This window comes from Anser cygnoides, chromosome 1 (assembly GCF_040182565.1).
Source record: "Anser cygnoides isolate HZ-2024a breed goose chromosome 1, Taihu_goose_T2T_genome, whole genome shotgun sequence".
In the NCBI taxonomy this organism is placed as follows: Eukaryota; Metazoa; Chordata; class Aves; order Anseriformes; family Anatidae; genus Anser; species Anser cygnoides.
The window spans coordinates 62,352,490-62,810,840 of NC_089873.1; the positions used below are offsets into that span (position 1 = coordinate 62,352,490).

At 41.3% G+C, this 458,351-nt stretch overlaps 3 protein-coding genes across 10 annotated transcripts; all 3 read left to right on the top strand.

Annotated features, from left to right (window-relative positions):
* Nucleotides 1–5,740: 5,740 nt before the first annotated feature.
* Nucleotides 5,741–85,271, top strand: CREB3L2 (cAMP responsive element binding protein 3 like 2). Of its 3 annotated transcripts, none has more exons than XM_048060467.2 (12): nucleotides 5,741–5,937; nucleotides 45,893–46,109; nucleotides 60,670–60,836; nucleotides 62,434–62,521; nucleotides 64,340–64,521; nucleotides 65,158–65,304; nucleotides 66,871–66,929; nucleotides 68,304–68,372; nucleotides 75,549–75,648; nucleotides 76,588–76,714; nucleotides 77,411–77,636; nucleotides 78,492–85,271. In XM_048060467.2, exons 1-12 carry the CDS (start codon nucleotides 5,827–5,829, stop codon nucleotides 78,565–78,567), a joined length of 1,569 nt encoding a protein of 522 aa, XP_047916424.2. In that variant the 5' UTR covers nucleotides 5,741–5,826; the 3' UTR covers nucleotides 78,568–85,271. The 3 variants fall into 3 exon arrangements, with proteins under 3 accessions (XP_047916424.2, XP_047916473.2, XP_047916547.2); XM_048060516.2 differs by having other exon boundaries at nucleotides 64,343–64,521; XM_048060590.2 differs by lacking the exon at nucleotides 5,741–5,937 and adding an exon at nucleotides 32,531–32,649.
* A 3,175-nt stretch (nucleotides 85,272–88,446) lies between these two features.
* DGKI (diacylglycerol kinase iota) lies at nucleotides 88,447–307,528 on the top strand. 5 transcript variants are annotated; one of them, XM_066998132.1, is made up of 34 exons: nucleotides 88,447–91,782; nucleotides 166,125–166,233; nucleotides 176,625–176,720; nucleotides 180,032–180,106; nucleotides 182,772–182,828; nucleotides 184,410–184,475; nucleotides 188,298–188,369; nucleotides 188,908–189,024; nucleotides 194,470–194,565; nucleotides 194,871–194,945; nucleotides 195,651–195,746; nucleotides 196,749–196,831; nucleotides 199,089–199,149; nucleotides 202,713–202,826; nucleotides 203,416–203,553; nucleotides 204,722–204,800; nucleotides 208,490–208,545; nucleotides 209,001–209,063; nucleotides 209,284–209,357; nucleotides 210,820–210,931; nucleotides 213,854–214,053; nucleotides 229,094–229,194; nucleotides 242,365–242,444; nucleotides 244,267–244,311; nucleotides 249,632–249,701; nucleotides 251,194–251,234; nucleotides 252,864–252,991; nucleotides 253,563–253,688; nucleotides 277,077–277,102; nucleotides 290,958–290,995; nucleotides 292,579–292,699; nucleotides 300,011–300,047; nucleotides 301,841–301,940; nucleotides 303,400–307,528. In XM_066998132.1, the coding sequence occupies exons 1-34, from the start codon at nucleotides 91,361–91,363 to the stop codon at nucleotides 303,514–303,516; spliced, it is 3,291 nt and encodes a 1,096-aa protein (XP_066854233.1). In that variant the 5' UTR covers nucleotides 88,447–91,360; the 3' UTR covers nucleotides 303,517–307,528. The 5 variants fall into 5 exon arrangements, with proteins under 5 accessions (XP_066854233.1, XP_066854236.1, XP_047907804.2 ...); XM_066998135.1 differs by lacking the exons at nucleotides 88,447–91,782; nucleotides 166,125–166,233 and adding an exon at nucleotides 219,034–219,096 and having other exon boundaries at nucleotides 176,631–176,720; XM_048051847.2 differs by lacking the exons at nucleotides 88,447–91,782; nucleotides 166,125–166,233; nucleotides 194,470–194,565 and adding an exon at nucleotides 219,034–219,096 and having other exon boundaries at nucleotides 176,631–176,720.
* Nucleotides 307,529–331,048: 23,520 nt separating this feature from the next.
* Nucleotides 331,049–409,572, top strand: PTN (pleiotrophin). Of its 2 annotated transcripts, XM_048057358.2 has the most exons (6): nucleotides 331,049–331,462; nucleotides 341,558–341,604; nucleotides 384,655–384,764; nucleotides 386,313–386,486; nucleotides 387,530–387,691; nucleotides 402,963–409,572. In XM_048057358.2, the coding sequence occupies exons 3-6, from the start codon at nucleotides 384,656–384,658 to the stop codon at nucleotides 403,013–403,015; spliced, it is 498 nt and encodes a 165-aa protein (XP_047913315.1). In that variant the 5' UTR covers nucleotides 331,049–331,462; nucleotides 341,558–341,604; nucleotide 384,655; the 3' UTR covers nucleotides 403,016–409,572. The 2 variants fall into 2 exon arrangements, with proteins under 2 accessions (XP_047913315.1, XP_047913306.1); XM_048057349.2 differs by lacking the exon at nucleotides 341,558–341,604 and having other exon boundaries at nucleotides 331,051–331,462.
* Nucleotides 409,573–458,351: the final 48,779 nt, after the last annotated feature.

The window sequence follows — 458,351 nt, forward strand, 5'->3', positions numbered from 1 at the left end:
CCTTTTCAGAGGCTGAAAAGAGCAAACATTTTGTGGTTAGACATTCAGCATGCATTAAAACATAGCTGTCCCAAGGCTGAACCTGGCAATTCCCACTTCTTGCTGGCTTTTCCGTCTCTATACAAAGTCGGTTCAACATAACATACTGGTGTTATTTTGGTGTGATCCCATGTTGCTCTCCCCCCTTTAAGTCAGGCCAGCAGAAGTACAGTCATGCAGGAATGTGATACTCATTTCACTCTTGGCTGATATATTACAGAAAAGCAACTAAGGTGAGGGGCAAATCTTCATGACAGAGAGAGAGAGACATGCAAGCTCAGCACTTCAGTATCAGTACTAAAATCAAAGGACTCTTCTGTGTTTTTTCTGTCTAAAGGAGGTGCTAGACAGAAAAAGCCAAGTCCTTGTGGCGTAAGGTAAACCCACTGTCAAGTCCTAATAACACAGACCTCCAGCTGGTTCTAGGGGTGGCAGGCAGTAAGCTCCTCCAGGGGTGCTTGTGTTACTTGATAACAGGTTACCATAGCACGCAGTACTTTCTGAAAAGGGTGACTAATAGGAGGGTTGACTATAGATTCTGAAGTAGAAAGTGGCATTGTTGTTTTCCTCCTGATTACAGGCGAGAAGAATGCGAACTGCCATGGGGTTACTGTGATGGTGCACTTCAACGGTAGTCATCCATACACGGTTTGTGTTTGGTCCACGCAGAATTTTGCTGGTAGCTGAAAGCTGAGCTTTCTCTTAAGTTTTCTTCATAGCAAGGAGGCCTGGAGTGAATGTGCTAAGCCTGTTCATTTAGTGATCGCCTCCTTATTTACACCCTGCCATGACAGTGGAGCTCAATGCTGCTTATGACTGCTTGCTTTGGAGCTTGGGAACTGGCTTTGTGCTCTGAACTTGGAGGACTGAGTTGGCAGTAATGGTTACCTTCACTGCTGCACCTGCAAGTCTTGGTGAGTGCCGAAGGGCTCATCCTAGTCTTTGCCCATGGCTCAGGATGGGGACGGAGATGAGCAAACACAAGGTATACGACTGGGTGCCAACAAAAAAAATATTTGCTCAAGAGCTTCAACTTTTCTTGCTTTTCCAGTTGTTCTACATAAAGTCGCTGATAAATTTTTAAAGATTGCTGTGTTATACCTGCTACGAAGACAACACATCTACTGTGAGAACGCGGTGTTTGAGAGGCCACACACTATGTTGATTGTTCACCACTATTTTGCATTAGGGTAGATTTTCCTTAGAGACACTACTAGAAATAGATATAGAGCAAAAACAACTGGTGGCAAATGTTGTACATTCAACTGTGCCTTGTAGCTACTGGGCAAAGTTAATGTATAAGTGAGTAATGTGGGTTATGAGAAAATAAGGTGTGAAATCAACATATAGCAGCTGGGTCTTTTTTTTATGGCTAGCTACTTCCTCTGTGAGGAAATGTTAGAGTGGAGTGGTATCTACCAAGTTAAATACAGTGATACCTTGTTTATAGCTCGGCAATATTTTTCCATGCTGTCCCTCGGTGAATGGCATTCAGCTTTTGATTGTCCCTGATAACCTCTTGTGTAAACTGGATCAGGTAAGCCCTGTTTGCTTGCAACAGCTGGGGCATTTAGATGTGTTTGACCTTCACAAGGAATTTATTTTATGTATTTATGAAGATAGATTGGAAGAGAAAAAAAATAGAGATGATTTCTTTTACGTATTTGGAGCATTTCTTAAGAGAGCTGAGGCAGAGCTACTTTGGTCAGTGAGGCACCTCAGTGCCATGCAGTTATTTCTGTCAGTCTAGTGCAAGGTGCACGAAACCCTCTTCTGTGCTCATTTCAGTGGCTGTAGTGCTCTGGTTTGGGGAAAACACTGCAGGCATTGTGCCTGTTAAGAGCTTTCAAAATATCAGACAGCAAAGAACACTTTCATATTTAAAGGTAGTGTGACATGCATTTGAGAATATAGATAAAATTTTCCCCACCACCACATACAGGGTAACTTGAGGGCTGCTTCGTGAAGCAGGACTGGATGTCTTTGGCCAAACCAACTTTTCTTGCTTCTGGTTCAGAATAACAACATGATTGAACGTGACCGAGGGCTTGGACTAGTACAGAATTACTAGAGGTTTTTACCAGCGGGTACCTGCTTTGACTTCTGTCACAGCCAAAAGGTGTGACTGGTGTCTCACATGAAGCGGTGGGTGTTTGGGTCCTGTCCCAGCGCTACTGTGAAGGCTGGAGTTGCCTGTGAGAGCCTGGTAAAAGCTCATGCAGAGAGGTCTTGAATTGCAAAGGCAGGAAAGCTGAATTAGCGCTTTGAGAAATCCCTAGGTACAGGAGGGAGGAATATTCTGGTAAAGGGATCTTGTGTTTCTGTCACTGTACCTATTATGTGGTTTCAGCAGTGGGCTGTCTCCAGTACTGGCAATCCCACATCTTTCACAAGTATCCATGTCAGAAAAAGAATATAATGCCAGGATTGTGGGAAGAAAACTTCGCTATTCTCAAGCACACCTTCTATTTTTAACTGAAATTTCTGTGGTGGGAGCATTTTTGCAAATAGTTGAGCATGTCTGTACATACAAACTAAAACTTGGTGCCTGTTCTAACCAGGTCCTGTCCTGTTCTCCCTTGGTGATGGTGAGCTTCTTCACATGCCAGATCTCATTTGCACAATAAATTTGCTTTGTTAGTGCATTATCAGTTGCTGGCTAGTCTAAGTGATGTGTTTGCAGATGACAAATATGCAAAGAAATCACCTTTCATGGGATTTCTACCAAGACATCCACTTATGGGAAACGTGTGTTGGTGTGTGTAAAATTTTTTCTTCTGCTTGTTGCTTTGTGTCTCACCTAAAAAACCAGCTTGTTACCATACTTTGCAATTTCAGAACAATCTCCAGAAAACACTGTGATTAGAAATTGATAGCCTGGTCATTCTCTGTTTCGCTCTTAGTCCTGAAATTTGGGCCCTGTGCTCTTTAAGAGGTGCTAATTTTGCTGTAGAAACTCACCTTTTCTACATATGGCCATTTTCTATGGTTCTTAAGGGGTAAGATTTTTCATTTGTAGTTTTTTTTAAAAAAAAGCACACAGTTGTTATCCTTTTATAGGAGAGGCTCTGCTGCTATTTTTCCTTTTCTTGTTGGTTGACTTTTCAAACTTACCTGAACAAAATGGCTTTAGAAAATGGATGGTTATCTTGATCTTGGTTGTCACAAGTCAGAAAAATGTCACTTGTAAATATTTAATGAGCCTTTGTGCAACTGACCCGATCAAGAACTGAGTCACTGGAGTGACTTCTGTAACCCGGATCTGCAAGGAAAAGAGAGCACCTTTCCTTTGCCAGGCTTTCTGAGACTTAACTTGCAGCCTTGTATTGTTGCTAGCTTTTTTCTTTGATATTTAAAGTCAGTCATGTTTGTTTGGAGCTCTACCTTCTTAACAGCTGCCTCCTTCTCAGCTGGTTTGGTTTTCTGTGTGGCTTTTCAGTGTGGGTTTTCTGCTCCTTGCAGAAAGGCAACAGATGAGTGAGTAAAAGAAAGCTGAGCTCTCCCCTCTCCCCCTCAGCTGCATCTCTGCATGCAATAAAACCCCACCTTTTCTCTTCTTGGAGCTTGACGGTCTGGTTTTCTATTGTCCCCCTGTGTTGGAGAGTGGGTTTGAACAGAGTTCAGAAGACTGTGGTGAGGAAACAGTCTTATGCAAAAGGAGAGGCTGAAATGCTCACAGAATTAGCTGAACTGGAATTTAAAACTGCTGCTAAATCTGCCCAAAGAGGAAAGTTATGAAACACGGAAAAACAGCCTTGATTTTCAGCATGCTAGTAACTGTTGAAATCTAGCATTTAAAATCCTCCAAGCAGTATGGGAAAAAGTTAGGAGGATAGTTGTGTCTGTATAATGTTCTTGATGTTTCTGTGGTGCTGTGCGTCTTTCCAGTGTGCGTGTTTTCTGGTGTAGAGTCAGTTTGTGACCAGTAATGCACAATACATTGGAGTGCTGTCCCATGTGTTGATTAATTAATATCCTCTGGACAGGATTACTTTTCCTCCACTTTTATCTCCTGCTTCTTGATGCCCTGCACATGCTGCCAATTTTTAGCAGAAACTTGCTAGTACGTATTTCTTTTCCCAAGAATAACTGGTTCTGCAGCACAAAAACTTCGGTGTAGTATATGTCAGTTGTCTCACTGCAGGGCCAATTGGTCACGGTTCATTATGAAGTCCTAGGGAGTTGTTTTAGAAACACTGAAGCTCAAAAATGAAACGTAGCCTTCAATACTAATTTCAATAATGTGGTGGGCACAGGACACCTAGTTACCAATGTCTAGTTATTAGTTACCAATGTCTTGTTATAGATTAGTGTGCAGCCCCACAAATGGGTAGTCTGTGTATTAAAATATTTGTGGCCAAAAAAATCTTCCACAGTGTTTATGAATACTTGGCAGCATTGTATACCAAAAAAGCAGCTGTACCAATGATTCTTACAAGGGAGTACATAGGCAATTGCAGAGGGGAGAGGGACACAACTTTGTGGGATACAGGAAGAGTGGAAATCATTGGAAAAAAGCAGTGTGCTCTTTGCCTAGTATGCCTAATTTCTTGTCAGTGCTTTAACCAAGGGGGAAATGACAGAGTTACTTATAGTGTAACTTTTAACTATTTCTTCCTGAGACGTGTTAGGATAAGAAGCTTCACCCCACTGCTCCTGGTCAAACCCCGTCCTCATGAGGCCCTTGGCCGTCGCACGTGGAGCAAATGAAGTTGCAGTCGCCCAGTGAGCACCTTCTTTCTTCTCTTGCGGCAGCTTTTATTTTGCTGGCTTACCAGGCAAACATGCCTCAGTATTTTAGGAGGATTTAGTATCAGCCAACAGACAGGATGGGGGAGAGCCTTTTGTCCAGCTGGTTGTCACGAGGCTGCACAAGCTTTGAAAGTAAGAAAACATTGGATGAACACAGGGGGGTTTCTGGACAAGGAACTGACCTTTACAGGTCTCACAGCCGAGGGCTCAGGGCTGGCACAGTGTAAGTGCCTTGACAAAGTGCCAGGGCGCTGGGGCTGTACCTCCGGTCGGGCTGCCCATGGCCGCAGGCACAAACTCACAGCTTAGGGATTTGTGTTCAGATGTTCTGGGTTGGGAGCTGCCCAGGGCATGTGCTGGGCTCATTTGTGCCACCAAAACTTAGAATAAGGCGTATTTTCAGGGAGCTCGGGGTGTGGCTGCTTGGGATTTCCCTTCTTGTTCCCGACCACAGCTTCTGTTCAACTTTTTAATTAACTTTTTATTTTTTGGTCACGTCAGAAGAGGATTAATGAATCCCGTAGTGTCGGCCCTGCCCAACTCGCCGTCCCCGCTGCCCGTCCCGTCAGGCCGGCTGGGCGCTGTCACCCTCCCGCATTTTGTTTTCCTCAGGGGCTGCCCCGGCCCCCTCCCGCTGCCCTCAGCCGGGGGGGGGGGCGGGCCTCCGCGCGGCGGCCGCAGTCTTGTCGCTGTCCCATTGGCTGCCGCTCCCGTCGCTCTCACACCCCCTCCTCTCTATTGGTCGAGCTGGGCCGCGGGGGGAGAGTCTCCGCTCTCAGGCCGCGCCCTGCGGGTCCCCGCCCGCATTCCGCAGCTGGAGCCGGGCGGGCAGCCGGGCGGCGATTGGACCGCGTCCCTCCGCCCGCCCTCCCCTTTGGCTTCCCATTGGCTGCCTCCTCCTCGGGGGCGGGGCCGGGCGGGGGCGCGGCGCGCAGCTGGCGGCACGGCCCCGCCCCTCCGGGCACTCCCGGCAGCGGCGCCGGTGGCGGCGGCGGCGGCCCCGGGGAGCGGGCGGGGGCCGGTGGCGGTGCCGCCATGGAGGCGTGCGAGGGCGGCGAGCAGCCGCCGCTGCTGCTGCTGCAGTGGGACCGCAAGCTGAGCGAGCTGTGCGAGCCCGCCGACCCCGACGCCCTGCTGGGACACACGGTGAGCGGCGGCGGGACCGGGAGCCGAGCCGCGGGGCTCATCCCGCCGGGGGGCGGCTCGGGGACGGGGGCGACGGCGGCCGGGGCGCTGCCAGGGGGGGATCCCGGTGTCCGCAGCCCCCCGGAGCTCCCCCTCGAGCTGCTGCCCCCCGTGCTGGGGGGCTGCCCTGGGGCTGGGGAGGTCCCCTCTGCCCCCAATTAGTGCCCTCTTAATTAGCGCCCTAAATGAATTCCCGCGTTTGGGGTGCAGCTCCTGGCCGGGCTCCTGCGGGAGCGCGCGCCTTCGCCTCGCTTCGTGGAGCCTGCGGCGTGGCCTGGGCGTGGGTGGGAGCGTGGCGGCACGCCTCCTGCTTTTCCCGGCGCTTCCTGGGGTCTGGGGCTTCGAGCGCTGCCCTGCCGCGTGTCTCGCAGGAGGCAGCGCGTCGCGGGCAACGTGGGCTCGCCTCCTCTGGGAGACAACGTTCCGCCCGTGCCGCGGTCGGGCGGCTTGCCGGTTGCGTTTGGGCGCTCGTAAAGAAAAAGCTACCTTAAAGCCTAGTAAAAAGTATGGAGGCAATCTGCCGCCTTTGTTGGTTTTGGAAGAACTCCAAATGAATTGATCAGTAAAGAAGAGTAAAAGCAGCAGAGTGCTACAGGTGAAGTAAGTGTAGCGGGGCCTTTAATGGGGCAAAAAAGTTTCTGAAGTGATCGCTCTTTGGGGACAAAAAAGCACACGTTTCTGCTCGTTGAACTTTATTTCTTTTGGGAAGTGTGCCCTGCTGTGTGGTGCTTGCCATCATGAAACAAATTCTCCGTTTACCTCTGGCTAAAAGTTCACAGGATCGCTTAAACAACAGCACCAGAAAAAACCCTCAGCAAACAAAACCAAAACAACAAAGCCACCCACTCAAAAAACCCTCTGGACGAAACATCAGTTACCTCCTGCCTGACGCTCCCCGCCTGGGAGGACTGTTTTGCCCCAGCTGTTTTCTGCTTTTTGTGCGGAGCCCAGCCTCCTACGCTCTGCCAGCGCTGTCACCATCGCAGCCGAGGAGCACGTGCCCTGTGGCACCCCGTAGCCACGACTGAGGCTGTGAAGTTGGTTTCCTCCCTTGGATGAACGTCACCGTACGGGACAGGCCAGCACCATTGAGTGGGTCCCTTTCCTTCTGCAGCCAGACCTGCCGTGTGCAGGCTGGCGAGGGTGGAAGTTACGTGCCAGCTGCCTTTTGTGTATTTTAAGTTAAAATTTAACCTTTTATTTTTTTTTTTACAACTGCAAAGGCTGCTCGTGGATCTGGTGAATTTGAAGCTAGCAGGCAAGCGTGAAAGTACGCATATGCTTAAAGACTCAACCTCTACTTTAAACTATTCCAGCCGTAATTACCAGGGCTGAACTCCAGCCTCCCGGGGACTTAAATTTCTCTTTTAACAGCTGATGACTTCACCAGCGCCTGCAGCAGCAGCCTTGCTCCGCCGGTGAGCTCATTGCCGGCGCTGGGAGAAACCACTGCCTCGGGGGGCTCCGACTGGGCTGGGGTGGCCAGCGGCCCTTCTGGCAGCTCGTTGGAGTCTGCATACTTTATGCGGAGTCACCTGGATGCCAGATAGGTTGCAGCAGCGTGTTTTTCCAGAGTGGTTGGGTTTTGCACGGAAGAAAAGGCTGAAAGGCTTCCCAAGGGTGTGCTCATGGCACACGTGGCGTGTCTGCATATAATCTTCATCTGGCCCGTGGCTTGCTGGGGTTGTGTGCTGGTAATGCCATACCCTAGCATTTTACAAGGCATTATAAGTTTTTTTGTTGTTGTTGTTTTTTTTTTCTTTTTCCTGGTGGTCAACCAGAAAGGAAGCACAAAGCCTGCTGCAGCCCAAAGGGAGCAGGAGCACGGCCAGGCTGCAGGCTCCTCACCTTTTTGCCTGCTTCCTGTGTGCAATGCTCTCTGGCTCGAAGTGGCAGAGCTGCACGGCTCCTAGGTCTCTGTCGGGGCTGATCCATGGTTGTACGCGTCCCGGCATCACTGTTGGCAAATGCCACATCTCGTGCAGATGGAGAAGGCTGTTGTCAAACGCGCTGTGAGGTGCCATCTACCTGTCCCCTTGCTAGAGGGCAGCTGAAAGGCAGATGCTTCTTACGAGCTTCGGGCACTTAAAACCTCTTTATTTAATCCTGAAGAGGCAGGCTTTTTACCCTTCCCCCTCCACTTTCATGATTTTTGGTGTTTTTAAACACATTAACTACTTGTTGCTTCAAAGTAGCCCAAATTGCTCGCCCGCTAACAGGCCTGAATATTGCTCTGGAGGCTCATCATCAACAAACCGAAATGCCCCAAGCACCACGGTGCTGGTGCCGTGTTCTGAGCGGCGTTAGAGCTTGGTAAACCCCTCACCGTGTCGCTGAAGGTGCCGCAGGCAGCCCGCCTTCAAAACACGTGTGTGCCACATGCTGCAGGGTGGCTGCCGCCTCGCAGGGTGGCACACCTCGCGCCGTCGGCCCCGCAAGCTCGTCGTCGTCGCCTGTCCCCTAAGATAGGTCAGGGAAAACCTCGAGCCGGCCTTCTTTCTTCAGATTAAAAACTGCCCGCTGCAAGCTTCCGAGCCCCACCGGGAGCCTGCGGTGACTCATTTCCTCTGCCACAAAAACACTGGGGGCTGTTGCTCTGTGTTCTGATGATTTCTGCAGAAATCGGGCGTCTGCGCGAGCTGCCGTGGATTGCCTCTAGTTTTCAGAGCACTGCAGCGGCAATATTTAATTTGGATGGGATACAGTGCTTCATTTTTATATGCTGAATGTATTTGATTAAAACTTGTGGTTATCGCGGCGTGTGTGGATGCGGAGCTGGCTGTGTCTTACTCTCTAGTGGTCGCCTGTGTATAAGGTGGCTCTTTGTAAAATCTGGCGTTGATATAGGATAGTCCAATTTTTTTTTGGAGGGGAAGTAGTCCATTTACTTGAAAATGGGATTTAGCCTGTTGCTTGCTAATGAGAAAACTGAAATATCTCATTTTTTCTACTCTATATACTTGCAAATGGAAGATCAGATAGAAAATGTTCACCTCAAATTATCTAAAATCAGTACTTTCAGGGATTTTTTTGCCAAACTGTTCTAGCAAAGAGGGGGAAAATATTGAAAGTGAGATTCTTTTTTTAAATATTTGTATACAGACTTTGTACAAAGTGTTACTATTTGAGAATATCTCCCCATATTAAAAGCTTCAGGCACAACTGATGAACATCAGAACTAGTTGTACTTGGTGCTTTGCGATGAAAGTCATTTTTTCCCCCATGTTTTCTTCCTGAATTTAAATAAGAAAATCATTCCTGTTTGCCACAGGCCATGCCAGATACTCAGAATGGATTTAAGCAATCCACAGTTCCTCTAAAAGCTGAGATAAACACACGTGATGCTTTGAAACTTTACTTTTTGTACCCTACTATTTTCTGTCAGTTAAAATTAGAAAAATAAGCGTATCGAGTTGCTGGCTGGTTTCAGTGAAGAGCTTGATCTGCCGTGAGGATGGCAGCTGGAAAAAATGTTAGTCTGTCCCAGGACTGACTTTGGAGCAGGGTCGATAAGAATGAGCCAGTGTTTAGTGCATGAAAACACTGCTTTTTGTTTCCCCCCTCGTGGAAGTGGCTGGTCTGTGCTGTCCTACATAAATGTTGCCTTACTTTGGAAGGTCGGCTGCTGTTAAGTGTGGGGCCGATAGTGCGTGATAGCCGGGCTGAAGGAATTTCATTCACGGTACTACCAGACAGTGCTTTCCTGTGTCTGGAGCTGCTGAACTCTCCTGCACGGATGGTGGGAACTTGTGCTCTCTGCAGGTCTTTGTTCGTGCTGTCAGGAGTCCCTTCTTAGGGGCTCTTTCATAGATAGGGTTAAGTAAGTTTCCGCTAGCCTTTGGGGGGAAGGAAAAAAAAAACAAATAACCTAGTTTTTTATTAAAGCAGTCTTTTCTCACTTTTTTAGGAGCATCTGTGCCTGTTGAGGAGGCCGACTAGCTGCAAATCCTGGCTGGGGTGGTGCAGTCTGGTCGGATCTCTGTCCCTCTGGCTTCCCATGCATGGCTCCAGCTGCAGCAGTTAGCGTGCTCCGTGCTCCTCCTCCTCCACAGCTCTGCCTTCGCTTTTGCTTGTGCTCTGTCAGAGCTGATCACCTCATGCCGACAAAGACAGACAAAATAAAGATATAATAAGTATGAAAATAAAGCAAAGAGGCCACTGGCCGGCATACCACCAGCTCTGGCCGTCTCTTTCCTTGTCCTTGCTTCTTGCTGTGTGGCTGTCACCTGCACCATTGCCTGGCAAAGGCACTCTGCGTCCCATCTAACAGATGTGGAAGGGAGGTAGCTGCTGCAGAGCAACATCGCTTCTGCTCCTCAGGAGCTGCTGTGTGCAGCAGTGCCCTGCTGTGGTGCTGGGTGGGTGCCCTATGTTTCCTGTGAGACTTTTTTTTAAAGTGGAGGGGCTGAAGGCTTACCCCCTGCTGCCTGCCCTTCATTTCTGACCACGCTCCTGCTTCCCTGCATTCCCTAAAGTTGTTCCCTACTCGCTCTGTAGCGCTTGGTGTAAACAGCCATCATCTCTTCCCTCTGTCCCGGGCTGCTTCACCCCCTTTTGGAGAAGGGTCATTTTGTAGGTGAGGCTTAGTGGTTATGGGTAGCCACCTTTCTTGGTTTTCCTAGCACAGTGACGTGTTTCACAGGGGGAACAGTCAATTCAGACCGGGTTTACAGGATCTAAGTACTCCCATTCCCTGGTGCAGCTTTTCTTTTTCCGCGGGATGTGGACTTGGAGTACATCCCCTAGTGATTGTCTTGCAGTAGAGCTCTGCACCTGGCTCTCCAGGGAAGGCACGCTCGTTTTGCTGTTGCTCCCTTTTCATCTCTCCCTGAATCATGCAGGTGAGAAATCAGTGCTGTCTGGATGCCCTTTGGCCGTGTTTTCTCTGAGTGACAAGACCTGACAGTGCAGTTCTGCACCTGGACGTAACTGCAGGCTGTTGTGGCAGCTCCCTGGGAGCTCATCCAGTTGAAAAATGACTTTCTTGCAAGAAAGAAATTAGTTTGCAGTGATTTCAGTTTCCCAGTGCAGATTACCTTGTAGCAGCCCAGGTCCTGGTGCTGAGGTGAGAGGGCAGGCTTGGCTGGGGAAGAGGGTGGTGGAATCACGTTTCGGGTTAAAGGAATGTGCAGTGGGAGTCGTGTGGCCAGCTTCAGGAGCGTGTGCCTAGGTGTAGTCCTGGGAAGTGTAAGACGTGTAATCCTGATAAGAGCGTATGTATTTATTTGATACCAGCGGACTGTTTCTCTTAGAAAGAAAGGGGGTTACCTGGAGGAGGCAGTTGCTCAAGGGTCAGGAGGAAGAGAGGTTGTTTGAGAAGAGCAATGGACAGAAGGGAGGTTCAAAGAAGTACTCGTCTTGGACCTGGCCGATGGCACCGCCACGGTGCTGCGTGTCGGTGAGAAGCAGGGGCTGCCGTGGACGCAGAGTTGTTTGTCTTGCGTAAAGGCAACAGAAACAAACAAGGTGTGCAAAAAATAACCTTGGCTGAGAGCCACGTTTTTCCTGGCAGATTGATTGCCCTTTCATCTCACTTTGAGTAATAGTTGGTAAAGAGAACAGGTCAAAAATGGCGAGGTTTAGCAAGGCTCAGTGAAGGTGTGCAGGCTGCTTTCTGTGGCCTGAGGTGCTGAGCTCCCAATGGCTGGGGCTGCTGTTCTCGCTGTCAGATGTAGTTTGTGACCACAGAAAACTGAACTGGGTTGTAATCTCAGTGCCACGTGCGTGCAGTAAGGAAGCGAATGCTCTGTCAAATAAGGACTGCTTCTTCTCATGAGGGCAATTTGGGAAGCAGGGAAGGCAATGGGAGAAAATAAGGAAAGGTTAAATGGTATAGATCTGAATTGCTAGAGCTGTCCCCAAAGCTGCCACCTGTCCAAATGTGTAGCTTAATAGTGTCACTGACCTTGTGCCTCCGCTGTGTCTTGGGAACTACTCCCTTTTTTTTTCTTCTTGCCATCTGCCACTAACCAGCTTTCAATCTTGTGTGTGTGATCCGGCTCTGCTGTGGTGACAAGCAAAAATCTGAAGGAAAAATGTGGCACCCACTTCATCTCTTTCCTCTCTGCCAAGAAAAAACATTCCTCTGCAGCTGTCGCGCTGGGGCTGGCCTTGTCCTTCTGCGCAATCTGTTAGTCGTATGGGGTGAAAGAGAGACCAGGCCGCTCTTAGGGCAGGGCCCAGGCTCTGGGAGCTTCTGTCCTTCCTCTTCCAGGTCCAATGTGTCCCAAGCAAGGGGCACGAGGGAAGCGAACTGGTGTTGGAGGCTTCACCCAAAGCTTAGGGGTGAAGAGCAGTGTCGTCGATGCTCGCTTGGTGCTGTACATGCCGGGTGAGCTCCTGTCGTGTAGCTCTGCCAGGACAAGCCCTGGCTGTCCGGTGACACCCGGCAGCGCTCATCTCCAAGCTCTTGCTGAAGGTGTGCTCCCTCGGGTGAGATGGGCTGATCTAGAGCACAGAGGGGACATTCCCGTGCCCTTGTCCTGCACCAAAGGTGTTGGGAGTGCTGTGACGCAAGCAGGGGCTTCAGCCGTGGCAAAATGCTTTCAAGCATGCGTTGGCGCGTGAAGCAAGGAAAGTGTTGTGACATTGCTGAGATCTGGAGTATCCTGTTTAGTTTTCCTTCTCCAAAGTTTGGATGCTGGGATGGAAAGGTCTGTGGAACAGAGTGGAAAAAGAGCCAGACCCTGCACCGGGGCATGACAGGAGGACGAGAGAAAATGGATGTAAACGGAAGCGAGAGAAGTTTGGATTGGTTGTAAGGAAAAGCCACTTCACTGTGAGACAGCTAAGCGCTGGATCAGGCTGCCCAAGAGGTGCTGCCACCTCCATCCTTGGGAGTTTCCCAGACCTGCCTGGATAAGGCCCTGAGCCTCCCGGGGTGAGCCGAGTGCTGTCCCTGCTTCGGGTGGAGGCTGAGCTGGAGGCCACCTGAGACCCCTTCCAGTCTTTGCTTCTACAACAACAGTTGTGAACCCAAGGGACTGCCTTATCGAGATACTGCCTTGGGAGGCAGGAGTCTGATCCCCAAGTTTCCCATGTCTCCATTAAACTACTAAGCAAAGGAGACCACCTGGTTTTGCTGTTCTTTATTAGGAAACTGATGTTCCTGATGATCATGGTTTTGCAGAAGCAGTGCTTTGGTTGTGGTGTGTTTGGTGTTTTGCACTTTTAATTTGGGTTTACTGAAATGGCAGAAGGAAACTGCACCAAGTTCCGGCTGCCCTGAACAAATGACTGCTCTGTGTGTACGTTTTGCTTCTGTGCAGCAAACATGACTTGCAGGGTTCTGTGTTGGTCTTGGGGTTTGTTTATGCACCCGTAATTTTCTTCAGGATTTTCATGATAAAGTTTTGTGTATCATACCTCCTTGTTTCTCTGTTGTATGATATGACCGTGTAATATGACCGTGTATTTGCTTCAAGGCAGTTTGTCCAAGCTAATGCCTGTTAGGATTGTCTCCTACCTGTGTTGTTTCCTTGTCAGAGCTAACCCCAAAACGCTCGTTGTGGGCAGAGACCACCCTGCATAGTAGTGCATGTGACTGGCTCACAGGGATTTCTGTAGACATAAAAAACCAGCCAACTGAAAAAAAAAAACCCTAAAACAAATCTCAAGGTTGGAATACTAAGCATGTCTCTGTGCCTTCTTCCCCACAGTCCAGCAATTACCGTCAGGCACAAGGGGAAGCTTATCCCAAGGCTGCTTTTTTCCCAGCCTCCGATAGGTTCTGCTGTGAGCTTCGTTAATCTGCTTCCCTCTGTCTTTAATTTTGCATGAAAACGTGTGTTTTCATTTGCCTAAGTATTTGTAGAACCAAAACTTAAGCGCAAAATGCAGTGGAGAACTGATCTGCTCCTTCTGCCTTTTTCACAGCAGAAGCAGCAATGGGGCTGGCGCCTGTGGGGACGGCCTCTGATAGTATGGCTGAGATGAGACCTTCACAAGGGACCAAGGCTAAGAAGGATGTTATTTCTAGATAGCTGGCTTTCTTGAATCTGTCCTTGCTAGCAAAAGATGATAACAGAGGAATATAGGGCATCTGAATTGTCTGTTTTCATACCTTGTAATATGAGGCAGCAGCTGACCTTCTACAAACATCTGTCTTTCTCATCTCGGGTGTAACTGGCCTCGTCATCAGTGCTGCCTTTGTGTCTCGCCTGAGCTCCAGTCGCTCACCCTCTCTCCTCCTTGTCCTCCTCTCCACTGTCTCCCCTCGCGCAGCAGCACAAGTGGTCTGGGGTTGGGGATGGTGTGGTGTTTGGGGGAGGCTGGCAAGCTGTAATTTTTTCAGAGAGCAGGCACAAAGCGTAGATATGAAGGAAAAGAAAGCCGAACCTGCCCATGCAAGGCTCTGGTGCTCCCTGATGCACTGCTGCAGGGGATAAGCATGCTGCGAGGGATGTCCATAGCGGCTGGCCCCGTGCCCTCTGCCTGGCCTTGGGGATGTGATTTGCAGAAATCATTTCCCCCTCAACTCTGGAGACCCAGACCTGCATCTCCTCCTGCCCCCTTCTCCCTGGGCACCCCTCTCCTTCCCTCCTCCACACCCAGAAGGAAATGAAGCTGGGTACCCCAGGAAAGTGGCGCGAAGGGCTCGTGCCCACAGCCATGGAGTGACAAAAGCTCTTAAGTGAGCAGGGGAGGGAGCGAGATGATGCCTGCGCTGCAGAAGGCCTCCAGATGTGCGGTTTCGTTGTGCCTCAGCTGTGCCCTCGGGGTGCCCAGCCGGCTCACACCGCCGGCAGCTGGAAGGCCGCGCTCGGGCATGGCTCCCCGGAGGATCCAATGTGGCCGGATTTGCCTTGGCATGGCTTTTAAGGGGCCAGCCGTCTGGATGCAGAACTTGCCTTCCCCTCCTGCCTTGGTGCTCTGCAGTTCTGTTTCCGTTTGGTTGTTTTGCTCCTCAGAGCTTTCGGGGGATGCTTTTCATTTGCAGACAAAGAGGACCAAAAGAGAAAGAGAAGTCTTGCCTTTGGCCTTGCCCAGGGTGGCTTGTGGCTACCGCTTCAGCTGTCCTGGTTTTGTGCAAAATTTCAGCTGGTTTCCTGTCTACTGTGTCTTTATCTGCTGAAAAAGTTCTGCAGGGAGTCTGCTCAGGAATTGGGAATGTTTTCCTGTGGCCGTTACTTGATTGTTGGGTTGCTACAAATATTTTGCAAAATCACAGGGGAGAGGGGGACTCAATTTATGCTGCTGTTTTTTCTCAAATTCAAACATGTCTGCAAGACCAAAACCAGAAGAAAAGTGGCACTATAATACTGAAAACTGTGTAGTAAATGCCTTATTTTTTTAAAAACTAAAATTAAAGGCTTTTTGTGTCCAGAACATCTTTTTTTAGCTTTCATGAAATAGATGTGGAAGAGAGACATATGGACAACCCCCTCCTCAGTACCTTGCTTGGAGCAGCTTTCTGGCAAGATTAATTGAGGATAAAAAAAAAAAAAAACTACTTGATTTTAAGATGGAGCTTCAGTATTTATGAGGGGCATTATGTGATATGGCGGGGTGGGGCTACAGGGAATCTCTGGGCTCGTTTGATTTTGCGTTTCAAATTTGCAGGTATTTGAGGGGGCGGAAAAAAACAGAGGTTGGAGACAGAGGCAAGAAATGGGAATCTGCAGAAACTTGCATCACTGAAGACGAAGGGAATAGACAACTGAAATGTTATTCAGTGTATAAAGTTGTAAAGTCTGTATTTCAAAGGAGCCAGGGTTGTAAATGCAGATGGCCCGTTAACTACGCCGCTGCCACAGTGGCGATTAAGGCGTTGAAAAGTGCAGTTTGGGGAGATGCATGGAAACCTGCGTCTTGTAAGCGTTAGTATGCTACGGGTTGGCTGTGCGTTTTGTAATTCTTGACACCTGGATATCTGAAAGAGAGACTAATTTTGGGGAACTTGAAGAAGAACAGCAAAAATGAGTGGCTAAAGTAGCTGGTTTGTGAGGAAAGATTAAAAACATTCAATATGTATTGCTTTGACAGGTGTTTGGAAGAGGATGTAGAAGCGATATGATGAGAACAGTTTATGTTATGTTCACACTAATATTATAGAGGCATCTTTCTCAGTTTCATATGAGGGTGAAGTATATAAGGCAATTTTCGGTATCAATACCAGAATAGAGAATCTGCAAAAGCTTTGGTTTCAGATGGGGTTCTGATAACACAAAGGTAATGAATATCATTGTACTCTCAGGAAGATCTCTTCAGAGCTCTGTGCTTGGAGTAAAATTATCGTTATTGTGAAGGGGTGTATGAATCTTAAGCTATGATTATCCTACTCTTTTTTTTCTGTTGATGTCCTCTGAAAATATCTTTTCTCTTTTTGCCCCAAGTAATACTCACAGAGTAGAGAAGAAAGGAGTAAATAACAATCAATGTAAAGTAGACTTGGTGAAGCAGAGAGGAGCTGATAATGATCAGCTAAGAAAACCAAAGGGAAAATGCAGTGCTGGCAGGTGTAAGTGTAGAAGAGGGACTTTTTTTTAAAAAAAAAAAAAAGAAAATGAACCATTGCCAGTAATCAGGTTACAGAACTCCTTGAAACCAATGAATCTGGAAATCCAAATAGGCTAAAAGGTCCCAAAGGAGAAGTTTGGCTTGTTGACACTGATTTTCATTAGGTCATGCCATCGTGGCGGAAAGTTTGAAAAGGTTAAATTGATTAAGTGAAAGAGTAAAGGGAAGAAAATAAAAAATATACACTGGGAAACTTGGTACCAAATGTATTAAAATATAGAAAAGCTGTTGTAGGATCCTGTAGTTAAAGTAGAAGGATAGAGCTATCCTGCTGACCAAGATTAAATCAATTTATGAAAAGCACATACAGTCAGATGAATGATGCCCTGGAGGCTCAGGGGCGACCTCATCGCTCTCTACAGGTACCTTAAAGGAGGCTGTAAAGAGGTGGGGGTTGGTCTGTTCTCCCACGTGCCTGGTGACCGGACGAGGGGGAATGGGCTAAAGTTGTGCCAGGGGAGGTTTAGGTTGGATATTAGGAGGAACTTCTTTACTGAAAGTGCTGTTAGGCATTGGAATGGGCTGCCCAGGGAGGTGGTTGAGTCACCATCCCTGGAGGTCTTGAAAAGACGTTTAGATGTTGAGCTTAGTGATATGGTTTAGTGGAGGACTTGTTAGTGTTAGGTCAGAGGTTGGACTGGGTGATCTGGGAGGTCTCTTCCAACCTAGATGATTCTGTGATTCTTTCAGATGAAAGGTTTGAAAGCAAATGGAAACCTTTTGGAAGTAATTGGATATTTATTCCAATGTATTTTAAAAACTTACTATAAAATATGAAATTAATGAAATATATGAATAATAATAATTAATGGATATATGAAATTAAAGGACTGACTCAAAGTAGTTGCTAACAGACGGTATCAGAGGATAAATTTGTTGGGTTCTGCAAAAAGATACCAAGCAGGAGGCCATAATCTTGTGAAAAACATGCAATGAGAATCAGCAGCTGGACTTCAAGGCCCATCGCATTCAAATAAGAAACTAGGCTAGCATTTTAGCAGAGACAATCACTGCTGAAACAAACCGCAGGGCTAGCTAGTGAAATGGTGATTTCTCGATCTTTGTAGCTCCCCCATGTGCTTTTCTGGAGGTTATATTTCAACAAGGGGCAAATTATCAGACCCTATAAGAGAGTACCTCAGGGAAACAGTGGATTGGGACATGTTGGAGGGTCAGACTAGGAAGGTTTCATAGTCCTTTCTGGCTTTAAATGCTATAAAACTTTACTGCTGTACCTGTTGACTCTGGGTACTGTAAGGCAGAACACAGAGCAGCGGCACACGTAGTACTCCTTTTATCTGTCCAAATGCATCGCAGCATTTGGCCATTCACCTAAACTGCATTGACTTCAGTGAAGTTCAAATAAACGTTTTAATTGCTTTGAGCTGTTTAGAACTGCTTCTGTTTATCATGACATCTCTTGGCACATAAAGAAAGGGGACGACACACAAAACATGTGGGAAAGGGTAGAACATTCTGGTAGAGAAAGGCATTCGCCCCAGAGGTCACTTTTACGTATGCTCCCTTGCTGGAGTGAAGTACCAACGACGGCCTTGCGTTCCCTGTACCTGGCTCGGACAGACTTGCTAAAATACATCTGATCTGTGTCAGTTTGTCCAGGATCTTCAGCCCTCACAGGTGAAGAAGTCTGTTCTCTTAAAGGCAGAGGAAAGGAACAAAGCAAATATGATGAGAAAGAGGAAAAGCCAATAGGCTGAATATATGAGGAAGTGTGGGGAAATACCCGGACAAAAATAAGGTTTCTAGCTTTCATTTTAAAAGTACTGACTTTTACCCGAGTTTATAGCGGTGGAAGATTGTCATTGTCCCTCCACCTGTTTTGCTGTGATACTTCAAACCTATGCTTTGCTCCACCACCACCTGGAGGGGACTTAAAATCCATTGCCTGTGGCAGACTGTACCTTATTACTGTCTGCCCAGAACCTTTGCATCATTTTTATAAGACCAGTAGTTTGTTTTTTTGGTGTGGAGTCAGTCTCCCATATTTTATAGGGGATTCCATTTTAATTTTGGCATGTAGGTTGAGACAGAAGGAGGAGAGTGCCCTGGATGTTTGAGAAGGGTGAGAACTTTTTCTTCCTTGACATGCTCTGTATTTAGATAGCTGGCAGACAGAAGCTGCTGCCTTAAACTGCTTTCATGGTATGGCATAATCTTTTCTAGTGGTAGTGCTGTTTAGTTTAGCTTTTTAATTTGAAATGTGCTTGCAGAAAAAAAAGACTATATTTGGTGTGGACAGCAGGTATGGTTTGAAAAACTGTATGAAATCTGTCTTGGAAGCACAACAGTCGTGTTCAGCTTCTTTAAAGCAGTGCTGCTGCTTCTCCTTTCGGCATAAAGCACCCAGTGCACCTGCAAAGTGTCGGTGTGGAGGGAGCTAAGCTCACGAAGTGGGCCCTTCCTGGCTTGCTGCTCAGCATCAAGTGTCCTGCTGGAGAAGCACTTCCAACGGGTCTGCTGGGAATGCAGTCCTCAGCTTGGTGATCCCCACTGTCTGGCCAGGTTGGCGCGCTGCTGGGAATCACCGCTTCCACCCCTCGGAGAACAGAGCTGATGAGTAACCCTAGTTAATCTGTGGAGCGGAGGAGTGCTCCTGTGCCATTCTGCTGTGGAACAATGACCTATGGCAGCAGGGCAATAGTACAAGATGGATGCAACACCTCAAACCCCTCTAGATGCCTGTAGCCTGAATGTGTGCTTAGCTTTCTCCTGCTATGGGCACATGGTAGGTTTATCTTTGGTAAGCTGCCTTATCTCGTTCCTGCTTGGCATATGTAGTGGAGCTGAGTTCCTCACGACAGTAGGAACAGCAGTGCATGGCTGGCAGATGAGGAGCAGATCTCTTTTTGGACCACATGTGCCCGTATAGAAACCATATGGAGGGGCTGCCTTCACCGCTGAAGCACCCACTTGGGAGCTGGACACTTGAGCTACAGCCAGTGAAAAGGATCAGAAAAGATGGAAATAAAAGCATAAGATAGTTGTAAAGTTCTCTTCTTTTTTATTCTTCTTCTTCCTAGGAACAGGGAGTGATTTTAAATGACTCTGACTTCTCATAGTACTGCTAGAATGCCTTAGAGGGGAATCTTTTCAACTACGTGCCCTCACTTAATTGAGCCCTTTTAAGGCGCTTTCAGGCAGGTGTCCCAAAAATCTTGATTCATGCTTCAGCAGAGATGTCTGACTAGAGGTCTGGTGTTTGAGCCAGGCAGACTGTGCTGCGCCAGTTTAGTCTAGCAGCAGGGAAGGAATGTGAGTCAAAGGCCCGGGGAGGTGATCAGAAGTGAGCGAAACAGATTCCAGAGGAGTTCTGGACCAGGCAGGGGTGTGAATAAACCAGACCAGGCTGTAACTCCTGCAATGTGCAAAGCATACCCAAGAGAAATGGCCATGCAAAACGGGTGCTGAGAAACAGCTTGTCGAAAACGTCTGTAACAAGCAGATGCTGCAGCGTCCGTGAGCTTTGAGGTCATGGCATAGTTATCCAAAATGTGTCTGTGTGCCGCCTTGTTTCAATACTTGCATTAAGCAGAGTTATTTGAGACATGTCTCAAAATGGAAAGTTTTTTCCCCACTGTAAGTTGTATGCATGCAGGCGCTTTTCTTTTCTTTGGGACTCTAGAGTGGAGGGGGCCTGGTGCAGAAATAGCCCAGGGGTTATATATAGCTTGATGCAGTGTCTCGTAGCAACGGAAAGGAGGTAGCCCTCATGGTTTTCTGATTTCTAAACAGATTGTCAAGGATCTCTGTAAAGTGAAAGAGCATGATTAACGTAACCAGTGCTTTCAGGCTTCTGACTGTGGCTATACAGCAGTTCCGTTTGCGATCCACAAGAGGCACCTAAGCCCCAGCTGTCAGTAAACACACAGACAAAATTATATCACTTTTCCGAGAAGATACTGCAATTCAGTTTAGCTGGGGACTTGATGAAGGCCCAATTCCTTAAGCCTTCCCTGTTTCCCCCCTGTGTGTTTTGAGGGGAGGGTGCCTGGCGTTGCATCATTCCTCCGAGCCTGTTCTTGGAAGCTCCGTGCAAGCCCGGCTGCTTCCAGTTAGTGACGCGGCGCTCTGGGAAGCCGAGCCAAGCCAAACAGGGATGTTCCCCACATACGGACTGAACGGCAGGGCCTCTATACGAGGACCTGGCAAGCAGTCTGCAGAAAGGCAGTGTATTTAAATGCTAAAGACCAGCGTCAACTTCTTCATTTGTGAACAGGCTCGCATAAAGAGGCGCCAGTGTAACAAGTCCAGGGAGCAAAAAGGACTTCTATAATATCTTACTAGGAAAGGATTTAGATGTAGGACATAGTAAAGGACACCAGGGAAGGGCAGAGGGAAGTGAAAGAGAGGCTGAGAAATGTGCATTGCGTTAGCCAGCTCCTGCCCTAGATGCTGTGTCACACAGGGGCATATTTGGTGCCATGCTGCAGAGGGGCATCGCTCCTGTTCCTGCCATTGGTATATATTTTTTAAGTGTGATTATGCACAGCAATAAGGGAAGGTGAAGACTTTGCTCATTAATGTTGTGGGGTTCCACTAAATGGAAGCCTATCTGAAGAAGAAAGCACGGAGGCATGAAATACTTTGCAGTCTATCCCTATATATGCAAAGCTTAAAATGTGCTGTAATAACTGTTTATTAAAATAATTCCCGTTATGAGTTTTTGGTTGTTGGTAGCCAGTTCGGATCCTATAGCGAGCTAGAACAACATGGGAAGTACCCTGCTGCTGAACAGAAGGTGCTATCCAAGTTGCCTGTCTAAAGGCATTGTGTAGATACGCCCTTGCTCAGAAGACACAGATTTGGTATCTGGTGAGAGGGCTGGAGCACTAATGCTGCAGCAGCAGTGACATCCCAGTTTGTCAAGCTGTGTAAATAGCGAGGGAGGGTTTTGTTGCTTCTAGGGTACATCTGTGGTGTGGGAGGGTGGTTACAGACTCGGCTGGCTAGGGGAGGGTGGCTGAGCGAATATTTTACTGCAATTGTCACAGCTATATATGGAATACCAGAAAAAAACACTGCAGTGGTCAGGCTGCTTACCAAAAGAACCTCAGCTGAATTTTCTAATTGCTTCAGCATGTCTGGATCGTTTCTGTAGTAAGAAACAAGTACTTTGTGTTTGATGGATGGCAAATGGTCTAGGGACCAGTAGATAGTTCAGTCTGAGGCTCTCTGTGTTGATCATAAAGTACTTTGCCACCTAGTCAAGTCTTTTCCAATGGTATTTAGGAACATCATAGGCTGGAAGCAGATGTTTCCTTCAGGAGGGAGGGATGACACACACGAGTGCTCACACTTCAGAGAAGCATTATTGCTAGCGTTCTCCTAGGGCTTGTGGTGGCAGCCTTGTAAATACAGCCTGCTGGACTGATCCTGCTGATTTAAAGGAGTTCTGACAGCTCCACCCATCAGGGGTTTCAGGGTTGCGGTAAGTAGCCTGCAAAATCATACTAGGCAGTTAAATGTCGTTGTTGCAACATTTTAAGAGACGGTATGTTCTGATGAGGATGCACCGCAGCCTGAGAAGTTTCAGGCTGATCCATGAGCTCACGAGGAAAGGGAACCACGCAGAGGTCTGTATGAGAGAGCAGTTCAGCCTGAAGATGCGTTAGGATTACACAATGCAAACTTGGACAACATGAAATTTCCTCAAATGATCATGGGATGACAGTGCAGTGAAATTGGTCTTTAAAGTTCATTTTCACACACAGAAATTTTGTGAAGTTGTTGACAGAGCTCAAATCACTCATCCTACGTTTGTAGGAATTTATTCATTGTAGGGAACCTTTAAAGATGTCTACTCTTTGTGCTAGTTTTGGTTCTTCTTGGGGCTAAAGAGAGGACATCTGGGTTCCAGCCTCATACAAACCAACAGGTAGATTTTCATACCCTGGTACAGGAATACTCCAGTTCTTGTTTCATTTCCAACACCAAATACTGCTCTAGTTTGAGGAAGTCACTTGCATCACTGTATCTGGAAAATAAATAAAGAAGTTTCTCAGTGGTTTGTTTTACGGAGTAAATACAGAAAAAGAAGGGTTGCCCAAGTTGTTGAGACGGATACACTGCAAGAACATGGGTCTTATTTTTGCTTTACTGTGAAAAACACACTTTGAATAAGTTCTGTGGAGCTGACCTCAGTCAGAATGGGCTAGTTGTTACAATTATATCACAAATTACATCATTCTTAACACCTGTAAAGGGGGCTGTGCTTTGTGCAAGGTAATGCTATTTATAGGGAACAGCACCAGGTTTGTAGCAGCTAAGAGGGCATTTCCCTTGAGATTCTTCTAATCTACTGATCTGACTTCTCTTGGAGGAAAAACTCATTTTGATCAAATGATATGCCTGTTAAGAGGGTCTGCTACTTGGTTTGCCTTGGTGGGAGCCAAGGCCTGAGCAGAGCAAGGCAATCGTGTATGTGGAAGCTGGTTTCCTCTGGTAGCAAACTGGTGTGGAGATGGTGCCCATGCAGGTAGTGGGTCCAAAAGTGGATGTGGATGAGCATCTACTTCCAAAGAGAACAAGCCCTGCAGGATTTGATTAGATTTTACCCTGTTGTCAGTTGACGAGTGTTTGCAACACTTCTCATGAGTCAGAGCTACAACTTTGGCTTCTGGATTTGGTGACATTGCGATGAAAGCTTGCTGGAAGGGTCAAAGGCTGTGGGAATGCCTACAGCTAAAAGGCAGACCCCAGGTGCAGAGAATTTCTGAGAAGAAATTCTCTGTGAGGCAGGCTGCCACTGTAAGCAATGCAGTTTTGAGAGGTGGGTGAAAAAAAATGCCTGTTTTCTTGGAAAAGCTTGTATTACTGCAGCACTCAATGCTTAGGCTGCTAATGAGCAGCTGTTAGATGTCTGAGATGCGGGCTCTCTCGCTGGCTTCTCAAATGAGGTTTGTCCTGATCAGCCACACAGGTCGGAGAAGGCAGGAATCATCCTTGGGAAAGAAAGCAAGAAACAACCAAATAACTTTGACTCTGGTCAGGTGTGCTCTTTTGGGAAAAGAAGACCCCTTGTTGACCCCTTTAGATCTGCTGACATAACTGAACCTGGAGTAGCTTCCTCATACTGCTCTGCCGAGATGGTCTGTGTTAGCTTGAGTACTAATCTCTGCAGATTATGTCTGTTAAATAATTTTATTTTAGAATTTCAAGTGACATAGCAACACTGGGATTTTCTTGGTGATACTCTTTTATGAGGAGTACCAATGCTGCGGGATGTTGAAAAGGGCTGGACCACACCAATTGGTGAAACAGATACTCAGGTCAGGATGTAAGAAATTGCATGTTTATCAACTCCTTCAGTATCTGAAATATGGTATGATGGCTTCAAACCCAATACCGGAGTTTGAACATGCCTCTTAGTTGTATTCAGTCTGAGTTTTGGTTACAGAGCTGGAGTACCTGAGTAGCTTGCATGCAACTGCCCATACTTGCTTGGTTTTTAAGATGTGCTCTCGTGCACTGCATCTGGGCTGTGTTAAGCCTCTTGAGCTGTAAAAGACCGGTTGCCAATGTACGTTGTGTAGCTTGATACCATTATAACACTCCTCCGTACATGCTGGATTTTCACGCACATAAGGTTTTTCTGAAATGTATTCCTTTGGTTTTACTGTGCTAGTTTGAATAGCCTGAGAGCCCTGTTTTCTCCACCACTATCAGCAGAGAAAACTGATTTCTCAGAGTTTCAAAAGGAGACTGTTACACAAAAATGAGGGTTAGATAAGACTGTGGTCAAACAGGATGGAGGGTATCCCATCAAAGCCCCCAGCACTGGGCCTAAGAATAGGCTAGGGAGTGTGCTGCGGCCTGCCTTATAACTGCTCCTCTCCCCCCTCCACAAAAACAAAGCACGCGCAGACACACACACAAAAAAAAATAGACAAAAAAAGAAACCTTAAAAAACCACTCAGCCGGGACAGACTGAGCCAGTGAGCCTGCAATTAAAAAAATCTGCGTGCTCGGTCCCAGACATTCCTGCAGCTGCAGGCTCGTGGGGCGGCGCTGGGGTGGCTGGGCCCCTGGCTGGGGAGCACGCATGCCTGGGCCCTGCCGTGGCCGGGCAGCCCTGGGGGGCTGGCAGGCACTCCTGGGCTTCACCTCCCAGGGGTGTTGTTCTTTCTCTGCGAGCAGTGAAATTGGGTTTCCAAACTCCTGGCACTGCTCCTCTCCCCTGGCTTTTGGTGCTGACCCCAGCTCTTTGTCTGCACGAGGCACATGCGGGCCAGCTGTGCTGGGGGAGCTACCTCAGCGCAGGAATTTCACACTTGTTCTCTGTGTGCACTTTATAAGCCACAGGCAGGCTCCGTTAACGAAAGAAGGAGCCTCAGAAACCCGTGTGAAGGGGAAAACGAGCGCACCACCCTGCGCTGGGGGTGGCTGGGCCCGAGGCGAAGCCCCCTGGGCTCCGTGCCGCCTGTGCACAGCCCCTGCTCTGTGTGCCGGCGGCGTGGCGCTGCCACAACAAATGCGCCTGTGTTTCCTTTTGGGTTGGTGGGGAAGGAGCGGAGCTTGGTGCCAACAATTGGGCTTTTCAGATCCTGGGGCTGCTGAGCCTTGCGTACGTGTGTAGCTTTGGATGATGTAAATCCAGGGGTTTTTACCACGTCAGGTGATGTCAGTTGAACATAAAGCATGAGCGTAGTGCGAATAGGGCTGGGGCTCCGCTTGGGGCTTCTGTGGTGAATTGTGGGGATGCTCTTTGCTCTTTCCGAGGACAGTAGCTCTTTTTGTGTCTGTGCTCCAGGCCAAAATAGCTCTGAAGCCACTCCGGTTGCATTCTGTCGTGGTCACTCTGCTGGTTCCCAAACCATAGATTCTCCTGAGGGTGGTGTTGAGTGTGAGAGACGCTGTATTTACCTAATTTGTTAAAAGAGATGGCTTCAAATCACAGCTATTGGTGTTGCTGTAATGACTGAGGAAAGGTGAATAACTGTATCATTTTGAGTATAGAGATTTTTAAATTCAAAATACACTTTTTGAAGCATGCCTGCTGATAGCCATGGCAGGGGAGTTTTGCTACCGCCTTTGGTTGTCTGTCTTTCATCTCTGCTGGAGACTTTCCTGGAAGGGAAGGCCTTATGAGCCCTTTTTTTTTAGTTTAAACCACTGAGGAAGATAAGTTGGGCACCTTGTCCCATCCTGTGAGCAGAAATGACTGGGGTGAAGATGTGCTCCTCCCTGCATGAGAGTGGTAGTCCTGCAGGCAGTGGATGGAGCAGGCAGCAGGAGGGCAAAGTCATTGTGAACCAGGGCTGTTTTTGTAGATTTTTTCCAGAACTTGTTAGAGTACTTGGGCAGAGATGGAAGGGTGTGGGTATCCCAAGGCTGGGCAGGTATCATATACAAAATGCACCTTGGGTGCCTCTGGGTGGCTCTTAGTGAAGTGTCATCCCTGTCTCCAATATCCCCAGGGCTCTCCCCATCACAAGCAGAGTGCTCTTGTGGCATTATTGGCAGAGAGGCTGAAGAAGGTGAATGACTGCATGATCTCTTTGCTGCTCCAGGTTGACTTGCCCAGGATGAAACTTGGGTATCTCAGCAGAGGAGGCTTGCCTGTGGCTGTTCCTGTGCAAGTTATGCAAGTGGTGTCTGGGATAAGAAACAGTCTGCCAGGGAAATTTAATCACTGAAAAGCAAGATAAGGAGCTGCGTGCATTCCTTACCTGTTCCCCTGTTGTGCCTTTTCACCTCTTTTTTGCCTGTCTCATCAGCAGTGGCCTTAGCCAGGTCAGTACCATGGTTCTCACAAGTACTAGCAGGCAGCTTCTTTGTAGTCCTTCTTAACTGCTTAATTTCTTCCCTAAACAAAACATCAGCTTCAGAGTATACTAGGAAAGCATCTGAATACAGATGGTATTTGTCTGATGGGCATCTCACAGCAATGAGAAATTTCACACGGTTTGGCTGGGTCAGTAAGCCAACTTGCTTATTACTGCTCTGGTTGCACCTCCTGGAGCTGTATGGTAGCATTGCTGCCTAATAATAGGAAGCTTTATTTACAGTGCATTATATGGTATGAAAACTCATATCAAGCTTTTATTCCTGCAGGTTTAGCTCTGTGTATGGCAGCTATCTTGAAAAGCCATGAGTACAGATTTCAACACATGAAAAATGACTGCTTCTTAGTGTGCATCTCTATTCACTTCTTGAATTTTTGAACGTTGGTTAGCATCAAGATCAGACAAATTGCTTAAAAATGGCTAGAGTACTAAACCTTTAAAAGCATATCAAATTGTCTTGGTTTTATTTGATATTTGCATTTTAGGTCGGGAATATGGAGTTTGAATTGCTATTAGCGTGGACATCTAGCCTAAATCTATTTCCACGTTCTAGCCTAACCTTTCATGACTGGCCTAGCAATTCCTTTCAAGAGGGGTATAGTTTTGGTTGGCACTGTGTTAACCAGAGATTGGAGCAACACCAATGATCTCTTGTATTCCTTCCCTCCCTCCCACTAACCTGGCAACTTCTAAAATACCACATACGGTCGTTATACCGAGAGCTGGATGGTCCATTTATATTTCTATTATCTCCATCTGTTTGCAGGCTTTTTGCTGTGTGGCTGACTGTCTCCGTAAAGCTCAAACTGGAAGCCTGTGTAACTGGATCCTTTTGTGGAACGGAGCTATTAGGCCCTTCTGTAAAATAGGCTTGTGGGCTCCCTTCACAAAATGCTACCCTACTGCCCCTTCTGAAGAGTTATTAGATACATTTTATTGCAATCTTGGGAAAATAAGTATGATTGATAGTGGGGAAACGAAGGGGAACTACTCTTTCTAAAAATGAGTTGCTATTCCTCTGTATTGTCCTATCCTGGAATTCCTGGTGTCTATATACTAGCATCCCGAGACTGTTACAGAATAAGTACGATTCAGCTTATGGAAATCCCAGAAATGCTGAGTTCCCGTTTGGCATTAGTGCCAACTGAGTCATTTTGACTCTTGCCAAGGACCTGATCTTCCCAAGCCATCTGAAACTGCAGCTTCTCAGTAGAACTAGAGCAGTGGTTTTCAAGCCCTTTTTCGGTTTTGTGTGCTGAACAATTTTCTGGGGAAGTTTGTGGACGCTGCAAACTTGAACTTACTTGATGTTGTTTAGTTTCCTTTGTTATCCTTTGTAGATCTTGTAACCACAACAACAACAAAAAACCCAGAGGAGAGTGCTCAGCAGTACTGAAAATGAGAGGGTTTTAGTTCTGGCACGTCTAAGGGTCTTTGTATTGGTTCTGCATAGACGAGGCATGGTCACTGTGAGCCTTGATTTATAACATCTTGCTCGGTTACTGAATTTAGCTGTAGCCTTTGGAGAAGACTACAGCTAAATAATATCTCCACGTGTGCTTGTTAATCTAATGTAATGAATAAAAATACTGTGGTTTTTTTATTAACTTTTTTGATGGAAGGTTAAGATACTCCATTGTAACCCATTTAACTTCAAGTACCATTTTCAGTTCTTCGGGACAATCCCAGTCTAGCTCTAAATCTTCTGCCATGCTGATGCATGTCCTGAGAACCTGATTTTGTTTCTTTTAATGATGCTGAATTTCAGCAGTGTGAGATCACAGTGAGATTGTGAGATCGCTGAATTGTCTGCAGCCAACTCCAACCCCAGCAGAAAGTAGCAGTTTCAGGATCACTTCTCTCTTTTTTTTTCCCCCCTTCTAACTACAGGAACCTTCCCGGTATCACACATTTGTTGGTGTACCTTACGCAACGACTTTGTGTAAAATCCACAGCAAGTTTCAAATTCCTCAGGAGTCCTGTAACGTTTCGCTCTCATTCCCTCCCGGCCCAGATGGTCTGTAGCAGATGCTCGCTGGAACTGTTCCGCAGCCAACGGTGCCGTATGAAAAACTAAACTATATTTAATACACACGGAGACACATGCACACACAAGTATATAGCTCTGTGTGTGTGTATATATGAGTGTATGCGTGCGTAGCCTTAACTGGCTTTGGAGTTGTGCATTGCAGATAAGTAGTGCAAGGTTCCCTCATTTATTTGTCTGGCTATATACCTTTCTTTTCCTAGAACCAGACAGACTCATTTGGTTCCAGGAAAGTGTTTTCCCTCCGCCAGGTGCTCTGTGCTTGAGCTAGCAGAAGGCGTAATGCCGGGGGCTGTGCTGGCTGGGTGATAAACAGGGTTTCACATGGCTGTGCGTTGCAGCTGGCTCGTAGAACGCATGGGAAAAACACGACGTCCCGCATTTAAATGAGAATTGTGTTTTGGTTGTTGCTGCTTCGGTCGGGAAAGGGGCCTGTTGCTTCATGGTGATCCTTTTTATGTGCCAGGGTGTTTTGGCTGATGGGCGAGCAGGGGTGCCTGCCCCCGCTCAAATCCAGCATGGGTTTGGGCTGAGCAGATAAGTGAGGGAGGTGGATTGGGAGGGATGCTGGTGAGGGGAGCCCAGCCTGGTGGCCCTGCAGGCTGGGCAGGGGCGGCTACGTGCCAGGCCGTATTTCTTTCCTTACGGGAATTTTGACAGAACTTGGAAAAGAACACTATTTTCTGTCTTCTGAACTCCGGGATAATCACTACACAAGCACGGGCTGAGGGCTCAGCCTGTGGGGACGTGGAGCCAGCGCTTGCTGGATGCTGGGGTGGACGTCTGAGAGAAGGCCGTGTGTCCATCCTTCCCACACGGGCTGCGCCTCTCGGTCCCTTTCCTGCCTGCTCATCAGGCGCTGAGTTGCCTCTGAATGGCTCGAGTAGCTTTTGGCTACAACTCGCACAGGTCTGCGTTTGCGTTGGCTGGGATAACGCCAGGGAGCGATTACATGTGCCGGTGCTTATGCAATGTCTGAAATTTCCCTCCGCCCGTCTCTATCCCCAGGACTCTGGCAAACTTTTCTGGCTGTCTCGGGAGAGTCATCTTCTGCACCGTGCGGTGCGCTCGCTCAATATAGCCAGTTAATTAAATCACAGCGCTGCAAGGGAAAGTGCCTTTGTTTGTGCATTAGCATTTGAGGGATGTGGATTGGGAAGGGGTGCGTGCGTGTGTGTGTGTGTGTGTGTGTGTGTGTGTGTGTGTGCTGGCTGGAGGCGTTGGCTAGAACGCAGTTCTGCTTTTAGTGCCAGAAACTCGCATTGCCTGGTGGAGCCAATCCTGTAATTAATCCTTGAAACAGGATGAAACTCCTTCTTTCCTTAAATGCTCCCTCTGCTTCCTCTTTGTCACTTGCTCGCTTTTTATTTATTTTTTTTTAATTTTTATAAAGAAAAACATTAAGGAAGCTTTATTAAGCATTTATTTATTAAAAGCCCGAAGTATCTTGTTCTCTGTGTGCTTGAATTGGGGATGCTTGTGTTTGTGCTCCTTCTCAGGTTGAAAGCAAGAACAAAATAACTTTCCTCAGATGAGATGATCTCTGCTACGGACAGCCTTCTGATGCTGCAAACTCAGCGTTTGGAAAGGAGGAGAGGCTGTTAAAGAGATGCCCAGACATGTGCAGCTTTGCTAACTAGGAAGTGTAAAGGAGACTTTGAAAAGAGCAATTGCTGAATGAGTTCCTTTGAAATCGCTCCCTCCACGTGGAAACTTCCTTTTAATTCCCCCACGTGCCCTGGCATTGCCCTCACCCTGCTTGCTGGGAACTTCCCATTGCCACTGAAAACAGGCATCTATCATGTGTGGTGTGTTTGGGAATTCAGTGTGGGATCTGAACACGATCACATAGCAATTTGCTTGTGAGTCCTCGCAGGTTGTTGTGAGTGTTCACTTATGCTTTGGTACAACTGCAGCTGCCCCTAAGGAAAAAATCCGTATCAAAAGGGTAAGGAACAGTTTATATGTGTGGGTGTTGCTGGCTGTTGTTGTTTTCGATCTCTTTGATTGAGAAACCCTGAAGTCCAGTGCAAGCCTGCTGAATTTTTCATCTGTGACCCTCTCCCAGCTCTTTTTCGGGTTGCAGCTCGCAGGGCCGTGGCCAGCATCCTGCAGTGGCGGAGCTGCTCCCTTTCACAGCCCCTGCCTGCCTCTCCTTCCCTGGGGTGTCCGCAGCCCTCGCCAGACCAGCTCAGGTGTGGGGAGCAGCACTGAGTCACTCCTACAGCACGGCTCGGGAACCCAGCCTTAAAAATAAATGCAGGGAGAAGGCTTTCCATGGGCTGGTGCCGCAGGATGTGTTTGCCACTTGCCTTTGCGAGTTGAAGTGCTGAGTTTATCGAGCGCTTTGTTTGGAGCTTGCTCCCGAGTGGGTGGGTTGTGTGTAGTGCAACAACCTTTGGTCTTAAACCTTGGTTCTTGAACTGTGTTCCCTGGCTGCCTTCCTGATAAGGATAGTGAGTTATCTGGAGTGTAGGAATGCAAAGCAGCATCAGCAGGTTTCCCAGCTCTGAGTTTGTATAGGTTTCTCCAGAACGTGCTGCTGCTCTAATAAACAGCCTTGTTTTGTTGCAAGAAGGCCAAAGGAAGTGATTATGATTAATTAGTTTAGTTTTATGTAAATCATGGATTGTAAAACTTCCCCAGATTGTTTCCTGTTTGAATTCCTGCATATCTTTGTGGGGAAACCTCCAGTCTTGGATTAAGAATGGCTTGGGTCAAAGAATTTGTGCTGTTCCATTGTGGTTATCCTCTCCCACCTATTTTTTTTTTTTTTAAATATATATATATATATTTTGCCCCTTTATAACTACTATGAATGGATCTGGCTTCAGCTTATAAAGTCAATGGTGACTGATCATCCTTCCTTTTTTTTTTTTTTTTTTTTTTTGATATTCTGTCCCTTTATAACCACTATGAATGGATCTGGCTTTAACATATAAACTTATCTGCAAGCTGGTAGGGCCATCCTCTAAGGCTTTCTCTCGGTTTCCGTAGTTAAAGTTCATGTTCTGGATTCATTTCCTCTTTGACAAGCTAAATATATTGGTTTCTTCTTTCATTATTTGTTTTTGTTTTGAGGCAGGATTTCCAGCTCTGCAGTGATTCTGATGATCCTCTGGAATTCCCTGGCTGATCAACATCTTTTTTTTTTTTTTTTGGAATCTGGCAGTACAGGATTTGAGCATGGCCGTGGCCAGTAGCAGCATCATCCACAATGAGCATGGAGAAAATAAATTCCTCCTTCATATGCCTCTGACCTCAGAAGTCTCTTAAGCCCATGTGGGTTGTGTGCTGGACGCAGACATGTGCAGCGCGTTGTGTGACTGGTGTAAGGGTGTAGCTGGGGATCAAGCCTTATGGGGGACTTCTTTTAAATATGAAGCGTCATTTAATATAAGAAAGAAAGAAAAAAAGGCAAGAGGTTTGCATGTCAGGTGGTACCGTTACCTCTCTCCAGCTCTTTGGCTGTGGGGGCCGGGTGCTGGCACCCATGTCGGGATGGCTGTGAACATCCCAGTGCTGGTCCCGGGACTGCGTGAGGCAGAGATGCTCCAGCTCTGGCTGAGGGCATGAGCTGGGCTGAAGGGAGGGGAGGGCTCTCCCATGTGCAGGAATTCCTCCCCAGGCCCCAAAGCTTGCGGTACCTGCCCAGCGGGTGCTCCTTTGGCCACTTTTCTCCCACGATCCCAAGTCCTCTTCGAGATCTCCACTTCTGATTGTCCACTCGTCCATCAGGCGAGCGTGACTGGGGGCCTTTCTTTTGTAGCAGTAAGATTTTTACCTTTGGCTTTATTTAAAACATGATGCTTGTTTATGGCCACTTACCAAGTAATGTGTTTTGTTTTTGTGACCTGACCTTCTCATTACTCACTGCTCCTGCTGGAGCTGTGTTATCTGCAAAGTTCAGTGGTTGTGACTTCTCCTCTCAGGTCACTGATAAAATAGTAGAGTCTGGGGCCAAGAACTGATCCCTGTGGGAACCCGCTGAAAACATATGGTGCAATCTACTGGTTTATGTTTCACATCGAAAGATTTCTTATTTATTTATCCCACTGAATGTGTCATCTTGACTTCATATCGCTGTGGCTTCATTTTCTACAGAACCATGTGAGTTGCCTTGCCAGAGAAAAGGTGTATTAAGCTTGTAAGATTATTACAAAAAGAGATAACATTTGCAAAGCTGGATTATAAATGGTTGTGGAATTATAAGCAAAAATCAGACTTCTTTCCCATTTGTTCTTGGACTCTAACTACTCTCTTCCTTCTCCATTTCTTCCCTTAGTCAGGGATGAACAGCAGGTAGGTTAATTTGCTGTTACTTCATCTGCCTTGTTTACACTTAAATATTTTTGTATTTTTCCCAGCCCATCAGTATTGTCTCTTACTGAAAATAGTTTCAAGAGCTCCTTAGCAGCTCTGCTCAGACTTTTCAGATGGAGGCTTTCTAGGCCTGCTAATTAAAATGGTCAGCTTTGAGTAGCTGTTGTTTTTATCTTCTCTTTCGTTGTTGTTGGGCTGAAAATCAGTTCATTACCATCCTGTGGGATGGCTGTATCATCTGTTATTTCTCATATAAAGAGCAGTAATTCAGAACCGCCCCCTCCCAGGAGTGTTCAATTAAACATTTTGGTCCTCACCCCTTCCCCCACATAGCTTCAGCCAAGCAATTGCCCGATATATAATTAACATTCTTCTAGGGCCTAACAAGCTCAGAAGTGGTCTTGTTTCCCTCTGAATTGTATTTTCTGTTAACTCTTTCTTGTTTTCTACGTTCTGATGTATGTTAACTCTCCTTAATTTTCTCCTTTCTTCCAGTAGCCTAAATATGTAAGAGTTTTGTGGGTGCTCTGTGGTAGGCATTTCCGTGGTAGGCAGGGTTGTTTGCCTTGTATGGCTTTCTCTTTACCTGCCACAGAGTGAGTTGGTGGGGTTTTTTGTTGTTGTTATTTGTTTATTTAGGCATATGCTGAAGTGTTCATAAATGATTTGCAGTCCACACACAATCAGAGAAAAGCCCAGTTTGGAAAGGACCTCAGAGATCATCTGTTTCCACCTTGATGCCTTCTTGTTTAAAGGCCTTCTCCTGGGTTCTCTTGATCCTCTGTTGTATGGGGGCAGCTTGAAGAGCTTGACCAGCTCTTCAGGACTGCAGAGCATGGGCTGGAGGAAATGAGTATATTTTGTGTGGTTTTTTGCAGGAGAAGGGTAGGGAGATCTCAGTGGAGTTGAGCTTGGGCTGCACTGACGGTGGTGTTCCTGCAGCAGCATGCCTGCTTCCCCCCGACCTGGGGATGCAGGAGCCCACTGCCATCCCCTAACATGTCTGAGCTCCTTCTTGAACTCATTTCAGGTGTGGAAGAAAAAAAAAAAAAAAAAAAAAGAGTTAAGTCCATAACCGTGGCAAGAACGACCATTTTACGGTGGGGGTTTCTAAATGTCAAGGTGCAGAATTCAGTGACGCTCGGCAAAATTACATAACTGGGGATGGAGGAAGTCCTTGCATAACCTTAGAATGCTGTGTATCTTTTGTAGATTTATTTTATTCCTTTTGAAGCATGGTGACTTCCCCCTTCCCCATCCTATTGCTTTCCCCGTGCATCTCTGCTTTTCTGGCTCTGTTGCCCCTGTGCCTCTGTTCTGTTCCTCCCCTGGAGCCTTTGCCTGTAGCTCGGAGCATCATTCCCAATTGCCAGGAACTCCTGTATGTCCTGAGAAGTGATGCTGCTTGGGAGCAAAGGTCTGGAAATGGAAGTTTGATGTCCAGACCTTTGTGAGATGCAGGGTTCTGCAGGGAACTGCAGGAACAGCAGCAATTCTGCTGTGGATGCCCCATCCCTGGAGGTGTTCAAGATCAGGTTAGATCAGCCCCTGAACAACCTGATCTAGTGGTTGGCATCCCTGCCTATGGCAGGAGGCTTGGAACTAGATGATCTCTGAGGTCCCTTCCAACCCAAGCCATTCTATGATTTATGATGCTCTAAATGGGGGAGGGCTGTTGGAAGGTGCTGAAATGCCTGTTCATAGCCAAATTAAGGCAATGCAGGTTTGAAAGTCTCCCCTCTATCATGAAGTCTTGTGAAGACAGAGACAGTGCACATATTACTAAATAAGCTGTTCCACTAGTCCCTGTATCTCAGGAAAGCATAGAGAACGAAGCTTACAGACTTTGTTTTGGTTTTTGTTTTGTTTTGTTTTTTAAGACCGTGTGTTAGGATACAGATGTTTCCATCTACTGCTATATTAAGGCCTGAACCTTGATTCAGAACCATTCCTTTTCTTTTCCTTCTTTTTTTTTTAATATAAATAAAGATGACTGAAGTAATGTTTTCTGGCTCTGTGACAAAGGAATTGTTGTAGGAAATTGGAATACTGGCTCTGAAGTATGGGGTGCCTTAAAATAATGTGTCTAGACAAATGCTGTGCATACTTCTCCATGTATATTTATTTTATCTCGTTCACATCCTGTCTCCTTGTTTCCTTTCTCTCTACAGCTTTCAGTACAGTTTCAAAACAAACTGGTTTGCCTCCGACACAAGTAATAGCAAGTGACCCCCACTGCTCTTGCGGTGATGTAATGCAAAAGGCATCTTCTTCTTAGAGGGAGGGTGCCCGAGTGCTGGTGTTGATGAAGGTACTGGTCTACGAAGCGGGGTGCCAGCACTATTTCTGTGAATTTCTTTGTGGATTTCTGCAGAATTATGGATGTACTAGTGCAATGGGTGTCTTGAAGCCTCCAGCTCGTGGTGAGGAGGGCCACTGGAGGCAGCTTGAAACGCAAGGCGTACTTTTGTGGGGTGGGTTTGGGCAGTGCTGGCTGCTTCAGTGCAGCTCTAGTGTCATGGCTTCAGCTACAAGATAGGGACAGTCTTCCCAGGTGTCTTCACTAGTCCTATTACTCTGCTTTCTTAGCTTCACAGGGCAGTAGCTGTGTGGGCATGAAGCATAGTGCGTAGTTGCAAGCTGGAAGAGTTCTGACGGTTTTGGAATGTCTGGGTTTGATTATACCCACTGTTGGATGCATACAGAGCCACAGTGCAAGGTTGTGGGAAGGATGAGAGGTATATCAGATGAAAACTGAGGATGTTTGTGCTGGAAGCAAGGTGTAGGACTTGCTTACAGGTAAGGGGTTCTTTAATGTGATGGCTTGTTCCACTGTCTGGCTCGATCACATGCTGGAACGGGATTTGACATCAAACTGTCCTAGTGCACAGTGCTTAATGTGTAACGGTCTGCGATAGCAACACAGAACACAAAGTCCTGCCAGTGTTGTTTCTCTTTCTGCCTGATAGTAGATATCTGTCTGATAGAGGGGGCAGCAGTTTCTGCTGGGCAGGGTCTAAGCCCCGTGGCAGCTGAGTTCATTGTTAGCCGAAGGCTGCTGATCCTTGAGCTCTGATTCAGGCAGGGCAGTTCATCTCCCAGGTAAGGTAATGTGACCTATGGATTTCTTCACATTTGTTTTGCAGAACCACTGTTTATATATATATTTATTTTTTCTCCTTACCCTGTGATCAAGCACCTGGTTTTTGTTTTTGTTTTGAGCTCAAGGAAGGATTATATGTGTGTGGTATTCTTTTTGCTTTTAAAATATTAAATGCCTCTGCAACATTAACCACTATGTCAGCATGCATTAGGCAGCACTTTATAAAAGGTATCATGTTCTCCATAATCAACTTACGGAGTCCACATTTGGACACTTGGAGAGAGAGCCTGACTCTTCAAAAATCAAGAGCATTTAAATAAACATTTAGGAGCTTAACTTTGTGTCCTTTCTTTTCCAGCCTCAGCTTCCATACTTCTACTCTTAAAACAAGCACACCCAAAAGACACCCCTCCCGCCAACTAAAAATGCATTTGTAAAACAAAACCTAATAACTCTTCAGTGAAATAAAATGCCCACCCTATCCTTAAGCTGCCCAATACCAATAGTAAAGCCTTACTTATTTTATAATAACCAGAAAGCCTTAATTAAAGACCTGAATTATGACTGTGGTCATAATGTAGGTCTGCAGCCGTTGCTAGGAAAAAAGAAGGAACGATAACCTCTGCAAGCTGGAAGTCTGCCATTTAAACTTTGCAGCCCTTAAAGAAGTAAAGTTCTTGGAGATTAGAATAGCGATGTTTGTTTTAAATGCTAAGTGTCCTGTCAGTCATGAGTGGCAAGCGAGAGCGTGCAGCGAGCTCCAGCGATGGAGCAGAAGTTGTTGTTTCCTACCTACACTGTTCAGACTAATTTAAGATCCTCCTTTGAAAGATACTGGTTTGGTCCTTGGGGAGGAGGCTGTTGGGAACACTTCAAACACGAAACAGGCTGAGCTGGGGAGCATCTGTGCTCTGCAGGAGCCCTCTGCACTAAGGGGAAGCTAGACGAGGCATTTCGGTGTTGCCCTGCTCTGCCAGCACCCGGTGCAGCATGCCCGCTGGGGCGGTTGTTCCTGGGAGGCTGTGCCCCTGGCCTGAGGCTGGCAGCTTCAGGTGTTGCTTGATGTATGGGGATGGTGATGAGACTTTGTGGGGTGAGCAGATGAGTGAACTGCCTGCAGGGCAGGTTACAGAATCTCTGCTTTAAGTAACTGACCGGCGTGGTGCTAGTCAGTGATGGGGACAGGGTTTTGTCCCGGTGTAGTCCCTGTGACTTCTGATTTCTTCCCTTGGTTATTCTTTTCTTCTTCCTGCTACGTGTGTAAGTCATCTTTAAGATGGGTGCAAAGCTAGTGGTTCTGTTTGAAATGCAGTGATTACCACGCTGGCTGTGGCCTTTACAAACGGCTTATTTGTGCCCTTCAACAAGCCGTGCTGATACACGAGGACTGAGACAAGTTTTCCTTGCTTTCCTCCTCTCCCACCTCCCTGGTGAGGGAAGGTGATAAATGAAACCAAGTGCAGTGTGCCCAAATGTTGTGAAATAGTGCTCTAATGTTAAGGCCGTTCTGTGTGTATTTAAGAAGAAACCAAAGTAACTGTTTTCTTTCAAAAGTGGCAATAAGTTAAACCAGCTGTGCAATGACAAAACGTGTTATCCCCGCTGCCTAGCTCTTGGGCAGCTAACAAGACCATAAATGCCCACTGGTGAGTTGTAAAATTTGTATACAGAGATTTCAGCTTGCCTGAAGGCTTTCTTTCACTGCTTGTTTTTGGCTAAACACTGGGTGGCTGCCCAGGAGACACTAGTTAGATGCAAAACTTGCAGCAAATGTAAGTTCCTTCCAAATAGCCAGTAGGTGCACCAACCCTCATAGCAAATGTTTTTGACTGGCATTAAATGCATGGAGCATAGCTGGGGCAAAAACGAAATAAAACAAACAAAACCAACTGCATCTGTTCGTTTCTTCACTAGATGAGTTTTAAAAAAGACATAACTGGTCTGTTTAAGTGCCTTGCCTGGATGCCAGAAACCACCAGAGACACCAATGACTAAGGTTTGGAAGCTCAACTACCCTCTCTGTCTAGGGTGAGTCACGTCAGCTGGAGGTGGCAGGGGGAGGCTTGCTGCTACTCTTGGCATTTTGGAAGCTCGTCAAAGGCAGACCTGTCATCCAGGCTTGTCTCGGAGCCTCTAAAATCACTCTTGGTAAATAATTGTGGCCATGCTGCTCACGGATGGAGTGAAGGGCGTGAGGAAAAGTGAGGGAGAGCTTCAGTTTTCTGTAGTTCTGCAGCTCAAGCTGGCAGCCCAAGAGCTGATTTGTGAGACAAATGAAGTGCATAGCAGTGAGCCTGATGTCAGAGGAGAAAAATAAACAAACAAGCAAACAAACAAACAACCCCCAAACCAAAAATCCCTTAAAAAATGAAAAAAAATCGGTAGTAGAAACAAACAAATGAATATGTCTGACCTGAGCGCATAATCCAGATGCTTGCAACACAAAATTGATAATGTTTTTTGAGGTCTCGCCCAGGGACCCAAATGGGGAGCCTTCTTGAAGGGCTTCCAGCTCACTGAGTCACCGCACTCGTGTGCTGCCCCCCGTGACTCACTCCTCTCTGACTTTAGCTCCTATGGGGAGCGGAAATAGAAAAACACGCACCCAGCCTATTAAAAAGTTAGACTAGGTCCAAGAATTGTGTAGTGGGGGGAGGGCAGGGGAATGTGAGAAGGATTTTCCTATTTTAAATGGCTCCCAAGAGGCCCGTGCTAGGAATGAGCAATAGCATCCTTTCTGCTGTCTGCGGACACTGGGCTTAAGAGAGACTAAACTTGAGGGTTGCATCTCACCCTTGCCTTGACTGTGCAGGGGCTCCTCCTTTTTCTTTCAACTCCTCTTTACTCCTGATTATTACAGAGTTTAATTTTATTTTTAATTCCCTCTTCAAATCCAAAATTCTTTGGAGGAGGACAGGTTAAAGAAAGTGAAAGAATATTTTTGAACGAGGAACAGCAAAGGAATAAATATGCTTCTTGAAAAATCCCCCATTAGTTAAAAATAAATACGCTGCTGCTTTGCCGATTGTGGGTTGGAAATACTTGAGTGTTTGCAATGGAAGTGTGTGCATGCATGTGTGCATAATGGGGTGGATTATAAGATTTGCTCAGCATGAACTTCAGCATTTCCAGCTGTGTAACCTGAGCAAGTTGGGAAGATGTGCAGATTTAATTACCATGTAAATCCATTAGCTCTGAATTTCCTGGCATTTGTTTTGCTGATGACACAACCTGAATGTTATTCACTTAGTGGGTTTTTTTTAATCCATCCTTTTTTTTTTTGTGATTAAAATGAGTAATTGCTGGTGTGAGACTCCAAATGATCCTATCTGCTGTTATGGTAGATCTCTTTGCTGTTTTCAAATACCAATTTCATGTTACTCTTCACATCCTCCTGCAAATGAGGCAATTTCAGTGTAGTCAATGACTATATAGTAAAGAATTTTATAGTAGAGTAAAATAATTAAGCAACTATTCCTCTGTGTCTTGGTTTTGATTTTTTTTACACTGTACAAGATATACACCTAGAAATCTGAGGTTCCTTCTATTTGTCCTTGGCAGGTACATAAGCCAATCTCTGCTGTTTTATCAGCATGTTTTAGGCGTGACTAGTGGGGACTGTTTACAGTCCTCAGTCTCCCTGTTCTCTGCAGTGGCTGTGTGTAAGACGTTTTTCCTGCCATCAGAAAGCTCTTCCAGCTATTCTGGTCTTTAATCAGGCCGAAAGGGAGGGTCTTTGTGTCTCATTTAAGAGTGAGCAGTTAGATGTGCCTACAGTTGCATGCCCATTAATACCATGGTCTATCTAAGAGGTCTTCTGGGAAACTGAGATTTCAGCCAGTTCAGGTACAGTCGGATGACTTTTTTTTTTTTTTTTCAAATATGCACTGCCAAACATAGTTGGTTTCTCTTTTCCTCTATTCTTCTCCTTCCCCAAATTAACACATACCTAACGTAAGCACCCTGGTACATCAAATTGTATAGTGTGCAGCCATCTGCTCTTCCACTCTTCTCCCTGTGGGGGTGCTGGTGAGGATTGGCCTTGGTTCTCTTTCAGCCCCCATCTTTGGAATCAGTCTTCTGGAAAAATACTGTGTTGCTGCCAGGTCGTCCTTCATTTTTCATCCTTGTAAGAGCAGTGCAGCAGGAGCTTGGATCTGTGCCTTGTAACAGTGATGTATCAACGCATCTTATGCCAATAGATGAGCTTTTCTGTTCCCTGAAGGGTATGTGTGAGTGAATTGTGGAGGTGAGGCTATAGGGGGCTCCATTGGTAGCTCTTCTCAAAGCTGACAAAGATGAATACTACGTGATTCAAGCCGTGGCTGAGTTTGGAGAAGAATGTGTGTTGGCCAGCTTCCCTGCTGCAAACATAAAGAATTGCCAGAAGAGGAAGAAGCTGAGGAATGCGATGTACCTGAAAATCTGCGGAGTTCGTGTTTGAATCTATGTGAAAATGAACTGATGCCCAAGTGCCGATGAGTGCTCGGAACAGTTGTCTTGGTTGTTTGGAAGCTGGCTCACACCTCTATTGCTGGTGAACTTGAAACAGGAAAGCCAACTGCACCACCAGCAACATGCCTGGGAAGAAAACACCGGTGTTGAGGTAGCTTTTTAGTAAGTGCCTTTGAGTTGAGGTATGCAGAAAGTCATGGACTTCTCTGCTGCATCATCATCATTGGGATATGCAGTCCTCCATGAGCAATGTCTCTAGGCATGGTTCTTCATTAGCTGGAAAAGGCAGGTCTCTGCTCCAGGCCCTTAGGTAGATGCCGCACTTTCAAACCTAGACAGAACTGTGTGCGGTGCCTTTGACAGCTCCTGCCGTACAACCAAGTCTAGAGCTGAGCTCATTGAGACAGGATAGCATGTATGTGCCATCTTTAACAACTGGCACCTTGCCTGGACGCCCCAGGGCTTGAAGCCTTGTGTTAACAGCTGTGACTCTTAGTCAGACCTCCTCAGCTACCATATAAGCAGCTGCCAGATGCTTGTGAAATGTGTGTTTGGCTCCTTGAAAAGGAGATGGTATCTCCATGTAGCCACTCTTCTTGGTGTTTGATGCTATTAACTGGAAACGGTGCTACCTTTTGTGATGCTCTTTAATCTCCTACGCACCTTTGATTATACAAACCATGAAAGAGCTGCGGAGGAGATGATTCCCTCTTCTCCCAATTAACTTAGGGGGAGAGAGGAAACTGTGGGTGGGGACAAATTCATGCCTGGGGTGCACACACATCTACATCCCTACAGATGGGGACTGGTTTGCCTCCCCTATCTCCATATCTTCTCTGTGAGCACTGCCTTGTACATGATGCCCACTCTGCTTATTCCTTTGGTACAGAGGTAAGGATGCAGTCCCTGCCCTACTCCCTGCTCCCATTATTGCAGCTCAGACCTTACAAGTGGTTAATATTGGGTAGTTTTTTACCCACAGGCCAATGGTGGGCTTCACTTTTATCCCAAGTGCCTGGTGGACGGAAGTAATGCTCCCACACAGGGGGTTCCTGTTGTGGGGGGGTGACGTGGATCCCTCCAGGAGCAGCAGGCCTGCTGCCCTGACTTGGGGAGCCAGGAGGGAGCAGCAAACTCCCAGGAGGGGAATATCTTAAATTTGTGGCTGGTTCTCGCCCCAGCACATTGCATGTAGGCCAGCTTGCCCTGGGATTGATTCTTGAAGAGCATGGCCTGCTTGTAGGATTCATCTGGAGCGCGGGGCACGGCCTACTTGTAACACTTGGTTGGCAAGCAGGGTCCTGGTGCCTGTGGTGGGCTGGGGTGCTGCTGTTGCAGCTCCCATCTGGGATATCTCTGCTGGAAAACCTTGGGTGTACTCTTGTGGGAAGCACGTAGGTCTCCTGTTTGACACAGTACATTTTCCAGGCTCAGAAAAGCATGTCACTTGATTAATAATTTAAATGTAGTTATGGAATGCCGTTTGGGGTTCTCGGCTTCATTCCTTTTTTAGTGAGTTCTTCGAAAGCCATTTTCCTGGGCACAACTGTTTCATTCTTTGTCCTGATAACGTGACACCTTGAGATAACCAGCGCTAGCGCTGCCCTGGTCTGCCTTCAGGCTATCTGCTGGAGAAGTCAGCCCTCCCATGAAACTACCAAAACCTGAGTCTGTTTTACCTCAGAGATGCTCATTTGAGCAGACAAGCAAGAAAAAAAATTGTCCTTAGGCAGAGCTGGAGAAAAGGGGCTTTGTCTGGCAGGAACAGTTCGACGCTGTGAGAGCTGCAGCCTGCGGCTCACTTGGCCTGCAGCCAAATAGGACTTTCTAAGAGCTATCCAAAATCCACCGCGTGCCCGGATGCAAGAGCTCTCTCCTGTTTGCTTACCGCGGGGCCGATGTCTGTAGGTGTTTTGTGTTTCCCCAAAAACACCTGGCTCATAGGCGGGAGCCAACATCCAAGCAGATTGGCGGTGAAACTCTGTGGAGCTGCAGCTTTCTCCCTGCAAACTCTGGTGTTTTGTTTGTCTTTGCAGTGCTCTGGGAGAAGGGGAAGCGGAAGATAAGGTTACGGCTGTCCTAAATCCATGACTTTTTACAGAGGTTAAAATCCCAGCTGAACACATCACTTTGCTCTGCGGGGAGGAGAGTTTAATAATTCAAGTGGACTCCTTGTACCAATGTAGCTGTAATTAGTGCTGTCACCGGCAGTGGTGTGTGAGGATAGCAGGAAGTTGGCAACGGAGCTGTCTGCAGAGGCTTTTGTTTGTTTGTTTGTTTTCTGAAAAGCACTTTTTTCATGTGAGTGTTCTTTTCTCTTTTTTTTTTTAAAGGTAAACTTTGTTGGGGAAAGATGCCAAGTTGAAAGCTGCAGACAAAGGATTTCTTTCTTCTTCAACCAAATGTATATTCAGTTTCTGACAGTGTAAAATTCTCTGTTTCCTCCCGAAATTGCCCTTTCCTCTTCATGAGCAGAGGGGTCGTTGCTGCACTATCAGAATGGAGGGCTGTTCGGTGGCTTTTCCGCTCTGGAAGTGGCTGCTGATGACTGCAGTGTGTGTGGAAATAGAGGGCAGAGCGAGGAGAGGAGGAGGGCTGGTGATGGGAGGACGTGCCTTGAAAAGGTAGAGGAGAGCAGTTTAGGGTTAGGTGGAAACTGTGAGGAGTTGGCTGCCTAACTACTAAAAGCTTCATCTGTAGCTGCTGCTTACATGCCTTTTCTTTTTTAATTCTATAAGCAAACGGGGCTGCTTTCAATGAGACTATTGTTTTTCTTAAAAAAAAAAAAAAGCAAGATAGCTTCATGTGTTCACTGTAGTAGAGACGTGTATATACAAAATATTCCTGTGATTCAAGCAGTGTTGTTTTTTCTAATGACTGAGAAGTCCAGGTCCCCCAAAACTGTATCTCTTCACTGAATCCAGTCTGGCCTGTGATCCTTGTTGGAGGCTTCTTTGTTGACCAGTGTTCAAAGTTACATCACAGACCATTAAAAATTAGATTAAAACATGATAACAAAACTAAGGAACCATTTTAAAAATGGACAGACCATTTATTTGCTGTCAGACACTTCTGTTGTACGTGCACGTTCTTTTCTTCCTCACAGCTTGCTGCTTGTCAGCTTTGCAGCTGAAAAGGAGAAAGCACACATGTTGAGGAACACGTTGAACTCCCTTCCCTACCCCAAGGTCCTCTTTCTGTCTGGTTTTGGGAAGTTAAAACGTTTGTTTCCTCTGTTGCTTTTCCTGAAATGGTTTTAGGAAAATTCCCCATGTAGAAGGAAAAAAAATCTAAACTAACTTTAAGCAAGTGGAAGAAGTAAAATGGTACAAATTTCTTCCATATTGAAGCAGTAGTATGTAGAAGGCTAACAGAAATCTTTGTGTGAATTTACCAAAAATAGCTGAGTAGCCTGTGGTCGCCTTGTCTTTCAGCTGGGTCTGTTTTAATTTAGAACAACTGAATTGTGTCAGACTAAGTCAGCGCTTAGGTATGATATTTTCCAGGGTGACATCCTCAGGTTAGATGCTGCTGCTGGTAATGTAGCTGTGTCTTGAAACCAGTGTACAAATGCTGTAGCAGCCCGTTTTCAGCTTATGTTAGTCATCAGTCAGAGTAATGTATGCAGGAATTAGATAGAGGGAAATGTTCTAGCCAGTTTTAGGACAATATGCAAGCAAATATAATTGACACTTACTACTAGCCTGACGGAAAAGAAGCGCGTAGACTATGGGGAAAAAGTTCTTTCTAAGCAAGGCACTGTTTTTTGTAGGTTCATCCTTGCCTTTTATCATGGTAGGGAAGCATTACTGTCCCTTGTTCACACTTTGATAGCTGCCTGCCCTGCTTTACTCAGTGTCCTTATTGGTATGTAAGGTTATTCAGCTAATCCTGAGCATCCTTTCTCTTTCTGCTTTGCTTAGTAGGGAATAGTAGTTTATACATTTAGCCTTTCAGATATTGGGAAGCAGTCCTGGCTGTGAAGAGTGAGTCCTTGGGTACTGAAATTAAAATAAAAATGGCTTTCTAATGTGGTGATGACCTTCTTGATGAGTCGTCTGAGAATTTTAGTAGAGCTATCATTCACAGCAAGCTAATACAAGACTATGAATCCATTTTGCCATTTGTACAGGCTTTATTTTAGCTAGCTTGTTGTTTGTACATAGTGACTGTGTTTCTCTGTTTGTTGCCTTATGTTTAGTAAATATTTTCTTTTCCTCAGTGTCTGTCAGAATTGACTGAAGCCTTTCTAATTTTGAAAGAAGTTCCAGTTAGTATTGGTGAGCATCTTGGAAGAGGCGCTTGTGTCCCTTCAAATGTATCATGGGCTCTGTAAGAGACGCCTGAGCTCTGTGTTTTCCAGCATCAGGCTTTGACGCCACAAATGCTGCTGGAGCTGTGCAATGTGCATGCAAGAGGTGTAAGCACGCCACTTCCCTCATGGATTCATACAATATTGACTAGTTTAATTCTTAATTTAGCCTACAGGAAGTCAGATCTTGAATTTCAGTGTTTGTTTCTGCAGGAGAGAGCAAGATGAAGAGCCAAGATCAATACTGCCTGCAAAAACAGAGCAAATCAAACAGACTTAGGACTGTGCCCCAGTTGACAAAGACTCCTATATAAAATGGTAGATAATGCCGGATTGTTTGGAAAAGCTCGTTATAATTCATTGTACAAACATTTTTGTAATAAAATAGAATTCTTTGTGTGAATAAGATGAGCAGGAATGGTTTCTTGCAGTGCAGTTTCTTAGTCTGTCCAAGATGTCTTCTGACATTTGAAATGAAAACAGAAGGAGCTGCAGAGTTTTTGGATGTTGATGGGAACTGCACTGGGGTCTCAAGGAAGAAGATCACGATCAGGAGATTTGGTTTGTGCTCATTTTGAATAAGAAACAAGCACAAAGTTATTCGTAGTGCACAGAGGCATATCATGCATTGTCAGTGTAATGCACCCAGTGTAATAAATAAAGTGATAATTAGTACTGGCTGGCAGGAGCTCCAGCTGTGGGGCCTAGAAGCTGGATGAGTGCTCTTGTCCTAGCTGGAATGCTACTTCTGAAATAGATATATAAATTAGCCAGGAAATCTACTGCATAGCAAATGCATTGCTTGCTTGTCTGGAGACTTGTGTGGACCCGTTTTGCTAGAGCACATCGCCTGTTCTGGGCAGTTAGAATTGTCGTTTGCAGTGGCAGAGGGTCTGTGCCTGGGTACGTTTCCTTTTTCTTCTCTGTGAACATTAACCCAGTATGTTCTATTCTACACACGAAGTATTCTGACAATAAATCCTGCAGGAGCTTTCATGCTGTCTGGGTGACGTGTGGTATCACATTGGTGGTGGCATACTGAGTACCTTTGAGGCAAAAACGGAGGTTGCTTCAGGGCATGGCTACTGTGCTTCTATTTTCTGCTTTTGTTGTGAGTTAATCACAGACCTTTCTGTTTCAATGTATGCCTGTGAGAGGACAGCTGTCCTAGCTGTAGTTTTTCAACTCGAAGTAGCGATTGTAGCAGGAGGTCTTTAAGCAGGGCTGGTAGTTCCCGCTGCTGGCTGGCACAGATGCCTGGTGCAGATACTAGGATTGTTCTGATCAATGCTCTCATGTTGTTGACAAGACAGGCAAGGAGATAGACTTTTCTCCCCCTTTTATCTCCACAGCACTTCACAGAGTTCCTGGATGAGTTCTCACCAGATGTCCTAGGCCAGCTCTTGAACGATCCCTTCTTGTCTGAGAAGAATGAAGTGATGGAGGTGGAGCTGTCTCCAGCATCCCCAGCGCCCCTCATCCAGGCAGAGCACAGCTATTCCCTGTGTGGGGACTCCCGGCCCCAGTCTCCCCTCACCCACATCTCAACTGATGACAACTTCAACGAAGGTAGTACTGATGTGTGCAAAATTCATGTTGTTCCCCTGAGTCCTTGTTTGCTTGTCGTGCTGGTGGAGTAATTAAATGTTCCTGGTGGGGTGGTGATGCACCACGGGTGCATGTGGACTTTCTGTGCTAATTGAAATACCTACAATGAAGTCACAGAGGGGATTTCTTTGATTTAAGTCTGTAGGCATTGTGGGTAAAGAAACTTGTCCACAAACAAGGAAGTTGTGCTCAGCAGAAATTACTAATTTGTCACTGTTAACATTTTGAGTTAAAACTGAAGTGTTCATCCAAAAGAAATGGGAGAAGTTCCAAAAATACTCTAGTTTCCATGTATCCAAATCTGTGGTTCTTGAAGATAAATGGAGACCGATAAACCAAATGAGCGAAGTCTGGATACTGTAGAACGTGACATGTAAGGAAAGGATGAGAAGGCTTTTCAGTCTTCAGGAGAAAATGCAGAGGGGAGATCTTACTGCTGTCTACAGCTCCATGATGCAAGGATGCAGAGAAGACAGAGCTGGGCTCCTCTCAGAGATGCACAGTGATAGCACAAGAGTAACGATAGAATTGCAAGAAGGGAAATTCCAGCTGGATGCTAAGAAAACCTTTTTCACCGTGAGTGGGTCAAGTGCTTGAACAGGTGTCAGAGTCTGTCTCCATCTGTGGAGGTATCCAAGGCTGAGCCAAAATAGGACCTGCGTAATCTCATCTGAGCTGGCTGTGCTTTGAGCAAAGGATTGGGAAAGCTGATCTCCACAGGTCTCTTCCAACCTACATCACTTCAGGTTTAATAAAAAACAACCCCCTCCCCTTTAAACTAAAGTTATTTTTAGTAGTATGTGGAGCTTTCTGGTATCCCCAAATGAAAACTCGCTCATTTTATTTGTTTTTTTTTTTTAAATATGTTTGCAGGAATGCAACTTCAGGTGCTCCAGTATTTAAAGCTGTCTTGCTGAAGTCCTGTTTCTTTGGTTTTGTTTGTTTTTTGTTTTTATACTTTTAAGAAAAGAAGAAAATGAAGGCAAAGAATTAAAAGCATCAAGAAGCCATTGGTGATTTTGTGAAGACAGTGACTGCAGCGTTATAAATGTTGTGGGAAATGGTGATGCACAGGATATGATGAACGCCGCTGGCATTTTTTAGCAGTCATGTTTAATTCAGCTGTTATAAACATCTAAAGGGGAAAAAAAAAAGGAAATGCAGGAACGGTGGGAGGATGGGATTCAACCTGTTCTGGTATGAAGATACCTGCTGGCAGGGAGGGGAGTTCAAGTTAAAAGCTAGTGCTGGTGGAGGAGCAAGGACATGAATAACTGGCATCTCTTAGGAGTACTCACCATGGGAGAATTTCACTCCTAATAATCTGTTTATGTGTTCAACGTTAGCTTTACAGTGAAATGCAGTAGAGTACTAAGCTACATCGCAATAAAAGGCAGAGAGAGATTAGTGCTTATGTCTAAGCATTAACAGGCTAAGCTGTTTATGAAGATCCACCAGGTCATGAGTTTTCAAAGGCTGACAGTCTTGTAGTCCAAAACACTCTCTTTAAACAAGGTGGGACCTGCTGCAGATTTCACAAGTTTGGCTGCGTTTCACTGAGGACAACAAATAAAACCTGTGAGAAGGCTTTTCAAGGTGAGACCAGAGATGGTCTGGAAACATCATCTACATAAAGCCTTCCCTTTTTGTATTTCCAAACTGTTTTATGTGAATATCTTTAAATTAATACATACAGGAGATGAAACTTTTATTGTGGCAGGAGAACAAGCACAAGAAACTTCAGAAAGCAAGCTTCCCCAGAAGTTAACAGAGAGAAGCTCCAAACTAGGCTAAAAGTGAGGGGAGTTTCCTTTGGGGAAAAATCCTGAAGAAATTCATACTGCTGAGACTACTGGGTAATTAATAGAGCTCTAGTCAAATGATATTTTTAAAAGCCAAGAAACATTAACAAGTGGGTTTAAAAATAGAAAATGAATGGAAAGTATTTCATCTTCTGCTCATTCTGCAGTGTTTCATAAGAGAGGAGGAGGAGGAGGAGGAGGAGTTGTTCTTGGTGTTTGGGATTTTATTTAATCTTCACCCTGGAATGACTCTTTTGAACCTTTCAATATATATTGACTTTAAAATGTTGAAGCTCAGAGAAATACTTGAGGAAATCACAGTATTACAGTTAACATGGATGTCTGAAATATATATCCAAATTGCATCATGCTGATAATTTTTCAGTCCTTGAGTCCATGAGGGAGAGAGAGGGGTAGTTTGCAGGTGGCAGCACTGCAGGATTTGGTGCTGAAGATTGAAAGCATCTTCGTGGTTAGACAGCGGAGCCACACAATGCTCTTGGCAACACTGGTGAACTCCGGTTCCCTTGGCAGAGGGGCAAATACAAAAAATGTGCAAAAAATCCAGCGTCTCCAAATAACTACCCCACTGGGCGGATTGCTCTTACTGTTGTGTTTCCATGATCATTTCCATGGATCCAGCCCTGCAGGACCGAGGGTAGAAACAGGCTAATGAGGAGGCTCGCATGAGATTCTTGCATGCGTGTGTGCGTGCATGGGTACTCGCCTGCGGTTAGAGTGGTGCAAAAAAGAAGAGAGCACACAGTGATCAAGCGGAGCTTGGATGCTGTTTCAGAGCTTCACGTGTAGTTCCAGAAGACTAAGGGTCTGGGGTTTTGTACAAAGCATATGGTAAACAGGCTTTGTCCTCATTTTGCAGTAGAGTCAGTAACGTGACATTTCTTCTTTATAATTCTCTTTTTAAGACCGTTTGTAATTCTCGTAGCAATGGGCGCTGGTGGCGTGATCCCCAGGGTGTGTAGCACTGCTGACCCCTCTGTCAGTGGGAGTTTATGGGCATGCAAAGAGGGGGAATGTGCAAGGGGAGGGGAAAAGAAGGGATTTCTAGGGCCAGACCCCTTAGCCTGTATGACTAGGTAATACGTACTTGGCAAAGGTGCCTGTTTTGGTCCCTACTGGAGTTGTCATGCCAGCAGCATTCTGTCAATGTAACCTGGAGCTGCTAGCTCCTTTCCACAAAGGTAAAGTCTCAAGTGCAATGTGCCTCGGTATATTTAGATGCCAGCTGGCTTCCAGCATGTCTCTTCTTTTAACTCAGTGCATTTTAATTGCATGAGACTAATCTGCTGCTCAGCCCTTGGGTGCCATCTGAGAGGTGGAGGTGGCTGCTGAGCCCCGTGCTGGCCCAGCCTTCAGGTGGGACAGGAGGGAGGAGGATGCCCCCACAGAGGGCAGTGGGGGCCCAGGAGGGTGCTTTTTTGACGTGGGCCTGGTGGCCTTGCATGCCTATCTGCCTTTAAAAATAGCCTTCAGGCCTGAAGTTTGTTCCCTTGGCAATGGGTGCGTAGCAGATGGTGGTTGTGGGTGCGCGTCCTGCAACCTGGCCAAGGCTGGGGGCTCCCGCGGGAGCAGCACCGTGGGGCAGCTGGAGCAGGGTCCTGTTGGGCAGTCTTAGCAAAAGAGTCAAAAAAAAACACACACAAAAAACAACAACAACAAAAAAACAGTGCTGGAAGTATAAAGCCTGGCAAGTGTATCAGCCTGGGTGCAGCTCTTCTGAGAAGTCCCATTGACTCCAAGGTGAAAATGCTTAATAACTGTTCATAAGATCAAGGTCCAGGCGCCAGTTTTTCCCAGTTAGTCATTCTGTCCTGTTTGTATTCAGATTTTTTCCCTGGCTTTATGCAGAAGAGCTTTTTCAAACACTCACAGGTCATTGCTAATGTGCACCCTCTGAAAGCACCAGTCCCAAAATCTCCGGCTTATGAATGCACTCGCAGGTGTAACTATTTTAAAGCAGATGTGTGCAAGACATCTGGTATGTTGTTGCCTTTTTTTTTTTCCCAGAATCTATTCTTATATTCATTTTTGCATAAACTTTTAAGACTAAAGATACTTGAGAGAAAGGTTTATAGGTCTGGGCTGCTTGTTTGCAGCTGGCTGACCGTACACTTCTGTTTGCTGGAGCTGGTGAGCAAGGATCATGGCTTGGGTGGGATCCCGGGGAGGACAAGAAAGGAGGCTGCATCCCAGGTACTGACAGCACCGCTGGTGCTGCTGCCCCTCTCACAGCAGGTGTCTGCTTTCTGGTTGTGAGCCCCGGGTTTTAAGACATAACTGCAGAGTAGCTGTGAGGATGCGTGGTGGGTTGTTATAAAGTGAAAAGTGCTTCATGGAAGGACATGAGGAAGCTGGGAAGGGAGGCTGAGAACAAGTCTGGTGGGTAAGGAGACTTCTTGGACCCATTGGGGTCTTTCAGGGCACAGGTTTGCTTCCAACAGGTGTAAATGGTTAGGGAAAAAAAGCTTTCTGTTACAGTTGGTGCATGTCTTTCTCCATTTGTCTTTGCAGCAGTTGGAAAAGAAGGCTGTGGTCAGCCAGCCAGCAGCAAGGTGAGCCAGGAGTTTAAGCAGTGATTGTGATTAGCCTCCTATATGGCTTGGGGTCCAGTCCTGCTCTCTCACCATTCGTTGTCTGCTGTAGGGACAAACTCCTTGGGACAGCAGCTGCCCCTTCTTTTGGACTTGTTAGGTCAGTAGGTGAAAACCTACAGGGCAGGGGCTGCAGCATCTGTGTGGGGCTTTTAATCCTCTGGGATAAGCTACAGTGATCAGGCAGTGGCTAGCAATGGGTGCATTTGGGTTTTTTGTTTGTTTTTCACTTGGTGAGCCTTGCAGAGGTGAGAGAGTGAACAGCTGACTAGTCCTTTGCTTGTTTTTTTCTCCTCAGATTGGGGCCAGGTGGCTGGGTGCCTTCCTTTCCTAGTCCCCTGCAGGCTCTGCTTCTGAGGCTTGTCTTGGTCCCCACCTGCCCTCCTGTTCATGCTTTTCTTCTCAGGAATGCTTTGAAGTTGCACTTGGATTTGAAGCAGCTTGCCATAGCTAAAGGTTTGACAGTGATTTCTGCAGAAATGGCATGTTTCTGTTCTATGTTTGCCTGTACCAAAGCTGGGGCTGGCCCCAGAATATAACCTGTATTGTGTTTTTAATTTTTATTGCTGAGGTTATGTTTTCCTGCAATGTGCTTTTAAAGCCAAAATTCCCTTGTAAGCTTCAACTCAATCTCCCTACATGGTTTGGAGAAGAAAAAGAAACACCCACAAAATCACTGTACATGGCTCCCACTTCTCCAGTGCAAATAGCCTGGCAATGACAAATCCAGCCCTCATCCCAGACAGCGCTTTGTACAGGGAAATGCTTCCTTACGTGTAGAGTCTGCAATGCAGTAATCTGTCGTGCGCCACCTTTTTGCATAGGAGGTACCCGTGGGCTCTAGGCTCAGAGTGGTCTTCATACATTTTATATGAATATATGTACTTAATAGATATGTGTGTATATATAGTATATGTGTAACTGATATTTCATGTATTTATTATATGTATAATAGGTTATATGTATATAGTCTACATCTATATGCATTGTCCTACTTCGGTCTATTTTTCTCCCAATACCAAATCCATGGGATGTGAACAATGGAAGTGGAATCTCTTCTATGCTGGCTTTGTCCAGTTCCCTTTTCTTTAAAGAATTTCATTCGTGATTGGAAAAGATGGTGTGAAAGACATACTGATAATTTTTTTTGCAAGTACATGCCAGTGCAACTTGTTTTTCACTTGGTTTTTCACTTTTTTTCCTGTGTGGATTTTTTGTTTTTGTTTGTTTGCTTGTGGGGAGGAAGCTGTTTGGTGATGATGTCTTGTATTTGAGTGATTTTTATGTGGAAGGCTAGCAGTCATTATGCTTTATCAGCATCTGCAGTTCGAAAGGATGAAAAGACTTTTGACCTTTTCTATGTCTGAGGTCCAAAATCTCAATAGGTCACTCTGAATCAAGCCTGAAACTTCCACTTCTGCATCAGTGTGTCTGAAAATTGTTAGTTTTGATTTAGAGGTAGGCATTCTGGTGATCACTTACGCTTACTGTTATAACTGACAACCGTATTTGCAGTCAGACCCTCTTTAGCTTCCAGTTCCGCATGTGAGATCTCTTTATGGCCTTTTCCCTGCTGGAGTAGAGAACCATCTGTGCTCAGAAACCTCTTTCCCCAGGTGTTTTTAGGCTGTGATTAAGTTCCCTCTTGATTTCTGCTTGGATACAGTTTAAATGAACTGCACTTTGGTGCTGCCCCGTATGGTGTATCTTCTGGACAGGGAGCTATTCTTGCATTTCCTTTCTAAACAAAGGAACACTTGCAGTTCCTTTTCAAAACTCTGTATAAAGTGACTGTGGGAGCTGATTTCCCTGGAATAGTTTCCCAAATGATGAATATTAGGGGAATACTCCTCCCACTTCCAGTCCTGCTGTTTCTGAACCAGTGATCTCATTCTCTTTTAGCTGTACTGTTGCACTGGGAGTTCATGCTCACTTAGTGATTTGCTGTGAGCATTAAGTCCTTTTAATGTGCGTCAAAGCCCGATTGCTGCCTTAATGCAGATGTGCCTTCACAGCATCCATGTGGGGAGAAAAATTCAGAGTGCTGAGAGAGAACCATTTAAATTGAACACAGTGCTTCTGTGGGTAATTTCCACATATCTTGAAAAAAAAAATCATAATCTTTTGTAGCATGTTATACTGTCAAGCTTTAAGGTTGTAAATCCCAGTCACCACCTTAGTCTGTACCTCTTGTCAGTACATCAAATATATATATATATATTTTTTTTAAACTGACCTCACTGACAGTGGAAAATGTACTTTGCCTGGAAGGGGGATGGGGGAACCTAGATAGGGATTGGAGTGATTAGAAAGACTGAATTTATCTTATTTTATGGTGGCTTTTGGTTCTCAGGATAGTTTCTTGTCAGGCATGAGCAAATTTGCAGAGGCAATAAAAGCCCATTTGCAGAACATCGACTTGGCTGTTGGCATTTGAGAGCTTGCCCCTCTTTCAGCATCTCGCTCCCACGTGTTAAGGGTGATGCTATAAAAATAACATTTTTCTCCCTGTAAACAAAATAAAAACATCAAGAACTCTGTCCTTGTGCAGTCTCAGCCTGAGGAGTGGTTGAAACAAAGCCTGTAACCCCGAGATATCTCCTGGTTGGGTTTATGTGAGAAGCTGATTCTGGTTTAAAAACTATGAAGTTCTCTCCAGAAAAGAGGGTATTGACCTTGCTTTCTTTAGGTGTGGGAGGAACAATGTGTCCCTGTTTCTGTCCTAACAACTTTGGTAGTGCTGCAAGTAATGTGAGGGGCTTGGGTGGGTTCTGGGCCGCTTGGAGGGGATGAGCAGGTACGGCTGGCAATCCTTCATTAGATGGTAGGCCTCTTCTGCCGTGTGTTGCGATGTCCGTGTATCGCTGCTGCTTTATTTTGCTCTATATCGCTCCCCTTTTATTTAATTTCCCCTTCCTGGTGTTTTAAAAAGGCCCCCAGTTTGGCAGTCAAACAGCGTCTTCTTTGTGGAGGCCATTTCAAGGGCCCCGGTGTCGTTATTTGGGGCGGGGGGACCACCGCCTGGAAAAGCTGTCAAAGCAAGCGCTTGTCGTGGCTGCGGGCTCTTGCCTCGCTGAGGGGAGGTGGGACTTGAGTACTTTGGGTGTTGTGGAGGTGTCTTGTGTCTGACGGGCAGTTACATGAGCCTGGGCCCTGGGAGGACAAGGAAGCAGTCATCCTGCTGCTGGTGGGTCCCGGCAAAGGGCTGGACGCTTGGCCGAAGCACAGCTTGGCACACGCAGGCCTTTGGTGCGAGCGTACCTTCAGCTCTGACTGAGAGCCGCTTATTAACGTGTGACGGGCACTGCGAGGTCTGTCACGGACTGAAAGGAGCAAACTCGAGCCCTCTAGCTGAAATCCATGAAGCAGCTGAAGAGGGGATTTTTTTTAAATGCGCTAGGCTGGGGAGCACTTGGAGTCATTAGGGGTCTTCTTGCGTTACGCTGTCCTGAGTTGTCTCTTCTGACAGATGTGCAGAGCGCTCGGATGAGCAGTCTGTTGCTGTCTCCTTAAGCTTCCTGTTCCATCCCTCTCTAACTGTTTTATCTTTTCCTTGGAAAGTGAACTTTGAGGAGGCAAGGACAGCCTCTTCCCTCTGCTTATACATGTAAGGATAACCCTCGATGCTTCTACGTGTCTTATTTGCAGGCTTGTTTCAAATGACGATGCAGCAAATGCATCTGTTTTCTGTGTGATTGCAATCTGACATGGTGGTTATGGTGGTATGGGTTGTTTTTTGGTTGGGTTTCTTTTTTTGCCCATCAAGATTAGGTTCTGTGGTACATCCTTCAGGTGGCTTAGTTTGCCTAGTGGTGCTGTCTTCCTTTTTACTGCAGGAAAGAGGTGAAAATGACGGTGTTTTGCTGAATGCTTGCATTCTCAGCACTTGTGTGGGTACGGGTGGAAATGTGTAGCGCATCTCTAATTTCATTTCAAATACAGAGCAAGTGCCTGATTCAACTTGGCTATGCGTGCAAAAAGTACCTCTGTTAAACTCTTCGATGAATAGTGCTGAACGTGAGGAGCAAGGGACGTCTTTTTAGTTATTTCATAAGCTCTGTACATCTATTGTGGAAGGTGAAATTCAGTTAACATTGGAGATTTACGTTTTCTCGGGAGAGCAGTTGGTATATTGGGTGAGATTGAAGAATTTGTCTTTAAAAAGCAAAGCGTAATGTTGGATACAAGTTAAAAAAAATGGAAAGGAAGGGGAAAGCCAAGGAAGAAGTAAAATGTTGTAGGTCATCAGAGAAATATGAGTATCCCAGGAAGTGGCACATGGTGGTGTTAAGAGACCATGTCTAAATATATAAATTTATATATATGTGTGTGTGTGCATGTTTTTTAATGAATACAGTAGCATATATTATATATATATAAAAATATATATATTAATCCTGATGTATTTTTATGGGTTTTAACAGCCTTTAAAGCACATCTAGGAACAAAAGTAGCTCTGTCCTTTTCTCTAAGTTACCACAGCCTCCTAACTGCTGTTTTGAAAGAATGGAGAAACCTGGCTTCTTATTTCAGCAGCTGGCAGCTACCTGAGAGCTCCGTGGGAGAGTTTTGACTGATTTTCATGGAAATGGGACCTGATAAACATCTTATAGCAAAGCACGTGGGTTGCTTTATTTTGTTTTCCTTCCCCCTCCAGTTCCAGGACTCTTCATAGGAAATATTGGCAGCTGAAAGGACAAAGTTAGGAATCTGTAGAGGTGGTATTTTGATTGCTGTACAAACACAGCCCTTTTTAGTTGTGTATGTTTTTCATGTATCCCTAAATCACATGTACTGATTATTGCTACAGCTGTAATGCTTACAGGAGCAGTGAACTCCATTTTTGTTGAATATTACCTTTTTAATGTATGTGGTGGGCAGTGTGGAGAAATTAAGAATTTGTACTTTTGCGTGACTCAATCTTCATAATGGATTTTAAAGATCTTGAGCTTTCACTGAGCAAAATGGCGAACAACCTTTTCCCTTTTGGGTGTAAGGATCCGGAGCAAGGAAAGGAAAAAGGGAAAGTCCACTTGTGGTATGTTGGGTAGGTCCTACTAGCATTGTCCGTCTTAACTGCAGACGATTGAACCTGGGGCAGGTTTAGGGACTCTAAACTAAAGGTGGAGGACAAAAATGGTTTGCTTGCTACTTGGACAGTTTGTGTAAATATGCACCATGTGCAGTACTTAAACACACAAAGAGGGAATTGCATCTTATTTTGAGCTTCTTCTCCTGTGCTATTGCATACACTGGTTCTTACAACACGTTATCAGTGTTGTACTTGGGACCATGCAGGACACACAATGAGTTCAGCTGGAAAAGGAAAGTCCATATTTAAAGCTGTTCCTATCAGTGAGAATTTTGTTCAGTACACTGACTGAACTTGCTTTGGTGCTTTGTATCCTGCCTTGTTTTGTTGCGTTTTTTTTTTTTAATTAATTAATTAATTTATTTATTTATTTTTAAAGAAGGTAGAAGATGCATGCTAAACAAGAGCCTGTGGGAAAAGTGAGGCAGCTTAATTACCAAAGCAGCACATAAAAGCTTTCTAAAGAAATGTAATTTTGGTCTTGGATGTGGGAAATCTTAGATGCAAATGTCACAAACTCTTGGTTACTGTGGTGAATTGTTTTTCTGGATGCTTGATTTGGAATGGAGGTTTAACTTGCAGAAGTGCTCACAGCTGCACCTGAACTCAATGCATACTGTTTTGATAAAGTAAAGTATAATAACAGTGCTAAATCATCTTAAAAATCCAATTCCAGTTGTCTCCAGTTGGTCATTTTAAATTAATAGATACTTTTTGGCCTTAATCTCTCCATAGCTCACTTGAATTTTCAGGACCGCTGTGGAAATTAATTCCAGTTGGTGAAGCATTTTGATTGTTCCCTAGGAGGGAATTAAACAACTCTGTAGGAACTGAATTTGAAATGTATTTGGTAAAGGAGAGATGAGGCTGTGCAAGAGGCAACGGGAATAACAAAACATGGTATTCACCCCAGCTAAGGGAGTGCCGTGCACTCTGTGTGTTGGGTAAGGTTCAGATGCTGCAGAGAAAGTTTTCAATTAATTTCAAAATTTCAAATTAGCACATTAGGAACGTTGCTAATTTTAGATTTATATAATATGCAAAGACACACTGAAATAAACCTTCATAGGTATTTCTGAATACCAGGGTGCTTTGCAACTGTAATGTTCAGTTAACATACTCTGTATGTACAATTTAACAGTGCTAGTGCATTGCATGTAGGATCTTTAGCTGAGATTTTGTGAAGTATATGGATGGCTTAAGCCAAAAGGCCTGGCATTCATGGAGTTACTGAAAAGGTAGGTGAAGGGGAACGCTTCTCATCTAGAGTCATTGCATGACAGAGCTGTGAAGTTCATAGGAAAGTTCATCTGGGCAAGGGGGTCCTAGCAGTCAGGATCATTTGCTCAGCAGTGAACTTTGGTGTGAGGATTTTGAAGGCTGAGAAGCGTTCTTTAACAGCCAAAGTGACCAGCTGTAGGATGTGGATTTTCCCAGCCATTTGGATAGCTTAATCTCTCGTTCAGGCTTTCTTTTCTTATTATTGGGTGGTTTGCAGTGTATTTTATCTCATCTTGGCATTGCAATGCTGCCCTGTCCATATCCATACAGAATACAGTCACCAAGGGCATTTTCTCAGCCTGCTGTTTTGGACTCTGTCTCATTACTTCATGTGTGGCTCCTAGATCATGACAGTTATAAAGATGAATACTCACCTTCAACTTCTAAACCCCAGTCGTCTACTCTTACAACAACGTGTCTTGCTTGGTTTGGAGAAGACACCGCCCTTCTCCTCCAGTGCATATTTCATTTCAAGATTTCATGTGCACCTTCTTGCTCGTTCCCATCCTCCCGTAAATCCTCTGTCATGGTTCTTCAGACCCCTCCATCAGAAATAACGTTGTCATGAAGGGTGTGCCATGCCTTTCAATATGACCAGTATTGTGTAGTCTGGTCAATTTTTCCTCTGTGTGCCTAAATGTATCTTGTTTTGTGCAGTATTCTCAAGGAGTTTGGGGCACGGGCCACTCCTTGTTCTGCTAGTACAGGGCTTGGCAGAGTAGACTAAAGCTCTTAGGGGTTGTTATAAGAATAAACTAATAATGATTTTCAGGTATTGTCAACCTACTGTGCTCAGAAGGAGGAGGAAGGAGAGGGGGAAATGTACTCACAGCTCTCCTGGCTTGGAGGAGAGATCACCAGCGACTTCAGGAGCTGGAAGATGTCAAAAGATAGTGATTCATTGGTGACCAAGATGGTGACTGTGTAACAGGGGCTTGGAAAAAGCAGGGAGAGGGGAGTGTCGAGGTGGGATTCGACCAGTGTGCTGCTCCATCACTCCTTTTCAGAGGGTTTATCTGGAATGACAGCTGTCACCATGCACGCATAAAAGTCAATGTCAAAGAAGAGATAAATGCAGTCCTTCAAAGTTACCTCAGTGTTAAATGCACTGTGTTCCTGTCTCTGAAAACCATCTGTAACCCTGTGAACTGGCTAGACTGGCTTTAATGCCTGGAATAACTCGGAGCAGTTAGCGCGGAGCTAAGTGGCGGTGGCAGGGACGTCAGGTTTGTCAGCACAGTCAGGTTCCAGGGAGGACAGAGACAGGCTGAAGGCCAGCATTCCTTGCTGCCTTACAGCAGCTGAGCCCTTGCGATGAGCCGGGGGATTAGAGGTGATAAACATCAAAACCCACAGTCTTAGAGGACGTGCCCTGTTTTGCTGGGCACCCGCGGCCAGACTTCCCTTCGACTTGCATGATGATACGAATCTCAGAAAGTTCAGGGCGAATTACTTGGTTCACTGACAACTCTCGTTTAAAAGTAGCCTGCCCTCCCAAAGGGAGGCTGAGGTAGCTTACAGACGCTGCTGGCGCTGCCACGGTACAGCTCGACCCCGAGGTGAGACAGGCAGCAAGCGGAGCCTCCATGCAGTACCATGAGGGGAAGGCTTTGGCAGACGTTATCCAAATAAACATTTGAAAGCTGCATTTGCCAAGGGATTCTGGATTTTCAGGCAAACTTACCCCTTTAAAACTCTTATCTGAATGATCTACACACACCAATCGAGAGGGAATCCACCGAATATTTCAGTTACAATCGACAGGGAGGGAATGGCGTTTTTGTCTGTGTAAGTAGGGAGGTGCAGGGAGGCAGGGTGGAAAGAGAGCAACGTCCTCTCTCCTGAGTTAATATTTAGACAATGCTACCTCTTTTTTTTTTTTTGTAAATACTTCTATTTTTATAATTCTGCATTTCCCGGAATGCTTCGGGAGTAAGCCTTTCGACAACTTAAATACGGTGCTTAGCCCTTGCTGAACAGCTACTCCTCTTGGCAGAGCTGGGCTGGCAGTTCTGGAGCGTCTGATTACAGGATACGTGTTTTCATTTTTAATCCCTCGGTGTGCCTTTACTCAGATTACCCCTTTCCTTGCCAGCGGCGGAGGTTAGGTCCCACCGCAAAGCAGCGACCAGCCCATGCGCTGTGCATACTGCTCCCATCCTGCAGTCGCTCAGCGCCTGCGTGCCGCCCGTCTGTGTGGTCCTAACAGCAGCGGCAGGCAAACACGGAGGCTGTAAGACTGCTCTTATTTTTGTTACCTACCTGCAGCTGAACTCTGGTGACATCTCACCAGTGTGATCCGCCGAGATGTGTAAAGGTCTTGTATCAGCCTCGCAGGCTGTTGGTGGCATAGCCGCAGCACCCTGGCTGACTCCCGCCGTGCTGATGTGGTGTCCAGTTAATTTGAAGCCGTGTTGCTGTGTGCTGACTGCACTCCTCTTTGTGTATGTGCTTGCTCTCTGCTTTAATTCCATATATGCCATAAATACTGCGTATGAAGGCAGGAGAGAGCTCCGAAAGGAAAATCAACACCCTTTTCCCTTCCGTATGTTTGGCCTTGGTTTCCAACTGCCTGATTTATGGACGTGCCTCTTGCAGCTGCTGACGAGTTGTGGCAGAGGACTGCGCTGTATGCTGCTGGGGTACAGTACAGAGGGGTGGGGTAATCTGCTGCAAGAGGAAGGACCACCATATACAACAGAACCCCAGCAGTAGGAATGGGAATGGGGTTTTTTTAGGGTAGAATTGCAACTGCCAAAAATACATCTACTTTTTCTTTTTTTTTTTAATAAGGATTTTGATGGCCTTGGGAAATTATTTTAAAGATTGAATCCTGAATTCTTGATCTTCTGTCATACTTTAAACCCAAGAAAATAAATCCCTTTTCTGCAAGCCAAACATCTTCCCTCCCAGTTGCTACCCCATGAATGGAAACAGGGAGCTAGCAACTTACCAGACCAACCTTCTTCCAGTTCTTAATAATGCAAGGCAAACTGTTCAGCTTTAGTCAGTGAAAGGTTGCATGGCTTTCTCCTGACTAGTGAGCTTGTAGTAACTGGGGGCTGAGGTCAGTTCTGCCAACATATAATGCACGTTTTGTTGCTGCCAGTCAAAATATGCATCCAGTGCTGTGTCCCCCAGATGTTCTGGGGAGGAAATTACCACGATCACCATGCCACTGGTGCTCCTGTGAAATCATCAGAGCCACTGCCTTCTTTTATACTTATTAAATGAGTCATTGGGGAAAAATCTTGAAGTTGAGAGAATGTAAAATCCTTTGTTCTTAGAAGTGTAATGCCACCACTCCAGGTATGTGGTGACTGCAGGCAGCGAGAAGAGCAGAGGGCTGGCTAAGCATTGCCTGTGCAAGGAGGAATACAACTGAGTCAACAGGCATTAGCGTGTGTAGGACGTGGCTCCCTGGCTGCTCTACCCGAAGGCTTGTTTAGTCTTGCTCTGCTCGGTGTTAGCAGCTTTCAGCAGTGTGCAGCGATTAGTGCTCTGTGTCTTTCCTCACTGCTCCTCTCTGTATCCTGGGGCTAAGATTAGGTTACAGCCCCAAAACAGTTGTCTGCATTGACTGAGAGCTGAATAGTAAGGGCAGAGTGTTGCTGATGGACTGAAATGCCTTCTGTGTTTGTTTCCCTTCTCTGCGGGAGGGATGACATTATTTTCGTTTGTAGTCTCTCTGTCTCTGAGCTAAACATGTGGTGTCCAATTTCCTTCCCTGGCAGGTGACCTGGAAAACGAGGAATGGTGTCTGGGTACCGAGCTGACTCCAGCAGCAATAAAGACTGAGCCAGTGTTGTGCGAGACGTCAGGCCTTACTCCCTCCGTCAGTCTCACTGTCACGGCCACGTCGCTGGACGGGGAGCAAGCCGAGCTGCAGGCCGATGCCCTGGTACTTGCAGACTTTCTTTTCTCTTTGTGCAATTAGGTATAGATTCTCCTAGGATGCTACGTGCCAGTTTGGCCTCCTTTGTGCCAAAGGTATCAATCCAGGGTGCGCTGCAGTCAGCTTTAATTTTTCCTAATGCTTGCTGGTGTCCCACTACTGCTGTAAGAGTTTGTGCTTCGAAACTCATATCTGCATCTTCAGGTCTTAATGGTCGGATGCACAGCTTTCTCTTCTATGCTAGACCATGCAAAAGCCTGGGGCTGATGCTTTCTAAAAATATTTAAACAATCTCTTCTGAGCCAGTCCCACCTAAAGTGACTAATCCATTTGCCCTATAGAGTCTGACAAACTAATGTCCTCCACAATGACTTGCTTTAGTGCTGCACCTTCCCTTCATCAGGGTGAGACTCCTTATTTGACGTGACTGGAGTGTTTTCCTTTTCGCCTACAAAGTCACTTTTGCCAGGCCTGTCAAGCTTTGACATTTTGAGGTGCTGCTGCTTTCACTCCAACCTTCCCAGTAAGGCGTTTGTGATCCCTTTCTGACCACAGCTGGAGCAGCCAGTGGGCATTCACAAGGGCTTAGTTTGGCTGTTTAGGAGAATGAACTGCAGCAGCTGGTGGCTCACCGGAGCTCCCTACCAGTGGAGAAAGTACTGTGACATTCTCATTCCCCAGGGTGTGATGGCAGCCCAGTCCATCTGGAGCTGGAAAATGTTGGAAATAAACATTCCCACTAGGATGTGGGTCAGAAATATGTGCAACAGAAGTTGTTTCATGAGAAACTGGGAAAACTGAAACACATCTTTCCCATAGTCCTCTTGTAGTCTGCATGTACTGTTCCCAGTACATAGCCTTGTTGTAGCTTGGGGTGCTGTGATACTACAAAGAGCATCTTGGGACTAACTGGTGTCTCATTACCTTTGCATGGATTAGTTACACAGGTTATTGGGAGAGATTCTGGCTGCACTGAGCATGCTGGTGTGCCAGACTGACTTCCTCAAGCCTGGGGATGTAGCATTCAGGCAGACTGGCCAGCAGCTTGGCAGCCTGGTGAGCCAGCCCTGTCAACAGGGCAAGTCAGATGTCCTCCAAATGTCTGTTGGCCATGGCTGTCTCTGTTCCTTCTCCTCCTAACAGTGAAATGAACTTGGGTCTGACAATCCAGGGCTTACTGAGTGGCACCTGGATCTCACTCCCAGGTGACAATGGCCTTGAACAGGCTCTCCCCCACTGCCAGGAGCATTTCTATCTCTGCTCAAGCTGGCTGTGCAGTCCGGCAAATCCTAGCGGCAGCTCTGTTGCTAAGAGAAGTAATTTGAGTGGGTTGCCTGCTAGCTTTCAGTCTGAAATGTCATCTTTGAGGCGTAATCTTTTATTTAGCTAAATATAGCAATAAGAAAAGCCACAGCAGGACCAGTCAGGGCAGCATTCTCTGTAGCCTGGCTTAGCAACACTGTGTGAAGCAGTTCAAGCTTTGCCTGTAGTAGAGTAGGAGAGGGAAATCTCTCCATTTATGGAGAAATCATCCTTGTACCCTTCTATAAAGACCTTAAGAAGTGTGCTTTGGGTTTTCATGCTGTTAATTTCTCTTTTCTAGATGAAACCACTGAGCCAGAAAGTCCTTCCAGAGATTAAATTGGAGCCCCATGAAGTGGATCAGTTTCTGAACCTCTCTTCTAAGGAAGGTCTGTTAATTACCAACCCAACACATGCAAGGGAGATGACCAGAATGTGCGATGAATGTACTTTACCCTGATTAAATATTTGGCTTCCTTGTTTGCCGTGTTAAACTTTAGGCTGAAGCTGTTTCCTTCTAGGGATTTGACTCAGGCGGTTAAAAAGCCAGCCTTTCTGACCCATTTATATGTTCTTTTTCTTTGTTTTTGTCTTGCACATCACAAAGAAAGTGATCTCTATTTTGTCTGCAACATCCTAACAATTACGCGGTTGCTGGAGGGAGCTTGAATCTTTAAAGTACAGGATTATTTAGGTTAGAAGAGAAATCAGCTTGAGGGAACTTAACTAAGGCACATAAAATATGAAGAGCACAAGTGGGAACTTGGCTGGTTTTAACCTCTTTGACCTCTGTTACAAAAGCAAGGAAGAGAGTGTATATGAAATTAAGTTAGGTGCATCTGGTTTTAGCATATTTGTTGCAGTTCAGGTTTAAGAACCACCAGGGTCCCTTTGAAATATATAAATTGAGGGGGAAGGAGTGATGATCCCTGCCCCAAATGTAAAACATGAATTTGTGGCGTATAATCTATTAGCCTGGGAAAAGTTTGAAAGAGCCAAATATTTTGACTGAAATTTAAGAAGGTAACTGTATCTCAGTTAGGAACACTCGGTGTTCTGTTAGTGAATTCTTTTATGTAGACAAGTAGAACTGCTCTAGGAGGAGAGGCAATTGACTTAGCAGGTGGAAAAAAAAGGCTATATCTTAATCCAAAACATAGATGGGATTGCTCAATCTGTGAGATTAAGGGCATTACTGTTTTACAAGTGTACATCTGGCAACCAGAGTTAAGATGCTAGCCAAAAAAACCTAATGTGTAATAACTTTTTTTTACTGTTTTTGTTCCTTCCTCCCCCACCACCCATTTGATCTTTTCCATTCAAATTTGCAAAGCGTAAAAGAAGTGGAAGGTGGAAAATGGAGCCCTGTATCTTCCTACTCCCAAATGTGATTGCTGTAAATGTATCTCAGAGGAAAAATGAGTTAGTGGACATCCAAAAGAGCCATAACTAAGTTGTCCATGTAATCTGGGTAGGTGAGACTGCACCGTTTCTCTTGGTCCGGACCCCATTTGGTCATAAGCAGCACTTTGCTTGCCAGTTGCAGCACAAGTTCTGTTGGCTGCAAGTGCAGCACAAGTTTACTTGTGGCTCTAGAGGGCACAATGTGAAAGAGGTTCCTGCAGTGGCTACCTATGCTATTCCTGTTCTATCAGTATGGCAAAGCCTTCACTTTCACAAGGTTGTCACCACCTGCCAGTTGTACCAGACTAGATCCTTAGGAGCTAAAATATTTATTTTCTTACTGTTGATGTAACATCTTGGGCATGTTATCTTCTCTTGAAAAATACTGGCAATTTGTTAAATCCATAGCAAGGTTGGGAAAGGCTGTTGTTTTTGGAAAAGGAGGTGCACTGGCTCAGAGCCCTCTCTACTAAAGTGGTTTCCCAAGTAGGGTACTTGTACTGGAGGTTTATACTTAAATCTCAACACATTTGGAGAAGCTGAAGGGTAGGTAGAAATGATTTGAGCAGATTAGCAGAGCTCTGCTTTGTCTGTTGAACCTAAAGACAGCTGCTGTGTTTCATGCCTTCTTTGGAGACCTACATGCTCTGAAAGTTTTCCAAGTTTCCACTTTTTCTTGACCCATCTTTCAGCAGAGAGTCCTAGTCTTGGACAACTGGTGGTGGTGGTGGCGGCAGTGGCTCTAGTGGAAGTTTACGTTAGCACCTCCAAATCTTACATTGTATTTCTCTCTTGCCATTCAGCAGTCGACCCCCTGCATTTGCCTCCAACCCCTCCCAGCAGTCATGGCAGTGACTCTGAAGGAGGGCAGAGCCCAGCTAGATCGCTCCCTCCTTCAAGCCCGATCCAGCTGCAAGCCATGGCTAAAGTCACGTCGCGCACAGCTTCAGCGCTTTCCAATTCCCCTCTCCTGACTGCACCACATGTAAGTTGGGCTCAATTTTTCTAGAATCTTTTTTTTTTTAATTACTGTTTTTGCCATACATTTGCTAATTTCTGTTGTTCTTTGGATGCACCCACCTCTGGTCAAAATTGCAGATCCAGTAATTCTTGCTCTCTTGTCTATCGTGTTCCTACCGGGAGTGGTGTGTGCCTCTTCTCTGACTTGAGGCAGGGTAGAGCAGTGTTAGTTAGTTTCTTCCATCATGGGTTGTGTTTCGCATTAGCACCCAGCTCTGCTGGGCTAACTTGTCACTGGTAGATCTGTCCTCTTGTTGCTATGTCTTGGAAATCAAGTGATGATTTTTAGGGAGGGATTTTCAGCAGTGCTTCTCATTTGTCTCTTTCTCCATTTGAGCCAAGGGGAGTTTTACTGTGGGCCTCAGAGCTGGGCTGAAAGCAACTGTTTTGAGGCAATCCTGCCCCAAAGGTTCAGTCTCTGAATGAAAGCTATCTAAAAAGTCTTCCCCTTCCACTCACTCCCAATTGCAAGAAACTTGAGTTAGTAGACAGAGTGCTCTCTGAAGTGGGAGAGCTGCTGACTCACTCTGTTCCTTAACACCCTTTCTCTAGGGCTGTGTGCACTTACTGTGACATTATTTCATTTCTGTGACACTTGCAGAAATTGCAAGGGACTGGCCCGCTCATCCTGACAGAGGAGGAGAAGAGGACACTGATAGCAGAGGGGTACCCAATCCCTACCAAACTGCCCCTGACAAAAGCAGAGGAGAAAGTGCTGAAGAAAATCCGCAGAAAAATAAAGAACAAGGTAAATAAATGTTTGTTTAGCAGTTTTGCTGGGTAATACCTCCTCATCCTTCGCTAAAAATTTTGCAACATTTGAGTAGCAATGGTCTGTGATAGTGTTGAATGCTGTAAAATGTCTTTTAACAAAGTATTCTTCTTTATTCCTTAACACATCCCTCAAATTGTCTGCCACTGTGACAGTGCCTCTCTGTCTAGGTATTTACCTGAACACATGAACAATAGAGTATTTAGTAAGTACAGTATCAAGTTGCTGTTGCCTGGCTCCATTTTAAAAATCACTGAATTCCATGACCTTTAGATGTATGGTTGATATCAAGGCTGTGAAATGCCTTGCAAGTCTTCTCCTTCTCCCAGGATGGCAAAGAGCTAGTGATGGGGAGGAAAGCATTTTTTTTCAGACCTGGCAAACTCGCTTGTTCTGGATGATATTAGCACATCTTTGAAGGTTAATGCATTCTGTTACTGGTTTGGCAGACAGGTGTAAATTTGGCCACACTGAACTGAAATTTGGTCTAATATGATTTTTCAAAAATGTTTAAAATTTCCTTGTGTATTTTATGTAACACTTTCATATAATTACTCATTTGTATTCAAGGGTATCATTGGAGGTCCCTTGGTCCAACTCCTTGCTGTGAAAGCAGTCAGCTTAGATCAAGTTACTAAGTGGCTTGTCCAGTCACATTTTATTGTCTGAGTGATGTGTCCTCAGCCACTCTCTGGGCAACCTGTTTCCATATTAGGCTGTTTTTCTGGTTAAAAATAATAAAATAAAAGCTTTGTGTCTAATTGGAATTTTCCTTGTTGTAACTCATATTCAGTGCTCTTGTCATTTTTATATACACCTCTGAGAAGACTGAATTCATCTTTGTTTTAGCAATAGGATTCTCTCCTTATCTTCTTAAATCTGAACAAATTCAGATTTCTTTGCCTTTGCTGATATGTCATGTGCTCCAGCATACTTGTTATAGCCATGGCCATCCTCTGGACTTGCTTCAATATATCCAAAGAATTTATTTCAGAGCCCCAGACTTCACATGGTTCTCAACTGTGGTCTTGCAGATGCTGAATAGAGGGGAAGAGATACTTCCCTTGACCTGCTGGCTACAGTCTTGCTAACATAGCCCTGGCCCTGGTTGGCATTTTTTGCTATGGGGGCACATTGTTGACTTATGTTTGTCTGGTTGTCCATCAGGATTCCCCAAGTCTTTTTTTCTGCAAAGCTGCTTTCTAACCTATGCATGGGTTTTTCCTCTCCCAGTTGCAGGATTTTCTCCTGGCATCATCTTTTAGTATTTGCCCTAGGATATTCTCTGCAGATGAATCTGATTTGCTTTTTAAGGATAGTTCTGTAAGAGTAGAGTGATCTTTTTCCTACTACTGAGAGGGAGCAGTCTTGCTTCAGGATGTGGAAACAGACCAAGTCAGTGCTTTGCTTGCCAGGAATAGGAATCAGAACAGTACTGAGGCTTGAATCAAATAATGTCAGGGCTCTTTACCAGTTTATTAATTCATCTCTGCTGCTTTTTTTCTTTGCAAATATTTGGTGTTTTTCTTCCCTTATCCTTAGATCTCTGCCCAGGAAAGTAGAAGAAAAAAGAAAGAATACATGGACAGTCTGGAAAAAAAGTAAGCCAGCCTCCTTCCTGTTTCAAAGGTTCCAATAGCACTGGTTGCTGGAATGGGAAGGGATCCAGCTGTTGATGCTGGGACTGTTTCGTGCACAAAGTGCCAGCTGCCATCTCGTGGTTGTGACTGAGAAAAGGCCCTTCTTCTGGCTTCTGTGGTACATGTCCTGAAATGCTCTGTACATAACTGTGTCTATCTCCAATGCTTAGGTAATGTGCTGGCAAAGACCTTAAACCTCAAATAAGACAAGACCCATCTACTACCAGCCTTTCTCTTGTGCAACTGTGTTGGTCTAGTGGGTGGGCAGTGTCCAGGGAAAGGTAGGGTCAGAGTGAATATATTCTGTCTTCTAGTGCAGATGGAGACAGAAATTGGAAGTGGGTGAGTCAAGACTGCTTGGGAGAGTAAGCAGGACTCAGGAAAACAACATGTGACCAACTGACTTCCTTTAACAAGAAGGAGCCAAATCCCCAGTTAGTGATTTATATCCCAAATTAATCTTTCTTCAAGAGACAAGTATCCTGGTATTTTTCTTATGCACTTCACCAGATGGATCTGCTAAACCCTATGTACCATCTTTGGTGATATCCTTGATGAAATTTCCTTTTGTTCTTCTTATGTCTTTATGGGTGAGCCTTGCTTTCTCAGAGTTAGACTGTGAAATTCTAGCATACATAAACAGATATGAAAGTATTTCCCTTTGCCTTTTTCCTCTTAAAGCTATTCAGGCAGGTCATAGTTGTCTTTTAGGAATCCCATATTTTTACTTGAACCTCTTACATGGCAGGTCATACGATAATCTCCTTTTGTTAGGGAGTTTCCAGGGGCAGTGAGGAAATGAGCACCCACTTGGAAATGAATCTTCTGGCTTGTTAACCTCAATACACTTGAAATTCAAGGATCTGATTTCAGAAGCATGGTATTTGTTAAATTATTTAGTGCCTCATCCTAGAAATGAAATGCACACATGGAACACCCCTGCACAAAATAATTGTTAACAATACAAATAGAACATGTTCAGTGACTTCTAAGTATCTGTCCTGTGGCCTGATGGACAGAGAAGGTTGGAGCAGGGTCTTTGCCATTGCTATTTCAAGGGGCAAAAAGTAGTTACAGCTTATTCTGAATAAGCTGCACCTACTGGGTTGTAGTTGAGCACTGTAAGCAGATGCTCTATAGCGAGTAGTATCTAGTGCAATGTCTTCTGCACCTTCAAGCAGGATTAAAGGTTATGACTAAAGTTAGTTGGTGTAACTTTTTGTAAATGCAGGCAGAATCACAGAGCTCTCTGTGAAAGCAAATTTGTTTTGTTCCAGAATGTCTTTAATAAAGGACTAATTTTTTTATATTCGTCTTTCCTTCTGCTGTCTCCAGAGTTGAGAATTGTTCAAATGAAAACAGTGAGCTGCGTAAGAAGGTTGAAGTCCTGGAGAATACTAACAGGTAAGGTGTGAAGGGAATAAATCAAACTTTGGCATGATTTTACAGGGAAAAAGAAAAACACAAAAGTTAAGAGATCAATTGAAATGTGAAGAATAGCTGTATCTGATCTGATTAGCGTCAAAGAAAGATCATGGAGAACAGTTACCATGACAGTGCAGCACAATGTAAAATAGTGGGGCTTTGATGTCAGCTGTTAAACTGTCTTCTAGCTTGTGGTGTGTTTGAGAAACCTTTTAGTATTCTTCTTTGAGTTCTTCTACAGCCCGAGGAAACATAATTAGTGATAGATAACAAACAAAAAACTGCAGCCCAACTCTTCAAATTGTCTTTTGTCTGTGAAAGACTGCTTTGACAGGAGGCTGTGACCAGGAACATGACAGTTGCAGAACGTAGTGATGAAGCTCAAGAGTCACTGTTAGTTTGTTCTGGACTACTAGATGCCATTGCAGTTACTGTACGCTGTTCTGATCATCTGACACTCCAGAATATCTTTCATTTCAGGAAATACAATTTCCTTTGGAGGGGGAATCACCTTCTTCTCATTTCTTCATTTCTGAATAAATGGGTGTCTCAATGGTGACTCTCAAAGGATACGTGGCAGAAAATGATCTATAGCTGAGCTTTGAATTGGATGTTAGCTGAGAATGGAGTGTCAGTCATGGCTTATGCTCAGCGTGTTCTCTGTTGAAGGCAAATTCCAAAGAGTAGGTACTATATGAGCCCACTGGTAACACCTTCTGTTTAGAGGCATTTGAAGTGATGGCTGAATATTACCACTAAACATGATGGTAGCACTGACGTGTGGGAGGAAACTTGGTTTTCAAGATAGGACCCACAATCATGAAAAATGGCCCCAGAGCTTGTCTGGCAGCCAATGTATTGCTAATTGAGTGGCATGTGTTGTTTCTAATCTCCGGATCCAATCTCTAATTTCATGGAGCCAGACCCTGTAGCACTGTAATTTGCTAGAGTGTCTCCCACACACTGCTCATGCATAAAGACATCTGCTGCTTGTTTGAAGAGAGCCAAGCCATTTCTGTCCCTCCTGTATCTTCCTGCAGTGCTTTACGTAAAAGAGCCAGGAATTGTTCTGCAGGTGTGGAATAGGGTTCTTTCTCCTAGGATCTGTCCCAGTAGGTGCTGAAAACAGCTGCTAAAAGGGGGGGTGCAGCTGTGGATGATCCACTCAGGGACAAGATGTTTTCAAGCCTTGAATTGTTCTCCCTAGTTTGGCTAAATTTGGCCAGGTTTACATCTCTTGTTGCAGATGAAGTCATGAGAATGGCTTTGTTAATATTTTCCATTCTTTTAGACAGGACCTTTAGCATCTTTTCTGTTATTTTATGATCTTAGTTCCCTAAAGATAAACGGTCTAAAAATATTTACCTACCTACATGATATTATCTCTGAAATCTTCATACTCTGGGCATATGGGATGAGTAGCATTGTTTTCTTCCCTCTGCACGAGCATCAGTGCTGATTTGTAATCTCCCGCAGAGAAACAGATGTTCCTGACCCTCCTCACAGAACTTCTTGTATTCTATGGTGATCTGATTTTGGTATTTAGATGCAAACTGTACCTAAAAACTGTTAAGGCTGCACATCCAAGTATTGGGAAATTTGTAAGAGAGCCTGCTTTCATCAAGCCTGAATTATGTAACACCACTTTTTTTAAACCTCACCCCAAAGAGACACTTTCTTTCATTTAGTGTATAGCTGTGTAAATGTCTTGTTCAGAGAATGATTCCAGGTCCTTGCTTAATATACATAATCCATTTTTCTACATTGAATTCAAAATGACTGGTTTCCTCACTGGTACATTGCCTTGATGTGTCATCCAGAAATTAATCAAGTGTTTCAGAACTTGTCTTCATAGCATCCTGTAGCTGGTACTTTCATCTCATATTTATAGTCAGGGATCGAAGTTCATAAAGAAGTTAAGGTCAAATTATGCAGATCCAATTTTATTCTTGGATGCCCAAATTTAAACATTTAGGACCTTATTTCTCAAAGTTCCTAAGCACACAGTCATACACGTCTTATTTAATATGCTCAAATCAGAGCCCAAGTTGACTTCAGTTGCAACTTTGAGTGTTCAATGTAGTAAAAAAAAAAAAAAAAAAAAAAACCTCATTGACATTTTATATGAAAGTAGATCTACAAGTGTTAGAGCTGTCTTCTGATAGCAAAAAAATTTAAGAGTGGAAAAAGAGAGCAAGAAAATAGCACTTTGTTTACATGTAAAATGCGCATGCATTCAGTGTGGATGAAGACAAAGTTCGTGGTTTTTTTTTCTTTTTTTTTTTTCCCTTGGAAAATTGGGCAATAGCTGCTCACTTAAAAGTTTGTGCACACGTATGTACAGTCAGTCACTATTGTGTTTTTATAGTCTGTCTGGAGTTGAGGGGAGCTGACAGGCAATTTCCAAAACATACAACTATTGAGCAGCAGAATTTTCTTTCAGTATGTGCAATCAGTTTTTCAGAGCATGTTGTTACTCTATATATAGAACAAATTTTACACAGATACATACCTAAGACTTCAGGGAAACCCTGCTTACATTTCAAAGTCTGGCTCCAAACCATGGAAGCACCACAATTTTTTGCTAAAAAAAGTAGCATAAGAAATTTTAGAAGAATCTTTCCTGAGAACCTGCTTTAGCTTGAAATTCTGGGTCTGAAAAGATTTGATGTAAGATGTGTTAATGTGGTCAAAGAAAAATTGCATCCAGAAGAATCTTCCTTGATTTTCATGTATCTTATAAGGCAAGGCAGGAGGCTGTGGGATCAAGATGCGGGGGAGTTTTTAATTCTCATTAATGTGAGTGGGTGACAGCAGCATTTTTGGCATCTTCAGTATTAGAACACTGGCATATGTTTCCTCTCCTAATTTATGTGACTCAGTGCCTTGCAAAAAACCCATCCAAGTTCCTTTCTAAGGAGTTTTCTCAAAACTACAGGAACACATTATTATATGCACGTCTCTTATGCCTTGTAGCCACAAGTGAGCAAGGATCTCGTTGGTCTGGTTAGTGTCCGAACATGTTGAGCACTGCTGTCTTAGAAGGGTGCGAGAAGAGGCTGATATCAAGAGTTGAACTGACTTTTCCCTGTCACCAAGAAGGCTCGATCCATTCACATGGTGGCACTGGGGATGAAGACAGAAGCTGCCATTAGTCTAGGCTTTTATTGTGGTCCATGACACCAGTAGCTGTGGCTATTTGGGCTTAAAGAGACAGAATTGAAACACTGGGTACTGAATGTATGACATGTGAGAAGTACTTTTCTTTTTCAATCCTGTTAAGTCTATATTTATAAATAAATACACTGACGTTCACTTTTCCTGGAGAAGTAGATAGAAATAGGATCCAATTAGCATATGGTTGAGTATGTAAATATTATTATTACAAATAGACAATCACAGAATCATAGAAAGGTTTGGGTTGGAAGGGACCTTAAAGACCATCCAATTCCACCCCCCTGCCATGGGCAGGGACACCTCACACCAGACCAGGATGCCCAAAGTCCCATCCAGCCTGGCCTTGAACACCTCCAGGGATGGGGCATCCACAGCTTCTCTGGGTAGCCTGTGCCAGTGCCTCACCACCCTTACAGTAAAGAATTTCTTCCTGGCTAATATAAACCTACCCTCTTTTAGTTTGAAGCCATTACCCGTTGTCCTGTAGCTACACTCACTGACCAAGAATCGCTCCCCAGCTTTCCTGGAGGCCCCCTTTAGGCACTGAAAGGACACTTTAACATCTCCCCAGAGCCTTCCCTTCTCCAGGCTGAACAACCCCAACTCCCTCAGCCTGTCCTCATAGGAGTGGTACTCCAGCCCCTTGATCATCCTTGTGGGATGCATACAAGTAGCTGCTGGAGTTGTTCTGGTAGTGTAATGACTAGCAAGTTCATTTACTGACTGATTTACATGGCTGTTCTTTCATTTGAGGCTGATAAATCCATTTAACCAAGTCTTGTTTCAAGAAGAGAGGGATCTGGATTTACGTGCAATGAGACATCTTGCACTTCACTTCAGACCACCCCCATAACAGCTGACAAAGCTTGACAGCCCTGGACCCAACTCTTTATTTTGAAAGCAGCAGAGCAGTGTTTTTATGCTGAAGCAACACTGATGAAAAAATGCTGGTTTTTTTTTTTCTTTTGTAATTCAAAACAGAAAGAATCGTGATTTGTTGTTGTCGTTGGGTTTATTTTTCCTTTGAGGTATTCTGGTCTTTAAATGAAAACTTTACTTTGGGGTTTGCCTTGTCCTACAAATAGGACAGGCAGAGAAGGACTCTGTGTAGAGCTGAAAGAAAGAGAACATTTTTTCTTGCTTTTTAGTCATTAATGATAAGTTTTGTGCCTCACAAAGTAGATACATTCTCTGAAATAAAAAGGTCAAAATAAACATTGTTTCTTTCCCCTAGAAGCTATTTATTGTTGTATAAATCAATGTTGGATTTTAAATTTAAATACTGTATTGAGGAAGTTTTTCAGGTGGCTAGGTCCTGCAGTGACAGATTTCCTCTCCATACTGAAAGCGTCACTGGAAGCAGAGGGGAAGCCTTGACTTGTTCCTCACTCTGGTAGTGAAAAGGGACCTTCTGAAGATTATTTCGTGAATGCACACATGAAAACAAGACATCATGGGCAGAGTGGATTTGCTGGGAGTGCTGGAAAGGAGAGCAGGAGTCTTCAGTCACTTTACAGCCTTCCTTTGAGGTGCTTCCCTTGGCAGGGAAAAGCGTGAAAGCACATTTCACACCTCCTACGGAGGTGACCCTCTAATTGAATATCACTGGGAAACGTGTCAGACACAGTGGAAAATAATCCTTGTGGGTGCAAAGCCCCTTATACATGCTGCCATGGGATTGTATTTTCTCCTGTTAGGATCTAGCCATTGGCAGTATGTTGCACTAAGAGCATTCTTGGCCTTCCTGATGATATTTAGAGGAAACATCTTGGTATAACCCAAGTCCTTGTTCTTCAGAGTGGAGAACTGCTCCTTAGTCCTCTGTTCTTAGTCCAGACCATCCCGGTAGCCAACCAGTAACAATGAAGGCAACGGGTGTGCTGGAAAGGTCTTTTCACCCTGGAATCCAATCTTCCAACATTTCAGATTCGAATACCTACTTAATTATACTTTCCGAAACAAGAGTGTTTTGGTGTCAGCTCTCTGGGCCCCCCTCTGCCCAGCAAGGTTTTTTAAATTGGACACAAAAAGGCAGAGATGAGCAAAACCGAGGAGAATCGCCTCTTCTCTGTCGATATCCTCGACAGCCATTAACTGTTTTCTCACTGACGCCTCCACAAAAAGAGGCAGGAGTGATCTGCATTTCAAGTCTGCTGCTGCTGCCAGCCCCCAAGCTGGGGAGGAGGAGAGCGCCTTCCTCTCATGCCTCAGAGCTGTTCTCTGTCAATCCCAGTGACTCAGGCCTGAAGTAGGTTGGGGGGGATTTAGTCTTGTGTAATAGCGCAGAGATTGCAGGGTTAAAAAGGCATTGCTGTGTAACATGGCGTATGGAAGGAATGCTGTATGTAGTTTGTTCTGTGCCAGAAGATGATACGTAGCATGTGTGCAAGTCTGCGTGACCCCTAAGCCATGAACTGTATGGAAAAGTGAGACTGGGGAGAAATGTTAGCAGGGAGCAGGGCATTAGGATGGTCTCATCTATGTGATGGATGCTGTTTCCATCTCTTAATTTGCCTGTGGTCTCTAACTGTGAATAAAGGACTGAAGAAGAAAAAATGAAATCACTTTCTTCTTTTTAATACTGAGTTGCAGTATAAACTGTGCTCTCAAGAGCATGCAAGACATCCTTCCTTAATAAGTTGGGAAGGATCTGCTGGCCCAGATAAATGTGCTGTAGTGCCTTGTGCTCATTTCAGAATGCATTCCTGAAGTCCTTGAATTCATTAAACCCTAATTAGCAGTGATCATTGATGATTAAAAAAATCTATAATAATAGACAGACAAGTATATATTGAGCTGTAAAGGCACCTCTGGGTCTGTCCTACAATTAGCTTTTAGCTGGTTTGATCTTAAAATAAACCTTCTATCTTCTCTGACACCCTAACCTTGCTTCTTGCTTTAGCATTTGACGTCATGGTCTCCAAAGCTGTTGCCTGGAGTTTTGTGAGGGTTACCCTCAGCAATAGGTAGTGAGACGTACAAGAGAAGCAAAAAGTAAAATTGGAAACAAACAGCAAAGTTAACATCTTGAGGCAAAATAGTACTATATTTGACTGCGATGAGGACAGGCATTTGGGTTACTCCTCCTCTGTTAAAAAAGCTTTAATGGAAACAAAATGGAAACAGTTGTGAAAACCCTATACCAATTATTCTTTGAGATCATTTCCATCTTGAATGACTAATATCCTGACTGTAGCAAGTAATGATGCTACAGCAGAAGAAAAACAGACAGAAAGGCAGAAAAATACCTTCCTGGTCCGCAACTGTTGACTCCAACCAGAGCAGAATAACCGTTGCAGTTACCTCTGAACGGCACAGTCAGAATAGCTGCTTCAAGCACCTGTGGTTTCCATAAACTCCTGGAAGATTTAACAAATTGCAATAAAATACTTTATTTAGTAAATGAGATTATGGGAAATGAAGTGTGTGCTTTAAATCCCTTTCTTTGAAAATGAAGCAATGCACTGTACAGCGCATTTTCAGAAAAAGGGGGTGGACGTATATACCTCTAGCAACAACTACAGCAACTATAAGCTCACTTTTGCACCATTTTAAATAATGGTGAAACTCCAGCTCAATTCACGCCGTAGAACCAGGTGATGTAAGCAGCCAGTCACTTGCATGGAGAGAGTTTCAGTTGTTTGTACACTTACCAGAGTTGTTTCCCGTAGAAACCCTGGAAACAGTTTTTATTTGTAATAACTTTCTGAAAAAGGTAAATAAGTCATTGTTCAGGGACAGCATCTGATGGAAGGCAAAAGATATTTTTGAAAGATTCATTGCTAATGCATGCAAGAACTTTGTAAAAATTGAAGACATTCCTTACTTCTGATTTCAAGGTGGTGATTTTAATTATCTGTACCTTGTCGCAAGTGCTAAATGCATTATTGCCAGGTGTGGAATTTGAAGCAAAAAGCTGTTTAACCAGCAAGTAGATCACTACGTCTGATGGTCATGTCTCTTGTCTTTGCTTTCCAGAACACTTCTGCAGCAGCTGCAGAGACTCCAAGCCATAGTTGCTGGAAAGGTGTCCCGTTCATGTAAGGCAGCTAGCACACAGACAGGAACCTGTCTTATGGTGAGTATTCCCTAAAACTGGTAATTGTAGGGGAATGAGATTCCCTTTCCACTGCTCAAAGGCACATCTTCTGTTCTGTGAAGCCCCTCACTTCCAAATTCTCAGGTTGGGAAACTTCTCTTAATAATTTGACATTTAATTTTGAGATAGCTGAGAATCCTGGCTGATGAAGATTAATGATTGTTAATGGGCATTAAATTCTGGAGGAGACTGGGCCTGTGCTTTTGATGGGGTGCTGCTGTGATGAAAGAAGCAGCACAGCTCCTCTGAGTAACCTGTTTTATTATTTCCTACAATTTTGTATGTGAGAAATGGTGTCTAGAGTTGTAAAATGAAAACACGGGTGCCCTTTGATGCTTGGATTTTCAGATTCCAGTAAAAATAAACCTTTTCATCCAAATAAAAATATGACTGAGGCTGTAAATCTACCTCTCTCCTATTTCAGTAATATTTTTCAGGATAAGAAAAGGGTTAGAATGAAGCTCTTCCCACCTTAACACCCAGCCAGCAAGTTCCCTTTATGCTGGTGCTATAAATTGATGGAAATGATATTCAAGGCCTATGCTGTTCTCATCGGCTGCCAGCCTCTCTGTCACTTTGAAGCAAGACTGGGGCCAGCAGCAGAAATAACCTCAGAAATTCCCGACAGTATCTGTAAAACACACATGGCGGTTGTGTCTGCTTTTCAACTTTGGGAGTAAATAAGGCAACAGGCCAAAATGATGGCAGACACTGAAAACAAACCCCAGCATTAAAGCGCTGAATTGTTCTTGTGTATGTGCCTTTGCTAAGAGGCACTGAATCTAGTGATAAAAATAGCCTCAAGTCTTTTGTTTCAAAAAGCTATCAGATCTGCCTTGTGTCAATTTTTCATTTTGATGTGCGTGTATGGGCCAAGAGGCAGTGCAATTAACCTCTTCTGCCTCTTCCCTTTGCCAGATGGTGGTGCTGTGCTTTGCAGTAGTTTTTGGCAGCTTCTCTCAGAGCTATGGGCCATATCCTTCTGCTACAAAGATGGTGTTGCCCAGGCAACATTCCTCACCAGAGTCCTACACAGACTCCATTGGTAAGTGACAACCACCTCAGTCTTGCTCTTTGGCATTTGTTTTCCACCCCCATCCCCAAATCCATCCCCAAGAACTTCATGTTTTTCTGCTCCCTAGCTGGCCATGCATTGATACAGAAGAAGGATGTATCTATATCAAAGAAAGATAGCTTGGCAAGGTGTGCTGATGGCAGCAGACTTCATAAAGATGAGAAAAGCCTTTCTCCACTAGCCTGCTTGGTACTTTTTTTTAAGGTTTAAAGCCTTTATGTTTCTGTTTGAGGAGCTAAGGCTAGTAGTCTGTGAAAGGTAGCAGGAGAGTTTGCTTTCTGCTCTGTACCACTTGTTCATACTGTCAGAAAACACAACGGCTGTCAGCTGGTGCTTCCTTTGCCAGTGTCAACTAAGGGTCCAAGGACGGAGTGGGAAGCTGTTAGTATTACATACCAGTTAAGAACCAGTTGCTTTAAACGTATGTTATTAAAGTGATTATTTCATTTTGCTCTTGTTCTGTGAAGAGTTAAGAGCTTTTTGATGTCTGTTCGGACCACTGCTGTGCTATCTTCCCACAGCTATCAACCTACCCAGTTAATTGCAATGAAAAGACCTTTGCAGCTCTAGTTCTGCTCTGATGGTTTCCATTTCCTGAAACGGCCAGGGCTGTTCTCTTTGACCTGCCTCCTTCTCATCTCTCCTTTCCCTTCTGTCTATATGCAGTGAGATCAAGGAGTCTGCTAATATATGAAGAGCCTCACCAGCTGGAGGAGTCGTCAAGCCCGATCTCCTTTGCAGATCGAAACGACAGGCACGCAGACAGCTCCAAGTACACGGCGCTAGCTCTGGAAGCTGTGCCGGGGATGCAGCGGGATGATATCATGGAGTTCACAATAGCCAACGAGACGAGGCTAGAGAAATCAGTGCTGCTGGGCCTGCAGCAGCACAGGTGAGTGCTGGATGGGCTTCTTGTGAAACAAGAGTTTGGACTCTCTGTCTGGAGAGCTTATAGGCAAAGGTATTGCTACTCTTGTTTGGAGAAGTGATTGCAACAATATTTTAGCAACAAAGCTGCCAAGCTCATTGCTTCTACCAGAAACTTAGCCCTTGTAGGCTTGTTAGTTATGCCTACTCCGCTTCTTTAAGCACTTAGTTGCGTGTCTCCTAAAGGAATAAGCTTTTACCAGTTGGGTGGAAGTGTGAGGCTGTGACTCACTGGGCTTTGTTGAGGTTAGGGTGCGAAGAGCTGGAGCTTCTCACAGCAGTGATCTTACTAATGCATGCTGCAGAAAGTTTGCAGGATTCAGACTTAAAAGACAAATCTATTATCTGAACTTCTTAGCACGGAGTTCCTTTTTTTTTTTTTCTAGCATGAATGTGTGTTTGGGGCCTCTGCAAAAAGACAGATTCACTGGTTCAAATATGTGGGTGCAGTTTTCCTTCCACTCTACCTTTGCTTGTCCCACCACTGTCCTGTTGGCTCAGCTCTTAGTCTCTGCTAACAAGCAATAGTAAGCACACCAAATGGTGGAGGTGGGTTGTGTTTAGAAGTATGCTTTTCAGAGGCTTAGGTTGAGCCATATCACACCAAGCATGCCTTCTGAGCATTTGTGTCAAAGTTATACCCAGGGCCAAAGAGATGACTAATTCAATGTGTTACCATACTCCAACTGACGGGTACCTGATAAATACTGAGTGCCTTTTTAGCATTAGCCAATTTGAGCAGGATATGTGCTTTTAAAAATGACTAACTCTTAGTGTTAACCTTTGTTGTTGTTTTGTTTTGTTTTGTTTTTTCCTACAGAGTCAACTCTGAAATAGAAGGAAATGAAACACTGAAGATAATTGAAATAGATAGAAGAGTCAATGCCACCTCTTAAAAATAAAAAGGCCTTTTTTCTTGACTTCCCTCTTTCCCACATATTTTCAACCAAAGTCCCCCTGACTTGTCATCCTCAGTGAACCAAAGCACAAAAGAGAGGGAGTTCACCAAATTCTGCATTGACTGGTGAGGCTGTGACTGCAGATGGGATCTCGTCTTCTAACTCCTTTCCTTACTTCACACGCAATCCCTCTTTGCTTTTATTTCTTTCCTGTCTGATATTGCAAGGGCAGGATTGAATTATGATCGCAGAAGATACCAGCAGTGTGCTGATGATTGATTTGTGTATGTGCGTCTGTGCTTGCATGTACACATCATCATCTGTGCACAAAGACATTTGGTAAAAGAGTGGAATATGCAAAACCGATGGGAGCATGTGGGTGATGGGATCCTTGGGAGAAGGTAATTGAGAGAAACAGGAGAGGCGGCACGATGCTGCTCAGAATCTAGCCACAGCTCCATGCCTATTGGTCTGTAGCATTTGGGCCTTTTGGGGAAGATTGAGAAGCATGTGCTTCATCTGCTCTGAAGGCACAAGAACGGACCCCAGTTCTGTTTTGTGAACAGCACAGGCAGGAGAGGGGTGGGCAATGATGGTGCTGAATTGTCCTCCCTTACATCTTTCACTCTTCTCCCCACCAACCCCTTTGTCATTTAGTGGAGTAGCTTTTTCTTTGGGTTGGAAGCAGTCCTGGTAGGCATCTCTACTGCTTCCACCGATGTGGAATTCAAGCAAAGATCAGTCATTGTCTTGTCACACTTTGCTTGTGTGGGAGAATTAGACTAGTTTAACTAAATCTATTTAGAAAGCAGGTTTTGTTAACTTCATGCAATGTTTTGGGTGGATGTCCTTTAGTCTGCTTAAGGCTAACCTGTTTAGTTTGGATCAGTTCCTTCCCAACAAACTTAATCAATATAAGGCTTAAACCAGAAGTGCCTCCTGAGAGCACCATATGGATTTTATTTATTGGCTTCTAGATGCATTGATGGAATTTCTCATGTAGACCAGGTCTCAGATTGTCCTGTGTTTTCTTTTTCTTGCCATCTTCCTGTTACTGTTGTAAATAGTATTTATTAGCTTTGCAAGATTTTGTTCAAGCAGTCACAATGAAGCGAATTAACCTTCCCTAACCCTGCATGTGGTCTGGGCAAGCTCTGAAATTGGACATAAAGACATACAAATATCACTGAACACCCATTCCCCCTCCTCCCCCCACCTCCAATTTGAATCACCCTAGAATAATGTCATGGGTCTCCTCTTCTTATGCCCTTTTCCAGATGTGATCTTAGACCAACCGCTTAACCAAAAAGATGTGTACAGCTCAGGCCTGGAGGTGACTGTGTGGCAAGACAGTCCCTGACCTGAAGAGTTTATTATGCAGGCAGCAGACAAGGCAAAAGAGGGTTGAGAAAGGCGCATGGGGAGGTGAAGCGACTGGCCCAAGTCTAGTGGAAAAGCCAAGAGCCGTATTCAAATTTGATCCTGGTCCAGTACACTTCTTTCTTCACTGTGTTTCCTTGTTGTCCCACATAGCTGTTGCCTTTAAGGGTTGTCCTTCTTTTGGTACCCTGCTCATGCCTTTGTCTGAGCTGTGCTTCTTGGAATTTATCCTTGGAATGGCACAGCCAAATCTAGCCCAGGATTTGGGCTGGGTTTTATCTGATTGCTCAGAAGGGCACTCAGACTCCATTGAGGATGGATTTAATGGGGAAATCCTAATTCAGCAGGCTAGCATAGCTACTTTATGGTTTACCAGAAGTCAATTAAAAAAAAAAAAAAGAGAAAAAAGAAAAACAACAACAACAAAAATACTGTAGCTCCTTTTTTTTTCTTGTGATAAATAAGGGAAAAACTAACATAGCCTTACAAGTAATTTTTTACCATGTACAGTAGATATTTCCTGCAAGTATTCTATTTTGTAAAATATTGGATTTGTATTTTATTACAGCAGCTGCCATACCTGCTCCTTCCTTGTTCTTCATTCTCTTTAGACTTTATTCCTTTGATATCCCATTTGCTGCCTGCCTGTAGGCCTGACTCAAAGCTCAGTGAAGGGAATGGAAAGAATCTGGTGGACTACAGTGGGATCAACCCCCACTGTGCCGTTTTAAAAAGGTGTTTCACATTAGCGAAAGTGAAATGTGTGCCAGACTCCGTGAGCTAATAGTGAGTTTTGTGTGCAGACGTGCTTTCTAGTTTATGCCCTATTCATCTATGCAAGTGCCTTTTTATTATTTTACCTTTGGTGGAAATGAGAGAACAATGCCACTGTAGTCTATTTTGCAAGAGTTCCCCTCTCATTGTGACTCAGTGTCCTCCATGAAGCTTCTTTCTCTTCACAGTGATCCTGTTGGGTCCTCTGTATCATTCCAGTATCCACCAATGACGTTTGGATGTTTTTTTGGAGCAATGGCTTCACATAAATAATGGACACTGGTGGGTGCCACTGAAGGTGACACAAGGGATGGCTGCATAGTTTAGCCACATGAGGTCAGCAAAGTGACAGGAGAAAGCCAGGACTGACCCTTCCACTATAATACGGCTGGCCCATGTAAGTGGGCAAGGTCACAGCTTAGAAAATCCCTTAAATGGTCTTTTTATTTTATCTTTTTTTCAGAGCACCCATGGTTTGTCTGAGTGAAACTGAATGCTTAAGTCTTATGCAAAAGAAGCACCAAGCTGTCAAGCACAACACTGCTGTTAATTGTGCTGCAGTTTGCACTGTGCATAAAGAGGAGGCCAAGCGCGTGAGCTCATGCCCACTGCCAGTTAAATGATCGCCTTTCATTGCAGATACCGCTGACTTCACTGTCTTAAAATTGAATTATTTCCCAATACTTCAAGGAGAGACAGTTTTGCAATACCCAAATAACACCTCCTTCTCTGAAAGCTACTGCAGTAGTCACCAGTGGAGCTTTGCATTCGTGTTTGCTTAATTTGGACCTATCAGTTTAAATCTGATTGGGAGATAGTCAAATTTTCATCTGAAGCATTTTAAATTGGCCACGATTTGGGTCAGGCCACTGAACTAATTCATCCAAACCAGTATGGCAGTACCAATTTTCTTGTAACTGTTTAATAATCTACTTCTATAATCTTAACTCATCCCATCCTTTAAATGATTTTTAGGTACTCTTGGGAATCTCTTAAGCTAGCACACACATTATTTGTGGATTTATTATCATGAATATTACTTCTTTAGAATAAGGAAATCCTTTGCTTGACTTTGGTATGTTCGTGATCATTTTTTCTTCAGGGGTCTTAATAGAGCAGGTTTCTCTTGGAGGTAGTAGGGGCCAAAGTATCTCCCGCCATCACCCATCTATAGGCTGTTACGTGATGAGGACCCGCTGTCTCCGGAGTAACGATGCCCATGCCCCAGCAGGGGACAGGGGGTGCAGGACACGTGCAGTTGCCCCACTGGCCTCGGTGCTCCCGTGGAGATCCAAGAGTCCGTGCGGGTGCGCCACAGGCTGTGCAGAGAGGGAGCTGAACATGAAGGGCATGGGGAGGAGCAGTGAGGGGCATTTGGGGAGCATGCTGGTGTAAGTGCTTATCATTAGCTCAGCCATATTATGTGAGGTCTTCGCCTTCTGCCAGTATGCCTTTTGCAGCGGCCGGTGGCTTGGTGCTGTACAATGATGTGCATCTGTGGACAGGGCAGGCAGCGGCCTCGTGTGCTGCCCAATTTCCACTTCCACTAGAGGACTTAAGTGATCCTCAGAGTCTTTAGCTGTAACTCTATGCAGCTTGGCAGTGTGATTTCACACAAGTAATCTTAGCTTTTGGCCCATAGCTTTAAAGCATGTCTAGATCTGTCAGGTCTTTGCTTCTAGGGAGATAAGCTACAAAGGAATGTAGGGCATTATTTTTTATACATATATATTTAAGAAGTGTCAAGCACAGGGCATGTGACAGTTCTAACGTTGTTACCAGTGTGTAGATAATGTTGGTGTTGGTGTTTTGTTTTTTGTTTGTTTGTTTTTTGCTCTTTTTTTTGCCAAGCTATTTATAGTTCTTTGCTGCATTTCTCCTGTTTCATCCATACCATTCAATGTTTTCCAGCAACAGAGACTAGTAATGGATTAGGCTGAGGTTCTTCAGACAGATCCCAGCTGATGCAGCGCAGCATGCTTCTCACTTACCACTTTCAGAGGCTGCAGGTCCATACTGGCAGGGGACCTCTTCGATATTGCTCTGTATAACAGCGTATCTCAATACAAGCTTATTCTTGATTTCTTTAATGTAGAATCCCCAAATTTGCCTTCTTTTTTTTTTTTCCCCAGCTAAGAATCCCCACCTCACACCACCCCATCCCCCCAAACTATCAGCGGTGAATTCTGTCTAGACGAATTTAGAATGTGGGTCAAGTAAATGAATGATACTAATTGCTATGTTGGGAGGGATTTCCACTGAGTATTTGGGCTCTAGATTCTAGCTAATGCCAAGAGGCCGTTGTACAAAGCCTATGCAGCTAAGAACAGAAGTATAAGGAGTATTTTTATACTTTTAGTGACTAAAATATTTCTTTCTCAATTCGTTAATTAGATAGGGAACATTTTGTATTCTGAAGGTGAAATGGTAGGTCAGTACTTTGTAACTACAAAAGTTATAGTAGCCTATATAAGTAGCCTAGTGCTGTGATGTGGCTGCTTTGTGCTGCAGTGTTAAGGATTAAACAACTCTAGGGGCTGCAAAGGTGTGAGAACTGATTTTAATGTTAAGGTCTTTATAAACGAGGGGTAAGGATTCAGTCAACGGGCCAGGATATTGTAGCTTTCTTACAGCTGATAAAACAGCAGTGGGCATTCAAGGCTGTATTGAGGCTGTGATCCCCGTCAGTACGGCATTGCTTAGGGGATCAGCATCCACTGGAGACTCCGGGGCTGAGAGGGGGATTGCCATTTGTTTTTGCAATTATTGTGTAAGGCCTTTTCTGCTTTTCCAGCGTATACTCCTGAATTGACTTTCTATGTAGAAAAGAGTGCGTCTCAGAAAACTCATTTGTGATGCTGAAATGGAGTTGGTATATTATTTTAGGCTGTTACCAGAAGTCCCTACTCTGCTCTAAAGCCCATCTCCATACTTTTCCACAAGAGATGAAACCATATAGGTGAGACTGAAGCATGGGAAAGCTGGATTTGTAAACTTGTCTTGCAGAAAAGATGAAAGAAATGGCAGATGAAAGGACTCCTGACATCCCAGGGAAACTTCCTAGTTCTTAATTCCTTAAAGCAGCAATGATAGTCTTTTACATTAGTTCCCCCCTTCTTTTATCTTTACTTCTCCCCTTGCTCTTCAACACTGTGCAGTCCTTTTTAGGTAAAATGAATGCTTATCTGACCTTTGTATTGAATGCCATTTTCCCTTCCAACCTGCAGGTAAAAATCTTTCTGCACTTCAGCAGCCCGTAATTAAGGGAGTGGAGGAGGTAGAAGGGGAAGCAGAGGCAGTGGTCGATTTTTTTTAATAGAACTCCGTTTATGCCTGACTTTGCCCCATCAGATTTGAATTCATTGGTGTTGAAGTAATAGCATCTTGCTTTTTTTGTTTGCACTGTCAGTAGGGATGAGTGTGAGTGCTTGTATCTGTGCATGTGTGCATGGTAAGCAGTTAAAAAAAAACAAAAACCAAAAAAACACGCAAATGCAGAGTTGTTTCCTAATGCAGTAAGTGTCCCTAAATGAAGGTGTTTACCTGAATGCCGTGGGCACATTCCACTTGGTGCAACAGAAAGCCCTGGTGTTTCTTTCCAAGACTGAGACCGGCTCACATTCCTCACCAACAAGCACTCGTAAATCCATCTGTGTGTTGCTGTCTGATGTCTGTCTTGTTAGCAAATGTCAGCTGAAAGTTGTTGCGCTGCCCTTTTGTGTGTGTGCACAGACTGGCCTGTCTGTAGGACAGCTCTGGCTTGGTGCAAAAAAAAAAAAATTGTATCTAGTCTTCGGGTGTCATTTTTGTTGTGCAGAACTCTGCTTTCGAATGCTTTCTTCTCAAAGCTGTAAGTTAGCCTTAAAAATGGCCCTGGGAGACCAGAGGTTCAGGGAAGAGGGAGAGTTGATCTCTGGAGCTGGTGTGTCTGTGGTGTGAGTACATTGCAGCTCCACTGAGTTTTTGCTGCGCCTTCCATGGGGCAAATTACCTGATATTACCCTCTTGAAGAGAAATACAGGCCAAAACCATTGCCTAGGGCCATAAAAAACAATACCTTGTGACTCTGAGTCATTCTGTGTGTAACACCCCTAAAAAGTTTCAGCTGATCTTTCCCTTTCCCTCTGTACATGTGAACGCAGTATGGGTTTGTACAAACAACTTAAATCTATTTCAGATAAAAAAGACAGTGATAGTAACACAAAAGCACACCCACCACCCAAAATCCTTGGTAAACAGCATTGGAGCCTCTTCTGACTGCAGATATCCCTGTTCTTTTCCAACAGCCTGTTTAACTCTGTGTATGTGTGCTCAGTGGCCTCTCTATTTTTGTACAAGCGCTGTCATCTGGATGTGTGCCCACCTGATTTTTCACACTGCAAACATGTCCATTGGGTGTAAAGAAATTGCTGGTTTTTTTTTTCCTTTTAAATTGTTGGCTTAGTTCTACAAGAGAACAGACTACCTGCTTTTGTAGCCTGAACATGTATGTAGTTAAGTATGTTATGCTTTTCATTTCTTGCAAATAAATATTTTCTGTAGAAAAAGCAAGTATCACCTGTTTGCTTTCCTGCTGGCTGGAAAAACTCCGGCCTCCTGGCTTTCCCAAGCGCGGTGCCGAACGCGGTGCAGCCATCCAGAAGCCCGGTAATGTGGCACGTCGCTACGCAGAGAAGGGCAAAAGCAGCAGTGGGGTTTCTGCTGAAGCTGGATGCCCCTTTCTTTTCCGAAATTACTGGAGAATGATGTCTGTCAGCAATGGGTGGAAGTTAGGCATGATGGCATTTAATTAACACGGCATATGAGTGCAGCTATGCTATGCAGCCACATCAATAGTAACTTCTCTCTCTATAGAAGTGGGATCCGGGCAGGTTGATGCTCAAGGGGGCTTCAGCCTGGTGATACCGGTCTGCTAGAGCATGCTAAGGCTTAATTTCTCTTGGCCGAATGGCTCTCTGGAAGGTAAGGCCGTTCCTTCACTGACTTCATACTGGGTACCTCATTGCGGAAATTGATGTGAACTCCTAAAGAGCTCTTTCAGCTTTTGCTGTTAGGTGTTGGGTCCTCTGCTAGGTCCCCAAGATAGCTCAGGAGCTTTCTTAGCTCTTCAGAAAGCTGCCATTTCGCCCACATGAGTGGTCCAGAAGGGGCATCCAGCCAGAGGATGGCATTGACCCTTGCTACTCTGAGTAGACATGGAAAAAGAAACCCCGGCGTGTCATTCAGGCTGGGGACTCTCTGGCTGTGCTGGCCCTCCGGGGAACTTGGCAGTGGATGGCCTAGTGCAGATGTGACTATCACCATTTGCAGAGCTGCTTTCACAAATGGTGTAGTCATCTGTACTCTGCCAGTTTTCTACCAGGAAAGGGACCACGTGTACCAGTACCATGCATCTCTAAAATGGCAACAAAGAGCTCGTCCTCTGCAGAAAATGCCAGTGATGGAAATAACGGTTCCAATCTTGCTGAACTGACCATGGGAACATGACAAATGGGTTTGGTGCCTCCTCTTTGAGGCCTCTTAAAGCAGCTTGTTTAGAGGCTGTGGAAGGCAGTGTACCATGAACACGGGAACACTTGGGCCTGCACTGAGTTTGTGGCTGATGCAGATTTTCAGAAATGCTTTGATTTGGGGCCAGAGAGGTTAAGGTAGCACAAGAAATCTGCAGTGAAGCAAAAAATAGCTCTGCTCTCCTGGTCCGTACACCGGTGCTTTAACCCAAGGACTGCCTTTGCTGTGCACCACCACCTAATATCAGAAGAGAAGGAAATGGGAGTGAGAGGCATCGTTTTGTCTGTCCTGTCCTTTTGGTCTGCCCCATCTCACACGCCGTCTTTGTGCAGCGCTTTATGAGAACGGTCTCTGAGGTGGAGCCTGGTTCCTTCATGAAGGAGGTGGGGAGAGAAGGGTTTTGCTTTGTCCCTGAAGATCTGCATCCCGCTCCTTTTCTCTGCTCTCATCGTTTCAGAGATCGCTGCAGCTGCTGCCTTTCTGTTGCTGGATGCCCCTTGCTTTCTGAGCAGACGATTCCACTGGCCAGAGCTATCGATCCAGGGCACATGTTAGCAGCATCGAGCCTCGCAAAACATTTTTACAGGGAAATCATTAGACTGTGACTGCTCGTGGAAGTTACCCTCAGCTTTGTTTTATCTGAGCTCAATTCCTCCGAGAATACCAAATACCAACGGGTGATTAACGACTGGTGAGAAACCTCGTCAGGTCTCAGCATCGCCCTTACAGCATCATACAGCGGGCGAAGCTGCAGGGAGCCTGTGATTAAAAAAGAAACCCACGCATCCAGTGGAGCAATGCTGGGTGATAAGCTGTCGTGCTCGCTACCTCTCACCCCTCGGTACATGCTGTTCCTTGGAAAGCCTGCTTCTGCTTGGATTCAGGGCACTGACACTCTTCCTCCGGCTCATTCCCTCTGCAAGGCAGGAGGAAGGATGCAATGCAGCTTGCACATGCCTATCCCAGCATGGTTTGGGCAGTGAATCTCCATCCTTTGCTCTTGTACAAGCCTCATGCCTATTTTATAATCACACGGACTTCATCAACCCGGCAGATATTTTGTGGTGGATCCATTAGCAGTGCTCTCTTTCCTTGTTTGTTTGCTTTGGGCTTTTTAGAAAAATGGACCCCATTAGACAGGAATTTAGAAGCAGTGAGAAAAAGCCTACACCTTTGCCATAAAGAAAATTATTCTGCGGTAGTCATGCAGAGAGCAAGGGCAGGGACTGAGGAAACGAGCTCCTGGAACTAGCCCTGCCCATGGTGTGCGGGGAACTTGGCTGACTCTTCTCTGGGCTTCAGTTTCGTGGTCTGTGAAACGGGGCTAATGGTGGCTCTCTCCTCTCCATAAAGATAAACCAAAGAAAGGAGATCTAGTGGAGCTAGTAATTAAAAACAAGATCATATTTTGATTCAAATAGAACGCATAATGCTTGTGTGCCTTGTCTCCCTCTGATCTGTGCTTCAAAAAGTTGAAGCAAATGACTTGATTTCTCATTTTCTTGGTGCTGTCTCACAAGGGCTTCAAGCACTCCACACAGGAGCCATGTTGTAAGGAATGACTTGTTTAACTTTTTGTAACTGAGTTAATCTTAAGTTGTATTTGCAAGAGTTGTAAATGTTGCTATAAAATGATCTTTTCTGATTATCTCCAGTAAGGAGGAAGATGCATGGTCTGGCCTTTATCTTTGCTGTGACACAACTGACAAAAAACCAATCACTGTAGAGCAAGCCCATGTCTGCTGGGTTGTCTCACTTCCTTTGGTCAAAGTGGTGCTGGGGTGCTGGTTACCTCCATTTTAAACCCTTTTGGTGAATTCCTGGGCTTGGACTGTGGAGGTTGTGAGGTGCAGCACCGAGGCGCTTCCAAGCCAGGATCAGGCCCTTGTCACCGCCACGGAGCACCTCAGCAACAGGAGCCAGGGCTTACTTCTAGCTGTGGCAGCCTGCGTGCAGGAAGGGGAGCAGCAATGCTGCAAAATAGCTGAAAATTGGTTAAAGAAAAAGAAAAAAGTATCAGAAAGCCAAAGCTCACCAGATAACTGACCAGAGCCAGCACTGGCAAGCTGCTCGGTGAGGTTGCTCTGCCCAGCAGAGAAGCTGCGTAGGTGAGGGCAGATCTCCACATGTCACCTCAGCCACCGTCAGTCCCTGCGGGATAAGCAGTGCCTGAAATTCAAGTGCTGACCTGCTGATTCAAGTGAAGGGTTGTTATCTGTGTTACCTTGAGGGTGAATTTGGTATGGCCCTAAGGAGTATGGACATTCCTAGTAGACTCACTTCTCCCTGGCCAGCCTGGCACACCAACCTTGTAAGGTTATCTTATCCCTTTCTTCCCTACTCCCATTTCTTTTTCATATTTTCACCTATTTACCAGATTTTCAGTCCCTCCCATTGCATACAACTTAGCAGCCTGTGCACACTGGAGTGTTCAGGACGGGCTTTAGCAGGCACGTGAGTGACAGAATAAACCTCCTCCTCCTGGCTTGACTCCAAAAGGCTGAATTCCCTCCTCCCTCAGCATTTCCTGCTCCATTCCCCCATCCACCTGCTGTAAGGTCCCTCCAGGAGAAGTGCCTGTCACCCACCAAAGCTCGCCAGCTCCCCCGACGAGCAGGGGGCCCCGCCACTGAGCCAGCTTGAGGAAGAAGACACCTGCTGTGGGAATCCAGGCTTTTGCCAGCACAGCGCTCCCAGATATTGGCAAAACCTGCTGGAAATCTCTCTCTGTGCTCCTCATTCGCCCCCCGGTACAGCAGTAGGTCTGCAGGCACGTCTGTGAGCGAACCCGAGGAAGTTCCTGCCGTTGTTGCCTGTCTAAAAGCACCGGGGTTGCCAGCTGTGCCGCAGGTGCGGCTGTGTGAGCAGGGCTTTCCTTCCCCAGCCTCGGGTTCGCTCACAATTGCTCACATTCAGCAAAAGGTATAGGAAGTTGCTTTAGCACTTCGCGTTGCAAATGAGTCATGCAAATCGCGGCAGCTGGAGTTAAAGCAGGTAATCCCAGCGCACAGTGGGCAACATTGCTGCTGACAAGCAGGAGCCACGATATGGTTCCTGCTGGGGAAGGAGCACGTGGCTCGCTGGCCTGGATTTTAGCCAAAGGGAGGGTTAGGAAACTCTTGTTTGCTCCTGGGCTTTGCACCAGTGCTCAGGGACAGCTGGAGCAGTTTGCAGGGGCACAGCCCACGGAGCTGCTCTGCCATGGACCAGGGGCTGAAAGGAGCAGGGCTGTGGATGGTGCATGCTGTTCTGCTCTCCAAGTGCAAAACTCGTGTGGAACCGAAGTGTTTTTGCACATGCCACTGGCATCTTTCCAGAGCAACAGCACATACGGTTCTCAACAACACCAAAGGCTCAAAGGCACTTTAAATGACTCGAGCAGGGCTTACGGCAATGCTCCGTGTCCCTGAAGCTGGATTTCAGGATAGGTCCAAACAGGTCTCTGGTGGTTCCATCCCAAAAGGTTGTAGCTTCTTTCTGTGAAAAGAGTGGCCACGTGCTCTCAAAGTGGATGCTTTCACTAGCAATACTGGCTGCTAGCTTCCCTGCAAGTTCGTCTGGAGGCTTTCTGAGGTCCCATGGAAAAGGCAGGGATGCTTCCAGCAGAGCTCCTGCTGGCCTGCAGAGTTCCTGCTGGCCTGCAGATCTCTCTGCCTGCAGCTGAGAGCAGGATCCGGACCTTTATTTAGCAGCTCTGCACAACAGCTTTAGTTTTGCTTCTATGAAGCCATGTTTTACATTGTTTTATTGTGCTTTCTTCCATGTGCTTCATTAGTAACTAAAAGTAGTCTGATGTTTGCGGGAGGAAATTTATGTACAGATTGGAGGAAGCATGTGCACATAGATCATCCATGCATATGGATGGAATATCGTTTTGAAGGTTGGCTAAACTTTTAAAATGCTCGAACTGTAGCAAAGAGAGATACTTTTCATCACCCTTCTTTCCTGCCAACAGGGGATGGGAAAACATTGTTTTTTTTCGGGGAGCCTGTCATTACTGAAGTCGAGGCAAGCGATGTACACATGATGTGTGCTAAGTACGGATAAGCTGAAACTTTAAATAGGCTTGGAGGAGGAGAAAAGCTCAGGTTTAAAGAGCCAATTGAATGGCTTAAGGCTGGCTCACTTACACCCAAGGTATTGCAACATCTGGTGCAACTCTGGTGCCTACAGCAGCATGTAAATGCTGCTTGCCTGTGTGCCTTTGGGCTTTGTCACTGCCTGTGCTGGTGCAAAGGTATCGCAAAGAGGGAGGGAAATGGAAATTCATGAAAATGCATGAAATCTGTTCCTGTAGGGCTTGCCTTCTCAGGAGAGTGGTGATGTTCAGGTTTCTCCTCTTTTATTTATTTATTTATTTATTTATTTTTTCTTACAGCTTTCCATCACTTTGCCTTGGACAGGTTTTGGATGCAGAAGATAAAGCACTTGTAGAGCATAATTTGTGCTATAACTTTCATATAGCCCCAGAGCTTGACCTTTTCCATTCTTTTTAGTCTCATTCTCACTGCTAGCTCATGTGCTTAAACAGTACCCACCTCCAAAGTTTTCCTTCATTCCCCCCATAGGGTAAGGGGGCTAACTTGGTGGGAGGACGAGTCATTTTACTATGAGACACTGTGAGGTTTGTGATGGAAGACAGCTCTGTGGGGCTGGCTGTTTGGGCTGCGAGCACGTAATGGCAGATTCCCATAAAACAAAAAAAATAAAGAAAGAAAAATAAAATGAAGAAAAAATAAAAAAAAAGAAAAATAAAAAAGAAAAAGAAAAAAAAGAAAAAGAAAAAAAAGAAAAAGGAAAAAAAAGAAAAAGAAAAAGGAAAAAAAAGAAAAAAGAAAAAGAAATAAAAATAAAAATAAAATAAAATGGAATAAAATAAAATAAAATGGAACAAAATAAAATTAAATAAAACATTTTTATTCTATTAAATAAAATATTCGATTAAATATTTTCATTCTATTAAAATAATTGCCCCCCCCGGCCGCCGGGGTCCCGGTCCCCGTCCCGCGGGGGCGTGTCCGGGCGTGCCGGGGCGTGGCCTGGCGGCGGCTCCCTGCGCTCCGATTGGCGGGCGGCGGCGGGGGCGTGTCCCGGGGGGGCGTGCCGCGGCCGGGAGTTTCCCACAATGCCCCGCTGCGGTGCGGCCGCCGATGGATGCTGCGCGCCCGCGCTGCCATTTGCAGCCGCCGCGGCTCGCAGCGCGCCCCGGGGCCCCGGCAGCGGCGGCGCCCCCCCGGCCCCCGCCGCGCCCCAGCGCCTGCAGCCGCCGCCCGCCGCCCCCCGGCCGCCCCCCCCTCCCGCTCCTCCTCCTCCTCCTCCTCCCCCTCCTCCCCCTCCTCGTCCTTCGCGGCCCCCCGCCGCAATGAACCCCCCCGCCGCGGCCGGCGGCGAGGAGCCGGGGGCGGCGGGCGGCTGCCGGGGGGCCGAGGGCGGCGGGGAGGCGGCGGGAGCCGCGGGGGTCCCGGAGGAGCCGGGGCTGGGCGCGGGCGAGGAGTCGCTGGAGGAGAAGCTGCGGAGCCTCACCTTCAGGAAGCAGGTGTCCTACAGGTGGGTGCCGGCTCCCCGTGCCCGCTGCCACCAGCCCCCCCGCGGCGTGCCACAGCCCGGGCAGGGCGCTGCTTTCGTAACCAGGGTCTTGCGGTTTTGCCGCTGTGCCTTTATCCCCTGCCCGCGGTAACCAATATACCGGCTCCTTCGTCCTGGGAACGCACCTGTACGGGTGAGTGGGTGGCGGGGTTTGGCCGCTCTGCTGCTACCGCCGGCAGTCTGCTAACGGTCAGCAGCTGCCGACAGCCAGCGATCGCTGTCTGAGATGCTTAATGCAAAAAAGTTCTTCGGTCTTACCTAATTCTGGCTGCAGAGGCAGCACGCCATCAGCTACTGGTGTTGCAGCGTGCTAGGGATGAGCGCTCTTAGCCGAGAGGGTAGGAAGCACAGAGCTGCTCCTTGTTTTGTCTCTGCAGCGAAAGAGTGCTTCTAGGCTTAGGTAGGCAAGAGAAGAATCTCCCCTGACACGGAGTTACTTTTTTTTTTTTTAACGTGTTCATGCTGTCAGCTTAAATCTGAGATAGCTTAGTAATGGTTTGAGTCTCTGCATGTGGTAGGGCTTAAGAATGATGTAATTAAACACTCTTCATAGCTGAAGTTTTATATAATACTTCAGCTATGCAGGGAGACCTCCTCAGAAGGGTGATGGTCTCGGTGGTGAGCGTAAAGTTTGGGGTGATTCATCCAGGACTCCATAAGGTGAGTGATGTGAAAAGGAGAAACTTACTGAACACCTAGAGGGCATTATATTATACCAGTAACCTCTCAGTACTTTTGCACGTCTATCCCGCTAGTTTTTCTAGCACACGCCACTTAGCAGTGTGTTGCCTATTGCTGGTTAAGGCAGATTCCGTAGGTGGGCTATTGAAGTAATGGTTAACAAGGCAGATTTGCTAATGGGTATCATCTTGGCAGAGAAGGCATGGGGTTTGTAACACACGTTTTTGGAGATGCTTCTACTCGGGCTGTATGTTCTCATTTTTATTTCGTTAGTTTGGACATCTTCCCCTTCTGAGGAGAGGGGGGGAGATATTAAAATCTGTAGTACCCTGCTTTCTAGACTATCTAGAAGTGTGCTGAAGCTATAGGTGGTATTGAAGTTTTTTGCATGGTGTATATTTGTAAGAGTTTTAAATAAATGCTAATAGGAGAAATGCAGGGTTTATTTCTCTTCTTCCTCCTGCCTTTCTCCTCCTCCAGCTAGGGAGGTGTACGACAATTCCTGAATGTTTAGATAAGGAAGCCTTTTCCTAAACACCTCTTGATGCACATTACTCATTCCATTTGACTTAGACTATGTGCAAGAAAGTACATTTTCTTTGTATCCTTAGACTTCCACACTTTTTCTATTGGAACTGGTTTTCTACAAATAATATGTGCACTCTCATTTATCCATGGGAATGATCGGAGTAGATAGAAGAATGGAAGACTTTCATAAAGGACCTCTGCTGAGCTCTCCACACCCCACAACCCCCAGCCTCCTCAAATTGCTACCATTATCTCTGTAAATTATGGTGTTGAAATACATTTGTAAATGTAAATGACTATATTTAAAAAAAAATCTATTTATGTTGGTACTTGGACTCCCTTATCCACTAGTACAGTAGAAGTTATTCAAGGCTTTGCACTGCCTTTCAAACAGCTCATATAGGAGCTCATAGCTCATATGTATGTTACGTTGACAAACACCCATATATCTTCATTTATATGAGCAGAAAAAAAAAACACCAACAAAAAATATAATTAGAACTTGCTTAAAGTTCTGCAAATGCATGTAACAATTCTGTTTTTGACAACTGAAGAAATGAAGTAGATGGCTGAAAGAGAGGTCAAGGTATTGCTACGGGGGGGGAAGAAAAGTGGGTGAAGAAATATGTTTCCTGTACCAATTCTACGTTTATCACTCCCTATCATGCAAACATGATTTACTTGAATTTGGCTTAAAGTATTATCCATTTTTCCCTTATTTTTGTTGCTATGCTGTAATGCTGTAAATACTACAGGTGTGTTGCATAGGGAGCTCCCAAGCCCCACTGACCTCGCTGTGTTCCCAGCCATCACATACCACCTTACATCCCATGCTCCCAAAGCTTTTTTCCTGCACCAAACAGTCTTAATTCCTTTAAGAATAGATGTCTGCTTGCTGTTTTCTTCCCAGTAATGTGATATAATTATGTATACATACACAGTGGGGATATGCCACTTATCTGTGCTTGTGTGTGAGTTAATGGCTTTAAAGCGTGCCTGTTTGTGTGTGTGTCTATGTGTTGCCAACACACATTACTTAAGCGGATCTTAATTTGCAGACGGGGTGCCTGCCCTTCCCGATACACCATGCCGTGAGCGGCGGTGCTGCTGCACCTCAGCCCATGGCTGGAGGGTACCACTTGTCCCACTGAGGGGCAGGGAGGTGGTCGGAAACCCAGGGTGTCCCCTCCTTGGTGAGGGGCATCTTGCAGAGCTGGTCCCCATGCAGCCCGAATGAAAACTCAGAGAAATGGTTGCCCTTTTCATCCTCGTCCACTTATATCAGGACAGCCTATGTAGGAGCTGCATGCTAACTTCAGAATGCCAACAGATAAGCAGCCATGTCTAGGGCTAATTTTTACCCTACAGATGTGGAATTAAGCATCTTAAAGACTCTTTGGCTTTCCTGCTTACAAATCTGAACCATGGGCTCAGAGTGAAAAATATGTTTTTCTCATAAATTGATAGAACTCAAAGTCACTGCAAAGAAATTGGCAAATGGAGAGAAGGGGGAAAAATGAATCAAATAAGCATCCCTGCTAAAGAGAAATGCTCTCTGCAGACTGACTGCTTCTTGGAATAGTATTTACCTCCCCTGTTGCTAGACCTGGCTGAATGTGTACTAGGTGTTGTGACATGAGCAATAGGCAAAATTTTCTGTCCTTTAAATTTTTATCATTATTTTTGTCACTGCAGGGTACTGTGAAGAACTCTACGGTCTCTTTTAGCTAAAGTACACATGAAATTTCCTCCAAATAATTTTTGAAATAAAGAGAAATTAAGCTTTTACTTAAAAATGTCCAAAACACAAACAACGGCAACAACAACAAAACCTAAGCTAAAAACGAACTCAAACCATCAATAATGCAAATGATTTTTAATTTCTTAATAATTATTATCTAGAAATCCAGGGAATCTTGGTTAGTGGCCTTGGGAAGAAAAAAAAAAAAAGTAAGTCTGAAGTTTTAATGGCTCTCTTGTGAGAGCTCAAGTGGCATTTGGCAACTGATTGTCACTAGGGGACAGTTTATCTAGGGAAATGTAATTTCACTTTGACCAAGCGGAGGAATCCTGCCTGATGTTGTGCACAGCAGACTTCAGGATTCTTGCTCGTTTGTGACTTAGTTTCCCAAAACTGGGGCTGTTAGGAGACCCATGGAGTGGCCCAATGCTGGTAGGCAGCAGGCTGGTGGTGTGCTTTTTTGGCTCCGGTGGCTCACCTGAGATGGAGATACTGAGTTTCACTTTTAGTAATAGAAGTGGCCAGAGGTGGTTTTCTCAGCTTGCCGTGTCCGTTGGAGCCCAGATCCGCTCAGAGGTGTCTCTGTCTGAAACGGGTGGGTTGAGTTTCCACGCCTGGTGCTTTTCTGACCAGCCATGAAAAGCTGCTCAGTGCCCTCCCATGTTAAGTGGGTAGGTCTGCAAACAAGCCAAGAACCAAGCCGACCTCTCTGCCCGCATCATCAGCAATACGTGGTTGGTAGTTCTGGCAAAAAGGGGCCAAAATGATAATCAGAGTGGGTTTTGTTCCTGCATTTGCAGGGGAAAAGTCGTGGCAGAGAAATCCTGGGAAGTTCCCCAATTCAACAGGCCTCGTCACTGCTGGTGTGTTTGGATGAGACAGAGAACATGAGTACCTGGGACTACAGATGAATCCTTGGACCAAAATAGAAACTTAAGCGCAGGAAACATCCTTGGGTTTTGCTTCATTTATTTACAGATGTGATAATAATCATAAGACTCACATCGCTTCTCAGCAAATGTTAAATACAGACAGGATGGTAGAGGTGTCTCCTATTACTAAGACTTAATTATTTTATGAAATATGACAGCATTTACTAGTGTACTGTGTAGCATTTAAAATAATTAAATCTGACTGACATTCGTAAAAACGAAAACATCCAACACAAACCGTTGATCTTTTGATTTTTGTTTATTTCTTATATTCAGGTTTCCTTGAATCTTGATATGTCCTATTTCTATAAATTAGCAAGGTTGTTCTGCATGAAGATGATGGACTTATTTTTATCCTCTATCAAATGTCAAGAAAATAATGCTTGCTCTCTGGCTTAATCTTGTAAGATCTGCTTACGCCGTTCTTTTGTTAGAGTTTCGGGTATGCTCTGCACAGGGTTGGTACCACCCACTCGCACAACAGTGACTCAATTTACTTTGTCACCCAAAACACCCCTCACCACTTCGTTTTCTCCCAAAGGACACCACTTCTCACTTTTAGGTACATGAAGGGACCTTTGTAACACTGGCTTTCATGTCTAAAGCTTTGAGGAAAGAAATGGAAGCCCTGTGTTGTGCTGGAACAAATGCAGAAAAAGGCTAGGATAGTTCAGAAACAAAGACTAATACCACAGGAAAAACAGGTTTGCCTTTAAAATTCCCTACTGACTTAGAGAGATGGCTGCAAGGCTAGCCATCAATGTCTGTAGGTCACACAAAGTAACAGGACTAGTTCTTTGAATTTAGAGCACACCTCTTCCATTCTCCCTTTTTATATGAAGTTAGCAGTACTTTGCAAAAGACACGTTATGAATGATAATTCTGAGTAAAGCTGCATGTGTGCTGCGGAGGCATTACGTATGTGCTCAGAAGCAGAGAAACACCTGAGGGATTTGAAATGGGGAGCCTCTACGAGCGCATGACAAAGCTGTTATGTAGTACTGGCACAGACCTGTAGGCTCAGATTGCCCTGGGACTCTTGCAGATGGAAAATGTTATCAGGTAATAAATGCTGAATCAGCTGCCACGTGAGTTCGATAAGGTGGAAAGGCAGTGTTGTTCTGGCCGTTCCTTGGGAAGAAATGAGCAGGTAGGCAGATCTCACCAGGGCTGGTCATGGGGCTGATTAAATGATTTGATTGAAGCTTCTCCAGGCTTTTGGCAGATTTTTATTTGGCCAACTTGGCAACATAGATGGGATATCGGGGAGGTGATGCCTACATGCAATACTCTTCTGTGCTCCTGTGCTTTACAGCCTGGGCATGAGACACTGGCAATCAGCTGAAGGATTCTCCAAATATTAAAGAAGGGGGGAGGAATTAGGTAAAGGAGGCTTGCAGTGTTGTGGCCACTTCTTTTAGTTTCAGAACTATGAAGAGCCTCACCTGGGAGTAAAATGGATGTGGAAAGCTGGAGCTCCTTTCTCTCTCCCACTGACCCTCCCAAACCCCAAGTTTTTATTAACCCTTTGTAAGTGGAGGAGATGTGTTAACTCAGTTACGCACTTGTGTGGGATGTGGTGTGTATGAAAAAAGGTGTAAGAGTACATTGGGAGAAGCTTGTATGTGTCCATAGGCATCTCCATGTGGGCTAGTGCTGGGTATTTGCTGGCTATGTGTGGGTAAGGTGATGTCATGGTGCATAACCTTAGGGCGAAGGAAGGTGTGTGACAGGACAGGGACATAGAGGACTCTGCTGTGTGTTTTCCAGGTTGCGTTTATGTGGGAATATCACCTGTACTTTCTAGTAAATAATTTTGTGTGGGCTGAGACTTCTCTTTTTGTCTGCTCTGTGAAAATGTGCAGGAACATAAGCTGAAGGGTTGCTGTTATGTTACTAATTCCAGTATACTGTGTGCAGTTTTTCTCCCTGTATTTAAGTGTCTTTCTGTGGAGGTACTAGGTATTTATGAATATTCAGGTGTTTGCTCATGGTGAAGGCCTTGGGCCTGTCTGAAAGAGCTGTAGCCATATCTAAAGCCCCCAGGTCTCTCTGCCCCAGTTTCAGCTCTCATTTTCAGTCTAGACTACTTTTCTTTCTATTTCTCTTTCCTGCTTCTCTCAGTGTAGATGTGCTGGCCTGTGTGTACAGCTGCTGCCCTGGGGCCCATGTAGTGGCAGTCCCTCAGTTCTCCTGTGCTGAGCTTCTGGTAAGGCTATCCCTGATGCATGTCCAATCCATCTGATGCTGCCAGCAAGGAAGATGATAGAAATCCAGTCAACTCATAAAGGCTTCCCCTAACCTCTCTGGAAATGTGCAAGCTGCTTTTTGCTTATTAATTGAATTCAAGAAAAAATACATCCATCAAGATTAAGATACGTGCAGCCCTCGCACCCACACCACCTCATCTAGTGTGTGCTAGCTGGCACATGCCACAGGTTGGCCATGATCCTGCACAGCACAGCTTCCTTATCCAGACTGTGCCTGAATATCTCTCTGAGGATAACACTGGGCTTGGGACGACTGTGGTTAGGAAGAGAAGGGGGGTATTTCACCTTAAATTTCACTAGAATTGTGTCTCAATTATAAAAGACCTAAGTCTCCCTGTCTGCAGATGAGAACTGTGAATGGAGTAGGAGACAGCATAGTGTCAAGGAACAATGCTTTGCTTTTTAACATGAAAAATCTGGTTTGTTGGTCAGATCCTTACCTTAAGCAGAAATCTACTACTTGTCCATTGTATGGTGTTTTTCAAAGTGGATTTACAAATAGTCAAATTCTGCACTGTCTTTGTTAGGTGGATGTTACCACTTACAGATTACAGCCTTAGGGATGGAGAAAGCTGAGAAAAAGGAAGATGGTGACCTATTCAAGATGGCATGTGGAGTCTGTGTGCTAAACTGGGAACCAGTCCTTAACCCTAGCTCTAACAGCAAGCCACCCTTCTAGAAGGGGGAGGGAGGAGGAGGGATCAAAACTGCAACTTTCAGAGCAAACCTGAAATTTGGGGAAGCAGCAGAGGACATCTGTGCATGAATACTGTGATTTGATCTGAGCAGGTACCCAAGCTTTCCTAAGCAGGTAACACAAGATATTCCCAAGTTTTGCCTCTGAATTGTTGTGCATGGAGCAAGTGGGACAGTTCATTTTTAAAGAGCTGTGCTAGCCCGAGGCTGCCACAGGGCACTAACTGATTGTCCTGAATTTCCTAGCACCTCCAACTAACATAATAAAATGGCTCTGCTTAAATGTAGATAAGGGGTGGTGGTGGTGGGGAAGAGTTTTTGTTCTAGTGGTCACCAATTACAGCACTCTCGACAAAGTAAGTAGGTGTAGGGCTTGGTCTGTCTATGCTCTGGGACTGAGCTTGATACTTATCCCATCCTTTCTGTACTGTGTTTTTGAGGAAACATGGTGGATTGAAATTTTTTTTTTCTTTCTAGAAAAGGTCTTGGTAATGAGGTCCTGAACCTTTCAGTCCTGGATTTCCCTTCAAGTGCAGTTCTGAATGGCACTGCCAGCCTCCCCTTCTGATTAACAGCTGTTCAAAAGCTTATCTCTCTTCAAAAATTGCAGTTCATGATGGGAAACTGCTTTTCATCATCTGGTGTGTCTGCACTTTGAGGGGTAGCAGTTTCCAGTTCTTCCTAGAAGGTTTTCCAGATCATTGGCCCTCCATAGTACGTAACACTAATCCCCATTGTCGTAGACAAATGGCCACATATTTAGAGAGAATAGAGGTGTCTAATTGAGGCATACACTAACTTTCTGCATCATTGCTCCTCCTGCGTATCTTTGTGGATAAACATGGGGTATGAGTAGCTGTAGGATGTTACTTTCTCAGGCTGCCAGTGAGGCATATGCTGTGAGCAATGAGTTTACTCACTGGGATCAGGGAATGGTGCCGCTAGCTGCCCTATAGCCTCAGCTAGGCTATAGATCCATTGCAGAGATGAATAATATTGATGGCTTCGGTTGTTTGACGGTATGTAAGAGCCCCTGGTGGAAAGATGTGGGCTCTCTTTGAATGTTCAGGGACTTGGAGGGAGTTGTTTCTCTGGGGATGAGAGATGTAGGTACATATAGCGTGAAAGTGGTAGGTGAATACCCTGTCTTGCTTTATCTTCTTCAGATGGATTAAAAATTCTTCATTTTTCCCTTTCCATTACTAAATAACGTGCTTAATATGTATAGCCCTAACCAATCATACTTTAGATCTACAATACACAAGTGTCTGGGAGTATGACCTGACACTGTTTACAGGAGGAGAAAATGAAATTCTCATTTAATATAAACACTTATATAAAAAAAAAAAAGAAAAGAAAAAAGTGTTGTGCTTATGCAGTGCTTGTTTTATATTTGTAATTTCTTTCTAGTGTTTCTGAGCTTGACTTTTCTTAAAAACAAACAGTGAAACCCCTAATAGGCAGATTATATGCCTTCTAAGCTGTATGACTCATCGGGAAACTTGACCCACTGGGGAACATTTTCCAAGTGGGGCAGGGATTAAGCTTCAATTGCACAGATTCATCAAAGATGATGAGTTGGACAACTTAGAATCCCTCTGTGCTCTGAAACTGCTCCCTGATGCTGTGTAATATGCAGGAGAGGGGACTGTCTGTGATGCTCTGAGAGGTGCCGTGGGGTTTCGGGGCACCATAGGAGAGGGTGAGGAAGTGAAATGGCTTTGAAGCCTGTTAGCATTAAAAGATGATGAGAAAATACCTTCCTGTCATCACTTTATTTCATTAGGTTGCTAATGAGTTTCCTCTAGGGATGGTAATGGTGTAGTTCTTATGCTTTTATCCAATTAGTGAATGATCCCAGGAGGACATCCTTTTGTTGTGAAAACACATCGAGTTTCATTCCAACTGGAGCGCCGCATCCTGCAGGTTCTCTGAAGGCAATGAAATGCCATGTGTAGGTGCATGCAAGGCTAGGTCCTCGGGTATTAATTGCTGATGTTAGCCTGATTTATGGTTTCAAGATGATGCCCTAGAGGGCAATGGACTCTCCTGTGGAACAAGTGAAATGCCAGTGATGTGAATAAAGTTTCATTATGAGTTTTGAGGTTAGTTGTAAGTTGAGACACTGAGACTCATGTTAAAAACCTGTCTAGATAGGAAACAAAAGAAAAATGCCTTTGCTGTTGCCTTCAGGGATATCCAGTACCAGTGTGTTGCCAGCTGCTTATGCTCATAGAATCCTTGGCTGCTGGTGCTGCAGTCACCTCCAGGTTTCAGCCTGATTTAAAAAGACATTGAAGAAGGAATTAGCAGCTGTAGTGATGCAGCCGGCATGTTTGGTTGCAGGTGGCCTTCCATTAGCCGAGAGCAACTTAAGCGATTCTTCATTTTACCTCTGCAGGTAGCCAACAGTTGCAACTGTCACTTCTGCAGAGCAGTACTTTTTGCTTTGAAGCAGGTCATTTCTCACTGTACCTGCATTGTCCCTGGCCAGGTTTTGCTGAAATAGAATTCCTGGATCTCTTTAGTTTTTGTGAGTTGCTCTTTCTCCCTTCTCATTCTGTAGCTTGCCTTTGCTGCCCTGTCTTCAGCCTTGCAGCATGCTTCTGGCTTTTTCCTGATTCCTGCCAATACACTGGTGCTTTGTGTGGGTTTATGTATCTGCGTGGTGCATGTACGCTGAATGAAGAACACACAGCTACATAAACACCGTGCTTCACATTCTACAAGGTTAGGATTAAATTATTCAGCTTGCTCCGACAGGTTTTTTTCTTGTCTGCCATGGCCAGCGTGAGCTTTATAGTCTGCTGCTGCATCTCTGATCAAGACACTCATGATAAGCTGCTTCCTTTCCCCCTTTCCATCTGTAGTACTGGAGTTTTTCAAGCTCTACCATGGAAGAATATGTTGCAGTGGTTGCAAAGTAGTACATCTTTAAAGTGCAATTGGATATATAGACAGACAGTTCTTGGACTTCTCTGAGTAACTGCAATCCTATAGCAAAAGGAAGGAGGAAACAGTTGCCTTCTTTAGCTTTTCAGGCTTCATAACTTGTTGAAGGAATGCTGAAAAGTGCTCAGCAGACCCTGCTGATACATGACAAATAGTACTGGAGTAGACTAACAGTGGCTTGAATACAAGGTAGCATGGTGATGCTTGGATGGTCTCTTTTGGCCTTGCGAATCTTGATTTGCTCTTTGCTGTTCAGGCTGGAACAATGTTTTTTTCATTTCATTGAGTCTGACGTGGGCCATATCATCACTTGACAAATGTGCTATGATCCGGGGTAAACAGCAAGCTTACTGAGCGTTGGGTTATCTGGTCTCTGTCTTGTCAGCTCTTATTTTCTTTCCTTTCAGTGGATAGTGGGAGGGATGACTAATGTTGGCTGTGATGCTGGGGCAATTATGAGCTGGACTGAGACCAATATAACAGTCAAGATGTCCCCTCACAAAGCTTGTGCGCTATGTTCATAAACTAACAGTTTGACCAGGATTCAGACAAGTGAGCTAGCAGTGACAATTCTGTCCTGTAACATCTCCTTTCCTAACAAACCTTACTCCATTTTAAAGGGAGAAAAGCTAACCCTCAGCAGGGGTGGCTGTTGACAGTCTGGCCTGGAGAGCGGAGGTGCCCCCCAGTGGAAGGGCTGGCTGGAGCACAGCTTTTCTGCTTTCCAGAAAGGATATTGCATGTATTTTTCCCCTGGGAATAGCCTGGACTCTTCCAGCCCACAGCAAGTTTTTGTGCAGACCACTGTCTCACCCTTCTTGGGAGTGTGATGGCCATCAACAAAAGCCAGGTATTGCATTTCCAAGCATTACATGTGCTCCTTCAAGCATGTAGGCAAAATCAAGCTGGAAGCACTTTGTGAACTGCTTCCCAGGGCAGGATGGACCCAGAGAACTTGTGAGCTCTCCCATTACTGAAGAACATGTCTTAAAAGAATCTCATACGTGATTTTTTTTTAAATGTAAATGAAGTCAGTTCTGCTCCTTTTTTTTCTTTTTCTTTTATGAAAGGCACAGAGCTAAGCTATCTCTGATGGCAATTACTCGTAACCAGAAGACATCTTCAGTGTGACGCACAAATATTTTTAATTTCCTCAGCCGTAGCCTCCCAGTGTCAGTGTATTAAAGACCAAGTAATGCATTCTTCCCAATTTTACCTCTAGTCTGGTGAAAATGTGAGAGATGAGATAACTGAAGACTTTAAAGAAAAGCCTCTTTTAATTCCTGGGTTGGGCAATATGGTCTTCTCTCCTTCTCCCCACCTCCTTAAGTGCAGGAGGGAAAGTAACCAAATATAATTCTGTCATCAGCTCTGATAGGGCTGTGAAAATAGCTTCAGCCTGTTCATACAATAGCTGCTTACATTTTCAATTCCCTCTTTTCTAAGAAAGTGTTTCAGCTTAGCATTCATATTAGTACCTGGTTTTGTACAGAATTCAGATAAAACAAATATACAAAGTGAATACAGAGAAAGAGTGAGCCACAGCTGCTGAACCCCTGTGTAGGGTTCCTCTCTCTTCACAGCTCCTGCTGTCTCTCTGCTGGAACACAAAAAGGAATGACTAATTTTGGGAGGGAAATGGAAAAAACTGGGGACCCATGTCTGTGAAAGAGCTGTGTTCTTACCTCCTAGCTCCCCCTAATTGATAAAGGCCTTTTTTTTATCCAAGGAAAGCTGTAGCACAGAGAGCAGCAGCTACGTCTTCCATCACGTGCAGACTGCACCTCTCTCCTGACTTAGCAGAAACAGAAGGTAATTCACTTTCTTTTTGGTCTTTGGCCTTCATCCTGAGATTACTCATGCCTTTTGCTTCCTGAAATTCAGAGGTCGTTCTCTTTCACATGTGAACTGCCAAGACACCAGATGGCCTTGCCTTTCTGCCACCAATGACCTTATTTTTCTATTCTTTGCAGCTGCGCAATGTCCTAAATGAAAGCTGCAGCTGAAGGTCTCCTGGAGGATGTGGATGTGGTTCCCAGTTGGGTCTGGAAGCTCAGGCTATGCTTGCTTCTCCCATCTGCTTGTATTTGAGGGATCTGCTGGTCATTAAAATACATTTTGATCATTTCAGCCCCTGTCATACATTTGGGCCCTTTAGCTGACCAAAGACAGGAATTTCCATTGGGTCACATGTAATTGAGATGAGGAAAGGAAGGGATGGTGTGAAGTATGACTTACAGTCAGCTAGATGATGCTTTAACACAGCAAATTTCCCATGTTTGAAAGAGGCCATTAGTGATATAAAACAGAGAAAAGGAGGAGGAAATAAGCTGGGATGGAAAACTGTAGCGCGACTTTCCCTTCTCTGATCCAAAGGCTGAAAGAAGAAAGATGTTAAATCCCTTCCACTGAAACAAGCAGCCTGCTGTCTCAAAAGGCTGTTCCCTGCCAATTCAGCTTTCCCACCCCCTCATGCTGGGAATAGTGGCCAAAGAGCGTGGGGCTCTCCCGGGTCTTGTGGCTGAGCCATGCCTGGGCACTTGCCCTCCGTGTCTACACAGAGGCTGTGCCAGATACCCCCTTCCCCAAGCCCTCCCCCGCCGCCCCAGCACCCAGCCAGAGCTTTGTTTCTGATTCAGTCACTCTGAAAACAGTGTCACAATTTGTCAGGTGCTGAGAGTGATATTTGCTTGATGGAAATGTTGGCCCTATTGTGAATCAAATCTAACAGCTTTTCACAGTGAGGTTGTAAGACAATGAGGTGAATTTACTACACATGCAGACAAAGCAGCTTCTATTATGTGTGAAAACATAAATAATAGGGGGATAAATGCAAAACAGTGAGATCATCTTAAAGAATCTTTTCCAGGTATCATTAAGCTTTTGCAGGCACAATAGTACATGTCGGTGTACAACTCCAATGGCAGAGGAATACAAACAAGTCAGTGATGCAAACAAGCAGGTGTGTCTGAAGGGTTCAATCCTGAGTCACGCGTGCATGCAAAAACGTGAGGATGGCTTCACAGACTTCTGTGAGAGAGCTGTTCAAACAGCAGCAATGGGAAAACCTATTACCATTCCTAAAACAGTGGCCTCTCATTCTAAATTAAAAGAGAAGGAAAATTGGATATGAGGTAGTACCTCTGAAGGTACCACAACATGCATATTCACCTGTAATTCAGTCCTTCTACAGTGGAGAAGGGTGGCTGAAATACATCCTGTGGAACATTTTTTAATCTGCTGACATAAGCATGTTTTCCAACTGAAATCTTCTGGGGACGATGCTAATTTTGTTTTCAAAAAATAGATGAGCAACACATTCAAATATTCATCATAACTTCTGAACGTATTAACTGAAATACAGAATAGTTGATATTATTAATCTTTGGAATATCTTTATGCTCAGATAATTTTTGTTTTCCTTCAGATTCAGAAGAAGTTATTTTGTTTTGATTTGAAATATCAAAATTTCCCGAAGAATGGAAATGCTGAGTTTTGGCAAGCCAAAGTTATCTGTTAGCATCTGTGAAACTAGCTTGGTCATGATTAATCTTCTGTGATAGAATTGTGTTGTAATAACCATATTTAGTGTTAATCAATGAAATGATACTTAGCCTCCTCTGAAGGATCAGAGACTAGAACCTGAAAGATGAGTTGTCCTCTGACTGCTTGCAGGAGCTGCTTGATGTCATGATTAAAGTATATTAATGGGCTAATATTGGGTACTGGATGGCTGTCCACATTTCTATGGATAAGCAGGGAGGTCATTCTCCAGGGGGGTTTGAAAGCTGAACGTACACAAGACTTGCAGTTAGTTTTGTTTTATTTTGTTTTGTTCTTTGCTTTTCTTTCTGAGAATCTTCTGCACCTGCATCCAGAGCTACTGGCAGAATGCACCTAGTAATATTAAAACCCAAGCAGTCACTTATTGGATATTAACTCTTGTCTTATACAGAAAATGAGAGTGATCGCTGATTTTTAGGGTTGGAAAGACTTCTGCCTTCAGAAAACATTGCTTCCTCTCCTCCTTCATGTCTGTGTCTTCTTTCTCCCTCTGACCACGGAGCAGTCAGATTGGTATCTACACTTTCATTGAGGGGTGGCAGAGTAGTGGGTCTTGGCTAGATGGTACTGTATCCCTCCATGTTCTGGGCTTGTGCCACAGTCTGCTCGGGTCAGCAGGGTTTTGTAGAAGCCAAGTTGCTGTCAGATTTGGCTTTCAGGACGGAGGAGCTCCCATCCAGCTAATCTGGGCAGTAGGGGAGGAGGGAACCATCATATTTTTAATGGCTACAGGTGGAGGGTCACTGACCATCTTCTGTTTGAGACCGAAGGGTGTTGATAACTACAGCATGAAAAGGAATATAGATGATATGCAGGATAGCAGGAATGGTATTTATTATAATACATTATGTCTGGGCAATAGATTGCTGACTTGTCTGTCAAAAGAACAGTGTCTGCTTGTGCTGGTTTTGCTGTTCCCGACATCTGACTCCCTCAGGATTTAAGAACTTTCTTGGGAAGAGACCGTGTGTGTGTGCAGTTCTTGCTATTAAGACTAATGCATTTCCTTCTAATGGCTCTGTTGTGATGAATCAGTCCCCACGTGTATGCATTGATGTTAAGTGTCACTTCTTACTGGCTCTGGAAAAAAATGTGAGCTCTAATATGTGTGAAGAAGTCAATATAAGGAGGGGAGGAACTATTCTTGAGGGATAATTTGGGGCTAAGAAGGCTACCTTCCCTTGGTGTCTTCAATAGTCATTAGCAAGTAAGAGAGTCTTCTCCAGAGGACAATTTTGCCAGCCTAATTCAGGCTCTGGCTCCAAATTGTCCTCTGGAAGAGCCCATTTCTATTGACTGCAGGCAGTTTGTGGTGAACAGTCTTACAAAGCTAAAATTAGTTTTTATATGGACCCCTCCTACAAAGAGGATGAATAGATGCATGTGCTCGTTAACGTTTGAAAAATGTTTCCAAACAGAAAATGCAAAACATGGGAACTCTGTTTGTAAAAAATACAGGGTGAGAGTTTGGGGGATTTTTTTTTTTTTTTTGGCAAGAGATAAATCTGGTTTGAAGTGGAGGTGGTGACTTCTTTTAGTGGATGCTGGCAAGTACGTCAATTTTAAAAATTGCTGCAGTAGCTCTACAGCCAAATGGAGATGTTGCCATTTTGCCTGCTGTGAACTGCATCTTTAAAAGGATTTCCTTTGCCAGCTGCAAGGGCAGCTGGGAGACAGTTGTTTTGTATTTCAGTCCCAGTGCAGAACACCAAAGTAAATCTCTTGCCCTCTGCCTCTCTTATCTGTGGTATCTGGGCACATTGTCATGTTTTCTGTGAGCTACAATAAATTACTTGGAAAGTAAAATGTATGCGTTGCTCATGACTATGCTGGTCTCTTAGGATCGTTCCTTAACAGTTTAAAGGCAGACCTGGACATACCACCATCTGGTGAATGGAGCATTTATTAGAGGGGATCTGGTGTCTCTGTGCAGCTCCTGGCATTCATTCCAGAGGCCAGCCCCCTTTCTTTTTTCTTGAGCCTTGATGTTAGCTCTCCCTGGCACCCTAACTCATTCACCTCATCAGAGCTAGGCAAACTAAATCTGTGGGGGGAGGAATAGAGACACAGCATCTTTGTCTTGAATATGCTACATCTCAAAACGTTGATGATGTGCTGAATGATACCTGGGTGGCTGATATTTAACCTTTTTGTTCTTTCCTATTTTTTTCTTTCTTTCATTTGTTGTGAGCTTAAAAATATGCAGGTGACATGAAAAAAGACTAGAGAACAGTACTGTACATCACTTCAGGCATTCAAGCAAATTTGTGATTATTTTGCAGGAAGAGAGATGATAGACTGCGGTTATTTAGTTTTAGTAGAAGGAAATATGATGAAATAAGTGAGCCCAGGGGCTTTTCCTTTACTTGCCATACATGACTGTTTTGTGTGTATTTAATAGGGAATTCACTGCCGTGGGAAATCATAGAAGGGAAATATTTAGTAGGATCCAAAGAAGGATTAGGCTTTTATGTGAAAATGAATCATATTCATAGCAAGTCTGACTACTGAGTATACTCACATTATTGCAAGTGTTGCCAATGTTTTCTTGCTTCAGGGGGCAAACGAATCACCTGCCAGGGCTGGAAAGGGATTATCTCCATGCAAGGCAACTTTCCATCCTTCAATGGGCACACTGCTGCTTGTTTTTCTGCTTGATTTCCCTTAAAACACCAGGTATTGGTGTTTTATAGAACAGGGGGTTTTTCAATTCAGGGACCAGTGATTTGATCAGGAATGACAGCCACTAGAGACTTAAACAAATAACGAAGGAGCTAATTCTGTTCCCCTATCTAAAATTCTGATCCTGTTTGTGACATCATAATTGGTTACCATAGGAACAATTATGGTGTCATAAAAAGAGGATTAATTATGAGCTTAAGTGAGGAATAAGTAGCTGGAGCAGATGAACTTTCTAATAACACTTGCCTCCTCTGAAAGCTACCACTTTTATGCATAAAGATATTGTTCCAAATAAAGAGAGGTGGGTTAGGAGAAATTTGGTAAATGTGCTCTGAAGGAACAGTTGTGTATCCGAAAGGATATTGCTCTAAGCTTCTGGGTCTCTCAGGATGCTGCATTATAAAAGAAATTTCATTTATATAGAGAGATGCTAGAATGAGCAACAGATCTGCTGTCTTACATGGACTTATTCTAAGTGTCAATCCACAATTTTTCTTTCCATGAATTGTTTTTTGTTGAGGTTTTAAGTGTGGAAGACTATGTGCAATTGTGGTTAATATTTCACTCTAGCTGGTTTAAAAAAATAAATGGTAGTGAAATTTAAAAGATAAATTTTGTAGCAACCTAACTGCTTGCTAGGTAAGGATGTTTCAAATTTTCATGGCTTGTTTTTGGATTTGTTCATGTCAGGAAAATCAGGACTTCTGGAGCTAGAATGTTTCAGGTTAGGTGAACTGGTACTTGAGCTTTTGCCTGTGCTATTAAGGCTAAGAGGGCTTCCTAGCAAGGAGCAGACTAAATCAGGCAAATAGGAATCTAGTGCCCAAGCTGCTGGGATCCGTACTACAGTATTAAATGGTCAATTTACACAATTTCACTAACCATCTATGTAACTTCTTATCTTGCTGGGAGGGTCTATTGACATTTACAGAGTGGGAAGTTCTGTTTTATGTTTGTGGTTTTCTTTTTCTTTTGTTTTGCTTTTAATTGCTGTTGACAGCATGCAATTTGTGAACGAAGTTTTGGAAGACGCTGAATTATTTCTGCATTAATATCTGTGCTGGCTACTTTGCCCTCTCTGGTGTTCTTGCATGTTCCCTTGGAGGCAGGCAGGAACTGCTCAGCTCGACTCTTTTTGCTGCTGTTTACTGCTCTGACCTGAGCCACTCAGTCAGTAATGTATTAGCAGAAGGGCCATTGACAAGAATTATTAATACATAGCAGGGGACAGAAAGTGGTGTGAATAGCTGAGGATAGCACTGGGGATGGTATTGCTGGCAAGACACTGCCCGAAGGCTTGTGTGTGGGTGTGAGTTGGTGCTTTTGTTTTGTTGCTTGCTCTTGTGACATTTGCTTAGCTCTTTTTGCCTCTCTCCTTCTCTCTCTTTTTGCCAGAGAAGAGCATGTTCTTCTGTCTGTGAGGGAGCTTAATGACAGAAATCCTGAGTTTTTTTGGGGGGATCCTTGCTCTTAGCCGTGATACGGTCTCTTGTCACTTTCTAAGAGGAATGAGAACAGCACTGTCTGGTTATTGTTGCTGAATGCTCAAGCATAGCTGCTCTTGCATCTTCTGTCACAGTGCATGGATACCATTGTCAGAGCTTGCAGGCAGTGACCAATACGCCAGGTATCCCTGTGATGCTCTGCTGGGTCACCAGTGGCTGAGGCTGGTCAGGCATGAGCCTCTCTCTGAAGGTGTTTTCTGAGAAGAATGGAAAATTCTGGGGACTTCTACTGTGGTTTTCAGAACAACATACAGAAATAAATTAATAACCGCAGCACCACTCGGATGGCAGGGGAGCAAGTTGTTATTGTCTTACCTCAAGGAGATGAGATTCAGGAATAAAGGCTAAACTGTGAATTTTCCAGAAGTTTGCTAGAGGGGTAAATAGCTCTTTTGGGTACGTGTTTGGGGATGCAGATGAGCTTGGGGCACTTAGGAGACTCTCTATTGCGTTTTAGTCAGGCTGAGGATTTTCCTACTATTCTTGCAGATTTCAGTGGGTGCTATGCAGGCAGGCTTGGCTGTTCCTTCACTTACTCCTGCCTTCCTCGAACAGTCTTTCAGCTGTCTTATAATCAGAGAACGGTTCGGGTTGGAAGAGACCTTAAAGATCATGTAATTCCAACCCTCCTGCCAGGGGCAGTGACATCTTTAAGAACAGGTGATCTAGTTGAGTTTCCTACCAGATCCGAATAGTAATTCTTTGGGGAATGGCTAGGAGGGCACTAGCAATTTGATTAGCTCCTCCAGACTGAGGGAGGTGTGCTCACCATTGGATATGCATCTTAGTCACTTGGAGGTTGTGATACCCAAGGGACTATGTATTTTTTTATTGTTATTTTATTTTTTCCCCATGTGTGCTCATCTGGAAGCCCACAAACTGTACCCTGAACATCTGGAGGTGCAGAGCTGTGCCCTGCCCTTCAATACTTTAGCTCAGCACCAGGCTTCCCCCACCCCAGGTTTGTGCCAGGACCTGGAGCAGCCTGTGCAGGGATGTTGGCTGTGGAGGCCTGCTGCTAGGTCAGGGAGTGCATCTGGGAGCAAGCTCAGCCCTGCCTTGTTCTCGGAGATGTTTTTTCCACTTAAGTCCTACATGGTTTAGAAACGTCATTGCCCATGTGAAATCAGAGGGATTTTTTTGTTTGTTTGTTTTCAACAGGCTTTTCCATGTTCCTCCCTTTCCGGTAACAACAAAGGTGATGTGTGCAGCTTGATGGAAAAGTGCCCCAGTGAGGGCAGGAGGGGTGGATGGTGCATTAGTGTGGTGGCAGGGCTGTCACCTGGCATGCTGCATTGTCACCTGGCAGGTGCGCTACGCAGACACCCCCTAATGCTGGGGGATAAGGAGGCAAAGTGTCAGTGTACCTAAGACAAAAATTTTGTTGGATGGTCTGATGTGGATCTTTCTCATACCTTAACCCGTGTGTAAAACACTGTGTGAGCATAACTTAGCTGAGAATGGGAGAAGTGTGCTGGCCTGCGTGTGGCATGCGGTCAGTGGGGGAGCATGGTACATGCCTCTGAGCTCGTCAGGAGAACATGATTCATGGCTGATCACAGGCAGCTGACAAGCACATGGTAAGCTGGACCTCTGGCTACCTCATACTGGAGAAAAACTGAGCTGTGCTCACTCGCTCCCCTGCTGGGGTTGGTGAAGGAAGTGCCTCTCGTGACAGGAGGCGTTATGGTGGGCCTCTGCTGGCAGCAAGGAACTGGGCAGGGCCGCTGCTCCCTTCAGGTGGGGTACAAGATGTGTGTGCGATTTAGCACAGCTTTTCTCAAAGTCTGTGCAGAGCTCAGAGGTGGGGAAGAGGCCATGGCCCGGCTGAAGGGTGCCTGTGGGAGGTGCGTCCTTCCGACCCCAGAGGCGCCCGTGCAGGTGGAGCTGAGGCACGCGTGGGTGCAGCCGTCTGGGCCCTGATGTCAGCCCGAGCAGAGGGGAAATATGCTAAGTAAGGGGATTTTTTTCTGTCTGTTGATATATAGGTAAGAATCGTGAGAAAGCTGCTTTTATTGTGTGTGCATACATGGGTACCTCAAGGTCTGCACACCGTGCTTTCCAAAACGTGGCTGTAAGCCAAGCTTGTTCCACCTTTCATCGCATAAAATCAACCTTCAGTCACTAGGTAAAAATCTTTCATTTGACTTGATCAGAAAATGATTGTTTCTGTGGGTGCAGACCTTGTTTTGATTTTATTAGCTGTCTCCACAGCAAGGTCAAGGATAAGCACTGACGCTAAACCAGAGATCTTTCAACGAGTGTTAATGGGAAGCAATGTCCTGGACCATATTGTCAGTGGGATCTGTTCCCCCCCACTACCTCCAGCTTCTTCCTTTTTTCTAGGAAAGGGTTGTAGGCTGTTGGATCAGATCCACCTCATGGGAGCCATCCCTGGGTCAAGTCCATGTGACTGATGGGGTGTTCACGCTGCCTCTGCCCGCACTGCCCTGGCTGGTGGCCTGGCGACTTGTGGTGATGGTTTATATCAGGCCTAAGCTTGTGCCTCACTCTTTAGGGCTCTCCTTTTTGGGTACTTTAGCAGTATTAAGTAATAAATTCCACTGCGAGTTGTGTGTGAACAGGAGATTATTTCCGGATTGTTATTTCATTTCTGAAATGGAGCTGTTCAGTTTTATCAGGAGGATTTTGATGAAGCTAAATGAGAAAGAGAAACCCCTCTAGCAAAATATCTCTTCTTCTGAGCCCCCTTTTCATCTGAATCTAGGAACATGAAAGCGCAAATCTGTCTCTTGCTGAAAAAAATTCATTTGTGTTCTAATTTGTAATAGGTCTCCAGGTGCTGCAACAATCTTCCTTTCTCTGCAGATTTATCCTGAACATTTCTCAGTGGTCTGGAACTGAATGAATGTTTAAAGTACACTTTGCTTTCTCCTTTCTTACCCCCTTACAAGTAGTACAAGGGTATGGCTAGGCTGGCTGCTGACCAAAATGATCTGTGGAGATCAAAGTGTTAAATGTGAGTCAGAGACTATCGTGCATTAAAGAGTGAGTCAGCTTTGGTTTTAAAAAAAGACATTTTAAAGAAGCAGTTTGGAAAAAATGCTGAATGGAAATATTTCAGAACAATCTCAGTCTCTGATAGAAATGGAGATTTATTTATCTCCATGCAGAAATGATAGCAAGCGTTGAAAGTAGTAGTAGTGATGAGATCACTCTAAATTGAAGCTGCTGCTTTGGGAGTATTGTGCCCAGTGTCCTGGGTTAGTCTTTTATAGCAGAAACAGCAGATATGTTAGGTGAAGGAATAGATCAAGGTCAGCGATGCAAGCTCAAGTCAGTGGATGCCTTGTTTTACACGGTAGAGGTGTCAGAAAAATATCATTAGTGGAATGTCCGAGGAAGGAGAAGAAGACTACAGTGCTACCTGGCTGAACTGGCTCAGTGGCCTTTGGAGCTGGGGCTGTGGGTTAACAAGTGACCATGGAGGCTTGTTGTTGCCCTTTGGCCAGCAAAATCTGGGAAGTCTGCAGGAGGCGGTGGTCTTACCAACACACAGGAGGGAGATTTCTTTGTGTGTGCACAGAAGCTCAGACATTTTGGTAGGAGGTGTTAACAGGACGTGTGTATTCAGAGAATGGAAAGATTAAAGAGTTAACAGATATCTATGAAAGCACTTTCCACTCCGCATCTTTTTTTTATACCTGCTGCTTACCATATTTCATAGCTTTGCCTTTTTGGAATAGGGACTATCAGCCCAAAGGGATAATTCTCAGCTGTAAAGCTGGAAAACACCAGCAGTAAGGAACTGATGATGTGTGACACAAAACAGCAAATGAACCAACTAAACAGCCATCCAAATTCCCAACAGAAAGGACAAATTGACAAAAAACAGAAGAGTTGCAATTAAATGGGATATGAAGTATTGCTGTGCACTGTAAATTAAGTAAATTTATTTCTGAGTCCAATCTGACTTTGTGTGTGGCTGTAAGCAAAGCTCCTAATGTTTATAAGATGAATATAGTAGCTTCTTCCTACTCTTGTAAAGATGTACCAGCAAAATGTGGAAGTGTATTATTATACTATTACAAAGGTAAGTGTTATGTGCTTTGCCAGACCTTGTTACCTATTATGAAAGGCTACAACACTTAGAGCTTTCAGCAAAGTCACAATGGTTGTTATCTGAAGCAAAGGCAAGGGATTCTTGATTTTGTACTCTTAACTCTTGATGCTTACTGTCCTTGGAGTTATTTAAAATAAGGATTTCAAGAGGATCTAGAAATTGTGTGGGTTTTTCTTGCTCTTAATTTACTTGCTGTCCTGATGTTCAAACATTGTCAGGTCCTCCTTGGAAACAATAAGCTAAGGAGGCTGTGTTTTTTTCCTTTTAGAAGTAACAGCTACTCATGCTTTGACCTAAATATATAAAAAAATAAAAATAAAAATGGGGAGGGAAGTGGAACTTGTTGATATGGCAGCAGTTCCAGTGACATCTCAGGAGCCACCTCTTCCCCTCCCCTCCATCTGTTTTTCCACTCAAGCCCACTGAGGCAGCCACAGGGCACACGCATCTCAGGCCTGCCGGGATCTATTGCTTTCATGCTGTTGTGCCAGGCAGCTCATGCAGTCAGCAAGAAAGTCGGGCACCACGTGTTGGGGGGCAGGAGGTGCAGGAGCTGGCAAAAGTCCTCAGGGATGTGGGACCGGTGGAAAGACAAGCATCCTTGGAATACACGGAGGTTGGAAACTTTTATATATACTTGTGTGTGCAGATCTATATGGTCCAAGTTGTCATAATGTGGGTGTCAATGTGCGGTCCGTATGTGTGCCAGAATAGAGTTTATGTAGTAGAGTAACAAGGTAGTTACTTAAGGTTAAACGATTCACCCTGTTGGTTTTCGACATGGCAATTTGAATGAGGAGCTAAAGGGGAATTTTCTCTTGAAATGTCACCAAGGACTAAGTGGCTGTAGATGGATAGTGTGGAACACTGGATGTGCTGGCGTGTGACGAAGGACTTTGCAGGCTCTGAATAATGTTACACTTCTAATAACCTCTTGTGAATGTATGCTTTCAAGTGCAAAAATTTTTGAGGGGTTTTGTCAAGGGTGAGAGGACCCAAATTTGACCTGCTCTGGGAATAATGTTTGCTTTAATGCTTCTGCAGTTCTCATTCCTCGTGCAATGAGGGTGTGATGTGCTGAGCATGGCAGATGCTCTCTGCTGTTGACCCACTGGCAGCAGGCTCAGAAAGTTGGGTTACTTTATGAAAGCTTTGGTGCATTGAAGCAAACTTTACTCCATGCCTTTCCCTTTGGTTACTTGGTTGGGTAGATCCAGTGCTCACGTATAATGGTTATTCCTCATTTGATTTCCACCAGTGGGTGGAAATCCCTAGACATGGATTTCTTGTTTTCCTCCTTCTTTTGTTAAAATAAACCTGGGTTTGAGTGCCCTAAACTTTACAGTTTACAACACAAAATTTTGATGTGTTCTGAAACTCCTTGTGGACAGGTTGTTTTCCACTCTTACTGCAGCCATATCACAGTGATTTGGAAGATAGGGGTGAGTCTGTAGAAGGGAAGCTCCTGATAAACCACTGCACAGAGGGTATTAAATACAGAATAATTTGGGACAAGGGAACCCCAGTTATTAGTTCTTAATTTTCACTGACTAGTCATAATATTGGGTGTAGCTCTTCATAAATGTGAATTGATAACTTCATTGTCTTCTCTCACCTGCTCAGTTGGAAGATGCAGCCCTACAGAAGGTTTGACACTCTTGCTTTGTTGCCTCAGGGCCTTTCTTCACTGAACCCACTCCCGGCCAGGCACTGAACATCACAAGTACCCTCTGTCCTGTGTTCTCAGCTATTAAACCGTCACGCTGTGCACCATTTCCCCATCAGCTTGCTAGTGCCCACTTCTTATTCTGTTTTTTAGACTAGTTTGAGCAGGCTTCATCCGTGTCTCCTTCCATTTCATTCTGTCTCAGCAGCATCTGCCGCTTACAAACAAAATGAAAACTGACCCATTATTAAAAATTGCAGGATCAATTTATTCCATTTTGTGCTCAAGTCATGTCTGTTTTCATGTCCATTAAGACAGATAGATTCCCAATTATTCCTGTTGTTACTACATTCGTCCCTACTGCCCAGCTGTGGTTTTAGAGCATATTTTGTTGATTTTTTGGATAGATATGTATGACTATGAGCAGCTCTAGCTGTAGCCCACGACTGTAACTTGCTTATGTCCCTCATATACATATACTTACTTTCAAGTTTCACCAAAGTGTTTTTTATCATTTCTTATTTATTTTTGTTATTTCTTATTTATTGTACAGCTGTGACAAGAGATGGCAGTGTAGAACTTAAAAGTGGTATTACATTTTATTTTAATTTCACTGAAAGTAACATTTCCCTAAGTTAAAATGATTTGCTTAGCTGAGTTTATAAGCAGTCAGTGTTTGTTGGGTTTTTAAAGTAGCTGAAGGTCTAATGCCATCTAGCAAGAAATCACATTTTATTTAACTGAATATAATGCCACAAAAGTTGTTCAGGGTCTTTCTCATAATTAAAAAAACAAAAACAAAAACAAACAAAAATGTATTTCATAGTTACGACCCAAAAGCTATAAAATTCAGCCTTCTGATGGCATTAGCTGTTAATTTTATTTTTAAAAAATGTAATAGCTAGCTAGCAGTGAGGTTTTTACTGGGGAAAATTACTACACACAGAGGGGAAAAAGTTGTTGATAATGATATGAAGTAAATGCATTTACTACTTGTATTTGTTATTGTGGTAAAAGAAGATAGGTCCGTATGCTTTTCTTCGAGTATGCCTGGGACAGAAAACCTGTTTTCCTTCATCCCAGAATGTAGGTATATTGGAAATAAATATTTGGCCTCTTCCTGTGAGATAGGATGCTTCAGATGCACTGCGGTCCAGAGCAAGATCAGCAAGATGCGTTGCTGCTTTTGTTTTCTGCTTAGGTGTCTGCTTGTGCTCCACTCAGATCCCTGAGGAGAAGCAGCAGGTAGGGACGGATGGAGTGTGAGCCCTAGAAAGTGGTGAGTTTGTGTGTTTTGTGGGGGGAAGGTGTTTTGTGTGGGGGTGCTATATTGCTTTTTTCTGGTAGGTGATGTTTGAACCTCCCGAGGACAAGATTTTTCAGCTCTGTCTCAGAGCCTGCTCTATGGCTGAACCAGAAGACAGGGCTGAGTTGAGGGACTGGATGTGTTGCATGTTCTGACTTTAAATAGAGGCCATGTTGATGATGTTAGCTTTCTCAGAAATAATTCCTATGGGGATGGGAGGTCGAAATGCTGCTAGAGACATCAACCAGCTGATTTTGAAGCTGTTATTTACTTAACCCCCCTGCCAACCATACAATTCTCCTCTCCTTCTCCCCTCCTCCAACCATCCTCTGAATCTCAGATCTCCATCTCTATTTCAGGACTTGATTGATCACAAACTTCCTGAAATAAGAGAGAAGGCTCAAGGAGGATGTTAAATTTGGATATTCAAAGATGTTAATTGCAATAGAACCAATTTCCTGATGAGAGCTCTTCTCCACAGAGAAGTGGTCTCATCATTGTAGAAACACCACCATAATTAACAAGAGCTGAGGCACTTATTGGCAGCTCATCACAGACAGAGGCCCAGGTTTGTGTGTGTCCAGATGTCGGTATCTTGTTCTCTGGCAGGAGTGATATCTTCATGCTCAAAGATGAGGCATCAAGGCAGGGTGGCTTAGCTGCTGTCACTGTTACTGCTGATGTCTTGCTGTTGTCTGAGTAGTGAACTTGTAAGTCTTCTGCCCACTTACAACATCCCATAAGCATAGTGTTCAAACATCTCTTTGAGCAAAATAATCCACTGGCATTGCTGGAAAAACCTGGAGAAATGAAGAGGGTAACTTTTCTCTTTCTCCTGGGCCTCTTCTCCCTAGTTCTGTTTCCCTCTGATGGTGTTTTATGTGCGATGCTTACGCTGCACATTTGGACACTGAGAGGAAGATAAATGCTCTGAGTGCGGAACAAAGTGAATCCAACTCCTGTTTTCCAGAAAGCAGAATAGTGCAGGGCAAATTAGAAAACTGTTCAACTGGAGACGGTGGTTGAAAGGGCTGCAATGCAATTAACGTAGGGATCTTTCACCCAAGACGGATGCAGTTCAAATCCTCTTCTAGGTCTCCAGCAGGGTCACTCGCTTATGCACATCACAGGTCAGTTGGACCTGAAAGTCACTGCTGAAAAAAGACCTTGATATTAGTGTAGGAAGAAATGGTGCATGCCAAACACAGCTGTACTGACTGGGGAAACAGCAGAGCCATTTGTGCAAAAAAGTGAAGCCATTTGCCCTGCTCTCGGTGTTTCTAGCAGGCTGGTGGTGGTTATGAAATGAAGGCGCACAGAAGTATGCCTCTGATGTGAATGTTGCCTCTTAATCAGTACAAAAGTGAGACAGAAGATTTTAAGAACAACTATGTTTGGTGCTAAGGATGCAGATTCCCTTGTCAGCTGCCAGCATTAGCAGTCTGTCCCTGTTCCTACCCGGGTGACCTGTTGCTCACAAGCCCCTGTCTCTGAGGTACTTTCTGATCTGGGCAGACAAGGCTCCCTGCACACATCCCTGAATGTAAGAAACACGTGTGCTGGCTCCTGTCATGTCCTCCTTCTGCATGCACATCCCACTTGCCCCCACCTGTTGCCGGTCATGGAAGAGCAAGAACAAAAGCAAGCACGAGAATGCGAGCAGAGCTACTAATCTGAGCAAAGCCCCAGCTCTGGCAAAGGTCTGTTTTCCTTCAGTACCAATTTTTCTTTGCAGCTCGTGGTCCTGTTGCTGCCAGCGTAGGCAGTGGGATGCTGGGGCCGGAACAGCTCTTTTCTTGTCTTTCCTCAGCATCCTGTTCACTCGCAGTGATTACACGCTGCCTGCACAGCATCCATGCTCTGGTGAGAGTTTAGGGTACCTGCTGGCCCTAAAACCTGAAGAGAAGCTTTTGTTGTTGCCTGAAACTTCTTTAAAGGGGGAGCAAATAGTGATATACAAATCCCTCTTGTGTGGCACAAAGCTTGGGCCTGCCGAGGAGGCAGTAGGTTGCACAAGCAGCCCGTGGCACATTGTGTCAGTGGCCTGTATGCAGCTTGCAGGTCAGAGCCAGGCCTCCTATGCAGCACGCACACCTAGCTGCAGCGGAGCGCTGTGTCCTCTCCCCACCACGTGCCTGGTCACGGCTGTTATTCTGCGTGTCACAAACCTTGACCGTACCAGAAGCCGCACCGGGGGAAGGAGAGAGCTGTACTCACGCCCCAGTCCTGTTTGTCCTGGTGTCTACCAGCTCACACCAAGGTACCTGAGAAGAGCCATGCACACGGGAAAAAGCTGAGCTCATTTGGGTGGGTTTTGACTGGCTCTGTCATCCCGGGATGGGGGAGTGCAAGAACTGTGGGAGGAAAGTTGGATGAGAGAGGGTGGTCGGGGGAGGATTTTACATATGTGCAGGACTGCGTGGTTTAATGCACTGAGTGTGTGTTGGAGGTGAGGAACTAGAAAAAGAGAAGTTATCTTAATAAGCCTGAGTCACTGAGAGTGGGGGTGGTGGCAGAGAAGTCTGAGTGCAGCAGGAATCCGTAAACTGAGGAGGACCCTGTGAAAGTGGGCATGGGATGCGCTGGGGAGGGGAAGCAATGAACCAAGCTCTGTGCCAAGCTCTCGCAGAGAAGCCCTCAGGCTCTTTGCAGTACCCACCTATTTCATTACTGCTGCTTGCCTTATGAAGTTTGTGAAAACAGAGCATGCAAAACTCCTGAGTGACTGGAAGTCTAATTTCAAATAAACAGCAAATGATTAATGCTTCCTGGATAAATCTTACCCAATTTTCCCTTTGTCCCCTGGTCACCTCTTTCTAGTTCAGATACGAACTCGGGGAGGCTCAATTGTATTAGCTGAGTTTCTTTTAAGGTTGTTCAGCTGTGAATCTCTGAGCAAACCTGGAGGTGGGAGGCTCACGGCATTTGAAGCAGAAGAAATAACCCCCACAATGTTTTAATGCTGATTCGTGCACTCTGCCAGCCTGGAATAAGCATTACAGAAAGGGGGCTAGAAAAGCTACTTGGGATTTCTGCGTTCACCTCTTTAAAAAGGCAACCCTCGCAGAGAAATTAAAAAATAAAATAAGGGGGAAAAGAAAGGATGAATTTAAAAATTGCATTTCTGAAGAACAGAGACCATGTCTATCAAGGAAAAGAAACTTCTGACAGAAGGCAGATTCATTTAAAATATAAATTTGCAAACATCCTCAACCAGAATAAGAATGAACCTTAGCAGAACTTTCAGTTAATGTTGTTTTATTCACTTTTTTCTTCTTTCTGTTTGTGAGCTTGACCACACATGCATAAATATCTCCAGAGAAGGGTGTCTGAGTGCTGTTCCCAACCCTCTGGGAGTTACAAGTAGAAGGAATATTGAGAGGTCCAGATCCTAACAGACTGCAGTCTGGCAGAGAATGGGCTAGTGTGGACACAGTTTGCATTACCAGAATTGGATATTTGACTCTTCTCCTGAACTGCACCTAAACTCTATACTGTGCATCTCAAATTTAAGGGTGGCTAATTCAAGAAACTATATATCTAAAAGAGGTGGGTAAGGAGAGGAAGCCTAGCTAGAGTCAAGCTAAACAGAGATGTAAGAGCATCCATACATGTTGGGCAAGTAAAGGATCCTTATGTGCAGTAATGAGGCAACTAATTGTAAAAGCTGCTGGAACAGCAGCTACTTCTCTGTCTCTGGCTTGCCTGAGCTGCCAAATCTTTCAACTAATCTAAGATCTGCCCAGGTTTTAGTTGGAATTATTTGGAAATCATCAGTTCAACTTCTTTGAGCTGCCCCCTTACCCTCTGGGAGCAGGCTGATCCTTACAAAATCTTCCGTGGGGACAGGATTCATACACTTGTGAAAAGCCAGTGAAGATGCCTGGCTGTGCCCAAATGATCCTGAAACGAATGCCTCTGCCATGGTGTGTGTTGGTGTGAACCAAGGACTACCGAGGTGTTTCAGTTTGGGGTAAATCAGGATTCTGGTTTGCTAGCCTGTTTCAATGTTGTATGCAGCATGAATCCAGCCTCTTGAGCTTTCTTTTCCTCCTCTTCTTTTCCATCTTGACATTAGTAACATTCTAGGTCTTTTATTTTTTTTTCCATATGAATGAATGAGATCAAATCACTCTTTCTCTGGATAATATATATATATTTTCTGCTAGAAAATATTTTGAGGGGAAGAACAGCTTCAGAATCAGTGCATTTGCCATATGCATATGCCTACTGAGATGGAAAGCATGGCTAGACTATTGCACATGACATAAAGCCAGACAGCTTTATTCCTTCACCCAGCATCCCTCACCATTTCAGTTCTTTGTATCTCTCAAGTGAACACATGGAGGGGAAAAAAAAAAAGTGTGTTTGAGTGGGAGCTATCACCTTCTAAGCTGGCTTAAGACCAGCTGAAACAAGGTTTGCTTGCGACCTACATAGTTCTGGCCTGGATCTCTGGTCCATGGAAAGGAAAAACCTGCTTCATGTTAAAGAGCTCTAGGCCATGGCAGACACCTTCTCTTTTTGGTGTTTCTTGTATTCTTAGGTGTTTTTGCTTTCCTTTTTCAGTTTACAGCTCTGAAATGTCTTTTCAGAGCTGTCCCCTCCCCAATGGCATTAAAATTGCATTGCTTAAATGGAGGAAGATAGGACAACACTGATGTTGTGGGTTGCAGGAGATGGGAAGTGTCATTGGAAGAGTTGGAAAGCTTTCATCTAAAATAATTAGGCTTAGTTGTCTTTGCCATTGTAGTGTTTGGCTTTCAAGCTGTGTTATGTTACCTGTTGCTATCTGCCTTGGCTTTGCTTCCCTTCCTATCTGCTGAATCTGGAAAACAGAGGCCTAGTTCACTTCTCTGCACTATGGTGGCTGCCTCTGCCAAATTCTGGAGTTTGGATTTAGAAAGCTCACAGGCGCCATGGAGAAGGGCAGAGGGGAGGCACGGAGGGTTGTCAGACACATCTCCTCCTTTTGATCCCTGTTTTAGGGGAGGGAGGGTTAAAGGGAGGAGAGGGACTGAGCAGCCCATGGAGGAGAGTACTGATGCTCGCTTATTTAGCAAGCAAAGCAGATAAAGATTAGGGTTCCTATGGCAACTGGCTACCAGCAGAGGTACCTCAAGGATTTGGGGAGGAGGGGGGATGATGAAATAGTTTAGCACAAGGCCCCAATATTTTGGATTAAAAGAGCTCTTCCCAGCTGCTGCTGCAGCAGCAGCTCTGCTGAGGAACGTCCCTTCTGTGTAATCTGCACCAAAGGCAGAGGACAAATTCTCCACGTGGGTTCAGCTAGGCCTTAAGGTCACGATGCAGAGTATTTCACAGGTGGTCCTGGGCTAAGTTCCCTCTCTGTGTGGTTTGAAGGAGGAGTGGGAAACGGCAGGTGATGAGAGGGAGATAGTGGGAGCTTGGGGACTGAGTAGCAAGTGCAGAAGGGGCATTAGTTAGGGCCTGTGATGTCTGCTCATCACCCCTTCTCCTGGAGGTCTCAGTAGCAGTGCTTCCGCACAACTTTCTTAGGAGCCATGGCTCCTTCTCCTGATCCAGTAAAAGCCTGAAGAACAGCTTTTTCTGGCCTTCACACCACCCCATCTCAAAATCAGAAGGATACATGTATGCGGAAGCTTGCTTTTACAGCAGAAGACTTAGTCTTTTGCTGTTGTGGTGATTCTTTTGTTTTTGTTTCGCTGCATTGCCGTAGTAGCTCCAAGAGCCTGGGTGCTTGGTGCTTGTGTTGTCTGCTTGCTGCCAGGCCCCCTACTGACAACAACATCTCTCACCAGGTATTGTGGGTTTCCCATTTGGAACTAAAACACCAAAGCCTGCAGTCACTCGATTCAGGGAGTGAGAGGAGGCTGGAGGAGGTTAAGTGTAGCTCTTGTTTAGATCAGCACAGCATGGAAAATAACCATCTTTGTACAGCCTTGAGCTTCTGTACTGGAGGTCCTACTGAATGGCTCCCTGATCAACCCCAGACCTGGGAGGTTGATTGAGAGATTTCCTCAATTGGATTTTGTTTGTTGATCTCACTTTTTAAAAATAACTCATTAAAATCATGCCCTTCTGTCTGCTGAAAAACACACTTACTTCATGCTGAGAAAGAACTGTATTTTTTCCTTTGGTGTCTGGTGGTTTTTGTAGCTTCCATTAGAGCATGTGTTACTGCTGAGCAGTGGGCACAGGGCAGCATTCCCTGCTCATCCCGATGTGCACGCACACACACCACTTCATGCCAGCAAGGGTGTGACAGGCAGCCTATCCATCCGCGTACTGCTGGTAAAATCTAAAATCGGGATGATTTTGGTATCCGTGCGTTAAATAGCAAGTTGTAAGCTTGTCCCACCAGAAAGAATGATTGTGAGAGTTGCATGGCATAATACATGCCTGTCTTTGTGAGCATTGGCTATCCAGGTTTCAATGATATGGTTTACCCCAGGTTAGGAAAGTAGATTGAGGGTGACTGACAGGAGAAGACTGTAGCAGGACTGAGGCATGCGTGGGGATCTTGTAGACACACAAGGGGATGGAGGAGTGTTGGGAGAGCCCCCAGTGTCAGGGATTTTAGTCCTGATCAGAAAAACTTGTGTCAAAAATGTTGATAGGTTTTTCCTGTTAATAAGAGGATGTATCCTAGGACAGTTAAGAGGGGGAGAGGGCGGATGGGGAACATATGGGAAAAGGAAAGGGTAGGCAACAGGAAATACACAGTGACATGAAGAAGGGAACATCTGAGCCTAGAGAAGGCTGATGCAAGAACCTGAAATCTGGAAAGTGAAATGTAATGAACAGGTTTGATACATGGGGGGAGAAAGGGCATGCTGCGCACTGTGTGGGTAGGAATGAAATGGGGGAGTAAGAAGAAAGCAGGCTAAAAGGGGAAGGGAGGAATGATTTGCAGAAAAATGAGCTGGGTGGGACAGGGAGAGATTTTAAGGCAAGAGGAGGGAGGGGGACTGATGGAGAAAGTAGAAAGTAGAAGGCAGGGAAAGAAAATAAGTGTAAAGTAATGAGAATACTGAATTAGAAAGAGGAGCATGGCAGGAGGTGGGGAGGGGGGTGGGATACCAAAAGGTGCAGGAGGAAAAAGGAGGAAGGAAAGTCTTATTAGCTAGGGAAAGCAAAGGTTTTTAGAGAGACAAAGCATTCATTTAAAAAATAAGACGAGGGGAAAAAAAAAGGTTAATTGCAGAGAGCTGTGGACATCAAAAATGTCAGAAGAAAGACAGAGCTATAAAAAGAAAAAGTGTGGGAAAAGTAAAAGGAGAAAGAAAAAAGAAGCAAGAGCCAAGGGAGACAGTGCATGTTACTTTGCAGACACTGTGCCATCAGGAGCTCCTCAAATAAACATGCTGCTGTGAACTCGCTTTTCCAGCTTATCTTTGTTCCACCCCCCCCCCCCGAGTCTGTAAAAACCCCATCTCCACCTAAATAGGCGGGCAGGGTACAAATGCCTCTCCCAAAAGAGACAAAATCTCCACAGCTATGGGGTATGCCCGTCTTGACATGCAAAGAAAAATGTCCACCAAGCCACCTCTGCCCATACATTTACAACATAAATTTAGGGTCAGGGCACGCTTTATTTCCTGTTTCCAGTGCCTTCCTGCCATTTAAAGAGTGCCCTTTGTGTTTGCTGCCTGGGTCATGTACATGCTCTTCAGTGATTTGCACAGAGGTGCCATGGGTATGGTGGCAGGAGCTAATGCTGTCGTCAAGAAGCAGATGTGATTTGTGCATCTTGAGTGGCTGGCAGACTGAACCACGCAGTACATGACCCTGCAATGCTCAAAACCTATCCTGTGACCAATGCCCAAACAGTCTTGGGATGGAGCTTATCATCATAATTCCCCATCACTTGCCTTAGCTCAAGGGCAGCGATGAAAAGCTGTTAACTGGAGCTGGACAGCCGGTAATGGCAAAACCCAGGGGATGTGTGGGATTCTCCTGTGGGTCCATCAAGTTCTTGCAGCAACAGTGAAGTGTCTCAAAATGCCACCATTTCTACGCCAGACCTCGCAGCATCTCACGCTTCGAATGAATTCACAAGTGTAGCCTGTGGCATCTATTTCTCCATCTTTCTGGTCTGCCTGCAAAACAGCACATTAAGGAAAGCTGTGATATGTACCCTAGGCACTCACTTGTGGCTAAATTCTGTCAGAGAGGGAAGTGCCTCCCGTGGAAATGTCAAATACATGCTCCAATTCATAAGAACTATGAAGGAATTCTCCTAGAGGGGGTTGCAGCTGTGCCACCCCACTGCCCACCCGAACCTTTATAAGTTTCTGCTATTTACAGTCAAAAATTGAGCTAACAGAGTAAGTGGTGGATGGGCAGGGTGAGGCCTCAGGGGGCTTCAGCCAAACAGTGTCTGCTGGACTCTGGCTGAGCCATTTGTGTGGAGTCTGATACTGGTGTTTATAAGGTAGGTTTCCTTTCCCAGGCTTAGTTTCAGCCTCCTTCTACCTTTCTGTCTGTGGGAGTTGTACAGGCCTGTATACAGGTGAAAAACAAACCAACCAACATTTAAAAAAAAAAAAATGTTTGAAACAATGGTGGGAAAAACAACAGAAGGGGGAAAGAGAAAGGTCTGTGTGTGGTGAGGGGAGCAAAGGCTTGGATGGGACTGTGCTGGGCATTGGGACTCATCCCTGCAAGCACAGTTAAACATTTAGCTGCAGCAGAGTCTGGATTTGTAGGGAAAAAATATTTTAAATTTTTGTGTATCACAAATTCTAAGGAACACTTATTTCCCTGTGCTAAGATTAAGCCATTTAGCAGCAAGTCTGAAAAACTCACAGAAGTGCCATGAGGAGCTACCAAGAGGGCTGTCAGGCACTGCCAGCCTCCTGGGTCCCTGCAGTGGCGGGGATCCGGAGGTGAAGGTACCCAGCTGAGCTTGAGGAGATGCACAGTGCCGTCTGTTATAAGGGAAGGCAGAATAATCCTGATGGCTTCCGCTGCTCTGAGCTTGTGGGAAAAAGGCGTTCCTGATGCCAGGGTGGTGATTGCTTCAGTCATGGGTGTGTGAGCAAGGTAGCAGCCAGGCAGCCGAGGGCCTGACCGTGCGGTTAACAGCACCCGCGTCCCCACCCAAGGTCTCAAATAGTGGTTTTCCATTGTAAGAAGGACAATCAGTGTGGAAATTAAAGGAATGTAAGATGGTATTTCCAGCCTATGACATCCATTAAATCTATTAAAGTGAGCCAAGAGTTATAAAGAAGGTTAATTTGTTCTCTTACAGAATCTCAAAATAATAGCATAATCTATTGAGACTCCTAGCGCTGATCCCTGCTAACTGCCTCCCACTCTTTTGGTGGCATTAACCACTTCGTGCAAGCCTGACAAAGACAGGGAAGGTCAGTCGTTCTCTGCCTGATCCCTGGCTCTCCCCTGCTGCAAAGGGAAGCTGCTTCTTTTTATCTCTAAATGGGTTTTTATCAATCTCCCATTGGTATTATTGCAGCTGTGTCTAAAACTTCTCTTAATTTTACTGCGACTCTTGCTGGTTTGTGTTGAACCAGCAGTCTCGTTTGGGGGAAATTCTCTTGTTTGTTTTAGACATTAAATATTCAAAGCTTCCATTTTGGTGTATGTATGCTTTGGCTGGTGAGAAGAAAAATTGTTTCAATCCTTTGTTTCCCCTGTACAGTGCTTGCCCTCCAGCACTGGTGAGGTAAGCAATTTTATAAAAGGGAGCTTTTTCTGTTGCTCCTGATGCAGCTTTTCTTGGTAGCTCTGGGCTACGAGCTTTTCAAGATGAAACCTCCACCTTATGCAGATCTCTAGAGTTTTTTTTAAGAAAAAGTCCTCCTACTCCTCAAACTTGCGTGGCTTTGTACCACTGTTCCTTCTGTGTGCCTGCTGCCTGGCACAGAGCTGCGCTGACGTTTGGTTTAGATTCTTTTCTTTTTCTCTTCCCTGTACTCTGAGCTCTTATCATGACTGGGCACTGTCTGTGTGTAATGACAGCTCGGCTATGGAAAATTGTGGGAGGCAAACAGTTTCTCTTATTGGAAATGCCGTTTTTTTCCATCTGAAGATTTGATTGAGAATTAGAACTAATTGTTTATTTTCACATAGCGCTTCTCCTGCAGTTTAAAATGGCTTTCAGGCTGAGATTACCACCAGGAAAGACAATGACAAAGACCTGAGTGCATGTGTCATGTGCGACTCAATCAGCTCCAAAAAGAGAGGTAGTTACTGTGAGGGCAAAACCAACACAGATACCTCAGCACATGCTGGGGCAAACACCTGGCTGCAGCCGCTTTCCTTAGGCAGGATGAATTTTAAACTGCAACTTGCCTTATTTGTACTGGTGAAGCTTAGTTGGCTGCCAGCGAGTGAGACCTGGCAAACAGAAAAAGCCTATGCTAGCATTGAGAATTTCCAGAAATAAGCATTTCGCATGAGCCAAAAAAAAGTAGATCTGATCAGCAAAATGCAACTAATGCAACTGGACACAATGACTAAGACAAAAAGAGATAAGCAGTTGCTCTAGTCCAGGAACAATTTGGAGCCTGTGCCATGTTGGGTTAGCTGTTGGTAAAAGGTACACCAAGCATGCTGAGAGCATCGTGTGCTCAGCTTCCATGGCCAGAGGTAGAAATGCTCAGGGGAACCTTTCTGCCATCACTTCTGCCCTGCTTGAAGGCAGAAAGCGCCACCCGCCTTGTGAAGGACAGGCTGCTGTGTGCTCGCTCTGCGACTGAGCCAAGAGGTGAGCTGTATGTTGGGGTGAGCATGCTGGGGAGCCTGAGTGCAAAGGACGGTCCTGTACTGCGGGGCTGGACGGGGCCATGGGGAGGGCCTTCAGCACGAAGATGCAGCTGAAGAGCGACTGCATGGAGGAATAGTGAACCTCTCCCAGCTTTTGCCTCACTTGCTGGTGTACAAGCCAAGCGCGACTAAGGGTTTTCCAGCTGGAAGCCTACCTCTGGCATTTCCTGTCAAGGACAGCTCAGGAGATTGCCCCGGTGTCCAGAACCGAACTGGCAGTGGGGCTGGAGGTTTTGCTGCTGACTCAGTGCCCTCGGCAGCCTGTGCCTGGTGCCAGCCATGCGGAGGCAGCTGCAATTCCCTTGTGCTGGCCGATTGACAGCCTTCGCCCTCCGAGTCTGCCCTCTGAACTGCTGAGCAGGAGCACTTGTGCTCTGCAGAGATACCTCGGGGTTTAGCGCAGTTGTGAGTTTTGCTGTGTTCTGTCTAGCTCCCGAACGCTGTGGTAGCAGCAAGATCTGCTTGTGACCCTTCTTGGCCCTACCTCCTGAGACCTCGGCACTAGCTAAGTATTTTGAGCTTTGTGGCTGTTGCCAAGCAAAAAAAAAGGGGGGGTGGGGGGGTTGGAAATTAAACCATGCTTTGCAAACTATGCCTAAGGTTTCTTAAAATGGGTATTTTTAGCACACCGTAAAAATATAAAGCCCCACTCTTATTTTATCCCTTCAATCTCTGCAAAATTAATTGAAAGCATTTTTACCTTGCTCTCATTTGCTTCCCTGACTTTCAGAAACTAGCTAACTTTAGGACCCAGGAGGGAGGAAAGCGTCATCAGATGTTGGCAAATGCTGGCCATGTTGTGTGTCTATTTATAGTAGGCGTGTGTCGAACCACCTTGTCGTTCTTTTCTTAGCATCAGCTGGATGAGCTCGGCTATCAATTATCCATGAAGCTGATGATAATACAAGGAAAACTATGTAAAGCAGGTGCTCAGAGGAGAGAGAAAAAGGGGAGGTGGGTGACAGGGCAGGGAGAGATGAGGTCTCAGGAACTGAAAAAAGATCCTTTTGCTCAGTCTGAAAACCCTTATTATCTATAATAATTATTAATAACAGGGGTGCCTGCACAAAGTCATTGTGACTGCTTTCAGCTGGTGCGTCCCTCCCAAATGTTATTTCCCTCATTTATTTTCATTGTGTTGGCAATCAAAGGCAGTGGTTTTTTCATCTTTGTTCTCCCTCTGCTTTTAATAGAGCTTAAGCTGGGTGTTCTCCCCCCACACTATCTGTCCTAGGTTCTGGTATTTGGGTTGGTAATAGCAGGTTCTAGTTTCCCTGTGTAAAACTGAGCCTCTGGTTTTTCTCAGGCTTGGAGACTGCACATCTACGCTTGTTTCCTCTTTTGTCTCCATTTCAGAGAGAATTTTGCATGCAGGGACTGTGGGGGGGAGAAGGGAGCAAGCAAAGGGCTGCCATTCCACTCGCTGCCGATGACAAAGCCGATCGCCAGCTATTTGTCAGCCGTTTTTGGATGGCTCACCTTTGCTGGTCCCCTCCCTCAGCACAGGGAAGCAGGACAGCGTGAACTCTGCTCTCAGCAGTGGCTCAGGTTCTGACACCATCTGCCACTTAATCCACTTCCAAGGAAGGGGCTGACGTCTGCGTGCATGTGCATGCACATATACGCTCCCCATGTAGCCATACATCATTTCGGCAGGCTCATACTGACCAGCTCGCAAGCGCCACTCCTTTTATGAGAATTGGCCTTTGATGCTTCTTCTTTTCTTCCTCCTGGTTTAGATTTCCCCAATTCAGTTTGACATATGGTGGTGGGAGGCAGGGGAAGGGGCGTATGAACTGACACTGGAGAAGATTTCCTCGAAAATTGAACACCTCCGTTTTCCTACCTAGCCTGGCTCTCTGAGGAGCAGGATTTTCAGATTTTTCTCTTTTTCCTGGAAGTTATGAGTGTGGGATGCATGGATTTCTTTTGCAAAAGCAGCAGGAAACAGAACAGGTGTAAATTGTCCGTGCCAGGCTCCTTGGATAGCTGGTAAGTGGGCTCTTGCAGGAGCCATTGAATTGTGAGCTGTTCAGTGACATAATGGCCAGTCTTGTTTGACTGCCGTCTGCAAGCACTGAACGCGTTTCAAGATCTCTCTATCTCCTTCCTCTAATAATACATGAAGAGTGACAGTTACCATCACGCGCGGTGCTGTGCTGTATCTGCTGATGTTTTTAGATGCACCTTATTCAGCACAGTTCACCGACTGCACTGGGTCATGTTTGCTCGTGGCATCCTGAGCTGTGTGCATGCAGCACTGTGGAAATGGCTTGAGGAGTGAGGAGGGGGGAGAAGAGGGGCGTTGGGAAGGGTGGGTGGATGGCACAGTAGGCATTCAGAAATGCCAGTTTTTTTGCTTGTAGTCCTCAGCAGTCAGCATTATGCCATTTTGGGGGGGTAGGGCAATGTTTGAATTGTCTTCTGGAAACCAGGATCTGGGTAGCTCTCACACCTGAGAGTTGTGATTTCCTCCTCCTGCCCATGCATAACCCTTTCCTCCCCATCTGAAAGGGTCTCTGTTGCAAAAATGGGCTGAGGACGGAGGAATAGGACTCCCTTCAGAAGATGACAGTCTTTCTACCATCTTCTTCCCCATCCTTACCAAACGAGGGGTGTTGAATTCAACCTGCCTGCTTGTTGCAGGCTCTATGACAGAGCCAAGCACTGCTGTATAATGCCCTGATGAGGGTTTGACTCAGAGCATCCTGAAGGAGCTGGAAAGCCTGCCATCGTCTGCAGGGGGCTTCTGATTGGGCTCAGGTATAGCTCTCGTTGGTTGCTGTGAAATTCTGCTTTGCTTTGTGGTTGGATCCACCCCCCCTCCACTTGCCTTAGTAGACCTTTTTCCTCCTTTTCCAGGCGCACGCTAATGGCAGGAAATTATTTGCCTGTGACCTTCACAACAATTCCTGCATCATACTGAGTATGGACCAGAAGAATCCTGTTGTACAGTTGCACTTGATTTCATCAATTGCACTTAAAATGAAATAATAAAAAGAAAAGATTTCATACTGAATAATGCTCCTTAATTAGGAAAGCAAGGGAACTTCATCACATTAATTGGAGATAGATTTCTATGCAAAAAACTAGTTAGTTGGCAATCTTTACTAAGTGCATTTTATTCCCCTCAGAAGAGAAAAATCACTTGTTAACTCTTTGAGATTGCTTGTGGAGGTATTCAAAGACAGGTTTGTATTAATACCATACTGACATGTATCGATGAAAACTGAAAACTTCTCTCTCATTCCCACTGTAGAAGATTGCTCTCATTTGTCACTTCTAAAGGAGGCAAGGGAATAATTCTTGACCCTCAGCTAGTGGTTTAGGATTGATCTGGTAAAAGTAGAATACTTCAGACAACAATCAATTAAAGGACTTAGCTTCCAATCCTAGTTCCAGTTCTTGTGTAGGATCTCATCCTGTTTGCAGCAAGGCACCTCTAGGCTTTTGGGTTATTTTTGAAAACAAGTTCTCCAGAACAAAGTTACAGTTGAACTAGCAGAACCGTGGGATGTTGCAGTGTCCTTCACATTTTGTACTTGTTGGAGTAGGGAAAATAGCCATTCATACATGGAAGAGCTGCACTTCTGAAGCCACAGTTTTTGCTTGAACTTTCAGTCATTTTTCTGTGAAATAAGATCTATGTGGCAATGGAAAAAATTGTTATGTGTTTGTACACATTGTGTCTCATTCTGAGTTCATAGTATTTACAAAGTTCTATTTCAAGTACATTTGGTTTCCAGTAGAAAATATTATCTAATGACTACTAATTAATATTGATACATAGGTCATCTTAAGATAAAAACAAACCTCCTTTCACTGCCAAAACATCTCTAGGGAATTAGAAATCATTCCTTTCAGTACTAGAAAGTTTAGCTATTTGTTGTTTTCTGTTTTTATCTCTCTGCTTCTGTCCCTCTACCTTTCTGTCTCAGCATGGGGACCCTGTGTTATAAGCACAGTCCTTTGCCTACGTTCCCTTGAGGTTTTCACAGACCTACACAGGCAGAGCTGAGGCGTCACAAGCCAAGTAGCAAGGAGCCCTGAAGAAAGCTGATCCCCTTGGGATGTGTAGACCAATACACATCTGTTAGGATGACTACAGCTGGCTGTGCTTTTCTCCGTGGAGATAAATGCTTCGCTGCCTGGATAATGGGATTTATTTGTTCGCCTCCTCATCTATAAAATGCATATATGTATATATATATATTAATTATGATCAACTTTTCTTAAGTTGTTTTTAGACTGAATATTGATAACTTCAGTCTCCTCTGATCGACAGCAAAATCAGGAGTCAAATTTTTATCTGCAACTGTATAGGCAGTTGGAAGGCTTTTGTTCACTTGTTCTCTAACTGAAAGTCAGATTTGCTATAGCTCCTTACGGGTGACAATAATTGCCCTAGACTGGAAGCTCTTCTGTCAGTTTTTGGTTGCCCAGTACCTTGGTTCATCCTTCCACTGTTCGAAATGTTTGTGAGAATTGACCAGAAATGCCAGTGAGAGAGCTGGAGGTCTGATGGGATTCCTTAATTTGTGAGAAGTATAGCTTCATTATATTTTCGTATTTCAAAGTTTTCAGACAACAGCAATTCATGGCTGGATTCATGATAGCACACTCTGATTTGTGTCTGTTTGTGGTCATCTTGAGAAAACATTTTTTCACCGTAAAGGATTAAAATTAAAATCAAGGTGTTAGCCTCATATAGAAATACTTGTTTCAAGCAAACATAAGATTTTTCCGTCAGGATCAAAACATTACTTCTGATTACATACTCTTAGTATTCTGGGATTTTGATCTGCATGTTCCTGTGTTTTATATAAAGCAACTTGAGAACCCGAGGGGCAGCCAGCCATCTAGGCCGGATGCTGCTCATCTCGGGTTACTGCAGGGAGTAAAGTGTGAAATAGCAGAGGTACTGATGAGGACATGGGATACATCCTGAAAAATCAGCAGCTGTTCGTGACAGTTGGCCACCAATCCCACCAACATGGGATCTAACGCCAAAACGGAGTGGCGAGACACAGGAAATCATGAGATGTTTGTCTGCCCTGTAGTCGCAGGAGGGCTGCTCGAGAACCTTGGGACAGCATTGTGCTGTGCTTGGCTGGACATGACTCTGTGGTCAAATTACCACTGCATTTGAAAAGGGGAGTCTTACACCTGTCAGACTGTGAAGAATGAAATTACACAGATGTGGAGTTGCATGTAAATGCAGAATAAGGGCTATAGAGTGCAGTAGACCTGAGTTACTAGCATTTTCCGAAGACTTTGAGTGTCAGGCCTTGGAATACCAATCATGAAATGGTGATGATAACAATTAGAAAGTTAATATAATTTCTGCCAGCTTTTGTCTCTGTTCTGCCAGTGAAATGCTTATTTTAGATAGTAGGTTCTTATGTTCCTAATCGGTTTGGTCTGAACCAGTACTTACATTTTATATCTCACCCTGGAGGTGGCTGAACATAGCTCACCAGAGTATTCTTAATCCTTGGTTTCTGAGAGATCTGCATGCAGTGCGCTGTTTCATCAAATATTACTTATGCTAGAACAGTCTCAAAAAACAAACACGTTCAAATTCCCAAAGATGAGTGCAGTCAGGACATATACTTTTTAAAGCTCCAGATGAGGATTTGTGAATATGCAGCATGCTGCAAGCACATGAAATGCATGTGGGGTGCTGTGGCTTCATTTAGAAGAGTCTGGAAGCAGCTGCATGGTTCACAGTGGTTGGATGCCACCACAGCCCCCTGCTGTCAGCCCTGATGTTTTACGGTAATCCAACTGGCATTGGAAATAGGAAATGGAAAAACTCCCTGGGCTTTACACCCTGGGCACCCCTTCCTTTTGGGAGTGATCCCATGGCATGATGCTATCAGCATCCTGAGGTAAAGCTGAATGTAAAAACTTCCATCCATTTCTCCCCTGTGTGTTCACTGGAGAAGTGGAGCATTGCTTAGACCTATCAGCAGGGCAGTTTTCATTTGCAATAAATTCAAATGTGAAAAAAGGGAGACAAGAAAGTGTTTGGTAGAGGCTGTAAAGGATGACAAAAATCTCCTGGTAGATTTCAGTGCACCAAGGTCTATGCATCACGACGATGTTTGGAATGTAACTTCTCTAAATGTCAGGTAATAAGAGCTAGCAAAAATGGTCTAAACTCACACACAGTGATGTGCTATGAAGCTGTGGGGTTCCTCAAGGAATAAAAGCCACTGCGGATAGCTTTGTGAGGATATCTACACTGTTACTGCAGTTTGAAGGAGAGAGCGAGAGAGAGAAAAGGAGGGTGTTTCTGAGTAACACAGGGAAGGTAAAGTACAAATTTCTGTATAAATGATGTATAAATCTGTGTTCATCCATGTCTTCTGCAATTTCTAAGGGATAAATCTCTCTTGCAATAATCTTATTCTAATTTCAAATACTTGATGAAAGAGTGCACTTCCACTGTAATTAATCAAAAGCAGCACCGAGGTAGGAAACCTTTGCCTCACTCCTACTCCTGCCTTGCCTGCACAGATCTTGAATGAAACTCTCCAGGTGTTTCCATATTTACTTAAATTCCCTTAACTCAAGGTTTTCCTCAGCTTCAGGGTAGTAAATGTTGTTCTAATCATTCTGAATTGTGAATGAATCACTGGAGTCCTTTGGCTGGAGGGGAGTCCCTATGAGGAGCACAGTGCTGCACCGCCAAAGGCCTTTATTTTTTATTTTAATTTAAAGAAAGCAGCTGAAATGTTTTGTTTTGTCTCTTCTCTGCTCTTTTTTTTTTTTGTTTGGCAATTATGTATGCAATTGTGAAAAACTGAAAGCAGCTCACATGGCCCTGGATTTGAGTGGGAAACTGCTACTTTTAAATCAGGTTTGAAAAGATTATTTAAAAGTGAATGTCGTGCATTTAGCCGAAGTACTGGAGGTGCGGGGGCATGGAGAAAGCAGGGGTTGGCATATTTAACCCTTTATTGAGCTCTAGGTTAGGGTTTATGCCTCTCCGTAGGAGAGAAATAGCGAGGCATCTGGATTTTTTGGGAAAAGAGGGACAGAGGCAGAGCATTGTATAACTCACGGGGAGAAGCTGAGCAAGGTCTGAGCTTGGCTTCCAACGGGAACATGTCTCATGTTGTTGTGTGCAGCAGGTGGTGTCCAAATGAGCGTGACTGGTACAAATTGCTATTAAAAGCACTTAGCAGCTCCTGAGTGCAGCAACATCGTGTAGGAGCAATGTCCCGCTCGCCTCCCCGGAGATGAGGCCGGGATCGAGCGCGTGGGCTGCATGAGATGGGGTGAGCTATGGCAGGGAGGCGAATGACGGGAGAGGGGCTAGGACAGGCTCCCAGTGGGGTCAGCTCTTGACCGAACAAATGGGGTTTGTTGGGTAGCTGCTGAGAGGCACTCCTCCAGGCAAACAAGGAGCCCAGCTCAGCACAGTATCTGTGTGCTTCCTGGCATCCTTTGGTTCACTCCTATAAGGTCCTGTGTGCGTTTTCAGGTGCATTTCACCTGCTTCAGAGGAATATAGATGACCTTTCTGTATAACTGTTTTACCTAAGGTGTGCTGTGCACTCTGCAGGATGTTTTAGGTGAGAAAATTAGCACTGTAAAATTGGTAGCAGTGTTATCATTTATGAGCTTTCTTCTCCTTGGTCTTGATATAAATCACCCTGTTACAGCTTTGGCCTTGCATTGTGATGTGGTTTATGCAAAAGGTGTGCCTAAAGTTAGTTGCAGAGCAAAATGGATTCCCTGTTATTTACTGCTTAAAAGCCCACTGACGTTTGGGGTCCATTCATATTTTGGTGAACTTGTAAGTATCTGGCTGTCTCCCGTAAAGTGCAGAAAGGGCCTTACTCAAACAAAGTGACACCTCGAGCAGTTTATGATTATGTTCTGTGGGAAGATACAAAACTGTTGTCATTGTAGAGTCAATAAACCCTTGAATCGATTTATGCTGACATTTTCTGAAGTGCATCCTTTTCTGCCGTTCCCTATATGGGAAGGAGATGGTTTTCTGAAAAACATTTCTGCTGATATCTTCTTTGGTGCTTTTAAACACAAAACAAATCCATATGTTCTGGGGCTTAGTTATAGCCTGGCACTTCTTGGTCCTGGTTAATATGAGGTTCAGTTCTCTTATTAATGATTTGGCTTGCGTTCGGACCTCTTCCTCAACTTTACGTCAGCCTTGCAAAGTTCAAACATGGTTAACCACGGTACTTTCTGTTCCACAAGGTGTACCCAGGTTTTATCTGTGTTATTTAGCACGGTGGTCTTTTCTGTTGCAGTTATGTCCTATATTACAGTTTCCAATAAAGTTTTCATGTCTGTACTGCTTACATTAGGAAAACTGTGCCAGCGACAATCTTCACATTTTATCTGTAAGAGAGGGACCTCTTAGTTTGTTTTTATGACTACTTTCCTTTGTTGTGTTTAGACATATATATATGGATAGCAAATTTCAATCTCTGTTGTCCTTTTTGTGATCAAAATCGTTGATACAGAAGAACTGTGGTTGTACTCTTTCTCTCAGATTAGGGATGTTGGCGCTCTTAAGGGGAGAAGATGAGAAAGGCTTCAGAAGTGCACTTTATTTAGAGATGTGTGTGGATTTGAATAGGTTTACAATGCTTCTCTTAAAACAAAACAACACAAAACTGAGGTCTACAGGGCTTGAAATTGGAAGAAGTCTGAGACAACAAATGGAGCTATTGGGCTGCATAGAAAATGACTGTCTGCACAGCCCAGTGAACCGAGCAGAAAATACATGCAGCAGAGCTCCCAGACTTCTTTCTTCATTGTGAGTTCTGCTTGTGAAGCCTTACTAGTGGGCTAAAATGATATAAGCTTATTTAGTGGGTCCTCCTAAACTATCAAGCTCCATGCCACAGAGACTGTGAACTCCTTCCCTCCTCCTCTCCTTTGTGCAGCCATTCCCAGTTTCCTGCAGGCACCTGGGACATGCCGGCCTTGCTGGTGAAGCAGTGCTGGGCAGTTGCTCTGTCAGAGTTAACTGGCAGCTGAAAGGCAACATAAGTCTCTAAGCAGTCTGGTGGCAGCAGTGGAAGAGGCTATTGAGGCACACTTTGATTGCATTTTAATTGAAATGCATCTAAATGTATTTAATCTAAAAATAAAGAGGATGCTGAGCAAGCCTGCTACCTCTGTAGCAAAGAGTATTTGAGTTGTGTGCCTTAGAAAGTGAGAGATTTATTTTGCAAGTAGCTAAAAAATGTTATTCCCTCTCACCTCGGCCTCCAGAAATGCTCCAGGAGGCTTCAAGTGCATTGCCCCTTTACTGCTACCTCCTCTGGACCACCACTAACCCACTGTCATGAGCGAGAGCTGTGGTGTGTTTCAGCTGTAGAGGCGAGTGGCTAATGCTTTATTTCCAATACATGTGAGCTTTGAGATAACCATGAATCCTCTGGGGATTTGGATTTACCATTGATACGCAGACAAATCCCTTAGCCTGACTGTAAGAATGCTCAAGGCTGATGATGGGCTGAAGTGGCAGTATTTAGTCACAGTACTTCTGGTTTCTCTGCCAAAGCTGTTTGTTTATTTTATGATCTGATTGACATAATGTAATTGCATTTCCTTTTCTTCTTTTTTTGAACAGCATTCCTCATCTTAGCCTAGAAGAAACTCAGCTGTACCAGACCCTGAGTGAAGATTCTTGGTCTAAACTGATTAAAGAATAAGACTAGAGGCAAACTATCATTTTTCGTTCTACAGGGATGTTATCAGTGATTCCCACAGGGACTAGAGCTAGAATAGTTGTTGCTAAATGCACTCTTGGAAACAGTTTGGAAACAGGAAATGAACTACAGGGTGATGAAACTTGTATCTAGGCTATTTGAAGTGAAAATTAACTGCCGAGTCGCAGAAGGATCTCCTTGTAGCAAATGAATGGACTGTAAAATGGAGAAAGTGATCCTGCGTTGATAGGGGCTGCTTTTCTCCATCTGCATTACTTTGCAGTTAACAGTACTCACATGCAAGGAGGGACTGTGCATTAGTTATTACCCATTTGGAAAGAGATTTAGTAGTCACTGTAGATAATTCTGTGAATATTTCTGCTTCCTGCTCATAGAAGCAAACAGTAGTCAGAGAAGCCAAGTAGAGCAATAGTAATTTGGTCAGTGAAATGGAACAGTGTATGGATGAGAAAAGACTTGATATAAAAAGTTTCACCAGCCTCTGTGTCATAAGCAGCAAGCAGAAGGCAGATAGTGACTGCTAATTCGTTCTCTCCTATGACATAAGAGGCAGAGAATATCACATAAACTTATCAAACAGGTTTAAAAGAAAGGGAATTATTTTTGTTCACAATTCATTATTATGCGGTGGGACTCGTTGGCACACAATGATAGAAGACCAGCCAAAGGAACACTGTAAAAATCCAGTGGTGAGCATGAAGTGGGAGGATTTGACCCAACCCATTTCAGGGAAACGTAGCTCTGCTTTGCTAAAGGCAAGGTGGTGATGTGGAAGGCAATATACCTTTGTGCTTGTCTTGCTCTCGTGCTCTTTCTGTAAGCATCCATTGCCAACTATGGGCTTAGGTAAACACGTGTTCTGTCTCATTAAGATTGTTCTAGTTGGAGCTTCTGCCTACAGCGTACAGAGGTGAGCTGCTTGTACTGCTTGCCCTGAGCTAGCACCAGCTGTGAGCTTGTGCCCCAAATCCAGCTCATTGTGTTGAGACTGATCCAAAAAGCTCTACCAGCAGGGTTGCTTGATCCTACTGGCTCAGAGCAGGGCTGGTGGTGCTGAGTGGGCTGATACCTTCCATGTGCAAGTGGTACAGATGCAGAGGGGCTTGCTGCTGCAGAGGCATCAGACCGTGTGTGAGTTTTGAGTGGAGACGGAGGCTTCCCTTGCCACATCTTCCTGACCTTTCTGTACTAGCCAGCTTAGTCAAAATGTGGCTTGGGGGAACCTAATTCCTTTCCATAAAACAACATGTAGAGAGACCATATTTCTTAACTTGGGGCCAGTTGTCTAAAAATTATGCATTGCAAAACTCTGTTTGAAAACAGTCCTCTCATGCCTCAAGCTTTTCTTTTCTTTCTTTCTTTCTTTATTTTTTTTATTTAATGGGTGGTTCCTGCTATGTTTTGACTTGTGCTGAAAGCTAAAATTTTCACTGTGCCTGTGTGTGGTTTAATAGCCTAAAAACAACTAGGAACTACAGAGAACTACTAAGCTTGGAAATAATATGTGTTACTCACTTGGTTCTAGTTTTGCTGCAGAAGATGTGTAATCCATGCTCAGAAAATCCCTCAGCCTTCATAAAGATCAGTCTGGAATAAAGGATTTTGTCTGAGCTGCCAGGCAGAGAAATGGTCACATCAGTCAGATTTTGTTTGTGTTTACAAACGGAGACAAAAATGGAAGCTGCTCACTTTCCTGATGCTGTAGTCCTCATTGCAGAGCTGTGCAGAATGATGTGGGCCACTGCACGCTCCTGTTGCTCAGTTGTGCTATTGCAGTTTGTATCAGCAGAAAATCTGATGTGTGAGGAGCTCAGCAGTTGCTTTTTGGTCAAAGTTATAGTGAAGGGTTTTCACAAGGTGGTATCGTTGAAGTCAATGAGCTCAGTTGATATCCACTTGTCCTTCAGCATGTGGCATCCTAGAGATCCATGCCAAAAGAGATTCTCTGCAGAAGCTGGAATATAGTTTCCAGGAAAAGCAATGAAAAGTGCTTTCCAGTTCCTGTGTATGCGTACACGGTGCCCTCCACCAGTCCTCTGAGGCTTGGCTGTCACATTAAGGAAGAGTAATGTAGTATAAAGAAAGAAAACACTGGCTTTTTGTAAATCTCGTCTCTTTTCTATAGTTTCCAGTTCAGATGTCTTGTTTTTTCTTCCTTTAAAAAAAAGTTTTTGAATCTCATCCCTGACTCTTCGTAACTGGGGTTAAAGGAGAATTCCAGGTGGTCCCCCCAGTCCTACTCCAAGAAGTATGTGGCTCCCATGAAGAAAACAAAAGTTTTGAGAGGGTTAAGTGATTTTTCAAGTACCTTAGTCTACCTACCTTTGTTCTCAAGGATCTGCGATTTTCTTGCAAACTACAGAAAATAAATGTTTTGCTTTGCCTTTGCAAAGCAATTTATGGGGAGAGGAAAAGAACCTTTAAAAAACCAAAGCAACCAAACTAAAAAACCCAGCCCCAAAATACAGAGAAAGCGGGTCTAACAAAAAGAACTGTGGGGGAGAGAAGAAAAGCTTTCTGAAGAACAAAATCATTTCTTAATTGTGTATAAAGAACTAAAAATGAGGTGCAGGGGTCAGAATTATTTGCCTCACTTCAAGGAGGTCTTTGCACTATTGTGTTGGTCTTTTGGGGATTATCTTTGGTCTGTGGGATTGGCCATGGGAAATGGCCTTTCCTGGCACTGGGATGATGTGGGGAAGACTACCTGCCTCAATCTCTGTGGGGTCCAGGGCTGGCCTTCCTAACCTGGAACAAGTGGTTTCTCAGCCTCTGAGCAGACCAGGATGCTCAGGCTTGGGATGTTCTCCCTCGGCTTGGTGACTCCTGCTCAGTACAGCTCTTTAGAGACACAAGTTATGCGTGTGGTATGGAAACAAGAGAACTGGGTCAGTGGAGGCTGGTGCTACGCGAGCTGTCTCGGTCCTGGTTTTGGGAACAGCTGAGGAATGATGCAGGTGGTGGCACCTTCTTGGTACAACAGGTGGTGACACATTCCTGGATGAAACTACCAGCCAAAGGAGCAGTGTCCTTTGCCTGCTCTTGTGTATCTCGTACATCTGCTTGGCACCTTTCAGCTCCAGCAGCAGGGGCATAGTGAATGAGCAGCTTATTGCTTTTGCTGGCTGGAGAGACATTTTCCACCCAGACAGCTCAGCTCAGAGAGAGGGAAGGAAAAAAAAAAAAAAAGAAAAGAAAACAAAGCCCTGTAGGTCTTGTTAAATATCAATCTTATCTAAGATACGGGGAAATGAAGTTTTGGGAGAGTTTAATTCTTTTCTTCACGGTGGGGGTGCCAGCTGAGTGGGATTTGTTAGTCATAAGTATAATACAAGTAATAAAGGTATCCTGATTTGCCTGAAATGAGCAACCTGGAGAATTCACATGAAAGATTGATTGCATGGGGTTCCCTCTGTTCTTTTTAGACTCTGAGTTCACACAAGGACCTGCCCTTCTGGCTGCTTATTTTCAGAACCCTTCTGAGGTGTACCCAGTGCATAAAACGACTTCCTAGCACATTATGTATCGCAAGGTAATGCACCAAATAGAAAATACATACTTTGACAGAAAGTTCTGCACTAAAAAAAGCAACATATCTTTCTGCTTTCCATTCTTTTGGTTAGATGTTAAAAAAAGCAAACCAAAAACAATGACGAAAAACCAACAATCCCACAAAAGCAATTTAGTTGCTAACTCTATACTAGCAGAACATGCAGTATCAACACAGTTCCAGAACCTGGGATTTTTGCCCTAACGCAGAAGGGAAAGTCCTGTTTCTTTCTTCTTCAGAGGCATCTGGGCAGAGAACACAAAGCCATTTCACTCCACATTGGTTTATAGTGGGAGAAGAGGAGAAGAATGGATGAAGGATATTTTCCACAACTCTTTCTTGAAGAGGATGGAAGAAATTTCATTCTAATACTTAAAATATTCTCTATTTTATTTTCCACAGATCTGACACATGCAAAAATTTTGATGACTAAAAACACCAACCAACCAAAAAAACCTGTGAAAACCGATACATTATAAGATGAACTGAAAATAAACCAATAAATAATATGGAGGTGTACTAGAAATCTCAAAGTAGGTGTGGAAAAATATTATCTGGGTTTCATTCCGTCCACGGACTCAAAAAGTTTCCTGACTATCTGTGCTGATTTTGCATTTTAATTCATTAGGCTAGCCTACTTAAGGGTTATGGCAAAGATTTTTCTTTATATCTAAGCTGTGATAACATCTGGTGCATACTAGGCACTGTCCAAACCCAGGGGAAATTTAATCATTGCTTTGAAACTGAAAGGCCTGGGAGGGGTGAAAGGTGGTGCAAGCAGTATGGTTTGTTAACGATGCCTGTAAGTGATAGGCATGTAGTTCAGTAGCTGTTGCCTTGTTTGATTTATGTATTTATTTTTTAAAAAGAGCCCTGTTCCTCTTTTTCCAACATTGTTTATACTTCAGTTCCCCATTTCCCCTGCTTTGACTCTTGGCCCACATGATAATTAGGTGAAGAGAAGGAAGACCATGCTGAGCCCATTTCTTATATGTAACACGGGAGACATAGGCCTTCATCTGGGATTTAAAAGGGAAGAGGATAATCATTTAAACTTGCACAGGAAGTAAACAAGGGATATAGAATCTAATCTGTGTGGTGGATAACAGGACAGTAAAGTAACAAAAATAACAAGAATATTAAAGTTGCTCATGTGTTTGGAAGGATGCTGGTAAAGAGGCCTATAAGGAAACTAAATTGTGATTTATTGCATTTTTGTTGTGCAAAAACATACCACATGCAAGAAAGATCATATTGTCAATAAAGCATTTCATTTCAATTTAGATAAACTTGACAGACTGTTTTTTCTGAATGTGCCTCTATTAAAGATGAGAAACCCTTTTTTTGTGGAGGGGGGAACGCACTTCAGACCTCTTAAGCGGTATGTGTATTTGTCAGTCTTTTGTGCATGAGGAGTTCATTAGAGCCCAAGTGGAGAATCAAGACTATTTTAGTCCAGGTCCCTTCAGTGAGAATTTCCTCCCCCTTCAACTTCCCAACCTGCATGGACTAACTTCATTTGTTTGAAGCAGCTGAACAGAACCAGGCATGACTCCAACAGATTATGGATGTTACGTGTCAAAGTAGCTCTTATGTTTTCTCTCTCTTTCACATTACCATTGCAAATACTTGCTTTATTTGCTCCTCTGCTTTTCTAAATGCAGAAGGATGCACTTTATATTTGGAGGTTTTTGTTTTATTTTATTTATTTATTTTTCTGGAATTTCCCAAGAAAAGAGAAGTGGAGGTGATTAAGGAGACAAATTATTTGGCAAAGTAAGATTGTATGGAGAGGGGAAGACATAACATTTTAACTTCTGATGTAAATTTAAATTCACAGTATTATTCTGGACACCAATATTTTTACTGACATTACTTTTCTTAGTGTAGCCTCAGCTGATTATCAGGGCCAGGCTTAAGGGAAACACTTTAAATCCAAGTCCAGGGCTTCACACAGTATGTGCGTTCTCCTATCACTTTTAAATGAATGGAGCTTTCCTAGCTGGACACATATAACTGTTTAAAAAATACCTAGGTGACTTCAGAGCTTTCATTTTATGTTGAATCCCCTGTCTCCTCATTTACTGGCATGGGTGAGGAGCCAGCAGCTCCCTGGGCAGCTCTGCAGCACCTGGTGGAGGTACAGGAGCTTCAGGAACTGTCCGTTGGTGTCCCCAGAGTAAAATCTCCAGGACATGGACGTATTAGGGCCACCAGATCAGACTGCTCTCTGTGCGTCACTGGGTTCTGAGCACATGGTGTAGCCTCCAGTAGAGCTGGCTCCAGCCATGCTCCAGGTGTTTGCTTCCCCTCTGTTCCCCGTGTGGCCTCGGCACGGGTTTCTGCCCTCCTCTCCCACTGCATTCCCTGCGGAGTGTGTGTCTTGTCTTCAGTTTGCGTCCCTTTGACACTCGTCTCCTGCCTCTGCCTTCAGTCTGTAGTCTAACTATAGACTTGACTGCCAAACCATGGTTCTTGCAATAAATTTCTAAGGCTATTCTTAGGTTTTCAAGTTATTAAGCATTTTTGAAAACTGTTCTCAGTTTTCAAAGCCTCTTTGAAAATAAAGAAAGAACACCTCTTTCAAAATAGTACTTTAAAATGAACCAAATTGTGCACCAGAGCTCTGCTCTAGTGGAACCACGATTCACTCACTGAAGTTAACTGGTAGTAGATGAAATGTTGCTGGAAATTATTTTCTAGCATTTATGACTGCCAGATTTATTTGTATATTGAGTTCAACTTTGAGCGTGAATTGTTGGTGGTAGGCAGTGGAAGCATAAATAAATATAACTTAGGGCACTAGCCCAAAAGCAGTTAACTGCAGCAATTTGAGTTAATGCTGAAGGGAAGGAAATCTCAAGAATGAGGGCATAAATTGGTTAGCAGATGGGACTGGGATGGAAATTTTCGAGTTGTGCTGGGATTTTTCTACCTGCGACAGAGCTGTCTGAAAGAATCACATCCACTATTGCTGCTGTTCTCTATTTCCTCTGAAGCAGTCTGCGTGGACCAGCTGCAGATATATGTTTCTGGGGAGACCGAGCTGAACTTCTGCATCAGAATTGATGCCCTGATGTGAATTTGTAGCTCCCAAGGCACAGGAAAAATATGTTTTTCTTGAGATAATCTTGGATTAAATTGACTTGAGGCACAGAGGCACTTTTTTTTTTTTTTTTTGTGTGTGTGTGTGTTGAAAATATTCTGTCATTTTGTTAGTCTGTCCCTCGTTGTATGTGTTATTACAATATGGAGGGCTGATTAGCTTTGGAAACAAAGCTGCAAACCCTTTGTTTCATGCTACATAGTAGGAGATATGGGAAGAACTAATTGGGAATGTTCTGAGCAAACTGTGTGCAGTTGATTTAGAACAGACTGTGATGGTCTGTTAAAATGGAGTCTTGGCTGGGTTATTGCACATGTTACCGTGTGTTTTTGTGAAGGTAGTAAGGTGGTTGTCATGGAGCGTGTGCTCTTCCGTGGAAGAAATGGATCCATTGTATGCCTACAGCACCGAAGGCACTTCCATTTTTGTGATCTAGTTTGACCCTCTGCTGAGTTTCCCAGGGTGCTTTGGGAAGTGTTATGGGTGGGTTTAAGATGGCCTTTGAAGCACAGGGAGGAGGGAGAAAAGGCAGACACCCATATTATCCAGATGCTAAAGCACATCTGCCTGTGGCTTTGTAAAGAGATCGTGCTAGCAAGACAACTTGTCATGTCCCCTCTCCCCAGGCTTTTTACTCTGCTGTGCTTTGTTCCTAGGACTCATCTTAAATGATGCTCTGTTCTGATGTGGTCCATGACTTGAGTTTTTCAAAGGGGAGGAGCTAGCTAACCCGAGTTGAATCAGCATGATAGGAGTGGTTACTGAGAGATGCTGGTGTGCCCCAGGACCTAGTTTGAGGATGGGGTGTCGTGGGAGAGGAGGGTGAACAGTGCTGCCTGAGGAAGAATGGTCAGAGAGATGAGCAGATGGGAGTGGGGGCAGAGATGCAGCTACTCCGAGAACACAATGGTACTCTGTTTCTTGATAGCTGTTTTCTATTCCCCCTGTTCCTCCACATGCATTCAGTGAACAGGCAGAGGAGGTGAAAATTACAAAACTTGCTACATAATAAAATCATAGTTCACTTGTTATAAAATAACACCTAATATCAAATGGCTGGAAGAATCACAAGATTTTCAGTAGGTGATCCAAATGTAAAATCTGACCTTCCTCCTTTCTTTCTTCTGGAAGTGAGTACAGTACAGTCAGCCCCTGGAGTCCTCGAGTCACTGCGTTGGCTTTGAGGTGGAATAATTTAAACCCAAAGCATATCTCTGCAAGAGGAGGAAACAATGCATATCAACAGCCTCTGAACTGCCCACGTAGTGCTTCAAGTGGCAAAAAATAGACTATCGGAATCCAATTATTCATTATCACATGTTTTGTTGGCAGGCAGGAGTTATGGGAGGAAGGGGGAGAATTTGCCTGAACTAGTGTGGCATATGAGCTGGGTTAGGTGGCTGTAACCAATTTAAGTCCCTTAAAAGGAGACACTGTTGAGATTTTCCTCTTTTCTTCCCCCACCCCTTCACTGATGCTGCAACAATCCTTTGACAGCTTGGTGTTGGAAGCTTTTCCCTTAGCGGCTGACTTCTGTTCCTCTGGGTTCCCATCTCCTGAGTTACTGTAAGGTGCGTGCATGTGATAGTCTTTGTGCACTGGCTGCAGTCTTCTTTTAAAGGCTGTTTTTGCAATACCCACTCTTTGCCCTGCATTATTACCTTTCCAGTCAATGCTTCAGTACATATATATATATATATATACACATGTGTATATACTTGTGTATATATATATATATACATATATATATATATTTTTTTTTTTCCCAGGGGGTAGAAATAGAAGTAATAGAAATGGACCTGTTTTTCTAATTTTGTTTCAGGATATTCTCATAGTGTGAAGGGAAAACTGTTGTAGGTTTGGGCACTCTACCCAGTAGCTGTACACCAGGTCATGGCCATCCTCGCTGTGATGCAAGGGCACAGACTGACAGCCGCACCTGTGCGGAAGTGGTTCAGCGGGGTGCAGCACTTGATCTGGGGAGCACAATGCTGAATTGCAGCCTTGAGTGTTCGTTTACATACTGGACACGCATTCGCGCCCTACAGAAGAAGAGTGCCATCAGGACTGCAAAATCAAACGTGCAAAAGTTAGGAAATGCCAGGACATTAATTTTCCCACCCGCTTGCACATACGTGTTATGATTCAGCCTTCAATTACGCAGTTGCACGCTGTTTTTCCACAGAATTCCTGTGTCCCTCTGTGCACAGGATGTCCACTGCTGCTTGAATAAGAAGCTATTCAATATTTTGTTTCCTCCTTGTGGTTTCTCATGACATGGTTCAGGCCATGCAACGGGGGCAGAATTGCTGATGGCCACATGGTTTTTATTTCCTTGCTGGTCTTTACCACAGCACAAGCTGGTGGTGTTTGGTGGACGCTCTTTGCAGTGGCCCTGTCTCATCCTGGATGCCATGCTGTCCCCATTTGTGGACTGGGAATGGAACAACACCGAGTATCTTTGAGTCTCCTTGGACAATCAGCCTTGCTAAGTGTTTCTGATTTCCTTATCTCTGATCTTCCTGATTTCCCACCTCAGATCCCAGACCTAGGTTTTGCCTCCCTTCCTGCCTGGCTTTGTTTCTCGGTAGATTCCTCAGTGGCCAGCTGCCATGCATGGCACGGTGCAGCGCAGAGACACGAGCAGCTGGTACAGGCTGCAGCACCTCTGTGGTACGGCACAGCAGCCCTGGGCTTCCTGCCAGGGTGGGTTATGCCAGCCCCAGTGTCGTGCTAATATGTCTGTATATCCTCCTGTGCCAGAGCACCTTGACATGGAATGGCATGCTGCAGCGTAGGCTTAAACTGAGTTCTCAAGAGGTGTTCTTCCAGTGCCTTTCAGAAGCAGTTAGCTGCATTAGGTTTAGGCACGAAGAAAGGGAAGTTATTTAGAAAAATGTCTTTGCTGCTTTGTAATTTTGACTTTGCTCGGATAGCACAGATTCTGCCTTATAAATACAGTTAAGAAGAATATCGTGAGCAGCTTGGTCTTTTTTATTACTTTACCTCTCAGCATCCATAACTGTGCTGATTACTGTAATGGACTGTGGGTTTGTAATTTTCACCCCCAAAACTGTACGCTATTCTAAACTGCTGCTCATTTGGCTTTTACTTGTTTTTTAAAGTAAATTGTTGTTTTTTTCTTTTATTTTTTTATTATCTCTATGTGGTTTTTAAACCTTCTCTAGAGATATCTGTACCAGAATAAAGTCCCAAGCCACTTCCTAAATTAATGCTTAGAGAATGACAGGGGGGAGAAATATGAAAGATCAGGAAAGACAGTGTTGTTACGCCCGCTTTCCATCTCTTTTCACATTGTGCTTGGCCTTGCCTGCTTTACTAAAATTTTTCCATTTGTTTGCTGTAAGAACAGCTTTGAGAAGATTTAAATGTCATCCATCAGCTTTCTCTAAGCTGGTAGGTAGGCACAGCAGTCTGCTCCTGGTAAGCAGTTGTAGAGATGAAAAAGAACAGGTGGGTCTTTAGGCAACGGTGTGAGATTCTCGCTTTCATTTCCTTCAGTGCTTTTGAGATTTTGTAGGGAGTTGAGTAAAACACTAATGTTTCCATTTTCATTTCTAAAAGTCAAAATATTATTGTTTCTCTTTCTCATGGTGACATTATTAGAAAAAATCAATAAATGCTGGAGGATGCCAAAATAGTTATATGTGGTGAGAGCTAAATAAGTTGATTGTTGTTCTACTCAGATGGTTATATTTTAATTGATTTACAGGTATATTAGCTTCAGAGACAATCCCAGCATAAAATACATTGACATGTAGATATGACACCATAATTCATACGTTTATTGTAATCAATATCACAGATTGTGTTTAGTGTTTATATTTTGTTTTCATTGAGTTAAACCAAAACATGAAGTTATTTCTAGTCCCGGTCTTTTTGTAAAGCTGAGTTTTGGAGTCTGAGTCGGCAAAGCATGGCTACATTTGATTAGTACGGTTTAAAATGAAACCAATTAACTGTTCTTTCCATCTGCATTGTCCTCCATTTCATCAAAGTGTCTGAAGAGTCTTATTTCAATGTGATATAGTTGGGCTGGAGTCATTGTGACTAGGCTTAAAGCCCTTACATGATGGTCAGTCTAGGATCAGGTTGGTTGAGAGACCTCCCTAGGGCTTTTTGACTTGACCATATTTCAAATCAAAGGAAGGAAAACAACACAACTGTAAAATGAGTCATCTAAATATATTGTTTTTTGCTAAAAACACATTTTTTGCAGGTAGTACTGTATGCATATTTAATGCATATTACTCTGAAAATTAGTCTTGCTCTGAATTCCAGGTCTTTTTACAACATGCGATTAATATAGGTGTTCTGAATTACCTATGAAAAATGGTAATTGTTTCCAGATTAATGTGTAGAATCATTGCAGCATTTGGGAAATTCTCTGTATAAGAGGTTTGCCTTGCATATATTTTCTCTGTATCTGACTCACAGTGGGATCTACTGAGGGTTTCATGTTCAAACAAACCTAAAAACTTCTGAATGATTGCCAAGCTTTTATTGTAATCTATGCAAAGCAATCACCTTTGGCATTCCTTTTACCCTGTGGTGCCCTGAGCACATATGGGCAGGGACCAGGGCCACACTTCTGTACAGAACTGATGAGAGAAGTCCACGATTTCCAGATCTGATGCCCCAGACCTCCAGTGTTTGACTTCACAACTTGAATACCGGACAGGTCTGCTTTGTGGACTGACTTGGAGCTGCTCTCTTTTATGGATCCAAATTTTGGGGGGGGCTAAAGGAATGTTTTTTTCTTTATGTTGTCTCTTTGTGGTGTTGCATACCTAGATGAACACATTAATAATTAGGTCTGGTTTCTTTTTTTTTCACAGTTTGGCATGATGGCTTTCAGACCCAACCTTCATTGAATTTTATTAGCATTATTTCTGTGCTGAAAATCACAAAGTTCAGTGGCAGAGGTTGGTCCCAGTGACCCCAAGGAAGATGGGAGAAGGGAGATGGGAGAAGAGAATCCAACATAGAAATACTTATGTAGGTTTTGGTATGCAATTCTGATGTCCTGAAAAACAGTAACCTGACAGACGTTTTCCAAGTGTGTGTGACATGCAACTTTTATTTGTCCTATGTAGTGTTTTGTTATTTTTTTTTCCCTTTATTGGATCTGAAGGTTCACTTGAAGGCTCTCTCTGGCCCATGTGTAGGAGACTGTTTCCCTGACATTTCACCACCCCTGTGGTGGGTGGCAAATCTTTACCCAAATCCTCTCCTTTGGGCGGGCACTGTGAAAAAGTGATCTTGAAATTTCTTTGTTTGAAACCTTTTAGAAGCTCTAGCTCTGCTCAGTGGAAAACAATGATAATCCATTTAGGACAAATGGAGACTCAGGACGTGTTAAAGCAAATGAACAAGGCAAAAGAATGACTGGAGTCATGGAGTCATCCACAATTCAGGTTGGCCAGGGTGAGTCTTCTCCACACAGCACAGTGGCAGCGCTGCCCAGTGGTTGGGGAATATGATGGGCCTTGGGGAAACCTGGTTCTCTGGTCTTGGCCATGGCAAAGGCTGTGAGCCTGGACGAGCCATTTCACCCCTCTGCTTCCTTTCCATTCTCTGCTTAGATGGATAGCTCTTAACCCAGCAGGGTCTTTTATTTAGAGCATGTTTCCCTAGCTCAGAAATCCTTGATTTTTGTTTCAGGTCATGCTGTAACACTGATAATCTCAAACACAGTGATCTAGGGCAGTCCTTTTGAGTCCCCAGCATTTAGCCATGGGTGGCAGTGCTCGGTTAAACCAAGATACAGACACATTGCGAGGGGGCTGGAGCGTGGCCACACATTTATAGTGTTGCTTTTATTAAAGCTGCCCTTTCTTTCTCCTCCTCCTCCTCTTCCTCCTTCAGATGATGATATTTTTTTATTTGTTTTAATTCTATAGTTAGCAAACTTAGTTAGCAAGCCAGCTTTAAAAATAAAGCAGCAACCCTCCTCTGTTCTGACACTGTGAGCTCTGTTTCTGCTGAAGCTCTGAGGGTGCAAAAGGAGCATCGGATCCTACCCCTAACTGGGGGGATTGTGCTGCAGATTGACACACCACTGAGTAGCTGGTAATTTCTGTCCCCTTTCTCTCTTTTGTGCGACTGCAGGCACCTGATCATTAATGTCATCCTGGTTAAGGAGGTAGGTCCCTATTTCCATGGAAACATGGGGAAATGGCTTTGGAGACTTAAAGGTCCCTTATTTATTGGGTAGCATTTTGTCTCCTGTTTAAGCACTTAAAACAAAGAAACCTACAATGCTGAAATGTTTTAAGAGCTACCATGTTAAATGAGGTGGACAGTTATAAAAACGGATGGCATTTAACTTCTCTGCTCCCTAATGCTGTAACGATGTATGTATCAGCTGGTGGAAATCAGTCTGGCAATACTGAGGCCAAGGGTACTAGACCAGTTTGCAACAGCCAGGGATTTGTCCCAGAGCTCTGGTACCCTGTGGGTTGATTGAAAGTTGAACCTAGACAAGGTAAATCCCTGAACAACCATTGAAAATATAAGTCTTACTTCTGCTGCAGAATGAACAGGGTCATCTAAAACATTTTTTTCTGATTTCCTGATGTAAGATTGACTAAATCTAACATCTAAAGGATGTAATTTTTTTTATTTAAATTTTTTTTTTTTAGTGTCAAAGGAAGCTAGTAACTGTGCAAACAGTTTTTTTCTTTTTTTTTTTTTTTTTTTTTCTCTTTAGGTCAATAGTGGTAGCCATTTAGTATGATAGACATACAAATGAATATTTTTTTTTTCATAATTCATATTTTTGGGTATTTGCATTATATTGACTGCAAAATACCAATAAAATACTGTATAACATACTTTTTACCTGAACGGTGCACAGAAAGCTGGAATGTGCAAAAGGCAAAATAAAGGAAATGGTTAAGAAGGCTTAAGTGGTATAGAAAAATAACCCATATACTGAAGTTGAGTGATAAAATACTAATCCAGTCAATATAATTGGTAATGTTTCTATTGTCTTAACTGAAATCTGGTTCAACCAAAAGTATTTCACGTTATACATCCATTTGTTTTCCCTCACAAACCACCAAATCTCTTCCATATCTGAGAGAAATCCCTGGTCTGATTTAAAAACATCCTCTCTTTCTCTCTCTCCACTTGAATATAAACTGTTCCTGTTTATGCTGCATCTGAACTTCTTTCATTTCTGTCACAACCTTCAGAAAAGTTTCCGACCGCAAATATTAAAACTGTTTGGAATAATGAGAACTACATACATAAATGTCCCTTTACTCCCTTGCCAGCATGGCAAAGGAGCAGTGCAGATGATTAAACCTAGAACGTGACAAGATACCTGCGTGAGGCATCACCTATAAATAGTAAAATGAGAACACCGAGGTGGCTTTGGATTCAGCAGTGGTGTTAATTTTGTTTCCATCTGACTCCTTCATGTACTGCGACCTTGACAAAATCAAGTTTTGCCTCCCTGAACCTTGCTGTTGAAGGGAGGTAACATATTTTCGCTTTGAGCTCCTTGAATGTAGGACATCACATACGGAGCTGAACCAAAGATGGCAAGCGTATCTGCTTTTGCTTCAGTGTCAAGCAGCTCCTAAAAATTATGAGAAGACAGGGCTGTGTAGGTGTCTGGGGGGAAATGTTCCAGCTGGGGGGACTATCACCAGGCTTGCTGCTTTTCTTCAGTGCGACAGAGGGAAATTCCGAAATGTGGGGGATGCAGGAGAGGCTCAAAGCACCTGTGACAGACTGCTTATTTCTGGGCAACCTACTTCTGTAAGTTTCTAGTTTAGTTGCCTCTGCATAGGGTCTGGCCTCATTTTCTTGTGAGTGCCTCATGTCAGGTGAATTTATGGGGAGAGATGAAGTTGGTGAGCTGTGCAATTAGGGGCAATTAGCTCAATGGGAAGTCTGTTTTCAGGTGGCCTTTGGAAGAAGGTAATGTTAGTGAGACAGATGATGAATATGATGATGTCAAGTAACCATTTACTCCCTTTCCCAAAGATATTCCCTAGAAGTACTTCTCAGAAAAAAATTGTTAGCGCTTTCCCTTCTCATTTGAATTTGAAGCCAGTGATAATGGATACACTAAAATGAACATGGTCAGAGAGCAAAGTCTTATATAGGTTAGAAGGTTAAGACACAGCTCTACATCTGAGATGCAGTCATTCAGTTGAGGTATGATAGAAAATTCCTTTTATTTCTGTTTGAAAAGAAAAAAAAAAGCAAATCCTAATCCTCAGAATCCAATGAAAATATTAGCTACTTTGGCCAAATCTGATTCTGGGATCCAGAGCTCTGTGGAAAAAGACTGTGGTTGAAACAGATATCTCTGTTGGTTCGTGTCTGCATAATGCTGGCTTACTCCCTGCTTTATAATGTATTTTGAAACCTACAATATGAACAACACTATAGAAATGAAATTTCACAAGTTAAAGTGCTATAAAGTTGTTTTTGTCACTGAGCTTAAAATGAAGTCACAAATACACTGTTATTTTAATTAACAGTATATTTTGGCATTATAAATTATCTCATAAGTCAGAACAAATAGTTTCTCTCCAGGTTCAATTGCTCTTTATATTTCTTCTGCTGCTTCTGGAAAAGCTCCTGAAACATTTTATTGATGAAGTAATGCACTCTCATCTGCATGCAGTACTTCTGTAGCTCCAGCAAAGGTTTCGGGTGACATGATAGACCACAAGAACAAAGCTCAAATTTATCTCATTCCCCCAGGTGGAATTACAGTCTTCATCAGTTAATGTAGCATTTCTCAACTTTGGAAAGTTGAATCCTGACCTGCCAAGAAAATGAAACTTACAGTACCGCTGCTACCAGCAATGTTGTTTTAAAAGCCTACTCAAAATGAGCAGTCACTCAAATAGGCTGTGTAGGTATTCATCCTCATCTCTCCTACATGCTTCAATTAGCAGTGCATTGTCAACAGCGTTGAAGTAATGTCATTGGCATTTGAATCATGACCCCTTTATAACCAAAATTACTGCATCAGTTTCTTCACAAATTCAGGCAGTCATTGCTGCATTATGTATGGGCTGTGGTTTCAGTATTTCTCCTTGCAACCAGATGCCTTAAAAACCCAAGCAGTCAGAATAACAAAATATATGGATGTCCTGGAGGACATGTGGGAATCTGTCACTTAGTATTCATTCCACAGTAGGTTGGACAGTTTTTATTGTACATGATTTACTGTTTCGTTTTTCTTAAAGCTTTACTAAGCAGGAAGTTTGTACTTGAGTCACCTGCCACGGTAGGTGCTCTGAAGCCATCCAAGTTCACAGCTTCCTCTGTAGGCACTCAGAGCAGTTGTTTAAGGTTACTTTAAATCCAAGAGGCACAGATTCGATCTCAATCACAATAAGGTGTTATTAAGAGGCAGTCATTTCCACATTCCAATTTGCACTACTAAGACTAAAGTAGATAAACACTCATTTAAGTTGAAGCACTGCAATTTTCTTACATAAACAAGGTGTTTGTCTTTCTCCGGGTTCTGTGCTTTTTTTTGGTTTGGGTTATAATATTATCTTAGCTCTTGTCTTCCTAAAAGTTATCTGCTTACATGCTTCCAACAGCAATAAGAATTGGAGAGTTTTCTTTATCTTTTTAATTTTCCCTGAAAATTTGCTTTACAGAAGTGACCTGCGTGCAATTGCTGGGATCTGATGAGTGTTTGTAATTGCCTTTCTGGTGGATTTTTCTCTGTAGGAACTTTTCTTAACCTTTTAGTATCACTTTGTGGCTTGAAAGCCTGAACACTGTTGTTGGGAGGTAGTGATGCCTGTGGAGTTGTCAGGACAACCTGCTGCGATGACGGGTGGGTAAGGATGGCTCTTGTGGTCACAGTAACTTTGCCACTTAGGTGGTACTTGCAAAATTTGGAAGCCCTGAATCGCCTCTCTCATTCCCAGTTGCAGATGTAGTTGTGTGAGTACATTCACTCTTTGCCTGCCATGCACAAAGCACCATGCTGCTGCTTTTCACAGTTATGGTCTATGGCTCACTGGTCTGTATTAACAGCGGGCACCCTCCACTATTCCCAGCAGTACTGACTGTTATGTTCACCTTGAGAGCAGCAAAAATCTGTACTAAAAAGTACATTTCAATCCTAGGTGGAGCAGCAATTAAGCATGCTCGTCTTAAAATTTTATGATTTATCTATTTTTTGCCATGAGGCATTTGTTTGGGTTCCTTCATCTTCACTGTGCTGCCCTGTCTTCCTGCTCTGTACTTTGTGGGGCTGATTCTCAGGTCTGGTTAAGCTGTGCTGTGTTACATCAGGAATATCACTGGAAGGGGGGCAATGATACCACTTCAATATAAATGTATTTAAAATATGTCTTTTCTCACATTCTATCCATCTTTGCTCTCCATTATTATTTTGTAAAAACTCTTTTTCTTTAAAGGATATACAGAGTGGAGCTTGGGGGAGATTTTTTTTTTTAATTTTAATTATTATTTTTTTTTTCTGGGAAAATTATATAAGAAGTAACCATAAGGTTCAAGGTCTTGTGAGCATTCACCTTTCTCTTGTTGGTTTTAAGCAGCAGAGTTTCTTCTGGTTGAGAATGCCAGACCGGTCAGTTGTAAAATGAGGAGACGTTCCCACATGGGCCAAATCTTAGGGGATGTGTATTTTTATTGCACACAGGATGAAAAATTATAAGGTCAAAGTTGGATTGACTTTGGTGGTTGACCTACTTTCTCAATGCTGTAAGTGTTACTTCTGTGCTGAGGGTGAGGCACTGCAGGGTGAAAGTGGGCAGGATGTTTGTACAGTTGACACCTCTTGCTCTGGTAATTTAGTGGTGAAGGATTCTACTCTTCCATCCTGTTATCTTCACATCTTAATGCTCACTGGTAGAAGGAAGCCTCAGAAACTGGTCTTTTTGCTTTCATAATAAAAACAATGCATAAATGGGTATTATTTTACTTTGATCCCATGGCGGTCTTGTTCAGTGACTTCAATTCAAATCAGTATTTCTCTCCAAATGACTCCAGCAAATAAATAGTACACTAACACAGGAGCCAAGAGCATGCCATTACAAGTCCCCTTTGTACTGTCAAAATCTTTCAGATTAAAAAAATGTCCAAGTAGTGTGGCGTGACCCACCACGAGGTTAATGTCCAGGTCTGTCCCAGCTCTAGGTGTGCTGGAGTTGCAAGGCTGCTGTCAAGTCGTGGCATCTGAGATTTATCTGACCCTGAAGGAGCACCATCAATTGACTGGCTTTTTTTTAGAGATGTATAGGCACTACTGAAGTAACACCTAGCATTACAGTAGCCAAAAAGATATTAGAGGAAAATAAATCTTTTCCTCCCTGCTGTTTGCTTGTTATGTGCATTTGACAGTGCTTTGTATTGTCTCTCTTAGCTTGCTTACATACAACTGGTGAGTCAACAGGGAAGAAGAAAAAGCCCATATGTATATTTTAACAGAATTTAGATGAAAAAAGAGAAACTGTTGAAAGGGCAGGTCATGAGAAAAATGAGCATTTTTGAAATTGGCTCCAACAAATAAAAAGACTCCAGATACAACATCTTTTTAATTAAATCCAGCAGAGCTGCCAATGACTGCTGAAGACCCCCACTTTCTTCTCAGCCATGAGGATCATTGCTCTAGCAGGTGGGATATCCGCACTTCCTTGCCATGGTGTAACCCTGGAAGCTTCCCCAAATGAAGGCTCAAAGCAGACCTGGGCACGGCCCCACGACAGCTGTCCCTTGGAGTCAGAGGGGTGCAGAAGTTTCCTTCCTGGCTGGTGGTGCCTTGGAGCCTCACCAGGACACTGCTTTAGTGCCCACAGCATGCTGAAGACAGCAGGCCCTCCATATAATTCCAGGGAGATTTGTAACGTTACATGACACAGACGATACTTTCTTAATCTGATGTGAAATGCTCCTCCGGGCAGAAATGTTAGAGCCTGGTACAAAGAGATTGATTTGTGAATGGTTACACATAACTGCAAAGTTGATTATCACAAATAAGCTTAGAACATAAGTATTTTTGGTAGACAAGTCATGTTTTATTCAGGGCTAAATGAGTATGAATTGATGTTTTATAAACACGCTGGGTATTCTGAGGTTAATGCTCCTCTGACTCAAGCCCTTTTCTGTTTCTCCTCCATCTCTAGAAGTTTATTTTAAGCAGTTTCCTAAGTTTTCTGCTTTCTCTGCACTGAAGGAAAGTGGCCGAGAGCATATTGTCACATCAGGTGTGATATCAGGTGTGCTTTTTTCTTTTTACTTTGGTGTTGACAGTCAGTTGTTGAGGAGTGGGATGGTTGTCAGAAAGGTGGTGACTTATTATGAATTTTGCTACCCAGATCCCTCGTTCCTTGTCCAGGCAGAAGTCCCACAAACCAAAAAGGAAGACCTGAAGAGCTATCCCTGAGTCTCCAGTCTTTCATCCTAAAACTTATTAAAAATAGGTGAAACCTTTTGATTTAATTGGATGAGCTTTGGATGGGGCCCTGCAGGAGCAGGATGCTATGCAGACTTGCTGGAGAATCTCACTTACTTTTGTTTTGTTTTGTTTTTGTCTGCATTTTACTTACCTTCCATCCTCTTTCTCCACCATGTGCTGTACTTTGTCTCAGACACAGGAATTGGGAGCAGTGGGCATGTGTTTGCTTCCTTGGGACTTAGGCTGAGCCATGCACACCATGCCAGAGGAAATGGAAGTCAGAAACGCTGTGGAGGGGACAAAGGTGCAGGTGCATGGTAGAGCTTGTCCACTGCTGTAAGCCCTGCCAGGAATTAGGGGCCTCTTGCTCCAGGTGCTCAAAACATAAGGCTGCCTAAGGACAGCACTGTCTGCTGTGGAACTGTATATTGAACTGTATAGTCTTTGTGGTGAGGAATGAAAAGAAAAAGGTACTGATTGAATTTTTTTTTTGGTCTCTGTTTTTATTTCTCATACAATCCTGGAGAGGGAGGGTGGAACAAAAGCTTTGTCATATCTCAGTCACTGGCTTCCTTCCTTAGAGAGAAAATAGAATTTATTTTTATTTATTTTTTGAAGATAGTTTTAGTTTTTATCTGCCTTTCTCAAGTGTCACTCTAATGAAAAGTAAATGTAGGTTTTGGTTTTTTTCCCCCCTCAAGAACCATGCAGGCGAAGTCTGAGCTTCTATCCCTGCTCCGTTATCCAGACTCTCTCCTTTCTGTAAAAATTGTATTTGGAATTCAAAAGTCTAACTGGCTTTTCAGAAGAAAGACTATTTTTCTGTCCTGTGTGCTGTGAAAATCTTTTGTTAGAAAAACTGTTTTCCTAGATTATTTTAAAGTTTGCTTTTGTTCTCGATCATTCCTTCAGTCCTAGGTATTTGTGTATCCTGGAGGAAGAGAATTTGATTCTTGTATCAATATTTGGTAACAGAATTCTTCTGGTACAAAATACAATATTCCTCTATTTAATCTACAACCTAAAAAACTCTTGAAATATTTCTCACTTGACTAGTGATTATGGATCTTTATTCCCTATTTCAATTTTTGTTTTCATACTCAGAAAAGGAAGATCTTTATTTTTGATCCACGAATACCTTATATTTACTAAATGGAAGCTTGTAAATGGGGAACAAATGTGGAGATGGGTAGTGAGAATTTCAGATTGTTTCCATATCCAAGGAAGAGTGAGTACACAAACAGAAGGGAAAAACACTTAATGATTCAGGCTTATGGAAATAGATTCTAAAAAATTCACATTTGTAACAACTGTCTGTAGCTTGCAATGCAAAACTGCAAGGCACACATTTGATTTGTAGAAAATAAGAAAATCAGAATACTTCATTACATAGTTTGTGCGAGGCCATATAGTTCTTGAGTCATAATGACATTTCAGCTTGTGTAAATAGCTTATGCCAGCAGAGGATCCAGGTCTGATAGAGAAATTACCTTAAATTAGTTTATTTTTGAGAGCAATGTGCGAGCATCTGAGAGCAAGAAAACATTTTCAGGACTAATGTTAAAAGATAAAAACAAAAATATTTTCCCCTTCTTCTTTTTAAATTTAAATTTGCTGTTCCAAATTGGTGAGGATTTAGTACCATTCCCTCCCTGTCTTTCATTGTTTCCCCCCACCCATTCTTTATCTTCTAGATCAAATGAATATTTGATGCCACCAAGAACCCCCACCCCCCAAAAAAAACCTTCAGTCTTTACTTATTTTCCTCTCGTTGGCAGAGTGCTATTATAGATTATCAGTACCCCTTCTGAAAATCAGTATATATGATTTTAGCATATGATAGAAGAAATAAATAGCATAATCATACCATAGTCATCTCCATCCAATTTGCTTGTCATTTTGTACCTGTAGTTGAACTACGGCACACAGGTCCTGGAATATAGTATGATTTTGTCTGGATCAAATGTATGTTCATGAAAATACTTCACACTCAGACTGACTTTGCTTCTGAAATAGTAAAAACATATCAATCTTCTGTAATGCTGATGTCCAGTCTGTGATGCAGCTGGAAATCATTTATGCTCAGAGTTCCCTAGAGCGTTTCTCATTGTTTATTTGGAAAGACAGTGATTAAATTTTATCATCCCAGTTGCTCGTTTGATTCCAGAATCTCTGAAATTTGAGATTCCAAATCTCTATGCATGCCTCTGTCCTAACATAACCTCAGTCAAAGAGTTTTGACCAAAGAATTTCAAGATTTCTAGATCAAGGCATTTGGGTGCCTTGATCTAGACCTTTTTATTCTGTAGAAGGGTCATATAGAAGTTGGAGCTTGTAGATTCAGTTTTAACTCTTTGGATAAAATGTGAAAATCCTAACAACAGCAATTTAAGGATTTGTACAGGGAATATATCGGATGAAAATTCAAAAAAAAAAAAATTAATCATGCGAGGATTGGAGAACTGGCATAGATTCTCAGTAGAAATAAAAAAAGAAGGAACAAATGGACTAAATAGATGGGTCTTGATAACTTCATGAATGCAAACATATGATAAGTTTGCCTAACAGAGAAGAAAAAAAATTCCAGGTCTTTTCCAAACCTGACATTCAAGGCTTTGAACACTGAAGACTGCAGAAAAATACAAAGCAAAGTAATTTAGTTCAAGAAAGCATTTTTTTCTTTCTTCCTGCTTTCCTAGGCTCCTTTATTAGTCTCTCTCATGGTGAATTACAGGGATAAAGGGCATTCTTTTTCTTTGTTAGATTACCACTTGCATCATTTCTTTCCTTTCCTCTTCACACAAACTTAAGTTGACATTTCTGTTATGGCAAGGAGTCCTTCAAGGACTGTCGCTTTTTGCCATAAGAGGAATTGCCACATTAGTATTTATTTCAGAAACAGCATATTTAAATAAAAGATTGGGAAGGACCTTGTTGGTCCTAAAATCTAGTCGTCTTCTACTGTCAGTGTCCCCTTGGCAAGAATTGATAAGATGATTTAAGCTTTTAATGACTTCTGAGAAGATGGACTCTTGATGTAAGAAAAGATTTAAAGAACTGAGGAATTTAGCATAACCCTGCATCTAATTAAATCCATAATTTACTTTTCAGAAGGTAAAATATGGCACTTAATATATGCCTACAAGTGAAGCTGAGCAGAGAATAGAGAAATTAATATGCTGGAGAAATTTGGCTGGCATTTGCACTACTCTGACTTGTGCTGTTTGACACTAACCTAAGCTCCAAGCATAACTGCAGGGCGGTGGCAATTTCCATGTCTGTGTTTAAGAACCCACCAGCATATTCATAATGCAGGCTAGGATTGCCTCTTTTAACACACAGATTGTTTCATAATCTATTTGGGATAGGAAAAGTAACCTACCACTTTTGTACCCAGAGTTTGGGGAGCAAGAGTACGTTTTAAAGAAGTATCTCTTCATGTGCAGAATACAGGAATGGATGTGTATGCTCTGAAAACACAACACCATGTGCTAGATGCTCTTTGTTGTCCTGATCAAACTTTCTGCAGGTCTTATGCTCCTTTTGTTTTCTCTCTTATTTAGGAGACTCTCCCAGGAGTCCCATGTATTACTTGGTCTCTAGTAGATTTGCTGCTTTATGGAGAAGTGATGACAGAAAGTCTGGGTGTCTCTCTTTGGTCAACTAAAATTTGTTTAAATTTCAAATTTGGATATGGTGTTTTATTTGATAATCTGGGTGCTCCTACCAGAACTTATGTAGGGATCTGACATACAGTAGTTGCCTCCCAGCTTTGGGTTTGCTGCTGGAAATCCTTAATTAGATAATTAGTGAAATTTATTTCATTGTCTCTAGGTTGGTCTCTTGTGGACGTGAGCTGTCTTACTAGGTGGAGGAGGGCTGGGCTGAAGGCTGCAAGCAGAGCTGGTCAGAGCAGCATTGTGTGGAGACAGAGCAGTTTCCATGCAGCTTTTTTTGCACTGATCTGTGTGTCGAGGGGTTGAGAGCGAGGGAGGAAAGATCTGCTGGGGATGTTCCCATTGAGTGGTTGGGAAGCTACCTACATCTCTGCTTTTCCATACCCTGTTCCCTGGGCAGTCAGTGACATGCAGAAGTGGGTATTTCTCGAGAAGTCTATTTCTCCTTACTGTTAATTGAATTTCTTGCATCAGTGTTCACCACTGAGGATGCCTGAGAGTGTAGTAGGCTGAGCTGCTATTTGTGTGGATGAACCTGAGGAAAATGGGAGACTTAATGTAAGAGGCTAAAGAATGCATTGACAAAAGGGCCAATAACTAATCAATAGGATTTCATTTTGCTAAGTATTCTGAAGGAATTCAAACAATAAATAGCTGAGAGAGTTTTATAATCTCTCTTTTAAATCATCCTCAGTCCAAAATGAGCAGGGGTGATCACATTAGGGCTTACGTAGTGCTGCTGTGGGTAGCCCAGCAGTAAGTTTTAATCTGTGAGGAAAACTGGTAGAGCTGTTGATAAAATGCAGGATTAGTAAACACAGAACTGAACGTGATGTGCTGGAGGAGAGCCAGCACTGCTTTTCTCAGGGAAGCCAGGACTCATGAGCCTCGCAGACATTGCTGGCAGAGGCTCCAGGACCATGACCTGGGGTGGTCTGACTGAGGGAGTACACACAGCTTCCACTGAGGTGGGGGAAAAGCTCCTGGTGCAGAAAGTAGGGGTAAAAGGGATGGTCTTCATGTGCTCAGATAACAATTAAAATGTAGCATGCAACCAGGGGATGGTTTTCAGTGTGGAGAGAGGTTACCTGTGGGGACCACGGGGGATCTGTGATGGGAGCAGTGCTGTTCAACACACACATTAGTGGCCTGGCAAAGAGCAAAGTGTGAGGGGGGCAAGCTTGCTGCTGCTCTGCACAGCCACTTGGGGTGACCACAGGCTAACCGGTAAGTCACAGAAGGATCTTCTGATGAAGAAGGCCACGAATTGCAGCTGAAATGTGAGAATGATGAAGGAAACGTCGTGCACCTGAAGGGGTGGGGAAAGTCTAAAAGTTTGAACTTCATATTAGCATTTTGTACTCAGGAAAGGGATCTTTGGATAAATAAGTACTATGAAATGATTAATTTCATGCTCACAGTGATAATAAGGCAAGTAAAAGGCTGAGAACATGAAGGAAATAGAAAAAGAGAACAAAACAGAAAGTTTGATGATGCCACTGAATAAATTTTGGTGCAGCCAGATCTTGAATACTTCTTGTTCTGGCAATCCTAAAAAAAAAAAAAAAAAAAAAAAAAAAAATGAGGATATAATTTAGCTAGAAAAGGTTGACAAATTTGGAAGAATTTCAGCATCAGCAAAAGCCCAAATGGTGTAGAGTGCTTTCAAGTTGGGGGAAGGAAAAAAAAAAAAGGGTGAATGAAGGGGTATCTGAACAGAGATTCATAAAATCACAGAAGGTGTAGAGAGGCAGATGATTACTCACTGTTCCTCACAATATGATATGCGGATTAGATTATCAAACAGAATTTTAAAAACAGACAGAAGGAAGTACTTTACACTGCCCATAATCAAATTGTGGAGCTCATTACATAGGCTGCTGTGGAGACCAAGAGTATAAATGGTTCAGGGAAGGACCAACACATTCCTAGAGTAAAGAGCCATTACAGGCTATTAAGCACAAAGGTCTGGAAGCAGCCTCCAGCTCAGGAAGTCCTTAAACTACTGATTACTGGAAGCTGGGACTGAACTATGTCAGGGTAAGGATCACCCAATTTGTGCCAGTGCTTCTCTAAGCACCTGCTACTGGCTGTTGCCAGAAAAGTAATACTGGACCAGACAACTTTTTTTTTTATTATTTTTTATTTGACTGAAGGTGGCTCCTTTCATATGCAATGCAAAAAAAGAAAAAAAAAAAAAAAAGGGAAATCTTGAATGTTACAGTGGATTTGAGATGTTGTCCTGTGGTTAGGTGCAAAGGAGAACATTACATGCCTTGAAGGCAAACTGGGAACAGCAGGTTGCAGGAGTGCTGTGCAGTCAGTGGAGATGCATGTGGAAAACTGAAATAATGCCAGAGTTTAGCCAGTACATTTTGTTCATGACTTTCATAAGCACCAAATTGCAGGAGTGAAAACCGCCTCCAACAGACTCTGGCACACATAAATTGTTCATACAGAGTGCGGGTACTGGCTGGCCGTGTGCAGGTATTTTCTGATTGTGGTTGGCAGACCTGAGAGCTTGCAAGCATAGGGTTTGTCTACACTGAATATTTAAGAAAAGGAGAGCATTGTAACTTAAACATTGTTATACAAAGGACTGTTCTTTTCTTGCTAAATATCTAGGTTATCTCCATCTGAGAAAAGATGCCCAAAATCTGCCTCCTGGTGGGTGTCCTTGCCATAGACCCTGTGGAAGTCAGTCCCTGTATTCTTCTGATTACTCAGCCTTCCATTTTAGAGACTGTCCTAATGCTAATGTACACCCCTGTGAAAAGGAGGATAATAACCCCAGCCTGGAAATGCAGGAGCTCCAACCCCAGTGACGGCTGAAATCATGCTCAAACCTATTAACCGTGTGCAGCTCTACCGTACTCTTTCATTTGCAGATAGTTTTTCCTAACACTTAAATGAGATAAACACTATTGACTTGTTGTCTTGCGTGGTCTTTGAGGATTTGGGCATAACTATTCAGTATAAACCAAGCACTGGAGGATTTTTTTATGCCCAAGGTAGAGGAAAAGGCTCAGTAAAGCCAAATTCTGGGATATAAACTCAAATCTCCCCCTAATAAAGTATATATCCTTTGATCTAATAAGTAGGTTGTGTCTTGCCTGACTTTTCAGCAAAATGAAAATGTAATGCATTTTTTGTTTGTTTTAATGCAGTTGTTATACTTGCCTAGCTTAAATGCCAGATTTCCTTTGGTTTCCAAGGCAGTTGGCTTCTGTGTTGGAATTTCCGTAATAGCATCAGATGTGGAATTAGTATCAGAAATTTTTGTATGCTGTATTTTTAATGACATACATGTGTATGTACAACTATGCTTTTTCACAGTAGTAGTGTGTTAAATGAGTTGATAATACCATCTATCACAAATTACTGTTACTTGATCTGTAAAAGTAATTACGAAAATACAACTCATTACATTATGATGCAGCATTTCCTTGCTGCTTGTTGCCACATTCGTTTCTTCTCCTGAGTTTGCAAGCAGGCTGGTGTGCCTATTTTAGCAAAGTTGTGGACTTCATTGTCTGAAGAATAGATCATATTAGGAAGGCACAGATTCACTTTTCCTGGCTATCTCTTATCAGGTGAATGGCGATTACTCTCACTTCTATGGGAAAGGCTGCCTGTTGAGCCTCTTCTTTCATTCATGCACTCAGCACAGTAGAGATGAAATTGCTGGAGAAGATAACTGAAAGCCTCTTGTGTTACCTTTCTATTGGAAAAATGCCAGATGGTGTGATGTGCTAGTTAGGGCAATATGAGATAGTCACCTGGATACTCAGCATCTGCTCTGTTATTGAATTTATTCTGCCCTCCCTTTCCCCTATTTTTTCCCCTCTCTCTTCTGAATTAAAATTATTAGAAATGCACATGCTTGCTTTTTAGTTCAACTATTTTTTTTTTTGGCTTTTGTGGTGCACACACTGTTGTCTCTCTTTGTCCCAAGACAAAATTCTGATAAGAACCTGTGTGGGAGTAGGCATTTTTAGCTTGCCCTTGGGTCTAAGTGTCATTTCTGCCCAGTTCATGCAATATCATGATCCCTGAGATCATTTTAAGGCTTTTGTGTTCAAACAAACTTGAAAAAAAAAGCGTTTCCATGCCTGTGTTTTATGTGTTTCCAGCCAAAACCCTAGATCCAGCCTGGCATGCGAAGGAAGGGCTGGCTGTTTGCACAAAGCTCTGCCAAGTCTCCCCCAAAAGACTCATTGACCTCGGCTTGCCTTTGAGTGGGTTCTGCTACAGGAGGCTTGCACGTCTCTAATTCTGTCTTGAAAGAGTGTCGAAAGCTGGATGCTGTGATGCCTGTAGCCATTCATTAGACATATTTACCTAAGTCTGCTGAATTTGCCTTCCAGCTGGAAGCCTTGTCCTCAGACTGGTCAGATGAATTTATTCATGGAATAATCATAGCAAACTTTGCTTTATTAAGTTCTTGTGGTGGAGGGATCCAACTTTACTGGCTGTATTGCCTGACAAGTGATAGACTGCGAGCAGAGTTAGCTGAAATGTTGGTGTTTTTCATCAAATAAAGATTAATTGCTAACACCTATTCAGCCACATTTGCTTAAGTACTTTGCACAAAGTAGAAACTTCCTCTGCTATGAGGGCAGGACTAAGTAACCACTGGTTGGGTTTATCACTGTCAGTGATGCAGGATGGAAAATGTGGTACAGCCCCATTTTCACCAGAACAAATTGTAATGTTATAACTGACTAGACAGGAGAATGTACTACTGTGTTTAGGTATAATTAATAACTAAATTGATAGCAAAACAACACGGAAGGAGACTGCCAAATATTGGACACTTTTTAGAAATGTTTGAAAATGTATTTTTGTAGTTTCTTTTGGTTCATTTCTTTAAGGCCTTCATCTGGTCATTGAGAAGGTATGTTAGATTATGTTGTGCTGAAATATATGGCATAAAATCTTTTAGGCTTAATTGTTCAGTCCTGATACATTGCCAAGTAGTGACAGTCTTTTCATTGGCTCCCTTGTTCTAATGGGTTTTAGTCAAATGTAAAATATCTTGGAAAAAACCCTTTAATGTCAATGTCTTTCCCACTGTTAAGTGGAAAGGGAACACTGGATGACCAGAGGCTATTGTTAATGTGCTGAGTTGTTCATGCTACCCACAAAAAAGGGAATTTAAGACATTCTGACACAGCCTTCTTGGTTTTTCCGGACATATGCTGTGAGCAACGACGCTTCCAAGCTCCTTTACCATGGATATGTACTGCACTGTATGTTTTCAGGACAATGAAAAGATTTATTTAGCATATGGCTGACCTGGATTGTCATCACAGGCTCAATTGACCTTTATTGCCATGGGACAGTAGTAAGATTAGGAGATGCTATAAATAGCTATAAATAGCTGTTGCACTGTGGGAGTGGTATCGCAAAAATGTACTTTACACAAACAGACTGTCACTTCATTTTGTGCGGGATGAGTGCATTGGGCATATGAAAGGAGATCTCTCCTTGAGATTTGGTTTTTGGTTTTGCTTATTTTTAAGCCCTGTTCTAAATCATTGCTGCTGGATCTGTAAGATTGTTTTGGCTGCTGCCATCAGCTGCTAAAATATAAAACACAATAGTGTTATGGAGCTTTATGAAACCTATCATCCAGGAGCAGCTGAACTTTGTATCAGCAGTGTATTGTGCTCCTACCTAATGTCTTGCTATTCAAGGCTGATTTTGCAGTGTTGAGTGCAGCTGGGGAAACAGCTTGGTGGAAACGCTCACAGTCCTTGTGAGCTCCAGGGGTGCTTCCGGTCAACATCTGTGACCTTTGACGGAGGCTGTATTTATGTCTCAAGAAGGGCTTTGGAATAAAAAGATAGAATTGAAATATAAGTGGAAAGCAGCTGTAATACCTTGAGGGCATGCTGATACGATTAGGAAGGGTAGTGCATCACTCTCTTTCCTAAGCGGTGTCCCAGTGTCATGTTTACATATTCTGATGCTGAATGGAAGACATTCCCCAGCCTACAAACAAAGTAAAACTGCCAGATGTTGCATTTTTGGCATAAACTCATATTTCATTCCTCCAATAAAAGCTATTTGGAATTATGCATAAATTGATTCAGCAGGTTCTGCTGGTATGTAAAGAATAAGTGTAATGAATGGGGACTCCGCTGAAACTGGCAAACAGAACCATATGCAGCCCACTGGATTGATGTTTCAGTTTAGTGCCAGATGAGTAACTGATCTTCATTAAACAGTAATTTTCAGTGATCAGATTACTTTATGCTTTTCCTAAACTGCTTTAGCAGAAGATGGCATTCAAGCACCATTTCACCCAATCTGAAATTAGATGCTGTGCTTCCTCTTCTGATTTCTGGAGAAGGGTGGGGCGGATAATAATATTGGATGATTATATGTGATATATGCACCATTTATTTCTTTTTTTGTCTTTTCAATTTGCAGGAAAGCAATCTCCAGGTCAGGCCTCCAGCACTTGGCTCCTGTGCATTCCCTCAACATTGCAGTCTCCAATGGACCTGTGAAGGAACCAAGGGCAGCATTAGAGTGGACTGTAGGTGTTTGTTTCTATGGCAATGTATTTGAGTTGTATCTCTGGCTAGCGCTCCCTCCAACCTTAAAACAGCATTACACATTGCATCGCTATCAGAATTAGTGCTGGTTATTAGGAACTTCTATTATGAAACAAAGCACATGGCAGAGACCTGAAAACTTGTGGTGACTTGAGCAACACAGGACGGAATGGTTTAGACTTTCCACCTTGGGAACTGTCTGGCTACATTTGCTCACTGCCTTCTTGACAAGGTCTGCCATCCAAAGGTGAACTGATTTTAGCACAGCAGGATTTTGTACTTTTGCTTTGTGGGCCAAAATTTAAGACTCAGAATACATGTTGGGTTTGCTGGGTCTGTAGGAGCAGTAGTAGAAATCTTTGTTCATAATGCTTTGCAAGCATCGCAAAATGTTGTTTGGGTCCAAGCTGGGCTATAGACACAGAGAGAGTGTGTTTCTGTCTCCCCAGTCTTGCTTCTCCTGCTTCTATTTCTGGATCAGTTCAGAAGGGGCTGGCTTAGCACTGTCTGCACTTTCTCATGTGGTTATATGCTGGTGTGTGTCAAGAAGTTGAGCCTTAAGCCAGGAGGTCTAAATTAAACACCTTTCAAATTTGTACTTTAAAAAACAAACAAACAAAAAACCAACCCTCTTAAAGGTGCCATTGTCTGCTACTCATTTTTTTGCCAGGTGATTCCTCTTGTAATCCCAATACTTATATTTTGCATTTTACTTCCTGGCATGTGAATTAGATGTTGATCAGTTCAACTTCTCACCTCTTCCAGTCTCTCAGATCAGCACTGCTGCTTTACTTCACACTTTGACTGGAGAAGTGAGGCATGTGGGGAAAGGTGCAGGATATGAGTGGAAGACATCTGAGGCTGGGAGGAACCTGGACTGACCAGCTGTAGTAACTGGTGAACGTGGGGGAGAAACGGACTTCTGCAAATCAGAGGTGCAGCACAAGAAAAAGAGATAATAGGGAGGTGGTTTGGAGGTGTGAAGAAGCTAAAATGGATGGAAGTTTATAATTGGTAGTGAATGGCAATTAAAAATATATATATTAAATTTTCAATACTGATGTTTATTTCCTGAGGTGTATTTTGTAAAGTGAATGGCTGTTTGCATTAAGATATATTGGAGCCAGACAGGAAGTCTTTGTAGCTAGTCACTGGAAGGTATAATTAAGCAGTGCATATTGTATTTCCATCTATATCATCCTGCTCTTTCTTTGATATTTCCAACATGATTCTCCAAGGACCCATGATGGGAGATCTTTCCAAAGTCTAAGTGGCATGAACATAACTTGTTGCTTGACCTTACAGTAGAAAATGCAGTAGGAATCTGTCCTTATCTTCACAGTAATGATGAAAAAATTCCTGGCTATATTCTCCATTTTCGATTATTCTTTGCAGATGATTTGCCATTATCAGATGGCCTTGTGAACGGGACAATGATTCAGGGAGTGGGATTTCTGTTCCCTGCTCTGCTACTGACCTTGTGAGTGAGCTGATTAATTGTTTTGCCTCTTGGAACACCAGATGATCTAGCTGTAGAATGGAGGTGATGATTCTGGTGTCTTAAAAGACCCTTTACATAAGAAACAATATTATTGCATTGCTGTGATTACTATCTATCATCCCTGAGGTTTATTTTCTCTCACATACTTACAGATACCCAGTTTCATCATATTTTCTACACCTAATTCAAGTTAACTTGCAGCTTCTTTTTCAAATTTAATTAATTAATAAATGCTATTTATTCACAGCAGTTTACAGAATATATTCTCAGGAGTAGGTGATATTATAGCCAGAGGACAATGCAGAAGATGCCTTACCAAAAGGAACCACCTTAACTGCTTGTCCCTATGATATGTTTATTATGTCCAATCCCTTCTCTAACTCTCCATGATTTCAGGCAACCATCCTACAAAATAATAATAATAAAGTAAGCAATAATAAATAAATAATGATCTAAGCAGTTCTGGCCCATATCCTCAAGTAAGTGTGGATTGAGGCACCTCATACAGTACCTGCACATCATTGAGGATCCTGGTCATTGTTTATTTTCATACTTCCACTTTTCCCCAAGGAAAATAACCATAAATTTTTTTGCGGAGTCATCTTGTAATTTCCTTCTAAATGCTGCCTTATAGCTTTTACTTCTTGGTGTCTACAAAAATCTTGACAGTCACTAGGATATTAATGAAACTGACCAAAGCTGTGTCATTATTTTCTTGTATTTGTCTATCATGTATTTGTTAATTTGTTAAACTTTCATCTTCTCTTTAGTAGATATTTATTGGACCATGATCACACAGCCTCAGGACCCATAACTATTATGTCCCTTAAGGGGTTTTTGAAAGCATGCAGCTTCTGTTCTTGGAGTCAATGAGAAAACTTTAGACTGGTCTGTACTTTATGTACTGCGAATGCACAACAGAGTTATGTAGGTACAAACTGAATGTTCTTCAGAGGAGAAATATTGTAACCTCAAACCATAAATTACATATGTTAAATAAAACAAACTTATAGGTCTTAACAAGAATAAAAACACTATGCAGATGAGTAGAAGTTAAAAGCTATAATGTTTAGTAATATGAGATACCAGTTTTGGAGGTTTTACATTTACCTGTTCCTGTAAAACTAATTGGTTGAGAAGGTCTATTTAGTTTTATAGGATGCTTTAAAATCCAAGGAAAAAATATTTTTTCTATTTTCTACCAAGTAATAGAAGATTGTAGGGCTATGACCTCACTGAGATCACAGAGACATGGTACAATAGCACTTGCATCTTGAATGTCAAAATGTATACATGTGGACTTTTTAGGAAGGATGGGGCTAGGATGGTGAGGAGGGGAAGTTGTCCTTCATGTGTGAGAGCAGCAAGAATGCTTGGAGCTCTGCTGTGGGATGGATGATGAAACTTATGAAGAGTTTATGGGTCAGGATTAGAGGGCATACCAGCACAGGTGATGCTGTGGGTGCCTGCTACAGATGTCTTTAGGAAGAAGTAGGTGATGAGGTCTTCAGACAACTGGAAGAAGCCTCACGTTCGCAGGCTGTGGTCCTCAAGTGGGATGTAAACCACCCTGAAGTTTGCTGGAGGAAGAGCAGGGCACAAGCAGTCCAGGAGGTTTCTGGAATACATTGATAACTTCCTGACATAAGCGATTGAGGAACTGATGAGAGGATGTGCTCTGCTGGATCTCATATTACAAACAAGGAAGACCTTGCGAGAACTGTAAAGGTCACTGGCAATTTTGCCTGCAATGACTGTGAGATGGTGGAGTTCAGGACCCTGAGAAAAGCAAACATGGCAAACAGCAGAATCCCAGCCCTGGGCTTCAGGAGAGCAGACTTTGGCCTGTTCAAGGACCTGCTTGGGAGAATAATGTGTGATATGACTCTGAAGAGAAAAGGCGACAAAGAAAACTAGTTAATACTCAAAGATACCTCCTCCATGTTCAAGAATCATCCATCCCCACATATGGTACATCAACCAAAAGCAGCAGAAGGCCTGCATGGATGTGCAAAAAGCTCTAGACAAAACTAAGACATAAAAACAAATATAAAAACTCAAACATAAAAAAGCACACTATGAGTTGGAAGCAGAGTCAGGCCAGCCAGGAGGAATGTAGTCACAAGCACTGCCCAGTTGCACAGGGATGGATTAAGGAAAGCTAGAACATATCTGGAGTTGAATCTGGCAGGAACAAGAAGGGCAATAATAATGGCTTCTGTAGACATATCAATAACAGTAAGAACAAAGTAACATGAAAAGAGGACAGAACCATGCTATTTTCAGTGGTGTCCAGTGACAGGCCAAGAAGCGATGGGCACAAACTGGAGAACAAGAGGTTCAGGAAGCACTTTACTATGCAGGTGACGGAGCACTGGCACAGGTTGCCCAGAGAGGCTGTAGAGTCTCCCACCTTGGAGATACTCAGAAGCTGCCTGGACATGGTTCTGGGCAACCTTCTCTAAGTGTCCCTGTTTGAGCAGGGAGTTGAACCAGTTTACCTCCAGAGGTCCCTTCCAACCATAACCATTCTGTGATTCTGAATGCTAGGGAAAATGTTGGGCCACTGCTGAATGGGTCAGGGGTTGTGGTGACAAAAGACATGGAAAAAATATATGTGTACAATGCTTTTTTTTTGCTTCCATTTTTACTGTTAAGACCTGCCTTCAGGAATCCCAGACCCCTGAGACTAGTGGCTGAAGCAAGGAACCTGATGGAATGCATGCAGGGAGCTGTCTGATATCGTTGCAAGTCCACTCTACTGTCTTTGAAAATTTGTGGTGATTAGAGGATGTTCCTGAGGACTGCAACAAAGCAAGTGTTATTCCTGTCTTCAAGAAGGTGGAGGATCCAGGGAGCTACAGCGATCAGCCTTACACTGATTCCTGGGAAAGTGATGGAGCAAATCCTCCTGGAAGCCATTTCCAAAAATATTAAGGATCAGAAAGTGATTGGGAGTAAGCAGCATGGATTTATGGAGGGTAGATTATGCCCATCCAACCTGACAGCCTTCTATAATGAATTGACTGTCATGGTAGATGAGAGGAGAGCAATGGCTGTTATACTGAGTTTTGCAAAGCTTTCAACACTGTCTCCTATAACATTGTTGTAGTAAAACTGATGGAGTTATGGGCTAGATAAATACAGTGAGCTGGACTATGAGATAAAATTGTAATCAGTGAATGTGACTTTGCAAAGAATCTATTGCATTGTATTCTGAATCTTTTTGACATTAATCAGTAGTGTTGACTACTTATTTTCATGGACAGTGGGCGTTTGTGTAAAAGCCTAGTGATATATGACACTTTAGATAATTAACACACGTTAATATATTAATATGTCTTCTACATATGATGAAGTATTTCCCTCACTAACATAGATAAATGTATTTTTTTTCCATGTGAATGGTTTGGCTTCTGTATCATCATTTCCTAAAAGCTATACTCATTTTTACACTGAAGGATATTTCCCTTTCATTAGAGTTTCTGCAAGACTAAGTTTTGTAATTCGGAATTGAAAATTCAATTGAAAAGAGATGTACATCATCAGATGCTCACATGAGAAAGGGAGGACCCTGGAGTACGGGTATTTCACTAGTCACATAAAAACATGACAAGGCACTGGGAACTTTAGTTCCACTGAAATAGTGATGAGTGCAAGCCCATGCATACTTTAAAAATTGCGGAAATTTTGTGTACGGATGACTTTTGAAGCAATGTGTTCAGGATCAATAATCCTACATTGCAGTTTCTTATTTCTTGGAAAAGAACTAATGTTCTTTCTAGAGAGATCAAAAGAGAAAAAGAGGGCTGTCATATTTCAAAATGGTGGCTATCTGTAATTTTGGAATGATATTACAGGAAGTGCCCTTTCTAAAATATTTTTTCCCATTACTGCCCAAAAGACTGAAGTTGAGCTGTTGTCAGCTAAAATAATGGTTCATGAGAGCATAGGGAATCATCATCTCAGTTGAAAGCATCTGGACATTGCTCCTCCATGAAGACAAATATTGTTGTTCTGCTTCTGCATACAGATAATTTTTCAGATGATGGTAATGACAATCTCAAAAGCTCAGCAGAGAATACAGGAGTGGGCAATGGATGCAGGGACATGGGAAAGCGTGGTGGGGTGGGAAACAAGAATGGCAGAAAACAGCTAGAGAATGTGGTGAACCTAAACCTAAAAGTTGAACCTCCCTAAAATAGTTCAGAAAGTTGGAGATTTCATATCTTCAAGGCTGTTTTTTTTTTTTAATATTTTGTTTTGAAATAATGATACAGTATCATATCTCTGATGCTTTTGGCTTTGTTTTGTTTCATATCTGTGCATTACACTTGTAATAATTAAAGAAAAAGTGACTTCTACATAAAAAATATTCTCAAATTAAAATGTGCAAAGATGGAGTTAAAATTAAGAGTATAAGTCAACAACAACAAAAATGTTTGTGATATTTTGGTTTCCAACATGAGCATTACCAACTCAGGAATTTCAGGGTTTAGAGCAAAACATAAGCCAAGTATAAGAGACAGACAGCTGGGAAAAAGACATCCAAACAAACTTGTTTCTGCTTGACAGTGCCCTTGTCAAGAAAAGGGCTAAATGTGATCATTTTTGCTTGCAAATATGTTTAATTAAATTTATATTAATGAACACTAATTATATATTAATCATAACTTTATCATCCAAATGTGTATGTGTAAGAAGATTAATCTCTGTCACTGTAGTGTTAACAAACGAAAAAAAAATCTTTATTTATTTTAGAAATCTATCTTACAGATTTTTTTTCCAAATGCCAGCCTTGGCAGGAGTGGATTAGAGCTCCACTCCTGTTACAAGGGCTTTTACAGGTCCTTTAAACTAAAAATCTGGGAGGACTGGCTAATCTGTTTGGCTGAATGTCCATGTATCCTTAACACAGGAAATTCCTCAAGTTTGTTTGCATTGCCTTTGAAACCATAATGACTGCAGCTTGAAGAGCAGTAAGGTATGGAGATACTGGAGGGCTTTAGGAAAAAACTGTAACACCTGCTCTGTCATTTAACCATGCTGGGTCACTTAAACAAAGAAAACAAGTTGACTTAGTGAAATGTGCAAAGCAAGTTATGATCAGACGCATGCAATTACGTTGTTCCCAAACTCCTAGTCCATGATTTCCTGTTTCCCTTTTGCTTGGGGGGGGGGGGGGGGGGGGGGGGGGGGGGGGGGGGGGGGGTTGCACATTTTTTGTTTCATATGTAAAAAATGTTTGTCATACTGAAACTTTTTTAGTGTGCTATAAGGTGGTAGCGGATCAGGAACAATCAAATGAGAGGTCTCCATCTGGGAGAGCATGTTGAGTCTGCATGTCCCCTGTGGGGCAGGCTGCATTTGCCAGGAAAGCAATGCTGCCTCTGTCTCAGTGAGCAGGGGCTCTTTCTTGACCCAGGGCACTGCACACACTTGCAACAGCTGGAAAGCCAGGCGAGGAATCAGAGTTCCCAGTCCTCCTTTTAACAGGCCATGCTCATTCCTGTTTTATCCAAGATGATGAACAGTGTCTCTTTTCTACAGAGCAGGTCAAAGCAAAGCACGTCAGCCTAAAAGCATGATTTGACACATCAGCTAATCTGTTCTAATGCTGAGTTGGTACCACAAGCATTGGTCATACTTAACCCACCCTTAACCCACCACTCCTTGTGTCAGATCCAGCAGTTGTGGGGTCACAGGGTGAGTCATTTTGTCTATCTGTTTTAGTTGCTTTTTTTTATTTTTTATTTTTCCCAGCAGTAGAACTGATTCACGTATAGCTTTGCAGCCACCAGAACTAGCACAAGGGAAATGGCAAGAGCATGAGAGTGGGGTCTCTGGGGTCAGAGACAGAAAGAGGATGGTTGTCTCGTTAGCAGCCATTTATGACTAAACCCAACATAAAAACATCAAGTGCTAAATAAACTAAACTGGCAAATTATTTATGAAAAGGTTGCTGAACTTGAATCTTCTGTGGAAAAATCTCTGTCAAAATCCACAAGTGATGATGTCGACTTTACTGTGCTTTAGTTTTGTGTTACGCAGAAGCTCATTCTAGAGGTGGTCCCAGTGATCTCTGTCAGCTTACGTGTTGGCAGGTGGATACCCTTTTGTCCCGTACGTTGTGGAATGCTGCCTTTAAAAGTGAGTGGTAATACTGATTTGCTGAAGTCAAAATGCTCAGTATAAATTTATTGATTTTTGTTAAATCTTCCTATTGTAAATGAATGAAAAATTGAGCTTGGAAAAGGTCAAAGCATTTTCCTTTGACTATATAATTTTGATTTTCATAAGCAGTAACAAAACGTGTCACCATATAAATGGCAGTGCCCTGTAAAAATCAAAATGGTGAAGTCCAAATAATTCCTTTTGATCTTATTGAGACAAAGTAATTGACAGTCAAATCTCTTTGGGGGAAGGCATTGTTCCTTGGGAAATCTATATTTCCCCCCCCCCTCTGATTCAGGATGAAAAGATTTTTGAAATGTCAGTTTGCTAGAATTGAAATTGTGAGTTTTCTTACACAGTGCTGTGAAATTGTTTGTGGCAGTGGATATCTGGAGGTGTGCCACTTCTCAGTGGCACAGATCAGGTTATTTACACTTTTATTATCTAGTCTTGTCTGAACTCTCTCATTGCATGAACTAGAAAGGTCATCCCTATAGACTACTTATTTTATTTACACTGTGATGGAAAATCAGACGTGAATCTATGACAGAGCCTGGGAACAATGGAGAACAAACTCAATCAGCCTAAACTAGGTTATGGAAATAGGCCACTTTATCTTTAGAAATCCTGGATGGCAAGTTATGTGCATGTAGTCTGTATGAAGGGGTATTTAATCTATTTTTTAATGGAATTTTTGATTCCTGATTAAAAGTTATGTCCCAGGAGCTTTGTGCTTTCTTACTTAGCTTCCCAAGTTGATCCTTCCTAACCATCTTTTATAATCTGTAAAATTGAACTCTGGGTTGTAATGTGAGCTTGCATTGCTACTTCAGCAGGGAATGTGCTCAGGTCAAACACTCTGAGCTCATATCCTCGTGCTTTGGTCCTCGTTCTATCTGGCTCCTCATAAACTAGATAGGAACTTAATATTTTGGGCAATACTGTGGGCATAGTAATTTTATTCGCATGATGTGACTAGGCTTCCATGAAGTGCTGTAAAACTGGTACAGTTCTTGCCAGGGAAAACTGCTTTAATATAAGTATAAACTTGAAGGGAAAGAATTTCCAGTCTCAATATATTTTTACCATCCGAGTAAGGCTTGAAAACTTTAAGTGAGTTCAAGTCCTTAGAGGCTATTTTGAGTTTTGAAGCCTCAGCTCTAAGCTATTGTGTACTGAACAGTACAGTTCTGGAAAATCTCTGTCCCAAAGAGCCTGTGATTCAGGCAGATGATAGGATAAGAAGAAATGAAGGTACAGAACAGTGTGCAGCCAACTGAAGTTTAGTTAGTGCAATGGCAGTAGACTGGAATCCGTGTCTTGCTTTCATCCAGCTCCTAGTGCTGAGAGGTAATACTGAGTATGACATTAATGGGAAAATTTCTGGTGAAGTTAGGTGGCCTGTGGACAGGTAGGTCTCTCACCAGAAAAACCTGTATTGTTCTTTTCCTTTTGGTTTATTGGAAGTGAGCACCATAGTTGTGGTAGGCACACGTGCAGATTTGTCTAGATCTTGGCTTTTGTGGTTGCACGTGTACTCCAGAATACAAAGAATTTTGCCACTTCTGCTTCTCTGTTTTACTTAAGAAATCCACATGGCAAGAGAAACTTTATCGTTTCGTCACTTTGAAACTGTCAGTGGAATTTTAAATAAATTATTTTAACCAAAATGGCTATTTCAGAGCATCCTGCTGTCGGACGCCATCTGTTTGGTAAGCGTCATCGTTTGTGACTTCTGCAGTGTGGGAACCAAATGTCAGAGACTGTCAAAGCATTTTCCATCATGCTCTAATTCTGGCTGAGCAGAAATCCTGTTTATTCACTTTGCTCAAATAGTGTACAGTAAACTTCTTAGTCTTTTTAGTCGAGCCAGCATTATAGTAGAGTGAAAACCATAGTCTTTCTACAACTAAATTTCTTCAGACCAAGAATTTTTAAAGAATTAAGGGGCAGATTTGGTTAAACGAGGAGACTGCTGAAGAAAATTGGATTGCCTTGTTAATCACTAATAACTATCAGTGTGCTAGGTAGATTACTGAGAGTATTGCTCAGTTGAATGTATCATACTTTCAGATAGAAATTTAAAGTCTGGTCTCTTCTGGATAGTTCATATTTTGTGGACATTTTCATAAGCATGTGCTGATCCATCCATTTTAAAGAATTTATTTTTCCTTGTCTAAACTATCCTGTCATCCTAAAGCTATAGTCAATATGTCATTTTTGCATTTCTAGGGCCAGTTCTTGGATTTTGGATCTTTTGTAATTGAAAGTTCACTAGTCATCATTTAGTTTTATTTCTCTTGCTTTCTGTTTCTTTAGAATTCTGTATACATCTTATAAGCTCATAAGCATCCATTGATGAGTCTCAGTTAAACTAGGCACAGTGTGAAGAAAATGGGTGAAGTTTTTCTGTGCTGTTCAGTGAAATAGTTTGGTTCTCACTGGTGACAAATCATTCCTTGCATCATGACTTTTAAGAGGGGTGTTCAGCTAGCTTAATATTTTCATTTCTTAGTGTTGTAGAAAACCAAAACAACACATGGTGTGTTTACTTATTTATTATTTATTTTATTTATGGTGAAAATCGGATATAACGTTTTTTCCTTCTCTGTCCTCATGGCTGAATTTCACAGACCAGTTTAACAATTATCTTTTCTATTTTTTCTTCTTATTTTTTTTTCTTTTTATTTTTCATAGGAAAATGCTGTGAATGGAGAGCATCTGTGGCTGGAGACAAATGTTTCTGGGGACCTCTGCTACCTGGGGGAGGAAAGCTGCCAAGTCAAATTCTCAGTGAGTTATTTTCAGATTTTCTTCTCTGCTTCTGATGTAATGAGCCTGACTTCAAATTGGTGCACTGCTTGGAAGCTTGGTAGTTTGAATTGTTTGCTTCTGTTGTTGATGCCTATGTTCTGAAAGAAAGAATGCAAAAAAGACGAAAGACTGCTGATTAAATACTTCATTGCATGGAAAACAAAAAGCCCCAAACAATTTTGAATGACCCAGATTATTTACACAATGAGAGTGAATTTAATGAGTAGTTTTGATTAATATGGCAAGGAAAAAAACTAAGGTACTGAGATATTTCAGAAATGTTAAGATGAATGAGCCTATTTCATTTATATATACACACGTTATCGCTTGCTGGGATGTCTGAGCAGGATTCTGATCACATTTTTGTGATTTTCTCGCTGCAAGTATTTGAACTGCATTTTCTGAACTCTTGAGTGCACTCATCAGCAATGAATAGAAGATTCAAAGTTGGCCTTCTCCTATTGAAGCTTTTCTGCTGTATATTAAAAAATTTCATTGGATCTAACTCATGTTCCTCTATTCTTTGACTATGGAGTCGCTGTTATACTTTCTGCTTTCTTCAGTAACTCTTCATTTTCCTAATATTTAAGTTAAACTGCTTCAGCAGAAAAGATGAAAAGAAATGAAAAAAACAATACACTTCCTTTGGTAAGGTGAGAAAATTTATTAGAGAGTGGCGATCCTGTGTTCAAACCCTTGCTTTGAATCAATGCCCAAGTGAGTTTCCTGGCTCTTGGACTGCAAAATGTAATGGGAGTCCCCCGTCTGTGTGATGTCTGTGAATAGTGCCTCTGCTTTTCTGCGATGCTGTCTTTTTGCTTTGTTTAAGCCCCTGCTGCCTGCCTCCAAAAAAAAAAAAAAAAAAAAAAAAAGCTACAAGAACTCAGATCACTTGATTCAAACTGAAGTATTTTGATTTACCAGTTACCTCCAGCATTAGCAGCACATTGTTTGATCCAGACCAGCAGTGCTTTATGTAGCTCCAATTTCTATGGAATTTCTAATTCCATTTCTATGGAATTTCCAATTTCTAATTTAATATCCATCTCCCATAACTTCTCAAGCAAATTAGTTACTTCACAGTGTAAAACGTGAAGGCCAAACCTGGGAAGTGTGCTCTTGTTTACAAAGACTGCTGAAGCAAAGTCCCAGTTGTAACAGACTACTTACTGTGGGGTAATATTCAAGTGAAGCATCATGTGTTTGCCCTGCAGTTACAGTGGTCCTGAGGCAATGGGTTTGGGCAAAAGCAGGAGACAGGATTTTTGTCTGCCAATATGACTGTTATTATGTTCTGAATAGAACAAGTAAACATTTCCTCATGATTTAGCTTACTGGGAGTAGCATGAAAATGTAATAATGTGTTGCATATGACTGTAAGGCTGAGACTTCGCTTTTTAGAGGAGCATCTCTATGGAAGGTGGAAACACTGCCTGCAATAGCTGGTGAATTACACCCACTGACTTGCACTTTTATTTGGTAATGTTGGAGCATGTTTTACATGGCAGCAAGCTTTTGCAGCCAATAGGCATGGAGATACTGAGTCACATTTAGGAAGCAGCAGAGTTTAAAGTTGCTCAGTTTTTAATTGCCTGGCCTTTGCTTGACCTGACTGAGATTATTTTCTATTTTAAGTACTATTGGCTCCCTTTGGAAAAAGTGGTATCTGTTTTTATAACATGTTACAGTGCAAAAGGCTTTTGTTAGTTTAGAGAGATGGAGGTGGAAATGCAGTTAATATTATTTGTGGATGGTTTAATCTGAACTGTCAAAAAGCTAATGCTTCTCCATTTGGAATCATTTGAAGACATTGAATTTTTCACATCTATCCAGATTTTTCTTTGTCTTAGCTCTTTTACATGTGTCCTATGTAATACCAGAGGTTTTTAATGGAGAAATGGCCAAAAACAGAGCTAAGCTATAAATGAAAAGACTTTGTAGAAAATGTTAGCATATACAGAACATTAATTCATATTCTTTGGAATATGGAGCTGAAATTTTGTGATAAATCAAATAGGTCAGAAGTAGTATAAAAGGTGAAGTCTGAATTTTTACTATTCTCGCAACATAAATGGCTGTAACTACTCATAGTGCCACCAGCAACATACTCAAGATATTCAAACGTAGCTGCTTGTAAGGCATGATCTTTATTTGATTTTTGCAGTTTTTCGTCTTAGGGATTATTCCTGTGTATTATTCCTCAGTCTCTTTGGTAAATATGGAGACTGGAAAGTTAACATGTCACAAAACACATGAAATATTGGAGAGTTATATAGTGCCACGGTTCTTCTGGCGAAACATTAAAACATACAGGCAAGCACACAGAATGAAGGTATTTTTATTTAATTATGAGACTCCATAAAATTGTAATGATTATAATGTAAGGCAAAGTTGTGTTTTTCCCTGCTTCTTCTTGAGTTTATTTACAATTTACTGAAAATTCTAATGAAATAATTTATTAGAAATTTAAATTAACTTGAAAAAAAGAATGTAAAAATCTTAAACCAGTCTCGATGTACTGTGTGTTTATAACATTTCTGTCCCTCAAGTGCAGGTCTGTAAATTAAAATTCGTATAAAATTAATTTCGTCTGGTTTATTAAATTGAGTATATACAATGAAAAAAAATAGAAAAAATAAATGTACTCTCTCTCCTGGATGCATTCTCTTCTCTGTGATATGCTTTGGCCCATGGGAGTCAATGGAAATTATTTTAAAAGCCCTACTGAAATTAATGAAACTAACCATCATAATTAGGTTGAGAATTTTGTCCTTGTTGTAACATTTCATAAACATTTAAGAACATTCAGTGAGAAGGTTATCATTCTCAGATGACTTCATTTTTTTTTCTGCAAGGCAGTGGTCAAGCCCATCAAAATCAATATTGAATGATAAACATGTAATGATATGCTCTTCCTAATTGGTCTGAGTCCTCTGATTTGCTTGTATGTTTTTTCTCTTCTTTTCACTGGCTCTGCCCATCATCTTTGTAGGCTGCTTCCTTTCAGAGTGATGATCTGTGCTGTAACCTCCTTATCTGCTACCTAAAATGAGCCTTGTACTGTTAGTTCACAAACTGGAGTACCACTATCTTCTGTCTTTCACAAAGTCCAATTTTTAACTGGAAGAGCTTCAGAATCCTTTTTCAATATACAGGACAGCTGAGAACACCAAGATGAAAAAATATGTATTCTATAAAGAGAAAAACATCTGTTTCACAGCTAACTTTTTTTTTTTTCCTGCGGAGAATAGTGCACCTCCATCCACATACTTCTCCCTTTCCTCTTGCAGAAATCTGCTCTGCGGAGGAAGTGTGCTGCGTGCAAGATTGTGGTCCACAATGCGTGCATGGAGCAGTTAGAGAAGGTAAGACATTGCCATCTTCTGGAGCATGATGCAGACAACACTCATTTATTTCATTCTCATACTGAGCTTTCAGTCTGGAAAACACCATATGCCAAATTAGGTTTTCATAGCTGTTTTGACAATGTATTTGTTAAAAAGTTGAGTTAAAAATTCAGCTTATCTTTTAAAATAGATTTCTTCAAACCCTGTGAACTGTTAGGGAAAAAAAAAAGGAATGCTTTCACATTTTTATAATTAAAGATATTTTCCCTTTATTTCTAGATTGAAAATTGAAACTAGAAAATGCAGTATCCTGCCATGTGCAAAATTGGCCTTTCAAAATTCCTCAGCTAAACCCAGAATAATTCGTCTTATGACAGCTATATTTATTATGAGCAATGCAGCATAAGGTGCTACTATGAATATTTTCCACTGTATTTACTAGACTATGCTGTTTTCTCCTCAAAGACTCAGAAATAAAATTTTTGTTTTTGAAGTACGAAACATGAAACTTTTCCTTTATAGTGCCATTAATTCTATGAACATCTTTTCTGCTTATCAGCTTCTTCAAGGAGCCCTCTTTGCCCCCAAGTGCTTATAGAATATTGATTACAGGGTTCAGGCTTCCCATCAGTGTTTCTTGTTCATTACACCTAACTGGGAACGTGAAAAAGGAATCCTCCCCCTCTGCTGTTTTTCATTCTTGGTGGGATATGTGTGATGAAGCAAGTGGGAATATACCCATGGATTTCATTAGAGCTTCATTTTCACTACTAGATGTTTTGCAGTGTTGTTCTCCATAAAAGAAGTTGATGCAAAACAAATTTATAGCAGCAACCCTTTGGAAAGGGTTTTTATTTTCCCAGTATTTGGGCTTGTGTTGACAAATGTCACAGTGATTGCCATAATACCAAGTTGGAGAGGTACCATTTCCACCCCCAATGCTTTTACCCACAGTGAAATTAGCATTAGCACATGCTTTCAGCACAAAATGTTACCAGTGAATTTTTCATGACTTCCAATCATCAGGGATGCTGGCTCTCCATAGCCCAGTAAGGTAGTGGCTTTGCCAGCAGTAGCAAATGAGCACTTAGATAAAACCCATTCTGTTGAGCTTGTCTATGCTATTCTAGAAAACACAAAATTCACCTCTTGGCAGAGGGTTATTAAGTTTGCATTCATCTTAAACTCTGTGGAGTTTAAAACTGGTACATTAGTCTTCAGTTTGGCTTTCTCTGCAAAAGTCCAAGTTGTAAGTAAAATGAATTTAAGAGATGGAGATCTTTCTAACCTGCTAGGACCCAGCAGTGAAATGATAAATTGCAATTCCTCATGAGGAGAAACGGAGGAAGACAAATGGCTGTGACTATGGTTTGTGCTATGGCTTTGATTTAAGTAATAAGTATGTCATTCACTTTTTTCTTTTTTCTCCCTTGAGCTATTATTTTGAAAGCCATGATTATATGAGAATAAAAACTTATTTCTGTGTGAAGTAGGGGGTTGTGTTCAAAACTGGGGAAACTTGATCCTTCTACTTTCATAACAAAAGCATGGCTGCGCAGTATCCTTAAGGTTTTACTCTTCGAGCTTAAGTTTGAATCCATTCAATTTAGTGTATTCCACTTATCCTTTGTCTTTTTCTTCTGGCTCTTTCCCTTCTTCAATATATATTTTATATATATATTTATATATTCCCCTGCTTACATTTCTGTTGATTTTCTTTTCTCAAAAGATCATAAAATCATAGAATGGTTCGGGTTGGAAGGGACCTTTAAATATCATCTAGTTCCAACCCCCCACCATAGGCAGGGACACCTCCCACTAGACCAGGTTGCTCAAAGCCTCATCCATGCTGACCTTGGCCACTTCTAGGGATGGGACATTCCAGACTTCTTTCGGCAACCTGCTCCAGTGCCTCCCCACCCCATAGCAAGAATTTCTTTCTAAAATCTAATCTAAATCTACTTAATATTAGTTTAAAAACATTACCCCTTATCTTATCACTACAGTCCCTAGTAAATTATTTAGCATTTTCTTATAGGATCCCCTCATTATTTATTTTATGCTTTTTCTTTTTGACTTCCTAAAAATTTATTCTCTCCATTGAAGTTCTTGTTGTCCTCTTTTTGCCTTTCCTCCCCCATCTTAAGGAGACAATACCACTGCATGAGGCAGTTTTATATTCACCAAATGGCTTGTGACTGGGGAAGTGTTCTAAACAAAAGGTAGAAATTTAGAATAATGTACACTTTTTTTCCTGTAAACTAAGATGATTTTTGCACAGCTTTTGCTTATGAAGGCATAAGGCTGGGATGTGCAAAAAGGTCTTAGAGTTAGCTTTCCAGCTCCTATTAACTTCTGAGAACTTAAGTCCACTTTGGTTGCAAATGACATTCTTCAGAAAAAAAACACAGGTTGCCGTCTTGGCAAGGGAGAGATGGTTTAAATAATGGAACCGAGAAGGCAGCAGTAGCTTTAATGAAGGTGAGGGCTTTGTACAGATTTAGCAAGGAGTATTATTGTGGCATGTGAAGAGATTTTCTGACATCCAGGTAAGTTACTTTCTTCAACTCATGAAATAAATATTATAATAAGTAACAAATACTTTGGAAATGTGGCCTAGATCAACATATTGGAATAATCTCTCATCTCAGTTCCAGTTCTAACACCTTTATTTTAATGCCAGATTAATTTTCGCTGCAAACCAACTTTCCGAGAAGGGGGCTCCAGGTCTCCAAGAGAGGTAAGTAATGGACAAATGATGGTTGCTTTTCATTTGATTTGTGGGCTGATTCACCTGGTGTGGAGCTGCAGCAGTGCTTCTAGATTCAGAGGAGTCTTAGAGTATTGATTCCCTGTGGGATCTGTTCTTCACCCCAGAATAAATGTAAAATGAATTCTAGCTGAATTGCTGCATTACTTATACTGACAGGAACCATTTTGTCTTTCTGCTGTCTCTTTTCCCATTCACTCAGCCATTCTCTATTTTTTTTTTTTGTAGCATTTCATTTTTCTTTCTGACCTTTGAATTAGTATTTTGGCTTTTCTGTGCTTCCCTGAGCTTCAGCTGAACATTCCCTTCATTTTTTTAATTTTATTTTTTTCAAGCATCTCTCGTGTTCAAAGATTTTTGTTAGTCAAAATATCAAACATTCAAAAACCCTGTGGTTTGCATCCAGCTACTGTATGAGTCCATCTCCCTTGAAGGTACTGGGTATTTACTGTTCTTATAGCTATTTTTATAGCTATTTTTATGTATCTCTTACAGAGTTAGAAGTCAGTGGTCAAAAAAATGAATAAAAAACCCTGACCCCCAAACCCCTCAACAACAAAACCACCACCACCACCACCACCACCACCAAAAAAGAATAGATAGTTGTTGAAACTTATTTACACATTAGATTGTGGTGGTGTTTTTTTTTTTTTTTTCTTGTTTTATTTAAAGAGGGGAAAAAAAACCACAACCCTAACTGCTATAGTTGTTTTGGTTGCCAGTCTGGTACCATGGAAGCCCTTTTTCCATGAGTAATCACAGTATGGAAGAAGACTTGGAAGTGACTGCTTTTGCGTGTTGTTCTGTTTCATTTTTGTTAGTTATGGGGGAGAAATAGAACGCTACTTGTTTAAGAGCCACTGTTCACTTCCCCAAAAGCAGAGATGGGGAAACTCAGAGACTTTCCTCCTCTTTCTTTGGTAGGATCATGTCACGGCTTGCTCTTAGCAGAGGTAGCTCAGTTCCCTGCCACATGAGTTCTGCTGTGCAGGCTGGCATAACAGCAGGGCACAAGTAAGGCTTCTTCTAACACCCTTGCCTCCAGAAAAGGAGCACTGCAGTCCTGCACATCCTCCATTCTCTTGCCCACCTCTTGACGCCATCCAGGGTGTAAGGACTCCAGACTACTTCAGTGACTGGTCCTCCTTCCCTGCCTTCCCTTTACCTGCATTGACTTGCAATATTTTTGCCTTTTAAGGGTATATTTCCAAGTAGAATATAACAAGGCCCTGTGTTGTGGCTGAGTATATATGTAGGTGATGCTTATCTTCATGTAATGTACTTTCTTCTTTTTGTAGGAGGACAACAAGGAAGTAGTTCTGGACACATTTTGACATGGATAAATAACCCTATCTTGTCCTTTTTCTTCATGTGGTTTTGGCTGTGTCTGAGGTTTTCAAGGGGGGACTACTGCATTTTACTCCAGAAATGATTGCCTTGGCTGAAGGGACCTTTTCTTTGATCTCTGTAAATCAATTTCACGTGGATGGTACCTTTTGAATGTAAGCTGCCATCACTTCCTGTAACATTTTCTTTGTCCTTCTCTTGCAGAATTTTGTCCGACATCACTGGGTGCACAGGCGGAGACAGGAGGGGAAATGTAAGCAGTGTGGAAAGGTAAGACTGCCCATGCAGCACAAACACAACACTGGGCACATATGCATTCAGGGTAGTCAGTAGCTACTTCCAGTCATGGAATATTTTCTTTGCTAAATACTTAGCCTCTCTTAAGCAGAAAATGACAAGACTGATGTGTTGAGTGGTAGCAGCCCTGATTCACACATGGGAAGAGAAAAGGCAGTTGCATCTGTGCAGGAATGGCATATCTTATGACCTGGACCATTGCGCTGCACTGGCCAATGAAAATGATGAGGAAGAAGGCAGTGGCTCCTTGAGCTTTTTTCTTGGTTAAACCAACCCCGTGCCAATATTGTGCTCTCACAGTACTATTCTCTGCACCAAAATTGTGATTGCCTATTTTTTCAGGCTTCTGGAAAAAGAAAGGCTGTTGCTTTCTTTCTGTCTCAGCAGACTCTAGGATTTGTGAGACTGCTTCACATTCACTATCTATGTGGCAAAACAAAAGTTTGTTTCTAAAAAGGTATAAAAAGGAGTAAGAAGAGCCTTATGTCCTGAGGACATTTCTTCTGAAATTTTATGAACCCCTGAAATTTGGTGAGAGATATTTAAATAACACAGGGATTTGATTTCCCTTCTCTAGCACTGTATTATATTTTTGTTTCCGTCTTACCATCAACTAGTAAGAAAGATTGTGTCTAATCTCCATGGCGTGGCACTTTAGTCAGAAGAAATCAGATTTGTATCTGAATAGTGATGTAGATTATCAGCTGCAGCAAGGCACACCATACAAATATGGTACCCTTTTATAAAAAGTGACATGTGAACACTGCAAGGAGGCACTTCACAGGCAGCATTCTTATGGCATGCCTCCTTTGCCCTTCTAGATTGGATCTCCCCTAAAGGCATTAGGATTTCATTTTACATATGGAGTTCTTGCAGTCTGTCACATTAAGACCTGTGCTGGTTACATGCATGTGGCCAGTGTAACCAGTCTGTCCTAAAATTCCTATCAGTCCTTACTGGTGGGGGGAAGTTCAGAAGGAATTGTATTTTTCTGCAGATGTCATGATAAACAGGTTAAAGGATATAGCCAAAATACGCTGGAGCTATGGAACCCTATGTGCTGTGTATGTGTGTGTGAGTGCCTTTATTAATGGGGGCTTTGATCCCAATTATTTAGGCAGATTGTAATAACCAGTTCAAACTGGGGATTCAGGTGCTCTTTTCCTCCAAATGTATTTCCTCTGGTATACACAACTATTTACTTCCACAGGAACAACTCACAGCATGGAATTTCATGTGTTGCACAGAAATTGATTGCCAGTGAATCAGGGCTAATCAGGTACTGATAGGCTGATATTCTCACAAAGTTTCTCTCACTGAGGAAAGGAGGAAGAGCGAATTTTTGGTGGAGTATGGGGTCCCCCAGTGTTTCAACCTGATAGTCCATGTCAAATCTCACTGTGACCTCCAGCACATCACTTTATTTCATCACTTCCTTTATTTGAAAAGTTAGCTTTCAAATAATTATTATCTTACTTCAAACTATATATCTTTAGAAGAATTAGTTCACATTTGTAATGCAAGTTGAGGATGAAAAGTGTTTCATTATTACTTATCATTAATATGTTTTTATTGCTGTATCATTTTCTCTTATGACTCCCTAAAAAACAAATGGTTTACTGAATAAAAGAAAAACAGTCCATCCAGAACGAGACGAGCTGCTCAGTCAGTCCGTATGTTTAAAATATATCACTGATGGGCTGTGGAATTAATGTATTGAATTTTAGGTTTTTAGTAGAGATTTTGGGAGAGGATTTCTCTCCTGCTTGTTACAAACCAGAACAAAACTAAACATTTCATGACCATGAGAGGCTGATTATTTTTAATACTTTGGGACAAAAAAGAGTAAGATTTGTAAGAAACAGTACGAAGCACTAGACTAAGTGAATAAGAATAAAGTACTTTGTCCAGTTTCAGCACTTGTCATACATACTGTCACTCTGCTCTTGTGCACTGGAAATGCTTTTGTACTGAATAGAAGATTGGATCTGCCCAGACAGAAGCAGCTGGATGGCTTGTCTTTGTGAAGCCATTTAGCCATGATCTGTTACTAAACTTGAACACACTAAATCACCTTCATTATGAAGAACCTGCTCTTTGAGTTTCTCTGAGTTTTTTTCTTAAAACCTTAGATACCAGCGTAAGGATTAAAAAAATTCTAGACAGAAGTGGCACAAGCTAAAAGCTTAGGGACTTGTCCTATGTTGGTGGTGTGGTCTATTGGCAAGCTGGTTTGAATATGCTCTGGGGACACCAGAAGAACTAGCTGCGATGTGTATTTCTGCACAGCAGGTAGATGGGGAGAACCTCCTCCCCATCAGTGTATTGATAGGGCTGTCCTCAGCTACTGCTTATGGACAGACTGTAGCTCAGTCTCTCAGCTGACAACAGCATTGTACCTCTGGATGAGTTTTTGGTTGTTTATTTCTCCTTGCTGTGTTTGTCATTGTCAAGCACACCATTAGTGTCCTAATAGTCTCGTTTTTCCTGCATGTATCCATCTTGCATATATCCATCTCATTCCACAGCAGCTGGGACCTTAATTATGGATGCAGTGAAGATATGTCCTTATAGATGTTACTAAATCAGATTACTATAACTCTTTTCCTTGGGTCTTGGATATTGACTAGCATGTGGGAGATTTGGGTAGTACTCAGCTTGTCAAAAAGTAAACTGACTCATAACCTCCTGACCTGATAGAGAGACTTCCAATTAGGCAGAAAATTCTGGGTATTGAAGGGCTGCTTAATGTGGTAAAGAAAGGCCTGATAAACGACAAAGAACAAAGGCTCCAGACAACTGCAAATTTGAAATAAATCTAGACTCAACATTGAAGTTGTCTATGACAAACTGTTCAGTGGAGTGCTGAACATTAACCCAAATCAATTCTTTTTCAGGTTAAATAAGCTTTAAGTGAACAAAAATTTTTAGGCTATAACTCCAGTTACACTTTGTCACCTGTGTTATGTGCAAGAAGGGTATATTTGACCCAATGGTCTTTTCCAGACTTAGAATTTAGAGGAAAAAGATATGTCTGCTGAAATAGCATTCTACAAAATGAAACTCCTCTGTAAGGGAATAAAATCTCGTATTTGCTGATAACGGTGATTTTTTTCTCTTTAAACCTATAAAAATATACATACAAATAACTTTTTTATTTGAATTAGATAATGTTTGTTTTTTTTTTTTTTTGAGTTGACTAAAAGGATTTTGATCTGAGTCAGCTTAATAAAACAAACTTAATTTCCCAAAAGAAACATTTCCAGACAGACATGGTAGTTGATTCAACTGTGCATTAAAAAAATAAATAATAACAATGATAAAAAAAAATTATTTTATTTTTAATATATATATATGTATTTAGGGCAAAAAAGACTGCAAAGAAAGAATGTTCTGTTCCACAGAAAATCTGAATCTTAGTCATATCTCTAGAAACCCATTAAAATAGTAATTCCGTGTCTGTTTCTTCTTCTTCCTTTCCCTCTTTAACTATACAATTTTAAAAATGCATTAAAATGTTTGTGTCTCTAAAGACTGGGGGGGAGGGTGGGGGGGGATATGAGAGAGTGAGATAGAGAAGTGCGCACATGCCCTAGCTGAAGAACCTTCTCCATGAATCCTGTTATTATTATATCCCTACAAAATCAGTTTGATGGCTAAGAGCTTTGAGGCTGGACCAAAGTATCTGACTGCACTGAACTGATTTAGCCTAGCACAGTTTCCCGACAAGAGCTCAAGTTGTAAATTTTGTTGTAGTCAAGAGCAATTTATTTCTTTTTCTCCTGTTTGTTGTAGGGCTTTCAGCAGAAGTTCTCCTTCCATAGTAAAGAGATTGTGGCCATCAGTTGTTCCTGGTGCAAGCTGGCGGTAAGTGGACAATACTCAGGGCAAGTGGTAGCAGTTTCACTGAGTGGCCTCAAAGCAATTAATTCTGTTTGTCCCTGCTTTCAAGGTTTCTTCTCGCAGTGAATCACCCCCAGTTTTACTCTTTCTTTTCCTTTTGCTCAAAACCACCATAATTTTAGCTGGCTAACACATGAATCCTTCCAGGAGAAGAGTCTTGCTGCCCAGTGTAGTCACTGGCTACCTACCATCAACACAATGCTGCTGCCATCTCAAAGAGTCAAAGGGATTTTAATACATTTAGCACTGTCAGGCTGGTTTATGAGCTTTAATCTGTGTTTATCTACATAGGAGAGATTTTTTTTCCCCATTGGTATAAAGCATGGCTAAGAAAGGTGATCTTTAGTTTTATGTTCTTAAAGCTCCCGGGGTTTGAGGTGGGAACTTGAGGATGACAGAGTTGGGAGCATTGGTCCAGTTTTCTCAGTGTCATTCTCTTTTTCCTCTCCGCCTTTGTCTTTCGTGACCTCCTTATTGACTCTACTCATTTGCTCTTCTCCAGTTTCATAACAAAGTCACCTGCTTCATGCTACACCACATCGAGGAGCCGTGTTCCCTGGGGGCTCACGCAGCTGTCATTGTGCCTCCCACCTGGATCATTAAGGTGAAGAAACCTCAGGTAACTGCATGCTGATGTCTGTTTCTGAAGCTGTATGGCTGTACAGGGCCAGCCTGGCTTCGGCACTCAGTAGTCCTCCACTAAGGCATGCTTGTTCAACCTTGTCTCTCTCCCTGATACCCAGCATACATCCATGGTGACTATGAACCTGTACCTTCCTTCCCTTCCATCTAGCCATCAGTAGGTTTCTCTCTTTGGGATGATTAGCAGCAAACATGACTTTTGTTCTGAGCAATGCAGCTCGGGTTTGTTCCTCTTAACTGTGACTTCAGCTAGCATACTGCAAGCAATACACTGTGTTGGAGGTCAAGCATGCTCCATTAAATAGAGCTGAGCAAATACAGGGGAAAAACTGTTAACAAACATTCACTTGAACTGCAGTAAGAATTCACTGTAGCTGGTCTGGCATGCTTCTGAATTTTTCATCAAAGGACTCTTAAACAATCATGTCTTATTCACATCAGCTCTTGCTGAATGCCAGCAGTAAGCCCACATGCTCATTTAGTTGCAGGTAAAAAGGACAAGACTTCAAAGCTTTGCAATAGATGTGATATGTTTTAGAGAGGTTAATTCACTAATCAACGCAATAGGGAGAGAAGGCATCCAAAAGAAAACTGGCCAAAAATTAAAAGGAGATTCCGGTCATGCAAGAAGTAGGTGGTTGTTGTTGTTGTTTTGATTCTAGGTAGAAAAGAAACAGACGAACACACACTGAACAAAAGCATCTTTCATATGCTTTTTGGTATAGTTTCTTACAAAAACATGAAGATTATTGAATTTGTGATATAATTTCTAGCTTACTAACCCCCCCCCCCTTTTTTTTTTGTGAGCCAACAATACACTACTGTTACCTTTATTTTTAAACAAAATCAGGAAAAGGTTATTAAAAACAACAAATACTAATTTTAATAAAAAGAAAATAAACTAATAAAAACAATAGTATCCATATTTGAACTAATTAAGAAGTCTTTCTTTAATCTTTTAAGCTATTTTTGTCTATTTTATTTTATTTTTTGGGGTTTCTATTAATTTTTTGCTTGTATTTGCATTTTTTATTTTGTATTTTTCTTATTTTTATATTAAAAAAATTGCACTTGTAATTTTCTCCTGATTTGGCGGTTGCCCAAAGGATGACTTTCTTAGAATATTTTTAGACAGTTTGCTTTCTAGTCCATTATTTTTTCAGAAAAGTTCAAAAGAAAATCTGATCTAGTTAATTATAATTCATAGGGAAAAATGTACTTTAAATGCGTGTTTTAAATGTTAGGCGTAATGAAAGTGTCTATTAGTTCTGTGTGCCTGAGTCATGAATGGAGAGGAAGTATTTCAGTCCAATTTTCCCTCCCATCATATGTCAAGTCCTTGAAATTCATGGTCAGTAGCATGCAAAAATCTTACCTTGAATAACTGAAGCTTTAGATGAATTGGAATGATATGTAGCACAGAGGATGGGCAAGTTTCCACAACATTTCTGAACAACAATACCCAGTGCAGTATTAGTTTTGTGGAACGCATCTGTTGCTGTGGAAAATATTAACACATCTTTCAGATGCATCTTTAGATTTTTAGCAGAAATCTTGTTTGCTTTTATTCTTATTTTATTATTATTATTATTTTAGGAAGTTTTCTTCCCTCCTGCTGTTTCTGGCCAGCTCTACTTCTGTGTACTGTGACCCCTTTAACCCTATATGTGTGTTTGGTGAACACTATGGTTGCATTCAGTCCACATAATACAAACACAATATTCAAGTTTTTGTAAATTGAGATAGTAAATAAATATGTGTAATGAGCAATCTGTTTTTCACGTATTCCATAATTGGAATAAATTTGGCTAGAAGCCTTTTGGTTATAAATTATTTTCTCAGCTCTAGTTAACTACTCACATTGATCACGGGCAACTCCTGAAATGAATTTCCTACTCATAAAGCTGATTTTAGTCGTGCCTTCATCCTTTTTATTGTTTTTTAATTTCAAGCAAATAAGGTGGCTTTTTGTAGCAAACCCTTGTCCTGATTTTTGATTTTTCTTTTTCTTTTTATTGAAAAATGTTTTCCCATGCTTAGCTACAACATGGGTCACCACCTTTCAGATACTGGATTTGAATAAAGAGCACACTCCCCCTCTGATTACCCGCAATATTGTAGTAGTAAAACATGGTGATGTAATTGGTTAAGGAAAAATCTCTGCTTACACCGTTTGCTTTCTAAGCGGGGAGCTTTTGCTGCTTGCAAGCAATTGATTACAAGTAGAAGAATATTACGAATGGTTCAAATAGTGCTGGGATAGGTGGTAGCCCTGTCTGTAATGACCCATTTTCATAAATGTAAAATTCCCGGTACCAATTTCATTTTATTCATAATGTGAGCCACTTCTGTAATGCTTTTACTGATTTCCAGTATTTATGTACTGTGCTAGCAGCACTTTGATACCATCTCTGATTTCCTAGGGTTCAAATCAGTTCTGTCTTCTAGTTTGTGAAAGCTGTCAACCCTATTGCCCTGTCACATTTTGTTATAAGTCAGGCATGGTAGCCCAAGTGGTGTTAGTGCTAGGAATAGACTAGCTATGCTTTTGCTGTGTGAGAAAAGAAGACAATGAGAAGGTGTACATCTGGCTGATGTACTTAGAATTCAATCTGTTTTCTGTTTGAGAAGGCAAAGGCAGTGACTGTAAGATTCCATTTTATTTTATTTTATTATTTTATTTTTCCTGTTCAAGGTGAGTAAACATGGTATTTTCTCCTTCTACTCCTCCTTCAAGGACCTTCAAAAAGTGTTAGTGAATCTTTATACTTCTGGGTTTATTTCTTCCCTTCCTCAATTGCTGGCTGCAGCTGTCTTGCCCGACTGCGGTTTGTGAACAATCAGAAGATGGTTAAGATTGACCTTCTCAGAAGCTGTTAATTGTTTACATCATTTGAAGCCCAACATGTTAAAAGCCTTTGAAAATGAAGACTGAAATGTTGCAAAGGAAAAGGTTGAACAGGTTCATAAGATCTGCTCAAGATAGTCTGTGGCCCTCACACCAACCAATACCATGCAAGGACTCCAATTCTTCTGTTCATTTAGCTAAGCTTGCTTAGAACTATAGTGACCATGCAATAATACCAAAAATCTCTCTTTGAAGATGGCCAAACTGACATCCACAAAGGAGAGGTTTCCTCTCTAGATGCAAGTTAGGATTTACTTATGGTGCACAGTTAAAGGTATGCCTTGCTATCAAGTATTATGCTGAATAACATTATATGTTTGTAAAAATACTCATCACCTTGTTATGTGGACAAGGTAGTACACATCCATTTCTTCAGTTCCATGTGTGAAGACTGATGATTACTCTTGGCTGTTATTCTTCTGCATGTTTGCAAAGAGAACCTGCATATGTTTGATCAGCTTCTTGCCTTTCATCTGCTATAGACATGCAGTTATCATTATTATAACAAAGATTTAGGTTCTCTTAACACTATACAAATAAGCATGCTAAAAAAAAAGAAAAGCAAAATAACATAGTTGTGTTGTAACATATGTTATTGCTTTTTGAGTGTAGAAATGAAAAAATGTTATGATAGAGGCTTAGACTAAAACTCTTTCCTTAATATAGTTGTATAGCCTCTTCCCATCCCAACCATAGGCAAGAAAAGAGTTATGCTATGATGTGATTTAATGACAGCTACACTTAAACAGTCTTTACATTATTTGTTAAAGTAGACAATACTTTGTTGAACTATCTTTACTCTTTCCAGAAGAATTTCACTGGCCTTAAGTCCATCTATTGTGGAGGCCGAATTAACATGTACAGTCCTTCAAGTCGTACAATTAAGTACTTTCCTGACATAATACCTGACTTGAGTTACAGTCTACGATTTGCCAGTAGAGTTCACTGCACATTACTAATAAGATAAGTATTTTAAATTTTACACCTGGAGAGACTGGAGCACAAGGAAAAGTCTTGATATGCCCATGACCTTTCAGCAGATAGCTGGGAAGACTGTGGATAGACTAATCTCTGATCTGTCCTATTTTGCCCCATGCCAGGGAGGATTGTTTAGCAGAAATCAGCTGAGAAAATAGGCCAAGAACCCTACTGCTCGCGGCTGCCTGCTGGACCTTTGAGGCTAATGTACTGTACCTTTATATTGACATAAAGACTTTTGTCTACCTTCAGTCTGACTCTTTATGTAGGGCAATGAAAGACTATGAAGGTGATACTGTCCATCCACTTCTGTGGTCAGTGCAGTCGTCACGATTTGTTGTGTTTTCAAGATCACTTTGTATCAAAGTAGGGAAGAATAAGAATGCCTTCTTAGATAGTTTCTCAAACTATGACATAAGAGGGCAAGTACCGAGGAATTCCTTTGCTGAACCATATTGTCTTTAATATTTTCAGTAAGCAACGAGGCATGAATACATCAATGTCCACAAGAAAAGTTGGGAGGTGACAAAAAGTTTGGGACTTTTTGCTCTACAGCAGGCTTCTCTTGGTCTGGTTGAAAAAGAAGAGGATAGTGTCTTTAGCAATTTGATTTAGATAGCTGTTAATGTTTCCACATTTCAGAGAAGTCAGGAAAAACTAACTTCTGCATCTGATGTGTTGTACTGGGGTTTTGAAATTCTGGAAGTAGGTATTAGGCATACCAAGGGAGAATCTAGTAACTCTTCTTATTAACGTAATGGCATTACTGGTTAGTGAACAGGATTGAGTAGGGACATATCACTACTTACAGACTTGGTGATGTCTGATCATTAATTTCTTTTCATTAATGATACACTTTTGAATAACATCAGGACAGAAATTAACTTCTGGATGAGCTGAGTGGATCTTGCTTCCCTCTTGAAGTCAGAAAACAGTCAATTAACTTTCTTCTAATTTCCTGTGTTACTTTCTTTCCTAGTAATGCACAGACCAACAGTTGAAATACTTAGGAAATATTTACAGTATTTCCTATAATACAAAATCTCATTCATATGGAAAAGGAAAGATTTTCCTGCTGATATGACATCAGGTACTGCATTTTAAGGAAAAACAATAATTCCTTTTTTGGTATGTTCTTATCAACCAGAAGACCTTTGTGGTCCAGTATTATTAAGTAGGCTATTGCCAGCCTGGAGAACAGCTTTCATGCATTTTTTTTTAGTTTCTGCAAAAATACAAGCAGTTTTCCATTTTTTTTTCCTGTGGTTCAGTGATATTATTTAAACCAAGCAAACAAAAAAACCCACAAATCCTTAAATGTTAACAATTTACATTGTTCCTCACCAGATGATCACACAAGCTTCTTGACAAGCTGGAACTGACTCTGCAGTGCCAGCATCATACACCATGGTGCCTACGTTATGTTGAGTCATAGTGGTTGCCAGAGCTAAAACTTGTTGTTTTCTTTCCTAAAAAAAAAAAAAAAAACATGAAAAATATCTCATTTATCATGTTTTTTATTACATCTTTATGCAGGTGGTCTCCATACCAGGAGACGAGCCTGATTGGGCAGGAGACTGGAGCCCCGAAGGGGAAATGGGCGTCTCCTACCCCTATTGGGAGGGTTGGCAGGTACAACATGTGGTGTTATGTGAGTCTATGGGAGCATCTGATCTTTTTCCCCCCTCACAGCGTGGGAAAGTTTCCAGTTCCAAAGCACCAGTCTGGTCTCCGTGTGTGGCTTTCTCCATAAACGGTGGTGTGGAAGTGTAAAGCATGCAGCGCATGTGATTTAAATCTTGAGCATGTGCCAAATACTCTTATCATTCTCCAAGTGGACATGCATGGAAGAGCTTCATAAAGGGGCTCTGTCTGTGCCTGTCTTCTCAATTTTGTTTTGCTTTTCATGTGTTCTTTTTTTTTTTTTTTTGACATAGAACTCATTAAAGACTTCAACGCGACGAAAGAAGAGAACATCTTTTAAAAGAAAAGCCAGCAAAAGAGGCAATGAAGTAAGTATTTCAGAGCTTTGAAAATCAGTCTCCTTTTATTTGAATGTATAATTGCAGATTTTAAAGTTTTTTTCTTTTTTTTTTAAATATAGATTTAAAAAAAATATTCTTTTTTACTGGAAAATTCCATATTACTGAATTTGTTGTGAGAAAAGACATGTTTTGTCAAAAACTCATATGAGAAGTCTCTTAATTGCTGAATTAATTTTTTCAAGAAACAACATAGCAGACTCCAGGACTACCAGCAGACTAATGAAACAGCATTCCCTTGGGGTGTGAAAGACTCAGCTCAGACACTTGGGTTCAATTAGGTGGAACAGGATTGTAAAAATGGGGTTGTGAAATCCATGATGAGTGTATTGACTGCAAGGGTCTCAGTTTGGGGTGGTTTGCAGGTCCAGTTGGATAATTTTTCCCTTGGTTGATCTCCAGTTGGAGATATTCTACTTGTGTGAAATTTGACACTGGGCCACAGAGAAAAAAATCATACTAATGGTCCTATGGTTGGGTTTACTTATTTTCTTACCGAATTGTCTTAGCTGGATACATTTAGTCTCAACTGAGCACCGTATTATCATGGCTATACTGTTTCCAATACCCAAAATAGTTTTGCCAGAGCTGTTTTGGGTCTTCTGCATGTTGTGCCAGTGAAACTTACCCTCTCCATAGCTTTTACTAAAGTTATTTCTTGCTTCTGTTTCTCAGGATAACAAAGGTCGGCCATTTGTGATAAAGCCTATCTCCTCTCCACTCATGAAACCATTGCTGGTTTTTGTCAATCCAAAAAGTGGAGGGAACCAGGTAAAGTTTAGTCTAATAACAGTGTTTCTGCAGATAAGAATAGTTTTCAGTCAGTCATGAATAAGAACTCTATGCAACTGAATTGCAGTTTCCTAGAAGAGGTGCTTTCTGTAGAATTCCCCTTATACCTCCATCTAATTCTACTGAAGTGGAAAGAAAGGATACTTGAATATATGAGCAGTTGTCTCAAGTTGAAAGGAATCTGAAATGTTATTTTGGAAGTTTTCAGGACTCATGTTTCCACAGAAATTTTAGATTCCTGGTGAAGTATCTAAGACTTCTTTTATGCAAAATATGATGTAATTTTACAAGGAAAGCCCAGTGAATGTGAAATGCCACATTGTTATGGCATTTAAGAAATCACTTCTGTTCCTATACTATACCTTAGAGAACCAGGTGATATTTCAGTGAAAGGTTGACCATTCTGCACTGAGTTGAGGGAGCAATGGTGCAGCTACTGCCCACAGAGTCCTTGGTTCCTGCTTCACAAGATAGTAGAAGCTTATGGTTATAAGTGTTCATGGTGGTGATGGTGGGTGTCAAAGAAGCATCATTGCTTGAATGATGGGCAGGACACTGTTCACTATGGTGGCTTTGCCTGCAAGCTTTTTCATCTTTTTGCTGTCATGGTTGGCAGGCTGAGGATGAGCGGGATAACAGAGGTTTATAGTTGCATGTGGTCAGAGGTAGGAGAACAGGTTTCTGTAGGAAATAAATCTTTGGTCTGAACCTGAGTTCTTATTCTTATGAACTGTTAGTGATCTGTGTTGTTAAATTCAATTTATATGTATACATGTGCATTGTGCATGAATTGTTGGGTCTCTATTGGGGGGTCATCAGCTACACCACTTTTTATTTTGTATTTTTCTTAGTTTATTTTTGCACTATAAAGCACAGAGGAAGGAAAAGCAGTCCAAATATAGTGAATAATGAGCACTATTATTTCTAATAATCATTATGCAATTCATAATTTCCCTTCCTTTGATTTTTCTCTTTTCCCAGGGTACCAAGATTCTCCAAACTTTTATGTGGTATTTGAATCCACGCCAAGTCTTTGATCTCTCTCAGGAAGGGCCAAAAGATGCGTAAGTTCTCAAGCACTCACCATGTGAACCATAATTCTTTTTATATCAGGAAAGCAGATGAACATCTAGCTTGGATAGATTGGTAAACTAATGATGTTCATACATATTATCCAGAATCAGTTTCAGAGTATAGTTAAGCCCTTAAAATGACTTCAGATAAGGTGCTTCAGCATGTGAATGAAAATGACAAGGCTTGGGGGTCTTAACACTAGCTTTAAATACCTATGAGGAAGCTATTGAGAAGACAGAGCCTGACCCTTTACAGCACTGTGGCAGGAGGGGCAAGAAACAATGTACAAATTGTCCAAAGAGATGCTTGAAATGAGAGGTTATCCATCTGGATATAATGAAAGACTTTTTCACTGTGAGGACGGTTACCCATTGGAACAGGTTCTCTTCGTATGTGGAGATTTTTGAGCCCCAGCTTGATGAAACCCTGAGAAACATGGTCTGATCTCAGTGTTGACTCTGCTTTGAGCTGGAGCTGAACTAGAGGTTCCTTCAAACTCAAATTGTCTTGTTATTCTGTGATTGACTATGACAAGTTAATAGGTTTTCTGTTAAATAGGAGGTTACTTCTATTGTATTTTCTCTGTTGTGTTGTCTGCAAATTCCATCCTCACGTATAAATATGTGTATCTAAATAAATACGTTTATACATGTGTGAAGACAACCAATTGGAGTTGACGTTCTGGTATTGTGGGTGATACCTATTCAGGAAAAGGTAGTTCATATGAAACAAGATGGGGATGGCATATACACCATTCTAATAGATGTGTGAGAGGTATGGCAGCTTTGTTGTTCAGATATGATCTTTTACATTTGTCAAGGAGCACCCTCTATTGGCCAGATTTTGATTGTTGTTCCTTTTGTTAAGTGGCTTGGGAGTGCCCACAGCAAGTGACAGAAGCAGAGACAAAGGATGTTACACGATCTTCATATTGTAAATAGATACATAGAGGATGTTTTAAGAATTTTGTCTACAAGAGAAGTAGGACAAACCTGTAGAAGGCAATCCTTTAACACAAAATCACATATTAGGAAAACATCTTTGAATCTTGTTCATAGTTACTGCTTTAAAATGTACAACAGAGCACCAACTGAAGGCAATTGCATGGCTGATCAGATTCAGGTAGTCTAAGTAGGGAGTTCATTGAACAGTACATTATGCCTAAATCTCAGTAGAGTCTATGGGCTGCAGATCCCACAGTGCCTGACCATTTCCTAGTGGCTGATCATTATAAAGGGGTGAAGCTGCTTTTATATTTCCATAGATGACAGCAGCATGAAACTATCTTTGATTGCTGACTAACTGATGCTGCTTATCTGGGCAGTGGTTGAAGGATGAGTGTCCCTCAGGAGGACCTGTCTTTAAAGGGGTGATTCTCACTGCTAAAAGACCACCCTTCTTTGTTGTTTGAGACAAGGATCTTTGCTTTACTTAACTGTCTCTTCAGTGATATTTTGACAATCTGGGCAGCACAAAAGGACCGATCATTTAAAATCGTATATTTACCTATATGAGAATGGACCAAATGTTTGCTATTCATATTCTAAGGCACTCATTTTTATTTATTTTTTCCTGCTGAAACACCTGCCACTCTTCTCATGATGTACAGAAGCTTTAAAGTAGATTTACAGTTTTCAGAGCTGTGTAATGGAGTTAAAGGAGAATTAGATCCCCTCCACTGGGAGACATTTTACTAGGCCTCTCTTTCACGCAACTGAAAGAACAGGCCTTTTTTGGCTTTTCTGTTGGTATCTTATACCAGATAGCCAGAGAAGAGCTCTGTTAGGTGATATTGTCTTCCGTGGTATTAAAGAAGTACAATTATCAGTTGAAGGAGCTGTCATGCTCTAAACACTTCAGAAACAGAGCTCAGCAAACTCTGATGAGAAACACTATGTTTGGTTTAAAAACCCCAATGTTTACATTTGTTGCCTTAGGATAAGAGGACAATGGAAGGTTTTATCATCTCCAGAGGGAGATGAGCACCTGGCCTTTCAGGCTACATGTTCCCATGTTAAACAGAAAAAATACTTCTCAGGAGGGGTTGTCTCACTGTGAAAGAAGGCCTCATGTCATTTTTTTAATTTTATTTTTCTAACTCTACCCTATGCCACTGATAATGGATATTCTAGAGAAAAATAAGTGGCTGTTAAACTGTCACTCAGCAAAATGCATAAATATTACCTACATTGTTCTGTTGACTTTTTTTTTCCCCCTTTTTTTTTTGTTTTTGCTTTCCTCGGCCAGGCTGGAGCTGTACAGAAAAGTGCCAAACCTGCGGATCCTGGCCTGTGGTGGGGATGGGACGGTAGGTGACCAGTGCTTGGCAGCCCTTTGGTCATTGCCTAGAGATGAAAGTGGTCACAGTCATGGGTTTCCCACCATGTGGTGCCTGTAGAGAACATTTTTGATTGTACCTCCACCTTACGTTTATTAAATCTACTCATTTTTTTCCTCTTTTCTGTGTGATTTGGCCTGCTTAGTGATGGGGCTATATTCTTATGTCTAATGTCCTAGGTTCTATCTGCTTTATGCATAAAGATTTGGCACAGCTTAAAAAATAAAGACCTTATTTGTTGGCCTTCTCTTACTATTTGCACAGATCTGAGGATCTAGCAGGTTAAATCTGTGTCTGGGGGTCATTAAATCTTAACTTCTATAATTTTCTGCTGTTGTCTTCATGATGTCTGAGTACAGTCAAATGGGGTTCTCCTCTGTGCCTCAAGTTTCCTCACTTTCTTTAAAAATTCACTGTGAGGAAGTGGTCATACTACTAGCCTGGGATATGGCAGATTTAGGTTCAGGAGTTTCCTTGCTATTGATTTTCTATGTGTTCTTGTGTAAGTGAGTAGGATCTGATCTTTAAAGAATTTAGGCACCTTCAGATGGGGATGGGCTCTTGCAGTTTTGGGGCCTGGAGGCCAAGAATGATAATGAAGTAATTACAACTGTGTTAATCTTACCAGTACTTAAGAATATTATAAATCTCACTCTGTGCCACCGAGTGTCAAAATACAGTTGAAAAACTGACCTTTAGTCTCTGTGAAGCTCAGTTCCCCAGACATACATTTGATAATACTCATAATCCTATAGTAAGGAAAATGCATTTCTGGCTGAAAGGTGCAATGGCTGGCCAGGATATATATATAAGTAGATGTTTAGGGCACCTAAACAGTGTTTTTGTTTATTTTTTATTTTTATTTTTTATTTTTGTTTGGTTTTTGCTTTTGTTTTTAATAAGTGAGCTGAACCTGCTCTCAACCACTCTCTGCTTGAATTTCTGAGGGAAGTTTCTGTTCAGCTTCTGTGGGTTCTTTTAAACCCCCAGATGTAAAGGTTATTAATACTAGTGCTTCCCCTGAAAGAATGAAGAAAAAATGTGATTTGAGTGCCATCATGCTGGTACCTGGGACAATAAAATATTACTGTCACTGAATTGGGAACACTCCTTGAGAAACTTGTGAGGTATTCCTTCAGCAGAAGATATAGCTGCAAAAAAAAAAGAGAAGTTTTCAGTCTGTTTCTGAAAGCATTTGCAGCTGCTGTATGAGGAAGCCAGAATTTTAATAGGAGGAATACCTTGTTTCTGAAAATATTAAAATACAAATTAATACAACTATGTTGAATCTTGGCATCCTCTCTTTTTTCTTCACTGAGCAGTGCAAGCAACAGGGGGCAGCACCTTCTCATTAGTATGAGCAGCACTCCACTATTACCTTTGCTGCTTCTCAGTTTGAAGCAAATTAATATCTAGCTATTCCCAAAGCCATTACATCTAGAAATGAGAAATCTGGCTCAAATGGACTTCGTGAATATTCAATGAGACCAGATGTTATCTTGCATTATTGAGGTGAGTCAGAACTTATTGTAACTTTTCCATCATCGCTGCTTGTTGTTCCTTTCGAGGGTGTGAGTGGAAAACTTTGCTTCCGAAGCAGTCAGGAGCTTTCTTTTTAGAGTGAAGTGATACTCTTTGTCATCATTGACTATAAAACATCCTTGATTGTACAAGGTTTAGAAATGACCTCAAATTAAATAGCAATGTTGTAAATATAAATTAGTAATTTGAAGTTTATCAGTTATAGCATTTACAGAAGTGGCTGGTATTTGTAATGTTACCTGTCCCAGTGGGAGACAGAGGTACAGATGTATGGATTAAGTCAATGGCAATGACAAAGGGCTCTTTAAGTAGTTCTGGAGTTGTATAGGTCTCTAATGTATCCTGTTCTCAATACCAGAGGATTGGTTTTTGGAAGGTTACTTACCTCTGACAATCCATTAAGGACTGCACTTAGTTGTACCATGGTGCCTAAGATAAACTCAAGTACCTTTGGTAACATCCAATTTTGTGAGTTTTAAGTGATTCATATGACCGTTAGACAATGAACTCTAATGTAGGACTGCATCCCATATGGACACTCTAACAATTGGCAGTAGGTTATCATAAATAATTGTGTGATAAATGCTACTTATACAACATAAAATTTCTCTGTGAAGGGACTTGGAAAAAAATTTACCTTAGAATACCAAATAGGGTGGTGGTTGTAATACCAGGCCACTCCCTCTCCAGTACTTCATGTTTTAGCTGCAGTTCCGGAAGCTCCAGTTTTATTCCAGTTTGGGGTAAGAATCTATTTGAAATCACAGAAATAGTAGCTGGAAGAGGAAAAGTCCCATCCAGGTGAAGTCAGTAGTTTTATGTCTTTTTTAAAAGATTACGTTTTAAGGACAGATGGCATCTTTGAACTCTTTGAACACTGGCATCAGGAAAAAAAAATCGTTTTTTTTCCTTATCTTTATCTGCTTTTTTTTTTTTTTAATTCATTATTTAAAATGCACCCCAGATTCCTTCAACTTTTTTTTTTTTTTTAATTTGAGAATTAATCTAAGTAATGGTGCTATTTTCTTATAGCAAGAACTTCAGTCATAAAATGCTTGAGAATATTTTCAGCAACACTCCTTTCACTGATGGAAATTACCATTTAATGAAACCAAAATATTTTATGGTACTTTGTTCCTTTTGGCCAGATTTGTATTGAAAAGTTTTATGTAGTCCAGAGTAGGGGAAGAGAGAGAATCAGCTTTCTAAAATAACCAAATTGCTTATGGTGCAAAAGATCCAGACTCATTTTTCCAACCCACAGTGTTCAGTCCTGAGCATTATAGTTTAGATAGTCTTTTAACAAGACAAGTCCTGTATCTATCTGTCTATCTATATTTATATTATGTTTTGGTCACAGTGAAATAATTCAGCACTAAGGTCTCTCATCTAGGGAATGGGAGACCTCTGGACCTCAGTGCTTGATCTGATCTAGACCCTTTATTCCAGGACATGCTCTGAGATACCTTGCTGTTCTAAAGCATCTCTTGAGTTGGCAGTTCTCAAAGATTTAGTTTCCTTTACCATAAGGGTAATTTAAAATATTTAGCTTGAACTGTCCATATTATTCCTAATTCATTGTTAATCATTCTTCACTAATTTTAACTTACAATATTTTTCAGAGAAATTTTTTTAGGCAGCCTTACAAATACCTGGTGTGATTCTACGTGTTATCATTTCTTAAGAATAGCAACTTCTCTGCTGACTTTCCTCAGAATCTCTGTGTGCCATTAACAATAGCCAGTGTTTACATTCTATTGCTTCTGCTTGCACAGGAGCTTCATGAAGACTTCTTTACTAGCTCTCTGGAAGGCAAAACCTTGGATGGGGCAGTTGCAGAGTTAAATTTCAGATATCCTTATTTTTCCTTCTCCCTTTTGTTTTATTTGACCTTTTGTGTGGTGAGGATACAATCAAAGCATGCATTTTTCCTTCATTGCTTCCCTTTTCATCATCATGACTAACAGTTTTTTGCATTTCTGGTTTTATAGGTTGGGTGGATCCTCTCCATCCTAGATGAACTGCAGCTCAACCCCCAGCCTCCTGTGGCTGTCCTTCCACTTGGCACTGGGAATGACCTTGCCCGCACCCTCAACTGGGGTGGGGTAAGCACTGACTGGGGTTACCCTTACATGTGGGTTCTCAACTTGCTGCTCTTATTTAGTGGTGTAGTAGTGTGGAACTTCCTTTTGGCTAAAATAGCTGGTGGGGCTTTGTGCAAGGTCTGCTTCACTTGGACACAACAGCTCAGTTCAGTTTCCAGTTTGGTGGCTTGAATTATTAATGATGTAATTGTTGTAATAAAAGGGAGCATAGATGTATCTGTCTGGTATTTCAGGCTAAATAATGAGAATGATAGGTAGACTTATAATTTAAGCATATATTTAACTTTTTTTTTTCTCAATATTTATCCTTGACTACACACTGGAGTTATTTCACACAGGGCAAACACACTCTATTTCTTCTCATTATGGTCTTACCATGCCTGTCCAAGACTTATGTTCCTAAGCAATAGTTTTCCAAAATGTTTTATATATCAAAATCTAGCAATATTTTGAGGTGTTCTAAAGAACATTTGATCCACTGTTTTAAATCTGTATGAAAGGAGGGAGGTCTTCTAGGTAATTGATGAATGACTTGCTTTGTTTTGTCTATCCATGGCTGATATTCTGGTGACACTCATTCCGCTGCCAGGGTTACACGGATGAGCCAGTGTCCAAGATCCTGTGCCATGTAGAAGATGGAACCATTGTCCAGCTGGACCGGTGGAATCTCCAGGTTGAGCGCAACCCAGATTTGCCACAGGATGAGCTGGAGGATGGGGCTCGTAAGGTTAGAGCCTTCTTTTTTCCCAGGGAGACTGTAGTATGCTTAAGAGCATTTTTGGGATACACCATAAGATGTATGAGTGGGGAAGTTCCAAAACTTTTTAATTTTCTAGTTGCATCTTCACCTTTTGCTCTTTTCTTGTGTCAGTGCTTCCAGTGACATGTGAACCATAATGCATATCAGCCATCATATTTGTTGTTATACTTTCAGATTTCAAGCATTTATCTTAAGAACCAAATTCTGGCAAAACCCCCATGGCATCTTATCTAAAAGGTCGCTGTTTTTTCTCTAGTTAACCTGAGGTGGCAGGAGAAGGAACACTGTGAACACCATCCATTAGAGGCACATCTAAAAAATGATGTAGAATTATATTCCTTAGGATTCTGCTGATGGATACCAACTGTTCCCTTCTTTTCAGCAAGGAGTAGTGTATGTTTGGATTTAACATCTTTGTGTGTGGGTCTCCATATGATCTCCATTAGTGTACCTTGAGAGTTGAAGAACAGTAAAATCTTTGTGAGGGGATCACATTTGTAGTGGTATGTCATTTGGACTGGAGATGTTGAAAGTGTCTCTGTCATCAAAAAATGATTCTGTGCACCATTTTCCTCTTCTCAGTTATAATTTCCAGTTTATCTGTTGGATGCTATTGTTCTCTCTCTACAGCCCTGCTGGGCCAGTATAATGATGAAGAGGCCAGATGTGTTCTTCCCTGCTTCATGTGTCCTCAATAGAATTAGGGCTTCTTGTCTGGGACTTGCATTGCTCCTGGTTATATATGAAGCAGGAAGAACACAGCTTGAGTTTCATTCGCCATGCTGAGCTTGAAGTGCCAGCCATTAGGAAAACCTTTGTATTGACATGTTAAGTGGAGCAATGTTCAGGGAAATCTCAATGAGAAAATAAATGAAGAACCTTGTGATGTATTTACAAAGACACTTATATGATCATAAAACTCTGTAGATGTGCTTGTGTTCTTCAGGCTTTTGTATTTGAATATCTTCCACAAGCTGTTACTAGCCTTCAGAACAACTTCTGCATACACTTCCCTGAATTATTCCATTTCCTTAGTTTTTCATGAGGTGCCAGATTTAAAGTAGTTAATGCCTGGTGTGTCATGGAATAATTAATTTGTGTTATTTTTACACGTCTTTCTATTATCCAATTATAGCTTCCACTCAGTGTCTTCAATAATTACTTCAGCCTTGGGTTTGATGCACATGTTACACTGGAGTTCCATGAATCCAGAGGTAAGAGGAGCTTTTTTCTTTTCTTAACCTTGGACAGTTATTTTATAAATTACAAATGGATTTGAATTTAATGCTATGTTCTTATAATTCAGAGAGTGCTGGGACATACAAACCCAAGGTACAAACCACAGGTAGCAAGGAAATGATTGTATCATGAGTTTCCAAGGGATTTGGTGATTTAAAAATGAAAAAAGTACAAGAAAAAATGGCATTCACTGGAGTAAAATGGCTAAATGGGGAGATTTTATATTTCTTGACCTTTTAAAGGAGATGCCAAATACAATTATAAAGGAAGCTTACACTGACATACAAGTGTCAGAATAAGAGCAGAAAGAACAAAAGCCAGGTGCGTTTCCTACAGTGTGAAGGTGGAGAAAGGATAAGATCAGTGAGGATGGTAGCAGGGTAGCAGGAGGATAGCTGATCTAGAAATGAACAACTGTTACCTATGGATGAGTATAACATAATGTCATTGGACTTGGTACAGACCCAGAATAAATCTCAGCAAATGAAAGGCTTTAATGAAGTCCTCAAACTGTCAGCAATTTGAGCTGTTGCAGAATCTTGCTTGTCCCCTTGCTGATGGTAGTTATTACCACCCAATCCACATGTGGCTTAACAGGTAGACCTTGGAGTGATGTGAACTGTTAGATTTGTATGGTTTAGGCAAGCATGCTTGTATAAACAGACCTTGTCCAATTGCCTGTGTTCCCTTTTTGATCATTTCAGCTTCATATTCATGATTTTCCTCTGAACAGCAGCCTCCCTTATCTTCACTTTCATATTATCAGTGTCATTACAAAATGAAAAGATAGCACCTGAATGCCGTGCTAAATAAAGAGCAGAGTACATGATGGAATGAGCTAATGCATATTTTATAATGTTTAAGACTGCTTCAAGCTTTAGGAATAATAATGAGGGGGCATAAAAGGGCACATGAATGAAATGATGACAGCTGTATGCTTTTTTTTTTTTTTGTGAATGCATATCAACATGAATTGCTAATGTGACTGTGAATATACTGTTCAGATGAAATGCATGGCTACTTTCTCACTTAATGGAGGCATTACTTAATAATGAAATTATGGAGCCCTATAAAGAATGAATGTTATTCCAGAGATGCCAGCGCTTTAAAAATTTACGTGGGTGAAAAATACTTGGCAGAGAAAGCTGTCTATCTGTGAGTGGATATGTATGGACAGAAGAGTTTTTCGTAGCACTAGTGCCTGCTCTCACAAGTCATTCTGTTAGTGTTTCCTTACCCTCCTGAATGCTAAAAAATATGAAGTCACTCCTATATGTTGTAGGAGAGAAAAGCTTATAGCTTTGGAGGTGTTGTTGATGCATGGGTTTTGTTGTGTTTCATGTGGAATTATGCAATGCAGAACAGATTTTGACCTCTTTTACAAGTCATGAAAATCCAGAGAAACTCTAGAAGTCAATGGATTCAGGAAAACTTGTAGCACTGTCATGGCCATTGCACTTGGCCCGATAAGACAAGTGGTTGTATGCAGTTTCTTATGTGGAAAATTTGTAATCACATGTAGTGTTAAAACAAACATACAAAAACTAACCGATCAACCCTCCCTTCCTCCCTCCCCCTACCCCCAACAAACAAAACCAACAACAAAAACACAGAAAACCTAAATCCAAAATAAATTAAGATTGATTTGAACTCTCAGGCTATTGGGCCATTTTATGCTATGGAGATTGCTCAATTGTTATATTTTAACTAAGCAGTGATTGCAGTGTCTCAGAGGAACCTGTATGTGACTGTGGCTATTTCCATGGCAACCTCTACACTTTTCTTGTGACTAATGAGATTGAGCCTGGAGGGTTGGCTCCAAGCTTTGCTTCTTCAGGAAGCATTCCGGGTAGCAACTCTTTCCAGAGCCACAGTTTACCCCTTTGTTATGTTTATGCTCTGGTGGAGCAGGGACTAAGCATTTTACTTCATCCCTGTTGACATTGTTAATGTTGAAGGGTGAGGATGGAGTGAGCTTTGAATACGCAATCAGTGATTTGCTTCTACAATCGGAACTCACACTCTAGTCAACTTTAGGCTCTATTCAGCTTGGTAGAAACAATCTTTCCTCCTTGCCCATGCTCATCTGCCATGTCAGTGGTAGGAGCAGTTTGGTATGTTTAAAGACTGCTGAGTCCCTGGCCTCAGAAAGTCTCCTTTTCTGTTTAGCTGGCTCCAAACTGGGGCTTTGATTCAGGTCAATATTTGTCACAAGATCTGCGTAAGAGTCAGTACCCTGGTGGCTGCTGCCAATGGGGATAACCACATCAGAGAACATGAAGCATGGGGACTTGAGCATTTGGGAGCCACCCACTTCTTAGAATGGGGTTCTGAGAATTTCTGTAAAGAACTGTCAGCTCAGTAAGTGAATAAAAGATGAGATTTACTTACGCGATTAAATGAATAATTTTAAGAAGAGGTGACCCTGACTGCACAACAGAACATATGCATGAGACAATAGTGGGGCAGACAATCACACAAGAAACAACGTAACTCAATCTTATGAAATGGAGCATTATATTGTGAGATGTAGTGACTTCAAAGAGAACTAGATGAGTTGTTGCAAATAGTCATTTGAGATGAAGTAATTTGGAAGTGTTTATACCAGTGTTCTGCTTTAGCCAGAAAGACTAAGGTCACTTCTTGGATGATTTTGCTAGAGAATCACTGAGCAAGAGTAGGTGAATGGTTCTACTGCTGTATACAGTATCAGAAGGACTGCTTCTGAAATCTCTGGATGCTGCAGACTTGGAAAGCAGTCCCCAGGGAGGCATGAAAGTGACCTGTATTCTGGGAAATATGCTGTATACTGGAAGATCAAAGGAGCTCCATTTAGCTTATCAGAGAGAAGGTTAGGAGGAGATTTAATCTCCGCCCATAAGTATTTACTCAGGGAGAAGATATCTGATAGTTGAGGGCCTTTTAATCTAATGGACAGAGAAATATGATAAGATTTAGCAGTTAGCAGTAGAAGCCAGAAACATTCAAAATAAGAAAAAAAAAATCCACAGATTTATTTTAATGGTGAGAATAATTAACCATTGCATTGGCATTACTACTGGACTACTGAAATTCCCTATTCCTTTGAGTCTAATCAAAATGAAACAGCTCTCTAAATAGGTTTTGGAATAACCACTTATATTTTGCTTCAGGAATATTCGGGTAGAGATGGCAATTCCTGAGTACCTTTCTGGATATCCTCTTTGTAATGCATCAGAATTTCTTTTTCGTCTCATAATTTACTAACAATTTAGTCCTGCTTTGGAGCATGGGTTAGTGTTTCACAGGTTTCTAATAACTCTTAAAGAAATCTGTTCTATGTTGGTGAAAACAGAAGTCTCACAGATGGTACGGAGGGGTCGTGAGATGAATAGTCTGAGAGGTGCTAAGCAAGCTGGTTGTTTTTTTGTTACCTCTTCGCTCATGTTTCCATCTATTTTCACTGTACAGGAAGGGGGAAGAATTCAATATCAATGTTTGGAATCTGATAGCAGATAATGGCACGGATGCAGAAACCTCACACGAGAAAAATGTATTCATGTTAATACTTTTACTGAGTGATGTGTGTTGAAAGCACTACAATGTTCATAGAAAATCTGAAAGTACAATGGAATCTACTCAGTTTATTAAGGTGCTCATATTTTTCCTTTGTATCTTTTCACAGAAGCAAATCCAGAGAAATTCAATAGCCGATTTAGAAATAAAATGTTTTATGCAGGGGTGAGTTGTGATTCATTTTACAGAATTATGTTATTTTAGATTCTTGAATGTTTTACTATATCCTTTCTCCCTCCCATTCTCACACCAGCAGTTTGTACCGATTCATTTTGCCTGCTGCAAGTTAGAAACACACATATACTCTTGCTGGCAATCACACACGTGTCTGTTGGAGAGTGCTGATTGTATTACAGTATTCCCTTGGATACAGTACTGATCATATTTTACCCAAGGACATTCTCTTGCTAACCTTTCAAAAGGAGAAGTATCATAACTTTTACAATTATATATATATACTTATATATATATATTAAAAAAAATCATATTTCCTGACATCAGGAAAGAATAGGTTTGACAAAATAATGGCATTTGGTAATAAGCTCTTTGGTGGGATAAGAAATGAGGAAATAGAGGAGAGGAGACAATGATGATGATTCCTACTGTTATTTCTGTTGTAGGCAGCCTTTTCAGACTTTCTGCAAAGAAGCTCAAGAGATTTATCCAAGCACGTTAAAGTTGTGGTAAGTATAGGAAATTGTGTCATAGTATTGTGGAAAGAGGGGGGAATGGAGAAAGAGTGAGGTGAGAGTTTAATGGCTCTGTTACTTTTCAGTTTTGAGCATGACATTTGCATCACATTCCAAGGAAAGTCTTGGGAAAGCTGTTACAAAGCAGCAACACTTCTCTTGTCTGTGGCTCCATTCAGCAATTTCTCTGTGCTCTGTCACTTTGGCTTTGTAGTGTGATGGTACAGACCTGACTCCAAAGATCCAGGAGCTGAAGTTCCAGTGTATAGTGTTTTTAAATATTCCCAGGTAAGCTCAAGACAGATGCTTGGAGTTATAATAGAAAATAATATTAATAATAAAATCAATATCTGCAAGTTGTCCTAGGTTGGGTGGATGTGCAGGAAGTGTATTGCTACTGTGCTGCTTTCCCGAGAGCTAGGTGCTTATAATACTGTTAATTAGCAACATGGAATAGGATGGGAGTTCAGGGTGCAGCAATATTCTTTAAAAAGTTGAATATCCTTTGATATGGAATTAGTAGAAAGGATTGTTTAACAAACTTACTTTCAAAAGTTGTGCGCCTAACCTGCAAACCAGATAGTAAACCAGACAAAGATGACTGGTCTTCTGCCTAATTAGAAACAGTGTGGGACGTGGAAAAAGAAAATCAATATTTTTCAAGAAACAAACATGAAATTTGTTGAAATAAATGCTTTTTCTTAATATAGTAGAAGGTGGCCCAAATAGAAATAGGTCTGTATCTTTAAAAGTTGTCTGTCTCCTGCTCTCTAGACCAGTGGTCTCCAAAACTTTTTGTTTGTGCACCCCTAATGTTAAAAAAATAAATAAAAAATGAGCATGAATATATATGTTTATTTACAACTTATATACATGTATTAGTATACTAATATATACATTATAAAACAGACACAAAAACAGAAATTAGAAAAGGAAGTCACAAAGATGAAATAAACACTATTGAAGTAATAGTTTTATTTATTAACAGTACGAAAAATATTTTCTTCCTGCACCTCAAATGGGTTGTCTTGTGCCCCACACTTTGGAGCCTATCTCTTTACTCCATGTGCAAGCCCAAACACCTGGTAGTCCAGCACTGCCCTTGCTGTAAGGAGATATTTGGTGTCTCCTGTCAGAAGCTCCCTCCTGTTCTTAGATCACTTTTACATTTGTTCTTTAATGGTAGGAAAGGTATATATGACAGCTGCGTCTGTTCCTGTTTATTTCTCCCTTGCCTCCTCAAGCCATGCAACGTTTTGCAGTCCTTATGCTGTCAGAGCTTATGAGCCAGCAGAGAGAGAAGCAACAAAGCTCTGAGGCTGGGGCTGCTGCTGCACCCCTGTGCCTTCCTAGCAGAGGGGATAAGCAAATTTCAGGAAGGCAAATCACAGGTGCCAGTGATGCTCAACTCCTGATCTGCAGAGAGCAGAGCAAATAGGGAGAACAAAATGGTGCTGCTCTGTTGCCTGTTGCTTAGTGTTTCTCCCACTTCCCTGCTGGGGAGGAACCCTCCGAAGACTGTGATGGTTAAATTTGTGGATGCTGTACCAGCTTAGAAATTAGAGACCAGGTTTCTCCTTTTGTCCATTCCGTGTCAACATAACTTTTAATTGTCCCTCGACTACATCCTGAAACAGATGTTTCGGTGTTTCTTCTGGAGGAGATCAGAACAGGCCAATAGTCAAGCTAATAGTCAGGACCCATCAGGGAAAACTGTTTTCTCAAAGCTTGCTTTCCAAACTTTCTATAGGTATTGTGCTGGCACAATGCCCTGGGGAAACCCTGGAGATCACAGAGACTTCGAGCCTCAGCGGCATGATGATGGCTACATTGAAGTCATTGGGTTCACAATGGCCTCACTGGTGAGTATATGGAAGCTGCTGCCCTCCTGAAGGTGGGACCAGACTCAGTGAATTCTGTGGGTAGCATTACAGAGGAGAAATTTGTTCTAAATACTGAAAAAAACACCACAGTTCTGTGTTTTCAGCTAAGGCCAAAATATGCTCTGCTGTTAGGTTTTTAATGAGGGGGAAAAACTGTAGTTTGTAAATAAGTGTTTTTTAATAATAACAATATTTTGCAAAGAGCATACTTTTAATTTACACATATTTAGCAGTGCTTTAAAATGCTCTCAAATTAAACAGCAAGATCATGACAGTGAAACAAACAGCATATAAGCATGTTTTTACTGTGGGAATGTTCTATGGTCAAATAATTACTGCTGTTTCTTTCTAGCTTTTGTATAATTCAATCCGTGACATAAAAGTTCCTTTTTTTTTTTTTTTTCCTAAAACTGGCTTCTGGAGAAAAATATGGAATACTATATGAAATTATTTTCCTTAGCAGATATTTTTCTCCTAAAAACCAGCTGTTTTGACAGATTACAATAGTGTTTATCTCAAAATACTTTGGAAAATCTGCTTTTGAAGGTTAGGGTACTTAGTGAAAAACTGCATGCTATTCAGATGAGTACATTCTCATTTGCATTCTCATATGCATTCTCTCAGCAAAAGAGAGAGACACAATTTGAAAGAAATGTACTGCATCAGTGTTGATCGTCAGGTTGTAGAAGTGACCTGCATCCTGCTTTTATTTTGCAGTATAGGGACTTAACAGTCTTTGAAGGCAATGTCTGCATTTTGAATCTGAGTTTAAGTCTGGGTCATTCTTGACAACTTAACTGGTTCTATTTGACTGCCTGTACTACTGTCCTAAAAACATTCTTTTTTCTTTTCACTTGGGGAATTAAAAAAAAAATGCATTAAGAAAATCAGAATTTTCTGAATATTGTTGGCAGAATAAGTTTAGCCAATGCAGATATTAAATTGAAATTATTATCAACCAAAACAGACATTAAAAATACGTTCTTATACTGTATGTCAGTACCTAAGGTGATGCTAATGTATTATTACAGAAGATGTACACAAATAAGAGTGAGCATCCCTTATCAGTCTTAGTACCAGGTCATCACCTTGTACATTCATAACATAAATATACCAAATAACAGGACAACATAGGACTGGTATCCAGAAACATCACCGTTTCTCACTCCCATGTGACTCTTGTTTATATAATTGTCAAATCCATTTACTGAAAATAGAATAGTAATAACTTCCGTATGGCCATCCAAAATGTTGTGAAAATTGAGTCATATTGTTCTTTTTGTTCCATTAGGGAAAGAAAATTCAACCAACAGTTTTAAATTGGCAGTTAACTTTTTGTCAATGCTGTCCTTAAAGTGATCTAAAGCTGAGTTACAAAAGTACTCCAGTGTTCTACTATCAAAGTGGTCAAACACAATGACAGTTTCTTCAGAGGATGATTATATGCAGTGGTAGATATCGCCATAATTGTGTTAATCTACCAAAGGCTTGAACTTAATGTGGCCAGGTATCTGGGCTTCTTAGCAAATTTGTATTGATCATACTCAGGTCCCTGCTCTTAATCAGTGAATACCTCTGATAATGTTGTTTGTTTCCTCAAAGATATATTTAGACAAATCAGATCTTCAAAGTGAGAAAAAGTAAAAGGTCATTTTGACCAGCAATCATTAGCCCGTTTATATTATGGATTCTTTTACAGCTTCTATTTTTGATCAATCTAGTGAGTTAGGGAAATAACCTACAGGTAGGAAAAATTCTATTAACATGATAGATCTTGTAGAATGAACCTTTTATCACTTCATCCCTGAATATTTATTTATTTTATATTTTTTTAAGAAGCATGGACCTTTGAGCTGCTATTTTTTTCTGAAGGAAAATCAGTTCAAAACTGATTATCTACAAATCTGTATTGCTTGTGGTGCTGAGGATGTAACTCTAGAACACACACATAATTCTGACTTGCTCTGTAGGACTCCCAGATGTGCTTGGTCATGCCCAAGAAGGTCTGTGAGATCAATGAGGAGAACTACTTCATAAGCTGTATTATTAATCATATTATAATTTTTTCCACAATATGATGTGCACAGAGCCAGACTAAGTTCCTGACTAGTATTTAGGCTGCTCTCTGTTAATAGTGCATTAATACATTTAATTTTTTTTTCTGCATATGACAGTTGATAGCTAATGGTCATATTCCTCACTTATAAAATACATTTCTGCCCAAACATGTCTGCCTAAAACTTGAAGAATCTGCTCATGTCCATGCCTTTCTTGTCTCATTTCTTTGGAATAAATTCTTGAACACTATATGTAATTGTTTTTAACAAGGTCCTTCTTGTTCTTTTCAGCCTGTCTGGTCTTGATGTTGAGCTGCAGCGTAACCTCTCATAATTAAGGATTTTAGATTTATCTAATTCACATTAAGGATTCTATTCTGTTCAGGAAGGGGAAATCATCCTTCTGTCTCCTAGATTTACACAATTATGGTGGTAGTTTCAAAGAGAAAAAAAAATGTAACATTGCTGTTAGTGTAAAAACAAAGCAACAAAACACATATTGAAACTCTTAGGAATGAACACAGATATACATTTATGTGTATGTATCTTGTAAGTTTGTGTAAAATATCCTTGACTTATACAAGGTGATGAGACGTGATGCATATACGGTTAGTACCTGTCCTGATTTACCTGCTTGTTGCGTACCAGTTTTCTTTGTAAAATATTAAGTCCTCCTTTTAAATTTTTGAATCAAAGTACATCCGTTGTCCCTTATTAGAACGTCTTACACATATAATGCTGTGTAATTCATGCTGTCAGCAAAACAGTGCATTCTGGATTTTGTTAACTGACTCAAATATCTGTTTTGAGGTGTATTTTTCTCCTTCCTCCCTCCCCCTTCCAGGCCGCTCTCCAAGTGGGTGGTCACGGAGAGAGGCTGCATCAGTGCCGTGAGGTGACGCTTTTAACATACAAGTCAATCCCCATGCAAGTGGATGGTGAACCTTGTCGTTTGGCTCCCTCGCTCATTCGGATCTCATTAAGGAACCAAGCCAACATGGTGCAGAAAAGCAAGAGGAGAACATCTATGCCTCTGCTGAATGAGTGAGTTGGATATGTGCATGTCCTATGCCAGGAAGCCTGTTTGAGCCAGTGTATTCAGTTATAGATTTTGCATGTACTGGAGTTGCAGTGCATTTAAAAAGAAAAAAAAGATCAATCACATCTCCTGAACTTTTTTTCTACTGTATTGTAATTAATTTACTGGCTTCCTCTTGTTCTTTTACCTTCTGGGTTCTCCTCTGTCTTGCTTTTAGAAAGGTGTTGTATCTTTCAGTTATATATTTAGAGATGTCTGTGTAGGCTCAGCGGTATGCCTCTTGGCTTATGGCAGCTCTGCATATCTATGCTATTTGCCCTTAAAATTCTTATGGTTTGTTTTCTGAGCTCTATCAGCCTGCTTTTTAAGCTCCATTAGAGACTATAACAAATTGCCACAAACAAGAGCTACTGAGGACATCTTGCAGTCTGTACTGTGGGAGCGTGCTGCCTGGGACTGCTAAAGGAGAGAGTCCTGGAGTCCTGGAAAGGGATTTTTGCACTTTTATAGGGAATCTCCAGTATAGAAACCCAAACGAGAAAATCCAGTGCGACTTAGCTAAAAGTAAGAACTCTTCCTCTAGTCTCCTGTGCTCAATGGCAGTAGATTGTACTATTGAAGATTAGATTGGTGGATTAAGGAACCAGCAACTAGGGGAAGAGTAAGGAATGATGATCAGAAAATAAGAATACATAGCATGAGATGGAGGTAGCACAAGTAGTGTAAAGATGAACAGAGAAAAGCAAAAACAATTGGAAACCAGGAACACACAAAGAAGAAAATACAAGACTAACTTTCCTTTTCATAATTAAAATTTATTTGTATTACAGAAATATTTTAATAGAAGAAAGATATTTTCATTTTAACCTATGAAAATGTTCACTCAATAAAATCACTCAGATTATTTTTGTAGACCTAATTTTTATACTTTTCATACAGGAGGTCTTCATTTGTGCTAAAAATGAGGGATAAGTGCCTTTGCTGTTTTTCATCAAGTTTTGAAGTGATGCAAAACAGTCTGTCCATTCTATAGAGAGGTACGGACCTAAAAGTTTTAAGTTATGAAGGATACGCAGTTCATTTATGCATCCATGCACTGAAGATTTCACTTTTCTGGGGATCTGGGTGAGAGATTTTGTTGTTGCAGGTGTTACTGTGTCAGGGAATAAGTGAGGAAACACTTGTGAAGAGAAATAATGTCTTTCATTAGACTAATCTAGTTGGAAAAAGCCAACAAGGTCTCAGACACACCTTTTTCTCTTTAGGTATTTTAAAGGTTGTCTGTGTTTTCGGTCTGTGTCATGTAGTGAAAGATATTGTTTCTCTTCAAACTTTGTCTTCAACCCTTCAGAGCTTCTTGTTATTCTGTTTGTCAATCTGTTCACGTAATCAAGGCCTCCTTGGTTACTTTCAACATCTTCCTATTCAGTTTAGCACTTAGCGTTCTCTTACCGAGACTGATGCTTTAAGCTTCAGTAGACCCTCGTGTCTGTAATGTGCAATTCCTGTTTGTCAGGAAAATGCATAAGGCATACTCATCGCTCTTGAAGAGTAAAGAATAGCCTGTGAGCAGTGATGCCTGATTTCATCCAGCCACTACAGCTCAATCATTTGTGAAAGCTAAAATTGGGCAGAGAGCAATCCTGAGGCATCTCTTTCTACACCAATGGAAGCTAATGCAAATGAAAAAAGAAAATTCCTAGTATTTTGATCTGATAATTTGATCTGATAATTAGCATGGCTAGGCTTGGATTTTGATGTCTGAATTTGAACTGTCATAGGGAAATACAGTCATAGTGTATGCCAGTTGTGAAGAAGATAATCTTTCTGGTTTAGCTTGACTTGGATAAGTTATGATGACATGCTTTGTTGCTATCTGAGTCTTTTGATTTGCCTGAGATGCTTCTCTGTAGACCTGTGTTCTGGAAAAATACAAATGATCTGTTGACTATTTTAGTTTCAGCCTCATGGTGTGAACCTCATGGTGTGTATATATCTGTGTGTTATGTACGTTGCTCTCAAGTGCGGAAGGGGAATGAGAGATAGGAATTACTTATTCTAGTGTGACAAAAAGTAAATGGCATGTTAAAGGTTAAACTCTAGGAGGCATTTGATATTTTAAGAAGTAAATTCATTATGAGGCTGTATTGCAGCATTTCACAAGAGAAAATATTCAATTAAATATGTTTATCTACACTTCTTAACTTGATAGCTAGAATGTCTCCTCATTCCATTAAAATCTACTAGAAATTCTTATATCTGATTGAACATATTTATTTTTTTTCTTAAGACTGTCATCTGAATATTATATGTTTCATATTAGTGAGTGGGTCTGGAGCTACTCCCTCAATTATTAGGCAGCTGTTCATGGGCTCCTTGCAAGGAAAGTGATTATAAAATTATCATGTATCACAGTAACTCAGAGTTGCTATTATTGCTGGCCACGAGGATATTGATAGATGAGGAGAATAAGTAGGAGAGCTCTTTGCAATTTTATCTAATCCAGTGTCATAAATGGAAAAAGATTTGGTTTTTAAGATGCCTTACCCTTTGTTTCTGTTTTCTTATTATGTTCTTCTTTGTTCTGGGAGTTTTGAGGAGAGAGTGTTTAGAGTATAGTGAGTTTGTCATTTGCCTTGTGGATGTGCTCTAGTTTCTGGGGAGAAATAGTATTTTAAAATTGAAGAACCCATATTTACTGTAGCTGAGAAGGAACAGAGATTACATCCTTTTCTTGCTTGGGAGCAAGAAGGCTTTAGAAACATAGTTCTTCTGAGACTGTAAGAGTTGCCCATCTTCCTGATTTCAGTTGCTCTCCTTTGAAATGTGTAGATGCTCCTACAGAGGACACTTGTATATAGCAGAAAAGGATTGGGCCTTGTTTGACATGTTTGTTCCCTCCATTTTCCCACTTTTATGCTTCTATCACCTTATAATTGCACAGACATTGCCTCACATGGTTCTACACAACCCTTCAGGGTTGAAATTCCTCTATGTTGATTCTGTTTTATCTGTTACTGAATAATATGACCTTTTCAAGGTGTCAGGGAAATTAAGCAGCACTTTAGAACAGGGTAAAATTTCTTAGTTTGTTAAAAATAACTAATTAAAACAGTGACTATGCAATCAAATTAAGGAAAAAAAAACACTTCTTTTTGTGGCGTTACTTGAACTGAAGGAGCTTGCCTTTCCTGTTGACAGCAGCAACAGAGTGAATAGCTTCGTTCAAGCTACTAGGGAACAAGTAAATATGCTGTGCTGAATTTTGTCTGAGCTGAGCAAATTACTGGTAATTAATATTTTATTTAGTTAGTTAATTTTTCTTTCACTGCTGAATTGCCTGCAAACAAAAAATGACTTTCTCAGTATATTAAATATTTCAAATTAATTACGGACTACTTGCTGCAAATAGTGAATTCTTCTTATTGTTCATCAAGCATTCATTTTTCAATATTTACTTTTGGAAAGTTAAGTTTTGTTGATATGACAGATTATAAACATACTCTTGAGCAAGAGAAGATGGCCTATTTTCAGTTTGTACTCTCATGACAATTTTAAATTTTTGAGTTGGAGCACAGTGGAGGACAGTCATTGCTTGGTGGACAGTTACAATGCTTGTTCTAGTTTGTTTCTAATGGAGGCTGTTCAAACATAAAAGGCAGACACAACCTCTTTGTCATCCTACAATGCATTAAAAATAGAGATAAGTAACAAACCAATAAAGTGTAACAATCCAGAAACACCTTTTTAGATGCAAGGAATGTAGGTGCAAGAATGAGGTGATGCAGTTGACATTTGGTTATGGATGGAAACAAGGCAGATACTGAGGTTGTGGCAAAAAAGGCAGGTTTATTTTCTTCTCATATGTCTCTTCTGTTGGTTTTCCCCATCGTGTTTGCTAAATGTACCAGCAAAAGCAAGTTTTTGCTACAGTCAGATCAGCAGACTTTTTTTTTTTTTAAATAATAATAATAATAATAATAATAATCTTACTCTCCTTCTCTAAAAAGACTTGCCAGCTGATTTCTGATTCCTTAATCTCTATTAGTGAAGGTAGTTTGTGAAAGAGACAACATGAGAGCTTGGTTTTCTATGATCAAGCCAGGAATGTGGTCTTGTGAATTAAAAGTAAAATGTGTGTGGAATAACAAGAGAAGCCATGGCTCAATTTTACAGGAATCATTTTCTAGTTGGAAACTACAGTTTAGTATGCTGCTCAGTAAGTTTCAGTTAGTGATCATTGTATGAACCCCAAAGGATAGATTTTAGTTCAGGTTGAGGAAGAATGGTCTGCATGATAGAAGAGATAGAAGAAGGAACAGCTTATAGGTAAAATGATGTTCCATATCCTTGAAGAAATCAAAGGGACCATTTGAATATAAACACCAAGAGTCAGTCCTGGGAGTCACTTTATATAAAATGCATGTTTCCCTAAGGTACATGAAAGAAGAATGGAGACTGCAATTTTTCATTGTGGATACAAAATCTCTAGTAAGGGTATTTTTGTTTCTTAAAAGTTAACTAAAGTTAACCAGTCTTTGTAGACAATTCCATCCATTTGGATCTTGGCTTTGATGTTTGTTTGCATTTCTGGACTTGCTTCCAAAGTCTGCTGCCTTGAAATGTTTCAGTGCCTGTGGAACACATATCCTGGGGCTCCTAGTCTTCTTTGTATAGCTAGCTTGTCATTGGTCCTCCTCGTTCATGTCTTTAGAAAGCTCCTAAGTGCTGTGTAGAAGTGTTTTTCTCCATTTGCATGTCTTCTGTTGCTTTTGGCTTCTTAGTGTGACCTTGGAGCTCTGCATGTCTCTCATTCAACTTTTATGTGACACATTCCTTTTGTTTCTGTTTAAATGTTGTATGTCTTTCTCTTTCTTTCTTCTCTTCTGCTCTTTCTTTCCAATCTCTCTCTCTACTTCCTTTTTCCTTGTCTGTCCACACTTGTGCTGCCTTTCACCTGGCCACTCATTTCCTGCTGCCTATAGTATCCATAAAGTGCAGTCTGCTGACCTGAGGAGAGTCTCAGCTCCCCCTGATTCCTTCACTGTGTGAGTATCTGGCTTTTTTCTACCTTTGAAGTTCCACAATTTGTTGCTGTTACATTGTGCATTGTTCAACCAGGAGACATGCCAGTAAAATCCAATAACAAAGGGGAAATGGGAACCCAGGAGACAGCATGGCAGGCGTGGAGCAATGGTCTAGCCAGTTAAGGTGCAGTCGCACAGTACCTAAGGAAAGTGAGCAGGGCAGGTCTGGTAATTGTGACTATATTCAGCCCAGAGTACAGATTGCCAGACAAATCCATAGCGACAGGCACGTCTGAGAAGTGCCAGGTACAACCCACAGGACAAGTTTAGATGACAGGCTTTTGTCCTTTGGTTTAAATAAAAAACATGGTATGAACACAGCCATAAAACATTTCTAGATAAGAAATTAAAACAGAAAACTGGTCTACCAAAGGAGTAGCACGATAAGTGTCATGATATTGACTGCAGCTGCATTGAAGATGGAGACACCCCCCCCCACCTCAATAATATTTTGATTGTTAGCAAGTCCCATGTAGTAACTTGCTAGATTGCAGCTACAGTATTGAAAAGACTAATATTTTTAAGTATGTTGAATTGGCACTTTTACAATTATGTGTGTGTATCTTCTAATTCATCCCCTTTATGGGAACACGCTTTATTATGAAAAGATCTGTGTATGCACAATTTAAAAAAAAAAATAAAAAAAAATCCCAACTTAATATGTCAACTCAGGCAATATAGTTTGGCTTCAGAAATACTTTCTGACTATTCAGTCAAAAAAAAAAACAAAACATTTTGCTTTTTATTGACATCCCTTTTGTCTTCTTGCTTTGCCAGTCTTATGCTGGATATCTTTTCAAGTGGGACTACCAAATAAATAACTTGGAGGTGCATGATGGAAAATAGTAAATTGCTGAGCTATAAATCCAAATATTCAGAGCAGAAACTTGATTACAAGCATAATTCTTATTTCATCATAGAAGAAAAGCAATGGATTATTTAAAACAAAAAAAACCAAAACCAAACAACAACAAAACACCAACACTTCTCTGTTCTAAAAAATGGGTATGTGCAATAGACAATGTAAATTTTCAGCCAGTCAAGGATTATGTGGAAAATTGATTGAATATATATATATATATATATATATATATATATTTAGAGCAAATCTCAGATTTGCAGAAAGGCACCTGAAGGTCCTGATGAACACCCAGTTCACCATGAGCCAATAACATGCTTTTGTGACAAAGAAGTCCTAATGGTGTCATGAGCTGTGTTAGGAAGAATGCGGCCAGCAGGTGAAAGGTGGTGATCCTTACCTTCTACTCAGCACTGGTGATACCACACCTAGAGTGCTGGGTCCAGTTCTGGGCTCCTCAGTACAAGAGACATGGACATACTGGAGGAAACCCAACAAAGAGTGACAAAGATGTTTAAGGGACTGGAGCCTCTGTCCTATGAAGAAAGGCTGAGAGAGTTGTGACTCTTCAGTCTGGAGAATAGAAGGCTTGGTGTGGGGATTCATCAATATCTTTAAGTATCTAAAGGGAGGGTGTAAAGAACATGAAACCAGGCTCTTTTCAGTGGTTTCCAGCAACAGGACAAGAGGCAATGGGTCCAAACTAAGACACAGAAGGTCCCATCTGAAGATAAGGAAAAGTGTTTTTATTGTGAGGTTGATCAAACTCTGGCACAGGCTGTCCAGAGAGGTCGTGTAGTCTTGCTCATTGGAGATACTCAAAAACTGTTTGGGCATGGTCCTGGGCTAGAGGCTCTGGGTGTCCCTGCCTGAGCAGGGTGGTTGGACAAGATGACCTCCAGAGGTCCTTCCAACCTCAACGATTCGGTCACATTTCAGAAAGCTGCAAGTTCCTCCTTTGTTATTTTGCAAACAAGGAATGATTTCCAATTCAGTGTGCCTTACCCTCGTATCATATTGGCTGTACTCAGCTGAGGAAAAAAACATAATACAAATAACTTCTCTATCAATGATTTAGTATCCTAAGCAAGCCTTTAAGAATACTTGAGATATGCCTTATTGCTTACACAGAACATTAACCAAGCTGTAAGTCTGGGAGAAGGAGGATTGTTGCCAAGTTGAGGGGTATCCCTTGGAAAATGACATCCAAGTTTTGATACAGTTCATTTAAATATCTCATTTGATATCAGTTCTCAGGATAAGGCAGACAGAGAGAGAGACTCATAAGTCCCAAACTAATTTGAAAGTCAAAGATATTCTGTATCTTAAAATCTGTAAAAGACAAACAAACAAAAATAGATTAAACATGCTTCTGTATTGTGGCTGCCAATTAATGTGTCTGACAAATTAAAATAAGAACCCATGACGTATCAAGGAAATTTGATTTGGGTTGTGATGGCTTTGAGATTCAAATGTGTTTTTTTTTGTTTGTTTGTTTGTTTGTTGAACAATATATAAAAAGCCTGAGTTATAGTTAGTACTGAACAGCATGACGGATTCTTCAGAGTCATGGAGATAGATACAGCTTGTATTAGATAAATTCCAAGTTTTCTGCAGCAGTGTAGGCATGGGAACTTGAAGCAGCCAAAATTATTAGGCACATATGGTCTTTGTTGCAGAGAGAGTGGGACTGTAGTGTGATGTGTTTGAAATGTTTGTACAGGGTGCATGAGTAAATACAAGTGCTGAATTTTTAACTGGGGCTCTTTTAAAAGGAACGTAAAGACTTGCATTTTCCAGCTGGATGTTCATTAGAGATGAGGAGGATATACATATGATAGTACATCTGCATTATGTGCTTAATTCAAAGAAGTTCTGAAAAAAATTACCATTTAAAAATTGACTCACAAAGGTTGTACAGTCCTTTTACAATCAAAATAAACACTGTGGATATACCGTGATTTTTTAAAAAATTACAACATTGCACAAATGAAAATACAAACACTGCCTTATTGGTAAAGAGATTTTATTAATAGAGTTGATCGCAATAGGGTGTGCCTAGAGAGTCTGTATGCATGGCATGCAGGCTATGTGAATAAAAAAGGGGTGAAAGGAATAATTTTTGTGTGTAGAGGTCAGCTTTGTGGGTTGGTTTGAATATGGGTATTGTCTATAGAAGGAGAATCTAATGAAGATCGGGGGGAAATGAGGCAAAAGGAAGAAAGTGTTACAAACTGAGCTATTCTCCAAATGCATAATTAAAGATGAAAGTGCTTGTATACATCTTCCTTTTCTTTGCTAAATGAATTATCAGAAATTGAGTCTCATTTTTATTTTGACAGATTTTCCTGTTTAGCAAGTGGGCACCTGTTTAGTGGGATCGTTACTATTGGAGAATCCACAGTGCTTGGGAGCACAAAGCATGGGAGGACCACAGCTAGCCTGGTGAAATTAAGGAAAACAAAGATAGGGATTCTACATGGCACCATGGCACCTGGGCAAGTGTTTTAAGTGTATGGGTGGGTCTAGCTTTTACACAGCAAAATGTTTGAGCTCTTGCTGGAGCAAGTGTGAGGTAAAAAAGGGCAAAAAGGTTTAGTACAACTGGGTTAACCTGGCTTATCTGGGATAAAACTCATCAAACAGAAGGAAAAAAAAAAAGTCTTTCCCTGGTGGAACTTACATATATATTTTTGGTAAAAAGCTCAGAAAGAGCTTTGCCTTAAAATAGCAGTGGACTTTTCTGAAGTATTGAAATTTGTCCATTAGAAGAAGCTAGATTATTCTGGTCTGTTGCGCCAGTACTTATGTTTTAAGCAGAGAAAAGCTGTCAAAAACACATTTTTAATATATCATTTGCAAGCTCTGTGAATGAGATCTCAAAAGTAAGGTTAATTTCTTTTTCTCCTCTGGTTGCTATTTTCCTTTTTCCAATTGTTCTAAACACTGGAACATTTAATCAGTTTTGCATGTTTATTTCTTCTCTAGGAGATAGGCAATTTATTAATCTGTCACTGCAAACGTGCCCCAGGGGAATATGGTGTTTTCTAAAGTTTAGTTTTTGCAAGGGAGGGGCAGGAGAAGATTTTATTTTCCTTTACTCTTTGCCTAATCAAATTAAAAGCTGTATGTGGGTAGTTTGATGTGGTTTGTATTCTGGAAGGCCTATCAGAAATTTGTCACTGGATATTGTAGAATTGTTGGACCGTTTTTATCATCATCATTATTTCCTTTACGCAGACACGAAAAATAAGAAATGGTTCACAGGGTTTATTAATAATTAATATGTGGATTAGGGCATACATAATTTAAAAGTTCCTCTTCCCAGTTGAATCAGCCTGGTGACATAGCAGAAGCGTTATCCAGCTGCTGTGCAGGAGCGCCTAGGGCAGGACCTAAACTTGCTCCGCCTGTGTTCTCTTTCCTGGGTGACTGGATGCAGGAACACGTTTCTTAAGAGAAACAGCTGTGCTCCAAGTGAGTTGGCTGGTATCCTCTTGCCAGTTGCTGAATGATTAATAGGGGTGAGAGAAGGAAGTCACAGCTTTAGGAAAAGCTGAGTGGGTTTTATCGGCGAGTGGAAGTAGAGCAGGTCGCAGTCTCAGAATAGGTACACGTTACTGCTTCTGTGGGTTAGAACCACAAGTAATGGAATGGGGGGAAAAAAAAGCTCTTCTCATTTTTGTAAGGTATTTGCTGTGTTTTTTTTGTTTTGTTTATTTTTTTCAACATTTCTAGAATTACAGAAATGCTATGGCTCAGGTGTAGGAGGGAAGCAAACATACTTCTACAGTAAGCAATTTGCAGCAGGTATGGGGGTTTGTGTGTGTGTTAAAAATGAGTCCACCTTATAAACAGTTTATTCAGCATGACACTGACTTTCTAAGAGCTACCCTGTACAAAGAGTGGTTCCAATTCCAATGTGCACCCTGGTGTGCCATTCTGTGAATATCTACTCAGAGAGGAGTAGGCTTTAAAGCAAACAATTTTTATGCTATTTTTTATATTTATGCTATTTATTTTTTATTTTTATGCCATTTTTATGTTAAAGCAAACAATTTTATGCTTTATTTACATTTAATTTTTTAAAACTATTTTTATGACTGTCTACAAGTTTTAAGAGCTCCCAGAAAGCATCCCATTTTCCTTAAATTAGGAATTATTCAATATCTGTCATCTTCTGTATTGTGGAAAAATGAAATCCTATTTGTTTGATAGAAACTAATACTATTTCCTTGTACTTTTCAGCTACTTTGCAAGCTAGAAAAGGAAAGAAAATAATTCTTTATTACTGAAATTACATAATATTTGATGAGGGTGAATTAGAGTAATTTTGAGAAGACTTCATAACATCTGCATACAATCATTTATAGTTTGTTTCAATGAACTAATGTGCGTAGCTTTTTCTACAAGGCTCATTTGGATTGTTATTAAATAATGCCTCAAATGTGCACTTCTGGTCCATGTTAATCAAAAGTCCATCATATAAAATTCAATATGGTAAAATAGCCTATCCATGCTCCTGCTTTGAGAATTTTGATATTTAGGTTTGTATTTAAAGGAAACCATTTTAGCTAATCAACACGAATGAACAGAATGTTTCAGTTGACCGGAATCTGTACTTATGGTCCCATGGGGCATATGACCTTTAGAAGGTAATTCTGTGGATTGACCTGCTTGGGGAACGAGGTTCTTAAGCAGGTTCTATAGGAAGTAATGGAATTCATTCATCTGTACTTTAAATTACTTTTCATTGACTATGTAATACACTATTTTGAAGAATAATAGGTGCAAGAAATTTAAATATGTTAGGTTGAATTGCAATGCAGCAGTTTGTAAATATTTATTTATAAATTTTCTACTGCTCTATCTGGAATGCTTTTCTTCCTGTCCTTACACATGGGCAAGTTATTATATGCAGTATTTAGAAACATCAGTTTCTATTAATACAATGTCAACATTTGCTTTCAGTGACATTCAGCACTGTATTATTAGTTTTTGCATAGATACGCTTGTGTCCTTGAGCTTTGTGGTTTCTGAATATGCTCAGTATGTTTAAACAAAAGGAATAGTGCAATTTGTATAATAGTAAGGATTATTATACAGTGTCTGTGGTGATTACAGAAGTATTTATGGTGGAAGTGTTTTGCTCAACTGTGTTTAAGAGAGCTCTGTATGCAGCTCATGAGTTGTGTGACTGAATGAGTCAATTAGCTGGTTGATGAGGACAATATTCTAACACGTAAGATATCACAAAGAGTGAATATTCACAGAGTGAATTTTCAGAGGCAAAGCTGTTTTAAATAGGTCTAAAATTCAGTAAGACAGTATAATGTCAGCCAACAACTATATTCTGATGGAGAAAAGAGTATTTGGAAATAAATCATACCCAAAAGTTCAGATTTAAGCCACTGAATAAATGTTTTTGCATATGTGTATATATTTGTGCATATATACACATACATGTACTTATATGTATTTGAGTTGTGACTGCATTACTTGTGTCTGGACTTAGCTAAGTATATACAATCTCTACCCCTTAGAAAGGGCCTCTGAGCACTCATGTTTCTGAAAATAGCTAATTTTGTCTAGAAACTGTAGTTTCTGAGGTTATGCTTTTATGAGTAAGATAGCTGAATTTCTCAAATGGGCAAAACGGCAAGTTCAGTTGTATCTTTCAACACATACGACTTATTTATGTAGTACTATCTTAATGTTCCATGTCTTTGAAGAAAGGTGGTGAGCAGGAGAAGAAAATAGGAAACCCTGATGACACTTTTCAGCTGATTATGCTCCTGCACTTGACCTGGAAAGGAGCTATTTCTCCTCAAGTAATACATTACATTTAAGATAGTGTTCTTGCTTCATCATGGATGCTAATTCAGAGATATGCAGTGCACTGATGTACCAGGAAATTCACCCGATATTTCTTGCAATAGAGCATAGCTTGTCTACAGTTGCCTGTATCCGGCACATTCCTGTCCTGCCGTGCACCAAGGAACACAAGAAAGGACACAGTGTGTGGAAAGAGAGGAAGTGAAATTTTGAGTAGGAAGTACTAAAGACTTCACAGCCTTAGTAAATCCCACACAGACATTGCAGAGACACAAAAACACATTAAAAAAAAATCATCACTCAAAGTGAAGAACGCCAGCAGGTGCTGGATGAACCAGACTGGTGGGAAACAACATATGGTAGAAGGACAAATATCAGTCAGATATCTGCTATGTGTGATCAAAAAGGATTAATCAAGGAGAAAAAGGAGTAAGTGATCTCTTAGGAGTTACAATTGCAGCTTACGTTGTGAACTAAACCTGTACTGAAGTGTTTTCCCTCTGGTGTGGAGAGCAGTGCTGGGGTCACAGAGTGGAAGTGGGAGGCCTGAACATTACACACTAATGAGATGTGTAGCAAGGAAGAAATGGAAAAGGGTGAGTAGGGAACAGATATGGCATGGTTCTGGTTTGGAGTGCAAACATCACCAGTCCGGGGCTAAGGAAGTCCTACTTGGGTAAGAGCTTTTGGTAAAATGCTTATTTTTCACTGGGGATTGGAAGGCGTGTTTTTTTTTCTTTTTTTTTCAGTACAGTTCCAGTTTGGGTAGTTCAGACTTCAGAAGAATAATATAGATTTGGTTCTGGTTTCAGACAAAACAGCAGTTTGAGACAATTTTTGGTTTGGGTTTACACTTGGCTTAATTCAGGGCATAACAAGAATGATGTCTGTCTTCATAGCGTGGTTGAGTGTTACAGGAGAAATAAGACATTGCTGAGTTCTCCTGTCTCTCCACCCTGTTTCTTCCCAGCTGAGCTCAAAGAAGAGGTGATTCATAACCAGTCACTCCTCCAAACCTACCGATAATCCCCAGGTTATAAACGTATCTGCTGGAAGACTGAGCTACCTTCATAATAATATGTGGTAGTAGCAGCATAGCTTCTTCTCATGTTGTACCAGTGCATAAAAGATTTCACTTTTCAAGGCTGTCAGTCTGTAATTTTCATGAACCCTACTAAGTGCAATGAATTATTTTTTTTTCCCCTCAGACAAAGACTATGCAGTTAAATTTCTATGTTTCCTGACTTAAACATTTTCTTATCTTTTCTTGGCTAAAAATAAAATCCCCCATGATTTTTATTTCTGAAACTTGCATTTTGTATAATTTGGAAGGGAAGGAACACAGTTCCTCAGACTATGTTCATTTCTGATCCAGCAGTGTGACATTAAAGTTATTTTTGAGAAAAAAAAAAAGTGTCAGACTCACTGCATTTAGTCTTCTTCCATCTACATACCTTTCCCTCCAGCTTGCGTGTGATAATATTCCCTGGATTGCTGAGCCAGCTTTAGAGTCTGCACGTGGAGAACACAGATCTGTAGGATAATATAATGGCACCTGAGTTAGCAGGCTGCCCCCTGAAGCTCTGCTGGAAGTTACCATCCCAGGTGTCTGTCAAGCAAACTGCAAAAGCTTACCTTAAATATGAACCTATATATGAGCCTATATCTTGGGGCGCTTTTACACAACAGTCCCCATCATACAGCAAATGAAACACATTGGGCAGCCTATGTGCTGCTGGGTGCATCAGTCTTAGAGCTACTATTAAGGATTACTGATTTCTAAGTTATCTTCCATGTATCTTAGGGTTATTTTCATTTTTAATACAGAAACTCCTGTTCAGAACAGAAGGAGTGCAGCTCTTTGTAACATGTTGTCTTACACTTCAATTATCAAGGCACCCTGAATTCATTATCCTTTATCACTTTTTAGGCTGAGAGCACTTGTGCCAGTAGAGCTTTTTTTTTTATACTGGGATTTGATTTTTAATCTTTACTTTCATCTGCCCCTGTGTGACAGAGCTGTCCATAAGTGACAGACAAAAAGTATGCAGTTAAGAAAAGTCTGAAATATTTGCTAATTACCATCTCAGTGGTAAAAAAATCTTTACCAAGAGATGGTTACAAACTGTGTGTTAGATCTGCAGTATTTTCAGGCCAAAAAGAAAATGGCTTGCTTAAAAAGGAAAAAAAAATGTGGATTGTGCTCATTGGTATTTAAACTAGCAGTGCAAATGCTGTAGGTCAAATATTTTAAAACTGAAACAAAGGGAACAGTAACTCTGTCTATGACAGTGCACAGAATGCTAACTTTTAAAAGGCTGTGTGTATGTTAGGTGTTCTGTCATTAACTAAAATAAAACATAGTGAAATAGTCTTTCAGTGGAAGCACTGAATGAAGAATCTACTTTTAAATGGGACAGACCTGCCAGGACAGACTTTTGATATATGAATTATAATACAGAAGCTATCTTTCTCTCTTTAGAATTGTAAAATGCAAATGTGATTAAGTTAATTTACATAGCATTTGGTTAAAAAAATCAAGTAGTAACAGCAAGATGAAATATGAAAACAAAACAAAGCTCTTCAGAACAACTTTCTGTCAACATATGGGCACTCAAATTTATAGATGGGAACCCATGGGCAATTTCAAAAGTATGCAGGCAGCTAAGGCATCTAAATCATCTAAATCAGTAGAAAAGAGGTATCTTTTTTTTTTTAAGTCCCCTTGTAGTTTGTGTATGGGACTCTACTTTAGAAATCCAGTTCTTGGCAACATTTGTTGCCTGCTCCCCAGGACAGAGCTGCTGAAACAGGATCTTCTGAAGATCTGGGTGGATGGTCTCATGGACAGAGAAATAATTGTCCTGAGAGATGTCCCAAGAAATCATCTGCATCCTGAATCAAAGCTTCATGGATTTACTGACTTTAATAGGTCTGTAGAGATGTGCAAAAAGGCAGATTGCAGCAGGGAGGGCTATTTATAGAGAGACTGAAGAGCTCGGAAAAGCCCGTGCAATTCCAGACCACACAGCCAGCAAATGGGCTTCTTGATCTTGCTTGTCATTTAGGATGTAACAGGTATTTTGTACGGTGGGTAGTCCTAATCTTGTACAAACACAGTGATGGGCCTGGGAGGAACTGGCCCAGTTTAGAAGAGGCTTGCTCTTCTTCTTTCACAGAAGATTAAAATCTCTTCATATCTTATTTTTCTCTTTGTTCTTCCATGGAAAACCTTGTCTAAGAAATTTTCTTCTTTTCTTACAGTCCTCATTCCATCCCAGATCGCCTGCGGATCAGAGTGAACCGGATTAATTTGCAAGAATATGAGGGGCTACTTTATGACAAGGAAAAACTGCGTGAAGCTTGTAAGTTGGAAGAAGCTAGGTTGTAGCTGCTTTTGGTAGAGCATTCTGTATAGATCTTATATTAGCAGTAACAACAAAACAAAAACAAAACAGGGTCAAGCACACATTTTGAGTGAGTCCTATGTGGACTATATGTTCATCTATCGATCTGTGCATATGCATATATACATTCTGTCTATATAAATACTGCCTGTATAAAGGGCATACACAGAGAATTCATGTGTTTTCTTACTTAACTATGCCTTCTGCAAGTTGATTTCATTTGCTGTAAAATAAGTGTTTTTCATACCTCTTATTTTATTTGCGTCTCTTTGTTGATTCTACTGGGTTTCTCCTAGCATATGAAACTTATTAAGGTTTTATGATTAGTACCAAATTTGAAACTGAATGAATGACCATGATTAATTTCATATTGCAAGAGCAGTCTGATCTTGAACATGGGTTTGGCACAGGTGCATTTATCTTGAGAAGCAAATCTGGTTTCCCTTACTCTTTAAGAGCCTTCAGTTTTGCACGTAAGAAAATAATCACTGTTTTGTTTCCTCATGTAATGGTTTAATTGCCACATTCAGGGGTAAGTCAAAAGCAGACAGACGGTTGCGTTGGCAACACTGATGATGATGATCCATGCTTAGAAATGGAGTTCCTTTCCTCGGTGACACACAGTCATTAATCAATGAGGGACACGTCTGCTTGTGATAACAATTTAATAGAGTCTTGTTCATGCATCTGGCTCATTATTCATATTAAATTACAAGGATGACTGTTTGTTGTGTAACAAAGCTTCAGCTCCCTCTGTAATATAGAGTGCTCTGGTAATTACAGGATGACACTCCTTTTAATTGGTTTACTTATCTTACTGTTGGAAGATAGTTAAACTGCTTCACTTTCACCCCTCCAGTTCCACCCCTCCTTATTCTTCTCTCAGTTCATCTGCTCTCCATCCAACAAAAGAACTGAAATGGTTTGAATTTTAATGGAGGTCCTGACAGCCTTTTCTGAAGTTTGTTAGTACATTTGAGCCATAATTAAAGCAATCTAAGCCTTCATCTCTGGACTGAGAGGAATAATAACAAGAAGAGTATTATGGCTCACTGGAGAAGAATTTCTTTCAGGTTTAAGTTGAGAGTTTGACCTTGAGTATCCTTAGGGCCATGTTGGATAGATGTGTTTTCAATCCTGCTGGAAACAATCTGGTTCCTTTGGTGGTTCTTCCTATGCCTTTCCAGCTGAGGACAACTATTCTCATCCAACCTCACTACAGATGTAAATTTTGTTTGTTTAGTATTTATTAAATAGATCTTAAGAGCCATTTATGTGGTCTGACAGGAGTTATACAACCTTTTACACTGTTGTCACTGCAACTGTAAATAAGTATTTGTTATTTGTCACCTTCAAAAACCATAATGATAACATTTTTAAAAAGAAAAAGTCCAGAGAATGATCTAGCTGCTTTCAAATTTGGTTTTAGACTATACACACATTTGATCACTTGCTGATCATGTGCTTAAGAGGTTTTTATTCAAAAAGTAGATGTTTGCACACCAAAAGTTAAAATGGTTGCTTTCATACATTGGCAGACCATCTTCAGGGGGGTCCTTTTGTATCTTTTTCAAATTCGTGTGTGATCAGATTGATAATATAATATAGCTGGGCTAGAGTATTCTTCCCTGACTCTGTTCATGAAGTTGTTTTTCCTGTCTGTCCTTCTTTACCCGTCTCAATGATTATTACGTATTACTGTTTTCACATTAAAATACCAGAAAGCAAATAATATCCCCACCAGCCTACAAAAAAAAAATCAGAAAATATATCTCACCTTACCCTCTGCAGATATTAGGAAAGCCCTGTATAAGGACACACAATTCACAGCATACACTGATAGTCATCAGTCTGTTTTTCTGGACATAAATCCTATCGTGTCCTATCAGAATTGTTCAACCTAAAGGCTGGACTAACAAGTTTACAGGAGGCTGATCTTGATTTGAAGATTCCTGGCTAATGCTAACTATGGCTGAAGAAAATCCTGTATGGGAAGAGAAGCACTCTCTAAACAGTCAGAAATCAAACTGTTTAAAATATGAACTCCTTGAATTTCATCCAGCTCCTTGAATTCCATGAAGCAGAAAAATGGAAAATCCCTGTGGTTCTAGAACTAAGATCCCAGCTTCCCTGTGACTTACTGCAAAATGCTTGTATCTCCTCTGGGAACTGAGATGTAGTCAGACATCAAGCTGAATCATTATACTAGAGGACTGCACAACCTCAGTTTTTGAGGAAGGAAGCTGGAAAATCACATAAATGTTCCTTTTAAGAAGAGCAGATAGCCATTTTAATTGTATTTCTGACATAGATAATTGGATACATATTAAATGGCTTTCTGATGGGAAGTCTATAGATCACTGCCTGCCTGTCCCTATCATTTACTAAACACGTCTATGGAATAAGCATGCTGTCTCAGTCCTCATCAGCAAACCTTTTCATGGAGCATTGCCACTAGAAGTTATTTGGTTAGAGAAGGAAGAGGGAGTGCTGAGGCATAAGAAGTAACTCTCATTCTTTACCTAGGAGTCTATAATGGGCAGGGTGGGTTGAGGAGAAAGAGTTTTGCTGTCCAAAATAAATGACCATGACAAGTTAATGATTGAAATTTTGCCAGTCTTAATCAAAAATTAAAACAGATAATATTTGTGCACTAGCAAAATACAATGAGGATGATACTAAGTTAGGAGGAGCTGTTGACTTCCCTGAGGGTAGAGAGACCTTGCAGAGAGCACTCAACAAATTAGAGGGCTTGACAATCACCAACAGTAAGAAGTTTTACAAGAGTAACTGCCAGATTCTGTACCTGGGATGGGGCAACAGTGGGTATATGTACAGACTGGGGCATGAGAGACTGGAGAGCAGCCTCATGGAAAGGGATCTGGGGGCTGTGTTTGATGTCAAGTTGAATAGGAGTCAGCAGTGTGCCCTGGCAGACAAAAGGGCCAAGCACATTCTGGGGTGCATCAGGCACAGCACTGCTAACTGGTTGAGGGAAGGGATTGTCCTGTTCTGCTCTGCACTGGTGCAGCCTCACCTTTACTACTGTGTGCAGTTATGGGTGCCCCAACATAAGAAGGACATAAAACTATTAGCATCCAAAGGAGGACTATGGAGATGGTGAAGCATCTAGAGAGTAAGGTGTATGAGGAGCAGCTGAGGTCACCTGGATTGTTCATCCCAGAGCAGTGAACAGGGCAGTGGTCATGGCACCGAGCCTGCCAGCGTTCGTTTGGGCAATATGTTGCCAAACATATGGTTTAATTTTTATGTAGTCTTGTGTGGAGCTAGGAGTTGGACTCAATGATCTTTGTGGGTCCCTTCTAACTCAGGATATTCTGTGATTCTATGATTCTAAGAACACTCACATTGGGTCTTGTTACAGTAGTATTTCTTCAAGGCCTATTTTAAGAGGGGTAGCTTCCTGCAGCACAAATATAGCTCTCAGGTGCATGTGTGTCTCTCTTGATACTCACAAGAGACTCACTTTACATATCTGTCAAGGCTTTGGCAGAACACCTGCAACTTAATTCCAGAATACTGTGCCTTACCATTCATTCTCTGCCCACACCAATTAAAAGCACTTCTACCTCCCCAGATCTTTTGAAAACTAAACCAGAATCCCACAGCAATCTGAAAAGGAAAAGGAAGCCAGTTAATAACGACTCATGCTGTTATCCCTGAAGGAACAATAGCAAAGAAGCTATTATGGTTTTTGCCTGTCACATGTCTACATAATAGAGTTTTGAAAGCTCTGACATCAGTGTAATAATCTGGATCACTTTAACTCACAGTAAATACATTTCACTCCTCTTGTTTGCTTGAAATACTGATTTGATTCTATCAGCTGCTTCATCTGAAATTGTACTTCCTGACATCTAACAACTCGTCATACAAACTGTTCCATGAAGATTAATCTTCACTGTACTGGAGGTAGACACCTCATTTTAAAACCTTCTGAGCAATTAAAGAATGTAGTTTTGTCCTCTGAAGGTCAAAACTCTTCTTAGCCTGGTCTCTTCTGTTGCTCTCTATATTATTATTTTTTTTTTAGCACTGCAGCTGCCATTTAACCAAGACACTGTTTCTGAATTTCCCCTTCCTTCTCTCCCCTATGTTCTTCTTCTCCTTCATTCTTTCTTCTGTCAGCATCTCAGTATTGTCTGTGCGATGATTGATGCTGGTACAAGGGATGCTTATTGATCCTTCTGTGAGGGGGTGAATGCTTCCATGCACTCTCTTAGGAAAGGGATATATCCTCTTCATTTTATGTTATAATGTTCTTTGTTGCTGCAAACGTAGTTGTCAACTCTAACACCTTCCTTATATGTCCCAAGCACTTGTCACCCTAATCACCAGTTTCACTTCCTCCTGCCCAATATGATAGTTGATCCAAAGCAGCATTATAAATCACAGAATCACAAAATGGCCAAAGGTGGAAGGGATCTCTGAAGATCATCTAGTCCAATGCCCATGATGAGCAGGAACACACCTAGAGCACATTGCGCAGGATGGCATCCAGGCAGGTTTTGAACATTTCCAGAGAAGGAGACTCCGCAACCTCTCTGGGCAACCTGTTCCAGTGCTGTCACCCTCACAGTAAAGAAATGCCCTCTCATATTCAGCTGGAATTTCCTGCGCTTCAGTTTTTGTCTGTTGCTTCTCATCCTGTCGCTGGGCACAATTGAAAAGAGACTAGCTCCATCCTCTTGACACCCTCCCCTCAGATATTTATACACATTGATGAGGTCTCCCCTCAATCCTCTCTTTTCCAGGCTAAACAGGCCCAGCTCTCTCAGCCTGTCCTCGTACGACAGGTGCTCCAGCCCTCTAAGCATCTTAGTAGCCCTCCTCTGGACTCGCTCCAGTAGTTCTGTGTTCCTCTTGTACCAGGGAGCCCAGAACTGGACACAATGCTCCAGGTGTGGCCTCACCAGGGCTGAGTAGAGGGGGAGGATCACCTCCCTTGACCTGCTGGCAACACTCTTCTGAATGCAGCTCAGGATACCGTTGGCCTTCTTGGCCACAAGGGCCCACTGCTGACTCATGGTCAGCCTGCTGTCCACCAGGACTCCCATGTCCCTCTCTGCAGAGCTGCACTTCAGCAAGTCACCCTCCAGCCTGTACCAGTGCTTGGGGTTATTCCTACCAAGGTGCAGGACACTGCACTTGCCCTTGTTGAACTTCATGAGGTTCCTCTCAGCCTAACCCTCCAGCCTGTTGAGGTCCCTCTGAATGGCAGCACAGCCCTCTGGGGTGTCAGCCACTCCTCCAAGCTTTGTGTCAACAGCAAACTTGCTGAGGGTGCACTCTGCTCCATCATCCTTGTGGTTAATGACTAAGTTGAACAATACTGGACCCAGTACTGATCCCTGGGGGACACTACTAGCTACAGGCCTCCAACTAGACCACACCACTAAGCACAACCGTCTGAACATGGGGGAACAAGACAATTGTTCTTAAAAAGGCAAAATCTTTCTGTTTATGATACCCAATTTTCCCCATTCCATTTCCACTAAGAAATTCTTGACAATGGAAGTATATGCAGAAATTAATTATTGAAACCAAGCACATCCATAAATTAATTAGTGCTCAAGAGGTCCTCACACCTTCTTTGTCCTTCCTAGCAACATTGCTGTAGATTTACACCATGAAGATGGAGGGGTGAATTAGCTCACCAGCAGCAGTAAATGCACACGATGTTATTTATTTATTTTTTATATTTTTTTGTTTTTATTTTTTAATATAACCTGTCAGTTCTTAGTGCCCTTTACATGTTTTGCATACTGTAGCCCTGCAGATCCCATCTTAGTAGCTCAACACCACTAAGACTAAGAGGGAATCACACTCAACCACAGTGGCATCAGTATCAGAAATAAGTCTCAGCTCTGTGACAGCTCTGAGTCTCTCACACCACCATCTTTAACACAGAACCAGCCATTCCTTATCTCCTCTGGAATAAAATGGCACAGTAAATTAAATAGCTTTCTCTTTTACCTCCTTGCTTTGTGTGTGTGTGTGTGTGTGTGTGTGTGTGTGTGTAGGGATGGAGGGTAACATGATGTGACATCAACCTCAGATTCTTATTTCTCCTCCAGTAATCTGTCCCTTACCTACTATATCTAGCCAAATATCTATGTTGCATATGTCACTGCCTTCAATTTCTGTAGGTTATCTGAGAGTTTGGGGGTCATCTGATGAGTTCTTATTGAGTACATGGACTAACAAGATTTTGAGTAATTTGAGATGTGTACATATACAGAGATAACGTGGCTTCCCTATACCGGTGGTGTACTTAGCACAGTTTGAGAATCCCAGATCTATGAAATGTATTCTGATTCTTTAAAGCTCAGGGATATAGTGGGTGAATACAATTTGGAGAGAATTTCATATGATTTTGAGCAACAAGATAAATAATAAGAGGTCAGTGCTGAGGATTTGGTATTTACATCTTGAATCCTCATAATGTAGAGGACATGGGATCTTCTACTAGGTGTCTATTTTAAAGAGGGAAATCTGATCTAGCAGATGAAGCCAGGACAAGGCTGATTAGCCACTTAAGGAAATGTGCTCAGATTGGAAGGCTATTTGATATGAATGGGTGTAGGTGGAATGCATTGCATAGCTACAAACCCACTCTTTTGCCCTGTAAAGTAAGTACCAATGGTCACTTGTCAGGAGGTGTCTTAGAGTACATGGTGGCTTATTTGTAGAGGTTCTGTAAAAGGCAACATTGCCCAAAGACTGTCTACTAGATTTCACTCAGCTGAAAAGTCACCACATTGCTCTAACAGCTTTGCTTTCTCAATGTGTGTTGTTCAGATATTAGCTAATTCATGTATTTTTCTCTCACAGTGGTGTAGTAAGATCCGAAACTGAGAGGGTTGAATGGGTTGCCTAAAGTCACCTAGAAAGATGATAAACCAAGAGGATTAGAAGTCAGCAGTGAGTTAAATATTGGAAACTGCTGTTTCTGTGCTCCTAGATTCTCATGCTGGTGTTTACAGATGTAAACCACTGATAAATGTTTGTAAATTGTTATAAGCGAGACCACGCAATTTTCTGGTCGAAGATAATTTATTAATTAAGTAAGCAGGTACAAGCAAAACAGCGCTGGGCGGCTGGGGAGTCTCCGCTCCACCACAGCACGCAACTTTCCCTTTTCAGTGTCGCCGTTTTATAGCATCCAAGTTCGGCTTGTCAGCATCCAAGTTTCAGCTTGTCAGGACTTGTTGAACCTTCTGAAGCTGTGCAGTTCGTTCTGTTTCTTTCAATGATCATGCGTTGTGCTCGTGTTCAAGGGTAGCAAAAGCAAAAGCAGCAAGCAGTATTTCACAGAGTCTTTGTTTTACCAAGGATGTTTATCCAACACCCCCTCCCCACTATCTACTTGCTTAGTCTTCCCCTTAACAGGTCGTAAATTGCAAAACCTTATCTTCTCAGCAGATTCTCTGAATTCCTTTTAAAGACAATGAACAAACACCCGCTAATTTATCACATAAATGAAACAGAAATGACAAAAACAAAGATGAAGTTGCCAAAGGCATTGTTTGTGTCTTTTTTTCGGTCTTTTTTTTTGGATGAGACCTTGTGGGCTTTGTCCAGACAGTACAATAAATTACATTTCTCTTTTTGACTCATGTACACATGCATGTGTGCATACACAGATGTATTCAAAGATTAGAAAGACACCAGAGTCCAACAGAAGAAAAAATATGATGTGATCAGATAATTAAAGGCAGTAGCACAATAAGTATACACACACGTTTTGAAATAGGCAACTTTAATCTTGGCTTTTTCTAATTTGAGCTGTTGGCTTTGTAGTCGTAACAACATTTGTTTAACAGAGTATGTCATTGCCTGGATTAAAGAAACAACAGCATAAAAATAAACCCAAACCACTGAATTTACATCTCATGTCATTGAGTGGATTCCACACAGAGCAACATCCACAGTTAACACAGTCTCCTGCCTTTTGAGCTAGTGGGGGAACTGTCAAGTGTAAGGCTGTGCTCCCCTTTGACCTAGAAGAGATGGGTGGTATTCCAGTACATTTCATAAATATATATTGACCCCATAGGAGCAGGAGAAACAAAATACTAAGTTCCATTGCAGACTTTCCAGGAAATCATGCTATAGTTTGACTTTATGGCATAGACTTTTCTGAGAGATTTTTCTGTGCATATTCCACTTCTGTTTTGTTTCCTATCACTTTCCTTGTGTGATTTCCTCTTACCTTTTCAGTCCTGGTCTTCCTCTTTGGTGTCCTGTCCCACTCATATCTTTCCTGTCTATCTTTGTGTATTTCTCCAGATCTCACAGCTCATGTTCCTGTTCTTAATGCTAAATGTGTATGCATTGCTCAGCCAGGCCTCTTTCAGATCTTAGTCCTAATACCTCTTCCTTACCAGTTTCAATTCCAAGCTCTTCACGGTCTTCTTCCTTGGTGTAGCAAGGTGTTGGAGAAGTCACTGACGGCCTGGAGGGGATGACCACCCTCTCAAATGTTCTAAAACAGGTCTGGTAACTACCTCCATTGTGTTTTACTTCCTGACATATGAGGATTTTAAAATTGAATCACTAGTGCTGAAAAAAACTAGCAAACAGCCAAGCCAACCGAAGGAGGCTTAATTTCTGTCCGTAGAATAAACAAAAAAGATCTGAAGAGACACATGGCTTAGATTTGTTTGGGAAGAAAATCCTTTCGTACAAACTTAGTTGTATTAAAACCATGCTGGAAAAGTCAAACCTCTTAAATTAAGTGTCTGAATATTTTAGATTTCTCTCACAAAAACTTACTTGGTTCTACACACTTCTAATATCAGTGGAAACCCCTCAGGAAAATGACATTCTTATAACATCTTCAGTAGTGAGGATCCTTTATTTGCTACATTAAACATTTACAGTCTAATGTCTAATCTTCCCTTTCCCCCTTGAGGTATGTCAGAATAGGAGTGAGTTTTCCTGGCATTCATATCTACCTTAATGATCTGTCTTGGGGCTGTTTTGTTTGGGATTTGTGTGGGTTAATCATGGTGTTAAGATCACAAATTGAATCCTTTCATAACAATAAATGGGGAAGTTAATTGAATTTTACTTTTTCTTGATGGTGTAGTATGCAATATTTTCAGGCTTCTTCCATTTATGTTCTCAGTACTATTAAAGAGGTCGATAGCTTTAGGTATTCAACATAATGGACAGTTAATAGGAATATTTTTTCTTTGTTTATAAATTCCATAGCTAATTTCATGAAGACTTAGGAAATCACTACTAATCTTGCAGTCATTAGAGCATCACATTAGCCATACTGCTGTACCTACCTTACCCTCCTCCTGCTGATACTTGATTGTGGTTAGCACTGCTAGGAACAAAAAGCTTTCCATGGTGCTGGTTCAGAATATGAAGCAACTGCATGCCTGTCTCATCTCCTAGGGTTCTTGCACTGCTGCTCATCACTGCAATACTAGAGTCTTTATCCACAGCTTCTTGGACAAAGTTCTTTTCACCATTTAGAGAACACAAAGAAGCTGGGAGCTGGATGCAAGCAGCCAGAAGAGCAGGCGCCTCAGGAGAAAAATTTCTGGCACTTGAATGCTGTGGCTTGGCTTGTGATCTGAGACTATCTGATATTTTTGGCATATTCCCACACATGGATATATCCATGTAGTCACAGGAATGGACAGTGTGTGGGTGTATGGGAAAGCTGATCTGCGGCGCTTGTGATCTTAACACGTGCAAGGCTTTGTCTTCCCCTCCCACCTCTGACCTGACACGTCTAGTAATGACTGTGTCCCACAGCACTGTTTTGTACTGTTCACATCCTCAACCACACTGAGCTATTCAGAAAAGGTAGGAGTCCCTTTATTCCCTAATGAAAGTGTCCACAATGACACTGAATGCCAGGCATTGCATGCAGGTTAACTTTATGCCTTTAACTGATTCATCATAACTTACCCCATTTTGGCTTTGTAGCACAGTGTTGCCCTATATTTAGAAGGAACAACAATCTCAGATTTTCAATCCCATTGTAAGGGTTTGCTTTTGTTTCCAAACAGCAGCTGTTGTGAAGCGTTTTGAAAATCTTGTCTGCACAATGTATTGTGCATGCTTACTGTGGTTTATGATATAAATGAGGACTGGAAACATTTTACGTGCTGGAAGATAAATGGGTCTCCCAACCCCCAACCCACCCTCCCCAAAAGCAACTTTTGGCAAGCAAAATTTTAGCTTATATTGTAGTATTATCCATTTTAAAAGGTTTTTAAGCGAGCATGAACCAAGCAGGATGGAACCATCTGAGACCCACCCAATGTTCTTGGCTAGCCATTGACCCATAAAACCAGAGGCTGTGCTTGTTCCGGGTTTCCAGGTAGCAGAAGTCACACAATTCTTTTTAAGAGCAAAGTCACATGACCCAAAATTCTTCTATAGCCACCAAGAACAGATGTGATGTAATTTAATTACACTTGTGAATTATCACTTGCTTCTTCAGTCATGCGGAAAAGGCTCAGAAGTGCCACTGCTGAACTATGTATTGCATACTAGTGCTTTCTTTTCAGATTTTTTTTTTGGTGTATTTCTTTAGAATTCCAAATATTTCTAAGGTCCTTCTGTTTTGGGCTGTCAGGAACGGTGATGGTTAAGGATTGCCATTCTGTGTTAACTGCATCGTTTCAGTGGGTCAAAGCTCTGGTCCCCATTAAGTGCATACACTCCTTCATGGCGGAAGGAATCGATAGACAAGACAAAATATGTGGTGACAATTTATGACAGTGGTGTAGCTCCCTAGTGCCTTTGTAACTGTTGGAGGAGTAGTCATGTCTGCTGCAATTCACTTTTTAGTGCTATAAAAGATCTTAACAAACACTCCTTCAGTAAGGGCTGCAGAGGGATCTCCTGAATTGAAACTAGATAGTCATTAAGTACTCTTTGCAAAGAGCTTAAGGGTCTGCTGTCAGAGCACGTTAACTGATAGCGAACACTAAGCAAAGAGAATCAGTCTGTAACCCAGGGTGTCAGCAGACGTAAAACAAACCCAGCCGGCAATTGACCCTCGTTCCACTTGTCTCACAAGCTCTGTTGTGTAATGAAAAAACCCTAGAGGTTGCAATGAGCATTGTTCCCTGCTGGCCTTTCTGAAAAAGAGCAGGTGGATTGGGATCATTGTTAGATGTCAGTGTTACTTCAGGAGACGTGCAGGCAGCTCTCTTCTTTCCTAGTTTTTCTGCTTAGCCCTTCCTTATTTCCTCATTTCTCCCTCCCTGCTGTTTGTTGTTGTTGTTGTTTTGGTGGTGTTTTGTTTGTTTGTTTGTTTCCTGTTTCTGTTTTTCCCAGACTCATAGCTGTTCTGCTGTTTAAATTGCCTTCTGAATATGATGCTGGCAGCACTGGTGATGTATCTCTGGAGTCCTGCACTGGCCTCTAAGGCGCATAATGACCTTGGCAGCTGTAGGTGCTGCCTGACTCTCCTCCCTGACACCACTAAATTTCTCTGTATGCTTCCAGCCTCAGTGGGCCACAAGAACATGAGCCACAGAGACATTCCCCATTACCTCTTGTCACTGTCTTGTTCACTTATCAGGATGGAAAGCTTCTCAGTAGATAAGTATCTCAGGGTCCCTCTTAATCAACTTTTTTTGAATGACAGGAGGAGCTGCAGAACAGTTATTTTTTCTAGTTACCTCAGTACTGTCAGTGACCTTAAGTTGCTTCTTGTTATTCAGTTACCAAAATTGTTTATGAGATGATATTCTTCTCTCCTTCTGGAATACTTCATGTGATGATTTAAATCTCTCTCCTGCTGCTTCCCTATGTTTGGGGGCATTGTTTGATTAAAGACCCTCCAGGGAGGAAAAAGAACCTAATTTAGAGATTCAGTTTCAGGCGTTCAGGTGCTTGAGGATTTTCTTATTTGTTTCCTTTTTATTTAATGAGATTTTGGTAGGCAGCTCTCCTGATACCTTCCTTGTAGACTCACATATGTTTTCTCTTTCTCTTTCTCTCTCTCTTTTTTTTTTTTTTTTTCCTCCTAGTGGCTGCAGGAATGGAATGGTTGTGAAAAGCATGTTATTAAAAATGCTGCCTTCATCTGAGGGAAATTATTTGCTGTATTTTTACATATTTTTTTTTCCCTGAGAAAATATGGACATGTGTCAATGTTGTTTGTAGATGGAATAATACCTGTTTTGATTTAAAAGCACCCTTACATCAAAATAGTACAACGCTGGATAGTTTTGTCTTAAGTGAGGCTGTGACTTCAGGGATACCTTTTAACTTTGGTTGACTTTTACTGTGGCTGCTTACTATGGTTGTCACATGGCTTTGGAAATACAAAGCTGAAGCTGATAACGTCTGAGTATTTTTTTTCCCTTAAATGCTAGTATAAAATGAAGTGAAGTAATATCCATGCTGCAGGTTTTTTTTGTTTTTTTTTTTTCCCTGCCAAAATAAGTAAATGTATAATTATAAAACAAGTATGTCTCTAACCTTACTTATGTCAACAAATAAACAAGCTCAGGCTGGAAAACAGAAGCAGCCCTATTCTTTCATATTAGTTGATGCAGTTCCAGGACAGATCTGCTGGAGAATAAAGAGGAAATCCAAAGAATACTGTTTACAACAAAATCCTAGTAGAATTTAAAAATAAATTAGAGAATATATTTATTTTTTAACCATCTAAGTATTTTTTTTTCTTATTTTTCAATACTTTGAATCATTTCTGTAGAATTTTAAGTTTTGAAAATGAAATTTCACTCATATTTGAATGCACAAGAACACCTCCCTGAACTCTGGTTCTGCAGTGTGTTCTTTTCTTTGCATTAAGTAATTGATGTTCACATTAGACAATGAAGTACAAAATTTAACTGAATCTGCTTTAGCTTCTTCAGGATGAAAAGCAGTTGAAAGCCAGAATCTTTGATAATTACAAATGGGTAAGACTAATGATATTTTTCATCATAATGATGAATATTATGTTCCTGTTTTTAAGTGACTGTTAAGATATAGATAACAAAGAGATTTAGTAAGGATATTAAAAGCAACAACAACAACAAAACATATTGCAAATCTTCTTTTAAAGTGCAACAGACCTCATTTAAGGACATTTTTTCTTTGTTTTTGCTTTCCCAGCTATCCCCTTAGGAATTATAGTTGTACGAGGAGATTGTGACTTGGAGACCTGTCGGATGTACATTGACCGTCTTCAAGAGGTGATTTTTTTTGTGAATTTAAGTGTCATTTATTAATCTGTGCTCTGCTTCTTCTAGTCCCGCGTGCAGAGGTCTAATAGTTGCAACAACCTTGTATTGAGAGTACTGCAGTTTGCCTACTGCTGAAAACAAAACTTAGAGTTATGATATGCTAAAAAAAAGATGAGTAACACTGAACATCATTTCCTGAACAGGAAATAATAGATCACACTGAAACCATTTAAATGATAGCAGAATTGACATGGATTATTGTGTCTACTTCTGCTTGAACATGAACAAAATACTAGGATTCTTCATGTACATTGCTGAAATTATACACATTTCTAAGCAAAATTGTGATAGAAAGTGTGTTTTGTGAGGATAAATATCATAGTATTTGAATGGATCTAATTATGAAAATGTAATTCTCTAACACTGCTATGGAGTAAACAGAGACACCAACACTAGGTATCAATTTGAAATTTCCAAATATACAGAAATGTATGTTGATAAACTAAAAACAATGTTGCTTTTATCATCTTGAATGTCGTGCCATAAGAGAGTTCATTCTACAATACAGTATGGAAAATGGAGAATCCAAATACCCCATTACCTGAGTAATTTTAAATGTGTATGCATTAGTGATAAAGCTGATGTATTTTCATAAGCATAGTACCTCTCACTGTTTCTTAATCTTTTACTGATATCTTTCAAAACCATTTTCAAGTGTGAGGACTTTACATGGGTTTCTAAATAGCTTTCCCAATTGACATGGGAGCTATGGATCTCATTTCTCCCCCTAAACTACTTGAGAGGCACTGAATTTGCTGTGATTTTGAAACTGCCACTTGCATCCAGAATATGGACCATTGTATCTGACTACAGGTTTTCACCTTTTTTGCATTTCAGACCTGATTTATGACTATTATTGGGCATAAAAACTTACTGTAAAGCAATGTATACTTAAGGTATCTGACGATGGAAAAATACAATAAAATAATTGGGATGGTGTTCACAGCAGATTACAAATGACATGTGATCTCTGACTGTGTTCAGAACAGCCTAATATGGACAGTGTTTGATGGAGAGTGGTTCTGCAGTGATGGAGGAAGCATGGCTAGAAAATGAATTACCCACAGTTGTTGTGGAGGAATTGTGTTTCTCCAGCCTTTTGCAAGGGTCTTATTTATTTATTTATTTGGCTTGATTTGGCTCAGTCCCATATGCTGGGAATGGAGGTGCCAAGGCCTTCTGCACTCTGCCAACTTGCATGCCAACTAGGGAGCTATAGCCTGTAGGCCAGGCTTTTTGGTAGGCTATATCATAAGCTAAAATTGTATGACAAAATACCTGTCAAAATAAATTAGATTCCTGAAGCCTGCTAAGCAGCACAGTCATTCTGATATGACCTCTCTGGCATGAGGTTGTCTTAAAACAGGGAGAATATCCAGTGGTTTTCTTTAGTGTATTAATTGCTCAGAAATATTTGCAAAAAAAAAGATTTAGGGCTTATAGCTTTTTTTTATTTCATTTTGCTGCTGATATTTTTAAATTTAGATAGTTTTTATGGAACAAATACATCTATGATATGGTAAAGATCCATTAACATAACCTCTGTATAAGTTTTTGTAGGCATCTTTTTTTTTTTTTTTTGACCAAATGCATGCAAATCTAAGCTTTAAGTGAGCTTTCTATAGCTGCTATTCTTTGGTATTTGTTCAATGCCCTTAAAAACAGTGAGAAATACTTGCAAAATTATTTTACGGTGTTTGCCCAACCACTTCATATAGCAGAACTGCAAATAACTTTTTCATCATTGGCACTTCTTTCATCCTCCTACTAGGACCTACAGTCGGTATCTTCTACTACACAGAGAGTTCACTACCAGGTAAGATGAAATTTCTTTTTATTAAATGAGAAAAAAAAAGAAAAAAAAAAGAAAAAAAAAGAAAAAGAAAAAAGACACTTAACAATGTGAACTGCACTCTGCATTTGAACCCAGATTTTCTTTTTATGAGAAAACGTGTTAGAGGAATTTTCGATTATCACTTACCCCCGAATGATGGAAGTTCATTCTGGTTTCCCTAGGACAATCCTTTTCCTTGCAACCTTATGGAATCTTTAAAATTAGCACAACATGATGTGCCTTGCCTCTTGAAGTGATTGGGAAAATGTGTGCTTTAGGACAAATGACAAAAGTAAAATTGTTTCTCTGAGAAATGGAACAACATGTTATATTGCATAGACGTAGAAATAATGTCTACCACTGAGAAAAGAGGTGTACTAGAAGGCCTAACCTCTAATGATTCTGTGCACCACAGTCATCTACCTCTCATTTAACATAATCTTCAGAGTAATTTTTTGATCCATCCTGAACACAAATCTGTCTTTTGTATGTGATGACATTCTATTTCTAGGTGGCTAGTTTTCAAAATTGTGTTCTTTGTGTGTTTTACAGCTATATTCTACAGTTTATACAGTACAGAACTTGGCTTTGTAGTTGGAAACATTGTTCAAGAGCACATATTACTCTCAGTAAAATATTGCACTGCACAATGCTTTATTTGGGAATAAACTAATTTAGACTCTCTCTACTGACTCCCAAGCTAACTTGACATTAGCGCAGAGACTTGACACAAACAATGGTCAGTTGACACAGTGCCTGGGACCACAAGACTTAAGCTTGCATGGTGTTGATAGCCTTTTCCTAGGTTTAACAATGAAAGTCTTGTTGGGATCAGCAGGAATGTGTTCACTGAGAAAACATGCAGAGATCCAGTGGATAGGAATGCATAGTGGTGAAACTGTAGATGATTTCTCAGGGTTTAATGATTACCTGGGTGATACAGAATTCCAGTTTGGCAGGACTTCCAGTAAATGTGCTGAACCCAGGAAGACACTATGAGAAAACGCAGATTTGGCATGTTTTTCTAAAGTTGTCTTTTTCATACCAGTTCATGGTTTATTTCTGCATTTCTGCATCCAACTTTAACCTCATATTTTTGACATTTGTGTCAATCATTGCCCTGGAACTGAGTTTTAGCACAACATTACTGTCTAGTGAATTGCCTAATAAACCAGCATGTATTATTCTGTTCCACTGCCTATAAATTAACCTGAGTGGCTGCTGACTGTTCCATGTGTAGGAAACTGCCTGAGGTAAAATAAAGAACTAAATCTGTGCATATGGTGAGGGCCAAAACAGAGAATGAAATGTCAGAAATCAGCCCCATACTTGGCTCTAACCTCTGCAGTTACAGCAGTATATAAATTAATTGCCCAGCCATTTCCTCTAGTGCACATCAGTGTGAAATCCCTAACTTTCTATCAATTTTTTATGATGCCGCATTTTGAATGCACCCCTTCTGTGTTTTGTCTCCAGTACTTGTTTATCCTGAATTCTTCAAACACTACTTTATTCTCAGCAGGTTGTTTCTACAAACTGTCTTGCTAGGTCAATTTGAAGTTTGTTCTGCATTTGCTGGCATCTCTCTATAAATTACAGAAGGGGATAAAGGGTATGAAAATGTTCTTGAGTTGATGAAACTGTCTTATCTCACTAATAAGGTGTCGTGGGTTGTTTTAGGTCTCATAAACATGGCTTTCTTGTGTGATTCCTCTGCAGCTTAACACATGTGGAGTCAGCAAAAACAATATCAGCAAGCCTGAGTGCAAATGAGAAAAATGATGCTAGAGTTGTTCTTCATTCTTCTTTCTTTCTGTAACAAGCTAAATGTATAAGAAATATTATTCTCATGGGCCTGAGACTTCCCAAGCTAGTTCTGCTTTTGAGCTGGAACAGATTCGTCAAAAGAGCCTATGCAGTTCGTGACTGGAGTTTACATTTACCAGCATTATCACCATCTTCATTTTCCCATCATTATGTATTCTGCCAGCTATGAAATCCTTTACTCATGTCTCCTGTTCGTATCATCTATCATTTTCATATGCATCATTATTTTTGGGTGCTTTCTTTCTTCTTTCCTTTGTATCCCAGCCCAAACCTTTACTCAAATAGTGGGGTAAATATTAAGACACATACAGCTTCATGCATTTAGATATATTGAAGTTAGCAAATGTAGTGGATTTCAGAAAGTCCTTGATTCTCACACATTATACTCGACTGTGATAGAAGTAGACCTAAATCCCACAGCTCAGTAAACCCATACTAGAGAAAGAAATAAGTGTGATTAAAATCTGATATTTCAACCACTGAGATATGTTTTTTGGTCCATATCTGCAGAAATAGTTCATGTTGTTGAGTTTTATGCCGTCCTCTTCATCTCTCCTGTAATGCACAGAAGTTGGAGACAAAACCAGTACATTAGGGCAATGTTTAAGGGATCAAATAAAATCTGTGAGTCTAAATATGGGACACAACTGAAGTTTGATTTTTGTCGGGGTGGCTATAGATGCAGGTATCAAGAATCAGAAGGCTTTTTTTTTTTTTTTTTTTTTTTTACTTGAGCAAAATCTTTAAGATGCTGCAGTAACGTTGCAGACAAGATCTGTTGCCAGGACAATAGCCAAGCTCCAAATTCTAGGGCACTGAGAAGAAGCCACATGAGCTGTCTGGAGCTGTCTTTGCTTTTCTGTCCTGGATAACCAGAAAGGAAAGGCAATAATAGGAGGTTTCAGTCAATTCCAGTGGCAGAAGCTAATAAGATGAATCATACAAAACCTGTAATGATACCAGATAAAATTGTTAACATTTTGCAATGGCATTATGCCAGGCACTGAGATCAGTTCACCTGGCTGTGAAATGAGTATCTATCAAAATTTAAAGTGCTAATTGTCATCACAGCTGCCTGAAAACAATACTTAGCGCATGCAGACACTCTGCTGACCGGGAATATAGGGAAACCAAAAACTCGTGTGTATCCATACGACATCAACATAACCTCTTTTTTTTTTTTTTTTTTCCTCAGATGGCTGAAAATGTGTCAGATACCTTTATGTAAATCAAAGAGTGAGGTCTGTCTCTTGACACATGAGGGCATCATTTGCTCTGTAATCAGTTTAGAAATCTTTTTATCCACTCAAATGGAAATGACAACTTCCTTCAGTATTCTCTGAGATTTTCCTCAGGTTGAAGAAAGCAATGGGCTTCTTCCTCTCAGTCTTACTTACTCATGACTGGGCAGCCTGGGGAAGTGAGACAATGAAACACCCATTTTTCTCTGGATATATTCTTTATTTTTTTTCTTAACTTTTTCTGATGCATGGCAGTTTGGATTAGAAATGGATTAGGAATATGTCAGATTTGCAAAATGTAAGATAAGTTGACGAGAAATAACTAATACTTCTAGGGTTTTTTGATGAAGAAAATGATGAGAAAACAGGCAGTAAAAACAGAGTAAAACATATAAAATAATTCAAACCTTTGAGAATCTGTATGAATGTTCCAGGTGTGTTGGATGTGTATGATGTACCGTAAACTTTCATTTTCTGTGGTGGTGTTTCTACAATTTCCCTCTTGTATGCAAAGCAGTCTCACTTTCCTCCTTCAAACCATGGACATGATGCCAGCTGCCTGAGGGATTGGTGGGTTTTGTGTCCCTTGGAGTCTGTCACCTAGGCTAGATGTCTTTCTAAAAGTCTGCTGTAGTTCGGACTGGAGTGGTAACTTTGAGGCACGAGCAGTAGGGTGGATTTCTGTGTTATGCTAGTGGTTAAGAGTTCATAGTCCCATTGTCAGAAGGCTGGCTGAAAGCCCACGATTGTTTGAAATCTGTTTTTGGAACTTGCTCCTTTAGCCAGCCTTTACTTTCTGATGCTAGACCCTCAAAAGATTACTCACCAGATATAGCTGTACAATTTCCAATACAAAAATTTTTTGTCCTGCATCCTGCAGACAAGAAAGGTGGTGGGCTTCTGTATGATATTCTGGCAAATCCTAGTGAGCTCTCATTGTATCCTCGTCTGTGGTCACATCTCTATGTTATGAATATATATGGATACACACATCCTGTGCTTTCTGTGCATAGCGGTACTTTTCCTCCCCGTTGCTTCCACTTTTCATTTTCTTGCCTTGTGCATTGGCATACCCGTCCACAGCCTGTTGTCTTCAGGAAGAATAAACTTTGATCTTGAGCCAGTATGTGCCTGAATTTACATCATTTGCAGGTGTGCTAATTTTACTGCCTAAGATGTAAATAAGAATAGAATCTGGCTCTATGCAAATTTTGGGTGGGTGCCCACAACCTGTGCTGTTGTGTTTTGTCCTGTGCAAATCTGTTTGTGTTTCGATGTTGTGTTCCAGTGGCTTTAGGAAGTTAGCTGGCCATCCACTGGCAGCATGGCACAGAGCCATGGCCACCTTCTCCTTTCTGAGATCCCTTTTGTCTCCAGCTCAGTGAGAGCTGAGAAAGCAAGGGGCAGGCTGTCTGAAGTCCTTTGTTCCTCCCCAGCCATTTGGTTTGGTTCTTGAAGTAATGTCCCTTGGTTTCCAAGGGGCAGGTCTTTTTAGCCAGAATGGGAACAAGTTGATGCAGGATGTCTGCTGTCTTGGCTGATGGTGGTCCCCATGCCTGCACTGTCTGTATTTTGTATGCGGAGAATAATTTTTTTTTTCACCCTGATGTGCATTTGGGACATACTAGGAACAAGCAAAGTGGGCAATTGCTTTGAGTGGCAGATTGACAGAGGTGGGAAACGGTGTAAAAACACTGCTCTGGCATAAAGGAAAATGACAGGCACACATCAAACAAGCATAGTAATTAGAGTTCATAGCTGTTGTTTGTTACTGATGTGTATCTTTGACCTTCTCTTTCACCTCCCTCTGTTTTCCTGTCCCTACAAACAAAGGGAGCTGTAGACAACTGAGAAGGCTAGTTTTGATGCAACACTTTTTGGTATTGCTGAGCTGAAGGGAAGATAGCTGAGGATGTAGTTGAAGTTTCTTTACAAAGAGTAAATTGTTTGCTCTCTTGTTATAATACATTAAATTTGTTATAATACATTAAATATAATTATAACAATTATAACAGTTATTATAATACATTATGTTATATACATTAATTATAGCAATTGTTATAATACATTAGAACCTTGATGTCAGTGTGGAACATATCCAGTGAATTTGAGTTATGCAGGTATTGCAAATTGTGTGATATCAGTAGAGAAAAATAAAAAAGTGGAGGCTAGGAAATAGTCCTTTTAAGAATTTTTTTTTTTTTTTTTTTATGTCATTTCCCTGCCCTATCCAGGACCAAGAAAGCTCTTTCCCAAGAGTGCTTTCTGTTCAGAGGCTCTCTCCTAGATGGTGCTTCCTAGATGGTAAGTGCATTTCCCTTCTGTTGTGCCTAGCATAGTGCTTGCTTCTGATGCAGATGTGAAGGATAACACATCTAAGAGTACCATCACAAAGGGGTAGCTTTCCTTCTTGCTTTGCTGAACAGTTGAAAACGGAGCTGTGAGCCCCCCTTTCTCCTCTGAAAAATGAAACAGGGACTTCATTTAGCAATCAAAATGTCTTCTGTAGCATTGTTGCCCCCAGGAGGTGTGTTCTTCCATGTGTGGCTTGGGATTTGTGTTATTAGTGTCTATGCTGTGATGCAGCACTTATCACGTGGCGGTACCTGGACTCATAGTGCAGATGGTTGTGGCAGCACACTGCTGTCAGCAAGACAGTGTTCTTCATTCTCTTTTCTGTGTAAGTACTGCAGTGTTTAGGTGATGGAAAAGTGTTCCCCTCCCCGTAAGAGTGCACGTCGTGTAACTCTTATATTTGACCCAAACTTTGCCAAAGCAGACAGCTTAACTGGGCTCTACATCAGGCTCCAGAGCACTAGAATTAGCAGCTAAAATGGATGGCATCTGCTTTTGCAGAAGCTTCAGCATGTGGTGACTGATTTTTTATTGTTCTAAACAAAACCAGTTTCTCCTTGATGGTTTCTAATCACTTTTCCTTGTCGCTCATGAGGGAAATTGATAAAACATGCATTTAGGATCTGTTTGGTTCTCAGAGAAAGCTGGTTGGGTAGATGCATTCAGTTTTTGTCTTTAGGTATTTGATATTCCCTAGCAAAGCCAAAAATGACAATGCTGTATTACTGCACTGCTGTGTCAAAAGCCCAGAATGAGCAAATCTGTGATTTCACTGGCCAAACTAAATGCAAAGCAGAAACAAAACAACAATAAAAAATGCATCTGATGAAGCGTATTGTAGGAGATAAAGTACTTCTGTTTTTATCAATAGAGATTATTTGGCAGTGCCAAGATTCATATTAGGACTTTAGTGATTCTCCCTTCTGTACATGTGTTTTTCATGAGCAGAATAAATTTTCCTGAGTGTATTGGTAATTCAGGTGGAATATTTGAGCATTTGATTTACAAAGATGTCCCAAGCATATTACAGTTTATTTTTAGATTCAAAATTGGAATTAATACTATTAGACCTATCAATTTTATGATGTGCTTGCTCTACTGTCATTGGAAGAATGTAGCTCTTTCTGTCACATATTTTAATGTAATTAAGTCTTCTTATATGCCTGAAACCTAATTTTCTTGCATTTTTAACTATTTATTTCAAGTCAGTAGTTCCAGTGAATATTGTTTTGTTAAGCCCAACATTTAAATTCATCATTTAATGGGGTAGAAATATGGAAATAATGAATTAATCAAATTATATTCTTATGACACCCATGTCACTTCACTGACACAGAGATTGTCTTTACATGGTGCTGATGTCAGTTCAGCCCATCTTGTTCATGCAGTCCTGCTCAGACCACTTGCTTCACTGCTGCTTTCTTGTTTGTCTTCCTTGCAGCAACTTCTGCTGATCGTTTTTACCGCATTGACAGATCTCAGGTAAATCTCTATTTGGTTACTGTTTCTATAAATCTTTTTTAAAGCTATGCCACATGCAGCTTAAAATGAATTATCTGCCATTGTTCTCGTGTATTCTAGAATGCTGCTGATGTCTTGTGAAAATCAGAGAAAAACTTCTGGGCCTTTTTTTAGTTGATATAATTCACATCATTTCACTGAGCTCACTGAAGATTTATATCTTCTGATGGTGTGCTTTTCTATTTAACTGCCAACCTGATATACAAATCAGGATTTTCTACATTTGTCATTCTTATCAAGTCTTACTAAGGGTATCTGTGTGACACTAGCTTATTTGATTTTATCTTTTCACTAATGTTTTTGGTCACCAGAAGTCCTGATCCTTTGTGTGACATGAAATAGCTGTGGAAATTAATGCGATGTTACCAGTTGAGAATGATGAACAGAGCTGTATCAGATATGCCCAAGGAAACCCAAAGCAGCATGTAGTTTCATTAGATTCAAACCTGTGGTGTAGATCTGCCAATCTGAATTTATTTTCTGAAAGACACTGAAATTTTTTTTTTGCAAAAAAAAAAAGCTTTTGCAAAAGTTTTTGCAAAAGCAAAAAAGCTTTTGGTGTTTCTGGTTTGTAGCCAGAACAGATCAATTAGTGGCTCAGCATTAAGTGTAAACTGTTGCTTCACCTATTGGTAATTTGCACCTGGTCCCCTTAAGAACTATGTAAGCAGTTTTTGAATTATATGGACATATGCAGCTGGTGGTTTATTTCAACAGAAGAAGCTGTGACTTTAGCTCAGAGGTCCCAGGTTCAGTGTCTGCATATAGCCACCAAGGGCCTTTGCACACAGTCATATACATGCTTTGATGAAGTTGTGCTTTAACATTTGTAAAGCAAAGATGAAGGAGATGCTGCTACAGGTTAAACTGGACAGTGTCATTCTGTTTGGTTTATTCTGCATTTCTTTAATTCTGACTCTGTACAAATTGTTATCCTCCCCTCCTACTTCATCGCCCTATGTTTCTGTGGGCAAAAGACCAATACTATGTTATGGTCCCTGTGCACGAAATGTCGGAAGTTTCCTGTCCATCCACCTACTTAGACAGGCCTACTCACACAGTGTTTTGAAAGACAATGGGACTTCTGTGTCAATAACAAAAAAGAGGGATTGAGAAAGAGAGCTTTGGTAATGGAGATGCAAAAACAGAATATACAAGCAATTGAGGGTTGAGAAAATACCTGCAAACTATGAAAAATACTGTCAGATGTCAGCTGAGGGCAGACCTTAGATGATGGTCCTCATTTGGAAATGCAAACCTCAGCTTTTTGGGTAGACGTCCAGTTTTCAGTTGAATGGCGTTGACAGGACCTGAGTCACTGAGCAACAGTCTTTTAAGTGTTGCTGCGAATGTGAAGCTTGATGGTTGGGAATCTAGTTTTGTTTAAAATCTAAGAATTGCTTATTTACAACCTCAGTAGCATTGCTATTATTGTGTGTGTATATGTATGCACTTAAATAAATACACACACAGAGTCACATGAATGCTCTTCAGACTGATCTACCACCAGGTTTCCTATAGCCAGTTGGGCTTTCTGTTTGACCAGTGATGCCACAGGTTCGTTATCTGTTCCTTATATCACTCCGACAGGAACATTTGCACTTTGTGACGGAAATTTCGCAGGACGAGATTTTTATTCTGGACCCAGAGCTGGTAATGTCACAGCAGGGGGGGACGCCACCCGGAATGCCTGATCTGGTAGTGGAGCAGGCCTCTGGGTGAGTGGTGCTAGAATCTGGCCTTCAGCAGCCATGTTAGAGTTGGGCATTTCTTTTCTGGTCCCCTTTTCTGAAGGGGGTGGGAGTTATGGGAAAGGGTGGGGACTTGGGGAAAGGATCAGGTGCAGCAATGGTAATGACAGAAGGACAGCGGAGTAACATCTACTCTATTACACATCCTGAAGCAAACAGCAGGACTAAAGAGGTATCTTCAGCACCTTTCAATGTCCTCACACCCTCTGAGCATATATGCCCCTGGCATAAATCTGTATCTAACAAGTTACAAACCTGTTCTCTGCATGGTCAAGGCTTTGATACCAGTATATAAGTCCATGAAGTCCTTTGAGCGTCAGAATGGTGGTGGAACGTCTTTCTTCTCATCCTCTGGGCAGACCAGAAATGTTCCTGTTCTTCTGCAGGAAGAGTCTTGTACTCACAGTGAATTTAGCTAAGCTAGCTTGCTGTGGGCTGAAAAATGGTGGGGACAAACAGACATAAAAGAGCTTCAAAGTGGAGCATGCAAAGTAAATTCTGGAGTTGAATGCCTTTCTCTTCATTTTTCCCTCCCTAGAATATCAGATCGGTGGAACCCTGCGGTTCGAAAGAGGATGCTGAGCGACAGTGGCCTCGGCAAGATTTCCCCGCACTACGAGGTACCCGACAAACAAAAGGACGCCAGCCAGACCCATATGCTGCAGTAAGAGCCCTCTGCATTTCTCTGCTTGATGACACGCTGTCACCATCACCACAGACTAGTGGCTTCTTTAAGCTTATTGAGTTGTGCTGACATGCCAAAATAAGAGAAGTCATTCTACTTCTTCTCTCTTGTTCTCACTTCTGTTTCATCCTCTTTCTCCATTATTATATGTTCTTGCCTTTGGTATTTTTTCTGTGTTTTTGTTTATTTTATTTTTTATTTTTTATTTTTATTTCCCCCCCCTCTGTGTCACTCCACTCTCTTAAAAATGTACATCCATGTTTCCAAAAGTAAATACATTATTTTAGGATATCTGATGTTCCAGCAGGAACCTTCACAGCAATTGGTAATGAAAAAGACTGATGCACTCACCGTTAAGGTAGTTCTGATGCAACATGCAAAAGCAGAAACCTCTACAATTACTGCTTACTTTCAAAGCTGTAGGCAATATTTTTCATATTGTCTTTAGCCAGTGATATCATTGCAGGTATAGGATGACTGGAGTTGGGCTCAATGATTCTTGTGGGTCCCTTCCAACTCATATTCTGTGATTCTATGACTAAAGAGTGGTTTTGCTGCTGATAGACATAGAATATCCCTAGTTAGAAGGGACCCACAAGGATCATTGAGTCCAACTCCTGGCTCCACGCAGGACCACCCAAAAATCAAGCCACATGTCTGAGAGCACTGTCCAAACATTCCTTGAACTCCGTCGGGCTCAGTGCCATGACCACTGCCCTGGGGAGCCTGTTGTAATGCCTGACCAACCTCTCAGTGCAGAACCTTTCCCTAACAGCTAGCCTGACCCTCCCCTGTCCCAGCTCCATGCCATTCCCTCGTGTCCTGTCGCTGTCCCCAGAGAGCAGAGCTCAGCGCCTGCCCCTCCGCTCCCCTCATGAGGAAGCTGCAGGCCGCCATGAGGCATCCCCTCGGCCTCCTCTGCTCTGGGCTGAACAAACCAAGGGACCTCAGCCACTCAGCCACTCCTCATAGACCCTTCACCATCTCTGTAGCCCTCCTTTGGATGCTAATAGTTTTATGTCCTTATGTCCTTCTTATCTTGGGGCACCCAGAACTTCACACAGCAGTCGAGATGAGGCTGCACCAGGGCAGAGTACAGCAGGCCAGTCACTTCTCTCAACTGGCTAGCAATGCTGTGCCTGAAGCACCCCAGGGTATGCTTGGTCCTTTTGGCTGCCATGGCCATGATGAAAGCTCTTGAGCAAGATGTTTGTAAAATAGCTTTTAATGTAATGTTATCTTAGGCCATTAAATGTTTAAATAAAATGTGCAGCTTTGTCCTTTTGATAAGATATACAAAATTGTGTCTTCACCAAAGACTCAGTAAAATGAGCATCAGTTTCTACACTAGTATGTTTTAAAAATATTTCTTAAGGAATAATAAATTATAAAAACTCCGGTTGGAATAAAACTATTGTTCTAGGAGAGGAAAAGTTTTAAAGTTCAAAAGATGGGCAATGGACTCTGTGATCCTGTTTGCTTTGTTCAGATTTTGTGTAAGAGCACCTCTAAGAGCTTTAAACTAGGTAAGAAGGGGGACGGGGCTCAAACAAGGCCTGTTGGAGCTGTGCCGGGGGAAACAATGGCTAGGCCGGGGAAGAAGGCGATGGCCCAGCTGAAGTGCATCTACACTAATGCACGCAGCATGGGTAACAAACAGGAGGAGCTGGAAGCCATCGTGCAGCAGGCAGGCTACGACTTGGTTGCCATCACGGAGACGTGGTGGGACCGCTCCCACGACTGGAGTGCTGCAATGCCTGGCTATCGGCTCTTCAGGAGGGACAGGCAGCACAAAAGAGGTGGTGGCGTGGCTCTCTACATTAGAGAATCTTTTGATGTTGTGGAACTCCAGGCTGGGAATGATAAGGTTGAATCCCTGTGGGTTAGGATCCGTGGGAAGGCCGGCAAGGCTAGCATCCTGGTGGGGGTCTGCTATAGACCGCCGAACCAGGATGCGGAGACGGATGAGGAGTTTTATAGGCAACTGACAGAAGTTGCAAAATCGTCGGCGCTTGTCCTCGTGGGGGACTTCAACTTCCCGGACATATCCTGGAAACACAACACGGCACAGAGAAAGCAGTCTAGGAGGTTTCTGGAGAGCGTGGGAGATAGCTTCCTGACGCAGCTGGTCAGTGAACCTACCAGGGGTGGTGCCCCGCTAGACCTTCTCTTCACAAACAGAGAAGGACTGGTGGGAGATGTGGTGGTCGGAAGCTGTCTGGGGCAGAGTGACCACGAAATGGTAGAGTTCTCTATTCTTGGCGAGGCCAGGAAGGGGACCAGTAAAACTGCTGTCTTGGACTTCCGGAGGGCTGACTTTGAGCTGCTCAGGACGCTGGTTGGCCGAGTCCCTTGGGAGGCGGTTCTGAAGGGCAGAGGAGTCCAGGAAGGCTGGGCGCTCCTCAAGAAGGAAATCGTGATGGCACAGGAGCGGTCCGTCCCCACGTGCCCAAAGATGAGCCGGCGTGGAAGAAGACCGGCCTGGCTCAACAGAGAGTTGCGGCTGGAGCTTAGCAGAAAAAAGAGGGTTTATAATCTTTGGAAAAAAGGGCGGGCCACTGAGGAGGACTACAAGGATGTAGCGAGGCTGTGCAGGGAGAAAATTAGAAAGGCCAAAGCTCATCTGGAGCTCAATCTGGCTACTGCCGTTAAAGACAACAAAAAATCCTTTTACAAATACATCAACGCGAAACGGAGGACTAGGGAGAATCTCCATCCTTTACTGGATGCGAGGGGAAACCTAGTTACTAAGGATGAGGAAAAGGCTGAGGTGCTTAATGCCGCCTTTGCCTCAGTCTTTAGCGGCAATACCGGTTGTTCTCCGGACACCCAGTGCCCTGAGCTGGTGGAAGGGGATGGGGAGCAGGATGTGGCCTTCGCTATCCATGAGGAAATGGTTGGCGACCTGCTACGGAGCTTGGATGTGCGCAAGTCGATGGGGCCTGATGGGATCCACCCGAGGGTACTGCGAGAACTGGCGGAGGAGCTGGCCGAGCCGCTTTCCATCATTTATCGGCAGTCCTGGCTATCGGGGGAGGTCCCGGTTGACTGGCGGCTAGCCAATGTGACGCCCATCTATAAGAAGGGCCGGAGGGCAGACCCGGGGAACTATAGGCCTGTCAGTTTGACCTCAGTGCCGGGGAAGCTCATGGAGCAGATTATCTTGAGGGTCATCACGCGGCACTTGCAGGGCAAGCAGGCGATCAGGCCCAGTCAGCATGGGTTTATGAAAGGCAGGTCCTGCTTGACGAACCTGATCTCCTTCTATGACCAAGTGACGCGCTTGGTGGATGAGGGAAAGGCTGTGGACGTGGTCTACCTTGACCTCAGTAAGGCTTTTGACACCGTTCCCCACAACATTCTCCTCAAGAAACTGGCTGCTCGTGGCTTGGACTGGCGTACGCTTCGCTGGGTTAGAAACTGGCTGGATGGCCGGGCCCAGAGAGTTGTGGTGAATGGAGTCAAATCTGGTTGGAGGCCGGTCACTAGTGGAGTCCCCCAGGGCTCGGTACTGGGGCCGGTCCTCTTTAATATCTTTATCGATGATCTGGATGAGGGCGTCCAGTGCACCCTCAGTAAGTTTGCAGATGACACCAAGCTAAGTGCGTGTGTCGATCTGCTCGAGGGCAGGAAGGCTCTGCAGGAGGATCTGGATAGGCTGGAGCGATGGGCTGAGGTCAACTGCATGAAGTTCAACAAGGCCAAGTGCCGGGTCCTGCACCTGGGCTGCAACAACCCCAAGCAGAGCTACAGGCTGGGAGATGAGTGGCTGGAAAGCTGCCTGGCCGAGAAGGACCTGGGAGTATTGGTGGATAGTCGGCTGAATATGAGCCAGCAGTGTGCTCAGGTGGCCAAGAAGGCCAACGGCATCCTGGCCTGTATAAGAAGCAGTGTGGCCAGCAGGTCGAGGGAAGTGATTGTGCCCCTGTACTCGGCTCTGGTGAGGCCGCACCTCGAGTACTGTGTTCAGTTTTGGGCCCCTCGCTACAGAAAGGACATGGACGTGCTCGAGCGAGTCCAGAGAAGGGCGACCAAGCTGGTGAGGGGTCTGGAGAACAAGTCTTACGAGGAGCGGCTGAGGGAGCTGGGCTTGTTCAGCCTGGAGAAGAGGAGGCTCAGGGGCGACCTCATCGCTCTCTACAGTTACCTGAAAGGAGGCTGTAGAGAGGTGGGGGTTGGTCTATTCTCCCACGTGCCTAGTGACAGGACGAGGGGGAATGGGCTAAAGTTGCGACAGGGGAGTTTTAGGTTGGATGTTAGGAAGTACTTCTTTACCGAAAGGGTTATTAAGCATTGGAACGGGCTGCCCAGGGAGGTGGTGGAGTCACCATCCCTGGAGGTCTTTAAAAGACGTTTAGATGTAGAGCTTAGGGATATGGTTTAGTGGAGTACTTAGTGTTAGGTCGGAGGTTGGACTCGATGATCTTGAGGTCTCTTCCAACCTAGAGAAATCTGTGAATCTGTGAATCTGTAATTCGTCTAGCCCATTTTAGAAGTGGTTCTCAGCTTTTTGGTCCTTCAGCTTTAGATTTTCAAAACCAGGTGTTCTGTCTCAGATGTGCATAAACTGAGGCTGCACGGTGCCTGCTGAGTACTGCTTCAGGGCAGATAGTGTGGATGGGAATTTGTAGCTGCATGGCTACAAACCAGAAACTTCCCAGCAAAATGGATGCTGTTGAAAGGAGGAGTTTTAGAGGAAAGGAACGGTGATCTGCAGTTTCACTGACAGAAAATGCTCACCAGGGTTTCCCCCATTACTCTGGGGGAATTCTGGATCAGTTCTTGTTTTTGTGCTAGGGATAGCGAACTCAGGTGCACTTTTTAACAGATAGGAATGGACAACCTGAAATTTGGATCTTGCAAAGCTGGGGGAAAAATGATGCCTAGACACTTCTAGGCAGTGTGGAGAGATGGTGACAACACGTGGACTTGCTTCTAATTGATGAAAGAAATGATTTTATTTATGCCAGTGTGACTGGAAATGTTTGTTTAGCTGGAACAATTATGTTTATCTGGTAGGTTTATTCATTATCAGCAAAGTAGCATTGCCCAGAGTAAAGTGTACCTGTCACTGTTTACTGTAAGGCACTGTTTCCTTGAAAGCTTCTCTAAACTGTAATTGTTTTGGCTGATTTTTTTTTTCATGGTAAGACTCAGTCTTCAATTCTTTCTCTTTTTCTTCTAGTTTAAAGTTTAACAAAAGTCAGTAGTTTCTGAAGACAAGATTTGGGGAAAATGTATTGCTTTAAATTACTTTCTGTAAATTAAGTAAATCCAGAAATTGTTTCCTGAGAAGTTTTAGTGCTGTTAGTGCAGTGAAGTTTTTGACGCTTTACATTTAAAAGTATCCCCATTATACTGAGGAAATGCCTTTTGCTGTCTTGTGCTCCTGAGTTTGCCCTGAGGCTGTTGATGCCCGTTGGAGACACCTCAGATTCAGGAGCTCTGTTTTCAAAAATTTGTGTCTGTACATGGCTCAGGGAGGTTTTGAGCGGGGTCTCTCTGTGCTTACTCCTGGCTGCAGGAGGCCCACAGAAGCTGAGGAGGGGCACTGTGCTGCTGATCTCCAGCAGGAAGGAAAAAACCAGGAGGAACAATCTTGGTCAAATGGGGATAGGTTGGGAAAGGTGTATGGAGGAGCAGGGAAAAGAGGACAAAAAATCCAAAAGAAGGAGTAGAAAAAAAAATAAAAAAGGAGTGTATGCAGCAACTTGGGAAACAGGGTTAGGGGATGGGAAGTAGCCATGGAGGAGCACAGGGCACAGTCAGATGTCTGGGGGAGAGAAAGAGGGAACAGGAGGAAAAGGCTGAAGACATTGAATGGGAAAAGGAAGTGAAGGAGAAAATGTCAGCCTGCAGGGACTTTGGACTGCAACATATGAGAAGGGACAGGCTGCTGTGCAGGCTTGGGGCTGTTGGAGAGAAGCAGAGAAAGCAAAGAACAGAAGAAATCACAATGGGAAATGAAAAACAAAAAGAGGAGAACATGGGGTGCGGATAGATAAGAGAAGGAGACAGGCTAGGAACATGGTGGCTGTTTCTCTCCACAATCTAGAGTTCTGAGCTGATGCAGATTATTCGTTATTCAGGTGGGCAAGCTCTGAAGTATGTTTAGACACTGCCTCATTTGCTGCAAAGCTGAAAGATGTATTGTAAATGAAGCAGAGGATTGCAGTGGAGAAAGCAAGATATTACACTTAAGGCAGCTGAAAGCTACTCTGGAGGACTGGTTTCTCTCCTCAGTTTCCTCCACAGAATTTCTGACTGACGCAGATTTAAAAAAAAAACTTCACAAATGGCCAGTAACAGGCTCCTCATTTTATGCATGTCTGCTATGAAGTAGGTTGGGAGGCCATTGCAAGGAGACTTTGAAACAGAGCGAAGGACTGGAAACTGAGTAATATGCTTTCTGTGTGCCTTAGGTTGTGTTACTAAAATTAATGGGAAGTTTGTGCCTTCTTTCTTCCGACTCTCATTTTCCCACCTGCGGAATACAGATAATGTTGCAACCTCACCTTAGAGGAACACAGTGAGGGTAAATTTCACAGTCACAAGAAACTTGGATATTATGGGGAGACTCTGTCAGAGATACTTAGGAGAAAATTAATCATTTTACATTCTGTGCACAGTTTTGGTAGTGTGGGATAAATGAACCTTGAGGCTGTGTGCTGCATATACAGAATACAAAAGGATATTAAGCAGGTCTTTTTAAACATCAAAGCAAGAGTCCAATAGAAGAAAGTAGCATGTGGCAATGTAATTAAAGGTGGTCATAATGTATGAGTGCAACAGGGCTGGAGCATGATGCTTAGATAACATGAGCTCTGGTATTTCCAAGCTTCTGAGTATTTGATTTTCCAACCAAGCATTTGACTTTCCAACCAAACTTATGTTGGAAAGTCAAACATTTATAACCTGGCATTTTAAAGCAAAAGCTTAGAAAGTTCTTTTATATTTTTGGCAGCTGAAAGCAGCTCAGAGGTTTGTCCTTTCAGATTATTTTTTTTTCGAATAAAATTTACAGAGAGGATCCTAACCAGTTGGAGTACAGTTCCCTAAAAAGGAATATGGCAGACCATGAAGGAGATGCCTCCTCCCACCCACGGAGTTCTCATGGACCCTTTGAAGGTCATCTGTGTCCAGTGTTTTATGTTTGGCCTGAAATATTGCACAGCACCTCCAGTTCAAAGTGTGAGACCCTATATCCTGTCACTAGGGCAAGTGACATGGGACTTGCAGTGAGAGAAGGCGTCATTCAGTTGACCAACTAGGGCTGTTTTCTCAGTAGTCATTTGTCTTTGAAACATGAATCGGGAATGACACTCCTCAGATGTTGAAAGCAGATTAGACCACAGCTGATCATAGCATGGCTGCAGGCTGCTTGGAGTGTCTCTGGCACTGTTATATATATATTTAACCTAAATTTAATTTACTATATATATTTAATTTCTTTAAGATGTAATAATGCTTTCTGAGAAGTGAGGAATGTAGATAAAAAGACAAAGTCTACTAATACAGAGATGCCTTAAATGACTTAATTCAATGAAAGTAGAGAAGAGAATATGTTATCTAAAAATAATGATGATATTTGGAATTGTTTCTGATCACAAACTTTTGGGGTAAAAAACAATTCGTCTGTAATGTTTTTGAGGCAGTGGTTTTCTGAGAGAAAATTATTTACACTTTTAATCAGGTGAGCTTCATGCTAATTAATTTTCAGATGGCATTTGGTTAATGATATTTTATGTTTTGTTCCTCCTTCCCTTACCCTTTCTGAAGGCTCTTTGATGTGTGACCAATTTGTGGAGTGTAAAGGACATGAAAATTAGCATCTTGATGCAGTAATCTGGAGCTGGGGCAGATCATATCTTAATAAGAACATCAAATCAGCGTGAAAGGTGCATACAACACTAAGGGGAAGACAGTTACTTGGATTACTGGTGCTTGATCTTGAAAAAAGCCAAGTACTCTGGGCTGGCTTCACAGAAGCATGTAATTGGACTCTTTCTTTGAACATGAGTGGGTTCATCATCCTAATTTATCCTGTGATCAAATGGTATGGTGAGGTGGGCATAATCATTGCCTTAGAGCCTGTTGCCCTGTTGCCTGTTTCATTGTTGAACATGTATTTCTTTTTGTAGGTATGTGTTTGTCATCCTGTTATATGATGAAAGATAGAAAATAAAAACAACTAACACAACAGCATACAAAAATGAAAAGGTGATTATTCCTTGGTAGATGTTTAACCTATGTCTTTTAAGTGAAGTCACTCATTTACCTATTGTTTGGAGCAGTAACAACCACTCCTCTAGCACCTGCCCACCTAACACATGTAAAGGGAATGAGTTCCAAAGCTGCTAGATTCATTGTCTGAATTGAGTGCATGGCTCGTGAAGGGTGGATGAAGGTTGGCCAGAGTGCCATCTGGCCCTGTCAGGGAAAGGAAGAAAAAGCAGCTAAAGGGGCTGGAAGACCTTTACACTAAATAGACATTAATTAGCTAGTAATACCACCCAGGCACTGCTTTATGAGGCAATAATAACCAAGTTCCTGAGAGGGAAGAAGAAAAAGGCTAAATGCCAAGTGTTTTAACTCAACCACAAGAATCAGATCATTGCCCAGGAAATCAGTGTGACTGTACAGACATTACAAGTTTTGTTGTTGTCGTCGTCGTTGTTGTTGGGGTTTTTTTTGTTTGTTTTTTAGGGAAATTTTCATGTGGTACAAGGTGAAAAGAGCATTTGGGATACAAGCTTGCATGCAGAAAGGAAAAGGAATTCTCATCTGGTGAAAGTTAGGAAAATATAAAGAGTTCACTTGCATTTGAATGTATTGTGCAGGAGCTGCCTAGTGATAGTGAACATTTAAAGGTTGGTGAAGGACAGAAAAATTCAAGTGTTTCCCCAAAACTCTTGCACTGGAAAACTCCGCATCAGCTCTTAAACAATCAAAGAAGTCTGTCCTGGTGAGTTTTGATACTTAGTTTACAGGCTAAAGCCATAAGAGTAAAATGCATGTTTGTGTACAACTGTACAAATGACTCTTCTATTGTTTAAAGTCCCAGGTGATGCTACATGAGTAGTGATTGCTTTCAGTGAAACCTTATTTGAGTGATGGTATAGATCATATCTCACTTTCACTGTATGCTCATGTAGTCCTTATAATAGAATTAGAATATAATGAAATGCAGTGTCTGTTTGTGCTCAGCTCCATTTCCTTTTTCTTCTGTTGTCTAGACACTTTTACAAATAGCTTGTCAGGCATCATTCTTATTACCTTAAGATGGAACATGAAAAAGGTGTGCTTAAATCAGCTCTCCACCTCTTGCTAGGATAGTGATATTGAAAATGAAAAGTGTTAGTGAAAGGAAAGATGAGGACTAAAAGAAAAGGAAAAATGTTGTAGAGAGAACTGAGAATGGTTCAGGGAAAGGTATATGTGGGTTAAATAGGAAAGTACTTTGAAGAATGCAAAAAAAATATGTAATTATAAGAATGTAGCAAATGGGTAAGAAATTGTTTGAGTGAAAGTAAGTTCCCTCAGTAAGACTGAGCAGTAAAAATTGATGTATCTGAATGTGGGGTCTGGTCCTGTATTTTGAAAGCTCTCACTACTGTCAGTGTGGTGCAGTCACAATAGCTAAAATCTTGCCTAAATTCCTGGTGGAAGCTAAAAGTTATTCATCATTAGGATATCTTTTCTTCAGTTGCTCTTGTAAATCTTCCATTGCCCCCATTTCTGGAGACTTTCCTGACAAAGAAGGCACCTGTTAATTGTTCTATGTTCTTGCACCCAGACATGGTGAATAGTGAATTTCAAGTACTTTATGCTCCTGATGTGAATATTTATTCTCTCCATATACTTCAATATTTTTGCCTTCTTCATTGTCTCTGGAGATTTTCAGTTGGAAAAAAGGAACAATTATTGCTTTCCTTTGGAATTCTTCTGTAATGATAGGTGCCTGTGGTTCTGAGAAGAAATATTCCTGCCCTTTCACATTCTTTAAAAAACTTACTATGTAGCAATGGAAATCCATAGAATTGTGGCATTACTTGAATAATTTGTTTTGAAGCTTCATTTCTTGCCATCAAGATATTTTTTTTTCCATCCTGACAAATAGCAAGGCTCTTAAAATGGTGGAATTTGGCTTACAAAAAGGAGTGTGTTTTCTATGTGACATCCCTATGTTTTTAAAATCAAGGCCTGCCTGAAATTGCTTGAATCTCTTATTTTCTTTGTATAATCAGTTCAGTAAAGAGATTCTCAAAAACAGGATAGTTATTTTTATTTTGTGGTACAGTCACTGTATATAAGAACAATCTGGAGACTGTAGAACTGTGGATAGAAATACTTCCCAGTAAAATTCGTACTCCTTCCAGATTGACAGCAAATAAAAATCTTGCTTAGTGAAGTGCTGCCTTGTAGCCTGCGGGATTTCAAAAGTTTCTTTAAGGACACCTGCTGCTGCTGGTATCCATTACTATCTGGAAGCTAATTTGATTGTCCAGCTCTTACAGTTTTTCCAGAAGAAATTTTCTTTTTCCTTCAAGTGCTGCTTGTACAGCAAGCTTGATCATATCCAGCTGTAGATACAGGGTATAGATGAATTTCTTAAATGGCATGTCATGAAACTGGAAATAAGACTTATACCTGGACAAACGTTAATTCATAAGTTAGTCTTGAGCCTCTCCCACCTTGTTAATTAATTCACGTCCACTTTCCCTGGGAAATGTATCTAGTTGTAGTGATACTCATCCCTATCATAGTCAGGATGAGGGATTCCTAGACGTGTCTGAATACAGTCAACTATACCTTGACCAAACTGCAGAAGAAAAGAACACAGTTTAGAGAGAAAAGCAATGCTTAAAATCATGGGGGATGGAGAGGAATATTATCACCAAAATATCTTTCCAAAGACTGGCCTGCAAAATATATGTTTTTGGTGTATCCCGAGTGTATCTCACACAGACGGCGCATGTGAGGCTAAACCTGAGAAGAGTCATTTTCAGCTCAGGATTCAAGAGGCTTTGCACGACCTTGGCCATGATGTTACTAATCTGGTGACAGTTCTGGGCATGAGGAAATCGTGGCATTTTGCTCTGACATCTGAAGATACAGATACAGGACTAGGAAACTTGTTACCACATACCTTCCCTGCTATATCAGGGGATGAACCATACCTCTACAGTTATTGCACCCACTAGACCTGAGAGAACCTCCACAAACAGTGAAAATCAGATGATTCTGAAAATTGTTTAATATGAACTTTTAGCAACTTCTGCTGTCTCTGTTAAGTGATTGAATACATGGAAGACCTTCTTTAGTCACCACTTCTCCTATTAATTGATAAGATTTTGATGTCACTACTGCCAAAATTTAACTTTATCTACAGAGAACTTGTGCTGTGTAGAAAAACATGTTTTTTACTTACTAAAATGTCTTCAACAGTCATTAGTATTTGGTACTTACAGAACCTAGACACATCATCCTGACAACCCCTTTCCCAGGAATACTGAGCTTTAGGACATTGTCTTTTGCTTCTGCTCTTGTTAGGTGTAATTAGAAAAGGAAGAAACTAGAATTTGATTTTGATTTACATGTGTATGACCTTATTTGTACATGTGAGTGCAATGCAAATAGAGCTTATTTTTTCTTCCAGAATTAAGTCTCCAGCCTGTGCTGTTGAGATGCTGAATTGCTAAGGTTTTTCAACCTTAGCAACCTTTCAACTTAGCAACCCTTTCAACTCTAAGGGGTTTCAACAACAGCAGGCACATCTGAAGAGGTGGGTTTGTGTTTCTGCCCCTTCAGTATGTGGTAGAAATAGAGTACATCCTGTACTGTATCCTGTAGGATGTTTTTTCCTCTCGTCAGTACTTATTATCAAATAATTCTATTGTTCAGGATGTAGTTCCCCAGAGTGGATGGGGTGGGATTTGAGCTTCCTCTATTCCCGCCCACCTGCCCCTGAGCCCTCAGAATGAGGGCTCTTAATGATTTTGTAGCATCTCAACTGAGATGCTGAGGATATTCATCCTGCTAACATGTTATTTTGGCAGACAGTGACATGCAAAATGTTCCTATGCACCATGAGACTACAAATTGGCTTCTTAGAGAGATCTTGCTTCTAGACTGGCAAGCCACTTTCCGAAAGAGAAATGCAAGCAGTCCAGTTCTCTTCTTCTTTTATGACTTGAAGCAACAGAATACGCAGGTGCTTGACAAAGGGACCTACCTACTGGATGTTGAGAAAGTCAACTGCCATCTAGCTTGAAAACACTTACCAAATATTTCCAGTATATAAGGCAAGGGAAATGAGTTTTCAAAGTGGAATGGAAGTTTTGGAGTGTATTTAAAGGATGAAATTGATGTTGACAGAGTACAGATAGCTGGGTGCCTCAGTTTTAAATTGTTTACCATAACAGCTATAAATCTGTTTTTGCTCTCTGGCTGACTGCTAAGGCCAAAGTAGAAAAGTTCTTTCTTTTTTCTTTTTTTTTTTTTCTCTTTTCTCATTACAACTCTTCCCCCCCCCCCCCTTTTTTTTTTTTTCTTCCATTCTTGCTTGCTTAGTTTAGTCCCTGGAGTGAGAAGCAAAATCTATGCTGAGAAGTAAAGCAGCTGTATAGCATGGAAGGCAAGGGAACATATCAAGGCAGTCACTTCTTGTACAATTGTTTTCTGTTTGGCTGGGTAAAAGAAAATGACATCTGATAATTTGATCTTTAAGGCCTACTGCTTTCCTGCAAATGTCAGGCATGTGATAACTGTAACTGGCAAGAGATGGGTAGAGGAGAGAGTGGAGCTGATGATGCCACTGTGGGATATAAATATCCCTCTCTTTGGCTTTATGGAGTGGAAATAGCAGACCCAGGGCCCCCAGTGACATTACAGGCACTGGAAGAAGGGCTAGCTGGGTTTACTTGTGTAATACAGGATGATTGACAGAAAGGGAGCCTGTATTCTTCTGGGCTTGCTGTAAGTACTCTGATAAATATAGGATAAATATCCTCCGGCATTGCAAGCTTCCAGTCCAATAAACACTGGAAAAGAAGTGAACCTTGTTGTCTTAGGTAACATGTATGTGTGTATTTGTGTATACTTGTTCTTTATTTGTAAGAGTTTAAGTAAGACCAAAAAAAAAAAAAAACCCAACAAAACCCACCAACACCCAGGTCTTAGTTTTCTGAGCATTTCAGAGGAGCAGCAAGCTTGTGTCCCTGTTCTCTGTCCCTGCCATAAGGATCAGCCATCTGTTTGGAGAGGACACCAGTTCTTAATGTGCTCTCATTCAGTACTAAGCTTTATCAAAGCCAAGGCTAATAAGCTTTAAGAGCTTCAGGGCATGGATATGATGCATAGTTCTGTACATACATAACACATGCATTTAAATACATAGTGTGTCCAATCTTTCACACTAGGACATCTCATAATTTGAATTCAGACTGTGTTTATTGATTTCCTATTCATATTCTTAAGTTCTGGCTTAACAGGCTTGCAAAGAGAATAGAAACATAATATTGTAAAACAAACAAAATAAAACAAAACCAACAAAAAACCCCAACCAAACCAAAAAGCTGCTCTAAATCATCACACAGAAGCACTACTTTGAGTTGACGGTGTTACACTCCTAAAAGTTAAACTTTTGCCAACTTTCTCTAACACTTTAGATATCTACATGTTTTAATTTCAGCTGTGCCTGGAAACTGGAAAGGCAAGTGTCAAAATACTATGCAGAAAAAGTTAGAGGCTAAGCACAGTCATATGAAAATAGGTCATTGTTTGAGGTTTGCAATTTAGTGTTTTGGACACACAAAATTCAGAGTATTTTGATGAGGCTGAGAGCAATATTTTGACATGAATATTCACTTGACTCTTGAACTAGAAGTGATTTTTTTTTTCACTAGGGCTGCTTGAAAAATATTTTGGTGATCTGTTTTTGCTTGATGTAGTTGTGTGTGTGTTGGAGGTTTATTTCTGTGGAAAAATGTTGCTTTGTGGAAAAAGAAACTACTTGTTAATATGGCCTGGGTTTAGCATGCTTGGGCTGGGGAGAGACTCTCCAGTTTGTCTGGAAATTGCTGAGGATGAGGAAGCCCTTTCTCTAGACTGGGTGTCTTGGCATTACTGCCCTTATTCTTCCATGTCTTGGGTGCATGTTCTAGGTCCCTGGCTGCAGGCTTATATGTCACAATGTAGAAGACACTGTCTGTTCTTGAATAGCCTCATGAAGGGTATCTTGGGCAAGAGGAGAAAATTCTGACATCTGGAAAACATTCAAGGCGAGAGGGAGAAAAGTTGTCCCTGCTTGCCTGCTGCCCCTCTGTGCTGGGAAAGGAGCACTAAAACCCACAGCTTTGTCTCAGGAGCTGAGACTGAGTGAGCATTTAGCAGTTCTGGCACAGCGGTGTGTGTTTGGGAGGGAAATACATGAGGAGCGGGGCTGTAGCACACAGCCTTGCTGCGGTTCCTGGCAGCGTCGATGCCCATGAGCAAGCAGACACAGATGGACCTGGCTAAATTATGCCAAGAGCTGAAACCAGAGAGCCAGAGGTGGCTTAGAGCCAGTATAACCCTGACTCCTAGATTCTTGTTTCTCTGCCAGGCCTCTAAAAGTGTAGCACAAAACCATATATGAAACTCCCATTACAAAGTTTTATTCTTCATTATTTATCCCATAGCAGGAGTGCAAAGAGCTCAGCAATTCTGCTCTGCCTAGGATTATAGAAAGACTTGTGCGTTATGTGCATTAAATGAAGTGATTTTTTTTTTTTTTAAATTAATGGTAAACAAGTGAGGTTTCCTTAATGCTTTGCACTTGTGAAAATCAGGCCACTTACTTATGAACATTATTGCAAGAACCTTTTTCTAAAGGATTCCTATGTTTCAGTCTCCCTTCTCCCAAAACCACTAAAGGCAATTTACCAGGAGTCACTGGTTTGCTTTGAGGTAATAAACACACCACTTAGGGCAGTTTCTAAGCTGTTTAGAAACCAAAGCTGGCCTGAGATTATTTGGATGGTGTCTCAGGATACCAAGCTGCTGTTGTGCTTTGCCTTTATCCAACCTCAGGGCAAAACTGGGGATGTGACTTCTTAATCAGGGTATACCTAATGTGCCAGCAGTGTGGCTGGCATGGCTTTGCAGTTACCAAAAACCAATTGTTTCTTTGTGTTAAACAAAAAGTTAAAGTCACAAAAAATGACATTTGGGTTATTCTTTTCCTGAGAAATGTAAAAGTACACAGATTGGTTACTGAGAAAAGAAGTCAGATGTTTTGCTACCTGCTTGCTCTTAACATTTTTTATTTTTTTATTTTTTAATTTCATGTAGGAAGTTAAGGTGGTGCTTATATCCAGCAGCCAGTTCCTTAACAGTCTGTCATTACAACTGAATATTGCATGATCTGTCTAGATCTCACTTTATTTTTTTAGGGTTAGTACCACATCAGCCACTGCCTTTCTTTTGCCTCTCCTCCTCCAGTCTCTACACGCACCCCCCCCCCTCCCCCCCGGATTTGTTCAACAATTTTCAGAGTAGGCCAGTGAAAATTTTAAATATCTAGTTCAAGTCTGGAAATGGAAGAATACCTATTCAAAGAGGCTTGGATCAGACTTCTTAAAACTGAATGTCTTATATTCCCCTGAGATACTTTGGTGTCATGTGGTGGTGAGAGAAACAGGAGCCAAGTATTAAAACAAAACAAACAAAAAAATCACCTGGATCACCCTAAAGTGATCATGCTGGTCATTTGGCAATGCCTTCTTCTCCATGGATGCAACACAGCTTTCTTAAGTTATGTTTTGACAGTGATTCCAAGGTAAAGCGTTCTATTCTAATATGAACGTTAGAACATCCTTCCCTTCCCTTCCCTTCCCTTCCCTTCCCTTCCCTTCCCTTCCCTTCCCTTCCCTTCCCTTCCCTTCCCTTCCCTTCCCTTCCCTTCCCTTCCCTTCCCTTCCCTTCCCTTCCCTTCCCTTCCCTTCCCTTCCCTTCCCTTCCCTTCCCTTCCCTTCCCTTCCCTTCCCTTCCCTTCCCTTCCCTTCCCTTCCCTTCCCTTCCCTTCCCTTCCCTTCCCTTCCCTTCCCTTCCCTTCCCTTCCCTTCCCTTCCCTTCCCTTCCCTTCCCTTCCCTTCCCTTCCCTTCCCTTCCCTTCCCTTCCCTTCCCTTCCCTTCCCTTCCCTTCCCTTCCCTTCCCTTCCCTTCCCTTCCCTTCCCTTCCCTTCCCTTCCCTTCCCTTCCCTTCCCTTCCCTTCCCTTCCCTTCCCTTCCCTTCCCTTCCCTTCCCTTCCCTTCCCTTCCCTTCCCTTCCCTTCCCTTCCCTTCCCTTCCCTTCCCTTCCCTTCCCTTCCCTTCCCTTCCCTTCCCTTCCCTTCCCTTCCCTTCCCTTCCCTTCCCTTCCCTTCCCTTCCCTTCCCTTCCCTTCCCTTCCCTTCCCTTCCCTTCCCTTCCCTTCCCTTCCCTTCCCTTCCCTTCCCTTCCCTTCCCTTCCCTTCCCTTCCCTTCCCTTCCCTTCCCTTCCCTTCCCCCTTCCCTTCCCTTCCCTTCCCTTCCCTTCCCTCTTGGGTTAACATTTTGTTCTGAGAATTTTTTATTCCTTTGTCAAGCAGCAATTCCCAGGACACTCCTCTGGGTGTCAGTACAATTTCAGGTATAGCAGCATTGTGGTGCTCCACACCTTCATTCAAAGTATTTTACAGTGGACAGAGAAATACAGTAAATGCTAAGAGGTAAAAATATGGCTAGTAGTGAGACAAGATATAGAATGTTTAAGGGGCAGATATGTCTGAGACACAATAAGGAATACATCAGAGCTCTCTTCATTTTCGTAAGAAGCACCAGACTACACTCCTGCATGTTGGGCTGCTTATGAACAGCCTGAGGCAGCAGTTTATGTGCAGGTATAGACTGAGGCTGCAGGAAGAAGCTACAGAGACACCAGAAAAAATGGTATGCTGATCTTTGTCTTTATCAGAATTAGAAAAAAATTAGACTCTCCAGGCTGTTGGTACCGATTAACAGGGTATGTCTGAACAGATTTCTGCAAACTAATAAAAAACTTGTATGGAATTTTTTAGATTTGGGGAGCATTGCTGGTCAGCTTTTTCCCTCGTGTGAGAGACAGTGTTGCTGTTGCCTGTGAGAAATATTTGAGAGAAGAGAATGACAGGAAAGCTGGGTTAATAGTAGAAGAAAGCCTTGTAGAGTGATTTATAAGGTTGCTGAAAAAAATAGGTTGGAAAGGACCTCTGAAGGTCATCTAATGTACACCCCTGCTTGAAATAAGTCCAGTTATAGACGAAGATGTTCAAAGCATTGTCCGGCTGAGTTTTGAATGTCTGCAAGGCTGGAGATTCAACAGTCTCTTTGCACAACCTGTTCCCCTCTTTGGTCATCTGCATGATAACTTTTTTTTTTTTTTTTTTTCCTATTATCCATTCTGAATTTCCCATGTTTCAACTTGTGACTGTTGTTTTTCATCCTGTTTTTCCTCCTCCTTCTTACTTCAAGAATGCTCTGGCTTCTTTATACTTTCCCATTAGATAGCTGAAGGCAGCAATAAGATTTCCCCCGAGCCTTCTCTTCTTTTACTGAATGACTCCAGCTCCCTCAGCCTCTCCTCATATGCCCTCACCATCTTTGTGATACTCACTCCAGTTTGTCAATGTCTGTCTTGTTCTGGGAAGCTCCAGACTAAGCACAATACACCTGATGCAGTCTCACAAGTACTGAGTAGAGGGGAAAAGTCCTTTCCATCTACCTTACGTCTATGCTCTTGCAAGTACAGCACAGTATACAGTTGGCCTCCACTGTCATGAGATCACGTTGTTGATTGACATTCAATTTGTGGTCATCTAACATCATACGCCCTTTTCTGAAAAGCTATTTTCCAGCTGGTAGGCCCCTAGCCTGCCTTTTCGCATGGGTTTGCATCTGCCTTTGTTGGACTTGCTAACCCATTCCTCCAGCCTGGCAGGGTCACTCAGAATTGGGCATGTGTAGGTTGAAAGTGGAAAGATGGGGAAGCTCTCAGTAATTCCTAGACTTGTATTTTCCATTAAGTGCCATCGAACAAAATAGTGGTGTCCAGGCTGAACACTATATTTAACTCTTATTGGGCCTCTCCAAGTAGGAAATGATGAGGGATCAGGAAAGCAAGCAGTTCTGCTTTTCTGCCAGTAAGACACAAGGAACCATCTGCAGCAAGGGCTGCAGGGAACTTGCAAGTCCCAGAGGGATTGATGCAGAGTGGTGAATGAGGGTGTTTCTTCACGTTTATTTGAAAAATACTTAATGTGCTAAAACTTTTCTTTCATTACAATTGGAGAATATGTGAATAAGTGCCACAGGGATGCCACTGTCAGTTCCAAAGAGGTGTACTCAAAAAATGAGGAGGAGTGGATTTAATCTAAAAGCTCTTCCCCTCCGTTGCTCACAGGCAGGTATTGTCAGAGTGAATGAGAAAGTTTGCAGAAATACATTGCTTTAGCAGGGAAAAAGAGGAATGGTCATAAAACCCAGCAGAACTGCTGCGCATGGATTGTTATTTGGCCTTTAAATTCTAAATGGCTGGTTTTAAATAGACCTGGTGCAGATGGTTTCTGCTACAGGTTTATTGATTAAAATAGCTGCTTTACATCAGCTCTGGGTTTGTTTCTCCAGAGGCTTTTGTCTTCATGAATAATGTACCCAGTTCCTGCAATTTTGTTAGAATTCATCTGCTGGAGGCTGGCTGTGTTTCTCTAGGTTCTTAAGCCTTGGTTGACTAGGCTCTAAATTGTGACAGTCCCTGCCCTGCCTTCCTTGGAAATGAATATTCCCTCTTCCATCCCTCTAGTGCTGAATAAATCTTGTGCTTGCACATTGGAGAGTGCACTGGGAAACAGCTGCAAGTGTTTGGCTGTTTGGGGAAGGCTTGCATGATGCTGAAGGCTGTCTTGGCTATACTGGGGATTAGAGTTTTGCCAGCAATTGATCCCAAGCCTGTAAGAGTGGAATGATTCCAGTGTACTTTGGATCAGACCCTGAACTCTGAAGTACAGTGCTGTTTTAGGTGGGCACATCTCATGCCTTCAGTACCATAAGTCTTCCGATTTCCTGGAAGCATCTCATGAATGTATGATTAGGGGGCTTTTTACATTGTTATTCAGGCTTTTTTGTGCGTTGCTAAATATTTACTGGGAGAGCTTTACACATCTCATGTACGAACAGGAAGTACTGCTTTTTTTGCTTAAGGAATGGTGGAGCAGGCAAAGTGCAGCTTCCATTGCAGACTGAGGCTTGCAAATGCTGATATCTCTTCTGAGCAGAACTTGCTACTCTGCAACAGGAAGAGAATGCCATTGCAGGACCTGTAGCAAAAGGAGGGGTACAAACAGCGTGTAAAGAAAATGGAGGTGGTAACATGCTTTCCGTCCTCCTCTCTTCTCATCCGCTTTCTTATCATCACATTAAAATTTGTCTAGCTACTCACTAAAGCAATAGCTCTTCATAAAGCTTCTGCCAACTCAGGGCAGGGGAGAAGTCAAATCATTACCTTTTTGTGAAAATGTTAGAAATTGGGCTTCCCTTTCACACTTAAGTGTGTGAAAGTTCATTGTTGGTAGAAGAATGTCACAGTTCTGAAAATGTAGCCAGCCATAGACATTCTATCCTTTTTACTTTCTTTTGCAGAAGGATGGGGTGGTGGGGTGATGAGCCTAAAAGCTAATTTTGGCAGCACTATTAATTTTCTGCAAGTTACATTTCCAGAAGGTAAGAGCACAAACAAGTAACCGTTGTTACGAAAAAAAAAAAGCAATTCTGTTCTGAAATGGCTAAGGATATATATATATATATATATAATGGATAAGGATATTGCAGTGCCTGATCCCTTTCCTGTTTTTTGTTTGTGCGTTTTTTTCTTTTTTTTTAAAAAAAAAAAAAAATGGAATTTCTTCTCGATTCCATTTGGCAAAGTGTATTTATCCAGGTAGGGGCACACATCTTGACAGCATATTAGTTCTTCTGAAATATCACTGACTTTTCTCTACTTTTTTACGACATGGAAGTTGTGAGAATGATAACTTGACTCTTTATGACTGTAAAACAACTAAAATCATACTCAGAGGGCAGCTGCCAGAGGTCAGCTAGATGTTTACTATGTGTACATTAGCAGCTGAGAATCCACCCTTCTCAGGACACCCATTTGGTGACCATTGCTGCCACAGTATATCCCTCACACTTCTTAAAGAACTGAAAGAAAGATGTGTGACCGGAAATATGAGCATCCACCAGATTTTTTGCTGTCAGGCAAGCCCCCTGTGACTGTGGAGTGAGTGGATGTGGTTTAGAGCAGGTCATTAGGCTTCCTTTCTTTCCTTCCTCCCTGTCATAAGCATGGGGTAGCCCAGACAGTGCATGAAGTGCCCGACACTATCAGCCTGGACCCTAAAAGGACTCAGCAGCCTCACTTCCTTATGCTAGAGTTACAAGCAAGACTCCCCTTGGCGTAGTTAGGCCAGTGCTTGAATGCTTTGGAAAAATCTCTCCTCCTGCTTAAATGCATGGCCTGAAATTGTAGGAGAGTGTTGAAAGTCTGCCTTATTCTTTGCCAAAATACTCTTTCTGTGAGTAGTGGAATAAAGGAAGCCTAGTTTATTGTGGTTCATCCTTTGGTATCACACATTGTGGAAGCTCTTGTTGAGGCTTTCCTGTGGCTGAGATATTCAGAACCTCTCTTTGTGTCTTCACAGCTACCTCAGAAAGTTTGAGCTCATGCTATTGCATTTCCTTGTGAAAGCAGTAATTGGCTCTCTGCCCCCTCTGTTAACGATAGATTAAATCAGCCAACTGGCTCAAATTTTATTAGGTTGAGGCAGAGATATACACACATAATCAGAGCACCTTGGTGTGTGCATAAACCTTATTTTCTCAGGATACCAGCCTATGGAAAAGATGCTTGATGAAGCTTTTCAAATGAAAACACCGCTAGTAGCGACAGTAGTAACTGTTAGATTACTCACTGTTTAACCACTAAGTTCAAGGAATGCAAAAAAGGATCAGAAGATCTACTAAATGGGATTAGTATTTTGTAAAATACATTCCAATTTTGGGCACATTAAATGTGCACAAACATATTTTTCATTTCTCACTTCAATGTTTTAATGGAGATAGTCATGCTATTGCGATAGTATCTCTTCTTTATTTTTTAAGGAGCAAGTGACATCTAGTTTACCATACATAATGATGATCTAAATTATAGGATAATCCAACTGTTTAGTTTATTTTATTGTTCCACACAAAGATCTAAAAGGTGATGAAACTGTGCAATTAAGAAATGAAATGAAGGACTAAATTCCTCTGATACTGTGGGATACTGTGTTAGAAATGGGTCTAGTGTCAGGATATGTGAGCTAAGGACCCTGGCATGACTCCTGAATGTAAAAATATCTTTAAGAACCTAAACATTACACCTTTTGATATGGCCCATTCTGCATGGTGTGACCTTGTAGGAAAATCTGTGTTTTGAGTTTTGACCCTCATAAGGGCTTCTGCTGAGGCTTGGCTTGCTGATTAAAGCTGTGAGAGTCCTAGTGATGCCTACTAATCCCCTGGGTTACCTGCATTCCTACCATATTTCCAGAGACATGGCTGAAGTTGAAGGGCATAGCTGGTTTGGTTGGCAACAGAGTGGGAAACATGGTTATGATGTGCAGCAGTAGTGAGAGGATTTAATGGGAGTAGTGAATTAATTAATTCTGATCCATACAGATACATTGGCTTCTAGCACAGTCAGAATCTTAATTAGGTAATCACATTTTTCCTTTCACAGTGACCGTTGCTCCAGCCATGCTGTAACTCTTTCATCTCTTTCTCTGCAATTTTATCTTTTAAAAATAAAATTCTGCATACCTCATTAGGAAAGCTTATTTTTTTTTCTTTCCATCTTTTCTTTCCATCTTTTCTTTCCATCCACATATGTGCATATCTGTTTCTGATGTCCTATGATCCTTCAACCTTACCTTTCAAATCCCTGTTATGGAATAAGATCAAGACTCCTTCTCCAGCTCCTCTGTTCCTCTAAATCCAGGATTTCCAACCCTTTGCTTTCTCTCTATCCCCCGCTGACTCAGTTAAATATATGTATTTTCTTTCCCCTTTTGTTCCTTGTGTATTTTCCCTTCTCCCTTCTCTAGGTGATTTTCAGATGCCAGCTTTGATCTATTTGTTGACAACTCTAACTTTTTTAAATTTTTAGTAATTTGTTAGTTTTGTACATTGGTGCAGAATTAAATATATCTTGGAAAGGAAGCATGAGTTGTTCCATTCACTGCAGGAACAAACTTCTTGTTACGTGTGTGGGAAGACTATATATGCAGTTGAAAATCGTCAGGGAGGCGCTGAGGCAATGGTCCAATCCACTGCGTTGTCAAGCTGAGTCTCGATGACCAAGGCATATCCCAGATTTGGCTGTACAATTAGCCCCATTTTTCTGAGCCAAGCTACTACAGCAAAGGCAAAAATGAAGGGCCAATAGTTTGCACCTCTTTATGTTCTTTTTGCCATGGATGTTGGGCAATACGATGAGGAGTGAGTTCTTTAGTGAGAGGAACTGTGATACAGATCCCTGAAATTCAGTGGGGACCTTCTGTTTATCAGCTGGAGCACTGAGATGTCCCTCATGTTTTATAACCCCTTGCTCTTGGAGTATTGTCAGAGGCTTAAGTCACTGGTAGGGTATCCTCTAACTCTTGTGTTGGTGCTGTTGAGTTTATTTTTATGGCATTTACATCTGTCCAGAGAGTGTTGTGTTTTTTTTTCTTTGTCCATTTCTGTTGCCTTTGTGAAAGCAGCATTGGCTTATTATTATTATGAATTCATTAATTATGAGTAGTAAGAGAAATGGCCTCCTTAGTAACTGCAATTTCCTCTAAGGCTATTATTTCCTCCACCACCTCTAGCCATGAGGTTTCCTCCTGGCTCGCACTTAATTATGGTCCCTTTGATAATCTCTGGGGGATCGGGACTTTCTCAACAGGTAACATCAGCTATTTTTGACAGTAACAGTAGTAGGTAAGTTCTTTGCCATGTATCCAAAAGAAACTATTGGCTTGAGTGCTTAATAGTGAGACTATGGTCTTATGAACATGATTCAATATGGCTACTCCGGTCTGCAGGACCTGCTGCTAGAGAACATCTTTGCATTTTTCTGCATATTTTTTGTTAGCTGCCTTCCAGTCCTTCCTTCTAACTAAGCCCAAGAATAAAACCTTTCAATTCCTCCATATCCAATTCCCCACAGTACGATTTGAACCTTCTTTGTGACCTTTTCATGCCAAAGTTTGATTGGACTTTTTTTTTTCTTTTTTTTTTTTTTTATTTCAGGTCACCAGTCTCTTCAGAAGATCAAGGTAAGATCTGTTTTATGTATACAAATAACATTAAAAATGAGATTAATGACTAGCTAGGAAACTGTTTTAACACAGTTATGTTGGGCAAAAATGACTTTATAAAAATGAAAGTTCAATGTTGCTCAAACGTTCACACCTAGACATGAAGTTCTTGTTCATTTAGCTGGACCTGGCAGAAGCTAATGCTATGCTGAGTTATTTGTAAAATGAATCTTGCTCAAGCAACCTGAACCACTGAAAGTGTTTGCAATTTATTCACATGACTGCACAGAGAACCTATGGAAAGTTGTGTATGGACTTAAAGGACAATACATGGTTTTAGCGAAGATGAACTGATCTCTTATGGCTCCCAGGACAGCACTTTTGTAACAGAGGAGAGTGGATTATGCTTTAAAGGCTTGAACCTAAGTTATCTTGGGTTACCTCAAAAATAAAATTGGTAGCAGGGTATGGAATTTAGCACAGCTTGGAGCTTCTACATGTAAAAATATCATTGCTTGAGTAGCAAGAATCATAGAGATTTTCAGGTTTCAAGAGTTGCAGGTTATGGTAATGTGCTTGTTCTGAAGAAGGCTGAAGGATTTAATCTTTCCCTATGGACTAAAGAGGAAGAATGCAGTGACTAGCTGGTTAATAACTTGACCAACTTACGTTCTTAGAGCTAGGTTGTACATATATCCCTTTAGAGGACATTAAAGTAAGGTGGTGTTGATACTGAAGTCCAGAGGCATACTGCAAGTCAGGAGGGAATCACACTGGCAGAGTTGCACAAGGAATGGGGAAAAAAAAAGCAAAAGGAGACTGAAATTGAGAGGGGAAAGTTCATTATGTAGCTCTGAATCTGTAATATTATTTTGGACTGCAAAAGAAATATCTTTTTTTTTTTTTCTTTTCTGGCATCCAAATTTTATACAGTTACAAAATCAGCAAAATTTCCAGACAATACAATAAACATTATTCAAGAAAGGTCCAGATGTGAAATAGCAAAGACAATTGCATATGAGGATGTAAGGGGAGTCTGAGCCTGGAAATGTGTGGAGTGCTACACAAGTGAGCAATAAAAATACTAATTCAGGTTTTGTGGGACTCAAGAGATGCTACAGAGTGTAACTGATGTATGTTTGCTTGGAGTGGGGGGTTACTAGTTAGGTATTGACCTACATTGTCCTTGGCTTCAACCAAGACCTTTTTAATCCAGTATACTGGCTGTCAAACATACCATCATTAATAAATTCTCTTCTATCTCCTTGACATGTTATTTCTTAGTAAAGAAAGCTATAGAAATGGACGAAGAAGTTAGACCAAAGATCCATCTAGCCCATTCCTACTGCCTGATAGCGGTGGATCCCCTGACAAGAACAGAATGGCAGATGCATGCAGTTTGACTTTGCTGCTCACTCTACTTCCAGTGATTTGCAGCACACTGACTTTGTGAGCGAAAGGTAGCTTTCTTATTTAATAGTTCATCTGCTTTTTAGCATGACCATATCTTTTTAATACAAAGTGCTAGAGACTTGTGAGATGTTAACAGTATTTACCATTTCTCTAGCCCTCAGAATAAATTTGGAAACATTACAGTTTATTATACTGTTTCAAGATCAGGACTTAATCTTCTTCTTAGTGGATAAGCTTGTTAGCGATAGACTGCTCTTGCTTTTCCATTTCCCTTCTATTTATTCTATTGCTTATTTTTTATCTATTAATGGAGCAACAGACAATGTAGATTGTATTTCCCACTATATCTTTAAACCTCAGTATTTTCTACTATCTTAATGCATTCCTTCTTTCCAGTATTTTTATGCTGTTCTATTCTTTCTCAAAATCTTCCTGTTTTTCATCTACCATCTGCTGCCAGGGTCTGGCTTTTCAGGCTTGATAAACATCTCAGAGTAGCCTCCTCTTTCTCACTCTTCCCTTTCTGCTATAAGAAACTTTCTCTGAAGTGTAGGATGAAAGGCCAGTGTCTCCTTGACCAATTACTGATGGGATAGTGCTAGTTATTCGAATTTTTGTTTCATGACTGTGACATATCTGGCTAGATTTGTCAAACATTTAAATATGTAAGAACGTCTCTCAGACACAAGAGATTTCCCATGCCCCAATGATTTTTTCAGAAAGAGAGGTCCAATACCTTGGATTTCCTCTGCCCCGCTGTGCCACATGCAGACCATGGTAAATGAGCACAATACCAAAAGGAAAACATGACAGATGTGCTGTAGCACAAGCTGATTTGAGCCTAGGTGCTTCTCAGCCCACTTTAAGCATAACTGAGGAAGCATTTCAAATTAGTCTTTGATCTGAAATCTATCTAAGCACAAAATGAGCTAATCCACAACAGAGCTGAAAATTTCTCTCTGAACTGTCTGCATTTTGCAGTGTTTATGCACACTTTTACTGGCATATTTTTCTTGGAGTAGGGATCCAAGAATCACTATTAGGGCTTTTATTTTCATTAATAACCAGTACTCAACTGTGTGCCTATTCAACATGTTAAACATTTATAAGTTGATTTATAAGCCAGTATTGCTTTGGGGTGTACAGCGGGTTAAAATCCAACCATAGAATAATCTACCTCAGTGGCATCACTTTCTTTCATCTGTTTTTCCCTATTACGAGGCACTTTTCTAGTGCTGATTTACTGATGGTGTGATGTGTTGGCCATTACTGAGAAAAGACACTTTCTCTGTTGTGTTGGATCTTTTACATTAACTTCCCATTTGGTTCTTCCTGGTCTTTGTTTTTTCTTCTTTAATCTGCAGTACTTTTTTTTTTTTTTTTTTCTCCCTACTGTTTCTGTGTTTTTCTTTCCCATCTTCCTTGTCTTCCTTTTCAAATGTCTCTTTCTCCTTGTCCATGATCTTCTGGTTGCATTGTGAACAGGTTCTTGCATTGTGCTCCTCACTTTGGTTTCTCAATGTTCAGTGTTCAGCACCTGCTTCCCATGTTAGTTGTAAGCAGTAGTTTCAGCATCTGTAGTGTAGTAACAGAGTTGCTACCAGAATTAGCATCTTATGTGAGTGTCACTTCCATTAATCCCTGACAGGACAACGCATTGTGCTGTATTGAGGAGAGGGTGAGGATAAAGCACCATCTGTCTGGGACTGGGCATCTATTGAACAATTGTAACAGTGCACAATGCTCCTTGTTGTGGACACGTGTTAAAGGCACCTTTATCAGCTACAAAACAGAACCACTTTAATTGCCACAGAAAGGGAAACAGTGCTAATAGAAAATCCCAAGCCTCAAAAGCAAACAAACAAAATCTCTTAAAGATTTTGAGAAGGTTTTTGTCTTTGTCTTTGGTACAGGTATTTAGGAAATGAGCATTTAAAGAATGAAATTCATCTACTTTCTTTTTAAAACAAAACAAAACACCAAAACACAAAAAGACCAGATAGAAAAGCTAACCCCAAATTCCCTAATTGTCTGACAAAACGGAACTAGCTAAGTAAAATTCAAAGCATAGTAGTTTAGAGAGGAGCTTAGGGTGGAAGCCCATGAAACTGAGCTTTTTGCCTTTTCTTCTAGCAGATAGGTTTATGTTGCATCAGCATAATTTCTAGCAAGCTCTGCTATGTTAAACTTAATATCTTTTTGCTGCATTAGATTCCAAATTCATGAGGGAGTAGGGCACAAGTGAGAAATTAAGGCAAGAGGCAAATATATTCAAAGGAGATATTTTGGAGACAGTTGGTTATTACATTGTCATAATATGCCACAATGGGTGAAGATGAAGAGTGATTTTCTTCTTGAAAAGAAAAATGGAGACACCCAAAGATCTGTCAGATTCTGTCAGGGAATGCTTTTATGATAGTAATCCAGTCTGGATATCTTATCCTTAGGAGGCATTTCTGCAGAGCCAGGGGTACATTAGAAGTGAAGGGGGGGTTAAATGGTGACCTTCAAATTAACATTTTTAAAGGAATTTTCCACAGGGATTGCTTGGCATAATTTCAGACTGGAAGCTTGGGGTGGGAGATACAAGTCTGTCTCTGGATGCCCCTCTGGGTGAAGAGAGCTGCTGTATGAATTATAAGGAAGGGAGTGATCAAGTGTGTGTATAGAAGGTGGTGGCATCTCCATTCCATACAGGAAAATGCTTTGCTGACCAATATGAACTTCTCCCTTTGAGGCAGGATGTGCTGTGCATTATGGTGTGTACTCCAGTACTGTCTGCCCCATTAAGGAGAAGTCTGAACCTGTGGAAAAAGGAGAAGGCTGTGGGAGTCTCAGAAAAGAACATGAGCTGAGAACACTTGCTGGCACATGGGGATTTCCTGTTCTCCCTGGAAGCCTTAGGAAGCTGGCCTTCACACTGTCAATATCCTTTCTTATTTTTGGAGTTACTGACCACTAGTTTTGCTAGTCATAGTCTGCAAAAGAACAGTCTTTTTAGGAGTCTTTTGTGTTTCTTATTTTTTAAATATCCTGCTGTCCTGAATAAAAGGAAGAGCAGATAACTCCAGAGGAACCTAAACCTCTCAGTGCTGGTAGAATCATCAAAAAAAAAAAAAAAAAAGGCACCTCTGTTTTATACACTCTATTCCATCAAAAGAGAGTGATGGTTTTGCACAGCTCCAACTGAGAAGCTATATTCTTCAGAGTGATGTTGCAGCCACTTACCTAGCAACATATTAAGATGTCTTGGAATGCTTTCACTGAGCAAATCAAAGACAGTGCTGTGTGTGGGGGTCCTGACTGCAGGTATTTATTTTGATTAATTAGCCACTTTGGGAAGAAAGCCCTCCTGGACAGTGTTTTGAAAGTCTGTCTGTGGCCAGCTGAGCCAACAGTTGTGTGGGGATCTGCTCTGAATTTGTTCATTCACTTCTCAGCTCAGCAGAGGGTGGGATCGATGTAAAGCCATGGCACCTAGAGCAAGAGAAAGTGTTCTGTCAAACCACTCCTCTAGGGATGAGGGAGATCCTCTTAGTCTGAAATCTTTAAAAGGTGCCCACACCCCAGCTCCTGTTATATCTAGGCAGGCTGAGGGATCAGTAGGCAGCTGGGAGGGAGAGGTTTGGCAGATGTAGGCATCTGAATGACTAGTAGAGGAAAACTGGGAAATGTTTCTTTCCAGATGGCCACTGTCTTTATTCCTTTCCTCTTAGAAGGAAGTAGGAGCAATGAAAGTGTTGTCTGGATCAGGGCACCTGTTTTCAAGCAGAAGCCCTGGGTAACCTTGCAATGTACTTCACTCCTGGGTTTTGTTCCTGGTGGAGGCAGTGATGCTGTTTGTGGTTGGATAACCGTATTAATGTAAAAGAGGAAAACAATTCCCTCCACCCACCCAAAGCCTCCTCCAGCAAGTAAATGCTTGAATTGACTTTCAGATTATTTAGTCCTATTATGAAGACCTATTTGCTGAAGATGAGTTACTTAGATATTCCTAGGCAAAGGCACTTCAGCCAGCCTTGCAGCGGCAAAAACCTGAAGGGATTGCAATGGGAGTGCCTGTGATAGGAATGGTCCACCAAGTTAGGGAAGGGGGAGGGATAGCATGGATAGCATGACCTACACTCTTCCTTTTTTGTTACCCTTTCTTATTTTTAAATAAAAAAATAAATCACTGCTTAATCATTTTACCTAGAACTCCCTTCCTGCCAAAGTAATACAACTCCACTGATAAAGTGGCTGCATTAGTCAGCCAAAGTCTCCCTGCCCAGTGTTCTTGCTTGATCAGAGACATTTTCTTCCACCACATCACTCCTGAAAATGACAGTAATTGTTCCTGTCTTGGCTTAAAAATAAAAATGGTGGATGGGAAAAAGAAAAAAAAAAAGTCATGATGCCTGCCAGATGGTACTTAGTTTATCTGCAACTGCTCTTTGGTTTTTTGGACCATTTATAAAGGAAGTCCTTTTTCCTTATGGTCATCCTTTCCCTTTGTAAAACTGGTTGAAATGGTCTTGCAGGAAAAGTTCAGCATTAGGGTTTGAATACTTCCATTCCTAACTTTCAATTGCACTCTTAGCTCAGCACCAATGCCACATAAACAATTCAGGGTGGACTCTAATTGGCATCAAATTACCTTTAAACTAGGCTGACAGTGCAAATGGGGCCTTAAAGACAGCTTGAGTGTAATTTACATCTGCTTAAAAGCCTCTTTATCCTTCCAGAGTTTTATGAAGGAACTTCTGTGTAAGTGAGAATTTGGCCTTTCTTTTCCTTCAGCAAGCTTGTGTGTGGTTATTTTTTTTTTCTCTCTAAACAGTGTTTTGATACTGTGTGTTGTTTAAATCTAAAATTCTTAAAAGGAAAAGGTTTTTAATGCATATTTATAACCACCTGAGTAATGGATGTTTTTTGCATGATAAGTTTTTTGTTTTATTCCCAAACAGCTGCAGTTAAAACTGTGTCAGTTCTCTCCTTTGGATTTGCACAGGATGCGGTACTTCTGTAGCTAAAGGACAACCCAAAATGTTTAGAAGGACTTTCTAACTCTTTGTGCAATCCTAGAAATAAATGTTATTGAAGTATGACTTATTCAGGTGTCCAGCATGCTTCAAAGGTGTCTCTTAAACCACAGGAGACTGTATGCTTATGCACACGTTTTTCCTTGTACAGATGGATTAGCTGGAGATGCTGTGTGAAGGCCTTCATAATATTCCCCTTGCTGAATAGTCGTCAGACTTCTGCTGTCTGGCTGCTGTTCAGCTGATGTGCTTTTGAGCTTTTGGTTGCAGCAGGTTGCTGCATTGTGTTTTCTTGGTCTCTTGGGAAGATTTTGAACTCTCGGGCTCTTTATCTGGTTTTCTTTCATGGAAATAGTGCCTCACAGCACTGCTCTCGTGAGCAACCTACACCAGCGCTGAAACTCTCAGATTCTCTAAGAAGCCTAAGCCTTTCCCAAAGCTGAAATCCTGTGGGGAAATCTTGTTTACCATCAGTTTCTTTTGGGTACTGTATAGTGGCAGCAAACAGATACGTTTTGTAAAGTTTCAAAATCAATCAATCTTTGCTGTAGTCAGCATGTGAAACACTGTGTCCTAGGCAAGAAATCACTAAATTCTATATATTTTTCCTGTCTTATTTCCATCATGGTTTTTAAACAGTCTTTAGGCTGAGGTATAACTCCTCTAGGAAGTCAAGAAACCTTTGCCTCTTCCCAGTCCCCATGCCACACTGCTCCTTTGGTAAGGAATAAACTTTTCAAAAGGGATAGTGAGAGTTTTTTTTTTTTTAATTATTATTATTTTTAGTTATAAATACCTTTAAAAGCTGATGTGTCTTTGGGCTTACAGGCAATCAAATTCCCTGCCAAAATATCCCGTTTGGTTATAATGGAGCTTCTTTCTCAAGTATTGAAACGTGAGGCTGGTATGGTAACCATATTTTTGCTCAGCATCAAAATTGTCAGAGTTCAAAAACGACAGAAAAATATTCTTCTGCTTGGTGCAAGATATTTTTTTTTTTTTTCCTGCTGGAATATATGAGCTTTAGTTCAATGTGAAGGTAAAAATCAGCATAAAAAGAAAACAAGATCAAGGTTATCACCGACAGATACACCCAAAAGTCTTGCTATGAAACACCATTACTCAGCTTTATGTTCAGGCAGATTCCCGTGGCAGATTTTACAGTGTGTTCTCATGAAAGTGGGCATTTTTCGCCTGAACACAGCTTTTCCTATATGCAGCGGTAAGAAAAAAGTCATTCTGTTGCGCACCAGTGTAATGATAGGTTCCAAAATCACTGGGCATCCCTTACTAGGGCTTGGTGCAGGTTTTTGGCCCAGCTGACGAAAATTTGGTTGTAAGAGTCAGACAGCTGCTTAATGCAAAGTCCTGTTTCAGTGAATATAGAGGTTATTTTCTTGTGCAGAAGTTCAAGCAAGTCTTTCTAGTGGACATTTTGCTTTGTTGTGGACATTTTAGTTTGCTAGTCTTTTGACTCTCATAACCATGTAGAGCTGTTTATTTCTGTGTGTTTTTGTTTTTGTTTTTGTTTGTTTTTCTCAGCATCTAGGAAACCCCTCCACCAACAAGGCTTTTTTTCCATTTACTTTTCTTTTTCGTTATCTCCAGTAGTTGCTTCCAGTACTTGCAGGTGCATAAAATACATGAAGAAACATTTAATTGCTCTTTCCACTCAGCTTAGCTTCAAAGAGAAATGTTTAAGCATCATCAGCTTTGGTAAGACTTGAGACTTTCTATAAATCAAAGACCTGCAAGCTTGCAGTCATTCCAACAAAGCATTATTAATTTTTTAATTTAATTTCTCCATTTTGTAGATAATTTGGCAAACATATTTTAAAGTTTTTTTTTTTCCTTCCCCCTGTAAATTTAAAAGCAGATTAAATATTAGGATAAAGTAACTGGCTTGTAAAAACTCAAATGCAGAGTTTTTCAACCTTTCTTTGCTGTGGATCCCTAAAAACTGTCTATGGGACTGGCAGACCCTTCAGATATGTCATGTGTATGCTCTGCTGTATAATTTAGATGTTTGGTTTTTATAGTCATCTTGGAAAGCAAGTAGTCCACAGACCACCTTCTGCCAGTCAGGGTTGAAGATTGTGGCTAGAGTAGAAAAAGGGTCAGTTCTGTACATTTCTAGGAAAGTTATGTTACTGTCACTTTTTTGTATTAGATTTGATCTTTACTGGATTGTACAAAGCTGTTACAAGGAAATTGTTGTTTTATAGAGAAAACAATGTATTTCTGAATGATAATCTATATAGACTTCACGCTCACTTGAGAGCTTAGCTTTTTGAGTGATTAAAATAGAAGTTATTATTGATTTCTATGAAACTAGTGTGAAGTTAAGAATAAGAGCTTGTTTTCTTATCATTTTTGTATTGCTGATCCTTAATAGCTCAGAAGAATCCAGCTGTGTAAAAAGAACACCCTTCTAGTCTGGGTCTGGTTTTAACTTCTCAATGTGTAAAACAGTAATTACTTTAAATTTCTGGTTCTATGAATTTCACAATCTTCTACAGTAATAAAGAGCTGGAAATGTTCTGGAAGCTAATGATAGGCCAAGTTAAGTTTAATAACTGTCAAGAAATTTGATGATGTCACCTTCTGCTGCAGTTTCTTTATCATTATAATCTCAGCAAGGTTTGAGTGAGGCAGTATTTGAGGAGGTGATCCTTAAGAGTTCCCTTGAGCAAATCTAGCAGGAAGTGGTGTTGCACACTAAGATTCATACTCAGGGGGATTGACAGAAAAGCCCTAACATCTAATATATTTATTAGCTGCCTCTAACCAGAAAGAAATACCCAGTACTACAATGTGGATGGTATATTAATTCCACGTTCTGTGTCTTAGAATGAAATGGATAGTTGTAGGCACTGTCTGACTGAAGTTTCTGGAAGGTCCTGATCCCTTCAGATCATCAGCTATCTTATGTGTCTTTTGAAAGAGCTAACGATTTTATCAGCCCTAACTGTGTTACATGTTGGAGTTATAGTAGGTAAATCCCAACAGAATTTCCCATGTGCTTAAATGCATGATTCCTTATTTATTATTATACACTGTTCAGATGCATGCTTAGCCTCCTATTTTTTAACCCATTTTAAGATGTATTATCATAAATAATACTTTGCTCTCACACAGTGTATTTAATTCATATACCTCAAATTGGCAGCATTTTATTCATGGACATGACAACTCCTTTGTGTGGTACTCATACTTTAAAGCAGTTTTAAATAATTCTGCTCCCTCCAGTGACACGCCTTACACCCTCACTGAAGAATTCCCTGGAGATGGTGATAGCTTCAAAGAAGCCACACGGTTTTATCAGTATTCACTGGGGCTTAGTTAGTATGATTTCAGCAGTTGCAACTATGATCAGGGAAGGGTCAAATCAAGTGTGCAGTATGACTGTTAAAATCTGGAAGATGTTTATGGTATCACAGTCTCACTAACGATTATTTATCTAACTTGCTAAATATCCTGAGCATTGCCTGGTACCAGGAGCATCATCCTCATTTTAAGGAGTACTTAAAAGGAGGATGCCCCATTTTGCCCATTCTTGGCCGTTTTTGCAGGTGATCAGGCATGTCTCCTGGGATAATGCACTCCTGAAGGATCCCCTCACTGTCTCATTTCAGCTCTTAATTTAGGTACTGCAAGCTGGGAGGTCATTTCCCATAAAACTTCTATTGTCTGTGGAGGGTGATGCACAACAGGAGCTATTGCAGGAGTTCCCAGTTGCTTTCCCTGAAGGATTACTTCTCTTCTGGCTATCCAGGCAGCTCTGTGAGACCAGCTTCCTCTAGGTATCTCAGAGCATCTGAAGTTACTGAGTACAAATACTTCACTCCTTTGTTATCTTCCCAATGTTTAATGACTGGTTTTGCAGTGCTAAGTTGTAATGCTGCCAACACATACGCAGAACCAGGGAGCAACTGTGGCTCTGTAGGTTAATTCTATGAATAGGAAACAAAAATGTTTATTACAACTCTGTGACCTTAAAATTTATTTTTAGAATAGGAAATAAAAATAGCTGTTTCCAATAGAAACAGTGTGTGCTAACATGGAAATAGCATGAACGAGACATACCACAGGAAATGTATTATTATGTGGATGTGCTGGTAGGTGATTTTTGTTTCTCAAGCTGCACTAGTTTGCAGAATTACCAGAATTCAATTAGCAGCCTTTTTAACCTGGCTTTTTTTTTTTTTCCTATTAGTGCATTATTCACTTGTAACGGTTCAATATTTAATTTATGAGTCAAATGTATGTTTTGTTATGTTTTTATTTTTAATGCAGCACCTTTTGTAAGTTGGCCCAGAGAGGTGGTTAGAACCAGGTGTCAAAATTCACCCCAAGTTGCTGCTCTCTAGCAGCTGTTACCTACATAATCTGAATTTCTGTCTGTCCATATCCTATCAGGTAAGGTGTCTCTGTCAAGATCCATCACCCCAGTCAGTGATTTACATTTGCTGGCTGTTTCAGCAGAGTGGCTGGTGAAGCTGAAGAGATGGGATAGAGGCTGTCTGTAGGGGTGTACTGGTACAGAGGGTTGAACTTTGCTGAGAAGGCAGCCCAGGGTGTGTAGCACTACGACAGGTTGAGTGATTCCTAGTTATATGGACAGAACACTTGAGTCTCCAGTCTTGTCAAGCTGACACATTTCATCACCAATAAATCTGCTTGCTAAATAAATGAAAAAGTTAATAAAACATTTCTATTAGTCATGACAAACGCTTGTCTCAGGAAAAGCTGAGAAAAAAAAAAAGACTTGATTTAAATATTTATTAAATCAAGTAATTTTTGAGACTTTCTTAAGACCTGAAGGTACGTTATGATATAAAACAATTGCATAATTCATGTTATATATTACATGAGTGGTGCAGTGTTGCTCAGAAGAAATAAAACCATTCTTATTTTAATGTTTCTAATTTTAAGGTAGCCTGGCATTGCATGTTAACAATGTTTTTGTCCAATTTCTCATTCAACTCTCTTGTCAATACCATCTGCTTGCTTGTTTTAACCACTTCTTTTACAATCAGGTGATTTTTGCTATCTTCACCCTCCTCCTGAATATGCCCAGCAGTCCCATCTGAATTTATTGGGGTTAGTGTTCTGAAAAACCTTTCCCCATTTCTAGTTCAATAGCTTCCAAGTCTTCCAGTGTTGTGGCTTATTTTGCAGTAGTCTAATCTACTTGTTATGCCTGTTGGTTTTGTTGCTCTGTAATGTATTCATTTATGCAATAGGCTCTACTCTAACAAAGCACTTAAAATTAAGTTTGAAGGTAGGCTTGGTGACAAGAATGTGATTAGCTCAAAGCTAAGTACCTGCCTAAATGCTTTGCTGGATTGGATGCTTAGAAAATATAGGAAAAGATTGGTTTCATTTTGTTGCATGTGTTTTAGAGCTGTTTTATCCTAATATCACCAGACCAACCTCTGATTACGAGTACTCAATGTAGAAGATTGTTAGGCTTTTGTTTTGACTTCATAATTTTCTAGATCTCGTTCCTGTCTTTTCTGAGCTCTAACCTTAACTAGCACCTCTGGTTTGCATGAAAAAGTGCATCTTTGTCTCTTAACAAGTAGTTTCAGGGCAACTGTGTCTTAAAATACTGGATATAGATAGCAATGAAAAGCTGATGTCACCAATTCATTTGACTTCTACACGTGTGAGGAGAGCAGAATAATTATACAATCCTAGACTGCAGCAGCCCACCCAATAACAGTATCTCTGAGATCCGATCTGTGTTTAAGGTGGAAAAAGATGAAATGAATGGTGCAAGGGCCACATTCTGCTCTTGTATTAATTTGTGCAGAGCCAGTATTAGAAATGCTGGGAAAGAAAAAAAAAAAAAGCTAAAAAAAAAAAAAAGCTGTATCCCACTGAAAATGAAATCTGAGGAAAAGATGTTTATGTATTTTTCCAGTTCATTATCTTACCTGCTGGTGTTTGTGTTTTTCCATTCCTAAAAGCAGTGTGCCCTAGCCCCCAACAGATGCCAGGGGATTTACAGGACTTAGTTTAACTTATGATCACTGTAAAACAGCCCAAAATCCAATGTTACAAGAATTACCTGTGATTTCAGCTCCTGCTTTCCTGAATCAGAAATTAGCTGGACTGGGTTTTTTCTTTTCCCATTGCTGTGAGACCAGGGCATTAGGCATTGCTGAGACCATTGAAAGCCACACACAACTCCAGGTATTTTCAAAGAAAGGGACATTTGTTGAGTCGTCTTTGCATACCCTTCTTCTGCAGTGTTTAGCTTGGATGTGTTGTCACTTATGGAGCTGTAACAAGCTCCTCATGAAATTCACACTGTGCAGTTCCTGTGTGTTATTTTTCAGGGGCAAGTCTATACCATGGCTTTCTTTCCCCCTTGTTCCTCCCTACTTGAGTTTTTGGCACCTTTATCAAGGACGATACTTGAGCAAATGCTTCACTTGATTGCGCTGCCTAGACTTGAGGGTAGAAATGGAGTTAGGCACACTTGAAAAGTTATGAACTGAGGCAAATGTTTAAAGCTTTCTTTGCACCTTCTTCTTTGCATCAGCAAACCAAATAACTGCTTTCCCAGAAAGACTAGTCATAATTGTTTTTACTATAAATATTATGATAGCAAGAAGGAGAAAAAAAGGTGGTTACTTGCTTTCTACCAGTAGCGTTACTATCTGAGTGCAGCCTATACCCAGAGCAATACAGAGTCCCAGGCTCTTGCCCAACGTCTTTCTCCTGGACTTGGGACAAACAGGTGTTGGCAGTGAGTAGACCTGGGCTCTATTCACAGCTCTGCCCTGCCTTGCTGTGAGCCCTTAATTACTTTTCCTCTCTTTGTCTCTCTTTCCTTCTGCGTCCCTTTACATTACAAAGGGTGGGGGCTGACTCCCATTCTGTGTTTGACCCTGCCTACCCAACTGGTGGGACTTGCTGTCAGGTGGCACATCAACGTGTTCTTGTAATACAAATAAATATTAAGAAAGCTCTATTTTGCCCCTCAGTCATCTGTGACTTGGGACTCTGTATTTGACACTGACTGACCACTTCACCATCACTATGAATGGACTTTCAGGTTCCTCGTGTTTGACATGGATGTCCTCAATTAAGGCTCAGGTGCCAGGGCCGCAGGCCCACCCTGTGAACACTGTTGAAAATTCCCTAAAGTGCTTCAAGGCAATAATTCAGACAGAAGCATGAAGTTCCAGGGCAGCATTGGAAACACTGCCTTGATAACCATATAGCATTGGGCAACATGGGCAATCTTCCTTCTGCCTTCCCCACGTGTCAGTCCACGGTCCTCTTCAATTTTGGTAGTATATGAGTGCACAAGTGGATTGAGGCATTTGTCTTAATCCAGATATACTGTGAGCTATGTTCTCAGCTGTGAAGCTATATGCAGAATACTTTCTGCCTAACATTAGTTTTCTGTTTGTCTTTTACAGCACTTTTACAGGCAGTCATAGCTGGTGATCTGCTGAAGGTAAGCACAGAGCACTGAGTGTACATGTTTTCACAGCTATTTGCAGGTCTGATATACTGTAAATTATGTCACACCTCTGCTCAGAACATAAATAGACTGCTGTAGGGACTGCTGGCAAATGCCATTTTACAGCCTTTCCAGGAAACCTTGAATATTAGGGGAACACATCAGTCAGGTGAGGTGTGAAATTTGAGTGAATAGGATCTGGTGTTAGGCAGCACCTTTCAGCCTAGGATCCATAGTGCACTGTATGGAGCAATGTGTCAGTTACTAACAGGGAAATTACTCTACTAGCAGAGGCAGCACTGAACCGGGTAGATCTGGTGCAGCCTTACACAGTAAATGATATTTTATTGTAGTGATATTGGTGGCCAAGTCACTAGAGTTGTTAGAGGCATCTTAACTTCTTCCTACGTAGTGACAGGATCAGGTAGAGTAAAACTCAGTTTAGTGTCTTATGGTCTGATGGACATCTCAAAATGGATAGTATCTTGGTATTGTCAGTTTTTGGTACCCTGCTTTGGGAGGAAAAGGCACCCGTGTTAAAAAGTTTTGTTCCCAAAGTCTGACATTTATTCAGGCTGTGTTTTTCAGTAGCCAAGTCAGGGTTTGCAAACATGCTCCAGAATTTGGATGAAGGCTGTGATTAATGATTGCAATATTATCTGGGAAAAGCCAGCTTGGAGCCATTTGTAAAAATGACAGCGCTGTTAGGCCAACTCTTTGCCTGCAGGTGCACCTTCCATACCTCCTCCTCGGCTGTGGTGGCTGCAGAACCTAGGGAGCATTCCTCAAGCAAGCAGTCATAAAAATATTGTCCGGTTTCTGCTTCTTGAAAGCTTTTTGCCCACGTTTGCTTTGACAGGGAAATTTCTTGCCTTCATTCACATGTTTTACATCATAAATATTGCCCCACGGTGACAAGCTGCTCCCTCTTTTCTGCATTAATCTGTACTGGAAGCCCCCCCAGGGTCTGCAGCAATTCTGAGAGCTAACCAGTGGGTGTTCCCTGTCCCTTCTTACCCTGGATAGTGTTTCCCCCTCAGAGGGCCCTGGACAAGGTAGAGTGTGTGAGAAGGGAGATCTGGGGCAGCTCAACTCCAGCTCCCTGTGGATTTCTGAGTTTTCTGGTTTATTCAGAAAGTGTTTGCCTTGGGTATGCCTCCCTTAGTGAGGAAAAAAAATGGAATTTTCAGCAGATGAACCAACATTTCCTATCAAATATGTATATTTTTAAATATCCCAACAACTTCACTGAGCATGGGTTTGTAAGCATTGCTAGCAAGCAGTAACTCACTGCTTGTAGAGCAGCAATGCCTCATTATTCAGGAAATATGACCTGGTCTTATTAACCCATATAGTTGTCAATACTTCCAGTTTCAGATATTTTTCATTGAGGCCTAAAAGCTGACTTGAAAGTAATATTATATTTCATCGCATCGCATTGCATTGTTGTACTGATTTCCTACAAAAATGAAAAAATTATTTGCCTGCATATTTATTTTTCTGCTTCTCCTTCCTTATCATATTTTTCTCTCTCTGTGTGCATTTTTTTTGTTTGTTTGTTTATTTGTTTTTTCAAGTTCATAGAATGCTGTAAAAAAGGAGCCAATTTGTTAATCCAAGGACCCGACCATGGCTCCTTGCTGCACCATGCTGCCAAGACTGGGCACGGCGAGATTGTGAAATATATCCTGGAGCATGGTGAGTCACAGTGGGCAAACCCACAGAGAGCTGTACTTCAGCCAAGTGTCAGTAGGTAAAATTGCACAGCACAGCATGGCTGGGAGTGCCCGCGCTCCTTGTGGTCACCCTCAGCCAAATGCCCATCTGCAGCATGTGTGAGCAAGAGGCTTGGAATGTATTAGCAATGGCAGCGATGACTCCAGATAAAGGGAAACTAGAGTAATTATGCTTTTTGAGGAGAATAGGTATTTGCACAGTTGCATCAGTTGTAAGGCTGTGAAGACCCAGGGTGATGCTCTAGCTTGATCTCTGGCATGGGACTCCTCTGAACTAATTTGTTTTTCAATTAGAGCATCTGTTGTAGAAAGCATCTAATCTCTATTAAAACATTTACAGCGATGGAGAGCCCCTGCTATCATTGATATTATTTCAGTATTTAATAATACTCTGCTTAGGAAACCGTGCATTTGACTAAATTTGACTTGTTTCCTCTCCAACCTTCCAATATTATGTCTCGGTTAAATTCAAGATTCGTAACAAAAATTATGATCTCTATTTTAAGTATATATATTTGTAGTCTATGATCTTGCCATGTTCCTTTTTACCTTTGGACTCTTTATTTTTGTCAGTAATGGGATTGCAGGCATGCTTATAAGGGCTATACAACAATTTGTGTGTGTGCATATGTTTGAGGCAGTAGTACACCCCGTAGAGTCTCTGCCTGTTGGAACTGCAGTAATCTTGTTCAGTGGTTGCTGGAAAATGATACAGATACAGACAATAACAGTGTTACTGCTCTGAATGCAGAGCTACAGTCCAGTGATCATCCTCTTGTTCTGCAGGATATGATTCTGAGTCCTTTAAACATTCTTGTAAGTATTCTCTCATCCCTCTCCAAAATATCAATGGCTATTTTGACTTTTGGGTGTCACAATCAGATATATTAATTCATCAGAAGTCTTAGCACTAAACACAGAGACCGTCTCTGACAAATGGAATGTGTTAGCTAATGCTTGAAAGTTACCACAGAAACTGTACAGAGAGGAGAAAAAAACCACTCCTCATAGTAAAGGAAGAGGCAATAATCCATCTGTTAATATTTGTTTTAATTGGGGTGGGATTTAGCTTCAGTTTGACTCCTAACATTTAGGTGCTTACATACAGGTGTCACGTAGTCTATAGGTCTAAGTTCCCATACTGTCAAGAGAGATCTAGTTCATTTGTCCTTGTATGATAGAGGTACTAGCGAAGACCTATCTTCTTTCAGTGTCAGATGGAAATGAGAAGAGCTTCTTTAACAAAGCACTCTTCTAGTCTGAGTAGCTAAAGGGAGATCCTAGGCAAAGTAGACACTGGAGCCCAGCAAGTGACCCAGATTACAGCCACCTGTGTGCTTCATTCATTTAGCTAAACATAACTGTCTAACGTAATTTGCCCCTGAACATCCAGGACATCTGCATGGGTCTGCAAGGTAACATACAAGGCCTGTCGAAGGCCCATATCCTTCTGGACTGGTAGCTGGAGGCCAGGAAAACATCCCTGTCATTGCAAATGCAAACCGAGGCTTGCCGTTCAAGAGATCAAATGGCACAAAACAACAACAACAACAACAAAGTGTGTGCAACTGAACTATGTCCCAGACATTTGGCTGAGGGGGATCTGAATTGCCCTTTTTTATGTGTAGATACCTCCATAAGAGTAGATATGTGTAGTTGGCCTTATATCTAAATATTAGCTGTTTTTCTCGCAAGTTATAAGAAGTCTTAGTATTACTAACTAGTATTACTAACTCTACCTCTTAACTCCTCTGGATTATCCCATTAGTCACAGTTCATATATGTGCCTCTAAGTTCAGTAAATAGGTGTAATTACACATACATTGTTTTACTGTTTCTGGTTTCTTCTCTCAGTGCACACGACCTGTGACACTTCACTGTCGTGGATGCCTCTCCGGGATTTTTTTTAGGTTCACATGCCTTAGTTTACAAACTGACCCAGTTACCATTCCTTTGGTGAAGGTTTAGAATGAGATCATTTAAACTGGTAAGGATGTGAGTAGGATATCCATGGGAATTTTTGAAGTGAATAGAGAAATGTGAGGGATTTTGGACTGCTAGACAAAGACAGACCAGAAGGTTGAGCAAATGTCAGCTCAGTTCCTCTCTCCCCCCTCTATCCCCAGGGATGGCAGGAAGCTTTTGCGGCTTTCCAGACATATGTCTTCTGGGCTTCTCCAAATGCATTGTTTGTTTAACATACTCTAGGGATCAGAGAGTGCATGGGACAATACTCTAATAGAGGCCTTCTCTCTTCCCCTACCAAGCAATTAATGAAACTCATTTCTACCCTGGGTACTTCTCAGTCACAAATGAGCTCTCTTGCTGAATCATCATCATCATAATATCCTTGTTTTTCTGTTGCGTTCTCTGGCACCTGGCATCTTCTCAACATTAATTAGTGTATGAGACCCAATCCAACGCTACTAATATCCGAGTCTTTCCCTTTATCTAGCTTCTCATTTCTGCTGATACCCACCCCTGATAAAAATGGATCTTACTCTTGTTCTGGCAATTACCTCTGCCCACTCGTACTTCCCCCATAGTTTGTCTGCTTTCCATACATGGCTGGAGATTATTAACATTAATGGGAGTTCCACAGCAAAATACCCTCCAGCACACAGCACAGAAAATCTATTATTAATCACAGGGAAAACCTTCTGAATATATTTTAAAGTAACAAAAGCAGCAAGACAAAACCCACCATACCAAGAGTTTTAACTACCTAGTGCGAAGCTACTGGCATGAATTAAATGTGGTAAAGGGGTGGGAAATTCTCTCCCCCCCCCCCCTTCCCCAACAAACACACCACATCCATAAGACTGGGTTTATGAAGGAGGAAAAATGGTGTTGTGATGTTGAGGCTGTCCTTTTTGGTGATGGCTTTACGCCTTCTGCAAACATGCAGGGGAATTAATACAAGAGGTTATTCTGTGATCTCGATCAGAATGATTTCAGATGTTAAAGGGGAGGAAAATAACCCTTCGCAAGTTAGAAAAAAGCAGAGATGAGTCACACAGACCGCTGTGCAGTGTTGCCAGATACTTATCAGAGGACTAGCACAAGCCTGGAATAGAAGCTGAAGCACCGATGTAGTAGGTGGTGGAATGACAGCTGCTTACTGCTGCAGGAATGGTCATGCTGGTTGCTGTTTCTGCAAAACAGTTTCTCTTTATCCTTTGTGTACAAAGGGCAGAAACACAGACCTAAATGTTGTTCAAGAGGGCCTTCATAAATCAGGGGTCCTTTGCTTGTATTGGGAAGGTCACCTTTTAAGATCTGTCTGTAGCTAGGCTAAGAAACACTTAGCAAGAAACTGAGGGCCAAACTCAGTAGGTATCAGAACCACATCTGCTTATGGCTGCAGTCAGCAACTGTCTCACAACCCAATGCTTACACATTATAAAAGAGTTAACTATTTACTTGCTTAACACAATCAGAAGTAGGGAAGGCTTAAGAAGCTCAGTTAGAAAAACGATCTCCTAAATCAACATCTGTATTTGGAATCAAACTTCACTTGGAATCTTCATCTGCCAGTTCTGAACTATTTGTAATTTATAACCATTATTCAAGACAAACAATCCAAGGTTTATCTTCTCCTTCTTTTCTCTTCTTCTCTAGAGGCTCAAAAGACAAGCAAGAATTCTCTATTAGTTTTAAACAGAATAGAGGAAAGTTAATTACAGTTGCTTAGGATTTTGTGTTGGAAACTTCTAGTGGAATAGTCAGTTAGTAGAGCATCTCATCCTGAACATTTCTGTGACCTCAGATCTCAATGTCCTTGCTCCACTGGACAGCATCCTCCAGTAAGCAAGAAGATGCTTTTGTTACTTTTTTGTTATGACTGGAAAGCAAATTCTTCTGTGACAGAGATGTATGTCAGGGACAAAATTTGGATAGCCATCAGAAAGTAACACTGTAGGAGAGTGAGTATGCCTGACATTCACTACTATCTCTAGATTTTCAGAGTGTTTTATGGTGGGAGGACATTTGTGAGGGGCCTAAGTAGAAAACAGCTCCGTTTTCCTAGAAGGCACAAGGTATAAAATAGTCTATTTTACTTTCTAAATTTACCAAATTTGAGGTTAACATGGGTGAGAGACTGTTCAAATGGAAGCTATGATCCCATAATCAGACTACACTCCATGTTACAGTGGAAATTCAAAGCCAAAAGACACTAGTAGTACAAAACAGACACTATTAATCTTCACATCAGGTAAAAATGAGGAGTGCAGAGTTGGGGGAAGACGTGAAATAGTTCTGCCTTTTCATATTACTGCTATTTTAAAAATATTCCCTCTTCGACTGTAAGGAACCAAATACATTTTTGTCCCACAGATAAAAACCTTAATCAAATTATTGACCAAAGAGGTTTTTGACAGATAAACACCCAGAAATGCTGCTAATGGAAGACATTGCTGTTTAAAGTAAATTCACTTCTTCCTCGGTTCTACCATGGAGGGACTGACAGGACAAGGGACTGGCAGGGGTTAATAGCTGTGGGTCTCCTGGGGGTAGCTGTAACCACCTCCATTAGAGAGAGCAGGGTGTGCTGCAGGCCTGGAGGCCTTTTGTACCGCATGGTGCTGTATATTTTGGAAATGCCTCAGAAATATGGTCATTTTGCCTCTCTTTTATGTTGTAGTGAGCTCAGCTAAAGGGCAGCTGCTTTTGAGCGTCTCCTTCCCTTCCCTCCTCCCATCCCCAGCTTAGGCTTCTCTGCCTCCTGAGAAACTGGAGAGGGGCTTTGGTGGAGTGAAAGAGGGCAGAAGGAGAGAAGGAAGAAAGTTAATAATTCTACACAGACAGTCTATCGGAGATGTTAAGGAATGAAAGTGATCTCAGCTGGGCTTCCCCTCAGTGCGTCATGCTTTTCAGCTCCTTTCATGCGAACTTCTCCCCCCGCGTCCCCATCCTGCCATTCTTTAGTCCCCAAGTCTCTCTCTTTCTCTCTCTTTTTTTTTTTTCTCCCTCCACCTCTCCACACATTTCTATCTTTTGTTTTTATTTCCCCCCCTGCTGTTTTCCTTGATAGAAATCTCACTCATGCATTTCCCTTCCGGATTTCTATGGGGTTATTTTGTCCTCTCTCTCTCTGCGCCTTGGTCCCCTTTTCTTTCTTTGCCTCTTGTCCTAGAGTAAAACAGCCGCCTCCCTGCTGGGTCAGGATGACAGTGCCGTTAGCTTTCCCAGTGCCAGCCCTTCCCACATCTGTGCAGCTTTTGTCCCAGGGCAGAGGGGGATTTGGAATGGTCGGTTGGCAGCGCCAGGGAGACTGATGTAAAAATGAGGTCCAAAAGAGAGGGGAAAGGGAATTAGGAGGAGGGCGTGAGATGGTTTAAGAGAAGCACAAGCGAAAATAAAATAAAGAAGTGCGGGGCACAGATCAGACTGTGTGTGAGTTGGAACCATCTAATTTCAGAGATAGAGCAGAGGGAATGAAATGAACGAATTCTGGATGTTGCTGCAAATTGAGTAACCCAAATATCTAGTCCTTAAGTATGTCTGGGATGGAACTGGGTTGCTCCCATGAGATGCTTTATTTGGAACAGTTTGCTGGAGAGCCCTCTTTTTACGTGGCACCTGCTTGGGTTTGTACTCACGGACAGCCCACTCAGTCCTCAGCACTCGGTTCCTCTGACCTAGTGTTGCTGTTTCTTCCTGTTCCTGACCAGTTTTCCTTTATCCTTGGTTTTCCCTCTCACCAGACCTACTCTGCTCCAGCTCTTCTGTCCTCTCAGATCATGTTCTTCTAACTTATCTCCCACTCTACGCCTAATGTTTTAACCCTTTTTTTCTGTTTTCCTCCACTTACCAGGGTAAGTACCTCTATGTCCAATGCAGCCAGTCCAGACACCGTGCTCCACCATTGCATCACAACCTTCATTGTCCCATCTGTGAACAGAAATAGACTATTATTAACTTAACACTGCAGGTCATTCCTTGTTACCCACCTCTGGGATGTGGTGTTGTAGTAAGCCATGGGGAATCACATTTATTTTTGAACAATGTGATTTTCTTTAGAATGCACTGTGTTTTAAAAAGGAGAGAGACTAATGAGCTTGGAGAACTGCCATAGTAGGCATGCAGGTGCACTGTGCCCTGGGGACTAAGCATGCTAGTTTTTTTGACCACCTCTTTCACAGAATGGTGGAATATGAAGGTAAGGAGCTATCTGCAGTTCCAGGAGCCATGGCAGCCAGCTCACCCGACAATACTGCCTGTATATGTTGTAAAAGGAGTGAGAGAGAGACAGACAGCACTGATCCACTTCAACACATGTTCAGCGAAATAAGTGAAGAGAAGTTGTGTGTAGGCCTTTGTAAGTAAATAGTGTGAAATTCCTCAGTTTCAGGTGAGATTTGCTGTAAGCTCGAGGACCCTTGTGTTTGAAAGTCAAAGTGTGATGAAGAGAAATATTCATGAACAGGAAGTAAAATTCCTATAAAGTTTCACTGTTCCCCTTGCTAACTGCCCCATACCATCTGGCGGTATGCTCCAGAGCAGTGGAGAGGAGAATAATAACACAAGCTGCAAAGGGAAAAGTACTTCTTGTTTCAAATGCAATTCAGATCCTAGCTTTTCCATATCGCTGTGATTCAATGATGGAATTTACTGCTATAAACATCTGCCTGAAGTGAATATCAAGAACAAAAGGACATTAATGTAAATGAATTATTTTGTCCAACTTAACAAAAATCTTTTCTATTTTTCTTAATCTTACTTTCCTGATCATTGCTGACCAGTAGAGTACAGGATTTGCATATCAATATAAAGACCGCTGGGAATATTCCACCCTGATCTACATTCTGTATAGTGCTATTAAATGAAGTAGCGCAGGGATGTCATTCACGACAGAATTTGGCTAATTTCAACTTCCTAATGACATTTTCTGTCTAATGCTAACAATAGATTTTAACTTGTTATATATCAGGGTTTCCAGTATATCAGCATTTTCAATGCGCTGTACTTATGTGAACCACTTAATTGAGCAAGGTGAAGAGTGAGAAAATAAAATCCATGAATATTCATTCCCAGTATAATTTAGAGGCTGCTTCTCTCTGACGCTGAAACTCCAGCAGTGACTGTGCATTCAGAATTTTGCTAGTGCAAGGGCTTGTGCAAACATTACCTTGAAGTTTAGCATATTTGTGCTAACTGAGCTTTCAGTTGGTTTCTTTTACAGATTTGCACTGAATATTTTCTCCTGATAGTCGTGCTCCTAAAGTTATGCAAACAAATGCTACCTGACATACTTGACTGTCTTTTGCAGGTCCATCTGAATTGCTGGACATGGCAGACAGCGAAACGTAAGTACAATCTACCCTACCTCCTCACAATACATGTGTTACAGTAGCAGACCTCTCTCATTTTTCATAATGGCACATCTCTTCAAAAACAAACAATCCATCATAAGCCCCCCAAACGCAAACAACAGCAGCAACACATGTGGCTTTCTGGCCTAAAACAAATGTTTCTTGAGCTCCAAAAAGGTTTTCCTCTCTATTGCTTCCCATTCCTCATTAGTCTTTCTAGAGAGATACAAGTCCCGCATTGTGCTTCAGTGTTTCCAGAATCTAGTAGCTGAGGGACCAACATGAAGAATTAATTCCAAAAGTCAAGACGTAACTTTTCTTGCTCAGTGCCTTTTCTTTAGTCCCTTTTTGGTTCATCCAGAATGCTCTGCCTTAGCTGTCCTAAATGGCCACAGCTTGTGCAAAGATTTCTCTCAAGTACTTAGAACCTCAGTCATCTCTGATATTACTTAAAAAGCCTTTACTTTCCAATTCCCAACTGTTCAATATCTTGTTGTACAATCATGATATCACAAAGACTATGGGAGGGATCCATGAATAATCCTGGAAAGCATATGGAATATGTGGGAAACAAAACAGCCTTTCTCATAGGGGTTTAACCTGTAATTCCCCATCTCACAGTTGTCCTTAGCTACTGAAGAATGCCAGTAAGGTTCTGCACAGGGTCTGTGGGTGGACACATCACAGGGGTGATGGAGTCTAGATGGACTGCCTGCTTCTCCTCATGCAGTTGTAATAGCACAGACACTGAAATAAAGTTCAAGTGAAAGCTGTGAGGTCTTCCCTTTACAAAGGTTCCTCTACTCCTAACTCTTGAAAAGGGAAGGTTCGAGCCGTATCTGCCAGCATGAATTTGTCTTTTGATCCTCAGTGTGAAATCAGGTAGCACCCCATTCTCTCATGCAGCAGAGGGAGATTCATTGCAATGTTGCCTATTAATATTTCAACTTGCCCTGTCAAGGATTGAGACTGAAATTCCTTTCTGGTCAGGTATGTGCAAGATCTGCCCTACTAAAGGCAATTCTTGTCATTTGTTATCTTAGGGGATATATAACAGCTGTTCTTGTTTGACACTAGTCTTATGGACACCTCTTTCAGCCCACGCAAAGCATACCTCCTCTTCTTTCTAGTCAAAGCTTAACCTTGTTAGCACAGTCAGTCTCAGAATCCTGTTACATGTAGCTCCGGCCTGAGTTGAGGAGCTTTGCAATAAATCTGCACCCAATACACAGCCTTCTGTTTTGAATAACGTGTTCAAGCTTCACCAGTAGCTTACTAGTCCAATGGTAGAGAATAAAACCACAAAACTCCTCTCATATATCCATGAGAGCCAGGTGTCAGAACCGGGGCAGCAAAAGTAGCTGTCATGGCTTTGATGGGCATGATTTTTCTAGTATGCCTCCAAGAAAGAGGCTCAGGTAAGAAATAGTAGGAAGAAAAAAAATGCTGTTACAGTTTAGCCTACTGTGAAATAAGGTCTCTGATTTGCCTTTGCAGCAGTTAACAGAACTGCCGGTTGGATGGGAATGTGATGTTCAGCCCTCTGAATACAAAAAATCTGCATGTTTCTTTCCTACTCTTCGGAAGTTCTCCATCTGCAATTTGCACATTACAAGCTTTCTTACTGAATCAGAGGATGTAGATGCTAAGGGAGAGAGGGTACAAGTCCACCTCTGCCGGCAAAATGCAACTTTGCAGAAATACATCATCTATTCACTGCACTTCATACTTCATAAATGTACATTGGTGTGATGCATCTCACTGCTGGTTTCTGTACTTTGGTCTAGGGGTGAGACGGCGTTACATAAGGCGGCCTGCCAACGCCATCGTGCCATCTGCCAGCTCCTGGTGGATGCGGGAGCCTCGCTGAGAAAGACGGACTCCAAGGTAACCCATCCCAGTCGACCAGTTATAAAACACTGCAGCCAAGCGAGACTGATCAGCATCCGTCCCTGCTGTGTGCATGATTGAGGCTTCCTTGTGTGTGCCAAGAGCAGCTCTTTTTTACGCAAGCTATTTTTATTTAGAAAACTGTATTGATTGAAACAAGTACAAGAGACTTCAGTTCAGTCCCCAACATGGGTCATCTTCACTATAGTGAGAGCCTGGCCTCAAACTATTCAGTGCGTTGGGTGTGAATGAGGCATCTCCATGGCACAGCAGCATCCTTCTCCTGTGTGGTCAAAAGAGAGGCCTGTGGGCAGGGACCACCTGGGGGAGTCTTGGTTTTTGATTGCATAGTGTCTGTGAGGCTTGATTGTTGTGGCTGACTTGCTTTGTGAGGATGGCTAACCATCTTCTACTGCCCTCACTTGCCCCCGTGTTCATTAATGCAAAGCTAACCACAACCCTCTCTCCATGTATGCTTAGCAGAGGAAGATGTCTGGGGAAAAAATAAATCCTAGGAATAGCCTGTCAATACAACAATCTGATCACTTGGGAACATGGTACAGAAGCTGCCCCTCTGGCATTTCTAAACATAAGAGACCTGTGAGCAGTATCTGAGAGTTGGTTGGATGTCTGGGTTCTAGAGTGATTCTGTGATTCTGTGAGTAAGAAGCAGTTTCACTGCAACAAGACAAAAAATTCCATGTTATGCTGTATGGAGTAGCCTATAAACCAGAGAGAGATCATCACTTTTTCATATGAGAGTACTATACATTGTAAAAGATAATTTCTGCAACATCTGAAATCCAGATAAGTGGCTTCTGACTTGTTAATTTTCATCTATACAGAAATCCAGGAAGCAAGAATGGTTTTGTGGAGACAAATTAATGTGTTTTCAATATTTTTGATGGTTTATGATCAAGACTATCCAATTCTACAGTAATCTTAAGGTAGCTGAGATAACAGAATAGCAAAATGATGCACTGAAAAATGAAAAATTTTGACATGAGACAGAATGAACCACATTGAGCTCATCTCTAATGTTAGGAATCTCACTCTCCACATCCTTAGTAAAATTGTGTGTAGTCTGTGAAGTATGCTTTTCAAGTGTTATCTACAGTACCATGCATTATATTCATTCACAGAGGGACTGTAGCCCTTGAATGAAAACTCAGATTCTTTCAGCATGTGAGTCCTTCTGTGTGATGTATCAAATAGCATGTCCTTACAGAGCTGAATTATTTGTCCTAAACCACACAAAGATTTTGAAAATCTTCAGAATCTCATGACTTCCGCAGAAAAACTTGACATCAATTTATTGGACACCTTATTTATTGGATAAATAAGTAAATTCTCCAGATGTCCTTCTGTACTTCCTGTAGTAATTTCTCTGGGTTGCACTTTCATCTGTTCTAAATATCTTGGCACAAGACTTTTTCTTCATGTTTCTTTGTTTTAGGGTAAGACCCCTCGTGACAGGGCTCAGCAAGCTGGTGACCCAGACCTGGCCTCCTACCTGGAGAGTCGACAGAACTACCAAATGGTTCCCCATGAGGATCTGGAGACAGCAGTCTGATGTCTGAAAACGGCAAAGAGGATCCTTGGAAATAGCAAGGCTGCACCTGAGCACTTGGGCATCGTGTGAGGAAGAAGCTGATGGAATCAATGCGTCTCTTGCTCTTGTGGAAAATATCTGAGGACATGCCACCAGTTTCTAAGGGCTACTGAGTCTTGCCACGGAACAGTTAGGTTCCATAAGTTAGCCCATGATGGATGAGGTGGGACACTCAAAGGTCTGTGGAATCCATGGGCCACGGAAATTTACCTTTATTGCTTCCAGCAAGTAGCATGAACTTCTCCCATGTTCATCTGTACAATTTATTAAAAAAAACAAGAAAAAAAAAAAGAGAAGTTGGTGTGGGGGAACCAAGCTAACTGGGACATTAAAACACCAAGCCAGGCCCTCCTTCATCCCTACATTTTCCTGCATACCTTTAATTCTCCCATTCATCTCACTTGTCATCAGTTAAATAATACCTGTTATCTCTGTGTTTTCACAAATGGTCAGGCAGTAGCAAAAATTTTGAGGAGCTCTGGATGCCCTTACGAAAAAACATTTTTACCTGCTGTGTTCCCTCTCTCACTGTCCCATCAGAAGCTGCTTCCTCAGTGTTCAATCACTGGGGAGTTTTCTCACTGTTGGAGAGAATTCTGCCTATTGCCTTGTTTTCTAGGGTGTGGGACACAGTTAAATTTACAGCAGTAACAAAATCTAACCTCCTCATTGTTGCTGGGTATGTGGTTATGGTATCCTCATGAGACAGGCGTTTGAATGGAAAGGAGTTATAAGGGATATAAAGCATTGTATGACAGAGCAGAAATCTACCCCTAAGGTTTCTTGCATCACCGTTGAGCTTATAACGACCAACTGGGTTTGCTCAGGTTTCAGACCTATCTAAAAGCTGATAGCTATTTTTTACTTCTGGCAAGATGGGTTTTACGATGGGGAGAGGAAACCTGGAAGGCTATCTGTCAGCCATGAACAAATGAACAGACACTGCCCTGGTCATATTGGGAATAGGAAAACCTCCTCTGGCTGAGCCTGTAAACTACCTGATTCCCTAAGGGATGGGGAACAAAGTTTTAAAAAGAGGCTCTCCCCCCGGAGGACAGGCAGCAGCTCTTTGCCTCATTACTTACTATAGACTTGGAAACTTAAACTTGCTTAGCCACTATAAAGGCCAGTTGTGTCTACTGTACTCGTCTGTTCTCTGTCTTACCTCAAAGATTATAACCACAAAAGAAGAAAAAGCAGACATACACAGACATACGCAAAATGTTCACCTTCAGGTTTTCAATCACTAAAGACAATTCAGCTGCCAGAAATAGCAGAGCTTCCACTTTGCTCAGTTCTTATGAAGATCCTCATGGCCCACTTTTGGCATAATTCTTGCAATAGATTTTTGAATTTTGCTTTGCTCTTTGTTTTGAAAGATCCAGTGGTGTTTGGTTTCACATGCATTGCTAGGGGAAGATCTCCATTAGATGGTAATCATTAGGATTACATCCAATTTGGAAACCATGGAAAAAACTCAGGTCATTATTCAGATAAGTTTTTCTTCTTCCTCAGTAGAAGTTGTAAAAATGAAAGGAATGAGATTCCTTCCTTTTTCTTTTCCTCCCTCCCTCCCTCCCTTCTTTCCTTCCTGCTTCCTTTTTCTTTTCTTTTTTTTCTGTTTTCCTTTTTCCTTTTTTCTTTTTTTTCTTTTTTCATTTTTTTCATTTTTTTTCATTTTTTTTCTTTTTCCTTCCTCCCTCCCTCCCTCCTTTCCTTCCTCCCTTCCTCCCTCCCTCCTTTCCTTCCTCCCTTCCTCCCTCCCTTTTTCTCCTCCTTTCTTTCTTGACAAGAGAGATTGTTGTGGCAGAAAGGGAAGAGCTAAAATATATATATATATATTATTTTTTTTTTCAGTTTTCAAAAGTTCATTTGATATGAGCAAAATATTTCTTTAGTATTTCTTCCTCTGGAAGGAAACTATATATATTTGTAATCTATAGATCAATGGTGACATGAAATGTATTTTGTCTTATTTTCTATCTTTACCTTTCTTGTTTAAAAAATAAAATATGAAAGCCAAATTCCTTCCCTTGATAATAATCCAGGGGCTTGTGGCAAAGGTGTACATATTAGAACAGAATTTGGCAAATGTTAAAACATCAGAGTATAATTTTTGTGTATGTGAAACTTGCATAAGGAAGATACTCATGCTGTGGTTTCATAGTAGGCCTTGCATCATTTCCCAGCTGTGAGGAAAGACAACACTGTAATATTTCTATATATTTGACTAAAAATATGAATGATATTAGTATCAGTTGTATCTTTTTGCTGTTTTACTGGTGTGAGAAACTGAGGAAGCTTCAAAGATACCAGGGGCTGGATTCTGTCCTGTGCTGAGGCCAGATTGGGGCCTAAGCTGAGGATGCTGAGTGAGCACCTTGCAGCTCCCTCGTCCTGAAGTCCCATGAAGAAGGTGGAACAATAAAGGCTTGCTCTGATCACAGGTAGCCTCCAGAGGCCATGTGCGAATTGTTATGATGGAGCCAGGTCCGGTCCCTCGCCATCCCCAGTATTCCTTTCCTCAGTGATGCGTCCCTCTTTCCTGGGGGGAGTCTATAGCAGGGGCTGGCTCTGGAGCAGCTTTTCAGGAATGGTCAGATTTCCTGAACTCCTTGGTGCCATTCGGGCTGCTGAAAGGAGCTGGAGCACAGATGAGAGCCTGGCATGCTTTCTTCCCTGGCAGCTGGAGTGCCATGCTATGATCAGAGTGAGGTGGTCATGCCTCTGGAAAGCTTCCTGCTGTGTGTATGTGATAGGCGGCAGTTACCGTGTGATGAAAATTGAACCCCAGCACTGGAGATAGGAGAGTAGCCGGCTGTATGTAGTGCCTTTTAATATTCAAGGTGTCCCAAAGCACTGCACAAGTAATGCATAGATACTGGCAATCTATTGTATGTGTAGATAACAGAGCACGCACATTTTTTTCTGTGATGGCTCACACACAGCCAGGGATATCAGAGCGTGGTTCACTAAGGGATGGAGTTTGGGGCCAGGATACTGCAGGGTTATTTCCTACTCCTTCCCCAGTGCTACTGTATTCTCAGTTTTGGACAGCCACCACAAGTGGCTCTGCAGCAGTTAACAGTGACACATACATATTGAATCTCTTGAGCACTGGGGATTTAGCTTAGTACAGTATCATTGTGCCTACACTGTGCAGGGCCCAGATTTCAGCGTGCAGCTGGAAGCCCACTTAAATTACATGTAAAACATTTTGATTTACTAAAAGTGTCTGTGGCTGTGTCTATTTATGTGTGCATATTGCTATATATATGTATATTTATGAATATCAGTATGCATATATATAGACTCATGCACACTTTTAGAACTGTGCCATTTGAATGACAAAGTACCTAGGGATGCTCAGCTACTGAGGTTGCCGTACTGACAAAATGTCATTTTCCATTTTAATTTGTTATTAAAGGGGACCCTTTTCAGTAGAACTGAGGAGCTCCTGAATTGTTCCATTGTACTGGTTTGACTATCTCATTCCGGAGTTAAATGGAGGGAAATAAAGTATTTATAATGTTGATAAAATAAACTTACTTTTGTTATTTAATAGCATCAGTTACTTTTATTATTTCACACTTCAATGCTAGAAATATATTTATGTGTTCCGAGGCATGATAGTGTCATACATTTCTCACTAATTATAGCATCCTTCAATAGTGTGAGGTGTGAGTCTGAATGACTCATATAAGACAGGAGTTCAAGTCAAATATTTGCACTGGCTTACAAAATGTGCCTTAGACTCCAGTGGCTCTTTCACCATTTCATATGATGGCTTGTCCATGGTTTTGCACTTTAAGATGTCTGTAGATGTTTTTACTGACACCTGTCACCCTTGCTTTTCCCCAGCAGACATGGAATTGCTCAGTCTCCACTCATGGTGCTGTAGCCTGGATTTCTGACAACATGAGATGTCCCCTGCTACGTAAGGACCGTCACATAGAAGCACCATAAGCACAAAGAAAATAGAACAAAACTAATGTTTGTTGCCATTGATCTTCCCAGTTGTATTTGCAGAGCTGAAGCTGTTGTAGATGAATATATATATATATATATATATACATATTTTTTTTCTGGTGGTATGGAAGTGGAAGTTCTGTTTTAGCAGTATTTTTTGTCTTTTGCTCATTTTTGTCTTTTTTTTTTTTGATTATTATTTTTCTGTGACAGTGACATGCATGGTAATGAAAATCACTAACACCAACCTCACCCGGAAGGTAGCTATTTTCCTTTCAGCCATCCCAGATACCTACTATGGGGTGCGTTTATGTGTTCCAGTTTGTCAAGAACATGTGGAGAAGATCTGTCTGGGCAAAAGCTATGAAATGGGCAAGGTACATTGGTATAAGGTACATTGGTAGCCTTAAGTAGCCTTAATCTTGCAGGTGTTTAATGGTACTTAAGAAATTTATGGATGTGCTGGAAACATGAATGCATTGCAATCACTCCAAGGACAATTCTGTTCTTGCATTTCATGTACTCCAAAAGGGGAGCAGTTCTCATGCAGATCCATCTGAGTGTGTAATTTTCTCTCCCCCATTTTTTGCTTCTTTTCCATCAGACTTAATATCCATGGAGGAGTACTTTGTAAGAATGGAGTTTAAATTTCTGTATAACAGCTCTTCTACCATGTTGAAAGTGACATTTCTTTCTCCGTTATATCTGTTTTTTTCCATTCATCAGACATTATTTCCTCCTTTTATTTTCCTGACTGAATCTGAGCCAAAACAATATTGGGTTGTTTGCTTCCTAATTAATCTAAAGAATCAAATGTGAGTATCTTCAGTTATTTCAGCAGTCTTTAAAAGAGCTTACCATAAATGTGTGCCTTTCTGGATATTTGTGAAGCTACAGGACATAGTGTTACAGGGTTCGCTGTGGTGGTACTCATCTTTTCATTTTGCTTTCTTAGCAACAATGCAGACAACTATTTTTCTTAGTAATGGATAGCTACAGCTTTTAAATCCCAGAGCTGCCTGCCAAGATTAGTTGATTGCAATGGAGACTCAGTAATGTGCCAAAAGTGACTTGCCAGCATATTGATGAAGACCTGAATTTTATGTGGAGAATGGGCCTCGAGCTCTAACTCCCTTTGGAAGTGCCAGAGGCAGAGCATGGCTGCAATGTGGAAATGCTTCAAGAGGAGTTATAACCTGGCCCTGCACCCAGCACTCAGGGCAAACAGATTATATAGAGGGGCCAGCATGTCCCAGCATTTGCTGAGGCATTACCAATGCCAACAGACTGCATCAGCTTGGCTTAGGCTGCCCAAAAGGGGGCTAGGTACCTGGGAAGTTTCTCCCTTACAGTTCTCTTTCAAAGTTGGCTTGGGAGGGATGAGCTACCCGACAGTCAAAGCAGGGACTGTGGCTAAGTGTACTCCAAGCTGTGCCATGGGGCACCGTACTGCTCCCAGCTGCCTTGCCTGAGGCCCTCTGTAGGTACCAGAGCTCAGGTCCCTCCCTTTCTCTCCCCAGCACGTTTCCAGCACCCCTGAACAGGACGGTGCCCACAGAGAGCAGCATTCTCTTGCCGCTCGTACTTGTGTGCTGGCGCAGTGCCCCCCACTTTGGCCAAGGGATTTCCTGGCCTGCCTATGGTGCCGCTACTGCAAAGGGGGAAAATTCCTCCCTCAGGCCTTGATCATGCCAGTAACTTCATTACATTTGACTTCAGTGATTAGGCAGGCTTAGAGCTGAATAACCTTACTGTGTTCAGCCATCAGAGTGCATCTTGTCTCCTGCCTTATTTATAAGGTGCCACATTCCAATCTCAGCTGCAGTTTCTTGTTTCCCAGATTTTTATTTTTTTAAAGACAATATATCCTATGCAGTACACATGTATCCAGTTACCTAGGGAGTGGGGAAGACAAGCAGCTTGTTTTAAAACTCCTCATTCTGATGGAGCACGTCTTCTTCTAAGACGTCTAAGCAGGGGGGTGCCTTGCAACAAAAGCAGGTTTTGACATAAACACATCTATAATTCTGGAAAGAATTTTATGCTTAGCCCTTTAAAAGCATTCAGTTTATGATCCTGCCTCCCTTATGTGGAGGAGATTTGGGGAATCTAAGGCAGCAGTGATTCTCTTGACACAGACATACAAAAGGTGAATACCTGCGAGAGCAAATGACAGACAATCTTCAGAAAGTGGTTTATATTATTTTGCCCTCATCTACTGGAAACGGAACTCTGATTTGGGAATACTATTTCAGAGTTCCCAAGTATGCTAACAGCTCCAGCTTTCATATACAAAGCACACAGAAACCGTAGCAATTTGACATGCAAGAAATAAGCACTATTTGTTTTAGCAATACAGTACTACATATGTAATTGCTTCATCTAGACCAGCCTCCTTTTGCGGGCAGAGTGTAACACCTGGCTCTTCAATTAGTCCCTGTCTAGGAGGATGCTTGATGTGTAACCTACCACTCAGCAAAGTGTGTGTGGTGCCAATCTGGTGCTCCATTATGACAAGTGCTGCAGCAATTAGCTAACTGCTAATGCATGAAACACAGCCGCAATTCATTTCTTAGCCTTACCCTTTATTTTAGTGAGAAAAATGGCCTTCTGATTCCAACTGTCTTAACGACCTTCAATTATCACTTTTTTCCCTCAAGCCTGTGGCCAAGCAAAGGGAGAAGGCAGCCCCTGTTCCTACAGGTATTCAGGAATGTGGGTCCTGTCTCGGAACTGTAGGAACCAGTTAGGTTTGTAGGTATGGAGGAGAAACTCAAGAAGGTTTTGAGCATGATTCAACAGACATGAACAATTTCTACTTGGCTAATTCGGCTCTAATGGATAGTTTGCCTTTTCTAGGATTTTCCTTTCCCCTTCCCCTTTCCTTTCCTTCCCTTTCCTTTTTTTTCTTTCTCTCTCTCTCTCTTTTTTTTAATTATTATTATTGTATGCTATTCACACAGTAAATGAAAGAAGGCAAGATTAGAAAAGTAAAACTAAGTTCAACCTTGGGAATGGGGACCCTACAGAATGGATTCCATAGTCGTTGCTATTTTCTGGGCAGAGTTGCAGTGCTAGTTGTTGAAGATCACTGTAATGAGCAATTTTGCACCATAATTAGATTTATCCGCTTTTAATAATGTGAGAAGGGGCTATTTCTTCTCCAAGCTCACTGCTCCCAATATTTATGTCATCCATATGCAGGGGGCATCTTGTTCCTGCCCCCGCTAGGATCACCACACAAGCTTCTGGGACTCACTGTTCTGTTTGCAAGTCTTGAGGCCTCGTGAGGTGATACAAGAGCCCTGAGTGATGCACATCACCTCTCCCTTTTCCTTAGCCATATCAAAGGTTTTGCTTGCAAATTAATGTAAACAAGGCCACATCGTGACAAAAGACATGACTACTACAAGCCACAAAGCAAATTACTGTCTTCTCTCTACTGTTCTCCATTTCAGACCTCTTCACCATTTTTTTTTCTTGATCAGAATGGGATAACTGTTGTTAGTTATGTTTGCTTTAATAGGAGGTGGGTGCAGCTGTGGGTTGTTTTTTTTCCTGTGGTCTTGCCACCATTGTAATAGTGTCCCTATCTCCATGACATGAGGGAGAAGTACGTTCATGTCAAAGCTAAGAAAAGAAGTGAGCTTGCTGGCAGCTAATGGCAGGAAGGAAATGGAACATAATTTTATTTAAATTTGATTTAAAATCATCTTGAATGCTCTTTGCTTTTTTTTTTCCTACTTTGTCCTTTTCAGTCCCTTTTCACTGAAGTCTTTGTTTCTTTGATCACTGCTCTTTTCCTTAACTCATGTTATCCTGATTTTTGATGGAAAGGTCAAAACCCTGCTCAGTTGTTTGCCTCTGGGACACTTTTGCTTGACCAGTGTCACAGATGGCTGGATGTCCTCTGACCACACCCAACCATGGGTAGGAATAATAAAATTCTGCTGTGCCAGCAGTGAGTCAGACATGCAGCACTAAAGGCACCTCTGAGGGTAACTGTAATGTGCCAGGATTAAGCAGATGTGAAGCATGATGGGCTTGGGCATTTCACACCTGAGGGGTTGATTATGACATTTCCAGGCTTAGTTTTAATATCAAGAGGGGAAAAAAAGTCTTTTTTTGGGGGGAGGGCGGAGGTTGTCTACTGTCACGTTCCTCCTCTTTACCATTTTTTTTTTCTGTTAAATAATCTTTGCCCAGGCAAATGTGACCATACTGCTCTGTGACGTGCTTGCAAGAAGTGGCAGCTGCTTCCAATTGGCAAGCGAGTGTGCTGGTCTCTGGTGTGAAATGGCTGGCCTTGCTGCCACACTGTTTTGTGCTCAGCTTGCATCTCAGAAAAATCACAGGGAGATGGCAAAGGCTTATCAGGTTTTTTTGTTGTTGTTGTTGTTCCGTTTGCATGTCACTGCAGAGTGATTCTCTTCCATCTGCCTCCTTTGATCACACAACAGCTTTGGGAGAAAAGAAAATAAGTGGCTGAGCCTTCAAAGCCTGAAGAAGCCCCTGGGAACTTTGCATCCCTCTAGCTCAGTGCTGCACCTCACAGATCTAGGGAAAGGGGGTGGCTGATGTGCAGAAAAATCCATATATCATCTTACTGGCAAAAGCAGCACCTCTTTGGCGGCTACGTATACTAAGCACTGTACCACGAGCCAGGGAGAATGTAAAATACATGTGGACATTGTTAAGCCTGTAGGAGCTGCCTTCCTTTCTTAAGGGCTCTTCCAAGCTCTTCTCATCAAGCGTGTTTCTCTTACTAGTGCTAGAACAGGGCAGCAGCTCCGGTGGTGGTGGTGTTTCCTACCCATTTCCTCACACAGCAGCCAGCACTGGACAGCCCTTTGTAACGGGTGCCATCCAGCTGACCTCACACTGAGGACTGCATATGCTCCACGTCCTGCAACTCCACTGGAAAGCAAAATAATTAAGGGTTAAAATCCCTCCCCAGATGGGTTTGGGAGTTGCTTGACTTGGCCACTGGCCTGCAGTACACTGGGGAGGGGAACGGGGAGAATGACTGCCAGCATCTCTCTAGAAGGCTCTGCAAGGTGAAGTGTGCTTTCACAGTGGGAAATGAAGGTTATTTTTCTTCTATCTGTATTATTTTGTGCTGTAAGCCCTGTGCCAGTCATTTTGGATGCAGCCAGTTTTTTAGAAACAGGAGTCTGTGAATGATTTGGGAAAATCTAGAAAATGTTGTAACTGAGGACTTGTGTTCTGCATCTCCCACGCAAACCTTCTGGCAGTCCATGGAGGTTTCAGTGTCCTCTCTGAGTCAGTGAGCAGAACATTTTGCTACAAACTACAGGCCTTCCTCTGTGCCACTGTTATTGCCACTTTTCTTCTGCACAGCTCTTACAACAGCTATGGCTTTGTAGCCTCTCACTGGGAACAACCATGATGCGTTCTGGGGAAAGATTATTTTCTTATGGATAAAAATACTCATCAGGCTGCAAGTGCATGCTAATGAAAATGCAAGGTACATAAGGGCTGGAGATGGTTTATGAGGCTGTCACTGCTAGCTCAGTGGGGATTTATTCTGAGCAAGAATCGACCTCTTATTTTATTACAAAACATAAAGGTTATACAAAAATTGATCACTACGTTTAATGATATGCTACCATCTTATGGTAGTTTACAAGTCTAACCATGTGTCACATGAACATGTCACAGAATAGGAAAACACTGTGTGTCATAATTAATCAGCATATCTTACCAGAGGTACTGTGGTTAAAGGAATAGGGCAGAGGGTAACAAATCAAGGGGCTGAGGTTTCACTCCTGCCACTGTCTTTGAGTCTCTATTGCGCAAGTTGTTTAGCCTTGCTGTGCCTCAGTTTCCTTTTCTGTATAACAGGCATGATGTCACCACCAATCCCAACCACACGTTCAAGTAAGGTGGTTTGCTTTGCATGGCCAAAACTTCTCTATATTCACCATTCATCAGTTTCTCATTGTGCCTAGTAATGTTGCTCCCACTTAATATCCAGCTTCATCTGGAATCATTCCTGAAGAAGGGTGGGAGTGGCGCAGTCCCATGCTTTTTAGCTGAGTTGACTTAATTGAGATAGTAAAGAGTGCTGGAGGATGGCAAGTTTCTAATGAGCTAATTCGCACTTTTTATTCTAAATTTCCATGTTTTAACTACTATTTTTTTTTTTAACCTCAGGTGACATGTCTAGTCAAGAAAAGCATTCAGGTGGTTGCCCTTTCTCCAGAGGATTTTTTGCTGAATTTTATAGTAGTTGTATACCATCATATTGAGTTCATCGAGCAGAGTGGGTTTCATTTGTGAGGGCTTGTCTCAGAAAATACCTCTCTCTGTTGCCTCTGTTCTACCATGGAGGTATCATAGTAGCTTTTCCAACAACCCAAAAATCACCACCGAGGTCTGTTGATGCAAAATGTTTCTAGGGAAGGAAGCCAAACATCTGAGGGAGAAGACTCTCTGGCCTTCACACTGGTGTCTGCTCTGGCCATCCGCAAGTGAGAGATTAAAACTGATGAACAAGGACAAGAGTCAGTGAAGAGCTAGAGAGCTGGGGATGTCACTTGCAAAAAGGAACGAGGCTAAGACTGTGGTTTATCAAAGGAGTTGTGGTCACGAGAGATGCTGATGAACACGCTCATGATGGAAAGGCTTTTTCCATCAGACTGTATAATGGATGCTCACTTGCTGCTTCCTTGAGGTGGTAGAGGATAAAATACAGATCCTGATCTGAATTCAGTCCAGATGAACCAAGGTGTGACAGAGGTCAGAATCTGGACCAATCCATAACGTGTTTAGTCCCCTACACAGAATAGTAAAGCAAAATAATAAATGCACATATTCAGCCAACATTTCATGGGCATCCAGAGTTCCAGTATTTGTACTTATCCTATTATCTGAACCTACATCTGTTCCAGGAGTAGTAATAACATCACAAAGGGCTCTTTTATGCTGTCTGACCCCATGCATAATGCCCTGGAGCTGTGCATCATGAGGCTGCCAGCTGGCAAAAGGAATCCGAGGCGCACAGCAGCACCCATGAAATGAAGCTACATTTCACAGAGAATTAGGGTCCAGGTAACCAGCAGTGAAGGAGGACATGGGAAGGGGGAGGTTTTTTTTTTTTTTTTTTTTAACAAAGTAAGAAAGTATTTTCTTCCCCGATTTTCTTGCATTTCCTCTTTATATGAAGTATCTTGATCACTGTGTTGCTAAACAAGGAGATTTTAAACAGGGGGAAGAAGGAAATCTGTATGCAGTGAAAGAGCCGGTTACTGTTCCTTTTGGACACTTTTTCTGTATTGTGACTTGTGTGGAAATGTACAGAATAAAAGTGAAGAAGCGCATGCCGTGGCTGGGCTGAGTTTCCTTCTGTTATTTGCCAGCAGAACTGGGCTGCTGCTTCTGGCAGAGCTGTAAAACCGGCATGACTCAAAAGCTGTGAGGAGTTAGGGGCAGTGGAAGAAAGGGATGCAAGGGTTAAAATTCTGTGTGTGTGTTTCGGGGGGGAGTGGATGGGAAGGGAGCGGTAGGCCTTTGGGTAGGCCAGCTTTAGACTCGGGGTAGCAAAAAGGGTTAAATCTTCTCAGTCCCTTAGTATGCTCAAATTGTTAGCAGGAGAGATCCAGCAGCGACCAGCAGGACTGTAACACAGGCATATAGGTCACCTCAGGGCCATATCTATGCTTTCCAAGAGCATTTCGCCAGTGCACCCACTGATTCACTCCCCAGTTTAGTTTAGGTTCTTGGTTTAATGCTGTTTCGGACTAACCCATGAGCACATAATGGCGCCATTTGTTTCTGCCCAGCTGTGTGTGGCTGACGAAATTTCTGTCATGTCCGTTGCCTGCTCTCTCGCCTTCTTCAGCAGCTGCCCTGCCTGCCCCACTCGTGAGCTTCTGTGCTGTTTCAGGCACCGAGATCCTTGTGGCCTCTCCTGTGCAGCGTGATACTTCCCCACAGTTCCCTTGTCGTCACTCTCCCATCCTGAAACCATATTCCTGAATCATTTTGTGGTGTTTCCCCTGCCCCGTCTGCCTGGTACAGGGCCTGCCACAAATACACCTCCCTCGCACATGGTTCTGGCCCCTGCCTCTGCCCCAGGCCCTTTGATGTTCACCACTGCTCCCAGCAGCCAGCTGTGTGCTCGTCTCTGTTAAAAGATATCTTAAACGCCCTTTTCCTGCTGTCACAGACAGCCTAAGAATATTATTATTAATAATAATGGTGCTAAGAAGACTAAATGTTTTGCTTGTACAGGGCTGGCTGGAGCTAGCGAAGGATTTGGTCTGGTTGTGGGTTATGCTGGGCCTTTCTGCACAGCATGAAAGCAGTACTAAGCACAGCTTTGGCATTTATAAGTGCTGCGGTACAAAGCACTAGCTCCTCTGGGGTACTCTGCTGTAACGAGCTGTGCCAAATGGCTGCCAGCTGCTCTCTGGGAATGCCTGCGGAGAAGAGGTGCTCTCTGATGTGCTCAGAGCTGCCCTTACAGCAACATCTGGAGGTGTTCCACCACCTGCAGGCAGAGCTGCTTGGCCTGCCTTTAAAAGAATGACAGTACAGCTTCACATACAATCTTTGCACCCCAAATTCTTGAATGTGGATGCAGCTCGGAAGAGAGCCCAACTCTTGCTTCACTCATATATTGTAATTTGCCCTCGTTCCTCATCAGTTCAGCTGTTTTAGCTGCTTCAGAGCTGGTTTCTAGACAACTTACCCTACAAAAATCTTTCATAAAGCTGTAGAAATATATATATGTATCCATATAAACATATGCACATACACACATATAAAAATATCTTTCTCATGCACTTTCTTAAGTGGAGAATTCCCTCCTTCCTTTACATCTGAAATGTAATTTTTTTTTAACGGTTTCTTTAAAAATCTGTGCCTCTCATAGTAGGAATGCAACTACAATGGAAAAAAAAAGCCATTCTCAGGAGAAAAAAAGAAAGAATCCTGATGAGAACCATTTGCTTTGGGAAAAAAACAACAAAACCAACACAAAAACAACAGCAACAACAACAAAAACCCATCTCTGCAGTTTCACTTCAGCCAAGTGACTTCAGTATTTCCCTGCAGTTAAACTGCTGTTCCCTCTCGCAAGGGATCTTTTAAACTAGGTAGTGGTGCTTGTTAAGAGAGGTTGCCAAGGTTGTTAAGTTTAAAAATAGGTAAATATTGGAAGTGGTCCCATAATTTCAAGGTGTTGGCTCTCATATTTTCATGTTGAAGTGTTGATATTGATAGATGGGTATTACATTTGCAGCCGTATTAGTTCACAGCAGGCATATCACAGGGCAGGGGAACTTTCAGAGCTGCTCCCTTTTTCTCGTTCTGATCCATCCATCTATAATCTTACGTGGCACTAGGTGCACATTTGTATTTGTGAGGGACTGACTGTAGTGACAAGTGTTTAACTATGAGTGTGCCAACTGCATGGTTACTACCAGAGAAATTAAAAAAAAAAAAAAAAAAAGAAACAGGGATGAGGGGTGCTGCTGCTCTCGTTCATTAAGGCAAGCAATCCTGCAGGTAGGAAAGTGAGCTGTGAATCCCAAGACCCAGAAAAATAAAGATTTTGTATCCCGTGGACCTGAAACAGGAGCTACCCACTGGGACCTAAACTCTGATGGACAATCTGTAGCTTGATAGGAAACCAGGTGAAGCACTCCCTGCTTAATATCTCTAATCAATTTGCTATCTAATGAGGGAGCTAACAGAAAGCAGTAGTACTAAGAGCAGAGGAACGTTTGTCGGCAGCCTAATCTGTTCTGCATTTGCTACCAAAGCATCTAATTGCTTGAGAGGGAACTGTATGGGGTAATTCACTGTCATTTGAGATGTATTTGGTTTTGGGATGCAGCATTCTGTCAAAGTTACAGGGAAGTAGAAGGCTTCTCACTGAGGGGTGGGTATGGATCAATTTAGGTGCATATTTCTTTTATCCTGGACAAAAGGTTGAGGACACATAGTAGATGGAGGGTTATTTTTGTTCCTTTGTTTTTTAAAGGTGATAGGAGAATGAAGAAGAGATTTAAAAATGAAATAGTAAGACTAAACAGGTAGCTCTGAATGGTATTTTGGCTCCTGTAACCCTATCCAGTCTGAACAAGCCAAACAAAGCTATTGTGTGATTCAGACTAATATTTTGTGTCTAAAATTTGGTGGTTTTGTTGCTGACATATTTAGCTAGCATCCTGAGGATTGTGTTCTCTAGAAATAGCATATGATTACCTGCCTACTTCTGTTAATGTGTGCATGTATCACATCCATTTCTTTGCTGGCAGAACTAATGATGTTCTAACAAGCTCTGGTCTTTCTTATTCCATGGATGAATATATATTTATCTCCAGGAGTACCTGCATTTTGCTAATGGGTCTCAGTATCCTCTCGTAAGTAGGTAATAGTGGGTCGCAAGGCTCCATATATACTTTTGAGAGTCATTATTCTGGCTGTTTTCTCGTTCTCCTTGTTTCTCCATTCTGCCTTGCACCAAATGTAAGATGGAAGAACAGATATAATCGTGTCCAGCTGAATGAGTTGATAGCAGAATAAAGGGTCACTCAGTAACCAACAGTTTCTCAGTGTCATACAGCTATTAAAAGTTCTTTGCAGTCTTCTCAGTCACTTGAGCTTTTAATTTTCAGTTATCCATCACCTAATGTTGCAGTGAGGGATGGAAATTTGGAATATGCTCACAGATATAACCAAAATTGAGTTACAATAAACCACTAGACAGTTTGTAGATTGTAGATTTAAGCTTGTAGACAGAAACAAATGTCCCCTAATATAAAACCATATGAGCAGTATGTCTGTAGCTGCATAAGTGCATGACTCCACAAGTCAGCCTGAAATTCTGACACTAGATTTCCAGTCAATCTGACTTGTGTTTGTAGTGCTCATTTCTAAAAAGTGATCTCCTCCGGAGTATTGCAGTGCTCTGCAGCTCATTTTGGATTTTTTTTCCCTTTGATAATGAGGGAGGTCAGACTTGTAGCTGGAAGTTAGGCATCTGTGTGCTTATGTGGGGAAAGGAGAATAAGGGGTAATTAGGTTTGTCGGTTGTTGTTTGATTTGGCATATTAATATCTTCTAACATTCTCATGTTTGAAAGTGGTTAGCTTCTATAATTTTTATAATTTTTCTGTATTCTGATTTTAAAAGCCAGCAATCTTTTTTTTTTTTTTTAAATTAGCAAACACTGATATTAGTTTTTCCAAAATACAGACTCATGAATACTTCTGAATGTCAGCCTTTTTCGTTGTTGCAACTCAGACATAAATGACATCTATAAAATTTGTGGTATGTATGTGATGGCCTTGGATTCAGAAACCTGGGGGTTCAGAAATATCATTGCACTAACAAAGGCAATTCTTATTTTTTGTTCTTTAGCTTTTTTTTTTTCTTTTTTTTTTTCTTTTTTTTTTCTACCTAATACCTGGGGAGTTGGAGCTTTTTGATGTCAGAAATGAACTTTCTGCTTCCAGGCTGAGATGCTTATTTATAATTGTCTCAGAACTGCCTTTCTGTCTTACCCAGACATATCAAACCTCCCTATTTCTGCTTCACATCTACTCTAACCAATGTGGGGCATTTAGTTTTTGTAGCCCTTTGCCATGTATCCTCACTAGTTCAGAAACAACACAAGCAAACAAAAGCCGGTGACTATGGGCCTTCTTTGGACATACAGCAAGAGATATTTTTTTCTGTTCAACTGGAAAGAAAGCTCACTTTAAGTTCTGTAGCCACAGCATTTAATCCACGCTTGATGGATTGTTTCAATGGGAGAGGAGATGGATGCTACAAATTCAGTGTGTTCTCCAGTGTCTGTTTCCTCACAGGCAATGCATGCAGTATCCCCTTCTGCTGAATACAGCAGAGATCCTTAATTACAAGGGGTAAATATTTTTCTTGAGGTTTCCAGTTCTACCACTACTGGGAGAGTTGCACAAAGCCTTTCCATTTCTGAGTGACTCTACTGGTTATTTTGAGGAGAATCATAGGGTCATAGAATATCCCAAGTTGGAAGGGACTTGCAAATCCAAAATGATTATGTCTGCTAGCTTCCCTTGCTTGACTAGATGGGTAATCTTGTCATAAAAGGAAATTAAGCTAAGTTAGAAGGAAAGGGCTAGCTCTCATTGGGTGACTGATTGCCTTCGTGAATTGTCTTTGCTGTTTCTTGTTATCTAACATCAGCAATAGGCTTAACTGCACCTCCTATTTGATTGGAGAGGTGGGTTATTGTTCACCAACCATACACAGATATATGAGCCTGCTGAACCCAAGATGAATGTGGGAGTCACTGTGAGTAATTTCCAGCAAGATGGCTTTAGGAACTGTAGCAAGCTGTCTGGTTCCCTGAGCTGCAGTTTGACAATGTGCAGACTTTCATGACCAACCTGTTTGCTTATTAAAATGCACTGAATTTCTATTGCAGCAACACAGAACCACAGGATAATTTATGTTGGGTTGGACATCTGGTCCAACTCAAACCAGGGTTAACTTCGAAGTTTGGTCAGGGTGTTTGGGGTCATATTGTTGTTTAGGACCCTTATTTAGATCAAGGCTTTCCTTGGTGTTATATAAAAACAAAAAGCAAAAGGCGGGGAAAAAAAAAAAAAGAATACTTGTGAAGAGCTGGGAACGTGAATTGACAAATGGGCTGTTATTGCCCCCACTTTGGTAATCTGAGGCAACACTAAATGTATGGGACTTCCATATCAGGAACTGAAAGCACCACAGCCCTCTAACAAGAAGTTTCTTTCATTTACTTAAAGGCACCCAGGAAACCACTGTTAGAAAAAACAGCAGGCCTGCAAGTCCCCTGTCTCCCACTTCTTTAACCTCACATCTGGCAAATTTTATTGCAGTATATGTCTCCTATTGAGTTTTCTAGTTGCTGCAGTCTCTCTTGTGCCCAGGCTTGTTTCATGAACTTATGCACTTTGTTTTGTGTCCTTTTCTTTTTCTTTTTTTTTTCTTTTCCCTTCCTTTCCCTGTAGCTAAAAGTTGCATCCCTATTGTGCAGAAAATAGGAAACAGATTTGTTCTTCTTGAATCTGTTGGGCCTTTAAGTGGGAAACTAGGAGGAGAAGGAGGGGACAGCCTGCAGCCTTCCACATTCTTTCCATTGATACGCATTTACACAAGGCAAAAGTCTGATTCTGAGACCCTAAAACAATAGATAGGGGAATGTTTTCTGTTTTGTTTTGTTTTCTTCTCCCTTTTAAAGGGAGCATAATGCACTATGGAGCCTAGCCTGAGTCTGATGTTCTCTGTTAGTCCATAGAATAAGATGGAGTTGCTTACCCCACAAGTTCAAACACCAGTGTACCTGCCAAGAACAACAAAAAAATGGTTTTATCTCAGTGTGAGCTGAGCACAACAATTAAAAAATGATCTGCTCCGGGGTACAGCTGCATTCATGCTTGCCTTACTGTGGCCTTGGAGAAGCCGTTTGTTTGCCTGGAAGAAGCAAGAGCAATTTCCAGACAAGCAGGTAATTCATTCTTCACCTTTCTTCTACAAGGGTATTAGGTGTAGGTTTCTGATCATGACACCACTCCACCTAACACTGTAGACATAGTTCAGCAATCTAACTCAGGTCTCAGACACCACAGTCATTCAGTCACCAGTGTTTACTTGTGTATCCATAAAATAAAGAAGTCTGATGAGGTCTGGTTTAACCACAAGACAAAAGAGCAAGCTGTGCTACTGCTGTTTGTCATGGGATCAGAGCAGGCACAAAGTATGGATTGAAACTGGTGGTAGGGAGAATCCAGTTAGTATCCTACACATATACACACATGCAAGCTAGCATCCAGCGGCTTGAACTTAGACTCATTTGTTTCACTTACTAATTTAAAGAAAACAAATGCTGGATTAATCTTTTCTTAACCATCAGTTTTACCATCAAAATATGGATGAAAATATTGATGAATCTATAGATTTTCAGATGAAATATTCTACCATTATTAATAAGAATTAGATAAAATTAATTATTCTTCAGGTAACATTTCTGTTCTAAGCCTTTAAAAAAAAAAGTTTCAATCTATCAACCTCTTCTTGAAATAAATATATCCATTCTTAGCTGCAGTCCCAAAGTATCAATCAAAACAATAAAAAATAATTTACCATCCTCCATAGAGAAACAAATCTTGAGCAGAAATGGCTAATTTACTCTGCTTTATATGCTAATTTAAGAAATATATTACAGAAGTCATATTCCAAAATTTGGCAATGGAATTGTCATCAAAAATAGAAATTCAGTCTTGTCCCACATCTTAAGTATTAATGAGATGTTCCTACATCTCAGTGAAACCTCATCAGTTTGGAAGACATTTGGTTAACAACTTTTGCAGTTATGAATATTATAGTTTTCACAATATTGGTGAAGTAATTCTGCACACAGGGAACAGGAAATCACTTTCCATTTTCTTTAATTTGTCTTCATTTTTCAGACAGCCTGAGCTTAACAGCAATCTGGATTCCAAAGTGGCTCCAGATACAATGCTCTTCCTGTTCTCAACTGTCCCAAGTAACAAGGCACCTGAATTTTAAAATGCTATTGCTGGCCTCTCTCAAATTCCATTCAATAATCTTAGTGGGTGAGACCTGAATTTTGAAAAGTTGTAGTCAGAGGAGAGTTTAAATAAATAGCATTTTTGTGACACTTGGGTGATAGCTTGATGATCAGTGAGTCTGAGTAGCTGCGATCTTGAAGTATTCTGAACGCATTCTTACCCCAGCCCAAGAAGGTGTAAATTCCAATGAATTTCCATGGTGTTTTTTTTTTTTTCTTCAGTAACAATAAACCCAGTAAAACTTACCGTAAGCCCCTTTCCTAGATCAATTTTTCTAGCAAAGTGTTAGGCAATTTTTCTTACTCACTTATGCAGCTGGCTTATTATGTCAATGGGGGAAATCAGAGGTGAGAATAGGCACCATGACGAGAAGAGTTTGAATGTGTGTCTGTGTACTCTGCCTGTAGTATGACCTGGGTGTTTCTTATAAAATGAAGCTGAGTGTTGGCTGCAGAGAAAACTCCAGCTGTGAGGGTTTGTGTAGGATTGAATAAAAAAATATTATTCCTATTAATAAACCAGGTCTCCATGAAGGATGACTTTTTCCTGGCCAGATCAGGTAGTGTATCAGTTTGCAGGGACCTCTCCCATCTTCACTTTTCAATTTCATGAATAATAAAAAACACAGAAAACACACTTGCTAAACAAGTTCATAAATTCCCAGCACTCCTTTCATCATCAGAACAACCAAGGGAAAAACATTATATAAAGAGCATTGAATTACACTCGTGACCTGGTCCAATGACTATGCTTCAAAATTAGGTGTCTCAGTTTTTTGACCAACATTGTAGGAACAATTTGAGACTTATGGGGAGTATCATTTTACAACATTCCAAAACAATATTTCAACTGAAAAATGAATGGTACCTGTAGATGCTAGAGTAAAGACAGGCAAGCCAACAATTAAAGTGTTTCTCATTTCCTACCCCAGACAGCTGAAACAAAACAGATGTCACACACACAAACACAGACAAAAAAGTTAATCAAAATCTAAAATATGTTAATAAGGAAAGAGTTCAGACAACAACAGTGCTGCAAGGTCATTGACACGTACAAGCTCCTCATTGAAGTCTCATGTTTTCTATTTCCTAAAAACAAATGATGGAGCAAATGTAAGTAGGTAAATTATACCAGGCGCAGGAACATTTTTTAAATATTGTGAACATTTCATTATATATTATACCATCTTCAGGCAGCTAACAGTGGTTCCAATCATAAATCTTGCGATGTTACTGCTTTCAACTCCTTCATGATGGTGCAATTTCTACATATGCATTATTTACACCGTCCTAATAGGATCTTGTACGTATCATTCAGGCAAAGAGGAGGATGCAAGATATTTAAAGTGAGCAGGGAAGAACGCTGAAGAGCGTAGAGATGCAGAAAGCATGAAGGAGCTCAATCTGACTGTTTTGAAAGGTCTACTTTGCTATATCACAGTGTTTAGCCTGAGTAATTGGAAAATAAATAGCTTAGGGAGGCAAAAACAATTCTGAAGTAAAAGTATATGCAATCTCTTATAGTGTTGAAAAGCAAATTAAAAAAAAAAAGAAAAAAGAAAAAAAGAATATTGCTACTGAGGTACAACTTCCTCTATCCTCTTACGTTCTACAAGCCTATTAATATAATTTCATCAATAATGTAGTATACTAATTATCATTAATACTAAAAATAGAACAAAAGGAACTACAGATCTTAGCTAAGATTGTGTTCCTTTGTTTTAAACATTGCATATATAACACTAAAAGATTTCAGGGTCATCAAAAGGTATAAAATCCCTGATAGATCTTAGAAGACTGAGTATGAAACCCTACTTTATACCCATTTCTTAGTAGTAATAATGAGCCCAAATATGAGTACAGCCATAGATTTTGTACAGTTACACAGATTGTTCCTACTTCTTGAAGTAGAACCAAAAATGTTTGATCAGACCCAGTTCCTTTTAAAATCTCCATAGTTTCACTCCAAAAATGACTAATATGGACAAAACAATTACTGGAAATAGCTATAGTAGTTTTGTCAAAATGAGCCTAAAATCAGGACCTTTTGAGAGATGTATGAATTTATACTGCACAGGAAGATACCTTCCTTGTGTTCTGTCCCCTTCTCATTTCTGATATGAAGAAAGAACCACTGAATTACAAAATATGCTGGAGGAGAAACCAGAAGAAACCAATATAGAATGTAAGTATGGCTATTTTGTTAGGTCTTTCTCACTATATTGACAATTCAGATTTAAAATGTGAAAAAAGTAAGGCTTCCAAATTTTAACGTTTATATGTTTATCATATCGTTACGTTATATTACATCATATGTTTGTTTTATATGTTATATGTGTATCTATATGTCTATGTTACAGATTTTAACACACATTCTGAACATTTTCATTAACTTTGGAATTTTTAACAGCCATTTAACATTTATATTTTCAAACTTTTCCTTTAAAAGTGGGAGTGGAATAACAAGGACTTCCTCTCCATTGTTCTCTTGTTCATTTTTTGCTATTAAAAAATGCATGTCTAATGCAATCACATAATGTTGAGAACTAGGTCTCTGGGGAAAAGCACATTTCATTTAGCCACAGTAGTCCCCATAATTTGACGTCAATATGATTTTTTTTAATGTGGGTGCTAAAGGATTTTAATGTATTCATTTTTTTTATATAACAATCAGGTTTAGGTCTATGGATGATGATGCCATGTTTTGTTAAACTCTTGAGTGTGAAAACTGTATTGGGTTTGTGTGGCAATGTTTTGGTAGTAGGGGGCCGCAGGGGTGGCCTCTGTGAGAAGGGTCCAGAAGCTGCCCCATGTTAGATAAGGGCCAGTTTCAGCCTTCTCCAAAGGGGCCTGCTGCTGGGCAGAGCCAAGCCAGTAAGCGATGTTTGCGCCTCTGAGAGAGCAGATTTAAGAAAGGGGGAAAAAAAACTGCTGTGCAACAGCAGCTGGGAGAGAGGAGTGAGAAAATGTAGACAGAAACAGCCCTGCAGACACCAAGGTCATTGCAGAAGGAGGGGGATTGAAAGACCGGTTGTGGTGGAGTTCAGCTGCCCAGCTGGGTAGAACCACCACGAAAACCTAGATCAAGATCAAGGTGACGTTGAAGCCAACAGCATCCCACAGGAGTTTCCATCAAAGATGTATTGTGCTTTATTAGGGCCATGCAACTGGCTCAAATCTCAAGCAAGAAATTGCCAGTAAGTTAAGAACAGATGTACCTAATTTTGTTCTTATGGAGGAAAATCATGGCCATTATATTAACTAATATGGTATGCACATGCGCAGGATAATGGTGTTCATTTTCCAGTTTCTGTATTTCTGACAATAGACCTTTATGTTGGTTACTCATTATGTGTGTGTCTATGTCTATACATTACATATCTCCTAAATTTCCCATTTTGCCAGAATTATTTCTAAAATGGTAGCATGGAGAGGGTACTACTTAACCTTAAAATGAATTCAGTTTTTATTTTATTCTTATGAAAACATCTAGCTACCAAGCTGGCACTTGAATAGCTTTGTGACCCCATCATCCTCAGCAGCAACCATTTTTAGGGCCCCACTTTTATTATGTCCTACTTTATGGATGAGCTGCTGCTACTTAAAGACTGTTAGTTTCAGTCTGTACAGGCTTGACTTTACTCCAGTGAGTGCTACTAGCTAAACTGAAGACAAAAATCTCAGTTAATATATGCAAGCTTTTACTATATCCATTGAAATAGTAAGCTGATAAGCTAAACTGTGAACTGAGGCTGAACCACTATAGTCGTGGAAGATATTTGCAGCAGAATAAACGTACCAGCTATAAACCAGTCTTGATAATGGTATTTCTGAGCATGTTTGATAATTAGTTGTCGATATTAAATTCTCAGCGTTCCTTTTTTATTGCTGTGATTTCACTAAATTTCATAATCAAGGATTTAGCTGTCTGTTCGACACTTGCACTGAAGGAGAACATCTCATCATTTGATTGCACATAAGGAAAACTTTTCAAAACCACTTAAGTCTTTAAATGTGAAGTTTAGCATAATCATAATTACACAGGTGAACCCTTTACAAATTGACAAACAAATCATTTTAAAAGGTAAGAGAACATTTTTATAAGCAGAATTCTTTGTTCAAAGATTCAGCTCAGAGCTGTAAATTCAGGGCGTGCCTAATGGTATCTCCCTGCAGAAGGAGTAATTAATTTCTAAAGGAATATATTAAGAAATATTTATTTAAATTGTATAAACATTGAATGAAATGGTATTGATTTTGTATATAAAAATTTGATTAGTGTAGTTTTACTTTTAACTGGAAAATAGTTGCATGTTATGACTGAGCTTATAGGCAAATGATTATAGCAGTTTTTTATTATTATTATTTTTTTTTTAATTTATAAATCACTTGTTCAATGTGTAGTTAGTGCCTGAAATTTGTTACCACTAGCTTGTCACTGAGAATAAAATTGACTGTCTCAGTTCAGTGCCCAGTGGAAAGCTCTTTAGTACTATGAACAATGCTTGCTGACTGTCATAAAGAAGCATTAAGGACTGATTTGGTGGGGTAATGAATACTACTTTCACTACTTCTAAAGCCAGTCCTTTCCTAGAGAACTTAGGCATATGGGTACATAGTGTCTTGAGAAAAAATAGACACTTGCAAATCAAGTTTTTCCTGAGATAAATTGAAAAGGAAATTTGCATTCAATTTGTTAGAAACCAAATCAAAATGTCAATTTTATTTGTTCTATTTCAATGGAAGAACATTTTGTTTATGCATTTTGCTTAGACTTTTTTTTTTAACTCCAAAATACAGTGACAAAGAAAAAAAAAAAGAAAAAAAAAAGTAGCTTTTACTCAGCCCTTCAAAATAAAATGCCATTTTGTTATGTTTCATACTTCTCCCCAAACTGTAAAACTAATTGGAATGAGCATGTTCATTTAAATATGAGAAAAAAGAAAAAGTGCTAGTCTATCTACTCATAGCATCAATTTCTTTACCAGAGCTATGATTATCTACCTACCTACCTACCTACCTACCTACCTACCTACCTACCTAATGGATTTCAAATCCTGGATATGTAGGACTTCCATTCCCAGGACTGCCAACACAAAAGAAGAAAATAGTGAGAGGACCCAACTTACGAATGGCATTCTTTTAAATGCTGGGGTCTGGAAAGGCCTGCTGTGTTGCATTATGTCTGTGGGTTTCAAACTGCAACATGCAGATATATGCACATGAATAATTTTGAGCACAAGACCTTTAATCCCATTGTAGAAAATAGAATCAGTCAAATGTGTAAAGTTGCAACATGTATTCATGGTTTGGTGACTGAAGCATAAGACCGAGTCCTGGGACAGTGACTTATTATTTTAAAATATCTAAAGATTTTAGCATTTGTGCATGAAAAAATAGCTCTTCTGGGTTCACATTCTCTGTTTGCCTTCTTCTGCATATATCTGGGAAAACTGATTTTTAATATACTAGAGAACCTATACTAGAGAATGAAGTATGAATTATTATTTTTGAACTCCATGGATTTTTCCACTCTAATTATAGGGTTGATAGTCCCTGTGACAATAAGCCTGCCATTGTGTGGACTTGAAATGAAAGATGGAGTGAGAAGGAACACAGCTCAGAAGTGGTTGATTTCCATGTTTGATGCATTCACTAAATAATTCAGTATCACTAATGGAAATCTGATCTTAGCGGAGGAATAGGGATGCGGGGCACTCAGTTGCCAGGGTTTGGCAGCTCAATAGCTTGGGAACAACAATGGAGCAAAAGGTGAAAAAATCTTTAAGCTGTTCTCCAGTTCTCTATTTTGTTTTCCTGGAATCACATTACATCTTCCTGGAGCTGCTGTTGCTGATGGCTAGAGAGGGCTGGAGAAAGAAATTGATACTTACAGTGTTTGTGAAACAAACAAAGCAAGCTCAGGCCAAGCTGAGCTTTTAACTGGTGCACAAGTGGTTTTGTTTGCTTTTTGAAAAGCGCAGCCTCCTTCTACTCAGCTGTGGGACCAAAACCAGTGAAGCACTTCTTGGGAGAAAATTACTGACTTTGTAGTTTTGGAGTCAGAATTTTTCAAGGGCATCTTAGAAAGGAAGTGCTAAACTCCTGTTAGAAGATGACAAGATCCAAGTGTCTCCTTCAGGTTGCTGGTGAAACGATTGACTGAAAGTACAGAAAACAAAGCAAAACAAAACAAAAAAAAACAGTTTCAGAGGATAGAATTGTTCACTACTTTGCAAAGGAAGAAAAAAATAAACAAAAACAACAACAAAACCTCAGTAACAGGAAATTTATTATGAGGATCTTTCTAAATTTGGCACAAATCGCATCTCATGTTGTGAGCTTCTTTCTCCAAAACTGCCTTGAACATTTACAGATAGAAATATTTGGGATCCAATACTTTTGGATTGCTTATAAGAGCACTTACATGTGGCATGAATAATAAGTCCTTCTATAACTTCTTATACTCCTAGCCCTCATCTTTCCTTTTTAAAAGGAAATTCAGCTCATTAGGCTATAGTTTTGGGAAGCAAAGGGGATACATGAAAGTGCTTTTTTGACTTCCACAGCTGCTGGTCCATTCTTCACTTGTTTTTTGCTGTTTTGGAGCCAGCAGCTGTAAACAAACATTGAGGATGTTAAAGACACTTACAGTCTGCAAGCAATTCTCCTTTCTAGGTTATCTGTGCATCCAGACCAGGAAAATAATAATAAAAGACTTTTTTTTCTGTATGGATTTTTCTGTACGTTACAAGAAGCTTAGATTAGGCTGTTGTTTCAAAGATCATGTAGGAAAAAGCCCTGGCTGAAAAAAAAAAAAAAAAAGAAAGTCAGGAGAAACAAAACAGCAGAGAACTTCTTGAGGTAAACCTCTCCAACTTCACAGTTCTTTCAATAAGGAAAATATCCCTGTGGCAATTGAATGGTCATGACTTGTCTTCTATCAATCCCTTCATGCTGTCCTGTTCTTTTCCACTGGGAACCAGTACAACAGGCACCTTTGAGGCAGTGATTAACATACAGTTGATAGCTTTTTCTTGGCAAAAGAAGTTACACCGGTCCTTCCAAAATTGTTGTCTTGACCGACTGTCTAACCTCCTTCTGTCTTCACAAGTTCTCTCTCAATAGCAAAGTTTCAGTCATGAAATTCAAGTGTTGTACTCCATTAATTTCAAAGGCATCAAACACTGGGCAGTTTAGGGTAAAGAATATCTTTCTACATTTGGACAGTGCTTATTGCACCGGAAACTTTGGTTAAGCCTCAAGGTGCTATTGAGACAGAAATAATACTAATATTAAAAGACACTTTGCTGTTTGTCGATCAAAGACCGAGATACTTTCTTTTTTATTCTTAGGTGCTTCAGACCATTTGTTCCCTGAGCAGCAGTGTTAATCTCATCTGCAGTTTTAGTTTAGCCTTTGAGTCAAGAGCCAAGCCATATCACACAAAACTAATTTCAGTGCATGTAAACTTAGCATCAGAAAATTAATTTCTGAGCTATGGAAAACTAGGCATGGAGAAAAGCTGCAAGCAGGTTTGGTCAAAGATTGCCAATGCTTCTAAAATTCAATGGACAAATTATGCTCCTGAGATCATACACATTTTTGTGAAAAACATTTGCTTTCTGCAGAAAGTTCCTATTGTTTGCTGAGAAGTGGAAAATGAAGTTTTCAGTCTTTAGCTAAGACTCAGATTTCTGCAAGGAAGGGAAAAAATCTCTTGACTCAGTTTGGTGCGATCCTTTGGTCTTAATCAAGGTGAATTTTCAGGTCAGACATTGTCTTCTCCCTACTTTCTTGTTGCTACTCAGACATGGTTGACCATCTGAAATGTGCTATCGTGGTTGGACAGAGACCCACTGAGGGCTTAAAGTGTCAGCCACCACCAGGTGCTTGTTGATAGGAAGCGTCTTTCTCTAGATGTATGTGGTGCTTAGCATGCCAGGATTTCATTAAGAAGCCCTCAGGAAGGTGCAGGGTAGCTGTCAAGGATCCATTCAGCTTCACACACACTGAAACACAAAGACATAGTGTACTATAGAGTGCTTATTTCCACTCAGCTGGCTGCTAGAAAGAATATTCTCTCCATCTCAAGCCATCGCTTTACACTGCTAACCAAAGTTGTTGTTTTAACTTACATCACTGTCATTAAATCTGCCCGTCGTGCAAATCCTTAACAGCTATGCCAGGACTAAACACATAACTCTGTGATGAAAAGAAGATGCCAAGGTGTGGATGGAAGGGAGTAGTTTACTTTACGAAGAAAGACTCCAGGTGGGTGCGATTGCCCACGCTGGGACTAACCGCACAGTGCTTTCCATTGTCACAGATGGTAGGTGTTAGATGATGCAATGTGTACGGTGCCAGACAAATTACTTTTTTAGCTCATTCCTCTGGAAACAGGAGAAGAATCTGAACTGGATTTCTGTGCAAACCTGGAGCAGGAGCCACAAGCTGTAACCCCAGCAGAGACCCAAGCAGTAAATGGGCTCAGACTTTCCAATCAAGACGGAGGCTTGCTCTGGGGATCAGGAATTAGGCAGAAATTGCCTGGACTTTGGAACAAGTCCACTTCGTTTTAAATTAAGCTGTGGCTTGGGGAACATTCTTTTTCAATGGATGTAATGAACCCAAAAGCTGGAAAAGCCTAAATAAGAGCCTTGACATAACTCCAGCAAAGCACCACAACCAGAAGCGTTGAAACACCCCGACAAAAGTTGTCGACGAGGGGGGGGGGACCGCCCTGCAAAGCCCGACACCGGCTCAGCCGGGGGCCCCGCGCCCCTCCAGCACCCCCGGCGGCGGGGGGCGCCCCGGGAGCCCCCCGGAGCCCCGTCCTCGGGCGGAGCGGCCCCGTCCCGCACCCGGCCCCCTTCCTCCATCCCTCCCCCGGCGGCGGGGGCGAGGCTGCCCCGCGGGTGACCCTCCCGCCGGCGCCCCCGCCGCATCACACGAGGGGGCAGCGCGGCCGCTCGCTCTGCCCCGGCGCCCGCCTCGCCTCCCTCCTCTCGCCGGCTCGCCGCAGCCCGGGCTCTGTCGAGTCAAAGCGCGGAGGATCAGGTTCCCTGCCTCCGGTATAAAAATCTCGCAAAGAAATCCCCCGGCCGGAGAGAGCGGCGGGGCGTGAGGAGGAGGAGGAAGAGGAGGAAGAGGAGGAGGAGGAGGAGGAGGAGGAGGAGGAGAAGAATAAGAAGAAAAAGAAGAAGAAGAGCCCGTCCGTGGGGAAGCGAAGGGACGCGCTGCGGCACCAGCACCACCAGTAGCACCACCACCAGCAGCAGCAGCTCCGCACCGGGGACACCCGCGGCTCGCCCCTCTCAGCTGCGGGAGAAGAGCCTCTCGCCGCCCCAAGTAAGTAAGCAGGGGCTGGGAGGCGCGACCCCCTCCCGGCTCCGGGGTTCCCCCCCACCGCATCGGGTCCCCCCTGGTCCTCGGGGGTGCTGGGGAGAGCGGCTGGAGATGGTGGTGCTGGTGGTGGGGAGTACCTGTTGCCCCACAGGCACCTGCCCCGGGTCTGGGGGTGCCCACCAGCAGCCCCGCTCGGGGTGCGGGTGGCTCGGCGTGTCGGGGAGCGGCAAGAGCCGCGGCAGGGGGAGAGGAAGAGGGGTGCTGGTGGTGGTGCTGATGGTGGTGGGGGACGTGGCACGGCGGGGAAGGGAAGGCAGAGTCCTCGGGCTGATCCGCTTTGGGAGGACAAGAGGGCAGCGGGACCCCAGGGTGGCGAAACTCCTGCAGGTCCCAGGTGCCCTATGCCAGCAGTGTCCTGGCTGAGACTCCCAATAACTGAGGTTAAATTGTACCTTCAGACTGAGCACATTAACCAATACATACATTTATATATTATACATATATTTATATATTATATGTTATATATATACTTTTTTCTTTTTTCCTTGGGACTTCGCTTTCTTGTCTGTACTTTGATGTTGGTGAAACAACTGATTCTAGCAAGTGCTGATTTACTTAAAACTGCTCTCGTCAGTTTATGTCTTGCATTTCCTCTGGAAGGATGGGTTGGGAGAAAATCTGGGTTAACAATGGTGAAAATACAGTTTTCTCCCATTAAGCATACAGGTTATTCTGCAAATGTGTTATGGTCTCCAACGCTGATGCTTCTAACTCCTTGCCCTCCTTCGTCTTCTCTCTTTTAAAAGTAGAGCTTTGCATAGGGAAAAGGCAAACTTTGAAAAGGGAAAAATCAATTCTTTGGGAGCTCCTCTGCACCTTTTACATGCTCCAGTTGGCCGTCACACACCTCTCTTCCACACCGCAAGTGATCCGCTTTGGTAGCCAGTCTGCTGTGCATTAGCTCAGTGAAGGTCTGAAGCTGCATTATAGGATGTCAGTCCTAGACTAGTTGGTTCTTAGAAGCATTGTGGAAATGTTTGCAACGTGTTAAATCCTTCTCTGTGAGATAACCCTGCCGCTATGGATAGCGGTGGGTGCTTTAATTAGATCCTACTTGCTCTAAATGGTTTGTAGTACAGTGGAAGAACTCTTTACCTGTGGCTCATCAACTCTTGAACTCTATTCTTTCTTTCATCCCCCCTTTGGCCATGATTGTTCTATGCTTCTAGCAAAGTTGAACGTTTTGGCCAAGGAAAAGACTAAGTGTGTAACTCTGGTTGCATTAGGGAGGTGGAGAGAAAGAAGAGAGAGAGAAGGGAAAGGTATGAGAAAAGTCACTATGAAGAAATACTTGTCCTTAACATTTTCCCGACAGTGGACTTGAGCTGATCTACAAAGCAAAGTGTTTATATTTTTTTTCTATGTATTTCTATTTCTTCCCTGCAAAGAAAAAAGTGCTTTTAAAAATAACGAGGTCTGAACTTTTGATCAAGAGAAATGGTCTGAAGGGATAAAGGAATCTGCATATCTGTGACAAGAAATATTAATTTGTTATAGTAATAAAAATTTGGAAGTGAATGGATAGGGTATTTCATTGGAGAGGACAAAATGAGGCGGGGGGGGGAGAGAGAACTAAAAAAAAAAAACAGGAAAAAAAAAAGCAAACAAACCCTGCTGTGCAATTTAGTAACTTTCCGTAAAGAGAAAGGAAATGGAAAGGTTTCATATACCCCTGTCTCCAGTCTAAGCTAAACACTTTGATGACATATTATTTACAAAACTTTGGATGAAATTGAAGGACAGAAACTTACTGACTTTAGCATGCTACAGAGCAAGCTCTTAGAAGGAAAAAAAAAAGAGAAGCCAGCAACAAATCTTTCTTTTACAAACGGGTAAGTCTTTGTTTATAGCACGGAAGTGGCCTAACAAAAGCAGACTTTTTGCAATTATCCAGATGTCTATCACCAGTTATTTGAGATACAGTCTGTAGCTGATATATCCTTGCTAGCAGAAGGTTGGTTTTACTAAAGTAATACAAAACATGGTGCGATCCCACTACCGTATTCCTGTATACCTATACTGGCACTAAGGAAGGTCCTGTACTGATGGATGTTTTGTGTAGATTCATCCTTCTCTTGCTGGTGTGAACGTTGTTCCGTAGCTGCCTTCCAGCGGTCATGGCTTCAGCAAGGTACTTCCCCATCATGTCCTCTGTTTCTTCTTGCTCATACTAGGAAAAGATAGTCCTGAGTCCTCAGATAATAATTTAAAAATAGTTTTTTTTTTTTTTTTTTTTTCTTAAGGAGTTCTGAAAATGCACTCCCACTCATACTCTATTTTATTGTGTTTTGCAGCAGGGAAGATAGGATTATCAAGTGTACCAGTGGAGCACTGAGGCATTAGGGACGTAATGGGTGTTGCTCATGAAACTTAGCACTCTGTTCAGACCTCCTCATAACCTATACTCCAGCAGTGCTGTTTTCTGTGGGAACTGGTCTTTAACAATATAAGCTTTGCTTCGATATTTACAACCTCTTGCTGATCAGTGTATCAAAAGCATTTTCATTTAGAGGATTCATTTCAGGACTTTAATTGAGGAAGTCTCTTTGTTTCGAGCTTCTTTATAATAAACTATTCAAAATGCTGTCTTTGAATGAACTAGGTCACTGTAACGCACGCACACAGTGATTCTTGTCTGCTTAGGGTAGCCTGCATTCGGTCGACCCATATCCCTGGTGAGCTTGTCCCTGATTTATCCTTCTTGGACTGGTTTGTTCACAGGGAGCTTATGCTGAAAATTCACTGCTGGAGGTCATTCTCCATTCTTGGCATCTCTGGCAGCCTTAAGCTTAAATTGCAGCCTCATTTTCTGTCCAATCAATACCACTCTTATGTCACTGAGTTTCCATGGTGCCCCCAATCTTCTGTCTACATATTGATGTCTGACAGCAGGAATAGCATTCTGTGTTGCTATATATACTTAGTAAACCTGTCAAAACTATTTAGGGTCTGTCTCACTAATTTATATCCATATCCTGATATTATTTGTATCTGTTGAGCTTTGACTGATGGAACTCGCTGCACTAAGGAATCAGCCCCAACAATGCACTCCAGGGATGGCTCAAGGGGTGGATGTTTTGAGAAAGGCAAAAAAGACTCTTCTAGAGTAGCTGGGGTAGTCTAGAATACTTTGTGCACAATAGATGCATTTTGAAAACATCCAAGTCTCAATGGCTCCAAGTTAATGCTTTGGAAATCATTATCCATTGTGCTGCTCTGAATGCAGAGAGGGTTCTCTCTGATGGAGCCGTGTGGAGGAAAATAGAGAAGTGGGCATTGTCAAATATTCAATGTGCATTTGAGGAGATTTGAGGGAAATCTGAGTCTGTTGTTTCATATCAGCTTTCTTCAGCAGAAACACTGTGGAAAAATGAAACTAAAGGAGTGATCAATGTCTTCTGTAATGTGGAAGTTTGCATTTCACTACAAAAACCCACGGAGCATTATAATTGCATAAAGAATGTGTCTGTAGATTGATACAACAGCAACCAAGCAAGTTGAGAACAGGTATATCTTCCATGTGTCATTAACTTCCCAGGGATGGACACCTCAAATAATGTTATTTGTGCTAGCAGTATTACACACTAAATGGAGACAAGCAGGTTTTTTTTTTTTATTATTATTATTATTATTTAAATATGCTTTGCAAACCTTTGATCTTGTATCAAACCGAGATGGTCGTGAGCTGGAGAAACTCTTTAATCCCAATGTCTTTAACATGAATGTGATCCAGTCCATGAAATAAGAGTTGGCAGTTAGTATGGAATTTGCTGCTTAAAATTTCATTTGCTCCAAGTTGCCAGAAGAGCTGAATCTGTGATTGCAAGTTCATAAATACTTTTCAGACTGTCTTCAGGCTCCAACAGTCTTTTCACTAGTAAAAGAGTAAGGACCTCCAAGGCATGAAATGCCCTGTCGCAGGTGATATTTGACATAGTATTAAAGTAGTTCACTTTAAGTTCCCAGCAGTGACTTACTTTATCAAGGTAGAAAGAATTTGTAGGATTTTATCAAATTAGACCAATGTGTCTCACCTTATGTTATTCCAAAGAATGGAATCACTGAATTATTGAACGGATTTGGCACTACCTCCTGTGGCGGCACCATGATGACTGCTGTTTAGAACTGAATATGAACAGTTGAATGTTGAGGGGGAAGGGGGCATTTTTCTAAGACACTTTTCTAATTTCCTTTCTTGCTTACATATGTGGGAGTGACTTCTTAAAAAGTGTAGTCCTCTCGCAATCTGCTTTTTAATGTCTTTCAGACCGCAGGTTGAGAGAACACAGCTGTAGGCAGTTTCATGGGAGATGAGAAGAGGGAATGTGAATGTGGAAAAGAGCTATATGTATTACTGATGCAATCAGGTGATGCTACCCTTCCACCCCCTCTTCTTCCCAGAAAGCCTCTTGCTTTCCCTGAATAGCACATTCTGGTTTCAGTGTGTATAACCTTATGCCGAGGTTTCCTTATGTTAAGAAAAAATGTATTAAAATGTTAATTTGGTCCCAAGGAGCACAGTGCTTGGTGAGTGCTATTCAATGGCAGGTGCAACAGAAGGGCAGAGGCAGAGCAAAAGAGCATTACAGGAGGTGGGGATTTTCTGATAAAAATAGCTTCTGAAAATAAATAGTGCTTGAGGCTCCAGTTCATGACTGTTTAGTAAACTCAAGTTCAATTTTAAACTGGTCCTTGCTCCTGTGAGACCTGCCAGTGCTATTTCAGAGCTCACTGAATGTTTCACGAGAGTGTTATAAAAATTGCCCTTCCTCATTTAGTTTCTGTAGAGTTCCCATGTAGCTTGGATCTTGTAGAGCATCCCTTGGTTAGTTGTGGATGATACCATCATTAGATGTCTGTGGGGAGGGAAGAGAAAGAAGAGAAATTCTCTAATACCACAGTCCAAATTCCTGTTTTGGCACTGGTCTGCAGCTAGTTAATGTACATGAAACTGAATTTTTGTTGTCTCCAAATATTTTTGGAGCAGCTCACTATCTGAACAAGTTCTCCTCCCAGCAGAAGGAGTAAAACCAGATGGAACAACTGGAAGGGAAAATAGGCGGTGTGTGTTCTTCTTTCCATCAGCAAGCCTCCTGCTACATGCTTGGGATGATGCTCTCAGGTATTGGTGGGGCCAGTCCAGCTGGTGGTGGAGACAGGCACAGCACGAGGCATGCAGGCTATAAGGTTGAGGAAGCTCATTTCTCAGGCTTGAGAGCAAACTTGATCCTGATTTTTCCAAGCCCATTAAGAAAGATAGACCACTTTACTGTTGTCTTTACCATCTGACTCACTACCTGCATTAGTCTGTTGCCTTAGGTTGTCCCTTGGGGTTATAAAGGTAAAAAATAGTTGTTCTCAACAGGTGTGTTCTAAGATGTGAGGAAATCCCTGCGTGTTGACACAAGCATTTAATGATACCTGTGGAAGTCAGAATGCCCCTGTCTGATTGCAAACAATGGCCGTGAATGAACTGGCTTCTCAAATTCAGTTTCATGGAATATCAGGCACAAAACCTGCTTTGTTCTTGGGTTTTGTTTCTTGGAATCCTGGGAACAGTGGGATGAGTTTCATGGCCAACTAAAGATGTTCAAACTATTGCATTTAAGGATCCTTGTTTCAGCTGGATCACTAGTGCAACAGATCTATTTCTTATTTATTTTTAATTTTTTAATATTTTCATTTATTTAGCTATAGCTTTCACACATCATGTATCTCAAAGTGCTAGAGAGCCCTAATAGTGTAACACAAATATATATGCCCTTCTGTAGTCAGCAACAGAAGGCCCACAGTCTGGAGCATCTTTGCCTCTGTGACAGAATTATCTGAAATATGCTTGACACAGCAAGTAAGTAGTTCCATATCAAAATCCTTTTTAATTAAAAAAAAAAAGTAGGATTTTTTTTTCTTCCTTCTTGCTTGTAGCCTGCAAACAACAATGAGAAGAATGCTATTTGCTCAAAATACCTAAACTAGTATACTAATATCTCTATGATACTCCTCTAGGCACTTCATTAGATAGTAAAGGAAAGGTAGCATTGTCTATTGCCTTTGAAAGTGATAAGGAAAGAACTTAGACATAGTATGTGAGATAGATGGCACCTCTAATACAGTGCTGTCCCTTCAGTGCTAAGGCACTACACCTCATAGTCTTTGAGACAACTGAACTTCATCTGCTTCCATACTGAGATGTTTTCCAGCTCAGAAAATCATGTTCTTCCTGCTAAATGGAGATGAATACTAATATGGGGACACATTCTCCAACCATTATTCAGGGAAAGTTGATGCTTCAGCAAGAGCTTTGTCAGAAGATGGATTATAGAATTCAGCTTAAGATTTAGAAAGAGTGCCCATCCCTTTGTTTGGGTAATAAAATCTTAAAAATAAGACCCAAATGCATTATAATGCTGGCAAATGGTTGTGACTGTTCTCACATTTCTTGTGGCAGAACCTTATTACTTTCATTGAGAGTGTCTTTGGAGTGGTGTATGTATTAGTAAATTAAAGACCAATAAAGTGATTTTTCTGATACTTTGTCTTAATTCTGGTAGGACAGTACTTTGTTTCTGTAGTTTGAAAAATAAAAATTACGTGAAAGTAGCTTTTCTTCCCCATGCTCCCAAATGGAACTAGTTTGAACTTCTTTTTCTGTATTCCATGGGTGATTTGCCCTTAGTTTTATTCTGAAAGCCCAGCCCTCTATTGTAGAGGCTTAGCTTTCCTTCTGGTGCTGATGAAAGTCCCCTGAGGTGCTCTGATTGCTTCCCAGTAGCTTCTGCCACCTGACTGACTGCCTGGTTGGTTGTTTGGATTGCTGCGTTCCCTGAGGTCACAAAGATGTTTTTGTCTGCATGAGAGTCACTTTCTTTTATTAGAAGCCTGCCTAGGTGCAGCTGATATGCAGTAGGGACCAAGCGGTGAAAAGAAACCAATCTACTAGCTCTCTCTCCAAGACCAACAGATTGGATTTTCAGAAATCTTCCAAACACCCTGTGAGTTTTGACTCAGGAACTTTATCACATTTCACTTATTAAATCCTCACTTTGCTAAGCTGTCCCTTCAGCCCATGTTTCTTGCCTGATTTGCATGTTGTCAGATGCTGTTGCTAATCTCTGTAGTTGATGTTTGCTTAAGTGATTATTTGGCAGAAGTGTGTGAGCAGGCGTGTGTGTTTGATTGCCGTTGGCATGGCAGTTAGTTTGATATGGCATTAGCATACTTGCTCCATGCTGCAGGCTGCCTCCTCTTCTAGGCTTTCTCAAGCAACAGAAGATTAGGAGGTGGGGAACAAACCACAAAACAACCCCAGCCAGCCCCAAGAGATCCAGTTGCAGTATGGGCAGTTTGACCAAAGACCTGCAGAAGTCACAGGAGCCTAAAGGTTGTTACCACTTTTCCCTCAGTTAATAATCATCACATATCCTCCACCAGCAGAGGATTTATAAAGAGCTGCAGGGATTATGGACTGCATAAATAGGAGTAGCTATTTTGAATCTAGTGTTTTAGGAATTTCCCTGCCCTGGCAAAATAGTGTAGGAACTGAGTTTATGAGGTGATAAAGAAGGCAAACTCAAAAGCCCTTTGTGACTTCTAGCTTTAAATAGGATGCTGAGGTCAGTTTGTGTTTTGGACTCATCGTTTGGCCGTTTGGATTATAGAGGTATGTTTGTCTTTTAAAAGCAGTCAGTCTATTCTACCAGTCACTTGTAATTTAAACTACAATCTTTGTGAATCTTATGCATTAGAACAGCTTTATGTGCCATGAGTTATTTCACTGGGAACAGTGGGGTTACTTAGACAATGGAAAAAGCATATGAAACCTTTGCTGGATCAATGCCTTAATCTAGAAGATTAACACAGCTGAAGTGAGTGTTTTATGATACTGTATGTGTTCAGGCGCATACCTTTTATGTGTAGGTGAGGATGACATCTCTTGTGATAAGTTTCAGAGCAATGTGTTTACTGTGGTGCCTTTGGTATCCTCTGTTTAACTGTGAGCTGCTCAAGTATTTTATATTAAAAGTCAAACTAGTGGAGAGCTGATGTGAACTTCTGTCCATCAGTATTAATAACGGTACTTTTCCAAGGCTTTCTGATGTAAGCTTCTGTCCATCAACATTAATAACTGTATTTTTTGAAGGCACAGTGTCTGCCAGGCATAACCCATTGCCCAAACCTTTTACCTTACAACCTTCTAGCACTGAAAAGTTTGGACTTCATCCTGAGGAGAGGTGGATGCTTCTGTCTGTCCACTAAGAGCAGCCTCTGTTTTTACCTGTGAAGGGAGAAAACTTTTGGGCATAACATTTAAGGCGGCTTTGTAAAGCTGTCAGAAATCAGAAATGTGGCAATGTGGGGACCATTTTTTCTACCTGCCCACAGCAATCTGCAGAATTGGTAATGTTTTTGTGATGAAAGAATCCCAAGTTCAAAAAGGATAGGAATGAGAACAAGGAGTTTCACCTTCTTTTCCTCCTACTCATAATTCTGAGCTAGGAAATTATTTTGAGGCTACTTTCAAAAATGTATCCTTATAATCTTCTGCAACTGAGATAATATTTACAAACACATCTGTTCAGTAGCGTAACATGAGAAGTGGTCCTGGCTTTCCTTTGGTTGCTTCTCTGTGCCCAAATGCAGCAAATCTGTGCTGGCTTTCACAAAGGGTGAGTGCTCTTGTGAATGGCTGGAATTTGAATACAGCTATACGAGGAAAGGACTGAAAACCAAGTGTACCATATTACAGCATGTACTTTGTTCATTTAATCACTGTGTACTATAGTTTAGTTTGAATTATTTATGACTATACCTACAAGGAAGTACTCCTATAATTGAGAACCTCTCTTTCTTGTGCTAATCACAGCAGTAGGTTGAGTGGATATGGAGACTGAACACGTTTATACAAGAAAAAAATAATTAGATGTGTAGACGCTTTGCCCCAACATTGTGCTTTACACACACATGAGAAGTGCCTCTCTGTTTGAAGAAACTTTCCAAACTGTAGGGATGCATCTCTCAAATGTGTTATTTTACTTTAGACTTGCACAACACATACTATAAATGACAAGTTCACTTCTTTCTGTATTGACACTTTCAGCATGTGCAATAAGGCTCTACTTCAAGATGGGATTTTGGCAACTGAGATTTCTCAAGTAATTGTAGGTGGGAATTTCTCATCTTATTTAAATAGGGAATTCTGAAACAAACAAACAAACAAACAAAACAGAGCAGGAGAAGTTTGTGAAGTGTAAATTACATGTCTAAGTAAAGAAAAATTGAAGCTTAAATATTTCACATCAGGCCTATCAAAATAGGAATTCTTGATTACTGAATTCAGTAACTATTCCAAGTCAGTGAAAATATAGTTCATATGTGTACACTTGCAGTATTTTACGGGTATCAAGGGAATGAAAACCAGAAATCAAACCATATATGAGACAGATATGCTATCTACAGCAAGCTTTTCATGATGCACCATGATGTGCAGCTGATGCTGTTCATTTTGGCATTTTGATGATCATGATTTCTAACAAAAAGGATAGTATAATGTACATCGATAGGCAATGAGGAGTAGAAACTGAAAGCTGAGCATTTTCTGAAACTTACCCTTTCCTGATCAGCTTAAATTTCTTTCAAAGTATATATTTGAAAATTAGAATATAACTTACATGTAATTTTTAATAGTTTGTAATTATGATTTACAATTATTTTCATTATAATTATACAATTTAATACAAATGAAATTTTGATTCACTTTTTCCCCCAAAGACTTGCACGCTTTCATTTTCAATTGCTCCGCAAGACACAGTGTTTGGGATTTTTTTATTTTTTTATTTTTTATTTTCTTCCCATGTGATCATAGTTTCTCTTGCAAAACACATTTTAGCTTTGGTTCAATGTTAGGTTGAGACTCTTAGTGTAGAATATGTATAGTTTTCACTTCCTGATGGTCGTGTATGATTTTTCTGAAATGGATACTTGTGCTTTTCTTGTTTTGTTTGTTTTCTTTTAAGACTAATTTATATGTCTTCTACTCAGACCTTCTTGCAGTAGCAGAAGTTCCAAGCTGCAGCAGCTGATCCCAGGTAAGCTGCCTGCATTGCAGGGCCCCATCTACTTCTCTAGTTTCCATACTCTGGTTCCCATCCAATCCCAGTTTGCTGTTTTGTTTCTGTTGCAGCAGTAAAAACTGTGGAATAGATCTGGATTTTTTTCCTAAGGCATGGGTCATGTCCTGTGAGGAGCAGTAGTCCAAATGCAGAAGATGTGAAAGTGGATGTAAGAGTGTGGGTCACATTGTAGAAGGGGCTTATGTGGACTGTTTAAAACTATTTGCAAGTAGTTTTTATCTTCCTTAACTTTAAATGGGCATAGACTTGAAATCGCTTTTTCCCCTAATATAAACCATCCCTGTGGACAAAAACCAACTGTTTTGGTTTTGAAGATGTATTTTCATAACTCTCAATAGCTGAGGATTTCTTAATCTTAATTGTGATTTCTTGTGTATCTAATACCCTTATTTCCATAACCCCAGCTACCATTTGCTTTAACCTCTTTTCTACTTGAACTGTCTAGTAGGTCATTTTTCATAAATGTTACACATTCTCCTATGTTTCTCATTCTCAGTGGCCTTTTACAGCCCTATGCTAAGTTATAAATCAGTAGACTATTTGATTGTTTATTTCTAAGTGTGCTCATAATTCATGCCCTTATCTAGTGGGCACATGTATCTGAAATGTATCCTGACATTCCAGAATTGCATTATAATTGCTGTAGTCAAACTCTTTTTCATATTACAGCTTAAAAATTTAGAAGCTCTTTTATAAATATTTGTCTATTCTGAAACAATTATTGAGCTAAGCACAGGGGTATGTCGTCTTTTGTCTCAGGGACATTTTTGATGTTTAGAATGTAAGTTAATTCAGTAATCATTGGTATATAGTGGCATGTAAATGTGTATGTGTATATATATTTTTTTTCTTTTCTTTCCACTTAGTTTTGATGCCCATGATGATTTTTTTTTCTTTTTCTGATATTTGTTCAGTTGCCTGGGTAGTTGAGAGGACAAAGGCTTCCATGCTTGACTAATCTTATTGTTTTATATGAGTAGTGCAACTTGTTACCTTGGTTTGCATTCCTTCTATCAGATGCTTCAGAAATGCACTTAACAACACTGATCCTAGGTTGATCTTTTGGTCACTACCAGCCCCCTTCTGTATGAAGAACTTATTGTTCTTAACATGGGATTCTCAGTTGCTTGACTAATATTTTAAGAGTGACAGGACCTTAGCTCTTATCCCATGATTACCAAGGTATCGTAATAGCTTTTTTCAAAGTCTTTGAAAATCCAAACAATTTATATCTAATGAAGAATAGTCAGGATTTTTAGAGGATTCTTGCAGATTAGAGAGGGATGATTTATCCTTGTGAAAAATAGTTTGTAGAGTTTTTATTTCAGGCTAGCTGGTGTACATCTGCCTTTAACGGATTTTTCTCAGCTCTAGCTCCTAGTGCTGGAATGCAGTTTAGCACAAGCAAATTTCTTGAGGAGTTTGTTTTATTTTATTTCCCCTAACTCTGTCTGGCAAGTTCTTTGCTTGTATAACCTTAGGTCTTGCATCTCTCTTCCCTGCTTTCAGTTGAAATTTGAAGCAGAGGAACCATTTAAATTCTCTGCAATCTCCTTTTCTGCCCCCATTGACTTCTTTGCATCTCACCAGTCTGCAGGACCCATGAGCTCTTCCAGAGTTCTGCTTTCCCATGTGCTTAAATAATGCCTTATTACTTGTCACTATGTATTTGCTTCCTTGTTCCTCAGCCTTGCTCTTGTACCTCTTAATCTCCATTTTACATCTCACCTGTCAAAGTTGTTCTATTAGTTTCACTTGGGTTGGATTTCCATTTTCTTTCTCTTAAGGATATTTGAGTGAATAAATTCATTCAAAAAGTGCCCCCCTTCTCCCTCTGAGTGACCAGGAGTATCATAAGTGACTGCACTTTGGCATCCTTTCAGAATATCTGTGCTCAGTCCTTGCATACTTTATTAGAGGAAGACTTGCAGGGAACAGAAGGAAGTGACTCTCAAATGCTGTGCTTGAAGTCTGGTTCTCTTAGGACTGGTAACAACCTCCCAAGCATAATATCCACCATAATAATGTGCTAAGTTAAGATTTCAAAGAATTGTGAGAGAATCCTATATTTGCATACCATGGAAATGTATTGTAACTGTGGCTATTCTCTCTTCCTTTGGAAATTAGTGTAAAAATGTAGCCCAGTTCCTGAGTCAATTATTTTCCATCTTTTTGTGACTAAATTTTCTTCTGTAAGCTTCAGATGAGCTGCCACCATATGAATTGGTTATGCTGACAAGAAATCGTTGATTGAAATCATCTCGTTTTCACATTCCCATAAAATGATAACGTCATCGTCATTAGATCACTGTGTATTTTACATCGATTATCTCTGGTCTGAATTGGAGGCTTGTATTCTACCATCCTAGACCAGAACATGGTAGTTGGAAACACTCTCCTAATGTACCTCCTAGCAAGAAAATGCTCATTGTAGAGAACCTGAAAAGGTAGGTTTATACTTCTGACTCAGACAGTCTTTTTGTTATGTGCTGGGGGGGTGTAGAGTGTAAAGCTCAAGACTGTACATTTTTTACTTTTAGAATGACCCCCCCTTAAGCATTTCAGCTAAAGGCTTGATCTAAAGTCTACCTAAGTAACTATATTAAATATATAGTAACTATATGCATATTTATATATTTGTAATGTTATATATCAAGTAGGCTTATTGTGATTTGGATTGGTTGTATAGCTTGTCATTAATGCTTTTTGTTACTGCCTTTTTTTGATTAACACTCAAGCAAACTGTGCTCCAGGAAGCTGTGATACCAGAAATGCAAGCTGATTGTGCTCATGTATATCTAATTTTATGCTGTGATGCTTTCCAGCTGTGGTAAATGGACAACTATTTGAAAACAAGTATGTTGTCAGAGGTGGAATATCCTGTCAAAACTACCCATTTTCCCTTAAGTCTGCCTGTGTTCAATTAATCTGATGCTGACTTAGTCTCCCTGCATCTCCTGGAGAATGTTTTAAGTTAAATTCTGTTAGTAACACTCATACTTCTTAAATGCCTTTCATTTAACTCCTAGAATCATCCATATTCTGGGCAAAATTGATGTGTCCACCCTCCTAACCCCTTATTTCTATTATGAAAAATCGAGGTTTTAAGGTTACAGGTACTTTAAGGATATTACCCTTTCAGTAATGAATCCCAAAGCAAATCTTGGGCTTTCAAAATGGCAGGCATCTTTTGTTGCATCCTTCATATTGGAGCTACCCCATATGCTCTGTGGTTGTGGTGGTGGGGGCAGAGTTTAGGCACCTCCTGAAGCGCCTTAGAAGACTGTCAGGACAAGCCTCTTCCCTAGCTTGCATCTCTGTCCACAGATGGATTCAGCAATAGTATGTTATCACCAACTAATGTCACAACAAGCAATCTCAGAGGCTCAGTGCATCTTCTTTCTAATTTGGTGTACGCTGGCATCTCTAGCAGAAGTCAATCAACTTACACAAGCATATGCCAAGAGCAGGAAGGGAAGGCTAACTGATCAGGATGACAGAAATGTGCTGCTGTATTTATCAGGAGTTTTTGGTTTTGGTGCTACTGGAAGAAGACTTATAGTAATGATTGCTAATCTCAAAGGTCATTTGGGCCTTTTCTTAAATTCATGTCTTTAGAGAAAAGGATCTCTGAAGGAATATATAGAGAGGAAAGGGTTATGAACTGGATGGTATGCTGGATGGTGCATGCCTACTGTCTTTCTTAATTTTCAGTAAAGCAGTGTGTGCAAGTTAGGTGCATTGCCACTTGTAAGCCCTGTCTCTCAGCATTTCCATATAAGCCTGTTAACTGGATTGGGCTGGGCTTAAGAAAGAGCTCGTTCTTATTCTTGATGAGCTCAAGTGGCTTTTATGCAGGATGCTGTGAATGGACACAAGGGCTTAGTGCTGCTTGTCACCATGTGACTCTAAATGCATTACCGCTTTTGCTGGGGCGCACAAAGTATCAGCAGGAGCAGAAGCCAAGTGAGGTTAGAGTTAACCTGCTGCTTCTCCTGATGATGCTTTTAGATCATTTGCCTGTGCTGCTGCTGAACATGGCAAATGAAAAAGCCCACGAGGTGACAACAAGTAGCTTCTGTTTTAAAGTAAATTGTTGTTTAGTCTGCTTTTAATGGTACTCCACTGTGCATAGGCTTTGGGAGTTAAATAACTTGACCTTTCTTAATAGCACACCTGTGTTTGACATTCTGCTGCTGTTACTGCTGGACCAGGCTGCATAGTTAGGGGATTTAGTGGGGGAGGGAAGAGAACAATTTAGTGTGCTGGCCAGAGCTTGGTGGAAACATTTTTGACAGGAAAAACAAAAGACTGCTGGCCTGGCGCAGGAGCGAGCCTTAAGCTTTGTACAGTGTGTTCATGGGACTTGATGTCTCTGTTAGCATGGCGGTGTCATATCAGCACGCCGGTAATGCTTGTGTACCCTGCTGCCCCAGCTCTACCCCGGCTCGAGGAGAATTCATTACGCTGTCTTAAGGGCTGCTTTTCAATACATGTGGTTTACAGGCAGCGTGCAGCTCCATGAGGTCCCAGAATAGCAGCCATTGATCTAATTCTCCTTTTTCCCTGTTTGCCTGGGGGAACAGAAGGTGCACTTGTAGAACTTGCAAATCACAGCAACAGAGGTCACAAGCGCAGTAAAAGTCAAAATGATCCTGACAAATTGGACAGATTCACTGAAATTGAGAGAGTTCTTCTCAGAGAAATGAAACATGCCGTCCTTTGGGGTAAATAAAATGCACTCGTATAAAATTTGGAAACAAAGTAGTTGTATAGCAGGAGAAGGTCTGACAGCAGTTACTGCATGCTGCAGAGGATGCTGAGCATTCACCACTAACCCATTTATCCCTGGAAAGCTGAGCTCTGGTCCTGGTTTGTATTGGTCCCTGATAGCTTTGTTGCACATGGGCTAACTTAGCAACTGGGTGCTTTCAGTCATGACAAGTTTTGGCCTGAAAACTTGTATCCTCAAATGAGAATTTGAGAATTGAGTCTGTAGTGGCTGGAATGCATGTGCCATTTGGTACTACATCAGCATCTGTCCCTTTTGAAGCTTTTTTTTTTTTTTTTTTTTTTTTTTTAAGCAGAGATATCTTGTAGTATCTGGGTTTGGCATTTGTGATTCCTGTGACATCCACCCTAACTATCACAACAGATGGTACCCAAGAAAGGACTGTGCAATAAGAGAGATACAAGGCACTCTAAGCTCAAGAACAGAAAACTTCCATGATGTGCCCTGACAAAACCAAGGCAGGACACCCTGAGGAGCTCCCCAGCCTAATGTTCATTGTAAAACCACTGGAGCAACTGTGCTTGGAATGGGATGAAGGGCTCTTGCACTGCAGGGGCAGAGGATGCTGCAGGAAGCCATTAAGAAATCTTGGCCATGTGCTGATAGGGAGTACAGCTGTGACACAGATAACTGGGGTGGCAATGCATCATTTCTTCTCTTCCTTTTTTTCCTCCATGTGGCTAGAACAGGACTGTGAATGCAGAGGAGGTGCTGTGGGGTAAGACACACAGTTTTGTGGAAGTCCAGAGCAAGAGAAGTGAAATGGTGCAGATATAGTGTGATATGCATTTATGGGGTTGTGTGTGGGAAGGCTACATTTCACTTGTCTGCAGGCAGCTTGGTGTAAATAATAGCATTTAATACTTTTGTTTGTTTGTTTCATTTCTCTCCTTTTATATAAGTGTATATTTTATATACATATACATTTCTCCCTTCCCTTTTTAAAGGAAAAAGAAATCATACTCATGTGAAGAGCCTTACTGGGAACCAGGAATAGCACAGGGCAGTTTGCATTGTCATAAACAGTTTATTCCTGACTGAATAATCTGTTGCTGAGATGGAGTGGGCCTGTTGGTAAGCAGGTGTCTGTGATCGGAGTTCCATGGAAATCTGTCTTTGTGTCATACTATCAATTCCAGAGATTTCAGGAGCTTTTTAAAAGCTGGATGTGATCTGGGCTAATAACAAATAGGGCTAAAAAGGCAAGAAGTGGAGATATATCTTATGCTCCCTGGAATGGACAAGTGGGTGCCGAAGTATCAGACAGCAAGGGAAATCAGTAGCAGAGCTCCTTCAGTAACGATGCTTCAGAAAGATGAGGAGCTGGCTAGTCTGATGGCAGATGGTTTGCAGACTATTTGAGGAGGTTGGTATTATGGTGCTCCTCAGAAGTCTGGGTGTTAAATAGCATCTCTTTCCTATTTTCCCAGTCACACAACTACATAAGATAAAAGCTTCGTCGAGCTGCTAGACCTTGGACTGGTTTTACAGGATCCAGCCAGCCGTTGTGAGAGGGGTTAATTCACACCGTCAGCACAGAAGACAAAATGGATCTTTGAAACAAATGTGTTGCGGGGGGGGGGTAAACCCATCAATCATGTGAATACTGCTTTACAGTAATTCACAACTGCAGCTTTTTTTCTTAAGCAAGGGGCTGGCCGAGTCTGATCAATCCCCTGGCTCTCAAATGGTTCTCAGCAGGCAGTAGCTCACTCCTTGTGGGTTTGTATGTACATGAAAGCCCACTTTATATTAACTCTGTGGAATACTATTTTTTTTCTTCTCTAAACCCCTTAGCGCTAATTCAGTGTAATTATACTCATTGAATACAGTACTGACAGCCCCACTCCTCCCCCTTTCCTGTCAGGATATTGGCCTAAAAATCACTAGATGAAGAAAATCCAAAACAGTGATGGGATCCTTTGTTCTGGTCTTCTGCATAGGTTTTTATTATTTAAATGCAACCCGTTGGTCACACTTCCAAGTATTTTTCTTTAAAACTGAAGACTGAAAAAAAAAATTTTCTTCTTTTAAACATTAATGAAGAATTAGACTTTATGCTTTAAGGAAAATGCTAAATGTTGCAAAACTCATTACTAACTGATCATTGGCATTGTTATTAACAGCCTGAGGCTGCTGAAGACCTCATTCTACCTTTTTGGAAATGGGGAGAGTTGCCAGGGAAAGGCAGGGAGCCTCTTTCCACCTGTTCCTTCCCGTGCCTATGTCTGTGTCTCAGGGATAGGTGACATTTTCCCTGTTGTGTTTTCAGGTTTGAAAATAAAGATGCAGGTGTCCTAGCCCTGCGTGATCTGGTCCTTTCTAGGTCTGTATGTATGAATGAAAGTCACATAGTGGAAAATATCTGGAAAGCAATGACTAAAAATGATTTCTAGGGTTCATAGGAGGTAGGCACGGCCATGTGAGTTCTGAATGTAGTGCTCCGGAGAAATGTCTAAAAATGATTCTTAGGCATGTACATGAGATGGCCAGAGTAAGGAGACGTGGCTGTTGAGAGACACCAGAATAATGCATTTTGAATCAGTGTCAACATTTTCAAAAGGTGCAAAAGGAAAAGAAAGGAAAAGGGGGGGAAAAAAACCTCTCCAACAACCTAATAGCTGGAATAAGTTTGCTTGGTGGCTTAAAGAGCTTAATCCATCTGACAGACTCGAGAAGAACAGATAACCACATTATAAATATGTTTTAGGGAAGAAAAATAGCAAGTTGGAAGGCCTCTAACTTACAGGAGAAAACCAGGATAGGAAAAATTCAATTAAAAACTAATTTACAATTTTACAGAGTAGATGATGGGATGCAGGATGATAATTTCACAAACGCTTTCATGGAAGGCAGTGGATCCCTCATTTTATGAAAAGTAGGCAGCAAATGCAGGGTCATGGATTCCAGAAGATTGGCATAAGGAACTAACTTGGGGCTTTTGCCCAAGAATACCTATTTTGACTTGACAGGAGAGTTTTTCCTCATGTGCTCAGAGATGAAATGTAGGCAGGTCAACGGAGCAGAAGTCTGCTTTAAAAGATTGCAAATATGACATGCTTCATCAAATAATGGAGTTTTAATTTTAACTGTAATACATGAATATTGCAATTTAGGTGCCAATTTACTTCATATACAGGCTGTAACATGTTTTAAGTAACAACTAATGTGTTGCCTTTTATCATATGAAATTGTAACTCAATTGCTGTAGATGTAGAATACAGTCAAACATAATGCCAAAACCAAAGCGAATGGGGAAACGTACATTTTAAAACCAGAAGGGCCATGCTGGGAGGGCATTTACCATGAAAAGATGGATTTGTGTGCTCCTTTTATTTTTATTTATTTATTTTTATCCCCTTTCTTACCCTGCCTTACTTATAGCCCTTATTTCTGAAATTCTGGTCCTTTAGCACAAATGGTTTTTATCCAAGCATTGTCTTGCTATTCTTAGGACTTTCTGTAAATAAAACCTTTTGGAAAAGTGAATCTGAACAATGAAGGCATACATCTAAGGTGAAACAGATCTGTCTACATAAAGGTCTACCTCTTTAGAGTGAAATAAACTAAATCAAACTAATTCAGAGAAGAGTATCTATGCCAGTGTGTGCTATTAGTTACCTACTTTTTACTTGGGGAATGAGAACGGTGTGCAGGGGTAAAGAGGTCTTCTGGACTTTGCAAGACTCAGGAAAGAGAGGCATTAGAGAGAAGGAAGGTTTCAGCTTTATTGGCTTCCTTTGCTGATGGGAGTGAGGAACTTTTATTTATATACTTGCAGTCGTGTGGATAAGCAAGTTTTGTTTCTAGAGTTGGAAGAAATGATGGCTTTCTTCTCACTGAGAAGAATGAAAGAGTTTACTAGCTTTGAAATCTAGTTCAATTCAAGAACGAACTATAGTTATAATAAATTGTTGGCTTCATTTAAGAAGATTTTGAAAGATCAAATCCCAAAGAAGGTTTTCCCAAATGGGGAAAAACCTGCTCATTTCTTTCCCATAGAATACTGAATTGTTCTACAAAGTACACTTCCTTGAATTGGATTTTCACGTGTAATACAACTTGGGTGGGGAGGACACAGGGCAAAAAGCAGAAGTTGTAAGCCTGTGATGTGGAGAGTGGTTATAGCTTGCATCGGTTCCCCAGATCTCTGAGCAGCCTGTTCTCATTTCTTCTACTTTGCTTTGTGTAAAGGTCATGCTTCCCCAGTGACCACTAGGACCCATTACCTTTTCTTTTTTCTCTGTGATTAGCATTTCCTAACTTAATGATGATATCAATGTGGTGTAACCATCTGGAGATACTCAACTTGAAAAGGACTGAAACTCGAGGCTGAAAACTTTGGCAAAGTCTATCTACAGGCACGTCTATCCCATGTTGTTCCTATGGAGCAGAGGGAAAATCTTTCTGTATTTCCAGTGCAGTTTAGATATTTCTTCTCTGGCTTTGTGCAGGTAGCTCTCTGCTACAGTCTTTTCAACAGCTTCCACAGATTAGGCAAGAACATGTTGATTTTGAACTATCTTTTGTGTATGGTTGCCTAGATAGCAAACCTACAAGCACAGGAGAGAACTTTGATTAAATGACATAGACCATAAGTATTACCAGAGCCAGATAATTACAGGTAGGCAGACATCTTGATGAGATTAGAAGGGCAGCAGTAGATAAAACAAACACAGGCATATACCTTATGAGCTATCCTGATTAGCTCCTAATCCTTAAACAGACTTGATTGAACTCTGGCTGGCTGAATTGTTCTCTCTTGGGACACTGTTTCTGAATTTGTATAGCTGACACAGAAGATTCATCCGTACTACCTTTTGGGTAATTGTGAGCTGCCAAGGCTGACAGTTCAAACCCTAGAGCAGGCAAAACTGGGAACAGCAGCCAGGGCTGGTGCTCTCACGGAACAGATGGTGACCCAGAAAGCTGTATGCTCAGCATTAAGTACTTAATGACATGCAGGTGTCCTTCATGGTTTGGAGCACTGAAGTTTTTAAATTTACTGTAGGAAGTTGGTTACTTTGAAGACCAAATGAGGCTTCCCACCTCTGTGGAGCCATTTGTGGTGCAATTTACTGCTGCCAAAATCTGTCTGCTTAACAAACAGATGTGCAGCACAGAACTGACCTGAACTTGCCTACAGTGGGATTTAAGGATGGATCAACCAGAGACATCTTAATTGAAGACAATTCAAAGCCTTAGCCTGAGGCCACCAGAGTGAAGAATCATTTAGACAGTAATATAGCACTAAGATGTTACTGTTATCTGTTCTTAAAACAAGTTATTTTAGACCAGAACCAAGTGGTTGCTCTACATTCATGAAATAGCATTATCCTACTAAATTTTGCTATGCCTTGAATGAGTAGTAATTTAGGATAACTAGAAACACCTTTCCATAGTGACCTTTCTTGCTGTTTGCCTCTTCAAAAAATTGGTTTTCAAAGTGACAGGTCCATGGCGTTGGGGAGAGAAGAAGAGGTAATGCTTCAGGCCAGAGGAGTGGGGAGGAAAGGCAAAAAAGTCAGGACATTTACATATTTCTTTATTTTTAAAAAGACTTTGAGTACACTGAGTTGCTGTTTCTGTTTCTTTAGTAGTGGTGATCCTTCCATCGAGCCAAGAAGCTCCAGCAGATTGTGTCTGTGCTGTCAGTGGAGGCACAGCTAAAGTGAGCTTTTCTCTTTGTGTGCTTGAACTACCTTGCCTAGTGGCTCTGGCTACAGCTAGAGTATGAGCCACCATAGAGAGTAATACTGATTATCAAGAAGCTGAAGCTTAAGTATGAACTCTAGGTCTGAGCTCACTGGTCAGTAGAGGTGCTAATACCACTCCAAGGAAGCTTGGCATCTTGTTCACTGGATTAACAGTGAATAAAGTTTAGTGATTCCCATCTCTTTGGAGATACCTTTTCACTAGAATAGTGTCTTTGTTTGTTTGTTTGTTTGTTTTTTAAAGGAGTTGAGGGAATGAAAGGAATCATGCCTGATTAGTTTTAGGAAGGAGGAAAAAGATCTCATGGTTCAGAAGGGTAATCACTCTGCGAGGGGCAACTATTTCCAGGTGTTATCACTTAATCTCTAGGTAGACTCTCTTCTGGGTAGGACTTAACTGGTAATCTTTGGGCTGTCAGAACTACACTATCATTTCTCTATCAGGATAAGGCACGAAGACATTCTTAGGTAATAATTTGCCACTTATTGAGGGCTGCCCATTATAGCTTTTCTTCCCATAAGCATCCTGAATTGTCCTGTTGGCTTCTGCACAATTTTTGGTATGCTTGAGATGAATTTTGACAGGTTATTCTGAGAATTCATTAATGGTATGAATATCCCAGTATAATCTTGGATTCTCTTATCTAATACCTCTTAGATTCTAGTTTTAGAGAATTGTTTGCTGCTGCTTCTTGCCTTTCTTCTGTTTTGCTTCTCCCCCCCACCTGCCAGGACGGTGGAGACAAATAGGCTTTTTGGAGCTGTTGCATCTCAGGCTTTCCTTTCTCTCCCTCTTCGTTTCTTTCTGTTGCTGGCACCAACAAGCTCCCTCCTTGACCTTTGTAGGCCAGCATGCAGCAGGACATCTCCCCTTCATCTGATGTTGGGATACATGGTGTTATTAATTTTTTTTTTATATATTTTTTTAATGTGCATCTGTTTAAGATGCCCTGAAAGAAGGAGCTCTTTGCCAGTGCTGTTGTAGTGAGGATGTGAAAAATGTAGAAGCTAGAGGAATATGCTGGAAAATCTCTGCTATATCTGAGTGAATAAACTATTGCATCTTATGTACATCTGATCTCTAGTGCTAAAAATTGCCTTGATATTTGCATAGGGGTAAAATACCTGCAACATAGGAGATGTGATTAAGGGAACTTCAACACTACAAACACAGCTTTGTTTGTAATTTTATTTTCTTTTTTCCTTTAAATGAGCTACCCATCCAACAGGCATCCACTGAAACTTCAGGCACTTCTCTCCTCTCCCCTTAAAATTCCATCCTTTCCTGGTAAACTGTTGAGAAATTCTTTTTGGGAAGAGGCTGAGGAAATAAACCCCCATCCCCAAATAACAACATCTTTCATTGTGGAATCTGCAGTTTTTGAAAATGGACTATGTTCCCTCACACCTCCTGTGCTTTTCTTTTTCAAATCACATAACTTCCTGCATGAGGTAACCTTTTCTATCTCTGTCCGTCTCTCTCTCTTGCTTGCTCTCCTTCTGGCTTGCTTTTCAGCCAACGTTGCTCTCTGGGTCTCTTGCTCACTGATGAATGAGTTTCATTCATCTTTCTTTTGGGGGCTCTGTGAAAAGCTTTAGACTTTGCCTGCTCCCATTTTTTCGCTCCACTATTCATTTCCATGGTGATGGAGAAAGAAGGGGGGTGGCAGAGTGGGTGGTAGTGGGGCCAGAGGTCAAGAGTGGCCACTTTCTGACTTAAAGCTTTGAATCCCATTAAAGGTGACACGTAACCTGGAGTAACTCTCCAAGAACTTGGCTGTCAAAGTCATCAAAGCAAAGGGAGGGGGAGGCAGGAGAAAGAGAGAGAGAGAGATCAGAGGAGGAGGGACCCAAGAGCTTGGAGTTTCTGTCAGGATTACATCTGGTGACTTAATATAGGGGTAGTTCATTTGTGTTACCATACACTGTGCTGCTTCAGTGAGGCTGGGCTCCGAAATCTGCATGCGGATGGGGTGCATGAGGTAGAGAGGATTCCCCTCTGCCTTTGATCAACAAATGTAATCTTCTGGTTAAGTAAACAGCCCTTCCCCTCCAAGAAATGGGAGGAGGGAATTGAATATAGATAAATGTCCTGGGCATTTTAGATTTCATTAGGTTACTTGCTTTCATTTCTTTCACAGAGGTGCCAGGGGGATTCAACCAACCAAGATGAGGGACATTTTCTTGGCATTGTACAAATAGTCACTGAGAGAAAGTCTGTGTCCCAGAAGACAGTATGTAAAGTAGAGGAAAGTGTATCAAGTTGTTTCCAAACATTCAAAATTTAGGTCTTTTTAAACCATTACATTTTGAAACTCGCCAATGCCTATACTTAAAAAACAAAACCAAACACGCACGCACACACACACACACAAACCGCTGGATTTTCTTTTTCACTGAATGTTGATAACAGAGAGGAGGAATTTAAAGGAGGCAACAGGACCTCCTTCCCTGGGTGGATGATGTATTCTGAATTTCCACTCTTTGAATGGTCTCCTCATGGTTGTAATCAGGATCCCGTGTGCAAATTCCCCTTTCTCACTTGTAATGCCTGATGAGCCAGCAGTTCAAAGTACAATTTGCTGTTAGCTCCCGAGTGCAGGATCTTGCTCCTGGCACTACTGAGTTTCAGCTTTTGTTACCCTTCCACCCTCAAGATTATCTAGTTCTACTTTTTTGAAGGTCTGATCTTAATATGCACTATCAGAAAAGCTTACTAATTTTCTACTATATAAAACTTTTATCCTTGCTCTCCTGTGTTTTCTGTATTAAATGAAAATGTGAAAAATTGGGTGTTAAACTCGTTTTGAATTCTTTCAAACCTCCCTCACTATATTTCTCAGCTTGTGGAAAATCTGTCTAGATCCCAAACTGGACAATACTGTCCCTGCCAGTCCTGATATGCATTCAGCAACTGAGATTTGTAAAAATCTGCTTGTACTCTGAATTGTATTTGATGTGAAGCCTTCAGCATCCAGGTCAAGTTGGAATGTTTGGAAAGACTTGGTTGCTCCTCTCTCAGGATACATTAGCTAGGTCTGTAGCATCATAATGGTTCTTCTGCATATCCTATTGTTCACTAGCATACCTGAGCTTCCCTGTGGCACTCTAAGAAATGGCTCAAAGCATTTGAGATGGAGAAGGATCCTGTATTTTCTGTGTTTGTTGTTTATTATTATTATCTTGTTATATTTTATTATTGTTTTTTTCTGTTTTGTTTTTTAGAAAACTGCTGTTCTTGCTGCTGGAGGCTAGTAGAGTTCTTTGTCTATAGTGCTTTTTTTTTAAAAAAAAAAAAGCTTATTATGATTTATTCCTTTGTATCACAAATAATTTGCAGTACCTTTTAAAATAAAAGGTTCTTTTTTAAATTTCCAAGTGCATATTTTTACATCCTTTTCCCCCTGCCAATGGTATATAGGACTTTTTTATTTTTATTTTATTTTCTGTTTGGCATTTCTTCACTTTCTTAACTAGCATAAAGTGAAAAGAAATACTGGACTTTCAGACGAAGTTGCAGAACTCTTACATCTTTGTGATACAGTAAAAATAAGAACCGGAACTCTATATAGTTACCACAGGAGATAAAAATGGGGAATTAGGAAGGTTATTACGAAAGTTTGATATTCATGTATGGCTTTTACTTAATTATTTTTGTAAGAGATAGTGAAGGCATAGCTTGAGATGCCATAAATATCCTAAACTGAGAAGCAAAGGAGGAATAGATGCTTACGCTACTAAACGAGATGAGAACTCTGTCAGTCATATGTAACTCTAGAGATGTTAAAAGTCCCCTAATTAGGGAGACAATCAATTGTAATATGTATTTCATGCAAAAGGAGACTGCTGAGAGAAACAGATCTAACTTCGGAGACATGCTGCAGCTAATAAAGGAACTAAACCAGCCAGGGAAAGGATCAAAACAACAGCAGCAGCCACTGGTTCAGAGGTATGCAAACTTGGGCCAAGGGGACCTCAGAAATAGGGCAGAGATGAAGTGAGTGGAGAATAAAAGCATTGTAGCTCTCTTTACATGAGAGGTAGAATGAAGCAGTGCAGGGACTGAGGGGGGAGAGTTTTTGTTAATAAGGAAGATACTGGCCTAGTTTGGTAGATTTGCACCCTGTCTACAGGCACCAGAGCAGGAAGGCTGTCCTTTCAGCCATCAGATTTGTAATTATGGCATTTGATCAGTGATATCTCTGCTGGATAGTATTGCTCAATGCGGTGTTTGCTTAATGCAAGAGAGCTACAATCTGTCCCAATAGCAGCATGTGTAACAAGCACACTGACCAGTGAGATAGGCCCATTCTCCTGCCCCCCCGCCACCCTTCCTTTGTTCTTGCTGGTGAGATGTTTGTTTGATATAGACCTGCTCCAGCAGGACTTTCAGGTCTGTTAGTCCTCCCTCTATTCCTTTCACTTGAAACAGAATGCGCACAAAATGCAGACAATAGAGAGGAAACAGATTTAAGGTGGAGATTTGATTTACCTGCTCTGCTGTGCTCGATACAACTTCTCCACATAGCGTCTTGTACTTTCACCCTCAGAGGTGTTTTCTTGCTTACTCCTCCCCATTTCTTTCTATTTTCATACCCGCTTGTAATATATTCTTCCCCTCTCTGTAGCAAACCCACCTGTTAATGTTGATTCTCCTGTACCAACAGCAATCACAGAGCTAACCTTGTTAATCTGTGTGTTATCTGAGGCGTGGGAGTATGCTGCCTTGCAGAGGCTGTAATAGGATTGGTTGGGTATAGCACAAGCAGTTTCCCTTCTTCTGTCAAGCCATTTTGCAAGAGTTAAAAGGCAGCATACAGCACTGCATAAGCTAGCTGTATTTTCCACTTGAAGGTGTATCTTGCTGACAGGATAAGACCTGGGCTGAAGAAGAATTTAGAAAATTTGGGGAGGGATTTGCTGCCAGTGAATCAGGGGTGAATTGGTTTTATGTCCTATTTAACCTGTAGCATGCCTGGTAGGTGATTGTTCAGAATCTATAGCTGTGGCTCTCACTCAGCTCTAGGGTTATGCATGAACCTTAAAGAAAAAAAAAAGAAAAAAGTTTAACAGTCTGTGAGCTCATCAGGCCTTTCAGAGAGATCGACTTTGTTTCCTTGAATAGGTAGGGATTTGGGAGAGCTACTTGCTGTACATTAGGTATTAGTATCTCCCTTCCCTCTTTCCTCACACTCGCAAGTACTGTTATTTCTGTTTCCAGTTAAGGAGAGCAGATGGTAGCATTTCTGATCTGGCCTGCAATATCATTCTTAGGGCAATACATGTTTCTCTTGACACCCATGATTAGGAGCTCTTTAATTCACAGGACTTTTGCCTCTGTCTTGGCTGTGAAACTTGCACACGTTATTATGGATGCCACATAGGGATGTGGATGCTCCAGGGCTGGGAGATGCAAATCTCCATACTACGCTAAGTGCTTTTGATCAGGACTTTATTAGAGTGTCCAGCTTTGTATAAAACCAGGCCTGCTTGTGGAATTGAGTATAAGTGAGACTGTGGGTCTCTTCCTGACTGAGCACTGACACAGGCTGCACAGAAAGGTTGTGGAGTCTCCTTCCCTGGAGATGATCAGAAACCATCTGGACGTAGTCCTGGGCAACTGGCTCTTGGTGTCCCTGCTTGAGCAGGGGGTTGGACCAGGTGACATCTAGAGGTCCCTTCCAGCCTCAGCAGTGCTGTGATTCCTGTACATGTCAGTTCTGTGACTCACAAATGATTGTCTTGTTCAGGCTTTTACCCCATCTCTGCCCTTCTGTTGGTCAATATGTATGCTACAGATAAGTATACAGATTAGCAGTGTGTGCTAGTAGAGGTGAAGAGAAGGGCATGAACTGTGTTGCATTTAAAGAAGGGGACAAATGATGCTGAACTGGCTTTTTACTTGAAAGAACTACTGATAGAAACGCTGCCATTTCAATTACTGTTCCAGCAATGTGCACCAACTAACATCCTGACAAAGAATTGTGGCTGGAGGGACAATGTTTTTGCTCCTTCATAGAGACCTTATTGTGGTATAAGACATGCTCAAGCTGCAGGAAAATGAGTCCTAGGCATCCTGTGTGGCTCCCTTGGCTGTGGAGGGGGGAGGAAAAAGTTGCCAAGGGCTAGCTTTGGTGGGAAACTAGCTAAATCAGAAACGTGCTTGATTTGGAGAAAGTGCCAAATCTCCAACGTATGTAGAGGAACACTTGGATGTTTTGTAAGGTCTGTGTGGTGTCCAGATGACCTGACTACATGAAGTGTTCAAATACGGCTTTTCTGAAACCCATGAGTATGACTTGCTGCTAGTAAAACTGGTAGGAGTGTTCCAGGAACAAGTTGGTATCATCTTGGTACTGGAATAGCCTGAACTCCTCAGATGCATTCGCTTCTTCCTGCCTCCGGTCTCCAGCCTTTGCCACCACGAGGTCTACTCTTTCTTTCTAAGGTTATTTCTGGGTCAGTAAAGAGGGAGATATAATCCTTGAGCCTTGTGAGGTAGTTAGCTTAATCATCTGAGCTTGTTCTGGCAGAAGGCTGCTTACAGCAAGCCTGTCTTGTGACAGGGAGAGAAAGGGGGCAGAAAATGGGGTAGGAGAGCCTGAATCACAGATCTGGAAATAGGTGCTGGAAATCCCACTCTTCTGACGCAGAACTTCCATTGTTAAATCCCTTGGCAGCCTCTGATTTATGTAAATGTTTGTGAGGTGGACTCACATTACTCTGATCTTCCAGTGGTTTGGAATCTGACATCTACCTGTGACTGTTTTCAATTAGATTCTGTAGGGCTTAGTAGTAATGTCTATTAAATTCTATGTTTCCATCTTTTGAAATCTCACAGGGTGCTTTTCTTTAAGGCTTAGCCTTTAATAAGTTCCAGTGTAATTAAGCTACCATCATCTTGGATTGAGAAGAGAATCTTCAGAAGGATTTATTTTTCTCCATTTCCTTAGGCTGAGTTTCTTAAAATGTCAGACCACAGAAAGTAGTTGCCTGCTCTCAGAGTTTTTTGAGCAACTGCCTCAGCCCTCGTGGCTTCAGCACAGTTGGCTGGGCTGAACTGAGCTTCATATTGAGATACTTGTGTATCAGCCTTCATCCTGCAGGGACCCTCCTCAGCGCACAGCCTGCTTGTTGCAGTCTGGCCCGTTCCATTCCTGATCATCATCATCTTCCAAGTCCTTTCTCATCCCATCTGTTTTAGGCTTTTACCATCTGTGACACAGTCCTAGAGCCTGAAAGGTTTCAGAGTCTGTTTCTTGGGTGACAGAGCTGGGACCGATTCTTTCTCGGTTTAGTGTATCTAACATAAAGACAGCATTTGTCCCATCCCTGTCAGCTTCTGGAGACTATTTCCCATAACACGTCTGTGTGTATATGCAACACTTGTAAAAGCAGGCCCTTTCCCCCTCACCCCCTTGGGAACTTCTTAGCTGTAGTAGAGAGCCACAGTTGTGTGTTCTGTGCACAGACTAGGCAGGCTCACTCTTTTGGGGTGGCTGTAGCATAGGCCATGGATGGCTCTGAAGCAAGGGCCCTACTTCTCTTTCTCTGCTGCAAATGTAAGCAATAATTCAAATATCAAGCATGGGATGAACAAAGAAACATGGCAGTATGTGTTGCATATTGGAGCTGAACCCAATGAGAGATGGATAGGTGTGATGCCCAGCTGCAAAGCAGAAGTGAGCCATCCCTTTTCTGTGCCCAGGTGTAGTCTGTTGGGAAGGCAGCATTCACTGGGAAGAGGGGCCAGGTCTGGGGACTCAAGACACAGGAGGAAAGGTGCAAGTGCCACAGCCCACCTGTGTAAGACCCAGCCCTGGTTCTAAGTGGGCTTTTGGAGGGAATCTGCTCTTGAGTCTCGTACTTCAAGTATGACACTTGGCAGAGATCTGTAAAACTGGGTGCTGGGACTGCTTGTGTGCTCACTTCCCTCAGGACCCAGATATGGATGGTGTAGGTGCAAACTGTGCCATGCTTGCTTGTTTCCTATCTATAACTTTTGAACTGAAGTGCCTTTATTGCAGGTGGGGTATGTGTGCTGAGGCTTTACCTTTTATCTTCAGAAATGAGTATCTCAGGTGACAGGTCCTGTAGAAGCACAGTGCTATGGTGGTTTTGCCCTCCTTCTCCCTCCCTTTTTAATTAAAAAAAAAAAAAAGGTCTAAAAGAGTTAGTAGTCAAGGGATACAGACAAATTTGAATCTAAGTCCCTGTCAAACTCTTACTGCATTCACTGTATGAGTGGAATGTGGTTCTTTTTCTGAGAAACTGCAAAACAAGCAAATGTTGACTGAGAAGATCAAGCAAATATTCTGCTCTTTGGTTTGTACTGTAGCAGTATGAAGGCAAATCTGTGGAATGAATCAGAAGTTGAGTATCTGCCCTGACCTATAAGGAAACATGGTCCTTGGGGTGGAGTGAGAAGCTGATGGAAGACACGCTGTCTTTAATTCCCATCCATAGGAAGGGTGGGCCGTGAAGGCAAGCCCTGGTCTGCTAGTGAGGATGTAATGCTGATTTCTGTGCATCAGAGCATCGTAGTAACCATCAATGCTGCTCTGGGGATCTAGGAAGAGCTTCAGACTAACTGCTCTACCGAAGCTTTAATTTGCTCATCACTTTTGGCTGATGTGATTAGCAGTCAAGGCTAATTACCTGCAGGAATGCTCCCTCTTGCCTCCCTGAATCCACACATGAGGAAGCTGGTGTTATGATCCTTGGCAATATAAGCTGTTCTTTCTTCCTTCCATCATAGGAGAAGGTGTGAGTACTAATGAAATGAAGATAGGGGAACACTTTGGGATCAAGTATCCTCTTTCCTCAACTCTTCTCTGTGTGTGCTGCTTTGTGTGGTTTTGTTCCTTCTATTACAAAGAATGGCAGAATTATTCTGAAAAGCAATCTCATACACTTACAAACATTGTGTGAACCAATATGTGTGCCCTGTGACAGCACTTTTTTTGCTTGCTTCCTCTAACAAAGAGACGAGTGAAAGTAACTGGCAAACAGATATGCAGAAAGTTTATTTCCTTGTAAACGTGATACAGTGACCTAAAGAGGGGGTGGTGAAGAAGGAAGTTAATTGAAATGGTCTGGAACTCCATGCAAGTCTGAATTTAATCCTGCCTTCCTGCGTGCATGCCTGCCAGCCATTCTTTATTGAAGAGGGAGGTAATCTTACTCAAAAGCTGAACTGCGCCTTTCTTGGCAAAAAGTAAAAATAGAAAAGAGCCAACAGGTTTCAGTATACCAAACGTATTGCAAACTATCTAGAAGGGAAAAAGCATCATGGCTAGGCTGGACTTGGGGTTTGTTCCCTTGTCTCCTGTGCCGGCATACATCATAGAAGGTGAATTCAGCTTTGTTGAGCTAGTTGTTTAGGAGCAGAATCAAGAATTAAGATTGATGTACAGGGAAAACTAAGAACACATACATGAAATCCAGAAAAGCCTGCTGTCTGAGTGGTAGCTTGGGTGCTGAAGATTGCATGGCTGCAGTAATACAAAAAGGTAATTAGGTAAATTAGCTTATTATGAACCCTGTGATGCCAGTTATTTCCAATATTCTAGCTATCCAGGATAAAGCTGAGCTCTATTTATATTTAGCTATATTTAAATTGCACTGCAATCTGAGACTTTATGAGCACTATCTGGGCACTGAGGTAAAAAAGATCCACATACTATGAATGTAGGCATCTCATATGCCAATAAAGTCTTAAGTCCATTTGGACTTTGTATGCAAGCAGATGCTTGGTTAACCCTCTCGGTATGGCAGGTTACCAGAAAAAAATCATGGAGTTTGTGGGATCTCCATTCTCATTCATTAAAGGCAACAAGTTCACTTAATATAGGGTTTATACTTCCTAAAGTGTGCAACCTTACAGAAATGAACACACGCACCTGTAGTTGTATATGGGAGAAAAGACCTGAATCCAGATCCATTGAGTGTTTGTTTTACTTTATGATTTGTGCAGAAGTCGAGGTAGGAAAGATGTGTATGCATGAAAACATCCAGTATTTCAGGCTTTGTGAACAAAGCATCTTTCAGCTCATGTTTTTCATGGTTTAAAATGGAGAATAACAAACAGCATCATTTTCATAAAGTTTGAATAACATCAAGTAATTCCTTACACTTTTATCAGCATTGCCCCACCATTTGCACTGTTTTGCAAATTTTCTTAAGAGTCATGATGCCAAGAGGCCTGAGTGAATACAAATAAAAAAATCTGTTAGAGCTTAGACTGTGCTACCTTGCTCACACTTTATTGCAGTTTAAACTAGAACTCGATCCCCATAGATATTTTCCCTGATAGGCTTTCCTGAGACTTTTTCTTAGTCCATACTCCAGACGTATCCTTTGAAATCCATGTTAGACATTTTCTACCTTCTTGTTGGCAGTAATTTCCAAATAATATAATATAGCTATAAAGAGAACCCCCTTCCCCCCCCCCCCCCCCCCTTTTTTTTTTTTATTTTCCTCTTTCCGCATTGGCAGAATTTAACTTGAAAGGAGGCTGAATATTGCCAGAGTCCTCCCACTCCTGTACTGGCCTCCAGGCTCTCTTTGCAAACCACTTTGGAATGTGCCAAGACCTTTGGGACACCCACACCCTGGGAAAGAAAAGAGGAATCATCAGTTTGGTAGCTGTCTTGCATTGGCTCTCTGGCATTGCTATTAAGAATTATCAGGGATATATTGTCACTGTTTTATTTGTGGCCATATATAGTCTTTCAAAGTCATCTTTTTTTTTTTTTCTTTCCCAATGTGTATTTTTACAAGTAGATAGACTTAAGGCAGGACAGTAGTCACATGGAGATTTTTTACAGTTCAAATTTAATTTTGATACATTGTCATCACAAAACATTTTCCAGTTTAAAACCAAACAACCAAACAAAAAAAAAACAACAGCTAATGTTGTAGAAAATGTGCTACTCTATTCATTATGTACAGTGTGTCTGATATTTAAGAACATAAGTAATAATAAATAAAAATATTTCAAATAGCAATGCTTTTTTTCCCCTCGTATTTTCCTTTTAATGGTTGGGCTTTAACACCTAAAGCAGGGAATGCACCTGTGTGTTGCTTCTGGAGACTTTTATATATTCCCAGGCAACAGTGACTGCTCTGCTGAACCATTTGCATCATGACCTATTCCCTTGGTGGTAAGCTTCAGATGCATCACTGGCCTTAGTGACTCCTAATAACACCAACTATTGATTGTTTTGGAATTATTTTGGAGTTACTGCATGACTAGTTTTCTGCCATGATTACAAGATCCATTTTGTGGCTTTGTGTGTGGTTCAGTCACTTATTTGAGTGGAAAATATTAATGGATCATTTTGCCCTTTTGTTTACACAAATATGCAAATTAAGGCACAAGTCTGAAAAAAAAATGGAGTGATGCTGTAAATTGTTTTCTTTAATGTCTGTACCATAAAACTTTGGGACCTAGATAAACTTTGTATGCAAGATTTGGCTTCTGGATTATGTGAATGTTTTCACCACTTTTTTTTACTAGATATGATTCTTATCTTGTGTCTGTCAGTCTTTTATCTCTACACTATTCTTGACATTTTCACATCTGAGTGCTTTCATATGTAGTGACACAGACCTTTTATTACACTTCAGTATCCTGATTTCCACAGTTTGCCAGCTAAACTTAGATTATCTGATCTTCTTGACTATTGGTGCTAAGTTCCTCTAAGAGATCAGGCAATGTAGGTGTTTTTTTCTTTTTTTTTTTTTTTTTTTTCAAGAAAAAGAAGCAAGAAAAGGACCAAGTGTTTTTTGATACTTTGGAAATACAATATATTGCAATAGTGAAATGTTATGGTGGCAACATTTAATTAGCTGTAACACGAGAGAAATCAAATTGTGACATTTATTTTTAGGAAGATGCCTCCCACAGTGAACTGCAGAATACCTTGCAGAGAGAGGTGGACAAGAGGCTTTTTAGAGTACAGAGATTCTCATCAAGTGACAAAGCAAGAAAGTATCTCTATAAATTTAGTTGTCTGTTGTTTTTGTTCCTATTGTTATTTATTGTTACTATTATTGTTGTGTATTATTATCATTAAGAATACCACTAACAGAGGAGAGTGGGTGCTCCCGCAGCAACAAGTGTGGAAGAGATGCAAAATAGATTTGGAATCATAAGAAAACTACGGATATAAGCAGCTGTTTTTGCAGGCTGCTTGTTAAAAAGAGAAAATAAAGCATGCATTTTTGGTGGAAGACTAAAAATGAAAGAAGTGTTAAAATGAGACAAAGCAGGGAATGTGGCAGCAGCAACTGAATGAAAGAATGGTGGCAAAAGCTAAAATAAAAATAATTCAATAAAGGATCATCTAAGGAGAGTAAGGGTGTAGAAGCAGTATAAATGAAAAACAGCTTTCTTTTTGCCTTTTTTTCTTCCCTGAAATAGTGTTTTGCTAGCTCTGTTTCCCATATATTAGTCTGAATTAGCAGATGTCCTGATTCTCTGGATGTGGTCCCATTTTGCACAGCATCAAGCTATAGGATGCAAAATGCCCTGCTGTGTCTTTTACATGATCAGCAGGAATAATAGCTGAAGGAGTACAGAATGGGATTTGTTGTCTTTATCTAGATAGGATGGGTTATAATTAACCCATTGCAGGCAGCTGTGTTTAAATGTGTATACACCTATAGGTATACCTGCATGTATGTGTGTGTACTTGAGTAGTTACACCAAATGTCTATAAGCCATGAAGGAGTCAACACATGATAGACACTGAACAGCAAGAACAGCCAAAAAGCTTTACCTTACGTTGTACTGCTGTGTCCAGTTTGCCATTCCTCGTCCTTGTCAGACTCTTCATACATCAGTCCATGCTGTATCTGTATGAAGAGATTGGAAATAGCACTTGACTTCTCATAAGGAGATACCAAAAATGGAGTTAACTGTCAGTGGCAGCAGACTTTTGTCAAGCAGAAATGCCGTGTGTTTGAGAGTGCCCAATTGGATGTGGAAAGAGACAGAATGTGGACCAGTCTTGTAAGTACCAGAGTGGTGCCATGGCTTTAGCCAGAGTTCACTTCAGATTTAGCCTCTGCACATTCAGATGCCGTGGATCTGAATGTCCAAGGCTCCTGATCAGTGTTTGGTCTCTGAGGAATGCATAATAATCTGACTGTTGCTGGACCAGGCAAGGACTAATTGAGTCAATGCTACTCCTATCTGAAAACATGCTGAGGAAAGAAAGGCTTAGGAATAAGTGTTAATCCGCTACTTCTCTCCTTGCTACATGGCGAGGTGTTGCACCTGTGATGATTACAGTGCTTGTTTAGAAATCATCCTTTAAAGCTCAGCCAGAGGCAACTTTAGCACAAGTAGGCAGCTTAAAATCCAGCAGAGGGCAATGCTGTATTGCACCTATACAGATATTGCAAATGAGTCTACCTCGAGGACCTTTGAATTATCTTCTCTAATGAGAGATCATGCATTTAATTCAAGATAGATTATACTAACCTTGTGGTTGGGGTTTTTTAATAAATTTCTGTAGTATGGCTGGGGAAATCTCTCCCACTGGTGGAATATTGTGTTGCCAATACAAGGATGGATAGATTGCATTATATTTTTGAGTTGCAGAGAAATAAAACGATGACTTGTCATCTTGACAGTTTTGGTGTAAAGTTAATGTCCCCCACTTTTTTCTTTTTTTTTTTTTTAATTAACCCCCGCATGCCTCCTCCCCCACCCCATACATGCCTATTAACTTCTTTGGCTACTGCAGTTTTATTAGGGCTTTTTTATTTCACCATGATGATTCTTTGCATATTCACAAAGAAGAGGAGAAATAACATAGCTCAGTAGTTAACTAGGACCATATTCTTGGTAGAGTCATTGAAACAATTCCCATTTTACTGAAATTGTAAAGGCCATGCATACCATGATACTTTTCTGTCTATTAAACATCAGTGAAGAAATTTGAAACAAAGTGCCAGTGGGAAGGGCCATTTAGAGTTACAGATGTATGCAGCTCTCTACTGCCTCATGAAGCATGTCAAACTCAGTAGAGATCTTACAAGGTCTGCTGCTTCAGTTTTAATTTTAGACAGCTGCAATCTCAGAGTTTGTGTGACCCTGATCCTGTTTGAAGCAACTGCACTTTTGGTGACTCCAATCTGATCTCTGTGTAGTTCTGGTGCGCGGGATGAACACAGACCCGGCTTCAGGAGCTCCTTGTTCTGATGGGTGCCCCAGGGCCCAGACAGGAGCCCATGAAACTGGCTTTGCAGCTGCACACCAGCTCCCCTTTGTTACTGCTACAGCAGCGAATGGTCTTGGTGCAGTCCCTGGACTGCAGCTTTTACCAGGCTATTCTCCAAATTCCTGAATGAGCAATAGGAGTAAAGGGTTTCAGATGGATTTATGGGAACAAAGATAAAAAGCCTTCCTAAAGGGACTCTGGAGTAAAGTGCCTTTCTTGAGCAAAACTTGTGTACTTTCCTTCTCCTCTTATGTTAGACTACACTCTGCTGTAACCTGCAGAGTGACTAGCAGTAGGAAATGGAGGAGGATTTCACCTGAGAAGTCTGATATACATACATGTTTTTATCATACTTTTCTGGCTTTCTCCTGTTCTTACTTCCAAAACAAGCCAGCAGTGTCTTCCACATCTTGCAAGTCAGTTTGCAGTAGCGGATCAGCCACACTTATTAGGATGCAGGGCAGATGCTGCATTTTCCGAGGTTTGCATTTCTGGTTATAATTACAGAGAGCAAAGGAGAGGAAGGAGGTGGCTTTTTCGGTGGCAAAGACAACAGTCTGGGATTTAGAACTAATCTCTGGGCAAACTGTTTTTCCTAATTGATGCGTGCAGCAACGCAGTTGACGTTGCTTGCTTAAAATTCAGAGCCTGGAGCCGGTCACCTTGCTACTTAGTGTGTGCGAGGTGTTCCTGAAGCCACAGACTCTTCTCAGGAGGAGAAGCCAAGGGGAACGCAGAGCAGGAGCTGTGCAGAGGGGCGCTGTGGCTGCCCCGCACTGGCCAGGAGCTGTCTCAGGTGCTGTCCCTGGGTGCTGGCTCAGGCTTTTCATTTTTCCCCAAAAAAATCTAGGTGACGAAAATAGTTTCATTTTCTCCTCCATCTCTGTGGTAAACAACAGGCACATACATGCAGAGAAGCATGAAGGAAAAAGACTGCTGTCGCATTTCTCTTCTAGCCAGAATCAAAGCCTCCAAGTGTTTATAAAACAAGCCTCAAAATACAGCTTTTCTTAAGTCTTCAAGAGTGCAAATATAACTTGCAGCCAATGAAATACCATTGTCTCTGCTCTGTGGCAAAGAAAGTGTTTAAATATTTTTTTTTAACGACATTCGGACTGGGCCCCTGAATACCAAGTCCCAGCTGAGCATGAATTCAAATGACTGAGGCCTAAGCCCCTGATAATGGGGTTTATTAAGGAAGCACTAACAGAGCAGAACTGGAGTGGACTGAATGGCCAAACTGAAATAATGGAATGCTTGTGGCAACCAGAAAATGATTGCTTATTGGCATAATTCCAGGATAAACTTCTGCCAAGAATACACAGTCTTTCCTTGCCAATTTCTTCATATGGGGAAATACAGTACTGAATTTCTGCACATAATAGCAGTGCAAAAGAATAGGAGGAGGAGAAGTGGCAGTCTGCATGAGGAAGAGAAAAAATGTACATCCAAAATGATGTAAACAGCGTGATCCCTTGAGCTTTGCTGATCAGCAGACTCTAAAGAGACCACCTGGGCTTCAGATTTAGCAATATAGTGTGAAATGCAGGTTTTAGCCTGTGGAGTCCTCTCACTTGAATCTCTAATTAACACTGAGTGCAGCATGCAGGGAACAGAAAAATTTGGAACTTTGTTCTAAAACTCCTCCCTTCATGAGCAATTACTTTCATACACGAAAAAAAGAGGACTGTCTTGCAACTCTGCTGTGAGACACATTCTCAAGAAAAGTCTCTTGAATCACTCAATTATTTTATTCACCAAGAAATGCAATTATGAGATGCAGCTGCATATAACTGCAGGTTAAGTTTAAAAAAAAAAACAACTAACTGCTGCTCAGACAAGGGAAGAAAGAGTAGTGAAGTTACTCTATATTGTACTGCTTTGCCCTTATATACAGATCTTTTGCATAGAACATTTAGTGAAAGAACCCTGATTTGTATCCCCCCTCTGTTGGATTGAAAACTTTTTTTTTTTTTTAATTTTCCTCCCAGCCAAAATCTCACATATCTGAATGCTGCAAATATTATCCTACAAGGCATTTTATAGCGGTAGCGTCTCCAAATCTCATGTGAAAGTTAATCGTGTAGTATAAAATACTTAAATAGCTACTAGGGCACAGCAATCTTTTCTTCCAGGAAAATGGCTTTGAGGCCATTAGAAATATCTGTACTATGAAACGAGTTACAGTCTCTGCATGGGAGATTGAGATGCTCACCTGAAAAATCTTTGAGCTGTAGCAAGGACTCTCTTGAGAAGTAAGAAATTAATCAAAACCTCTACTATCAATCACAGAAAGGATCTGAAGACAGATCTTCCAAGCTTCACATTTTTATTTTGAAATCATTATAAAATTCAACAAAAAGCATAACCTTAAATGACTTTTTTTTCTTTTAATTTCTACCATTGAATTAGCACTCAGTTTGTGTAACTAACTCATCTTCCAAAGTCTCAGAGGGGTGGTTCTCAAATAGCTTTTGGCTGGATGCTGCGATGTAAGGTCTAAAGCTGAATACAACCTAGTTTGGAGGGAAGTGGGAAAGGATATTGTCTGGAAACAACCAACCAGTAGATCAACAGCAAATCTGAGCTGTTCTCAGCCTGATTTTTTATTTTCCTAGTTATTATTACATTTTGGTGTGTGGCATAGATATAGCTTTTAAAAAATTGCCTTATTTATATGATAATAAGAACTCAATTCGAATCAAAGCTGCCTTCCAGCAGTAGTACAACCTCCTCCAGGGCTGTAACCTCCATTCAGAGTTTAAAAATGCCAACTGCTTTCTTCCTAAACTCAGTCTTGTAATTCTGGCATTCACTGTTGTGATGCTGTGATGATACAGTTTGTTACAAGTACAATTCTTGCCATGTCTGCACAGAATGTGGACTTTATTTAAAAAAAAAAAAAAAAGAAAAACAAAATATATCTATCCATTGTGGTTTGGAAAGACAACTTTGAGAAAAGCTTTTCATGTCTGACCTGTTGCATTTTTATCAATCTGAATCTTGAAAAAACTGAAAAAATAGGCCTTGGATCATTTTTATTCTTGTCTGGCTATTAACTCTGTACACCACAGATGACCATCTTCAATTCCATTTTGTTTAATACTTTTTTTTTTTTGGCTATCCTGTTCTTCTGTTTGGACTCCCAGGATAATGGTGGGTTCAGTCCTCCCTCAGTCAGCTGCCAAAATCTCCAGTTGTTTTGCTGAGATTTTCTCTCTCTTGCTTGGACATTGAATACAGAGATCTCTGGCAGATGCAAAATGGAGAGTATGTGAACATTGTGAAATACATATTTGCCTGCCCACATCTTAATAAGAGTTTGTTTTGTCTTGCACGCTTCACATTAGTTAATAATTTTTTAGTTGTCCGATTATTGGTGTGTATGGTTTTCCCATCCCATTATTCTGCTAAATATTTAATAGTATAAATAACACCCACCATTTTTTTTTCTTTGTGCTCCTGCCTAGTTTTCCTCCAATGTTAGATATCAGTCTTTGTTACATAAACATAGATGGAATTAGATATGTGTCTGGCTTTAAAAGGACGTGACTTCTCTTAGGAACTGTCACATTCAATGGTTTGATGAACACTATCTTCCAGTTTGGAGAGGCGACTTGTTGTTGTTTAAAAAGAATTGTTTTAGTGGTCCTAAGAGTATTCTGTGACCTGAAGCAGCTGTAAGGTGTAGAGTGACTCAAGAATTGATTATTTGAAAAGAATGTGTGCACAAGGATCAAGGAGTGAAGGTAAAGGGAGAGATCATCTGGGATTGAGAAGGTGAGACTTGGAAGGATAATTAAAAGAACAGAGCTAAATGGTGGACATCAAACTAAAGAAGGGATGTCAGATAATGAGAATTTTTAATCTAATGGGGTTTCCTCATTTTTTTCCCCAGGTACATTCCAAGAGAGGAGGAAAGCTAATCAGTCATGAAAACATTTTCCCCTCAACTCCCCCTTTCTCCAACCAGCTAGATGGAAACAGACATTGAAAAAATCACAAATATTTTGACCTGCTGTGTAGCTGGAAGATAGCTGACAGGCACAGTGACCTCTGAACAGTACTCCTACAACAGCAAGCAGATTTATTGTTCAGCTAACAGCATTTTGGTGGGAGTATGCAGCTCTGTATTTACTTCCTATATATATATATATTTTTTTTAATGGAGTATACAAAAGAGCCCAACAGTCTAAAACACAACGAGGCTGCTCTGAAGTCTCATCCCTATATATCACATACTCTATAAGTTCATCTTCTGCTGTCTGCATCTAATGGTATAGCCACAATACTTCAACTTTTTTTTTTTTTTTCTTCCTGCCTTGGATAGAAATAGGAAGCTTAATGCAGGTAAAGTAAGTAACAGGAGTAGAAATGGCAGCTCTTCCTAGAGTCCTACAGTGGTTGTGGACATTGGCCAGGCTCCCATAGTTGAAAAGGGAGTTGCTCTGAATCCCAACTCATTTCTTGCTGCTATAAAATGCCATGGTCCGTGTGTCCCTTTATGAATTCAACTAGGCTCCTTTCTGGGTGGTTGCTAAATTGCACTGGAATAAGAGAGGCTGTTCTTAAAGCCCTAGCTAAGTAGGAAAGGCTTGGAGTCTGGGGAATACCAGTTGAAGAAGCTGAGGCCTGGGCTTTTCTCTTTCTTTTCTGACTGGTACTATGGTAGGAGAGTGTATGTGCCTCGGAGATGCTGTTTCCTTTCTGACCTGCAGAGGAGCAAACCTACTTTTGGAGAAGTTCGACTGAAAAACACATTGTAGCCCTATGTTACAATGTGGCTAAAAAAATATTCATTTGCATGTCATATTTTTTTTTCCTCATTCATTTTTGCATAGCTGTCCCTTATACCGTGAGATTTTTGTCATTTGAAGCAATAGTTCCTCTGGCGTGAAAAAATGTGCAGTACCTCAAAATGTGTAGTACCTCAAAAAGATTAATAGAGGGCATAGGTGAGAGGCTTGAGGCATGTGCTTTCAGCTTAAATAGGGTTCTGATTGTATTGCATATTTTGGAATGGAATCTGAATAGTCAGACAGTGAAGGAGACTGGGAGTCATAATAAGTAAAGGAAATAAAGAAATGGGATATCTTATTTTAGGTGTATAGAATATACACCTTTTTCATATGGGTGTCTCGGTGTTTTTCGAAGGAGTCAAGTGCTATTATCCCTGTTTCATAGATGGAGAAGTGAGGACAGTGACAGATGCTGTGATTTGCCTATATTGCTATTGAGCTGAAAACATCCTCACTGAGGCAGAAGAGAAAAAGAAAAGGATAATACAGTGGAGGTAGCTGCCTGGCCTGTATGGTGCAGCTGTATGTTATGAAAATCATATCACAGTTTAAACAGCTCTCAAATTGTGATGCATTCCCCATACCGATATGTGACTACTGGGACTGTGGTGATATCAGGATATATCTGCACACAGGTTCTTTTCCTCATGGTAGAAGTAATAGTCTTTGGCTGTGGTCCTAATTACAAAAATAGTTGTATTCATTGATTGCTTCTGTTCTTTTTTCTTTTTTTTTTTTTTAATCTGTTATCCATAGGCATTGTTACAAATACTGCAGTAAAGAAAATGAGGCCTCTCAAGCTTATTCATTTTCAATAAATAGATTTAGAATAGTGAATAAAACTTTCTCTTGGCTCGACAGAGACAACGAGAAATTCTTTTCTGTGATGTGTTTACCAACTGGATGGAATATGCCACCCCTTTCTCGTAAATTTTCAGAAGGTACCCAAATTCATCTCAGGTAGATGAAAACACATTAGCTGGCCAAGTAGGTGTCAGCTGTGCTCCTTATAGCAAAAGATTCTGTATTATGATGTTTATTTTCCCTTTTCTGGTCCTGTAGTTTCTTGGTAGCCAAGTAGTAGCAATCTAGACACTTCTGTCAGAGGAGTTGCAAAACCATGAAAAAATACCTTATATGTCTTAACATCTCAGGCAACCAGAAGACTGTTAGCTAAAGCAAAGAAAGTAGCTGGAGGGGTGGGAAGGGAGGCAGAAAGAATAACTGTAATAAGAGCATGTTCTTCCCCAGACAGGCATGCCTGGACCTTCTGCTATTATCAAGCAGTTTTATTTTCTGTACGTTGGAGAAGCTGTGAAGGCGTCGAAGGAGATTAGATGATTTATTGATGGTTGTGGTTGTGGAAACATGACTGCAACATATAGGTTCTCCAGGAGAGATGTGTGGATGCAGATGATGCACAGGAGAGTTGAGTCAGGAGCTTGGCTTTCCTATAAATGAGAAAAAATGGAGAGACCAGACGTGGGTCTCCTGTGGTCTGCCTAGGTGTTGGCTGATCAAATCCAGGCTTGTTTAATCTCATCTCTAGTCTTGGAAAAATGAAAACATAAATAAATTTTGTGTGACTTCATAGATAGTGACACAGCAGGTGCGATTGTTGTGGAAAGAGCAGAGCAGAAAGAAAAAAAAATCACAGAGAAGTGACTTAAAAGAGACCTTCCTGATAGGATCCAGGAATACAGCAGTATGAACTGAAATTTCATTTTTTTTAAAATATTTTTATTTTTTAAGTCTTTCAACTAGTGCTGTGGGAGAGGAAGGTTAATACATGAGACAGTCGCAGAAGTCAGTATTTGTTCCCACTGACTCACTCAGACCCACCATGAGGATAACAGAGGAAGTAAATGTGTGCATTGTGGATGAGGGTGAAATAAGTAGGACGCCTTGTAAAGCCTGTATATATATATATATTTATGGTAGGGAGTATAGTTTGATACTAATGAGCTCATAAGAACAAAAATAATTTTATTTTAATTTACAAAAATACCTTCATAAACTTGCTGTCTTTTCTTGTTAAAATTGTTCTCCATGAAACATTTCAATTCTGACAAAACATTTTCAGTGGAAAAAAACCTTTTTCTTTGTTTTTTGGCTTTTTCCTTGAATCTTGAGTCATTCTGAGTTTATGGTCTGCACTAAAAGGCAGAATTCCCAGGGGTATCTGTTATCAGCTTGAACTATTAATTTATGTCTGGAGAACCAGAAGTATGAAATATCCACAGCGTGTGTTTGCCCTAGCCTGATGCAAGAGACAAGCATGCAATTGATTATGCAAATATCAAAGGCTAGGGGAACTGTTATCCACAAGTTAACTAATTACTTTAGCTTATTTACTTGAACAAAGGTAGATGAGGCATGTTAATTGATCATTGTTTTCAACTTTTTCTTTGTTTACATTTAAATCATTTTCTTCAGTTGTGCCGCTCTTAGTTCCCTGCTCATTTGTATAGCATTGGCATAACCTGCTGGCCTCAGTGCTCATTTTTTCTGGCCCTTAACGATGCCTATGTTGGAAAGAGAACGTGAAGTTGATTACATATTGGAAAATGTAGTCTCCAAGCTGTACACTGCAATTTTTGAAGTGAAGTGTTTGACTTGGGCTTATCAGCAGGGTCATGCTGTGATTTTATTTTTCCTTTTAAGCTAACTGTTTGATTGTGGCTTGTTATTATGGGTGCCCTGTGCTGTAACTGAGGGTAAATGCTGGTTAAAAAAAAGAAAAAGAAAGTTGACCAAATAAAATTTCAGCTCTCTAAAGTTTTCCTACTTCTCCCTGGCTGATCTATAGCAACAAACAGATAGTTATACTCAATTATTATGACTTACTACTACACCACTGAATAAATTGCAGCTCCTTCCAGTACTGGTTCTCATTTGAGGCAATTGCCTCCTCCCTGACAGCTACCATTTAGCAGCTTCCCTGATCCTACAAAAAGGGGAGAGCATTGCTGGAGCTGCCTCCATGTGCGGTGGCCCTTCTTTTCCCCCACACAGGGAAGTGAAGTGGAAGATGGAAAAATGAAAAAAAAAAAACAAAAGCTGAGATATGCCTGTTAGCGTGAACTCTGCAATTCTGTATTGCTTTGCCAAACAGAGCAACCTGCTGGCTGCAGTGTTTCATGTGTGTTGGAATGGCGACCTGGAGGCTGGAGTTGAGATGTGAACCCTGCAAGCAGCCGTTCTCCTGCAGCTGAAATATGAGGAGCTTTTCTCCAGTAGGGTTTGGGCTTTCCTACACCGCTTTCAACTAACTTGTTAGCACACAGTCCAAGACCAGTACTGCTATTTGGTGTTGCTGGTGCAGGCCCCAAAATGTCATGTACAGATCATAGAACTGTAATGATCCCTCAGAGGAAAGTAAAAGGTGCAAGAGTATTGAGGACAAAGATTATGCTTTGTAGAGGATTGCAGGACTCTGAACAAATGCTTTTTTGTTGTTGTTGTTGTTGTTGTTCCCTGCTCTTCCTAGATGAGGGTAAAATATCATTTCATTATTTAATTTGATCTATGGAAACTCAGTGTTTCATGATTATTCTAATAGGTTTTTCTTTAATAAAATCTTTCTGAAACATAACCATGGTGAGAAATGAGAAGGCTTTTTTTTTTTTTTTTCCAAGACAGGTAGCAACTGATTTGTCTACCAAATGATACTATAATTAAAGGTACTTTCCTCAGAAAACTTAGCTTGTTTATAGCCTTAGTGGTTCAAACATAAAGTAATATTTCTGCTTGAAATGAGCACAGCATTTCTCTTTGACCTGTGAAAGTGCAACTAAATGATGGACATCAGCAAGCTGGCTCAAGGCTTTGTGCCGTGAGGAGGGCTTGGGGATCTTTACCCACAAGGAAGCATACAGAGAAACGTGTGTCATTTCCATGTCTACTTACAGTACCCAGAAAGGAAAAATAAAGTTAATAAACATATAGCATTAGATAAAGAAACAACGTGGAGGGACAGCTATAACAAAGAAATATATTATGTATTGATAACTGCAGTGGTTAGGGTGGAAGACATGTAAGGAAAAGCTGGTACCTGAAAGACATTTGTGTGAGATCAGACAGAAATATCAGATGGAAGTGGTCTGTGCAATGAATTGGAGAAAATGGAAAAAGGTGTAGAACATGCAAATATCATTGGGTTAGCCCAGGCACAAGCTGAAATTGTAAACATGGCCAGCAGCCAGGGCTTGAAAAGTATGTCCCAGTAGAAATCAGGGTAAAAATGATGTAGCTGTAATCAAAATTAATGATAGACAGTAATCAAATAAATACTACTGGTATACAGAGGATAGAACTCATGATTCTGAATTAATTTGGAGGAGTATAGAGAATGTCTGTTTTTAATGTCAGCCCAAAGGTGGATGTGGATTTAGTTAGAAGTCCTGGTAGAGTTATGCATGAGGAAAATATAGTTCTCTTCTATAACAAGAATATTATATTTCTCATTATAGAAGGGTTTATCTTTCTGCATTTAGATTAGATGGCAAAAGGCCCTAATAGTAATAGGGGCTAGGTATCTGTGGATAGGATTTCTTTACTACCTACCACAGGACTATTATACGTTGATGCTATTTTAGAGTTTATTTCAGTATGACCACAAAGCTCATCCTTAAAAATGACCACTAGTAAGAAATGTTAATAAGCTGATTCAGATAATATTAAATTGGACCGTAAACTAAAAAAGTCTAATTAAGGTTTTCAGTTTTAAAAGACAATTTAAAAGAAATTAGTTGAACTGGTAAAATGTGTTGGCCCAATGCAAGATTTTTAATAAAGGACTTTTTCAGATCTTGGTATCAAATTAAAAACAATCTGTTTCCTCAAGAAAGAGAAGAAGGAAAAGAAAGCCCCTAGAGGAATTCCAAGCCTAACTGGGAATCAACCCATTAAAGGGCTATCAGGAGCCTAAAAGAATTGTGGAAAACATACTTATCACCCAGGAAAGTAGTGTCTTGAAAGTCCAGGAGTGGCCTGCTGCTGAGAATCAACAAAAATCAAGCTGACTTAAGTCTTTCAAGGGAAATTATAAGCAAATCTATATTTTTTTTCTATTTTATTTTTTTCCCCTCCTGTTGCTAACAAAGACAATAGCGGAAATGTGTGTTTGTGTGGGGAGGGTGAACACTTTACAGTGGGGTGATTACAGTTCACAAAGGTCTAGCTCTGAAAGTGAGTAAGCATTTGTCTCAGTTTTCAATACAAGAGATCATGTAGGACATAGAGGCACATGTCAGGTTGTCAATGAGAGTACTGGGGAAGCATAAGTTTCTGCAGCTGTTGCAGAAGTCGAACTCCTAAGAATTGAATCCTCTCAACTTCTTCTTTAGAGAGAAAACTACTTCCATCTCAGAGAACTGCCAAAGTGACAGTTGACATTTTGGGTTCATTAGAAATGATTGTTAAAACATGCATCAAATGCTTCCAGCTTTTGTACAACTGCAGTATAACAAATATAATATTTATATTTTAGAAAGAAGAAATAAGTGGATTCAGGTAACTGCTGACCTGTTAATCTGCCCCGATAGACTGCAAAATAAAATGTGTTTTGAATAAGTAAATACTTAAGAAATAGATGTAAATGTAGTATTAGATGTAAATGTTCATTAAACATGGCATGTGCTTACTGAAAGGAGACTGATCTCCCAAACTAGGTCACTTAAAAACTGATTTTTCTAGCTGTGACTAGTCTGTGACTAATCAAACCATAACTTATTAAAGTATTTGTTTCGGGACTTGATGATAAATTGTTAATTCAATCGAGAAAAAATATAAGGGGGGTGGGTAGGTATCAATGCAAAAGGTTGTCCTAACATTGGTAAAGAGCTTATAGAGGAATCAAAATGAACAGTGATGTGAAGAGAAATACTGGGCTGTAGGGATTTCGTAAGTCTGCTATAGGGACGCATTTTATTTATTCATGATCATGGGATGAAAATGATATTGTAATAAATTGTGAATCATAGCATGCTCAAAATACTGCTTGTGGCCAAGGAGTAATATTGTTTGTGGCCTTTTGTATATATTTGTATCATGAATTTTGTTGTTCATATGATTGAAACCTTAGCAGTCTGATGCAAGAATTATTATTAGTCTAGATTAATTACTACAGAAGGAGAAAGAATATGTCTATCAGATATAATAATAGCAGTTAGAATAGTTACACATACACTATGATTCAACTGCTTTTCCTCATATTATGCTAACCCTTCCCCAACTCCTTTGAGCCCTGAGGTCAGTGGTTTCATTATAGTGTTGGTGATGCTGTGGTGACCTGTCAGCGTCTAGAGTCCTTTCCCAGGAGGAATACGATGTCCATGTTGATAGTTCCTTTCTCCTTACTTTGGGATCAGCTTAGGGTTGCTTTTAAATGTTTGCTGACCTGCTTTTGTACCTTTCTGTTTCTCCATTGGTCTGTAGCTCCATGTTATACCCAAACTTACTATATATGTGTTGTCTTTTGCATATATTAGAAATTATTTCTTTGTTCTCTTTCTTACTCCTATTTCTCTCTAGCTGCAGGTCTTCATTTCTTTATCTGACCATTGGTGAGATTTCTTTTATAGCTTTGAGGTCTGCACTGTCAAGCCCATACCTCATCTTGTACCTCCCATACACATACTCAACATTGTATCCTGTGTCTCCACGTCTCAAGTCCTTTGCTAAGACACCAGTCCTATATTTCTTTAGAGTACATTACTGTAATAGAGTCATAAAACCTGAGTGGCTCCACACAAAGATAAACAAAAGTAAATCAAATTAGCCATAGCCAGCTGGTCAATTAGAAAAATTGCTGCTGCAGCTAAACCAAATGTGACAAAACTGTGGATAGATTAAAGAAAGCTTGGACAGAGCAAATCATGACAAGGCTCAGTCTCAAGGCCTTGCAAACTCATTACAAAGCCTCTGGCCTGTATTAAGGAACAGCAACACATACAGCATTGCAATACTTGCAGGGTGACAGCATTGTCAGCACAGATGATTTTATATTTTATTGGAAGAACTGGAGGATATCACAGAATCACAGAATTGAAGGGGTTGGAAGGGACCTTGAAAGATCATTGGGTCCAACCCCCCTGCCAAAGCAGGTTCCTTAGAGCAGGCTGCCCAGGTAGGCGTCCAGACAGGCCTTGAATATCTCCAGAGAAGGAGACTCCACAACCTCCCTGGGCAGCCTGTTCCAGTGTTCTTCACCCTCACTGTGAATTTCTTTCTCATGTTGGTGCATAACTTCCTGTGCTCCATCTTATGGCCATTACCCCTTGTACTGTCCCCACAAACCACTGAAAAGAGGTTGGCCAAATCCCTCTGTCTCCCACACCTCAGGTATTTATACACATTGATGAGATCCCCTCTCAGTCTTCTTTTCTCCAGGCTGAACAGACCCAGGTCTCTCAGCTTTTCTTCATAGGGATGACGCTCCAGGCCCCGTATCATCTTTGTGGCCCTCCGCTGGACTCTTTCCAGGAGATCCCTGTCTTTTTTGTACCGGGGAGCCCAGAACTGGACACAGTACTCCAGGTGAGGCCTGACCAGGGCAGAGTAGAGGGGGAGGATCACCTCCCTTGACCTGCTGGCCACACTCCTTTTAATGCATGCCAGGATCCCTTTGGCCCTCTTGGCTACGAGGGCACACTGCTGGCTCATGGCCAACCTGTCGTCCACCAGGACCCCCAGGTCCCTCTCCTCAGAGCTGCACTCCAGCAGGTCGTCCTCCAGCCTGTACTGATATGTCGGGTTGTTCCTTCCCAGGTGCAGGACTCTACACTTGCTCTTATTAAACCTCATTTGGTTTCTTCCTGCCCATCTTTCCAGCCTGTCCAGGTCTCGCTGAATGGCAGCACAGCCTTCTGGCGTGTCAGCCACTCCTCCCAGCTTTGTGTCATCGGCGTACTTGCTGAGAGCAGACACTATTCCCTCATCAAGGTCATCAGTGAAGATGTTGAACAAGACCGGACCGAGCACCGACCCCTGGGGAACACTGCTAGTCACAGGTCTCCAGCCAGACTCTGTGCCGCCGATCACCACCCTCTGAGCTTGGCCAGTCAGCCAGTTCTCAACCCACCTTACTGTCCACTCATCTATCCCACACTTTCTCAGTTTAACAATCAGGATGTCATGGGAGACAGTATCAAAAGCCTTGCTAAAGTCAAGGTAGATGACATTCACTGCTCTCCCCCCATCTACCCAGCTAGTAATGCCATCATAGAAGGCAATGAGGTTGATCGAGCACAACTTCCCCTTGGTGAATCAATGCTGACTACTCCTCATAACATTCTTCTCTTCCAATTGCTTGGAGATGGCATCCAGAACAAACTGCTCCAACACCTTTCCAGGGACAGAGGTGAGACTGACTGGCCTGTAGTTTCCCAGATCCTCCTTCTTGCCCTTCTTGAAGACCGGAGTGACATTGGCTATCCTCCAGTCTTCAAGCATCTCTCCTGTTCTTCAGGACCTTTCAAAAATGATAGAGAGTGGTTCGGTGATCACCTCTGCCAACTCCCTTAGCACACGTGGATGCATCCCATCGGGACCCATGGATTTGTGTGCATTGAGCCCACTCAGGCGCTCCCAAACCACTCTCTCATCAACCAGGGGGGAGCCCTCCATTTCCCAGCCCCTTTCTCCTCCCGCCATGGTCGAGGAGTCCCAGGGGGGGAGTCCCTGAAGCAAAGACTGAAGCAAAGAAAGCATTCAGTATCTCCGCCTTCTCGGCGTCTCCCGTTACCAGGACACCCCCCTTATGGATGGGTTAAATCATGTGACAAAATTTGGAGTGGGAGATTACACTCATATGGACTAATAATAAGACACTTGTTTCTATAAGCTGGGGCCTTGCCAGTTGCTTTGGGAAGAACAGATGAAGGGACGAGATTTTGAGTAATAGTTATTAACAGGAAAAAAGCCACCTGCAAAAGGCATATGTGATCCTAGGATATGCTGCATATGCTAACTTCAGTAGGGATAGGAAAAATAAAGGCTGCTGCTCACCAGTGGATCCTCATCTGAAATTGTCTGTTTTGTTCTGGATGTTAGGGTTCAGGAAAAGACTTATTCTGATTGGAGCAGGTGAGAAATGGAGAAACTGTGTGTGAGTTAATAGCATTTGCTCCAGAGACTATGACTTGCATTAACTGAGGTCCAAAGGTCTAAGGAATGCAGTGTGAAAACATAAGGGACATCAGGGCTGCCTTGGGCTGCTAACTTGGGTATGGAGAACACAAGCTGCGTTTGCAGGGTCTTGTGCTGGAGAGAGTAAACTTTTTTTTTCTTGGGTTGCTAGTCACTGCATGAAAGTGTCTGTAGTGTTTGTACAAGTGGATGTGTCTGCCTGCCACTGTGCTACACTATGTGGATACCAATTTGGGTCTCCGTTAGATCTGGGATGTGTGTCCATGGGATAGGTATTTCTTGGAAGAGTTGGTCCACTTAGTCATGTGGACTATAGTTATCACAGGAAATGAATGATTTAATGAATCAGGTTCATGAAAGATGTGTGTAATTGTAAAATCAGGTCAGGAGGCCATGAGGGGTTTGGAGTGGAGGCTCAAGCTCTGCACAGAAGGTTCTTTAAACTCCACACACAGTGTGACATCTGCCTGACTCTCTCAGGTTCTCAGTGTAGATGGATGGTGGATGAACTCATCCATTTTTTGATGATCTCTTTTTTTTTTTCTTTTTCTTTTTTTCTTTTATCCCATTTATTTTTTGGTCTCCCAAGCAGAGATTGATTGGGAAATCAGCTGTAAGATTGAAGTAATTCCTATGCCTCACAGTTGTTTGAAGAAGCCATTTGCTACAGTGCATCTCAGCTGGGCTTCAGTTCTCACCTCATTACACACTTCATGCTTTCCTAATGCTTTCTGTTTCAGTGTTTAACTCTCATTAACCATTTCTTTCTTCTGTAGTTCCTGTTTTGGTGCTCTTTTCATGGTTTTAGCGGTGTCTTTTCTTATTAAATTTTTTTTTTTTCTGATCTTGTTCTAACTCATCATTTAAACTGTTCTAAACTTTTTCTTCTCTACCTTTTCTTTGTTGTTTCCTGCAGTTCATACCACCACAAAATTCTTCTTTCTTTCCTTCTCTCTCTTTTTTTTTCTCTTCCTGTTGGTTGTAAATATCACCTGATCTTGTTACCATTGGTGTAGATGGAAGTCTCATTACAAAAATCAAAATGTCAAAGAGGAGTCCATTTGCTAATAATATCTTTGACAGTTCTTTAAATCAAAGGTTGAAATAGAAATGTTATCCATATTTGTAATTTCATGGGAGCACCTGCCCTTGCTGTTCTATTATGTACTAAACAATGATGTAAATTTCTGTAGTCTCACCTGTTATGTTTTGATGTGTTTGTGTGGTGTGAGATGAGGCTTCATTCTGTGCAACATGGTTTTCCACTTGCTTATAATTAATAGCAAAGGCTGTTAGGAAGCAGCTTGGCTCCCTCTGCCAGAGGGATACACGTGTCTGCAGGTTTAGTGTTTCCTTAGACAACTTGGCAAGGATTTTGGCTGCAGGGAGTCTTTGGCAAATATGCTACATCAGGGCTCCATGGGGTTTTGTTTATAGGGCTTCTGGAGCATTTCAGACTCTACAACCCAGGTATTTTTCCTGCCAGTTTTGTGGAAAATAATATCGATGAGATTTGAATTTGAGTCTCTTTCAATTCAGTATAAGTCAGCTTCCCTAGAGATAGATATTCACAGCTCCCAGTGACTCTGGCAGCCTGTGGGGTTGTGCATTACCACATCCCAGGTCCTCGGCGTGGGCAGCAACAATGCAGGAGGAAGCTCTCAGCCCAATTCTTGTATTTCTTTGCATTTGGTGGCACCCTGAGCTGCAAAGCCCCTGGTGCTGCCTTGCTTCATCATCTGACAGTGCCTTGAGATTACAGAAATATTTGTCCCTCTTTCCCTTTGTGTTTTCACACAAGCTGTTAATATTTCTTTAATTAAGGAGTTAGTTGTTTGGAAGAGAGGAAGTGAGAAGTTAAACTGTAGTGGAAATGGGATGTGAGATGAGGTGCAGTGCTTCTGGTGGTGAAGTTTCTCCAAGGAATAGGGGCTAAAGGGGGAAAGATCAAGTCTTTATTGTAACTATGTTTAATTATGGAGAACCAGTTTGTGTGCTAAGTTGAATAAAAAGGCAGATTGGTTATTTTCTTATTTATTGTATAAGGTATTTATGTATTTATTTATTAATTTCATTTTCTTTAAAACAGAAGAGGCTCTAGTTGGAAACATACAGTAAAAGAAAACAAAGCAAACAAACAAACCTTACACAGGATTCCTGCATGCCTCAGCTTCAGGCTCTGTTTGAGTTCCCTGGGAACACTGCTGGGCCTTTTTTCGGTAAACCAAACTGGGGTTAATGACAGCTGCTTCAGGCACTTGAATGCCAAGTATCTTGTAGCTTGCACATGAACTATATTGAAACAAAACTATTCAATTTTCTCATCTGGCTTCTAGCATCTATCTATCAATCTAAAGGTAGATACTTAGAAGTCCCTGTGTTACAGATTCCTCTCCTGTTGTCCACGTCAATTACAATTATGTTGCTTTTGAACAAGATGGTTGCCAGCAAGGAATAGTGAGAAGTGCCAAATTAAATTTCAGATACATTTTGTTCTTTGTTCGTGGTGAGAATTATTTCTCTCTTCTCAGTGAAATGATCTCAGATATTCTCTAAACTCTGTGGTATCAGTTTAGTGGAGTGTTTAAGGCTATCTTAGTGGCCAGCACTGGTGATGCCTCCTTCTAGGCTCTCGCATAGACCTCTTTTGGAAAAATTAATTAAAATAAAAAATAAAAAGGTTGGGGAAACCTTCCATCCGAGCAATCGTTAGGCCACCGTCTTGGTACCCTGCTACCTACTAGAGAGACACCTCTGGGAAACGGGGAGGATTCCCAGTTTTCACATAAGTAGTTGTTATGGCCCTACTTTCAGGTGAATGATGTCAAAATGTGACAATGCAAATTATAGCCAGTGAGAAAGAAATGTGTGTAAACCATTTCACAGAGTGGTTGAGGTTGGAAGGGACCTCCAGAGATTATCTAGTCTAAACCCTTGTTCAAACAGGGTCACCTAGAGCATGTTACACAGGATCACATCCAGGCAGGTTTTGAATATCTCCAAAGAAGGAACTCCACAACCTCTCTGGGCAGCCTGTTCCAGTGCTCTGTCACCCAAATCATAAAGAAGTTCTTCCTCATATGGCGATGAAACCTCCTGTGATTCAATTTATACCTATTACTCCTTGTCCTATCACTGGCCACCACTGAGAAGAGTTTCACCCCATCCTCTTTACATTGTCCCCTCAGGTATTTGTAGAGTTTGATAAGATCCCCTCTCAATCTCCTCTTCTCTAGGCTAAACAGGCCCAAGTTGCTTAGTCTTTCCTTGTGAGACAGATGCTCCAGTCCTCTAATCATCTTTGTGGCTCTATGCTGGACCCTCTCTGGAAATTCTATGTCCCTCTTGTACTGGGGAGCCCAGAACTGGACACGATATTTCAGGTGTGGCCTCACCAGAGCTGAGTAGAGGGGAAGGATCACCTCTCAAATTGCTGTCCACACTCCTGATGAAGGCTAAGATCCAGATCTGACACATTTAAGTCAGACAGCTTTGAGTGACTTTTGGTGATTGGCTAATAACTGATCCTTCAACACCAAGCAAATTATTTTAATTCTTTTCCTTTTTTTTTCTTTTTTTTTTTTTTCTCTGTATTTAAATATTTGTTTCCCAAATACAGTTTTGGGGTTCATTAGAATGCTGTGGATAGCCTCTGTGTGCACAAGTCCTATCTCTGTGCCCATTTTGCATTTCAGTCAATTAGCTTAACTGCTGTTAAGAAGAGACACTAATTGGTGGGGAAGGAAAAGATAAATAGCAACATGCCAATAACAATTAAGGTAATGCATCACATATAACCTATGCAAGTCTTTTTCTTAAAAAAAAAAAAAAAAAAAAAAAGCTCTTTTCAGATGTTGAGTAAGCCTAATAAGAACCTTGCAAGGTAGACTATGTAACGTTCCCTACTTTGTATGAATGGATAAAGTAGAACACACACTGTGTGCTCTGTGTAGTTTTACACAGTAAATCACAGCGAGAGGTCAGGAAAGATGAGAGAAGTTCCAGGCCCATCAAGAGACTCTGATGCTTTCTCACAGAGAGCAATAATTATTGACTTTTCTGGGGCAAAACTCATCCACAACGTCAGTGCTGTAGATCAGGGATTTGGTACAAGGGATGGAAAATAAATGTTAAGAATCTTTGTATTCTCTTTGTAAGGACAATAATTGTTAATTTTGCCAATGGCTAGTTGTGTTTGACTTGCTTGTGTCTTCAGGCCCTGAAGCAGAGCTTCCCCAAAACGCTGCAGTTTAGATGGGGTCCCACTTTTTGCAATCTAACTAAACCTCATTTTACTCTGTCTGGTTGTTCCCCAGAATGCCACAGCAACAACAGCAACGTCGACTGTTCACAGCTGCCCTCCTGGCACTTGTTTTCATTCTGGCAGCAGTGAGTACCACTGAGGCTGGCAAGAAAGAGAAACCAGGTAAGGTCCAGTTAATCCAGGGTTAATCCCTGAGCTACATTGGATGTGTGGAAGAATGTCATATGTTTTTGGTTTTGCTATGAAATTCAGGGCATTCGTTAACCTTTTAATATGCAGGATAGGGATTTGTAGCTTTGACATGTTATTCTGTATTAAATAGGAAAACTGAAATTAATTTCCATGAAAGCTAGCAGCTTGAGAGCCCTAGTGGCAGGAGTCCTCAGTTCATCACAGAGTGGGTACTGCAAGGCACTTTCCTTAAAATTTGTTCTAGGAATGGGTTCCTGCTTGACTTAAGGAGAGCCACATGAGTGATGAAAGAGCAGTTATCATGTTACTTGTTTGGTGTGGTATATGTAAATACTACACCAATGCTGCATGATATGGAAATCTTTCAGCAAAGGTTTGAACTAACTCTGTGCTGCAGATAGACAGCCTGACATCCAGCAGTAAGTACTCTCTGTTAGTGATGAACTCAGACCTCATTGCAAGAGAGACAGGCCTAGAGCGGAAAACTCACATCTGTCAAACCCAGTTTTGATAGTTTTTAAGAATCACATCTTAATGGTGTTTTTCTTGAGGTCTTATTATTTACAGGCTGCTAACATACTGGTTAATAATGATTTGTGAGTCCATCAGAGTGAGTGTTCCCATTAAAAACGAGTGTTTCTAACCACTGTGGCTGTAAGGAAGCATGAGAAAATATGCAATAACTAAAAGGCAAATCATTCCATATAAGGTTATTTACAATTACTTGTGTTATTTGGGGGGCTAATTTATTATTTTTGTGAGCATTTGGATTTCATAACATTGCTGCCTTTTCTCATCAGAGTTGAGTGTAAGGATTTAAATGAAATCTCGCTTCTTACTTTTGTCCCTGAGTAACAAAAACCCTATAGGTTATCAGCGTTTCAAGCTGTACTGAAGATTCTGACCATTTACATGCAGGAAGATCAATAACCATAAGTAACTCGCATTAACGTGCCCCGTACCCTTCTCCATGTGGTTTGTTCTTTGCCTTTGGAGACATATTGTAACATGGTGTTCACCAAGAGAAAAGTCTGTAACTCACTGCTCTTCCCTAGAGGTGCTCAAATCCCAATACACGATGTCAGCACATAAATTCCTTATCTGTACAGTGTGGAGTGCTTCAGATGAAACTGAAAATATTTACATCAGTTACGGGGAACAGAGGAGTGTCCCTTTCTGAGTGCTCTCTCCTTCTTGTTTTGGTCAGTGGTCTCTGAGGGGGTCTAGATGACTCCCCATTCTGAAGGTGAGAATCTTCTCTATTAGATGTAGTAGTGGGACTGAATTTGAACTATCCACCCTGCTTTGGAGTCCAAGCCTAAGAGGCTGACCTGGCTCTGCACAACTGTGAAAAGAATGGCAGATCTTTTGCTTGTGAAGAAGTTTTACAAACCCCTTCCTTACTCACCCTTTCAGGTGCTGTGACTGTTTAACATGTTTAGTAAAGGGAAGCTGCTCTATCAGCTGTGGGTACTGACCACTTCTCTTGATTGGGTTTGCTTCCTTGCCTTTGTTCAGAGAAAAAGGCGAAGAAGTCTGACTGTGGGGAATGGCAGTGGAGCGTCTGTGTGCCCACCAATGGAGACTGTGGCCTGGGGACACGCGAGGGCACCCGCACCGGGGCGGAGTGCAAGCAAACCACCAAGACTCAGAAGTGTAAGATTCCTTGCAACTGGAAGAAGCAATTTGGAGGTAAGCATCGCAGTCTCAAGAGGCTGGATTTTTTTTTTTTTTTTTTTTTTTACTTAAATTTCTTGAAGGAAGCCTATATTTTCTGCTTAGCTCTGTAAATGTCTGTGAAGGTGGTACCTCCACATTTCAAGTCCATTGCAACTAAAGCATTTAAGGCATCAGAAGGCATCTTCCCCAGAGCAAAGCAGCTCCTCCAGCAGAGAGTCCATATAATCTACTTATTTTAAACTCAATATTCCAGCAGCATGCTTAAATCTATTTTCCTGTCGTGTACAACCCTATTTAAGGCAGCAATGTAAGCATCACCTGTTCTCTCACAGCTGTGAATCTCTGCTGTGGTTACCACAGGCTTTACGTGACCTTGTGATATGTGATTTGCAGCATGGAGCATGGGTGGCTACCACTGTGTGTGCATTGAAAGGAGTGAATGGAGACCAGGGTATTTCAACTATATTATTCAGTTCATAAGGTTTCTTTATAATAGTTCAGAAATATGTGTTAGACAAGATGTCTGTCCAGGACTCCGATTACTCTTGCAAATTTGATTTTTTTTTTCTTCCAGTAAACAGCTTGTATGGCTTTGACATCAGTGTGACCTTACCAAAGCAATCAGTGCAGCAGTTTCAGAGTTGACAACTTCATAGTTGCACATACATTCTTGAAACTGTTCACGCTTTGTCTGCTAACCTTTGGCATCATAGAAATGGAGGAACAATCATACAGAATGTGAACGATATTTCCCGTAGTTGTTTTTTCTTTTTTTTTTTCTTTATTGTGTATCTCCTTATTTGATTGCATTTTCTTTGTATCTATATTATGAACTGACAATAATTCAAAAGCAAGAAGATTCCATCCTAAAGCATTTCTGTGCCAGGAGAGACAGCAATTGTTACTGCAAATCATCTTTAACTTTTTTCTGGGATTCCTTTCACCAGTTTTGTCTAGAAGCACTGGTTGTTTGTGATTTACTATTGGATTCTTAACATTTTTACTTTCATCCTGTCATTCTGTTTTAAAAATTGCTATTTACTTACTCATTGCAGCGGAGTGTAAATACCAATTCCAGGCCTGGGGAGAATGCGACTTGAATACTGCCCTGAAGACTCGAACTGGGAACCTAAAGAGAGCCCTTCATAATGCTGATTGCCAGAAGACTGTCACAATCTCAAAGCCCTGTGGAAAGCTTACCAAATCCAAACCTCAAGGTAAATTCAATTTATGGAAAGTTGTACACTAGTTCACTCAGATCAATGATGTCCCACGTGCTTCAGCAGGAACTCAGTACTACGAGAGATTGTACTCTAATGGTCTTTCCTCATTCTGCATTGCTCCTGTCTGCCAGCTATCGGGTAGGCAATATTACTGTGTTGTATAGTCAAGGCAGACTGACAGACAAGAGGTGAGATGAAGATTAGGGTCCCAGTTTCAACCTTACACTACATGTGTTGCCATTAGTTTGCTGATGCAGGCCTTCAGAGTTCAGATGCTTTTCATAACTTGCATGTTGACAGGAACACCACAGGAATAGCATGCAAAAACATCTCTTGGTGAGATAAACACACCTTTCATATTGGCATTTGGTACTGAGTAATGAGTAGTTGAGAAAAGGGACTGCTTTCCTTCTGAACACATAGTGTTGAAGGGTTGTTTTGCTCACTTCATGCTGAAAAGAGGGTATGCAGATGTCCTGCACATTGTGGGTAGTATATTCTTTATTAAAAGACAGCAGGGAGGAGAGTATGGAATGTAAATGTCTTTTATAACTGGGAGTGACAGTGTAATTCCTGGTATACAGAAAGGCATTTGCCCTGCATTTTGATGCCTGGTGTCCTAAGTTAGACAAGCTTGTGGTTTATTTTTTATTTTTTTTCCTAGTCATTAAGGCCTTTTAATATACTCTTTTGTTGGAATAACTGTTGCTATGTATGTAGAATGACTTATAGTGGGAGCTAAAGCTGTGAGATCTTGTTTGAGCTACCAAAGTAATGTGTTTTTAAGTGGATGATGCAAGCTATGCTACCCTGGCATTTATTATGCTGAAAATCAGCTAGGTTAAACATAGGCTTTGAGTATTTGGATAATTATAAAAATAAATGTGATTAGGAGTGACAGGTGGAACTTGGATGACCAGTTTTCAAACTGTGGATAGTGGTGCACCAATGATCTGTAGGGTACCTGCAAGTGGCCTGTTCTGCTTGTGCAACCCAAGAGGTGTCTGATTAGGTGATAGATGCTTTCTGTATGTGTGCGTGAATCCATGTACTTTGCAGTCAGTGCATCTGTAACTGGCCTTCCTTGCACATTTTCCATTGAGTTATCAGATAAGTGCTGAGTCAAGAACCTGTGTAGATAATACAAGCTGTGAAGCAGAAAGGATACAACTAGATTTTCAGAGACCAGCTGACTTGGTCAAGTTGACAGCAATAAACATCTTCATTCGGGGACAGAAGTGACTGAGTGGGAATAAAAGCAGCAAGGGGGCTTTGAGCTGTGTGATTTTATTGTTCGTTAGTTTGGAGGGAAAGACATTTTTTTTTAAGCAAGTTTTCATGCTTAAGTGGCATTTGGGATTTTACTGAATGAAGCTTCCTGTTGTGCTGCCAGAGGAGCTCAACCACTCGAGCCACTTGAAGCCTTCTGCCTTGTCCTGCCCCTGTGGAGTCAGTGGGCTCTGTCGATGGCTGTTGGAAGAAAAGGGAGACAAAGCAGAGCTTTGGTGCTGCATTCTTTTGTGAGAATGGTGCTGTTGGGTGGTACAGGGTCATTTCAAGTTACAGTTTTAAAGGCAATGTCCTAGCAGAGCATGTGTAATTTCTGGACTGGGGTTCCTTTTAACTGATTCTAGATTTTAGTGAGTTTGTGATGTTCCTGAAAGTTGGATCATGACTAGCTGCAGCAAGATAATAATAAGGTGCAAGTTAATTAGTAAACCTGACTTCATTTGATTTGAAAGATTGCAAATAGAGAAATAAACACAAATGTAGGTTTGCGGTCATAATAAACGTGGGCAGAAATTCTGCTCTCCTGTTTTGTCTCAGAAATCTTACAGCATCTTCCTGTGTGCCACCTGCTTGTTCATCTGCTGTTCACATTAGTAGGAGCACCAAGCATGGAAGTCAACACTTCCAGTTTGCCTGGGCCTTGAGCTAAAGTTAAGACATCAATATTGCAGATGTGTGAATAACTGCATAGGAACTATGCTGGAAAGTGTGTTGACAGCAGTAGGAGGAACTAGAATAAGAAGTTAGGTCAAGCAGAAGAATACTGTATGATATGTTGTGCCCCACTGAACTTTATTTTTGAGTTAAAAATCTGAGTGCTGACATGCAGAGTATTTCTGTTTTCTTCCTGAGGGGAAGGAAATTACAGACTGGACTAAGTCCCTACCCACATCTATCTAAAGGAAAATTCAATCTATAGTTAGAATAGACCATATTTAATTCTTTGGAACTGAGAAGTAAGATCTAAATTATTGTTTGAGCACTTGAAATGAACTACAGATACATACTAGGCTCCTTTTTCTCCCATAGCTTCACATCAGTGGCTTGAGACTACAAGAGAAAAAACAAAACAAAAAAAACAAGCATATATAATACATTATTTGGAAGCAGCAATCTTTTTCCTGAGATGTAATGTTGTATAAGGTCTGTGTATATATGCAGCTAGACCTGTAAAAGCTGCTCAACCGCTGTCAGTTCCCACTGCGATTGCCTGGAGTAGAAAGGCAGTGGCTCTCTAGCATTTGTGAGTGTTGGCAGCAGAATAGTAAGTGAGGGTCCTATTGATTAAAGGAATCTATTCTACTGCTAAACTGTTACATCTCGGACTGGCGTAAGCTTCAAGAACTACATCACTGAGTACATCTCTGACAGCAGTAGCTTGGGAGTGCGAAAATTGGATGTGAACTGACTAAGAATATTTCACTGAAAAGTAGCAGTATATTCAGAAAAAGGGTTTTAATAATTTTACTGATTAGCCCTCTTTCCCATGCCCTGAAATTTTCCTTTTATTAGATCATTTTTGTAGCCTCTTCATTACATCACTTTTCCTTTTAATTTGGTAATATAAATAGGGTCAGTAAAAGTCCCCATTTAGCTTCTCCAATCAATTGCAGCTCCTGTTACTTTCTGTCACTTGCCTGCTTTTAAAGGCAGCACCTCTGACTTAAGTATTTTATTGTATAACAATTTGCCCATGATAAGCATATTTTCTACTGGACTTGCCCAAATTCCTTTTATTATTGCTAAATTATATCTGAGATTAAATGAGTGGACTGTACAAAGTGTTCCAAGCATGTTCTCTACAGATTTGTATTGAAAAGGAAAACAGCATTGTAATACTCCTTTTTGTTGTTCATCATTATGCTCAGCAAATAAACTAAATGTTTTCCTTCTGATCACAGCTTGCATGTGGAGCAGCTATCTTTATCTGAGACCTCCACAATTGTCCCCAAATCTTATTTAAAAGAAATAAAATAAAAATATGATTAGTTAAGAACTCAAGAATGAATGTAAGTGGGTAAATCAGATTTTTTTTCATCTAGACTTGCCCAATTCAGTATTGTGCCTCAGATTTGACCAGGCACGTTTCCTTAGTGTGGTTGAAGTTCCTCCTCACCTTCGCTGCTCTTTGAGAATAACACAAATGAATTGATGTCACCTGTAACTGCTGTTCTTCTGTTGCTTATCCACCTTCCAACCTCATGAACATAGAAAACATATGCTGGTAGCATGAATCCCGTATCTCCCTTATCTCACTCAATTTGGAATATGAGTGCTGTTTCATGGGCATTTCACCTGTGTTTAAGGGAAAGGAAAACTGTATCTACAGAAAAATCCTAAGGGTTAACATTCTGTTCTGCAGCAAAACTTCTGATAAACTAAGCCAGGAGATCATCATTAACCTTAGCAATCAATGCCTGCCTGATAAACTGGTGATCTAAGAGTTCTTATGGATTTGTTTTATCATTAGTCATCATTCATGGAAAGGACTTAAAATCTTTATGAAGTACTCTCATTAGTTTGGAAACTAATGTTACTTCCTGGATAATTTTTTTTAATATATTTTTTTCCTTTTTAGTAATTGCTTGGTATTGGTGTTTTCCTTCTGAACAGCTGACACTCTTAAGTATGGATTGTAGTCTTGGAGCTTACAGTTTGGAAGAGGAGAATTATTTGAGAAGCTCTTGAGAACCTTAAATTGGATTTAAGGGGGAAAGCAGACGATGAATCAGGACTCTGAATTTTATCTGTATTTCTGTTAAGCTCTTTTCTCCTTTGTTTTGCTGAGATGTTCTCAGCTTGGATGACAGTGGCTTGGTCTTGGGCTGCTACGCTGAAATACAGTTATCACAGGATAAAAATTGGTGAACGTTCTTGAATGCTGTCTGTTTTTGACAGAAAGATTGTCAGTGATGTGACAGCAGTATCCCAGACACTAGGGTTTGTGTATTTAGTACACAAATGAGGTCATGAGAAAGCCCGTCACAAAGGCTGGAAAAGATCAAAGGATAATTTTTATCACAGGATCCTCTTGGAGGCAGCCATCACTCCTCTAGCACACACAATTGCATATTCTAATCAGTGTCTGAAGTGCTGGGGATGTTCAAGGTCTCCCTAAACCATCTTGACAGATGTGAAAGAATCAGGCACTTCTGTTGAGCAGCTGCTCTGATGGCCAACTTCCACTGAAGAGCAGAAAATGCTTCCGACAAACTCCATCTGGCCTACTTCACAGCCACCCAAACGTGATTGATGATTGTTTGGATTCCAGCCAGCCAGAAAGTAAAAGAATGGGGTATTGTCAGGATTCAGGAAACATTTTGCTTTTAGTGCTGAGAGAGGAGAAATTTATTTTTATTGAGCTAGGTAGCCTGATAGGCTTTATTTCTTTTTTTTCAGTATGTCTTTCTGTCACTCTCATTCTTCCTGTCTCTCTCCATAATTCTTGTACTTTTAGCTACTTATTCTTCTGATAAAGATGAAACTAAATAGGATAAGCAGTCTACCTGCTCTTTTAGCAATGTACCCTTCATTTTTTTTTACTTCAGCTACTTTATTCTCTGATAACTTTCTCACCCAGATGTATTTAGTTCTCAATATATCTCCCTTCACAACTCTTTATCAATTTACAGTGTATCCGATCTGTGAGTTTCTTAATTCTGGCTCAGCTCAGCCCTTGACACTTAGGAAAATAATTCCAACTACAGCTGGCAAATATTGACATTACTTATGCCACCGTCTTTAATAATTGGAGTGGCAACCAAAGGTTGCATCCTCCAGCACCCAGTGTTTTGGAAGGTTGCTCGTGGGAAGGCCTGCTGTAGATAGTATTGGCTGTAATCTCTTTCCTGTAGTGCAGACCAGGTGTGGCATCTGAGAGTCCAGCAAGGTGTCAGTGCAGTTCCCTGTCTTTGGCACAGTGTGCATGTTCCTACATTAGGGGAAAGATAGTGCACTTAGTGTTTTTACTAATTTCCCATTGTTTGATGAGCTTTATTTAAGAGTTAATTCAATATAAATAATCTGTACTACATTGCTTCTTCTATCAAAGAAACTTTACAGGCAGCAACTATGTTATCTTCCTATCACTCCCTGGAGCTGAGGAAGTGTTGTTTCAAGAAAAGTAATAACTGAAAGTCAGAAAGACTAAATGATTTTCCAGGGTAGTACAGTATCAGTGGCAGGTCCAGCTGCCCAGCTAGGAGCTGTTGACCCTTGGCTCCCTGCTCTCACTATTAGCTCTCACTGCTGTTCCCTTTGTCCCAGTCTGCAATTAATCAGAATGTGACAATTCACTTCAAGGTGTCTGAACTGTGGCCTTAACTAGGGTCTTTGGTGTTGATGTTGGTAATCTCAGTGGATTTATGACAGTGTTTGACATTAACTTGCCTTGTGTCTTCTTAGGGGAGCTTGCTGTCAAAGCGTAGAGCTGGGCTTCTGTTAGTGAATGGTTTCATCCCTGTCCCTACTTTGGTGCCAGAAGCAGAATGCAACATGTGGTTTCTGAGCGCTACAGACTTGATTCCTACCTGCAGAAAGGACATCTTAATAACAGTGCTTTGCTGGGACAGACTGTCCGCACATTGGTAGAATGACTTGGCTGCTGATATGTTGCAAGGAGCTGACAATAATGTCTGAATTAATTGCTCACCTGATATGCAGCTATTTGTTACTCAGACAAGCTGGGTGCTGCTCTGACAAAACAGAGCACTTGTGGCCTACCCCATTTTGCAAGGTGGGCGGTCTGCTTTTTCTGTGGTGCCCTCCCTCAAATTTGCCTCTCTGCAGCAACAAAATGCCTGCTTCTGAAGAGTAGCTGGAGGGGATGTAGGGGAGACCCTTTATGACTGTGACTCTGTTTTGTTTGAAAGACGTTGGTGTCTCCTGTTTTGGCACCACTCTCTTCTTGTACTTCCTTCTGTAGGTTGCAGAACTCCCCATCCTTAATGTAACTCATTAGTCATGCAGGCACGCAGCTAGTGTAATAATTAGTATTACAGGAGGCAGAAAAATAGGCTGTGCTCAAACTAATTAGATATAAAAATGAGAGATTTTCTCATATTAGGAAACAGCTGTTATAGTTAAACAAAACCCTGAAAGGCAAAAAGGGGAGTTTTTTTCTCTTCCCCTGAAGGATGAGGCATGCTTATTCAAGAAAGGTCCCTGGCACTGACCAGGAGCCTGCAGTGTATTTCACTGTATTTCAGTGATCTGAGCTCTGTGGGGCAGACACTGGCAGTGGATGCCCAGTGGGAACAGCATGGTTGGCTGTTATTATTGTTGCTATCATCATGATTATTTGTATTGCATGAGTGCCCAGAGGCCCCATTTGAAAAAGGGTGCCATTGTACTGAGCACTGCGTAAACATTGTGAGTGGCAGTTTTGTCATGAATAATTTATACCTTATGGAGCTGAGAAATGTGAAAACCAAGAGGAGAAACAGTGGTCCAGAGGGGTGAGATCGGGTACTAAATGCTTGGTTGTGTTTCCCACTGCTCCTTCATAGTCTTGAGGACGTGGCTAGTTATTTCAAGATGAAGTAAAACTCAGTGGGAACTTTAATCTCTGAGAAGTGTCTCTGTAACTTGGCTCCCTGCTGCAGTATCATCAGGAAATATGATTTTTCTCATTAATTTAAGTGAGAACAAGAATAAGCTATATATGAAAAATAAAACACAATATTGGCTAGAGTGTGGACGGGCCTCAAGTTGCTAGTAAGCTGCCAGTGCAACCCTAACCTAATAAAGTTTAGACGTCATTTAATATTTTTTTTTTCTGCTTCCATTTTCTTATGTTTCTTGGAGTCTTTCCACTGTAGTTTCCCTTGAGACTGCTTTTGTACCTTTGAAAAATTAGACTTTTTGGACAAATAATTTGAATGCTTCATCAGATGCACCATCAATCTGATTCACACGGCTCTGATTCCAGGGAGCAAGAAATGCTTGTAGGAGAGGGAGAAAGAGAAATATTTTTTTAAGTACTATTTTTCAGTTTCTAGTTGTTCAGCAGCTTTAACAGATGACTTTGAAAAGAAAAAAGCTGGGAAACTTCATGGGAAACCTAGACCTCCATATTTTTTCACCCCCTAGTTTGTATTTCAAATGCTCTTTAATGTGCTGCTTCAGAAGATGGAAAAACTAGATGTGACAAATGTTCTTGTTTAACCCTCTTGTGCCTGCAGGAGTTTCTTTTAGTGCTTAATGCAGACAGTTTGGGGTGAAAGTTTAAACAGCCCACTATGTGCCAATTCTCTTACATGCTCATTGTCTCACTTTCCTGGCTTGCAACAGCATCTAGCCTCCTTGGCAGTAGTTGCTGCCCTTGAGCCATGAAAATGCCTGAAGCTGTGGGACTTACTGTGATAAAAGATATGCCATCAGCAAATGTTTACACTCATTACTGTTCCCAGCAGTGAAACAGAGAGAAAGCTCTGTTCCTTCCTTTCTGTCCTTTCCTTTTCTACTTCTTCACTTCCTTTCCTTTCAAGCTTTATTTTTTTCCTTCATTCTTTCTCCCTCCATCTCGTTTTCCACATCATCTTCTCTGTAGCTGTTCTTCTATCTGCACTTACTGCAAAAGTTTTGCAGGCAACTCTTCATTGTGGAGCACTGACCAAAGCAAAGTCTGGGTCCCATGCCCTGAGGGAAGATGCAGAAGATGCCCAGGCTGGGGAAGATGCAGAAAGCACAACTAAGAAATATGCACGTCTGGTTTTCAAAAAACAGCTAAATAAAATTAGGTTTCTATTCACAGTTAACCACAAATAATTGTCTGATAAACAACTGTTTACTGATCTCAGTTTGACATAGAAACTGCCTCAATGTAGCATTTTGCTTCTCTGTGGATGTAGGTAAATGCCAAACTTTAAAGGGATTATTACTACTTTGTTTTAAGCAGTATCCTGTAGACAAGTGAATGTAGACAGTAAGCTCTGAATGCGTTAGTCTATTCGTGCACCTGTCTTACTGGCATTAAGATGAATCTTGTGTACAGCAGGGACAGATAGCTGAAGAACCAGCTGAGATGGGGTCCCTCTTGTGCTGAGCGCAGCACATGACAAAGAGCAGTAAGAATGTTCATTCCTTGAAGAATCATCAGTGCAAACATGCCAGATACAGATGAAAAGAAAAACAGAAGAGCAAAGTTAGCTTCTTCTGGAAATCACTTTCCAGTTAGCCAGACCGCTTCAGCAGCTTCCAAGTGCAAAACGGACATTGCTTGAAAGGTTTAACAGTTGTGGTCTTCTGAATACTTACTCTTAAGTCTCTAATCTCTTCAACACATACGATCCAGGATAAAAGAAAATGAGAAGAACTTTCCTAATTCTTGTCACTGGACAAATAGGACATCTAGCAAAATCAGAAAATGTGTGAATCTCCATTGTCTTTTGTGTGTCTGTGTTTAGCAACCTTGATTTTTTTTTTATTTTTTTTTATTTTTTCTCACAAATTTCAACAAATTACATCTTTAGGAAAAAAAAATAAAAATCCTATAATACCTGACTAGTTTGAAGTTAGAATGCTAAACTGGACAACATTTAAGTCTTACCTTCAAATGACAGGTTCAAATGATGGCTTCTGCCTGTCTAAGAGAATTTTAGAGCTTCGTGGATGGTTTTAGAATAAATTGGATTAATTTTTCCCTGCATTTATTTCTTCCTGCCATACCAATAAGAAAGAAATTAGAGAGCTTTTTCCACAAGTGGCTCCTTTGTCCATTTCTTTGTCAGATATGTTAGTGTTTGTTACAGGCATAAATCTAGCTGTTTCCCCATTGATAACACACACAGCAGAACACCTTCCTAGCATATATTCACCCTTTAGGTTAAGTTGTTTGAATGCAGTGTTCAACTGGGAACAAATTCAAGGCTATCCCAAACAGAAGTTTAGCAAAGTGAGAAACAGAACAAAACCTGCTTGGAGAAGAGTGACTGGAAGAGTGGAGAAATTGAGAAACACTTACAGACAACAAGAGACAGTGATTAAACAACACAGAGCTTACTTGTGGGGGATATAATCAATTCTAATACATTAATGAAGTAGAATCACATCAAGGTCATTGATTCATTGGAGAGTTGCCTTCTATGGCTTTTTAGCTAGTGGAATATTGCTTTTGTTACCATCCAGTACAACTGGGTGTTGTTCAAAGAGCCTTTTAAGAAGAACTCATTTTGGAACAAAATTGCTATTGCAATATTTTTTGCTTCTTAAACTGATTTGGAATAAATAAATGCTTCGTGTGAGGCAGGAAATAGGAGCACAAGAAACTAGATGGCCATGAAAGACTCTCTTCCTCTAGAAATAGAAGAAATACTATATTTAAAGGGTATTTCAGAATCAATAGATTTGCTCCACAGTCATGGAAATCACAAGATATTACTGTTCCTGTTCTTAAGAGAGCAGGGTAAAGCCTTTTAGGGTGAGATATTTTTCACCAAGGGATAAAATCCTTAGCTTTGTCAAAATGAAGTCATCTTTCTTCTACAGAGGTTGGCATTTTATCCCTAAACTTCAGAAGTGCCCTGTATCCAGTAACTACCACCATAGTAACTAGGTGCTTCAGGAAACTTTTCGCAATAAGAAGCAGAGAGCTCTTTAGGAAACCTGCCTTCCTCTGTACTGAGTGCGACTGAGCACTGGTTCCTGAGAAAACTGTGTCTTGAAATGCATAGCTCTAACCCTCTGTCAGCACAGCTTTTGCTATTCTGAATGTTTTATTTTTTTATAGCTTTTGGGGACACTGCTTGACTTTCAGGTATAGAAGTTCAGCAATGCCATGAGTGAATTGTTACCTTCTCCTAAACCAATGAAAATAAATACTTGCAAGTCCTGGCTTTCAAAGCTTGGATTCCATTAAAATGCAGTTACTTCACTTTTGTGCCTTATGCATTAAGAGGGGCTTCAAATCTTACATGGCTTCTGTTTGACGTAATTACTTTCCTTTATTGCTTGCATAGTAAGAATAAGGCTCCAGAATAAAGATGACTATTTAGGGAGAGCCATTGCCATTCTAAATTGCATATGAAAAGTTGGGCTTATCAAATTAATTTGTTTACTTGTTAAGGTCCTCAACTTAAATTCACTGGATTTTTGTTATTGGTAGACAGTATAAGCAGACAGAAGTGAGCCCAATGCTAATCCATGACCGTGCAGTTTTTAATCCTGTGAATAGTTCTTAGGTAATGATTCATAGGTTTATTCAGGTTGTTGAATGATTAGAATATCAAGTGTGTGTACATCAACACAGTTTGTTCTCGCAGGGCTATTTGTACAACGCCACATGGGTGTTTTTATCTCACTGGAAGTGCTCTGGACTCCAGGGGTGGGAAGCAAGCTGTCTGTGCACTGCTTGGATGCTGCTCTCTGCAGGAACAGCAAGGTGTTCTGAATTAGCTCTTTGCGTGCGCCCTGATCCAGGATTCTGGCCTCCTGCTGTGCAAGAGCTCTCTCACTGTGGGATAAGAGGGAAGGGGGAGGGACAGTAGAAAGCACATACTGTAAAAACAGGCACAAAAACTGAGGACTGTTTTGCCATCCTCAGTAATATTCTGGACCATTCATAGCTCACTGTCCTGGTCTTTTGTTCTGCTGCAAGGATGTACAGGGATGGTAAAGCTAAGTATTTCCTTGATGTGAAGCAAGCCTGGTGTGGAGTAGAGAAGACATATCCAACTACTGCTGCTGCTTTCCTCAGTGTGGCTGTGTGCTGAGGTGGAAGGTGGGCTGGAGAACTAATGCCTGGTGCACTCAGAGAAATAGGCAAAGAGCTACCTGCGCCCTTTCCCTCCACTGCACAGCCTGCTTACTTCGTGTTGAGAGACAGTGAGAGAAAACACAGCTCCCAGCTCAGTGCTGACCCTGGTATTGGTGTCCATAGGATAACTACCTTTGATAAGGCCTTTAATGGATTTGAGTGTAAATATCAAAGTTATTCACTCACCTTTGATAAGGTTTTATATCAAGATGTTCCAGTTTGTGGCCTGTGAACCAGATGTGGCCTCCAGGATAATTCTGTCACAGAAAGGCACCTAGTCCTGCTGAGCAGGTCCCTTAGTTGGCCAAAGTCTGTTCTCCTGAAATTCAGGGAAGTGATCCTGCTTTCTGCTTCGTTCCCTCCTCTCAGGATCTTGAACGCCACCACAGGTAGCTCATAAAGATACCTCCCATCAATGTCTGACTCAGTACTGAAAATATTAAGCCACCTGGTTTTAAAGCTGCTGGTGCAGTGAGTAGATTCAGTTTAGAATTCAGATTTAAAAATTTGCATGGTCTGGATTTTAACTATTTGGATCATCTCATCATAGTGACTCTGGATATTATTGGTAGTACCTGTCCAGGCAAACACATCCCCTGTAGCCAACGCACAGCTGATGCACAGCTCCGCGACTCTGTCTTTGCAAACATTGCATTAATCAGCTAGGTAAGGTGCAGGAGGCTGCTGTTGCCCCAGGGTGCTTGCAGATGGCAGCATTCTGCTCAAGGTAGCTGCCATTCACCATATTGCTTCCTTCTGCCTCAAAACCGAGCATCAGTGTGATCAAGCTGCTTTGCAATGCCAGCGAGATGTGGAGAGCAACGAAGAGGCTTCCCCATCATAAAAGCTGTTTCCAGTGGGCACAGCTTCATGGGTTACTGCAGACTCTGATGGCAGGCTAGGTTCACATTAAGAGGAAATGGCTGAGCTGAAGGATTTGCATCCAATCTGTGCTAAGGTAGATTTAATTCAGGTTATCTTCATGTATGGAGAAGAAACCTGAATGGGATTATTGGTGGTAGTGTATCTCAGTGATCTTTCCTTCACTTTACTGGAAGGGGTATGAGGCTGCTGAGTTTTCAGATAACTGGCACTGTACTCTGAATTGGTCAGGGCTTTTGAGCAGGGCGTCAGGGCTGGCACTGCTGGTGTGGTGACCCTTTCAGTCAAGTCTGGTGGCCTTGGGAAGAAACACATTGGCAGACTGAGTGAGCAAGATGATGTGGGTCCCAGTGTGGTTGTGTGAGCTGACTTGATAGCATGTGATAAAAGTTGAGATAGTAGTCTAGGGTGAACAGCAATGAAGACAATGAAAGCCTGAGTGACGCATGCATACATGCATGATACATGCATAGTGTAGGTCTAAGCAGTGAGAAAACATGAAGTACATCTTAAAGCAAAAATCTACGTACCGTAGTCTGTAGCCTGATTACAGTCAAAACAGGTGAAGGGTACCCATGAACAGACTCGTGCAAGACAGTATGACCAGCAATATTTTCAGAGGTTAGTACCTTGGTATTGGTGTCTGGGGTAGGATTTTTAAAAGAGCCTAAAGAGACCGGGAAACTTTTGAGCTTTTATATATATATATATATATATAATATATATATATATAATATATATATAATATATATATATACATATTATATATATACATATTATACATATGTATTATGTCATATTATACATATACATTATACATATACATTATATTATACATATGTATATATTATATATTATATATATATAATATATATACATATATATATATATTGCCACAGCTCTGAGGGTACATGTGGTTTCATGGAGTAAATATGTTTTTCATCAATACAGCATACCCATCCAAAAGACTAAGCTCTGGTGGTGTGAGAGGAATTAAATCCCAGACAGGAGCCTTTTATTCTCCTGAGGCATGAAGCAGAATCCCTTGTCTGTGTAGGTAGACAGGTTTGGAGGTTTGGATGATATGCAGGTTATCACAAGGTGGCCAATGGGGAGGATTTAGCTTATTCCCTTTTACTGAGAGGCTAATAGAGGCAGATACAGACACAAGGGGGTCAAGTGCAAATGAATAAACAGTAAGTTGTCTGGTACCTCAAGCCAAGTGCAAGGCAGATAGTCATTGAGGATGGGGATCTGATGTGGTCACATAATGACTCTTGAATAAAAACTTCTGATAATAAGTGACTTCACCCCAAACATGAACTGCACATACTCTTCGGTAGAGTACTCTCAGTGGTCAGCCCATGGTCATGTCTCCTTTTAGTAAGTATAGTTGAAGTCTGCACTTTTTGTTTGTGGTGAGATTGAATAGATATTACAAATTCCATTGCTGGTCTGATTGATAAAATCTTTCTGTTTCTGAGTCAAGAAAGGGAGAGAGACCAAATAATACAGAATTCAGGAGGGTCAGTGATACAGTGGGAAAATGAGAGGAAGAGAAAGACATGGGTAAAAGAGGATAAGAGGGGAGACAGAAAAGTAGTGTGTGTGAGGGAAGCTTTACCTGAAAGCAAATTCGATATTAACTTATTGAAAAATGACATTTTGGAATGACAGTTTGTAAAATAGTGCCACATACTGTGAATGGCTCTAGGCCACAGGCATGCATACACATATGTACACACAAACACCGACACATATACAAAGGCAGAGGAAAAATAATAGTAATTAAAAAAAAAAGTTTTCACATTTTCAAACTGAAAACAATTGCTTCTTGTTTTAAGTTATTACCTCTTTAAATGTTTAAAAAAAAATTTAAGGGAATGAGACTTTAGAACTGATTATGTGGCTAAAAAAAATGAAACCAGTATTTTATTTAACATTGATGAAAGGATTATTCAAAATTTCTGTCCTGTTGTATAAGCTGAAGAAAAAATGTTGCTTTGAAAAACTAATGGATAGGAAAAACAACAGTCAGAGAAATTAGAGGTCCTAAGTCTACTTTCTCCTGAAGGTACCGTGGCCCTATGCATAGCTGAAGAATGTCAACATAGCTCCCTTGGCTTTAATGCAAGTAAGCTGGTTTTACCACAGATGATGATTTCTCAACTATGTTACCAGAACTAGCCAAAGAAAAAAGAAAAATATTCATGAAGAAAAAGACCACCTTAAGGCCCAAGTGCTCATCTTTTACATTCTCTGTGATATTCATTGTTTAACCTGAGATCCTGAGATTTTTTTTTTTTTGGTACATTCTGACGAGGAAGAAATAAAGGCAGTATTCAAAGGAGAGAAGTACATATCAGTGAAATCTAGGTTAAGGCAAACATAAGTCTACTGCTTACTGTTTTGTTTCCAGGCAAGGTACTTCACAAAAACTGTTTCTGTCTCTTTTCAGTAACCGTTTTGCTGTATTTCACGGTGGTATCTGGGAGGATTTATTCATGTTCCCAGTGAGAGTTATTTCCCCCATTATAAGGTTATATGTGATAAGAATATCTCGTCCCCTTAATTCCATATTTAGTTTTTAGGCCTCTCTGTCAGTTTCCTCTACCCATAGAACACTATGCTACCTGATAGCACGGTGGAATTTACTGCAGACAGTGGTATAATACATATGCTTTCACTTGTAGCTTCACATCATTCCCTTACTGACCCCAAATTAGTCAGAGCAACACATGTTCCCTCTTTCCATCCCTATCCTATCAGTAATAACTGGCTGGACAGACCGTGCTTGAATGACTCCAGGCCAAACCTCAGCTGCCTCTCGAGTGTATGTAGGTGTTTGTCCCAGACAAAAAGGGAACTGTTGGCAATGGAGAAACTGAAGAAACAAGTGAGCTTTCTCACCATGCTCTGGAGTTGCTCTCATATTCAGGGAAAGCCAAAGACGAACAATGAAATAGAAAGGAAGTAAGGGAGGGAAATATGTGTGGGTAGTGTGTGCAAAGCTTTCTTCCAGCTCTCCACTGAGCCATGACCCGGTTTCTCCAGGAGCTGCCTACTGTTTTCTTATTTTTGAAGCAAGTTCCTGAGACAATGCTTTGCATGCCAAACAGGGTCAGCTGCTCAGATAGGAAGGGATCTGAACTGGACGTGCATCCCCATTCCATCTCTAGCTCCCTGATTGTTCTTTTTATACTTCTTTTCCTTCAGTTTCCCCTTCCCCTATTCAGAATGAGGAAACAAAATTAGTTCTTATGTGCATAGAGAAAATAAGGGGAAATTTCAGGGGTATTTGTTGTTGATTTTTTTTTGTGGTTATTGTTATCTTGACAGAATCCAAGAAGAAGAAAAAGGAAGGCAAGAAACAAGAGAAGATGCTGGATTAATCAAGCCAACTTGGGCAATGTGAGAAAGGGACATCAGCAAACACGATCAGTTAACGATTTCACTTATAACTAGGCATTTTATTCTAAAATTATTTATAGCTTAATGGTACAATAGAAGGAAACAAGCAAACAGAAAAAAAAATCATTTTTTTTATTACTTTAGTATTTTTAATGTATAACCCTAACAACAATTTTTAGAGGCCTGTAATAAAGGACTCCAAACTCATTTAGAAAATTGTCTATTATATATTGAACAACGTAGAGGTTTTTAAAACATTTTTATTCTCAAGTCTCAGTCTTGTAATTACTCCATGCAAGCAGAACCTGAACCTGTGTAGAGCCCTGCTGAAGCCAGTGGTGCCCTGTGTGGACATAGGAGTCCATCTGGATGCAGTTTTATTTAAGATTGGGACTGTATGTCTGAAAGAAAAACAGATTTTGTTTCTTAAGTTCTTGTTATTTCTGGATAACTGTGTGAAGTTATTTGTTTGAGGAAATTATAGGGGCATTTTGTTGAGTATTTGTGGGCAAAGATTTTTCTTCTATGTGTGGTGATGCTCCTTCCGAACTGTTAGCATCTATGTGTTAAAACCAGTAACATTCCTCTATCCTTGGCTCTATTTTGGTTGACGGCAGTAAAATTCTAAAATCTTTTAGTGGTTGGATATAGCAGAGTCCTAAATTTTCACAATTTTTTAGCAATCATTTTTCAAATTGCAAAATACTTTTTTTTTTCTTAAACACCATATCAACACTGGTAGTATCCACTGTTTTACCTGCAAAAGCCGAAAAATGCTTTCTTTTGTTTGTTTATTTTGTGAGAGAGGAGAATATCTTTTTCACAGAAATCTAGTTGAAATTGTTGTGATTCTGCCTGACCCTACTCCCTTTTGTATTTGTAGGAATCTTCCTGTTGATTTTAACTACAGTTGATTGAAAAACAGAAAGTCTGTCTGCTGGGAAGTGACAAAAGAAACCAGTTTGAAAACTGAAATGGTTTTATTTTTTTACCAAAAAAGGGACAATTTGTGAGACTTGAAACCTATAGGAATGATATTAATTTTTATTTCTCTACTAGTAAAACAGAAGGGAAATGCCAACATAGTACCTTTTGCTTTCTTCCATTTTTATATAAGCAAAAAGACCTTGGGAAATCTCAGCCATAATAAAAATAGTTCTGTACTTTATTTATTTATTTTTTATTTTTATTTTTAAGAAGACTTGGTGGGGGGGAGGGGGGGGGTAAGAAAACTTATAACCTGCTGTTTTTCAGTTTGATTTTTACCTATCTCAAATGATAATGACTCCTGACAGAAATCACAAAGTAGAAAAAATATGTGGCAAAGGGTTGGTATATCCCCAGGTAAAGGGTTGTCTTACAAACCAAACAACCTTCAGACCAGACATTTTAGAGGAAACATATAGGATTTCAGTGTCCAAATTCTTTTTAAAATCATTGCTTTTAAATTATAAATCTTAAATTTCAAGTCTAAGAAGTAAGCTTCATCATTTATGTAGACTCCAGGCTTGCCTGCTGGTCGACAGGAAATCACCCGTAGTCTCCCTTGTATTCCTGCAGATACCCACTGACTTCAGTGAAGCTGCATCATGGTGCATTCATCTGGGTAAATCACTCTGCTCTTTTGGAATTAGCTTGTAGAGATGTAGAGTCTTTTTCCAGACTAACTTCTCACTTCCCTTTTCTAAGCAAAAAATAAAAAAAGCAGAGCTTGACCTTTTTTTTTTTTTTTTTTGACATGGGGACTATGGCTGATCTGAACCCTCAGTGAGTCAAGTCCTTCTGGACATTCCCAAACCCTTTTGAAGCCAGCTAGCCAAGGCTGCGCATAGCTCAAGATAGACTAGTCACACAAGTATTTCTCAGACTCCTTGGGTGTGTTTTGCAGTCTTTGTTGATATCCTTGTTATTTTGAGTATACTATTAGACATACCTGAGACAGTAGTATAATTAAAAATGTCCCAAATGTTGTGGACATGCAATGACCAAACCCAAAACTACAAGTTGCCGTTCATAAAGGCTTTTATTTGGGTGGTTCTGGGTGCTATTTTTTTTTCATGGTCTAATGAGATCTACCAATGCTTGTGCCTCAGACTTAAACTAATGCATTGGTAGATCTGATTGAAAGCAAAGGGAGGAAGAAGCTTTCTCACTCACCAAAGGTTTGTCTGTCTAAATGCTGCATCAGTGCAGTTCACTTAAAGTGGTTCAGCTTTGAGTGTAGACACTGTTGCACCATTGTCCTACACCAGTTAATCTAGTCCATGTTTCACAGGGAGTTGGCAGGAGTTGGGATTGATGCTGAGACCAACAGTTTGACTTTCCTTTAGGAAACTTTAGATATAACTTCTGATTTCCATCTCTGTGAGTAAAAAAAAAATAATAAATTTCCCTGTTTCCCCTGTTATCTTACGGCCCTTAAGAATAACTGCTCATCTGGATTGTTAAAGGAACATTCCTAATAGTTTTTGAAGGAGGCCAGTCAAGATCCCATTGTTGTGATGGTGGTATAGGGACTCCATGGAGAGAGTTTACAGAAGCAAATAAGCAAACAAAATGCCGTGTTAGGACCGGGAGAAAGCACAGCAGTTCTCTGAGCAAAGGGTGTGAAATAGAGCTCTTCTTTGTACTACTCAGCCACATATGCTTGGATCTATATTGACATATTGTTAATAATAATTGTATTTGTATATGCCATACTTTAGAAACAATGAAGAAAATTTCCAGCAGAAAATGGTCTGTGGGAACTCATGCTATGAAGGCAATGATAAAAGTATTTGATGGTAAAACACCGAGGAAGGTTAAAAAGAAGAAAGTATTTGATGGTAAAACACCGAGGAAGGTTAAAAAGAAGAGGCGAGTCAATTCAACTCTTTAAGGAGGCACCTGCTACCTAGGAGAACAGGTGTAATTGCTTCACTAGTGACATTGTTAAGAAAGAAAGAGACAAATATCTGAACAAAACCTCTTCCAGCCCTATCTTGCTCAGTTCCTACCAGAGTTATTATGAAATTTCCTCTTATTTGTTTTCTAATCCTCTATCTGCCACCCTCTGGAAGGCAAGCTTATGTGACAGTGTTGTGGGGTTGGCTACTTTGGATGAGGTATGTGTTTTGCTCTCTTCATCCATGAGGCACTAGCTGAATTGACTGAAACTCATTTCAAGAATGTCCCACTCACAAAGTGATTTCCATTCTCATTTGCTACAGCTATAATATGGTATGAGGAGATGATAAAAATCCCCCAAATGACAGCCTTTTTCTAGAAGATCTGGATGGTCAGAAAAGAAAGTAGTGAGTTGCTGAACATTAGCTAAGGGTGAATCTGCATCCACACCCTGGAATCCAGCAAGATTAGACTGAGGGGGATTTGGATTTAGCTCCATTTCCTTCTTCTAGGTAGACAGAACCATGCTTCCAAGCAATTAGGCATGCCTATATCTTGATTTAAATCAGTACTTGAGGACTGGGGCATTTTCTCACTTTGATATGTCTCCTGACAGAAGTTCCCATATTGAAAGAGAATCATTGCTTGTTAGCCTGGCATATTTAACAGATTATGAAGTGCAGGAAGACTATAGCATAAGGTATGTATTATGGTCCTAGAAAGGGAAAGCAAACTTACCAGTTCTCATCTTCTAATTCCATAATGACATTCTGAACTGTATAATTTTTTCAAAGGGAGAAATTTTCAAAAGGGAGAAATTTTTTCAATAAGGAGAAATAAAAGTGTAATAATTATAAATACATCTCAACAGGCCATGTAGGGCCCATGTCAAGAAGAGACATATACTAAGTCAGGAACATTTTGTGTAAACTTCTTTCACTTTCTTCTTTGAGTAGAGAAGGCAGGATTACTGAGTGGCACATTTGCTTTTATGCTTTACTTGGTTTGTGCCTTAATACAAACTGGACAATAGTGGAGTGTTACTGAAAATACAGAAGAATTCCCACTCCAACCTCAAAAGAATGTGTCCACCAGGAGGCAACCTGGCTTTCTTTCAGACTGGGAATCAGTATTTTTTATTTTTATTTTTATGAATATATTTTCTGAACTCAGATGCTGCTGAAATTGGCCAGCAACAACATTACCAATGTAACCCTGCCACATTTCTGAAGCAAAATATTGTTGAGGTACACCATTCTGATATGACACAATATCATTTTTCACATCTCCCAAAATCTTACAGTAAGGGGAAACAGTATATGAACGAGGGTAGGCATCTCTTATTCAATCTTTTTAAATTCTATAGGACAGCATCTTCTCTGAACTTTTGTGTTCTTCCTCTGTGGGGACAGACTATACCTGTTGTCTGCCTTCTACTACTCACATCTAATTTTGATAGTCTGTAGTTTTTCCATCGATTTTGCTAAGGTAATCTACCTCCTGCCCAATCTTCTGCAGACATTTTTGATCCTTCTCATGCTAGAGGGTATATTCTCCACTACTTACTGGCTTGTAAAACAGCCCCAGCAAGCCCCTACCATTAGGTACCTTTTATTGTGTCCTTCTAACATTAAAAATAAATGACAGAATGTAACTTGTTCAGCAGAAGACAACAATGGACAAAGAAATGTAAGAATAAGCTATTGATTCTCTGGGTTCAGTGGGAAGGTGGCTTGCTGGTAAAACCTCTGTCATAGCTCAACCTGGGTGAGGCTTCCTAGAGAAAAGAAATGAGTCCTATATGATGGAAGAGTAGAGACAGTGATGAAAGAATAGCTACCCTCAAACAGGAGAACCCCTTAGTCAGATAAACAGAGCAAGACGTTGCATCCTCTCCCACTGAATGCTCTTTACCTTCAAGTTAAAGGGAAGAGACAAGGCACATAGAGCTTCAAAGACAGTGAGAATTGTATGAGCGAGGTAGAGCATGGAAAGACCCTGTTCCTCCCCATGGGTTTCTGAACTTGGAGAAGGTCTAGATAGTGTTTTTCATAGCAGAAGAAAATTTAATGTGCTTTTGGACTAAAAGTAAATGGTAAAGTCTAATCATTCTCCTAGTATTCCTCTTCTGCATCTCTTCAAAAATGGCAGTCTGCCTTGAGGCCCCATCACTCTGACATGAGCAGAAATGAGATATGTCAAGGAAAACATGGGACCTCAGCTATATTCCCTAGGTCCCGGGTGGCTAAAAAATCAGAAGTTATCTAAAAACACAACAGAACTGAAAGCATGGGTCCAATATATGGTTTTACTGATGAGACAAAACAGAGGCTCTCCAAGTGTTCCCATTTTGGAAAGTCATTCAAAGTTAAATACTGTACAAAAGCTTTAGCTTGAATTCTGTGATGTACAGCTAGGATAAATGGATAGCCTCTGCTGGACTGTCTTATCCTAGCCAACTTCATTTAATTAATTACACTGTTTGAATTCCCTCATCATAATCAGTCTGGCAACATGATGCTAATTTCTCTCAATGGGTGAGTCATTATGCTTCCCATGTTATAATTATGTGGCACATCTAGGTTTTTATAGCTGAAGAAAATGCCTCTAGTAGTCCAGAGACTCTTGTAGTTGCTGAGGAGACTTGTAGCAGATGCAGGCTAGTACTGCTGCTGCTTGGAGCTTGGAACCACCTCATCAGCTTGTCACAATCAGATACAGCAGCTCTCTAAATATACATGCATACATACTGCATATATATATATGTGTCCATATATGGAAAAGCAAAACTATTAAAAAAAATGTACCCATAACTCAAAACATCTCTCACAAGTCGTGCTGCCATGTTTTAAAGCTAAAGCAGAAGTGAAAGAGCTTTTGGCCTGTATTATTATTATTATTATTATTATTTTTTTAATACAATGGTAGTATATAGGCTGAAGAGACAGTTTTCTTCCCTCCTCTATTTAAGGGTATTAAGCAATTTAAGGATGGCTGTGTTGAAGGAAAATGCAAAACACACACCAATGAAATGGCCGATAGTATAAAGGTGACATTCTTTTCTGTCACACCAATTACATGGAAGGGCTTTATTCAGAGCTTTGAAGTGGAAGAACCGATTAGGTTAAGTAGAAGCCCAGATAGAAAAAGGTTTTTTCTCTGCAAAGAAAAAGTGAGGAAAAGTAAAAAAAAACAAAACAAAAAGACAACAACAACAAAAAAAAATAAAAGAGGAATCCTCTTGACACTTGTAGTTCGGGTGTTAAAGAAAAGAAATGGAAGTCAAAATAATGTTAAAGCCTGAATATTGTGTTCAGTGGATTTCTAATTCTGTATATATCTATTAAACCAGTGCTATATAGTATCTTCTCATGGGTTACATTCTTTACCCTGTTCAATTTCCTTTTTATTTTCAGTTTGTATATTGATTTTGTAAGCTAGTAGTCTGTTACCTTTTCATTTTTTTTTAAACTTGTATGAAAGCCATATATCCATATTGTAGAATGAAAGCATTAATTCTGTAATATCCTTTAATGTTTCCCTTAGCTCTGTGGGATTGTGGGAGGCTCTAGCGAATGTATATGTTTACCAATTGTATCAACATAATTTACTTGCTCTTAGATAAAGAATTAAATAAACTAATACACAGAAATGTGGTGTCATCATTTGGTTGTTGCAACTGGAGAAGACTTTTGAATTTCCTTTAATTAATTCCTAATATTATTAGTGGTCTGCCTCTGCTGTACTAATTTCCTGTCAGCTATAAGTGTTGCATGTCACAGAAATATTTAGCTCTGTAAATTCAGAAAGAGTAGGAAGAGTAAGAATCTGTAGGAAGTAATCTACCAGAAACGGCTCTAGCAGAAAATGGCTCTTTGGTTTGGGAGTGCTGAAAACTGCCCCAAATTCGCCAAACTTGTCAGTTCTATAAGGGAGTTTGTTTTAGTATATGGTGTAATTGACACTGTGGTGGGCTTAAGGAGTCTGTATAAGGAGTTTGGAATTACTTGTTTTTTTTTTTTTAAATTATTCTGTCAGATAAGCAATGGGAAAACCTTATTCCCAGCCCTGTCATGCTCAGCTGTTTAACAGTGACTTTAATGAGTGTGTGTTTGGTGACAGATGATTAAGCCTCATGAATAGAGCAAAGATGTTAAATTACATTAATGGACTACTCTGAATGAGGAAGAAATTCAGGTAATGTTCATTGTATGTAATTTCTTTTCATTTCTTTTTGTCCTTTCATTATACTTTTTTTTTTTCTTCCTAAATCTGCTTTCCATTCCAAAGCTCTTCCTGCTTTTGTTTCTATGCCCAACTATTAGTTAAAATTTTAGAAAAAATTAATTACTATAAGCCATTCCATCACTCACCACCAAAAGAGGGAGATGCTCCATAGCAGTTAAAAGACTAGGTGATTATACAGTCTTCTGAAATTCTTTGGAAGCAAATGGACTACTATAAACCACGAAAAACGATAGTGCATTCTTCGAATCATCAATGGACTCGACAACCTAATTTTTTCTTTGGAAAGGAAACCAAGTGCTTACTATTGTTTAATTACAAAAGAAAAGTCTTAATTCCCATTTTATATGCTACTTACATTTTTAGGTTAGTAAGTAACGATGGTTTTAAAATTCTCTTGTTCTTGGGAGCTATCTGATCTTGTCAGTAAGCCTGAGCTGCTTAAGGACTGTCTCAAGTAGTGCTTAGTGTCCCAAAGCTCCATCATTCAGGACACCCAGGTCTCTGATTTCTCCTGTCCTTTCTACCTCTGTACACAAATGCTGACTAAGTCATAAACAGGCTTGGCAAGGAATTTTTGGGTCAGCTCTCTTCTGGTAATTGCCTTCATGGAATAGGGTTTTAGAAGGCCATCTCTGTCTTTACATAGATTCTTTTTGTTATGCATAGGTTACATGAATGGATGGGACTTCACGTAGAAGGGATCCGAACTCTGCTACCACTCTGGGACTGGTGGTTCATGAAGTGAGTCTATGGTTACAAGAAGGACTGCCAGTTGTGAGTGGGTGGAGATGTCCATGCAGAAATAGCTGCTAGAAGAACCGAAGCCACTTTGAGAACTGTGAAACCCCACAGCTCAACCTATACACTGCTACAGCTGAAGCTAATAACTTGTTTGTTATTCCCTCTGGCCTTGTACAGGGTAAAATTGTAATTAATACATAACATTGATGTAAATGCATAATACTCACACATGCAGACACACTTCACCCCTTGCCTTGTAGATGAGAGATGACACCTGATTTTTGCTCAGAGTGGAGATTTTGTACAATCAACTGTTCATGTACAAGATAAAGCATTCCTCCAAAATAATAGTTCAGCTCCTTGCCTATTGTCCTCTTTTATGATGATGTGGGAAATCACCCTTGCAGAGGTCTTCTCTCAGGTTATCTTACTTATTAGTCTAATAAGTACTAATCATTCCTACAAAAACCCAAATGAAAGAAAAAAAGCATAATCTTATAGTGAAACACATCTGTTATAAAATCTTCACTGTTTTCTGAGAACTTTTCTCAAGAAACACCATTATGTGTGACTTATGGTCAAGGGAGATTTGACATTAAGTGCAAATATACATGTGGACACAGACGAACACTTGTGCACACATGCATACACACACACAAGTATGCATGTGCGCACACACACACACAGAGTCTCTTTTACAGTCAAAAATAACTCCATCCCTTCTGGGTACCCTGAGTTATAGGAGGGCTTATTGCTACACAATCACCATGGAAACTATTGTCTCCATTGGCAAAGAATATTATTATTTGTATTTATCCTGTCTGTTTTTTTTCTCAGTTGCACTGTAGTCCTTTTAATTTGCTGCTCCACTTCTACCCCAGGAGCAAAAGACAACAGCTCGGATCTGAAAAGGTCAGCAACTTTTTCTTTCTTTCTTTTTTTTTTTTTCTGTACAGTAGATAATGCCTCTCAAGATCAGTAATGCTCCCTCTTGAAAAAAAACACTGATAAACATTAAACATTTTCTGTTCATTGGTAGCTATGTAGTAATACTTAGGTGTTATGGAAGGCTCTGGAGAGAGAGTGAAAGAGAAATGCAGTATGCTGGGGTTGGAGGAAAGGGAAAAGAGCTTTCTATAATAGTGACAGCTTGCATACTATTGCATTTTGAAATACAGACAGATTTTTCTTTACTTTTCTTTTTAATATATTTTTAAAACTTTGATATACAACTTCAGACACCTGCTGTTGATAAAGAAGAGGGCTACACCCATGTAATTATACAGTTCTTTAACCATCTGAAAAGCTCTAGGTTTTTCATTACATTAATTCATGTATTGCTACTATTCACTGTGTAGCACCACAAGTACTCATGGGACCTAAATACTCAGCCTTGGTCAAGTGTGTGTGGTTGGTGCTGCTGCAGCGTGCACAGTGGGCCTCAGTCCAATGCAGCGGCTGCCTGGCGATGAGTGTGGAGCAAAGTGAATCTCCAGCTGCAGGAATGGACCAGCTTCCACTTTCTCTTCAGAGCACAAAAACATGGAGGTGGTGTCCAGAGAGAAATAACATGGTGTAATCTCATTCTTATTAGACTTCCTTCCTTCCTTCCTTCCTTCCTTCCTTCCTTCCTTCCTTCCTTCCTTCCTTCCTTCCTTCCTTCCTTCCTTCCTTCCTTCCTTCCTTCCTTCCTTCCTTCCTTCCTTCCTTCCTTCCTTCCTTCCTTCCTTCCTTCCTTCCTTCCTTCCTTCCTTCCTTCCTTCCTTCCTTCCCTCCTTCCCTCCTTCCCTCCTTCCCTCCTTCCCTCCTTCCCTCCTTCCCTCCTTCCCTCCTTCCCTCCTTCACTCCTTCCCTCCTTCCCTCCTTCCTTCCCTCCTTCCTTCCCTCCTTCCTTCCTCCCTTCCCACCTCCCTTCCCACCTCCCTTCCCACCTTCCTTCCTTCCTTCCTTCCTTCCTTCCTTCCTTCCTTCCTTCCTTCCTTCCTTCCTTCCTTCCTTCCTTCCTTCCTTCCTTCCTTCCTTCCTTCCTTCCTTCCTTCCTTCCTTCCTTCTTCCTTCCTTCCCACCTCCCTTCCCTCCTCCTTTGTAAAGTAGGTATGCACGCCAGAAAAATTAAAACAAAACAAAACAAAAACAAACAAAACAAAACAAAAAAAACGCTGAAGACTGAGATGCTGAAGAGCCCTGTTCCCAGTTCCCAAAATAGGATTACCTGAGCAGGAGATGGAACTGGTTGCAAGGAAGACCAGAAATTCCTCCTCTTATCTTGAGGCAAGGTACACTGAAAAAAGATTTGTGTTGAATTTAGATATTTTAGACTTGATTTTAGATATATTCTGAACATGAAACAGCTCATTTTCAGCCTGGAGGAATGTCCTGAGAATCATGATATAGTGTATAAAGATCCTCAGCTGCGTAATATCTCAGTCCTGTAACAATTTGTAAAGTGCTGTGCTTTATGTGCTGTGGATAATCCCACTGATTCAATAGGGCACTTCCTGGTGTAAAAAGCCAAAGAATGACAGAATCAGAACCTTAACTGAGACTAAAGTAGAAAGTTTGTTGTCTTCACTATTATCCTCCCTTGATGACAGGGGTCCATCAAGCCACCTGCACAACTGAGTGACACAAAGACAAAACACACTCTTCCTGAGATAGACTGTTTTATAAGTAGCTGAATTTGAGCTGGGCCTGTGTATCGTCATTGCTACTTGCTGTCTTATCAGGAAAGCTCCCTAAATAGGCCACTGTTCTATCTAGCAACATGGGAAGGAAAAGACAACTATATTTTATTTCTGTCCAGTGCGTATCAAAAGCAGTAAGTGCTATGCAACCTTAATATCAGGGTCACAATATGATGGCACAAGAAAGCAGAAGAACTAGCTTGTGGAGGAAACAAAACAAAACAAAACAAACAAACAAACAAACAGACAAAAAACAGAAAAGACAGCCACCTTCCTACCTTGTAGTATTTATGCTATGAGTCCCTGAAATACATGGATTTCATCAACAGAGATGGAAAACACTCTAATCTTAAAAACAGAAGTATGCATTTTTGTTACTAGTAGTAGCAATGACAACAGCAATTTAACAGCCATTATGCTTTGTACAGTATTTTAGCAACATGCTCTCAGTTAACACCTTTGATTGCAAAACTTCTAAGCAATTTGTCAATGCTAAGTACCCACTATCCCTGTGTATGAGGAAGAGGGTCAACCTCTGATGTTGTCCTTAGGCTCCCTCTGTAGTCAATGGAGCATGACAAGTCTATTCAGAAGGTGATTCAAAGTAGAGAGCTAATTTAACAAATCTGATAGATGTCATGAAAGGCTTCTCTCTTTGCTAGCTGTGGAGGGAGCTTAGGGAAATAAAGGGTTTTAGGCTGATCTGAGTTTTGCATGGTACTTTGCCCTCCCATTAAGATAGCAAGCTGCAACACTGAAGGCCAGCACTTCAAAGATATTTAGGAATTTTAAAAGTAAGGAGTCTTAACTTAAAAGAGCCCCCCAAAATGTAAGACAAACGGGCTAAGACCGTGCATTGTGTCAATGACTGTTCCGGTATAAATCTTTCTTGTGGAGGGAGGACTGTTCATGTAACACGGCTCTGAATGGGACCAGAGAGAATGATAGAGGTAAAGCAGGAGAGCTCACTGCCTCCTTCTTGGCCCAGCTGATGGTAGTGAGGCAGAGGGGAGAGAAAGCCTCTGCTTTTTTTCACTTGTTTGGCTCAGCCACAGTCTAGAGGCTGGGCGAGGGCTGTGCCTCCCACGGGGCAGAGGGAGCTGAGTCCTTGTGGCGCTCTGCAGCCTTTGTGTGACACAGCAGGTGTAATGGGAAGCTCCTCTCCCTGGATGAATGCACATGGGGACGCTGATGCCCCCACTTCTTTCACAGCCATGCTGGGAACCAGGGAGAAGCTGCATTTCTCAACAGCAGGCCAGTAATTCCTGGAAACAAGCGCGCGCAGGAGGGGGCCATGGAGCAAGAAGGGGCTGGTTTGGGAACAGCGCTGCAGGACCACTCCTTATCTAGAATGGCCCATTGATAGATTTAGGGCTTCATCCCACAAGGCATTCAGCATCTCCTGAGAGACCTAAAACTGGTATCCTAACTACTTTTCTCTGTGAAAAGCTGATCTGGACAAAAAAATCTCTATAAATTCTTCAGTTGAAATGGGCTATGTAAGCTTTTAAAAAAAATATCACAGTGCCCACAGGCCCCTCTTATTCACATCCCAGTTGCCTGCTTGCTCTCTATTTGGCACAGGCGAGTTCTCATCAGCCTGGCGTTCTTCCTCTTACAACCATATCAGCTACTGAAGTAACAGGAGCTCCAAGCCAAATGCCTGGCATGCGGGACAAAACCCTGCCAGGACAAAACCAAGTATTTATATCTGTGTTTTCAGTGCCAGGTGGGAGGTGTGAACATTAGAGAATGGAGGCTGAAGTCTGTAGCTGGCAGGCTGTGCTGTTGCTCCAGGGGAGCAGGTGCTGTCAAGGGGCTTCAGAAATGCAGATTTAAGAACAGGACTTAGAGCTGATGGATTGGGGTGATGAATTTGCCACATTTTTCTTGACATGTCTCAAGTTGGTGCTGTTTTTGCCTCAAAGCCAAGTCATGTCATTTCTGAAAAGAAAGGCTGTACTTGCTTTTAAAATTTGGTTTTGAGTATGATTTTAGCAGTCTAGCCAAATAAAGAAACAATCATCTCTTCTTTTCTGCAGCAGATACAGTAGACTGGGCTGGGATAACTACTGCTACCAGGGACTGAACCTCCAGCTTTTGGAGCTAAAGCACGTGCTGAATTAAGGGACTCGTTGCCCAAGTGTGTTCAAGCACCCATGATTGCGTCCATATAACCTTAACACTCCGTGAGAACAGTATTCCCTACTGGGCTCTTCTGAAGGTGTAGAGCAAGTGGTTAGGAAATACAGTGTTCTGGACTTTAAGCAGGAGCTAGTCCAGATGATCTGGATACAAAGCCCTCAGAAAACTTCAGCTTCATAGCAGAGAGAAACCCAGAAACACAGAATCACAGAACAGTTAAGGTTGGGAGTGACATCTGGAGATTATCTGGCCCGAGTCCCTTCTCAAGCGGGGCCACCCAGACCAGGTTAACCAGGACAATATCCAGGTGGCTTTTGAATGTCTCCGAGGAGGGAGAGTCCACAGCATCTCTGGGCAACCTATTTCAGTGCTCTGTCACCTGCATAGTAAAGTGCTTCCTGATGTTCAGAGGGAACCTGTTGTGTTTCATTTTGTGCCCATTGCCTCTTGTCCTGGAACCGGGCACTACTGAAAAGAGCCTGGCTCTGTCTTCTTTGTATCCTCCTTTCAGGTATTTATAGACATTGATAGGATCACTTCTTAGCCTCCTCTTCTCTAAGCTGAATAGTCCCAAACTCAGATAAAATTCTGGGCTTAATGTTTCCTGACAATGTGAGGATTGCAGTCACCATATTTAATTTTATCAGAATCACCTACTGAAATATTGCAAGACTTTAATTAGATGTCCAAAAATACCTTTGAGAATCTAAGCGAAAACCTGGAAATCAGTTCAGACTTGTGTTTTTTATGAATCAGATGCAACCAAAGATGCCAAGCTCTCCTTTCCATCACAAAGAGTGAGTTAAAAAAACTTTTCCAGACTTTTGCTTTGCAGGTATCTGAGATCTGAGCTACAGAGAATTAGACCCTTTGGCTGAACAGAGATAATCTTTTCATTTTAACGAATTTAAAGCTCTTTAGTCAGTTGATTGAGTGTGATAAGGTATTTGATTGACTGTGTTATGATATTTGATATGGAAATCAGGGCTGACTGGGACAGGAATGGGCCTCATCAAGCAGTAGTTTCCAAGGGATGTTACCCTTGGAAGAAGTGTGCATCAGCAGTACGTGCTTGCAGCCCATAAGTTCAACTGCATCCTGGGCTGCATCAAAGGAGTTGTGACCAGGTCAAAGGAGGTGATTGTCCCCCTCTACTCTGCCCTTGTGAGGCCCCACCTGGAATACTGCGTCCAGGTTTGGGGCCCCCAGCACAAGAAACATGTGGACCTGTTAGAGAGAATCCAGAGGAGGTCTACAAAGATGATTAGAGGGCTGGAGCACATCCCCTATGAGGAAAGGCTGAGAAAGCTGGGCATGTTCAGCCTGGAGAAGAGAAGACTCCGGGGAGACCTCATTGTGGCTTTTCAGTACTTAAAAGGGTCTTATAAAAAAAAATGGAGATGGACTCTTTACTTGGGTAGATAATAATAAGACAAGGGGGAATGGTCTTAAACTAAAAGAGGATAGATTTAGACTAGACATTAAGAGAAAATTCTTCACTGTAAGGGTAGTGAGGCATATAATTTCTGCTGGTGCAGATTTTGCTTTTCTGATACAGCACTTTCACCTGTGGAGAGATTTTCTGAGTGAAACTGGATAAATCTTTCCAGGAACTGTGAAATGGACATTCTCTAAGCAAATGGCTCATTTAAATATAAAGTATGAGCGGTGAGACAGAGAGGTTAAGCCAAAAGGAAATGGGAAATCATAAAGCAAAGAAGTGTTCCATCACAGTAATATGTTTTGGAAAAAGCACCTGATTTTCAGCATCTGTAAATTGGTCTGGCTCAGTCAGTGAGAGAAGAACCCTGGATGTAGCCCTCAAAATATAATGGGAGAGAACCAAGGAAAACAGAAGAACATGCTTCTTTCTTAAAGACAATAACAGGAGTGGCAGACATATAGATTACCTTGTGCACAAGTGAGCAGGAAAGTGGAAACCAAATTACATATACAGATTTTTTCAAGCAATTTTACCATCACAATCCAAAGAGTAGAGTATACACCTAGAACATGATCATAGCATGGTCAGAAAGCTGTAGTGCTGCTTTCCTCAGAGATTACAGGCCTCCTTCTTCTCAGCTGTGCAAAGCTGGCCTGGCCTCCCACCTTTGAAATGAACAGGTCCCCCCAGCTCTCTGACAGGAGTAGACAGTCCAGGTCTTCTGGGCTCCAGCAGAATGCCCTTCCTCTGTGACCTTTCTTACCTTTCCTACACTCTCAGATGACAGAAAGAAGAGACACTGAAAACCTGTGGTAAAAACATATGGGAGATTGAGAAAGGGGTAGAGAAAAAAAAGCGAACACAGATTCCCACCAGAAATGGTGCAGATTATAAAGCTGTCTTTAATCCTGAAAACACACTTTATACATATCCATGGGAAGAGAAACAATTGTGTGTAAGAATCTGAATTTTTATAATGTCAACCAGCATGAAATTTTGGAAGTACCAAACTGACATTCCTAGGAATCACAGCTTTCTGTTCACAGAAAAAATGCATTGAACCTCAGCCATGTTATGGTAAAAGAGATGGGCAATTTTTATTTTAAATTTTATTTTAAACAGTCATTTTACCACAGTGACAAATGGGATAACCCATAGCTAGATCAGAAAGTAAAGCTGAATTATATGAAAAAAAGGACAAAGCTGATAAATTGTGAATGAACATTGTGTGAGAAAGATGACAAATTCACAGTGATGCACACAAGGAAAATGAGGCAAAAGAAAACTAAACTTTCAAGCTTGCTCCGTGGTTTCAAGGAGGTTTCTCCTGGCAAGCTGTATAGATGGCAGGATATGTTTTCTTCCTACATTTATCTAGTGCTTACAATGAACCTCCTGGCCTTCTGCCAGAGAAAGCATCTTTTCCTTAGAAGTATGTTTTCACAGTCTACCAGGTAGGCTTGCAAAAGAGCACTTGAAAATTAGACAGGCTACTGCTCAAAACAGTTTAAAGCTCTGCATCAAGAAACTTTAATGAGTGAGAGAATGGATTAGAGATACCTTTTGGCTTGGAACAGTAGGCTGAAATAAACTCTGCTTCCAAAGCATCATACCATACCAAGAGCTTAGGGAATTTAACTTGCTGTTCTTTGGTGAAACACCTCTATTTCAATACTCTGCTGTCTGTCACAATACATTACGCTCCTTTAAGCTACTTGCTTTCTAGTTTTCACCTCACAAGAAGAGGCTGCTCCATGAAACATATTCAACAGTCATGGGATGGAGCTAAAGGCTTTTCCCTACTCATTGACTTTCTCTGTGTGAACTCTTAAAATTTTAAACTTTCATAATCCCCTTTAACTGCTTACATTGAAAAGTTTTGGAAGGAAATATTTTTTTTTTTTCTTTTTTTCTTTTCTTCCGTGGAACCGAAAGAAAACATGGCTCACAAACAAAAAACTAGCACTAGTTGCTTTTCCAAAAAGCCAGTCTGGAAGAGCCCTGAGCAGCACTTCAGACAGTTTCACGCATAATCACTCTTGAACCTTTGGAAAATGCTTGGGTTTGAACTAATCTGTGATGTTCCTTTATCCAACCACAAAATCCCAGGGGAGGGACACTCTGCAAGGGACATCGCACTTACAAGCACCATTTGGCAAAGCTTTTATCTCTATTTAAAGAGCAGGCTGTAAGGAATGAAGCGGCACAGTAAAGAGAAATACAGTCAATGTTTTCAGCATGCAATCGCTGTTCTTTCTCTGTCATGATGTAGGAGTCTTTTTGGTGACAGTAGGAGATTGTGGTGATATGGTATTAGACTCAAAGATATGCCTGTAAAAATGCTTCATTTCTTTATCAACTGTTTGTGTTAACGATGTTGCAGGGAGTCCATTTGCTATCTGGCACAGGTGGAGAGCACACCACTATTGATAACCATTTTAGATAAGGCTTATGCGGGTCATATTTTTTCATATTTTCAATGCAGAATACTATTATTAGCTTCCAGAAATGCTCAATACATGTAACTGCCGCCTAGACCAGGAGACCAGCTGGAAACCTACCCCAGTAACTCCAGCCTGGGAAGCTGTCAGGTACTTGTAGGGTGTAAATTCAAAACACAGCGGAGAAGTGTAACATGAACCATCAACACTGCTTTCGTGTACGTAGAAGCATGAGAAAACTATATAGGGGAGAAGGGGAACAGAGAGACATAGGTTTATGCAAGATGGAGGTTGATGTCTGAGTAGCAGGAGAACTGCAAGACAGCTGGGTCTTCTGTTCTGCAAGCTGGTCAGCATGCTAGGACTTGCACTGTATGAGATATAATGAAATGATCTAAAGCCAACTTACTCATGTACATATATATAATAAATTAAAAAAAATAGAAATATATAAATAGATATATAGAAAAGGTAAATACACATGTATATTTAGATACCTGGCCTATATCTAAATATATTTTGCATAGACTATATATGCATTTTGTGAGTTATTTTCTTGTGAACATAGTGTGTGCTTAAGTTGTGGGACTCTTTCTGGTGAGTTATTATTGCTATTTTTTTTTAAACAGGTTCAAAAAGTGACTGGGCAAATTCATGTAAGAAATAATCCATTCGGACTACTAAATGCAAAGTTGCCACCTGTAATTTAGGAAGTCTCTGAGGTGCAGCTGAAGAGTTTGCAATAGACACAAGCTAGGAGTTGGAGACTGTCTTACTTGCTCTGTTCATATTCTTTTCCCAGGTACTATCGGCCATTGTCTGTACTGACATCTTTTAGAACTGGGCTGATGCTTGACTCCTAAAAGTACTTCACAGTCTCATCCCCTTCAGGGTGGAAAAGGGCAAAATATGTTAGATATACCAAAGGTATTGAGGCTCAATGACTCAATAGGAATAGAAGACAGCACAAAGTATTTTGGCTAGATGGAAACAACACAGAGCTATCTGGACTTCAGCTCTTACCTGGTTGTTTGTCTTCCTGTTTTCTGTAATGTTTCCAATGTTAAAATATAAACCCATTGAACCCCTTACCTTTATTAAACACATTGTATTTTGGTATCCCTGCAACAGCAATCTAGTGTCAGGGAGCACACTGAAATGGGACTCAAGTAGAGCAAATGGAGGGACCTGTGCCCAGAGACATGCCTAGGGAGTCTGACAGGGTGTCCTGCTGCTGCAGTGCACAAAGGTGAGGGCTGCTACCTACCTTTCAACCATTTCTTCCTTCTCGTCTTTTCTGGGCTTGAGCGACAACATTGCCACAGACTTGGGTAAAGCTGGAGATGTCACATATTAGCCCTATAGTTAGCCCTATTAGCCTTTAGTTTTTAACCTGTTATATTTATCCCAATTTAATTGATATTTTTAAAGGGACAGATAATTCTGTATCTCTGTTGTTCTTGAACAGATCCTACAAGCTGTTCTACATGTGAGGGATTCATCGTTGGGAGTTAATTGCAAGCACCATCCTGCAGGGATTTGTTATGTGAAATCTTGTCCTGCATTGACTGTTTTCTAGCTGGGCACATGCAAAATGGTGTGAACCCTAATCTGTGGCCCTAAGTGATTCTGTGAAACTTTTAGGATTGCATAAATGGCAGGAATTATAAAATTTTCAAATTCAGAAATTGACATAAATGAGCTATTTATTCTGACTTCCTTACCAGCAAAACATACTGTTACAATTATTTTCAGAAAGAAAATAGAAAAAGGAGATCTATGTATCTAGAGTGAACCCATTTATAATCTGAATTTGTATTAGTGGAAGAAATTTCACACTCAATTCACTGAGAATTTTTTTTTTTTTTTTCATGACTCTCCCTGAATTTTTCCTTTTGGCTAAATTTCAACAGAGCTACATGGGAGCCTAAGCTACATGAGAAGCTGACAACCAGAAGAATTGAATGATCATGTCTTCAGGTATTTTGATCAGTTATAAGATGTTTTATTTCAGTTCTAGTAAGCTGGGAAATTTCAGTGACAGGTGAACACCCTTGAATAGTTTATTATTTTGCCTAGTCTGAAATATAATATGGAAAGTTACCTTTCTGCCTAGGGAAGCAGCTTTTTTTTTTTTTTTTTTTTTTTTTAGTGTATTTACAGTTTGAACTTGTGCTGACTTTATAAAGTGGTAGCATGTACTCTGAATGCAAAGCAGTGACTGCTGAAAGGGGCTGGCATGTACTGTGACCCCATAAACAAACAATAAAATTTTACTACTGTGTCTGTATATTGCTGAAGAGAATATGAGCTTTCCAGGAAAGCGGAAAAATCCATGTGATTTTGTGAGACTAGTAATAACTCGAAACATTCCCCTCCAGTCACTACTAAAAAAATATAGCTGGCCTACCATACAAGTGAATTTGATCAAAAGACATATTGTTCACTGATAGTGAAATGATTTGTTCTCTACTTATTTCTGTGAGTTCAGCTTTGAACACATCATTACTGATTCCCTCCACCCCCTTTACTCCCAATCTTTAAATTGTCGTGTAATTTTCAAGGCAGAACACGCTCCATGAATTTATCTCCTCTCAATCTCATACCTGTGAAAACACATTTTCACCATTTAGCCATCTCTGCGTTTTGAGATGGCCTCCTTCTGCAAACTGGGCTGACACCAAGTCAGCCTCCTGTGATTTTGCAGGCTTTCAGCAGAGAGCCCAAGGCTGACTCTCTCTCAGTCAAACCATTGTTTCTTCCCAACAAGGGACAGATTAGAAACAGATCTGCTAGGTGGAATAGAGAAGATGTTTTAGTACCAGACAGGTAGAGATCTTTTTATTTTTATTTTATTTGCATTTGTATTTTTTTCAAGGGGACTCTGACATACTGTACAGTGCTTTGCAGGTCATTGCATAGTGTAGTCTCTAGCAGGGACATTTTCATGCTCACTATCGTCTCTTCAGGTGCTCCCTGATCCAGAGCTTGTGGCTGAGCTTTCACTGCTCAGCCACCTCCTGGAATTCCCCTTTGCAATTGCCATCAGGTCCCATTTTTGCCTCTGGCACAGTCTTGTCCCTTGTTGCTTTTATTGAAAAATCAAGTGAGGACTGAGACAGTGTTCAGGGAAAAATATCACTGCAAGTCATTTTATTGTGCTTATAAAGCCTTAGGTAAGTTGGCAAATTTACTTTATGGTCTAAGTAAAGAAAGCACACTACCATCCTAGGCACTTTATTTTATTCATCATTTTCCCATCTCAATGTCATTTAATTCTGATATTTACACCAGGGGAATAACCAAAAAGCTTTCTCTGTATATATACCTACATAAACTAACATGCTATACGAGTTAAGTTGGAGAGCATGCGGATTGCCCTGGAAGAGCAATTAATGCAGAACATTTACTGATATTACATCGCATCAAAAACAATTACACTTCCATTACACTCATCTACTTTACCCCTTCCTGTGTATGTGCTTGTTGAATCCTGTCCATATTTAATTTAGAAATGGATTACTTAATGAGGTGGTAGCATCAGTTACTAGCCTGGCAGCAAAGCAATGAAAGCCATCCAGCGAACGCTTTCTGATTTGGGAGTTTTTGGTGAAGGAAAGAAAAAAAAAAACGGAGCAGGCCTTCTCCATAAATCCAGCTTCCCTTAGGAATGATATGGCTAGAGTTCCCTCTTGCAGTGAATTATCTTCTCTTCCTTCTGTCTCATGGTAGTATGGGGTAATTGACAATAATAGCTACTGAGAGAGAAAAAACAAAACAAAACAAAAAACCATTTGCAATAACTATTCCAGACTCGAGGACAGGCTTAAAAATCTACACAGACTCCAGACAAATTCGCTTTGGTGCAACAGTAAATAATCTGGGATAAAAGTAATGTTCCATAAATACTCTAGCAGTGGAATTATTCTAGAATAATTCTAACACAGTATGTGATTTTGCAACATTTTGCTCTGCAGAGTTTTCTCAAATAAATTTCCCCTCGATGGTGCAGGTGAATGAGGACAGAAGCACAAAAATACTTCAGCCAAGCTTCTTCAGGCTTTCTTACACTTTCTCTCTCTGCTGAGCACTGGAGTCAGTAGCTATTTGGTACAATGCTCTGGGTCCAGCTGCTTCACTTCAGTTCAGCTGAATTTCAGGATAATGAAAACTAAAAAAAAGGAGAGGAAATGCCTCTCCTCAAAGCAACTTGCTTTAGAAAGAAGGCTTAATTCTGCTATTCAGTGAAATATTTTTCATTTAGTGCTGAAAATAGTTACATTTTCCTGACCATGCAGATAAAACTTGTTTAGCGAGGTGTGTTGCAGAGTGCTGGCAAATCTAGCTGGCCAAGTTTACCGTGGCAGTGCCTCTGTTTTTCAGCTCTGTTCGTGTCAGTTTTACATGGGACAGAAACAGAGCTTCCAGCAGTCATAGCCAAGCAAAGCCGAGTGGCATCAGGTAGATGTGTCCCTTTTGATGGAAAAGAGCATATATTCCAATAATAGGAATTAAAAGTGAAGTTCAGAGGACCAAGCATGGACATGAACTAGGAATTTGTTAGGGGGAGAAAGAATAATCCATGCTGTCAGGGAGATAGCAGAAATGTGCCTGAGTCCAGCCCAGACAAACAGAGCAGAAGAGGCGCTGGTTCCCATCACAGCAGATGAGTGCTGAAGGCCACACAGTGCCTCGGGTATGTAAATGAACTCAGTTTGAAGAGAGCAAGACCATCTGAGCATGCAGCTCAAATGCTGTCAGACCTCACTCACTGAGCAAGAGCAAAAGCAGGCAGCATCAGTAGGGCATGTGATTTTGCAGCAGTTAAGGGGGAGGAAGGTAGCAGTGCTGTGAAAAGCTGCAGTGTGGACCAATTTCGGGTTGGTTTATACTGGCGTTGCTTCATGAGAGTTAAGGAAAAGGAGCAGACTTGAAGGAGCTAAGCATGTTTATGTCAACAAGTACTATAGGATGTTTCTATCACAAAGCTGTGTGTTGTGAAGAAGATACTTGGAAATACTTGAAAAGTAATAAAATTAGGAAATTTTGTTTTGACAGCAATGCTATGAATTCTGTGGATGGAGAGGGGAGAGAAATAGGAAGACACGGATGCTGTTACCTCAACATTTTATTTGCTTCTTAGTATTGCTCTTATACTGTTCTTTTGCCGGGTGTTGGTGCCTGGCATTTTGAACAGTGATGACTGTTAGGTACAGCTGTATCTAACACGCACAGTCAGAAACTAGTTGGTACTCTGCATTTTAAAAAATGACAAGTGACGTTAATAGCTTGTAGCTTTGAATTGTGAAAGGAAGAGCAAACAAAGCCTTTTCTACTGATAATGTTTATACAAGTTCTAGGGCAGTCTGTTTTATCCTTTCCTACAGTCAAGATAAAATAAACCAAATCAGACTGACCAAAGAAGGGAAGAATGAAATTTTTTTTTTTCTTTTCCAGTCTCTTCCCTTCAGTTCTACACCCCTTATTCTCTACAACAAAAAATTTATTGAATCTTGAAAGATGGGAAATCCAGCATCACAGATTACAAGGAAATGCAGCTCATCTGCTTTCTTTAACAGGAGACAGAACTGCCTTCTAGTCACAGCCTCAGCCAGCCCTTTTCAGAGCCCTGTTAACAACAATCTGGCTAAACATAGCAGTTTGACAGGGCTGGGCTGATTCTTATTGTTTTGCTGTTGCCTTTCATTCAAGCTGCCATCATTCTGCTGTTTGGCTACTTTGACTGACAGTGTGCAAGTGCCATGTTTTTGACTTGGGGACCTTTCTGTGGTCAAGTTACATGCAGCTTCATGGATGAGAATTTAAATGAGTGGAAGTCACAAAATTAAGACATTGAAGTTACAATCCCCACACCAGTGTTCAGTCAGCCACAAATTCAAAACATAGTAGGGAATGGTGAGAAGAGGAAAGTGAGAATTACTTCTACACAGAGTTTTGCACCACATATTTTTCATGGAATAAAATCTATATTTTGCTTTATACAACAATCAGAACTTTTTTTCTTTCTTCTTTTTCTTTTTTTTTTTTTTTTAATGCTTTTAGTTCTTTAGTTCTGACATTGTACCAAATTTTTGTTTTATTTCAAAATAAGGTGCACAGGAAGGACTGGGTAGGCATGCATGTGTGCTGCTTCTCAGTAAACTACTGTTATTTTTATTTTGCACACATCATGGATATCATATGGATGCTTGAGAAAGTTTAATCATGGCCATAGAACCACAAAGTTCTTCAGTTACACTCCTGCATGGATTAATTTACAGTGTGTTTTAGTTTATAATAACTAAGACTCCTTCCAATACCTGGACTATATGGTTTGGAGATCATCTGAGATACATTATAGTCTATACCAATGTAGACATGCACTAAATGGTAAATGACTGAATAACATTGCAGTAGTATTAGCCAACAAAAGCAGTAATAAAGAGATTTGGCAGTAGGAATAGAAAGAACAATGATATGAGTTTTGGATACTGCGAAGATTTCTAAGACACTGGAGAAACAGCAGCCACAGCTACTAGCAGCAATATAAATACAAGACTGTAGGAGTCAGAAAAGAGAAGACAGCACAGAAGCTTCTGCTATTATTATTCATTGCGAAGAAGGCCTCTTATTCAAAACTGGGAAGAGAGGGACTTTGGGATCTGATTTGTTAGAGTTGAGTACATGGAGGAAGTTGGAGCTGTGACAGTCTCTTAGGGCACCCTGCCACAGAGTTTGCCTTACACTTTGCCCTTCCAAGGTCATATTTAAAACTCTAGTGGATGCATGCACTTACTGGGAAGCCAATGAGATTTAAAGACAGTCTAAAAACATTTGAGCTGCCCTCAGCCATGCGTCAGAATAGCTGCTGTACTCAGCACATCACCGAGCAACTTGGAGGGGTACACAGGGCTTTTTAATGCAAGACATTTTTGTACAGTCCAAAAATTCTGTCATGACACATGCCAGCAGTGATTCACTGCCTCTCAGCTACCACGTGATTAACCCCTCTCTCATTCATTCTCTCTAATTATTACTTCTTCCATTTTTTTTCCTTTTTAATCTTCATGTTCTTTTCTTTTTCCTTATAAAAATGTCAACTTGTCAAAAAAGTGAGGAGCTGGAAAAAATTCCTCTCCTTTTCACCTTGTCTGGCTTCTTTCAAACTGATCTATGCAAAGCTGTAGTGCAGCTTGACAAGATCTAACTGCTGAGATTTCACAGACGCTGGGGGAATGGAGGAGGGAGGGAATGGGGGATTTGTTCCAGTAAGGGCTCTGCTGCAAGCTACTGCATCTGCAGGGGCTCTTGCGGATGCCCTGGTATCGGAGGAGGGTTGCTGAAATGGAACAGAGGAACCACATTGAACAGGAAAGCAATGGATGTAGGAACAGAAAAATATGATGATAAATCTGTTTAAATGTAAGAAAAGGTGCTGATTTAAACATTTCTGTGACGGGACTTGCCCCTGGAAAGAAAGCAGAGCATCCTGAGTCATTATTTGGTATGTTTTATTTTGACGGAGAGGATGTATTTTACAGCCTGAAACTGTGTTGAAGGATTACTGTGTTACACGCAGACCATCTGTCCATGACTGCATTAGACATGATAATGTTCTTTTCTTCACAGCTATTAATACCATGGCTCCAGTTGGCCTGCTCCTCTGCATCGTCTGCCTGGATCTGCTTGGTAAACAGGCAGCGTAAGAGACTGCTATATTCCTAAAACAAAAATATTGTTTTGAGTCTGAAAACCTGCACTACAGAATTAGTGAAGTGAAAGGAGCTTCTGTCTTCTACCACGCAGTATGCAAAGACCTGGTAGTTTGAAAATTTGGTAAGCTAGTGCTCAGTGGCAGATCTAGACCTCTTTACAGTGGTGGCATCATTTTGATATTCACTGCATGACCATGGCACTAGACCAGGACAGAGCATTGTTCTTAGTTTACCCTTTCATATCATTCCAATGATTCTTAGTGAAGAGAAATATTTGCTCAGTCATTCCTGATTTGTTGCTTTCTGGTGCATGTCTCTAGTTTCCTGCCAGGAGCAGTTATAAATGTTGGCATACTTACGGAGAAACATAATATTTTACAGGTTACACTAGTAGCGTGGGGAGCAAAGGCATGATGAAAAGTGAGATCTGCAGGAACAAACCTGCTTTTGTAACAGCTAGGTTTCAGCTTATTTTCAGCTTTGATTGTGACACCTTTTGTTTTTGCAAAAGGGAGCAAGTTGTAAGTAGCAGTTAAGCACCACAGAATACACAGGGATGCATATACTCTGTGATCATATTGTGACTTTCTTCTGCCACCATCTGGAACAGCAATTGAGTTCACAGCTGGAAAAATCTCTCTCCTCATCTTTTTTCTCAGTTGTTACCTTTCCAGAAAGCCGATAGAAGCTAAGTTTCTTTTCAGCAATCTTCAAGCCCAAATTCTTAATCAGAAGCTGTTGCAGGAGATCCTCCTAAACACTAAGTTATACCAGACTCTCACTGTCTTTTAGGAGACAGGAGTTCATTCAGGAACTACCCTTGGAAAATCCTTTACAGTTTTCCAACAATCATGTACCCAACACCTAAGTCATGGGATGAGCAGCCATCAGGTGCATTGGTGACCACTCTTCACCACATATTTTCTACTCCTTCAGATTTGGCTCCCCAGGTGAACACCACCTTCCCTTTCTTGTACATTCATCGTGCTTATCCCCATGTCCAGATCTCTGTTTTCCCTGTTTTCCGAGAGCTCAGAGCTGCTGGAGCTGCTGGTGGCAGGGCTGGTCTTGCGGAAGGTACCCTTCTTCCATCAGCATCCCAGAACAAGGGGTGTTTCTCCCAGAAGCCATCCAGCTCCTGCAAGCTGAATATGCCAGAACAGTCACACTTTCAGGGTATTCTGGAAGCTTTTCTTCTTTTTGCATTTGAACCACTCACCTTTGATTAACAGAGCTCTGAACTGGAAAAGTGGCTTGTCATAGTGCTCATCACTCCGGGCCCCCTTTGCAGATTGTGAGGAGTGATGGGAGGCTTTGAGTACCCTGTACCTCAACCAAAAGGAGGCACAGAAAAGATTCATAGGGCTGGCACTTTGGAAGTGCCTATGCTTCTTCTATTGTATCCAGAGTGAGCCTGGAGTACCTTGCTGATCTCCACATACCCAATGTGTAGGCAAATGCAAGTAATTGAGAGTCTTTCCCAGCCTAGACATTGGCTTACCTTTCAAAGGATTGAATATATGAACTATATACTATATACTTCTGTTCTAACCCTGCATTTCATACAGTGGTTGATAATCTTTATTTAAGATTATGATCATAACCTCCTATGTTAACCTCATGGGTCTACAGAAAAGTAGGCCTATGTGCAGGGAAGAGTGCCCTAACTGCTGCCTCATGCTGAGCTGTAGCAGAGAGGCTCCCTGCTCCTGTCACTAACCAAGGCAACACTGAATGGAGGCAGAGGAAGCTGTCTGGCTGACCAGCGCTTTTGTACAGGGAAGGGGTTGGGGTTCAGTGGGAGAAGTGGCTAAAAGGGACCTACTGGGAGAAACTATATGAATAGGGAGATGATGCTTTGAGGAGGCATTTGGAGCCAGGCATGGCATGGCATACCATGAGGATGGGAACACAAAGCAAAGAAGAGAACACCAGAGCCCATAGCTCTAGTCCTGTGTGATTTGTCTTCCTGCTGCCTTCTGCCTGGCCATTGTCTTCAGTGGAGAGGTTCTCATCACTTTAGTTCATAAATAATGAGACACCCTACAATGTGGGTTGTCTCAATTCTGAGGAAGTGCTCTTACACAATTACAGTGGGTGCAGTGTAGTTATAAAAAAAAATTGAAAGAATGTTCCTCGGACATAATGGCAGCATTCTGCCAATATTCTGTAACTCAATAAACAAGCAGTAGAGCACTAATTCATAGCCAGTGGAAGAAAGAATCACAGTTTCGACTAATAAAATTTCTTATTTCTGATTTGACAATAGCTGATGACAGCTTTTATAGACCAACCTCTGCTGAGCACAAACCTGCAAGGAAATGAACCTATGAGTTAATGTGCAATACTGTATTGCATAGACTTAGCCAAGGAATAATTTGTAAAAATTGCTGATGGAAACCAAACCAAAAGAAGGAAGATTTCTATGACAGAAGATTGCAAAGGTAGGTGACATCCCCCTACTCCTTGGTTAGAGTCCACAGGGTGTTCTATCTTCTATCTGAGCCTGGATCCAAACACAAATGTAAGCCCACGGTTTGCTCTTGGTAATAAATTCTCCTTTGAATGTGTAATTTCTATCTGAATAAATATTCTTCACTACAGGAAAGGATAGAACAGTTTAGTGCCAGGTTGAGAGGAAAGATGAAGAAAAATGAGTGAAAACACCATATGTGGGGAAATCAAGGGGCATTGTATTCCTGGGGCCAAGGAAGAGTTTCTCAGGTTCTCCTTGACTCAGCGTTTCAGGTCAAATCATCACTTTGATAAGAGATGCTTTTTTACTGGGGCTGCTCTTTGTGGTTAAATGTTTTGCAGTTTGGGTTTTGATGAGGAATGTGTGAGGCTGTAAGCTAGTCAGTGCTTTTTATTCAAGGCCAGAGTTTGCAGTAAAGGGCTAAGTTACTGTCATGCCTCAGTCTGCATTTAACTTCAAATAAAAAACAGTCTTGATCACTTCATGCTTCTTGTCCCTCCAGGTGATCACTGGGCCTTTTAACACAGTCTGCATGGATATGATTCATATACTTATTCAGATTTGTCTCTGGTAATCAACCAAAAACAGTTCCAAGGGAAAAGAAAGGGGTTTTTATTTTATTTTTTTTCCCCAGAAAGCATCGCCAAGTGATTTATAACACTAGTATATACTAGTATATGTAAGTCCTAAATCAGTTTGCTTGAAACCAGAGATTCAACTTTTTTTTTTTTTTCCTGCATTCATTTCATTTGAATATAGAATCAGTCTCAGGAAAGCTGTTCAGAGCTGTTCCACTTCTGTGGATTAACTATTAGCACAAGAAGACAAGAGAGGCTGACCTTGCCACGGCTTTGAGCATGCAGGTGCAGTGTGGATGGCCTATGTTGATGACCTTATATGAACAGCAAAAAGTGAGAAAAGATGCAGTGTCTTGCCACTGGAGAAACAGACTGTCCTTCCTCAGTATTTCTTCAGAGATATGGACTAATGCAATGTGAAGTAAACTGATTTTCATGTCACTGGAGCTGTTAAGGTATGCCTGGGAGCCTTTTAGTGGTGCAGAGTAGGCTAGCTGTCTCTGAAATGGAGGTCATGTTCCCTGGTAAAACTGATCACTCACCTAGTTCTCTTTCAGGCTTGATGGACCTGTTTCATAGTTTTTGTTTCTTGTTTGTTTGTTTGTTTCCTCTTCAGGAGAAAAATCGCTTAAGTTTTGCTTTTGGAGACATAAATCCTCAATCCCATCACAATGACAATGTAGAAACTGTCCTTCCATGAGTCTCAGATGTTCCTTTCTCTTGCCATGACCAACCTGCAATACAAATATGATGTGATGCTGAATACTGAAGCTTTCCTGTCCTGAGGAAAGATAATACGTAGAAGGTAAGGTCAAACAAAGTGGAAATCTCTTCTAACCCATGAGATGCAATGCCTTGTGCTGAAGTGAAAACAGCCTGTCTGATAACATTTTTTTTTTTTTCAAGAGAACAGTGAACCAGGAAAGTTACTCTACAAAATATATTAGTTCTCAGGCATGAAGGGTGGTTTGCTTTCTTTCTTCTCTTTTCTTTCTTTTCTTTCTTTCTTGCTTTCCCTCCCTCCCTCCCTCCCTCCCTCCCTCCCTTCCTTCCTTCCTTCCTTCCTTCCTTCCTTCCTACTTTTTCTTTTCCTTTGTGCACACTGAGCTAGGTTCATAGAAAACCACACAATTTATCTCATAAAATATTATCACTCCTGCCTCACCTGTGGAAATATTCTCCAGGTATAGAAAAAATGATTCATTAAATATAAGAAGATACCTGTGGTTAAAACAATTGAGACTGCAAAGCCCCATTTTAAGTTTCTACTTTTGAGGTACCTTCAATATATGTTGTTCATTGGGGAGGGTGATTTCACAATGAAGAACTCAAATATCTGCTGATAGAACCCGTATAGAGTTATAGCCAGCTAGAATATGAATGCTGTAGAGAAAATAAAAATGGTAGGTACTATTCATCCTGCCAGTTCTTATCCACATTTTATTATTAGTTTTTTTGTTTGTTTGTTTTTTGAGCATGTCTTTTTCTCCCTTTATTTCGCACTAATCCTGAGCACACTGTGTTGCAACAAGCAAATAGTTTCTGCTTTGTGGACTCTGTCATTCCATACTTGGTTGTTTCTTGACAACTGGCAATCCTTACTGGGACATTTCATTTTTTTCATGTGAGCCTTGGGAGCACCATGGAATAACATCTAATCAGTGCTAATTCCTGTAGCTTGTATTAACATTAATTACTCAACTTTGGGAACAGAATGAATGCTCAGCAAATTTGCAGATGATGTGAAACTGGGGAAATACTTAACATGCTTAACAGCTGAGTTGTATTCCAAAAAAAATTGAGCATTTGGCCAAGAGGAACCTCCCAAAGTGCAGGGAGGGGAGTGCAAAGCTCCTTACCTGGAAGAAATTGCAGCAGGCATCAGCACAGGCTTGGGACAGACTATCTGAGCAGCTGCCCCACTGAACAGGATCTGGGGGTCACAGTGGATGCCAAACATATGAGTTAGCAGTGCGCTCTTGTTGCAAACCACACAAACTGCATGGCTGGCAACCTTAGGGGCAGCGTGACCAAAGGGAGGTGATAATTCAGCACTGGTGAAGCCACACTTCACAGTTTCCAGTTTAGGGTCTCTCCAGTCCAAGAGGGAAAGGGAAAAAATAGAGAGGGTCAAGTTGAGGAATGGATGATCAGGGGCCTGGAGTACAGACCTACAATGAGAGGTTGGGGAGCTGGACTAGTCTAGCCTGGTGAAGAGACTTCGGGGCAAAGTAACAGCATAAAGCTTCTTGTTCACACATTACAGAGAAGCTTGAGAAAAATTCTTAGCAATAGTGGCAGATGGTATAACAAGGGACAACAGTTACACATTGCAGCTTGGGATGTTCATGCTAGATATTAGGAAAAAAATTCTTTATTGGGAGGGTGTTGCAGCATTGGAACAGGTAAGTCAGAGATGTCAGAGACTCTTCGTCCTTGGAGGTTTTCAGGACTCAGCTAGACAAAGCAACAGCTGATATAATCTAATGTTGGCCACAGTCCTGCTTTTTATGTGAGACAAGCCAGGAGGTATCTAGAGATCCCTTCCAGCCAGCACTCTGATGACTGTATGAATTTGAGGGATGCAGTAAGCCAATCTAGAATCCTGTTGCAGTCGATTTTTAATTGAAAAGCCTATAGTTATGAAGTGTTACTGAGAAGTGAAATGCATCTTCATGTATAATGTGGAAACTATTCTCTCAAATTGTGCTTTACATATTAGAAAGCTGCAACAGAATACATGACTCCCAGATGAGATGAACCTAGGGCAACATTTCGTACAGGCTTGAGCCCCCGTTCTGGAATATTTCTGGCACATGCCAATGTTTAAGTATAGACTTTGTTTTAAGCCTTTTCATCTATCTGTTGTTTGGTTAAAGTCCAGGAGTATGTGCATAATTCTTTCATGAATCAAAGCATTCATGAGGCCTTAGCTGGCTCCTGGTGGTTGTTCTATTTCTGAGGTACCTCAGCTGTGGCTTGCTCTGAAAAATGTACTCAGACAAACTGAATGTATGTTTTACATTGTGCACATCTGTGTCCCATATTCAGATTATGAATTCACTAAGTAGCATGTCTGTCTTCTAAGTGAAACTTCCATGAAAACACAAGCTGCTCCCATGTCCTCATGAGTGCAGTACTTTCCAGAAGGAAACCTCAACATCTGCAGTAGCAATAACTACTTCAATGAAAGTGTTTGCTGTCTCTTTCAAAATCCACACAAACAGCTGAGGGGCAGTTTTAGATGTAATGTAGAACTTGCAAGAAGTCCATGACATTCTCTAATACTTCATCAGGTTATTGGCTTGTCACAATAGAGACAAGAATTTTATCACTATGGTTGATTCATTATTTACAAGACTGATTAATTTGCTGTTTTTTCACAGTACCTAGTGTCAGTATGACTGCAAACTGTAGAGTCTGAATTCAAAGGGTGTTTGAAGTCTGTGGAAAACTTTCCAAAGGTTTTTTTTTTTTTTTTTTTTTTTTTTTTTTTGAGTACCCCTGTACAAAGCTCTGGTGAGCATTATATGTTGAGACATTCTTATTTGACTGCAGAGCCTGGATAATATGCATATCTATAAGAGCATATAGCTATGTGAGTTTAAGCCTTTTAAAATTCCAGATGCCCACCAGGAAGTTCAATGTACTTTTTTTTTTTTCCATGTAAATTTCTGATACTCTTATGCCATGGAGGTAGCTGTTATACCTATTGTAGAGTGATCCATTGCTCTATTCAAGCCCTGTTATATGACCAATGTTTTCTTTGATAAGCTTGAAAGAATTACAAGATATTACTTCCAGCTAAGTACAGGTAAGTTAATGAATCTCCCATTTTATAAAGACTTCTCACCAGTAGAGGGCTAAAAACTGTAATAAAGTTTACATGTATGTAACAGGAAGTGAAGTTACAGGGCCCTACTGACAGTTCTTGTCTTTTGTCTGCTTTTAAAAAATACAGTAGTTAGGGACTGAAAGGTTCCTAGTTTGAAATTTGGCTTCAGAAAAAATGTAAAATTATATGTTTAATTAATGCCAAGATCTTCTGCAAATCCTTTGGTTAGCATCTTGTTGTCCTGTACTGTTCTTGGTTTCAGAAATTGATATTTGCTTAGTGTAACTGAGTTTGCATTACTGTAATATGAATGACTTGGTCCAGGAAAGGAAGAACAACAAACTGCAAGTACTGTGACTTTTTGTTTGATCTCCACTCATGCTTTAATTTCCCTATCAGTTATGTATTATAGGAAGCCAGAGACAGAATTAGTGTCAAGAAAAAAAACAGAAAGAAAATATTGCTTGAACATGCAAGATTCTCCAGAGTCAGCTCATTCAGCTATTATACTAAATACATTTGTACAAGGTTTTCTTTGTCTCATCATTTTATCCTGAAGCTGTGATTTAGTCAAATGAAGGAATGGAAAAGTACCACATGCTATAATGGATGTGTGTGCAAAACACCCATTTGTGCCTTTTCCGAAGCTGTTATATTGTTTGGTTTTCAGCCCATTGGACAAGCTACAAGGCTCAGAGATCATTTTGTACCTCTGCTGGCTAACCTCTGTGAAATGGTAGTGCTCATTCTCACCTCCTCTGCTTTTACAGCACAAGTGTTCCATCCTCAACAGAAGTAATATGAAAAGAAACAACATCTGCAACAGCTGTGTGTCTCAGTAGCTACCCCTTAGAAGGACTCATGGCTGGATACTTCAGAAAGCTTTAGATATAAATTTAAAGCAAAGGCAGCAACCCACTTCTTGAAGACAGACACAACATATGTTTTGAAAAGGAATCTTTTGTGAAACAGCAAGCAAGTAATTAGAAAAATAATGTTTGGGCATAGGCTGTAATCGGGTATTGCTATTAATCTCTGTCAAGTTGTTATTCTTCTTAAAAGGGTGTCGCTGAGCTAATATGAAGCAATACGCATATATAATTAGGAGAATGCTGTGTAAAATACAGCTTTTTTAAACAATCCCTGTTACAAACACAAATACTTGATACTAAAACTGCTGTTTGGTGTGTGGCTAAGCATTAAAACTCACAAGCAAATATACATGGTTTGGAAAGAGAAGCTGAAACTGAGGATGAGATTCAGCTCCAAACTGTAGACATCTACATTAGGAATATAGATGAGGTACCTCCATGTTAACTGGGTCTATAAGTGCCAATTCTAGTAAAACAAGAATCAGGGTCTTATTCTGTTTATTGTTATTAGTTAGTTCTAACTATTATTATTAGACTGTTATTGATAGCTATAGTTATCCAAAATCTGAGCTCACCATCTGGGCTAACAGTTGTGCAACAGTAACCTTCCTGGGCAATGACAGAGCTCAGGGGATCCATTTGTAAAAGTCCTCAGCTTTTGTTCAGTGTCTTCTTAAGGGAACTATCATTTTGGTGACTTACTAGGCTGGTCTGGGATTTATGAGGATGAGCCAAAGTATTTTTGGTTTCTTTGGTTGGGGTCAGTTCCAATGTTATCGTCTTTGATCTCTCTGGTAAACGCCCTGGGTGCAGACCCCATGTGGATATGCAAACTCTTGGGATATATTTATGTCTGAAACTGATGTGGACACACAAGGTTCCCCAGTTCTTTGTCATTTCCAAGAGAACATTGTCTTTTTAAAAGTTTTTTTTTCTTTTTTTTTCTTTTTTTTTCCCCAGAAACTGGTTAGAATATTCTAACATGCTGACGAAGAAGTTTTCACCTCCAGCTGTGCAAAAGACTCATGGACCTAGACAAAACTATAAAATGTCTTAGTTTTTACTCAAGCACTGTGTTCTTTGGACTTAGGCCAGATGCTTTAGGCTCTCTAGAATTTCTCCTATGCACAAGTCTTCTGCACAACCTGGTGTGACTACGACACTGGTATTTGCATTGCTTACTCAAATGTCAAGTGAATTCAAAGAGTTAATAAAGAAGACAACATCCTTACACTGAGAAAGAATACATTAGGGACCCAGTACAATTCAGACATGTTCCTAATCTGTATCCTTCCATTGAAGAATACTGTTAAATACTCTGGTTATGAAAGCTTTTAGAATTACACAGATTTCACAAAATAATGATAATTTACAGTAGTTGAGAGCTTGGTTATGTTCATATTTTTAAAAATAGTCCATAAGACAAGATCAGTGAATGCAAATCCTATTTGTGGTTCATTCTATTACATGTCTCACTGGTGTCCAAAATGCTTGTGTGGTTCTCTTTGATGTAATAACTTTCCCATTTCAATTTTGGTGTCTTCATCCTACCTGTTGTGTTATGAGGTGTTCTTTTTTTCCCCCAGAAAATTACCTTGCAGCAGAAGACCATAGTATTTTGGGTGAAACAGTCAGTGGGTAGAAACTGCAATCTGGACATTTTCCAGGGGAGATCAAATCACTCAGCTTGCTGTAAAAAGTACAAACAAGTTTTAGTCTGGATGGTGCTTATCTATTTTTGCAAGTGCATCACTTGAAAAGCATTTTGCTCAGCTGATCTGTATAGCTGTTGTAGAAATGTAAATTTTCCCTCCTCCAAACCAATAATGGGCACCTGGCAAGCTTGCTTGTGCACCCATGCATTCAAGTCCGGCAGTTTCCATGGAAACCCATCAAACTGTTGCACCAGTTTTCTAACATGCTTCCACTTCACAAACTCAGGACAAGCTGTTTTTCACAAAATTCTTGTATAATGCTATTTTGTTTTCTCTCTGAAAACAATTCAGTAAGACTCAATGTTTGCAGACTGCAAGAATTGCTTTTTATTCTGTCTATAACAGTTCATATATATTAGAAAATGCATTCTGGGGCTTTCACAAAATCAATGAAAATATATTTAAAACTATCATACTCCCCATCTTGAGATGAGTAAAATGAAAAATTCTTTTAAAAAGAGTATATTTATACTACAATTTCATTAATACACTACATATGTCTCTAGTTCCCTTCTGGGAAAATATTTTACTTCCAAACTCAAGATGCGAGACATAGCTGCCTCTTTTGAGAGGCTCACATGCCTCTCAAAGGCATGTTAACCTTTTAAGTTAAAGTTTGATAAATTTGTTCAGGGAGTTAAAGAACATGGTCTCTGTGGGAACAGAAAACTCAATGATCCAAGAGGCCTTGTATATTGTGTGGTTTAAAGCTCATCTGTTGACTAAAAAAAAACAAGCCTTCTTTGATTATGAATAAATCATATTTCAAGCTGTATCCTCACACACACAACAAATAAAGTTTCAGAGGAGCTTCAGAATACCAGAGAGACAGAGGACTCTGGTACTCTCTCATAAAGAGTACAGCAAGCCTTATAACTTTCAGATATGGTCCACACAGGTAATCTTGTAGGTTTTTCATTTTGGGGAAATTCATGGCAAACACCCTCCCCACTATGCAATCCAACATCTATCTATCATTCAGCCAGTGACAAGGATTTCCTGTGAAGACAAATATTCAGATATGACAATTTTTTATTCATACAAACTTCACTTTTAAAAGTTATTCTTGAATCTTAGAATCTGCCGGTTCATGTAAATGAAGAGTATGTCCTGGCACTGATTGTCTTTAAACAATATCAAGCCTTTTTCTACCTTTGTTTCTTCCCTATGCATTGCAATTTTGATATCAGCAGTTGGTCCTCATACAAATTGGACAAGCATCAAACGCTATGAACTAATCTTGTGGAACAGGAAAAAGAAATGTTAGTGATGTGTGTGAGTTGAAGCTCAAATGAAAGGTTCAAAGAAAAGGACAATTTGTTGGCAGGAACTGTAGAATTAATGCACAGCAAAATTTACAAGAATGTCTTATCTAGTGAATATTTATAAAAGAAATCAGATGAAGCTAGAAGCTAAAGAGGCATAAATGTGACAAATGACCATTTATCAAGAAACATCTTTCAGCTGAGGAAACCTGAGACTGAATGGTGCATACTGTAAAAGATTGAATACACTTAATATGGGCTTGCTTAATGGAGAAGTTTGTCTATGCCATTTAGCACTAATTTAATGCTAATATGCCCATTTAATAACAATTTATATTAAACAGTTTCCTATTTAATGTTAATTGAAAATCACTGGTGTCCTGTTCCAGATAGTCCTTACTGTCACTTATTTCAACTAGCGACAAAAAATGCAGTTTTATTTTGACCTAAAACTTTACAGGAAACCTAAAATGCAGGAAGCACAAGTCAGTCACTAGAACTAGAAAATTTAATTTATCTGTGTTAATTAAAAAAAGAAAAGTGATCATCAAAGACATAGAAACGTAATTAGATACTACAAAGCATAAAGGATACATCCAGCTGACTCTGAAATGACGGTAAACTGCAGTTCTGCAGTTCTGGTTGTGCATGGGCAGAAAATGGTTGTATTGAGGAAAGGGATTCTGGTTTGACCACCACCATTTCCAGAGCAAAGCCACAGTACTCACCTTCTGGTTGTCTGGGGCAGATGCCACTGGCTGGACAACAAAAAAACAGTGGCATAACCCTTGTCTAACTGTATGGATATAAACTCAGAATACGTCCCACAAGTTTCAGTCTGCTTGTGAACTGTACAAAGAGCTTCATCATCCAACAACCTGTCCCTATAGGTATTGAGAATGCTCAGAGTTCTGTGCTCTAGGACCTAATCTACTTTTTAGATCCAGGTTGTAACTAAATTGGAAATTATATTCTATTTACATTGCAGTTGTTACTTGTATCACATGGACTCTCTCTACAGCTTGTTCATAAATCCATTCCTTCCGTCTTGCATGTACATGCACAGACTATAAAGCATGTTTAATGCCTGAGGGAAAGTTCATAAAATGAAATATATTCTTATTCTATGTTAAGTACAGCTGCATCATTATGTACAAATGGTCTGCCAGTCTAGCTATCTAATCTGTCACTGATATCAGGGTCTTCTTAATGCCCTGAGTTTCGCTCTTTTATTCCTTTTATTCCATAGGATTTGTGACTCCAGTTTGACACAAGTATCATGATTATGTTTTCTGTATGTTGTCTGGCTGGTTTATTTCAAAAAGTGCAATGAGTCAATTATACTATTGCCTATTTTCTAAGTGTTGGAGAGAAACTCTAATTGCTTTCTGTCAGTAAACTTAGGCATGGCTATTTCCTAAGTCATTTCTCTTTACCAGCAGAATAGTGTCCCACTGAGAATATTGCCTCCTTATTGTGGAAACTTTTATATTTTGGTGGTTCACAAGCAGTGATGTTATTAATCTTCACTGTATTTTATAACATTTAAAGCAAAGAAAAGCCTAATTTATAATGCTAAGGAATAAAATTATGGCACACACTTTCTCTGAGGGGAAACAGGTTTCCTGCATAATTTGTAATTCCTTCCCACAGTGAATATAACATGTATCAGGCTTTTTTAAAAGGAAAGCTAATTGTAGAGGAGTGGGAGACCCTACAGATGAGGTTACTTTACTGTTTGCCTACTTATTCTTGAACAGAAAAAAAAAAAGAAAAAAAAAGAAGAATGATTTCAAGGATATGCTAAAGGTAATCGGTTTGTTTTGGATAGGAAATACAGGAATCCATTGTGAATGCAAGTGACGGATCATCCTGTTTCTGATTCTGCTGACACACAAATGTCCATATATCTGAATCAGTCTGAGGCATTGTACATGTCAAACTGTTGCTCTCCCAGTGCTTGCATTGATAATCCATCTTCTGCACTAAAATTTGACAAGCATAAAATTTTGAAAAGGCCAAGTCTGGAGTCTCCTGAGATTATTTTTGACCTCAGCTTTGACAAGAAATCAAGGAAATCACTAGCTGTATATATTCTGCAAGTTCATTAGGCAGCTGAGGCCTGGCAAGTCGCTATTATTAGTAGAGTTAGTGATAGCAACATTTCTATAGCTAATGGAAGCCATCCTTGACATCAGAGGCTGGCATCCACACGAAGGTTTGTGTCACTGCTGTGGAAGAATAGATACATGCATGTGATCCATTTAGTCACTCTGTGGACTAATAGTGTCTTTCCAAAACTGCAAATCCTCTTGCTTTGACAGCATGTGTCCATATGCTGCTGGGGGCCTTGATCCCTGAGGTGTCTGCATTTCAGAAGGACACGCTTCTGACTCAGGGTTTTAATGAGGTTTGTTGTATGTTCTTCTTCATGGTGACCTGAAATCTCTGAAATCTGAGATTGGAAGATTCAAGAAAATACTTCAGACCAACTGTTGCCTGAGGAATGCCACCTCCAAGAACTACAGTGGGAAGGGGATACTCCTCCAGAGAGGAAATCTGACTGTGGCCTTACTCCCCGCTTCTCTCTGTCTGTCATTCCACCTTCATTCCAAAAATTTCTTAGCCAAAGATCTGTATTTTACCATTTCTATTGGAAATATACTACACATGTGGCACTCCTACTTGCCTTAAAGAGTGTCTTACACTGAGACAGTGTCAGTGATGGAGCTACTTATACAGCATAGGTATCAGAATCTACTCTTATACCAGATCAAGAAAATCCTTAACTGAAGCTTAGAAAAATGTAGGAGCTGTATGGTAGGCAATGATGGTGCCTGGAAAAGCAACCACTCAGAAATTAAAAATACAGGTATGGACTGGAGTTCTCTTTCCCAATTTTATGTCTTTGAAGTAGAGTTTATGTGATATTGACAGAAAGAAAAGAAGGAATAACTGTAACAGGAATTCTGCTGATTTAGTTTCCATGAAGGAGCTCTGTGCTATCCATTTCTTTTGAGGGCAGCAGAGAAGAAGAAACCAGCAAAGATGACAAAAACAAGAGAGTCTACATTTCAACAGATGGATATTCCAGCTTAGTGCAAGACAGTGGGAGAAACAGAGGTAAAAGCTAGCTGAGATGCTAAGGAAGCACATATATTGCAATACACCATTGTAATAAATTGTTCTGTAGTTTCGTGTTTGTTGACTTTTCCATTTGATTACAGACATATTTTAAAAGAAATATTTTGTTGTTCGAGTGAAGTGATGAAACAGCCTCTGAGTAATTTGATTTGTCACTGGCCATTTCATTCCTAAAAGTGTGGTGGCCCTGAAAACCCTTCTGGCACAGCAAGAATATTCTAAGACCTCTCCTGTCTTCTGCAAATATAATAATTATATGCTTTTCTACCTGGTTTGCATGGGCTGTTTTGAGCATCAGTGCAGCAAAGGTGCTTGACATTTCCACCTTTGATAATATGCTTTATGCTTGTATCTTCAAAGAGCAAAAGTATCAATCCTGATTAGCAAGCTTGCCAAATCCAGCTCAACAGAAAAATTTATGAAGCTGCTTCTGACAATCTATAGCAACTATTGCAGGCTTTGGATGAATAAAAATAAGTATTACTTACTAATACTACCTTACAGAACTTTGTGTGGTGGCCTGGTTCAGTTTTTTAAGTTTTGATGGTTTTAATTTTTTTTTTGTTTTTAAGTCACTGGAATTTCAGGCAATGTGCTCCTATTTTGTTTTCTACTCAATTTTCTGTTTTAGCTATACAGTATATCAGTTTATTTTTTATTTAAAATTGTTTTTAAACACTTGAGCAGCACAGTCAACTGAGCTAAATGAGTTCATCTTTAGAAACAGACTATAATTCATTATGAATTATTGTGAACCATGTAAACTATGACAATCTTAGGCACCTGTGCCTTTTTGGCATCGTAAGACATGCAGAGTGCAGTGATAAACCTTTCATACCTTCAAGGTAGTTTTCCTCTTCTGTATTATCCTAAATTTCTCCAGACTTAATCAGCACTGAAGTTAGCCCATGATTTGAAGGAATGAATGAAGGGAAGCAGGAAATGACAGAGATTAACTTTGATGGTATTAAAAGACAAGATGCAGAGAACATATCTTGTTTGGGTATGAAAAAGTGCTAGCTATACCTAGGGAGAAAAAAAGATGAAACAAGCTGTTTTTTAGGAGGTGAAATGAAACTTTAGTCCAGCCTTGAGTTATACTGTGACTGCTTTTTGCTTTGGAGGATCCCTTGTCTAAGGGTAATGTGATGGCATTCAGCTGTTTTGGGAGCTTTGACAGTTTGCCTTAATATTACAGAAAGAGTAAGAGGGTGCTTAGAAAATGAGGTATGATTTGGGCAACACTGGGCTTCAGCACAGTTAACATCTTAAGAAGTTAAGATGTTAAGATGTTAACTAGGTCCTTCTGGAAACTATATTGAGTGTATGCTGTATTTTTTCTTCAATGTGTGCCCTTAACTTGTACCCTGGAGAAGCCTTCTAGTATACATGTATACATTTTGGCCTGATCTAAGGCTATTTGTGGTCATTTATAGTCATCACCAATTGCTAACGTTTTACACTGACTCTAGGTAAAAGAGGACAATAGGCAATTAAGCCTGTGAGCTCCCTGTCACTGGCGTGCATTTGGAGAAATTCTAGTTTCTCTGAGAGGGTCCTGCACTGTGCTATTAAAAGCAATATAAAAGATGTGAGTGATGTAAAAATGTTGTAAGTACATGATGTAACATTTTAGCTTTGAGGTTTTAAAGCAATACTGAATCTATAACTGATGATTTTATTATCATTGATAAAAACTGTCAAGGACATTGGGAGGTAGCAGAGGAAAAATATCAGTTTGATTTACACTGTATTCACTTTTCTTACAAATAATAATAATAATAAAAAATCTGAAGGGTTTCCAAAGCAATTACTTCTATTTAGCATTGCAAATCACCATTTTCTCCTCTTATGTGAAGAAAAGGAAAGGAAAGGAAAGGAAAGGAAAGGAAAGGAAAGGAAAGGAAAGGAAAGGAAAGGAAAGGAAAGGAAAGGAAAGGAAAGGAAAGGAAAGGAAAGGAAAGGAAAGGAAAGGAAAGGAAAGGAAAGGAAAGGAAAGGAAAGGAAAGGAAAGGAAAGGAAAGGAAAGGAAAGGAAAGGAAAGGAAAGGAAAGGAAAGGAAAGGAAAGGAAAGGAAAGGAAAGGAAAGGAAAGGAAAGGAAAGGAAAGGAAAGGAAAGGAAAGGAAAGGAAAGGAGAGGAAAGGAAAGGAAAGGAAAGGAAAGGAAAGGAAAGGAAAGGAAAGGAAAAAGGAAGGAAAAAAAGAAAAGAAAAGAAAAGAAAAGAAAAGAAAAGAAAAGAAAAGAAAAGAAAAGAAAAGAAAAGAAAAGAAAAGAAAAGAAAAGAAAAGAAAAGAAAAGAAAAGAAAAGAAAAGAAAAGAAAAGAAAAGAAAAGAAAAGAAAAAAAAGAAAAGAAAAGAAAAGAAAAGAAAAGAAAAGAAAAGAAAAGAAAAGAAAAGAAAAGAAAAGAAAAGAAAAGAAAAGAAAAGAAAAGAAAAGAAAAGAAAAGAAAAGAAAAGAAAAGAAAAGAAAAGAAAAGAAAAGAAAAGAAAAGAAAAGAAAAGAAAAGAAAAGAAAAGAAAAGAAAAGAAAAGAAAAGAAAAGAAAAGAAAAGAAAAGAGATAAATCAGTGGCTCTGTCTTCTTGTGCTGATTTGGGCAAAATTTTAGAGGAGCATCAGTTGTCATTTTACTTAGTTCCTTTGGTTTCTATCTGACGCTGACCTGCTGCCCTCCCCAGGCAAACATCTCTGCACTCAGATATACTCAAGCTGATGACACTTTCTCATAGGATCTTCTCTTGAACCAGTTTTCAGCAACAAACAGTTAGTTGTCTTATCTCTTTGAGCTATATGGACTCAACACCCTGTGGTTTGGATGCCTGGCATAGGTCAATTTCTTAATATTAGAAGTTGTTGGAAAAGCTGCATCTATTTAGTGAAATTTTCTTGTAAAAACCAAAATGATTTAGCATTCCAACAGTTAAAGCTATTTCTTTTATACTTTAAATATTTATGAAATCTTTATTTTCAACATTTTGAAAAAAAAAGTGTTTCTGTAGTTGGTGAAGAAACATCTCACTAAAAGGACTCTGAAGTCATAAACCTTAATCTATAAGAAAAAAAAATTTGGAAAAAAAAAAGTTGGAAAAATGTAGAAATTTCTCCTTAATTTGGAAAGTAAAACATGAAAAAATAATTGTCATTTCTTTCTTCAAATTTTGTCTGAAATACTTATGTATAGTAGTGTTTGTTTCACGTTTTTCATTAAAAAAATAGAATTATTGCCATTGATTAAATTTAATATTTTTAATAGAGTATGCAAATGTAAGGTATGTAAATATGCTAGTTTGTTCTGAAATAGATGGATAGAGCTGGCATTATGCATTTGTGTTAGCTTACATACATAAGGGATGAAAAATCATATGTCTGTGCCAGACTGTACGATCACAAGCCACACAAGAAACTGAAATCTTAGTTCTTTTTCTTTTTAAATTATTTTTATTCATGTCATAACACAATTTATCTCTTAACTAATTGTATAAATATTTGCAATTAAATTGGATATTGGCTTCTCTGAGCCCATCTCCTCCTTTGATTGTGTTTGAGCTTCTAGTGAAGGAAAATTATGCTGACCTTGTGACATCCATAGCAAAGTATTATCTTGACATTAAATGCAGGGTCAAGTGAGGTGCCTTATTTCAAGAATAAGCTTTTCCAGGAAGCCTGTCCAGTGAAATAAACATTCCCATTACTCCAGGTTCCTTCAAGGGAACATTAGCCAGCATACATATGTTGTTATCAGTGCCAAATGGTGCAAATGCCCCCACTAAAATAAAAGCAAAGGAACTTTTTGCTTCTGTAAAACACTTCAAATAGGCAGAAGGTAAGGTAGAGTTATATTTTTCAAACTTTCAGAAAATAACAACATAAAGAAAAAGTAATCTGGGAAAGCAACATGTTCTTTTCTGCAGAAAGTTTATTTGGACTTTTTTCTCAACTTGAAGCCATCTGGTACCCTACACATCTTAAATGACACAGCTGAGAGACAATTCCTTAAAATATGAAGCATGTTTTAAACTGTGGAGGTAATTAACCCTAGGAAATTTTCTCCTGAATTGTGATGGATTCTTCATTCTTGAAAACTGTTACTTTAAAAGTGGTCATTCTTCCATATAGGAGACTGTTGTCTGAACAGAAAAAAAAATGGTTCCTGGAAGCCATGTGACCTGCGTAGGGCTGTTGGCCAGACTAGATGGTTAGAGTGGTATTTTTTATGGATGTGTCTGTGAGACTTTGGATGTGTCTGTGAGACTTTGCTTACTGTCTACTTGCTTATACTCTTGCTTTTGCTCGAGAAGAAGAGAATTTATCATTGATGATTACTTACATTATTTTAACTCACTTTTTTTTTTTTTTTTGGTTGCTGAGCACTTAAGAGAAATGTTAATTACCAATTTGTGTGGGAAAAGGGGGAAAACTTTTGGCGTTGTTTCCTTCTGCACCTGTCCATTTGCTAGCCAGGATCATGGATGAGAGAGAGAGAAAGCTGTAGGCAAGAGCTAGTCCAGTCTGATAGGTATATTGCATGATGGAAGTCTCCTGATGTTCACTCTGCTGGAAGTCTTGGCAGCTCCAACCTGAGCAAAATCACAGGCACAGACCACAGCAGGGTGTACACCATTTTCAAAGCATGAAGGAATAATTTTACTGTTGTTTCAGCTTTGGGGAAGTGCTTCATTCCTTTGTTCTCCAGAAAAGCAGCTATTCAGAGAGGTGAGCTAGGCTGCAAGTAGAGCAAGGGCTAGGAAGGAAAGTGCAGTGTTGAACAGCCCCAAATTACCTTCCTGATGCCATCAGCAAACAGAAACTGTGCGAAGTCCATGATGTTGGTCCTGCTCCTTTATTGGGTGTAGAGTGAGGAGGGGAGCCATCACCCTGCAACTAGCTCTTTCCTGTGCTGACTGGGAGCAAAGAAGCACACAACCTCTCTTGATATTTGCATTTGCTTATGCAACCTGCAGAGAAGTGTCTTACTATTAAATTACTGCAGTTTGCATCCAGGTTGGTCTAAAATTTAGCTTTTCATGTTTGAGAGCTGAGATGGATCTGTGAAAGCCTTCTGTTCTTCTCCACATCCCAGAGTTTTTTACAAGCCAGTTCTCTTGGGGTATTTTTGGTTGAGGAATGATTGCAATGAAAGCATAACTTCTTTGTTAATGTTAATTTATAAGCTCTTATGACCAGAGGAGTTAAACTGTTGCTGTTAAAAGTGGATATATATGGCAGGAATTTATGCATATCCAGAATGAGCATGAGTGTGAGCCCAGTGGAAAAATAAATACTGGCATTGTGCTGAAATCTTGAAGTGCAAAATGCTATGACTAAACCAATGATGCTGTTTTATGTAATGTCTCCTTTAGTGAAAAGAAAGCAGGACACATATTCATATTACATTTTCTTTTTTCAATTTTTTAATACTGTGCAGAAAAGCAAAAATTCACTGTGAATATTTCCATCCCTGGTGTGCTGGATCAGTAAATTAGTGACCACATACAGTTATTGTTTTTTATCACCTACCTACAGCTTTTTCTGTCCTGTCCCATCACCCTGTCCCCCTATACCCCCCCCCCATTCCTCCCTCCCCCATTCGCACCACCCCCCCCCCCAAGGTAAACAATTTGAATTTCCCCCGAAAATAATAGAATATTTTGAGGGTTCTGTTGGGGAAACATCTTTTCAGTGATTTGAACTAGACTTCAATTAAAGCACAGAAGGAGAAAGAAAGAGCAAGAAAATGTAAGAGAAAAAGATAATAAAAAATAGCTATCCATCATCTATTTCTATCTAGCTTTTTTTTTTTAAGAATTCTTCTAGTTTAAGTTAATCTCTACATTAACTTCAAATTTCTGATTTCATAATTTCTATTAGTTTCAGCACAATTGTTGTACTCTTTTACAATCTATCATGACATATCATTACACTGAAAGTGCACTTAACAGAGGTAATGAAAGATGTGTCACAACATGTTAAATGATGTCATTCTCTATCTTTGGAAATCTTTCTGAAACAGGTGTACTGCAGCACTGAAGAGGAAAGATCATAAGTCAAAGATGCTTCTCAAATGTCATCCTTATTGTATCCTGATGGAGTGGTATCTGCTAATCTCTAGTTTCCACACTGAGAAAATTCTTTAAATTGATAGGGAATTGACATAACTCAGAGGTGATACAAGGAGACCCATAAAGGTACCTAGATGTAGTACAGATAGTCAAGAATCACGGAGATGAATTTCAGGCATATTGTAAAATTTTAACTGACAATATTCAAACAATTCCACCTTATTATTTCCTCTAACTCTCAAGGAAGTTGAAGTTCCCTGCAGCTCTAGCAGTAGGCAAGAGTGAATACAATTGATTTGTCAATGTGTCAGTGACTATTTCAGGATAACCTGTACAGTAGCTATAAATCCCAGATTTATTTCTCTGGTGAGGCACTGAAAGTGGTTTTATTGCAGATAAACTGACACTGGAAACAAGCTCTCCCTTTCCCCTGTAGCATTCCTATGGGCAGCAACTGTTTGCCTAAAAAAAAAAAATCACAACAGAGCTGTAGGAGCCTCTGAAGGATTGTGTATAACTTGAAAGTTTCAGTGCATAACAAATAAACACTCTTGAACTATCAGATACGTTTCTTGTGCAAAAATAAACCACTCAACGCACACACACACACTTACACAGGCATCAGCCTGTGTCCACGTGTATATACATGTAGCTATATGCTTACATACAAAATGTATATCAGCACATAGACACGTGCCACCAAACCCATGTAAGATGAAGCCAAGGTATTTGTATTCCACTGTAACCATACAAGTACAAAAGCTTATTACGTACTCACCTTCAGAATGTAATATCCAAAGAGGGAAGAATGATTAACCAAGTGTTAACCTCATACATTTATCATGTCAGTATTCAGGGCAACTTATTAACCTCAAGAGAGGATTAAAAAGGGGGCTAGTACATTATACAGACATGGCAATTTCCTAGAGAGAACGAAAGTGAGGAACGGCTTAGCAAGCCCTTTCCTAGTAGATCCCTGTAATTCATGATCTCCAGGAACATAGAAGAGAGTTAGGAAAGACCTGGGACTTTTGGATCTCGTGCTTTTCCCCTGGGCCACATACCATTCCCAGGACAAGTGTAGCTGTAATTCTCTCATTTGCTCAAGAACTGGGGTCACTTATCAAGAGCAAATTGTTTCCCTGTGAGGGATAAATTTTCCTATTCTTCTCATATTTGGTAGGAATAAAATACTCCTAATAATTTGAAAAACTGCAGCTCACTCAGTTTAAAGAGATATTTTTATTTTATTTTTTCAAGGGCCTTCTCTGTTAGCTCCATGCCTTTGAAACTATCCACAGAGTAACAGAATGTGATTGTTTTCTAAATTCCTCTTGAAGTTTCATTAGATTTTGCTGGACCCTGCAACAAGATATGACAAATACTTATATAAGTGCACTTGTTTTTCTAAAGTTTATTTTCCTCTCCTCTGTTGCCCAGAGCTAATATTTGTTTTGTGTGCCACCTTGTAGAAGTATTAGAAGACTGTGGGTATGTATAGAGGGAGGTGACTACAGTTAAGTGGTAACTCTCCACATGTAAAGAACAATATTTAATTTATTCTTGAAATCACAGAAAAAAAAAAGAAAAAAAAAACTAGGGAGAAAGTGGTGTTTGTTAAAACCTTCCCCATTAAAGCCTACAAAGGAATTATCAATTACATCAGCCTCAATATTGATTGCATTTGTGATGCAATCACAAATTGTGATTTGTGAGTTGAAGCATTAACAATCAGCCCCTTCAGCAATTTCTGTCAGGTGAAAATGGAGAGTGCTGAGGTAAAGAAGTAGTGGGGGTATTTTAAATGTCTCGTGCTTGTGTGGTGCTTGGCTTCAGAAAGCCACCTGCTCCCAACACTTTCCTGAGACACGCATGCATTACAAGCAGAAGAAAGTTCATGTTTTTAGTCCCAATATCCCAATTTACCCAACTCCCTCTCAAAGTGTACAGACTAAATGCAAAGTGAGCCAGAATCCAGTACCATCCCTGGGATCCAGGACATAAAATGGAAACTTTGAGTCCAAGTTTCTATTCCTCTATTTTACAATTAAGCAAATAGGATTGAAAAGTTATAAAGAGGTAAAATCTGGCTCTTTAGGCTTAATGTTTTGCATATTGAAGCATAATTTAGTCATAGCAGTTCAAAAGGAATGCAAAACGGACCCTATTTAGACATGACAGTAATTACATCTACCTGGTACAGACTTGAAAGCAAATTGAGTGTAAAGCAGAACTGAGCAGCTCCTTCCCCCCCTGGGCTGGGGGAAATTGGAAGTTGGACCCTTCTCTGCCTTTTCACTGAATTAACTGGGGATACAGTCCATGACAATATGACATTGTAAGGACATGTTATCGTCAGAGGGGTAATATATCTACCTTGGTGATTCACTACCAATTATTTAATCAATAAAGAACTGATTTCTTATTCAAAACTGAGCTTCTAAAATTTTCATGATTACTTAATGGAAGGGACAAAAGAAAAGCCAGCTAAAGCCTGTTGGCTATTTGGAATTTGAATATGCATAAATTTCCATTCACAATTAATGCAGCAGTACGCTCTGGATGAAGAGCAAAATCATAGGTTCTGCCTGAAATGAATTTTAGATGACTTGGAGGCACCCTGTTTTGTACTTTGATTGTCTACTTATGACATTAAAAGCCCAGAGGGATCCTAGAGGGGACACGTCTTGGATCCTTTATGTTAATTCAAAGTGAAATTGTCCTAGCTACAGATTAGAAGCATTCATTAAATTAGTAATTTCTTTTAAAAAGTTAGTGTAATTTCTTTCTGTGTTTTTTATTTAAAAATTCAAAGCCTCATTGGAGCTGAATATGGAATGTATTTTAAGCTTTTTTTTTTTTTTTTTTTTTTTTTTTAATAGGATACCGCAAATTTGCCAAGATAGCATGTCAGCTAGGATGGATTTCTGGTCAAAGCAGTAGTAAATCACTGTTAGGGATGGAATAAGATAAGAATGGGAACAGCAGTTTTTCAAGAATGAGTAGCAATAGCTTAACTTAAATTAGTGTAACAGGAAGCTAGATAGCTGGGAAATTTTAGAGATGGAGTTTGGTTTGATCACAAATTAGTGGGTAGATGTGTTTTATACCTTAGATTAAGATAAAGCACTACTGTAATATTGGATTACCCTATGTAAAATGTATAATGAACTAAATTTATGTGAATAATTAAAATAAAATAAACACCATAATGGAGAAGATGTTCTCTTTTCACTAAGCTTGTGCTCATGTAAAAGTTATCATCTATTGATATTTTAAAAATACTCTTTGTGACTTTAGCTAACGATTGTAGGTAACCTCGGTAATATTTTCAGCCTTATTAAGTCAATTTCTTTTAAATGTAATTGTTGGCTGCATATCCTTTATATCTCTGTGTGACAGGATATGTACAAAATGTTATTTATTAGTCATTGCATTGCATGTTTATAGTTTCAAACAAAAATTCTTTTTATCCACTGCTGTAGCTTGGGGTGGGTTGCTTGAACTCTCTTGATTCTCAGCTAATGTCAACATGTGAGAGAGGAAGAACCTATCTGGTTCATGTTCCCCTTTACACATTTTTTACTTTTTTTATTTTTATTATTATTATTATTATTTTATGTACAAGGAATGTGCAGCATTGCCAAATGGATAACCTGATGGATATTGACATTATAGCTTGCTGTGTGGAGCTTGTGCTTGGGATGAAGCAAATTCCAGAGCAGCAGGGACCTGAGCCTGGTTCCTTTGCATCCTGTTCCAAAGTTAGAGCACAGTCTGTCTGATGTTACTGAATATCTTTAAGAGGTCTGGCTTTGAAACCAATACAAGAGGAAAACAAGTGGTAAAGCTTCAGGTATTTTCTCAAAATACAATTCCTGCTTGATATTTATCTAGTCCCATGTATTCTGGTGATCAGGAGAGCATTGCCAGAGGAAATGAACTACTGCCAGGCTGAATTCTACCCCTGCAAATTCTACTTTGCTCAATTAGCCCAATCATTTCTATAACGCTTAGAAATAGCAACCAAGAGTTTCTTCAAATGGAAGGAGACCTGTATTCTTATTGCTAGTAAAAATCCTCTACATTTCTTCCTCAGCCACCAGCTGTTTTCTGTGAAAGGTTGAAACAAACTGCTTGAGTTCTTTGATTCACCTCATCTGGAGGGTAATCTTCAGTTGTCATTCTCCACAGAAAATCATAGCAACTGGAAAAAGGTAAGGTAGTAGCTCTGTATGATCGCTTCCACTCTTCTGTTTCCATCTCAACTTCCACAGGGTTAACAGTATTTTACCCATGTTGTGTATTCACCCTAACTCATCCACTGTTCATTTTCTTCAGCTTCATCAAGACCAGTTTTTGGCTTTGTTTGTAAGGTGTTGCACAAAGGAGTCCATAAGCAACACTTCAGTGAAGGAAAAAAAAAAGGAAAATTAATTTTACAATTTTATCTGGTCTAGGAGCTGAAAACAGAGGTAAAGGGGATGTTAAAATGTTGTGAAATTGATGCGGAGGTGGGAGGGGGGAGACAACGACACTTTGCTTTTGCCCAGTGTTCATGCTACCCTTTGAAGGTTTACGTCATTTGGGGATTGTCTTTCCCTCTTCCTCATAAGCCTGGATCAGAGCTGTTTGCCCTTGGAGGCTTCTTCTGGTTAGCAGGAGTTGTCCTCCTACACTCCTGATAGCTGTTCCTGGTGAGGATGAGTGAATTAAAAACCTGAAAGCACTAGAAATGTCAGAAATATGCTCTTTCTTGTGATATTTTAATGAGGTTGCAGCTTATGGTAATCAAGAAACTCCCCACTCTGGAAATGAAAGGGGTTTATGTTAATCTGCTATGACACTGACATTGTTTTCCCAGTGTGAAATGGTGGTGTGTCTGTGTAGCTGTGCAGCAGCAACCACAGCCTGTGCCACCTTGCTGCTGCAGGGCCTGGAGGCTCAGAGTCAGGTTTGGGAAATGGGTGACAGAGAGCTACTGCTGTCCGATGCGAGCTGTCTAGGTCTCTTTTAGGGACATTGTAATAAAGCTTCTCCCTTTGACCACAGATTTGTCTTCAGGGATGGTGCAGCTCTTTGCATTTTCCTTTTGCATTTGCAGTGGTTTGTGAAGCCAGGAAGACACCTCATTTTTAAAATATGCAATTATAGTTAATAAGAGTCTTCCTCTGGAAATATATTTTTATGGGTATATTAACTCTCTCCCTCAAATGTTGTTTTCATAAAAACTGTCTGTTTCACTGGAAATAGTATTGGTTTGTGTTTAGAAAGTTTAAAAAACACCAGACTGGACTTTCATTATAGTTAAAGGGTGAGAGTGTTGGGCAGTTTGGGATTAAAACTTTTTAATTGCGTGATTTTCAAAAACTTTCCCAAAGAACATCACTTTGAAATGTTGTACAGTTGGACTGTACAAATAACCAGGAACATATTTCAATAAGAAGTGGAAGCATATTACCAGTAGAAACTGAGAGAGCCTGGGTTATCTTTTAGTCACAAAACTTGTATGTCCTGAACACATTGTCTTAATTATACATACAATGGTCTTTCATGCAGGGATATACCTTGCTCATTCAGGTAATGTGTAGGCTGTGCTCTATGGACTCTGGAAATGTATTAGCTTTTGGGAGGTGAATGAATGGTAAAACAGAAAAGAAATCTTATTGCTAGATGGCAAAAAAAGATCTTTGCAGGTGGCTGTATTTCAAAGAAAAAATGTTTTTGGTGTTTATAAATGAAAAACAGGTAGAAAGATGTCTTCTGGATTGAAGGGACAATTCAGGAGCCTCAACAGTACACTAAAGGCTTCAGGAATCACTCTCTCAAGAAAATTAAATTTGTCTTGAGGTAAAAATGGGGATGAATAAATACCTTGTGCATGCTGAGATAAATAGGAAAAACAGACACTGATTCAAGGTGATGGATTGCAAATAATCTACTATACGAGTGTATCGAAAAGACAAACTCCAAAGGCAAACTTGCACATAAAAGGTATAGTCCTACAAAACTGCTTATGTGCATCTTTGAAAAGCTGCATTTTCTATGGGGTGAGCTGGGAATATAGCTTCACAAAGGACAAGCCAAACAGAAAAGACTCCTTTGAACGTTGCCTGGGACAGAGACAGTCACTTCGACAGTTCCTATCATTGTGGGAAGTTGCTCTGCATTAGGAGGCTAGAACAAATACTAAAAAACACCTCAAAAGTTAGCTAGTCATTAAAATAATAATATCCAATAATATCCAATCTGTGCTTCAGAAAAATAAGAGACTGGCTCCCATGTGTTTTTGGGCCTGGAACAGTTCAGAACTGAATAATTCCTTTACCTGGAAGAGTTGTGCAGGACCTAGTTGAACTGTGAAGCTGGGTGCCTTTAGGCACAGATTTTTTTCTCTGTCTCTCTTTCTCTTTGCCTGAGGCCCAATAATTACATCTCTATCTTGGGAAAACACAGACATACGCCCCATCCCAAAAGCCCCCCCAACATACAATATCTCCTGTCTGGACTGCCTTTTATTTCTTTTCACAGTGAGGGAGAATGGCATGACTAACTTTCAAATCTGTTTGCCTGTATGAGGGGCTGAAGCTGCAGGAGGCATGAACTGTATTAATGCCAATTTGCAGACTTAGAGAAGACTCTGGAAAGTGTAGGAGGCTCCACTTTTCTCAGAGGCCTGGTTTTCCTGGACAGAAAAGGTAGCCGGAAGGTAATTAGGGACTAAAAATCTTTTCACTGCAGTTTTCTGAGTTACCTTCCTGTATGCAAGCAAGGAAAAATCTCCCCAGTTTTCCTGTTTTCATTCTCCTTATTATGAACACTTTCCCTTTGCTCAACTCCCACAGGCACATCTGCTGTGGAAATCTTTTCTCCAGCTGGAAGGATGAGACATATGGAAACTCTCCAAAGCTGTATGTCTATGTCAGCATATGGGGCTCAGCTGAACAACAAACATATTTTTTCAATACAGCTAAATGCAAGATCATTAATCTAGGAATGAAAACTCTATATCATATTTATGTAAGGAGAAGATTGTATTTTGAAAAGCATGATTGAGATAAAGGGCTGCAGGGTCAGGGTGGATATTCATTGCAACATGAGCTCTAAGGATGAGTAGTAGCAAGAAAAAAGTGTTTGCAGTCCTTGATTGTGTAAACAGAGAAAGATCAATCAGAAGAAGAGGTTCTGTTACCACCACATGTGGCATGACTGTATACAGCTTTTGTATTTAAACCAAGACTATATAGAAAGCAAAGATTCTGTTCCACAGAATGTTTCAGGGTGTAGCTATTCTTTTTAACCCTGCAAAACTGAAATGGTTAGGCTTCTGCTGTGTGAAAGTAAGAAAACACATAGGAAGCCAAGCTAGCTGGAGATAAGCAGTGGTGCTGCTCCTGTGGGCCACCATGGACTGAAATTCAAATGGGTGTAGTCTCCATGGGGTGATATGGAAACTAGGTACTTGACGTATGGTATGTTTGAGACTCCTCAGTGGTCACAAGCAGCAGCCACCTACTTTTTCTGCCACCACAGAGCTCCCACAGTGGGGCCTGGGCATGTCCATCCTGTCAGACAGCCACTCAGAAGGACAATCAAGATGATGGTGCTTCCTACTATGTCAAGGCTCAAGCTCTGCGGCATCTGCTCTACCTGGTTCAGATCAGGGATATGAACCTGAAATCTTCATGCCAGGAATGTGCTATGTGTCTCATAGCACATTACAAATGACTGTTTTCTCAGTTTGGGTCTGTTGAGTGTTGAGTTGCAAAAACTGGAATAACTCCTCCAACTGGAGACAATCAATGTAGAACACTAGTCAGTGATTGGGTCAATCCCTTGGATTATGGGAGTTAAAGATTCAAGATGCCTGCTTTGAACTGGGATCATCTGAACATGTGTCAGCCATGTCCCTGGAAAATATTTTCATTGTTCATCTAATTCTGAGGCAGTTCAGAAATCTCCAGTAAATCAATATATTTTCATGTAAAGCTTTGACTTTCATAGAGAAAAGGTGTTTCAAATAAAACAGTATTTCCAATCAGCTCTACTTCACATTAAAACAAACAAACAAAAAAAAGCATATTGGCAAACTGAAACATCCAAGAAAGAGCTACAACAACTATTGGAGTCCTGAGAGTCTTCTTTATTACAAAAACTCATGACATTTAGTCTTTCCAGTTTATCTTTAAAGGTAAGTGGTGTCTGTTCACAGCAGATAAGTGCTTATATGTGGAGCAGATTTACTAGGAGACAACAATTTAACCTTCTGAAGGCATAAAAAATTGCAACAAGGCTCTCATTGCTGGAAGCTAAAGCTACTCAAATTCAGAACAGAAATCAATGTCAAATGTTAAAGATAAGGATAATCAATCTCTGAAGCACCTTTTAGAGAAATGGGTTATATCTGCCAGCAACTGTAGTCATTAAACCAGGATTGTTTTAAAACTGTTTCAGGATTCAGCAAAAAGATATTTTTTTTTCTATAAAATAAGTTTTAATTCAACTGGAATTTCAGAACTTGCTTTACGAATCATTTGATAGTACCCCATAGTCTGTCTTATGCAGAAGGTCAGACAAGGTGATCATACTGCTATTTTTCTAGATGAAGTTTTGCAGTTACTTTTTCAGGCTCATAAGTTATAGTGAATTATAATAAAAAATACTAGGTCAAACAAAATGATTTCTCAATAGATTTCCTGTCAAAATCTATTTAAATGAAGCAAAGCTTTTTTCCATTCCCTTCCTTAAGTTTTTTCACTTACTAAAATGTAATTTAGGTGATTTTTCAAAAATATTGTTTCCTTTTGACATTTTCATCAAAATATTTAAATTATTCATTGTAAAACTTTGTCTTCCTTCTTCTCCAGATAAAACTTGTTTGAGAAACTTTACACAAATAGCTTGCTTGACTCAAATATTTATTTTTCACTCCTACACTGAAAATGTCTGTACCTTGTTTTCTGGGCTTGAATGACAAGACTTCGAGAAAAGACATCTGAACTCACTTTCTGTTACTTTTCCCCCCTCCTGAAGGGCATTCAGTCCCTGAACTTACAAGCCAGCTTTCTCCCTTGAAGATTTGCTAAGCTGTAATCTTAGTTCTAGAGAGATGATGCTGAAAAAATTGTAGATTCTTGTTTATGTGGATGGTTGCAAGTTGTTTTTATTATATAGTATCAAATTAGCACATTTATCAGGATGAAAAGGGAGATAAATAGCTTATGGGGCAAATAAGTATCACTTATTTCACATAAGAACATACCTCACTGCTGGATGGGGTGGGAAAACTCACCAGTATCAGTGATGATTTCTGTAGAAGAAATTTTTTTTTTCCTGACCGAGTTTACTCTCTTTTCACTGGGATTTTATAGTGCAGTTCTAAAGGGTATGCTGAGATGTACCTCTGCAACTTTCCCAAAGGTGAAAGAGAAGGATTATAGGAAGATTTTAGTCATAAATAGATGATTTTTTTTTAAGTCTCCTTTGTTTTCTTACTATGCATGCTGTAGATGAGGAAAGCTCCCAGCAATATGGAGAGGTGAGGTACATAAAAACACAGAGATGGCATTCTGGAATGACATCCCTCACGTTTTTTTAATGTGCCATGGATCTAACACACTTTTAAAAATATGTTTCTTTTGAACATTCCCTCATTTAGGGTAAAATGCAAAGCTTACAAATGGATTATGTTTCAAAGAAAGTTCAGTACATGCTTTGGATTATCTGAGCCTCTGCCTGAACTGTTGTTTTATTTCTAAAGTAAATAGTCCATCTAAACAAACACATTTCAGCTAGAAAACCGCAGTAATCACCTAATCTCATTATTTTCAAAATTTTGCATACTTTGACTCTAGAAGAGAAAAAAGGTTCAGAAACCACCTTCTCTGGTTTTGTCATTTCACTTTGAATAGTCCTAAAGGTCAACAGGGGTATTATGACCCAAAACATATTCTGAGTAAGGTTGCTGCCTACAAAGACATGAGTCCATGATCATATGTTGCCTCTTACACATAGAGAGCATCACCACTGGCATCTTTGTGACTCCAGAAGCCTGTGTCCTTCAGCTGAAGGTGACAGGTTGTCACTAAGTTTTTCTCCAAGGTAAAAGCTGAAGGATGGGAAGAGAGGAAAAAAGAAGGGTGGCAGGGCTGGGGATGTTCAAGTGAGATCAATAGCTTAATTTTTATTCAACAGATGGGGCTGAGTGATGAAGCCTTAGTTGATTTGTTATCTCAACTACCAGGCCTGTTTCTGCATGTAGTCCTTAATAGGTTGCTTTGTGCTCATGATCGGCTGGGAAATGAGGTTATAAAGCTGCATATGAAACATCTCTCTTCTAGGGCTGGAGAGCAGAACCCTTCTTGGATCCTGATCTGAAGAGCCTGATGCAGTGGACAGGTGGTGGAGCAGCCTGGGTGGCAGCCTGGGGTCCCCAGCTGGGAGAGCCACCTACGAAACTCCTCCACAGGAATGTTTTATCATTGCATTGCATTTCCCTCTAATTAAACAGCAGGCAACAATCATCTGCAGACATAGATGCATTAGTAATGATGAGCATTGAAAGCAAGTGTATTCCCCCCCCCTTATTTTTTTCCTACTGCTATAATTATTCTGTTGGGTTTTAATTTGCTCCCGTTATATGTCATAGATAGGAATGGATATTCTGGGTTTTGGTCAGTTGCAGACCTCTTAAACATTCATCTACCTCGTTAATAAAATTGTTGGGTTAGAGACACAAAAGTAGCTGGGCACTGCAATGCCAGATGTTTTTGTATGCTTCCCTTCAATGAAAGAGCCTTGAAGATCTCCCTTTGTAAAGAGCTGAGGGCTTTAGAGAGGGTGTCCTGAAAGCTGGCTTGCTGCAGAGGACCTGTTTTTCTCACTAGCTGGCAGCGAGGCAGTGTGGAAAAAGAGAAGGCTTAATAATATTGAATATTTTCTTCTATGTTGTGTTCACAGATGCAACTTTGCCCCAGCTTGCTCTCTGTTTCTTAGATTTGAAACAATACTTTAATAGCACAGGAATGCTTGCCTAGCTCTAGAAGACCCTGGTTCACATCCCTAACTGT

Bases quoted from the DNA above. Each gene is read 5' to 3' on its own strand.
- CREB3L2 (XM_048060467.2), top strand. From the start codon at position 5,827: ATGGAGGCGTGCGAGGGCGGCGAGCAGCCGCCGCTGCTGCTGCTGCAG. The intron at 60,837-62,433 runs GTACTTGCAGAC...TCTCTTTTCTAG, and splicing joins AGCTGCAGGCCGATGCCCTG to ATGAAACCACTGAGCCAGAA. The intron at 77,637-78,491 runs GTGAGTGCTGGA...TTTTTCCTACAG, and splicing joins CTGGGCCTGCAGCAGCACAG to AGTCAACTCTGAAATAGAAG.
- DGKI (XM_066998132.1), top strand. From the start codon at position 91,361: ATGCCCCGCTGCGGTGCGGCCGCCGATGGATGCTGCGCGCCCGCGCTG. The intron at 195,747-196,748 runs GTAAAGTTTAGT...CTCTTTTCCCAG, and splicing joins CAAAAAGTGGAGGGAACCAG to GGTACCAAGATTCTCCAAAC. The intron at 204,801-208,489 runs GTAAGAGGAGCT...ATCTTTTCACAG, and splicing joins GGAGTTCCATGAATCCAGAG to AAGCAAATCCAGAGAAATTC.
- PTN (XM_048057358.2), top strand. From the start codon at position 384,656: ATGCCACAGCAACAACAGCAACGTCGACTGTTCACAGCTGCCCTCCTG. The intron at 384,765-386,312 runs GTAAGGTCCAGT...GCCTTTGTTCAG, and splicing joins TGGCAAGAAAGAGAAACCAG to AGAAAAAGGCGAAGAAGTCT. The intron at 386,487-387,529 runs GTAAGCATCGCA...TACTCATTGCAG, and splicing joins CTGGAAGAAGCAATTTGGAG to CGGAGTGTAAATACCAATTC.